The sequence below is a fragment of the Thunnus thynnus genome, chromosome 8 (genome assembly GCF_963924715.1).
Source record: "Thunnus thynnus chromosome 8, fThuThy2.1, whole genome shotgun sequence".
Classification (NCBI taxonomy): domain Eukaryota; kingdom Metazoa; phylum Chordata; class Actinopteri; order Scombriformes; family Scombridae; genus Thunnus; species Thunnus thynnus.
Window position 1 is genome coordinate 13,163,458 of NC_089524.1, and position 540,463 is coordinate 13,703,920.

General features: G+C 38.5%; 30 protein-coding genes, 1 long non-coding RNA gene and 1 pseudogene across 57 annotated transcripts; 12 read left to right on the plus strand and 20 right to left on the minus strand.

The window, feature by feature from the left end:
* The first annotated feature begins 8,175 nt into the window (after positions 1–8,175).
* On the plus strand, positions 8,176–11,592 carry LOC137187598 (angiopoietin-related protein 4-like). The gene is made up of 7 exons (XM_067596613.1): positions 8,176–8,721; positions 9,012–9,122; positions 9,248–9,335; positions 9,960–10,073; positions 10,416–10,511; positions 10,604–10,885; positions 11,062–11,592. The coding sequence occupies exons 1-7, from the start codon at positions 8,245–8,247 to the stop codon at positions 11,241–11,243; spliced, it is 1,350 nt and encodes a 449-aa protein (XP_067452714.1). The 5' UTR covers positions 8,176–8,244; the 3' UTR covers positions 11,244–11,592.
* A 1,476-nt stretch (positions 11,593–13,068) lies between these two features.
* On the minus strand, positions 13,069–28,122 carry LOC137187599 (dipeptidyl peptidase 9-like). 2 transcript variants are annotated; one of them, XM_067596614.1, is made up of 21 exons: positions 27,911–28,122; positions 25,318–25,408; positions 24,567–24,811; positions 23,467–23,579; positions 22,900–23,073; positions 21,215–21,383; positions 21,019–21,129; positions 20,603–20,731; positions 20,358–20,419; positions 20,146–20,246; positions 19,811–19,988; positions 19,552–19,711; positions 18,827–18,906; positions 18,111–18,281; positions 17,423–17,558; positions 17,108–17,253; positions 16,708–16,854; positions 16,024–16,176; positions 15,596–15,738; positions 15,206–15,317; positions 13,069–14,459 (listed from the first exon to the last, which is right to left on the minus strand). In XM_067596614.1, the coding sequence occupies exons 2-21, from the start codon at positions 25,371–25,373 to the stop codon at positions 14,367–14,369; spliced, it is 2,679 nt and encodes an 892-aa protein (XP_067452715.1). In that variant the 5' UTR covers positions 25,374–25,408; positions 27,911–28,122; the 3' UTR covers positions 13,069–14,366. The 2 variants fall into 2 exon arrangements, with proteins under 2 accessions (XP_067452715.1, XP_067452716.1); XM_067596615.1 differs by lacking the exon at positions 27,911–28,122 and adding an exon at positions 27,866–27,884.
* A 1,705-nt stretch (positions 28,123–29,827) lies between these two features.
* On the minus strand, positions 29,828–59,703 carry dazap1 (DAZ associated protein 1). 10 transcript variants are annotated; one of them, XM_067596617.1, is made up of 15 exons: positions 59,614–59,703; positions 59,043–59,177; positions 49,031–49,071; positions 47,063–47,229; positions 46,433–46,498; positions 45,114–45,221; positions 44,841–44,889; positions 40,965–41,047; positions 37,849–37,996; positions 37,585–37,617; positions 36,775–36,924; positions 35,358–35,522; positions 32,429–32,521; positions 31,913–31,960; positions 29,828–30,740 (listed from the first exon to the last, which is right to left on the minus strand). In XM_067596617.1, exons 2-15 carry the CDS (start codon positions 59,099–59,101, stop codon positions 30,568–30,570), a joined length of 1,383 nt encoding a protein of 460 aa, XP_067452718.1. In that variant the 5' UTR covers positions 59,102–59,177; positions 59,614–59,703; the 3' UTR covers positions 29,828–30,567. The 10 variants fall into 10 exon arrangements, with proteins under 10 accessions (XP_067452718.1, XP_067452719.1, XP_067452717.1 ...); XM_067596618.1 differs by having other exon boundaries at positions 45,114–45,218; positions 59,581–59,670; XM_067596616.1 differs by having other exon boundaries at positions 59,581–59,670.
* Positions 59,704–59,849: 146 nt separating this feature from the next.
* On the plus strand, positions 59,850–65,953 carry gamt (guanidinoacetate N-methyltransferase). Its single transcript, XM_067596627.1, has 6 exons — positions 59,850–60,028; positions 63,276–63,421; positions 63,586–63,649; positions 64,091–64,158; positions 64,387–64,497; positions 65,699–65,953. The coding sequence occupies exons 1-6, from the start codon at positions 59,851–59,853 to the stop codon at positions 65,837–65,839; spliced, it is 708 nt and encodes a 235-aa protein (XP_067452728.1). The 5' UTR covers position 59,850; the 3' UTR covers positions 65,840–65,953.
* A 2,185-nt stretch (positions 65,954–68,138) lies between these two features.
* Positions 68,139–74,500, minus strand: ndufs7 (NADH:ubiquinone oxidoreductase core subunit S7). Its single transcript, XM_067596628.1, has 8 exons — positions 74,410–74,500; positions 73,043–73,079; positions 72,168–72,239; positions 71,952–72,072; positions 70,796–70,975; positions 70,370–70,416; positions 69,812–69,900; positions 68,139–69,182 (listed from the first exon to the last, which is right to left on the minus strand). Exons 1-8 carry the CDS (start codon positions 74,423–74,425, stop codon positions 69,085–69,087), a joined length of 660 nt encoding a protein of 219 aa, XP_067452729.1. The 5' UTR covers positions 74,426–74,500; the 3' UTR covers positions 68,139–69,084.
* A 4,430-nt stretch (positions 74,501–78,930) lies between these two features.
* Positions 78,931–92,637, minus strand: LOC137187604 (uncharacterized). The gene is made up of 5 exons (XM_067596629.1): positions 92,466–92,637; positions 88,901–89,185; positions 86,581–87,138; positions 85,761–85,974; positions 78,931–80,053 (listed from the first exon to the last, which is right to left on the minus strand). The coding sequence occupies exons 2-5, from the start codon at positions 89,172–89,174 to the stop codon at positions 79,798–79,800; spliced, it is 1,302 nt and encodes a 433-aa protein (XP_067452730.1). The 5' UTR covers positions 89,175–89,185; positions 92,466–92,637; the 3' UTR covers positions 78,931–79,797.
* Positions 92,638–93,820: 1,183 nt separating this feature from the next.
* On the minus strand, positions 93,821–105,521 carry ctdspl3 (CTD (carboxy-terminal domain, RNA polymerase II, polypeptide A) small phosphatase like 3). Its single transcript, XM_067596630.1, has 11 exons — positions 105,229–105,521; positions 100,398–100,521; positions 100,114–100,254; positions 99,111–99,225; positions 98,792–98,903; positions 97,028–97,114; positions 96,203–96,265; positions 95,749–95,828; positions 95,323–95,449; positions 94,977–95,072; positions 93,821–94,306 (listed from the first exon to the last, which is right to left on the minus strand). Exons 1-11 carry the CDS (start codon positions 105,355–105,357, stop codon positions 94,241–94,243), a joined length of 1,140 nt encoding a protein of 379 aa, XP_067452731.1. The 5' UTR covers positions 105,358–105,521; the 3' UTR covers positions 93,821–94,240.
* A 2,424-nt stretch (positions 105,522–107,945) lies between these two features.
* arid3a (AT-rich interactive domain 3A) lies at positions 107,946–159,894 on the minus strand. Of its 2 annotated transcripts, none has more exons than XM_067596633.1 (9): positions 159,590–159,894; positions 143,056–143,834; positions 142,650–142,932; positions 122,491–122,563; positions 120,337–120,520; positions 119,024–119,265; positions 118,374–118,661; positions 116,417–116,506; positions 107,946–115,596 (listed from the first exon to the last, which is right to left on the minus strand). In XM_067596633.1, exons 2-9 carry the CDS (start codon positions 143,394–143,396, stop codon positions 115,439–115,441), a joined length of 1,659 nt encoding a protein of 552 aa, XP_067452734.1. In that variant the 5' UTR covers positions 143,397–143,834; positions 159,590–159,894; the 3' UTR covers positions 107,946–115,438. The 2 variants fall into 2 exon arrangements, with proteins under 2 accessions (XP_067452734.1, XP_067452733.1); XM_067596632.1 differs by having other exon boundaries at positions 118,374–118,664.
* Positions 159,895–165,887: 5,993 nt separating this feature from the next.
* On the minus strand, positions 165,888–176,821 carry r3hdm4 (R3H domain containing 4). The gene is made up of 8 exons (XM_067596637.1): positions 176,602–176,821; positions 174,385–174,542; positions 173,960–174,081; positions 173,639–173,756; positions 173,476–173,561; positions 172,369–172,454; positions 171,579–171,634; positions 165,888–170,973 (listed from the first exon to the last, which is right to left on the minus strand). Exons 1-8 carry the CDS (start codon positions 176,640–176,642, stop codon positions 170,870–170,872), a joined length of 771 nt encoding a protein of 256 aa, XP_067452738.1. The 5' UTR covers positions 176,643–176,821; the 3' UTR covers positions 165,888–170,869.
* Positions 176,822–177,401: 580 nt separating this feature from the next.
* LOC137187608 (uncharacterized) lies at positions 177,402–180,785 on the plus strand. The gene is made up of 3 exons (XM_067596636.1): positions 177,402–178,580; positions 179,976–180,196; positions 180,644–180,785. The coding sequence occupies exons 1-3, from the start codon at positions 177,939–177,941 to the stop codon at positions 180,783–180,785; spliced, it is 1,005 nt and encodes a 334-aa protein (XP_067452737.1). The 5' UTR covers positions 177,402–177,938.
* A 66-nt stretch (positions 180,786–180,851) lies between these two features.
* abca7 (ATP-binding cassette, sub-family A (ABC1), member 7) lies at positions 180,852–215,772 on the minus strand. Of its 2 annotated transcripts, XM_067596634.1 has the most exons (50): positions 215,674–215,772; positions 213,618–213,716; positions 212,585–212,678; positions 211,569–211,710; positions 210,589–210,713; positions 208,900–209,018; positions 208,336–208,533; positions 208,096–208,188; positions 207,573–207,810; positions 207,046–207,185; positions 206,308–206,424; positions 206,014–206,211; positions 205,669–205,874; positions 205,009–205,185; positions 204,441–204,663; positions 203,807–204,028; positions 203,512–203,716; positions 202,197–202,310; positions 201,617–201,788; positions 201,118–201,249; positions 200,815–200,954; positions 200,568–200,705; positions 199,243–199,487; positions 198,793–198,850; positions 198,428–198,630; positions 196,535–196,661; positions 196,394–196,417; positions 195,866–196,011; positions 195,503–195,627; positions 195,112–195,219; positions 194,226–194,418; positions 193,815–193,909; positions 193,199–193,231; positions 192,947–193,052; positions 192,783–192,857; positions 192,449–192,618; positions 191,910–192,087; positions 190,592–190,707; positions 189,934–190,078; positions 189,522–189,645; positions 189,060–189,189; positions 188,503–188,629; positions 188,173–188,235; positions 187,504–187,610; positions 187,240–187,381; positions 186,735–186,869; positions 186,157–186,260; positions 185,783–185,875; positions 183,792–184,041; positions 180,852–182,961 (listed from the first exon to the last, which is right to left on the minus strand). In XM_067596634.1, the coding sequence occupies exons 2-50, from the start codon at positions 213,681–213,683 to the stop codon at positions 182,485–182,487; spliced, it is 7,158 nt and encodes a 2,385-aa protein (XP_067452735.1). In that variant the 5' UTR covers positions 213,684–213,716; positions 215,674–215,772; the 3' UTR covers positions 180,852–182,484. The 2 variants fall into 2 exon arrangements, with proteins under 2 accessions (XP_067452735.1, XP_067452736.1); XM_067596635.1 differs by lacking the exon at positions 196,394–196,417.
* Positions 215,773–216,140: 368 nt separating this feature from the next.
* si:ch73-40i7.5 (amyloid-beta A4 precursor protein-binding family A member 3) lies at positions 216,141–226,185 on the minus strand. 2 transcript variants are annotated; one of them, XM_067596639.1, is made up of 11 exons: positions 225,889–226,185; positions 223,457–224,474; positions 222,953–222,983; positions 222,657–222,802; positions 222,368–222,454; positions 220,899–221,084; positions 219,816–219,995; positions 218,322–218,534; positions 217,592–217,711; positions 217,089–217,229; positions 216,141–216,957 (listed from the first exon to the last, which is right to left on the minus strand). In XM_067596639.1, exons 2-11 carry the CDS (start codon positions 224,459–224,461, stop codon positions 216,886–216,888), a joined length of 2,181 nt encoding a protein of 726 aa, XP_067452740.1. In that variant the 5' UTR covers positions 224,462–224,474; positions 225,889–226,185; the 3' UTR covers positions 216,141–216,885. The 2 variants fall into 2 exon arrangements, with proteins under 2 accessions (XP_067452740.1, XP_067452739.1); XM_067596638.1 differs by having other exon boundaries at positions 223,457–224,592.
* Positions 226,186–226,623: 438 nt separating this feature from the next.
* pex11g (peroxisomal biogenesis factor 11 gamma) lies at positions 226,624–231,255 on the minus strand. Its single transcript, XM_067596640.1, has 5 exons — positions 230,996–231,255; positions 230,028–230,225; positions 229,321–229,499; positions 228,238–228,306; positions 226,624–228,136 (listed from the first exon to the last, which is right to left on the minus strand). Exons 1-5 carry the CDS (start codon positions 231,056–231,058, stop codon positions 227,923–227,925), a joined length of 723 nt encoding a protein of 240 aa, XP_067452741.1. The 5' UTR covers positions 231,059–231,255; the 3' UTR covers positions 226,624–227,922.
* Positions 231,256–233,488: 2,233 nt separating this feature from the next.
* si:ch73-40i7.2 (FYN-binding protein 1) lies at positions 233,489–251,267 on the minus strand. 2 transcript variants are annotated; one of them, XM_067596642.1, is made up of 16 exons: positions 251,109–251,267; positions 242,835–243,462; positions 241,645–241,753; positions 240,781–240,836; positions 240,411–240,448; positions 239,978–240,009; positions 239,161–239,293; positions 238,782–238,944; positions 237,907–238,057; positions 237,655–237,671; positions 237,038–237,098; positions 236,762–236,804; positions 235,909–236,071; positions 234,769–234,802; positions 234,151–234,188; positions 233,489–234,021 (listed from the first exon to the last, which is right to left on the minus strand). In XM_067596642.1, exons 1-16 carry the CDS (start codon positions 251,109–251,111, stop codon positions 233,984–233,986), a joined length of 1,707 nt encoding a protein of 568 aa, XP_067452743.1. In that variant the 5' UTR covers positions 251,112–251,267; the 3' UTR covers positions 233,489–233,983. The 2 variants fall into 2 exon arrangements, with proteins under 2 accessions (XP_067452743.1, XP_067452742.1); XM_067596641.1 differs by having other exon boundaries at positions 241,645–241,756.
* A 105-nt stretch (positions 251,268–251,372) lies between these two features.
* Positions 251,373–266,381, minus strand: LOC137187614 (disabled homolog 1-like). Its single transcript, XM_067596644.1, has 10 exons — positions 266,109–266,381; positions 265,784–265,959; positions 262,762–262,901; positions 259,371–259,469; positions 258,352–258,483; positions 257,142–257,222; positions 256,997–257,044; positions 256,785–256,841; positions 256,226–256,316; positions 251,373–253,355 (listed from the first exon to the last, which is right to left on the minus strand). Exons 2-10 carry the CDS (start codon positions 265,866–265,868, stop codon positions 252,937–252,939), a joined length of 1,152 nt encoding a protein of 383 aa, XP_067452745.1. The 5' UTR covers positions 265,869–265,959; positions 266,109–266,381; the 3' UTR covers positions 251,373–252,936.
* Positions 266,382–274,727: 8,346 nt separating this feature from the next.
* Positions 274,728–288,455, minus strand: LOC137187618 (putative nuclease HARBI1). Its single transcript, XM_067596650.1, has 5 exons — positions 288,317–288,455; positions 285,625–285,874; positions 285,215–285,340; positions 283,564–283,726; positions 274,728–276,128 (listed from the first exon to the last, which is right to left on the minus strand). The coding sequence occupies exon 5, from the start codon at positions 276,067–276,069 to the stop codon at positions 275,467–275,469; it is 603 nt and encodes a 200-aa protein (XP_067452751.1). The 5' UTR covers positions 276,070–276,128; positions 283,564–283,726; positions 285,215–285,340; positions 285,625–285,874; positions 288,317–288,455; the 3' UTR covers positions 274,728–275,466.
* Positions 288,410–291,488, plus strand: LOC137187616 (prostaglandin E2 receptor EP4 subtype-like). Its single transcript, XM_067596647.1, has 2 exons — positions 288,410–289,528; positions 290,389–291,488. Exons 1-2 carry the CDS (start codon positions 288,584–288,586, stop codon positions 290,716–290,718), a joined length of 1,275 nt encoding a protein of 424 aa, XP_067452748.1. The 5' UTR covers positions 288,410–288,583; the 3' UTR covers positions 290,719–291,488.
* Positions 291,489–293,189: 1,701 nt separating this feature from the next.
* slc35e1 (solute carrier family 35 member E1) lies at positions 293,190–305,755 on the minus strand. 2 transcript variants are annotated; one of them, XM_067596648.1, is made up of 6 exons: positions 305,193–305,755; positions 302,262–302,332; positions 299,348–299,485; positions 298,360–298,485; positions 297,999–298,244; positions 293,190–297,396 (listed from the first exon to the last, which is right to left on the minus strand). In XM_067596648.1, the coding sequence occupies exons 1-6, from the start codon at positions 305,518–305,520 to the stop codon at positions 297,169–297,171; spliced, it is 1,137 nt and encodes a 378-aa protein (XP_067452749.1). In that variant the 5' UTR covers positions 305,521–305,755; the 3' UTR covers positions 293,190–297,168. The 2 variants fall into 2 exon arrangements, with proteins under 2 accessions (XP_067452749.1, XP_067452750.1); XM_067596649.1 differs by having other exon boundaries at positions 305,497–305,749.
* Positions 305,756–306,097: 342 nt separating this feature from the next.
* Positions 306,098–312,839, minus strand: LOC137187615 (mediator of RNA polymerase II transcription subunit 26-like). Of its 2 annotated transcripts, none has more exons than XM_067596645.1 (3): positions 312,519–312,839; positions 309,610–309,687; positions 306,098–309,509 (listed from the first exon to the last, which is right to left on the minus strand). In XM_067596645.1, the coding sequence occupies exons 1-3, from the start codon at positions 312,588–312,590 to the stop codon at positions 307,932–307,934; spliced, it is 1,728 nt and encodes a 575-aa protein (XP_067452746.1). In that variant the 5' UTR covers positions 312,591–312,839; the 3' UTR covers positions 306,098–307,931. The 2 variants fall into 2 exon arrangements, with proteins under 2 accessions (XP_067452746.1, XP_067452747.1); XM_067596646.1 differs by having other exon boundaries at positions 309,610–309,684; positions 312,519–312,838.
* A 1,552-nt stretch (positions 312,840–314,391) lies between these two features.
* smim7 (small integral membrane protein 7) lies at positions 314,392–317,365 on the minus strand. Its single transcript, XM_067596651.1, has 5 exons — positions 317,260–317,365; positions 317,007–317,048; positions 315,477–315,529; positions 315,300–315,390; positions 314,392–314,803 (listed from the first exon to the last, which is right to left on the minus strand). The coding sequence occupies exons 1-5, from the start codon at positions 317,283–317,285 to the stop codon at positions 314,788–314,790; spliced, it is 228 nt and encodes a 75-aa protein (XP_067452752.1). The 5' UTR covers positions 317,286–317,365; the 3' UTR covers positions 314,392–314,787.
* Positions 317,366–320,476: 3,111 nt separating this feature from the next.
* On the plus strand, positions 320,477–330,343 carry tmem38a (transmembrane protein 38A). Its single transcript, XM_067596652.1, has 6 exons — positions 320,477–321,041; positions 325,564–325,720; positions 326,706–326,890; positions 328,099–328,186; positions 328,658–328,775; positions 329,688–330,343. Exons 1-6 carry the CDS (start codon positions 320,918–320,920, stop codon positions 329,889–329,891), a joined length of 876 nt encoding a protein of 291 aa, XP_067452753.1. The 5' UTR covers positions 320,477–320,917; the 3' UTR covers positions 329,892–330,343.
* Positions 330,344–335,060: 4,717 nt separating this feature from the next.
* Positions 335,061–348,989, plus strand: comp (cartilage oligomeric matrix protein). The gene is made up of 19 exons (XM_067596653.1): positions 335,061–335,185; positions 338,089–338,162; positions 338,561–338,612; positions 339,014–339,162; positions 340,549–340,686; positions 341,597–341,674; positions 342,543–342,695; positions 343,010–343,114; positions 343,461–343,568; positions 343,699–343,855; positions 344,048–344,166; positions 345,304–345,356; positions 345,444–345,637; positions 346,346–346,524; positions 347,014–347,062; positions 347,507–347,703; positions 347,872–348,044; positions 348,228–348,367; positions 348,850–348,989. Exons 1-19 carry the CDS (start codon positions 335,119–335,121, stop codon positions 348,906–348,908), a joined length of 2,244 nt encoding a protein of 747 aa, XP_067452754.1. The 5' UTR covers positions 335,061–335,118; the 3' UTR covers positions 348,909–348,989.
* Positions 348,990–349,806: 817 nt separating this feature from the next.
* On the minus strand, positions 349,807–374,614 carry crtc1b (CREB regulated transcription coactivator 1b). Of its 4 annotated transcripts, none has more exons than XM_067596658.1 (14): positions 371,532–374,614; positions 367,429–367,545; positions 366,780–366,907; positions 365,211–365,270; positions 364,842–364,936; positions 364,218–364,288; positions 364,083–364,126; positions 363,573–363,796; positions 361,867–362,018; positions 361,434–361,667; positions 360,654–360,740; positions 358,651–358,737; positions 358,387–358,561; positions 349,807–356,925 (listed from the first exon to the last, which is right to left on the minus strand). In XM_067596658.1, the coding sequence occupies exons 1-14, from the start codon at positions 371,655–371,657 to the stop codon at positions 356,714–356,716; spliced, it is 1,812 nt and encodes a 603-aa protein (XP_067452759.1). In that variant the 5' UTR covers positions 371,658–374,614; the 3' UTR covers positions 349,807–356,713. The 4 variants fall into 4 exon arrangements, with proteins under 4 accessions (XP_067452759.1, XP_067452758.1, XP_067452761.1 ...); XM_067596657.1 differs by having other exon boundaries at positions 364,218–364,303; XM_067596659.1 differs by lacking the exon at positions 349,807–356,925 and adding an exon at positions 356,933–358,249 and having other exon boundaries at positions 364,218–364,303.
* An 808-nt stretch (positions 374,615–375,422) lies between these two features.
* On the minus strand, positions 375,423–382,166 carry klhl26 (kelch-like family member 26). 2 transcript variants are annotated; one of them, XM_067596661.1, is made up of 3 exons: positions 381,728–382,165; positions 378,431–378,613; positions 375,423–377,900 (listed from the first exon to the last, which is right to left on the minus strand). In XM_067596661.1, exons 1-3 carry the CDS (start codon positions 381,775–381,777, stop codon positions 376,319–376,321), a joined length of 1,815 nt encoding a protein of 604 aa, XP_067452762.1. In that variant the 5' UTR covers positions 381,778–382,165; the 3' UTR covers positions 375,423–376,318. The 2 variants fall into 2 exon arrangements, with proteins under 2 accessions (XP_067452762.1, XP_067452763.1); XM_067596662.1 differs by lacking the exon at positions 378,431–378,613 and having other exon boundaries at positions 381,728–382,166.
* Positions 381,899–385,061, plus strand: LOC137187626 (uncharacterized). 2 transcript variants are annotated; one of them, XR_010929248.1, is made up of 4 exons: positions 381,899–382,031; positions 383,554–383,719; positions 384,615–384,694; positions 384,799–385,061. It is a non-coding gene; the product is annotated as an uncharacterized lncRNA (long non-coding RNA). The 2 variants fall into 2 exon arrangements; XR_010929247.1 differs by having other exon boundaries at positions 384,615–384,707; positions 384,799–385,059.
* Positions 385,062–385,066: 5 nt separating this feature from the next.
* On the minus strand, positions 385,067–403,038 carry il12rb1 (interleukin 12 receptor subunit beta 1). Of its 4 annotated transcripts, XR_010929246.1 has the most exons (16): positions 402,428–403,038; positions 401,608–401,731; positions 401,272–401,420; positions 401,003–401,145; positions 400,852–400,888; positions 399,331–399,459; positions 398,586–398,662; positions 396,190–396,424; positions 395,950–396,096; positions 395,422–395,520; positions 394,283–394,438; positions 393,906–394,061; positions 393,686–393,755; positions 391,704–391,745; positions 391,523–391,598; positions 389,543–389,605 (listed from the first exon to the last, which is right to left on the minus strand). XR_010929246.1 is itself a non-coding variant. In XM_067596654.1 (15 exons), the coding sequence occupies exons 1-15, from the start codon at positions 402,534–402,536 to the stop codon at positions 389,282–389,284; spliced, it is 2,031 nt and encodes a 676-aa protein (XP_067452755.1). In that variant the 5' UTR covers positions 402,537–403,036; the 3' UTR covers positions 385,067–389,281. The 4 variants fall into 4 exon arrangements, 2 of the variants coding, with proteins under 2 accessions (XP_067452755.1, XP_067452757.1); XM_067596654.1 differs by lacking the exon at positions 391,704–391,745 and having other exon boundaries at positions 385,067–389,605; positions 402,428–403,036; XR_010929245.1 differs by having other exon boundaries at positions 389,533–389,605; positions 391,523–391,745.
* A 13,789-nt stretch (positions 403,039–416,827) lies between these two features.
* LOC137187628 (uncharacterized) lies at positions 416,828–425,662 on the minus strand. 2 transcript variants are annotated; one of them, XM_067596664.1, is made up of 5 exons: positions 425,391–425,662; positions 423,493–423,813; positions 421,337–421,489; positions 418,857–418,903; positions 416,828–418,790 (listed from the first exon to the last, which is right to left on the minus strand). In XM_067596664.1, the coding sequence occupies exons 1-5, from the start codon at positions 425,458–425,460 to the stop codon at positions 418,680–418,682; spliced, it is 702 nt and encodes a 233-aa protein (XP_067452765.1). In that variant the 5' UTR covers positions 425,461–425,662; the 3' UTR covers positions 416,828–418,679. The 2 variants fall into 2 exon arrangements, with proteins under 2 accessions (XP_067452765.1, XP_067452764.1); XM_067596663.1 differs by having other exon boundaries at positions 416,828–418,767; positions 425,391–425,659.
* A 10,118-nt stretch (positions 425,663–435,780) lies between these two features.
* mast3b (microtubule associated serine/threonine kinase 3b) lies at positions 435,781–475,370 on the plus strand. Of its 2 annotated transcripts, XM_067596665.1 has the most exons (27): positions 435,781–436,095; positions 438,720–438,809; positions 447,622–447,710; positions 450,132–450,204; positions 453,591–453,669; positions 455,438–455,598; positions 457,312–457,387; positions 458,242–458,451; positions 460,953–461,054; positions 461,410–461,542; positions 462,506–462,573; positions 463,594–463,685; positions 464,413–464,621; positions 464,914–465,052; positions 465,446–465,578; positions 465,678–465,843; positions 466,294–466,395; positions 466,682–466,804; positions 467,485–467,597; positions 467,977–468,143; positions 468,356–468,477; positions 468,626–468,826; positions 469,226–469,452; positions 469,600–469,722; positions 469,831–469,967; positions 470,283–470,467; positions 470,592–475,370. In XM_067596665.1, exons 1-27 carry the CDS (start codon positions 436,049–436,051, stop codon positions 471,677–471,679), a joined length of 4,455 nt encoding a protein of 1,484 aa, XP_067452766.1. In that variant the 5' UTR covers positions 435,781–436,048; the 3' UTR covers positions 471,680–475,370. The 2 variants fall into 2 exon arrangements, with proteins under 2 accessions (XP_067452766.1, XP_067452768.1); XM_067596667.1 differs by lacking the exons at positions 435,781–436,095; positions 438,720–438,809 and adding an exon at positions 443,510–443,931.
* Positions 475,371–476,429: 1,059 nt separating this feature from the next.
* Positions 476,430–480,428, plus strand: ndufa7 (NADH:ubiquinone oxidoreductase subunit A7). The gene is made up of 4 exons (XM_067596668.1): positions 476,430–476,581; positions 477,949–477,998; positions 479,642–479,779; positions 480,207–480,428. Exons 1-4 carry the CDS (start codon positions 476,531–476,533, stop codon positions 480,292–480,294), a joined length of 327 nt encoding a protein of 108 aa, XP_067452769.1. The 5' UTR covers positions 476,430–476,530; the 3' UTR covers positions 480,295–480,428.
* A 1,964-nt stretch (positions 480,429–482,392) lies between these two features.
* Positions 482,393–503,394, plus strand: LOC137187631 (low-density lipoprotein receptor-related protein 8-like). The gene is made up of 13 exons (XM_067596669.1): positions 482,393–482,505; positions 483,517–483,651; positions 486,094–486,474; positions 490,450–490,569; positions 490,891–491,016; positions 493,246–493,417; positions 495,683–495,898; positions 496,774–496,892; positions 497,212–497,351; positions 498,036–498,177; positions 498,354–498,551; positions 499,269–499,426; positions 501,379–503,394. The coding sequence occupies exons 1-13, from the start codon at positions 482,445–482,447 to the stop codon at positions 501,406–501,408; spliced, it is 1,998 nt and encodes a 665-aa protein (XP_067452770.1). The 5' UTR covers positions 482,393–482,444; the 3' UTR covers positions 501,409–503,394.
* A 4,637-nt stretch (positions 503,395–508,031) lies between these two features.
* LOC137187632 (potassium voltage-gated channel subfamily V member 2-like) lies at positions 508,032–513,285 on the plus strand (annotated as a pseudogene).
* A 3,510-nt stretch (positions 513,286–516,795) lies between these two features.
* LOC137187633 (N-acetyllactosaminide beta-1,3-N-acetylglucosaminyltransferase 3-like) lies at positions 516,796–523,238 on the plus strand. Its single transcript, XM_067596670.1, has 2 exons — positions 516,796–516,915; positions 519,667–523,238. The coding sequence occupies exons 1-2, from the start codon at positions 516,842–516,844 to the stop codon at positions 520,814–520,816; spliced, it is 1,224 nt and encodes a 407-aa protein (XP_067452771.1). The 5' UTR covers positions 516,796–516,841; the 3' UTR covers positions 520,817–523,238.
* The last annotated feature ends 17,225 nt before the right edge of the window (positions 523,239–540,463 follow it).

The following is a 540,463-nucleotide window of genomic DNA, read 5'->3' on the forward strand; positions in this document are numbered from 1 at the left end:
GTCTATAATGCATTATAAACATACTTATAATCTGCTTATAGCGCTGTATAATTATAGTTATAAAGCATATTATAATGACTTATAAGGTCTAGTATTATCATACTTCATAACTGTTGGTTACTTGCTGATGTTTTTTTTTTTGCAAGGATCATTGTGTATTATAATTCTTATATTTGTAATACATTATAATCATTCCATGATGCATTATAAACACCAAGTTTTTTTTAAGAAGTCACTTTTGTTGATCAGACGTTTACAGCTCCAGGTAAAGTAGAAATTGTTTCAGTTATTATTTATAATTTGACTCACTTTAGTCTTCAGAGTGAGTTTTTGGGGAAACATTACATTAGTAAAATGTAAATGTCCATCATTCAGTTGTTCATCATCAATGTGTCAAATTGGAGTACTCAATTCATTGTCTGTTCTGACCACTTAAACTGATAAATTAATTTTATGTTTTGTGTTGTTCTTGCATAGATTTGATGACATTTTTTCACTTTATGTAAAGCAAACAAAGACCACTTATAGTGACTTATAACCAGCTTGTAATGTATTATATCTACCTATTGCTCAACAAGTTCATTACTTCACTTAAAGCACCCAATGACCACTTAGAGTAACTTATAATCACATTATAATGCACTATAACAGTGATTATAATGCATTACAACTATGAGAATTATAATACACTATGATCCTATGTATTATAATACTTGACCTTATAAGTCATTATACAATGCTTTATAATGTGTTATGATTACTGTTATAAAGCTTTATGAATAACTCTTAATTATACAGTTCTATAAGCAGATTATAATGCACTATAAGTATGTTTATAATGCATTATAGATATGGTTGTCATAGCCAAATTACCAAATTACATTTGATAAATAATTTAGATTCTTGGCAGATAAACTGACAAAGTAACACACTGAAACTTTGACACACAAGATGATGAATCTCAAGTTCTTATTTTCTGCTACAGTTGCTCATTTAATCACCAAAAACTACAAATATTCACAGTGTTTTACAGCAGCCATTAAACCTTTCATGAAAACAAGACAAGTACAGTATTTCACACAGCCAACCCCTGACTCACATACCTCCGCCTCTCTCACAGTCTTTGATCAGGGAGTGGATGCCTCGAGGAAACGACGCTGCTTTCTGGGTTAAAGTGCAAGCCAGAGAATCGGATTGTAAAAAAAAAAAAAAAAAGAAAGAAAGAAAAAGGCAACAGGTCCCAAAGTGAGGGGGAACATACGGATACTGATGCTGTGAGGGTGGAAACTAGGTAAAAGGTCAGTGTGATGGAAGTGAGTGAACGGAGAATCACCCTTTCAATTGTAAATACCAGCTGTTTTTAGTTCCAGATCAAAACAAATCCCCCACCTCATGACATCAACACAGACAAGCTGTATTCAAGAGATACCTTTGACTTACTTTTCTGTTCTGCCAAATGTACCCAACAGCCTCCCTAAGAGGCGCCAGTCTTACAAAAAAAAGTAGAATCACAGTTTAAAACAAATGATACAAGTACATCTGCTCAAAGTAAAATTAATGAACATTTATAAAATATTATTGGTTAATTGTCTCCTTCAGTTAAAATCTAAGAAAACATGTAAAAACACTTTAATAACACTGAATTAGACAAACATTTGATGAGATTCAGTTAAACAAAAATGTCCAACTATTTTTATGTACGCTATATTAAATGTTTAAATTCTGAAAAACAACGCACAATTAAAGTTGTTTAAAGGAATAGTTTGAATAATTTGGAAATAAACTTATTTTAACAGCTAGTTGATACCACTCTTGTTTCTTTGCGTTAAATATAAAGCTACCACCAACATCCAGTTAGCTTAGCTTAGCATAAAGACTTGAAACAGGGGGAAATAGCTAGCCTGGCTTTGCGGGTGGTTAAGCACCAGTCCAGGAAGTTTTTGGGTCAGAGATATAACATGAATTAGTTTGCTTTAGAGGTGTTGAAAGGTGGACTTTTTTGTCTTTTGCACAGAGCCAGGCTTGCTGTTTCCACAGCGTAGCACAGTCTTTGTGCTAAGCTATGCTATCCGGCTGCTGGTGGTAGATCACTTTACAAATTCAAAAACCATGTTGTATGCGTAAAGATCTCAAATCAAGTTTCATACTAGAACTGCATTTCCAGAAATTAAAGTTGTGAAAACTACTATGAATAATTCTGAATCATGTCTGCACCAACATCAACATGAACAAACAAACAAATCCTAAAAAGAAAATGGGATTAGCCTTCGTAATGTGGGATTATGTGGATGGACACAACACATCGGACAAGCAGAAACTGCTTTTAACCACATAAAGTCTTGTGAACACCTCTGAGTGAAACCGTTTTTAGTGATAAATTAATGCATTATTTCAGATTTAAAAACTAAACCACCTTGTTGAAACATCATCGTTTATAAATATTATAAATCATTATAAACATCTCTGCTGTAATGTCTCCTTAAATTAAACTGTATTTCTAACTTTAGGTTTTCTGTTAATGGTTTTGTTTTATTTGTTTCTGCCAAGTCCTTGTATTTGTTATTTGGGGTTACTGATAATTACAGCATCAATACTCAAGGTTAAAGATCAGAATATATGTTAAAAATAATTCCTCATCCAGTTGGAGCACTTTTGGATGTTTTCCTAACTCTGGGTTCAGTTTCCCGGTGTGTCAGGTCGCCCTCCAGCTGTGCATGTCTGATCACAAACAGAGTCCGGAGAGGCTGATGCAACATACCAGACACGTGACAACACTTTCACCTTTCACACACTAACCCACTGGTGCCTAAAAACACAGTCTACCCGCCTCTCTGTGGAAGCTCATGTACTGTACATGTGCTGTTCTGATGGGACATGTTACAGTGTCCTTGTGGTTTATAGACAAACAAGGAATGTTTCAGGATGTGTTAAAAGATGAAAACTGTCTTGACTGACAAGAGTGCATGTGTGATGTGTTGAGATGTACTTCTGTATTGTAATCTGCAGATAAACACAGTTATATTCTGATGTTTGGAGACCATTTTATCACTTTATCAGATAGTGTATCTGTCAGTCGGTGTCATCTGCCTCTCTGATGATGGAATATATGTGTGAAAGACCTTTTTGCTAATTTATTTGTTTATTTTCATGTTATCATTGTCATTTAAAAGACAAACAAACATGCAGAAAGATTATTTAAATCAGCATCTACAATTGAACTTCGCCTTAGTCACACGTACAATTCAAACAGCTAATTTGCATGATTAAGTCAAATTTTAAGTATGTAAAGGGAAGTTTTAAAACAAAAGTGACAGTTTAAATGTTTTTTTTGGTGATGTAACAAACTTACAGACAGACGACAGAAATTTAATCACTAGCTTTTTTGATAACTGATTAATTGCTTTGTCATTTTTTAAGAATAAATGTCCAAATTCTCTGATTCCAACTTTTCAAATGTGAATATTTCCTTCTACGACAGTAAACTGAAATCTTTGGGTTGTGAACTTTTGGTTGGGACAAAACAAGACATTTGAAGACGTCACCTTGGGTTGTGGGGAACACTGATCAACATTGTTCACCATTTTCAAGACAGTTCATAGACCAAAAGACTAATCGATTAATCTAAGAAGTAATCCACAGATTAATCAATAATAAAAATAAAGGTTAGTTGCAGCCGTAGAGCAAACTAAACTACAAACATTTTGTTTCGACCTTTTAAGTTGCTGAAGACAGATGTGTTGGTCGAGCATCACTTTACATCTGCATGAATTGATTTTTGGCTTCTTGTGGGCAGCTCAACAATCTGTAAACACAACTTACTTACATATTATCACTGCATACAGGAAACAGCTTATTTCTTGTATATTATAGTAGACATTAAGCTACTTTTGCATTTAGAGTCATATTTTTGACTCCTTTTTGCTCTGTTTTGTTCTCCACCAACTCCTTTAAAGACATCTGGCTCTTAAGGTGTTAAATTAACCAGTTTGTCTGTCAGTGGTTGGATGGTGGCCAGGTAGTATTCAGTTGGTTTATCAGAGCTTTTTCACTGAAAACAGCTGCTTGTTGTTACTGAAAACGAGGTTGATGAGAAAGGTTAGAGTGAACCAAAACAGTAAAGTTGCAGGTTGTAAAACCAAAAGAAAGAGCCAGAAAACACTAAAACACTCTGTAGAGCTGAAGGGAAAACAGAGTCTGATGGAAACTCTGTGTTCGTTACAAGTGACACATCGTCATTTGATTCATTTTCAATAAAAAATGTTTTGGTTATAGCAGTTTTAGGCCATATTCTTTTATATGAACACTAACTCAATGGACCCCAAACAAAATGAAACAATTGCTGGTGCTGTTGTTTGCACTTTGAATTAATATCCGATACTCTGCAGCTTTCGTCTCATTTGTTCATGTTGCTGATCCCTCTGGCTCTCACAAGAGTGGGGTAATCGAGTCAAGTCGGTTTTTATTTATATATATATACACAGGGGGCTTTACAATCCTCTATCCTTAGTCCCTCGATTTGAATAAAGACCCCCCCCCCAAAACCCTGGTGTGACTGGTGAAGACTTTTACTGCCTTGAAATGTCAATTCAACATGGAAAACATGCAATGCGGTTGTTGTTCAAGAGGTTTAAATTGTGAAAATGAGCTACTAGATGATATGTGAGAGACACAAAAATGGACTTTGCAATGTTTCCTTTTCAAAAATGGTGATAAATAATTATTTGCACTTCAGTGTCGTGTTTTGAAACGAGAAAAGACAAACAAAAACTGAAACTGAAAAGAAAAACTTGAAGTGACATGAAGTCACAAAGTCATGAATATGAGTCTCGGTGATGATCCCACCTTAACACACCATTACACTGGACTCTGATCCCAGTAAATAATATTTCATTTAACTAGCAATATGTATGTTCTGTGATTTATTGTTTATCAGACACAGTTTAACTTGAGAATCTTATCTTATATCTTATATTGCAGCACTGATCAACACATTAAAGTGATGACTGATTATCAGATAAACTGCTGGGAGTGCCAGTAAAATAACTGGTTTCATAACATCCTGACCCGAGATACAGTTTCAAAGATTTTGTGATAACCACCATCACAAATGTAAATCAGGCTGATTTTTATACAAACACTCAGATCTTCTGGTGTCTCTACATCCTGGTTGTGTCCACTGTTGAGCAGCTCTCTGCATCATAATCACACATTTAATCCGACTTACAGGAAACAGCTGTTATTGTAACGTGGCCAAAGCAATGGACATGTTAAACTGCAGCGTCCAAGCACAACTTCATCTACAAGTCGAACATTGTGTCCTGATACAGCTGAGTAAGGATGTAAATCTGCCTCGTCCAGCTGTTTCTCGATGGAGCTGCAGGCGAAATGCTCCACCTCACATCAGCTGAGTGTAGGAGGTTCGAGGAAACGTGCAGAAAGGCAGCGTGCAGCACAGATACGTGCACTGAATCACCGGCTGCAGTGAGCTGCCGTGTTTCCAGTGCAGTTTCATTATTTCACAAGAAAGTTCCCCTGATACCACTAGTGTGTTGTTTGTAGTCACACCTCAATAGCATGAAAATTATTTACAGGTGAAAGCAGGTCAAAGTCCTGAAGATATATTAGTAATGCAAACAGATGAAATATGGTTCATATTTCAAATAACTGTCGATGTTTGTTTGGTTAGTTTTATCTTAGTGTACTTTGTGCAAAACATCATGCAAATATTGATCTTCTTTTGCTTTCATTTGGAGCTATTACATTTGTTTTCTTTTTATAAATGAAACTAGTGTCTCCGCCTGCCCTTGACTTTAGTTTGGTTGACTTTTAGTTAGTTTGTATACTGAATCAGAGGTTGAGAATTCAAATTCAAAAAGCTTTACTGGCATGAAAACTTCAAGAACAATGTTGCCAAAGCATCAAAGTACAATTTGTCCAAATATTTAAACAGTGCAAAATAACAATCTGAACATTTACACAACATTAAGATTGATATACTCTCATAAAACTGCCTCTACAATATTGTAAAGGTCTGTTCTAAGATAATTGGTATGGGGAATAGTTTCCCAACCGACCACATCCTGTCCTCTGACTTCATTTTAATTCCCTCAGGCCGTCGTTTTACAGCGCCACTCCTGAAGACAAATCATCTCTCAAAATCTTTCATTCCTTCTGCCGTCAGGCTGTTAAACCTTGATAGCAGTATGTGGAATGAACAATATTTCTATACTCGTGGAGTTTTATTGTCTTAACTAATCATTCTGGGGCCCGTTATTGCTGGGATTAGGATTTTACTTATATATTATGTATCTATTTATTGTTCATCTATTTACATGTCTGTCAGTACCTGTGTACTGACTGTCTCTAGCATAGATCTGTCTGTTATTTGTTTGTTTGTTTTTTTGTTTTCTTATGCATGGTCTGGGTACACTCCCAAACTGAATTGCCCTTTTGGGATAAATAAAGTTGTCTGAGTCTGAGTCTGAGTCTGAATAGGCCACTTTATTAGGAACATTGGGGTCGTAGTGGGTGGTGGTGGTGGTGTACTTGAGTGCTTTATATTGAATAGTGTTGCTATTATGTCGTCCATTCCATTAACATACATGAGGAGGGCAAAATATTAGAAACACCATTCAATATAACGCACCCCAGCACACCACTACTACCCACTACGACCTCAATAATGAGCATAAAGTAGAATTATCACCTTTCTGACAACGTCAACAAAAACTGAAAATGTATAAGCTTCGTAAAAGTAGAATCTATGGCAAAGCTGTTGTATTGGATTACATTAGATTGCACAGATGTTCCTAATAAAGTGGCTTGTGAGTGTATATTAGTGATATATATACAGTATATGTTATGCATGTATGTTGCGCATTTTGCTTAAAAGTGACTTAAACTATTAATAGCTTATCTAAATAGCTGCAGATTATTTTTGTCGATTGGTCAATTATATTGAATAATCCTTTTAACTTTACATAAGATTAAAGGTTTAAAGGGGGAATTTACAAGTCTGTTTCTTTACCTACATGATGTATAATCTGTAAAATAGTTCTTAAAAATGCTTTTCTGATAGAATATCATACAGAAAGCCACAGTGTGCCAAAGTGTACTGTGGGTGTGTGTGTGTTTCACTGTTTGGCATCTGTACCTCATCAGTACACCACGTGCCTTGTGTCTGGCTGTGTGCATGCATGTGTGTGATTGTGTGGATTTTGTTGTCAGGAATGAGTCAGGAATGAGTGCGTAAAAAGCCCAGAGGGTTGAACTTTCCCCTACTTCTCACAGTGGCTCCTCGATCTGTAAATGGTCTCCAGCATTCCTGATTCATACTGAAGACACACGGCAACACGGCTCCACTTCACCCACTGAGATGAACAATTATATTTAAGAATCAGTGATTTACTTGTTCAGGTCAAAGCTACAATATCTGATAATTGTACATAATTGCACCATTTTGTCATTTTATTTCCAATGAATCTGGGCTTTTTTGCATCTACACAAAGAATTTTACAAAATTAGAAAAGGTAAAAGAAATCTTTTTAGCTGGGGGTCATATTTATTTGGCTTAACGTACCAAATAAATTTGAAATATGGGAAACACTGACTATAATAGTCATCTACATTGTGTTGGAGATGTAAAAATTGGATTTTTAGGGGAGAGAAATGCAAGCTGAAGTTGGATGCACTCTGAATTATAGCCTGTATTAATGCAAACTGAATATAAACAGTTGAAGACTGTGAGATGTGGTTGAAAGCTCTGAAATCAAGCAAGTAGACTCATTTTAATTTAAGTAGTAAACATTTGGGGCATAAAATTAAGTTATTTTACTTCACCAACAAAAACTATAAAACATTTACTGTAAGAAAAATCAAGATGCAGACTTATAAAATCTTTACTATTATTATTTTTAAAAATTTTGGTTGGAAAACTCGGTTTGAGCTTTGAAAACAAAACTGCATCCATTTCCCATCTGTCTGGAGTATCAGCCAGTGGTTAACCAGTAATTAAGACCTTTCATTGCATCACGGTCCAAGTCCTGCAAAGGGTGACCACTATGAAAGACTTTCCACGCCCCCAACTCCCTCCTCCATCCCCAGCTCCAAGCTCCACCAGCCAATCAGAGGAGCCCTCTGCTGCAGCACTGAGCTATAAAAACCTCACAGCGTCTCTTCAGCAGCACACACCAGACAGAGAGACACATCAGAACCAGCATATCAGAAGAGACCAGAGACACAAAGATGAAGACGCCTCAGCTTCTCATCCTCCTGCTGACCATGTTGGTGCACACAGCAGCAGCTTTCCCCACAGACAGAAGAGGCAGAGACAAGCACGCCTCCTGGGACGACGTCAACGTGGTGGCTCACGGCCTCCTGCAGCTGGGCCAGGGTCTGAAGGAGCACGTGGACAAGACCAAGATCCAGATGAGAGACGTCAACGCCAAACTGAAAGCCTTCAACGACACGGTGGCCGAAGTGGAGAGAAAGCAGCGGGAGCAAGATGAATCCCTGAAGACCAGAGGTGAAGAGGTTGAGGAGAGGGAGATGATGGGCGCACAGCTTGCTGAAGAGGTGAAGGTGAAGGTGGAGGAGGTGAAGAAGCAGAGTGAGGACATCCACTCCAGGATGGACAGACTGGAGGAGAAGGTGGACAAAGTGCTTACAGAGCCGGCAGTGGACAGCAACTACAGCGATAACACAGGAGTCCCATTTATCCAGGTGAGAAGAAAATACTGATTTCATTCTGTTATTTCAACTTACAGAAACTAGAAAAACTGAAAACATACAGATGTGTAAATCTTCTTAAAAAATCATCACCATGGAGTCCACATCCATCAGAGTTCATTAAAAGTTTTAAATCAATCTGCACACACAAACAATTTTACAGTATCTGCATCTGTTTCCCATCTTTACGTGTAGATCAATGTATCATTTCAAACAAAGCTGTTCCAGTGACATTAAGATGCTGTGAAGCTGATGAGATTGTTTTTTTTTCTTCTTGTTTCCAGAGGATCGTGGCGGCTCAGAACAGACGCATCGACCAGCTGGTGGAGAAAATCCAGCAGCAACAAGACAAACTGGACAAGCAGAGTCTTCACCTGCAAGCACTGCAGAGCAAGGTGAGTTACATCACATCGACACATCGACACGTACTGTATCTCTAGACTTTTCAGAGAGGAAATTAGTTTCTATTCAGAGACAGACGTGATAGATTTTTTAATTTCCTGTTCTGCGGTTCCTTCAGGTTGCACAGAAGAGAGTAAAATCACACAGACGGAGAGATGAAGAGACGGTGCTGAGAGGAGAAGCAGAGCAGAGCGACGCCCAATCAGGTAAGAAAATAAACTGTTTGAAGCTGAAATTAATCATAGAAGTGATGGAGATAAGTCGCCATTGAAAAGACTGACAAGTTTCACCTTTTGAGTGCTGAAAACTTAAACAATCACTCAGTATGTAACCTTTACCCTAATTTCTTCCGGCCATTCCTCCACAAGAACTGATGCATACAAACAGAAACAACTCACCTCGTGTCAATTCATACAGCTGTTAACATAAAATATAGTGAGGTGAGGCACAAACTCAAATAAAAGGTCAGCTTTACATGAGTTATTAACAGTGACGTAAGGACAAAGAGGTTCACCTTTACTCCTGAATTTATAATAAGTGACTTGCTGGCAGAGCTGCTCACAGACCGTCCAAAGGTCACGGAAAATGAGGACAATGACTTTTTACACCACACGTACTGTATGTTTCTAGGATACTGCTAGCTCAGCATTTTTTATGCTTTAAACTCAAGGTATTAAAAAAACACTGCAGCAACTGTGACAAGACTCATCAACAAATTTGACAAATTTTACAGCTGTACTGAACTGACAGTTGAGTCGCAGTAAAGCTGAAATGACCCTCAATCGTCTGATTTGCTGAATCATCTAATCAGAGTTTTCCGGTTTTCTCAGGTTTGGCCAGAGACTGCCATGATCTGTTTGTACGTGGGCAGCGAGCCAGCGGTGTCTACACAGTCCAGCCCGAGAACTCCCAACCTTTCAGTGTCCTCTGTGATATGACTTCAGGTGAGTCAACTAGAAACCTGCCTCCAGTCCTGTGCTCTCAGAAACACACCCATCTAAAGACATCTGAGACAGTTTATATTTGTTTATATAATAACAATTGTGAGTTATTATTTCAGTCAACGGGAATCATACGTTACTCAAAACAGCAGTAAAAAACCCTGTAAAGCATCTATTAACTGCGAAGAAGACGTTTTAAATCAGAAAAATGATCATCAACATTACATGAGCTCAAAAATTTAGCTCTCGGTTTACACAAAAGTTTTCCAACACGACAAGTCAAGACTTGAAGAATATTTTGTAACAACCTGCTTCAAGCTCAACTTTTCTCTCCTCTTTCTACAGAAGGTGGATGGACGGTCATCCAGAAACGTCTCGATGGATCCCAGAGCTTCAACCAGCTTTGGGAGAGCTATAAGAAAGGCTTTGGCAGCTTGAGTGGTGAGTTGAAGTTTAACTTAAAAAGTTAATTAAAAATCTACATCATTAAAACTCAGCCACAAAAACTAATCTCCACCTTTCTCGTTCATCAGGTGAGTTCTGGTTGGGCTTGGAGAACATCCACTCTCTCTCCAAACAAGGCCAGTACCTCCTGCAGGTGGAGCTCTCTGATTGGGCGGGGCGGGAGCAGGTGGCTCATTACAGAGTTACCGTCGATGGTGAAGAGGAGAAGTTCGCTATCCACCTGGAAAATGATTCTTCATCTGGAGCTCAGGAGGAAATCATCACGACCGGAGCCTCCGGTGTTCCTTTCTCCACAGCTGACAGAGACAACGACCTCTCTGCAGACGTTAACTGTGCTGAGCTGCTCTCAGGTATGTTTGCATCTTTGAAATCTTTGTTAAAGGGTCAGTTCACCCAAATCCTCAACAAAACTGTCTGGATACTAATGAAGTTCAGAGAGAAAGTATAATTCTTTTGCTGTGAATCTTATTCTCCTTTCCTGTTGAGGAAAAATTAAAAACTAAAAGTTTATCCTCTTTCGTTGCAGGAGGTTGGTGGTTCAGCAGCTGCGGAGGATCAAACCTCAACGGCAAGTATCCCAGAAGGCCGAGCCAGCTCAGGAGGCAGAAGCCCAGAAGACAAGGGATGTTTTGGACGACCACAAACGGACAAAATGTCTCTCTGAAGACCGTACTTCTGAAGATCGCACCTGTCTCCATAAAAAAATAAGCTGATCAATCTGAACAGCAAAAGGACCAAAGTCTGTAAAAAGCAGAGAAAACATGAAAGTTTGTAACTTAAATGTTTGAACTACAGGACTTGAAGCATCAAGCTACTGAGCTGAAACAGTAATGATCTGTCCTGGATCATCAGATATTTCTACGCTATGTGTTTGTTATAATAACTTAAGTCATATTGACAGTAACATGATTCCCTTTATAAGGGTTTTACTTATTAATCTTATTTTATACAACTTGCTGTGTGTCTCTTTTAACTGTGTCTACTTTAATAATGTACAGTTTGTTATTTTCAACATTTACACTCTTTAAATATTTTATATTTCGGTTATATGAACTGGATGAAAATAAAGTTTTTAAAGGTTTAACAAAGTCTCTTTGTTCCTGCTTTGTATAAACACACCGACGCTCCAGCGGAGACTCGCAGCCCTATGATAAAATAAAACCCATGAAGAAGAAGAAACAGAACAGATTTTACACTTTTTACAATTTTAATAATTATATGTGGACAAAGAATGAAGCATGTAGGGATGTTGAACATTATGAGTTTTCAGTTAATGATCCAGCTGCTCCACAGTGACACATACTGTCAGTTTAAATTCATAACGAGTCCCCATCAAATCAAAATAAACCACACGGTTGGTTCAATACTTGGTTTTACACTGACTGAATTATGAGATATTAGATAATCTGGTTGGTATTTATTGGTGCTGTATGCAATTATGACACTGTGGTTTATTGGTTTACTGAAGACTAATTTCTCTTACAGGACAAAATAGTTTTGATTTAAAGCAAATCATCTCCTGCAACATGCTGCATTCAAACTTACAAACATTATTAACAATTCAAATCTTACATCCTTCATCACTGGTGCTGAATAAATCAATTAAATGTCATTTTGGTGCTTGTTGCATTTTGATTAGTATGTTTATGGGGTTGTATGATTCACACAGGACATTTATAATCAAAATGATTTTTAATCAATAGCTTCCAGCTCTCCTTTTGTGCACATTCTGTAATTTGGTTTAACGTCCCTTCAGTTTAATTTTGCTGATCATCATTTCTTTAGCGCTGCTGCTCCCTGCTGATGAAATGATGAAACAGACAGACGCTGAGTTCAATGAAGAAATGTCAGCCAGCTTGTGGGAGCCTCACTGGCTGGATAAAAAGACACTCAAACACTTTACATACGTTAAAAGGATTGTAAATCATTTGGCTGTTTAGGTTAGGTTATATTCCAATAATTCAAACAAATGTTATTTCAGTTTATTACAACTAAAACTTAAAAGACTTGATGTAGATAATCTATTATCATTGTAACTGTGAGATGCATTTTGTACTCATTTTTTAGCAACATAACAGGGAAACTCTGAGGCTCATTACCAACATTATAAACTGTATATTGATCGTATTATTTGGCAACACTGTTCAGTCTGTAAGTAACTCTAAGACCAGTTAAAATTACAAACTCACTATGAACAGGGTGAAACTCTTTAGTCACACGAATCTGATTTACAAATTTCAATTTAATCTGCTGTTTTTCTCCTGACCACAGAAACAGCAGCTGTATTGATGTTGTACAGATTGTAAAGCTCTTTGAGGTAAATTTATGATTTGAGCGATGTGAGTAAAACTATCTGTGTTTGTCTGTGTTGAGCGGAGACGACCTCATGAGCCTCCTGAAGCCTCCTCACTGCTCCTAAGTTTTATATTAAACTTGAATCATCTGTTTTATCTTCATGCTCCTAAACTCACTCACACACACACACACACTTCAAAATCATAAAACTTTATCTGCCAAAACACTTACAAGTGTATCATTTTTCAGGTTTATTTTCCACACAACAGCCACTGAAATGCTTTTAAAAAATAATAAACTCCATTTGGTTACAAGACTTTGAAAAAGTGTTTTCACTTCTGTTTATTTCTTTGATAAGTGAAGGTACATTTGACCATGTACAGATCGGTGTAGCTCATCTCATAGACGGTCATCAGACACTTGAGCAACAAGGCCTTTCATTGTCGTAGGTCCTCAGACAGATTCCCTGATTTAAACTACACGAGCAGCCGCTCTTCAACTCTTGCAAGGCACCTTATACTGCCGACAGTTGTGTCATATATCATTTTATAGGTCATTCTGTTGGCACCAAGGCAAATATGTACTGTGCAAAAGTCATCTGAGCTTGAGACTTCTGTCTTCAGCAGCAGAAGAAGAAAAAGAAGCTCTCCGGAAAATTAAAGCAAGCGACTGAGTGAGACAGCAACAGGGCGCTACATCTTTTCTTCTTTTTATGAATGCATAAAAATATATTTTTTAATAATTCACAATAAAAATGCGGCATGTAACATTTCGTCTTGTTGACACCACATAAAAAGTGATCTATGATAGCACTTTAGCACAGTCGCAATGCAGAAAAAGACAAGTATACAAGAAAGGGAATTAAGAGCTTGTTTTGATGCTCTTAGAGAGCTTAACGTTTACTAACTTCACTCCAGTGTTTATTCGTGGAGACAAGGAATGATAAATTTATCAATTAGGTCCCAAAAAGAAAACAAAGTGACAGTTCAATAATAAAAAAAAGGAATGGCACAAACAAAGTATACAAGAAATCACTCAAAGACACTTCCAAACCCACACAACAGCTCCACTTCAGTACTTTTTGCACTGCAGCATTTAAAACATCAACAACATCATTTATCTGCTTTTTACTGGTTCTGACGTCCACCATCATGACCAGTAAGTCTGAAAGCTTAAGCCCTGTTTGTTCTGGGTGAACAGCGCCCCCTGCTTGTTTTGGGGCTTAAAGCAATCCATCTGATTTCCCTCAACTGTAAAATGCAGTGATGTTGTGTTTGGTGACGTTGTTGTTTTTTGGTAAATATACAAACATCTGGATGTTTATGTGGCTTTATTGATGCTAAAAATGCTGCCGAGCGGCGACTCTCGACGTGTGGCGAGGTTTGGCGTAGCTTGCATTCAGCAGATTATAAAATGAAGTGAAGTGGGAAGTGATGAATGTTTGGAGAAAAGGAGGAACGGGAGGTAGAAGACGAGGAGGAGGAGGAAGAGGAGGAGGAGGAGGGAAGGAGGAAGATCAGTGTGTAGAAAGGCTTATCAGAGGTTCTGCTGGAGGAAGTGCAGCAGCGTGATCTCATAATGTTCTCCAGACTCCGGACATCTGATGCTGTGTCGCTCGTTAGGATAAACCTAAAAAAAAAAAAAAAAAGAGGAAACAAAATATACGTTTAGTCGTTGTGATGTCAGCTTCGTCTCGCGTCAGTGGTGGGTCGAGAGCAATTATCATAAAATGTGCTGCAGCATTACTAGAAAATAACAATTTCCAGGTTTCACTTTTTTGATCTGCAGGAAATTATCATTCAATACAATTATCATCAATACGTTTTCCAAATTACGGCTGCAACTAACAATTATTTTCTTTATCGATTAATTTCTTGTTGTTATTTTCTTGATTAATTGATTACTTGTTTGGTCCATAAAATGTCAGAAAATGGTGAAAAACGTCCCCAAAGCCCATAATGTGACCTAAAATGTCTCGTTTGGTCCCGACCAAACAGTCCACAACCCAAAGACATTCAGTTTACTGTCATAGAAGATTAAAGAGACCAGAAAATATTCACATTTAAGAAGCTGGAACCAACAAATTTTAGCTTTTTTTTTTCAAATTCAAAATAATTGCCAATTTTCTGTTGATCAACTTATCATTGCAGCTCTATTCCAAATTTTTCCAAATCCATCTTGAATACTGGAAAAACTGCAGCTGGACAGTCAGTGTTTTGCTCAACGACACGCTGGCAGCTTCAGTAATCAAACCGTCCAGTTAGATAACGTCTCTTCTCTTACAGGCCTTCATGTCACCGTTGTCTTCAGGCTCTGTTTTACATCTTTATCACAATCGACACTTGAGTCGGTATTTATGAGTAAAGGCTCCTCACCTGGAGGCTGTATGGCTTCCCCGCCCGGATGAGTTGAGACACCAGGAAGTTAGTGTGGAAAAAGTGCACATTCTCATCTAGAAATCCGTGAAGGATCAGCAGTCTGTTGGGTCTGTGTTTAACAGAAAGACACAAGTGTTTAGTTTTCTTCTCATGTTTACAGTTTATAAACATTTGTAGCAGGAAAATTTAACAGCAAAGTAGAACTTGAGTCAAACACGTCTAAACTACACCTGCACATAAATGTTTTACTTTGTGAAAAGCAGAAACCAGGCTGATTGTTAGATATAAGAAGCAGATGACAGAAGACAGGACATGTTTGTCTCACGGTTGCTATGGTAATTAGTCATATAAACTAAAGGTAGCGTATTTTAAAATGACAGCTCTCACTCATTGGGGAGTTTGTCGACATGCAGCGCGACAGAGCACGCCTCGTAGCCCTTCTGGTTGTTTTCGGGCGTGTCCAGATATCGCTCTGTGTAGCCGGTGTCGTAGGCCATCCACAACGTCACCGGAGCTCCGGCGATGGCGACCTGAACAGAACACAAGTGTTTTATTTAATTTCTTCCTGTAAGATATTTGTTTAGAGGAGCTGTTGAAAGTGCAGATTAACTGAGATCAGAGTCTGAAGTTGGGGGACAAAAATGACAAAAAAAAAAATGAAGACAGCTTCCAAAAAGTCTGTTTACGATGGAGTTGAAATGGTCACCGAAGGTCACTGCATCCATTTTCAATAACCAATTTCCTTTAAAGACTGGACTTCATGGTTGTTTACTTCAGTTTAAACACACTAACAGTTAAATGTTCATGCTGCTGACCTTGAAGATGTCGGGTTTGTGGATGAGACCCATGAGTGAGAGGAAGCCTCCATACGACCAGCCGTGGATGGCGACGCGATTCAGGTCCACAAACTTGTACTTTTCAGCTACGTAGTGCAAACCCTCCACTTGGTCGTCGATCTCCACCTGACCCTGGTTAGAGGAGAGAAGAGACGTCACTCGGCTGATGTTCAAGATCAAATAAAAAACACAAAAACTCAGAGAAAAAAGTCAAATAAAATAACGATATGTGTAGAAAACAAAAGTGAATTTAATTCTTGTCAAATTTCTATTTATTAGTGTAATAATTTATTTTATAAATGATGCATAAGGATGACTCTGTTTACAAAACAAAAACAGGAAGTAAATTCTCTCTCTTCATCAGTCTACATCATTTTTTAGTTTCCTTTACTTTCTGCTTCCCAAGAATTTGCAACACTGTAGAAAGAGTACGAACGTTTCGAGCCCAAATCAGCCATAACAAGAGCCAATCTGGGCTTGAAATGTTGTCTAAATGTAATAAAGAAAAATATTTTTAAAAATGATTATTTTACAGTGTTGCGAGTTCTTGTGAAGCAGTGAGTATCTATAATTTTTATGGACTGAGCAGCTGGACATGAAAGATGTTCGTGTGTTCTGTACTCTCAGGATCTGAAGCTGACTGATGATTTATGTGATAAATACCATTTTGTCCTTCACAGCTCCTTCAAACTTAAGTCCTCGCTGACAGGAGCCCCGCCCATCGATGACCAGCACGGCGTAGCCCAGAGACGCCAGCGTGCTCAGCCGCAGGTACTTCACACCTTTATACGAGTTATTCACTAACTGAACCTGGAAGAAAATGAACATGTTTATAGCGATGAATAATGATGTGAAGAAATATTTCTGATTCTCACTAACATAAGAACAAAGTTTAAATTTACTGTCTGTTCCTCTAATATCATCACAGTTGCAGATACGCGTTCCGCTAAATGTTTAAAATGCCTGAAAACAGAGTTTTTGCTTTTATAAAACATAAGAGGTCCTTCTGTAGCTTCTAGGCCTATACAGCATGAGTCTAATGTGATATTGGAGGAGATCAAACCTGAGGACCGCCGTAAACAAAGACAACGGTGGGATGCTTCCTGCCGGGGACGAGGTCATGTGGTTTGTACAACATGCCGTACAGCTCGAAGCCCGACTTCCCTGTGAAGCTAAAGATCTCCGGAGGAGTATAGTCGAATGGGAAACCTGGAGACAAACAGCAGGCACATAAGAAAAGAATCTCTTGACTAACCCGGCGCGCACATAATCACATCTCAAAGTCATGTCATCCGAAACCAGGAGGTGAAATGTACTCAAGCCGAGCAAACGTGAAAAAGACGATGTTTTATCTGTCAAAAACAAGCGGTTTCAGTACCAGAAGATTCCATCATGCTGGCCCAGAACTGAGGCTCTCTGTGCAGCGGGTCGCTGTCGGAGCCCATCAGCTTGTAGATGTGCACGCAGGGTGCGGTGGTCAAACTGCTGTAATGGCTGATAAACATGTCAAAGGTCTGTGTGGAGGGAGACACAAGACAGAGGAAGATTAAACAAAACCTCACCAACAATAAAACATTTCAGATGAAAACAAACACACACTGTGTGTTCACACTGCCACGGTTTGGTTTAATTTGAGATAAATCCATGAGTTGGCTCTGACAGCTGATACTAATACCAGAATATTTCTATCTGTGGTGTCAGTGGATAATATTTTATGCGGATATTCAGTGTTTTTAAGTGAAGTTTAGAAACAGGTGTGGAAAACCTTTGATACACTGTTTTAACAGAGAAACAGACTTATAAAATAAGCAAAATTAATTTTTAATGTCAAAAAAAAAAGAAAGAAGAGAGAGAAATCTGAAATAACATCGTATGAATTTTCCTAAGCAGCTTGTTGTTTGAGAAGTTAAAATAAAAAAATACCCACTCCTCTGAATAACAGCATCGATTAAAAAGAAAAAAAAGAGCAAAACTACACTAACATCCACTCAGTTGCGCGTGTGTGTGTGTGTGTGCGTGTGTGTGTGCGTGTGTGTGTGTGTGTGTGTGTGTGTGTGTGTTTATACCTGGCTCACGGAGCAGCTGTGGGAGAAACCAGGTTTGGTGAGTCGGACGATTTCACCCGGCGCGCCGTAGCTCACCACGTACAGGTGATGCTCAAGAGGAGAATCCTTCGTTCCCTGGAAGTAAACCAGCTTCGCCGTCTCATCCACCCAAATCTGAGGACTGGACGAACGCTGCACCAAACACCACAGAACAAGAAAATCTGTTGGTACTTCTTGTTTGCTACATCTTATTTTGAAATTGGTGTCTGATTCCTTTCTTAATTTGTTTTTACCCACGTCTACATCTATTCTCTTAGTGTCTTTACTGTTCCTTCAATGGTGCTTTTCTGTTTCATTTTGTACTTTTTAATTATTATTATTATTATTGTTACAGTCTGGATTATACACATATGGTACCTAAAAACAATTCATTTCGCAGACTCTTAATGGAGGCTTAAGTCACAGAAAATATGTAGTCTTATGTACATTTTCCAAATTATTAACACCTTATAACTTCACTTCTTGTTGCAGCAGCTCTGAAAAACAAACCCATGAACCGCCGACTCTGCTCATGTTAGTGACCTGATAAACATTTTAAAATATACTGTATGTGGTCGTCAAGCAGCATCTCAGATGTAATTTAAAAACACAGTTTTCTGGTGAGTGGTTTTGGTGGTTTATTCGTGCTGCTCCAGTTAAATATCAGCAACCTTAACAGATATAAAGTCAGGCTTTACCTTTGCGCCATGATTGGCCAACACCTCCCAGTCCCCACTGGTTATCGTCACCTCCTCCTTCACTGGACACTTAAAATCATCTGGTGAGAGAAGAGAGAAGGTGTCATATAAATGGATTAACTGATAGATCAGGTGGCTTTTTTTTCCCTCCACACATATGAAACAACAAAAACAAATGTCTACTGCAGTCATTGCATGAATCATTTTAAATAAAATAAGATATACTTTATTATTTTAAATTTGTCTTGGGCTCAAGTGTAGAATACAGCTGCACATAGAAAATACAAGGTACCTCCAGTGCATCGAGTCTACACAATTCCTAAGATGATGAAAACACAATGACCAGTAACAAGTACTAACACCTTAAATATGGCAGATCAGGGAGATATTAAATGAAAACTAAAACTTAAACAAAATTCTCAAAAGTAAACAGAAACCTAACTGAAAATAAAATGAAATCCTCAATAAATAAAAAAAGTAAACCTCATTTTAAACAAAAAAAATAACCCTGTGACTCATAAATGTAAAAACAGAACTGTCATTAAAATGTTGGAAAATATATAAGAAGAAGAATGAGGAAAACGCAAATCATGCTGTAAATGTGCTTCCTCAACAAGTTGGCATAATTTAGTTAAACATTTTTTGTATTTTATATTTTATTTCATCTCTTTCATTTATCAAATGCAGCCCAACCCTGAATGTGTGACACCACATAGTATGAATACCTTCAGAGTGTGTGTAGCCTCCTGCCCAGTTGTAGCTGCCTCGCTGTAACACTGATGTGATCTTATACAGGTGGCAGAAGCCTGTTTTGGATTCATTTACTGTGATGAAGGTGATCTCCTCATCACTGGTTTGGATGAATGGATGAAAGATATCATGGACCTGCAGGACAAACAAACGGGCGGCATGTTTTTTGTTTTTTTTTCCCCACTTTTCAGATTTTGGACTTCAATCCGTCTTATTTTGGCGGTGCCTGCTCACATTGATCCAGATGTCACTGGTCTCTTGGTAGATGATGAAGGGCTGGACCGTGTCTCCGAGGGCCTCCAGGCTCTTCTGCCTGCTGGCCTCGTCTTGTTGTGCGGGGATGAAGAGCGCCGGAGGCAGCAGGACCAGCTGGAGACGCTGCTGCCGTCGGTCCATCATGACTGCCCACGCGCTGACGGAGACAGAGAGGAAGAGTTGTGGCTTGTGTGAACCATGTTACCTGATTTCTAGGTTTTGAAGAATCTGGAGCGTGGTGAGGTTTAAAAGCTACAGGTTGTGTTTTTCAAATCACAGGATTTTTTTTTTTTTTTCCATGTGAAGAAACTCACTATCGGCCATCCTTTGTCCATCCGGCTCTGGTGATGTATTCGGCTCCGGGGAACAGGCTGGAGAAGGGCACAGGCAGCTCCTTCTCCTGTGTGCTGACAATCTGAGGGAGAAACAACAGCGGACTGATCTCTGAACATCTTTCTGAAGAACTTTCTGGTTAACAATGTTCTGTTCTCAAGAAAAAGGAAGTAAGAAGATTTGTGGAACTCACTTTGCCGAGATTGTCTGTCTTGATTTCTGCTATTTTCAGAGTGATATCAGGATTCTTGCTGCCTGGAAATGAATGAAATTCAAGTTACGTACCAACATATAAACCTAAACCTAAAAGTTTTTAATGAACATGCCAGTTGTTAAATGCTTTTTATCAAAAGAAATAAAACAGATCACAAAAAAACAAAAAAAACAATGCATCAAAGATATATATAATTAATATAAATCTTTTCAGCATGTGCGTACCTGCACGCGGGTATCGATAGACATCTGTCTTACGCTCCTCCAGAGCTGGAGATGGGACATGGATGATCTCAACTTCAGACTCGTCGACCTCCTCGTACAGAATCTGCAGAGTTTTACCACCGTCTGAGTCTGAGCCGGGAAGAGAATATCAGCAAAACCAGTCAGAAACAAGCTAAAGACCAGTAAAACCAGTCAAAGAACACTGTAAGCAAGTAAGCATCACAATTATTTTTTAAAGCATTTTGTAAACTTTTATAAGTCTCATATGAATAATTTATTGTTTTATGAATCTAATAAATGACCAATCTTCATTTGAAAACTACTGATATTATAATTATGATGTTTGTTGTTGATAATTGGCCTCCTTGCAAAGCAAACTGGGACAACAATGCGTTACTTGTGTGTTCTTCACTCACCTTCTTGAGCAGCTGGTGACCACCAGTATCCAGTGAACCGATCAAATTCTTCCTGAGAGACAAAAGTGGCGACTCCAGCAGATTTAGGATCCTCTTTTGGGTTATCAATACCTACAATGAAAACACAGAAATAGTCAAACACAGTGGACAAAAATTCCTCAGGTACCGCGGTGCGTCTGTCTGCTCTGATTCTGACCTTTATGGCAGAAGGTGAGCCTCCTCTCTTCACCCGTCTCGATGCTGGTCACCCAGATGTCATTGTTGTTGATGAAGCCAATAAAGTTGGGGTCCCCGGAGCAGATCTTGGGGTCCATGCGTGTGCCTGAACTTTGGCTCTTTATCTCTACAGGCTTCATGGGAGAAGTCTGCACAAACACACGGAGAAGATCAAAGACAACTTTGTCATTAACAGAGAAACTGACTTGTAGCAAAGGAAACGTTGAAACACAAGACAATAAAATGTGCAACCAACCACATTAATCTGACACTTGTAAAGACACAATGACACACCGACAATTCTTTATTTTTAATTCTGTAGTTCATCTGATAGAGGATTTCTTTTAAATGCATTTAACCAGGGAATCTCTTGAGATACATTACCTATTTTACAAAGGAGACTGGGCCAAAATGGCAGCATAAAATAGATGTAACATATACATCGATTCCAATAAACAGCTTCAGATAGTATCACCCATGTCTGTACATCTATGTATATGTCTAATCTATACCTGCTGAGTTCGGGATACACTCGGAAAGAGGCAAAGTAGAGTCAGCTTCTTCAGTTTTAATGTAACTAGTAATATTCTCACTGGGGGACTCACAACACATAGCAAGAGTTCAGGCTAAATAAATGTTGTTTAAAATGCCAAAAATCTCACATTCTGGCAAAGGAATTGTTATCAACTCTAACTTTATCAATCTCTGCAGGTCTGTAATGATCATTGGACCTCATGCAAGAGCCACTCATACAAATATATTCATTCTTAAAAAGGCATGTGTGAGGGATTTGACTAAATTTGTAGCATCATTTTTCTTATACCTAGAATTTTCTCTTAGGTGCAAAGAAAATTTAGTTCAGACCTATTGTTCAGGTCCTGAACAGATCTCTGCCTTTCTTCATAAGGGAAGAAACACTTGCTTGACTTAAAGATATAACGTCTTAATCTGAATAAATTTGGAGTTTAAATATGATACTGAAACAAAATAAATATTCAGAAGAGTTTAAGCAGGTGTTTGTCCAGTATCACCTTCTGTTGCACCTGAAAGTGTAACATCACGTACTGCAGGATATAAATTCTCTTGGCTAATATCTTTGTGACTGTCAAATCTATTGACCGCCTCCCATCACTGACCACTTTTCTTTTTAGCATCTAACTTCCTGTCAAAGCATTCCCTCTTTATTTCTGTCACAGTACAGTGCTGCTCTGATGACACATCGTTGGCAGCTGGATTCATATTTTCTAATTATTTCAGGTATCGTACTACTGACACTCCTAGATTTATCATGTTTTTGTCTGCTGATTTCTGAAAACAATACTTGAAGCTCAGTGGTGTGAAATTCTTGTTTTTACTCTTTGGGAACATTTTTGTGAATGAAACTGTCCTACAAACGGAGCAGAACTGGTAGCCTTATATGGAAATTTTACAGCCGATTATGCTAATGATCAAATGTCATGAACAGATGACATTCATCAGGCTGAATCAAGCAACTTCGGACAAGTTCAGGCAATTAAGAAAGTTTGTTGAATCTGATTTGGGACACTTGAACGAGCAAACCACACAGAACCAAAAGACAGTTTTAGGTCACAAAATGTTCCCGCATGAGGCCCGTTTTGTGCTTATGTGACTGTAAAAATCTTTCTTAACTGTCCTTTAACTCACAGTAAAAGTGTTGTTTCCACCGTCACGGCAGTAGTACAGACTGCTGTTGGCCTGGAACAGGAAGAGGCCGCTGGGTTGATGATAGTCGTAGGAAGTGATGCCAGACACCCCCAAACGCTTCCTCTCTCGCAGCAGCTCTTCCTCCCGGGAGAAGCCCCCGTGGTGAGGGCTGGCCTGAGGTCAGGGGTGACAGGAGAACACACAAAGTGACGATGCTGACCGACTGAGGTCAAAGTCAAAGAGTTTGTTCAGGGCAAAGAACACAAACAGACGGGAAGAAAACATTAACAGACTTAATTAAAGAGAGAGTCATCATGTACCAATAAATTAAATCCTCTTATCTTTTCTCTTCAGCAGCGAGAACGTTCACTACATAAATACTTTGTCTTTAGGGGGAAATTTTCAACATCAGCGTTAATCTCGATGGGGAAATACATCAGTAGGAAGGGAGTGAGTCACAACCACCCTCTAGTCAAATAAATACTCTTTTTAAAAGATGACTGTGATAAGTTTAATCATATTAAAATGTCAAAGAGTGGAAGAAGAGGACTAGAAAATCTTCCTCACCTGAAAGTGATCCAGCATCTGTTTCCATGACAAAACCAGTAGAGCGTCTTTGCGGATCTTCTTGGGAATGTCGGAGTAGAGTAAAGAGTTTTCCCTGCTGGCATAAGGCATTCCTGTGATGAAAGAGAGCACAAACAGACGGTAAAACCATGTGAAGCTACACACCCAGTCATGTTTTACTGAGAAATCTGATTACTGGCCGCAAACAGAGTTCCAAGAAACTCAACTGGCATTTAATTCTGCAACATGCATCTAAAAACTGGTTTGTCTTCTTCTTCTCGCTGCATGATGATTGAACATCGGTGCCAAATGGCAGCTTTAGAAAACTTTAATTCTAACACCACCGACTGTGCAGTCCACAGGAATGAGAAAACTACTCCTGCAAATAGCCATTTTAAAATTAAAGTGTTTTATGCTAAGTGGGGTATTTATATTTGAGAAGCAGCAAAGATCTAAACATCTGTACAATAACAGCATTTGGTGGATAAAGCTTTAAAGAGATACCAGAGTGTGTGGTGGTCTGTGGTGGGTAACATTAAAGGAGCAATCAGACTACACAACAGTTGTTGCCATCCAGGCATTACTACACACTATCAACAACAGTGCTACCATGGATACAGGTCTTACAGAATCCATGTAGTACACATTACATTACCTTTACACTTTCACAGCACATAACTCTGGATTTTATGTCACAAAATCATGATCACACACCAGCACTGACTACACTGGAGATGATTCATGTGCTGGTTTTTGCTCAACATGTGGCAACCATTCAGCAGAAATTCTTTGCTCTAAAAATGGAATAAAGAGGAGCAAAAATATGTCAACGAAGCAAAACGTGGTTACTGATCCTTTCATGTTTTCTCCAGCTGACACTGAGGATCCACTGCAGCTGGCCACTGGATTTCAAATGTATTTGAAAACAGCTGCTGTGCAGGCAACTCTACACCTCTGACTCACCAGCTGCACCCACAGATCGTTCAAGTTGGCCCTCACCAAGAGCAACCGGACTGAGCTGGTTCCTATTCATGGCAGCAGTTTGGAAAATTTGGCACTTAGCATGCGCTTATTCGGCCCCTTTCCGTTCCCCAGCTTACCAAGGTAGAAGATGCGATGAGAATGCGGGCTAGTCTCATCCTTCGGGACGAAATGGAAGTCATGTGGCGCCTTGTTGATGACCACGCCTGTGTTCTTGCGGCTGTTGTGAATGATTTTCCGTAGGCCATCCCACGTGTGCTTCTCCACCTGGAAGTGAGAGGGATTCACATCCTCCATCTCCACCACCTCTGTGCTGTCCGAGAGCTCGTCCACCCCCATCATACCTGCCAGTGCCTCTCTGACGCTGTGGACAGACATCGAGACTGATCAGCTCAGATAAACCTACAGTCAGTCAGAACGATGAACTAACACTGGTCACCTGCCAAATAAGGCTCTGAATTTAATAGAGGAAGGTTTCATTTGTTTACATGCTCAGAATGGTTTGACACCAGCCTACATTTCTGATCTCCTCAGTCCATATTCTACAACCAGACCCCTCAGTTACTTCTATCTGTTCCATTAATCAATAGGTCTATAAAACATCAGAAAATGGTTATAATTTCTTAGAGTTCATGGAGACATCCGCAAATGTCTTATTTTGTCTGATCAACAGTCCAAACCCCAAATATATTCAGTTTACTATCATGTATGACACAGAAAAGCGTTAAATCTGCACATTCAAGAAGTTGCATTTTGCTTTAAAAAAAAAGACTAAAACAATTATTTTATTATCAAAATAGTTGCAATTTTCCTGACGTTCATGTATTAAAAGAAAATTACAGGCAGCTGTGAGTGAAAAATATTCCATACCTGTCCTGGCCGTCTTCTGTTTTGTCTTCAATTTTCAGCCTCTTTACTCTGTGCATTAACCGTTCAACAACCCTGGACCAGATCTGGCACCCTGAAGAGTACAAGGTGAAGACATGAGAACTGAAGATGTAAAACTGAGAGGTTTGTTTAAAGATAACAGAAACTACAATCCATTTACAGGCACCTGCTCTAACTGACAAATAAATTAAACAGAATTTAATCTGTAAATAAAAGTATGTCACACCCTGCACTAAGCTCACGAGCTATTAACCGTTAAACTGTTGCTGTTACTGAGGTGGTGGCCCCATTCAGGGCAGATGTCCCTGTGCTGCTTCATCAGGAGTTGCTACTCTTCAGCCGACCGCCGCCACACTTTCAGCTGTGGGATCCTGATATGGAGTCTAACTGTGTGTGACTCAGCTGCATGATTCCAACACTTCAACGCCTGTGTCATAACTGTGGCAAATGTTACACTGTCACTCCAAATTTTACTGTAGACGGTTTACTGTAGGCCATATAGGAGGCTGTTCTGTTGCCGGGGGCTTTCATGAAGTGCAAATTCTGCAGAAGTTAATTCCCAGAAAACACAACAGCAATTCATGTGTTAAAAGATCTGCCGGAAGAACAAATCTCATACTTGGACGTTTGACACAAGTTGATTAGAGTCTCTGAGTATCAGGATTCAAGGAATAACCTTTAACAGTCTTAACATGGTGGAAAAATCAGTCACACGAGAACATTTACTGCATATCTGTCGGTATCTAAACTGTCAAACATGACTAAGACTGAGTGTGAAACATTGATATTCATTCATGCTCGCCCATAAATGACCACCTGTCATCACGTGACTGAAGGTCATATGATGACGACTGAGCTGTCTCCACGACACCTGAGCAAACTTAATCCGCTGATGAAGACCACGCAGTTCCAGAAAAGTCTAGAGTCATACATATTTGAATGATTAAAAAAAACATTTATCTTCCACTTTTATTTATTCACTTATATAGTATTTATTTCTGCACTGGAGCTTTAATTCCTACATCTATCCTATTTTTTGCAGTTATTTAAGGCCTTTATAGTGTTATAAATGAGGTTTTAATGTGTTTCAGTGTTGTATGTAAATCACTTTTAACTGCTTCTCTGTTTCAGAAGAGCTATACAGATAAACATTGCTAACAATGGACAATAACATATTGTTGCCTTTTATCTTTGGATGTACTTTTGCACCAACCAAATGTTGGTCAAACTGCAAGAAATTATAACATTACTGGTCCCATAACTTCAGATGAATCTCATTATTATTGTTATTATTTTCATTATGGATTAATTGCTTGGTCTATAAAATGTCAGAAAATGGTGAAAAGATGTCTGTTACAATTTCTTAAGAGTTCATGGCGACATTTTCAAATGTCTTATTTTGTCTGATCAACAATCCAAAACCCAAATATATTCAGTTTACTATCATGTATGACATAGAAAAGCTTTAAATCTGCACATTCAAGAAGTTGTAACTAGCAGACTTTTGCATTTTCCTTTAAAAAAAAAAGACTAAAATGATTATCAAAATAGTTGCAATTTTCTGACGTTCACATATTGATTAAGCGACTACACAAGCTTTACTTTCTTTACGTCCAAACCAAATTCATTTTTCCTTCTTTCAACAAAAAGATGTTTTTTTTGTTTGTTTGTTTTTTTAAAGGGAAAGCAAAAGAGAAAGAGCAACAACCACAAATTGTTATGTGGTTGCTGTGAACAATGTACATTTATATTTTGTAAGACGTATCTTTAGATGGACTTTTGCACCAGTCAAAGTGCAAGAAATTATAACATCACTGGTCTCATTAATAACGATGAATCTCATTATTATCAAGAGACTGTAGACTAAATGATTATTCAATGTATAAAATATTTGAAAGACAAAAGTTAGTGGGATGCAATCCAAATTTTAATGTTATTTTGCTTTGATGAAGAGATTGTTTGTTTTTTTTTTTTTTTAAAGAGAAAGCAAAAGAGAGCAACCACAAGTTGTTTCACTCTTATTTAAGTGCACAGGCTGAATTATTGTTTTTGAAAAAGACCCTCCTCATTCCCCTAGTTTATATCAGCACCTGTGTCTCCTTTCTGTTTCTGTTTGCAGCTGTACTGTATAACATGCAGACTCATGGTGGACTTTAGGACACCATGAGAGAAATATGACACCCCATATAAATAAGAAGCTGACACGACCTCATTGTGCTTTTTTCTTCACTGTTTTAAACATATAAATCCCTGAGATCATCCTTTTAATTTGTGTATACTGTACTTTATCTAACGTCAATTTTAGCGACCTAGTTTCACTGTTTCCGCTCAGACACATCAGCTGATGAAGCTAAAAAGGGTCGACAAACTGACCGACAGTTCGACTCCAAACAGAAAACACCTAGCTGAGTGTGTCAACTCTGACAAACCCTAATTATAAGATAATGAAAGACCACTATGTTTACGTTTATTTGGAGCTAGCATGTTAGCCGCCCACTAAACAGGAACTGGCGTCTCGTATCTAACTTACACAAACAAATCAAAACGGTGAAACAGTCATTCTCTGTTAGCTTACACGTTCAGCCCAAAGACCTTGGATGCTTTTCTCCTTTTATCGTCTGTTTACGGTTGGAATCAACAGTCAGGATCTGGATAAATCGCTGAAGTTACTCTCCCAGATATCAGGTAGCTTCCTGCTAATATGCTAACAACGCGGAACTAGCTTGTTGGAATCAGACGTTACAAGATTACAACCTTTAACCCGGATATGATCCGTCAAGTTTTTTTACCGTTACCAACCGTTACCCGTTCGTTCGCGATACTTTTATTCCTAGGATGGCGAAGTCATGTCCCGCCCTACTCTGCCTCTGATTGGCTTACCCTGATATTTTTACCCCAACCCTAACCAATCTCATTCCTCATGACTAAACCTAACCAACCCAACCAACGAAGACAACGAGTACTAGCCAATCAGAGGCAGAGTAGGGCGGGTCATTGTTTCGCCATCCTATGAAAAAAAAAAGGCTGCCCTTCAGACTTCATTTACATTAATAGCTTTTAATTATTATTTTTTATTTAACTTGCATTTTTTCACTCTTTAGTTGACAGCAGAAATAACTCCCCTGCTATTCTGTGAAAATATAAGGACTTGTTAAAAGTGGAAAATCAAAAATCTCTGGTCCATCTCTCTGGTGATACCTCAGTGCAGAACTTTTGTCTCCCCTTCTGGCAGTAACAGTAATTAATTAAAAGTTAATTGTTTTGAGCGTCATACAACCCCGCGTTTCAAACATCAGAATTTGATCATTCGAAGTTCCAGATAGATGTTATTCAGATAAACTTAGCACATATTGGGAATCAAAATTGCTACTTTCTTACATAAAAAAGTATGAAAACTTAATAAAGTAACCTATTGACAGTCCTACAGCAAAAATTACAACAGCCGTTGCTGCTGGTTGGTGCGAAATGTATTCTGGGATACTTAGCTTAGGCAGCCCTCATCACTACTGATGCACCAGTGTGGGAATGTCGCCACAGACACCTGATATAAAAATTCTGTATACTGTTTAATACAACAAGATTTATCTGGCAGCAATAGGCTTGATCAGCATTGTGTGAACTTGCAAAAAAATGTAAGTTCACACAAAATTGACATTTCACAAATCTGTCTTAAAACAATAGTCAGGTGCCCCAATGTACATTGAAATAGGTTTTACTTGCTGTAATCATTCTTCCTGTTTATACTGGCCATTAGAAGATCCCTTCATAATGCACTTAGTGTAAGTGATGGGGCCAAAATCCACCGTCCTCCTTCTGTACAAAAATGTATTTAAAAGTTTATCTGAAGCTAATATGAAGCTTCAGCCGTCCAAATTAGTCAAATCAAGTAGATATCTTTCAACATTTATCTTTATAGTGCCAAAGTCCCTCTTTTTATTACTATACTTCCACCGCAGCTTAACAAGGAAACACTGTCTGTGGAAACATAAAGTGGGAATTTGATGCCAAAAAGACTGTAAATGTGGCAAATATACACTTGATATGACTAACTCAGACAGCTGAAGCCTCATATAAGCTTCAGATAAACTTTTAAATGCATTTTTGCTTACATTGAAATCGTATTTGAAGAGAATCTTTTAATAGTCAGTACGAACAGGAGGATGATTACAGAAAGCAAAGCCTCTTTCAATCTTCATTTGGGCATCTGACTGTTGTTTTAAGACAGACTTGAAAAATTTAAGGATAGCTTCACATTTTTCAAAGTCTGTCTTGAAACAATACTCACAAGCTCCTAATTAACTCACTTCACAGCCAGTATTGTCATTTGAAACAATCACACCAACTAAAAACTGTTTAAATGTACTTGTTGTTATACACATACTGTTTTCAGACAGACAAAATGTGAATCTGTCCTTTAATTCAGGTAAAGGTACCAGTGACGCTTTCCACTACCACAACAAAAGGAAAACACACTCAACATACAAGACAAGCATTATATCCTTAAAACATTTATTTTTGTAATAATTTGTCCTTTTTTCTTTTTGCATAAGTGCAAAATGCACCCAAAACAGCCACCTGAGGGAAGTCTACATCTTTAAATAAAAAAACAAGCAAAGTGTACATTTATAGTACAAAATTCTCTTTTTAAAAAATTGCACAGTTTGTGTATAATATATATATTCATAATCTCCATTTTAAACAAACTTTAAAGGCTCAGAAAGTAAACAAAATTCACCAAATGAAAAATAAAAACATTTTTCCCTAGAATTTAAAGCTGAGGAAACTTGAGACCCTGTTTTCATTTGTGTCCACCATAAATATACATATTTATATGCAAGTCTCTTTCCATATAGTCTCTGTGCTAGTGTTTGACCAGACAATCAAAATTATTGCAAAGTAGTTTAGTTCTACTATAAAACATGGGGTGGGGGGTGGAGGATAAAAGCTTCTTTCTGCTGAATGTTCCTTTAGTTATGCAAAAGAAAAAAAAAAACAAAAGAAAAAAAATAAACCCCTGGGTTTTTTTTTTTTTACACCCCTTTTAACTTTACTGGAATCCCTGCTTTCACAAAGGTTTCTGTTTCACAAACTGTGTGCATTCAACATTCCCATAGAACAATCCAGAACTCCAGTTTTGCTTTTTTAGCGAGAACACATTTCCCTGACTTTTTTTTGTTTTTGTTTTTGTTTTGAACTTTACAACGGCCGCCCTTCCCTGCCCAGAAGTCACGGTCAGCGTCGATACGGGTGGAAGCCCTGTACGTTGTGGTTCTGCCCTCTGCCAAACGCGCTGGCGGCGGGCTGTGGAGCGGCGGCGGGCTGTGCTGTCGGCGCCCCGTATGAGGCCGTCTGCTGGTTTGGGTCTGCGAATGTGTGGCCGAACGCTGTCAGGTCCTGACCGTACCCTGGTGTGGATGACAGAGAGAAGAGGGTAGTGGGGAGAAGAGGGTTTTATTATCAGAGTCACCAGAGAGCGTTTAGGAAGAAGCCTTAATACTTAAAAAGTATCCAGTAAGTAAAATGGTTTACATAAAAAATTCACAATTTTGATGTTTGATGAAAAATCCACCTCTTACCCATACACTGTTATATTTAGGATGTATATTCAAGTTGTTATTTTTGCGAAAAAAAAACATTTTGGTGAAGAATAATTGTCCTGTCATTTTTCTGCATTGGAAGTGTTAGGACTCCACATCAAAATGATTGTTGTCATGTTTCATTTTTATTCCAATCTTATCCCAGCATCTACTTTATATCCAGCCTTAAGACCCAAGATTTCTCTCTTTTAAAAAAATATTTCTATTCTATGTTTGTTTGTTTCTTTTGTTGGTTTTTTTTGGCCAAGAAATGCCAAACTGCATTACCAATAGCTGATTTTAAACAGTATTAAGGGGTTCATAGTGGATTTTTCCTCCTGATTCAAATACTGTATTCCTTCAATGAGCCCTTAAGTGTTGATTATGCAAGTATAAAAATGTATAAAGACAAACATTACAGTTTCAGGTGAATTTAAAAATCAGCTTAAAGCCGGGCTTCATTGAGGAAAACAATCTCTAGATTCTCTTGAATGTCTAGATGTTCTTCTGTTTAAACACTGGATGGCACCGTCTCCCTGCAAACAGACAAGGGAACCACAGTGACACCCAGGTAAAGAAAACTAAGAGGCTTGTAAATGGCTGGTGCAACCCAAAAATCAAGCTGCCACTTGCCAAGCCAAAGGGCCTTTATGGTTGAAAAGACAGATTGGTTTGCTTCCAAATGACTGACCAAATCCTTCCAGCATCTTGCTGGTGATTGGTTATTTCCCCGCCCTGCTAACATCCAGTTAGCATAAATTTGAAAATGTCAACAATAAATACTGGAGTAAAGAACATTAGAAACAACTGGAATGGAAAGACAAAAGAGAGGAGAAAGAGAAAGAAAGAAAGAAAAAGGGGGAAAATAGATAATACAACATTTCTTTTGGGGGCGCTTAAAGTGCTTCAAGATCAGAACAAAAATACGAATTCTGAAGAACAGGGAGCAGTCCCAACAGGACCGCCAGACAGAGGAATCTGAGAGAAATTGGAAAATTTACTGGCTTCGTGTCCTTCTTTAAATCTTCTTCTGTTTCTCACCCCTTTAGCTATAATGTGGAGACAATACACGGGGAAAAAACAACGGGTGAATGGACAGCTGATGCATAGAGACAACTGAACCATGAACACATTTTCTGACAATTAGATCATCCTTTTATAATCAGCAAAGCAATGCGGACAGAGAGAGTGGACAAAAAAAAAAAAAGGAGGACATGGTAAGTCTTGGTATAGTAAAGCTACAGCTGCTGAGGGAGATGACATACTTAAGAGCTCCAAACGCCAAATTTCAATGTAAATTTCTTTCAAATCCACTCAGCCAAGAGACAGCCCGTAGCTGCGTTTTACTATACAGGAGTACACAAAGTAATTTGTATGTACATGCAAAATGTACATGCAAAATACTAAACACAGAGCAAAAGAAAAAAGAGGCAAAAAACCAGGTTGCAGCTCTATAAACACTACAGTACTCAACAAATGCTACTTTTGTGGTTGGAGAAGACGATGCTGGCACCTACCTGCACTATATCCTCCCTGCTCATCCTGACCATAACTGTGAGAAGGACGCGTTGGTCCGTAGGCAGAGGGGTCCTGAGGGTAGTTACCCAAGCCTATCAGGGAGATGAGGAGACCAGGTTGACTGAACCCAGATACTGCTGGCCGACTACGTTACATAGATCCCCCCTTGCTGAGCTAACAGAGCTTTACATTTATACTCATTTACTGGCTCTGCACTACGCTTGGTGAGGCATCACTGCTCAGCTTCATCTGGAAGTCAAAACAAAATGGAGTGAGAGTATGTCAGCTATCTGCTAGCGCTCCTGACTTTTTCTTTTTTTCATGCCAGCCTGGTCTCATGAAATTTTGTGAAACGTGCATGATATGCTAAGATGCAGGTAAACTATGAGAAATGCGCTTTCCCACAATGAAAATATTAACATGAGAAAGCAACTAAAGACAGGAATTAGCTTGGCGCTAAAGTAGCGTGGTGTGGCTGTGGGGCTGCTTCAACTCCTGAAAACATATTGTATTTAATCTTAACCTTAAATGACCACACCAGAGGTGTTATATGTGTAGTCCATAGTCCTCCGGCCATTTTCCAAAGAATGCCAACATCTTCTAGATCGATACTCTATTCTGCAGGCAACCATTGGTTTCCATTAATTTCAGCACGATGTGAAAATCAACTGAACTTGAAACCTGTTTCAGGTACTGTGCCCCATTTATCTTTGTGTCAAAGTTACATTACTGTTCTATCTACTAAAGTTGTGACGACAGGCCATGTTCAAAAACTCTGAGTAGCTTGACATGGCATGCTATGATATAAACGTGCTATGAAAGAAAACTCTCCTTGGTGGGGCATTCAGGGATGTTTCAACATCTAACATTTCTAAAAAGCACTGCACTGATGAGCTATATTGCTGAAAGAAATCTAAGTTTAATCTAAGTTTATTGCTTAAAAAAAAAAAGCAGAAATAAATTCTCAAATTTCAGATTTCCTTGTTCTTGAATGTAACAACAAGGATTCTTGACAAAAAAGTCAAGTCAAAAAAATGTTTATTGTGATAAATTTATTCTCAAGTTTCAAGTTTTAAGTAAATTTTCACAGCATACTGAAATGGAATAAAGCCAGTGTCTGCCTGGAAGGTATGAATCTTTTTAAATGTATGGGAAATGATGGTATTAAAATAAAGTGATTAAAATATGCAAAATCACTGGTTTGATCCTTGCTCTAACCCTAACTAAATGATGTTAACGACCCAACTCCACGTAAGCCAAACAAGTTAGTTTATTTGCCTAACATCAACCATTTCCTGATGTGACGCAGGTAAAAATGGCATGTCCACTCCTACTTTTGTCACTTAAGCTTTCATGGTGGAGGTGCGTGATCTTCTCATTATTTGTGTCCACAAAAACACACCAACATTTATCAGCATTTGTGATTTTCTGCTCATTTCACAAAAACTTTGTGCGGCTGACTTTGATTACTTGACTACGTGCCTGAACAGGCAGTGGACTCTAAATGCAAAAAGCTGGATGGAAGATAAGCACAAGCAGGAAACACTGAACATGATGGGCACCTGTCATGACTGACAGAAAATACATGACTACTTTAAATGTAGATCTAGCAGTGCGAGGCAGCTGTAAGCCAAGTCAGAAGAAAAATACCGGCCAGTCAAAAAAAATGAATGTAACTCCTGAATGAATGTCTGACTCTTGTGTGACTGTGTGCTTATGTCACTGAATGCGTGAATGTCGAATAAAGACGAAGCTTGGTCCTTTTCCATGGATGCTGGGTAGTTTTCATAATATCTCTTTTTGGTTTCAGAGTTAAAAACCTCCAGCTTCCATTTGTGCTCTCAGCATGATCTCAAGCTCTTAGTACTGCACGTGCAGTCTCTGGAAACGCTCCCTCCCAGCAGCATTACGTGGCACTCTGATCACATCTTTTAATCAAAGAAATTAATAAGGCACATGGTTTTCTACATTGACACTACAGTGGCTTTATGAAATTTCTTTTCCAGTCCCTACATGCTGACTGAAATTTTGCCAAGAGCTCACCAGCTCGACAGAGATCCAGATGAAATGATTATCAAGGCCCAACACAGTCCAGAGGTAATGTTAGACTAGACTAACAGTCCAGCTCAAAGACCACAAAGATATCAGTAAAATCTATAAACACATTAGTCAAAAGTGAGCTGAGATCTGTATGGCAAAGTTCACATTTTGTTGACAAGCATGCAAAGCTCTGGTGTGAAACAATAGATGGTCATGTTGAAAAGTTTTGATAGGTAGCTTGGCAGGTTGCACATGCCTGATTCCAGAAATAAGGTTTCATTGGCATTATATTGCCATGCTGGTGCTCTTCTATGGCGATCATGCCAAGACCAGGAAAAGAAGCCAGCATCAGTCATCAACAGTCATCAACAGGGAAGAAGAGGAGGAGGTGTAGGAGGGGGTAATTAGAAGGAAGGAGTATTTGAACTAGGTCAAATGTCTAGTGCAGTCAGTCAGGAGAAGGTCGCACTCCCTTCAGAATCAAAACAAAATAAAAATGCAAAACAAAAAAAACATTGCAAGGCAGGATGATCTAATTCAAACCTACCAAGACCTACCAATCTTTTTACCAATCCACAGCCCAGCTGGAAAAACTTGACAGAAATGACTGCTGAAGACTCCCGGATATGGTGGAACTTCAGCAGCATCTTCACGGCAGAGCCAGGGGGGGTTCATGTATGCAAGAAGCATGTATGCATATGTAGCTGTTGAAGCTAAATGGTACCAAGAGCAGGCTCCTGCTTGTTTAAGGGTTGTAGTTATGCATTTGAATGAGTTGAGTTGCACTCAATAAAATATCCAGGGACATGGGCAGGGCTGAGAGATGAATAAAAATAAAATAGGAGAGAAAAGGGCAGCAAACTGTTTTATGCACAATGCTTTTCTTACCATACTGGCTATAAGGGAAGTCAGGCTGCCCAGTGGGAGCTTTGCTCAAGTCCTGAGTTGGTGTGGTGGCGGGAGCAAAGCCCAGCGGTGCAGTTCCTGGAGTGGTGGGCGGAGGAGGAACCTGTGGAGCATACTGGTCTGCTTGGGGTGTGCCAAAACTGTAACCTGTTGGAGAATAACAAGATCATTTCTGTGATCATTTCCTAGTGTTGCTTTATCACAAATGGTATCCTATGTGGGAGTACAAAGACTTTTCTTAAACCATGACCCTGGTCAAGCTCCAGTGTTGCTGGGGCTTGACCAGGGTAAAACCCAACCAGGGTAAAACCCAAATTTTCTTTGGCTTAGTTCAGACGGACTTTAGCCCTACGGGGAAAAACGCAGTGCTCTCATTCATCTGAATCGAGAGGAGTACGTTGACGCTGTCGACACAGAGTCCTGGTGGATTACTTAATAACAGGAACACCATATTTCTGCTGTTTACCTCAAACAGTTGCTGCTATGATAACTTTCCAGAGTTGTAAAATCCTCTGAGTGTTACACACTGCTATGTGGTGTTTTAAACACATCAATCTGTCATTACAACTGGACTTCCTAGATCGTATTTCATCGTCTCACCAGCACCTTAACAACACGCCCACACCAGCGCAGCCCACTATGCTGTTTTATCACAGGGCTGTTTTCAGTCTGAATCCCTGCTCTGACTTGAGTGCAACAGTGTCGCTAACAAGTCTACAGTCACATTTTGAATGTAAAAATAAAATCTATTATCAATATAACGAGGACCCTGTGATGGATCATTTAAGCTTCTTTCCTATTTGTTTTATAATATTTTGTCCACCATTTTCAAAGTATTATCTTGATACTTCATGAAACTGAAACTGCAGACAAGTTTAAACGGTGGAAGTCAGTAATCCAACCACAGGCTGCTTAGCAGAATTTTAAGTAAGGTTTAACCAATGTATAGTTAAGCATTTCATGAAGTGCTGGCTATCTGTGAGTCACACTGTCCATCTCTGATAAGCTGGAGGATCCTCCCTGACCACTGCAACAGAAAAGCTGCCTGGAAAACATGACATAGATTGGATTTTCACATGGTACACACTGCTAAAAACAGAGCTAAAAATAATTTCACTTTTATTTTAAGTAATGTGTTTTTGTTTTCCTAAATGCTGTTTCTAATGAGATGAAAATTCAAAAGACAAAAAGGTGAACACTTGACACTTTGGCAGCATTTGCACATTGACCATTTGTCACCTTAGTCAATAAAAATCAATATCAGTTGTCAGACATTATCAGCCTAAACCTAATTCATTACTCATTAATACATTGTTACTCTTACATATTCTACATAACCTGTATGCATTTTGTTGTGATGTCAAAAGTATGTAAGAGTGTATTTATTAGTATCACTGACCAAACTGAGGTGCTGTGCTGTAGCCCTGTTGAGGGTAGCCCTGAGGTGCAGCGAAGCTGCCCGCTGGGGTCGTGACCAGGAATGCGCTGAAAGGTGATGGAGGCTGTGTGGGGGTTCCCCGGCCTGCTGATAACGGAGGCCCATATCCACCTGATCCAACACAGAACAGGCAGTTTTATCCATGTTTTTATATAAATATATGCACATTTTACATACATTTATGACTTGAAATAAACAGGAAATAATACAAATTATTAAATGAGCTAAAGTGTCAGCACAGATGTACTATATGTGAATTACATCAGTTTGAATATGTACTGAACAGCTAATAACAGAAACAAGTGATGCATAAATTGTTTAAAAAACTGAATTTGCACAACGTAGTCTGAAGCTGAATGAAGCTGAAGTATCCTCTGAGCATGCACAGGGCCGACACTGCAGTGAGCACTGCAGGTTGACCCGGAGGTAGTGATATGAAACCGAGCCTGACCAATAGCAGAGGGAGGCCGGAATCCATTCAAGGCTGCCATCTGTCTCAAGCAGCAAATTATCAGCAGCTTCAGCCATTATGAATTAGTGATAACACGTGCTGCTAACTGTCATCAACCTATTGGCCATGCAAAGTGCAAGCCCATTTCTGTGACACAAGCGTTTCAAGATAAGCACATGAGCACATGACAAGGACACAAATCTATCTGCGCTATGATCAATTACCACAGTTATGCAACATGCACAAAACAAGTAATTTACTAAAATACATGAGAAAAGACAAACTGTGTTCTGTGTGTTAAAAGGAGGTCGAACACCTACCTATAGGTTGGCCGGTGGTCGACACCCACACTCCTTCAGGAAAAGAAAAAAAAAAGTTAAGACTGAGGACAATATTGTTTCCTGAAATGTAAAATGTTCACATAATCCAGTTTAACATTCAAACTGACAGTGTGGGCAGTGACCTACATGTACAAGGTTAAAGTTAAAGCAGAGGCTTCAACACATTTTAACAGTTACTACTATTTTTTTCTTTGAACAGTGAGCCTCTCTATTCGTTCTGCTCTGGGACTTGTTCCCACTCACCCTGTGGCCCGTAAGGCTGTTGCCAGCCGTGGGCAGGCTGTGCTGTCCAACCATTAGCTGCACTCAAGATGCCCCTGGGTGCCCACTGGCCAGGGCCAAGCTGGCCAGGAGCTTTGCTGTCACGAGGTTCGGCCTTCTTTACTTCCACCTGGACAAAGGACAAGGAGGGCACATTTGGCAACACCAGTATAAGGTCTATGAAGTCCCTCACCTAGGTAGACCTGTCCTACCACTGATATTTAATCCCAACATTTTGGGCCAGTTTCAAATCTTTCACTTTATGTTTATTTTAATAATGTGGGGCAACTATGTAAATTAATATTACTTTGTAGCCAGGACAGCTTTACAGCTATGTGTCTCAGGTACTAATAATCAAGTGGGAATTTCACAGCACACAGAATATTACTGCAAGGACAGCAAATAATGCAAAAACGATTTTTGAAGTACAGCTTATGAATATGTACCTGAGAAACATAGATTTATTTTTTTCCTTTAATGAACTGCACTATATATGATAAAGACGTCTAATGGAAGGTCATGACTTACCTTTCTCCGGCTAACGCTTATCAAGAATCTCATTTTTATTTTATTTGGAATAAGTTTTAGGGGGGAAATGGATGTAGAGAGAAATTTGTATCTCAGTTCTAACAGAATATAAGGTAAACATGCAGATAGTACAAATGAGCAGTCTTTTCAGTCAATTTACATCGAATCTTCATACTGTGTCAAAAGTGAAGTTCAAGTGACTGATACACGTTGACCCCAATATAAATCATCCAATTGATTGCTGCAGGACGACACTTTCTTACAACCAAACCCCAAATGTGAGAATGACCTCAAGTTTCTTTTTGTTGTTTTTTTATTATAATAATAAAGAAGTGCCAATTTGTTTCACTGCACTGTAGATACAGCTCAGAAACCAACTTCAGCCATCTATCCCTTTACTTGTTATCCATTTACTTATCGTCCATCACTGGGAAGGTTTAATGCCTTGCATGAGAGATAAATTTAATGCCCCAATAACAAAACTTTCCTCTCTGTGACTAGGCAAAGCCACCAACAGTTAACCAGAGCAAAGAAACAGGCTGAGACTAAGGGGGAGCCAACCAGAAATAGACTGAGGGGTTGAGTTATTGGGGTCACCTTGCAGGAGGAAAATGAATCGCGAATTCATCCCTGCTTTAAGGTGTTGCCACCTTCCCCAGCCTCCCCTCTTCCTTCTCTGTCGACCTAATTACATGCACATGTTTCCGGCAGCGGCACTACCTGAGCACTTTCTCCCGTGGGCATCACGGCTACGAGTGATGGATACCATGACTTCTGTACAGTCCCCAACAGCGGAACTGGGATTTGCTCCAAAGTTTGATGTGCTCCAATTTCTAATTTTGTAACTCATATCTCCCAGCCTCCCTCAAGGCCCAGCGTAAGGTAATGTCAAGTCAAGAACAATGGATTAAGTCTAGCCTTGATTCCTGCTGAAAACCAGGGCAAAGTCAAGGGGGGCACGTTCCACTGGAGAGTATACAGGTTGGCCTGAATCGTTTACCAATGAGACGGGATTCGGCTCATATTTTAATGTAATAATCAGTGCGATTTTAAGAAAGATGTGTTGTGTTGCTACTCCATGAAAATCCATGAAGGTGTTTACATTTCCTGGTCTAAAAAGAGGTATCCAGTAGCTCTTTTCTGGGGAAAACCATTTGGCACACAGGAAATTACGCACCTAACATTTTTTTTTGTTTAGAATAAACAGAAGAAGTGGGTAGTTAGAGTGAGCAGTGATAGCCACTTACAGAAACTCAAGGTTCATCAAGAAAAAACACACTGAGGTCCAGTTCATACCATCCTCAGAGGTGTAGAAACACCACAGCAATGGACTCTTCACTGCTTTAATGTTGCCCAAAAGAGTCCAAAAACTTCACATAAATGCTCAAAGGTCTACAATAGTGTCAAGTATCGCAGACTGACCTTCAAATATTAAAAAAAAAACGTTGTGCAAAGATGGAAACAGGATATGACTGAGCGGATATAACTACATGGTGTTTGACTTTGATCATTTTCTTATGCCCACACACCTTTACTGCCTGCATGGAGGACTGAGAGGAGACGGTCTCTCCTCTGGTATCTGAACAGTGGTTTGAAAGCTGTTAATTACAAAAAGTCCCTATTGGGGAAAAGGGGGAGGAGAACGTTAAACGTGCCTTTAAAGCTGTTTTACTCAGCTGAGGTGCCAGGTGGGTGGTGTTTGCCACATACAACAGAGGCCAGAAGGTTAGGAGGTATCATGCAATACTACACTGTAGTGAATTCTTTGTTTTTTCCCCCGGATGGACAGCTTACCTGATATTATCTGAATTGACTTTGTGCAGTAAACCCCATCCATCTGTTACACCCAACAAACACTAAAAAGTCACATGCAAATATTATTGTGTGACTCGTGTCTCATCCTGAGCAGCATTTTAAAAGGAGACGTTGCCATTTGGTATATTTGTTAGAGAAGTGATGGACACAGTATGGAGATTCTTCAACTGAGGTCACTGAGTTGAGCTTTTTTTTTTTTTTTTTTAACTTTTCAAAAAAGAAAAAAAAACATGTTGACGTGTAAGTGACCTGCCAACAAAATATCAGAAAACAAAAGAAACAGAACTGATTGGACCAATCCTTTAGGTGATTTTTATTCAGTGAAATTCTGTGAGTTTTCAATTTTTTTTATTGTGTTATTTTTTGTCATTTTATCATCAAAAGCCAGAAAATAGTATCTTTAATGTTTGAGTACAATCTATTGCACTTAGCACATCCTAAAGGAGTGGTCAATTTAAACAAAGCCTTGGGCGACAATAGAAACTGTAAAATACAAGAAGTCTGCCTACAGACACTATTAAAGACAAAGCAATAAGAGTAACAGTACAGTGTGTTGAGAACAAAACAATTAAGCACATTAAATTAGTGGCCTGATTGTTTTAAGAAGTTAAAAGCCAAATTAGTGGTGTATGATGCTGCAGTGACAATATAACTATAAAATGAGCCATAACTAATGAAACAGCATCATAATATATCTTAATATCGCCCAAGCCTCTGTTTGATCTGAAGGGTAAAATAAAACTACAACTACACACTTTTTTGCCCATGATGTCGTGAAAATGCATGTTGACAGCCTGGTCCACTGATTGTTCGGCCTCGAAAGTAATAAATCCAAAACCTAGCCAACGACCAAGAGTGAATCAAGGTAGCAGGGGGGTTGTGACAACACAAGATGAAGAACAGTTTTGGGCTTCAGCAGAGTGAGGATCCATCAAGACTGAGCAAGAGGCTCCTGGGGTTCGGATGATGTCGCAGACTTGCAGAACAACACATATCCAAGACTAAAGCCTGGGGGATTGAAGGAGACTTTTCTCTTTACTGTGCAGTGAAATAATTTGTTGAAGATAGCGATACAGATTGCTTAACTGTTACACATCAAGAATGACAGGTGTAGCATTTGAGTTAATGTTAAATGTCGCAAAAAAAGGTCAATTCAATCCATCTTCCACTCTCTTACAAGACTGAACATGTAGTTACTTTTTTTGTTTCAAATAAGCTGCTAAATGCCAATTGAATCAATACTAGATTGTGTTACTTCATGCTGTTTCATCCAAACCCCACCTTGATCTGTCCCTTGGTATATCGCTGTGGAGCACACACTCGCAGCAGCCATTGTTAATGCATCACAAAAATATGGAGAAACACAAACTGTAGAATGCCTAAAGCTTTCTCCAAGCTTTCCCAAACTGAGTATTTTACTTTTGAGTCAGCCAGGATAAGCCTAAAAATGGACAATTAAAATACTGCTTATGGTAACACAAAGATATAGGCCATAACTGGTTTCAAAAGTGACAAGTTGCTGATTTTGCTGAAGAGTTTTAATGGGGAATACACAAAGTTCATCAACAAGAACCCAAAATCCAAAGTCTAAAAGGCCTCATAGCTGAGAAATTACAATTTGGTGAAACATTTCAGCCTCGCCAAATGCTCAATAAACTACTTCATCTTCATCTGTAACAACACATTTCAAAGCGCAGAAACACGCTGCAGTGATCTACTTTCAATTTGATTAACTTTCCGCGATGGCAGAATTGGGTTGTGTGCACATCTCTACTTGGGGACCTAACCTGAATCCAATTAAACGTCCTGCGAGACAACTGAGATTTTAGAGACCTCTCGTACCATGCCAAGCGCTCCCAAGCCTCATGATCTATTGCTATTAATAACATCTGTCAATGACCCGTCCCCTAATCTAAATTTAAAGCCAAGTTGGCACATTTAAGGGTTTGACATATCTTGATTACACTCGAGTTGAAAATGAAAAACTACTCAATCGCCCAACACTATTGATAAAATTGTTCATAAAATGTTTGCTGTGACCATCATGCAGCCTATTAAACCGTGTAATGACCCAAAATTATAATTTATTGTCTCTTCAATCATATTGATTCTCAAATTACAGCATTACATTCTTGTTTTGGTTCATTCTTGTCGTCATTTTGTAGCATTTCTATTTTAGAGATAATGGTGTGATCATTACCTCAGTATTGTTGGTCCATATCAGCCACTAACTAAATAAAATTAAGAGAATAACAACCATTCAGATGACGCCATGCATCATGCAACTTTTTAAAATATCAAAGAGTCGCCATCAGGTTCCTATTATCCTGCAAAAATTAAAACAATTAAAAAATTTAGACTTTATTTGCTGCTAAACTATCCCTCAAATAACTTAGAAGCAAACTTTCAAATAACTCTCCATCTAATTTTCAAGAATAAGAAGGAATGATGTAACTTTGTGTACATCCCATTTTAAGTGAAAATTAGTAGTTGTTTTTTTTTTTTTACGTTTGGCCTGTACCTCTGTGGTACCAGTCAATGCACAGTAACCTAAAGGAGAAAAGACAAATCTTAAGAGACACCGTTAATCACATTCAAACCATTCACAAGGAGAAGGGGGACAGAAGAAAGAAAAATAGAAAGGGCTTACTTACAAAAATACTTAACTTTCTACATATGGGAAAACACACTAAGCCATTTAAGATACATGTATCAGTTACATCTAAAGTCAAGGTAAAGAAAACTTATTCCAATGTTGAACATCTAATGGTTTTAGTAAAAGAAAACTGTTACTATACTATTAAAGATTATGTAATGGTTGTTACTGGTGCATTACATCATGTTAAATTCCAATGACAAACTATTCTGGGTTTCTCCCAACAGAGAGTGAACGGGGGGTTTTGAAAGAAGTAGCAGTAATACAGTACATGTTGTGGGTCAGTGGCCGCTGCATCACTGCTATGTAGGACAAATGCAGATGAAACAGCTGTGACTGTAGTTCAGCGGGCAGAGTGTGACACCAACACTGCCGGTGGCACGGGTCTGATTTCCAGTGAGGCCGTCCACACTAAAAGTGTCGGCACATGTCAGTACACATATGATAAATTTACGACTTAACTGGACAAACTCCTCTGAGATATCAAAGATTGTCATTTCTACTGTCAGGAAGTTTATTAGAGAGACTTTTGAAGTAGCAAAGGACATGAAAAACCTTCCTTCAGTGATTCCATTGTTCTTGTGACAATGTTGTATTTTATCACCTTCAGCGTTTGGCTGAAACAAGCATCTGAAGGACAAATCCAGCTTTGGATACTCAAACTGTTCTAAATATGCCTGTCGCATGTTGTGATAAAGTACCGCTTTTTTTTTTTTTTTTTTTTTTGGAGCACCTACTTTCCTCCAACCTGTCCCCCTTTTTCAGTTAGTGATTTCTTTTGCTTCCTAGAACGCCTTTGAACAATTTTCCAATTAACTGGATGAACTTCTTGCATTTTTTGGAGAGATTTTCAAGAACAGAACACATCTCGTCGCTGTAATGTATTCAGCTTTACTGAGGCTAATGTGGGGACACACTGGCACCCATATTTCTGAAATGGTCTTTTCTTCTTTTTACCTTTGAAAGTTTTTAATAATCTTTTTTTTTTTTTTTAGAGCTGAAACAAATTAGTCGATTGGTTAATTAATCAACAGAAAAGTCATCCAGTTTGATAATCCATTTAGTGTTTAAGTCTTTTTTTTTTACTATCAACTATCTTTTTTATTTACATATCCAATAAGCAATTAATAATATAAATTTAGGATCAGATTAATGTTGTTTAAGTCATTTACAGTCAGACATGACAAATATTCACTGGACTGTTGGTCGAACAAAACAAGCTGTTTGAAAATGTCACCTTGGACATGATTTTTCACTATTTTCTCACATTTGATAGAACAATTAATCAATAAATATTTGGCTTTAAATGTCTTTAATTGCAGCCCTGTTTCATTTAAAATGCAGTAAATATTGAGAAGTGATCTTATATCATATTTACATTTGGCCATCATCATCAGCTAATGTCCTCATTTGTTTTACAGTGGATTTTTTTCCTTTATAAATTTTTTTTTTCCTTTAACTGAGTTGAAATGTCTGCATGAAAGAGACTCTTATCGTCCACAAGGTCATGAAGGACACTGCAACAATCCAAATCAAAGCCTGCGATTTCTGAAAACTTCCTCTAATTTTCAGATGTGACCATGTGACAGAGGATGAGACGTGGTTTGAAGGTGCCATCTACTGTTGTGAGATGTGAGCTGATTACATCTAACATTGCTTAAATTCGTAATACATTGAAGGCCTCAGTGCCTCTTTAGGAGATAAATGTTATAATTTTGCATTACACTTTCATTGCATCTCCAGAAATGTCAAATTAGGTTTTATTTAAAATGCTTTCATTGTATTTTATTGTGCGTCTTCAGCATAAACCCTATGAGCAAACACAATTTCAGATGTGAGTAAACAGTGTTTAAATTGAATTGAATATCTGGGGCTGATTGGGCCTTTTTTTTCTCTTTGGGCCAGAATAGTTTGTCATGAGATTTAAGATGGTACGGTATGGAGAGGGGAGAGAAAAAACGGGATCAGCTTTTACCTCGGGGCCTCTGCTTCTCTGCATCATAGATCATTACCACCTCTGTGACCTTGAATGGGACAAAGGGAAACAGTGGCTCCATTTAGAAAACCAGACAGGGTCCGTTCTTATTCCAAATTAAATATTCTGCCTCAGTTTGGACAAATAATTAATTGTTCTTTCCTATCACACAATTCCAGTTTTTATACATTAATATTGACCCTGTTCAATGTCACATCCATTCAAGCAGTCATAATGACGATATGAACTGATTATGCACTTGGCAATACTCACCACTCCGAATCTATTGAAATAGTCCCTGAGTTCAGGCTCGCCGCAGTTATGGGGGATTCCACCTACAAATATCTTCTTTGATTTATTGCTATCGGCTTTGCTGCCCTTCTGAAAGAAAACAGGGAGTGTATGGATTTCAATGTCTGTTAAAGGATCACTCTGGGAAGGGGCCAGTTAGCCATCATCTATTCAGACAGTGCAGAAGAAATTAGGTTCTCCTCTTGCCCTGGGGTATAATTCTTAACATGTCATGTCAATGCAAACACTAGTCTCCACAGATCAGAGAACACGGCTTCCTACACTCACTCTCTCCACCATCGCTGTGCACTGCACTCAAACTGTAAGAGCTAGAGGCTGCATACTACAACAATGATTTTTAACAAATACATCTTCTGCTTTGTTAGTAAAACATTCAGTACCAGCTACATAGCTTAAAGTCAGTGAAAGGGGTTTCAATAGCAAGAAAAAGGGCCTCATTTATAAAAGCTTCTGACATGCAGAGTCTGTGCTTACAGCCAAATATGTGACTTATAAAAACGTTTTCTTAATAGCAAAGGTGCAATAACTAAAACCTCTGCTGCCTAATGGGACAAAATGACTATAATAGATCTGTAGAGGCTTTATTAGCATTGTTGATTGACCCACAAATTACCCAGATTTCTGCCTTTTAAAAAATTCACTGCTGAAAGCAATTTTCTGTACCACACGAACTAACTTGCGTCCAAGCCTACTTTTGTTTTCTCAGTTTTACACAGTGAGGGAGGACGGTTACAACATATTTTAACTATCAAGGCTGGAAAATGTTTCTCAATCTTAAAAATTAAGAAAACAGATCTAAATTCAAAAACATTGATGCACACATGTTATTATAATTCCAGTATTTAGCTGGCTATGTGGACACAATGCTTCTTCATGAGATATTTGTTACATCTGGGAAAAAATGACCTTATTACGTGTCAATCCCAGGCCTGTGTAAGCTGTACGAGAGATCTGCTGATATTGTTGCAGTACCTTGCTCACAAATAGAGGTCGATACCATAGATTCTTTAATGCTTCTGTGATTTATCAAAACCCAAAACTAATTTCTATCATTCTCCAAGGCATGAAGGCTATACACTGATGATTTAAAAAAGACATCTAAGAAAGAAAAAAAGAAATTAGGTCAAAGTCAGAGTGTTTTTATAAATGAAGTTCAAGGTCTCCTCATGCCCCATGAAAGGAAACTAGAGTCCAACCTCAGGAGGAGGGGATGGACTGAGTCTTATTCCAGCATAAAACACCTAGCTTTGCCTCCCCAGTAGAAAACAGAGTCCTCTTACCCAGCCCTCCTTGGTCCGAGACTTTTCAGGTTGCATTCCTCTGGGAGTGCACGGCTTCGGGTCAATCTGACAGCAGAGAGAGAGAGAGAAAACGTTTGACTTTAGCCCCAAATAAAGGCACCTTCAAATGCTCTTCTTCACTAAACCCAATGCACTGGTTTGCCTCACAGTGCAGGGCAACATAAGTACTGACTTACAGTCATTTGAATACAGGGCCAATAAAATTTTATGTCCTTCTCCGCCTCCATCAACGGAACAAAGGAGGCCATATATCATTCATGGAGAGAAAATTGTGCGGCAGAATTAACGCAGAAGGGGAACTAGTTTAACTGTGTGTTTCTTTTCCGCCACCTTAAAGAAACCAAACACTAGCTGCCAATTTTGCTAATCTGACTTTGAACAGGTAAGTCTTGTTAGGCAAACAAATGTCGGTCTTTGCAAAGTGCATTATCTGTATTATTGGCTGCAGGCAGGTACAACCCAAAGCAAAACTTTACTTCTCCTTGAATAACTTCTAAGTAATGTGGATGAGGAAATACAGTATGAGGTTATTTCACATTGCTCACACAAAGCGCAGGCAGATTGCTTGAGTTGATTTAACTATCTGGTCCTTTGAATTAAAATACTCACATTTCTTCCATCAAGATTATGCGGCTTTGTCTCCAGCACTGTCCGTACACAATTGGGGTCTTTGAATTTGACAAAGCCAAAGCCTCGCGACTGATTTGTAGTTTTGTCCTTCATGATGACACAATCTACTACTTCCCCATATTGTGAGAAGTAGTTTCTCAGTGTCTCTGAGAAAAAAGAAAAAAAAAAGAGAGAGAGTAAAGACACAACTGTGCAGATTCACAAAAATAAGCACAGAATCACTACAAATGGGAAATTACAATGACAGATACAATCCAGCCCAGTTTGCCTCCTGAATGAACGTTTTCTTTCATTATAATAAATGATGCTATGAAACCTGAACTGAAAGTGTAACTGGGACTAAATCAGGTGTGGAAAGATAAAGCAACACTCCATAAAATTAGAGGAGGGAACACTTTCAGTCATTCAGTGACCTTGATTTTGAGTTATGGCAGAATATTGAGTATTGAACAAGTGTTTTTTTAATGTAAAAATATAAAAACACTCTCCAGTCACATTCAAGCGACATATCGACACTCCTAAAGAGCAAACTAAGCACTGACCTACTGTCATCTTGCATAGCACCAAATGTACACCCAAGTGCTGTAACACCCGCACACACCCACTGAGGCAAGGCGTGCAAGTTTGAACAAATGAGGAGTCACTTTGGAGAGCGTTACCATAATTGCTTTTCTCATTGCTGGGAAGCCCTGGAGCATCTCCGAGGAAACAAGCTCAGAGTTACGCAGGGCTGTGGTTCTGATCTTAATGTTAACAGTGCTGTTCACACAGACGAGCCTGAGTACAAAGTTACACAATGGCCAACCGAGCAGGAGCCAGTAAAGGGCCGTAGACACACTAGACTATCTCTGGGCAGGTCTGAATGAGAGGAGGATGTATACACAGACTCAATGTACACTGTACAACATAGACTCCACCACCAATGCTTGTGGTTAGTGACTGGACATCAAAAAATTATGCAATCAGAAAGCTCAGTGACATAATCCAAAGACAAGAATTAATAAAGAGCAACAGTGGCCTCATGTAGACTCAACCAACACTAAGTGGACGACACTTCCTGGGATTTTGCAGGGATTCTGAGTGCAGTATTTTCTGCAGGGCTGTAGTATCGTGTTGTAAGGTGTTTCTGCTCTTTTCTCCGATTAATATCATGCTATTAATTGTATAATATCAAGACTGATCTGATGTGTAATAAATATTTATGGTATGTTGTTCACTCCATGTTATATCAGTACATCAATATGATAACACAACACTTGATATCATCTGGAATTATGGTTATTGTCACAGTGTGACATATTTCAAATCTGTCCAGGTGGGCTAGAAACAAATTAAATGTTACTGGTTTCAATACCAAAACGATGCTTTCGGTACATTTCATTTGTGAAAACGAAAACACACTGCTCCACATAGACCATTTCTACAAAATCAACCAAGCTTAGTTAAGCAAATGTGTCAGAGTTTAATGTTATGTCAACACAGTCAGAGTATTTTACCTAAATAAAAGATCAGTCCACCTCTGGCCAAAGAATAAGCAAACAAGACTGCCTGACCATAAGAGCCATGTTAATAATGGTTGTATAGTGAGAGATCATGTCACACATACTTTAATTATTGTATGAAAGCACCAGTTATAATACCCGAAACATCATCACAAAATTCCTATCAAGGCAGAGGATAAAAAGCACCAAGATTTTACATTATTATCTCCCAGTTCTACTTTGTGTTTCATACCTAAATGTGACCAGATCACCTATAAATAGTTCATTTCACTTCATTCAAGCTCAGTTTCCAAACAGGAGTCCAAACAAGCTACAAGCCTGGTCCTCCAGTCTGACAACAAAACCACGCAGCTACAACAGTGTCATTATGACAAATTCCTGTTCATTCACTACACTTTGTGCATAAAGTGCCTGAGCCTTTAAAAGGTTAAACAGTGTGACTTACCTTGTGTGGTACTCCAGTCCAACCCACCCACAAAAAGTTTCCTGTAAAGAATGGATAAATTACCATCAGTTGATCATTGATCATCACTTTGAGTCAGAGTAAATGATAAAACTGCTATTTATACAAGCATCATGACAAGTGTTACATATAAAAGGCTTGATAAAGGTCAAACTTAGGGGACCAAAATCACAGGAGACTTGGTGGAAAATATTGAAAGGCATAGTTGCAGAGCCATAACAACACCACAGCTGACCAAACAGCCAAGTACACATATATGAGGCACCGCTGCAACCAAAGCCGGTGCAGCATGGGGGGGAAATATACACAGCTGGTGTGACTCCTGGTTGATGTCACTGTGGTTTTCTAACATTAAATGCAATGGCCTCGACAATAAAGGTCTTTCTATAAAGCTCTTGCCACGTATGTTACCCCGGGACAGAGCCATAGCATAGCAGTGTCCTGCCCCCGGCTCCAGCCTCCACCGCTGAGTGTTTTCCAGTCAGAGCGGAGCGGAGCGGAACGGAGAGCGGCTGCTCGGCTCACTGCATGCGGACCGGTGAGCTCGGATGCTGGTTACATGACTGTAAGTTTAACGGCAGTTTAAACATCGCTACAATCAAACCTAGCTGACAAGTCCACCAACACATGACAACGACCGCTGTTAAAAACGTGTCAGTGATAGATGTGGAGGGTTAGTGCAGACGAGGATGCTCCATCCTCCAGCAGTGCCCGCTAAATGTCCTCGCTTTGGCGAAGTCAGAAGAGGAGACTTTCGCTTCGCTGGCAAACGTTAGCTAAGCTAGCTTCGAGCTAACAGAAAACAACACTGAAATAAGTAACTACACTTTCACACATTCACCTGACAAGTCAAGCAGCAGCACTCCAGACCAACATGGTATAATTCGCCGTAAGCAACAACAGTGACAACGGGGCTACTTTCGTGACTAGTTTCACTTTTTGGCCGTCTTTTCCTCCGGCTAGCGATCTCGCTAACTTACTGGGGTTAGCCTAGCTTGCTAGCTAACGTTAGCTGTCAAGAGAGAACGCAAACTAAGTTACAATGCAGTTTACAGTTAACTGCGTCCGCGATAAAAGCGCTGCGTCAAACGGATCTTACCCGACTTCATCTCCGACTAAGTTGTTGTTCATTTCTGTGGCTAAAGCGGGGGGCTGCGGGAGCTGTGACCGGCTTCTTGCTTCAGTGCTGCCCCTCTCAGACTGAGAGCGGAGGAAGGTCACTCCGCTTTTTGGTTCAAACTGTTCTGCGCAGTGACGCCGCTGCAGGGGGCAGCGGCCTTTAAAGGAACATTACACACAACCAGTCTGCACTAATCTCCACTGTTTTTAAAGATCCCCTCCAGACATGTTATAAGATGTTTATAAAATACTCTACTATAAATAATCATTTTTGTCTGATATGCTTTTTCCGCAAAAAAAAATCAATTTATGTCATTAAAATGACATCTACTCCTTCTCCCTCATTAAATATTCTTGAATCTATACATCCATTTTCTTTACCGCTTATCCTCTAGAGGGTCATGGTGGAGCTGGATCCAATCTCAGCTGACATTGGGTACACCTTGGGTCTCCAGTCAATCACAGGGCTCACATATAGTATAGAGACAGACAACCATTCACACTCACATTCAAAGCTACGGGCAGTTTTGGGTCACCAATTAACCTAACCTGCATGTTTTTGGTCCGTGGAAGCCGCTACTCTGGAGTACCTGGAGAGAATTCACACAGGCATGGGGAGAACATGTAAACTCCACGCAGAAGGGCGAGTCTGTGGGTTCGAACTCAGAACCCTCTTGCTGTGAGGCAACAATGCTAACCACTGCACTACCGTGCCACCCTTCTTGAATCTATGAGCTGCAAATATTCCAGATGTGATAAATATGCAAATATTTTTCATTTCAAAAGTTTAACTGCTGGACACAAGATGTCTCCTACTTTACTAAAGTCCATTCTCAGTGTACGTGCACTGGAGGTTTCAGGTTTCCACAGCACACTTTTGTAAGTTGCATACTGGACCACAATTCACTCCAAACTAGTTGTGATGTCACAATCATGCTTCTAGATATACACCTTAAACTCATATTTGAGTTTTAAAAAACTTTCCTCCTTCAGCAGATGAATATAAAAACAGCTCTCCAATGTCAAAATCTGCACATACATCAGTCCACATCGTGAATCTCAAACATCCAGCTGAGGGAACAAGAAGAAAAACACATTTTTGACTGGAGGACTTTAAACATCCCAAAGGGATAGTTAAATGCCTTAAATCTGGATTTTTTTTTACTTCGCTCTTTGTTATATTATCAAATGTTTACATGACAAGAAAGTAATTCAAAGCAGACTCACCACTCCCAAGGCAAAAATTTAGAGGGGTTTTCCTCTCTGTAATGATTCCTCCTGTTCTAAATGTTTTCTTCCTGTGAAATATGAATGTGCAAACCATATTTTTGTGTCTGTATTTGACATAACCTCATTAGAGAATATCTTATTTTACTTTAAAACTGAAAGCTTGGCCTGTGATGCATGGCTGAATTAACTTTCTCAGAGGATGTGGGCAGAGATGAGCTGACGGGTCCCTGCCAATTTCTCCCTCTCTCTATGCAACGTGTGTAGTTTTTCTTGCTGAAATACTACCTGGCCCCAAATTTGCTGTGTGGTAATTTGATTAAACACAAGTCCCAGTGTCTAAAATCAAACGGTATCTTCCTCTTTGCATGAATGTGTGCAGTAAATTTCATGCAAATCCAGTCATTACTTTTCAAGATCTGTTGCTGAAAATATAAAGACTGCATGATCACATGACATCCACTCTTTGGCTGAGTCAATAAATCAGCACACAAGTGGCAAGCATTAAAGAGTGACATTTAAAACATGAAAGTGACAGAGGTGACACATAATGTAATGTGATTAAATAACACCTTACAGCACTGCCTATTAATTTCCCTTTAAAAAAAGCCTCTGACAGTTATTGATGTCTGCGTTCTGCTAAGTAGTGTGTGAAACTGTGTTGGAAAGCCATAATATTCCAGATACTATGTGCATTTATAGATGGCAATCATAGATCTGTAGATTTACATAAACAGTGTCTACAGACACAGTGTCTGTGTGTGACTAAGGCAACAGTAACACTGTTTAAGACATAAAAACATCTTCACAATCACATTTGCCTTCAGTGTACCTTCTTAATTAAGCAGAAATTAGACAAATACATTGTATATTGTCATTTGTTAGCTATGGATATCCCAATTTAGTGTGTATATATTATATTTTTAATTGCTGTAACTATTACTAATCACTAATCAGTTTTATTTTCATTTATCATCAAAATCACAAATATGCTACTCTAGCAAAAATAAAGGTCATTAGACAAATCTTTACTTCAAAACAGACCTTAACTACTTTTTTACATTATACAGACAAACAGGAAAGCTTTCATTTTCAGGATCAAGTTGTATTTTACAGCTACAAAACTGATATTGTGTTAGAAACACAGACTGTGGGTTTTAGTGAGCAGCCCTGTGGTGCACTTTTCAGTTTCTGAATAGTTTAACATCCTATTATAAATGTTTTATTGAATAAACGCCTCGACACTTCCTGAAGGCTCAACAATACCTGCATTCAAGTCGTGTCAGATTTAGTTAAATGTTCTGCAGCTGGAAGAAAACGTTCACATCGAACTCCTGCTGCTGCTAAGCAGGATCTTTGTCAGAGGCTCCTATATCAGCAAATCCACCAAAGCTGACTTTCACAGGATCTTTGAGAATAATCTGCTAATGCAAAAATACTTTGAGCATCTGATGATAATTAACAATAAAAATAGCGCATGGACATCAGTTTTGGTAATATTCCCTGCGCTGTTACAGAGCTCCCAGAGGGAAACATGAATGTCAGAATGAATTGACCTTCTCATTCATTGTAATTTTCGTCTTTGGAAGATATTCTTTTCTGTCTTTATCTCTTTAATAAAAATTTTTTAGAGGGCAAAATAAGGTCCTACATCAGTATGTCAAGATCAAAACGAAGGGCTTCAAATTATATCTTTATGTTAAGAAAAAAAAAAGTCTGATCATGTTGAAACCAATTTTGTTAAGGAGTCAAAACAGAGCAGCAGTCATGATGTCAAGATAGACCTATTTCACAGAAGACATTTTGACATGTCAAAGCAGGAAAAGCACAGGTGCAATAACAACAAAATAATGAAGGCTGAATCTCATTTAAATTCATGAGCCTGGTATAGTGCATTATTGTTCACCATTATGGTTTTCCTTGCACGCCTGAATGGAACTGAGTCATCGTTAATGTTAACAGTTCTTGTGCTTTTCCTGCTATGACAAGTCAAAATGTCCGCGGTGAAAAAGGTCAATTGCTTCACGTTCTCTGGACTGTCTGTAACTATTCTCTGCTTAAATGGTTTTTTAAATACTTAACATCAGAATGTGTCCTGGGTTATAGTCATCAATCAATAATTAAAAATGTCAAGTTACGTTGAGCTACATTGACACTGCAGATAAAAGTGAGTCAGTTTAGATTGTTTCCCCTTGCATGATTGTTTTCTAATCAGGGAATTAAATTTTCTAATTCCAATCAGGATAAATATGTGCAACATCTACATCTTCAAATAAGATATCAACGCATTCAACATAAAGGCGACTTTGTAACTGTAAAATCTGTATGCAAAAACTATCATGATGGTGAATCTGGCATCTTCCATCTGGGACAATTTTCATAATGTAATAAAGCCATTTTGAAATCTCCAGCTCTATTGGTTCTGACAAAACAGTGCCCTCTTCCTGTTGTGTACCATACAGCAATCAATCAAATTTCTCTCCAAATCTGAGCCCATGGTACCATATCCAGGGGTGGAGCAGATCCACACAAGAGCCAGTATAAACCTACATTTGCCATCATTGTAAATTGGTATGTACTGGTCTACACTGGTCATACAAATTGGTTGTATTGGTCTACACCGGTCATACAAACTGTGTCCACCAATCTGGCTGCACACTGCAGTCTGCCATGGTTTACTACAGCAACTAAAGTCACTACAGGGTTACCATAGTAACTTTGTGACCGATTTATATATACTATACCATAATAGATGTTGGCATAAATTTCCCTGCAGCATTTTTTTGTGGTTATCACAGCCTTGAAAAATTCAACAGTATCTTTTTCTTTTAAGAATTAATGTCTGACTTACTGTTTCACTCTAGATAATCCACATAACCCACTGTCAACTGTTTTCGTCGGGGCTAAAATCTTCTTCTTTTCAAATCTTCTTTTTTTTATCTGTAATAAGACGATCTTCAGGTTTTAAAAAGGTATAGTAGCTGTCTTTGATTGAAAAAAATAAATTTTCAGACAAAATTGCTTTTATTTTATGCTACAAAATCTATTGATTTACTACGTGTTATATGGCTGCTTTTGTTGTGTGAAAACCACAAAATACTGATTCAGCTACAGTCAGTTCATACTGCTGTAAACACTATTTGACAGGATAATAGCGACAGATAGCAGTAGCCACAGTAGATGCTGCAACTGGGAAATAAACTCTGCATATAAACTCAACATAGTCTCTTCAGTATTTCATGAATGTAATGAAAATAGGAGCTTTCACAGGTGATGCAGTGTGTAATGACGGCCTATACATGGTTCAACATACAATCCCAGGAAAGCTTGAGTTATGGACAGATATGAACTGTAATCTGACCAACTGTTAGTGTATTGACTTATTTCTTTGTCATTGCAGCAGCATGTAACATCCTGTAATCCCCTCAAACTGCTCATTCGGTAGTAGGGCGAGTTCCTGAGTGGAAAGGAGCAGTGTCATACCTGGTATTCAAATAGGATTTGCAAATGAATGTTTGTTCTACGCTATTTGGAGTACATATGGGTGGAGCTTACCTCAGAGTAGAGAGGAATGAAAGCTACAGGGTTTAAACTGCTCATCAGTTGACTTGGTTGAATTGTCCTTTACAGTAAACCTCACGATCATTTGGCTCTCAGAATATTGATTTATTTTAATGTATTAGTACCTGTAATTATTTGTGCAGATAATGTGGTCCAGCTCCTGTCATGTAACAAAAAGCAGAAGACTGTTTTGTCATCGTAGTGCGACAACTTGGAAATGTCACTGTAGTGATTCACAACAAACATCCACATCCAAAAGTATAATTTTTTTTCACTTTAATGGAATCATTCTTGTAAATTGTATAACAGATCATTTACATTTTATTAAGTTTGGTGGGTTTGTTGCGGTGATCAAAACCTGTTTTGCCACATTTTCATTTGTGATGCAAAGCGAGTGACATCAGACTGAAAACCATCCCACATGTCTTAATACTGACTACCACCAGGGGGCTGATGTGCATGATTTGTTCCAGTTGGAAAACTGTATTTTTGTAAAATATGATGTAACATAAAATGTGTTTTTAAACACAAAACAGTTTGTCATAAATATGAGGGACAGTTAAACTCAATCCATAAATAATATGAATGACCAAAAGGTTACCATAATCAATGTTGCACCTGTGTTCATTGATAAAAGACAGAAAAGTGTTCAGTATTACAGTACACAAAACAGAATAAATCAATATTCAAAATGACAACATACTAACTGGACTGCAAAATGATTTTCCTAAATGAGACTTAGATTCACAGTCTAACCAATCACCACAATTTTATGCAATTTTGCACAAGGCTACCTAATTGAGGATTTATTTTCAAATGATAACCAGCTAATTTTGGGCCCAACGTCATGTTCTAGTAAAACGTGATTCACATTGTTGTTTCTTTGACATAACGTCTGCTAGAGTGTGAGAGTGAACACATGGGACCTCTGCACTGACTGATAATGAAATGAGGGGCTATCTGGCTGACCTGTGAAAGACAGTCCATCTACTGACCTTTACCTTTGATTACTGAACATTATCTTTCTTTAGAGCTGAGGACAGCAATGTGTTATATAGGAGGAGGGGGGCAGGAGACCCGTGTTGAAACAGGACATGTAATAAAACAACAAAGTCTCATATTGACACTGTATTGTTTTAAGAAATAAATGTGTGAGAGTATAAGAGGCAGTACTATGTGATGAAGTTCATAATGTTTATGCTCTTCTGATGATCTATGATAATATTGAGAAATTTAAGATATAGGAAAGATAAGAGGAAACTAAGGCTGCAACAAACAATTATTTTCATTATTGATTAATCTGTTGATTATTTTTTCAATTAACTGATTGTGAGTTGAGTTGTTTGGTCCATAAAATGTCAGAAAATGGTGAAAAATGTCAATCACTGTTTCCCACAGCTCAAGGTGACGTCCTTGAATGTCTTGTTTTGTCCCAACCAACAGTCCACAACCCAAAGACGTTTAGTTTATTATCATAGAAAACTAAAGAAACCAGAAAATATTCAGATTTGAGAAACTGGAATCAGAGAATTTGGAAATTTCTTCTTAAAAAATGACTCAAAATGATCAATTATCAAAATAGTTGGTGATTAATTTAATATAGTTGCAACTAATCGATGTAGATTTACATCAAGTACGGTTTAGGAGTTACTGAGCAGTCCTTTAATGTGTTTCAGGAGTCTTCAAGGAGCTCTTCAAGTCTTTAAAACATAATTTAGTGCTTATAACAATATTTATAAAGCATATAAACATGTATCACAATGAAAATGTGACTTTTAAGAAGCTTTTTAGATATTTTGCAGTGACTTAGCTGCCATGTGACTTTGAGAGAAGCTAATCCGAAGTAGAGAAGGAACAACAGCAAACACATGATCACAATCCCTGCTCTCAGGACCTGAAGGCCTTTACAGTGGTGTGTTTTGTAAGTGCAAGTGTGTTTTGTATGTCCTTAGAGGCATTGAATATACCTGAGATCCTTGAAACCACTGTAATTGAAATCGCTGGAAATGATCCCAGTCAGGTCACACTCCTGCCAGCTGCCTAGTAGCAGCACAATTTAATACCAACATTCGCCAAACTGGAACATTTCCTGAAACAAAACCTCATCAGATGGTTTCAAATGGGCTTTGCGGGGTCTGTGAGATGACAACATTTGAGAACTGTAGAACAAGAGTTACGGTTTATTGTTTCTCATGTCAGGGGCACTGTGGCTGCTGCATGAATGTGAGCTTCTGCGGAAATGTTCAAAGGCAGCGCGAATGAAGAGCCTCGTGTAAGAGTGGTAGGTGGATGAAAAGCTGCGATTTGACGAGGACCCTCACTGAGGAGCTCCACTCAGCTTCACCTAATGGGAGTGAAGTGGATGATGGGTAACCAGGGCAGAGGGGACGTGAAGATGATCAGATGAGCCATTTTTTGACCGAATCATTGTCTCACCGCACTGTGAGTCATGTTGCACACAGGAAAAGGCTAAGTGTAAGAGATAATAGGGGATTTATACTTTATTATGGGTTTAGGGGGCTCATTTTAAGGTCCGCTATCATTTTTAGGTAAAATGTTTGACACCAAAATCACCATCCTAAACGAAAAATGAAATATGATTCTGATTATACTCTCAGCGAGAATTACACTGTATTTGTATTCCTCAAGGAATTTATGACAAGCTGAAATCAAATGCTTTCATAAGTATTTCTATAATATTCCTACATGGATCAATAATGTCAAATTCTCATTTATTACACTCCTGTAATACACCTATAGAGATTTGCACTATTTGCAACAATGCGTTGTGAATTTATAGAGACTTTATCACACTGCAATATTTAAATACAATAAAATCTCTGCAGGAACTATAATATTTGCACACCATCGCCCCAATACAAATCGTGTTCCTTCTATTAGGACCGACATTTGTGTTTGTAAACAGAGGAGGATCAAATATTTTTGCACAGATGCATTAGTGACGTTCAAAACAGCTGTGGACTTGAATCAGCTGTATTTACAAGACAAGTCTGAACTATGTGAACTATATTTAAGTTTGCATTTAGAATTAGAGGTGCACAGTTACATTTAGTGCAGTGATACTCTTTATGCTTCATATCCAGTTTGTCAGGCTGCTCCAATGATGTTACGCAACAAGAGCAAACGCACAAGTTGTGTGAATAAGATCCAATGCAACGGTTGACTTCAGCTGTGCATACCAACACTCAGAGAGCAGAAAACAAAACCAAAGAGGTCACACTCTGATGCTAATTCAGAGGACCGTGCAAATCATCCAGAGTCTATTCCAAACAGCAAACACTGTAGCTGAATATGATGAAGCAAAAATGCCTTTAGATGGGTTTCAACAATGAACTCTGGACACTGTTGCACTGTAGAGTATTTAATATTTTTATATCAACAATGGATGAAATGACCCTGTGGTGTGAAAAGTGTTGTAGCGATGAACTCACAGAAAATGATCACTTGGCTCTACAGTTCCACTTAGCTCTATGGACCATTTAATTAGATCACTGGTTTTACTGCCCGCAACTTCACTGTTTTGATTCGCTCCAACAGTTATTATCAACCTGATCTCCAGCTGCAGCAGGCGGCTGTAAGCTACCTGGCGAGCATCAAACAGCAGGTAGACAAAGTTAGCGACTGGCTGGAGCATTTAGCAGCTTAAGAGACAGGGATTTCCCCACAGCGGGTGAAAGCTAAAACTAAAAAGAAGAGAGGTTATTAGATTTTATTGGGTGGCCAGAAACATGACTCCAAACACATAATGTTGTGTTGTGTTTGCAGGATGTGTAACTAGGCAACTAACTGTTGACACAATCTCCATAACAAATTTATACAGTGGTAATAAATCAATGTTTTGTTTACAGGCTGTCCAAAGGCGACCTAAAATACACTTATTACAGCTTTAACGGACAACAATGGCCTGATATAGTTTATAGCCTACCTCCTTGGCATTGTCCAAAAATCACTAAAGGACCAGTGTGTAAGATTTAAGGGGATCAATTGGCAGAAATGGAATATAATATTCATAAGTGTGTTTTAGTGTATAATCAGCTGAAAATAAGAATCATTGTGTTTTCGTTACCTTAGATTGAGCCCTTTATATCTACATAGGGAGCAAGTCCTCTTCTCGAAGCCCACCATGTTGCACCGCCATGTTTCTACAGCAGCCCAGAGCCTTTTGCGTTATTTGTTATTTTCGTGGCCACCGTAGGTTCTCCTACACGCATGAAAGGGAGGCGTGAGAGCGAGGGGTTATCAGTTGGTTGCAATCTGCAACCTCACCACTAGATGCCACAAAATCTTACATACTGGTCCTTTAAACATGCATAACAACTTTACACTGGGTGCCATTCCCTGGTTACAGTAAGTATCACAATTCTAATTTATAATGAAAAAAACTTAATGACAGTATTGTTCAACTTCTGCACATATTAGCAGATTTGGTTAACTGTTTCCGCTCATAGTTTGACACACTGAGAGGAACAAACTAATCAATGTAATGACAAAAAATAAAATTAAATTAAATGGCATTTTTGTTTTGTTGACAAGATATCTCTTATAACCTGATGCAAAACACTTTCACACCTGAAAGCATTATATGACTGAACACACAGACTTACACCTTGCAGAGCTACAGTTCGTCAATTATCTACCAGAGTGAATCATCTGCTCATCAGAGGATCTTGGGCGCAGTGACCACCGTTACTTCTCTCGGTATGTGTGTGTCCTTTTGACCCGTAGTAGTGAAACTCCCGCGGCGTCAGCACTCCGGAGCCCGATATAAACAGCCGCCCCCTGGTCATCACCCTCTTCTCTGTGTGGAGACCCAGTCTGTCAAACCGTTAAGCAGAACCAAACAACAACCACTGCCGCCTCCATAACACAACAAAATGACCACCGCTGTTCAGCCCATTTTCTCCAAGGGAGAGGACTGCAAGTCCGACTGGCACAACGCGGGCGCCGGTTATAATGAGGCCGATACACACCTGGAGATCATGGGCAAGCCCGTGATGGAGCGCTGGGAGACCCCGTACATGCACTCCCTGTCGACCGTTGCCGCCTCAAAAGGTAAAAAGTAGTTTTAGGTAATCGATGCTCCGTGGCATCCATTATCGGACAAGCCACTCTTTTCATATGGTGCGTCCGATGTTGGACTCAGGCTTCAAGATAGCCGGTTGCTAGCCCAAGAGACATATTTTTCAGGATTTACAAGTATAATAACAAACTTATGTCACTGAGTGTCAAAAAATATTGATAATAGTTTTGTAAACAGCTATATGCCATTCATCAGCGGTTCTTAAAGTGGACAATCATTTATTTTCACTATAATTACATCCATAAGTAACACAATGACAGAATGTATGACTATGTTGGTCGTGGCTTTCATACACTTTCTGTAATAAAACATCTAAAAGCAAAAATGTCATCAGATGGGGGACACTGGGACAAAATCTTATCACATAGGGGTCTGTGGTCTAATTTTTGTCAGATCAGGGGTTTTTGACATGAAAAAGTTTGAGAGACACTGGTCTATATCATTTGAATTTTTGCTATCAGGTGACTATAACCAAAAATCAAATATTTTCAGTAAACTAGGCTATAAATCAGCATGCAGTACTCCACTATTACTTGTGTAGACACTATATTTACTCCCTAAAATAAGGAGTGAGCTGTTAAAAATGTAGAGATATGGTTAAAAAGGGATGATACTATTTAAAAATGTTTGGTGGTGCATTTAGTGCCAGGGTAAGTAACACTGGAGTTTTTCCACACATCTAAAAACGTTTCCTTCATTTTTTGGTAAATGATCTTGGGGACATGTGTGAAACTGTGAGCAGCATGGTGCTCAGTTCTCTGTGAGTACTACAGCAGCTGTTTCTCTGTTTCTCTTCTTATGGGGACCCGCCAAGACGTCTGCACAGGAAAAAAGCTCATTGTCTCTTTGCTTTATGAGAAAATAAACTGATCCTACACACCCTCACATAGGGCTGAGCAATATATCAATATTATATTGATATTGCGATATGAGACTAGATATTATCGCAATATCGTGATATGGCATAAGTGTTGTCTTTTCCTGGTTTTAAAGGCTGCATTACAGTAAAATGGTGTAATTTTCCCAATTTACCAGACTGTTCTAGCTGTTCTATTATTTATCTTTACCCACCTAGTCATTATATCCACATTACTGATGATTATTTATCAAAAATCTCATTATGTAAATATTTTGTGAAAGCACCAATAGTCATCTCTACAATATTATCGCAATATTGATATTGAGGTATTTGGTCAGAAATATTGTGATATATGATTTTGTCCATATGGAGCAGCCCTACCCTCACACAGACATGTGGGACAGGAGACAACATGTGTACTGTAGGTATATTCGTTATATGTTCTGTTCACTTACAATGTATTTGGAATGAATGTTATCTGCAAGTGTTTTTTATTTGAATATTTTCAGATATCCTGTAGACAAAACAGATTATAAAAAAAAAACTCATAGAAAAAGACACATGAATTCAAAGCATATGCTTATAAGACAAAGGTCAGTTTTCACATTTAACATGTTTTGTTTCATATTACATTTAATATTTCATATTCATTTTTTACTTCAGATGACATTTTTACTCGACAAGTTCATTTTTTCATTAATTTCTTCTTTTTTTCTTTTTCCACTACTTACACATGACAGAATTTTGTATGGACAAGATGTGAAAATGTTACTTACACATGAGAAATAGGAAATGTCACATGATCTTTTTGGGGGTGTTTCTATAGACTAATTTCAGCTCAGTACAATTTGTTCTTAATTCTGAACAAATTAAAAATGTGAATATAACACTATGCTGCTGTCTTAACCGATTGAAGCCCTATAAATCATTATGAGGGGTCAAGCAACAACAAATTATGGAAGCTAAGAACGGCTGTGTTTGAAATTATTTTTTTTAATGCTGTTATCTTGAGATCACGAGTTAATTATTTCATTATCTCAAGAAAACGAGTATTGTTATCTCGAGATAACGAGATAATCAGCCCATTATCACGAGAAAACAAGGTTGTATCCTCTCATTACTTGTACAGAGATCAGGAGTGCCACGCCAGCGGGCATAGATGGCATCTTGACAACTGTAGCAACTGATTTAAGCTAAATATGTCAGATCAATGAGTACCAATTATTGATCGACACATCAGACTGTACTTCACAGGCAGAACTTACATTGTGTCTTTCTATTAGAGATAACATTCAGATCATTTATTTATTCAGTCTCATGCATGCTTACATTTTCACCATATTCAAGTAAGGGGGTTCAAATCTGTCATATGTTGGTTCTTATTCCCTCTTTCTACCCCACTTTCCTTTCTCTCATTATTGATTACAGTCTGACACAATGAAAGTGCTTGAAAGGTATTGTTTGGTACTTAACTATATCTGTGTTTAGCATCAAATCAAAGTTAGCTAAAAATATAAAAGGAGTATTTTTCCTTCCAAAGGTTCCTTCGGGATCTCTTTCTTTCAAAAAGGGGTATTTAAATAGAAAGGGTTCGTGATATAACCATTTGCCTCCCTAAGAAACAATAAGAGGAAATAGATAAATAAGAGGAAAAACCTTTTGTTTTCATGTGGTAATGAGTCGACTATCTTGTTTTCTCGAGAAAACAAAATAATTAACTTGTGATCTCGAGATAATTGCATCGAAAAACAACATTTCAAACATGGCCGTTCTCGGCTTCCGTAACAAATACCCCTCGTCTATTTATGTTCTTCTCTGAAGGAAAATGAAACCCTTTGGCCTTTCTGTCCAACCACATGTTACAACCAACTGTCCTTCTCCTCACACCCAAAGGAGGGAGAAAACATAAACCAAACATTAAACTGTAACTGTAACATACATGTACTGTAAAATCAGAGGGTTTGTCTATCAGGAGAAAGAAACTACTGCATTATGTCATCACAATGTTAATGAGCCCCAATAACTTGCTCCATTGTAGGTGGGATTGTAAAGCTGGAACCCAAATGACTTTATTTAGTTTTTTTTATGAGCATTTTGGCATTTTATTAGTTTGTTAACATTGTAGAGAGACAGGCATGTGTGGCTGCAAATGACCCCATGATGATGTAATGCATCTCAGACCACTGACCACAGAAATGTCACAGAGGTGTTTCATATACATTCAGTAGTCATACCGATTAGTCACAAAAGTAGGGAAATACAACAACTCCTTTCCTAAAATTCTCTCACAAGATGTTCATGGACATTTGAAGTTCACAAATTTTCTAACTGTGTTGTTCTTCGTGTGTTTTGTCTGGTAGGCGGTCGGGTTCTGGAGATTGGTTTCGGCATGGCCATTGCTGCCACTAAAATTGAGTCTTTCCCCATCGAGGAGCACTGGATCGTCGAGTGCAACGACGGTGTCTTTGCCAGACTGGAGAACTGGGCCAAGTCTCAGCCTCATAAGGTCAGTAAAGCTCGAGTGGTATTTTACAGTCAAATATTATCTGGTTTATCATGCTTGGAACCTGGTATACCGGCTTGAAGATCTAGTTTATAGTAAAGTTTATTGTACCTGTGCTTAAATGTGAACATGCTGATTAATGAAATGTTTTTTTTATGCTGCTGCAGGTCGTTCCTCTGAAGGGCCTTTGGGAGGAAGTTGTTCCCACCCTGCCAGACAACCACTTTGATGGTAAGAAATCACAGTGGACATGGGGGAATTTTGGTCATATATCAAGATCTACAGTTTACAATTCAATGTGTTTTGAGGAAAAACTGAGCTGACAGTTGTTCCAAATAAAGATAATAAAAATACATCTATATTCAAAGCTTTTTTTTTTAAATACAACATGGTCAAACTGCGCTAAGTTTCATCAAAATCCAAATAGTGAAATCTGAGATACATTGTGTTAAAAAAACTGACTTCACTGCACTCTGATATAGCAACTCAGTCAAAATGATTAAATGCTAAGAGTGAACTCAGATCATCAAGAGTTAACAAAATTTAGAATTTAGATCTCAAGTTTGACAGATAGTCTGATGCTTGATAGATGAAAGTAGGAAACGATATAAAGAAAAGTGTGTAATTCACCTGTTGTGTGTACACTGCTAACACTGTGTCTCTCCTCTCCAGGTATTCTGTATGACACATACCCTCTGTCCGAGGATACATGGCACACTCACCAGTTTGACTTTATCAAGGTAAAGCCTAAAACACAGCGAGTTACACATTTTCTGGAGAAATCACTCTTTGTTTGTATGACATGTGGATTCATTTAAAGATGCTGAATATTGGTAAAAGATGTCACTAAAAAATGTAAATGACTGTAGTCTAAAAATAACATCATGCTTCATTTGGTACACATACTGTAGCCTCTCAGTGTTCTTCAGACCACATCATGATTTGTTTGTGTGTGTGTTTCTCTGCAGGGTCACGCTCACAGGCTGCTGAAACCAGGCGGCGTCCTCACTTATTGCAACCTAACCTCCTGGGGCGAGCTGCTCAAGACCAAATACGACAACATTGAGAAGATGTTTGAGGTTAGTTGCCTTCATGATCTCGTCAAGGACGGGAAATTTAGTTTTGACTCGGTTCATCTGAAACCTGCCTGTTTTACATACTTGACTGCATTATGCTTTGTCCTCTTAGTTACTTTCCACACTTTACAGCAGAAATGTTGTGTTAAATCACCTCATGATGGTCATTTGAGGGAAAACATGAGGTGGTGATAGCATGTATAATGTCTCAAAATGTCCAAAATACTCTTTGTGTCCCAATGCCATACTGCAAATTAATTGTATACAGTATATTCTATATACTAAGCAGTATAATATGCTGATTTCTGTAGTTAGTTTACAAAAAAACAACCTATTTTACAGTTGAATACTAACAAGAAATGATACAGTTAAACCAATTAAACTTGAATAACCCTTTTCATCTTCTTTTTTTTCTAAGAACTTTCTGAAACTGTTTTGCCTTCATTTACAATTTTTTCTAATGTTTTGCAGCTGTGAGTTGCTGCTCCATTTCCTTTGTGCAATGCATTGTTGGACAATAGAGTACATCAACAGCCCACTCAAAAAAATCATGTTTTTAGTATGCGTAATGACTTTTTGAGTATAATTTTTTGTCAGTTTTTCACTATGAGCACACTACATACTCAAAACCCACTAAAATTAGTATTTAGTGTAGAATTAGGACACAGCAGTTGTCTTTAAAGTTATTTAAACCACTATTTGGCAACAAAAAGAGGCAACTTTTGTGCAAAATCTAGAAAACAAACTTTCTCTGTCTGCATTGTGACCAGTATGTACAGTACTTGTTTTAATTTAATTAACTTTAACTTTATTTTTAAATTAATTTAGGCTGTCTGTCTTTAATGATCTAAAGCCTGAAAAAGATCAAGTTTGATTTCAATTAAGCTTCAGTGAAATATAATGAAGTAAATAGAGTATTTAGCATTTTCTTGGCATAAAAAAGGTTGTAAACATACAAGTTACTGAATACTGACAGTCATAATAAATATCAATATGGTCATTCAGTCATTGATATTGGTATCGTCAGGCGTTTTCTAAACTGAATGTATAGTTTTAATCGTTCTTGTAAGGCAGAACTGAGTGCGACCTGAATTACATACCGCGATAATGTCAAGGTTATTGATAAACGGGGTCAGGCTGTTGAGACCGGTAAAGCTACCAGCTGCCTCAACACTGACCAGATCTGTCTGTTAATGATTTTCAGGAGACCCAGGTGCCTCATCTGCTCCAAGCTGGTTTCAAGAAGGAGAAGATTAGCACTACCACCATGGACATTGCACCACCCGGCGAATGCAAATACTACTCCTTCCATAAGATGATCACTCCCACCATTGTCAAGGAGTGAAGTCTGAAGACACTGTTGCAACCTTTTATTTTTTTACACTAATGTACCTTCCTCTACTGACCTAACATCTCATTGTCTGCCGTCCTTCAATAAACTTAAATCCATCCAAACTCAGTCTACAGGTCCCTGTGTTTATTATACTTTTATTGGCATTAGTTTATTTTCCACTGAGGTCTCAAATTCCAAATTTCACGCTCCTGCCAGACTGTAATTTCTTGATCTGAGTTGAAGTTTTGGTGTTCAGTCTAGTTATTTAGCTGTCACATCCCACCAGACTGTGCTATTATATCCACTTCTATATATACATATATTATCCTTCACAGCAGTGAATATGCACGACAACAGCAGGCTGAAAGCTGAGCAAAAAGCATTTGCACCCCACTGAGCCTCAGCTGTTTTAGGTCTTACATCACCCAGCAGTTTTCTTGCTGTGCATAGCCCAATTTTAGACCAAGCAGTAGATAAATCACTATGTGTTTAAATGACTGCTTTGTCATGAACTTCAGAAAATGTAGTCCAAGATTCAGATACCTACTGTCACTGTTATACTCTGGACTCATTATTCATGTGGAAATTTGACTATAAAATACCATATCAATGTAGAATTGTACAGTGGTGTGTATGTCGGGAGTGTGGTTTTCCAGACTGAATGTGCTGTTTTTATAAATACCAAGAAGCATGAATATTTACAGGACAACATGTTACAAATGACCTCCTAAAACTGATGAAAAACAGAGCAGATTAACTGACAAAACCTTTAATTTTAGTAAAGTGAGAATTGGACTATTGACAAAATACATAATTGCATAAAGCACTTGTTTCCTACACCTTTAAAAAGTCTTTACTGTTCAGCTTTCAGTGCTGAAAATGATTAAAAACATTGTATTAGCTCTTAAACAGTCCAGTGAGATGAACACACTGTATACAGTATGTTTTAATGTCTGGCCAGAGATAACGGTGCATGTTATCTGAACACGTGGGAATAAGTTAACGCCTGGCGAGGACGCATTAATCATTAGATGTGTGGATGATGCAACCCCAGGTTGCAGTCAGGTGGGAAACTACAGCAGCTGGCAGATGTTAGATCTGAATCTAAAGCACAAGACTTTTTTTATTTTTGCAAGTTAGTCAACGATCTTGTACAGAGAAATATGAAAAGGTAAAAAAAAAAGACCTTATAGCTCAGAGGGCAAAAAATTACCACCAATAACTATAAATGTATGATTACAGCCAACACTATCTCTAGTAGTGTGGGGCAAAAAATATCAATATGAGAGATGTATCATACTGTGTGTGATGCATATGGTCTCTAGTTATAAGTGACACACTGGCACCGATATCGTGATACGTTCTGTTGTGATATTCAAGCAAAGCTATTCAAGTTTTGACTCTAGATATTTAAATAATTTGTTTTCAGTCCTTTCTCCTGTTTATGGATGCTTGAAATGCAGCACATATTGCTGTTTATATTGTTAAAGCTAGACCAGTACATCAGCATGGTCAATATTTCCAGATTTTAGCTTTTCATGGAAACATCAGAGAATATAAAATAGTGTCAGAAAATAAAATATACGGAAAGAAAGGAAATTAAGGGTCTTACAATTTAGATTTTTTTGTATTTTTGGAGTACTTGTATCTCAGTTCCCATATATGTATATATATAGTGGTATCAGTGAATCTGTTAATGCCAATAACTAACAAGAAATGCTTGAGGTACTGTAGAAACTTTAAGTATTACATATTTCGTCCACTACAGAGCACTGACAGATTTGTTTTACAACTGCCTCAAGGGTAAAGAAAATAGAGAATGAATAGATGCTCCCATAAATGTTTTATGTCTTCATCAGGTGTCTTAATAAATACCATAATTATACTTAATAAATTAACTTTTTGTAAGCACCTATTCAGTGTGCAGGTATCCTTTTCTCTCAAGATTGTTTTTGCCTTTTTGCCTACGCACCTGATATCATGTTGAGATCTTGTGTCCTGCTCAGCACATACTATAAGAATTATAATATTTTTAAATGTATGAGATCATTACCAAAAAATATCGACCGGTCTATTGATTTATCAGATTTGTTAAAACTCTAAAATATCAATATAGGTCTCAGAAGTCCAGTATCTGTCAGTGAGAGTTAAACCTCTTCAAAATGCAGTAAATACAGTTCATGATTGATCGCTGCTTTCTGGAAACCAGGCACCACGCAGCTCCTTTAATGTGTAAAAGAACACCAGAATCTGCGTATACATATGTAGACACAGTGTTAAAACATAACACATGAAATAATCTTTAACCAGATATGGTTGTTGTCACTGTGACAATGTTTCACTTTAATGTTTTTAGAAGTGCACAGCCATCACAGCATAAAAGCACACTGTTATCCAGAGCAAATTAAAACAAATAGCCAAGTAGGAATTAAGTGTCTCACTCAAGAACCCTTCAGCGGCACAGACCGCTGAACCAATGATGCTGTTAATTCACACTGAAGATACATAAAAGCTTCTCTGCTGTCTCTCTCTGAATACATAATTATAGGAGCAGGTTTACAGTTGAATAGCTGAATTAACTGAAATACTGCGGCTGATTTTGTACAGATAACACAAACATTTTCACAGAACCTTGTTAACAGAAACCTGCCATTAACCTGGTGATTGAGCATTTCACTCTGTGCGTTTGCAGTGTTTCAGCAGACCATGACCTCAGAGTTAAACAACACACACACACAGTTAACACACAATAAAAATGCATTTTGCTTTTAACCACTGCTTTGTGTCGACAGTGAAGGTCAGAGCTGTTAATCACAAGAGCCATCTAGTGGCTCTACTTGGCTCTGCTGGTCACAGTGGCTAAAATGAAAAGACGTTACAATAATGCATTCACATGAGATCAGAATTTATTTAAAATAATATTCCAGATAATGTAAGATGAGACACATTTCTTATGGCTATGACTGAAACTTATTCAAAACTATGAATAAAGATGAATCACATCTATGGTTGAAGTTCTGACAGAAGCTCAAACTGTGTGTCTGTGAACATAAATACTGATCTGGAAAAGGAGAAAAACTGAGCTGACTGGCTGCTGCTGTGTTTAGTTGAAAATAAGCAGTAGTGCTTCTTGTGTAAATTACAACAACGACTTTATTGAAGTTAGTTCCTGCAGCTCTACATGGAGGAGGAGCGACGCTCCAAATGAAACCAGAAATACATCATTTACATACCAGATAAACACACATATTACACATTCACTTCCTATACCAGATCCTCATCTTCTTCTCACGCTTGATTTTCTTCTGCAACTGTAGAGTCCCGTAGAGGAGAGCCTCTGCAGTGGGAGGACAACCTGAAGACAGTGGAAGAAAATATCAAATATCAGCTTCAAAAATCCAGTCCTGTCAGTCTGTCATTACCACTGTAGTGCTTCTACTACTGTTACTACTGTGATGTGTACAACTACATCTGCTCCTAAATATGATCCTCAATAACCTGCCAGAGATACGGTTACCATGACCACTGAATTTTAGCTGTGACTGAACTGTTGACAGGAAGTTGTCTGAATTGGTCCTATGTGGATACGCCAACATGTGAAACTGCAGAATCACAAGCATTAATATGCTGCTGCGACAGCCTCAACTCTACTGATGAGGTTTACCACAAGATTTTTCAACATGACTGCTCAGATTTACTCTGATTCAGCCACACAAAGTTGGGCAAAGTTGGGTCAATTCATTTTGAACCCGGCTTTATGCACAAGACGCTCATGCTGGAGCAGGAACAGACGTTCCACCAAAAACTTGCTACAAACATTTCCCTTGTTGGAACTAAAAGGCCCAAACCATGAAAAAAACCTGTGGACATACAATGCATGTCTGACATGTCCTGATTTAAATGGACAGTAGTTTTCATTAATCTGGTATCATGGATTTGCAGATTTTATACTTAATATTGTGTAGCGAGTGCAGTAAAGTCTACCTGGAACATAAATGTCCACCGGTACGATTCGGTCGCAGCCTCTGACGACAGCGTAGGAGTAATGGTAGTAGCCTCCTCCGTTGGCACAACTGGAAGAGCAAAATTATGAGGACAATGATGGTTATTAAGACACTTAGTAGTGCAGGTTTAGACCCTAACCCTGAACTTATACAGTAGGAGTATAGGACTGCTATAAAGGCACACAAAGTTATACAGTATGACTCAATAACTCAGTGAATACTGGGTCAGATGCTGAGTTACAGCTTTTAAATACGACAGTGTGAGGTGTACCATTTTATATCAATGCTTGTTATTAGACAAGGGGCTACAGGGCAGAAAGTCACAGAGAGAACACTGAACAAAAATAGGAAGAAAAATAAATCACAGTAAATATTAGTATCAGCTCAGCTGTGGAGGCTTTATGGATGCTGGATTATACAGACTACAGATCAACAACATGACAGGTGTTGAGGCGTCAACTGCTTTTCTAAGAAGAGAGCTATGCTAGTAATAAAAATGCTCAGTTTCTTAGACAACCGTCTTCAGGAGTGAGCTTACCTTCCCATGGAGATGACGTATCTTGGCTCAGGCATCTGGTCGTACACCTGTTGGGAAGAGGAAGTTCAGTCGCTGTTATATAATGTCTGACTAAGAACTAATCTGTCCTTTCAGATGGAAGAAGGCTTCATGCCAGTCTGCCAATCCACAGAGAGGCTGGTCGTAATCCTGCCAGTGTTTACACAGCTATACTCCCATCCTGCTGACAGAAAAGTCTCAGCAAGAGCACTTCTGTGTGGAGTGTAGGAAAATATTTTCTCCCCATAAACCAGCTGAATTGTGTCCCATAATTACCAGGCTACATATTTAATGAACTCATTCAAATTTGCGACAGCAGTCCGGGTGTTATATGGAGCGTCATTAGCAGAATTACACACTTAAATGTAAGGTTGCTGCTGTTACATCCCGTACTTTCCCTCCCCTCACCTTACGCAGAGCCGGAGCCATCTTATTGGTTAGCGTTCCTGCCACAATCATGACATCAGACTGTCGGGGACTTGCTCTGAACACCACGCCGAAGCGATCCATGTCGTAACGGGGCGCCGCCATGTGCATCATCTCCACCGCACAGCATGCCAGACCAAAGGTCATAGGCCACAGAGAGCTCTGGGGGAAGAAAGCACAGCAGCGATACGTCAATGACACACTGACAGAGCAAACACACAACACAGTTTGATGGTGACAATAAACGTGCAGCATGTATTCTTGCTGTTTCATCATATCTCCTTACTGTTTACACACCAGCAGGGAGCATATGTATATTACAGATGCACCAAACTATAGGCATAATATTCGGGCAATACCAGCTTTAAAAGGCAGAAAATTGGTCTCTTCACTTTGCTGATATTTGGGAAATTATGAAACTTGATTTTTTTTGGGATTGTTTTTCTTCAGAATCTACAGCGAAATGACAGAAACACCTGACAATACAATAGTCCAGCAGTTAATACCAGTTAACACCAGTTAACACCAGGGTCATAATAGCTCTGTTGTATTGAGACTGAGGCAGTTCTTTGTGGTGCTGTAAAGTAAATGTCCATTAAGTACAAAAGGATGAGGGAATCTCTATGCAGCAGACAACTCTGATGCATAGAACTCTGAAGACATTTTGCATTACATAATTTTTGTGAAGTGTTTGTAGCTAAAGCCGCAGCTTTCTGGCTTGTTTGCTTGCCTCTTCAATATGCTTTTTTTGCCCTGAAAACTCAAAAATGGTAACTGTCAACTCTCACATACTACTCAGTGGTATTCAACTTATGACTTACTTGCTTGGCTCACTTTGTAGTTATGATTTATAGTGGTCACTGTATCTTTAGAAACATTTGTTGAGGCAGCTTCAGATGATTAAAAGCCAAAACAAGTGAAGGAAATACAGATACATTCACAAAAGGCACAGTCACACTGTCTGATGCTGCGGTCGCATCACAGGCAGGGGACTTGATTTTATTTTCAGGTGTGCCACCTGAGATCAAATGCTGTCATTCTGAGCTGTAAAATGAGCCAGAGTAGAGAATAGGACTATGATTAATCCCCTCCACACATGCTGGGTGTTAACAAACCCAAAAGCCTCTCATCTACTCACCCTTCGTGCCCAGTTAACCAGGTCGTCCAGCTTGGTGATAACATACTCGCCCTTGCTGCTGGCTACAGATGCTGGTTTGGCTGCTGCCACTGCTGTGCTTTTCTCTCTGACTGGAACCACACTGCAACAGAGGGACAGAGAGGATGTTGTTTTACCATGTGCAGAGTGTTTACTGGATATATTTTCTCCATTCTGATAATTACACAAAGGTCTCACCTCGTGGTGGTATTCTCGCTTTTAGCACTGCTGTGCAGATTCTTCTGCTGAATAGCAAAAACTGAAATGGGCCTGTTGGGTGGAGAGAAGGTCAGAGGGATTAATAAAAATGGTGGCATGAAAATAAATGACTTTAGAATTGATGGTAAAGTTAATTTAAAAATATACAGTATATGATCATTGCATGCTTATGTTAAAACAGTCAGAACAGACACTGAAAGAATGCAGATACCAGTCAGTTTCAGTAGAGGGCAACAGTGTAATACTAAGTTGTAAAATGTTTTAATTCCAAGATATTGTGTGTGATGGACAGATGGACGGATTTCATTGTAGACTTGTAAACTTGACGATGCTTTAAAGGATTAAGTTGGCTGTTCCTCTGAACAGCATGCAGGCTGAACGAGTCTGCTGCTGACAGAAACTGACAAGAAATATTTCAGCACTTGCTTTGAAGTGAGAAATGTCTGTTTCAGCCTGCAATGCTCTTTGACAAGAGGGAGTCTGAGCTCTAAGGAACTGAGAAAGTTCCAAACATGCAGAGAATAAAAACTGGGTGGTTTGGCTTTGAGTCGATGCATGTGTCATATGTGGAAAAGAATTACACGTTCTATTAATGTTACATGACCTACTGTGATGTGGTAAATCAACACATGATATTTTGGGTGAATATTCTCCCCTGCTTTTTTTTGCCTACATAGTGTGAAGAAAATTTGTTGGACTTTTGAAAAGGCTTGTGTTGTGTTGTGTTGTGTGTTTGTATGAAAGGCCAACTCCACCCCTGTAAAGGGCATGATACTGGAGCAGCCGTGGAACCAGCAGGGCAGAGCTGGATTGAATTAAGTTTTGAAACAAGAACAGGATTAAAAGGTTCTTACCTTGTTGAAAAGCAGCCAAATGTGGCCAGACGGGGCACTGCAAAATAAAAGCATTTGACAAACTGAAGAAAGCTCATAATAATAGAAATCTACTCGAGGTATTTCAGATGTATCACTGTTGACTGCTGTTATTATGAACATCACTCATAATTTACATCACTGCCTGATGAGTTCTCTTGTTTAAACAACAGAATGATGTGTGTGCAGAGTTTGACGCAGGAAGGCTGTTTTCACATTCATCTGCTGAAAGTTTCTCTATGCTCACTGAAAATCAGATTATAAGGGGTGGACCTACAAGCATGATTTCTGACATCACAAATAGTTTGGAAGCCAATCCTGAACCAATTTTCAACTTACACAAGTGTGATGTGGAAACTTTAAGCCTCCAGTGCACAAACAATGAGAATGGACTTTACTGTGAAGTAGGAGACATCTTAACTTCTGAAATTAAATATACTTACATATTGTGGAAAAACCATATCAGACACTAATTATCATTCAAAGTAGAGTATTTTATATATACATCTTAAAACCTGTCTGGAGGGGATTTTAAACCCCAGTTTGTTTGAGGATTACATCACAGCCAAACACTTGAAACAAATTATGGACATTTTATATAGGCTCACTTAAAGCAAGACCAGCCAAAAGATAACCGATTACATGTATGAATCAATGAGCTCTTCTAGTAAAAATCATATGTATGTCGCATTTAGATGATTCGCCAAATGTAATCTACATATTTACAATTGATCAACAGTGTTTGAAGCAGTCAGTCACGTTGCATTTTGAATGAAAAAGACAACGTGAGTGACTGTTTAATCTTTTAAATTAACTGATATTTTGCTGTATGTAGTGCTGGCTGGTGTCTTCAGTTGAAGCCGAATTTTATGAATAACTCCTAGTAATTTGTATAAGTCGCTGTTTCTCTTCGCGTGTAAGTTATTATTCACAAAATATAAGTGAGAAACATAAAGTGACAGAGTGTTTAGGTGGAGTTTGGTTTGACGACACATCTGTCAAAATAGTTAAATCAAGTCAGATTAACTTTTACTAAAGTAAGGGACACACAGAGTATATCAGAGATGAAGTGTGTCATGATATATGTTATTTATTGTTGATTTTCGGCTTGTTGATAGCTGCTGATACAGTTTGTGTAAGCGCTAACCTGGTTAGCTGCCATGCTAACGCAGACGGAGCAAGGTCAGTGTGCGCATTTACTAAAAGCTACTAGTCCGATCACCGACACAGTCAAACCACTCGGCACTGCACTTCTGTGAGCTTAATCTTTAACTACTGTGCATATCACACGTATCAAAAGAGTGAAATGGTTTGTAAAAGCTTGTCATTTTAGTCAAAACATCACTCACCGACCAACGCCGCCATCTTTGGGATTCTGTTTACGTCACACTCCTTCCCGTGTTACGTATAAACGCGAGCTGCTGGGGGCGCTGTTGTCACCTTGACAACCGGCTGACAGACGGATTATTACGGTGCTTTGGTCATAATATAGTTAGTTAATTTGGAGTTTATGTAGCGTTTAAAAGCCATCAATTATCTTTTGTGATAGTTGGTAATTTTTTGCGCTATTTTTATCCCTAAAACATTTAGTTGACCCAGTTTGGACCTGGGTCAACTAAATGTCCTCTAAGTCCGTAAATAAAAAATACATAAATAAATAAATAAAATCACATATAAAGCTTGTATAAATATGGATTTTTCATATCTTATTTATCTAGTTATATGTATTTTATGTAATATTACATTTTGTAAAATAAATAAATAAAAATACAACATGAGGATCTAAATGTGTTTCTAAGTGTTCTCCACACTGCCAGGAATAAAACCAGTTGGGGAAAATGCAGAGTACTTCATTTTTTTGTTAGCCTATATTCAGTCTAAAAATATCGGAATTATACCCTACTATAAATACCACCATGTGTTACTTGTTTTGACATTGTAGACTGTAAATCACCAGAGGAGACTGCATGACCTCAGTGTCTTAATTGGTATGTTAAGTTTCTCTGTTGCTGTAGGAACCAATGTCTTGGTGGTAAAATTATCTCTTAACATCATCTATACTCATCTAACTGTCAAAATATGTCATTTTTTTCTTCCCTATGTGAAGGTTTAAAGGTTGTTTCACATACATGCTTCTTTACGAGGAATGCCAGGAAAATCTTATAATACTTGATGAAAAATATTAAATCCCTTTGTCTCAAAATTTTGGCCTAAAACCACTCAAATCTAACAATATTAACTCTGGAAATCGAACAGTTAGTCTTAACCGTCATATACTGTTTATATTCATACATTTTCACAGTATCCCTTCATAATTATACTGCACAATAAATCATTCATGAATATCTCATCAGTCACAGATATATAGGTGATCAATCCTTAATGAAACTTTCAGATAGCAGAGAAAGTTCATTCATTAGTTTTTATGCTTTTTGTTTATGGAGGAAAAACATTTACAATCACACTCTATAACAGAGATAAAACAGGGGAACATAACGAGTTCAATGAATTATATTAAATGTGAAGAATGTTATATTCTATATTTTTTTGAATTTTTGAATAATTATGGATCAAACACTCTACAAAAATGTATATCAGCTGCACACAAATGTTTTTAAGAAGTTGAAATATTTACATTTGTGTATATTCTGGGTCACATTAGGAGAAGTCGTCAAATTTCAGGCTGAAAGAAAAAAGTATTTAGGGTGTTTTTACTGCTCTCAAACCTAAAAATGGGTCAAATTTGACCCTGAACAGTATATAAGGGTTAAAAAAAAACACACCAAGAGAAACATATGCGTAACTGTAGAATATATACATGTCATGAAATTCTCAAAAGCAACACTAAGGACATCAGTCTAATAGTCTTTTCTATTCTAATAGTGTATTTTGTATATACAGTCTTTATTTTAGCTGTTTAGCGCCCCCTACTGGGGTGACATTCATGGTCTGTATTTAAGAATGGACACTATTATAACACATTAGGTCATTTTTAAAAAAAGTTTAAATAGCTATTTAAATGTATGCATAAAACCTCTGTATGATGATTGTAAACTGAGCATTGAACACATTTTTGCAATTTAAGATCGGTCGAAAAACTGTTTGATTAGATTTCATTCATTTCAGGAGCCATTACTTTCTTCATGGGGTCTGCGAAACATATCATTTTTTAAATATATACAACTGACAAAGGTAAAAACACATAAATTACACTACTACACATAAATCGCTTCACTGAAATTCAACATGGAGACACATCATGTATTTTATAGCAGCTGTGTGGCCTCGTGGATTAAAACAAAAACTGAACCTTTTATCTCATATGAGCTGTGAAAACATCAGTGAGCTCCACTTTAACTTGTAGATCTTGATGAAGCATCTCAACTACTTTTGGAAATACATCACAAAGTATAAAATACTGAGGATATTACATTCAAGTTGCTTTGATCTTCTATTCCCACACTTAGTAATCTGTGAAAACACATGGTCACAATTTAGTAAAGCATGTTTGGAGCAGGATTTACTGTACATGTGTTACTCACAGGAGTCATTTTAAAGAACTGATTTTGTACTTTCACTTAGAGGTTAGGACTTGGGTTTGTCTGACCCTGATATACTCAGACTGGAGCAGCGGCCTGGTTCTACTGGTTCAGCTGCTTTCATTACATGTATTGGCATAACAAACACTTTTATTCAATATCAGCAGAATCAAAACATACATCTCATGTCAGAAGCAACAACCTGATTCATTTATCCTTAATGTTTGTAAATTGAAATGTAGAAATAAGCTGTTAAAAAGCACTGAAGGCTCCTTTATGCATTGTTCTATTATTCCAACATTATGATAAATTGAAGGAACACCTCATGTAATCTGCAAAGCCCGCTCATTCAGCAGATTATGAATTGTCTGGACTAACTCTTTGTTGCAAAATATTGGAAAAAGTGACTTATACTTAGAGGAGGGTTGAAGGTTCAAATCTTCAAATCATCCCGATAATCTGGACAGAGAAAGAGTCAACATGTACTTTACTACTACTTACAGTAGCAACAAATGTCCTCAAATTTAACACAAACCCCTTCAAGTAGATCAAATACAAATATTGGATCATCTGATCCTCTTGTACTACTGCACTGCTGTATATTCTGTATTTCTGTATTGTTGTATAGTAGCCAAATATTCTATATATAGGATGAAACCTAATCTAATACGAGATGCCAAATGTTTGAACCTCCCAGTGTTCCTTACTGGGCTCTGACAATTCTCTGTTAGATATCAGGAGGCTCAGATGTGTAACTGTTATATTCAAATTGCATTTCAGTTACTTCTCTCAAGAATTTCAGATATAAGCTTAGGACCTGTCTGATGAACCAAACTTAACTATTTGAACTGATCATATCTGATTATATTTCTCTCTCTCATAAGTCAAATGGCTGTAGGAAAAAAATTCCACTCACATTTTCAGTAATGCAGTAATGATCCTTCTTACATGCTAGAAAAATCTAACTGCCATATTAAATGCTGAGATTGTGAGATGAAAGCTGCAGAAAAAGCTAGTAAGAGGTTTCAGTTAAGATTATTTTGTCAAACTACTTTTCTCAATGTAAGGAAATTATCTTTCATACTGAAATATTGCAGGTTTTTATTAGCTAGAATAATCATTGTAGGGATCAAAGACATAAATTGTTGCCTCCTGACACTTTGGTTTGTTTTCAGCTTGAGCATAGCAACAAAACACTGTTAACGCTCTTAAGCAAGGCACTAAATAGAGCTGCTCAGTGGGTGACTGTGGTTTTACTGGGCAGTTTCCAGAGTGAAGGAGAGAGCTGATGAATAAGAGGTGATTTGATGTTCAGCTGTCTTTCCACAGATCTAAAGGAGTATAATCATAAATCCCATGAGGCCACGGCAAAACAGCATCACAGACATGGAGCAGAGCAGCCTGGCACCGAAACTGACGACTATCTGGATTATCAGTTAATCTGATGATTATTTTCTGATGAATCATTTAGTCTCAAGATCAAATTACCTTGGAGGCTGCTGGCCAGGCTGAACACTCACTAGAGAATATAAAACTCACAGCTGAGATTTAAAGTTCGTTCTTGACCTTGGAAGTAGTAGGAAGTAGTATTTGACAAAACAATCTCACCACAAGGTCCATTAAGTAGCTGTTCTGGAGCTTTTTGTTTCACATGATCTTCATCAGCAGATGGAGTTTGCACAGTTGTCTCCAGATGGGATTGTGACATTTCTCAGAGCATTTTAAGGACTTTGTGTCCTCCAGGAAGACTGTGTGATAGTTTTTTTTTTACAAGTTTTTTTAAACAAGAAATTTCATCTGTTTACACTCAAAATTTGAGCAGTTTGTGTGTAATCTATTCCTGGAGAAGTGCAACTTTCTCCTTGGAAACTGAGACAGGGAGTTGTTCACATAATCAGTTGTTCACTTCACTCAAACCTCTCTGTCTTAGAGATCAATCTCATTTAGCTTTTAGACATTTTAGTGTCAAGTGCACCACAACAAACTGATGCTGTTGGTCACAGCTGTATTTAGTATATAGTATTTATGTTGCTGTAACAAGTTTAGGCACAGCTTGATAAATGTTTAATATAAAATTTAAATTTAAAAATGCAATATTTACACTTTGAAATTGCAGCCTAGTTAAATAAAAAAAAAAGATTACTCTAAAATAAAGAGAGAGACTGGGGGAAAACGTGAAATTGACTTTAAAACTGATTATTTAGTCTGACCTGCAGGCAAAAAAGTATATATTTTTATTTTATAATTGTATTAAATTGGTAAAACCTGGTGTGTAAGAAAAGTCATGTGACAGAAGAGGAAGAAAAAGTTTAATTCCTGAAAAGTTTATTAGACACAAATCTTTGCATTTGAGCCTGAAAAAGGTTTTTATTGACTTGATAATTATACTTGTAGCCAAATAAATTGTCTTTAATTACAGTAATTTGGACAGCTCATTAATCTCATGTTGACTCAGTGGTCCAAAGAGAATTAGTGCAGCCGTCTTTTGCATCCTTTTTTTTTGTTTTGGCCTCATTTTGGTGCCACAAACCCAGCGAGAGCAACATCAGCAGCAGTGAGGATGCCAGCAGGGTGGAGATGGAGAGCGACCAGAGAACATAGAGAGCATGTTATCACATCACATAATGACAGTCCGGACACTGCAAACACATAACTGCAGTTTCTCCAGGAATAGCTGCTCAGTCAAAGCAAAAGTAGCAACTGGTCGACTGAAAACCCCACTGGAAAAGATGAAAAGACGTTTTTACAAATGGCTTTTATTCTGCCTTCATCATGTACAAACTTTTTGGACAGTTAAAATAATAATAAAGTCTGAGAATTGAAGTTGCTTTGCTCGTGGTTTTTTAGGTTAAACCAAATCCAGCCATATATATATAGCTAGCAGAGCTTTTAAGTACTTAAGAGTTCAAAACATTAAATATAGGCACTGGAAGAGCTTAAAAGGACAAATAAGACTGGAGCATTGTTCAAAGGCTTCCTCTGCCACTAGCAGGGAAAGAGCTCTTGCATTTCAGATAATAAGCATGAATCCACATTTAAAGAAGTCCTGTATAGGAGGAGCAAAAATACAAGTTAAGCCATCACAGACTTGGAGGGTATAGTGGCAGCATGTGTAGCTGTGCTGAACTGCAGACCGCAGGAATGGCCTATTTTTGGAAAGATCTCCTCCTCTGACAGAAGAAAGCGCAGCTCGCCTCCTCACTGAGTGTCCAGGATGTCTGTGGGTAGGATGTCTGGTTTGCCACTCGGGCTCTGTGATGTCTCCCCTGACCAGGAAGAGGGGGTGACCTGATTATAGAGGACGTCCTGGGAGCCAAAAAGTGGCTCTTTGAGATTCAGGTTGTACATGATGAACAGATTGAGAGCCACCATGGCGAGGAGCGGGAAGATGGTCAGGCCGGAGCCGAAGCCTCGCCAGGGGCTGCACACGTTCAGGCTGATCCAGTAAACAAGTCTGTTGTGAGGAAAATAACAACAAAACAGGAAATAAGATTAAGTTCAAACCTCACTGATAAACACTCACAGCCTCCCTGTCGGGTGTTTCATGAAGCAAGAAACCAGACTTACTTCAGAAGAAGTATTCTGATCCTTTACTTATCACGTAAAAGTACCAATACAACAATGTAAAAATATAATAAGTAAATGTTCTGCATAAAGTTTTAATTGAGTAAAATTAGTGTAATCATCAAAATCAATAAGTGTTATCATCAAAATGTAACTCAAGTATCAAAGTACAAGTACTGCTTTTGAAGAAAATGTCCCTTGTTTGTGATATTGTATTTAAAGCTGCAGTGATTAGTCAATTAATTGATTAGTTGCCAACTATTTATATAACTGATTCATTGCTTGGAGCCATTTTTTTAAGAAAAAATGTCCAAATTCTCTGATTACAGCTTCTCGAATTTGAATACTTTCTGGTTTATTTCATGGATGTATAACAAGAACTGGATACAGCATTAGAGGCGGGGCCCTGCTCATTCCTATGAAAGTTGTTCAGTGGCGCATGAAGCCAAAAAAGCCACTTCCTGCTGTAAAGAAATTGCCTGGATGGAAACATACTGTGCATGCTTTATGGGCCGCATGCACCAATGGAGCTCACTGGAGACTTCCACCAGCTGAGACGGCTAACTTCCGGTTTAGCTAACTTGAATGGGGATAAAATGATTCAATCGCGCAGCTCTACTAGACTTTCAAAATGTGATCAGATAGTGAAATGAGTCATTTCACAGGGCTTGTGGGTTGTTACGCTCAAAAAAATTAATCTGCTGATTTATAGACGTCTCTTTCACAACGTAAGTCTATGGGGAAAAGTCTTTTTGGGCCACTGTGCATCATGTGACGTTGTAATTACACGTTTTGGCCACTGTATCAAATTTGCTTCAAATCCCGGTGCTGTTCCTGTATCCAGTTCTCTTAGACATCCATGGTTTATTTAGTCTTCTATTATAGTAAACTAAATATCTTTGGGTAATGGACTGTTGTGGACAAAACAAGACATTTAAGGACATCATCATGGGTAGTCATCAACATGTTTCACCATTTTCTGACATTTTATAGACCTAAAAACTAAGAAAATAAATAATAGATTAATCGATACTGAATATAATTGTTAGTTGTAGCCCTAATTGTCTTATATTATTAAATTGCTAATGCATCAATGCAAAGCAGCATTTTACTGTTGAAGCTGGTTGAGGTAGAACTATACTTACTATACTATTAGTTAGTTTAATATGGTGTTTCCCAACCTAACGGTCGCTGCTAGCTCACTGCTAATGGTCACAAAAGATAAATCTGAGAGGTTGTGAGATGACTGGTGGAGTAGGAAAAAAAGATAAAGCAAAGTTATGAGACACAAATCTAATTCTTTTTTGGGGCTTTTCTCAAACATCTTATGTTTTTATTTGATTGAAACATCAGATAATTTCATCCCTTTGAGCTTAAAACCACTTTTAAATGACAAAATCTGAGAAGTTTAGGTGGGAAAATCACTCTGAGGTGGAACCCCCAGCACTCTCAAGAAGCCGAAAAGGTTGGGAACGACTGGTCTAATCTTTAACAAATCGTTGTTTTCGCAAGCTGATCATATTTTTTATTATGTGTAAAATTTTAATGTGGAGTAAAAGCTACACTGGCCGAAACCAGTCTTTGCTGGTTCCCTGGCAACTACTCCCAGTTAAGAAATAGATCAGTCATATAATCCCCCATAAAATGGTGAATTGTCGTTTTTACACTTTGGTTCTTGTATGGATTGAATCAACAAGATATAATGTGTTAATCAGTGAGCTTTAGAGGCGTCACGCTAATCTAAGCTAACCGACTGCTAGCTTCATGTTTGTCCCACAAACTTGAGAGTGGCATCAATCTTCATGTTACTCTTGGCAAGAAAGTAACAGTTCCCAAAATGTTAAAACTATTCCTATAAATACATCCAGAAATCAGTCTATTAAAATTACAAGAATACAAGAATTGTAAAAGTATTGGCACCACATGGAGGTTGTTGTGTCATTTGCACAAACCACAATTTTAGTTTCTAGAAAATGCTAAATATCATCTTGATACTTCAGATGTATTTGATGCTGTATGTTTTATATCATGTACAATCATTTCAACACTTAATAACAAAGAAAATCCACATTATTCACACTGGACCTGAACCTACAGGGGCATGATTAGAAGCAGAATGCTGCAACAAACTGAGCAGAGTTCATCTCTCCTTGTGTCACAGTCTGAGCTCGCTGCTGCTTTACAACATGCTGCCAAAACTTCTCTTTGGCTTTGTTAATGACAGTGGTTTTGGTTGTTTTTAGCCTTGCTAGTGGCGTGGCTCTAGGGCTGGCAATGTCGGTCTGTTAGTCGATCCATCACTTTGGTCCAGACTGAAATATCCCAACAACTGTTGGTTGGATCGCCATAAAATTTTTGTACTGACATTCATGGTCCTCAAAGGTTGAATTGTAATAACTTTGGTGATCACCTGACTTTCCCTCTAGTGGCCACCATGAGGTTGACATTTGTGGTTTTAAGCAAAAGGTCTTGACTAGTCTCGTAATACCAGACATCAGAGATCTCCACCTACCAAAGTCTGGGGATTTCTAAATGCATGGTAGTTGCTTGAATGGTGTCGAGAATGTCCACTAACAAACCTACGCCCCTCACATTTTGTCAAGAACATACCTTACCGGAAATGATGCTCTCCCCTCATTCTCCTCCATAGTGAACTACATGTCACCGACCCAATATGAAGGACCGACCTAGAGACTTTGGATTGGTTGTACAATGCAGGTTTTTTAAAACTCTCTAATTGTTTCCACCCAGTTTCAACGACAAAACCTGGGAGATTGTCCTCAATGTCTATGAGTGTAGTATTTAGAGACTGACCTGTGAGTCTAAGTCTCGACAGATATTCAATAGCCTAGATTACCAGGACATGTTGTACACACATTCATGTGCCCCTCAGGATGATTTATAGGCTAAAAACCTTCATAATCACAGCACCATCAACAAGTCAAAATTTCATTTTTCCAATATTTGGTTTTTGACCAAATACAAGTAAAACTAATGATATTCCCCTCAAAGCTGTACTTCATTACATGTTTAGTGCTAATAAGCAAATTAGCATGCTAATACATACTAATACTACAGCACCTCATACACAGTGGTGTATGAGGTGCTGTAGTTGGACCCTGCGGAGCTCCTCCGCAGCTCCACACTCTCGTCCAAATATGGTCACTTCTCATCACCTCTGACTCCAAAAAACCAAGATGGTGCTGTCAAAATGCCAAACTTGAGACTTCAAAACGGTAGTCCACAAACCAATGGGTGACATCAAGGTGGCTACATCACATCCATTATTTTATACAGTCTATGCACTTTTCACACGGTCTCACGCCACACGTCCACTTTTTCATGCAGTGAAAATCAAATTCATAACTGATAATGTCACGGAGCAAAAAGAAAAAAGAGGATATTGACAGCGCACGGACAGATAAGACAGAGCAGCACCGTGCAGCAGCGAGTTATTCAGACCATCAGGGGGAAAGCGTAAAATATACACAAATCTATATTGTAAAGTATTCCTATGCATGCTGCTCAAAGTAATCTCAGTCAGCGACTCCTCTGGCAGCAGCACAGTGTCTCTCCCTCTTCTCTCGCGCCGTGTGCAGGCAGGCAAGAGTGAGAGTGAGTTACTTTGGTTGCGGGGATGCTCTGGGTCTCTGTCGCTCTGAAATTTTCTTGCAATTTTTAGGTTAGTTGTGAGGTCATTTCCTTCATCCAGATTGTTTGTACTTTGTTGTAATTGTTAGACTTTTAAGTAGGCCTTATGAGTATTGAGAATAGCAACCCTCAGGTTTAATGTTGTTTAACCAGGTTGAATTATCCAAATCATATTGTGATGTGTTGTAAGACTATTTCATTTATATAAGTTGTTTGTTCTTGTTTGACTGTGAAGATGGCCTAGTAGCCTGCAACCTACTACCATTTTAGGCTACATAATGTTTTTATTAATATAATTTCAAATGAAACAGTCATTCTTCTGATAATCATTTCCTGTCCTCATCCACCCAATTATATATTGTTCTTGAGGCATTCTTGGTTTTCATAGCACCCTCAATCTATCTAATCCAGACTAGTGCAGGTGGCTGTTTCTTGACTTAATCCAAGAGGTTAGGTGTTGTAGAAATGGGGAGGACCCCCAGACCCCAACACCAATTATCTATCTTTCCGAGTTTGCTCCCCCATTTTAAAACATAACCAGGCGCACCCCGGTGAGGAGCATATGTCTTTCTTATCCTATATTTTGAAGAAAAATATGTGTAATATCTGGAGTGCATATCAAAAATGCTACCTAATAAACACAAGTACAAAAAGAAAAAGTCTTATGAAAAAGGTGTTGGTTCACAAGGCCAGAGAAAGGTCGAGTGGGTGAATTGACCATGAATAATGCTAATTTTATTATGAACAAAAATAAGTACTACCAAAGCACCCCCCCTCCCCTCCCCCAGGAACAGATCTCACTCCGAGATGAAGTAAAAACTTGGCAGCCCTGCAAAACTGGGACAGCTTGGTGCTATGAATCAGGGCAATCAACCAAAGAGGTCAAACTAGAAGAAGCCTGAGACGCAGCACAGGTCCACATAAATCAGGAAATCAACCAGTACAAACCAGAAAGACACAGGACAAATGTCAAAATAGAAACCTGAACCTTAGTATGCAAACAGCATTTAGCTCAAAGCACCTCTGTGCCTGAGAAGCCTTCCCAAGCTGCTAGCATGGCTGTTGTTGCTGTATTTAATGTTTAATATGTGCGCTGCTCTGTAGTCACGAACATCACAGTTTTGTCTTTACATGTCTGTTTTCTGTATTGTGAATTAATGTAATTTGTGTTTGATGTCTGTGTTTCAATCATGAATGAACCGTTTTTAAAACCAACTTGAATTAGTCTGATCACATTAAAGGATGGGTTCACAATTTTTCAAGTCTGTCGTAAAACAACAGTCAGTTGCCTAAATGAACATTGAAATAGGTTTTTCTTGCTGTAATCATTCCTCCTGTACTCCTGAAGATCCCTTCATAATGCACTTACAATGTAAGTGATGGGGGCCAAAATCCACAGTCCTCCTTCTGTGCAAAAATGTATTTCAAAGTTTATCCGAAGCTAATGTGAAGCTTCAACTGTCGAAATTAGTCAAATCAAGTTGATATCTTTCATGTTACAATCTTTTTAGAGCCAAAGTTCCTCTTTTTGTTACTATACTTCCACCGCAGCTGAACAGGGAAACACTGTCTGAGGAAACACAAAGAAGGAATTTTATGCTACAAAGACTGTAAATGTGGCAGATATCCACTTGATATGACTAACTCAGACTGCTGAAATGCATTTTTGCACAAAATGACTGTGTGGACACACTGTGGATTTTGGCCTCCATCACTTACATTGAAAGTACATTTAAAGGGGATCTTTTAATAGCCAGCATGAACAGGAGGAATGATTACAGCAAGGAAAACTTTCCGTGTTCATATGGGCACCTGACTGTTGAAGAAGTTGTGAACCAATACTTTAACTCTGAGTTAACAGGCTTTATGAAACAGTGTTCAGTTTTTTAGGTGCTTTTCACAATAACCTTTATAAAACTCCCTGCTGGTCCACTTTTAAGCCTCACCTTCCTAGGACGAACATGGCGACCAGTATAGGAACCAACTTCAGCTGGTCTTGAGGCAGTAAAGCGGCCATAACGACGAGGTTGAGGACGTAGAGGAGCAACTGTTCCAAGGACGCCGTGACAAACAGCTGCTGAACTGCACGTCTTCTGGGAAAAGACTCCTGCAAATTGAAGGAGCCTGTGCAGAACTGGCACGCTGCACCCACGAGCATCGCTGGGAGGGATAAAAGAGCAATAAGTCAGTTAGCATCTTGAATCTGGGCCATTTTTCCACAAACAACTCTCAACTTCAAGCAACTCCTAGCTGCACTTGATCTCGTCTGACAGCATGCTTTGTTTTTCTATATCTTCATTTGAATACAGCAGCTGCCAGCAGATTGGCCTACATGCAAATACTCCTGTCTGGCTGCAACATGTCATCAGCTTGACAAATAGGTGAGAGGAAAAGGGTCTGGACAGGCTTTGGTTTTGGATGTTTTTGCCACCCGCCCTCTCGTCCTGGTCGTTCAGGTTGGGAAGTGATTAAAATATTCAGAAACAATTAGGCCACAGCCTAAGAGACGCAGAGAGAAGCAGCCAATCTCTTATTGTAGTTTCCATTTAAAGCTATGTGCAGGAGAAGGAAATTATGCTTCTCCCCAGAGGGAGATGTCTGCTGCATTGAGGTTGAAAGCGCATGAAATTAAAGGGGACAGGAGACGTTGAAACATTCCGAGACGAGGCGGCCAGACAAACCAAATCCTCTCTTAATCTTTATCTTTCATTTGTGGCGCTCAGACGGCTGTTTTTGAATGTCAGTGCGCAGGTGTTTGAAGCGTACCAAGCAGGATGGGGATGGCTGCCACCACACAGCAGCAGAGGGTGAAAACGATGCGGCTAGCCATGTCGGGGCAGTCAGGGGGTTTAATGGGGACATAGAAATAGAGTGCATAGAGGATCCCGGCTGTGCACAGAAGAGAGGCCAGGACTGAGAAGAAAGCGGGAACTCGGCCACTCTGGCAGCATTTGCACTGGCAGCAGCGGCAGCAGCAGCGGCCCCGATCTGCAGCCTCCTCTGCGGCCTCGCAAGTCTCTCCCCGCCCCTCTGATCTCCACACAGTCAGCTCCACGCTCTCTGGCGGCGGGCCTATCAGAGGTCGACCCTCGTCCGCAGAACAGTCCAGATTGGTGGACTCTGGACTCCATCTCGGTGTGTCTGTGCCATTGGGAATGTCTCCCTGGGTTGGACTGCCGATGCAGTTTTCCGTGGCGGCGTCCAAATTGTGTGCTGCGATGATGGGACTGGAAAGAGTTTGATCCAGCTCCCCCTTGTCTGTCTCGTCTGCTCGTGGCTCTTCTGGGAGACTGTCGCTGGGCCGCTGGTGGCAGGAAGCAGAGCCTGTTCAAATCAGAACAACACTTTAATACGGCATCCAAAACCAGATACTGAAAGTAATCAACTGCAGGCTTCCTCTAATCAATCACTCGCTGCCTTATGTCCACAGTACTAAGCAGAGGTCTGAGTCTCATTTAACATTGTGGAGAGGAAGACACATGGCAGGATTGAACCTATTAGTGGGCACCGGGGCCAAAAATTGCCGTTGGGCACCTTCCTGTGCTTTGTGTGTGTTCCCATCAGTCACAGTCCACACAAAGACCAACTACTGTATTGGCACAAATATAAGGAGACTTTTCCAGCTTTTTGGAGAAATACCTTTTGAATATACACCGTAGTAGAGTCACATCCTCACACACTCTCTTCTCTCTTCCAGGCTCTTGAAAGTGGTTAAAATTACACAATTTTGTTTCACAATCCTTCAGAAACTCCTGCAGGTTAAGCTGAGCTAAGGAAACACTTTTACAGCTGACCAACTCTTACAGACTCACTATAAACAGACTTTAAGACACTCACTAGGCTACAAACAACCCATAATGTAACACTTTGTGTAGGAGTTGGTACTTTCTCCGTTCAAAAAGAAGATCTGATGTTGTGAACATAATATAACGTAACGTAAATGTCTAGTCCTTGAATATAAAACAACCCTTGTTTTGTAATCTGGCCAATAAAGTAATTCTCTTATGGTGAATTAATATTGTGACCATAAATTCCTCTTTGTTTGTCATAATTTAACACAATTTTTTGTAGGAAAGTGCACCATGTAAGAATAATAATCAACTAAAATAATTAAAGTCTTAAAACTGGATTAAGGCTTTAATGCAGGGCCCACTTTAGTTGATATTGACAAAATCAAATGATTAAAAAACAATTGACAGTAAACTTGGAGCTTTTGTGGCCCCTGGCTGTCTGGTAATCTGTTAAACTGACAAATAATGTCTCATCTTTACTTTATATTCAATAGAGTCCATTTTTCCTTTTCATTCAAGCATCTGTTGGCACACGTGTCAGTGTGCAGAAAGAAGCCGCTTCCACATAAATCTAAACCGAACATTTAGGGTAATAAAAATCCGGTTTAGGAAAACTGTTTGGAACCAAAATAAAAAAAAAATTCAAATTTCAGGAACTGTAGACGTCTCACCAGCTGTTTTCACCATTGCTGCATCAGCCGCCGTATCAACATCTAAATGTTTCCTCGGTTGAAGCAGGAACGACGGGAAGGATTACAAACATTCACCCACTTCACATTACAGATGGAGTCTCCCTCCAGCAGGACTGCAGTGTTTCAGACTCTAAACACTACTCTCACATGTTAAACTTCCCCTGTTTTGTGTCTTTTTTGACTTAAGACCAAGAAAAGACTTTTTCTAAGTCAGTATTGGATGCTGACTAACTTTTGCCGAAAGATGTTTTTTCTCTCCTGCACTGCAACTTATGAGATTTTAATCTGTGTATAAAGGTCCTAAAACTGCAAAAATGCAACGATGAGGTGGATGTTGAAGTATTTCCAGAGAGCTCTTGCAGGTAGATCTGCATATTTGGAGATTTAAGAAACTCCTTAATCATTATTTTCAAAATGCTAAAGACTTGTGGACTGCTTATTGACAGCTGACTTGCTCTGCCTTGGTTTCATGAGTCCTGACTTTGTCTCAACCCTCTTTGGATCTACTTAAATTCGCCTGAGGTGGCCTTTGCTAATTTGCTCTGGCCTCCCCTCAAATACTACAGCTCCGTCAGACAGTAAAAAGCAGCAGTAATAACTCACCCCTTGGCTGATCGGTTGCTGGTGACGGTTCAAGTGAGTGCTGGGAGCCGGAGACGGAGTGGGAGGACGAGTGCAGCTCCTCCACCGAAGACTCGGGGCTGTCTGACACCGGCGCCAAAGAGATCTGAGTGTCCAGATCCAAGAACGGGGAGAAGGAGAGCCTGGCCGGGTCGATGTCCTGGAGCTGGTTGATGATGTCGCTGATGGACTCCTTCATGCTGTCGAGCTCCTTCACGTTCTGCCGGTTAGTGGCCTGAAGCCCCGAGGTGCTCATAGTCGCACAGCCTGAGAGCAGCAGGAAGAGGTTCGGCCAAAAATAAAGTCAAAACCAGTTAAAAACACCAAACCATGAACACAGAGAGCAGTGACATCACTGAAACCATTCGAGCCACATCAGTGACCGTATTTAAAAATAATCTATTTGTTTTTCTGGCTTTGTCTTAAATTTCAGTTTGTGGGTTGTATTTCTCCTTCTTTTTATTTATTGTGTTGGCTGTCTCTTTCATCTCACTCTGTTTTTTTCCTGCAAAGCACTTTGTAGCTTCTGTTTTGACTTTACTTGCTTACGTTCAGTTTTCCACTTTCTACTGACAGGAATATTGTTTACCTTCTGTTTTAGACAAGTATAAATCCTAAAAACAAAAACTTTATAGTAGTCAATTAATCCATCAGTTGAAAGAGAGAAGCTTTATCTGCAACTGTACTGATAATTGATTGTTCATCTCACTCATTTTTTAAGCAAACATTTTCTGGTTCCTGTTTCTAAAATATGAGGATTTGCTGCTTTTCTCCATCATATATTATAGTAAACTGAAAATCTTTGGTTTGACCTTGTTTTGTGGACAAAACAAGCAATTTGAAGATGTTAATTTGGGCTCAGAGAAAATATAAACGGCGTATTTCAGTTGTTGTCACTATGTGGCGCGATGTTAAATGGTTAAGTTATGTGAGGAAAGGGAGCTTTTTGAGGTCATGTTTGTGGTTGTACTGTAATCCTCGCTGACAGGATGTCAGCGTTTATCTTCCTCTGCAAGGTGTGCAGGTTTGATTTGTTAACAGTGACCTTTTCTGTTCGCTTGAGACCTTTTCTCACAAAATCTTCACATGTAGAAATTATAATGTGATTTAGTTTCGACAAGACTTAAGAATCACCTCAAAGTAGATTGTTGAAATCCAAAAACTTATATCTCTGGTTATATCTTGTTTGTTTAAGTCGTTTAAAAGCCAAAGTGTAAATACAACACATTTTTTTAACACTTTTGAAATGCAGATTAAACAAATAATGAAAAATGTACCAAATAGTGAGTTTTAAAGGTGCTGGTAGGCAGATTTTATTATCTAGTTTCCCCTCGTTTCCAGATGTTATGCTAAGCTAAGCTAAGCTAACCATCTCTGGCTCTGGTAGGCTATCGATCTCATCTAAATCTCGGCATAAAAAAGAAAATACATGTATTTCCCAAAACTGTGGAACTATCCCTTTAACAAAATGTGTCAAACTGCTTAATTCATCAGCATTAAAAATATTGCCTAAATAAAATAAAGGCTGCAGTTAAAAAGTTTCCTGCTTTACAGCCAAGAATCTGACCAAGCATTCGATATGATTTGATACTCGACGCTACAGACGCATTTCAGTTGATACTCAAAGTGTTGAAGTTTGATAATCAGTTTTTCTCCGCCTGCATTTACTTCCTGGCAGTGTGGAGACGGCTTCATGTTGGGAAATGAAATGTATAGAAAGTATTTTAAAACTATTAACCTAACAAATAAAAGTGCACATAAAATCCAAAAAAGTTGTTATTTATTTATATGTTGTATTTTTGCGTTATGTAATCCCATGTGGGATAATAGTTAATGATCTGGTGATTTATTTTAAGGTTTTGTGGAGCCATGAAGAGTCAAAGTATTCTGTACTTCACTTATTTTCAAGATTTTAACAGGCATGAAGAGGTAAATGTATCCAGTATTGAACTCATTTCATGTATTTTAGAGGCATTAATAAGTGAAAGTATCAATAAATAACAAAAGTTAGAACAAAGTAAGAATAAAAACTGTAACAGATACCTTTTCTTAATCCCTTTCATCATCTGATCAAAAGCCCTCAGATTTAATTTGGGACTACTTGGGGTTCCCCCAACCCTAGTTTGGGAACCACTGTAATTAGCATTTAGCAGATCAGAAATAACACAAGGCAGGATGATGTCACTAACAGGGCCAATGCAGTCAAAGTTAATGTACTTAAAGTATATATAGCGGAGCCTGAAGAGGAAAAATACCTCAAATCACATATAAGCAGGAGTATAAATTATAAAATCATTACGGAGAGTCAAAGACTGTAATTTACTACAGAATCGCAGTGATTGAAAGTAATTAAATATATTTACTCAGTACTGTACTTTTGTGGTACTTGAGTCTCCCCATTGTTATTTTACAAGTTAATTTTCAAGTATTTTTTTGGATTTTTACATATGAAACATTTTTATAAAACATGATGTATGTTACAGATTATACTTAAAAGTAGTTCCACCAACTACAACACTGAAATACTGCTTGCATATTAAACAATGATACATTAATGTAATTAACCCTGACAGGAGCGATTCTTATGACTAGCCTACTCTTGCTTTTTAAACATTTTGTTGCCAATATTTATGTATATTTACTCCAATAACATGTTGAATGCAGGACTTTTACTTGTAATTGAGTACTTTTATAGAGAGATATTGATATTTTTACTCGAGTAAATGACCTGAATACTTCTTCCACCACTTTTCTTCCCATAAAAACGCGTAAAAATGCACATTTTGTGCGTGGATTTGGACAAAAGGCGTCTGCCAAATCAATGTAATGTAAAATAACACCAATCACGCGCCTTTCTTTGTCGCTTCAGCTGTGTGGTGATTTTTTTTTCTTTTTAAAGGCTCTCATTAACATCTGCAGATTGAATTTGGAGCATTTTCTTCTGAGTTTTTTTGGCGCACATCCAACTGTGGCGCAGAGTCGGCACGCAAAATCAGCGGCGAGGATCTTTCTCCAAACAAATGAGGACTTTACCATGTATAGAGCTCAATTAGGACTCGTCGCGCTCTTTAGGTCGGAGGGGAATAAATCTCGCTGCTTATCAGAGCTGGCGTGGAGGTGGAAACGCGCGTAGGGGGGCAATGTGCTTCTACTCCCCGCTGAAAAATAACTTCACCCGCTGCTGAGCAACTCTTTCAAACAGAAAAAAAGTTTTAACAAATCCTCCTCCACAAAGCAAATCAAAACCTGGTCCTGTCTGGTTTAGTGAGGGCTGCAGGAAATACCTAATTTGGTGATAAATTAATCAAATGAGGCCAAAATGCGCCCCGAGCCGTGCGTGAAGCTGCGCGTAAAGACACACAAGTCATTCTGAAATAGCAGCAGGTCTCAAATCTGATAATTTCTGGCCATTCAGCAGCAATTAAGAGCAGTTAAACCGAGAGAGAGACACAGAAATGAAGCAATGTGGATTAATTTAGCTCCATGAAAACAGCAAGTTTAAAGCTCTTCAGTCAGTTAGAAACATGCGTCGTATATATGGACTTACTTTTCTCGGAGGTTGCAGAGTATTTAGTGAGTTTACTCTTCTCGCAGTTTTAAAAAAAACCCTCTCCGTCCTTCTCTGCCTTTCTTCCCTCCCCCTCCGTTTGCTTTTTGTCTTCCAGGATCCTGAACTTCTGAATCAAATTTCAGGACGGACAAAATACTAGGCTTTTCCTCCGCCCACACAAGAGTTTTTTTTTTCTTCTGGGTACCATGTCAAACACCATATGGAGCAAATAAAGCAGAGGAGCAGGAGGAGGAGGAGGAGGAGGAGGAGGGTCAGCACTTACTTTCAGTTTACCTTCAAATTCAACATCCATCTCCGACACACGTTTATCTAAACAGGACATTACAGTGAAATAAACTTCGGTACTTTGCTAATACTTGTTAGCAGGATGATAGTAGAGTATTACTGTGTGATGACTGAACCGTACTACATGATTTTACATATTTAATATCTCTATAAAAAGCTGAAGTGACCAACAGTTAGTTTTTATAGTGTAAAAGACATTAAATAATATGTAGGTTTTGTCCCCTTAAGCTTTATATTATATATAGACCAATCAATAATGAAAATACTGTTTAGTTGCAGCTCTGATCTGTTGTTTAGCTTTACATTGTCCTTCCAAACCTGGAGACGTTTATTTTTCATAGTTAAACAACAAGTAAGTTTTTCTGTCTTATTTACTTGATTTGTAGGAAATCTGCACTTCAGACTCCAGTATAAAACAATCTGACACATTAAAAGCTTCATGTGATTGTCATATTTCTTTATTAACACAGTTAAACTGAACTCTACCGCTGACTGCTGTAACACTGATCCCACCTCTTTCTATTTCAACACATCTTTTCCATTTGCTCCTCTGAAACTTCACTTTCTGGTGGCTCTTTCCTGCTGCACAGGAAGTGATGAGGGTTTTCTTTTTTTCTCCAGTAGCAGGAAGAGAAATTTTTTAGGAAATAAAAGAGGCCAGTATGTAGCAGTGACTGTTGTGGAGCCACTGAAGAAGAAAAAAAACATAACAAAACCCCAATTTATATTTATGACTGATGAAACACTCGCAGCTGCCAAACTGTCGTTCAGGGAGTCTGATTGGTTGTTTGGAGGTTCAACAGAACATGAATGATTTAATTATTTTGACACAGAACAGTGAAAAGATCGTTTGACTGTAACTTCACTGACAATATTAACAGCCGTCTGTTTTAACATCCTCCGGTCTGATCTGCACCAATCTGGAGCAGATTCATGTTAAATCACACCTCACATGTTGAGAGATGCAGATCTATTATTATTATTATTATTATTATTATAATACTTAATTAAACATCATTGTGAGGAAAACCAACATGACAGACAGAAGCGTTTATATTCCCTTTATCAGGGTAATTTTATTGCATAAAAAAGCATATCTAAAATATACAGGGTTAACAGCAGTTGATTAGCAATATAATGAATAAATTAAAAAATTATGACTATTTACAACATATTTAAAGTTTTGTAAACACATACACTGGCTTTATTGCCTTGTGGAATGTGTTTTGGGGAAAAAAAGGGGGGTTTTGGTGATGAGGGACCGGCAGCATGTTTGAAATACCAGTCTGCCGTCCTTTAAAGTCATCAGGGAGACATGGGAGGCGTGCAGGTCCACCACGACGCAACAGGCTTCAGGTTAACAAATTCCAGCGAGATTCTGCTTTCAGCCAAAAGCAAAAAGAAATGCAAACATGAGCTGTGAAAGTCAAGTAAAGTAGTTAAAATGGAAGGTTTGGAGAGTCGTATCAGTCCTCTGACAGCAGCCTGTGGAAGTGATCCTTCCTCTTCTTCAGCACCTCCCGAAAATCCTCCTGAAAAAACACAACAGGAGATATTCAGACAGCGCGCTGAAACCGGAGGAGGAAAGACGGCAGAACAGATGCTGCTGCAGATAACCAGCTGATTTATTCACCTATTCAAACCGCCAAGTAAACAAACCTGTAACATCGACATACGATACGATTTCTACTAGAAGATCAACTATTAACTGATCAACAAAATATGAATCTACAACAATTAAGATAATTAACTGTTTCAGTCATTTTTCAAGTAAAAATAACAAACATTCTCTGTTCCAGCTTCTCAAATGTGAATATTTTCTGCTTTTTTTCAGCTTTTCTCTCATTGTAGATTGAATATCTTATCATAATATTCAAGTTTTTAACTGTTTAACTGTTGTTTTTGACAAAACAAGACGTCATCTTGGGCTCTGAGAAATTGTGGTGACATTTTATAGCCTAAAAGATTGAGAAACTACTCATCAGTTCAATTTATAATGACTGAGCATCAGGTAATTAACTGGATCACATGTTTTTATTAATGAACTATGATGAACATGAAAGGCAGAGGATGTGATTAGAGGAGAAGAGCTTCTCCTCTGTGCGTACGGGGGGGATTTGAGGATACAGAAACAGATTTCTGCGACTCTTGTGTGAAACATCTGTGGAATAAACACAGAAGGTGAATATATGACAGACGTACCGCTGCAGAGAGTTTCTCCATGTAAGGGATGAGCTTGTGCAGTTCTCTGTCCTCCGACTCCCCGGACCAGCTCTTGATGGGAATCGTGTTCATCAGCTGAAAAAACAAAAAAATCGTCTTAGCTTAATACAAACTGTTTTGTGTGTTTTCACTGTTGTGTGATGATACAACTGTCAGAGAACTAATATGGATGAATTTTAATTAAAGACTAATTAAAACCATCTCATTAATATCTGAGAGGTTTGTGAATGTTAGCAGTCATGGACGGCAATAAAACGAGTGCATCTCGATGAAGACTTTCAGATTTTAAACTTGGAACTTAAACTCGTATCTCTGCGGTGCTTACGTGGTACGGGTAGGTGTGAGGTGTGTTGTCCAGAACCACCGTCTTGGCGAGATCCCTCCCGAGGTTGCTGAGATCTTTGATGTAGTGGCCGAGGACGCAGGCGCAGTCGTCCTGATACAGACGATGCCTGAAGAGAAGACGCATGTTAAAATATACACACCTGTTGAAAGCTGCCGATTTCTGCAACAGCAACACATCAAAACACTTTCTTTTATGTAACATTTATTATCTGAATAAGGTGGAGACACTCATTTCTGTCGTCCTCACCACACAACATGAACTGTAATTCACTCTGGATGACAATCAGATAAATCCACAAACGGATATTAAACAGTTCAGCAGCACGTTAAAACACTATCTGACAGAGTGAACGTCTCTACGGTCAAACAAAGAGTTTATGAAACACAAGTGGAAGCAGAATCTCACCGAAACAGTTTCCTCTGCGGGTCGAGGACGTCGAGTATCTTCTCAGCGTATTCCTTCTTTGCACATGTGTAAACAAACAGCTGGAACAGAACACAAACAGCAGCTGGAGCCGATTGCATACAAACCAGAACTGAAGGAGCTTCAGGACACCACGAACACATTTAGTTTAATTTATTTTCACATATATAACTGGTGGAGACACGTTTATCATTTCTGCAGAGATAAAAATAAGATAAATAGGAGATAAATAAAGTGGGAGGTGTGAGTAGAGTGTTTATAGAGACAGAACAGTGTATCAGACCAGCCTTCAATGTTTTTCAGTTCCATTTTAGCAGAAAAAAACATTACTTGATGATCATCACTGAAAACAAAGTGAGACTGTGGCGTCAATTGCACCAATAAACAACCAGACACACTCATTTTAAATCAGATTAGCTTCTTGGTTTCCACGTACCTCATAGACTTTCGCCATCGCCTGCAGAAACTCCCTCACATGTGGACGTAGGACCATGTACACCTGTTGATAACAGAGGAGCAGGAATGATTAAATTAAACACATATTTTCCATTTTCTCCTCAGTTGCTATTCAATCATCTAGAACTCTTGTGGAAAAAACACTTTATTTAATCTTTGCTTTGCCGCCTTTGCAGGTTTTTGAATCTAAAAATGTCTCTTTTCTGTGTCTCTGGCTGGAGGACACAACTTAATATCACAGCTGTTAGAGCGAGTTTACATTAACATGCTACAATACTAAAGAGACTCTCTTGTGTTACATTCAGCTGTAACACTTCTAAACTATCAGAGGATTTGCACAGTTTAGCTCAATAACTACAAATCAAACATAATTTGTGACTATCGACCATTTTCCAAGGAAAACATTGAATTTAGAAGTCAATTTATTCTCCTCTAGACAGAAACCATTTCCAATTCATTTTGGTACGCCATGAAAATATGCGCTGCTGTTCAGTGGTTGATAATCAATACAGTAACGTCCCACTGAGGATTTCTGAAATTGGTCCCTGCTCACCTTTTAGTACTGAAACAAACTATTTGAAATTACTGAGCTTAACATGCTAAAATACATTTAATCATTGATTCATTTCAAATGACAACAAAATAAAACAAATGACAGCATGTTGCAGATGATGCTGTTGTTAGTTTTTGTATTTCTCCACATTCCACACAGATGTGATTCTTCCATCTCGCTTTCACTCAGTTCTTCATCTGCATTTATCTGTTCAGTTTTGTTTGTGAACTGCAGCAGGCAGTGAAATCTCACCTTGTACTGATGGTCCTGGAAAGCTGTGTGGAAGGTGAACTCTGCATCCTCGATCACGTTCAGAGAGCTGAACATCAGGGTTTCCTCCTGGAAACGCAGGAATTGATTGATTTTTATTTAATGATTAAAACACAATAACTCTGCACAGCAGTAGGAACAACCATTGAGGATTAAATCAGAATAAAACCAAATGGTTTATTTCCATTGTTGTCCTCCATCTCATTCTTAAGTCTATTTCAGTGCTGCCTTGTCATTATGGTGTAATAGTGACAGGACACAGTCTCTGGTTAAACTGACCACATTAAACAGTAAACAGCAACTGTAATATGACGACCAATGTTTTCTTCACCCGTCCTGGTTACATCCTGACCAGTTAACATGAGTTATCTCTCCAACCAAAACAAGTGCACATTGAACATTTTTCCTTTTGTAAAATTGATAATCAATAAAAGATCTTTATGTTCTCAAACTCCTGTTTCACAATGTGACAGGGTAACATGTACTACTAACAGGTATCTCAGGTATAGAAATAAGAGCAAAAAAAAAACAAACAAAAAAAATCTGAACCTGAGTTTTTCCTCCTTTCATTATCAAAACAAAACAAAAACAAAAAAACGCCCACACAAGCACTGCTTTAAAAAAATCTCTGTCCAGATGAAAAATGAAAAAAAAAAACAAAAACACAACTGAAGTGCAGTCAAGAGAACGCTAAACTAACAGCTGATGATATAACCCTAAAGCCATGTTGGCCAATCAGAAGCCTGAAAAAAAAAGGTATTTCTGTCAGGCTGCCAGCAGTGTAGCAGTGACCTCCGTAATGCTTTCTGACACATCTGTTCCTCCATATAGTGGAACAGTAACTTTACATTTATGTTTCAACATATAAAAAGTCCTGTTAGCAAGGTTACAACCAGCACTATTTTGGCCGTGTCCATTATGTAAACAAAGGAGATAACGGTGTACACAGACAGTCTGACACCACAAGCCAAAAGCTCAGGTTTCCTTTTCTACACGTCAACACTGAAACAGAGTTTCTGAAAATCTTCACACTGGAAGGAGTTTTTGTTAAGGTCTGTTTTCAGTGACCTAAAGCGCAGTTTACGTGTGGATGAAAGGTCAAAACAGATAGAAAAAGCTACATTTTCAATTATACCTGTGTATGTGTGAACTAGGCCTAAAAGCCAAGATTTAAGACAGATAAAAACAATTTCAACCTCTGTGGTTGAACGTAGCTTCATCTGTTGGAGCGGATTCACCTGCTGTTTGTGCATTTTCAGTCTCTCTGGTTTTGGTTTACATCTACATCACTACAGTCCCCTTTATAACGTGATTTTATTTATTAATCATCAAATCATTTAGATTATTTATCACTTCTACCAGCATCAAAAACGTTCTACCTGTCTGAGGCCACTCATCCTACCAATCACAATAATTATCCATACTTTGCTAATAGACTGTCACTGTTCATATTATAAGCTGTTATTATTATGAATCTTGTTATTAATAGAAGTCATTATGCATTATACATTTTTAAAAAAGTGCCTGTAGATACAAACTCAAGTTCAACAGCATGAACCAAGTTCCGTAGTTTAAGTCACATGATGACAATCAAACCGAATCGTATCTTTGATCAGGTTCAGGAAAGAAGCTCGTAATCGGACCTTGATATAAAACTGCTTCATCAAAGTCCATTATAGTTATTTGTGGATCTAAAATGTTTCCACTCTGTGCAGCGAGTGAGAAGATCCAGAGGACTGAACTCACCAGATCGAGCACCAGTGTGGCCTCTGGAGTGCTCCTGGTCTTGGGGGGAATATCTCTGAGTCTGGGTTGGGAATGCTGGGACTGTGACGGTATGTTCTTGATGAAGGTGAAGCTGGAAAAGAAAATGGAGCCATTAAGAAGAGAAAGAATCACAAGGAACTGGTGATAAGCTTCGACACTGGTTATGCAGAAATCAGGACTTTAACGTCTGTGTCTTAATTTGGTAAAGTAACCTGCCAGATTATGAAAAAATAGAATATCTGGGATGAAGTTAGATTAACAGTAGAGGACACTGAAGCTTGTTGAGTGTTTAACTTACGGACTGAAGACGTCTTCATCCTCGTCTCCAGCCAGAAGGTCAATGGAGCCGTAACCAAACACACCTTGTTCTGGGCTCATCAACACGTTGTTTCCTGTACCTGCACGTTTCACATCTGGATAAAAAACAAAAACAAGATTGAGATTGTAAACGACACAAGTCTGTTTATCTCTGATGTCAGATTCCCATAATTCATTCTTCCCCATAATGTTGAGATTTCCTTTAATGAAAAGCTGCTTAACAATTAAAGAAAAGAACATAAATCCAATAAAAGAAAGAAAGAAAGAAAGATGAATTTTATATGATACATGAAAATTTTGTCATAATGATAGAAGCTCACGCATACAATTGATTTTTCTACAAAGCTGCACCGTACAACAACATGGATGCACTTTGAAGCTTCTCACATGAAGCAAAAACCAAAACAATAAGTGAGACTCATTGACTGAAGAGCTTTATAGTGTGAACGTTGTTTCTGACTCTTTCAGAGGGGAATAACGAGGGGTGTGACACTTCTGAAACCGAGACTGAAAGTGAGACAAAAACACCCAACTGTGGCACAAAAGTCAAAGTCTAAACCAAACCGTGGATTTGGAGAATTGTTACACTCTTAGGAATGACTCATACTGGATCGTCTCCCAATAAAATAAATACCAACTGTCAACTTGCCACATTAACGCCTGACGAGCAGCTCAAGAAGATCACATTGTTCTTTCCATTTCATGCACTCATGATGGGAATTTGCCACAAGCCACCAGAGATGTTGGTACATTGATGCTGTGGTTGGTTAGTGAGTTTACTCTACGAGGCACTTTTGTCATAAGAAAAGAAGAACGGCACAGACAGTAAAGCAGTGAAAGTGTCTTTTGGATTGGATTTTTAATGTACCACAACATAAAACGTACATGAAATGTCTGGACTGGTGACTTCTTGAGGTTTTCAATTCATGTATGTTAAGAGTGTTTAAAGTCTTTTGACCCCCAGGACAGCTGCCTCTACTCACTCTCTTTGCTGGGTGTGAGGAAACGCACGATGGGCGTGTAGATGTTTCTGGCTGTTGAGTTACGAGGAGTCACCGAGTTAATCTCTGACAGGATGTGCTCATGACGCATGATCGGCCTGATCGGAGTCTTGAAGGACAAATCTAGACACAGAAACAACAGCAGGGAACAGTGTAAGGAATTCAGATTCAGGAAAACATTTTCAAACACAGAAGAAGCGTCTCTGAGAATAACACACATTGTGCTTTGACCTCTGAGTGGAAGCTGCTTATTGCAAAACTGTTACCCGCTTCTCTGTCCTCGACAGCGATGGCTCTCTTCCTTGCCCGGCCACGGGGCAGCGGTCGCCGCGTCATTGTGGGAATGTCTTCATCTGAGTGGTTTGAATCATTATCCAAGGTCTCTTCAACCTACGCATTAAGAATGAGATGTCATAAATTAAAAACAACTTCATCAAGTCTTTGAAAGGAAACGTCTCTTCTGTGTCATTGATCATTAAATTCTGTTGTGCAGATTCTGATTACTCAGAATTAACTTATTTCATTGACCTCTGAACATCTATTAACAGCTAGAGACGGCAGATACGTGCAAAACCAAGTACTACAATAATCTTGACTAAATATTTTAATAGATATTCAAACCGATGTGATATAATGATATTTATTAAAATTGTTCTGGAGCATTTTAGCCTTTATGGACAGAAGGGAAACAAAGAGTGAAAGCGAGGAAGATGACACATAACAAAATGTCTCCATCAGAGCAGTGATGTTGCAAATAAATGGTATGAATCTTAACCACTCGGCCACCAGAACGGCCACATGTGAACATATTTAAAAGATGACTGTTGGTGCCCTCAGAACTTATTTAAAGGACAAGAACATTTTGAGAAAGAAAACCAGTACTTATGTAGATATGATGGACAGATAGGTAGATGGATGCAGTCAGTTGTACAAACATTTTTGCAGATGAACTGTAATGTGACAGGAAAACATTTAAGTTATTTCACATTACAATAAATGTAGCTATTTGGAGCATCCAACTTAACAAAGAAGTTGACTTCCGCATCTTTGTGGAGCTACGATTCATCCTGCAAACAAAAAACAAAACCTGTAGATCTCGTTGCGCAAGATCTGGCCATGTGAGATCTTGTTGAACATGGCGGCTGCTGCTCCACTGCAGGCACCGCCAAAACTTTTTAGATTATGTTTGTAACCACTTTATTTACACTGGCTGCCTGGTGATTTGATTTAAAATCTTAAGTTGTTGTTTATACACCGCCCTAAATAAAAGCACTCAATACTCATTGACTGTAGAGTTGAACTATACTGTGTCGACTGCTGCAGTGTGTTTGTCATGTTAAATAAAAAGTACATTAATGTAACTGCTTTGGGGTCAATTCTTAATATTAATATTAATATTTTTAATAATGCACCTGGTTAGAAGGTTCTTTGTACAATTTACAGTATTAGTTCTCTGAGAATCTCTTTCATGTTTGGCTTTGTAACTGAAATATCCCAAACTGAATCGATATTGAATCAGGACCTTGTGAATCGGAATTGAATCAATTCAGGAAATCAATATCAATACCCATCACTACGTCAGCCTGATGTCAAACTGATGAAACTGACCAGTGTGATTGTCTCAGATGTATTTAGACCATAATAACAAAAACGCCACCACAGATGTTGCCCTGAAGATTTATCCAGCAGCGCAATGCCCAGTTAAGTCCTGCTATTTCACTGCAGCAGTGGGAATGATGGGGGTAACTCACAACAATGTACTATCACTACATGTAGCCAATAATAATAACAGATTTACCGTTGAGGTAACTCTCTATTGTGAAAATGTATATTACTGCAAATTAATAATCTGAAATAAGCCCTAATATCTGTGTGAAAACATCTCTAAAATGCCAAATGTATCTTTAAAGAATCAGGAATACAACATTTACACACACAAATGTTGTTAGTTTCACAGACTGTGATCAACATTGTGCATAAAACTTGAGCAGTTTGAAAAGACAAACACTGACACGTAGGCTGCAGTTGTGCCATCGTTAAATACGAAACAGACACAAAGGGTAAAAGGCTAAACTACGACAACACGGAACAGTTTAAGAGTTTTACTTTCTGCAGGCTGCAGTAAACAAAGGACGCACAAAGTGACAACATTTTTAGTCTTTGCAAATTAAATTAAACTCAAAATAGCAAATCTGTAATCCGTCTATCCCCAGAGAATAGAAAGTGATATTTGATCCCCGCATCTGTCATTTAATGCCATCAAGATATTTAATAAAAGATACCAATGAAATTATAGTATTTGTACCAGTGTACAGATCATGCATCACTATTTATTGTGAATAATTTATGTATATCACTACCAGAAACCTATTTCTGTTTTGTAAATATGCTATGATCTTTTTTTTTTTCTTTAATTCAAGTGACACCAAATTAAGATACCAACATCTGAGCCGTATTAAAACTTACAACACTGCTCGCTCCGTAAGTATAAACAACAGTGAACTGGTGACCTACTTACTGGGACCCTCTCTCATATGTAACTGGGCTGTTTAATCCTCTGTCGGACATCACGTCACGGTGCTGCTGCACATCCTGAAGCTCACAACCTCACGCAGGGATGAAGCCATAAACCTCAGCAGAGCATCACCAGGGAAGATTACAAGCGTCTGTTGGCGTCTGTATGTTGTAGATTTAAACTGACTGCTGAGGATCAGGAGCCAAGAGTTGAATATGATTGATTTCATTGGTCCAATACATATTTTTTCTCTAAAATTGGGGGAATGTGTTTAAAACATTGGTGTGCTGTTGGATATTTACTTATTCAACGTGTTTAATTTGAAAAATACAGAACCAACAAAGACAAAGTGGGTCACTGTCCACGTGCTTTACAATACAGGTGACACAGTCTGTAACCCAACAGTCTGTATCCAAACCCAATGTGATCAATGAAATAATCAACAAATTAACCGATAATGAACATAATCGTTAATGTTAGCTGCAGAATGCCCCAGTTTGTGCCTCTCGAGTATTAGCAGTCACTCGGCTCACAGAGGTAATCATCAGTTTCTCTAAAACATAATTAATCAGTGATGTTTGAAAAACCCTGAAGGTCGTTTAAAAACTACTGCTCTGAAGGTATTTACAGAATCCCCCAAAAAGTCTTCTAATTATCTGGATGAAACAAATATTTTGTCTGCTGACTCATAATAAAGATTTTTAACCCTTTACCCAAGTTGCTCCTCTCTTTCTAGATCAAAACAAAGATGGCAGCCTGCCAGCTACCTGGACAGGAAACAGATTCACAATTTGGAAAAACAAATAAAAAATCTTTTTTGTCTCGCAGTGGACCGAATGTTTTTTTTTATGTTTTTAAACAACCTCCTGGGTTTTTCAAACATTGATGATTAATTATTTTTTAGATAAATCAATGGTTACCCCTGTGACTTGAATATGTGCCAATACATGAGAGGCTTCAACTGGAGTAGGCTGCAACTAACGTTAATGATTGTTTTTGTTATCGATTAGTTTGTTGATTATTTCCTCGATTCGTTTGGTCAATAAAAAGTCAGAAAATGGTGAAAATTTTTCCCAAAGCCCAAGGTGACGTCCTCAAAAGACTTTTTTTTGTCCAGACCACCAGTTCACAACCTAAAGATAATCAGTTTACTATTATAGAGGTATAACTAAACCAGAAATATTCAAATTTTTAAAACAACCTTCTGGGTTAGGTTGGTTACCTCTGTGACACGAATGTATGCCGATACATGGGAGGCACAAACTGTGCAATATAATGTGTGTATGCGTAGTTATCTCTCTCCTTTTTAAATGATTGTAAATGTTTAGTTCATACTCTAATTGGAACTTGAGCTTGAACTTAAAGCGAAATTTCACTGCCTTCAATGGTGCCACTCGCTGTGTTGCTGTGCATGTTATGATACAAGCTTGAATATCTTGAAACTGGGACTAGTTACAGCTTTACCTTTAAAAACTCTACAGCACCACCTTAATGACCATACAGCTGAATCAACAGCTCTGCAAAACAGTTTTGTTTTTTTTAAACAGAAAACGCTCATTATTGCAGGGTTGTTATTAGACTGTTAGTTTTAACTGCAGTTAGTAAGTGTAACTTCATATAGCCTAATACACTGGTGTTTCAGTTTAACAAGTGACCCTGTTAACTGACGACTTCCTTGTAGTGACGGCGTAGGTGTCCTCCTGAAAGCCTAATCAATACTCACCTGTTTATCATCTACTAATAACCAGTTACGTAAGTTAAATTGTGCTCAGCAAGACTCATTCACCTCTGGTAACGTTTCTCATAATGTGGGAAACAAAACGTAGTCTATAAGTTGACAGTGTAGCTATGGTCTATCTGTGGGTTTTATACAGTTATCCTCAATCGTCAAGTGTCTCATATTCAACCAGTAAACCTGCTTTGTCATTATGTTCACACCATTCAAAAAGATGAATTTCAGAAAAATAACTGGAGGAAAGGTGAATGCTTCACGTTGGCGACACCATTTAATATAAATTATGCAAGACAAAAAAGGACCAGACGTGTATCGAACTTTCATTTTAAGATAGTTTAAGGCTTTTTAAAAGGACACCTACGTGTTGTGTTGGTGTTTTCAACAGCGGTCACTACGACAACCACGACGCATTCGGCTGAAAAGTCATCAGTTAACACGGTCACTCGTTAAACCGAAACATCTGTAAACTGACTGTATATCACCCCTTTTACGTAATAATTCATTCAACCACGTCACGCAGCAGCTTTGGGTGGTCGTACACCAATAATTTATGTTACTCCGAAGAAAATACGAGCAACCTAATTCAGTAGAAAACGGGTGGAAAGCTTCTTATCGTGTAGCCGCGGCTACAACAACAACGGTTACCAGTGAATTGGCTACAACCCCCGCTGTCATGAGAGCTATTAGCTACCGTTAGCTGCACCCGGCTAACTCCGTTGTACACAGAGGACGGCTCGATTAGCTGAAAACTCTTGAAATAGGTAGCTAAGACAAGCATTTTCTTTTAGGTGATTTAATCCGCTGTTATTGTCTGAGAAAATAAACTTGACTTTGAGTTGATGCTTACCTTGTTGTGGAGCGGACTCTCGGTCACCGATAGGCTCGTTCGTTTCGGCGTTGCTTTGTTGGACCGTCGGCGGTTGCTCCTCGGCGTCTCTGGAAATGCCGTAACGGTTTTTTGAGACCTGAGTCTCATGTTTGCTTTTCATATATAACTTGAAATCATTAAACATTTAAACACAATATAATGAATGTAGTCGTTTGTAGTCCGACGCTGTACTTTCTTTTCCTGCCCCCCCCTCGCTTGCCAGGCTGGTGATTGAGCAGCAGTGGGAGTCGGTGTAGCTCCGCCCCGCTCGCCGCCGTCTCTTCTCGAATCATTAGTGTTTAAATCTGCCGGGGTGCGATAGGTTCACCACTGCGGACGCTTTTATTGGGCGGTGCTTTGGAAAAATCCAGCGTCAACGTGAGACTGTAGTCACGTTGCAGTATTTGTAGTGTTACGTATGAATGAGCGGTGAGTCTTAATCTAGATTAATGCAGAAAACTTGTGTTACTTCCCCCTTTCCCCTCTCAAAGTTAACGCTACGTTAGATAATAATTGGATTTCTAAGAAATTGAAGAAATGATTATAACATTACTTACAGCGATTAACAGTATAAGTTACTTAGTGGTGACTGGTGAAATGAAACTAATACATTTACTGTCTTTAAGTATAATTTTTAAGATACTTGTACTTTACTTAGACAGATAGATAGATAGATAGATAGATAGATAGATAGATAGATAGATAGATGGAGTTCTTTATCAATATCAGGGGGAAATTAAAGTGTAGAATAGAAAATAGAGATATAACCATGACTATAATATACAATTTGCTGAGTATACACTGTTCAATGATGTTAATATGCTATTACACACTATACATTAGTGGAAATGGATGGATATTTCTATGGCAGTAAGGTGCATGGATGTACAAGAATTAAGTGTACATTGGTACATAGATAATTTACACATTGTATATACATATGTAACAGTGTATACAGACAGTACTTTAAAGACTATTTCAATTTTCAAAACCATGTAAAATATTATGGGTAGTTAGCAACTTGGTTTTGCGGAACACCAGCTTGAAGTTGCCCTATCGCACGGGCCCTATCCAGATCAGTCAAACGTGGCATGCCGATTCTTGGAGCAGACACCTACTGACCACTGTAGCAGGGCCCATGCTCACCAGGGGGTACCAGAAGCTCAAAACAAGAGTCAACAGCAACAGCAAAATAGGCTGTTTGGCATTGTCAGAGAAGATTTGGCAAACCCACATACTTAGCTCTGCTGCTCATCCCACAAATGCATGTTCCTTACAAATGTGGCACCATTTAAAAGGGAAATAAACAGGCTTTCCAACGGTATAAGATTTATTGCCAAGGAGCATTGTTACAACAAAGAAATAATCTACCAAACACAAATTTCCTTACTTTTTGTGCTAAGTTTAGTTAAAGGATAAGTTCGTAATTTTTCAAATCTGTCTTAAAACAACAGTCAGGTGACCATGTTGAACATTGAAACAGGTTTTGGTTGCTGTAATCATTCGTTCTGTTCATATTGACCATGAGAAGATCTCCTCCAAATCTGCTTATGATGTAAGTGATGGGGACAAAGTTCAAAGTCCTTGTTTTGAGCAAAAAATGATGTTTAAAAGTTTATCTGAAGCTTATATGAGGCTTCAGCAGTCTGAGTTAGTCATGTGTGTTTTGACTGACAGTATTTTCCTGTTGAGCTGCAGTGGAAGTTTAGTGACAGGAATAGGAAATTTGGCACTAAAAAGACTGTAACGTTAAACAATATCTTCTTGATTTGACTAATTTGGACGGATGAAGCTTCATATCAGCTTCAAATAAACCTAAATACATTTTTGCACAGGAGGAGGACTGTGGATTTTGTTCCCCATCACTTATATTATAAATGCATCATGAAGGGATCCTCTAATGGTCAGTATGAACAGGAGGAATGATGATGGCAAGAGAAACATGTTTCAGTGTTCATTTTGGCACCTGACTTGTTTTAAGACAGACTTGAAAAATTGTGAACATGTCCTTTAAATTAATTCACCCTTGACCGACTACAATACACTATTTGATTTCTGTTTAAATCATATTTTATTCCCTGTAATTTGAAATTATGTAGTGATATATGGTTTTGGACACAGAGAAACAAGAGGTATAATGAGATAAATATAAGGCCCATATGAATTTTAACTGCTGTAGTGGCTGTAAAAAGTTTTAGTCCTGTTAACTACAATAATTCATTAGACTTAAATAAGCTTCTATCATTTAAAGGGGAAAAAACATACAGCACATTTGATTTTCTTATTACTGACAAACAGGCTATAGCTAATCTAGAGCTGCAACGTTTAGTCAATTAATTGATTAGTTGCCAACTATTTTGATAATTGATTAATCGTTTTGAGTCATTTTAAGAAAGAAATGTTGAAATTTTCTGATTCCAGCTTCTCAAACATTAATATTTTCTGGTTTCTTTAATCTTCTATGACAGTAAACTGAATATTTTCTTTGGATTGTGGACAAAACAAGACATTTGAGGATCATCTTGGGTTTTGGGAAACAGTGATCGACATTTTTCACCATTTTCTGACATTGTATGGACCAAGTCATATGATGATTAATCAAGAAAATAATTGACAAATGAATCAATAATGAAAATAATCATTATTTGCAGCCCTAAACTAATCTATGGTTACGTTAAAAAGATCCAAAGCTGTGGTGACATTTAAGAAAGGTGATATTTTATTAATTTCAGATTCAAAATTAAAGTATTCACACAAACACATATTGAGTAAATAGGCAAGAATAGCTCTTCACCCTTCAAAAAAAAAAAAAAACAAAGAAAAATAAACAAAAAGAAAAATAAAATAAACAGTTGCATTGCCCGCCGCCACTTCACTGTTACCGTGGTTACCGGGAAACATCCCATTCATCAAAATGTAATCATTTATAGAAAAAAAAAGGAGGAATAAGCACACATTAATAGAACAGACTGAAAATGACTTGCAGTGCTAACAGTGGTACTAGAAGTAGTACTTGTTGCAGTACTAGTAGTAGTAGTAGTTAGCTGTTGAGCTGTGGGTTCCCTGTTGTTGGTGCTCAAATAAACTAAACAGCAGAAGTGTTACTAACCTGTAACACCGAGAGAGAAGCAGAGAGACAGAGAGAGACAACCCAGAGTCCAAAATGAACCTCTAAGCTCACCAGAGTGAAAAACTACCTGCTGAGAATATATTTAGTTTTTATTCAGCCAAGATAATGATACAAATATACCAAAATACTTGTCTTCTTTTATTACAATCTCATGTTTATCATCATGAAACTATCAAATCTTAGAAACTGAGCTGGTATGTTGCCAGGAGTTCATTTCGGACCTTGGTGTTCGCCCTCACGCCCTCTTTGTGTACCCACTAAACTGTAACTTGAGCCCCAACTGGGTTAAATGCATCAAACTGGAGGTAGAGGTAGATTTTCCTGAGAAGTTGTAAGAGACAAGAGACAGAGCCTTGTTTCAAATCTGAAGTTACCTGAAGACACGTGAAGCCCGCACACACATCACATGCTTCCCTAAAAATAATAACATTATCATCATTATCATCATCGTCATCATCATCGTTATCTCTATATTAATAAATCTGCTCTAAATGTAATCTCTGCGTGCTGGGGTTGCTACAGCATATTAAAAAAAAAAAAAAAAGAAAAAAAAGCAAAGAAAGAGCAAACAAAACAAACAATATAAACATGATATAATCCATAGCCCTAAAAAGCCATATTTCAGAAATATTCTATTTAATGAATCTTAGTAATACAGGTTAATTCAACAATTGTCACAGCAGAAGGCATCTTGTTATTTTCTCATCATCATTGTCCTCGTCCGCAGTTCACCTGTCAGAGGTAAAGTCAGTGGTGAAGTCCAGTCAAAAGCCTCTTTCCCACATGCACCGTAACCCGTAAATGTTCCATGTTGGCCTCATGTGGGGAAAAGGCGTCGGAGTCAATTTTCCAAGCAAGACGCTCTGGCAATTTGCCGGCTCTGGACCTTGTAAAATTTCTAGATTGTTGTTTTTTTTTTTGTTGTTTTTTTTTTTTTAAACGACGGCTCTGGTGGGAATAAAAGCAGCAATATTTCAAGGTAAAACACTTTAAAGTTATGACATTTTTTTACATAGAGCGAGCCAGCCAATCACATGAAAGTCTGAGGGTTTGTGCTGAGTGGAAGCTGCAACTTCATCCTGAACAGAACTACATTTACTACTTAAACTGACAGAAAATCAAACTCCAAGACAGACAAAATGCTTTTTGAGTTAAGAATGTGGTGAAAATTAGCTCAGCAAACTTTTGGGTAGGGAAGTTATTTTTCTGATCTACATAACAGCGCATGTACGCACCAAGCAAGAAGACTTTTGAAATCAATCCAAGCTTTCAACTGCATTACCACAACAAACAATAATGTAACTATGACAAAAAAAAATAAAGCCAAGAACTGCAGAGCCGGAAGTCAAGTTCGAGCAAGTTTGCATCTAATAATGAAAACTTCTTCACCTCAACAGCGAAAGTTGCAGGTTCTACACGTGAAAGACACACAGACACGTATATGCAGCTGGTAGCATTCAGAAAAAGATAATTCTGACCTGAAGTCTGCTAGAAACTCTTCTTCAAGCTCAGAACAACATCAGGTTTCATACTTGGTGCTACAGAGTTAAGACTGATACAGTTTTCACAGCTACATGGTTCCAATGTTTCCTAAAATATCAGATCAGCCTCTGATATGGAGGCAACTGCCTGACCACAACTCCAGAAAAACAGGCAAAACAGGACAATTTGATTATTGATTGTTTACAAATTGTGTTTTAAATTTGTGAATTCATTTTTAATGCGAATGCCTGCTGACTCTTACAGAGTTTGAGCCTGGTTTAAGTGGAGTATTTTTAGTGTTTAAAATGCTGATTCAGAGGATTTTGCACCCCAACAAGCAGAGAAAACTCTGGAAACACTGGAAGGAAATGATGATATGAGCATTGGAAATGTCTAAAAAAAATTTTTTGCAGTAAATGGTCATATTGAAGGACAGCCTTCAAACACTTGGGTCAGACATTTTTGGGTTCCCATTTAGGAAAACAAAACTGATTGTGCGTCATAACAAAACCTGCCACAGAGGGGAGCTCTTACTACAAGGGTTGGAGCTTAAACTGAGTCCTCAGCTATCTCTGGTTCCCCTTGAGAGACTAACATGTTTACAAATTACAGATGAGAGTCACGTTTTAGCCGATATCTGATTGTCTGTGGTCATTACAATCTCTTTCATAGTCGAAGCGAGCTCATTATGAACCAGCATCAACATCATCTTGTTAAGGTTTATTGCATGAATGCAGCCTTCAGCAGGATACTCTGCTGTAGCCGATGTGAAGAAATCTGCCAAAGCTTTAGTCTTTGAGGTAGAAAGGTGGCTTAACTGTGGTTGAAGGGATGTCAGAGTGTTTGGAGGTATACAGTGTCGCTATAACATCTCCTGATTGTCGCTACCACACAATTAAAAGCATGCCAACCTTCCCTGAAGATGCTGCCGTGTGCGGGCTGAGAAGAGAGAGAGAGAGAGAAAGAGAGAGAGAGATGCAGTACCTCCGCTGTTCAAATGCAAATATCTCACAGAGCCGCTCAATAGATATGTGATAAACATGGATCCATTGAAAGGGGGCAGGTGCTTGAATATTGCCTCAGGGGCCAAAAGGTCACAGGGTCAGATCTGAAAAAGCAATGTTGATCCTTTAGATCAGGATTGATTGAATTTTGCTTTCTCCAGCAGCCCTCCCCCCAAACCAATTCTTTCAGCCACAGCATGTCTCTATTTGATTGTCAGACATTACCGGCAACTGTGACATCTGCTACTCAGGAAGATGTGGTGAGAAACATCGCTTTCTGAGCTGACCAAAAGAAGCTAATTCATGTGAAATCTATGCTGACATCTGCTTAAATAAATATTGTAAAACAATCCGAGAGTGTACAGAGTTTGGAGTAAATGTGTTTCTTTTATACAGCCTTTTTCTCATAGGTTAGCATAGCATGTTTTCACCACCATCGCTATAGAAAGATATGAACAAAAGTTGAACATTGCAAAGCCAATTCCTGCTTACAAACAAGTCAAATCTTAATTCAACTATCTAGAAACAACAGATCTAAATAGTAATTAATTCAGTACAATGAAGCAAAGTACATTTTTTGTGGTTGAAAGAATGTTATGCTAACCTACAGTAAAGGTTTGTCTGCCAAAATTAGGACGTAAAGACCCAGAGTGTAAAAAGACATTTGAATTTAAGAGATTTAAAGGTGACTGGGTTCAGATATGTGTCAGATACTGGATAATGCTTTGCATAAAGGAAATGTAGAGAATCTAGTGCAGCATCAGTGTGTGTATCTAAAGACGAGTCGATCTATTGTCCACAGTGAGGAAGCAGCCAGGAGGCACTGCCTGTTTTACATGTTACCTATACTGTTCACTGTAGGATGCAGCACTGACTTCACCTGTAAAGAATCTACACTGAGAAGCTGATCAATAATCAGACTCCATCACGTGAGTCCGAACTGCATAAATGTCATTCACATTTTAAAAAGGCAAGATGGCTGATGTTTGATTAGTCCGCTGGCAGTGAAACCACACTGCAGGGCAACATCTGCTAAACAATTAGCTTTTTAAACGAATTAAATTCATTATGCAAACAATGCATTTGATTAAATTAATCTATCGATCTGTAAAAGAGTAAAACTTTCAAAATTGTCCAGAGATAAAAGAGTGAATGTTAGAACAGAGCAAGTTGTGCTCGCAAATAAAAAGGAACATGGTTTTGTATTATCTTCCAGCTGCGTAAGGCTGCTGACAACAACTGTAATCTAGCACAGACTAGAGTTTCAGTTCTGCAGATGTTTCTCTGACACAAAAACAATTTCATTGGTTGAGTTAAACCTCTGAGCTCGGCGCAAAAGACCCACTGGATTTAAGTAACGTGAGACTGACAGCCAGTGAGAAGAAGCAGAGGTAGGAGAGGAGGAAACTAATGAAAATCATGCAGTCTAGTTCTACTGTTATCTCTGTTTGCTCCATAGCCTCGATAACATCAAGTAGCTTTAATAGCCTCGCTAACTTCCCTTTCATTAACTTTCACCTAAACACCATGAACGCGAACACACAGCGACACTGAAGCAAAAGCACCTGAAACTAGCAGCAGCAGTTTCAGCAACACAGGTGCAGAAAGTCAAAGTTGCATCACCTAAAGTTGAGAAAAGTAATCGATGCTGTACTTGTGATACTCCCACCTGCGGGCAATGAGGGTTAAAAACGGCAGTTTTTCCTTTTTATGGCTGCTGCTTGTGTGTGTTTGTTTGAGGGTTTTCATCTATAACATTTTAAACAGGAAAAAGTTTTAACTTAAGCACATTTTCTACTAAATATAATAAAAGAATAATACACAAAAATTTGCAGTGAAGATTGTTGCATCTTTCTCCCTTGTTTCATCTCTCTACAGTCTTTATCTAATAAAATATATAAAATGCTGAAAAAACATAAAAGAAAATAAATAAAAGGCTAAGTTGGTGGTGTAAAGTCACGAGCAGAGTTATATTTCTTTTTAACACCTGTTGAAGTTTAGCGATGCTTCATTAATAAGTTATTTTAGCTAACAGGTGGTACAACGGTAAAAGTTAAAACCTCAAACACGCACACAAAGGAAACAGTAGCTATAAAGAAATAAAACCCATCGCTGCTGTTACTTTTCTTGCCTGTAGGTGGCAGGCTGGCACGTACACATCTGGCCTGGTAATGAACAGTGCCTCCTTGTGGAGAATATGTAGCCTTCTATATATGAAGGAGTGGATTTGTAACTGAGCTTCAAACTAGTTTTATTAGCTGCTTCACATCTAAAGACACATTATGATTTGTGTGGGGTTTTTTTTTATAATGTTTTGACCAGATTTCAGTGACCCCTGTGGATCTGTTTCACTGATGTAACTCAACCAATGAGATCCTGTTTCTGCTTCCAGAGAAAGACAATTTTTTTTTTTTTTTTTAAAGTTCCACTTTGGTTTTCTAGGAAGTAGTAAAACACATGAGGCTGGACAACAATACATTCACTATTTTACCAGAGCAGAATTTGACAATATGTCTCTCTGTCCAAGTAGAAAGAGTATTCTCCAAAACTGACCAGTGTTTGTGTAGCAGCTGGTGGCGATTTCCCACCGAGAAGCGAGTCCAGAATCAAAGCAACGACAGCCATCTGGTGATATTTGACTGGAACAGTAAAAACTGATTAGACGGAGGTACTGTTCGCTCTCTGGTCATCTCACGCTGTGCTAAGGCCTCAGAACAGAACCTACATACAAAGCCTGATTTACTTCCTAACATCAGTAGGAATGAGACTGCTTTGCGTAGAGATGGGGTCGGGGGTTGAGTAACAATTTTTAACAGCCAACAGTCCAGAGAGGTAACACAGGTTAAAGTTCAAAAAGCTGAATGATTGATCTACTTCAAAACGCAGAGACACAACTACTTATGAAGTGACACAGTATATCCGCTGTGGCAGATTTAACTTTTTATAACTGCAGTGAGTGTTTCATACAAACACTAAGACACAAGCAAGCACTCAGCCGCATGTATGATTACGTCTGAGCTCACATTGTCAAAAGCCCCAATTAAGCAACATTTAAAAACAGTCAAGAGGATCACAAGACATTCTCTGTTAAACCCTTGACAGGTGGCAGGCAAGTCTCAAGGGACCTGGTCCTCGTCACAGCACAGGATAAGGAGCACTTGGATCAGAAGAAGCACTAAGTCATGCAAAACACAAAGCTGAAACAAAAAATAGACGCATCTGTCATCTATAATACAAAAAGCAACAACAAAACGTCAGATATGAGCTGAAATAACTGTCAGGAAAAGTTTCTTCTGAAGCACAGATAGCATCACCTGATTGTCCTTGTGAGTGTCTCAAACAACAAGAAGGATTTAATGGATACGTGACTCCTGTGAGCAACAGGAACAGTCGTGTGGATGCCGCTGAGACTCGAGTTGAAATGCAGCAAGAGAAAAAACCCCTGAAGGGAGGCTTTGGTTTATTTTCCCACCTGCACAACTGACCTTCCTCTTACAACGGCCTTTTCAAACACTAAACCTGACAAACGACCTTCAACATTGGCATAGATATGTATTGAACTGGCCTCATGTCAAGAAACAGGTGAAGATTTTGTATAAAAATGATTAAATTAGCCAGCTGTCTTGGGAAGAGCAACCACAACGACTGGTTGAATTCAGCAGGGACGTCAGCTATGTAGCATTCTAGTTAATGAGCTACAACCTCGACTCGTAACCGGCGTTAATGGACCAAATATATTAACGAGTGAACCGAACTGCTCGCAGATTCTCGAAATCTGCATTTCACTGGAGAATCTCTGGCATTGATACGACGTGTATCTCAGTACACAACCGGTGTGTAGACCTGGACCGGACTCGCTCTTCCACATAGAGTCCCCGAATGGCTGCCATGTGAATAAGGTTATAAGGTTTTACACAAAATGAGGTCACAACGGTACATCGTTATATGCCCTGAAGAAACAACATATACCTTTAAAGCTTTTCTGATTAAAAATAGAGGATATTCATATTTTCTTTTTTTTTCATAGAATTCTAAATATATAGGTTTTTTTTCCTGCAGTGAGAGGATTGTTAAAGATTTAAAAGATAAAACACAATAATGAGAATAACAATAATGATAATAATGACAATGAAAAGGTAAAATAAAATTTAAAAAAAAAATCTCTCCCCTAGAGGATAAAACATTGCTGTCAGTCAGTAGCTGTGTTTGTGTGTGTAAACAGTGCATTACCCTTCCTAGTTATTACCTTCTCTTTTGTTCTCCGATAGTCTGTACATTTATGCAGAAATAAATAATTCACAGGATGTGCATACATATTTGTTTAGCATATACTGGCTCTAAATCGGGATTTTTTTTTCAAAATCATTTTGGCTGTGAAGAACAAAAGAGGTGAGTTGGTGAGAGAAAACCTGAGATAGTGTACTTCAAGTGATTTGAGTTTCAGTTTGTGTCTTTCTGTACGGTTTATGGTTCTTCTCTTTTTGGCATAGATTCTGTAGAAAATGAGGTTGATTTTTGGCTTTACTTAGCGTGGTAATAAAAAAAAGGAAGAGGGGGGGAGGCTGAGGGTTTGTTAAGACAATGGGTTGCTGGAGGTTGAGGTTGAGGTAGGTGTGTTCTGCTGCTGATGCTGCTGCTGCTGTGGTGGAGCGACACGAGCGCTGACGACCTTGTTGGAGACGGATGCACCAGAAGAGGCCAACCCTGCTGCTGCCTGAGCAAAAAGAACGCCTAGAAAGAAAAAGATAAAAGAAATCCCAAAATTAAAAGTAAGAATTTTATATTTTAAATTCAATTTAAAGAAACAGTTCAACTTTCTGGGAAATATGTTTATTACTTCATTTTTTTCCCCCCCAAGTGTACGATGAGAAGATTGATACCACTTTCATATCTGTGTGTTAAATATGGAAGTGGAGCCAGGAGAGAGTTAACTTAGCTTAGCATAAAGACTGAACACAGGGGGAAACAGCTAGAGGCTCTGTCCAAAGTTCAAAAATAACCTACCAGCACCTCTAAAGCTCGATAATTAACACATCGTACCTTGTTTGTTTAATCCGTACTCGAAGTTTTAGGGAGAGTTGTGTGCTGTGAGTGTTTTTTTGATGAACAACAGCACTTATGAGCATCTCTGGCTACATGGTCAAACAGCCTCCTCCCTACCTTTCCGTAGTCTGTATTGTGATGCTGTGTCCGACAATTTATGTAACTTTCTGAAACCAGCACTCTGATATTCACATCCTCTATTGCAGTGGAGAGAAAGTAAGGTTTGCACTTCTGCACACTTGTCATTTTTCCTGTATACTTTACAAAGAAAGTTACGAATACAAGACTATATTATCATCCAAATTACCGCCTCACATCTTTCTGTATGATGGCCGGCTTTTCATCCTGCCTTCGAGTTTGTTAGTTCTGATCAGTTTAACACTTTTGCCTTCTGACAACAGATTCTGGTTTGGCTGCTTTTTCCCAAAATATTGAACTATTCCTTTAAACATAAAATACTTATTAAATTGAGAAAAAAAGGCAGCCATCACATGACGGAGGAACTCACCTGTGTACACGACTCCATTGAGCTCCACTGACATGCTAATGCTGCTTGTGCCGTTGGTGGTGAGGTTCAGGGCCGAGTCCTGCCTGCCGTCTATGAGACAGACAAACCAGAGAGTTAAAGTGTATTCACTCATACAAAACCCATTCACTTACATAAATATCCAAAATGTCTTTGTATCACTAGTCACTAGTCAAGAGTGACCTCCCCTTGACCTTCCCCTTAATTATCTTTAAACCAAATAATCAAAAACAAACTTAAAGGGGACATATTATGCTTTTTGTCTTTTCTGTTATTTATATACTGTTGTGATGGCGGATATCTATGTCAAATCTGTGGTCAAACTTCCAAAACTTGAGGTTAACGTATGTAGAAAGGCTCCCTGTAAGTCAAAATCCAGGGCTTCAACCTGCTCTGTATGCTTTGTGACGTTTCTTTCTACCTTGCCAACGAGCTGACGTCAGCTTGTCACGCCTACTCATAAACGTCTGTCTGTTCTGTAGCCTTGGTTGCTAAGGTTGTTGCTAAGGTTTTTCCATGAGGTTGTTTGCATTTTGCCCACTCTCATATTTCAGATCATATTTCGGCTTGACCATGTACAGCTGTATTTGAGAAGTTGATGTTTCGAATTAAGAACAAGAAAAAGTAGTGAAACCCCACTATCATAGTTTGTTTCATGGTTTGTTGACGAAGCCTACGGAGCGGCCTGAAGTTGGCCAATCAGAGGAGTTTTTTGAACTGTAAATCATGCAAAAATATTCCAGTAGAGCCCCAGATTAAAAATATAGACCTGGAAATGTGCAGGATATATCCCCTTTAAACAAACTTCAAGTACACAGTAGTCTCAGCACAAGCAACTCTGTATGTGCACTTGCAGAACAATCCAATTGAACATTTCTTAGAAGTCACTTGTATGATCACTACTGAGAAACAGCGTGCTCTATCACAAACTGAGTGAAACCCAGCTATAAGATCAAAGTGGCTGCTAGCAGAAGGAGGGAATCCCCACATAGACAGACACATGTGTACTGTATGTATGCATGCATGCTGCTTCGAAAGCTAAACGGGTCAACATATAGGCTTGCTATGAGTTCCTTCCTCACTGTTGGGCGCTGTGGTTTGTGGCAAGATGACAAGAATGTTTTGAGACACTAACTGTCAGCAAGCGTGAGAATATGTGAAATTAAGCTCAAAGACATTCTAGGGTTTTACAATGAAATGTTAAATGATTTCCCACATAAACTGCGATGTAGAAATACTGATATGCATTAATGCCTCTATTCAGCTCTCTTTTCAACAAAACAAAAACAAAGCACGTAAACTGTGCTATGGTATGGATTATTTCTGGCTACATTTTCTGGCCTAATCCAGAGTGTAGGGAAAAGTCTGTAGATCTGTTGCCGTCACTGATTGGTTCGGTCATATCTCTGTGGAGGAACATACTTTGAGCTGATTGATTATTGTAATTCTGGTTACATGAATATAGATTTTGGAATTTCTCAAAGCAGCATTGTGCAGCATCTCTTATAATCCATGTACACGTTACCTTTAGGCAACGTCACTAATCACCAGGAGTTACATTTTTAATTTTTATGCAGATAATTCACAAGTATTGATGTCTGTTGAACCAAATGACCTCAATCCTATCTGATGTAAACAGATGGACAAATATGAATTTTCTTGAACCTAATAGAGATAAAACATAAATTCAAAGAGGAGACGGGACAGTTTGGTTTTTCCAGTTAAAGATGAAGTTTTGCATCTGGGAGGTATTATATGGAAATTGTAGTTCTGTAACTCTGTAAAGCAGGTTCTAGCTTTCACCTCCAGTTGATCAGATAGTGGAGGAATTTCATCAATCCAGAGGGAACTTTCACTCTTTGATCTGATGTGAAAACATGAAAATCATGTCTGACTGGTTGCTCTGTTCTGCTCATATTAGCTGAAATGCATTCAGTACCTTGGTTGTTGATGCGGATGTTCATAGGTATCTGGGCGGTCATGGCCAGGAGGTTGTGTTGCAGCGCTCTCTGCAGCAGTCGGTGGTGTTCCTCGGCCGGCAGCGCCATCTTCTTCTCTGGTGGCTCCCCAGCCTCCAGTTTGTCCCTCAGCTGCTCCAGAGCCGCCACCTGAGCCGCCATTGCTGCCTGGGCTGCTGCCGCCTGCACAGAAGCCACCGAGTGACCTGCCAATGCCCCCGCTGGCAAGCGAGCCACACCGATCCCTGGTAGAGGTTGGCCTCCCTCCTCTTCTAGTCAGACAGAGAGGAGACAAAGGAGAAAAGAGGAACTTCAGCTTTGCGCGTTCAGCTGAATATGATGTGTTGATGTGATCTGCCTAGCACAGATATATTTAGGTTCCTCCCTGAGCAAAGTGACAAACAAACTGTCACAAAAACCTAACATGAGAAACATATAACTCCCCAGTTAAGATCTCTTACTGCTGAGATGTTTTAACTTTGCTTCCTTTTGTAACCAACGTCCTGCCTTCACCAACAAGAAACAGTTTGCAGTCGAGTGCAGGGCAGATGTATACAGATAATTTAATGTTTTTTATAACTCAAAATGACATCGATTTCAAACACCACTTCCTTCCAACAGTGAATCTCACCTTTCTTGATCTTCTGGATGGGGGTCAGCGAGGCCCCGTTGGTGCTCACTGTCATGCCCACACTGGGGATCTTGGGCGAGGAGAGCATGGTGGGCGTCCCGTTGGGGGAGTATGTGAAGAGGGAGCTGCCGAAGCTCTGTCGTCGGCCCTCCCGCCGATTACTGTCGATGGCCGCCTGGAGCTCGTTGGGGTTGCTCAGACCCCTCTTATCACATTCATACGGGTACAGGTACTTCATGTATCTACAAGGGACACAGTGTATTTATGTTTGGTTAGCAGCTTCTTAACATAGCTGAGTGTATTTGAGACATTTACGTTTGGCCTTCTGGTGAAAATCTGTTCCTAAAACATATGCAAAGCCTTAAAATGAACTTAAACTCAACTTAAAGGGCAAGTCAGCCAATTTTAAACATCAAGATCAGTTTGCTCATCCTGGGAATTACTTTTGAACCTGTGAAAACGTCTCCTGTGGCTCTGGATGGAGCTTTTTAAAATCAGAAAAAAGTAATGCGGGTGGTGTCATCAGGTTTTTCTCAGCTTAGGCTTGGATGCTACACATTTTTAAGAGAAATCCTGTGGAAAAAATGTGAGGAGGAGTTTAACAGACAAGGCCATTTACCGGGCATGGAGGGACTAACAAAAGATGTTATCAAGTTGCATTATGGGAAGAGTCAGAGTCATTGTTTTTAGAGTTCGACTCATTCTTGAGACTACACATGCCTCTGTGGCTTCTTTTATTAATTTGACTCTTACAAATCCCCCAACTTTATGGAAATACAACTAATTATTAAATCATTTGAGTACCCCTTTAGCTACAGTAGCAGCTCCTGATTATTGCAGATGGACATTAACTTGAAGCGATAAATGGAGATATTAAATAATGGTACAAGATGCTTGAAAATGCAAGACTTGTTCCTGTAAGAAGAGATCTGTGGTGCAGCTAATCAGGAGTGAGAACGTACTGCAATCTGACACAACTACAGGAAATGACTTCAAACACAGGGGTTAATTGGTCAAACGAAATGGTTGTTGACATCTGATAGCCAGCGGCTCCACATGCTTGAATAGCTGAGCGGGACAAAATGATTACGGTTATGACAGTTGTGGCTACCTAAAGTTACTTGAAACTTGAACCGCTTTTGCTGATTTAAACTCTGGCAAGATAATGGTCAGCAAAACTGCCTAATAAACAAGCTACGTGCATGTTTAGCTTGTAAATGTTTGAATCCAGTAAGCCAAAATGAAACAAAATGAGTAATTTTCAGCTGTGAAAGACCAAAGAGAAAAAAAACTCTGTGTGTGTGTGTACTGACTGTGTGCGGAGGGTGAAGGCTGCACTGGTGATTGAGGTAGGCAGGTTGAGTCCCTTGGTGATCTCCCTCCACAGCTTCTTGTTGATGACCTCCACCAGGCCGCCCTTCTCTGTTACCAGCCTGTAGAGCATGTACAGATCCAGGACCTGCTTGGCCATGATGGGAATACGATTCACAGGAGTTCCTGGAACAACAGATACACAGAGCGGAAAGGTCAACAGAGAAAAAAAAAAAACAAAACTCTATCATGGCAGGAAATGTCTACAGCATGCAGCTTCCTGTACATAGACAGCAGGGGGAAAACTAGAATATAAGCATGCAATATGAGTATTAAGCAATAACAAACATGACAATTAATAGTAAAGATAAAATAACATTAAATACAACAGCTCTTATCTCTGTTCAATAAACAAGTGGCAGTGAGTTTAGTGGTTACCCTACATTATCTATGTCCATATATCGTTTACATAATTAAGTCAAGTCAAGCTTATTGTCGATGCACCGGACACACAGAGGAGTGAAATTTCGTTCCAGTGCCACAGTGTAACATATATAGACAAGAGACAAGTGTGCTCAATTAATACAGAATAAAAAGTCTAACATACACATAACAATAAGTACAAAAATGTTCCCATTATACATAATAAATACAAAAATGTTCACATTAAGGTGCGTACCATTATATACAGGATGTATAAGTGTAGTTTGACACTGGATAGACAGTTAAATACTTTAAATATTTTCCTGGACTGGTTCTTGCTGGGAATCTCTGAAGTTCGGCATATATTTGGAAAGCGTATCCTGTAGGCCTTAAACTTCACAACATGCCATTTTCACTGTTTTACCAGCCAACTGTTTATTTATTGACATATTTATTCTCCACCCTGCATATTTTACCCTGGTCAGGAAACTATATTCACCCTCCAGCTGTCGAAGGAGCTGGAGGATCTCAAAATGTAACAGATGCTTCTTAATTTTGCGAGACAAACGCATTCTAGAGGAGGAAAGCTTATCGTTTGTAAATGTGTCTCACAAAATGGACAAACCAGTAACTGTTTGCTTGACATACTTATGGCTCATACCAGTGATAATGAATCAAAAACATCTACAATTCTGTATTTATCTGTAACAAATGTCTTTTCCCATTAAGTGAGATCAAAGCCTTCATTAAATTACATTAACTTAGACACTGAGTGATCACAAACACAACCTTCAGGCTGACATTAAATATGATGAATCTCTGTGTATTGAGGGGTGATGTCTCAGTTATCAGTACGACCTGTAGAGGGCACTCTCAGATTCTCAGAGTGGACTCGGCAGACCCGCCCATTAGCGATAGCTCTGACACTGTAAACATCTAGTGCTGGTTTTTCAGTTGTGAGCACATGTCTGTTGTCTCTCATGTCAGTCGTTGGCCCACTGATCTGATTATATAAGACATAATTCAACCTGTCAAATCAAAACGGCTGCCTAGTATTTCATCTACAATGAGCCGTTGGAAATTTCTGCTGCCAAAACATGCAAATTACAATCTTGCACAATTTGCAATAGGACATGGATGTCTGGATGAGGAGAAATTATGCCTCAGTTTACAGTTTTGATGTTGTGTATGGCACCAGTATAAGTATCCTGCAGGGTGGCTGAGTCAGTGTTTGTGTTTGTGTGTGTGTGTGTGTGTGTGTAGTGTAGAAGTGTGGGCAAGCAGCAGGGCGGGAATGTAAACCAATCCATTCCCAGGCACTGATACGACGTGTCTTTTCTAGTTATAGCCTGGGAATGACGACAGGTTGCACGACCATAAAGCAATCATATCTGAAATGAATAAAGACCCCACCCATCGGAGTGAAAGACGAGTAGTCGGTGTTGATTCTCAAGAGAAAGACGGGTGGGAGATCGTCCTCTCTATATCCCCTATCTATTAAGACTCTCGCTAGGACACTGGCTAGAGATGAAGTGAGGAGATATAATATGACAAGATAAGAAACTGAATGGAAGTAAATGTGATGTGATGTTTTGATGCAGCTGACACTAATTACTAAAATGCAGGAAATAAGTACTAATAGACTACAGACAAAAACAACATAAAACTATATTTCAGAATAGAAACAGTTAAAAACATCCAGACAACAATCTGAAAGCAAGTTAGTTACGTACCTCTTTTTTGCATGAAACTGAAGAGGTCATCCAGAAACTCTTTCCTCTTTGGGTCTCCATCCAGTTCATACAGCTGTGGAGAGAAAACAGGGTATTCTGCTATCACAAAAACAATCTCAATATGTGATGATAGATGGAAGACAAAAATGACCTCATGATGTCACTGTTACTATGACAACCAATGCCACAATGTGCGACAGCAAGAGAAGCACCGTCTTGACAAAAATGCCAAAATAAATCAGCCTTAAAGATCAGTCATGAGAAACCAATCAGCTGCCTTCTGATCATACAGAGAGATGACAGAGAAACAGACACGTAGAGAAATGTTGTGGACCAGCCTGGCTTGATGAGAACCTGATGTGGGTCCAGCTGCTAGCGGGGCCCCGGGCTCCGGAAAGTTCAGTGAAAGTTAGCAGTAAAAGTGGGGCGCCCACTCGGGGGAGTACAGTAAGGCCATTGAGCCTGTGGTTGTTTTTCCAGCGTGGTTTGCCAGTGCGACAGCGAAACATCATCATGTTGGAGGTCTTTCTATTTATGTGTCAACAAAACATGGCATACACTTAATGCTAACATTTGCTCTCTCATCAGAGAGTGAACGGGCCACAGCTTCAGCACCTAACTCGAGGACATGTCAGCACGGCTCACAGTTCTGCGAGTGTTAACAATATCACACAGTCTACGTGAGGTAATCCAGTTTCATAATCTATTATTGAAAACGGCATGTTGTGACACACAATGCACAACTGAGCACAACCAAACAAAACCACAGAAACAGAACTAAAGCAGCATATTATTACTACACAGGCGTCATAAAAGCCCACTGCTAGCAGGCGGAACCATGGCTAACCCTTATGTTGCAAATATCACATTACAGGAAAGCAACAACCTCAGCACAAAAATGGCGCAATTTGCCATGATGCACGACAACTGAAATGATTAAGGCAGCAACTATTTTCCTTACTGATTCATCTGCAGATTATTTTCTCAGTTAATCATTTAGCCTATGAAATAGTGGAAAAATTGCATTCACAAGTTCTCAGAGGCCACTGTGATATCTTCAATTTGCTTGTTTTGTCTGATTAACAGTCCAAAACCTTCAGATATTCAATTTCACGTCAAATTGTTTCTCAAATTGCCACATTGGAGAAGCTGAAACCAAAGAATATTTTGTCACTTTTGCTTAAGAAATTGACTGAAACGATTAATCGATTATCAAAATAGTTGCAGACTAATTTTCAGTCGATGGACTCCTCGATTAACCATTGATTAGTTTGACTGACAGAAAATAATTTCTATCAACTATTCTGATGATCAATTAATCATTCATCAATCGTGGTCATTTTTCAAGCAAATATAACGTGTTCAAATTACTTGTTTTGTGGGACTAACAGTCAAAAACCCAAATATATTCCGTTTAAAATGATATAAAACAGAGAAAAGCTGAAACTGGTGAAGCTGAAACCAGAGAATATTTGACAGTTTTGCTTGAAAAAGAAGTGACTGATTTTCAATTTTAACCTGTGACCTGTAATTGCTTCATCACTGATAAAGTCACCAGTGAATGAGTGCACTAAAACTCAAACTGGTCTGATTAAAATTTATGTGCATGTGGACTTATTTGCCAACTACTAAGCTACTCTGCCACCACATCAATAAGTTAATAAAACACCTTTTCTCCTCCTACGGCTTCAGCAGAAGGAAAGTTTCGGTCAGTTACTTTAAGATTTAACCCGCCCAGAGAAAATAAAAATGAAAAGCTTGTCCAGCTGAAGTCGTGTATGATGGTGACAGCAGTGGCCTCTAACCACTAACAGACTGACCCTCATTGTGGCACTCAGCCCTCATTAGTGACGCCAAGTCGCCATAAGATCTTATTATCTAGTGGGTGGGGGGGTGAGGGGGGGGGGTGGTGGGGTGGAGATTGTTGGACTGAAGAGGGTTAAAGTGGTTGGGGTGGTGGGGGGATGCCTGCTAATGTACAGGCCTGCTGGAGGCAAAGGGGGGAGTTTTAATTACAGGATGCATGCATTTCGTGAAGTGCCGCGCCATAAATCTCGGAAATTACCCCCCTACTCCCATCCCCCGACGTTGCTTTATTCGCTCTCTATACCTCTCTTTCTCTCTCTCTCTCTCTGTGTCCTAATCACACAAACAAATATTTCCCTAGTGTCATGTTGGGTGCGCTGTCACATGGAAACAGGAGGGTTTAGATCCTTGCTGGTCCAGATGTAATAACATGGCTGCTGACTGGAGAGCATTCATTTCAGTATTCAAATGATTAAAACACACACACACACACACATTGAGAGACTCAAACAGAAACAAAATCCTTTACTTTATGACACCAGTAGTCAGAGAGAGCAACGCTGAGATTTTCATGTGATTCACAGCGATTTAAAGATTAGTAATTATAGTGTTACGGTGCTGAAAGGCGGCATGTTGATAAGTTTTGCTGTTTCCCTGCCAACTGAAGGAGCTGGCAGCCTACAAGTGAAGTGTGTGAACTGGACACACTGGCTCACGGTATCACTTTTACTCATACATATCCAGTTTCAGGTCTCATACAGTATTCACTGTAAACATGGACACAGCATGCTGCTTTGTATCAGTGAACACGTGACAATAATCTTTAATTCTTGCAGCTGTTATCTTCTGTTTCTGCCTGCTGTCACGTTTGTGACTCTAATTCCCTTTTTCAACATCAGATTTTATCATGCGAACGTTCGTCTGGAGGAAGTGACAGTATATAAATGAGAGTATTCAGACTGCATTGATCACATGTCCAGGTGTCACAGCTCACGTTAGCATATCTATGTGATGGTGTTTGGTTTAACAGTTTGTCCAGGTTTTTTTTGTAACTGATATATTAAAGGAATCCTGTACTCAAAGTCACAGGCTATGATTACATGACTGCAAGATTTTTAAAATAATCCGATTGAGACAATACTTCCAATTAGAGCTGCAACCATTAGTTGATTAATCGACTGACAGACAATTAAATTAAATTCAGCAGCTATTTTAATAATTGAATAATCGGCTTATTGTCATTTTTAAAGCATAAATGCCAAATATTTCTTGTTTTCCACTTCTCAAATGTGATGATTTAAAGCTTTTCTTTGGCATATGTGATAGTTAATTAAACATCTTTGGGTTTTGAACCGTTGTTCAGACATCTGAAGATGTCACCTTTGACTCTTGACTCTTGCACAGTCATTTATCACTATTTTCTGACATTTTACAGACCAAACAATTAATCAATTAATCAAGAAAAAAGTGGCAGATTTATTGATTATGAAAATATTGTTAGTTGCAGCCCTACTTCCAATAAGAAAATGCCTGGAAAGGACACACTCAAAATAAACCAATTAATTCATTTTAATCAAATTCCTGAAGAGGATTTAAGTCCCATTTATACCGTAAACCATAATTATCACATTTCTCACTGCAATTTGCGGCTCTCAGCAGGAAACATAAAGCAATCAAACTGCTAAATGACGCATGCTCTACCATCTAAATCTAGTCGCATGTAAAGCTGCAAAAAAGAGAAGCTTGAAACAGCGTTTCTGACAAAATTAGGGTAAACCATGTCAGCACTATGACAGAATGGTAGGGTTTGAAGTTAAATACCGGAAGTTAACTGATGCTGTAACAAGCTGTGGAGGCTGTGCTCTGTTGCTGGTAAAAGGATTTATAAATGGAACCGTTCTACAAGCAGACTATGGAAGCAGTTTTATTCAAATATTTTCTTATTTACAACAAAGTCTATAGTTGAATTACTGTAGTCCATGTAAATGTAGCTAATAATTAAAAAAAAAACATTTTAGTTGGACAGCTTGACAGCAAAAACTAGGAAAATAATGCGGAAAAGCTGGAAAATGTGAGAAAATTTAACCAAACAGGGTTTGTCCAGTGGCTCCAAATGTACATCACTCTTCATACAGTAGGATGACTTAAAAAGACGACAACCTGCGGCTGGTAATGGACCAGCTGCATTATGGAGGGCAATGGCTGGAAAAAACAGCTATGGGGTGAGTTGGGGGGGGGGGTGTTTCCGTCCTACTGCAGAGGTGACATCATCAGAGTGGGACGCTCAAGTGGTTTACCAAAGGCAGCCAATCAGGATCCTGTCCAACCGGCAAGACCACTGCCACCCCCTCCCCCTCTCCCCCTCATCATATCTTTTCTCGCTGTCTGTCTGTCTTATCTCTTCCCCCCCCCCCCCTCATTGTTCTTTTATTTCTTTATCTCTGTTGGCTTTGCTTCTCTGCATCTATTTCTTTCGGTCTTTCCTTTCTGTCTTTCTTTCCGTCTCCATTTGTTCCTCAACTTCCAGCAGTTTCTGACTCTTCATGTTTGTCTCTTTCTCTCTCAGCTCCACGTATATAATAAGCCTTATGTACATTATAACTTCCCTGCCACCCATCCACCCACCCACATACAGACTTTATCAGGCACGAGGTGGGTGTGGTTGTTGCAGGCTTAGGTTTCCATGTCTATAGTATGTGCACTGGGGCCCCTCCTGGATTAAAGCTCTGCTATTCAGATAAACGACAAGAAACTAGATAAACGACTAGAAACTGGGCCAACTGGTAACGCTGGGAGCCAGTTCACGCCCGTCTACCAAATCCCCTGGAACAAAAAAAAAAAAAGCCCATTAAAACCACAAAGCTGACTCAGAGACTGTACATTTCCAGATTGTTTAATAGGCTGCAGGCTTTTTAAAACTTGACGTTTAATTAACTTTTTTTTCCGAGCACCTCAAAAAGCGAACACTGGAGAAAAATTACAGACGAGTTGGTGAAGGGTTACACACGTCTTTTGTTGCGTCAAAGACAACATTTTGTCATGGTGACAAATGGTGGCAGTGGAAAGTTAACCAAATGCTGGCTTGTTAGCTGCCAGAGTGTCAACACTTCAGACTTCACAGCCACAGATGAACAAGTATTTAGCGTTTGACTGATGTTTCCCACGCTGGCTGTGTATGTAGGTCAGCGACAGGCAGCCTGTCTGCAGATAAATTATAAACAGGCCTTAGACTCAGAAAACAAAGCGGTTTTATACTGCAAATAATCAGTTACCAAAGAGCAGCCTGTTGCTGCAGCTTCGCAGTCATCAAAGCAGCAGTGGTGGGTGGTGGTGATAGGTAATACTGTAAGGGGGGGGAGTGTATATGTGTGTGTGTGTGTGTGTGTGTGTGTGCGTGTGAGGGGGGGAGGGGTTCACTTCACTGTTAATGCAAATGGCAGTTAGCAAGCCAGTAGCACACAAGTGTCACATAGCACAAAACAGAGGCTTTGCAACTGAAAACCAAAACTGAGAGGAGACCAGGGGATATCATCTACATGCTCCCTTACACCTGCCAATCACTTCAATCACCTTGAGGTGACGCTGACACACACACAAACAAACATGTATATATACACACACACACACACACACACACACACACACACACACACACACACACACAGAGTTCAAAGTTTAATAAAATATCACTGAAACTCTGGCGCATGGTTTTAGGGGCGGGCGACTTCTCATTACTCTTTTCAATGTTTAACCTATATTTTTCAGCGAGAACTGGTATCTATAGAGGAAACAGTGCACTGGTGCATGTATGTGTGAAAACTGCATGTAGTTGGGTGGGGGGACGTTCACTGCTGACACTTATCAAGCTGAATGGAAAATTCCTCTTTATACAAACTGACAGAGCATTACAGACTGTAGTTTACCAATTTAAATGATTTTACCCTAAAACTTCAAAATAAAAAGGGGTTGAAATCCTCCTAGAACGACTCAGTACCATCTGATGTGGTTCTAGGAGGATTTCTACCTCTTTTTATGTGTCGCCACTGATGTAAGGTTGCTGTCTTTTAAGCCTAACTATATCAAATTAACTGAAATATAAGAATGAGTGGTGGACTGACACAAAGAGACCTGAAAAGTAACCTTAAACAAAATGTAAAAAAAACCCCCAAAAAACACACACACACACACAAAAGTGGGGGAAGGGAAATTATAGCTAGTAGGGAGAAGGGTTGGGCTGGGGGGGTCTTGATACGGCCCATGAACACATGATCAGCTGTGTTCAAACAGTGCATTGTTTCTGACCAAAGCCCCTTTATGGGTGTCATTAATGTACCACAGCAAACTCGACCACCAGTAAAGCGTCGCCTCAATATTCCCACAAACAAACCAGTGTCCATAGTATGTACATTACTTTAATCCCACGATGCAATGCACCGCCTTTGTTCCTGTGATGGCACATATTAATTAGTCTTCAAGCAACACAACAAAGCGTCAGTGTTGACACAAACTGATCGATGATTCATAAGTGTCAAACCCTCATTTACAGCTCATCGTAAAAACACTGTTATTGTGTGTCATGTTGTTTACATAAACTTCTGTGTTTTCAATGCAGTGACACATCAGGTGATAGTTTACAGTCACAATGTAACAAGACAAACTGAATCTGAACCAGGATACGCTTCGGTTTCTAGCGTGGTAACATTACACATGACTAAAAGCACAGAGGTCAGAGGTCACAGCAGTCTGATCAAACCAGAACTGAATATTCTTGGGTCTGTAGAACAACTAGTGACTGTTTTTTGTCTGCTGTACATTTACGTAGATGTTGATGAAATGTGTAGTTCAAGGAAAAAATACAATGAAATATATTTCTATTTAATGTCAATTCTGGATGAAAGTGTTCACAGAGAGCAGAGATCTCCACTGGACACCAGCTGAGGTCAAGGCTAATTTTAATCCTGGTTCCTACAGGTGGTTCATCAGCTTTGGGTTCTTGTAAATTTGGCCTCAGTGGAAACAAGGTTTCTTCTGTGTATAGAAGGAATTTCACTGAGTGGGCATACATGCAAGCCCATAATTCAATTTTATTGCAGTGAATGCAATACTCTGGCTATTGAAGCTATTATGCGATTACCTTCATCACTGTAAGGTCATGAACTGAGCAGGTCAGTTTACACAGTCAGCTTTCTGATGAACCTCTTCAATATTTTAGGTACATAAACTGATGAAATTTATGTTTTCAACCTTCATAAATGCAGAGTGAAGTCACGAGTCAGTTGACCTTAAGTCTGATTTACAAAACTAACATCATGGTGCACTGCAAGAGGAAGCAGAGAGCGGATATATTTTCAAAGAGAAAATAGATTGGACTTATTTAGGGCTGCAACTAATGCTTATTTTCATCATCGATTAATATGCCGATTATTTTCTAGATTGTTTGTCTATAAAATGTCAGAAAATTGCGAAAAATTATGGTTATAACTTTCTTAAGTTGAAGGTGATGTTTTCAAATGTTTTGTTTTGTCTGATCAACAGTCCAAAAACCAATAATACTCAGTTTACTATCATGTGCATCAAAAAAAGCATCAAATCCTCACATTTGATAAACTGAAACAAGCTAATCTTTGGCATTATAGCTTAAAAAAATACTGAAACGATAATTCGATTGTCAAAATAAACGCCAATTAATTTTCTATTCATCGACTCATCGATTAATCGACTAATCGTTGCAGCTCTAGACTTATTTTATATCAAGATAGTTAACTTTTTTTTCTCAGCTTGATTAACTAGATGGTATTGGAGAACCAAAAATATTTGTTGACGGAATGAGACTTTTAATAGGTCAGAAGGTTTAAGAAAATAAATAAGTAACTTGAGATAATACACTGTGTTCTATTAAACAGTGAGTCAGCTGTGATTCGCTCTTGTTTTTTTCCAGCTGAGAATCATTGAAAAGCTCAGGCTCATTGTGTCTCAAGCGAAGGTGGAAATGTTAATTCATGCTTTTATATCGCCCCGTCTTGACTGCTGTAACTCCCTCTTCTCCTGCCTCAGCAAAACATCCCTGGATTGTTTACAAGTGGTCCAAAATGCTCCTGCTAAACTCTTGACCGGGTCCTCCAAAAGGCCTCATGTGACACTGATTCTGATTGCTGATTGTCATGATCTGCTGAAGCTCTAAGTCACCAGCAGGTCTCTAAGGTCCTCTGATCAGGGTTTGCTAGTTGTTCCTTGATCTAGGTTTAAAACTAAAGAAGACTGTGCTTTTGAGGTTGTGGCTCCTAAAATTTGGAACTCTCTCCCTTTGGACTTAAGATCTGTAGACACCTTTAAAAAGCAGCTCAAAAGCCATTTGTTTAGACTTGCCTTTGTGTGAGTTTTCTATTTTCTATTTATTTATGTTTTTTATTGTGTCTTATGTCTGTTTACGCTTTATTTCCTCTGTGAAGCACTTAGTGATGTCTCTGCTCTTGAAAGGTGCTATACAGTTACATACCTAAAGTTACTTACTGTGAGTCCTATTCACCTAACAGAGTTAATACTGAAAAGAACAAGTCGTCCTTGGAAGAAAACAAGTGTTTGTTCAAACCGTAATCAAGAAGCAGTCATTCTAGATTTGTGTACAGGTGAGAAACTAGATATTAAGATGAATCTCCAACTGATGTCATTATTTGTCTGTTCTGCATGACCACAAAATCTAAAGAGTTAGATTACTACAGTGACGAACCTGTGTGCTTGTTTTTCTTTGTCTTTGTTGCTCGGGATTACTTTATGCTGCTGTTTGCGCAACACTTCTGAGACATCACCTGTTAATCAAACAGAGTGAGCAGTCCTGTCACGTCTGTGGATAGTTTGACTTTTGTGTAGGTGGTGCTCTTTTCTCTGTCTATTCAGCTACGTCGCCTACCACTTTCCATCACTACCTGATAACCAGTGTTAGGAACAAAAAATGCAAAAAAAATCAACCAGTCTAATGTTATTGATCAGTGCTTGAAACTTCAACTAATACAGTTAAAAGTAGCTACTGCTGCGTGTACTGTGCATTTCTGTTTTGGCATCAGAAGCTCAGGATCAAATAGCAAGGCCCTCTTTATGAAACTGACATTTGGTGATGACACTCCAACAGTCACACAGGGAGAAATCCATTATAGGAGATGCAGAAAGGAGGTTTTCTACACACACACTAAAAGAAAATGGACCAGAATGCAATGCAGCTAATAAGACATCCAGCAAACAAAAGGCTGGTCATCTGTTCCTTAATAAACATACTGTTCTTTGAACAAAAGCAGCTCATTTTACACCAATTTTCTTTAGACTGTTAGGAGCCAATCTTAGAGATGTGGAAAAAATCAACTGCCTGTTGAATTGTTTAAATATAGTGGAAATAAGCCACTGCCCTTGGTTGTGTAAGTCTGGTATTAAATTGCTTCCTTGTGCATCTTAAATTCATCTGGAAAATAGCCTAATCTAGTCAGTCGACAGAGCTGACAGCAGTGTGACAGAAACCGCTCTGCAGTGTCTCCATAAGCTGACATCTATAATGAATCTATCTGTCTTCTGTCCACTGCGCCCTGCCCTCCTCCCATCCCCCCCTCCCATGCGCACAATTAACAGCAACAGTAGAGCTGTCTGATTGCAGATGTATTGAACAGTGTTTTATTGACATGCAGGATCAGACGCATCATAATCCTAACTTTCCAGCCGACCTCGTAAATTCAAATCGACTGAGGATGAGATACTGTGCCAACAGCCAAAGACAAACAACGTCGCTGTGACTGACTGTATCTGATGTTGCTTTATCTGCAGCAGTCACACTTAAAGGAAGAAGGCGATAAGCAAGTTAGAAAAAGACACTGAAAATGAGGTATAGGCAGGCTGTTTGAATAGTTAAATTAAACTGCATATTGTAATGTGCCAAGTGTTGAAGCAGCTGTCATTCATGAATCCCCTGCAGCCATCTTTTCTTCAAGGTGTCTATTATGGCCTTGATTTAAGATTTTCCATGGCTAAAACAAACAACACTTTGTTTGACTGTGGTATGTTAAAGCTTCTCAGTCTGGTTTCCACCCCAGTTTCTTCCTCATTCAAGTGAATGAGAAGACGTGTCCAAACTTTTGACTGGTTCTTTATATTTAGCTACAAACAAACAACCTGTAAATTTCCAGATACTGTGAGAATCATTGTCATAGAATAAACTCCTGGAAATTCAATGTTGTCCCAGAATCTCTTTGCTGTGGTGGTTTCTGTAACTGTGTGAGAAGTTTGTAAGTGAGGCCTCAGTCTGTGGGGCTTTGCCAGAAGGATTTGAATGCTCGGCTTCTGTTGGATATAAGTGGATATACAGTATCCCCTGCTGACATGAGAAAAGGGTTAAAACCAGTTGATGAAGACAGGACATGAAACCAGAATGAGCACTCTCCCACTCTCCCACGCCTACATTTTATTTTATTTATCCTTTATATAGTCAGGAAAGTCCCATTGAGATACAGGATCTCTTCTTTCAGGGAGTCCTGGTCAAGAAGAAGCAGCATAAGCAGTTTCACATAAAAAACATGCACTCCATTCCTGCCTGCTGCCGTCAGCCGCCATGGCTCGTAGATTTGGATAAGAATCAGAAATAGCAGCCAGCTTTCCCAGGCCCTCGAGAACCTGATGTATGTAGTCCTGAGCAATCCGGTCTAACCACACTGCTAATGAGTAGTATCACGATGATAGACGCCCAAACAGGGCAGGGCAAAGCTTAACAGACCGAAGGAAGGGAAGTGGGTGTAGCACCAATTTAAGATTATAAACCAACGTATTGAAAGAAAGCTACCAAATAACTGATACTCTTAAAATTACCAAAAGATGAGACGTATATCTTCAAACCAGCCTTCTCCTCAAAATGGTAGAAAAATTCTGACCCAGATAAACATCTATTGAGCGTTTGTGTGAAAGCTGAAGGTATTTATTCAGCGCCAGTGCAGATGCCATGATAATGTTTGCGCCTGAAAGCAGAAAGATGGAGACAGAGATAGAGGGGTAGCTGAAGGTTCAGAGAAAGGTTGGTAACAGTGCTTCTGTACAAAAAGGACAAAGACATGCAGGAAAATCAAACAGAAGAGTCCACATAATGCCTATTTTAGCATCTCTACACTGGTTACCTGTACGTGTTAGATTTGATTTTAAAATTTAAATGATTACTTTTAAAGCACGTTTTGGGTTGGGTTGGCCCCTGATTATATCAATGACATACTAACCCCTGATGAGCCTGAATGCAGCCTGAGATCCTCCGGCAGAGGTCTGTTAGTAATTCCTAGGTCAAGGTTAAAAACCATAGGAGACCGAGCCTTTGGAGTCAGGGACTCCAAAGGCGACTCTTGAATGACCTGCAGGAGGAGATCAGGCAGGCTAGCTCTGTTTCTTCTTTTACATCTCTCTCAAAATGCACTTTTTCAAATTGCATTTGGTTATTCTTCCATTTTTACTTTTACTTGTTTTTACTTTGTTTTAGTAATTCATACCTCGCTTGTCATTAACAATTCTACTTTTATTCAGTATTTATCTGGTGATTTAATCTGGGCTGGAAGAGGTACTTTGCTGCTTCTTGCTATGAAGAGAGGAAGTTTGCACCGTCAATCAGAGTGATGAATGGGCAAGGAAATGAGTTTAATGGCTGACAAAGGTGGCCTTATAAACATATCTGGCCCACCATGTCGCTCATCAGAGACTGAGATGTTGTTGCCACGTGGCCAAGTCCGCCCCGATCAATAGGTGGGTGGGCTGCAGTTTGACCTCAAGCAGCTCCTACGTTTGTCCTCTGCATAGAGCTGCAGTTTTTCAATTCTGATCTGAGACAGACTGCAGCACAAAATAAGTCAAGCTACCTGTGGAGTTTTTTGGAAACAAAATTGAGTTTACATTCACTAAAACGCATTGTGTGTATCTATGAGGTCTAATTATCGTGTTGAATGTATTTTCTTCCTCACATCAACATCTGCCGAGCTGACTTTTAGAAGAATTTGAAACGTACATTATTTACATCCATGTTTGCCTGATAGCAGGCTTCCTCTTCCTTGCATTGCGACATTTCTTGGCTGTCACTTACTGTTATTTACTGGAATAGCATGAAACCAGACAAAGGACTGTGTATCACATCAACGACATGAATGCGTGTCCTTGTGCCAAGCAAGAGATACAATCAAAACAGGCACCTACTTTTCAAAACATTGAGCCACAGAGCTTCAAAAGCGTATCTTTAAATGTGAAAACTGAAATGTATTAGTGTTAAAAGGACAATGAGTAAACTGACATTTACTAGAGACAGTTGTCCCAATTCAGTTGCAACTTGGAGGCTTATGTAATGATAATAATGTGTAGCAAACAACTATTTTGTGAAAAAATTGCTGTTTGTTTTTAGTATTTACTTTACTGCACTCACGCTGTACACCGGATGTGTGTCTTTTTAAGATAACTGACCTTTTTTTTTTTTTTTTACAGCGGATCTTTTCATTTCTCATAGCAGATAAAAACAGGTGTAATTAATAACATTAATAATTGCTTCATCCCATTTAAGCATACCAGAGAGACTTGTCTGTGATCCAGCATGCAGCTGTTATTAATGTCATTAGTGTCATTTGGCTTTCACATTGCTTTCTTGTTTTGACATGCCAAATATCTGCAGAGAAAAGGGTTCATTATCAGCTCATATTAGTGTGAACTTCAAAAAAGGTTAAGAATCAGTATTTGTATCTGTGGCGTCAACAAATTCACAACTCCTGCTGTGCCCACACAATTAGGGAAAGTCAGCTATTATCATACAGACAAGACAGAAAAGCGTGAGTGTTGTCACAGAGGTCAAATGTGCCTCAAAGATTATGGATCAAAGCACTAATAGGTTTCTTTGTGAGAAGAGAAACGTGCTCTGCTCTGCATAATGTTTTGGCAATTGACCGTACAAGCTTATAAGAGCTATAGATCATAACATGCTGTATATTTTCCACTGTTCCTCAGTCTGGTTTTATTTCACAGCAGGACAAAGAATGTGCAGCTAAGTATCTCTATCTATGTTTGACCTACTTCTTAATTGATTCATTCAATATTGAAAGCTTTCAACACATGCCACCTTTTCAGAAGCATCTGAAGGCAACAGCATAAATGCGCTTCTTTTGTTTGAATGAATGCCTTCCATTGGGTCGTTGTATGAAAAGATGTCACTTAGGGTTTTGTTTGTTGACAACTCCAACCCTTCAGTGCAGACCTATTTCTGTGCTTATATTGAAATACAAGGCTACAGAGTGCAGGGTTCCTTATGTGGGGACAAAAAGGGAAAACAAAAAGAGATAAAGCAGCATGCGCACATTCTGGCGAGAAAGGAGGAAGGGACAGATCAAAAATAACATTCACACATAATAGCGGAAAACACAATGAAGGATGTGGGGCTTGTGTGAGTCTGCATGTTACACAATAAATGCTCATTTCCTAATTCTATATGAAGGCTCAACGATGTCAGGAAGCGTGAGGGAGCAACCGAGCAGTAATCAAAGAATTTGTCAAAATAAAAAGAATATAACAAAACACACAACAGCTAAAGAAAGAGACAGGATGAAACAGCTAGCCTCAGCCTTTATGCAATCTTTGTTTACATTCCTGCTCCAGCCCCCCCCCCCCCCCCTCCTCCTCCTCCATATTGAGCGCCTGCCAATTTCCAGAATTCCCATGGCTGTACAGTTTCTGACATCAGCGCCATGCTGCACGCTAGGCGTCGGACACGATTCAAATGCTCTGCAGGGCTTCACAGTCAAAATGAGCATGTACTATACTCTACTTGGCATCGGTTCAAAGCTCAATGCCAACTAACTGACTTTTTTTCCTGTTCCCTCAGTCACACCTACCATTTCCCCTCCTGTGCTGTTTCTCCTCCACTCAACAGGAAGACTTTCATAGGTCTTCCCGTGCTGCCACAGCCTTTGTTTTAGGCCCTTTGTTTTCATGGCATGAACAGGGCCCATTAACCCTGGTTTTATTACTGTTAAACACAGATCGTTGCACACAGAGGATTCTCCAGGCAGGGTATAATAAATTTAATGAAAACCTCCTTACGTTGATTAATTGAACTCCTGCTTACTCAGGTTAAAAATGTCAAATCCAACTTAAATCTAAGAGAATAGGTTGTGGAAAAAAACTTGATAGTAGTGTTTAAAATATTGCAATGTTGCAAACTGTGCCAAGACACAGTTTGATATAGTTTGACATCAGTTATTCATTAACAGTAAACAGCTCAGTGGATTTGGTGATCTAAGAAGGATATTTAACCTTGTCGAGAGAGCGGGTGCAGAAACAGTTGTGAGGGACATCTAAACATTTAAAATAATTTCCTCTGCAGATTTCAGTTTCGCCTTTCCAACTACACAAACCTACCTAACGAACAAACAGACCTCTTCATTCAACCCAAAGGCAGATCAAAAGGCCTCGATGAAAACTAAAGTGGAATATAAACCCAACGAGCACTTATTAGACAGCTGTATCAGCAGAAACCTGACGGGCAATCCCAATAAGTGTCGCTCCCAATTGGCTCTCATTTGAGCTACACTTCCTGTAGTCGCTAACAGCCCCCTCCCCCTGCTCACAATGAGCGTGTGTGTGTGTGTGTGTGTGTGTGTGTGTGTGAGCAATTTAATGTTTAATGCCAACTCCCCTCCATTCGCCCTGATCATGGTGAGTGCCATGAATTTTTAAAGACATCCCTACTTTACTGTCCATCTGGGCTCCATCTGCCCAGCTGCTGGTGTTTAAAGCAGACAGAGACACAGGAGAGGAGACTTCAAAGGCTCTGCGTGGCCTCTGGACGATTTCTGGCCTGAGGAGGATATTGTTTATAAAGGGGGCAGGGGAGCAGAGCCAGTTATATGAGATGTATACCACAGCATTGAGGAGACTACACATTAATGAAACAAGATTGTGATTGTACATCCACAACCATTTTTTTCAAGATAAGAGTTAGAGTTAGAGAGAGTTTCTGGAGTACAGAGTAGTTACCTGACAAGGCCTGCATGGTCAAATTAAGTAAAAAAAAGGTGAAGTGTGTAAAAATATAATTGGTCATGACTTTTTCCAACCCTTCATCTCTCACATCTGTAATGTTTAAAGTCTCGTAGCAAGACAACTAAACAGCTATTAGTTAACTGTTGGAAGGAAAACTTTTAACAAGCAGGCTAAGCTGACCACCTAACATAGCTAACATAACTGACATAAAATGGCTGCATTTCTAGTTAGTATCAAGACAAAGGTATTATGAAGCCCTTAATGCTGCTCAATAGTTATAAATTACTTCTTTTTGTACAATTAATCAATATTAGTTATTTAATTATTTATTAATATGTGGTTAGAACGTTCAAATTTTGACATCGTCTTCAAAAAGGGTCAGTTTAGCAAAGTTACCCCTTGCTAGCCGTTGCTGTTGACAGTTTTCATAGGAACCACTTTCTACTAATGAAATTGTGCCTCCAAACCTACAGTATTTGGTGAGATCATTTTAATTTTTATAATTTGGGTAAACTCACCCTTTAATAAAATGCTTTAAGGTTTGAGTACTGTACTTGGTTTAAGTTAAACAAATTCTACAGGTATTTTCCTACAACACCAATTATGAGTCTGGTGAAACACTGTAATTGGTCGGAAATTCTGATCTTTCGAACTAAAGGAGTCTATCGTCTTGACAGGAACACAATTTTTATTTCACAACTTATCAATAAGCTACAGAGCTAAACTAAAGAAAAGAACATGACGTGCAATATCACATATCACCTGGAAACCAGGAAGTTATTGTTCTTAATCAAACTATAATCACACTTTTATTATAGTTCAGAACTATCTAAATCAAATATTAACTGGTTGACTCCATAGATGCAGTTTCCAGCATTTGACTGGTGGCTGATGGGAACAGATGCATGTTAGCCTATTGGCTGTACATGTAGGATGGCTCATTACCATTAATGGTACCATTAATGTTAAAAGGAGTGCAAATACTTCCTGGAAATAAAAATGCAGGGTGCAGTGCAGAGTGTGATATTGATATCTCAAGTTGCAGCTGTATGGGGGGAGTTCGAGGTATGGTGGAGGGTTGCATTGGTATCACTGAAATAACTCAGTTGAAATGGCACTCCACCTGCAACGCAAATCAGTTTCAATTACAAAACAATCCAACGATGCTGGCATAATTTGATATCTGCATAAATCCTTGTCATTCTTCCACCGCAGCCAGATATGACACCACTGGACAAAGTGGCTTGAATATTTTGATTAATTCACTTAAAACCACAGTGTAATCAGACATCTGAACAGACAGCAGCTCCTTGCTTGATTTAGTCTGACCTTTCAACTGAGAGTGTGCAGAGAGGAAGGTGGCTGGATGATCCATCAGGAATGCATGTTGGGGCGCTCAGCCTGGTGCAAACATTATCTAAAAGTTGGATTTGTGTGCATGTCTCCTCACCTACACGACATCTTTGGCATTGATATTTGTGAACATCTGATATTTGACTTACTATCTTGAATCAAAAAACCATTGCTGCCATATGAGTCTGTAATGCTGATTGAGACATCGTACGTGATATCGGGCTACACAAATGACGCAACTTAAACGTAAGAGAGAAAAGGACAGTTTTCAGTTTGGAAGAGCTCCAACTGCTTTAGACTGATAGAGGCACACAAGGTTTCTGCTGAGGATCTGGGGTTCTCAGTGGCCACATTATCACCCTCCCTCAGGCACATTCCAGCAGCCTCCACCCACCTGCCCAAAATAAACTGTAAACCCTTAACCCTTTCCTCCCCACCCGGTGCCCTCTGAAACGCTCAACCTAAACATTAACTCATTACTCATTAACTCACTAAGCAATGATCGTTTGCTTTGGGCTCTTGGCTTCCAGAAATTAGACAGTAAAATGTGCTCAAATCATCACGATTACATATATTACTTTAAAAATGTCAACATTTTACATTCCATAGTCAAATAAAGTCAAGTTAAAATGTATTCATATAGCCCAAAATCACAGGCTTTACAATCTGTACATATATAACATCTTCTATCCTTTGACCCTCAGTTCAGATAGGTGATCATGTGGATCATGTGATAGATAAACTGAACCTACGTTTACATATAATATCTGAGGAAGTTTTTTAATGTCAATGCTGAGATGTTGGGGATGTTTTTTGTTAAATGCAGTGTTTGGATTAAGTGTATTTTGGGACAGAGTGGGAATGTCAGCAGCACTGACAAAGACAGATATATCAATATCAATCAAATATCCACAGGAGCTGGGAGACTGGCTGGAACGACGACAGAAAGAGACAGTTGACTCTGTACACTATGTACACTACACCGCCTGTCTAAGATGTTCTGTAGCATCACAGAGGATAAAGGACGTCCATTGTTTACTCGTTTTTACCCTCTGCTATTACTCTGGAGAAAGAAAAAGGTAATCTAAATACCTTTACATGAATTTCTTGTTTTTTTAAATTGTTTTTAACGCCTTCTATGCTTGGTGTTGTCGTTGTTTAGTGCTGTGTTTCCTGTGTTGTACTACTGCTGTCCAAACAATCACCCTTTGGGGACAATAACTTTATTGAATCTTGAATGTTGCATGTGGACAGTATGGAGTGTCTTTGTGAACACAATAGCATATTAAGACCACCTGTCTCACATAATAAATGGTATTCTTGCTCCTTTATCCCACAGGAAACACAACAGTGCAACCAGAACTCTGTGAGGACATAAACTGGGACTTTTGTTTTTTGTTTGTATGTTTTTAACAGTTTTTAATATGGAACAGAGTTTAATCTGTTGTTTATTTATGGGTATTTATCTCCTGCATTTTAGTTGACAGTTGTTTTGGACACTGCAATTTCCATGTTTTTATGGATGAATAAATTGAACCTTTGAAAGTTTGCACTGAAAATGTATTCAAAACATTTGTCAGTGGATTCAACTACAGCCACCTTTTTACACGGTGAGAAGAAACTGTGTGTTCAGGAGAAAGAAGACGAAGAAGCAAAATAAAAAAGACACACACAACAAATATAATTATGGCTGAAATCACAGAGTATGATTTGCACAAGGTTAGAATTATCAGGGGACAGACTGTCATCATCATCACAGGTGGGTCATTTCACTTCACACACACTGCAGACACAGCACATTCACACAGGATTATAATCACTGGGTATAGCTGCAATTATTACTAATCACTGTTATCATCCAAGGGCAAAATTAGTCCTGTGTGAATAATGTGCAAGATTAAAATCCTACAATCCTGATATGATAAGACATCAGTATTGAGGAGACTGAGGGCCACATCTCCCTAACAAACTGTATAACACATTCAAATGGAGAAGCTTTTGATTAACAGTATGCATTTTGGTCTCCCACCCTGCTCTGTCTCTATAGTTGGAGGACGTTGTGTAGGCGTGACATAGGTTTTAACCAACAATGGATTGGGTAACACTATCTTTCGAGTCAAGATACTGGCTGTCTTGATTATATAACTGTCAGTTAGAGTAAATTCATGCGATCTACTGCTGACTCACATGTCATTATGAAAACTACTGCATGTCCTACCTGAAGAATAAAAAAAAACAAAAAAGACACCAACTGTGGAGTGAGTAATTCACATGGAGCTTTACAGAGGGAGGGGTGAACTATTTAGAGAAGCAGAACATAGGTTTTATGGGAGTTATAATCCATACACACAGTAATTACAAGACATAGGCCTTAATCTATGGTTAGGGTTAAAAATAAAGCACATGTAAACTGGGCGCAATATGTTGGATTTCATTTGCATTAGATAACTCCAACAAACTGAAGGCATCAATACCGATGTTTCCTAACAATTACCAAACCAGTTTTCTGTTTTTCTAAAGGATCTTAGTAATGACTGCTCAAGATAAAAGACAACCTGCTGCTCATACTGTCAAACATGTTTTATGGTTGGAAAATTCGCTACAGGCTACCAGCGCATTTACATTTCAATAGCGGCTTCATTTATGCAATATAAAATGCCTTTGTGTAAAATGGTGGCTCACTTTAATCCCAGTAAAACCGGCATAGTTTTTACACAGAGGCTGAGGCACGTTCAAAGGGTTTCACTGATAAATGACTTCAATTAAATATACTAAAAATACTCTTCAATGTTCCAGCTTCACGTTTGTAAAGCACACAATCCATTACTATCTCTAAAATTGTACCATTTTAAAGGTTAAATAATAATACTAAGGTTAAAAAATTTTAAGTTCTCCTTCTGTGGACTGTATCTGATCATTTAAAAGAAACATTTATGGTAATGATCAAGTTTACCCCCAAACAATCATTTTAATCTCATTTCATACTACACTGACGGTGGGTGACAATCTAATTGGTAGAATTATTCATGTACAGTATTTATAGTGGCAAATATGGCAATAACGCAAACAAATTAAGGGTTTAACAACAAGTAATTCAGGTTTATATCATCAGCAGTGGACAGTTAGTGGATTTTACGTCGCTTCTCAGTCTCTTAGTCTTTTTTATCGACAGCAGCCCTCCATCTAAACTTAGCTGTTGACAGACTTAAATCTCTTCACGTAAACAGTCCATCTTATTCCACCGGGGCCTCCCTCATAACATCCAGCCCACTAGCATGTTTACGGTAAACGGCAGCATGGTAAAGCTGTTAAAATGTACCCCAACCCCCCTCCCCATTCCTCCCACTGCCCTCAGCTTCTCCCTCAGCTTGCAGTCCTATTCATGACAGGAAACTATTTTTTTTTTAACTCTTAGGCCATAGTACCTAGTAAATGTCAAATCTCAACGGGCACTAAATTGCTCCACCAGAAAAACTGATTGTTTTAGACCCAAAGCTTTAACACATGTACCCTGCCAGACTGTCAGGTGGCAAAGACAAACATAAAAGCCTCAGCTTAAGGTTTATCAGCATTTGGTCAGTGGCTGGTGTTAGTTTCCCACCCTGTTTTTTGTGCAGCTGAGAAAGTGGCATGCTGTTTTGATGTGAGGGGTGCGAAGGCCAGATGTAGCTCCCTGGACACCAACTAACATTTTAGATTCATGTAATTCCTCAGTTTGCTACTGTAACTGACTTAAGGACAGCTTAGGCATCTATTGTAGCTGATATAGTTATCCACAATGGCAAAATGAGAACAATGATCTTCAATCCCTGATATAATCAAGCAACAGTCAAGATTTTGACAAGACTGAGGTAAGGACGGTCTGAATGTCTGAAAAATACATTCATTTACATACTACCAGTATAATTAGTGCAACAGGGGAGTAAATCACAAGCACAACAACATTTCCACACAAACCAGGTTTAACAGATTCCTACCTGTCTGAACTGTTCCTCATAGGTCCATTCTCCATGGTCCTGGCCGCCCAGGTGGCTGTGCGTGGCGTGGGGAGGCAGGATGGCTACACGGGGCTCTTGCTCGACACTGGGACGGGCCTTCAGTAGCTGGGAGTGGGGGTGGAGCTGGCGGTGGGGCAGCAGGAGGATACCTTTCCCAGGGACCACAGCATTGTGGCCTGTTGGCAGACCCTCCTCTGCCAGGTCATCATCAAAGTCTTCTTCCATCTCGCCTTCAAAGTCCTCCTCGTCCCATTTCTGTTTGCTGTGTGGGTGTTAACAGAATAATGTTCATAAAAACATGCTCCAATGAAGGTGACCACTGGCAAAGACCACAGAAATTTTAAATAATTTTATAATGATGCGACCAAAGAGATTTGATTCTTACATCTGCTCCTCCTCGTCTGATCCCATCATGTCCTTGTATTGCTCCTCTCCTTCCTCATTGTCATCATCGTCACCTTCCTCTTCGCCGCCACTGCTGCGCTCTGACATGGGGCTGTCTGACACTCTCTGCAACCCAGCCGCCGCTGCTCGCATGGCTGCCAGTGCTGCCATCTGGGCCTGCTCTGTCTCAGGGGCTGGGCTTCCCATCGGCTCATCCCCTCCTCCTCCACCTGTGCGGACATGAGTGTGTTGGGCGGCAGCTTGCTGCTGCAGCTGCTGCTCCATCAGCAGCTTGGCCCTCTGCTGCCTGTGCAGGTTCTCCATGACAGCCTGCAGCTTCATCTCCGGGGAAAGCGACACGTTGCTCAGCTGCCTTCCTTCCCCTCCCTCCCCCACTGAAGGAGCACCAGTCGGGGGCCGGTCGGGGGACGGTGGTTGATCCTACTGCCCAGGGGGAGCGATTGCAAATCGTGCCTGTGATGAAACAGTTAGCAGGTGGCTGGAAGTTTGGGGGTTATGGTTATGTAGAAACGTGGGTCCTTGAGGAGCAGTGGAAGGAGGAGGAGGAAGAGGAAGAGGAGAGGGGTCGGTCAGAGCTCTGAGACATGCAGTCAGAGGTCGGCTGCAGTTCTCGAGAGGCCTCTTTCTTGTCTCAATGGTTTTTCCTGCAGTAGGGTGGAAACCAAAGCTGGCAGCAGAGCAGTCTCACAGTGTTCAATGAGGCACTAGCAGTGGAAGCGAAGGTAGGAGTACAAGAGTGCGTTGACAGACTACAAAAACCTGTGGGTGAGAAAGAAAAACAGTGTCAGACTGTTACTTCCCCACTGTCTGTTAACATCAGTACCCTTAGTTGTTGTGACAACACTAAAACTGCTTTACAACGTTCCCCAAAGCATCAGTATGTTTCTATTTTAAAACACATTAAAAACTTTCCTTTCAATAGCGTTTTACTAAAGTTAACCTGTATTGCTCTCTCTCTGATACTGATGTGATATAACAGCAAGAGCATGGCTATAATTAACACTCTCATTTTGTTTGTATTGTAATTTTTTGTTGCTATTAGATTGTCTCAGTTTCCCTATTTCTTAAGAGTTAAAAAGGTTTTGTCAAAAACTTTTCTGAGTTGCAGAAGAGCAGAAAACTACAGCAATGACTACAGAGCCACTTTGTCAACTCAAATCACGAGTTAAGAAAATGTGACAGAGAAGCAAATGTCCAATTTCACACACAAAAATGCAAATTTCAATCTGGAATTCACGTGAAGCATAAATACACAGTCCCTGAGTTCATGTGCGTTGTGCAACATGTGCAGGATTTTAAAAAAAACAAACTCAGACCAGACATGATGCTCACAAAGGACAGAACGTTTTAACCTCAACAACAAGAGGAACTGAAATCACAGGAAGAACCGTCGCTTTCTTTACCTGGTTGGCTCGAAGCCAAGATTAGTTTCAGCCCAGCAGCAAAAATGTACAATGTCAGTCAACATTGTTTCTAAGTAGTTGAAACACTCAATTAATATTCATATTTAGTATTTGCTCAAGTATGACTGCTGTGATTTCCCCCTCATTAAAATGTTTTATTGCATGTTACAGAAATAGTGGGGAATTTGTTGTTTTGCAACTTCTGTGGGCGGTATTTCTTGTCCTCCATACCTGTTCCCCAAAAGCACTCAGATATGCAAAGCATGCTGTTTTAAGCAGTTGGCTTCAGTTTTCTTGTATCCATAATGTCTGTTTCCTATGGTCAATATCTATGCTGCTCGCTCTCTGTTTACTTAGAAAGTGCTCAAATTGTAAAAAAGTCAGGGTTTGGGGAGGCTGTGGCTCAGATCAGTCAGGCAGAGATAAGTACTGCAAGTCAACAGCATGTGGGGAAATAAAGTTTTATCACAGGTGTTGGACAAGCTGAAGTACCAGTCATGACAGGAGGCAGCGGTGACTGTACGCCAGCACTCATTCAGCTACGATGACTAATACATGAACAGAAAGACCTCTGTGGTCATCACCTGCCCAAATTGTGTACTTTCATAGACCTTTGTGTGCATTGTACTTTTACATATGGAACATTGAGTGAAAGCATGACTCATGTTTGTGACTTACAGTTTGTTTTGTGCCACTGTTACAAGAAATTCAACGAACTTCTGATATTTTTGGTTCTGACATTTTGCGCTGATATTCGATATTACCCAAATAGTGATATACTGTAAAGATATGTTGCTATAAGACTCCACAAATGTGTCCTTTCTACTCATCTTTCATGTGTGATTACTTTAGAGACATAAGAATACGATCATCTATTATCTGTCATCTGAACATTTTGTCTTTGACTCTTGCGCTCAGGCTGACAATAGCTGGTATTTACCATTAATTCAACGGGACATTTCTACACCCCAAAAACTGAACTAAAATAAAAATGCCAGGTAGTTAGTGTTTCAATTTCTATTAACGTCAGAGTGCAAAAGTCTGAAACCACATCAGCAACACAGAAACTTATTTTTGAGTCTGCAGCTTTGAGGCAAAATGAACACCACACCATATGGGGAAACTCAGGGACACCAATAACTACTACATACATTCCGCCACGCATTTAACCTGACGGAAATATGACCACCGCTGCAATCCTTCCCCTGCAATATTCCCGTACACATCATCATCACATTGCAATGAGTATTTAACCAGAAGGGATCATTTTTTCTTGGGAGGGAAAGAGGGTTGTTTTTTTCCCTGCTTGCTGCCCTCTTGGGTAGTCACACTCACTGGAATTACACAGAAAAATCATACCAGAGTTTCACAAGAATAGCAGGATAATTACGGTGTAAGCACGTTCTGAACACAAGAAGGTCCAAGGTCTTTCCATAGGCTGAAGAGTGAAATCAAGTTCTGTTTCCATTCACAGGGAAATTGGCTGTTTTTCATATCTTACGTTTACCTGGTCATGAATACGTAACGAGAAGACATATAACACCCACAAACATTCTGGTTATCACAATTATTCTTTAAGCAGATATTGTTAGTCAGCCGGCCCAACAATATGAGGTCCAGCTGAACGAACTAAAGACAGCATCACACATATCTGACTCATACAAATGTCAACCTATCTTTAAACAACATCAAAAATCTCCAAGTGTACTGGGAATTGTACGTGTCATGAGTGACACATCAGATGTGTAAGTGCACGATAAAAATGTTTCCAGGAGGCTCTGTTTACATGCAACAAATACATTTCAGATTGAGCTGTTGCTGCAGTGCCTTGAAAAAAAAAAAAGGAAATTCATTTGCAAGAAAAATCGCACAACAGCTGAAAAAACTCTTAAAAGATTTAACAAGAAGGGCGATTTGCGTATCTGTGGGTGAGGAGAAACAACTGTACCGGAGACTGACTGCTATGTAAGAAACAGTAGGCAAATTTTTAAACAAAAAAAAAAAAAAGACGAGAAATGCCTTCAGTCTTTCTTAGTTTCTTCAGTGTTTTTGACTGCACACCCAACCAGTAGCAATCAACATGCAGTTGACAACCTGCAGCTCCTCACTTTAGTTCAACTGGTCAAATGCTGCAAAATTAACTTCAAAAGCACCAAATTCTGCCAGTACTTGAAAAACTTTACCTGCCTCAGAAAGCAAGTAGTTGTTTGACTTATTACAAAATGTTATATCAACCCAATCCTCCCAAGCAACAGTCAACAGTCAAAAATGTTTGCTATTGCATTCACAGAAAAAGAATTAGTCACCCTATACTATGGCTGTATGTTAGAGAAATGTTGCGCAAGGAAATAAGAGCTGTGAAACTTGTGTTTCTTCAGAGGGTGAAGGAAGTGACAACTGACGGAGCAGATGCAGTGAGGCAGCCGACAGATATTCAATATTGATTCATTACATTCTTTCAGCGCGATAGAGGCACAACTGAACGCCTGCAGTTGTCAGATGGAGAATAGCACCAGTATAAGCAGGATTAAAACATCTTACCTAACTGGATCTGGTTTGACGGAGACAACTTGTCTGTGTGACTTACTCTAACTACAGATCAAATCATGACAGTGGGCTCAAAGTGGAAAGACACCAGGGGACAGTTGTCTATCTGAAGTCTAACTGAAACCAGCTCAAGGATTTAGACACGGCACCTCTGGAGTAACAAATTATTTTACATGTGAAGTGAAACAGGAACACAGACCACACATGTGCAGTATGTATGCACGCTATATCATTTACAACGCCTAACCAACAGCACTTTATTTGCTTTGCACACATGTGCAAATCAAGAGCACAACACAAATATCTCGTGTTCACTCCACGTACAACAATGTCCCCGATGACGTTTCTTTCAGTCTCTGTCATATATGTAATTTCAAAGACAGAAGTGATTACAACAAAGCTGTTCTGTTGACTCTTCCTGTTCAGAGGGAAGCAGAAGTGGTCGCTCTGTTTCATGGCAATGTTCATCATAAGCATCATGATTTCCTACATGCTAGATGGTGCAAATTACATTGCGCCACAACACATGTTCTCCCCACTTCCCCAAATGAGGAGGCTTTTGAAGAAACCTTTTAGTATGACAATGATAACGGTCATGAAATGGCAACAGCGCTTGAAAACACGCTACTAAATGTAGCATGTCTCTGTATAGAAGGCTATGAGCTAAAGACAGAGCAGAAAAGACACATATTGAATGTGTTTCCTGCCTGAAAGGATGACCTAATGCGGGTGTATGGTCAGTAGCAATAGTTCAGGTATGAATCATTTAGTCTCCTTGCTTTCAGTTATGTTTGATCTGCATGTTTTTAATTCACAAACACTACAACAGCTGATCTCAACCTTCAACCCACTCCTCATTCTTAATTAACATGGGCAACAAGTGACTTTGCTAGTATTTAAGGAAAATTCTGCCCCAGATCGCTCTCTTTTTTTTTAACATTAGTAGCGTGTGACTTATATTACAGTCAGCAATTCAGGCACTGAATAAGACCAGTATTTAGTGTTAAAAACAGTACTTAAAATGAATGATAATACTTATACTAAACCTTTCTGGTTGCAACTCTGCTGTGCAAAATGTCTGGAGGTTGGCTTTGGTATCTCATTCTCACACTCTATGAATAACCAGACCTTGGCTAGAGTGATAAGGCATTTGATATCTAAACTATAAGTTGGTGTGAAACTAGGCAGTATGAGCAGTCTTGGGCTGAGTCCTGTACATTGAATCATTTCTTTACATTATCAACCCTTTGGGATGTTAACTAGCTATCATTTGAAAATCCTGCTTTGTTCCAGAAAAAAAAGGCCAGGTAGCAAACAGGTTTCATGGTCTGTCCATAGTCTTACTGCTGTAGTTTTGCTCTATCACTGGGTAACACTGATCATGTCTGAGTAGCTGTGGAAAAGGTCACTGGATGTGGTCTAAGGGAGGATTTCCTTGACAAATGTATTTCTAGACTTTTATGAAGGCTTTTGAAACGCAACAGTCTGCTTTCAAATCAGTATGACTACTTGGCGTTTGGTGTTGATCAAAGACCAAAGGACAAATATGGATACAGCTGTAATGTCTTATATATGGTGATTTAAGTGCATGCAGGAATAATGCAGCAAGAAATATAGTCCTGTCAGGTCACAGGACATTTTAAGGATGAGCTGTACCTCTTGTTCACACTGAACTTGGAAAAAGTGAGTTCAAATACTATGCTGCGTACAACTGGAATGAGCTGTGAAAAAAAAAAAAAGAAAAAAAAAGTGAACTTACACTCTCTAATTTCACGTGACCATTTTTAAAGGCTGTACTTATGTATGTTGCAATCCCACTTGTAATTGCTTTTCTTAATGTGAAAATAACATCTACCGTGTGAATTACCTGTACATCTGTATATGCTTAAACTTTACGTTTATTCTTGTACACAGGTGTCTCTTGCAAAAGAGATTCCAATCTCAATGAGACAACCTGTTTAAATAAAGGATTAAATAAAAAAAAAAAACACTCCTTATCTGACTGCCATTAACTGCTCCACTTCACTGCCTGTTTGTCTGTTTGCTGTCCGACATGTTTTTCTCTTGTATCCTTTTTCACCTTCCCTATCACTTGAATTTACATTTTAAGGCTAATATATTGAGCAAAGGAACCAGCACATTTAGGGCTGCTGCTCTGTGCAGCACCATGACCTCTGGCCTCTCGGAGCAGGGTGGGGGCAAGAGAATATCGACTCCCCCCCCCCCCCCCTCAGGTTAGAAAGCAATTGTCACACATTGCAAAATAAAGCTTAATACAACATAAAAAAGAATCCCTAAAAATGTACAACCTACTATACGAGTCTCTCAGGGCTCTTTTAACACCTTAATTGGCTAAAGGGAAGCAGGTCTGCTGGGATAGATGGCTGGGGGCGGGGACAAGCCACCAGGATAGAAACTTTGACAGTTGGCTGAATGTGGGATAAAGCACAAACGATGAGAGCTAATGGGTTAATCCTCTTTTTTTTTTAAACCCACATTTGAGAGGTGGAAGATTGCAAGGTCTGAGCAAACAGAACAGAGTGATAAGAAGGAGAGCTAAGGGTCTAACTCCAACGAGATAAAGAGACCCACAACGCCTCATATACATGCACATACATATAATACTGGCTGCTTGCATGGACACGTAGCCTGTTGAACGTACTCTGGAAACAACATCAAATCCTTCTGATGCCACAGTTGCAAAGTACAACAAATGTGAAGGAATTCATTCATACTTTGTGGGGGATTTTTTTTTTTTTCCAGGAACTCACTGACAACTGGTGAAGTAGTGCTTGTACAACTCACACATGTTGCTTCCAACATGTGTGCCACAAACAGGTTTTGATAGTGGAATAGAAATGGTGCTCAGACAGCATGAACACAAGGGTTTTTCCTCTGTAGGTAGTTCTTATCTAACAAAATTAGTGCAGATACATATCTTGCATTTCAACATTTGGAATCAAAGTCTTCATTTCCTTTCATGTACTGAGAGAAGAAACCATCTTTGGCCTGATAAAGCTGTGCGGTTTGAGATGAACTGGGTGAGGTCTTTGTGAGACTTGAAACTGGGTATTAAAATGAACGTCTGCCTGTTCTGCTTGACTGGAAAATCAGAGACAACCAGATTCTTAAAGTGGCAATCCACAAGATTTATGTTTTTCCCGTCCAACTCTGCTGCTAAATGCTCTTTGCTCACGTTTCTTGCTCCTCACTTTACAGATCAGATGTGTATCAGCGTGGGTGGTACTGTAATGTTCTCCTTGGATTCTCTGTTGATGCCGTTTTGGTTTCTGTAAATGGTACTTGCTGTACTGTGTTGTATTTATCAAATTATCTACTGCATTGATGTTCATGTTACACCCTGTTCTGAACAAAAGTTTTTCCAGCCTGACTTGTAGTCTACAGTTGATGCGATAATCACGCATGTACATAGATGTAGATTGTCTATTGTCAGGTTCAATCATCCTGTCACTCAGCAACGTCGTGCATCATGTGTCAGTTTGTACTCTCCTGCTATGATAGCAGTGAAACAGGCTTTGTGCGGATGCTGTCAAGACACATGTTCCTGGACAAATATTATATACGTGTGTTGTTTCCTGGTTGTAGTAGCACCAGTGAGCTTTTTTCAGTCTTGCTCTTATTTTTGAATGTGATTTGATTCTGACACCTGAATATATCAGACACTTTGATTCATCACACTCCAGTTTGCAGCACAGCACACTGAAGATTTTATAATATTTTGAGCTGCAACCTTTAAGTTTACAATGTTTTTTCTTGTTTGTTGTGTGTCTTTACATGTTGAGTGATATTAGAATAAAAGCTCTCAGGTAAAAAAGACACTTCCACACCTTCCCTACTGCAAACATCTATGCGTGAAACTCAATTTCTGTTGTCACATATTTACACATATACATTTTAAATAGCAGGGGCAAATATCTTCATGTCTCTAACAGCAAATAATCCGAGCTGCAGTTTACTTGTAGGCTGTTTGTTTTGCTCAAAGGAACAGTTTGCATTAGTAAACAGCTTTGAGCTCTTCCCTTTGGCTACAATCAAGGAGCTTCTTCTCTTTTTTCCGAGGGTAGGCTACTAATATATCTTAACGGGCACTATAAACTGTACGAGGGGTGACCTGTTATTAAAATTAGCGCCATGAATAAACACTATGTTGTGAGCCTGGCATAAATAGTTGATCTACATATAGCCAGGATCTCTCTAAAAGGGACTATGATTGACAGGACAAGACATTTATCCATGCTTCTTGAATTGAAATGGTGGTAAGATTGCAAAGAACTAAATGTAAAACTTTTACAGTTGAGAAGTCCAGATATCAAAGAAAAATATCCATTCTGATTGCAACAAGCCACCCTCATAGTCATTAAAAATAAAAAAATTTTAAAAATTCAGTAGTATTATATTTAATTTAAATATAAGGTAATACATTAGGATTTACTTAAAGGACCAGTATGTAAGATTTAGTGGGATCTAACAGAACGGACTTGGCAGAAATGGAATATAATATTGATAAATATAATTTAATCAGTGTATAATGCCATGAAAATAAGACTCGTTGTGTTTTCATGACCTTAGAATGAGCCCTTTATACCTACATAGGGAGCAGGTCCTCTTCCACGGAGCCCGCCATGTTTCTACAGTAGCCCAGAACAGACAAACCAAACACTGGCTCTAAAGGGCCTTTCGCGTTTTTCGCTAGTTTCGCAGCCACCGTAGGTTCCTCTACACGCTTGGATGGAGAGGGGGGGAGGAGGGGTATTCATTTGGTTGCACTCTGTAACCTCACTGCTAGATGCCACTACATCTTAAACACTGGTCCTTTAATGAATTGTGTGCTCAATTATATTTCAAGTTAAATTTAATTTCATCCTCATTATTCATCATTTAATTTAGCAAATTTCTTAATTTTAGTATATAACTTTTATGCATTAACAAGTTAGTTATTTTAAATTAGTTTTTGTTTGTAGCATTCGTTCATCATGTAAACACTGGTTAGTGTTTAGTACAGCAGATGTTAATGAGTGGCTGTGTGGGGAGTAGCCAAACAGTAGCCATTCATGATCATTTCTACATAAAAAAAGAAAGAAAAAAAAGGCATAAAAACAAGTCGGTCAGTGGTGCTGGTCTTGATTATGCGTCTCTCTCTCACATTCCTTGCAGTATTACCTCGCAAGGCAATAACACAGGCTCCATTGAGCTCCATTGCACCAACAACAAGATCATTGAGGAAGTGTCGCACAGGCTGGTCACGCACTTTCCACTGACCTCTTCCACCGAGCCGCAGCAACACAGCGAGACAAATCTGATTAGCCCCAGCTATGCCATAAATTAAGTGGGCATATAGCAAAAATAATCCAGTGATCCACTGCTCAGCAGTGAAATGTGTGGCTATCTATCAAGCACCAGGACCCAGCTGTGCAAGAGGGCGAGCCCCAAAATGATTTGTTGTAACTGTTGTAGCCACATGTATGATATCAAGTTGGCTCTTACAAATATTAACAATATGGATCCAAGTGATGTTTTACACTCGGAAATATGTGAAGGAAAGACAGAGTAATTTCTCTTTGCTGGCATGTTTAGTATGCACTTGCACAACAGTTCAAATGTGTGTTTATTTGTCCAATGCTCTTATTAGTGTGCTTTACACAGAGTAGAATATCAGCAGAACAGAGTCCATTACTGAGGTACTGCAGATTTAAACAGCGCTTTTTGCCCTTTGGTGAATGTTTCAGGGGCATTTCCACTCTGAAAATAGGATAACACCGGTGGAAACACTTCTGGTATTAAGAAAAATACATTTCAATATTAGATATTGGCACAAGATATCAGATAAGAGTGACTCAATGTACAAAAACTCACAATATTAAAATCTTTGTTCAGGAGTGGGTCAAAGACAGAGGAGGTCAGACATGTAGTGGAACAAAACATTACTATGTAGGTTGAGAACAACATATGCATATGTATGTTAAACAAGTGCTACTTAAAGACAGATCAGCCCACAGAGAAAATATACAGGAAAAACATTTGAACCCAACTTCATGGGAGGACTTCATCTAACCACCAGAAAAGTCATCAAGATATGGATCATTAAAATGGGGGAGAAGGAAAAGTATCTGCTGACTCAGCAGAAATGTTCACAGGCATTTATGTTTGCCGCCCATCTGGTGGATATTGACCTCGCCATGTTACAAACCTACCTACTGTACAGCTTCACGTGGAGACAGTAGTGTTATGAGAGCAAACATTAATCTCATGTGATGACAGCTCTAGTGGAGAAACATGGGTCATTCTTAAGGAGGCGATCACAAGCACAACTGAAGTCAAACAACGTCACCGAGCGTCAGGTTTTTTAAGCTCTGTTCTGGTTGAATTGTTGTATTTCCAGCTCATGCTGGCTTTTTTTTTTTCTTCTTTTGTTCCGTACAGTCCAATCACAAGCTCAATCAACACTTTTCTGACACAATCTTGACAGAAGGTGAACAGCGTGTGCTTGACAACAATAGCGTTGAATGTGGGGCTATTGTACTGGATTGCATTAGTTTTGTACAGTTGTTATTCTGTGCATTCACTATTCATTTCTATTCATTATTTCACCTACACAGCTTCCTATTACTCAGTTTTACCAGAAAAAAAACATGTGACGACTGGAAAAGCACATTTCCTGAAATAAAATATGTAAATGTTACTTTTTATACACACAGCTTTAATTCAACTCTAGCATTTTTTTACAACTTGGCTGTATGACTCACTTTTCATGCTTAACATGAGCTTCAAAAGCAACTAAATTCCTCATGTGTGCAAACTGACTTTGCCATAAAAAAAGAAAACAGATTCAGGAGACAGCCTGCGTGTTGCTGCTCGCAGAGTTCAGTGCGCTGCTATTGTAACCCTAGACTGACGGTATGATGATAGTTCCTCTAGTGCGGGAGAGGTGGGGTAGGGGGTTTGCATTTTCATTCAATGGCATGAACGTCCCAAACTGGATTAACTTGTTGGTTTATATGGTGACTGTGCGGTCACGTCATTGTATTGTGATCTTTAACAATCAAGTCTTTTGTCTGCACAGTGGCTGTGGACGAGTGGAAATCTTAGATAAAGAGCTTTATGTGGTCTACATGGAGACATCCAGAACAGAAATTGTCACATCTATGCTAAATGCGGATCACAGTTCCATGTGCACACGCTTCTCTGTATACCATCTAATAAAAACTAGAAGCTATGTTTGCTCACAAGGGATGTGTACTTTTTGGCATGGATCTGATTAAATTAGCTTTTGATTGCTTGGGCAGGTTGCCAGCGCCAGCAGACGCAAATATGACATACAAATGCCTCAGGTTTGACGGACATGTCAGCATGTTGCAGCTGTGTGTTGGTATCCAGGCAGACAAGTACCAGGATAGATCACGCTGGCTGAAAACACAAGGACTACAACTGTCCTAGCAGCTCGGTTAAGGAACTGCAGGGCATCCCAAAACCTCAGACCTTTCCTTAGGCTGCTCTCTGCCTGCGTCACCGTCAGCACTGATGGGATTCCCCCATGGCTTCAGCCCAAGCAGTGAAGTAGCTTGTGATTTTTTTTCCTGCGTTTTTTGGCAGGATAACACAGTTAAAGCCCCACGTGCCGTACAAGCTCTTCAGAAATGTAGCTTTTGGCACAAGAGCAGCTGAAAGGCAGCCAAGCCACGCTGCCTCCCACTTCTTTAATGGCAGGAAAACTTGTGGTGCACAGACACAACTCACAGTCACTGTAACACAACTCATGCTGATATTATTTACAAGTGGGTTATTACTGAAACATTCAAGTAGCACCATGTAAGCCTTAAGCCAAAGCCCACACCCTTAAGCCTTGAAGGGAGATTGGAATCTAGTGACAACATAAAAAGCAGTCTTTACAACCCTGCTGCAAAGGATTATTGTTTGATAATAAGAAAACAAACAGGCGTCAGACCTGTTTGTCTTTGTTTGTGCATGTTTGTCATTTATTCACAGCCACTAACCAGTTTAGTGGCCAACTGCCAGAGACTGCCGCTCACTCAGCCATGATGCTCAGAGGCAAAGTGAGCAGGATATTTGCATATTACACTTGTTGCTTCTCTAAATGTTCTTCAAATACCCTTGGGCTGTGTTCAGAGGTCTGTGATGACTGGAAGTTGCGTGTATTTCTGCTCCAGTTTTGATATCGAACAAATTTACATGACAAATATAAATGCCTTTGTGTGAGCTTGAGTTGGTTTCAATACAGATCACACCAAAGGCTTGATTAGAAAAAGAGGCCAGAGGGACCAGTTTACGTGTCAAGAAAAGGAAGGCATGAAAAATACACTCCGGGGAACCAAGAGCATGATACATCAACACAACAAGACGGCGAGCAGGCATACCACCAGAAACCAAAGCTAGGAGAAGACAGACGTGACCGATGGCCACGCAGCAACACGTGTCCAAAACTTTCATGTGGACCTGTGATATGATGGCAGACAGTTTCTCACTGACTGTAAAAATGGTCTAGAAAACAATTATAAAGATTAAATTGATTTATCTGTTCATTATCTTTATTATTTATCCGCATACATATACATATATATATATATATATATATATATATATATATATATATATATATATATATATATATATATATACACACATACATCAATCAATCAATCAATCGACAGTCAAAAACCCAAAGTGATTCAATTTGTACTCATATAAATATAGAGAAAAGCAGCAAATCCTCACATTGGAGATGCTTAATAAATTTAATCTTTTTGAATGAGTGAATGAATTTTACAAAAGCACTTCATTGTTCAGTTCTTTCTAGTAATGTGTCAACTGTTTTAGAGGCTTTTCCTCCATGATAAGAACATTTTTCTTAGAATCTTTAAAAATTGACGTATTCACTATTACATCAGCTGTTGCCAACAACAGTCAAAAAACTATCAATACAGACCATTTAAAATGCCTGTAAGAACTTTTGGTGCTTGTAATAAGATGACCAAGCGGTAGGCAGATGTTCATTTTCTTCTTTAATTTCTTTAAAGGTGCCCAAATGAACATTGACACGTTTTTCTTGCTGTAATCATTCCTCCTGTTCATACCGACCATTAGAAGATCCCTTTATATCACTTTCAATGTAAGTGATGGTGGCCAAAATCCACAAAAATGTATGTAAAAGTTTATCTGAAGCCAATATGAAGCTTCCGCTTCCACTGCAGCTGAACAGGAAAACACAAAACTATAGATTTGGAGGAGATCTTCTAATGGCCAGTATGAGCAGGACTACAGCGAGGAAAAACTCTTTCAGTGTTCATTTGGGTGCCTGGTTTTAAGACAAAGTTGAAAAATTGTGAACCTGTCCTTTAAGCCTGGAAAGACACAATAATCAAGTATTATTGTGATACTTTAATAACCAAAAATCCACAACGTGTGACATCACAATATCAATATAATATATTGATATATGACCAGGTCAAAGTCTGCTGATATTTCAACACCTCCCGTTGATGGGAAATGACAAAAAAAAAAAAAAATCAACACAAGCATCAGTTCTTCAAATCAAGAGCAACCGCAAGAATCATTATGTAAACCCGGTTTCATAACAGAGCGTGTTACTTGTTAGGCCAGCCTACATTATGCAAAATGCCTTTTAAGATCTGAACTTGATCGCCGGCCATACGTTTCTAATCCACAGTGGGCCAATCACAACGTAAACACCCCCAACCCCCACCTGCTCGCTACAGAAGTATTTCTCTTCACTGGATACACTGAGCCGGTGCAGCTAGCCGGTGCCGGCCAGAGGATACCATATGCCAGATTGGACCAAACAGATTAGTGTGGCAATTTCTAGGCAAGCCCCTAAGGTGATTGGAGGATGGAGGGGTGTAGAGTGCGATAAGGGGCCTGGAAATCTCTCTTAATAATTTCAGTGCTTAATAATCACATTGGGAGGCCGCAGGTGCCAAATTCAATCTAACGTCTCACACTTTCTTTCTCTTTGTCAACCAAAGCTTTGACAAGTTACCTGCACCTCGATATGAAAATCACTCACATTTTTGAATGGAGTCACACCAGCAAAAGATGTTTAGTTAACTGCAATTAGCCTATTGCTTTGCCATCCTGGGAAAAAAATTTGGCCACTGTACCTCAAACAACACGCCCCCACCATCTTAGTGCTGGATTTGGTGTGAATGCAGTTTTCCTGTCATCTGAGTTACGCAGAAGGAAACATATGGGTGAATATGTTGTATACTTCCTGAAAATTCATTTAGATACAATGAAGTGCTCCACCGAAACCAGCGTACGTACTCAACCCTCTGTGTAGAGTACGTAGATATTTAAAGTCATCACGTACTATACATCGATTTAAAGCAAAACCAGATTCCTATGTCTGTACTCCCCCACCCCCACTACTCAATGAGCCCCTGGTGAGAAACTATAACCCCAACCACAAACCAAATGCCCATCAAGCTTGCAGTTTTGGTTGTGGCTATGAGGTCTGTCAGCTTGGCGTAACCAACCAGGCTCTCCTAAAAGAAACACAGTAAGATCCTGAGCATTTTTTGAATCAACTTGGAATGAAAAGTTGCATTTGCTTCCCCTTTTCAAGTCCTCTGACGTCATACCATGGGGTTTCCCAGCACCCCGCTGTAGCACTGAAGTCAGCTCATTGTATCCACATTGCTCCCCCTGACATGCTGGACTTGCCTTGTGGATGTTTTGACTTGACTTGTCTTGATCTCAGCCACTATGAGATCCTGAAAGCCTTTTAATCCACCTACTCCACCTTTTGTGTCGCACTTCCACTGAAATACCAACAGCCTTTAGGGGTTTTACCTGTGAGATAACCTGCGACGCAGCCCTTAAACATTTTTTGTGAAATCGTCATTTGGGGAGGGTTTATTGCAGAGAAGTTCGCGAAATTTCAGACAAATCACATGTCCACATGAACGCTGAAACAGGTTTTGCTGGCTGTGAATCATTCTTCCTGCTCATACTGACCATTAGAAGATCTTCTCATAATGTGCTTTCAATTTAAATGATGGGGGGGGGACGAAATCCACCTCGTTTTGAGCAGAAATGTATTTAAAAGGTTTATCTGAAGACAATATGAGGCTTCAGCTGTCTGAGTTAATCAAATAAAGTGGATATCCTCCACAGTTAAAGTCTTTTAGTGATAAATTCTGTTTCTTGACTGACAATGTTCAGCTACAGTGGAAGGATAATGACAAAAATACACATTTTTAAACTAAAAAACAGTAATTGTGAAAGATAGTTATTTGATTCTGCTGATTTGGAGGGCCGAAGCCTCATATTATGTTCAAATTAACTTCTAAATACATTTTTGTACAGAAGGAGGGCTGTGGATTATGAAGTGCATTATAAATGGATCTTCTAATGATCTATATGAACAGAAGGAACGATTACAGCAAGAAACACATACATGTGTTAATGCTCATTAAGGGACCTGACTATTGTTTTAGAAGTTATTCTTACATTTTTAAGTGCATGTAGTCAATTTATTGCCTGTTTTGGTCTTAAATATGACTGAAATCTTTGTAAACCTGGTATGGACAATTTAACCCTGCCATTACTACTCTGTTTTAGGTATTGTTAATGTGAATAGCAGAAAGGCCTAAGGGATATCAGCTGCAAAGTCATTCATAAACCCACCTTTAGACCCCTAACATGACATTTTAACTAACCAAACTTTGTTTTAAGGCCCTGCAGTCCATTGTAGCTGCTGTCACATGCACTGGCTTTTATATCTGACTTAAAAGGGCAATCTGATGTATATGTAACGTTACACAATCATGTAGTGCATGTTTAATGGCGTTGTAAAAAAGACAGCAACTCAGAATTATTACAGAATGTGTTCGAACTGTAGACGAGACGAGCTGCCACCGTGAGAAAACTCGTTTAAAAATCACTTTAATTAGTCAGTTTAATCAGTTTTATGTCATAAATCTTAAATGGCGAACACATGAGCAGTTGCTTTATCCGTTATTGGCCTCTAGCTAACCGGATAACGACACTGTGAATAATCAGCTTGTAATATTAACTGAAGCCAAGTTACGGTTCTACATTGTGAGAGACTTTTGGTCACGTTAACGGTCGAAATCCGACCGTTAGCCCGTTAAAACAGTATAACGTTTTTTTTTTTTTAAAACTGACGGTTAAAACGAACAATGCTAGGTTTAACGTACTCAGTTTTATTTCTTACTCTTTATATTCCGTTAAAAATCGGTCAAACCGCCGAAAAATCGCGTAAAAACGTCAAGCACACGCTCTCCGGTTATATTTTAACACAAGAGATGGTGCCACTCTCAGTAGAGCTTATATTACATTCATTGGCTGACATAACTAGACTATCGATCAGGCGATTTGATTACGTCGTATCGATAAAAAAAAAAACAACGCTGCGTCCTATGAGTGACAAGTGAAACAGAAGCAGAAGAGAAAAAAAGAGGGAAGCCACGGAAACAGACGGTGTTTACAAGACTGTACAGGCTTTAAAAAATAAATAAAGAGAAATAAAGAGAAATATAAACTTACCACGCCGGCTTCCGTTCGGTTTTTACACTCTTTGGAACCGGAAGAAACATTCCTGTTCTCCCCGTCTCTGAATCCTCGTCTCCCCCCCCTCTCTCGGTTACACACGGAGGAGAAGAAAGCACCAAAAATAGGAAGAGGAGAGGTGGTTCGTGTGTTTATCGTCTAGAAATAAAGTGGTTTCATGTGACTGCATGATATCCACGCATTCGGCTTGTGCGTGTAATTGTGTTTTCAGAGTTTGCGCGTCGGTGTGAGTGCCCGCATCGCTCAGATAGACAGACTGACTGACGGTCGGACGGAGGGAGGGAGGCGTGGAGACACTCTCCGGCCTGCACAGTCAGATCATTGGTTGACAAACAGCAATCAGATGCAAATTCCTAACCTCTGAATCAGCAGGGGCCAGCCCCCCAACCCCCGTTAACCCCCCGCCCCCTCCCCCGGAGCAGGGGCTGTCGGTAAATGCAGGGGTGTGAACTATAAAGAGAGGCGGAGGGGGGCAGAAAGGTGCATGCTACGTGCTTTATAAGCCTTACATTTTCCATTCTTACAATTTCTGACATATGAATCCTTAAAGATCCCCTCCAGACGCGTTTAAAGATAAAATACACTACTTTTAATAATAATGTGTGTCTGATATTGTTTTTCCCACACAAAAAATTAATTATCTTGCAGATAATTTATAAATTATCTAGCAGATGAAGGTGAAAACAGCCTACCAGTGTCAAACTCCGCACATAATCATTCTGCACATTGAAGCTCAAACATTCAACTCAAGTAACAAGAAGAAAAACCCATTTTTGAGTGGAAGGGGACTTTAATTTGATAGTAGGATACACTGCGTATTTTGTATTTTTCTTTTCTGTCGGCAAATCAATCAAACAATAAAAACAAAAAAAGTATTTATAGGTGTGTAGCCAAAGTCTGATATAGTTTATACTGTATATATAGACATTAATTGTTGTCTAAAAGCTTTTGAAGACACATAAATGAGATACACCATTGTAGAGCTGCTATTAAATTATTATATCTGGTACTGTAAATATATATGTAGGTAACACTACTACATATTTAATTTATTTTGTATTCATTACTTCACCTATATAACATATATATGTACTGTATATCTATAGCTAAAATCTACCAGAAACATCACTTCTGCACATATTTTGCACAACTTTTCTATTTTTATAACCCACTTCAGGTCATGCATATAGTCTAAGTACTGTAATGTTTATAATGTTTATAGATTGAATTACATTTACTTGACTTTTTATTTTGTTTGTATTTATTACTCTTAGTTCTTATCTGTTTCCTTGTTTCCCGCACTGCTGTAACATGCGAATTTCCCCTCTAAGGATCAATAAAGTCTTATCTTATCTTATTCACCAACTATTTTGATAATTGATTGTTTGGAGTCTTTTTTTAATTAAAAATGTGTAAATTCTCTGATTCCAGCTTCTCAAATATGGATATTTTCTGGTTTCTTTAGTCTTCTATGACAGTATCTTTGGGTTGTGGACTGTTGGTCCGGACAAAACAAGACATTTGAGGTTGCATCTTGGGCTTGATCAACATTTTATAGACCAAACTAATCGTTTAATTGAGAAAGTAATTGGCAGATTAATCGATAGTGACAATTATCATTAGTTGCAGCCCTACACAATTGCACTGGATGATCTTTTCTTAAATATGTCAAACATGGGCACTGTAGTTTAAATACTTAACAGAGAACCATCTGTGAATTAATCTGCAGATGAAAATGCACAATGTATTCCTGTTTAAGTTATGTTTGCAAAAAACTACAGTACCCAGCTGTTTTAGGAAATTATCTAGCCTTTTAAAAATTGAAACTATACATTTGACCAGTTGTTTAAGAGTTATCTCATTGGTAGGTATCAAGAGTTGGACTGTGTAGGTTAAACATTCATCAACAGCCACTTGTATCACTCGTCAGGAGGAGTAACAACATTAATCTGGGGGGTGGTTACAGGTTGTTTAAAAGGAAAAAAGGGGAAAAATCTGTTATGCAAAATTTTGTTTATTTTCTGATTTGTTTTCTCATTAAATACTTGATTCTTTCACCTCTTCATGTGTCTAAAAATCCCTCAAATTAAATTATTTAAGAAGAAACAGATCACTTTTTGGTGAACAGATGACAACTCATGTCCACATTAAAGAACATAACCTGTTAGGAGGGGTCATTACAGGCAATTTAAGGTGTAACAAGTCAAAAGAAATGGGAACCAGAGAGAGATGCTGTGGGAATGTACAGGGTGAAAAGGCTCATCTGTATAAATGTTTCCAGTCTGTGATCTGAAAATTCTTGAATAAAGCCAAATTCAATTCAAAATAAGCAACTTAACACCTTCAAGAGTTTAAACTCATGTTACATTTATATTTTCAGCGTGTGGTTTACTATATTTTTTATACATTTGTGCCATTACAGGTTTTGTTTGTTGTGTTTACGTTTCATGTCAGTGTTGATTTTTGGTGACGGTCCCTTGGTACAGAACCCTGTACAGCAGGGAGGATGAATACTGTGTTAGGTGTGAAAACTGCATAAAATAAGCTTAAAAGCGAAGCCTAATACCTCAGCTGATCACAAATATAATTGATTTACAGAGATATGGCTGATTTTATTTTCTCTACATCACTGAGAAGTGTCATTTCATTTCATTAAGCTTCATTAACATCCATTTAGGTCATTCAGGTTTATTTAGTGGAGGGGAACTCACCTAAACTTACTTTTAAATCCAACATTTTATTTTCAGGATATATGTGTCAACTGAATGAATGAATTAGACTGAAATAAATTGATTATTAATACTAAATATGAGGCAGTGAGTTATTTCATCATGCTGCTGGTCTTATTTGACTTACTCAGTTGTGACTTTACCTCAAATAACACGACATAATGTTGAAAATCCTAATGCGTAGGGCTGTAACTAATGATTATTTTCATTATCGATTAATCTGTCGATTATTTTCTTGATTAATCAATGAGTTGTTTGGTCAGAAAATGTCAGAAAATGGTGAAAAATATTGATCACTGTTTCCAAAAACCCAAGGTGACATCCACTAATGTCATCTTATGTCTCAACCAACAGTCTACAACCGAAGATATTCAGTTTACTGTCAGAGACTAAAGATATCAGAAAATATTCACATTTGAGAAACTGGATCCAGAGAATTTTTACGTTTTCTAAGACTTCTAAGAATGATTAATCAATTATCAAAATAGTTGGCAATTAATTTAATAGTAGGAAATTTTTGCAGCGCTACCTCAATGCCACTTTCTTTTTTTATGTTTCATCAAATGTTTCAACCATCAAAAATCTGCATTAAATTCTAAAAATGGAAAAAAAAAAAACACTGTATTCATTTTAATACATTACATATCGAAAATTCAACTGTTTCAGGGCCCTCAGATACTGGAATTACAAGTTCAAAATGTCTAAAATTCAACATAACTCTTTTAAAAATACTATACACTTAAAAAAAAAAAAATTCCAGCTCTGACAGCCTGTGTGTGAAACTTGAGGATTAATTAATCACACATATTCGAAAGTGGAAACAATGATGAACCACAATGTAAACGAAAGCACTGCTTCATTCACATAGACCAAACCATGTGGTTAAAACAGCACATTTAGAAAGGAAAACTCTGTCTGTGAAAATAAGCCATTCAGCCACAGAAAAATAAACTCAGTGCAGGAAATCGTCTTTTCTGTCCTCATCCCACATTTGTTGACAGCTGGTCACTTTGTCTATATCCAAATATAATTTTACACTTGGCAAAAAAAAAAAAAAGCCTGTGAGTGCTGAGTGGTCTGTAACTGGTTGAGTCCTGCAGCTGTTTACTAAAATAAAGAGCTTGAGATATTTAAAACAGAAAAATGATCCTTCATCTGCCTCATCACATGTAACAGGATCCAGGACAGAAGTGTGCTCATTGCTCTGACGTCAGAGAGAGATGAAATTAAAATCAAATGAGTCTCAGGTTCATAATCCGACACTTGATATCAAAGTAATTAAAAATGTGCTGTTGCCTTTCAGCTTCAGCGTGTGGCCGACACAGGAAATAATTTGTTTTTTTATACCTGCAATGACAAGAACTAAGAAAAAATATTAAAAGATTTCAGATGAAAATAAAAACATATTTCAGCAGCCACAAGATTGAGATTTTGTTTACCTTCAGTTCAGCAACATTTGTGCAACTTGGTGTTGCATTTCCTAAAGTGCAGAGACCACAACAGGGTGATACAACAAGTAGAAAACCTTCTTAAAACTGACACAAACAGCAGCTTTTCCTGTTTTGAAGTACTTTGACTTCTAACAACAACACTATTAGTACAGCTCTGAGTATTTCTGTTTTTATGTAAATAATGAAGTGTTTGACAAGTAAATATAACTATAGCTTGGGTCATTTATTTAGATTTGAACCTGTTCATGTCACAATGGAATAAAATAAGTATTCAGTCTTTACTCTTAACTGTAATTCATATTTCTACTACATCAAATTCATTTGATTAATGTGTTCTTGTTTCTTGTGTGATTGTTTGTTTGTTTGAGTATGAAGCCAAGTTCCTCTGTTTTGTGCAAGTTTTGTCTGAACTTATCTTTAAAAGCTTCTTTTGAAGGCACAATACATGATGTAGACAAACTTTAATATTGAAGTAAATAAGATACTACTTCAAACAATAATAAAAAGGTGGGTCATACTCATTTAAATACCAACAAGCAGTATCAGTATCTGTCATATGTATTATTAATACATAATCAAGTTGTATAGGTTGCTACTGCTTCTCCTATTTGTCAATTCAGTTTCTGTTTGCCATATGGTGGTGATTTTTAAGATTGTTCCTCTGTGCCTTAACTTAAAGGACAGGTTCACAATTTTTCAAGTTTGTTAAAACAACAGTCAGGTGTCTATATGAATCCTGTAAGAGGTTTTCCTCACTGTCATTGTTCCTCCTGTTCATATTGGCCATTAAAAGATCTGAAACTTCAGCTTAAGATAAACTTTTAAATACATTTTTGCACAGGAGGACAGTGGATTTGGGCACCATCACTTTATAAGTGCATTATGAAGGGATCTTCTAATGGTCAGTATGAACAGGAGGAATAATTGTGGCAAGAAAAACCTATTTCAATGTTTATTTGGGCATTTGACTGCTGTTTAAAGACAGACTTGAAAAAAATATGAAACCGTCCTTTAATTTTGCAGGTTTTTTTGGACACTTTGGAGCTGTGTTAGCTATCTTGTGTTTTGAAAACTGCTCTATCAATGTGCTGATTTCCTTTAGCTGACAAATGCTGTCATTCATCCAAATAGTTGCATCAGTATTTGTCCTTTTTGACTCCATGTTCACATTATACTGTAACCCTTTACAGTTGATTCTGTGAAAATCAAAATAAAACTATTGCAGCAAAGTATGCGTGCAACTAAAAATGATCATATAGGTGATCTCCACACCTGGATAAATCATGAACCTTGTAGTCAATAACGGCCTGTATTTCTTTGTACTATACTGCCATCTAGTGGAAACAGTCCAGCAAAACCCACAGAGCTTTCCTGCCATGTTGACAGAACTACTCTGTACCTAACACATAACTTTATAGATATATTAGAAAAAACATCTATTTAAAAAAAAAAAAGAAAACACAATTAGATTTAAAAAAAAAATCCCTTATCTCTTAAAATAAAGGACATGGTCATTATTTTCATTATAACACCCTAAAATCCCAACACCACTTAAAGAAATGTTTAAATTTTGTTGTCAAACTCATAGCATCATGGATGACACTATGTAAAACCTTTTACCTTCAGGTTTGATCTGTAGTTAAATAATAAGTTAAAACATATTTTAAAAAATGAACACTGCAGTTCAGCTTAATTTCAGCCAGTTAAGTCATGTAGTGTAAGCTCATTAAATAAAGACTTACTGCGGTTGACAAATGTCTGATTTTTCATGAGAACCATATAGTAATGTGATAATGCACAGAAAATGCATTTACACAAATATTCTATAATTAAATTAATATTATGGGCAAAGATCAACCTCAAGAATGTCAGATGTGGATGACAGACTGGTGAGAGCTGAAATTTAATTTATGAACTAAAGACAGACAATGAAAGACTGAATTTGTTACCAATTGTGTAAAAGGTTTTGTTTTGTTTTTTTTTAAAAAAGAGAGAAGATCAGTGGAGTTAAATTGATATTTATTAAAACCGTCTTTTCAGACATGGCTTTCAGCTTTCTTAAATACACAATGAAATGAGGAAAGAGAAAAAAAATGTCTTAAATCATTTAATAATTTGCAGTGATAATTATAAATAAGTACCGTTGCACACACATCCTTACATACACAAACATGTTTCAGTCTTCAAGTTTGGCTGACCAAGGGTTCTCCTAAAGCAACAGATGAGTACCAGCTTGGAGTTTGAGGAGACCATGGAGAAGGACTTTCGGTTGCCTCAAAGAAGTTCTGGCAACCCATCAGGCGACTCAGGAAAGGGAAGCAGGGCTCAGCCCAGGCTGTTTTCAGCAGGGGAAGAGAACTGCTGATGGTGGAAGGAAGATTTTGAGGATCTCCTAAACCTGACTGACATGCCTTCCGTGAAAGAGGCAGAGCTGGATGACTCAGGGGAAACCTCTCTCATATCCCTGGCAGAGGTCTCTGAGGTAGTCCAAAGGCTCCTCAGTGGCAAGGTGCCAGGTGTGGATGAGATTCACCTTGAGATGGATGCTGAAGGCTCTGGACATTGTTGGACTGTCATGGCTGACACGCCTCTTCAGTGTCACATGGAAGTTGGGGACAGGGTCTTTGGACAGGCACACCAGGATGGTGGTTCCCATTTTTAATAAAGGGGACCAGAGGGTGTGCTCCAACTATTAGGGGATCACACTATTCAGCCTCCCAGGTAAAGCTTATGCCAGGGAGCTGGAAAGGAGGCTCCAGCTGATTGTCAAACCTCAGATTCAGGAAGAACAAAGCGGATTCCGTCCTGGCCGTGGAACAGTGGACCAGCTCCTCACCCTTGCAAGGATACTTGAGGGGTCATGGGAGTTTGCACATCCAGTCTACATGTGCTTTGTAGACTTCAAGAGGGCTTACAACCATGTCCCTTGGGGCACCTTGTGGGGGTTGCTACAGGAGTATGGGGCAATGGGGCCATTGCTGCAAGCCATTCAGTCTTTGTATAACTACAATGAGAGCTGTGTCTGCATTCTCGGCAGTAAGTCAGACTCAGTGGATGTTGGGCTCCACCAGGGTTGTCCATTGTCACCGATTCTGTTTGTGATTTTCATGGACAGAATCTCAAGGTGCAGCCGGGGGAAGGAGAGTGTCTGGTTTGGGGACCTCAGGATTGATGTGGTCCTGCTGGTTTCAACACACCAGCAGGCACTAGGATGGTTTTCAGCTGAATGTGAAGCAGCTGAGATGAGAGTCAGCACCTCCAAATCTGAGGCCATGGTGCCCTGTCAGAAAAAGATGGACTGCTCTCTCTGGGTTGGTTGAGTGAGTTGCTGCCCAGAGTGAAGGACTTCAAGTATCTCGTGGTATCTCTTGTTCACAAGTCAGGGTAAGATGGACAATGAGGTCGACAGGTGGATCGGTGCAGCATCAGCAGTAATGCGGGCATTGTACCAGACTCTTGTGATGAAGAAAAAGCTGAGCCAGAAGGCAAAGCTCTCAATTTACCAGTTGATCTACGTTCCAACCCCCACAGGTGGTCACAAGCTTCGGGTAGCAAGTGAAAGAATGAGATTGCAGATACAAGAGGCCAAAATGAGTGTCCTCCAGAGGGTGTCTGGGCTCAGCCTTAGAGATAGGGTGAGGAGCTCAGACATCTGGGGGGAGATTGGAGTACAGCTGCTGCTCCTTCACGCCAAAAGGATCCAGCTCAGGTGGTTTGGGCAGCTGGTTAGGATGCCTCCTGGACGCCTCCCTCTGGAGGGGTTCCACGCACCTCCAACTGGTAGGAGACCCTGGGTCAGACCCAGAACATGCCGGAGGGATTACATATCTCTTCTGGCCTGGGAGCGCCTTGGGATCCCCCAGGAGGATGTCTGGGTTTCCTTAGTCTGATGCCACCGTGACTCCATCCCGGATAAGAAAATGGATGGATGGACGGATGTTTTCAATCTAGTGTATAAAGCTTTCAGACTATTACAGGACTTTTCAATCCAAATGTTGGCACAAGTCAGATACTTGAGTTTAATATTTACAGTACAACTATTTCTACATGTTTTTAAAAAGTTGGCAGCGCCCCGAAGTGCTGGGGTGAACATGATCAAAACAATTTCAGAGAGTATACAGTACACAAAAAATGACACTATGTGAAATCACAACATGACATTCAGAGTGAGAAAGTTGAAAGCCTGAGAAATTGGATTTCTACGCAACAAACGCACAAACTTTGGTTGTTGACAAAATGCACCGACAGCTCAAGTTTTGTTACACTGCAAATGACAGTATAAAAATTCGGGGACACATTTTTGTTTTTAAATAACCTGGATATATGTTTTCAAAATCCAGTGAGTAGAAATGTAGAAATATATGTACAGAAAAAAAACATAGAAACTTGTATTCATAAGGCAGAAGTGCTTTTCCAGGGTTGTAAGTGTAGTAATGAGATGAAACATACCTCAGAGTCAAAGCTCAGCAGGTATCACCATCAAAACACCTTAAATGTGGTTATTTTTCTATCAATATAACACATCTACTGTACATACAGTATACATTCAAAGCCGTATCACCTGTCTACATAACAAAGAGACTTTATGAGTGTAAACTGAGCACTGTACGTGTTGCAAAAAATCCGACATTAAATCTTAAAGTACATGGACATTAGCAATTTTTAACAATAGCTCCTTATCTTTTCTTTGAATATTGACACAACTGAAGTAACATTTGCACCTTGTGTACATCAGTGTGCAGTGAAAGCAGCGGTAATGATTTATTTTACAGGTCCGTTAATTTTACACTTATTTCCTGAAGATTTTCTGAGTAATTTGCACTTATTTAATGGTTCATTTTTAGGACATTTCACAGAGAGGATGGTGCAATTTGATACAAAATGTAAGAAAAAACTGAAAAAGTGTTGAGCTGTTAAGTATCCCTCATTATATTTGGGTTCATACGTAGTTGTTAATTTGCAAAAAATCTTAATAAATCAGATTCTTAACAATTCTTTAACTGACATGAAATACTTGGTTTTCAGCGTGTAGTTTTGTGTGTCACACAGCAGCTACTTTTAGGAAAGTATTGAAAACCTAATACGCTAATACATCGTTTGATTTTTTTGCCAATTAACAATTTTGCATGAATCCAAAAATAATGCACTTACCAACCAAACCAACTTCATACTTATTTGTTTTTTTCTTATAATTTGTACCTAATTGCACCACCCTCTGTGTAAAATGTCCTAAAACTTAACCATTAAATACCTGCAAATTACTCATAAAATTTCCAGGAAATTAGTATAAAATTAAAGGACCAGTAAAATAAAATGTTACCAAAGCAGCAGCTGCGTCTACAAGGGATATGTCCAGCCACAACACTGTTAGTGGAGCAAGTGGAAAAGAATAAGACTTGCAATTGAAGCCTAAAACAACATTTCGGTGGATGTGTAACAGTTGTTCCTCGCTTATTTCTCGGTAGTGTTCTGTCAGATGACTCAAAAACGCAGCTGAAACACATCTGGTGTAGACAAGGCGTTAGTTAACCAGACAAAGCTAGCAGAGATAGATACAAAGAAAACACGTTTTTTTCCCCAAAAGTAGATCCTGAAGAAATTGGGCGAGATTTCTTCTCCTACATAAGACAGACATGATTATCTAAGATGTTTTTTTTTACTTCCCAAATATATTAGAAGCTGTTCCTTCACACTGTTGACAAAAAGACATTTACTTCTTTACCTATGATGAGTAATGTGTCTGTGCATATAGAGATATTACTAATATTCATGCTTCTTACCTCACTACTGACACAAATCCTACTGGCTAATCATTCAGGCAGTGATGCATTTCCTTTGTCTTAGCACCTGTACACACTGTCAATCATAAATTAGAACTAAAGACTCACATCTCATACAGTCTTTATACAGCAGAAACAGGTTCCAAGTAAATCTTCCATTCATTTTATGTCATTACTGCCAATAGTTGATGTTTCAGCGCTTTTTAAAAATAGTTTTTGACCTTTAATATGAGCTCACTACCCACAACTACAACTTCCCCACCAATCAGTGTTGGAAGATGTTGTTTCTACTCTTAGACATCTCATGGCAAAATTAGGATTGAAACTCATACGAAAAATATTAGTGATATAATGACATCAGTTAGTGACATCATCATCATTTCATTTGTAACAAGATGTGTAAGAAAACTTCAGTTGACAGTGTTAACCTGACATTAAAGTCAACAGTATGGCAATAATGTGAGATTTACTTACAGTTAGTGTAAGATTTAATGTCTGAACTTATGTTGTGAAATTCTATTATTTGCATTGTCAAAAAGAACACAGATTATTAATATTTGCCTGCTGTTAATCATATTGAAATTTGCTTGAATTGTATCGTGAACGCCAAATTAACTGATCAGATCATGACTTTACTACATTGTTGCAATGTTAAGAATCATTCATGAGAATTATATGTTACTATATCCATGAGTAAATAAATAAAACTGAATTAATTTCATTGCCAACGCTGTATGTGAACAGCAGTTAATTATTTCTTAAACAAGAGTAAAAGTCTAAAGCCACACCAGCCGTTTCATGATACTGTAATGCTTATTAAACACCAGAAAGTTTAATAATCTGCTTACTAGTGGGGCAAAATAATGGCTTGAGAGATGTTACCTAAATCAAAAGCGTTCATCTCGTGTATAGCGGGACATCTCAGATTGAAGCTTGTCAGGCTCAGCTCTGTTAGTCGTGGGTCATATTTCATCAGAGTAAGATTTATGTGTCAACTTGTGCTTTGAGCTGAATGCTAATAAATGCTAGCATACTCGTGTTTATGTAGAATTTAACATGTATACCCTGTATACACACAAGGAGGTGAATGAACTGATTTTGTTTATAGATAAAATTAATGGAAAATTTACTACAGAAACCAGAGAAAAAGTAAGCAGGCATTTTTGCGTCTGTGAGACCGGGGTCGAGTTTGGCAGACATTACGTACAGACCGCGTACTTTAACTACATCTCACAGAGCTCCTGCCTGCAGTGGAGCCACATGGAGGGAGAGGGAGAACACAGCATGGTCCTTGTCTCAGCTCATCTGCTCCAGGTAGGCAGACAGCAGGAGGCCGGGAGGCAGGAACTCCTCTTGTTTGTTCACCACTTCAGTCTGACGTGACCCATTGTAGTCGGTGCCTGAGGGTCCAAACAAACGATAGGCAGACTTTGATCACGCTCATGGGACTGCAACACGTTGAGCTGGCTTTGTAAGTGCTACTCGGCTGTATAAATAGGATTATCTAGACAGGAGAGTATTCATAGTTAATAATAAAAAAAGATCATTTTGAAAGCCTTAATCCAACTGTTTAACTGCTATAATTATGTCTCGAGGGTTTTGATGGCTTATACAATATTTTCCAAATGATTAACTGATGGTTCCTGCCTTTATTTTTACTCAAAGTGTTACCATGTATATACCAAAATGTATAAATTCATCACCTTTCTCAGTATTTTCTTATTGTCAGTGTGGAAAAGCCATGAAATTGTTCAAAATAATCCACCATGAACAGCAGGGCAACATTAACGTCTGTTAACGGGGGATTAAGTTACAAAAATGTCATTAAACAAATTTCCTTTTTAAAGATCACAGCATTTTAGTGCAGAGCTATTTTTACACAGATGGAAAATCAGACTTTAAACAGATGTTTTTCAGATGTTCAGACAGCATTTTCCATCATATTTAAGGACGCTCATTAGTTTGACACATTGGCCCAGTATGTCCAGCGTGTATTTCCACTCACTTGCAGAGACGAGGTCCATATACTGGCAGACGGCGTGAAGCAGCAGTCTCTCAAAGCTGATTCACAAACACAAACAACAAAGTCATGACTTCACACTCCTTCAGTTGCTCCTCAACAGTGTCTATTTACAGAAACAATCAACTTGATTCAAGCGGAATACTTCATTCCTGCTGGAGTGACCCAGTTTCCACCAAAGTGACACTTGTTTGCCATTTTCTCACATCTTGTTTTAATTTGGGGTGTTGTACAGTAGTTCCAGCTGCTGCGATGCGTCCATTTCCTTTCATGTAATCTAATACAAATGGATTTTCCAGTTGGGGAAACATAATTAGGTTCTATCAGCCTGAGCATTCAACCTGTATCTTTATATTATGGTGAGTCATAAAAGTCTGACTGTATGTCTGTAGAGGTTTTAACCAACCGCCTCTCTCAGCTATGTACCAAATTATGTAAAATACAGGTAATCTGGGAAACAGTAGGGGGCTTGTTTTTGTAAGCTCCTCTCCAAAGGACAGCCAACATGCCTCCACAAAATCAGAAAACTGGGACATCTTTCACCAGTGATGTTGGAGGGTAACACAGCTCAAGGACGAGGACCAAAACTTCTCAACAACAGCTTAACAGAATCAGATGTTGGATGTAAACTACGAGTTAACGTACAAAGAAAAAAAAAAGAGATATTTTAACATCCCTCTTCAGGCCTTCACGTAAGTTTTTCACGAACTCGATTTATATAATTAATGGTTTCTTTGTACCGGAAATCTGAGAATATAGAAAGAGGATTTTTTACCTGCTGGCGAGGTTGGTTGTGTAAACTGAGTGAGGTTGAGCATTGAAGAAGCTCAGAAGGTGTTCCTCAAGCACTTCCAGAGTTCCCTGTGAGGAGAATAAAACACAGCAGTGGGCGGCAGGAAGAGAAACACTATCCTGTAACCACAAAGACGTGTCTCCTTATGCATGGTAAGTGCTTGAGCAAACACTGAATGTATCGTTTTCCAGCTTTTTGGATGTAGTGCATGAGCAGATTTTCTTCTTCTTTCCTGTCATAAGCCACACTTAGATTACAGATGATTTACTGTTTGACAATAGGAGGATAAATCTGGTCTGGTCAGTATAATGTTTGCTCCACAACATCTGGTGCTGTGGCTTAGTCTGCAGAAATAATCTGAATCCTCCTGAACTGCTCATATGGGGGGATTTTAAATCTGTTTGTCATTTGCAAAACTATATTAAAAGGATAGATTCACAGTTTTAAAACAATAGTCAAGTTTCCATATGAACATTAAAACAGGTTTTGCTTGATTTAATCGTTCCTCCTGTTCATACTGGCCATTAGACTTATGATTTATCTGTCAGCTGTCCAAGTATGTCAAATAAAGTGGATATCTTCTACAGTTACAGCTTTTTTTAGTAAAAAAAATCTATCTTTGTGTCTTGAGGGAAATTGTTTTCCTGTTCAGCTGCAGTGAAATGATCATAACTAAAAGGACAGTAACTTTGAAAGATATCTGCTTTGACTAATTTGGATGGCTGAAGCTTCATATTTTTGCACACAAGGAGGACCCCCATCACTTACACTGAAAGTGTGTTCTGAAGGGATCTTTTAATGGTCAGTATGAACAGGAGGAATGATTACAGCAAGAAAAACATGTCAATGTTCATTTGGACACCTGTTTTAGACTTGAAAAATTGTGAACCCGTACTTCAAGGCATGCCACTGTTGTTCAACAAACCAAAATAGCCAATGAGATACATGTCAGCTAGGAGAAGGAAAGAGGTTTTGGTTTGAAGAACAGCTGAAATGCAGGCAAGGCTCGCTGTGAATTAATCTAGCCCTAACTGACATTATATCAGTGACAAAACGTTAAATGTTCAAGCTTGAAGAGATGACACTCACCATGGGGATTTGTTTTCGTTTCAGAGTCGCTCGCAGCCTTCGATCGATTCTCTGGAAGCAGTCCTGAGCAGTGAAGGCAGGATTTACTGTGGAGAGAAGGCTGTTAGCCAACGCAGCCTTTCAGACAAAGACAAACATTGACATTTTGACACCAGATGCTCACCATTCCTCTGGTCTTTAAGGAGCCGGTTGGCATTTTTCTTCTTGGCATCCTCCTGCTCGAGCAGAGACAACAGCCTCTCCTGCTCCTCACCAGAGCAATTCATGAAGTCATTCCAAGGCTACAACAACAAGAGAAGGAGCAATACCAGTTTGTTTAAAAAGGTTTAATAAAAACTTTATTTTATTTGTGAGCTTATATGTTTGACATCATGTCTGGATCAGAGATGCCAGACTGTCTTAAAAGCTAAGACGGTCAATAGTGCTTAGAAGGAAATAGGCAAAGCTGAACTCAAAGAGCAAAATGTAACTGCAGCTGATTCACCTCGACGTAGTTTCCGTTGGTGCAGGCTTCAGTGAAGATGGATGGGATGGCCGGATTACTGCAAACCTCCAGATCATCTTTGGAGCACTCATCCTTCTCAAGAAGATTAGCAAGGAAGCGCGCTGGTTTTCAGAAAAGGAGGGAAGAGACAGATAGAAAGTGGTGATATATACAAAACTGCAATAACAAGTTTATGAATTTTAAGTTTTTATGCTTAAGATCAACATAAAATATTATGATTTTGTAGCACTGACATTTATTGTAATGTCAGTGATTCAGTGTAAATGTTTTTTTCCTTTGTTGAATTCATATTGATGCATTGGATAAAAGCCAGGTAACCGCAGACTTAAAAGCTTTTCCTGCAACGCTCAGCCTGCGGTGGATGACAGTATCGTATAATCCAAGGATGTGAAATGAGATCTTACTGTTCTCCTGTCGGCGGAGGCTCTTCTTGCCTTTGGCTCGGGGAGTGAGGTCAGAGTTGCGGATGGCTTGATTGATAAAGAACTGCTTCTTTTTGGTGGGAGACACTCGTTTGGCGGGAGAGCTGGGCAGGGAGCTGCATTTACGCTCCTCTATCAGGCTGCGAAAACACACACAGATGTCATTTAAATCTTTTTTTAATCACACAATTATCCTTAAATCCTTGAACCTCATCAATCTGAGTTACTTCATGACATTGGATTGAAGTTTGCTTTATGTTGTAACTTTTTTTTTTAACCCCATTTTCCATCAATCTGATTTATATACTTCAGTCAGTGATTAAATTTGTTTCCAATGATGTCCAGTAAATGCAACAACCTGTGAACGTCCAGGCATATAATGCAAAGTGAAATCTTTTAGGTGCAGGCAGGTAGAAATGGTGACAATGTCAAACACAGAGAACAAGCTTTTACGCAGTATACAGGATGAGAAGAAAGAGTTTTGTTGTTGTTTATCCTTTTAATGGTCTGCACTTTTCTCAAGCATGTAGTGCTGCAACTTACAATAATTTTCATCACTGATTAATCTGTTGTTTATTTTATCGATTAATCGATTGGTCATTTCCACTATAAAATGCCTGAAATGGTGCAAAATGTTTCTTGTTTTGTCCCGACCAACAGTCCACAAAGATATTCAGTTTACTATCATTTAAATTAGTCAAAACAATTATCAAAACAGTTGAACTAGTTTGCTGTTGATTGACTAATAAAATAATAGACTAATTGTTGCAGCTGTAGAAGCATGCAGGTAAGAGAAGCGATACAGCTAGGGCTGCAACTAACGATTACTTACATTGTTGATTGATCTGCCAATTATTCTGCATTAAATCATCACATTTGAAGAGCTGAAACCAGCTAATGTTTGGCATATTTGCTCAAGAATTACTATTATTCGACTATAAAATATTGGCAGATTCATTTCCCGTTGACTGATTAATCATTGCAGCTCTAGATACAGCCCAGGAGTTTTCAAAGATAAGAAAAGCCACACTGTCCTTCACCACCAGTTCTCATGAGTGCATGTTCAGTACAAAAGTCCGAGGGTGCGGCATTTCAGAAACAATCGCTCTGTCTTATCCACAATAGCTTACTTACAGCATAACCTGCTGAATGTTGGTGCAAAAATGATGCAACTATAAATAATAACTAAGACTTGGACGGCTGAAGCTTCATATTAGCTTCAGGTAAACCTTTAAATACATTTTTGCACAGTAGGAGCCTTGTGGATTTTTGTCCCCATCACTTACATTATAAGTGCATTATGAAGGGATCTTCAAATGATCAGTATCAACAGAAGAAATGATTAAATCAAGCAAAACATGTGTCAATATTCATTTAGGCGCCATATTGATTTAAGACACACTTGAAAAATTGCGAACCCGTCCTTTAATGTGCTATAATGCCTCTGTTTAATATCTGCAGTATTTATAACTGGATCGTAGCAAGAAGGGGCATCCTGCAGCAGCCTCAGATGTAGGTCAGTGGGTTGGTGGGCTCTGTTTAGGATCCGCCTCTGCATGTTTACTGCCAACTTGCTCAGCTGATGCAATTTTTAGCCTGTGCCCTGCAGGTTAGCACCACTACAGCAGGGTGGTTTGAGCAACATAATGTAACTGGGTTAGTTAAAGGTTTGTCAAAGGACACATTGCCAAACTTCATGTATAAACCAGGCATTAATACAGGTTTTACGGGTTTTAATTTAACTATAAGCAAAATGTTCCTCACACTCAGCTTCCTTATCTGTCTCACTTCTATAACCTAATCTTTTCATATTGACAAGGAACCAGGAAATCTGTACAAAATATGAATAATTTGGGGAAACACCCAGAGCACCGTTTTCAGCTCGTTTGTTGGTAGAAAGGTGATTTAATTGGATGACAGCAAAAACACAACAAACATGTCAGCTAGTTAGCAGCTAAAAAGCTAACGAGGACGGCAGCTTTAACTCGGTAACCTGGTAAAATCTCAACATTTAACCTGAACCAAATTATCAACCATGAATTTGTCGACTTTTGTTGATTAGCGAGTAAGCTGATGGGATTTATGTTGAGCTTAAAAGGGCTACAACTCCTGACGTAAAGCTAAACAAGCTGTTTAAATGGAGTTGTGAGCTAATTTGATGCTAACCGTTAAGTTAAGAGACTCGTAATTTTCACTCACATATAATCCTGTTCTTCATTGTTATCTGTCAAAACGACCATCTTATTCAAGTAAAACAAACCACAAGAACCCGCGTTGTGGCTTTTTTCTTTTACAAAACGTGTCAAAAATAACAACAGTTGTAACGATAAATAAAAGTTAAAACGGTTTAGCAGCTTCTTTTGTTAGCAGCTCCTCTGCTGACCCTCCCAGCGTCGGCAAAGACCAGTGGAGAAGTAAGAGCTCTCACTCTGTGTCTAAAACAAGACCTCAACGTCTCATCACGTCACCACGTAAGCGTGTTGCATCGACCAATGAAAAAAAAGAATCGAGAACGCATCTTATTATTACTACTATCTCCATTATTACTTAGTACATAACTATCAACATTGAAAATAAAGGTGATTTTCTGGTGTTACACTGTATTTGGTGACCCATCAGATTTTGTGACCTTGCAGTGTTGGAAGAATTACTCCTTTACTTAAATAAAAGTATGTGCTATATTAAATATATTTTGACAAAGTACATCATTAATGAGTCAATGCATAAGTAGCATTTTAATATATCACTAACAGCCCGATTTTCTGCTAAATTAGTGATCTAAGTAAATTTATCTGGTAATACTTCTATACTTTTACTTAGGTAGGATTTTTATTTGTCATGAAGTATTTTTATATTATTTTACTTAAGTAGTAAATGAGTAGTACTTATTCAAATAATGCAGGTCACAGAATCTGATGGGTCACCAAATACAGTGTAACACCAGGACTCCACCTGACCATAATTTTTACATTATGAAAAGAGTTTCCTCTAATCAGTCACTACAAGGAGACTAATGTTAATGATTATGAGTAATTTCCCTCATTTGTCAGAGTTTAGTTGTGTAAAGCCAACCTGATACAAATGTGCATAACTGGAGTGTGATTTGTTTTTTAACTCCTGGGTGATTCATCTCTCTAAAAGATATCCTTTGGCACACCTCATCAGCAAATAGTCGCTGTCATAACTTACAAAATAAAGCCACTTCTACCTCCATCACCTGCAAAATCAAGCAGCTTTGAGTGTTTTCAGCTCAGACATGAGCCCTTTTTATCCCTGATTTGAAACGACTGTTTCCAGTCATCAGGAATGAAAGTTTGTGTGCATGTTACCATAACAGCCAGTTTAATAGGTCTGCCACGTAGTCATCTAATTGTTCTGAGGCTTTCTCACTACTGCTGCAGAGAAAAGGAGCCGAGACGCAAGTAAAAAAGCTCTGTGGAGTTTGGACAACATTTTATTTCTTAAGAGGCTGTTTTGAGAGATGTTTGGACAAATCCAGAGAAGAATCACAAAGGTGAATTTATACAAATTTTGGAATGTGGAAAGAAAAGAAGACAAGAGCAGAAAAACTAGGAAAACATGAACCAGACACATGTCCGATGATTGTGGGTGAAATGATGATATCAGCTCCCAGGATGAGGACTGTAAAGTCAAAAGAGCAGATTAAACTTACCACATCGAACAGCAGATCCACTACAGGCAAGGTTACTACTACATGTGAAAAATCAGGGAATATAATGAGGCTTTGTGTCAACTTGATGCCTGTTTTGGCCTCAGCTAAGGAGCCTGTGGAGGAGGAGGAGAAAGAAGAGGAGAATACCTGTATGAATGGAAAGGAACCAGAAACCAGCAGCAAAAATAAATTGGCTGAAGAGATACATGCTGATCCAAATGTCTCTCACACAGGATTAACTTTGGACAGAACCACAGAAACCAAACAACCATTGAGTCCTCGGTTTGTTCTGCCACCGATAACTCAACCTAAACCACCTCCCGAGTGTCGTGATTGTCAAAAGACTAAGAACTGCCAGACACTCTTACCTCCCATCAGTTTATCTGAGCAAACTACAATCATCTCTCCAAACATGATGGCTAAAGGCTGTGGAGGTGACCGACCAGTTGCTGGACAAGCATCAGACAGCAGGCCCTGGATAGACAATCCTCTGTCCTCTAAAAGTGTGAGTTAACAGACACATCACTGTGCCTGCTCCTTAAAGGATAAGTCCACAATTTTTCAAGTTTGTCTTAAAACAACAGTCAGGTGCCCATATGAACACTGAAAGAGGTTTTCCTTGCTGTAATCATTTCTCCTGTTCATACTGGCTGTTAAAAGATCCCCTTCAAATGTTTATATGAGGCTTCAGCAGTCTGAGTTAGTCATATCAAGGGGATATCTGCCACATTTACAGTCTTTTTAGCATCAAATTCCCTCTTTGTGTTTCCTCGGACACTGTTTCCCTGTTGAGCTGTGGTGGAAATATAATAACAAAAAGAAGGACTTTGGCACTAAAAAGACTGTAACATTGAAAGATATCTTCTTGATTTGACTCATTTGGACGGCTGAAGCTTCATATTAGCTTCAGATAAACTTTAAATACATTTTTGCACAGGAAACGGCATGTGGATTTTGTCCCCCATCAGTTTTAAGTGCATTATGAAGGGATCTTATGATGGTTAGTATGAACAGGAGGAATGATTATGGCAAGAAAAACGTGTTTCACTGTTCATTTCCTTACTGACTTGGAACTACTGACTTTTAAAATCCTGAGATAACAAAATGCTGCTACTCAGGTAGAAATAGTTCAGTTTCAGTAAAAGGGGAATTAAAGAAATTTGGATTTATATGAACCTTCATCAGCAACTTCAAAGAACTGCATCATCATCACACACAAGCCTGACACAGCGACCTGAGATTGAGACGACACGATTGAGTCACAATTTTGCACAAGAGATGTTTTAAAAGCCAGAAATTGCAGCAACTTCCTGAGCAGTGATTGATTTACTGGCATTGTTTAGAAACTATACGTATGAACCTTGCCACATACAGCATGTACACATCATCTTTCCTATTGCCACTTTGCATTAGTCAGAGTAAACAAAAAGACACTATGAGACATTAAACAGACAGTTTTCACCTTTTAAATTCTCCAAATGTCAAAGGTGGTGAAAATAATACGATACGCTCATTATTACATTTGCAAATTCTTGCAAAATCAAGAAAATTTGGTACAAAATGAAATTTAAAGAGTAAATACATAACACATTATTAAGGCAAAACCTGATGTACATACTTTAAGAAAAGGAAGTGTAATATCTTAGAGGATATAAAGCTTTTTTTAAAAAGATACTCAGACACAAAACACACAACAAAAAACACTAAAATCAATAGTTTTATAGTTTAGAGCAATTTAACAAACATGATTCAGAAAAATTAGATTAAAATCAATGTTAAAGAAATGAGTTTTTAAATAAAATCTACTCTGCTGCAGCATCTGGGTCTATCTTCAAACTATTTTGGCTTTTATAAGAGTTCATTGTCTGACCCTACCCCCTACCCTCTTTCCTTTTTGCAGCGGTCTGCGGAGTTTCGTCTTCCTGACATCTCCTTGTCCAGTCTGGAGGCTCTGCTGCAGACGGTCACACAGAAACTGGGGAGGAAACGTGGAGGCGGTGACGGAAGACCACAGAGACGCTTCCAGTCTGACCACCTCCTCATGGTCGAACACTGTCTCAGTGAGAGGAGGGTCGGGCAGCAGACTGAACGCTGCGCTGAGGAGGGAAAACTGAAAAAAATGTATGTTTTTGGTGGTTCTGAGGAGAATTTGGCAAAATGTTTTATTTTCCCTCAAGTGCAAACAGGGAACGTGGAATTTCATATATCATATAATACGATTTATAGTTTTTTTAAAACTATAATTTGCACATTTTATAATTTAACTGTTTGCTTTTTAAGATTTCTTTATGCTGCTGACACTAATTTTACCATTTCCTGATGACCAAGTATGTATATTTTAAGATATTGACTGTTTAAAATACAAAAATACAAAATTGAATGAAATCAATTATTGAAGTGTTTTTGCTTGATGTATATATTTTTGCAGAACAACTAATTGGTTTATTGTTCTGGATAAGAGCATTTTCTAAGAGCTCATCTGGATAATTGAGACAAATCTTCACAGTCATGAATAACGTCAGTGTAAAGAAAACCTTTACATGTGTCTTCTGTCTTTACTTTAAACAGTCCAGCAGTATCAGGCACATCAGCGGGAGGATGGAGTGTCAACAAGCGGCGGAGCGTCCCTCCTCTCTGCTTCGCACCGAAACCAACGCTCATCCTCACTATGACCAAGAAAAATCTCCTGACTCCCAACACGCTTCAGTGACTCGTCAAAAGACAACAAACTGGACTCACAGTAATTTTAAAAAGGACAAAACATTCACAGCAGACGTAACGTATACCCATGTTCTCTTTACTAGCATATTTTCAGTATACAGTGTACATCTAATGTTCAAGTAGAACAGTTCAAGCATAATACCTTAAAAGTACATTCAGTAGTAAAGACTTCACTCCAAAATGAGACATCCAACATAATTTGATTACATTTTTTGTTTCAGACTTTAAGTTGTGTTGTTTCAGCCTTTTTCAAGCCAGCTGAGTCTTTTAAAATTATATTTCCACATATTAAATTGGAGTATTTTAACACAGCAGTTTACATTTTGGAGTGAAACCGTTCTGTTTATCTCATGCCTATACTGTAGTTACATCATGTAACACTTCTGAATATGTAACAGTGCATTACAGTGCAGTCAAAACCAGCTTTGGACATTCATTTGGCTATTTTTTTTTTTTTTTTGGTTTGAAAAGAAATAAATATCCAGTTTTTTTGATTAAAAGAAACATTTAACAAATAAAAAAATAGTTAAAAGTTGACCAAAGGCATTGTTGTTGTTGTGTCTGGTGTTTACAGCTCAGACTGAACATAATAATTAATTCTCCATTTCAAGTGGACAAAACAATGTTGTTGCAGACCTTCATTATTTTATTGATCAAATTTGAAAATTTGGCATAATGTTAAAGAATCTGAAATGTCTACAACACAGAGTCCCACCCGTGTACCAGGACTTCAGAGCTTATCCAATAATTTAATATTTTTCAAATATTTCATTATCTTTTCTAAGAATTTCTCTACATGTGATCTACGTATATGTAGAAACAAAATTCATGATCTCATTCTTAAATAACAAAAATGACAGTAAATACCAGCCAGGTGTGTTTTTTTTTCACCCCTCATTTGAACAGTGATATTGTCACCAAATGACAGATCACAGAAAATAAAAAAAAGTTTTTAAAAATACGTTAACATGTATAGACAAAATAATGATTTATAAAACGATAAAAGTTGTAAAGATCATCATTAAATATTTAAGAGGTATTCAATAATAAATTGTGTCTCCACTTAAGAGATACTGTATATTATTCTGGAACAACCCCTCAAATACTTTCTGATGTATAAAATCAGCTCAATAATGACATGTAACAAGTACTCGAGTTACTATTTGAGTGCGTGCAGCATTTTCTTTTTTAAAGTGCTTTTCTGCAAAATAAAGATAAGATTGCGAGAGGTCTAATGATTGAACCCTGAGGAACGCCACTCTTTGTTTTGAACCTATAAATATTATTTGAGGATACATAAACTATAACTTTGTAGTGATGAGACTGACACAGAAAGAAAAAGACAGTGTAGAGACACTGTAAAGCTACCGATCAGTTTACGGGTGAACAAGGCACCAAAACCACATTAGGAAGCATTAACTTTTGGTTCTTTCTTCAGAGGAGGTAAAGAGACATATTTACCTCTACAGAGTCAGTTTCACCTTAACAATATCACTTTCAATGTCCATCTTTTCCACTTTTTCTCCACTTTTTTTTGACTCCAAAAAATGGACTGTTCTACGTTGCATATGGAAGTCGCTGCCAGATTTGAGTAACATTCAACTGAATAGAAACAAAGTGATAAAAAGCTTTTAGCTGTAGTTGGTCCTTTCAACCTGAATCTTCTGCTCGTGCTGCACACGTCCACTTCACAGCGAGCTGTCCTGTGTGTTGGTGCCGACTACAAAGAGTGCAGAAGGATCTTTGCTGGAGCTCTCTCCTCTGTGTTTGGACCCACTGGGTTTACTGGTTTCTCCCTGAGCGCCACTGCTGTTTGAGCCGCTGCTGCTCCTCCGACTCATCTTCTCTGGCTGAGGTATTCTGCTCATCGCTGTACCGCTGCTTTTCTCTCTGTTGCCTTCTTTAGACTTACCTTTACTAGTTTTAGCCTGTTTTGATTTACCCTCTTTTGGTTTGCTGTCAGGTGATTTCCCAGGTGTCAGGTGATGCTGCTGCTGCGGAGGCTTGCTGGGCTGGAGGGGTGTGATTGACGGCTGTGCTTGGACAGTGGGAGGGTTAAACCGGTTGAGCAGGGCAGCCATGTTGGTCTGTACTGTCCCGTTGCTGATGAGCACCTCTGTGAGGCGATCGTCATCAGTCTGCTCTTTGGCAAAGTTGACAAACACCTACAAAAATCAAGTAGCTTTAATGTCACAGGAATTATTTGAATAGTTCATATTAGCTTGGTCATCTTTTGAGAAAATGAAAGTCAACCATCCATCACTTTCTTTCTGATAACAGATCTAAGTATGCATGATAACTAATCTTGATCTGCATGTTTGGGATAGGCGTGTTCAAGATTGTAACAAACTACAGCACATTATAAAGACAGTGAGTAAGACCATCAGAATCGAGCAGACATCAGCAGAACAGCTTTGTAATGGCATCATTTTAAACCGGGTATTTGGCATCTTGAATGACCAGCTCATCCGCTCTAACAGAAGTTATCAAAACTACAAGTTTTAAGCGATCCTTTGTTCCAGCTGCTATCTAGGTGTCTAACACCTGCAGCTGTCTGTGCAATCTGTAATGACAGCTAGCAACACTACTGCACTGTTTATCTTTAGTTTTATGGTATACATTTGTATATATGTGATTTTTTTTAACTTAATGTTTTATTTCTTGGTAACAATAGCAAAACTCTTGTGTGTAAGGTGTGTGTTAGTAGATCACAGACGGGTGTTTTTATTTAGGGAGGATGGGTAGCTATCCAGTCAACATACTGGTTGAACCACAGTGCGACGATGACGTGCATCTTTTCTGTTTTCCTGTATTTTCTGCACTGTATTAAGAGATCTAATTTAAGCCTGTTATGAAAGAAAACATCCCCGGACTGACTGACACATTCTATTAAAAGAATATCCAAGATCATTTCACCAGTTTTACAGAAATATTCATTAGTTAACACGCTTGAGAGATTTAAATGCTCTCCTCCAAGTTGCATCCTTCTCCTCACCTGGTCCAGAGTGGTCTGTGAGACAGAGAAGTCAATGATGCCCAGATCCTCATAGTTATTGGCCAGAACATTGAAGACACGAGCCAGGCAGCAGGCGTGTGAGGGCAGCTGGTACTGCAGCACGTTCTGGTGGCGCTCCTTCAGGTCGATGCTGGGGAAGGAGCTCTTCATGTAGGTGTTGATGGGGCAGGAGTCCGGGTCCGTTTTAGTGTCCGCCAGATGGAGGATGATGGTGTAGCCGTCACCAAACCTAAACAATGACAGACAGAAAGAAACATTATTTAAGGTTTAATATATCATATTATCATTACTGTTCATAATATATCATTACTATTTATTGGAATTGGATTAAATAAAAAAGAATATGTAACTACTAACACAATACAGAAACAAGTTAATCTCATGCGCTTCTACAAGATCATAACAAAAGTTATTCTACACAAGAAGATACAGATACTCATACACGTCATACAGTTGCTTTGTGAGGCTCTTGAATGTCGACGCTGTTACTTTTAATTGCCTGACTGTGTTGGTCTGAAGTGAAAATGCATCAGCCAGTCAGCCTCATGATATGTGTTCTTCTGAGATGGATGGTGCTACATTTTAGTGCAGAGTGATATACGCAGTTTACTGTGTGCAGCTTACACCAGGGATATTTGAACCAGTTGAGGATCTGGTTTTACATTTTTTGAACAAAATGTTCTTATAACATATGAAATCAAAAACTCTACAGCTTATATTCTCCTCACAGTGATTCTATTTCTTTGGATCACTTTGAAAATACTTTGTGTTTGACAGAAAGATTTGATGGTTCCAGGTTCTTAAATGTGAGAATTTACTGCTTTTCTTGGTCCTGTATGATACTAAATTAAATATGTTTGGGGTTTTGGATGATTTATTGGACAAAGTAAGACATTTAATGGTGCTTCTATGATGTTGTGGTGGACATTCTTCATTGTTTTCTGATGTTTTATAGATCAAACAAATAATTACTTAATCAATAATGAAAATAATTGTTGGTTGCAGCCCTATTTGACTTATAATTATGATAAGAATCAAAATAACAGGTTATTTTCACATGTTGATGGATCAATTTGATATTCAAATGGGAACATTTTATTAAAAATGAGAACTGGATGGGCCACTTCACAGAAAAAAGCAAGATCCCAAAATGCGTTAGTATGGGCATATGGAAAATATATTACATCAAAGTATGTAATTTTATATTGTGATATCAATGTTTGATATATGATATAACACATTTTCTGGAAAATAAATTGAATAACTGTTAATGGATAAAATTATTTGGCAGGAATGTCTGTTTCATACAAATCCAGAAAATGAACAAATCAAAGAACTTTCTCACATTGATGCAAAAATCATATAAAAATCCAATATTGCTATAAAACAATCCTCCTCCTTGTGGTAAATACTACAGTATTAACAGTAAGGAAAAATTTACAACTGTTGACAAACCATAAATAATTGAAATTAAAATTAAATGACTTTTAGCTGGTTGAGATTCCTGACAGATAAGAGAATCACGTGTGAAAGCTTTTAGTTTAATGGCATTGATGATGATGATGATGATGATGATGACGACTTGCACATAAATTGAGTCAGATACTGCGGGAACAAACAATGTAAGTGTCCTCATTTGCTCTCTTTGGTAATTTCTCTCTTCCAGACATCTCGTGACTGTAAACCTCAAGTGACTCAATCAAATGGCTTCTTCATAGATCTCGTCACCTCAGTGGAGACGCTGAACTCAAGAAAGCAAACTTTGTTTCTGCCCAGTGTTAATTCAGTATTTGACACAGATGAGGAAGGGTGAAATCAGGCGATGTAGAGACGTGAAATATTAGATCTTAATGTGGAACGACACAAATCTCCACAACATTCATTTAGACTAATTAAATGTATGTAAAATTGGTGACAGTTAGACAAAAATATGCAGATATAGACGAGGTAGGGATGTGGCGTGAGGTTACCTGTTCTTCAGGTGTTGTACAGATCCAAGACACTGGAACCTGCCGTTGACCATTATGGCCATTCTGGTGCAGAGAGCCTCACATTCCTCCATACTGAACATACAGACACCAGATAAAATCAATTTTCTTTTGCACACTGAGGAAACTACCAACCAGAACTGATGCAGTAGTAGATACAGTATGTTATAGTAAAGAGAGTGACAGTAATCAATCTGAACTGATATAAAAATCACTTTCCATCAGTATTTGTATTTTTCAGCGCTCCACAGATGGAACAGGGGGTTGTGGGTATTCCAACTGGGTATTATAACCTTGCATTAGATTGATATGGACTTCTGATGGATTTGTATAATTTAGTGAACATCTCCTCCTACCTGTGGGAGGTGAGAACTACTGCTCTTCCCTCTTTGGTGACGCTGAGGATGCAATTCCACAGAAACCTTTTAGCCTTTGGATCCATGCCGGTGGTGGGCTCATCCTAACAACAAGGAAAGAAAAGTGTGAAGGAAATAACCAGCAAGAGTTGAGATAAAAATAAGAGAGTCTATGTGTATGTTTTGAAAAAAAAAAGTTGATAATGAAAAGTTTTTGTCAACATTTTGCAACACTTTTTATCTGTATGTTGTTTAATGAAAGAGTTGTACAATGTGTTACTGTGTGAAATGTTTTTCTTACAGTATAAATGTAGTATTTGTTTGGACATTCATGTATTTAAGTTTCTTTATCATATCAAGGGGGAAAGGTGACAATTCAGCTACAATGTCTCTTTGCAACCAATAAATGTGTCTATTATTTATCCAACCCTTTATTGACAGGTGAAACAGATAATAGAATTTGGTTGGCCATTAGGTGACTTTAAGTATCACTGAATTCTTAAGGTTTCACCCTCTGTGCTGAGAAACAATCTTAGTGTTTGCTCTCCAGCTTGTTGGTGAACAAGTTAAATCCTCACTAGGAATATGACAGGCGGAGACCCGATGAGGGAGATGGCAGTGGAAAGTTTCCTCTTGTTGCCTCCACTGTAGCCTCCAGCCTCCCGCTCAGCGTACTGGGTCAGTCCCAGCTTCTTCACCCCCCACTGAGCCACCTAAAGGACAGCAGAGAAAGAATGTCACTGTGACATCTTGCACACTGCAGCTAAATATACACGTCCATCCACAGGGGAATGCCAAACCTTTTTAAGTTTAGTGTAGTATAGAAAGACAGTGACAACTGTACACTGGCTGACTGACCTTGACATGTGAAATGTTAAGAACGTGCAGGTTATGCAGAGCAGTGAAGCATCTCTTTACACTTGGACTTTTACAATTTAGAGATTCAGTGTCATTTAATTTAACTACCTACAGTACAGGTAGTTAAATGTGTAAAGAACAAATGGGAGGATGTTCATTCACATCTCTACATCATATCTTGCTGTTATAATTTCGATCTTGGGGTGAACTGTTCCTTTACGGCACCTTGGCGACAGACTCCTCTGGCACCCCTCGCATGCGGGCGTACAGCTCCAGATGTTCCCGACCTGTCAACAGGTCGCTAATAGCGTCAAACTGTGGGCAGTAACCCATCAGCTGGTGGACTCGCTCCATCTCTGTCAGGACACTGAGAAACAACAGAAACACAGTTTCACACCTCATTTGTTCTGGTTGACGTTGTTTAGCAAATGAAGCCTTTATAGAGGTTGAATTTCAGTTCCTGCAGTGGGTGGTGGAGAAAGTTTATACCTGTGGTGGTTGAGGAAAGCTTCACCACAGGTGATGGGCGTGTCTCCTGTCAGCATGCGAAACGTAGAAGTCTTCCCTGCTCCGTTCACCCCCAGCAGGCCAAAACACTGGAGGACCGAAACACAACAGTACCATGTTACAAATTCATATATTCATACAACAGCTAGAGGCAGCAGCTGGGACGTCTCCCTGGATACTATGTGAATTTATTTGATCAAAAATTGGATAAAAGTAGTAGTAATAGTAGCAGTTCTTGTGGTGACAGCAGCTGTAGCAGTAGTAGTAGTAGTATAAATATGATCACAACAACAAATGTAGGTCTGGAAGTAGCAACAGCAGTATTTTTAGAAGCAGCAGCACAGGTGGTAGAGGTATTAGTAATAGTAGCAGCAGGAGCAGCTGTAGTAGTAATGAAAACATAATAGTAATGATAACATCAGAGGCATTAGCAGTAATCTCACTGCAGCAGTAATATTGGTTATATTAGTAGTAGTTGCAGTTCAAGAAGCAGTAATTGTGTTGTAGGAGAAAATTGTGATTTATCAATACAGTGGCAATGAATAACAATGTTTCAGACTACAACAGTAACTGCAGCAGATAAACAAGGCTGCACTGCTGATTAGAACAAATTAATTACAGACTGTTACATTCGGTGTTGTTATCTCTCACCTCGCCGCGAGGAATCCCGAGACACAGACGATCCACTGCTGGCTTCCTGCCTGCTTTGTAAACCTGAGAAACACAAAACACTTTGTTGCACTGACAACCAGGAATTCACTCTCAGTTTAGGATCAATTGAGAAGGTTTATCAAAGACTTTGCTCATCAATACGACTTAATACACTGATTATGTGTATTTGTGTGCGAGAAGATGCTGTGTCACTTTACTCATTGATACTAAACTCCAAGATGACACATGATGGCAGATTGCAATTCAAACAGAAATATGAGTCAATTAAGATGAACTGCACATTCAGTTCTGCTTGTTTGCTGTTTGTACCTTGCTGAGATCTATCATGGTGAGGATGTCGGCTTGCGCGTTGCCAGTTTTGACCCTCTGTCTCTCCCTGGCCACGTCTTCATCTTCTGGACCGAGAGGAGGCATCTCAGGCTCGGCCCACCACGGCCTGAACAGAGCAATACAACACCAGAGAATTTAATTTAGCTTTTTCTGCTTTACTACTGTGGAATAGTGTGTAAAAGTATGACAGCTACAGTCAAAAGTTTCATCTTTCCTATTTGCTTGAATGAGAAACTGTGTTCAAATGTTTGACTGGTAAAGATGCTGCAGTTCAGTTCTGACCAAAAGCTCTGTCTGCGTTTTATTAAAATACTTTAAAAAAACATCCCACCTGATTTCTAACAGCAACATCTGTATAATTATTACATGTTTAATTTCATTCATCATGAAAAATGCCAAAGGTCAACGTGCCAAAACAAGAAATACATTTGAAGACTGATCTTGTGTGGTAGAAAAGTGCTGGGATAAAAATCAGAAAAAGCAGAGAGGTTCCTCTGTTCATGGAGACAGGAGTCAGACAGGAGTTTTGAATATACCTGAAGCGAATGAAGAACTTGTATTGCAGCAGTATGGTGAAGATGAAGAAGATAACACCTTCAGCTGCCATTGCAAAGAGGTTCTTCCCTACAAAGTCCCACTGAAGAGGGTCCAGAGTCTGTTTGGTGCCTAGAAGAGGAATAATTGCACAAAGACATTCCTGGAAAACAATCTTAAGTCATGTGTTTTAGCACATTTTAACACAAAGTTAGTGTGTAAGCAAGTAAGTGCTCTGTAGTGATCTAGCTGGTACATAAAAGGGTCTAAACAACACAATATGTAGTATATTATATATTCAAACTGCGGTGCACAATCACCTCAACAGTGAAAAAGTTTGCAGTTTCTCAGAGTACAGGGTAATACTTTGTTTCTTAAATAATGAAGAGAAAGATATATACTATGCAGTACATAAAAGATTTATACTCAAACAGCAGGAATAAAACCCCTCCTTCGGTCCGTACCCAGTCTCTGAAAGGCGTCTGCCATGGCCTGGTTCTTGGCCATATCGATGAGTCCTCGTCCCAGGCAGAAATGAGGGAAGATGAGGAACACCTTCTTCAGGATCCGGTTCACCTCATTCAAATGCTGGAGAGAACAAATCACCAATAAATCGTGCACCAGATAAAGAACTAAAGAACAATTTTTTAATCACTGAAAGATTACTGCTCAGTGTGTTGCAACTTATGGCTTTTGTACCTTTATTTACTTTTACTGACGACATTTTATAACTTTGATAATGAATTTGTAAATTCCCAAACTTTTAAAGTTCAGAGCTGGATGTGACTGAATTCAAACTCTCACTGATGGAAACAATGTTGCTGTAACGTGTAGCTGTATAGGTCAATGTTTATGCATGATCGGTGCAGTTTGTACCTCGTCTACAAACAGCTCCAACACAAATGTGGCGATGCTGCCGTTGATCCCGATGAAGAGGTTGATGGAGGTCAGAACAACGTAGGCCGTGCTTGGAACGGAGAACACAAAGGATGCTGGGTACATCAAAGGGGTGATGGACCACCTACAAGGAATGATTAGATAATCCAGTAAGTAAAGACAGATACTTTACTTTTGTTACAGACCAGGATCCGACTGGCGGAGGGGGACAAAAGAATCTTTGTCTACATAGAGACACATGAAAATGAGAAAATCATCATAACAGTAAATTCAAGTTATAAGGAAGCCATTTAAACTTAAGTTAGTGGATTTGGGTTCATTTAACTCCATCATAAAATGTCATTCGGTGTCTAACAAGATAATTAAAAGGTTATCAATGAAAATATCTGCCTTTGTAGTTATGTATGAATGAAAGAAAAAATGAAAGAAAGGTCAAGATCAAGACAAGTGCACAGGGAGGCTCTGAAATGATCTTTGGTGAATGAATGGGACATTAAAATATTGAGACAAACAGATCAAAAGAAATCAGTAGATCCTGAAACATTGGAACAGATATAAGTCACTCAGACTATTCAGTCTACTCAGATAAGATGATGCATGATTTTAGGAGAGGTCAGTGAAGTCATCCTGAACGTACCCGTAGAGCAGGAGGAGCAGGACGAGAGCAGGCAGGTTGGTCTCAGAGACGTATGACTGCTGCTGGAAACTGATGAAGATCAGCACCACCATGGTGGCTGGGACAGTGTAGTTCAACTGACAAGATGACAAAATATAATTTCAGGAAAAAGAGGAAGACTTTCTTCTGTGTGTTTATTGAGCCAGTGAATATTATTTTTCACTGAGCATCATCTGACGGCTAAAAATAAAGAACTAGATTGATACATGACTGTCCTGATGGTGCTAAAAGGCAAACACTGAAAAGTGTCCAGATGTAATTGAGCTTAAAAACATTGTAACATTTAAGTTACCGGGTGTTCATACCAGACCAAAAACAGCCCTGCATTAAGAGAAGGAGCTTCGCTGTTGGAGGTGTGTTGTTTTAGGTATCAGGAGAGGATGAAATACAACCCAATGAAGCCAGTTGGAGTAATAAATCCATAAATTTGAAGGCTTATCAGACTCGAAACACTTCCCAGCTCTTTATAATACTAACAGACAAGATTTTGCAACACTGGAAGGGTATTATGACGAGAATAATTTTATCCTTCATTTTGAGGATTGCCAGTTGAAATAGGCTGTACTCTACCAGGAATGTGTGCCTGCACATATTAGATGCTGAACAACATCTCATTTAAACTGCAGCAAAAGTTGAACAAGGTTAAACTTTTTTTGCTGGACGATGCGGGCCGAGCCTTCTGGTCCCCAGCATTGGCACTTAAATTGCTTCAAGGCAGTGGTCTCATTGAAATGAATGAGGTAGCTTTCACACAGAGCTGTAGTCTGTCTGAACACAGCCTGAGCTTTGGAACAAGGTCCTTATCGCAAGCAATAATAATAAATGTAATAAAAAAAAGGTTTCATTTATGATAGAAAACCAACTCAGCCTTAATGTGGCAGTAAAATTATTAGTCGGCATATAAAGTTGATTATCTTAAGTCCATCAAATAATATTAGATTCAGATTACATTTCATTATTTACAGAACTACTATTTTGACAGTAAAATCTGAATATACTGTAGTTGGAAAGTAAGACAGAGGTCATGTTCCCTTGATGAGGCACCTTGTAATCTGTGGCTTTTATTAATCTCAAAGTTTACACTGTCACTGACAGAATTAATCTGCTCCAAGTGTCAGTTTCTCCGCTGCTGTAATATGATGCATCACTAGACTCATTCCTTCCGATGAAGCTGTCCCACCAAGTATGATAAATTACTTGACCTAACTGTCCAAGAACAGGACATTTTGAGATAGTTTTCAAAAGGAACACTTTGTAAGAATATGTGTTGAGTACTGACCATGTCCCAGGTGAAATTGGCCAGCCAGTAAAGGATTGGTTTGACCCCGCTGACAAACTGAAGGTGTTTGGCCTTGCTGACTCGCTCCTCAATCAGGAAAAGGACAAAGCTGGCTGGCACAAAGGACATGGCAAATATCACGCAGATAGAAACCAGAACATCCACTGATGTGGCCATCCTAAAAGAGAAACACAGAGTCAGGTAAACACAAACAAAACATACTGTACATCATGACTAGGTCTAGCTAAATAGTTGTAAAATGACCCGCTGTTTTTGACTGCAGATATCCAATTATTAAATTAGCTTCTTCTGTGTAACTGGCTCAAGGTTCTCTCAGTCAAACTATCAAGTATGCTACACATTACTGCCAATTAAAGTGAATTATTATATTGAATAGACTTGAAACTTCCTTCAAATAGGTAATCTATTGGGAATAAAGAGCCCTGATTGAGATAAATTCACCACTTGACAACTGATAGGGGTCAGTATATCCCACATCTGCCAACATCCACCCAAAAACCCCACAGCAGAGAACTAACATGGCCATTTCACTGAGTTGCTCCTTGGTGAGGTTGAGCGGGTGGTTGTAGGCGGTGATGCCGTGTTTTCTCCTCTCTGGACCTGGTGGCAGGCTGGCTCTCAACAGGCCGTTGTTCATCACGTTAACAAATGACACCATAGCATGCCAACCTTTATTATTGTACCACACCTGAGTACAGCGGAGAGAGACACATTTTTCACTATTAAAGCTGACTGTATGGCGAGAAATATGTACACACAGCAGATGTTTATGTTTGGCCAGTTATTGACAGAAAGATGAAAAATACAGCAAAAGTTAAGACATAAACACACAAAAAAGAGACACACGTTTACCTTGACGTTATTTTGACTGTTCAGTCCTCCCAGAAAATCTGGCAGTCTGTTCAGGAGATGATCCAGTGAACTATTCTGTGATGCACCAAAAAAAACATCAGAAACATTAGAAACATTCAAGGAGACAGCAGGGTTGGTTAAACAAGCCTGAAAGCTCATTTCACCTGTGGAACTTGGTAACGAGTCCTGATTGCCATGATCGAGTCTTGGACATGATGCACCTGAGATAAAGTCTGGGTGGCGCTGCCCCCGAGGGAGAAGCCTCCATATCTGCAACACAGTGATTTAACTTTAAACAACTTCTGGAAATGTACCAAGTATAACAGTTTGTTTTGTGCCTGTCTGAGTACAGGATTCTCAAACTGCAAAGTACTACAGTTATAGGCACTGAGGTTGTTTCTATGCCAACAACTTACCTGAATTCATTCACCCACTTCTTGGTTTTCAGGCTGTGAATGACACGTTAAGGGGAAACTGTGAATCTGTGAGGAAATGGCTCTCTCCATTAACATCAGTGTTCTAACCACAGCCGTCTGTCATTTTGATACTCAAAATATGACGGCATTCACTCAAAAATGACACATTTTTTAGAAACATGCAGATATTTCAATTCTTTTGTCTCACATCATCATCATCATCATTCAGGGGAATATTGGTGTATACTGTTTGGAAAGTGTCAATATTTTGCATGTCATCAACATCAGCTATTAAAAATAAAACTATCAATAAGGTTATAAGTTGTATAGTATGTAGGCTACAATTAATCAGATTTTATATTAAACTGAAAGACATTGATAGAGGAATAAAAGCATTTTTTTTAGCAAATTTCTTCATTGGGAAATAAACAATAATTATTTTTTTAACAAACAAAACTGGGTCTTGATCATTGACATTAAAGACAGAGACTGCCTGATGGAGGTTTAGAGTCTGTCCAATAAGCTACATTAAAAACCAAAAACTTTGACCTAAAGTGAACAAAAGTACTTAATACGTAATATAAAATACTTGTATAAATATTATTAATTGAAGTACCTTTTCTTAAGGATCTGAGAGTAGGTCTTCACCAGATAATCAGAGATGTTATAACTTGTCAGATTTTGGAGGACGTCTCCAGTCAACCTCTTAATCTGAAAAATAATAAAAAAAGCAATGAGGTTAGATACAGGAACAGACAACAGTATCTTCCACATACACAAGCAAACATTTCACAAAGATGTTAAAGGGCTGCAGAAAACATTAACTGTGTTTTACATTAAGATACATTTTCAATTAATTCTTTATATGTGCTTTTACTCAGCTCCATTTCAAACGAACGAAGATCAAGATAATGTCACATCACCATGTGAAAGTGCAGTGATGATGTTTTCAGTCCAATCTGCAATCCTGGATGCAGAACTCAGATCATTCAACAGTAAATCGACCCTGATCTGACATCATACTGACCTGCGGAGGCGGAAGTCCACCGGCACCCTGCGGACAGTCAGGGAGCATCCGGCGGACATCCTCTGTACTACACTGACAGTCAGGAGAAGGTCTCTCTCTGCTCCAGTTGCCTCTGCTGAACATTTGCCAGGTGGAGTACGACAACTGTGGCCGCATAAAGAAGCCGCCCCGCTCGTTTTTACACTGAGGGCTCCTGCAGGGAGAACATGCAGTAGAGTGAACATCGATTGAAGGTTTTTAATTTAAACTTTGAAAAGTTGCCTGAATATAATAGTATTAAAATAAAGTGCACAAAAACTGAATATTCATAGCTATACAGATTTTGCAAAACCAGACACTTGTGTTGACAGAGATAAAGTTGTAGAGTAGATGGTGTGGCAATTTCTACTAAATGCCAGTCGAGGTCATAGATTACTTAATCCAGAGTATTATACTTTGTGAAGATTCCACAAAAAGATAGAGAAAATCTTAGTTTCACCCTAAGCAGTAAGGTTTTTGTACAGTGTAATGAAAATTTTTGTACTTTTTGGTATTCACATGTTTTTAATCACTTAACTGTCTTCCATTTGAAGTATGTTGGAAACTTATCTTTGATTCCATCACACAGCATAAATAAAAAACACGACAACTGATTGATGACAGACATAATCTTCAACAAGATTAAAATGCCGATGTGTATTTTTTGCTGCCTATCATGTGTTTAACATAATTTTGAATGTGGTATTTAAGATCCGGATATTTCTACCTTCCTTGCTATTTCCGCTACAGTAATGCCAGTCAGAGAGAAGTGTATTAGAAATGATGAATCATGTGATTCTGTATTACTGTGTGTGTGTGTGTGTGTGTGTGTGTGTGTGTGTGTGTGTGTGTACAGAGGCTGTCTTACGTGTTGTTGTACTCTTCCTCTTTCTCCATGCACTTGGTACCAAAACCTGGCTGGTCAAGCAGCGCTTCCAGCAGGTTCTCCACAGCCGTGTTTCCAGGGGCGTCGTTGCTGTAAATATGAAATCAGAGGTCCAAATAACAATAACAAGGGATTGTGTGACGAAAACAACAGACTTGAACCTCCATTTCGTAATAGGTTACCAGTGACAGAGTAACAGAGTAGACCAAACTATTTAATTGGAAGAAGAAAACAAATCAAAATCAGGAGACTACAGATTACCAATAAAATGGACGTGCTACAGCAGCTATCAGTTAGTGCAAATTATTTGATGAATACAGATATTTTCTGTGCTGTAATAGTAGTAATGGTGAATATTTGGGTGCAGGCCCACCTGTAGAAGGTGTACTGTTCTCCATACATCCAGGGCTGGAGCTGCAGAGAAGGGTACTTCCCAAATGGAGGTGCGATGAGGCTGAAGAGCAGGGCGATGAGCACAAACACAGCAGGCAGAACAATCTGAAGCACAAATAAAACTTCAGCTGAGTGACTCCTCCAGACCAACTTACAGACAGAACGTATTAATTATTGATGACTAGCAGCTGATTCTCCAGAGAAGTCAATAAAGACCCTAACCACTAATTAGTAACTGACAAAGAGAGGACAGCAATTGTTCTCATTATGGAAACCATTAATTCTATAACGACAGATGGCCTTTGAATCTAGCTCTCTAACAGCTGCTGGTGTTTGTCATCACCTGAGCAAAGAAGCCCCTGCGGCTCCTGCGAGCGTAAAGCCAGCGTTTGATGAAGAGAGCTCTCAGCTGTTGCCAGGTCAGCCACCATCCGGTCAGGGGCAACCCACCTTGGCCATCTCCGCTAAGCAGGTCTGTCTCCTGAGGTTCTGCATGCAGGGAAGGTAAAATGTGAGAACATACACTGATATAACGGGCTCAGTGCTGTCCACTTCTGAGATGATGGAGGTTCCCATTTGACTGGAAAAATACAGGCTAGAAATCTGACATGACCTTAGACTTTACGTATTTTATTGCTCAGTCTTGTTTTTAGAAATAAATCTTTCATTTAAAAAAATTTCTCTACCATTAAAAAAGTATGGTGTCTCACTCTGCCTAAAGTTTCTTAACGAAACACTGAGTAATTCTACAATTTGGCAGCGAAAAGGGAGAGCGACAATATTTTCAGATATATCTAATATGGGGAGAAAATAAAAACACTATCTTTTTCTATCTAATTCAGACTTTCAGTGAGTGGTGATCTGAAGGTACCTTGCTTACGAAGCCTTTTCCTTCCTGGCAGCATTATGGAAACAAACAATCAGACTTGGAGACAAAACAGCAGACTGACTGTACATGAAACACTGTGTGACACATACATGTATTTGTGCAACTATGAGTGTGAATACACACCTGTCTCTGGTTCTTCAGCATGTCGTCTTTGCACTCTCTGCCTAGGTTGCTGCCGATTATGTGGAGGTTCAGCCTGCGGCTCTGGTTCAGCATCCACACCAGTTTCCTCTGCTACTCGCAGAAAGATCTGGATATGATCAGGATGTCATGATAAAAGATTAAACTCTTTACAGACAAAGTTAGGTGGTCTTTGAATTGATATTTAGTGTTTTTAACTCTGTGTCAAAGTGTGACAGACTTTTCAAACAGGGTAAATCTACAAGGTCTAAAACAAGAATTTTGTGAATGAAACAAGCGCCAACAGGTTGAACAACAGTTGAAGCCACAGGCAGCAGGTGGCAGTAAAAGAGCGTCCAGTAGTAGCTTTACGCAGAGGTCAAAAGAGCAGCACGTATACCTCACACTGAGCACTTATCAGGCTCCATAAATCCGCTATCAGTGTTAATCTGATGTTAGCGTTAAGCCCATTATGACCATGGCTGCTCCACAAATATCCAGCCTGAGATCACGCAGGTGGGAACTGGAGGCAGATGGTGGGTGCATGGGTGAGCTGGTGTAGTATGTGCAGTGTGCATTCATCATCATTCGTGGGAATATCAAACCCATCACTAGATTGAAATCTCAGATATACTGTGAAATAAAGAGAGATTTATCTGGTGGTGATGGCTTAATAAGCATTGTGTGAACTCATTTGGCAAGGGCTTGAATGTAACGGATGATCGTTTATATGTAAAAGTTCAGCACTGCAAGTTTAATTTAATTTTTCTGTGATGAGTTTACTGCTAACCAAGCTGGCCATTATACTAGTTGTCTGAGGCTAATGTGTTGCTAATACAACACTTAAAGTAGCTGTTAGTTTAATGTTGGGCTGTCTGTTATGTATTTTATCTGTTACGTATTTTACTCTCTTTACTTTTACTGCTGGGGGCTCTATGTGTATGTTTAATAAATTAATTATCATGTTGTACCTCCTATGTTCTCTTAATGAGTTTGTTTACATGTGCACTAGTATCCTGGTTATGATTGTATTTTTGGAGTATCCAGGTTATTTTTAGCGCATGTAAACACCTTATCCTGGTTTCAGAAACCTGGATATGCTACCTGGAGTACTCCAATAGAAACCAGGATACTGTCGCATGTAAAGACCTGATCCAGGTTTCTGAACATTCTTTGTTGGTGCAGAAAATAGAGGCTGGGATGTTCAAAACACAACTGAAACAGATGATTAGAAACCTGGATACTGTTAGAATCATACACACAGACATAGGAATAAGCAGGATTCACATGTTCCATGTAAACATCCCGAATATGATCAAAACCAGGATAAAACACTCAATGTTGTTTTTTAAATACTGGTTTTACTTTGTTTCCTCCAGGCATTAGGGACAATGTAACTAATCGGACAGCTAGTCTTTAGTGTACTTTTGTGAATCAATTTTCGGTCTTTACTGTACTATCTTTTTTTTTATAAAACCTTTTGTCTCTTGTTATGGATTCTCATCTTTTTCTGATTTGTAGTCACTATCATTGAATGTGTTGTCTTTTATCCAAAACAACAAACTTTTCTCTGTTTCATCATTACTTCTAGTAAAAACTGCAAACTGTGTGTTTAGCTCGCTGTATAGCTTTGCACTTACACACATAATGAGGGCAGAAGAACCCTTCAGGCCTTTTTTATGCCAGTATCAGTCACGTACATGTACATACAGTATGACTGAGACTAATGTTTGTTTTATACAGTAATTTAATATTTTTTAGTTTTTGTAGTTGTGTGTGAAATTACGTTTTGACTTCCTTGCCACGGGTGTAGAAAACATCTGGCCAGTGGAGAAAGTGACTTATTTATTCATCCATCAAAAAGAATGTAAATGTAAATATAATGTAAATACTTACTTCCTCCAGTGTGCTGTCTGAAAGGCCATAGCTGCTGAGGCCCAGCTCACTCAATCTCTGGTCCAGTTCAGACAGGAAGACAGCCATGCTGGTGTCCTTAGCAGCCATCTGGGGCAGGTTCATCACCGCCTCGCGCCCTGACTCCTCCACCAGCCTCGCACCCGGGATGTGGTGCTGCGCCAGGGAGAGCAATGCTGCCAGGTCTGCCATGAAGATGATAATGAGGAAATGAGGTGAATCAGACCTCAGCCTGACTATACTGCAGTCTTATCCTTATTTAATCATCACTTGTAGAAAGTGCAAATGCACCAAACTGCACTTTACTAACACTGGACCATCTCAGTTTAGAGAAGTTTAACACTCACTTGAGCTGCTCTCCTCACTTCCCAACCCGGTGTCTTCACTCATGGAGGACTCGCTGTCCTGAAACACACATTAGAGTTTACATTTACAGAGAGGCCAAATATGATGGTGTGACCTACACAGAAAGCCAAAATATCCTCCCAAGTCTGTGGATTTTGATTCTTTAATGTATTGTGCATCTCATTCGACATCAAATTTTTTTTACATTAAAAGGCTCTTTCTGTGTCTCTGTCACTGTTTCACTCCTATGTTGTTGTTATAACCTGGTCAAAGTAGCAAAATTAAGTCAAGATTTTCAAGGTTTTGGTTTGTTTGAAGTTTGTTTTTCCATCATAATTTTCTGTAGTCCTATTAGGGAAAGGTATATCAAGCTATTTACACATTTGGTGGGTGTTTTTTTCAATTTTTGGACTGCAATTGTGTGAATGTGAGGCTGAGCATCACTGAAAAACCTTGAGGAGAGGAGGCAGCTTGCTGGAGCTGGTACTGGTACTGGTACTGATACTGGTACTGCTGGGCATGCTGGTGTCCAGTCCTTCTCTCTTGACCACAGTGAGATAGTATCCAGATCCCAGTTTAGATTTCAGAAAGAGTGGCGAGCCGCAGCAGCACAACTTCCCCTGAGAAATGATGGCGATACGGTCACCTAGCAGCTCCGCCTCGTCCATGTAGTGAGTGGACAGGATGATGGTCCGGTCTGACAGAGACAAGACAGCAAAAACACATATTAACTTTATTTTATTTCTCATACATTTGTATATTTATTGTTCTCTTGTTCACTACATTGTATGAAGGAGAAGGATGCTTACAGAGCAAATGGAACCAGTCCTTCATACCAAGGTGTCACAGAAATGTTACAATATACTGACAACAGGTTGAAATGTAGAAATTATATGCATAGATTTCAAAACCTTTCCTTAATCCCAGATGATAATTTTTCTCATCTCTTGGTTACTCATGTAATTCTTCAATTCAAGCTAACAAAGCAATGAGTTTTTCACACCAAACCAGCAGTGATTGTTTGGCAGCTGGAACACTCGGGCATAAAATGCATCTCATCTTATCTTAAAACGTGACCTTGTATGCCTCCGCCAACCAGTCAAGTCATGTCTGTCCAGACTCATATAATATTTGTAGTGAAGACTTTGAAGGAATTTAATAAAGCCACCACAGTTTCAAGGTGGGCAACCAAGATTAGTGTCAGCAATTCAGTATCCGACCAAATGTGAAATATAGTCACAATCTCGCCTTCTGTTCCAGAGATATGGTGTTGAATAACGGCCAGAAAAGTGTTTTTGCAGAATATTATGATGTCACATTGAAGATGACCTTTGACCTTTTGGATATAAAATGTCGTCACTTCATCATTTTATCCTATTAGACATTTGTGTGAAATTTTGTCATAATTAGCGAATGAATTCTTAAGTTATGGCCAAAAATGTGGTGTGACAGTGACCTTTGACCTTTGACAACCAAATTCTAATCAGTTCATCCTTGAGTCCAAGTGGACGTTTGTGCCAAATGTGAATAAATTCCCTCAAGGTGTTCCTGAGATACCGCGTTCACAGGAATAGGATGGATGGACAACCTGAAAACATAATACCTTCAGCTACGGTTGTTGCCAGCGCGGAGGCATAAAAATCCTACTTATTTGTATCTAATAATATTATTTCCTGCCCCAGAAATCATCTTGCAAACTTCAAAAAGTATATCATGACATGCTGCCAGGTCCTGACCCCCCAGGCTGACACAGCTCCACAGCCCCCCTGGCCCACACCTTTGCGGTATTTGAGCAGCAGATCCCATATCCCACGGCGGGAGTACGGGTCAACGCCAGCTGTAGGTTCATCCAGAACAACCACCTTGGAGCCTCCGACAAATGCTATCGCAACAGACAGCTTCCTCTGCATACCACCTGACAGACAGACAGGGAGGATCTTAGTTTTGGAACAGAAGAATTTATCAAGAAACACACGGGAGGGTCAAGTCATGTTTTGGTACAGAAGTTAAACCAGTGAGTCTACCAGAGAGATTCTTGGTCTGTTCGTGTCGTTTGTGCAGCAGGCCGACATCGTCCAGCAGAGTTTCAAGCTCAGCCTTCACCTCTGCTTCAGACATACCCTTCAGACACCCATAAAACCACACATGCTCCTCCACTGTTAGACTGAGAGAGAGAGAGACAGACACACTGTTCAATGACTCATAATAACAGCAATGCAGCAACATCTCATATCATACAAAACCAAAGGTAAAAAACAATGTGCCTCCATGATAGCTTGTTATCAGTGTGAGCAGAACACAGCAGAGATTGGAGAGACCAGTCTTACATGTCAAACAGGACATTGTGCTGTGGACAAACTCCCAGCGTCCTCCGGATGATGTCCATGTCATGGCGGATGTCCATCCCCTTGATATACACTGTCCCCGAGGTGGGCGGGAACAGGCCAGTCAGGACAGATCTGACATCAGATACACAAGTATAAATGATCTCATACATTTTACAGACTTTAATTTGTGACCTTATGAGTGATGATGCTGGCTGAGAAATTACATCATCACACTGTAATCTTCAACAAACACAAAAATGTGCAACAGATGAGGTGACAAAAGGTCATCGCAGGGTCATCTAGACTGTGAATATGTTCCTTCATATTTACTAGACATCTAATACCTGTAATAGGTTGTCAACTAGTACTAGAGGGAAAGGCTTAAAAGAACCGGTGGTTTAACTCAACCAAAAAGATTATTTCAGCATCAAATCCTATGGAAATAAAACTCTAAACTGCCCTCATAGACATCTTTCATCTTTCAGTCCTCAGCTCTTACATGGTAGTAGTCTTGCCGGCTCCGTTGTGGCCGAGAAACGAGGTGATCTGCCCCTCGTAGAACTTCAGGTTGAGGTGGTTGACGGCCAGCTTGGCTCCCTTCTTGTAGATTTTCACCAGGTTTCTTATGCTCACACCCAGGACCAGGTTAATGGGTTCTGGCTCAATGTGATCTGATGACAGGCACATAATGTATTTATGTATTATAAGATATTACATTTATAAAACTAAGTCTGCTCTCACAGTTATGGAGGAAGAATAACGTTAAGTCTGGACTTCACAAGTCTCCTCAAGTTCTTGAACTGTGTAGTTAATGGACTTATTGTCTCAGCTCATTAACTTGATTTGTATTAACAGGCTTAAGCTCACAAAACTACGAGTACGGTTGTTTAACTGGTATGAAGACCAGAGGAGAAGACAGCAGTAACTGGCAAGTTACTAAAATTGTTCAATACACACGATATTTATGAGTCATGTGACTTCTATCTACAAACTGATGGTTGCTTGTAAATATATAAATAAAGTCAGTGTAAGAAAAGAGAAACAGGTGCTGATGTGCAGCAGCTTCCCGAGTGTCGTACCTTCATCCCCCTCTGTAGGCGGAGGGGGAATCGGCATTCCCGCCTCTAGGGGGACTCCACCCCAGTAGTTGATCTGGAAGATGAAGTACCAGGGCCTGGGGATCCCATATTCACCTGGCGTAAACACACACACACACACACACACACACACACACACACACATCACACATCACACATCACACATCACACATCACACATGCACACATTCAGTTGAAGGAAATTTTTGGTATTTTCAACACTGGGTCTAAATGAAGCACAGGCAGGTTTTTCTTGTTTTTCAGAAAGGTTTAGTTTAACCAGAGTTTCTTTAGCCACAGTTCATTCCTTTGTAAAGCTGTTTTCAGCAAAGCAGTTGTATCTGCTTCCACTATGACAGTGTTGACTATAATGTTATGCTAACTTACAGATACATGGGCCAAAATTACATCAGAACATTATCAAAAAAGCACTGGCAGCATACTGTGAAAAAAATAAGCAAAAGAGCAAATTTGTCTATTATTAAGATTTCATTTTACTGTTTTAACAAGACTAAAAAATGCTTTTCTTTTGTTATTATCTTTGTACTAATAAATCTAGTCTTCAGTCTGAAGACTAATGTAAGAAAAACTTGGACAAGTTATGGATTCAGTCCTAAATTTGTGAGTAAGACTCCAACTAAAGTCTATCATTTGAGAAATGCTCGACATCTGTAGACTTGGAAGTTTATAGTCAGTGTTGGGAATAAAGTGTTACAGAGTAATTCCACTACTTTTGGTGGTAACTAGTACTGTAACTAATTACTTTTTCACATTAAATAGCACAATTACAATTATTTAAATTTAAATGGGATTGAACTGAACTGATTTTGGGTTGTGGGGAAAACGAAACGGACCCTTTACTGGGTGGATTGAACTTTTGCGTTAAAAGTAACGCAAAAGTTACTTTCGCTAGTGACTAATTACTTTTTATATGCAGTAATTGGTAAAGTAATTCTATTACTTTTTGAAAGAAGTAACTAGTGACTGTAAATAATTACTAATTTTCAGTAACTTGCCCAACCCTGTTTATAGTTTACTACTTTACAGAGAAGAGAAACTGGTTCTTTCATGGTACATTAACTTTATCCTCTGATTGTATGTCAACAGGAAATAAAGTGCACATTATACTTTTGGCATTACTAGTCGGAAGAAGTTGCAGAATTATTTTGCCTGAGGAAGAACCAGTCAAAACGTGTTGACTTTATTTCAGTTCAATAAAGTTTTAGGAGCTTTAATCCAGAGTGCAGATTTTTTTTCATAGCAAGATGAAGTTATAATGAAAGTGAATGCAATCGTACCAGGGAACACGGCTTCGATGTACCAGGCTGCAATGGCGTAGATGAAGGCGTCCACGTAAAGCATGACTATAGAGGTAGTGAAGTTGTATGAATCTCCTTCCACAGGACTCGAGTGCAGGTTGTACCACTGGATTCCCACACCTTGTTCCTCATACTGAGAAAAGTACTCACAGCCGAATCCAAACGCCACAGGAGAGAGAAAACTCTGATGGAAGAAGGAACAAACTATTTTAAATCTTGTAATTGGGACAGAAGTCAAAAAAGCCCAAAAGATTTACATAACTATTTTACTCACAGCAAGGACTCTGTGACTGGTCTTGAGATGGTCTCTCCAGGCCACACACAGCACGTAGGGCAAGTAGAGGCTGAAGTATATGAGCCCCCCGCAGGCAGCAGCCAGGTTGGCTTTGGAGAAGAAGGTGCTAATGAGGAAACACTGCATGATCGTGGCGGTGGCAAACGCCGTCAGGAAGAAAAACACAACAGCTGGGTCGCTGTATGGCAGGATGTCCCCCCACTAAAAAGAAGGAGGAGGAGGAAGAGAAGATGGGGTTGTCAGTGGCTACAGGAGACAAATGTTGAAAAAAATGAAAGATGTACTTTGGACAATAACTGTAGTATTCTACGAGGCTATAAAACACCTGAATTCGATATCAGCCCTCTCATATTTTTACAGATATAACTAAAGCCTAATAATATTTTTTCTGGATAAACAGGATGATGGTAAGATTTCAAATTTTCTCATGATTTTTGTGGCATTACATAAACATCACTGCTGTTGTTTTCAGCTGAAACAACAATTACTGTAATTAGCTCAACAATTACATGTTTTTCAAGTAAAAAGCAAACTAGGCTGATCTCACCCAGTCAGCAAATTTGTATTTTAGTGTGTATTTTTCTTTTTTGAGTAAAGTGAGGGGTCATCTTGCCTTGAGCAGAGCAATAAGGAGCGCTGCAGACACCAGGAAAGGCACAAGGCTGCTGATGAACCAGCTGAGCCACAGCGTTTCCGTACCCAGACCCATAATCCTCATGGTTTCCTTCAGCCTTGCCTCCTTCTCGTATACCACGCCCTTGATGATCATGGCCACTGAGTAGATCCAGGCCAGTGTCATGAAAAGTGGCAGGGAGCGGTTCAGCACTCGGAGGAAACTGTTGGAAAGGAAAACAAAAATTTAGATTTATTTGGTGATGCAAAAATGATACAAAAAATGATACAGGGAAAGATGAAGCAGCAGGTTTTGATGAGGACATCTCGATTGCCCTCGAGGACCCCATTTGATCCCTGAATCACGCATCAGTAACTACTTGCCTACATGTTAGAGAAGTGAGTTTGAGGCCTTAAAATCCTGTTCAAATCCACACGCCAAGTGGGGAATGATTAAGATTAACAGCTACTACTGAGGTGTCCCTGAACAAGAAACTGAACCCTCTGCTCAGTGGCTGCACTGGTCTGTCCCCACAATCAATGTGTGGCAACAATGACATATGACTCACACATCATCCACATAGCAGGGGTATGGCATCTGCTGGATGTAGATGCCAGTTGTTTGTTTAACTCCGCTCAGGATACGGGTCACAGCTCTCTCCACCAGGTCCTGGACGTACACGAAGCCGCCCCAAATGTAGCGCATGTCATTGAACGGGTCGGCCGCTGGACCAGGATCCCAAAACCTGAAGAAAAAACACCAAATACATCAACAAAAAAAATCCTTTTGTTCGTCCGCGTTTGAGTGCTGGTGAAAAAAAAATCTCCCTTTTGCCACATAAAGACTGAAATAAAGAAAACATTTGTACAAACTCAAGAGTAGCATTTGGTTTGTTAACACACACAGAGGAGCAGTAATCTTTTAATGGTGGTAGCAACATGACAAGCAACTAAATTTCACCTTCCCGAGCTAAAACTTTGAGGACAGATCAGGTTTAATCTCAATCTATTTTGTCCAGTTACCTCAAAATGATGCTCTCAGCCTTTAAAGGATGAATTTGTGGATAAGTCTTAAATAAAGAAGCAGCATCAGCACAATACCAGTGAATCCCTAATTCAAGCACAATTCTATGTCTATTCACTTGAAACCTAAACTGTGCTCTCACAACTCCAGTGAAAAGGTCTGTAAATTAATGTAATAAGCAGGATGTTTTGGGGGTCTTCGGTACCTGTCCTTGATCTTATTGGTGCGAGTAACATCATCAATGTCCATTCGGATCTTGTAGGTGATGTGGGGCGGCAGCTTAGAAGATGAGGAGTTTGGAAGCATGAAAACCACACCTGCCCAAAACTGCCTGTCCTCCAGTAGCTCCAGCGCCCTGTTGATTAACTGACCTTCAGTGTCAAACCCCTCAAGTTTGTTCAGGGAGAAACACTGCAGGAGACGACAGGAAACACAAAAGATATGAGAGGTGAATGAAAGGGAAGAGAATCTGTTGCAGCAATTTTTGACTTTTTGGCTTGAGAGCAGCATGAAAAGAATCAAGAGTGCCAAAAGAGGATGAAAGGAGAACCTCAGTGATTTGTGCAAGAGTGGCGATGGTGTGGCTGAGGTCGTTGTAGATGTCCAGCCAGGTGGGGGGCGCTCCAGGCCTCCGAGGGGTGTCTGGCGGGGGTGTAGACAGGAAACGTGTGATCCGCGAGGCCGTCCAGGATGTGTTCTCCAGACGCATGTTGACCAGCACTGCGACCTCAGGCCGCTTTAACAAATCCTGCCACACACACATATGTTATACGACCAAATAACATACAATGTGTCTATAAACTCATCCGTCCTGTAGAGTAAAACAGTAGCTGGTGAGTCAAACCTGCAGCAGCTGAATCTCAACGCTGCTCTCCATGTAATTCTTGATTTGTGGTCCCACCTCCATCCAGGCTTCATTCAGCTCCTGGAGGATCTGCAGGTCCTCAAAAGTCTTGTTCACCTTCAGTAGAAAGAACTTCTAGTTACCTTAAATGGATGAATTTACATATTTTGCCAACCTTTGGCTTTCTAAAAGAATACACTTTACATCAAGAAATGTTTAAGATTTAAAATAACTGGTTCTATATCTGAGGATGCTGCAGTGACATATTGTCTGACTTCTTGAGCTAAACCACCAGGACATCATGTAACAAGGAAATTTAAAAATTTGGTCAGGTTCCTGTCCCAATGTGAGACACACAACCTGTTAATTTACCAGTCAGCTATGCAATAAAACTGTGTTCTACCAGTCTACATTAAACCTGAATGGAGTCATTAATCAAAAACTAAAACGCTTGCTTATAACTAATGATGTTACACAAGAAATGGTTAAAATATTAAGAGGGATGTTTTGGTTACATAAAATGCCAGCGCAGTAATGTTTCTACAACTTGAGTATCATCAGCAAACAACAAGAGGATTTGTTAATCTTAGTCTTAATCATCTCAGAATCATTCTTAGAAAAATGTTGATCCATCTGAATGAAAACAAACTAAAAGTAAACTTCCTTGCCTGATTTCTTTCCCTTTGTTAAGATAAAGTCAAGTGACAATCCTTGAACTCTCTAAGGTGTGACTTGTACCTCTTTCATGACTTGTTGTACTTCAGGAGTGTCTGGTGTATACAGAAGTTTTCCACTGAACAGAGGTTTGATTCCTCGCCACACAATGCGAGACAGAGGGTTGGACTCCAGACCCTGGATCAGATTTTTACAGAATGGAGCTGCAGGGAGGAACGAACAAACCAAACAGGAGAAAATGTTGAAGATATCTGATTAAACAATACAAAAGTACACATACTACAGTCTGTTGTTCATAATGCCAATGACGATTTTTGGAATTACTATTGATCTTAAAGCTCACAAAAGAATCAAACCTTGAGAAATCCAGTTTTCTTTTTATTTATGATCATTTGCATTTTGAAAATCAACTGAAAAGTTCAGAAGAGCATTTGCCAGGTTTCAGTGTTTTAAAGCAAATAATAAAGACTGTTAAACAAGAAATAATTTCCTCATCTGCATAGTCCAACAACTTATCCAATATCAGTACAGATTTCCTACAAATAAACTACTGTAATTATACACAAACTAGGTTGTGGAAAGCCTCTTACTGGTGTTGTTGGCCTGGTCCAGGACGGTGTCCTCAGTGCCGTTTTTGCCCAGGAAGGACTTGATGTCATTATCTTCATACCAGTTGAGTGATGGTATTCGCTCACCGCCAACCTCTGGATGACCACACATGATCCTTGAAAAAGCCCGAAAACTCTCCCTGGGCAGTGCTGTCCGATTCACCGGAGACAGAAGTTGCAGCGCGGTGCTCATTTCCGTAAAGCTGGAGAGGGAGGAGAACTGAGGGAAGACAGAGAAGTAAGAGCGAAGGTTGCGGAGGAGGAGAAAGGAAACACAGACAAGGGAAGAAATGCAGGGAGACTTGATGACATGTGATATATCCTCGTGCAGAAATGGTTGGTTGGTTAGTTGGTTGATTACACTTCGCAATATGAAAGACTCAAAATGCAAAAAGCAGAGGCTGCTTGAGACTGACAATCCTATCACTGTTTACAGGCTGTTGTCTGAACTAAATTTAAGGAAAGATGGACATGAAGATTCAGGTTGTGATTCAAGTGTTCTTACATCATCCATGAGGACAGCCAGCTCCTGAGAAGCTGTGGTGACGGCTTGGCTGATGACCCTGAGGTCGCCAGCGTTGGCCATCAGACGGTCTCTCTGACAGGAAGGAGGGAAAACAATGAATCCACTGAATTTTGTGTTAATTAACACTAAAACAGATGCATATTTCAACAATTGATTAATAAAAAAAATCCAAACATTGTGATAGCACTTATTATGGATCCCGTGTCCACTGATTCCTACCGTGAAGAACTTAGTAAAGTCAAGCTGAGTGATAAAGAGGCGCTCGGCCTCCTGCAGGACGTCAGCTGGCAGGTCACACAGCTGCGTCTGCAGATCAGTCATGACTCCTTCTCCTCTGTCCACCGTCACAAACTGTCCGAACATGGTGGCGTTACACACCAAGTCCTTCAGCTGCATCTGAGCTCCGGCCACAGCAACCTGGATGGTAAACATTGATATCCCAACTTTAAGAAACAATATATAAAACCTGTTTCTTACTTGCAATGGTCATCTGAGTTGAAAGTACATATTCTCTGTTACAGTTATACTTTATGTTGTTTAAGGCCGACTTTACTTCATACTACATTTCATGATTTCCTTCATTCTGCTTAATTCAAAGCCCAGTGTTTTTTTTTCCCACCACTTACTTTAATCATTTTCATTATTTGTGCATTAGGACTATAAAAATATTACTTGTAAGTTTCTATGGAATTATTCTCAAAATGTATTAATTTAACTTTAATGTGTCTGAAATGCAAGTTAAGTAGATTTGGCATCTTTTGGGGAAAAAAGTTGATATCTCACCTGAAGATTGAGACGAGCCTTCAGCAGCTGGTCCACAGTCACAGGCGACAGGCTGCCGTTGGTCATGAGGAAGGTGGAGAACGTCTCATTGGCTCGCAGGTATTCTTCTATTGGGAGATCTGCAGTGGAAACATGAAGATGAAGTGCTCAGTGCTACAATAAAACAGTATTACAAATAGACGTTCACAACAGAATATCTAAAACAGATTGCTCAAAACACACAGATTAGTTCATTAAACTAGGATGATTACAGTTAATTAGTTGATTTTCAGGTAATACCTGAAATCCTAAACTTAAACTGCTTACTCATATTTCATATCTCCAGCTGAAAACATAAATATTGTGTTTTCTTGTGGCTCGCTAACTTTAGTCTGCTCTATCAGGCTCATCAGCAGGTAGTGAACCGTCTTAGGAAAACTCATTTTCTTCCAGTGCCAGCAATCTGTTATATTCCCAAAACTCAAAAATGAAAATACACTCAGGTCTGAAAGCTGGATCAGTCTTGTTGAGTTAACTGATATTTGCAGTTTTCATCATTCATGACCATAACGTTCATATAGATAGACTAGCTCATTAGCTTACCTAAAGTTATGGCTTGTATGGTTAGATTGAAGTTAGAAGGTCAACTAAGTAAACTATTTATATTGGCCACAGTTACAGACTTGATAATACTAATTTCTTCCTCTCATCATTTTTTGGGTTTTCAGTGGACATCAATGTAATGAAAACCTGTTCAGCAGGAAAACAGTTCTTTTATTCTGCGCTGTGAGGTTGAACTTAAGAATTTAGGTTATTCTACCTCCTAAAAAGCTATACCAAAGAGAGAATCTTAATAAACTAAAACTGCAATTTCCATCAATTAATAAAATGAACAGTTTTGAGTTTTTATAGCATGTTCTTTACTGTATGAGTAGGTCAGGATTGTGGGAGTCATCAGATGTCTGTTGGACCATTAACATGGGATTTGTTGCAGAAAAGAACCCACTGAAGATCCTGCTTTCATTCATTCAATTATTTGTCAGGGGTAGACATGTAACTCAATCTGCACACAGCAAGGAGAGGCTCAACAGCCACTCAGTCCTGCTTTCACAACCAGCTCAATAAATGGCCGCATTCAGCCAGTCACTCGACACCTGTTAAAAGCCATTCAGACAGACCAGCTACTGGCTGCTACAGTAACTCTTCAGATAAGTCTGGGAACAACACTGGATAAAGAAAGAATCAATTATATGTTTTTTTGTTATTGATAGCCTGCAGGGACTTTATCCCATTATATCCGACATTTCTTTCTTATAGTTTAGCTACACAGTGACAAAGAAACCGGCATCTTTAGCGATCTGACATTTGAAACAGAGTTCCTTCTCAGTATACTCAGTCAGATCTTCCTTGAACCACCATTAATCAGTTTTAGGAGATGCCCTACTCTATAAGATAAACTGGTACACAGTCATCTTCAACTGAACACCCAACAAACATGGTTGGGTCCAAAACCCAAGGGGTCCTACAAGTGTAACCACTGTAATCGCTGCACAAATGTAATACAGACCTTTATGGATTCAATCCAATTAAGAAACTGAACTGAATCAGGTGCTGCTATAGAAAGTTTTCCACCAGTTTGTTAAAGTGTAACTGTGTTACAATGTCAAAGTATCCCTTCAGATCAGAGGGGATTCAAACAAGCTGTCGTACTTGGCCAAGCTCCAGATCTTTCTCCCAGCCTCCAGACGCTGTCCATCAGATCCTGAAAGCCAGTGAAGCTCTGGTTTCCGCTGTAGGACAGAACAGTCTGGGCGTCCACAAAGAGACGAGAAATTCTGGAGGAGAAGGACAGAGAGAGGAGTCCTCACTGCGACAGACACGACTTGCAGTTATATATTTTCAGATAACCAGTAAAGACTAATCATCATCTGAGAAGACTACTGAGTTCAATCAAGTGCCCAGTTGACCCCAAATTTAAGTAATTCAAGGAAAAATTTGGTTGTTTCTAGCATGAAAAAAAGATTATCTGACTCTCAAATTTGATCAAAAGAGAACAACAACTAAGATGAGATTTTAACACTCTCTGATCGTTATTGTTATGCAATAACATGTAACCATGCAATAATAAACTCTGACAAAAATAAATGAATAAATAAATCCTACTAAATGTTGAGCATGATGGATTTCCTAGGTTTCAGGTTTTTTCATAACACACTGACATGAACTGAAACCAACTTTTACCAGGAAAGTAACCAATTATCCTTAAATTTCAGGTATGCTTTGAAAATGGGAGGCAGTCATGAAACATACATGCAATTTGTAGCTAACAAGCTAAAACAGTCAGAATAGCCCTTCCATCTGGTGCTGAGCCATTTTGCTCAGAGGCTATATACTGTTTGTTTCAACTGTTAGCTAGCAAGCAAAATCTGGAGTGGGTTTTAAATCAAAGCTGCACATTTTACTTTCGCCTGACATATCTTATAGCTTTGAGATCTAAAAATAAGCCAAATTCAAGATCAGTACAATTCTAAAATTTGGATTAAAACACTTTTACTTATAATAAAATAAGACAATGTACTCCTGACTGCAGCTTGTCTGTTCATCTGTACTACTGTTTCCTTCAAACAATGATCCTCTTGTAAACTCCACCACTCCAGACCTGTCCATGTTTTTACCTCCAGTTTACCTACATGGAGTTGTCAAAGTTGCCAACTTGGCCCGGTGTCTCCCCTGGTGTCGGGCTGTGGAAGCAGGGGTTGTTGATGTTGCAGATAATGCCCTGAATCCAGGGCAGGGTGCCTGCTGATGGCAAGGCTTTGTTCGGGAAGTGACCTATAATTAAAAGAAAAGAAGAACAAACAGTGCCAGTTCAGTAGCAGAAGATTAGCTTGGGATACGACACAATGAAAATATTGTGCGAGTGACCTGAAAAACAATCCTACAAAAAAACAAACAAACAAACAAACAAAAGAGACAAACAGCTGTTATGTGCTTTTTACATAACTGACGTTACATTATGTTATGTTATGATCCTCAACCTGTTGTGAGCTGTTGTTACATGCAACCCTCATGAAAACAGAAACAAACAAGAAAAGAGGATGTAGATTCTCACTTTGTCTTTGTGCAAGAAATGTCTAAGAAAACACACTTGCACAACATGCATTGTTTGAAAAGTTTTCATGCTCACAAGCAAAATTTACTGTATGTTGTAGCACTGGATGCTTAGTGTCCACTCCTTTACTTAGAATACATCCAAAGTAGTAAGTAAGTAGTAAAGTACTTCTTTATATAGAATTTCCACATAATAAATCCCTATATAAGTTGGTAATATGCAAGGTTCTGTTTTGAGTTTTCTTTTCCAACTTGTTATTGTCTTTGGAAAGTTAACATTATCTGCAAAAATAAAATTACTAAGATGTAGCTTTTAGGGGTCATAGAAAGTTCAGGACACTCACCAACTGGCCTATATTGTGTTATGTTACATTATGTTACCATGTCATGTTATGTCACCTTATGCTAATGCATAACTTTTCAAAGAAGGTCAACAACACAGCAGGTTAGGAAAACAACTGTGCGTGCGTGGCACAAGAATCGCTCTCACTGATCTAATCCTCTTTAGCTGGTTGGCAGGAGGCCATTTTTCAGACCTGTAAGTCTTTTTCAGACCTGCAGGTTAGAAAAACAATGATTACATAATATGACTCACATTGGCTCTGTTTGTAAGGAGGGTGCGAATGACGAACAGAGATGAGGATAACGAAGAGGAAGAGCGGCCAGAGGAGCTCGATGATCAGCTGGATCTACATGGGAGGAGAACATGCGAACTGTTACAGGTGCATCAAGTAATCCATCAACTTCAGTGACCTCTGTCAGAGACCAGCAGGAGTGTCCCCCAACCCAGTCACCCACTGTGGCCCACACTGTAACTGACACAGATCATTTATTTCTGTATTTTATTTCCAAATTTTACATCTAACCAGAAACACAAACACACACAAACATGGTTTCAAATGCCCTCCCTGTCCCACCCACATACAAACTGAAAAAGACCTAAAAGAAATAAGTAGTCGTCAATTAAATTGAAAAAAGAAAGAAAGGAATAAATAAATAAAATTTAAATTAATATATAAATAAATACAACATAAAATATAAAAGAGACAATGCAAACCATCCTGACTTATTCATAGATGACTAATGTTGTATCAATTGTGATAACATTTTTAAATCAAATCTGATACAGATGTTGCCATGGTGTCCAAATAGGTCAAACATGACTGCCAAATCTTTAGAAAGGTGAGAGACAGGAATCTGACTTCCATGCCATTGCTTTACACTTCCTGGTAATGCATGAAACTATTTCGATAAACTTTTTTTAAAGTTCCTTAAATGTGCACTAATGTTTGTAAGATTCCCCAACAAGCAAATTTGTGGATCCAATGGGAAGAAATCCTGTAATATTTTGCCAAAATGTCACAGAAATCGTAAAAGAAGGTACTAAGTTGGTGTGATACAAAATCGATCCCTCCTCTGTACCAAATGACAAAGATAATTGTGATTTTTGCACTAAACTTCAGACAGTGGAGTTGTTACAGTGAATTTGTGCTATGCAGTTGTAAATATAGCTTGCTCATTTAATTTCCAAACTGTGTCTCATATTTTTCCTGTTTCATGGAAAATGATTTCCCTAACAGAATCGACAGACTATTCTATTCCTTTCCAAGAAGTGAAAATGTTGGCACCTTGTTTCTCCTGCGGTATGTGATGTTCTTCCAGAGCAGGAGACCGAGCTGCCTGAAAAATCCCATCGCTCTCAACAGCTACCTGCCCATCATGGTTTACTAGAAAACACAAAATATGGTGGTGAGAAAAACAAAGGTTCAGCGGGGCATCCTGTCCCCAGTTCAAGTATAGCTCAGTCATTTTTTTCTTCACATTTCAGTGTCCCCCTCTGTCTCCCTGTTTCCTGTCAGTCTAATGTCAACAAACAAACAAACAAAGACAACAAACATGCCAGAAAAATAATCTTAAAGTTCAGCAATAACACGGAAATAATCATCCACTAAACTGATTTTAGGATTTGTTCTACAGTTTCTAAATTTTAAGCTGCACTCGCTCCAAATGGCAGGAAGAGGTTAAATGTTTGAAACATGACTTAAATACAGAGAGGGTCTGCAACACTGTGTGCACAATTTAGCATACTGACAAGCTGACAGAGCCCTCAAGTTATTTACTTGAATGAAAGTTGAATGAGAGACAGTGCTGTTTACGGTACTAGTGGGGACTTATCTGCCTTAGTTTGACACTTTGTCTCTTATCACATAAAATAATCACTCTAGCTTTGAAATGTTTTTTCAAGCAACAGATATTGAGTTTGTAAACTGTTTATCTTGATTAGAAAGATGTTTCAGACAATTTACTTCAAAAAGTGAAAAAACTGTCATATCTTTGGCCAACAAATTAAACTCAGACAATCTTTAACTTCATTCAATTACCTCTTTTTCTCCTCTATTTTCTAAAATCTTATGAGTTAATTTGTATTATAAATCCCTAATTGTAATATTTAATATATAAATAAAATATTAAAATTTGATATTTGGTCAGTTTCCAACGGCACTAGTTTCTTCTCTTTGTGTATTTCTGTCCTTTATTTATTCTTTTGGGCAACTTTTTGAAATTTTGTGTGTCTAAAAAATACATCAAATTTGGTTTCATTGTAACTTAATTCATGCAAACTTCATCTCATTGTAACTTCTTTAGAACTTTGTAATTGCTCTCTGATCCTGACTACTGATAAGCTATCATTAGTGAGATCAGTACTGAGAAACTGTACCTGCCTGAACTTTCCCCTGTAAAGGAAAACTGCAAAACTGTAGCTGAGGACAACTAAGTTTAATATGCAGTAGCTAAAAGCTTTTTCAAAAACTGTTTTATTTTCATGTCCTTGCCATAGACACAAATGTGTTTGAGGAAGTTAAAAGTTGTACCTCAGATGAATCCAACAGGTTGTTTTTACATTTATTGTGAGTGAAGGTTGTCTTGTGTGGACGGTGTGATCTCCTCAGGTCTGACAATCCCCTACTTTATCCTGAAATCCTCCTGATCCCAACAGCTTACTGAGACTTTAACATTCATTTTTGCTCTGTGAGTGCCTTTTAGAGTATGGTTGTACCTTCCGTGTGTTTTGGAGCTGTAGTAAATAATCTGTGCTCGTGGTTTGTGCCAGGTTAGATAGCAATGGTCAGGCTCATTTGCTTTGCAAATCAAAAACTCACAGTGAAACTATATTTGTGCTTTAATCTATTTACTTTAGAAGGCTTTGCAGATGTTAGTACAGGTACAGGTGTGTGTGTTTACCATGCAATTTCCCTCAAGTATTTCCCCCTTCAAGACCTTAAAAACATAGATTATTAAAGCCATTTCACGCTAAAATAACTGTAACTTAGTGTAGCTAGCGTTACAACTTAGCTTTAAATTAACACTGTATGTCAAATATGAAGGTATTTCAGCATTTCATTTGGAACGCAACTTAGTCAAACAAAATATATAGTAAAACTATTATTTAAATGCTACAATTAGTGCAAATTTCCGTTTATTTCACTGTTCGTATGTAATGTTAATTACTAAAGAAAATAATTAACAGTAAGCTAAGAAGGAAAACATTTAGCTAACGTTACAGCTTCCTATTCCTAGCATGTTACACAATGATGCTGTTAGCAAGCGAACAGGCCCTTTCCGAAGAAAATAAATACAACATTTTGAGCTAAAAAGACTCGTAAAACTGTTGTTAATTATTACCTTTCTGTATTTTGGGTGATAAAGTCTCCCCTCACTGATTCGGACACACCAACGGCCGGTCGCTTGTCATTGACTCTACATTTCGTTTGTGACAGCAGATGGAAGATGAAGAAAGTCCCGCCCATGACCGACGATAATTGGCTACCGTACTTTATGGGGCGGATCATAGAACCCAGTAGAGATTCTAATTGGTCGTCGTCAATGTTTTGGGAATTGGAGACAACTGATTGGCCAGGCATTGACAGCAGCGTTATAGATAAAAACTGTATTATGATATTCAAGCGAGAATAAAAGGCATTATTTTATTAGTACAAGCAGCAAATTATACATATTTTATTTTTAGCTGATTAAAAAAGTATTAGCAATGTTAATTTATGCCACTGCATTTACAATTATTGCATTATTACTCATTAAAAGATTCAATAGCTCTAACTCAGCAGTACTTATAAGAAACAAATACAAAAAGCAAATTTGCATGTGAAATGTATCAATCAACCACTGACTCTCAATAAATAACATCCAAAAGATATCTTACAGACCATTTTAATGAACATCCAAAACAGCAAATTCTTAAAAATATACTTATCTCTCTATCAAATAAGGCAGTTATCTTTAAATGTGCATATCTGCTTCCTGTCAGGTACAGCCAGGGAAGCGGTGTATGAATGAACCACAGCGCTGCACTAAAAAGTCTTTGAAGCTTGTGACTGACACTCGTTGAAATGCACATATACGTGAGGGACAGGAAGTACATCACAATGAAATACACAGACCCTTTGTCCTGATTCAATAAGGTTTCCCCCATAAGCACTTTCAGTTCAGGCACATTGGCAGCCCACAGCAGGCTGGAAGACCAAAAACCCATCAGAAGTACAATATACTCAACACCGTTCACCACCATGTAAGTTAGTGAAGTCAAAAAATATTGCGTTTATGCATTATTGCATCTCAGCTATCGCCTGCGTTGTTAAATATCTGATAAATATAAATTGAGAGCTAACATCTATCCCTGTCACTTTAAAACATGTTTTCACAATAATTCAATGTACTTTATTTTATCTTAAAAATATATAGCTAGACTAATTTGCAGTATTCAGTGATGTGACAACAGCTTATGATATGCTGTATGATCAGTTGCATAATATTTAGTGAGTTTGGCAAAAGTTCATGTGGTTTGAACACTCTTTTTGTCCTGGATGAAGGAGGAAGTGCTCAAAGAAACACTGGCTGCTCTTGTCCCGTTAAGAGCCGATATGTTGAAGCTGGCATGGTCTTCAAGTGAATCTGCCAAGAGAGTAAAAACAAAATTATAACTGTGACAATGTGATCCCATTCAAAAATGTAAAAATAACCAAAAAAATAGCAGTTTCTATATTTCTATTTCTATATTTATTTCTATATTCATCCCCTCTCACCTCTCCGACTGCATTAGTCAGGATCTGGATGATCTTGTTATGCGGCGTGGCGACCACACTCTGCCCGTTGATTTCAATGATGCGGTGCCCGACACGGATGCCTCCTCTCTCCGCTATACCGCCTCGCATCAGACTGCAGATCTGCAGCGGAAAAAGAAAGGAGGAACATTTTAATTTCAAGACCAAGGGATGTATTAAATGTGTTTGAAAGCTCTGGATTAAGATAGTAGATGGACTTTGAGTTAAGATTATTTTGTACTGTTCCCAAGGTTAAGAACTTTTTAAGCTTTTAAATGACCTTTTATTGAGATAATACTGACTGAGTGCATAGGGTCTATCATCAAAACACTGATTGTAAATTAACAGTAATGAGTTCCTGACAGTTTGTGTTCAGGTAGGAGAGCATTTCATCATCACAACTAAACATGTTGGTGAGACAAACTTGATATCAAACCTGATTTAAGTTCTGTAGTGAAAGACTGAATATATGAATATTGACTTACGATGCCGTCCTCCACACTGAAGCCCAGCTGAAACTTGGGATCTGGTCTCCTGATAATCGCCATGGTGACCGGAGGGCAGTGGACAATGCTGAGCTTGACATACTTTTGGTTTTTCAAGTCCTGAGATAAAAACAAAATGTGAATATCAGCGACAAGTTCTGGCTGGAGTATTTAATTGATATATTGTCAGTGTTTGGTGGTTTTGAGCCTTGTTTTCTTTTCTCATTTAAGACTTTACACTCTGAACACAGCTAAATAGAACCACTTTAATATACCTGACATAAAATATTAATCTCTTTGCAGAGTACAAAAAACACTATATGCTTCACAATGGCAGAATGTATTACAGTGCATTATAATGTTCAGGTGTATTTGATATTTTGTCCACCACAGGTAAGAATGTTTCAAAGGCTTTTCCACTTTGACAGAAGGACGACTTTTAAAACTCTAACAACTGCTTTAACATTTGAAATATTGAATATCAGCACCAAATATTTTCTATAAACAACTTCAGTGGATGAATACGGATACTGGCTTTCAAAAACCAAATCAATACTCTGAATACACTATCAAATCAACGCTAGTACACCGGTACTGCATGGAAACACAGTGCCATCTAGTGCATCCTGAGGACAGTACAGCTGAAGAAAACAGGCTCATTGAACTGTACAGTAAATGTAACTTGTAGGGAGTTTACAGATGTTTTTAGTGCCTCGTCTTTCCTTCTTACCCGTATGATGTTCTGGCACGTGGTGATGGGTAGACCCACCAGGCTGGTGCCGTTGACGGACATGATGCGGTCACCGATGCTGAGCTCGCCACAGCGCTCAGCGGGGCCTCCGTGAAGGAGGTTGGCCACCACCACGGTGGGCAGGATGGAGCCCCAGCCCGACTCCACCACTGCCAGCCCCAAAATATCTCCAGGAGCCTTGGTGATGGCTACCTGAACCACAGACACACAGCAGTTAAGGCGTTTTCATTCGGTTAACCAATGATTTCACTACAATTATCTACATTTGAAGGTTATGAAAGGGATTAGTTTTAACTATGCTTGCATTTGTTTTGTAAAAGAGTTTTTTTTTTTTTAAAACAGCAGAAATCTCATAGAAGACACAAACATAAAGTTGTAAAATGCATATATGATAATCTATGAACTAATTTGTAATGTTACATATACTGTAATCAGTATGTGTTACACCTCATACCTTTAATCTGTTTCACAGATTGTGTATATATTGTGTATATATATTTATATTTAACATAATTATTTGCACAAATGGTAATTACTGCATGCTGTTTCTATCCATATCAGCCAGTTTAGCAACTTTTTTAGTAAATCTGCACACTTTTCTTACCTCTCTGGTAGAAAAATGTATAAATATTTCTTAAAATGTGTCAGTTTATCTGGTATGTATTGTTCTTACTGTAAATATTTTGTCTGTCTCTTTCTTAGTCAAATCCACTGTTCGCATGAAATACTATGTCTTTGATGTTTGCTTCATTTAGAGAGTTAACCAAGCTATTCATTTGATTCAGGAGGAAAAAAGCTCAGAAGAACAATGGTTGTTATCCAACTGTTGAGCGGCATTTTTCCCCTGCGATGGTACAGAAGGAGGGGCAGTGGGGCACTTTGTATCTTTGTGGGCGTTCATGCTCATTTCACTTGCATTCATTATATTATACTGTGTTATTTGGAGTAAAGATAAGTTAAAAAAAATGACCCTTTAGTGTATATTATGAACATTACGCCTAGCTGTCCTCTAGTTACTGGCAAAATATGAACAAGAACATACTGAGCAGACAAGTGGACAGTGGAGAAGTGAAATGTTGCAGGAGTTGTATGAAAAGTTTTGATATTTTCCGTGAAACTGAATCATGACTGGAATACATTTACTCGATACTTAAATGGTAGATTATGGTTGTATAAAGCCACATCGACCTCAGAACAGATGACAGATAAGAAATGATATTCAGTTCCATAATGTATTTTAAGATGTTTTATGCCTTTTTGGAAACTTGTTTCTGTTCATATTCTAATATAAATATCTATATTTTTTTCTGTATTTAACAATCCTACAAGTCTTCTCACACGTACACTGTCACATCTTCATTACTAGACCTCTTGTTAAAGGCCATCTTGTGCAATAAATGACTATGAACAGGTCTGTGTGAATGATAAACTGCAGTTTGTGTTAAAGCATGTAGCCACAATCAATCTGCTTACGTCTCGGAGGTTCTGAGTGTCAGAGAAGTGGGCCAAGTCTCCATTGTAGAGCTCCTGACTTTCCAGGTAGTTGCTGTACTCGCCAGGCCTCAGATCACTGGCCTTAATGCCGTTGGCCTGAAGGAACTGCTGGTAGGCCACTCCGAATGCCTGGCCGATAGCCTGGGCTATGATCTGAGCCTGGAAGGAGAGAAAACACTCATGTTTCAACATTGTATTTACATAATTTCTTAAGAAGATGTGAAATGTTCACAGTAAGTTTCCTGAAGGATTTTTTTCAAGAAATATTCTTCTTTAATGACAAACTGTTTTCTTTTTTTTACCTTCCATTTTAACATGAACAAACTGAAGCAAATACAGAGATATTTTCCAAAAGATAAACCCTGAAACTGAAATATCAACAAAAAATGGAGAGTAGGAAAAAGTTCCCTATTTTCCTGTACAAGGTGCTCCATTATTTGTTACTTTCACCTTCCTAACACCAATAAAACTTCATACTAAATGAGTTCAGTTAGGAAAAAACTAGCAACAGAAGCAGTGGCCTCATGGCCTTCAGAATCCCGCAGCTAATTAGTTTCTAAAAGAAACTCTTCCTCCTCCTTTTCAGTGTTGCCAACTGTGGGGAACTGGGACGACAGCCAGACCATTTTTAATTCAGGAGAACTCAGTGGCTGTCTAGAGGAAGGAAACCAGGCCACGCTGAAGCTGAAAATGTTGTCCGGCAGAAAGCAGCGCATTTAATCAGAGGCAAACGCAACATAGTGGGACACAAGAGAAACCTTAATATTACCTTAAATTGCCACCATGTTTGCCCAATGTCATGAGTTATACAGTTCAAGGCTCAAGACTACAGATGAATTGAAACTATGAAGTTGTCGCCACTATGAAGCTCATGAAAGGAAACACTTTTTTTGGACCCCAGTAGCTGCTGGAGTCAAGGGTTCAAAATATTAGATCTTGTCTAGACAGACTCCAATTTGTAGCAAAGAAATTTACTTAAGCTAAATTAATTTGACCTTCCTGCAACATGTGAACATGGTATAAAATCTAAGCGCTGCCATGTATATCCAATCGCTAACTCACATCCTCAGAGGAGAAGACGTGGCAGATCATTAAGCACTTCTTCTGAGGCCCCGAGGACGAAGAGGAAGAGTCAGAGGACGGGTCGGCATCCTGCCCTTTACGCTTCCTTCGTGCCATCAAGACGACGATTTGGCCAATGTCTGCAATGTAAGAGATCATCTGCAGAGCGTGATCCATCATGGCCTCCTGAGTGGAAACGAGACATGAGAGGGTTAATTATGATGCAAACATTAAGAAGAAAAGAAGGTCTGGTGTTCACTTCAACTTGCAGACACTTGAAACTTGCCGTAATACATTTAAATGAGTAATGCCGCACCTTTATTTTTTTCTTTTTGTTAGTTACGTCGTTATTACTTGGTACTGTATTTGCAAGCAGGGACCACTTCCAAACATGCAAGACATGCAAGGACACTCAAATGTCAAATGCATGACTGCCAGAAAGCAGTTGACAGAAAATTTGATTGAGAAGACAAACATGAACTTGTGACTGTGTGAATTAGTTGTGAGAGTCAGAGAATCCTTGAACAACCAAAAATGCTCATAAACTGGTACTAAAACAATAAAATTACTTTGACCAACATCATTTTCTCTTCAGATGCAAGTTATAGTCGCAGATGGCAAGATGCTGATACGAGGAGTGAAATCAATAGTAATAATGAACCCGCAAACACTGTGATTATCTTTATATCCATAAGTATGTTGCAGTGAGGAGCAACCGGCCATGCAAAGAGGGAGCTGGCTGTAGATGACCCAGTTTTACTCTCCTGCCAACTCAACCACACAGTGACGGAAACTCTGCTATTACTGCAACACTACAGCTGAGCTCTAATATTAAAACATCATCCAATTCTATATTAAGGATTCCTGCAGGGCAGCTCAGCTCAAAGAAGAAAACTAACAAGTGCAATGCTTTAAGCTATAAAATAAAAGTTAACTTCACATTTTTAATGAAAAAAAAAAAATCAAACCAAGATTTAAATTTCCAGCATTTAGCTGATGCTGATGATGATAAAGTGTGTAGCAGTTCAATGTCTTGGTTCAAGGAAAAATAACAAACTAACAACACACTCTGGCAATTGAGCTGCTATGGTTAATCGAGGGAAAATTAATCACCAACTACTTTGATAATCAATTAATTGTTTTAGTGATCTTTCAACAAAACTTCTGAATATTTACTGGTTCCAGCTTCTTAAATCTGAGACCACAGTGAATATGTATTTATTGTATGTAATTTTGGGTGAAGTAAGATGAGGTTAATACATTTATGCTTAACATTATTGATCCTCAATGATTTGGACTCTAAAGCTGTTCATAGCAGCTGAGAGCAAATCTGAAAGTGCTACAAAAAAACATAACACAGTGAAGAGAAGTGGTCAAGAAAGTGGTCAAAACAAAAGAGGTAAAGAAACTCAACACTACAGGGTAGTATGAGGTCACATGACTTTTTGTAAGCCGCTAGAAAAACATACCTGTGTGTCAGCAGTGAGCACTTTGATCCGCTGGGTGGAGATGAACAGATCAACTTCTGTCATTGGCTGCGACTCACCTTCTGGAGCCTAAAACAAACACAGTTACAATGACTGTACCAGAGCTGCACCTATTACCAATATGGATCAATATCAGAGGAACCCTTTGATTTCTATTACACTACTGACATGAGTACATTAAAATATGATTTTGATTCCATAATGGTAGTTTTAGGGTAAAATAAAAATCTACACTGCTGATGATTTTAGTGCATCTCATACTGAAGTTTACCTTTATGCGGTCCACAGCCTCCTGAGCCTGGGTCATACGGGCGTTCGTAGATGGGTTCTTCTCCGATTTGATCTGGGTGGAGCCCAGGTACTTGGCACCAAATATCACTCCTTCTAACAGGTCTTCAGGGTCACACGGACCAGGCACTAAAAAGTACAGTAACACACATTAACATATAAAATCACACAACCTCTTTTCTTTCTATTGTCAGTGAGATATTTAACATTTTATATCATTGATCGTTTTCCACTGATTTTAATTTCCAATGAGAAAAGACGCACATTGCAGTGACTTACCGTCTTTATATGATGGATGGTCAGCAGCACGCTGCAAAAAAGGAAATTAATGAATTATCAAGTACAGAAATTTAAAAGATTAATTATGATAATCAATTAATTTAATAATTTAAAACACCAAAAGAAGCTGCAACCTTTGCTTCACAAGTACAAACACAAAGCAATCTCCGGTAGAAAAATATTATTAAAAACATACTTTGAGTTACATTAGGCTATAGTAACTTCTGATGATCGTTTGTCATAAAATCTGATGTTTTGTAAATTAAATCATGAATTGATTTAAACAATAAAAGCAAACTAAACTGAAAATAATTGCTAGTTTCATTCAGAACAAAAACTAGAGATAGTTACAGTAGATGTAGTAAGAAGAAGTAGATTGAAAGTTGTAAGTTACATCAAATTTAGGGCCTTCTGTAAAGAGTTAAACTAAAACTAATTCAAATGTAGATAATTATGTGTTAACAGTTCATTCTTCTTTTAGCTGATTATAATATCTAATCCTACCTGCTCGCTCTCTGCAGCAGCTTCCTCCTCTGGAGGCTCTTCCCCCAGCTTCATCCACACTGGCTCAGGATACTCATCGTCAGGCAGGGAGTTGAGGGAGTCGTCCCTGTTCCGCTGCTGCTGACCGTTCCCATAATGCCCCCAGAACCTCTGCGCGTCCTCCTGGTTGTAGGAAACCGACACAACAGCGTCCACCTCCCCTCTGTGGGGCAGGCAGGTGGGACGGGGTGGAGAGGTGATTTCTGTGCACTGCAGAAGTCCCAGCAGGTCTCGCTGGTGGCTTTCAGAGAACAACAACCCTGTAGTTTCAGAGCTGTCGTCTGCTAACAGGGAGGGAGAACATGCCTGCATATCAGACAGGCTGGAGTACTGATGCTGGGAAAGGCACGGTGGCGTCCTGCAGCTGGGATGAGGCTCTTCCCCCATCAGCTGGAGCTGGCTGAGCAGGGTGTGGATACGGGTGTGGTCTTCATCACCTGATCTCCTGTTAGTAATCTCCTCTTCAGTAAGTATATTCTCCACATCCCTACATGTTATCTCCTCCTGGTATTCCCTACCTCCTTCCAAGTCCTCAACACTCCCTCCTTCCTGTTCCTCAACTGCTTCATCCTTTTCCTCCACTTCCACCTCAGGATCCTGGACTGGCTCTGTGTTACTTCCCACAAGCTCCTGCTGGCTCATGTCAAGTGCAGCCACAGTGGCATTCCCGTCCAAAGACACTAACACCGGCTCACTTGGACTCGCCTTGTCCAGATCGTCAACAGTGGGATGGAAGTCGGGGTCATCTAGATCGTCTGCTGAGCCCACTTCACTGGAGGAGTCAGACTTCCAGTCTAATGGAGGAGGCTCAATCAGGTTGTAAGAGTCCAGATCCTCCACAACTGAACCTGCCACAGTCCGCCTGTTGACCCCGACAACCCCAGAGGCCTCATCAAGAGAGACAGAGGCAGAGCACTGGGTGTCTGAGGGTGCAGGAGCTGACTGATCAGCAGAGTTCAAGTCCATTTTGTAAGAAAGCCTGTCAGAGGAAAACTGGCATTACTGTGTTGATTCCTGGCTGAAGTCACAATGCAGGAGACTTTCATTTAAGGCCATCAGGAATTTGGTTCACTAGATTTCCAACTATCTGAATAGCACTGAAACAAAGCATCGAAAAAAAAAATCAGTCATACTAATGTAAAGAGAGCTGTCAGTTTAACTAAAGGCTGTTTTATGTCATGTGTTCATTGCTGGTAGACTAGACACGGCTGCATCAGTTAAGCCAGTAATATGTGAAGTAAATAGACCCTCTTGTCCTCATGGACCCATGACCATCAAGATAGAAGCAGCAGCCTGAAGCTCAAAGTTCACTGACAACATGTGTGCGATGGGTAACCATCATACACATCTCAATATAACACCTATTTTACCTATGAAAGCAATTTTTGATCCAAGTCATTCTGTTTCCATTACATGTACATGAATGTATCCTACATACAGTTGACAGGAGGAGAACCAGGTGGCTTGGATAACGCTGTTACGCTGTAACAAGAAAATGTAAAAATCTGCAATTTTATGGTGCTATTCTTTTTGGTAAATGCAGTGGTGTTTTCGAAAAACGTGAATTAGGCCTATCTAACAGGTCTTCTGGTAAAGTCCGGATATAAGTTCAATTATCCACCGGGCAGTGCAGCATTTTTAATAAATGTCGGTTTGAAACTGGTTCACAGCGCTTTTCAGGACGCACTAATATTCAAGATTCAAGATTTCTTTATTGTCATTTCTCCTTAACAGTTATTTTAACACATTGAAATTTAAGTCCGTTTCTCTCAGATCAAAAACACTTTCAGAATAAACGATTTCCACAAACTTTACTAAAAACATGCTTAGCAAATATATTAAGTTTCAGAAACAAAAAGTAAATGAATTATATTACCACACATATGTATAACATGTAACGTAACTAACGAGAAGAGGAATCCTGATAATCAATTAGGCCTGTTTGATATACAGTTGACAGATGAGCACATAGGTTGAAATAAATTAGTGAATATTAACGGTTTGAAAGAAAGTTACCGTTATTCAGAAAAAGGTGCAACTTTTCTACATGCTGTGAAATGATCAGGAGAGCTTTAAATTCACCAAATATTAATGGAAACTGGAATTGACACAGAACTCTTCTTACAACCAAAACAGAAAGCAGCGGGACTAACGCTACAGGGCTGACAGAGAAGAAAACTAACTGTAAATCCCCCAAAACTCAAAATTCCTGAGTACAATTTCTACACTGCGAGTCAAAAACAGCTGAGTTGCTAACTGAAGTTAGCTGTCCAAGTAGCCTAAAGCTAACTAGTAAGCTAGTAAAAAACTCAACCCCCTAAGAGCAGCTCATTGATATAATATGTATTTGTGTATTTAAACACGCCGGGTTAAGTAAAAAGAGGAACTCTCACCTGATATTTTAGGTCTTTCTCGTTTTCTTTGTGCCCACACAGAGACTCCGGTTGGTGCCACGACAGATAAATTGACGTGGTTCGGGATTTGAGTCTTTTCCAAAACTTTGGCTCGATTTTATTCGTCATACTAACAGCCACGGCACCGTTAAATGTTATGTAATTTCACATAATCCCAGGCTCAAAAGAGTCGCGATGTAAAACAGAGTTTTGTTGTTGTTCCTCCTGAAGTAGAGACTCGACAGATTTTATTTATTCGCTGACTCTATACTTGTGCTGCGTTCAAGTGCTCCTGTAATCTAAATGATCACCATCTTTCTCCTTTCCTGAAGCTATACAGTACATATCTAAGGGCTACACAAGAGTTAAGCATACACTTATAGCGCATATAGCACAAAAACACCTTGTACTTTTTGGGAAATAATTACTTGTAACAATTTAAGGATTTACAACTTAATGATCCGATGTGTAATGTATTGTATCGATCATTCTGCTGTGATATAATTTGTATTATTGATGGAGTAAAGAGCACGTTGTCGACTCTTCTACTGCAGCAGACTGAAATGGGGCTTCTGACAAGTAATTAGCCTTTTTCAATCTCTTTAAGAGGTTGATTGTTTGGCTCTGATCTCAATTACGACCTGCCCCTTAGTCAGTGAACGCAACGGTTGCTCGGTGCCCAAACGTCACCGTTGAAGCGTCCAGTCCCGCTCAATCAAATATCGATACAAGTGATCAGGAGAACGAAAAGACAAAAAATTTATTTAAAAAGTTCATTATTTTACATGATCAAATATTACTCAAGCAACTGCTGTGTCATTTGACTAATTACAAAGTCTGTTTCCATACAAAACCTCACCGGTGTTGTCAAATTACTTTGCACTACAGTTTTCTTCTATTGATTCTTTAATGCAAATCATAATTCTGCAGCTAATTTCTAAGTTATCACAACCACATCAGCCTCAGAAACTGGTCGCTGTAGTGTAACTAGAGGACATTACATGCTTTAAACAAACACAAAGTTGGACTTTAAGATAGTGTCACAGAATATCTTTTCCACTTGAGCAACTGCAGCAGTCGACTCGTAAAAATCACAGAGATATAATAATTAATTCACAGGTTTCATTGTATATGAATAAATGTGAGATTTAAAAAAAAACAGGTGCATGTAGTGCGTTTCTAAGGCAACATTATCAGGCAAGCATCCACACTGTCGTTTTAATCCTCTTGGATTCACCTCACATCTTTATTTTCTAAAAACAATCATTATGTTCATTATTTTAGCTAATTGTGCACTGACCTTCTAGGGTGATTGACTGAACAAGTAGCGACAATTGTGCCTCTTCTCTGCACTTTGGACCTACTGATACACATACTGGCTGTTGCAAGAATAAACCTGGGACCTGAGTCTTGGACGACTTTGCATGTTGAAAAACAACTGAGGAGATGTGTATCCCTCAGGGGAAGGAGCTGTTGTCCAAGGCAAATATTTGGACATTTGGTTGCACTGAAACAGTCTCAGACAACAAAAAGTAGGAGGTATTACCTGCCCAATACTTTCTGACAATGTCTACACTGCAGTAATAAGCTGTTTAAATGCTTTTATCTGTAAATAACGACACATACGTTCTAAATCCATTTCACATTTGTTTGATTGTGTTGCTACAACAGGTAGCTGAGAAATAAGAGGGATAAATGAATGAAAATTTAATTGATTGATCTCATCATCAAATCACATTTTCCACTGTCTAATGATAGACTAAAATCTCCAAATATGTGTAAAAAATCCAGTGAAATTAAATGTTTTGCTTCTTTTTCACAACTGAAGAAATCTCTTTGATGATATTCACTTATTACAATTTAATTATGAGTCTATAGGATGTTGATTCAATATGTTTTTTGGATCTTACTTGCTAGAAAACTGCAATGAATCTCCCCAGTCTGACCATAGTACAGACCGGCTTTACATCCTTTCACTCAGCTTTTTCCACAGATACGTGTCTTTCCTGCAGTGATGATAAAACATGGTGAAGACTAGGCACTTTCAGATTGTTCACTGTCGCCAGCGCTCATCTGGATCAAACCAATCAGAGACGAGATGGTGCCCATCAGTCCGACCAGCCAGCTGGGGAATCGTCCTGCCCACAGGAAGCCAGGCGGCATCCAGTGAATAGCGTTACTGAGGTCAGCCATGCTGCTGAGGACAGACAGCAGCTCTCCTTGCATTTGCCTGCGGAGCCGAGAGCGACTGCGAGAAAAGAAAAAACATAAAGTTAATCAGGACACAGAAAGATCTCATCATGTCTATGTCTATATTATTGCAAAGACATCAAATATTTGAAAGACCACCTGCTGCCGGCTCCGTCTCTCTCACATCTCTTCAGCTTCTTCTTCAGTAGCAGCAGAACTCGGAGTGACCTGCAGAACAAAGGACTCACATGACTGATGGTCTTCATGCTCCATATTGAGCAGGTAAAGGAAGAAATTAACGAGTACTCAAGGTTACAAAGTGCTTCAATTCAGGCTTGAAAGCAAGTGTTAGTTACACTACAATTAAACTTTTGAACATGATCTTCACTTTGCAAGTGAGGATTTCAAATATTTAGTTAGTTAAATGAATCCACTTGTCTAAGTGAGGTCAGACAAGATACCTTTCAACACAGCATACTAATAAAACCATCTTTTAAATAAGAAAAAATACACAAAGTACCATAAATATAAAAGATCAATTTAATACACACACACACACACACACACACACACACACACACACGATAGCATTCATTTGTAAATCTATAATGGTAGACAAAAACATTCCACTTAAATTGCTGCATTATGATGCACTACCCCTTTAAAGACCATAAATAATGATATTATTGAACATAATTTCAATTTCTACTGTAAAGAGCACTGTCTTTTACTGCATTGTCTTGTTTTTTATCTGTTCTGGTGTCTTTTTAGGATAATTATCTGTAAATAAAAGAAGATAAAATTATTGTGTTATTTACAATGTAGAGGCAAAGTATTTTTTTCAGCCATGAGTAGTGTCTGCAGGCAGCATAAACACCAATAACATGCAACCAAACATTAGATGTGAGACATGGAATCCAGGGCAAAAATCCCTTTGTACTTATTTAAAGTTTAATTCCTGTAACACACAGTAATAAATGAAGATGACTCAGATGAGAATATTAACATTTTGATCATATCAGAGCTCATCTGGTCTGGATTTTGGTGATTGGATAGTTAGATGACGATGTTTAGAGTTATTTTAGTAAATTAATAAAACTGACACTGAAAAGTGAGGGGTATAAAAATATGACAGCGTAAATTACACCCTTGTCTTAAAGTGATATTTGTCATTTCTGGGACTCCATACATTTCTCATCACCGTGTCCTGATGATGTGAAATCTGTGGAAAGATGACCTCACCTGAGTATTCCCAGCAGCAGCGACGTTCCCCACAGTACCGTGCTAAACAGCCACCATTTATCAGACTTCAGTTTGATGAGCTCGACATCAGCAGCCCAGGCAATGTGTTCACAGGGGTAGTAGAGCTGGTCGGCCACGTTGGTCAACACCGATATCCAGCGCACGGCTGAGTCCTCTTCCTTTAGAAGACATGCATGTGTTAATCTTGCATTTAACTGCCACATTGTGAAGCTGTATATATATTACAAACATGAAGATCTAAGATGAATTAGTACATATATGGTTGTACATGCTCATCATTTTAACAGATAACTATTATTTTATTAGTTAACAACATGTCCCATGTAGAGCTGCAACAATTAATTGATTAACAGAAAATTAATCAGCAACTACTGTGATAAGTGAATAATTGTTCAGTAATCTTTAAAGAAAAATACAAAAAAAATTTGCAACTTCCGGGTTCTCAAATGTGAGGATTTAATGCTCAACAGAGCCATATTTTACTTTGAATTTCCTGTTTAAGCAAACAAATAACTAAAAGTGTTCTTTACTACTGAACATGGTAAATTAAAATGACTATCCAGGGTTTTCTGTTTATTTTAGGTGATAGCACCCAGACCTAGTCAGCAGATTAACTGATACTGAAAATAATCATTAGTTGCAGCCCTGATAGAGCAAACTGATTAGAGAGGAGTTGTGTGGCACACCTCGGCTCCAAACCCGTAGCTTTGTGAGTAAGCCAGCATGGACAGATCATCGAACAGCCTGAGCACCGTCCTGCAGTGGCTGAGCTGAGCAGAAAACAGCAGCAGACTTTTCCCGAGCTGGCGAGATGAAACGTCTGCTTCTGCCTTACGGGTAAGAACTCCTCCGACCAGCTGGGAGCCATAACACACCGTCCTGATCTGCAAGGGCAAATGAGAGAGAGAAAACTCTGAGTAGGAGACAGGGAGAGTTATAAGAGGACGCTATAACATGTTTTATGCACTTGTTTTTATACGCTTTTTTTTTGTTTGTTTGTTTTGTTGTTCTATATGGGATTTACATGTTATCTTTATCCGTTCTGTTGTTGTTGCACTGCTGTAGGTTTGGAGGAACAGCATTTCAGTTTTTTGTGAATGCAAGTACACAAGAAAATGACAATAAACTAAATCTTGAAATCTGTAGGATATGTATAATGTTTATTTTTAATTCTCTCTTAATGAAAGCACATTGATGCGCAACATATTCTTTTTGTTGTTTGTATATTTTCGACATACAGTATTAATGCAGTATTTCAACGTTTCTGAGGTAATATCACAATATCACACAGTAAAATTGTTTTGAGTAATTTTTTTTAAAGAAAAAAAGTTCAAATTCTCTGATTCCAGCTTCTCAAATGTGATTATTTTCTGGTTTCTTTAGTCTTCTATGACAGTAAACTGAGAATCAAAACATGACATTTAAGACATCTGAAGACATCACTTTTGGCTTTTAGAAACAGTGATTGACATTTTTCACCATTTTCTGACATTTTATATACCAAACAACAAATCGATTAATAGAGAAAATAATCGACAGACTAATCGATAATAAAAATAATCGTTAGTTGCAGTCCCAATTAACATAACACTTATGTATAATCCCCTAACAGTTTATTTACAGCCTTCATCATCAGCTGAATCACGTTACTCACAACTTTATCTCTTCCTCTGTAGGACTCCAGCAGGCGGACCAGAGACTCCAGAGACTGCTGCATGTCTGCAGCTCTCACACACACACAGAGCTGTAAATTAAATAAAAACTGATCGATGAAACTCTGTGACGAGCCTCATTCATGCTCGACATCCTCAGGTTATAGTTTTACGGATTAATACTGCATATTTCCTCTGCTGGACTTTGAACAGGAAGCACCGAGTCAATCGAACTTCTTCTTCTTCAGTAGCTTTGGTAGACGCGACGCAGCGATGACGCAATGACGCCCTCCTCAGTCTGGGCTGTAAAACTTTATTAACAACACAGTAATATACAAATACAGTACAATACAATAAAAAACAATACAATACAAATAAAAGTACAGGGAGTGTTTGAGAAAAACTAAACTACACTAAACACAAGCAGAAATAAAAGTGTACAATGTAAAAAGATACATAATACAGAAATTAAGAGAGACAAATAAATAAATACAACTTTAAAAAAATGAATAAGCAATACTGCAAACCAACTGGCAATTCTGTCCGCAATGTTTCTCAAAAGATGAGATATCTTTAAAGCTTTTTTTTGTTTTTAATACTTTACAGACAGAAAAATAGAGAGTGACTGGAGTTCAACATAAAACAAGTTTTTGTCAAAAAGAAACTGAAGAAATCTGGCTTTGTGAATATGTTTGCCCAAAAGACACAGCAATTTTATCAAGTTATTGACCTCACTGTTGTTAAACTCTACATTCAAAAATAATTTTGGCCTTATAATTTCTGATTCAACAATGCTTCTTCTTCTTTAGATTAGACAGACTAGACACTAGAATAGTGAATTGCTGCCTTCTACTGTTTGTTATTGATATTCCTTTTTACAGTTATTTATATTTTATTATATAGTCCAATACTGTACAGATGTTCCAGCGGTTTCTTCATTTTAGTCCAGATATCCGGGCTGAGTAAATTACGCAGAGTAATTCCCCGGCCACTCCCAGGTCTCTGAACAGCTTCTTCCTTTGAAGTGAGTAATTCTTGCACTGGATGAGGATGTGTTTTACTGTCTCTGATCCTCCACACTCACATTTGCCATCCGGGGGTTTCCCAGTCAGAGCCTGTCCACACCTAAGCCGACAATGCCAAAGTCTCAACCTGGCTTTTTCCACTGTTTTCTGTATCGAGACCTCCCCTTCTTGTCTTTTTCCCATGTATTCTGCCAAATTTCTTTTTCCGAAAATGCTTGGTGACAATCTACAATATACGATGGATCAAAAGTTTTAGAACACTTCCATTTTCCTTTTTTTTGTTAAATTTTATGTAGTTTGATGTTGCAATGTACTCTGAAATCAAAGTATAGAACAAACCAACCTTGTTCTTTTCCTCTAATGTAGTTCTTACAGCCTAGAGGTTTGTCATTATCTTGCTGTAGGATGAACCCCAGACTAACTAAGTGCAGTGGTGGAAAGTAACCAAGTACATTCACTCAAGTACTGTGATACAGTACAGCTTTATACTTTCACTCCACCTCATTTTAGAGGGAAATATTGTACTTTCTACTCCACTACATTTATTTAACAGCTTTACTTTTCAGATGAAGATTTGACACAATGGATAATATAACAAGCTTTTAAAATACAACACATTGATAAAGATGAAACCAGTGGTTTCCAACCTTTTTTTGCTTTTGATGTCTTTCAAAAAGCAGTGTGTAGTATTTTCACCAAAAATCAAATACCAAATATCAAATATTCAAATATTATAGAGTCAGCAGGTTTGTAACTAATCAACGGAAGTTGGGACACCTGTAGGAATTGTTTGCATCAACTTTCAAGGTTTAATTTACTCGCTGCAGAAAAACTATGAGTTGTTAACCCATTACTTGATCCCTGAAAAAGGCTTTTATTATGACTCTCAAATTTACATTATTTTTCAGTGTTTGGTAATCGAAGGGGTTTTTTATTTCTATTTTTTTCTAACCTCTGGTAGTTTACCTTGAACTGCTTAAATTTCAATAACAACTGTAAAAATTGGGGTGTTTTTTGACCAGTAGTGTAAGTTACATAGATAGTCCAATAATTCTAAAGTGCATTTTGTAGTAACTAATGTGTTTTGTCATTCTTTATGCATTTCCAGACTTCATATTACCATGTAAATTTATATTCTGGAGCATTATTTCTTATGATTGGTTAATATATTTTGCAGTTTTCTTGAGTTCTGATTTGTTTATTGACAGTTCAGTTCAGTTCACAGATGTTTTTTATGCTTCTCGGAGATATTCTGTTGTACACAGTTCATTTCTCTATTACTGACTGAGTGCTTCTTGGATTCGCTCCCATTTCCATAGTGTTCCATCATCTGCAAATACAAGGAGTGTATACTCTCTTCCTATACTGATCATAACACTTCCCTGAGATGAACTTTGTAACTTTTTTCAGCTGTTTTGCACAGACACTTCTTAAGATAATGCAGGGATTTGATTCAAACAGAGACATAGATATCAGTCAAAAAGTTATTTTATTTGTTTTAAATTATCTAAAAAGTCGAGCAATACACAAAGCTACAGTAATAGTGTGTTCATTTTCTATACAAGCAGTTTGACAAACAATGCAATGGTGACATGTCTGTTATTCTCAGCACAAGAAACATGTGTGAGTGTCCAGACTGAGCTCTGTTTTCACTCTATGTTCTGTTTTTGTCACTCAGTTTTATATAGTTTTTTAAAAATATAGTTTTAGTTTTACATAGGAATAAGTTTGTTTGTTTGTGAGCCAGACAGATATATTCTGTTTTGTCTCAACTGTTACAGCCAGCCTGACAGTGAATCCTGTGTAACTGAACACAACTGATGCCATCACATAAAGCAAAATGTGTCTTCTCTTCTCAGTTTTATACAGTTATTTAGTTTTATATAGCTTTAGTTTGAATATTTTATATAGTTTGTTTCTCTCTTTCTTACTGTGTGAGTTTGCATGTGTTTAGTTTGACATGTTTTAATAATCAGTCTGCAGAGAGTCGTTGTCATAGACGTCTGAAAGAAGAAAGAAATAAAAACAGTTTAGGAGATACATATATTAAAAAGTCAAACACATTAGCTGCCATAAGTGAATATTTCAATTTAACAGGAAATTACATTAATAGGATCTAAAACAAAACTCACCGCCTCCATAGTCAACATCGTCGTAGATGTCTCCTTCCCTGTGAATGAAGATTGATGTTAAACTGACAGCAGAAAGTTGTTTTTTATTGATATTTCTGTTTAAAATCTATATCCAAAACTTGTTAACATGATATGATATGATATGATATGATATGATATGATATGATATGATATGATATGATATGATATGATATGATATGAAGAATGAGAAAAGCATTTATGTAAACATGGATAAAAATGTATACTATATGTTTAGATTTGTAAAAATGGGTCCATACATAGAATATGTATATGTACCCATTTCTATTATTATAATAAACAATATATACTGCATGTGTGTCTGTAATGTATATATGTATGACTATATTCATATGTGATGATCTATTTATTTTGTTGTGTCACTAAATTACTCTTTTCATCCATCCTGTCAAAAACAACAACAAAAATCATTTATAATAATAATAATAAGATGAAAATCAAAGTCAAAGATGAGCTGTTACCACAACTATAAAACGCATTTACAAAAAGATATTTCATAATTTATTCACAGTATAAAAAGACATGAAAGTAACACTAAAACTGGCAGCGTCAAATATGAACTGAGGAGGATTCACTTACATTGGAAGAAGAAGAGATCTGGACACATAACCATCTGTGAAGAGTTAGACAAAACATGTTTTATGTAAAATAGTCACTTTGAATATGTGAAATACAGCTCTTACTGAATTTATTATATTATCATCTGTATTTTATTTATTGCAATATTCATTTCATAACCATCAGACAAACACTAATCATTGTACAGTATATTTCCCACAGCATGGTGCTGTGCCACCAGCAGGAACCAATCACGCAGAGGTTGTGCATCAGCTATAAAATACAAACAATACACATTTGTTTTGGAACTTTATGACTCTATTTTTGTGTTTAGTTATTATCATTATTATTATTAACAAGCCACTACTATGCAAGTCACAGAAAAACAAAAGAAGAGCTACTGGGATCTGATAGTAATGAAACACTGAGCAGGTGCAATATTATAAGCACGGGCAAGAATTTGTGCACCAAAATGGCTTAGTATATTTCCATTAAAGCTGATATGATTAGTCAATTAATCAATTTGTTGATTGACAGAAAATTAATCAGCAACTGTTGTGATAATTAAATGATCATTTAGTTATTTTTGTAAAACAAAAGTGTAAAACAATGGCAACTTTCAGTTTCTCAAAAATCAACAAGAAATTATTTAATGTCAAGAAAATCATTTCGTCGATAATGAAAATAATCGTTTGATGTCGTCCTAGTTTCCATTACTATTATGTTTGACAGTGTTTATTCATGGAGTTATTACAGGTGTTGTTGCAAAAAATTTTTTATCACATAGCCATGATCATAAAGATTTTGTCGAGTGATGTGATAAGGATAAGAACTTCCCTTTTAGTTCAAAGTGCGAGAGTGAGAGACACTAGTGAGAGACACTAATGCCCGCAGTATATTGTTCTTGCAAATGCAAATGAGTCATTTAGTAAATCTGACAGTTCTGCTCACTGACACTCTGAGAGAACATATGTCTACTTCTGGACACATACATCTGACCTCCTCCTGGTTATGCAAAAATCTCCCTGATCACCTCAGGTAACCTTTACACAAATCATCAACTCTTATTTCTAAAACCAGTCACTTTGACCAACTGCTCACATGTCACAGTGCAGATTAAAATAACATACGATCACAGCAGGATTTGTTGTGTTTACGTACATTTTCCAAACCGGTTGCGGCACAGAGCTTTCTTGCTGCTGGTGAGCTGGATGACGTCCAGGACCTCTCCATGAGTCACAGACAAATCCTTCCCCCCTGGCTTCTTTATGATGCTGTTAGGATCCACCATCATGGTGTGCAGCACACTGAGAGGCCCATCATACTGAGAAACAAGAGTCATAGTTTGAGTTTTTCATTATTTAACCAACATTTTTATATTTTCACTGCCTTGGTCAAATACACTTGTATAGTACAAAGAGGTGTGATGGGTGTGATGTTGATACAAGTTAGTACTGACTGTTGCAAGGATCAGTAATATGACTTTTTTGATTGGATATTTGATCTTTGAAGAAAATTATACCTACTCTTGTGAAAGCACAATTCTCCGTCATGTTTGATTACAATCATTGTCAACACAAAAAAAGTATAGATCATCATTGGTTGACTTGTCCAGTGATCAAATTTCAACACACTTTTGTGTTCAGGTGGTTTTAAAATGTCACCCATTGGACGAGCCTTACACTTACTAACAGATTCATCCTTCATAGCACACACTGTATCTCAGAAACTGTCAATTAGATGAGTAAACTTGAGAATGACATGATTCAGTTTTGCAATTTTTAACGGGGCCACTATAACATGTTGTATTATGTGGATATGATGCATTTCATTATTGTGGATTGTATGTGGAGTTCCTCAAGGATCCATCCTGGGCCCCCTTTTTCTCCCTGTATGCTTCCTCTTTGAAAAATAATTCAGAAAAACATTTCCATTCACTGCTATGCTGATGACACTCTACTTTATTTACCATTAAAATCAAATAATCTGATGTGAAAGTGTGAAAAATACTTACCTTAAATTTTTTTCTTAGTTCCTTTTCCACTTTGGGATCTATGCTGCAAACAAAGATGGTTTTACAGTTTGAAAACAGAAGACAACAACAATAAAGTAATGCATTTCCCAGATTTTTTGTTTTTTCCTTTTCTAATTCTGTTCTTATTTGACCATCACCTCAATTATCAGCTCAACATCAAAATTTTATACTAAAATAATACTGCAGCTACATGTAGCTGTCAGTATCTCACCAATTATTTCCTGTTTTTTCAGTGAACCAGATGTGGATAGATACCTGATTTCAGGCGGTGGTGGGGGAAAATCCTCAGTTAATGGTTGAACGTCATCGTAGTCATCTGAGGAGAGTACCGAGAAATGACTGTAAAACTAAAAATATCTTGTCATCTTGTAAAAAAGGTGAAATACTCTATTTCAGATTTTAAAAAAAATATGTTTTAGGAAAGCAGCCTCAACTTTAAATGAGTGATATTAAAAATTTTAGGCAAATTATAAAATAATCCAAGTCACTGTTTGTATTATAAAGTACCTGTTGCAAATGTATACAAGTTTGAAACATTGAGCATTATACCAAAAATACAAAAATTAGAGCTGAAACAAAATAAATCAACAGATTCATACTTGACACAGCTAAGAAAACAAAACAAAACAATAAACTCATATAGTAAAATGTTTCAAAAAATCTTACTGTTTAATGATATTATGATAAAATTTTCTAGTAAAACGTGAGAATAGTTTTCCAGGACTTATTATCTTTGGTTCTTTGGGATAAATAAAGAGTTATGGATATGTTGTTTTTTGTCCAGTGAGTGAAGTAAATAAATATGGCAATATCATATATGGCATGAATCCTAATCTGCCAGTGATGTTCATGTGTGCTGTTCTGTCACTTACCGTCATCCTGAAGCATGCTGCAGAGCAGATGAAAAACACAAACAGCAAGTTAGTTGGAACAGACGTGGGTGAAACTAAGAAAGCAATGCAGCTAAACAGTTAAGTGTTGACTGTGCATGAACTTAAAACCATAGGAAAAAGTTGACAGAATAGCAACATCATATGTTAGGAGCAGATAAATGTTTCTCACAATATAGTACAACAATTTTTTAAAGTGTTTTGTCATAGCAGGATGAACAGGATCTACTGCACCTGTCTCTATTATTGGACTCCATGTTTAACATGTGAGGGGGGTCTGGAGGTGGTGGAGGTAACGTTGATGTGTCTACTTTTCTGGACTGGAGCGCTTTGCGCTTCACTGCCTCATAGTCAATGTCCACACATGTGTTACTGATGTATCCGTCTGCAAGGTAACACAAAGACAAGATGACGACCTCATTACTTTCCACAACCTTATTTTCTCAATGGAAAAAATATCGCTCTGCTTTGCTTTGTGACATTCTTCGTCTCCAACTTTATTCCGTTATTGTCTTACATGGGACATCTTGTCCTTTATAATTGCTTGCATATGTTATATTAATTACTAGAAAGGTTGAGGAGCATGTTTGCCATTAGACAGAGGCTGAGTGGTTGAGAGGGATACAGTTAGCAGGCCTCTTTGGTTTCACAGGCAGAGTTGAGCATTGTCTGCATAACATGATATATCTAAACTAAATTGGTCCTCATAAGCACAAGAACATACACACACAGGTGCACAAACTGTTTTCCAAAGCACTATGCTATAGCATACTAATATGCCACCCCATTTATCATTTATAAGCATAAGTTAATGAATGGTTTATAATATGCTATATTGTAGTTATAAACAGATACAACAGATGTAACTGTTTATATACTGCTTATGAATGCTAAATAGAAGGACATAAAGTTGAGTATTGTTGGATATTTACAGAAAACTGGACTACACAGCACTTTCAATCTGGAATTCATAAACTTGCTCACCATCTTTAAAAAAAATCAAGCACAAAGTTTAAGAGCATATTACCATCAGCCTAACTTTGTGATGTGGGCTCAGATAGGAAGGTTTCCTGCTCTTGATTTGCAGTGAGATTTAAAATGAAACTCACAGTTTCCGTTCAGGGAGCGAGCCAGCCATTTGCCTCCTGGGTTATTGTTCACTCGCATGATCTCCACGCTCTCGCCTTGTTGCACACTGAGGTCCAGTTTTCCTCCTCCGTACCAGTCGTGCCGGACTCTCGCTGTATGGATAACATCCAACTGCCCTTGCACCTACAAAGGGGCAGAGAGCAAAGGTGTGAAAGTTGACAGATATGAATTAGATTTGGATGAAGATGGGGTGGATGGAAACAAAGAGCCTCAATATTTCGGGATGCACGTAAGCTAAATGGTCCAGCTGAATGTCAAAGAAGGAATAAAAAATTGATTTAAAAATGACTTTTTAATTAGTTCATGTTAATGGCATTTAGGATGTTGTTGGGGTCGTACCTGAAAGTTTTTCCTCAACTCATTCTCTCTTTTCTGACGCTCTAGCTGCTCTTTCCTCTCCTGCTCCTGTTGCTTCTTGGCTTCTTTTTTGTTTTTCTTCTCAGCATTAACCAGGTTCACTTCTATTTGGTCCCTATAAATACACAATCAAAATGAAAAATGACTTTTCACCTTTTTAGACAATTCCCCGCATCACAACATACACCTCCTACATGTAAAATATTCTCATCACTTTCAGTTCTGGGGAAATAAGATGTATCTTTACTGGCACATAAAAATTCACCTGACCAAAAACAACAATCAGACAGAATTCATTCACACACTGAGCATTTCACAGTTTCACAGCAGCAGTATCCAACAAACTTCTTCCCCTTTCACTTTTTCAGTGTGTTCCAATTATGTGATTATTTCAAGTTTGTCCATTCGGTTTGTGACATTATCCTGATTATGTCACAAGTTGAATATCATTGCACACTTGCACATTTAATATAAATGCACACCAACATTTTGGCTGAACACACACTCAATTAAAATGTTGTTACCTTGTGACGAATGGAGCAAATAACATTTCAGATTATGATCATTTGCAGAAATAACACCTTTAATTGAGAGACGTACTGCTATGACAGTTGTTCTCACAATAATAGCTACCGCAGCTGTGGTAGCAGCAGATGCAAAAATAAAAGTAGCAGTGCCAGAAATAATAAAAACACGTTCATGCAGCTGCAGACACACTCCATTTTAGGTGAGTAGAGTCCTTATTAAATTCACACACTACAATTTGATTCAATTGTAAAAACTGAAAGTTTATACTCACTCGTCAATAAACTCATACACGTCATCAATGTCCTACAAGAGAAAGGATTTATTTACACTTTTAAAGAACAAAGAAAAACAGGCATATACAAAGATTTTTAGATTAAAGGGCGATGACACCTGCTGTCTTTTTTATGCCCTAGAACAGAATGCATTTGTGCATCAGTGTGTATGAACATGTGTACTTCCCGAAGCTAGAAATCAAACAAATCGCGTGCTTCATTGACAATGAATGAAGTTTATTTGTTATTCGTCACAACAAAATAAAGTTGATATTTCAGCAGGTGTAAATTAGTATTTAAACTTAATTTTATCTTTAGTTTGTAGTTTTAGGGAAGAGTGCAACATGTTCTACAAGAGGAGCCACCTAGTTTAGAATTCTCAGAATGACATTTTTATTTACAGTAGGTTTAGTTTCAGTTTTCTGTCCTTACCCCGTCCATACAATGAGAACTGTTGTCACTCCAGGACTCTGTGAAATTACATAATAAAAAAGAGATGAAAGGCACTCTTTCCTTCTAAAAAGAGGCACATTCTCATATATAAATGCTTTATTATCATAACAATATGAGGAGAATATGGAGCCTATGAAATATGATTGAAGTCATTAGTTGATAAGGTATTAAAAGAATAACTAGGTAATCATTTTCTACCAGAAAGTGATAAATGTCATTTTCAAACTTAACTCTGAACTGAAAAATATAAGAATAAGCTCACATTATACTATTCTGCACATTGTAGATTTTTAAGAACCAAAGGATTTACAGTCATGAATCATTCAAAAAATACAGTTTTTCTGTTTACCGTTCTTCTCAAAGCTTGCAATGTCATCATAGGTGTCCTGGTCATCCTCAATGTCACTGCAGTAAATACATAAACAAACATTGTTTGTGTGCTCCCTATACAGCAATAACTTGTAGAAGTTAGAACTTGTAGAAGAAAGAAAGAAAGAAAGACAGTACAATATTACAATGTCACTCTAAAATATCACTACATCATTGCAGCAACTTCTTCACTTAACACCTTTACTTTTCACTGACTGAGAACAAGCGACAGTGTTAATCTGTACTTGTGAACTGATGAGTATTACTTACCAAGAAAGGTATTTTTCTGCAAATGTAACACACCATAAATATATAGTCTATATATTTAACGTCATTTAGATAGAAAGGAAAACAAAAAGCAGCTATTTCATTGTTATGTGTAAAATGGCGTCATTTTTACCTTTGTTAGATCGATTAAAATAAAACCTGACAGGAAAGGGGTGGAGAAAGCGTGATGACACTTGGAGACTCAAAGTTTTGAAAAATGTCCCCTAAACGGTGTGATGTTCCCACATATTGCTGATATTCTATTTAAACCTCTATTTGTCTAATTCTAAATTGCAGCCTCTAATATGATTTATTTTGCTTTAAGTGTACTGCATTTGTGTATTCTGATTATGAGTGTAGCGGATTTTTAAAAACTTCTCACACTATTTCCTGCCTGCCATCATGGCAGTTGTGATTGAAATAAGACTCTTTTTTTATTCTGGTACACTCCCTGATTTTATTATTGCAGAATGTATATGATATGAAATAAATACCTAAAGCGGGTTTCTCTGTGTGCACTCACCCTGCAGTTGGTGTAATAACAGCAGTATGTTATGAAATTTTGCGAAATACTCACACAGAGGCGACCTGGTGTGGCAGCCGGGGTTTGTTGAATCGTTGTGGAGGTTGGGGAGGACTGATCACTGCAGGTGAAGACATTTTCCTGCCTCCTGTGCTTGGGGAACCTGCTGGTGGGGGGAACCAGAGAGAACATCCATATGTGAAGAAGTCTCTTGCAAAATGAGATGGATAACATTGCATTAAAAACAGTCACACCGACTCAGTTAACAAAAAGTCCTTTTTTGCTTCTTTTCTCTCTAATTAGCATGTTTCCACACAGAGATGAAGCGTACTGTGGTTTGCCAGAGTTGTTGCTTGTCTTAAAGAATGAAACAATCACTAAAGACAGAATAATCTGCATTTTGGAAATGTTGACGGAAGCACTTTCGGGCTGAAGACTCTTCTGGTGATCGATGCTTTCTCAGCAATATTTAAACAATGGTATATTAAAAAAAAAGTTTTACTCAAGTACTGTACTTAAGTACAATTTAGAGTCACTTGTACTTTACTTTAGCTTTTACATTTTCTTCCATTTTATACTTACAATACATTTCAGATTATTTTATTTTTTACTCCACTTCATTTATCTGACCGCAATCGTTGCAGGTTACTTTGGTAAGATCGAACATACAAAGCATTCAACGGGCTTACAAAATACATGCATGATGCAGATGATGATGCAGTTACAGTCGATTTAACTACCCAACAGTATTTAAAATTTGACCAACTACAACATTAAAAAGGTGCATACACTTTAATGCATCACCAATACTAATACAATAATATATATCTAATACTGCACAGTCTGAAACTTACTGTAGCATTCTGCATGGTGGCAACTTTGATAATTTAAGTGCAAATACTCTGTTTTTACTTAAGCAAATGTTTGACGACACAGTGTTTACAACATACATTTTTAAAGTTCAGTATCTCTAATTTCCCTTTAGCGAAGAACAGAATACTTTTCCCACCACTGTATTTAGATTTTAAATCTATCCAGTTAATATTTTGAGTCAGTAAACAATAATAATATATTTTTTATGGAAAAATTAAATGGTAACATGCTTTTGTCAAATCAAAATACAAGATGTCAGAGCAGGAAACCGTTTGTCCTTGAGCTATATCTAAATCCACCAAGCACTGCCACTACCCACCAACCCCAAAAACAGAAGAGCACTTCGAGTTTTCTGCTGTTAACAGACTCACCATCACTCTTCCTTGGACTAGGGAGTGCCGGAGCTCCCCGAGTCAACCTCATGAAGGGCTCCAGGTTGACATGTGGAGGCCGTTTAGGTTTTATGGGCAGGGGTCCTTCAGGGGGAAGGGGTTTCCTCAGCGGGGTCACATCTCCTGCGCTCCTCTGTCTGGGCTGCTGTCGGAGCGGGAGAGGGGTGGAGGCGTGACCTGGTGCAGGAGACTGACCTGGAGCTGAGGGTGGAGCTGGCTTGATGCCCGCAGGTCTGTGGTGCTTCAGCATCATGTTCTGTAGCATCTCTCCCGTCTGCTTGACTTTGATAGGGTCTGCCGGCTGGCTGGATGCTCTGATGCCTAGATTGGGAGGCGGTCGAGGGAAAGAAACAGGTCTGGAGGGGATGGGAGCTGCCATCATCGGCTCTGCCCGTGGGAACCTCATCAGGCCAGGGCCAGCCATTGGAGGAGGAACCGTGGGGGACAATCTGTGCTGGGCCAGGTTGTTCTCTAGTGCTGGTAAGATTCCTCTCCCAAATCCAGGTCGTGGAGATTTTGGGGAGCCGCTGTCTCGGCTGCTGGTGTCTGAAGTGCTGGCCTTGCTGTTGAACCTGGCCCTCAGAGCCTTGACATCAACGCTCTCCCCCTGACAACAACACAGGAGCAGAAAGTCAAAATGAAGCCGCTGTGCTTTAGAAGCAGGAAGTTAGCAGTGCAGCACAGAGCAAGGCATGCCCCCTACGCACACAATCACACACCAGCCGACAAACCCCTACGCTTTCTTTACAAGGCGAGAATGCACCCTGCAACAACACAGTTTCCTGGTTGTTTTGATCTTCAAAAAGCTGATAAGTCTGTGCAGCAGACAAAAAAACCTGTGTAGTCTAAACAGCAAGGTACTGAAAGCAGCAATTAGTGATTATAAATCCTGTCAGAGATTATGTTCACAAAAAATATCACATATGATACAATATAAACCATTTTGTCATAACAGGGCCCTCTAAATTTTTTGTTTTTGAAGGTATTTTCAAGGCCACTCTATAAAGTTACTTTAACCAAGCTAATTAAACAAAATTAAACCATATTTAAATAATTTTGCAGCTATGTTTAATTGTTGTAGCTATTAAAGCCTTTTCTTAGAAGGACAATTGTTGTAATTGCATTAACTTTACATACTGTTCATATTCTGACTCTTCACAGTATGAACCCGGCCCAATCAGTATTCCCTCATAATTAGTCTCTATACCAAATTTTGAACCACAAATGTATTTGGCATTTATCAATACCTTATCACTAAAAAAGGCTTTAATAAATTAATCAATTTAAGAGAGCAGAAAGAGTGTATTCTTTAGGTTTTACACTGTTTGTTTAAAGAGAAAAAACACAATCAGACTACATTATGGTCTCCTGTTTCCTAAAACATGATAACGTAACAGCCACAATAAAGATTTCAATTAATTCGGTTGAATGTGAAGAATGCAACATCATTTTTGAATGATAGGTTTTAAAACTGTGAAAACCATCAGTCAACACTGCTCTCATTGCTATATGATAAAAATATATGCACTTTTTTTTCAAACCGCTCAGTTGATACAGTCATGTAGGTCTTGAAGTCATTTGTGTAACATCCTCCTGCCTGCAGACATGCTCCGATACTTTCTCTTCTAACTCACTGTCTCCTTGCTCATCTTGGAATAACAGATGCACCAAATCATTCATCACTCACTCTTAAGCGTTTTTACATCATTATCCCGGTTTTTAGTCTTTTTCTGGTTTTGATCATATTCTGGATACAGCATTTACATGGAACGTGAGAAACTTGGTTATTCATCTCCATGTTTACATGATTCAAACAGCATCCAGGTTTCTATTCATCTGTGTCCAGTTTTGTCTTGATTCCTCAACATCTCAGCATCTCCTTTCTCTATCAACAGAGAACGTTCAGAAACCTGGATCAGGTGTTTACGTGCCACACTATCCTGGTTTCCACTGGAGTATTGCTCTCAAAAACGTTATACTTCCACTCCACTACATTTCAGAAGGAAATATTGTACTTTCTACTCCAATACATTTATCTGACAGCTTTAGTTATTTTTCAGATGAAGATTTGACACAACGGATAATATAACAAGCTTTTAAAATACAACACACTGATAAAGATGAAACCAGTGGTTTCCAACTTTTTTGGCTTTTGATGTCTTACAAAAAGCAGTGAGTAGTCAGGGTCACATTTCAGATGTCTGTGAGTTGTTAACAGCTCCACCAAATAGTGATTTTTCCCTATAAACTTCTCACATGGTTTCATTTCAATAAATTCAAATCACCCAATATTTCACCAAGAAACAACGATTAGAGTAAAAGTCCAAAAGCTGAAAACAGATTTGTGTATCAGAACTTTGTTTTTTCTTCTTTCCTCTTCCATTAATCATCTCACGACCCCTCGGATTTATCTGGTGACCCTTTGGAGGGGCCTGACCTATAGGTTGGGAGCCACTGGACTAAACTAGCTAACTGTACTTAAAGTAGTTCAAACTAGCTCCACCTCCAGCAGCTACAACAGTAACCTGCTGCTTACACACTGATGCTTCAGTATTAATGATCTAATGATGTCATATATAGTAATATATCACTCAGAGGGACCAAACCACTACTTTTACTACAATACAATAAGTACAATTTGCTGCTAATACTTATGTACTTTTAATTAAGTAGGATTTTTGATGCAGGACTTGTACTTGTAATGGAGCATTTTTACATTGCTGTATTGGTACTTTTACTTAAGTAAAGTATCTGAATACTTCTTCCACCAATGAAATGGGGATAAGTATGAACCTGTGTACGTGGTATATGATGATGCCTTTGCACAATTTTAGTTTTCACAGTTTCAAAAGTCCCCCATAAAACCTCAAAGGTCTACAGGATCCTGCCTCAGTGCCAACTGTGGCAGTTCTCGTAACGTGTTGGGTAGACTTCGTCACCACTGTCCCAATGACTAATATACACAGACATGCCAATTTATAGTTTCGTGTTTCCCCATAACCACTCTTTACCATGATTTGACCCCTTCTGATGACTTTAAAATTCCTTGGAATAAATATGGGTCAAATTCATGTACAAAAATGTATACCAGATGCACAAAAATTATTTTTTGGGAAATATTTCCATTTTTGTATGTTCTGGGTCACTTCTTTAAGTCTTAAGTACACTTTAGTGTCTCCACTCCCTGGATGCCACATTGCAGTGCTACAAAAGAAAAACCTTCTCCAGGTGCTGTTGTTTGCAGCATGATAAGCCATCCCTCAAGTGTGAATACATCAAACAGAACCTCAACTTTCTTATGGACAGATGTTTTAAAGGTCCAGTGTGCAGGATTTAGTAGCACTTAGCAGTGAGGTTGCAGATCGCAACCAAGTGAATACACCTCCTCTAAATCCTCCCCTTCCAAGCATGTAGGAGAAACTACAGCGGCCGCGAAACTCATGAAGAACACAAAAGGCCCTTGCTAGAGCCAGTGTTTGGTTTGTCCATTCTGGGCTACTGTAGAAAGATGGCAGTACAACATGGTGGGCTCCGTGGAAGAGGACCCGCTCCCTATGTAGATATAAATGGCTCATTCTAAGGTAACGAAAACACAACGATTCTCATTTTCAGGTGATTATACACTGATTAAAATGTACTTATGAATATTATATTTCATTTCTGCCAAGTATGTTCTGCTATATGCCACTAAATTTTACACACTGGTCTTTTAAATATGTATCAATAGGAAAGATTATCTTCCTAAACAGGATAGCTTTTATGTCAGGCTTCATTTAATATTTTGTATGGTGGACTGGCCATGTCTTACTAATAAGTCGTAGCTTGCATTTCTTTAAATTTGTGGTTCTGAAACTATGGGAGTCAAGTGATAATGTCACTTTTGTTCTTTCACTTGTTGTTAAAGGCCTGAGTGTAAAATTACTGATAGTGACACTAAATAATTGTTTAAAGGTACAGTGTGTAGAATAGTGGCATCTAATAATATTCATAAGTATGTTTTAATTAGTGTATAATCACCTGAAAATAGGAATCTTTGTGTTTTCGCTACCTTAGAATGAGTCCTTCATATCTATATAGGGAGCGGGTCCTCTTCCACGGAGGCTGCCATGTTTCTACAGTAGCCCCAAACATACAAACCAAACACTGGCTCTAGAGAGGGCTTTTCATGTTTTTTGCCAGTTTTGCGGCCATCGTACATTCTCCTACACGCTTGGAAGGGGAGGGGTGTATTCATTTCTAATTTCCTCTTTCCCCTTTCTACTTCCCATTCTACTGAAACTGCCTTGACCAGAGTAGTAAATGATCTATTAATTACTGTTGATTCTGACTTAACATCATTGCTGCTGCTTCTCGAGTGCAACTTTTGACCGTGGATCACAGCATACTTCTAGGCCACTTGGAGAAACATATTGGTAGCCAGGGGACAATGCTTTCATGGTTTCATTCATATTTATCAAATAGAACGCAACGTGTAATTTACAACAATACAATCTCTGAATTTTCTGAAGTAAAGCTTGGTGAACCCCAGGGATCGGCTCTTGGCCCTATGCTTTCTGCTATCTACATGCTTCCCCTTGGTGACATCATTTGCAAATATGGTATTAATTTTCATTGCTACGCTGACGATACGCAGCTATATGTACCTGTAAAGCCAAATGACCTTCCCTAACTCCTAAATTTAGAGGCATGTCTATCAGAAATAAAAAAATGGATGGATATGAACTTTATGCTGTTAAATGCTGATAAAACAGAGTTAATAGTTGTAAGACCAGCAAAGTATGAGCATCAGTATGAGAATCTGAGTGTCAATATTGATGACTGTGTTATCTCTGAAAGCTCGACCATCAAAAACCTTGATTTTTGATTCACGTCTGACATTCTGGTCTCATATCAAGGCTATTACCAAGACAGCATTTTTTCATCTTAGTAATATTGCCAAAATCCGACCTATTCTATGACTGCGTGATGCTGAAACTTACATCCATGCATTTGTATCTTCCAGGCTTGATTATTGTAATTTCTTTTTTTCTGGTCTTCCTAGTTGTCTTACTAGAAGTCTGCAGCAAGAATCTTGACAAAAACCAGAAAATTTGACCATATATGACCCATTCTGGCCTCTCTTCACTGGCTCCCAGCTGATTTTAAGGTTCCTCTTTTAACTTGCAAGGTCTTGCATGGACTTGCACCACCCTACCTATCTGAGCTAATTACACAATATACACCAGCACGCCATCTTCACTCTCTAGATGCTGGTCTCCTGGTCATTCCTTCAGTTAACAAAAAATCAGTTGGCTTCAGAGCATTTGCCTACCGTACCCCTTATCTCTGGAATGGCCTTCCTGTACATGTTAAAGAAACACGTTCAGTTGAAATCTTTAAATCAAGACTGAAAACCTACCTTTACTCACTACAATACAGCCTCCCCTAAAACTTAGCTGGGCCCATCACCTTTTAACATCCTTTTACCATTGATGTTTTTAATGTGGTTGTGTCACTTTTAATTTTTATTATTGTACATTGATTGCTGTATGTTTGTCCTATGTATTCTTTTTAACTGTAAAGTATATTGGGATCATGCTGCATGGTGATTCTGCACTTAAAGTAAAATTGATTGATTGACTGAATTTTGCTACAGTCTGCAACCTCACTACTAGATGCTACTAAATCCTGCACACTGGTCAAAAGAAAACTTATTTTCCTTTGTCCAGGTAGCATGTCGTGGTTTACGACATGGTTATGAATCAATAACTCCTTGAGATATGCTGTTCAGCCTTGTTTTGTGTTATGTTAGTTTATTGTATCTTTTGGTCTCCTGTCACTTCCTCTCCTTCTTAGGAAATATGAGTTGCATAAAATGTGCTACATGTGGAAAGATGGATGTGTTTGTGTGTGTGTGTGTATCTTCATATGTCTTTGGGCTGCACCTGCCATTAGATTTTTACTCTTCTATATGTTGTTTACAATTTGCTGAGGACTTTTGCATTTTTTGTTCCAAGATGATGTTTGTGCTATAGATTTTTTTTCATGGGAACACTCAACGAATGACGGAACTGTTGAGAAAGATTTCATGACAGACTTTCAAATGGAAGTCATGTGTCAATAAGGTTTTCTTTAAATGGAGAAGTTTTTTGTAATATGTCATAAATTGTCAAAGTGACAGAACCATACAAACAACAGTTCATAAACAAAAGTCACATGAATTGCAGATGAGCATCTTTTTTGTAGAGGGTTTGGTATCCTGGCTTTTTATGAAGTCATTTGCTTGCTAAAAATGAGGAACTGCTGGTGGATTGATGTCAATCTCTTCATTGTTGTTTTCTCTCTGTTTTCTTCACTGTAACCATGTTTGTGTTTTTGTTTATATGGAAGTTTAAAACAGAAAAACATTTCTCAATATTATCGTGAACATGAGGACTGAGGCTCACACATTTTTAGGTGTGTCTATGATGTTATTTCAACGTTATCCTCACCCAGACAAATAACCAAATTAAAAGAGGGAAGAGAGTTCAAATAAAGTGCTCAGAACAGTTTAACAAAGAGACAGAAATAATCCCATTGGCTGAGTTAAACCTCAGCAGGTGGAGTCAGGAAACTGTTGTAACAGTGCTGGTTGGCTAACTGACCAACATCGTCAGCAAAATGAAAGAGCAAACTTGGTGAGAGAAGTGAAACTTTATGAATGACTATTTCTTGTATTCTATTATGTTGACAAAAAGAAAACATGATGATAGTAAAGGAATCAAACCATCTATTGTCTGAACACTTAATGTTGTAACCTTTGCTAAGACAATTAGAGGGTGTGAAGAGGAGCAGGAAGTGTATGCAACCACACATCTCTGCACCTCAGCTATCATCCTGCACCGGTTGCCATAGAAACGCCCTCCACTGTTACCCCTGCACCAATAAGCTGCAAGTTTTTCTCACAGTCGTCTCTTTTACTTCAATGAGCAAAGGAAACAGACAAAAACCTCCTTTCTATACCACAAAACACACACACACACACACACGCACACACACGCACACACACACAGAGTCCCACTTTCAGTCAGCAAGGGCCTGCAGAATAAAGAAAGTGTGTGTGTGTGTGTGTTGCTCCCTTTGGCACTGACACACTATCTCAGATGTTTTTTTTAAAACGGTCTTGCCACAGTTTGTAGCTGTGCAGGTGGGCTGAAGAGAAAACCTAACAAGAGTCAGAAAAAACTCTTTTTACAGCAGAGTAACAAAATAAAGTCTGTCAAACAAAATATTACTCCTTGACTCAGGAGGCAATTGTGCTTTAAAATATTTGCAGGTGTTTGAACGTCAGCTTTTGGGAATATCGCTGAAGTTTTCATCTGCTTTAAGACTACACCAAAATAGGAAGGTAATATTAATCTTCTATCAAATATTAGCCACCAGCCAGTGAGTGTTACAGAGCTCTGATATGGCAGGTTTCATATCTGAACGCAGCTACAGACAAAAGACATTTGCTGTAGTTGTTTCATTAATTCAATTGTTCCTGTGTTAAAGAGCTGCTGAACATAAAATAATTAGTGGAGTTTTCACAACAGTCACAACAGACTCAAATTTATACAGATATGTATCCTAATATGGAGAAAATCCAGGAGGAAGCACAGAATCCTTTAAAGCATACATTTTTTTTTTTACAATTTAAAGACTAAATATCACAAATCGATCGCCTTTTCCTGACAGAAAAAGTCTTCAAAAGAACTTATAAGTATCATATCTTCTCTTCCCACAACTGATAGATATGTAAATAGAAAAGTAGAAGTGCAGTTGTGTTAAGAGTGCTGTTAGTACCGGTGTCAATCATTAACTATTGATAACAGTGAAAGCTTTCTTTCATTAGCAGCACAATGACCATTTCTTTGGTTTCAGAATACAACTTCCCCTTATACTGTGAAAATGATGTAATTACTTCAGAGAACTGTAACTGAACATGTCAAGTGAAACGCTGGGTAGAAGTTCAGGATACACTGTTTTGAAGTGTCTAAAAAAGACTGTAAACCAGATCAAAGAGACACTTAACAGAAGTTTTACTTAGAGTGATACGATAATTTGCTGGCCTTTCTGTACCAGTCAGGTTATTCATAGAGACTTTGATGGTCAGGAGGAAATAGCCAAAATTAAACAGCAAACACACGAAGAGAGGTGTGCTGTGAAATAGCTGTTAATCACTGAATGAATTGGTACACATGAAAAAAACACACAAATCTTTCTAAATAACAATACTAAGTAACTGTTTCTTACCATATTTGCCTTTAGTGATGTTATTCTGCCAGAGTTAGCTGATAATAAAGTGCTACATGTCCAGCTGAGATTGTGAGTCAAGCTGTGTATCCAGGCTGATGCTACTGTACAGACTGCATGACCCACGCTGATCTACACTTACTGCAAATGAGGAAATGCTTCGTAATTCAGCCACAAGGTGACTGACAGCACCATGAGATGACATGAGATTACAGTTTCAGTGTGTTTTTAATTTTTAGTGTTTCAGTTCCTCTTAAAAGGTCAGACTTTTTTGAACATGTGTCTTGTAATGTACAGACTATGTATTTTGGGTTAAAAGGATATTTTAATTAAAGCAAAGCAAAATGAGTTTTTTGTGTCTCTGGCAAAGTGTGTTTAGTAATTGTATATCCTCTTTTTATGTTTTTTTTAATATGTGTGCAAAATATAAAGGAAAGTGAGAAAAAAAGAAGAAGCAAAACTGAATTTAATTATAAACTAGAAGATACAAGACAATGTGACATTTTTTGTCTGCGAAAAAAAAATTAAAATGAAACCAAGTAAAGTAAAGTAAAGTAAAAGTAGGTTTTAGGCTTCTTTATATGTTCTGTATTTTATCTTTTATGTAAAATATGACAATTTAGCAAAAAAAGAAAGATTTAGAAATCAAAGAAAGAAAGGAAAAGTAATTTAAGGTATTAGATACGTTCAGGTACAAGAACTGTAAATATGCAGGAGAATCAAAGTGTGTTACTTTCCATACAATTTTTGAGAAACAAGAGCAGGAAAACTGTCCTTTTCCTCATAACTTGACTTGTTTCAGTGTTTTAATCTTCCAGTCAACTTGAGTAGAAACACTGAGAGAGGCTCTACTACTGTAAATGGTAATGTCATCATGTTAAAATGATCATGATGACAATGCATCTGTGCTGACCTTCTGCGGGTTTCACAATCTATGTTTAACAGCATGCCTATGTTTATAGGCATGCTAACATTTGCAAGTTAGCACTAAACACAGAGTACAGCTGAGACTGGTGTCATAAGTTTGCAAGAAACATAGAATATAAACCAGATGATGGTGAAGGGATCACAAAATTATTACAGTTGCTTACTTAATATTTACTACTAATGCATACACTTACATTTATGTACCAAACTTCATAGAAATCCAAACAATAAACATTTCACTAAAACCCCCAAATGTTAACCTCATGGTTAGATCTGGTACAAAGCAGCCGTGCACACAGCTCCAAAACTTAAACAGAGTATTGGGTGTATGGTTGTGGTGAAGATGAAACAAACAAAACACTGACACTCATAGCTCTGTCTTCTTATTGTTTTTTTTATTGTGGACAGACTCTACAGAAACAGACACGTTTCAGCAAGAAGCCATCATCAGTGTAATCATGATCAATGGTGTTTTGTTTGTTTCAACCTCATGGTTAGATTCGTTGTCTGAGAAACATGAATGTCTGTACAAACATTTGTCCCAATCCATCGTGTAGACGTTGAGACATTTCACAGTATGAGTGAAAATTTTGACCTGCTCTTGGCGCTAGACAAAAGGTCAGCGGGAATCATCCTCAGGGGATCATGACTGTCTAAATGTATAAAATTCAAATTTATTTCAATCATTTAAATCACTGTTGTCAGTCTGGACCAAAGCAGTGGACCACCCGACAGACTGACACTGCACCTCTAAAATCATTGCAGCTAAATTCTCTTCAAACAAAAGAAAATGAAAATCGGTGATAACACAAAAACAAAGCAAAAGCAATCAAGCCATTTTAATTATTATTTTTTCCTAATCCAAATCACACTAACCAATTTTGCCAGTCTAACCAGTTAATCACAGGAAGGGATTATGCTCCATGGAGGGGGACATCGACTGCAGTGTTGCTGTCGCTCCAGGGTGGTTGTAGGGGGAGTTTAGAGGGGTGGGGTACCCGTTAACGGCAGTGGGCGCAGCCGGGTAGTCGATTGTGTTTCTTCCCATCATGACCCCGGGCTGAGAGCTGTGAGCCTGAATCTGGCTGCCTGTAGGGTGACCAGTGATGCCTGTTGCTGCCCACGCTACCATGCCACCATTCATGGTGGGCCAGGGGGCTGCACCCATGGGACCTGCCCTCTGGGTTCTCAGTGGCCCCTGCTGGCCCCAGGGCATGGCGGTAGGAGAGTATGGGGGAGAGGAGTATGGAGAGCCCCCTACTGGCTGTGTGGGGAACATGGAGAGGATCTGAGGGTTGGACAACATTTGCTTCGGAGATTCTGGAAGAAATGAAGAAGAGAAATTAAGTTAGTCTTTGAAACTCAGATCTGCTTTAATTGTACAGTTACATATTATTGTCTGTTTATACTCTGTTTATACTGTTTTATGGATTAAACAAATGAAATATAATGTGTGAATTATTGAATTTTGGAAGTGCTGGTAGGTGGATTTTTACCTTTGGACAGAGCTAGATTAGCTGTTTCCAGTCTCTTAATGCTAAACTAAGCTAATCCACTTCTGGCTCTTGCTTCATATTTACTACACAGACATGAGATCTCTTGACCAGAAAGTAAATAAGTGTGTTTTCTTAAAATGTCAAACTTTCCCTTTAAGTCATTTATCAAGCAGAAATGCCAAATAAACATTAATTCCAGCTTCTCAAGCATGAGGATTCGTTCATTTTCTCTGTTTTACATAATTTTGAATATAATATCTTTTGGTTTCTCACATTTTAAACTTTTAAATACTAAAAGTTTAAGCGATTAATTGAAAAAATAATCAACAGATAAACTAATAATGGAAATAATTGTTAACTTGAACTCTAGGTGATATTGGACAATTTTGCCAAATCCCAACTTCCTTTAATGAAACATTTTTGAAGGTTATTTGCCAACCTTTGATTACTATTTGATTAATGCATTTCATCTGTATTGGAAATGTGTGATTCATTGAGGGAAATACGACCATTTGGTTAAGGTTTGGGAAAAATTGTTGTAATTGTTAACTATTAAAAAGACATAAACTCAGGCCTTGAAGATGTTACTACCCTCTATCCCGACCTCCACACTCTGAATTTTCACTGCACTACATAAACATCACACTGCTGCTTTCTCTCATGTTAACACAGAAGACCTTCAACAAAATATCTAAAATCTAAAAGATTCTGTATCAGTCTTTCTTCTGCGTTTCATGATTCATTATTTTTCTCAAAAACAGGGACAGAGGATCATCTAATCTTCCAGTGTGGGAACTGAGCATGTGCTGAAAAAGGCTGAATATCTGCGAGATCATCTGTTCTTCCTTTGTCTTACTGTATATAATTTTAAAACATGACTGACACTTGGCTCTTTACCAGCTGTATCATGGGAATTACAATATCCACAATAAGCGTGCATGTCACAGAAAACATACACAGACTGACGATGGGAAAATACTATGTACATTCAGGGAAACCTTTCTTTTCTCTTGCTCCTCCAGGTCAAAGGTCAGAGGTCACTCACTTGCCTCTCTTCCTCGCGTCTTAGTTCCTCCCAGCAAGGATGAGAGAGTGAGAGAGGAGACATGAGTACGGAGGAATTTAGTTTATCAAATGGGACATCCTCACTCACTCCAGTGTCATTTTGAGGACAAACACTCATGACGCACCACTCATGACGCACATCACCCTAAATGTCAAATATGAATAAGTCACGCAAACACCAGTATGTATATTATAATAATATACAGTATATTATGTATAATGTGGGGTTTGCAGTAATTTAGCCTACTGATTATGTGTAATTGTAATGAAATTCAAATTCTTATGAGTTTAATGACTGCAGATATTCAATGATTTAATATATAGTGTATCTGAGTGAGGACAAAGTGTTTAGTTTTGACCTGATTAAGATTTATTTGTTGTCATTTGATGTTTAACGAAGATGTAAACGGAGCTTTGAGGTTTCGGCGCTACAGCATTACAATCATCTTATTTCTATTCAACCACAGTTTTTTCACCACAGTGTGATGTGTGATATAACACACTGCAGAAGTGTCAAAGCTCTTATTCAATAAGACACGATAAAGATGCTAACAGTGACTCACCCTGAGGAGGGAGGCGGTGTTTGCTTGTTTTATGGTGCTGTAGTTTTATAATGGTTTTCAAGGCATTTATTTGCATGATTTCACATTACATCTGTATGAACGCTGGCCTTGATGTGATGGCATCAGGGATTGTAACTACATACTTTATGTTGTACTACGTGTGTTTGCTGTAGCTGCCCCAAAACTTTGGAGCAGTTTACCTTTCGAAATTAAGTGTTCCTCTTCTGTAGACACTTTTAAGGCTAAATTTAAGACCCACATGTTCTCTTGGGCCTTTGAGTGTCCTTAAAGTTTTATGTTTTACTATTATTTGTTTATTTTTGTTTGCATATGGGATAGTATTGTTATGTCATCTCTACTCCTTTTTTTTGCTGTTACCTTGATATGTTGTTTTAATTTACTTATGTTATTTTATTGTACAGCACTTTGGTCAACTCTGGTTGTTTTTAAATGTGCTTTATAAATAAACTTGATTTGATTCGATTTGATTTATGTTGTGCCTTCATACATGCTGTCTTATGTCCATTTTCTTCCGCTGTCCCCTTTAAATACAAGTCAGCTAAGTCCACAGACAAAACAGAGCTAAACTCTCAAATCAGCAATCTGTAAAAGTCAACAAATTACAATGAATTTTTAAAAACAGGAAATAAACTTTAGAAGCCCAATGTATAGCAGTTTATTGAAAAATGATGCAAATTGTATCCCAATTTTTTCTGAAAAGCGTATGTAAATTAATTCAGTAATTTCTGGCTGTAATAATCTTGAAAACCCTCTGAAAAATCCCTTTTTTTTGGTGTAATGTATTTTTAAATGACTGCTGAAAGTGAAAGTGAACTGTGAAAGTATACATTTTAGGCTTTAGATATTTAAAGACAAAAAACATGTAGAAAACAGGAATGAATCCCGTGTACTGACCCAACTGACTCTAAAGTTAAATGTTTCATCCAAAGATTATAGATGGCTGTGGTTAGACTCAAGAGTTATTCTTGTTTTCAAGAGGAATATCTGCTCTTAACAGAGTAAAAACATCTCATACAGAATCAGTTCCTCTCTTGTTGTAACTCACCTGGCTCAATGCTACATACGCTCTGGCTGGGCATCAGCGGCTCCTCCATCTGGATGGAGAAGATTTCCATCAACTCATTACTGGAAGAAGGCTGCAGACAGAGACACAGAGAAGATTTGGTCTGTGTTTTTAATTTAGGAACAATAAAAAAACAAATAGATTTCAATAGCATCAGGCAGACTGTTCTTTGAGTTGTAGTTTTAGCTGTAGTTCTCTTGTTGTTGAGAGACGGCTGAGCCAAACAGGCACATGATTGCTAACTGGCGAACATTAATGGATATGAGTTATACATTGTGAATAAAATACAAATCTAAATAAAATGGAACCCTCTCATCTCTTTAGAGTAATGATGTATTTTTGAGTTTTCTCTTAGTAGTTTTTTCACAGAGACAAATGTGTCCATTGTCATTTGCGTTAACAACATTAAAAAACTGATTTATGATTGTTTGGTTGTGTTAAGGGTTTGGTTGGACCATGTTTTGAGAAAATATTCAGGTGCTGTGGAGTGCCTCGGATAAAATCACTCCATGCTGGATTGTGCTCTTCTTCTTAATGTTACCTGTTTAGTTTGTCTGGATGGAGAGTCCGGTCGTGGACTGAACACGTGCTCATTAGCCTGAAAATAACAGTGACTCAGTCATCACATTCAAAGACAAAGAGTTTTACTGCAACCACTGGATCCACTTCTGTCTAAAGATGTTCAATAATGAACCTCAGGAAAGTATTTGGGGTCTTTGAAAGGATGTGTAACATTTTATTTATTGCATTTACCTCAGGTAGATGGTCTGAACTCTCATCTAGAACCAATAAGACACTATTCTGGTAAAAAGAACAGAAAATAAAATAAAAATAAAAACATGGTATTGACAAAAAAAAAAAAAAAGTCCACTGATGAAGATTAAAGATTTTCTCTGACTTGTGTCTCTGTAGCATCCTCTGGTGTCTCTGGGTCCACTCTCTCACAGACCTCCTTTATGTCGACCATGACCGGATCTGCCTGATGAACACATAATAATAATCATAATCATAAAAATAATCATAAAAATAATCATAAAAATGACAACAACAACATTTTTCATTACTTTTTCTGCCACAACATTTAGATTTAGATTTAATATTTAGATTTAACATTTAACATTTTGATTTAGCATTGACAAAGTTCACAAATATTGCTGTAAATCTGGTAAAAAAGTGACTTTAAAAAATTCACACCACTTTTTTAAACGTTGTTTGGAGCTAAATGTGGTGAAATGTTGCTGTTAATTTCAGGCAATTTACAGCTTTACATATTTAACTTTTTTTATGGTTATGTTTAGGCACTGGCAGCACTTGGTTAAGGTCAGGGAAAGATCATGGTTTTGGTTAAATATAGAAAAAAAGTCTGTAGTGACTTCAAGCACATGTTTATCACTGAACCAAAACCACAATCTTTCACCAACCTTAACCAAGTAGTCTGAACACTGTCCACAGAAACTTTGAACTGAGAAGACTGTTACTGTTGAATATAACCACTTGCTTGCTAGCTTCCTATTGGCTTCAGATAAACTTTGGAATACACTCTTGCACAAAGGATGCATAAAGACTGTGGTCATGAAGACTGTGGATTTTGTCCTTCATCGCTTACATTAAAAACACATTAGGAAAAGATTTCCTACAAACAAGAGGAATGATTCACATGTTTCAGTGTTTATATGGGCACCTGACTATTGTTTTAAAACAGACTCCAAAAATTTTGAACGAATGCTCTAAATAATATTGATTTAACCCGTAGTCAGTGATTAAAGATTTTGCATTTACTGCAACTATTTGTCTATTTTTTCAGGTGACACCTAAAACACCACTAATCAGATTTTCATTAAATTTGAGAGGATGATGTATTGTACTTCTGTGTTCAATCTGGTCCAAGGATACGCTCACACATAATTACTGTTGTGATGAATTTGTGGTTCGCTGTGCACAGTGAACTGCATGTTTTATGAGACATTTTCACTGGTCATCTTGTTTTCTTAGGCTTTTCATAAACATATCTGATATTTATGAAGAACATGGCCCAGTTTAGGAATTTAAATGTCATTAAGAGTTCCCTATGTTTCTCTCTTCCTCCTTTTTCTATCCTGTGTTGTTACCAGGTTAGCCATCTTGATGTAGAAGAGGGTGCAAGTGTCTTCTTGTTGGTAGATGTATGCCAGAGCTCTGAGGTCGGACTGATCTTTTGTTAAAGAGCTGATCCTGCTCCTCTCGTGGTCATGGAGTACAGCCTGGAAAACATAAAAAATAAAGGATTTGAGCATTAAGTTATGTTACAACATATGTAACCACTTCAAAAACATTCAGCAATAAAACACCAAGGTAGAAAAGGGAATAGAAATGTACAATTAGCTGAAAGAAAAAAGGGCAATATGATATAACCATAAAATGTAGCTCTGAAGTTATTTATATATTTCTCATTTCAAACACTTTCTGCTAACTTCACCATTAACCTGATTATTGATTTTTTGCCGTGTAAATATCTGAGATAAGAACTGAATTCCAAAGAGGAGCAATTTGTTAAAATTTAGCTTTTTGCATGTTGGCAGGGATACTTTTTCTTTACAGGCAGCAGTTTGTGCCTTCTTGGTATCACAGAAACCAACACTTGCACCAACACGAGTTTGCAGATGTGGAAGCAAAACCTTAATCATCTCAAAAGACCAACTTCCACGTAAACTGCAGTATTACTTTCACAACTTTGTTTAACTGGTTACTATAATAAGAAAACACATGTGATGCTTTTCAGGGAATTAAAACAGGAACTTTAACTTCTAACTGAGCCTCAGGTAGGTTCATTTACAGTATCAGCAAAGCACTGGGGAGCAGTTTTATGGTACTGATCCACGACAGTTTGTAGGATATAAATAATCAGCCGCTCCATTCCTGAGCAATCCTGAGAATTGTCCAATTTTGGAAAGAAAGCAGCTTGTATAACCCACTGTGGTTGTTGTGGTTGCACACACTAAACAGAAAAGTTTGAAGATTAACAATCAACCTGAGGGAGGCGCTACAACTACAAGAAGAGAGTGAGAGAGAGAAAGAGAGAAAGAGAGAGAGAGAGAAAAAGAGAGAAAGAGAGAGAGAGAGAAAGAGAGAGAGAGTTGATGGGACTCACCCCGGTCCTCTCATCGATGATTTTAAGGCCACTGAATGAAATTTTCAACCAAATTCTCTGCTTGTGTTTCCCCTGTTTCCTCGCTGTTGCCTCAATGCCCTTCAACACACACAGACACACACACACACACACACACACACACACACACACACACACACAGGTAAATGTGAATATGAAATACAGGTTCCAATGAGACTGAAACTAATCTATATGGATTTCTCATCATAATGAAAAAGATAAATCCTGACTGTTTGTACCAAAGCCTGGCTGCTCCTGTGGGAACAAACTGGGTAAAAAAGTTTGAGTGGTTTAAAATAGCAGCAGAATCTGATTTTAGAGTGAGATGGAGCAGAGCAACCATATCCAAGGGAGAGAGAAGAACCAATGAAGCCAATGTAGAGAAACCAAAAACTGCAGTTCTTCGAATGGCCACTTGAGTTTGGCTCCAAAAGCGGGTCAGTCCCCATAGACCCCCATGTTGAAATGCCAAATTTTACAGCAGAAATAAACATGTTTACAGCCTGGTACAAAAAAACAGTTTTGGTCTCTATAGCCAATTTCCCCTTTCATGACAATTGTATGGGGGGTGAATTTTTTTATAACTCACCCATTTAAATTTCATTAAAGTTATGCATAACTAAGGACATGGCTGCTTTGAGTGACAGGTTGCTAGCCGCTTGGTGGCTTGTTTCAGCAGCCAGACTTCTTTCGGCCCATCTCAGCTCCACCTCTGTGACCAATCTCGATTAGCTAGGAGTTAGGCGGAGTCAGGCGCTGCCAAGATGGCAACGGCTTGATCTGCTCACTTTCAGAAACCAATGGGTGGTGTCACGTTGGCTACGTTTATATTTTTTTTTACAGTCTATGATTTATAGTAATTATAATTTAAATAAAAGCCATTATGTAGAGGTTTTTTATGTAATTGACAATTTGGTGAACCCTTTCCCCAAATAATGATGTTCAATCACAGCTTAGCAACTGTAACTAGGCACAGCAGGCCTGTCAAACTACCAAAACGGTGTACATGGTGCTCTAGTAGCAGAGATGTTCTGTAGGCTATTTAAAGAGTATGCAGGGTGGTGGCCTCTTTTTTTAGCCTTTCTTAAACCAAAAACACAAGAAAAAATTGTAATGAGTGGATTAAACACTGTGTATGTCTGATGAATTTGTAATTTGTAGCATGTCTGGCTAATTAGCTTACTATCTCAGCGTTACCTCTAAGGCCAAGAGTTAGCCCATCATTAACTAACTACATTAGTTTGTAGGTTTACAGGTTATGTTAAAAAGAAAGAAAAAAACACAGCACATCCACTGTGTGTGTTGTATTTCCTGGATGTGTGAAAGCTGGCTCTGTATGGAGAATTTAGGTACATAACGTTAGCAGCTCTTTATTGGATTTGGGGAAGTTTACACTCAAGCAAACCCACCTTATCCGAGATAGCTTTACGTTTGCCAAACACATCTATTAGTCCTCATCCTAAAAGCCTTGTCTCTCCTAATGTTAAAAGGGTTTAAAAATAGGAATGAATTCAATCTAAGCAACAAAAATATTAGAACAAAATAACAGTTTGATCTTACATTTTTCCTTCAAGTACTAACTCGCTCATGAATCAAGCACATATTTGAATCCCTTCACAGAGTTTTTATTACAAAACGAGTTGGCTGGAAGCATTAAACATCAGCTAGAAACAGCGTTTTAAACCAACTGATGGAGCTAACGTTAGCATATATTAGCTAGCTATTGCTTAGAATTGATCGCCTGCTTTTGTCCACTTCTGTCTGAAATCAAGGACCCATTGTTTTAAAAATCATTATACATTTTGAGTGTTAAATTTGCCACTATTATCAGTGTAAAGTGCATAAGTGCCGTGTGTGGATGAAAAGCAACTGACAGATGTACTGACACTTGCTAAGTGGGGGTTAGCGAACAGTCATTTATACATCTTTCAAATCTGATCTTACAAGTTCTTGTTTAGACAATCTCATTGAAAATTGGTCCAATATTGGCATGCATCACTGTCTGCCACATATGATCTTTTTTATACTACAAATGGAGGCGCCAAAATCAGAATTATTCAAATTTTACACATAACGGATTTGGTGTTGGGACAGTAATTTGGAAGTTGTAAGTTAGTAAGTTAGACTATATATAAGAAAAATATATAAATATGTAGAAGAAGATAAATATGACTTATTATAACATTATTTTATGGCTGAATAGCTAACTGGAGATAGTTCAGGCTTGTGACCCATGTCTGAAAATCTTGACTCGATATAAATTCCCACTGGGGAGTGCAAAGTACAAAGTCATGTGAGATGAGAGGGCCTGAAATTATTGACATGTTAGGTCTCAGTGGGATGTCAGATATACCAGCACTTTGTCCTCTGCAGGAACTTTCCCACAACTGCTTTTCCATCAGATGACCCCAGTACATTCACCATAGTTTATACTCGCAAGAAAAATACCTATGACTGAGGAGGAACTTTTCATTGAGCCAAGAACTATATGTGCACAAAGTAATCTAAATTAATTACAAATATAGAATACAAAATACTTATTTAAATAAGTATTCACCCCCTCCAAGCACATTTTTAGTATATGCACTTTTGGACAGGTCTCTATTAGCATTACATATCCGGACACTGCCATTTTTCCATGTTCTTCTTTGCAAAACTCTATCAGGTTGCACGGAGATTGAGAAAGATTCCAGCCTGGACTCTTTCTGAATCGGCCACTCCAGGACATTAAAGGACAGGTTCACAATTTTTGGATGGATCAAATTCTGATAGTGGAACAACTGATGCTCAAAACAATTTATCCACTGTTTTACAGCCGCAACAGTAGCGACAGAGTAGGCTACGGTGGAGCCTATGACGTAGGCAGCTGTTGACAGTGTTTTTGTAATTACTCTTACTGCCAGAAGGGGGAGACAAAAATCCTGCATTCCAGCTTTAATGTTCTTTTTAAGCCATTCCTGAAAAGATCTGTTTTCATTTAATCTTTAAAGGATGTTTTTCAGTTGATTACCTTCTTTGATTCAATGTTGTAAAAACAAACAAACGTGAAAACAACCAAGGGGAGTGAATGCTTTTTATAGGCACTGTATTTGGATGTAATTGGACTGATTAGGCAAATGTAGCCTTCATTATTGCAACTGCCATTTTTCATCTATTGTGAGACAGAAGATAACACTTATCTGGTTTCACTTAATGTGGGCCTCTGAAAATGACTCCTAAATCACTCAGACATCTGGTGTTTATTTTTAATTTTCTCTCAGATAGAATGGTTGTGTGTGACTTGTAGAGGACGAGAGGATCAACTCAGCATCAATTAACCAGATTTAATCAAGAGAAAACATGAGATAAATTTATTTTGGGAGGAGGAGGACACCTTTAGTTTCATCATGGAGTCCCAGCACGTCTTCTCTCCATGGGCAGTGGGCACTGGGTCCACACCAATCAGCTTGGCTTTATAGCGAACGCCGTCGCCATGGAAACGGTAGAGGACGTCACTGGGTGTTCTGGTGGCTCCTGGGAAACATGAAGAGGCACGGTAGAAAAAAAAGGGGTCAAACTATGAGGACAAGTCTGTATGAGAGCAAAAATATGCAAGTCTGTGTATAATTGTGTTAATTATCTTTTATTTATTAATTATTTTTGTCATGATTTAATGAAAGTAGATGCTTATTTGTGTTTTTAGTATGTTTGCTCCTCTTAGTCTTTTACCGTAATGCCTGTGTTTGTGTGTGTTTCTATGTCACACATACCGTGTTCCCACATTTGTGAGTCTAGCATGTATGTTTTCGTGTCTATTTGTATATATATGGATAAACAGTACAAGTCTGTGGTTGTTTATATGTTCTAGAAGTGTTTCAGTTTTTGCGTATGTAAGCAAATTGCTCAGCGAGTGTTTGACTCATCCTTGGTCAATGGTTCATCTTATCTCCTCGAATGAAAACAGTAATCTTGTGACTATAGAAATGTCAGTATGTGTTGCTGTAACAAAGGTCGACTCTATAACAGCTTCACATGTGCTGTGTAGTTAGTTTGGTGTTCAACATCAGCACAAATACCGACTCAAGTGCATGTTTGCATTACACAGTTCAATACAAAATACACCTAATAAATGACCTGATCTGGCGATTGTCACAAGATAAATAACCTCTAAAATTAACAGTTTTTTTTTCCAGGAAACATATACAAACAGCCAGTTTAACAGTGATATACTAGCACCATGTTTGCACTCAAGCATGAACCAATTCCCCATTATGCCCATTCATTACTGTTTTGTTGGGTGTGACATATCTGATGTGGATGCATCATATATATTCTAGTGACAATATTCAACTTCATCCAAATGCCTGAAAGATCCATGATACAATTCAAACAATGGCTGCTAGACAGCAGTCCTACACAGAACATGGACATTGCAGTGCATTGTTTTATGTTTGACACTTTAATTCACTAATGTTGGCACCTTCGATAGCGTAAAATTATATAATCCTTGTCTTTTATGATGTGTTTTTGTGTCTAGGATATCTTCTTTGTCACCGTTTTAAAGATTTTTTTTTTCTGTTGCTTTTATTGTTTATGTTTTGAGTTTTGAGTGTTTATTTTTCATAATTTCTTCAGTCAGACTGGAAATGCTTGTCTCAATCTTGATAAAGGTTGGTGTGTCTGTAAAAATGCCAGGGAAAACAACATTGTTATCGTTCTATTGCAGATGAAGTTTGATATGTTGTATTTTATAAAAACTCTAGAACCAAAAACAGTTTGTAAAATATTACACTGATACTGATACGTATGGGAAAATACCATGAATTCACTGTGGAGCAGCGGGCGGCACAGTTGAAAAAAAACAACAAAGAGTTGGATAAAGTCATAAGTTCACTTGGTTCAGTAAGACATCGCTGGATCCCTGCTGAGTTGTCAAGAATGCCTCTAAATGCCTTTCGAAAGGTCTCATGTGACACCTCTTTTGATTTATTTACTCCGGCTTTACAGTATATGATAAATGCAGAAACCAGTTCAAGAACATCATGATCCCTTTTAGGACTCTGCATGTCCAGTCATTGGGGTTTATTGATGAGACCTCGCTACAGACTTGAAACTAAAGCAGGTCATACCTTTGGAGACTTGGCTCCTGCTGGAGTTACTTTTCTCCTGTTGTGTTTATTACTCATCTAATATCACTCTAAAATAAAAAGCCAGCCAAAGTAACATGAGAACACAGTATCAGCTTCTAGGAGGCTTTATTAGCTTTTACAATCCTTGCTTCAGTATTTTATGATGAGTTAATGACAACTGCAGGTGACCTGTTGATTTTATTGGCACATAACTGGAATATAGTCTCACCCAAAGTAATCATATTGTTATAAAATCATCATTTCTCATGATGGCTAATGGTTAACTTGTCTAAGGATTATGTAAGATCTATATTTGTTAAAGTCTCTCTGGAATTTTTTACTCTCTTGACACCACAGCTGTATGTGTAAACAGAAACACTGTACTTGAGAAGATAGTGTTTTTTGGCATCACATGAGCTGTAAATCAAACCAGATAAACACACATCTTCTTCACTTGAACACTTTTCCGCAAGGCTGGAAATGTCTTAAACGAGTTCCAGTAAGACACTACTGTGTAACTCTATAAGTGACATCAATAATGTGTTTCTCAAACAGCTGGAGCTGCTGGACACCATCCAGTGGTGCAGGATGAACATGGAAGAGGAACAAAATCAAGAGTTTTACCTGAAACATCCTTATTTCCCCTCAGATCTAATATAAACTCCTTGTCTCAAATCAGACCAGAGGACATACTATATTTTACATGTCACCTGTAATCTCACAAAGTGTCGTCACAAAACTAAAACAAATGATGGTCCACTGTAAAGGAGTTCAGGTATTCTACATGCTTGCTTGACAAAATGGTGGATCATCTGTGTCGTTAAAAAAGCTGACAGATTGAAGGTAATTGTTTGTGTTAATTAAAAGATATGAATTAGGGTTAAGTTTAATTTCAACATGCTGCCAGTTTGTCACTTCATCACCAAGACTGAGGAAATTGATAAAGTGTGAGAATGGTAAATCTGTCCCCCAGATACCCTAAATACATACAATATTGCCATTATGTAGTTTTATCTGGGTGGAGTTCTGTACATTTATACCTTAAATATGGCAAAGCCTAAAATATTCCTTTCAATTATACTGCTGGTTACAGTTTTATAATGGGAGACTCAGCCCAGCCTTGTCAGAGGAAAAGTTTTAGACAGACCTCTCCTGCATTTAGCAGGTTTTGATTAAATTTTCCATAAGTAAAATGTCAAAGCCCCTCTCATAAAAAATAAAATCTATGAGCTTTATTTATTTATTTTTTTCTGAGAGTGAACCCTAACAGCAGCCTAGCACTCATACCTTTGGTGCTGGAGGACAGCCAGGTACTGACAGCAGCTTGGTCTGGGGCAGGACAACTCCCAGCTGCTTGCTCCATATCCATCATGTTGAGGTCTGTTTAGAAATTCAAGGCAGGGGGTGCGCAGGATGATGCGAAAACAATGTGGCTGTCACACTTATTGGCTGAAAAAGAGCAGCTTGAGAAAAAGAGAAAATCAAATCATGTCAGACATTTCTTCTTGTCAAAGTGCAAAGAAATAAGATTTCCAGGTTTAAAGAAGTTATAAGTTGAATTTGTAATTTTGTTTCCTAAAAAGCACAAGAGGAAACATTTGAGCTGTCTCACCTTTGGAGTATGTGTCTGCTCTAACCCTGCTGCTTAAGCTCAGTTGGCAGCCGAAGCTTCTCAGAGTCAAAGGTTAAGCCGCAGACTCACTAGTGATATATTAACATCCGCTGGGACGTCCAAGTACAAATACAAGACATGGGAACTCTGGTAGAAGGCTGAAGACGCTGTAATTGGAAAGACAGTCAGCATATGGTGCTTTCCCTCTCAGGGGATGTGAGCGTTTCCCCCAAGGACATGCTTTGGGTGGTATTTTCTAAAATATCATCTCAACTAAATGTGTCAAAGTGCCAGAAAAATATGGATCTCTATGAAAACCAGGAAGGAGGAACCAGAACAAATGCTGAAAGGAGCATTTTAACGAAAACTAAAACAATTAAATCTTTAGATAACAGAATTTTGATGAATAATGTTTATAAGGCAATCAGAGAGAAAAAGAACATCTTGCTACAGAAATCACTTATGATGTTATGTAATGCCTCATGAATATCACATTAAATACAATTGTTAGTCACAGGGTAGTACTGCATTTCTATTAAGTTGGGGGACTCAGCCTTCAGCCATGCTAGCGGCTCCATGAGGCTATACTTAGGCTTTGAGCAAAATGCTAACATGCTGATGTTAAGCAGGTATAATATAATGTTTACCATTGTTGTTTACCAAGTATTGGACAAACTTAAATTTTGACCTGATGATGACACGAAAGGAAAAGTGAAGGGATCACCAAGGTTATTACGATTTATCCTATGGAAAACATGAGTGTCTGAACCAAATATCTTAACAATCCATCCAATAGTTGTTGAGACATTTCACTTAAAACCACAAATATTAAAAGACAGATTCACAATTTTTCAAGTCTGTCCTAAAACAACACTCAGGTGTCCACATGAACACTGAAAGAGGTTTTCCTCGCTGTAATCATTCCTCCTGTTCATACCGGCTATTAATAGATCCCCTTCCCACATGCTTTTAGTGTAAATGATGGGGCCAAAACCCACACTGTGTCATTTTATGAAGAAATGCATTTAAGCGTCCCAGGTGGCCTAATGATAATGATACCATATAACTGCAATGTCCATGGCCTGATTCCCGGCCGGGGGACCCTTGTTGCACGTCACACCTTCTCTCTCCTCCCTTGTTTCCTGCCTCTCTACTCTGACTCTCAAATAAAGGCAAAATGCCAAAAATCTTTAAAAAAGAGGTGTCAGCAGTCTGAGTCAGTCATATCAAGTGGATATCTACTACATTTATAGTCTTTTTAGCATCATCCGACAGTGTTTCCCTGTTGAGCCGTGTTGGAAATATAGTAACAAAAAGAGGGACTTTGGCACTAAAAAGGCTGTAACGTTGATATTGACTTGATTTGACTCATTTGGACGACCGAAGCTTCATATCAGCTTCAGATAAACTTTTAAATACATTTTTACACAGAAGGAGGACTGTGGATTTTGGCCCCCATCACTTACATTGTAAGAGCATTATAAAGGGATCTTCTAATGGTCAGTATGAACAGGAGGAATGATTGTGGCAAGAAAAATCTTAATGTTCATTTGGTCACCTGACTATTGTTTTAAGACAGACTTGAAAAATTGTGAACACATCCTTTAACCTCACCAAAGTCATTAGAATATATTTTCTAGGAATCATGAATGTCTGGAAAATTTTGTGCAAATCCATCTTGTAGATAGAGAGGTCTCACTCAACAAGGAAAGGTTTTCGGGTGCACCGGTAACTCACTATAAAGTCTGCAGTTCAATTCCAGCCACAGACCTTTGTCACATTTCATGCCCCTCCTCCTACACCGTTTCCTGTTTCCTGTCTCTCTGCACTTTGTGCTGTTGAATAAAGACAAAGATATCAAAAGAATTGTCATCAGACATTTGTGTCCTAGAGTCACAACTGAACTATCTTGACTTTTAGCCCCTCGTACCAAGCATGGAACATTCTTCACAATCAAAACCTTTACTAAAGTTTTTCTGTTTTATGCAACTGTATACTCCTACTTCACTTTATTTATATGACATGTATAGTTAGTTAGTTACGAAATCCAGCCACTTGGTGAAAGAGATCAAAATGTAAGCAATGCGCTTGAATAAATATTTATGTCCCAAATATTTATGTCCCAGATCATTTAAAATATTTAGGTTAGCAAAGAAGTAGACACATTTTCTCAGGAAGCGAAGCTAATTTGCTCAAAACCCCCAGAAACAGGAAGAGTTTTATGTCAGATTAGCCACGGCTTTCCAAAAAAATCTCCTCTAAATGAGAAAGATTCTTTCAGAATTAAAATAATATGCAAAGCCAGAATACTTAGATCAGCTGGCAGAAAGGCTGAGACTTTAGTAACCTGAGGACATGAAACACCAGATTGAATCAGTTTCACCAACCAACCTGCAGAAAACATCACAGACAGGAAAAGATCATGTAGATTAATGTCATCACAGCTTGAGGGGGTTTCAAGTTTCCTTTTAACAAGAACAACAAGAGTGGGATAAATGTTAGTCACATTTCCCAACAGTGACAGTGAAATATGTCTCACAGACACACACGCACAAACACACATAGCAGAGCTTTGGCAGTAGCCATCACCCTGATTGTTGTGTGTTGGTCGCTTTGAGTTTGGAGCCAGTTTCCTCCATGACTCCACTGAGCTTGATATAAACCTCATTGGAAGATAAGCCATCCTTAGAGTTCATTAACATTTTCAGTACAGTTTTATTGAATGCAGTACATTACATTCACTTAGCAGGCACTCTCGTTCAAAATAATACTGGCATTTTTTCTGAACACTCATTCATCTGTGTCTTGTGGACACTAGGAGCAAAGGATCGAACTACTAACTATAATTCATGAGCTACAGCCTTGACAGACCCAAAACTGTTTAGAGAATAAATAAGACAGGAAAGTGGAAAACACATATAGTTGCAACTCAGATGTACACGCTGCCTCGCAGATCAAGAAATCAAAAAAGCGTCTCTGAAAATAAATTCAAAAAATCTAATTTTATTGATTCACAACATGAAGGTTTAAATGGTGCTTCTTAATGCTGCCTGGGATACATTTCTGTGGGAGAAATCATAGAAGCCTTTGAAAGATGTCAAACTTAAACATATAATAGGCCTTTTCCACTACAGGAACTTACCTACTTGTACCTGAACTAGAACCCATCGTCCTGGGTAATGCTTTTGTTTCTACTGTCCTCTGCCTGCTTTGGAGACAAGTTCCTGGAGCTACATTTTGTTACCCTTCAGTAGGTGGTACTAAATCCAGTTCCAGGTACTCGCGGTAGCAGTAACCACCATTTCCCCCCTGGGGGGACATCGGCAAGGACTTTTAGAAATGATAAACAATGAGAGAATAATAACTGAATTGAATAAGTGACGGGTCATTACCATATTAATTCTGTATACCCAATAAGACTAGGGATACACAAAAATCCTACGTAACATAAACCCCACAAATGTTTTTGTTCCATGTTTTGCTAAAGTCGATATTAAATCAACTTTTTGTAGAAAATAAAATTAAACACTCACACTTTTTTTTAATTGCAGCCTTACAGCCAAATTTTGGTCAGACTTAAGTTGTTTAATTTCCCACATAAACATAACTTTAAACCTTTTGTTAAATATATTATAACATATTTTATATGCAAATACCTTAAGATTGATTTTGTGGTAGATGTAATGCTTATAATGGGAAATTTTTTGTTTTGTAAAAAGATTACCATTTTATTCCTATTCTATCGACACTCAGCAATGTGTTACTTAGACATCCGATCCTTGGAAAAGCAACACAAAACCAACCACTTTAAGATCTAATAGCCATGTATCGCACCCACAAACAGACACGGTTGCCCTGACTCAACTGTTTTGTGCAATTTTCATTTCATCGAAATCCTCAAATTTGTTTTTGCACACACCAGCTGATTTTTTCAACTTGATTCCTGCGTCATGTTGCATGTCGCAGTTACTTTGGGATGTCAGCTAAACACACAAGCATTGCAGTTACTTTTTTAAATTATTAGTGTAGACCCCCCACCACTTTTACCATGTTTTTACTATGTCGAAAATCAGTGCATCGGTCTATCCACTGTGTCAGCGCTTCATTATCAAAGCTATTCTGCTTGCTTATTGAGAGAATACCCAGATCATTATACCATCATACCACGTTTTCACTGCTACTTTGCATTGAGGCAGATTATCACATAGCACGTGTACACATATACATGCTAATGTTAGGTAGGAAGAAGGGAAACGGGACAGGAAAGAGGAGAGCAAGATGGCAAATGAGACTAAAAGAGAAGGAGAGAAAGAAAGGGATGAAATGAAGAGGTAAAGAAGGAACAAGTGAAGTAAACATTATTGCAGTGCCATAATTACATTAGTTGATACAACTGGGCACCTGATAATTGTTTGAGGTTATGAAATTTATTAAATAAAAAAACAGCAAAAAGCATCAACCCCTGTAAGCCATTGTTGGTGATTAAATGTGTCGCATTCATTTCAATATTTCATGAGATTTTTGGGTCCTATGTGTTGGATTTTAAGTTATTTGCTATTTGAAATGTTAGCAAATATGTGTTCTTAGCCAAAAAAAGTATATATCAGGGGCCTGTGCCACAAAGCTTTTATGATGTTATTCAGCTAACTTGATGGATTTGCTCACACACACACTTCTCAAACCTTTGCCACTTACGATTTCAAGACTATCGCTTTTCATGAAAGGTGGCAGATGGTTGTTATATTGATGCCTTTTGTCATGAAATGTTTCCCTAAATATTTATGTGGAGTGCTTCTCAGTAGCAGTATTACGCATGAAAAAATGTGTGTAAACAAGCCAACGAGATAACGGGCTAACAACATAATCTAGCTTTAAGACACAGGCCTCAGTTCCGGGTGGTCGCTTCATGGTACTGGAAATGATCAGAGGATGAATGGGGCACTTAGGAGCACTTAGACTACGGTTGTCCTATCCATATTACTCATAAATTTGATAACATTAAAAAAATTCATTAAACAGAACTTGCAGTTGCACGCAAGCATAAAGAGCTCTTCAAGTTTAAATAAACAATGAGTGGTTGTTATTAAAGACTGCTCTGAATTACTCATTGAGTCAATATCTGTACTTTTAGCTTTTTAATATCTTCAAATATGTGATCTGTGGCCAACCACTTCCTCTGGATAAAATTAAAAAATGTACCCATAATTTTTCTCACGCTAGCATTGCCAGATAAAAGTATCAAACCACCTGTTAATAGGCACCGGAATGCAGGAAATGACTTGTACTCTGTTAAATATTTGTGATGAAGGACCCCCAGATGCCCTGTTGGATTGTCCCACCCACATTTTCAATTCCTCTTACGCCCATGTGAACACGTAAATGATGACATCAAGTACATTAGCTGCTTGCCAGCATGTTGAGCCGACTGAGTCTCACTAAGATTACTAAATGCGGTCAAGTGTTTCCCACATCCAACATCCTATGAAGAAGAACAGCAAATCTAGTGCTGTGGCGTGTTTCATGCTCAAACTTAAACTGATGGATTACATGTTCTCCTGTGTGTTGTGGAAACAACATGACCTCTTGAGCAGATGAAACAGTTTAACACTAAAAAATGTTATTTAATCAAACTGAACAAGAAGTCTGGCTTTGTAGGTCTGAATTTTGGAATTTAATGGCTTTTGCTGTTGCTGTTATGTTCATGTATTTGCTGTATATTTTATTTGTCCCTGTGCTAATTCCACAGAGACATTTACTGTGAGAGTTACCTGAATGTGATTTAATAGGAATATATTTTAGCCTCTGGTTATAGTTGCAGTTACATGACATGAACAAAGAGCTAACAGACTCTGAGTTATTATCATTTTCATGTGTAAAAATACCACAGTGGAAGAAGTTGGCCTGTAGTGCAACGGAGTGGCTGAGTGCCAAACTGTGTCCTCACACAGCCATAAACAAAGCCTTACATGGGGAGACGTTATACTGTATAGAGCGGCATGTGGGACTAAACTGGCCCTTCAAGGTGATGAATCTAACAAATTTCAAATGATTTTAGTAAGATAAATTATTAATTTCTCAGCCTGAAACTGAGACTAACAGTGGAGAAACTTCGTAGTAGTGTCCAAAATACAGTACGAGACAGAGAGTGAGTTTTTATACCTGGCACCAATCATTTGCTGTAGGAAAGAAACATTTGTATATTCCTCCCTTATAAACGGTAGTCTCAGAGATGCAGCTAATCCTTTTTTTCATTGTAAATAAAACTATAATATAGTCGATAATCTATAATCTAATCAATAGTGTATAAAATGTCCAAAAAAGTGAAAAATGGCCATTACAATTTCCCAGAGCTGAAGGTCATGTCCCCAAATTGCTTGTTTTATCTGACCCCTAATTTTTAAATAAACAATTATATAAAAGTATATAAACTGATAAATTATATTGTATAAAATTGAGAAAAGCAGCAAATCCTCACATTTTCAACATTTTTAAAATTTGGCATTTTTCCTAAAATGATGAATCAGTTATTCAAATAGTCATCAATTCATATTTTGTCAATCAGCTAATCGATTAGTTGGCTAATTGTTTCAGTCCTACCAAGCTACAGTATCTTGATATTATAGAACATAAGAGGCTGGTTTACATGTGGTTTGATTTACTGTCACCTTTTCAAACAAAATATCAGTCTGCACAAATGATGCGGTTAATAAGTAGAAAATAATTGCCTCATGTTTTTTAGTTTCATGCAGCAGAAAAAGAAGAAAAACAAGGAACCATTTACTGTTTTTATATTCTAGACATTTTTTTGTAACCTGATGACAGTTACAGCTGGTACAACTTAAGGATTGGGGAATGAAATACAATATTCCAAGACTTGCAAAAATACAGTAAAAACATACTTATACTGCGGGCAGTAAAATTCAGAACTGTTATAATTTAACTAAAATGTTAAAAACAGAGCAAAGATGCCATTCTCTCAAGTTTCCCGTAAATCAGATGTGCAGTGGCAAAAAAGACAATATATCAAACTTTTAGTGCCTCCATTTGGCCGAAGTATATTTTAAAAAATTCAGGGTCTCAGCACTGATGTCTGATTAGTGATGTCAGAGGTACTGTGTCTAATGGAGGGACCAGATATCGTATCTGGATTTGACAGCACTCTTTCTTTTGGCCTTGATTAAATTTATGCTGACCACAGCACAGTATTTGAACTCCAGTAAGGTTGCAGGCTGAGGGCCCTTTAAAACCACGTACTATCAAAGTGTATTTGACGCTGGCACTGCCTGCTTACTGTGAATAAAAGCATTGCCTAATTCCTTGAATCATTAGTTGCTAATGGGAACAATGTACAAACACTGTAGGAGCGTTTGTTTAACTTTGTGCAGTTTACATTCACACTACAGTAGCAAATGTACACAAAGCCAATAGGAATCTGTAACACCATGTCTTCTCACGTAATAGACTTTTTATTATCTTCAAAATAATAACTGTTGAGTTTCCACTGTCAGAGTTAATTCTTTTCTGTGGACGAAAACACAAACACGCATCAGCACCCTGCATCTGTTATCTAGATGGATGAGAGAAGTGTGTGTAAAACAGAGCAGGGTGCTGGTGTGATTAAAATGATCTGCGTACAGGACATTAAAACGATTCACTGTGACTGAGATTTAGCAGAGCAAATACATGTATGTTTATTATTTTTGTCATGCTGTCTGTGTGACTCTACGGAAGGTAATGGATGGTATAGGTTGGTCCATTTGGTAAAGACTGAAATATTTCAACAACTATTGGATGGGTTGTCTTTAAATTTTGCACAGACATTCATGGTTCTCAGAGGATGAATCGTACTAACTTTGGTAATCCCCTGACTTTTCAACTAGTGCCGCTATGAGGTTAACAGGTTTTTGATTTGAAGTGAAATATCTCAACAACTATCAGATGGATTGCTATGAAACAGATATTCATGTCCCATTAAGAACAGAGCCATAAGATGTTTTCTCGGTGTATACAGTTTTTTTCGTCTCTTGGCTGTTCAAGAAGAAATTGGTAATACCTGAATCAGTGAAATGAAAATGGAAAATGATAAAACTGTGGAATCGTTTGGTTGATATTGAAGACGACAAGATAACTAAAAAAGTTTGTTTTTGGAGTAAATAGCACAATGGACTACAGAGCTCAATATGAAGGTACGTGGGCTACAATATATCTATAGAAATAATCTAAGGTGCAACATTGATACAATTAGGATGCAGCTACTCACTAAGTAAAGAAAAATGGTTAAAAGATATTCTGTTAAAACCAAAATTACATATTTAAATTAAGCACTCCTATGGTACTGAACCTTATGTTAAATCACATTCATCAAGAAGTCAAAGATCATTAGTCGCCCAGTTGAGAGCAGGTACCCTCCCAGTGGCTCCAGAAGTTGGCAGGTTTAAAGACATGTAGGAGGAGGACAGGTTGTGTGAGCTGTGTGAACTGGGAGACGTTGAGAATGAATTACATTTTCTTTTGTACAGTCCCTCTTATGAGAATTTAAGATCACCAATATTAAGCGAAACGTATGATTGAAATTCAAGAATATTGTAGAGCACTGATGAAGAAAGATGGAAGGGATGTTTAATTTTAGTGTCTTTAAGATGGCAAATTTAGTTTCTGAAGCCTGGAAAAAAGACAGGATGGTTTCTTTGTTTAATAGTGGTATTGTAAATCATATGGGATGCAGGATCTTTTTTGTTTAATGATGTCATGTAAAGCCATAGAGGCTGGGCATTTGTAAATGCATGACACAATATTAAAAATAAATCAGATCAAATGTAAAATTGGTGATCCCCTGACTTCTAAATCCATTATTCATCAATATGTTGGTTTATGACTGAATACCTTAAAAAACAAATGACATTGCAGCCTCAGCTGTACTCTACAGCTGTGCTTTACAGTTCTTTTACTTGCCTGTTAAAAATAGTCGTGGTACCTCTTTGAGGGAAAACACCTCTGCAGACAGCTGGTCACACCAGGAACTGTCTCCAAACCATTCTCCCCCTCATCCTCTGCCATATCCTCCTCAGGTTCATCCTTTAGAGCCACAATGGCACCAGCCCCATTGCTGATGTTATGGAGGAGGGTGCATGCTGTTATGACCTGAAATGGGGAAAAATGGGAACAAAAGAAATCATGCCTCCTGAAAAAATAATTCATCCTGTTTGATTTACTCTTGTTCTGTATTCTAAAAAATCCTGTTGAGTGATTACTTATACAAAGGTGTGGTGCAACTCCAGTACTTGCAGGAAGATGGCCTGGAACCTGGTCTTCATCATCCTAAAAGCATGGTCTATATTGGAGCGTTGAAGCGCTGGGCTCAACCACCTTGTACTGGCCTCTTGTAGGGAATGAGGGGGAGTGGGTGTTGGAGGCATGGGTACCATCCATCTGTGAGGATCAAGTGCCCTGGAAGATGATAGAGTGAACTCCTGTACAGTAGGATGTGGCAGAGCACTCTTGTGTCATCGACTGACCCAGGCCAGTCCACGTAGGTGTCATGGAAGTGGCCCTGATGATCACAAACAGCCTGCAGGATGATTAAAGGGCACAATTTCCTGTTCCTGTAGCACTGACCATCAGGGCCACTCAGGAGCTTTATGTGGACATGACAGCCATTGATTCCTCCAGCCGCTTTCATGAAGGCTCTGTGTCTTGCTAGCCCTGCAAACCCACGGGATACTGCTTCCAGGTCTTCCTGGGTCTTCAGGAGGTGGATGACCATGTGGTGAATGGCCACCACCTCCTCAGTGACTCTATGGACGATGCGGTAGACAGTGGAACAAGGTATTCCAAACACTCTGGAGACCACCTTGTATGATGCCCCACTTGCCAGCCAGAAGAGAAACACCAGGCTCTCAATTGTGGCATCCCATCTGTGTCTCTGTTCCAGGATGAGAAGGCCCAGCAGCATTGCTACCATGCTCAGCTGAAAATCAGACCGTGTGTCCTGCTGGTTAAAAAACCTGTCCAGCACTCATTCTGATTAATGACAAGACATTTTTTTAATAATAAAGTAAGGTTAGGGTTATTTAAATATGAAATTATATTGTCAAAGTTAAATGACATTAGCTGTAAATGGTTAGGGTTAGTGTTAGGGTTAGGGTTGGGTTAGGGTTAGCCTCCTCTTTTAGGGTCCTCTCTCAGCCTGAGATACATCACACAGTGGCACTGAAGCTTCTCCATTTGCTCTAATTAATGGCAAAACAAAAAAATACAATTACAATGGTTTTTTCCTCTTGACTGTAAGGAAGCCCAACCAACTATGTGATACAGAGAACAATGATGAGTACAAAATTCGTCATTTGTGATAAAGCACAATACACTGTGATACACAGCGTTTCTGCTGAAGTGTTGGTGGGGCAGCATGACAATACAGGATATCTCCATAGTCAAGGACATGAAGGTTGGCTGCACAATAGCTTTACGAATGGAAGAAGACAGGCATCATTTGATTCTATACAAGAAGCCCAGTTTGTTTTTTAAATTTTGAGTAAAATGTTGAATATGAATCTTGAATGAAAGTCTGCTGTCAAGCCAAATTCCTAAATATGACTCAGCAAGACTAACATAGGTGCCATTTAAAGTTTAAATTTACAGGCAGGATAGTCAGAGTACAGTCAATGCTGTGGACACATGGTTGTGTCCCCCTGAAGCAAGTCTTGTTTAAATTCAAAACAAAATGCAGGAATAGTTCATATTTGTACAAAGATAAAGACTCCTAAAATAGTTGTTACGTTCTTCCTCTTGGCACAGTCAAGTCCTTTTTTTGTGAATTTTTGGGGCCATTTTTTCCTTAAAGGAAGGACAAAACAGAGTGAGAGTGAGGAAAAGGGCTATATGAAAAAGTTCTATCTGTGATAACATAAAGTGCAGCTTGGTGACAGAACTGTCCTGTTTGTGCACAAAACTAGCTTTCCACTTGAGTCGTAGAGTTTTTTCTCTTAATTTAATTTGTTTTGACTACATTTTAGGGAGGTTTTAAAGATTCAAACATTGGCCCCGTTTGTTGGTCAAACACTTTGTAACAAACTGTGACAAATGGTCCCCAGAGAATTTGAACGACTTCGGTGACTCATCGCACACCACTGACTAGTCAAAATATCCTCTTGACCAACACACCATGTTATCACAGGATGCCTCTGAAAGTGATGACCTAATTCTTATCAGCAGCCATCGTGAGCATGAACATATCATCCAACAGTGAGATTGATGAAGTGAAGTTGATGCTGCAGTCAGTCTAAAAGTGGTCACATGACACTGACTTGCATGCTGTAGTGAAAAGCAGGAGGAACAAATATAGCATCCTGCAAATTGACGATACACCTTTTTAAGAAAATTTTGAAAATACAATATTTGAATCTGAAAATATGTAAAGTAGAGTATACAGTTATACAAATGGGAATACAATCAATCAAAATGAGATGTCAAACTCACACTCTCTGTCACGTTGGCGTGATATTGCCTTATAATCAGATTGAATTACCATTTTGTTTTCATTTCTTTATTCATTTAATTTTTAATATTGAGAGAGATTCAGGGGTCTGGAATCAGGCTAGAGAGTCTCTGTTATGAAGGTCAAATTTCTGTTTGGATTCAAAGTAAACAAGGTGAGATGAATTTGTGACAGGAAGTAAATGCAAAGTGAAATTTCAGTTTTACCGTGGTGCAAAAACACCTCAGTTGAGGTTTGATCATGTAGAGCCTGACAAGCTGAGTAGGAAAAGTCCCAAAATGGCCAATGTGTAATCTCTGTAGTGGTAAAGATCCAGTAATTTTGTTTTCTGTGTATGACAGCCTGATGGGGTTGCTAGATTATATACAATCTATTAGTTCAAGTAAAGTTCCAGGTCATTAGATATATGATAATGCCTATTTCCTGAATGATCACTGTGTCAAACGTCAGCTGAAAGGCAGTTGAGAAGGGAAATGGCCCTGACCATGTTACAATAACTCAGATGGCTTCAACAGAAATCCACTGGAAAAATGAAATCACAGTACCGCCCCCAGTGTTTGTTTACATATCATCTTTGGGAAATGCAGCCAAACCACCACAGTGAGAGCCTTTGCTCTTATCTTTACCTTATTGTCTTATCACATATGAGAATAATTTGCAATTCCTCTATGAATACCTTTATATGGTCAAAGAGCTTACTTTACAAAACTTGCTTTCATCAAACAAAATGAAATATCTGTGGCTCATAAAGAAGCTGAAAGAAATATGAGCTACGTAGAACAGCGTGAGATTAGAGAGCCACGTAGGGGAGAAGGGCCCAGAAAAGGCAGAGAGACAAAATTTCTTAAAAGTGTGATATGATCACAGGCTTCTCCCCTTGCAGCTCTAGAGGGCTACAGAATCGTTTGTTTGTTCTCATGCATTTCCACAAGTTCCCCGAGAGGCTCTGGCAGCTGCAGTCAAATTCTTTGAAGATCCACTTAGAGAGAACAGACTTGATTCTGATTCTGATACTGCAACAATTTGGTGCATTCATGATTTTTATCCCTCCGATATCCCTCCCTATAACCTATTTATGCATGAAAAATATAAAATAAAACATTTTAGCTTCAAAAAGTATGCTACTAATGATGAAAGGGTCTTATTTCTCTCCTTACTACTTAACAAAAAACTTGTAGGTCTACTTATTTTAACTATCCAACTATATAATAAAAACACAAATATCTGTACTTATTATCTTTATCTACGACAATCTACATCAGGCATTAAAAGAAAAAAGTTAAAATTCTTGTCACTTTCATATTAACATACATGACTGCACACTGACAATCACTACTCCTGTCGATACTCCTTATCAGTTCTTTTTCATTAATAAATAATTGCTTTTTAAAATATAATATATATATTTTTTTAAAAAAAGAATAAATTCAGAACTGTCATGGAAGTAGCAGGAGGTGGATATAAATACAGAGCACTGGAGGCAGCAGGTACTCAAGAATACTCTTTATTCCAGACAACATATCTGACAAAGCAGGGAAACACAGGGAGCAGGGCAGGGCTGACGAGACTGATACAGGGCAGGTGTGGAGAAGACACAGAGTAGGGCGATGCAGGGCAGGTGAGAGGAGGAGCACATGAACACAGGAGGAGTGAAGGAACACACAGGGAAACACAGAGCAACAGAAAATACCCAGAAAACACAACACTCCTAGTACAACCCAGCATATCAATGAGCAAAACCACATGACCAAAAGGCAACCAAAGCAATATACATCGGATAGTTCAAGAAGTCCAACTCAAAATAAGCCCTCTCCCAAACAGTCCAATATTCACAAAACAGAAAAAGTCTGATGGCATCTGGAGGATAATGGCAACCAAGGAATTCAAAGACAGACTCACAAGAGTATCTAGATTCAATGACAGAACCATGACAGGAACAGGATTAGAATTTATTTATATTTTAAATATAACTAATTGTTTCTAGAGCAGCAACAGTAATGTTACAACAGCAAAGACGCTATATCAACTCAATAATATCTCACTGGAAACAAATATAAAAGGTCAATAAAATAAATAATATTCAAGACATCACAATACTGGGTGAAGTTTAGAAAGAAAGAAAGAAGAAAGTTTAGACATCGGTCAGTAACAGTCCTTCATCCTGTCCTCTGTCCTCCATCCCTACAGAGAAATAAGTGCACATTAAATAAAACTGCCATACCTTTGATTATTTTGGAGAAAATAAGACATATAAATGGACTGTACTTGTATAGCGCCTTTCTAGTCTTCCGACCACTCAAAGCACTTGTACACTACGAATCACATTCACACACATTCATACACTGAATGGGTACAGGGGCTACCATGCAAGGTCCCAACCTGCCCATCAGAGGAAACTAACCATTCACACACATTCATACACTGATGGCACAGCCATCAGGAGCAATTTGGGGTTAAGTATCTTGCCCAAGGACACATCGACATGTGAACTGGAGGAGCTGGGAATCGAACTGCCGAACTACTGATTAGTGGACGACCTGCTCTACCTCCTGAACCACAGCTCAATACATCAATACATCAATACATATACAACCGTGGGAAGCTGGAACAAGTGTTGATGTTTGGAACAACGAGCATCTCTTTCCTGTGCTGTTTAATTGTACACAATCAAAAAGCAGAAACAAGGTGGCAGAGTAAAATCTTTTTTGCACCAGTAGTAAAAATAAAAAGGCTATGATAGAACAAATAATTCACTTTTGATGGAAGTCCATGTGTAGATGGAGCTCTTGCACTCATGTGAACATCCATTAAATTCAAGCCTTTGCCAAATGAGTTTGCACAATGCTTATTAAACCTATGACTGTCAGACAGTCGGGTTTCACATTTCCACGCTGGCTGGATGAATGCATACTGTGCATGCTCTATGGGCAGAGCGATCGACTAGAGACTTGAGCTGGCTAACTTCCAGTTAGCTCTCTGTTAACTTGAATGGGGATAAAAGAATTTAATTGTGCGGCTCTTCAGACGTTCCAAATGTTATCGGACTGAATAGATCAAATTCTGATAGTGAAATGAGTCATTTCACAAGGGTTGTGTGACACTCAAAACAATTTATTCATGCATGGTTTTATAACCAGTAGCGACACAGTAGGCTACAGTGGAGCCTATGTTGTAAGCATGTGTTGACAGTGTTTTTGTAATTACTCTCACTGCCAGACGGGGGAGACCAAAGTCCTGCACTCCAGCTTTAAATAGGGAAATTCTGAAGCTCTAATAATTTATAAATTCATTCACATCATACTGGTTTATGGCCTTATCCATAACTCACACTGCCGTTAACACAACAAAGGTAATTAAGAGCATTTAAGAGTTTCCTTGGTATTGATGCACTTGTTCGCCAGAGAGTCTTAAAACTGTCATGTAGTGAGAGTGAAACATGATAAAAGGAGTTTCCTTGAGATCCCTGTAGGTCACTGTGAACTGGTTTAAATAGGTCACACATTATCCTCAAATTCCAGCTGCAATAAACAGATGTAACTGTGAAGAAATACATGATTCATTTTTGAAAATTTGTGAAGTCATCAGTTTAAAAGTTGTTCAGTTTACCAGAGGGTGAAAACTCGGCAGCCAAATTGGAGTGCTGTTTATGTTTTATTGCAGCAACAAACACGCTGAGTCTGTTATCAATTCTCAAATATTAATGGTACTCCAAAGAATTTGACGCAATTAGTCAAGGCCTGTCAGGGTACTGATGTATATGCATGGAGCACCAAAACAAACAATGCTGTATCCCTCGAGTGTGAATTTCTTGGCACTGTTTGTAAAAAAAAAGGGGAAGTCTGCTCTCGTTTCAGCTGAATCTGGAACCTGAAATATCACACTTTTGAGAAATGTTGCTGCTTCTCGTTCTCAGTGACCCTCTTCCCCTACATCGCTCTCTAATCTCATGCTGTTTTTTAAAAAAATGAAAGCTCCTTTCTAACTTCCACGCAGCTCGGAGCATGAATTGCAAAGAAATTGCAAATTATTCTCGTATGTGAAGGGTAAGAGAATACGGTAAGGATAAGAGCGAAGGCTAAATCCCCTAACGTCAAATTTAAATGACCTGTTTGACATAATTCCTGCATGTTACAGGAAGACAAGATATTTGAGCATCTTCCCCTTCGTCTACTTTCTGGTAATCCATACACCTCGAGGGACTAGTACCCAGACTTTAAAAATCTTTAACATGACCTGCTCTGAATCATAACTTTATCTGATTGATCAATTAAATTAAACCTGGGCTGCAGTCAGTCAGTTTTTTCTCCAGTTAGCTAAATGTTAAACCTGACTGGAGAAGAATGAACTCCTCACACTCGGCCAGTACTTGTTCCTAGAATAAAAACATTATATGTACCACAAGTAAAGTAAAATACAGTAGTTGGTCCACCCTTAATTATCAGCTGATGATGTGCTGTGTATTCTTCCTTTAATTAAAGATTGGATGATGGTAGTGTAGCTACATGTCATAGTTGTTTTTGTCCAAAACAACTCATCAGTAATATTTAGGCATGTTATTGTTTGTTTATGCTGCAAAATGAGATGAAATATTGCAGCACATTGTACTAGAGGTTAATGGTTCGCTGTGACTATATCTATCTGACTATAACTTGGCTTAGCTGCAGTTTAGAATGGGCTCCACTAAACTATTTAAAACAGTTGCATGTTAGGAGCACTCCACTGAGTTTACACATCAAAATGTGATAACAGGTCTTGGGTGAGTGAAAACAGTTGTATCAAATATTTTTGTGGCTCCAGAGGAAGCTGTGTGAAGTCTGGACTGAACTGAATAAAAAACACAGTATCTCTGGCTCTGCTGCATTGGTTGCACTGGCAATGCCACAGGAGTGCAATACTAAATCTATAGAGAACCTTTTTTTTAAAAAAGTGAACCTGATGGCTTTGTGAAAACACATCATTTGTGACTGCAACACTCCTTATATTAATCTGTGACTCAGTTGGTTGTTGTAAACATTGGTTCAGCCCTGGGCAAACACTCTGGGCAGACAGTTGACATCCGTGAAATCATGAAGAAAACTATTCAGAGTTTTGTTTCAGATTTTCCTCAGTTTAATACGAAACATAAAATACATCATAAACTATCTTTTACACCACACAAAAGAGAAGAAGAGAAAAAAGACTTTCTTATTTAAGCGTTTATAGGGACTGCCATGTGACTGAAGTAATGTACAGAGTGCTGAGGTCACAGATGGGGCTAAAAACATGCAGAGGTTCATCTGAACCAAAGCTAATCTGCAGGATGTAGATGAAAGTTAAACTCAGTCCCACACAGATGATTTAGAGGATAATTAAGGAAATTGGTTTCAGCCTTCATATTTTTTATTTTTTCCAACTATCATTAACACCCAAGGAAAGAATTTGACTGTTTTTGTGTTTTTCTTTATGCACTAGCTGCACTTTTGATTACCACAAAAATACATTTTAATATATCTAATTGAAATAATTTATTACAACATTTTCCCTTTAATAATAACTATTTCTCCTTACAATCTACTCTCATATCAGTAATCTGCTAAATATATTGGCTCACATTAAAAAATGCTGTGGGAATCAGTCTTACAGTAATAATTTTACATTTAGCCTCAGGAGACAAACTGACCTCCTGTCTGCAGGAAATCGACTTGCACTGGTACATTAGTTCATACATGGTTGCTATGAGTTGCTCTTCAGTTTGTCGTCCTACACTTTTCATGGTATTGCCTTGATAAGATCATATGTGGTGAGAGATTTGAACTTTTAGAAAATAATTAAATAATCTGCACTGTAGAAATCTGCCCTTAAACATGAATCCTATGCTCATATGTGTGTGTGTGTATATATATAAAAAACACAACTATATATATATATATATATATATAGTTGAGTGGGCTCTTTTATAGCTGTTACTAACCTCTGACTTACCAGCTTGTGTAACTCCCCACTGGATTTTGGATTTCCTCGTTATTTTGATCACATCATCTTGACTCACATCCCGGAAAGGGCAGAGTTCTATTTCCCTCGTCTCAAAAGTCCCTTAGTTCCTTTTACTCCTTTCACTCCTTTCACTCCGAAAAAACCCAACAATCTGTGTGTGGAAAAAAACAAAAAATATCTTATGGGATTTATTTATTTCCATTTTGTTTCTACGATTTGGTTAATGAAGCCAAACATGTCTGAAATAACTCAGTTGTGATTGGACTTCCGTTCTCACATTCTGAGTCACACAACTGCGACTGCTGCTAAACAGAACAAAAACCACATAAGAGGATTGTAACGCTGACCTGTATGTCAATTTCTAGCCTGTTTGACGTGCGCAAATCATCAACTATTCTTTTGGGCAACACAATCATTACAGTGTTTAATTGATAGATGGTCCGTCAGTGTGGTCATGGAGGAATTTATTTTCATGCTACTGTGGTCACAAGTTTTGTTTTTGTTTTGTGTGTTTTGAAATGCCTGAGAGTATTTTACCAGGGAGAATGTGATAATAGCTTAGTGATATTTTATATGTTTATGTATTTTTAAACATTGTTTCTTCTCTGCAGCCATGGGGTAATAGTTGTATAGTTGTATTTCTGTTATTCTGCAGCGACTGAAGGTTTCTGATCTCTGTTTTGTTCTGTATTGTTGATATCTAACACACATCTTGTCTCCATTTGTGAACAAAGTTCTGATATACAAATCTGTTTTCAGTTTTTGGATTTTTACTCTAATCTTTGTTTTTTTTTTGTGAAATATTGAATCATTGAACATCTTTTGAAATGAAACCATGTGAGAAGTTTAGATGGAAAAATCACTATTTGGTGGAGCTGTGAACAACTCATAGACATCTGAAATGGGACCCCGACTACACACTGCTTTTAGTAAGACGTCAAAAGCCAAAAAGGTTGGAAACCACTGGTTTCATCTTTAATAATGTGTCAAATGTTCATCTGAAAAGTAACTAAAGCTGTCGAATAAATGTAGTGGAGTAGAAAGTACAATATTTCCCTCTGAAATGTGGTGGAGTGTGAAATACTCAAGTAAAGTACAAGTACATCAAAATTACACTTAAGTGTAGTACTTAAGTAAATGTACTTAGTCACTTTCCAGCTCTGCTATTAACGTTAGGGAACAGTGAAATGGGAGGGAAGTAGCCTTTTCACAAAAAACACCATATGGTGTTTAGATAATTTATCAAGCAAAAAAAGACCAACCATTTGCTGGTTCCAACTTTTCTTTATTTTAAATCACTTTAAATCCATTTTGAGATGTTCGACTGAAAGGAGCACAGTCAGTACATGTAACATATAGTTAAATGTGTTAAAAATTATTGCGAAAGGAAATGATCTCATGTTGCAATTTGGTAAAAATGTGGCCAAATGGGATCCTGGATTAGAGACCAAAACAAGCCAAAGCTGCTGAATTCTGACCGCAGGTGGCCTTTTAATACCTTTGGATCTTGGATTGCTGATTGGACAAAACAGACCATTTGAAGTCACCATGGGCTGTGGGAAACTCTGATGGAAATTCCGCACTACCTTCTGACATTTTTCAGACTAAACAACTACTAGATAATGAAAAGCATCTTTACCTGCAGCCCTGGTCACATGACTGAGCGTCTTTAGCAATGGATTGCAGTGTACCCTCAGTATATTTTTGTTTGACGTCACCAAAGTGGGAGTAGAGCTGAAGCAATCACTCAAGATTCAGTATTTTCCTGGAAGTAAATGAAATGATGTTATATGAAACCAGATAAAATAAATATGTCCTTAGTGTTTTCATTGTTTTGAGAATAGTTGGCTCATTTGTCAAGCGTAAGAGATAGCTTTATAGACAGACAAATACCTTTATAATGACCTTTTTAGTGGTATAATTAGAAACGTTCTGTTTTGCAGCTTAGTCATACAGTAAAATCTACGTACACTTTTGTAGCTCTAGCCCACTGCAGAGATCTCAGATTGAGATGAAACATTTTAAGTGCAGTTGCAATACATAAAATACCTTTACGACATTAAAGAAAACTATAAACCATGCAAGGATGGCTTGTACATCCCATGATTCACTGTGGACTTGAGGACATTCCAGTCGGGATTGGACTTTCCGAGCCTTGGCATCACTTAAGTGGTTTGTTGTTTTTAGAGTCTGCCAGCTCCCCACAGCAGAGACGAGCAGCGGTTTACCTCTCGGAGAGGTGTTGTGTTTTGTCTTTTAAGGTCGGCTGCAGACAGAGACCCCTCGCCGCAGCTCCTCACTGTAAACATAAGTCACGCTGTAATTAATGTGTGATGGCTCGAGAGTCGGAGCAGACTAAGTGCACTGACGTCCCGTGTGTTCTTGCTGTCCATCAGCTCTCTGTTGTTCCTCACAACCATTTACAGTCATCTCTGTTTGGAACAAAGCTTTCTGCTGCACTTTGGACACAGGCGTTTGTCAATGGGAAAATATCGCCCACAACACATTTGAAGACTGCTGTGTTATATCTCTTTTTTCCAGCATTTGTTATCTGCAGACACCATTAACCTATCATATTTAATATTTGTAAGCAGAATACAAATATTAAATACAACAATATAGTAAAACACAGTTCTAATAACATAAAATATAATATCTCATAAGAGAAATTATAATTGCAGGCAAATATTATACATAATGTCCTTTTATCTGCTTATAACTACATTATATAGTGTGTTGTAAACCATTTGTTAAATGTTTGTTTACTGCTTATAAATGCTAAACAGGGAGACTTGAATTTTCAAAAACAGGTAATGAAAAACTTCTGAGCAAACTCCTTGTTCATTTATTTTAGATTTGGAGTTTTAGCTGCAGTCCATGCTGTTTTTATTCCAGTTTTATGTGCCAACATTGCTGACATCTAGTGAAGCGGACTTGGCAGAAATGGAAAATAATAATGATAATTATGTTTTAATTAGTGTATAATCACCTGAAACGAAGAATCATTATGTTTTTGTTACTTTAGAATGAGCCCTTTATATCTACATAGAGAGCAGGTCCTCTTCCACAGAGCCCGCCTGTGTTGCACCTCCATGTCTCTACAGTAGCTCAGAACTGACAAACCAAACACTGGCTCTAGAGAGGGCTTTTCGTGTTTTTCATGAGTTTCACGGCCACCCAAGGTTCTTCTACACACTTAGAAGGGGAGGGTGAGGAGATGAGGATTCAGTTGGTTGCAATCTGCAACCTCACCACCAGATGTCACTAATCCTGCACACTAGACCTTTAAACTACATGTGAAATATGAGACTCATATTCCTGGTAACTGCCACAGATGATGTGACGGTTTGCAGTTTTAAGAGACACTCACAAGAAAAGAGAGACCTATTAGATTCCTTGATTTGATTCACTTTATCCAATTCAAACACACATGCTCAATTTGATGCATGTGTCTTAACAATTAGCTTGTTACACGTCTATTTTAAATATGTATTGTTACACCCCTCCCACTGTCTGGGAGGCCGCCCTGGCAATAAGCTGACAGTGGAGAGTTGTCGGGTGATTTAATCCAACTGTGCCTGCCAGGCTATAAAAGCTGGTCCATGTGGTCACTCTTTCCCTTCCTTCCTCCTGCTGACATCCAATCTGCATCTGCTTCTTTTTGGTTTTACACCTTGTTCTAAAAACCTTATTGTTTGCTTTGTACTGGCTTTAGTTATAATAAATTAAATTTGTCTTAAGAATACTCTTGCATGGACTCCCTCCTTGCCAGTTTGTTCAAATATATTAAAATGACAGTCCTGTTGGGTCAGTGCTATTGGTTTGTAAACAGTGATATTTATTATACTATACTTACATACTATTATAATATATTTATTATATTATACTTATTGATGATTTTCAGGGATTAAAACAAACCATTCAGTTACTTATTGGACAACTTCAACTGAGTTTTGTGCATCGCTGAAAAGAATAATTGATCACAAACTTTAGAATTGATTAAAAACTGCATGAACTCAGCTGTGGAGGAAGAGGAGGTGTAAATAAATATCTACTTCTGAGGCTTTGACAGCAAGAATCCACATCAATGAAATTTCTTTGAGCAAGAAACAAAATTCCCCCCCTAATCCGTACTGGCTCAATGAAACCACAAGTGTTGTAAGATTCACAAGCACCAACAACACAGCACCTTACAACGAGTAGAGTAACACAGTTGTTGAATGAAAGACTTTCATCTCCAAAAATATACAGTAATAAACCTTGTTTATAGCATGATGAAAGTGTACATTTTGCAATAAATAATTACGTACAGTTCACTTTATTCATTATAATTGGATTAGTTTTGTTACCACTTTTTAAAGAGGTATCCTTTATTAATGGCTAATAAATAATTTATTCATGTGTTATATATCAGTTGTAGACCATTAATAGGAACAACTTTTGGGTTGTAATAAATGGATTTTGGTCCAGATCCTCTGCAGTCATTTTTCAGAAAGTTAGATTTTCTGACCTGGGAAACACTTGTCCTTATTAATGGCCTTTTACTGATCAATAAAGCTTCAGTAAAATATGAATTAATAAAGCTATTAGTTAGTTAGTTCCTTATTAGAGAAAGTCTCCATCAAGGCTCAAAAGTCTAGTGAGCTGAGTTGCTATTAGTATTTCATTTGCCACAAACCGTCTAATAACTGGGTGAGAAGTCTGCTGAAGCATCTTCTATTTGTCTTCTATCTTTACTCACCAGCCAGTGAATTTGACCTCCTGACGGGCCACCACAAACATTACGCAGCGGTGTGATGACGCCAACACTGACAGATGAGACATGGAGCGGAAATGCACGAAAGAGAAAAAAAGGGTCGATTTTCCTGTATGTCTATCGCTCAGAGCATCCATCCTGCCAGGCTGCTGGGAGGTTCACTACTGTATATAGAGACAACCCGCCTCACAGCTCAGCTGTGCGTATCGACCTCTGTGGTTCACTACATCTGGATTACTGGGAAGCAGAGGGATGATACTTACAGAAAAGATTACTCCACTAAGTACGCATACTCTCCAGCAGGTTCAAGACGAAATCAACTCCGAAGTCCACAACAGACCAAAGAAAGTAATGCTCACAAACGCCAGCCCGTGGGTGTATTTGGCAATGGAAAGCATAAACTTTACGCACGTTCCTGTTTCCACAAACGAGACGCCGGTTCAGTCCTCGCAGGGTACCACTGAGAACAGAATGGCTTTACCGATTTTTATGTTTGCTGGAGGTGCTATTGGGAATATAATTGCGATAATCGTTCTTTCAGTATCAAGACAGGAGAGGAAATCTTCAGCTTTCTTCACTCTGGTGTGCGGTCTGGCAGTGACGGACCTGCTGGGCACATGTCTGGCCAGCCCGCTCACCATAGCCAACTACCTAAACCCGAATGTGCTGACTGACAGACATCTCTGCGAGTTTGACTCCTTTTTGTTGCTGTTTTTCGGTTTAACCGGACTCAGCATCATATGCGCCATGGCTGCCGAGCGGTACCTGGCTATATGCTGCCCCTACACCTACCAGCGGTGGGGGGTGGACCGACGCTTTGCGCAAAAGTTTCTTTTATGCATTTATATCAGTCACATCTTCTTCTGCTGCCTCCCGATGATGGGCATGGCAGGGAGCGAGCTGCAGCCGTCCAGAACCTGGTGCTTCATCAACTGGAGTTCGGGTAAGCCTGTGGCCGCAACCTACACCGTCCTGTACGGCGTCGTCAGCGTGCTGCTCATCCTGGGCACCATCGTGCTGAACCTGGCGGTGTGCGGATCGCTGCTGCTGATGCGGCAGAGGACCGTGCAGCTGCCCGTCGCCAGATCCAGCGTCCGGGAGCGGTGGAGGGCGCTGTCCTCCGCCGCGGAGACGCAGATGATGACGGTGCTGGTGATGACCTCCGCGGTGGTTCTGGCCTGCTCAGCCCCGCTAGTGGTGAGTCAAGTGCAGCGTTTTTAATAACGCAGTAATTGGTTTACATTAGTCGTTTATGTTGCATGCAGTCCAGTTTCTTTTCCTACACACGGATGCAGCTGCAACACATGAACCACAAGAAGCTTGTCTTCAAGAGCCTAAAAAACACAACCTGTTATATCCTGAAATTGGGCAGGTGTCTTAATCCTAGAAAATATAGAAAATATCCAAGTAAAAGTAAGTAGGCAATTATCAGCAAAATGAAAAACAAAAACATGACATTTGGATTATTATTATTGAGACATGAATGTATAAGCAGTTGGTCCAGGCGAGCTCATTTTTGCTTCTCATTTATCTTTTAACAATTCATCGTATTTTATCAGCTGATTCCATGTTTTCTCAGTAAAATCTGAATCTGTAACCAGCTACAGTTGTTAAATGCAGTGAAGTAAATGTTATATTTGCCCCTGAAATGTAATGGAGTAGAAACATAAAATAACTTAAAAAGGAAATACTCAAACAAAGTACAAGTACCTCAAAACAAAACAAACAAAAACCCCTTGAACTGAACTCAGCCAATCAGAAATTGGGATCAAATGCTTCCTTACATCAATTTTAAAGCTATGACCTAGCTGTACTTTAATCTCATATGCTTTCTCCAATGTTATGATAGTTTGTGGAGACAGGTTTTTTTTTATAATCTTCATTTTATGAGTTTCATACTGTAGTTTTTAACCATTGTTCACAAGAGATTTAGGAATTAGACTAAATGTTTCTAATATAAAGACAAATCTATGACAGATGCCTGTAGATATCTGACCACAGATTTAAATCTCTTATTTCCAGTGTGAAGATCTGATGTGCTTGTTTTTGTCTTTAAGGTCCGTGTGTTTGCCAACCGGTTTTTACTGACAGTTGACTCCAAAGCTGACCTGGCTGCCATCCGGATAGCCTCTGTTAACCCAATCCTCGACCCCTGGATCTACATCCTCCTCAGGAAGTCCCTGTTTCGCCGGTTGCTCAGTTTGTCGAGGCGAGGTAGCAGCTCTCGCAGTAGTTCCACATCAACAACAAGAAATCCGTTTTATACTGAAATCACTAAGGACAGCCATGTGTTCTCTGAGCTCATGCGTAACACCAACATCATCACTCAGCTACCTGCCACCGTCAAGTTCACATCGCACGACACAGCGAGCCTCCAACAGACTTAAAACACTGCAGACTGGGGACGTGTATGACAGCTGTGAATGTTTGCTGCTTTGTCTCGCTGCAAGTAGCTTGATGCAGGGAAACAGACTCTGTTTAAGAGCTGAAGGCAGTGGGACTACAATGTTTTTGGCCCCACGGCTGGACAGGACCCTTAAAAGCTCCAAAGGGATTATTTATTAAATGAAAGTGGAGAGCCGCTCTGATAGGCTCTATGAAGAGGGCTCCTGCAGGGACGGAGGACTGATGAGGAGGAAAAAGCTACTAGACTCTGATGTTTTTACTTAAGAGAAACAATAAGACAAGACTGAGCCTTTACTTTGTGCCTTTGACTGTCATCCAGCCTCTCCTCATCTAATATAAACTCACTCTTTTCCTAATCCTCTCTCCTTGCCATCTCTCACGAAACCCCCACCTCCAAGATCAGTCACTCCTTCTATATGTGAATTAGTCAGTTGGATGTTAAAGGAATAGTATACAGCTACTGCAGATAAGTCTACACCTCAGTTCATCCAAACACGGCACTCAAACTGACCAGTGACTCAAAGTCATGTTTTCACTGAAGAGAAAAGAGCATGTGGACATTTCAACATATTTTGGATGACTGGGTGAGAATCATCACAACTGTTTTTTTATGTGAGCTGCTCTCAGTTATGGCTCTGTTCATAAAAAGTCTATTCCAGAGTGATTTTTATGGTTGATGAGGCATTTGAAACACTTATGAGCTTTTATGAGCTTGATGAAGCACAATGTTTGTTTGGATTAAAGATTCTTGTTTGCAATAACATGAGACTAATTGTTGTTTTTTTTCTAATCTCTACTATTTGTTGACTGTTTTAGTCTTAGATGGAACTGATATTGTGGTCTCAGCTGGTCTGAACCCAACTCCAGTTCTACTTTATTTTACTTTAATGAATGATTTAATTAAAATGATAAATGGTTCAGCCAAAATGGTCCTGACAACGGTAATGATAAACCTTCTTTTTTCTTGCAGTGTTGCTCTACATTCCTCTTGGTGTGTACAGATTCTTCTGTTTCGAATTCATAAAAGAAATATTTTTGAACTTGAAGCCAAAATTTGTGCTGGAACAGATCAGTTCAAGTCAAATGCAGAGATCATCAAAGAAATAGATTTTTCTGTAATAATAATGACAAAAGATGTGACTTTCTAGCATTTTTCTGGTAGAATCAACAGTCTTTGGTTCGGTCTTTACTGAGGAATATTAGAAACTCAGGCAGTAGCAGGAAACCAGGTGCCATAAAATACGACTTGTACCATAATACTTCTGAACTTTCCTCTGCACGTCATGCACTGGAAAAAGTTAGTTTACCACAGGAGGATTCAACCATGTAGGAAAACAATGTAGTGGTAGCTAATAGCTTTCATCATATGCAGGAAAGGAACGGTGGCTGAGCTCCATCTGGAGGACTTTTCTCTACAGGATGTTTGTTCTCCAAATGGAACACCAGGCTGATTTCTTTCCCCGATAGGTTCAAGGAAAGTTGCACTGTACTTGAAACTTTCTGCTGATGATAGAATGAGAAAGTGATAAATGATTGACAAAATATGTATGCAATGTGCTGAAATGCTGATTTTTCACCACTAGGGGACAGAAGACCTTCAAAACATGCTGACAATCACACATCCAGCAGACATGAAGGACATAATCATGCTGTTGGAGTCTCTCTCTGACTGCCTAATGAGCAGAAGTCCATTATTCACTGGAGTTTTAGCTGTTTAGGTCACTCTTGAGAAAAATACCTGGATCTTGAGTTTGCGAAAAGCTCAACTATGTTCAAAAACCACTGTAAATGAATTTAAGTTATACTTTTGGTGAAGATAGCTACCTCCAACTGTATCTGACACAGCCAATCGTTACAGTGTAGGGCTGCAACTAAGGATTATTTTCATTGTTGATGAATCTGCCAATTGCTTCCTCCGTTTGGTCTATAAAGTGTCAGAAATTAGTGAAAAATGACCATTAAAAGTCCAAGATGAAATCTTCAATGTCTCATTTTATCCAACAAATAAATAAATATTCAGTTTACTATCACGTATGACAAAGAAATGCATCAAATCATCACATTTGAGAAGTTGAAAATGGCAAATTTTTAACTAAAATGATTAATCGATTATCAAAATAGTTCCAGATTAATTTTTTGTTGATTAATCGTTGCAGCTCTGTTACAGTGATATTTAGCTGTTTCAGCTTGTGGGGGAAACAGTTTTAACTGCAACAGAGCTTCTGCTCTGTTATACTTTGATACCTTAAGTTTGATGAAGCCTACAGGGTTCACATTTACTTACAAAATATGATGCTGGTGCAATATCTAAATCTTTTACTTTTCTTTTTTTGAAAAAAATTAACATAAATGTGTGACTGAAAATAGTCCTTAAGTTTTAAAAATGTTCAGTCTCTCTGCCTGCAGCATACAAACAAATAAGCACATTTATATCATGAGGAGAGACAATTTGTTCAGTACCCCATAATGCATTTATTTTTTCCCCAACATTTAAAAATAGCATTTACTAAACATAAGCAGACACGACTGTGCATAGCTGCACCTCTGTACAACATTTTGTACATTGACACCATAAATAAAAATCTATAAACATCGGTTAAGTAAAAATTCTGTTCAAGATCCATTAAAGACACACAAAAATAATAATTGTACAAGTTTTACAAAGTAACCTCCCCTTTCTCCAGTCATTAAACATTTACATCCCATTTGAAAGCTTTACAGCAGAGAGCCGATGTCCAAATCCAGAGCTTTCTAAATTCAGTTCTCCCAGTTAGCTCAAAAACAAGCAGCCAGCAGGACACTGAAACAGAAAATCTGAATGAAATTCATCGACTGCCACATCAAAGCCTCCATCCTGTGGTGCATCAGCAACAAAAAGGTTACACGCTTTGCTTTTGGCAACAAGAGGAAAGAACAAAACAGATATGAAGAAATATGAGTCAATGCACTCTGACAATCCAAACCAACAGGGAAGGAAGATAATTTTTTATCCACCAGCTTCACCTGCAGAATCCAAACATCCATCCATGGAAATATTAGATTTCAGTGAAATGAGTACAAACTCTGAAATGCAGATTGCATCCTCTTGACATGAAATATGTGAAGAATAGTCATCTTTGTTAGTTCTGATCTGGCTGTTATCTGTCATTCAGCTGTTAAGATGTTTCAAATAAACTCACAGCCTGATAAACACTTGAAAAGAAAAGTTAGAGGTATGTTACATCTGGAGGTGCACCATATGTCACATTTCATGATTTATTGCACTGACTTGATATGCAGATGAAGTGCCATTTAGTCACAACAGGTTATTTTATATTAAGATATGTTGATTCAGTTTTAATTAGAAGTTAACTGTTTGTAAAAGCATTTATGATGCTGATTGATATGAAGGCAACAGTGCGACAACATTTTAAAAGTTTTTAACAACACGACCTGCTGTAGAAAAAAAACAAGAATCAAACTGTTTGAAAATTTTCTCACGAGTAAATGTTTTTGAGTTGAAGCCTGATTGCAGGTACTCGATGTTTAATATAAATCAGGACACATAAGGAAGTGTTTTTTTTTAGAGATCTGCATCTTCATTTAACAGTAGTAGGAACTAGAGGAATAATACAGAGTAATAGTGAACAATATCCATGTTTCTGGCCAAGTGTCTTTTGGCTGTTCTGTTCTTCACCAACCAGCTGCTAGATGCTCCGCTCTGTTTATCACCCGCTCAGGAAATTTGTCTGTCGTTTAGTGTTGGCTGGTATCAGTGAGTTTATCAGAGCTTTTTTTGTTGGAAATTGCTGCTGGTAGGAGTTGATGAGAGCAGTGAAACTGAAATATACAGTAAAATAAAAACAAAAACAGTGTTGGGTGATAATTCTTCAGTGATTTCAACACTTTGAGCAACCGTCACAGAGTTATTTCACTCCATATTAATGCCAAAGACATTAACACAGCTTCGAATTTCATGACAGTTAAAAAAAACGTATTCTAATTTTCTGATGCGTATAATTTTTAATAATTTCTAACATTTTTTCTGAGAGATTTGGATTCAACTCTTGCATTTTTGAGGCTGTAGTTTGCAAGGTTGTATCGGATTGAACTGTTATCATATTTTAAGGTGTTACGGATATTTATGCTCTTCCATATAAGTAAATAAAAAAGCCAAAACTTCAGAAACACCTTTCAACTTAATCCGGTCCATCATCACCACCACAAAGCACAGCCTCAAACTATACAACAGAGCTGTGTGAACAAACTTCAAGAGCCGTCTGAACAGAAAAATGGAAATAAGGTGGCAGTTGTTAGAGGGCTCTAACATATGTTTATATTTTTCTGGCCACTCAGTGTAAACCAATCATCTTTTTGTTAACACAACCTCATGTTTGGTTAGTTACCAATGTGGTGGTGAATTTCCTCCCTGCTGGTTCCCAGGGTCCTACAATCTATGTCAGCTACAGACGATCTCTGCTCCACAAACTCAAAGTGGAGCGATCAGATAATTGATACTAGTTTAACTCTGGGAAGCCCAGAATGCACCAATCCCACAGAGGGACAGGACAATTTTGGGATTTTTCCTCCAGACTAAAGAGTGTGACAGTTTTCTAAATTTGCAAGAAAAGGCAAAAAATAGAAGACTTTAAAATAAATCCATATTCTTTAGAATACAACCGAAATATCTCGGCACATACCTCAGGGACAAATGAAAAACAAACTCTCAGGCTAAAAAAAGAAAAGTTTTCAGACACAAATAAAGAAGAAAACAAATGAGCAGAGTGGAAATATACTGATTTCAGATACAAAAAAAGGAAACTTGAACCGTATTTTATATTGCTGCAGTTAGATGCTCAGTGTGCAATAAAGATGCTGTAGCAGAAACTCTCTGCAAGGAAAAATAAGATGTTTCATTCATTAAAAAGTTCTTTAAGCAGTTAAAAAAAAGGCTTTTAAATCAATAAATTATTATCAATTACCAATTTTGCTGACACAACAATCAATAATGATAATCAAGCCTTGTCCATCTGAAATTACAGTTCAAATCTTTAATTGCACGAACCAAAACTCTGATTTCATGCAGGTCTCATTTTGATTCAAGTCTGTTCGGTGATCGTTCAACACCAACGTTACAAAAACAGTCACCTGACAGACAGTCAACAGTCTCACACCTGTAGTTGTTTCATGATGTGCAAATCTAATGAGGGCCTCTGTTTTGGGAAAAAAAACAACAACCCATCAACATGAGAGCAGCTCTGGTTCAGGCTCACAAATCGCCTGACAGCTGAGAGAATATCTCACTCTGCCTGAGAAGCTTCGCAGATCAATAAATACCAATAATCAATTTTAAAAATGGATGCATTGTTTCAAATTGATTCTTCAAATCCAAACTATGACAACAAAATAATAAATTTTAACATCTCTATCACATTTTACATAGTTAGACTCTCTAAGAGAAGATTCAACAAAGAGCATCCGTATCGTTTGCAAGCTGTTGTCGTGCATTTTACAAGGATGCTTTGTTTTGGTGCATCTAATTTTAAACTAACTTTTTACATTTAAACCTCACGATAACAAATGGTCGACATGTTTGTTACCTTGTGGGGAAAAGGGCAGATGTGTCGGTAGGTCATTGACCGTTCTGGATAACAGAACTCGTCTCGCTTTTAGTTTTAACTGAAGTTTTAAAAAGGTCTTTTCGGAAAATCAGGTTTTCAACGGTGGCAGTTAAAAACACTTACTGGTAACAAGTTCGACTGATCTGCATGTGCAACAGGTTTACAAGCATCAGTTTCACAATGAATGGATTTTTTTAAATTTGGGGATTTTTCTTCACCCGGCACTTCATAAAGTTACTGGTGACTTTACACATTTTATTTCTCCTCACATCCCGACAGGTGCCTGATGAAGAAAAATGGCAATTCTACACTTGAACTGCCTAAAACCAAAATGTTAAGGCCTTCCACTAAACTTTGTCTGTTACTAAATGTAACACGACAGACTTTCGGTGCAAGTTAGAGTTTACAGTAAATAATTACAGCTGACATCCTTTCCTCTGAAAATGAACAATATAAACCAAACAGTTTATGGCTGGTTGCAAAAACAAAAGTCAAACATTTCCAGAAAGTGAGTTTCATTCTGTTGCAACATCTGAAAATGACTGATATGATTTTGTTTTCTGTCAGGCCATCCCATACAGTCAGTACCAAAGTAATAAATAATGACACTGAGCGAAGCTGTCAGTAAGTGAAGTACAGACATGGAGGAGCATGGGAGAGGTCATGTCACTGGCCCTTTCATGACGGACTTGTCTCATTCTTCCTATCCAGAACTAACAGCACTTGCCTTCAGTCTCATGATTGGAGCGGGGCTTTGAAGATCCGCTGCTGGGAGGGCGGCTACACACAGAAATGTCTATGACAGCTACCCAGAGCGAGGAGACCCCTCTTTTAGACCACATACTGGTGGTTGCCACTGTAGTTTGACGTGTAGGCCTGTCGGCTGTACTGGAAGTGGTCAGTCAGCACGTTGTTCCAGTTGTGCTGCTGCTCTGAGCCATGGGAGAAAGGCACTGATCCGTTGGCCTGGAGCTTCTCCAGTGCCGGGTTATCAAAGGACATCAGGTCCTGCTTGCTGCTCGGCAGCAGCTTCTTCTCCTTGTTAGCGTCATACTTGGCCTGTTGGCAGAGAAGGGCAAATGGATTTTAAATGATTGAGTGTCTCAGCAGTTGGTCCCCTGGCACTGCGCTGCAGCTGCACACTGATCCTAAATAGTCCGAGTGTAACTTAACTTTACTATTTACATTTAAGTCAAAGGCAAATAGCCACAAGTTGGAGGGAGAGAGACTGAAATGAAAAGATGCTTTTATACAGAGCGCCAAGCTGTGTACAGTTCAGGTAGACAAACAACCACTGGAGTGTAAATGAAGCAAAAGGCTGGTAGAGAATATAAAGACTCAATGTATGTATGGAGAACATTGGCTGTGTTTTCTGTATTAATAGTGGCAACTGCAGGATGATTTGACCCATAAATCAGAGTGATATTATCTGCTGATATTAGCTTGTCACATTTACATTGGTGTTGAATATTTGCTGGCTGAAAATCCTTGTCTGACACTTGACAAAAGAGTTTTATTTGTATATTAACTGTAGAGTACTTCATAATTTCTGCTTTACATTCTGTCCCAAACATTTCCCTGTGACTCCCTCCCTTCATTTGCTCCTCCTTTCTCCTCTTTCCTTCCCTCCATCCCTGCCTGAAACATACAGGCTGACTCACCTTGTTGTAGAGGAAGACCCCAACTATCGCCGTCATCATACCCAGCACATTTGTGGGGCTGACCGGGTTGCGCAGCATCAGCAGCGAGATACTAATAACCATGATCCTCTTGGTGGCGTTGGCGACGGCGTAGCTGAGGGGGCTGACGAGGTTGAGCACGCTGAAGGCGATGACGTTCTGGGCGAAGTTGCAGAAGCCGCTGATGAGCAGGAGGACAAAGGTACCGCTCCATTCTGAAATGTCTGACTGCGAAGGATCACAGTAAGGTCAGATCACGTTCACGGTCATAAAACGAGTCGCATTCTGCTGAACTGTTGGTACAAATGTCAGAACATATTGAGGAGCTGTTACTGCGACTCACCAAGTCTCCATTCACAAGAAACACAGAGAGGTCCACCAGAACCCAGGTGGGCAGCATGAAGATCACAGCATTGAAGCCCAGGATGTTGAGCAGCCTCAGGTGATGGATCCGTGTGTCGCGCAACACCTTTCAAAGAAAAAGAAGATCTATTAAAAAAAAAAAAAAAAAAAAAAAAAAAGGCACTAGCCGAGGAGATAATGATGTGCAGTCTTGGGTCTCATTTTTGGAACGAAGCACTTCCTGAACATGATCAAATCAAATCAATAACAGAACATGTTTTAAAAAATATCACAGAACTTGATTCTCTGTACAAAAAAACAATTATTTTGGCAGGTTTTTACAAATTTGACAATTGTTAAAATGTAAAAAAAAAAAAAAAAAAAAAGAAAAAAAGAAAATCAAGTTGCAATGATTAAAAGTGATGATGCTATGAGTGCACTAGTTGTGCCTTCTAGGTAATGTATTTATAATAAGTACAGTACATACATAACAAACCACAAGATAAAAAGATCAAAAAGCAAATCTGAGTGAAGCTACGTGCATGATTTGCATGAAAGAAGCAGTTAGAGAAATACTTCAAATTTTTTCCATTTCCTTTTGTTGTTTTCTAGAAAGTATGATTTGTTGAATAACTGGGTTTAAATTGTCTTAAATAACATTTGTGAAAAGGCTCACTGAGTGAAATGTAGCCACCATCTTGTGGCAAGAAACTGCATAGCAGTGACCTACTAAATTCAGGACTCAAAAATAGCTTCCAGCACTGTATACAGCTGCAACATTTTGGAAAGGTTTAAAAAGGTATCTTACTCACATGCTCATTTTATTTGTCACATGAATGTAATTAAGACATCTTCTGTTAATCTTGTAAATCTGAACTGTCCACTCAGAAAAGCCACTCAAATGAATGTATTGGTAGTAAAAATAAGATAAGTCAGATGGTAACTTATGCTGGGATCATGTGGGACATACCAGCGTGAGGATGATTTACCTTTTTGGAGAAGATGTTCTGCAGAGAGAAGCAGAGCGTGGCGGCCAGAGCACTGATTAGGCCTGAAACATCAAAGGACAGCTCAGTCACTGTGGCCAGCAGCACTCCGCCAATGATAGGGATGAGCGATATGTACACCTGCGACAAGGACCACACAGAGATGGAAGCAAAGTCAGCAGAAACAAATGCAAACAGTACTTCAGTAATTTAAAATCCAGGTCAGTGAAGTACTAAAATGTAATTTGCTGCTTCAGGCAGAGTTTCCCAATCTGCAGTCAAGGACCCAGTTAGCAGGCTCCAGACAAAGTCGTTATATTAAATGTAGAGCTGCAATCATTAGTCGATTGACAGAAGGATAATCAGCAACTATTTTGATAATTGATTCAGCGTTTCAGTCATTTTTCAAGCAAAGCTGTCAAACATTCCCTCGTTTCAGCTTCTCATTTGTAGGATTTACTGCTTTTCTCTGATTTATGTGACAATAAACTGTTGGTCAAAACAAGTCATTTGAGGATGCCAGCTTGGGCTTTGGGAAATTGTGATGGGCATTTTTCAATATTTTTTAAACATTTTATAGACCAAATATTAATCAAAAAATAATTGGCAGGTTAATTGAGAATGTAAAGAATCATTAGTTGCTGCCCTACTAAAATAAGTAATACATGAAGCCACCTAATATTTGTGCGGTGATATCTCAACACCAATAATTTTAAAAAAGTCAGTATCACAGTGATTTTGACCTACTAACAGAGTAGTAAAGTAGTTGTTATTTCAGGCTACAATTCAAATTTTGCATAAAAAATGTCAAGTGACATTTCAAACCCTTCTCTGAACTTAAAATCCAAACCGCAGCCACATTTCAAACCCCCAAAAGAAAAATGAAAGCCTAAAAGAAACAGCTTTGTAAAACATCTGCAGTTAAATGCAAGAATGTGCAGCAGTAACACTATTAATCTGTCCAAACACTGTTTAGATCAAACAGTATTTTCACTTGCAAGGAAAACTTGGATCTGTCTTCCAGTTATGTGTCAGTGGAGCCAACTTGTTGAACCACATGCTGAAACTATTTTAACATCTACAGCAAGATTTGTGTGCCTGTTGCAAATGCTGGATCATGAGAAATGATAAAAGACCTGCAGTAGTTATGAAACCCACTTGTGCACCCACTCACTCACCCACTCTTCCTCCTCTCAGCCAACGACTCAGCGTGAAGCTGAGAAAGCACACGGCACTGAGCACTTATTAGCTGCTTCCACCAACTTACTGCCATCAAACGATCAAACCGCCCACAGCTTAATTGTCCAAGTAAGTAGTTAGAACAGTCAAAACAACAGGCTGGAAGCTTGTTTTAGCCAGAAATTGGCCTCAAACTCAAAATAAAAACATGTATTTATTGTTTTACAGGCTGGAAATACAGACTCTACTGGCTGGAGCTGAACACTAAAAGTGTGGACTGGCCCTTTAAACAAACTGGCTTTCAATGTTTGGCTCTTAATGTTTTCATTGATGATTAAACAGTTTGAACAGGATGTATAATGAGGAAGCAGAACAGCTTCCCCGTAGTTCCCATAACCCTAGCTCCATAATCAGGTTGAAAAGTTAACAAAATTATCTTCTGTCTACACACCAAGACGAGCGTTACGTTAAATAAGTCCCCATCTTCTTATAAAACAAGTACACTACTGAGAAGTGGCTGTTTAACCCTGAACATTAAGGGAGGCCTTGTCTATTTTGGCAGAGGCCTAGATTTCTGTCCCATTTCAGGTGTCCCCACTTTAAAAATTCATCCAAAAAGGCTTTCTGCACTCAAAAAAGGAAAAGATGGAGACTGCACCACTCAGTCATATGCACTCAGTTCTTCATACAAATCTGAGCTGTATTATTTTAATAAAGTACTTATGCATTATATTAGCTGCTCTCATGTGTTTCATACAACTTAAGATTTCTCTGTAGGGTCCAGTGCAGCCTGCTGCTCCTCAAAAAGGATCTGCACACTCACACTAACACGTCATCAACACCTACGTCCCCTGTCTGAACACTGAACTGTCAACTGAAAGGTAAACATGACAAGCTGATGTTAAGACTCTGTAGTCTCCTTACTAACCTCATACTTAGCCAAGCTTGACTGTAAACTGTTGCTACAAATGTCACAGAAAATTAGTTAAGAACTTGGGATGCCCCTTCAAGTTTTTCCTGATTCTTTAATACAAACTAGACGCAGATATTATACTACATTATAATCAGTAAAGCCAATATGATTAACAGTTTAACAGCTGAATAAAGTAGCTGCACATGAAGAAAATATAGTCTAGTTTCATTTAGTACATGAATAGGTTCTGTCTGATAAAACGCTGACAAACCTGACGGTGAATTTCATCCCACGATATACTTAATTACTTGACTGATTCAACTTGATTTACCAGTCTATCTAGTGTGAATTCCTCCCACAGCGTTTCCTTGTGCTTATGGGTTTATAATTACGCACACAATTTGTGCGCCTAACTGGTGATTTGTCCTCCCCCTCAGCTTCCTCTCGTTCTCGTATAACTCTGCCTGCCTCCTTGGTTTTGATAATGTTCAGTCACCTGTCTGAAGCCTCTGCACCACCTGCACACGCATTAAATTATACATCTTATAATATCAAAAGTAGTGAGTTAATTTGGGGATTTACCAGGTGAATGTGGCCAACCAGTGGGAATAAAAGCTGGTTTCCCCTCCTTGACCTCCACTCCCCCCCTGCCCCCCCACAGAGTGTCTGATCGACTCCGGACAAAAGCCCCCGCAGATGGCCGTAACATGAGATGCAGTACAGTCGCACAGTGTGCCACATCACCACTGCGGAGTCTCAAATGCTGAGTAACAGACTGAAACAGAGCGGGCCTTGTGCCTTGTTTGCTGTGTCGAACCTACTCACCTTTGTGGTTTGCTTCTCCCTCATGATAATTCTGGATAACAACACAACCCATATTGGCATTGTGGCTTTGACTGAGAAAAAAAACAGATAGAAAAGCGACTCTGTTAGTTTGGAGAGTATAACAATCACTCTGTTTCATTGACAAACATGCAATTATGTGCATCAGTAACAGGTAGAGAACAGGTACTTTTAATGCTCCTGCGTCAGATACAGACCCACGCCTCTGACAAACACTTAACTCCTGTCATTCAGGGATTCACATGGTTCAATAGTGTTGCGTCATTTAAACTCTTTACACACTGTAACTTTATCTATAGTGTGGTAACGGTGTGTGTCACCAACACTCAACAGTGTTTCCACCCTAGTTACGAAACAAGTAAATCACTGATCAATGCATATTTTCTTACTGGTAGTTTAAAAAGAAAACATTAAGTGACAAAACCAGATCCAGTTCTGATGGAAACTCTTATCCTCAAGGACAGAAGTCTTTACAGACAGCAAAGACTTTGAAACCAAAACGATTTTATTGACATGACAGCTGTGGCTCCCAAACGAGACCCAAAGGGTATTTGAAATAGTTTGGGGGGAGGTTTCATCTGAAGTTAGTGGTATTTGAAGACAATCTATTAGAGCAAGGAGGACTATGAATGAAATATTCATAGGTTTTAGATGCTTATTTGCTGGATACACACAATTAAAACTGATGCAATAAGTATGAAGGTTCTGTTTTTTTGTTGAAAATGTTGCTTGTAGAGAGTTGCTTCGACTTTATGGTGATTTTAGAGGCTGTAGTCAGTTTTATGTTGAACTTATTTGCATTATAATAAGGGTGTTTTTACTATTTGCCTATCCCGCTTATATCAAATGAGCGTAGATTTAATGAGAAACACCTCTCAGTTTAAAGCAGTACAGTCCACAGCCTCCAAAACAACCATAAAATTGAATCAACACTTTTCTTAAACAAAAACTGAACATTATAACCTTAACAGAGGTTTGGTTTTTAGCTAGTTGTACCTAATAATCTGCCAACTGAGGGTACAGTTTTCATACTGTTCAAACTAACAAGCAGTAAATGGCTTAACAAGGCCAACATATTCAGCCTAGCAAAAACTAACGTAGGCTAAAGCAACATCCCTGCGAACAAATCCAACTTCCATGACGGTTATAATGTTCAGCTGTCATTTAAACTGTTGCAGGTACGTGTTGATTTAACTCTGTTTACCTTTACTGAATGGTTTACTGAATGGTGGTTTCTATTGAATTGTGTTGGGAGTGATTGTAATATTTTGTCCATCCCATTTATATCAGTGTATATATCAGTGGGTATGTATCATTTATATCACTACAAACTATTCTCCAAAACTAGAAGCTTCATGAAAGGTGTGATTTATTGCAGGGCTGTTGTTAAGAATCTATTAGTTTAAGTTCTGTTCACTGAAAGAAACGGCAATTAAAAGTCAGTAAAACAGAAATTAAACTATTCCTAACTAAATAAGACATGATCTAAACTCAAAGACTCTGCTGGTCTACGGACCTGGTTATATGGAGCCACAGCTGCCATGTAAATCAAATCTGAAAGTCCCTGTTTTACTTTAGTATGTAGTTTATTTCTTAGTGGACGGATGACAGTTTTACCACTTAATTATAGAAATACGTAAATTTGACATGAGCAGCAGATCTCGTGTAGAGACATGCATCCAGTTTGCCTTATTGAATTAACAGGTAACTTAATATTATTTTCACGTGGGGTTTCATAGAGGGAGAAAAATCAAATACACGAGGAGCTGTGATCCAATTTTTACCTGGTAGTCTGAGATCAAAGTTAAAGAAGCTCACTGCATTAAAGGACAAATTTCAATCTGCACGTCCAAAATTGAAAAACTCTTTCAGCTTGCATTTCAAATAACACCCCTGTAGGAATAAAACTTTACATCAAGGGACGGGTTCACAATTTTTAAAGTCTGTTTTAAAACAACAGTCAGGTATCTATATTAACACTGAAAGGTTTTCCTCACTGTATTCATTCCTCTTGTTCATGCTGACTGTTAAAAGATCCCCTTCAAATGGGCTTTTAATGTAAGTGATGGGGAACAAAATCCACAGTGTGTCCACACAGTCATTTTATGCAAAAATGCATTTAAAAGTTTATCTGAAGCTTATATGAGGCTTCAGCAGTCTGAGTTAGTCATATCAAGTGGATGTCTGCCACATTTACAGTCTTTTTAGCATTAAATTCCCTCTTTGTGTTTCCTCAGACAGTTATTCCCTGTTGAACTGCGGTGGAAGTATAGTAACAAAAAGAGGGACTCTAAACAGACTGTAACGTTGAAAGATACCTACTTGATTTGACTAATTTAGCTGATAGCTGAAGCTTCACATTAGCTTCAGATAAACTTTTAAATATATTTTTGCACAGAAGGAGGACTGTGCATTATTAAGGGATCTTCTAATGGTCAGTATGAACAGAAGGAACGATTACAGCAAGAAAAAACCTGTTTCAACGTCCATTTGGATACCTGACTGTTGTTTTAAGGCAGACTTGAAAACTGAAAAATTTTTGAATCCGTCCTTTAACAGGTTCAGGAATGGACCCTCCCCCCTGACGTAGTATATGAGCGTTAATTAAGTTGGCTTGCTAGCTAACAGCAGCCAGTTACTTCTTATTTCAGGGAAGTCCAAAGCTGTTTCATTTAAAGTTAGAAGCCACATGTTAAGCTAATTAATCTCCTGAAAGCCTGTTTGTCCACGACTTACAACACACTGACTAAAACAGAGGCCCTCGTGCTAGTTAAACGTCGGTGTCGCCGAGTTGTTCAGCGTTAGCCGAGCCAAGCTAACATCAGCTGATATTACGGACACATCAGCAAGTTAGCAGTCGGTCCAGGTGGCCGCAAAACACCAAAATAAAGAACACAAACCCGCCGTACTCACCGGTGTGCGCGTAGGAAACCGGCACCTTCCATATGCTGAAGTGAGCCGACACAGATGCAAAGTATTTCCCGAAGGCTAAAGGCAGGACGTACCATCGGTAGTACCTGTTCGGTAGCTCTGTTTTGGGGACTCCCCATGCCCGCAGCAACGGCGGGAGGAAGACGACGATTGAAATAATGTGGAAAAGAGAGACCGTGACCGGGTACGGGAATCCATTGAGGATTATTTTGTTGACGATGTTGCCCCCCGAGCTGACCGTGTACCAGAACACGCACAGTATAGCTATCCGGAACCCTTCCCTGACCTGGGTCCGCTCCACCGCAGCCATCTTCCAGCGCGGAGTGACGAGTCACCGGCGGAGTGTCTGCTGCTGCTGCACCGGGGAGGACAGCCGTTAATCAGCAGCAGCGCAACACTCTGCTTCCGGCCTTCAAAATAAGAGACAGCCCCAGACCTACGATGATGATGATGATGATTGTTTTTTATTATTGTTCTTCTTCTTCTTATTGTTGTTGTTGTATGTTTGTTTAATTATTGTTTTGTATAGATTATTTTATTGTTATTACTATTATTTATTTATTTAGCTTGACTACATTTTCTATTTTTTACACCTACAATAAAGACATACAAAGTAAAACAAACCAAACAGGAAGCAAAACAAAAACAAAGCATACAAAAAAAGATATAAATAGGCTATAGTTCATTAGTTCAGCATGCTGTCATACATAAACTTCATTCTTAAATCAGTTTTTCAGAAAATACAAAGGTGGTGGGGTAACAGTCTCCACATGGTGCACAAAGCAAAACTGAAATCTCTCAAGCTGCCTGGTCATGGAAAAGCTGACATATACTGCAAAAGGACATGGACATTTGAGTGATTCATATACATTGAAAGAAGACAAAGATTCACAATTCTTGCAGTTTTTTTATTAACACATAACATGTCCACTTAAAGGACTAAGTAGCAAATATGTTCTCTTCTGCATTCGACTGAACACAAAAGGCTAATTTCTGTACATTCACTAAGGCTCTGTCTTTAGGGAAAACACAGGTTTCCATAAGGCAAACAATATCTAAAAGGAATGATATTAAGTACTTTATCCAGCATGTCAATTTATATTTCAGTTCTTCCTGACAGTACAAAGATGCAACCTAGTAGCATGATCTGCTCTGCCATCTTAAATTCATATTTTTACAACCTAAATACACAGTAAAAAGAAAAGGCAAGTATAAAATAAAATTAGTTCACATTATCAAAATGTGTCATTTTGGAGAGTTTTCCTGTGTAAGGTAGGTTGGTGTATCAGCAGGGAAAGTTTGGAATGTCGCCACTGCATCACTGATTTATTCTGAACAGAGAAAAATGGTTTAGTGTAGTCAGAACATGTATGTAAATCTTAAAATTAATATGTAAATGTGAATAAATATCATACATGACAGCCGACCTTCTCGTAGCCCTATACAAGCTTCACTTTCTCTCATCTCAAACTGCACAGTCACATCCGGCAGTTTAATGTCACTTTATTTAAACAGAACTCAAACCTCACAACACAAGAAAAAAAAAAAAAAATCTACCGTTTTAAAACTGATTTGTTTGTTAATATTTCTGCTAAAAGTCATGTATGAGGCAATCGTGCAATATTAGAACAGCGGCTCTAAGAGAGGGAGCGATAGACGTTTTTCACAGCACATTTAAAAAGATAGGTTCACTTTTTTCCCCCAAGTCTGTCTTGAAACAATCCTCGCATGCCCAAATTTACCATGAAACCGTTTTTATTCCCAGTTATCGTTCATAATGTCCATACTGGCCATGGAGTGCCACTTTTCTAACATGCTTCCAATGGAAGAGACCAAAGAGGTGAGTGTTCCCAATTTACAGTGTTTTTAGTACAAAATGTACTTGTGTTTCTATCCCTCTACCAAACCTCAGCAAAGAAAAAACCGTCCACGGAGACACAATCGTGATCGCAAGGGATTTCTTGACGGCCAGTATGGACAGGAGGAACAATTACAGCTACCGAAAACTCTTATATAAACATGTAGGCATGTGAGTATTGTTTTAAGACAGACTTGGAAAAAAACTGTGAACCTACCCTTTAATAGAATAGTGATAAGGATAGCTCCAAAAGGATAGCTGCTTAACTTCAGCTGCTTCTATTACCTTTTTATAGATTTCAGCATGGCGATACACGACCTCATCATGAAATGTTTCTGTTGGATGTCTGCTCTAATTATGTAGCTTACTACTCTATTGAAAGATGATACAAGTTAATAGAGTCATAGTCTTTGACTGAAATCTTAAGAATGTGTGAAAATTCAATATAGTCACATTCCACGAGGCATGTGCTTATCGATAAGCGAGATAACATAAGATTAAAAATGTGGCTGTGCAGTGTGGTGTGATGTTCTCTCCCATACAAAGGATGGCAGGTATTGGAGCTGGTCTTTTGTCTGCCTGGAAAACTCAACTGTTCACTTACTGAGCATCAACAACTTAATGGGCAGATAAATGCATAGCCTTTCCCCTTCACGCTGTCCTCACACAAGGTTCAAAAACTCATAAAAAAAACACTGATTACACCCTCTGTCCTCCACACATACCCACGCATTGATTCCATTTTCAACAATAGTGCAAAACAGCAGTTTACACTTTGATGAAGTGTCTTCATAAACCCAGAGTTGTGCCGCTGCACACTGAAGGAAACTTACACCTTCCCATTCAGAATCTAGACCACAGTTTCAATCCAGACAGACGTACGGCAGTATGTTCAACCTGCTCTCGTCTCCATGAGGGTCTAAGGAGATGCACTGCGTCCAGTTGTACCAATTACCCTTTGTGTCATAGCAACCGTTAACCCCAGACCAGTGCTCTGTGTGTAATCTGTTAAGGTCTTCGTTGTTGACCTCTCTTTTAACCCCTGGTAAATCCCTGGCTGGGGGTTCTGATACCAACACGTGTGTTTTCTTGTCTTCTTTACTTCGGTGTTCATCTTTTTTCAAGTACTCTGTCATGAAAAAGTGTGCACCGGGAGTGTTGGCGCCTGATGATGTCAGCACGTTGCTTTGCTGGCTAAGGTATGACTGGATGATTTCGCTCCTCGACAGCTCTTTCCAGTCTGTCTGCTGGAAGGGACTGGGAGGAACCTGTGGATTCTGCTTCGCCTGTTCTATCCACTGGGGCTCAGGTCTGTGGTCCAGCCTGACCTCTTCCTCCTGGGAAGACTCCTTATGAAAGGAGGATTTGATCTGCCCCGTTACAGGGTTAAATGTCAGTCTCCTGTCTTTTAACCTGACAGGTTTAGTGCCGTCATCTACAGTCTGTCTGTCTAAATTTACCACATAGTCCTTAGGCCTGTATTTCTGTCTTTTCCTTTTATCTGTATTGCTAAAAACACCATCATCTTCCAAACTGACCCCATCACTGCATGAGGAGGCATTTGAGTTGTGAAGAGGTGCATTAGGAGGCCTGCTTTGAGAGTCCAAATCTGCAGACCATGAACCGTCAGTGTGCAAACCCTGAACACAAACATTTAAAGGCTGAGAGGAAGGCCCTAGCCCAGAGGTGTCCACAGACCCAGGTCTCACGGTGGGGCTAGAAATACTCTGTGCTTGTGGTGCAGTGTGTTTGACGACCGCTTCCTGCTTTGGGGTTTGAGGACTGTGCAGGGAATGGCGAGGGCTTCTGGGTCGATACTGCCCCCCAGAGGCAGCTTGCTCCAGTCTGGCTTGCTGCTGCAGAACTGATTTTTTCAACAAAGAAGTGCTAGATGGCTTGCTGTATCCCGGGGCACTTGGATGAGGTTTTACAGCGTTGACAGGGATTTTATTCGGCCTGTCATTGTCCAGAGGCTCAGATATCTCCTTGTCTAAAGGCTGATGTGCACACGTATCTGTACAAATGTCAGAGCTACCGCCAATTCCATTGGTTGGCAGCGGTTTGGAATTTTGTATTTTATCATTAAGAGTTGTTTTGGTTATCTTGGCTGGTAAGAGCTGTCCCTCCTTCTGGTCGCCTTTACGTTTCCTGTTGCTCTGTTTCTCCACCTTAGGGGAGTAACAGTTGTTGAAGTCATTTCTGTTCTTCAGCTCTGGACCCGTTTTACCTGATGGTGCCGTGGCAGCTGGAGCGGAGATGCAAGGATGAGCACCACCGTTGGAAGACCATGATGTACCGGTGTGGCCTCTGGACAATACCTCACTCTTCCCCGGCTCAATTAACTTCTGCCAGTTTCGCAGGAGCTTCTTGGCCCTTTTTGCTAGGTCCTCATTCTTGGTTTTCTTCCGCACATCGTTGATGAGTTTGCCAAGACGGGTTTCCTTTAAGGAGATAAGATGGTTGTGATTTAACCTCTCAAAAGCTGGATTCAACTGCAATTTATTTGGTTTATTTGGTATTGTAAGTCTTACTGTAACCTACCTCCAGTGCCTCTTTGGTGATAGGATATTTCTCCAAAAAAGAGATCACCTCCATAACTACCACCATGTTGCATATCTGCTGAAAAGACACACAGATTTATACATCACAATCCTGAGACCTCATACTGCTGTCAGTACATTTGCTTGTATGTAGATGTTGTGTGCATATTAGGCTCATGGGATTTTGACTCACAAATCACATTTTTCAAATAAGGACGGGCAATTAAAAAAAGGTCAAAGCAAAATTTGAATAGACTTTCAGATGTGCACCTGCAGTGTACACCAGGAAACGGTGTACTCATACTGGTTTCAGGACCAATATGACAAACTGAGACTACATGCAAATTTTATTCCACTAGAACACCAAGTGACATCTTGAAAGAAAGACAGGAGATACATGCTGTCCATAGCTGTGCATTAACTTTGATCTGGGCCTATAACCACTTCTATTCTAACTGTGTTTGGGCAATATGATGATAAATACTTCAATGATGATGATAGTTGAAGTTTGTAAAACAGTGGTAGCACTGGACCATTGTAGGCAATACAATGTAGACTGCTTTAAGGCCATAATGTGGATTTTCAAAAAGATTTCTGCATGAACATGATAAGGTACCTTGTCACAAGGAAATAAGGCGGGCTGAGTCAGTGGCCTCTTTTAAATCTAAGCTCAAAGCTTTTATCGGTCAGCCTTCCCTGATTTTACTTGATGCTTGTTTATTCTGTTTTTATTTTATTTTTATTTATTGTCAGACAGGATATTTTATATTGTTCCTTTAACTCTTTTATTCTTGTGTGTTCTTATCTGCGATTCTACGTGAAGCACTTTGTAACTTTGCATTGAATAGGTGCTATATAAATAAAGATATCATTATTGATTTGTAGCTGCATTGGTCCAAAACAGAAACTTGTGTAGTTACTTTATTCACCCAACTGTTTTAAACTTGATTTTCTAAGAACTTTATGATATATATCAATTTTGTGAAATAAAATTACAAATACATTATAATCGTCTACTCTAATGCCTGCTAGGTGTTAGTCTTTAAGATCAGGTTTCTGCAGAAGATATCTAGAAGGAACACATCAGCTGGTTAAGTTATGAGCTTAAATCTTTAAACACAACAGTATATAATATATTGCAAATTTCATATTGTACTATTCTCAAAGTTACCATGACAAAGCGTAAGTTAACAAAGCTTATCAGATTGTTATAGCAGTTTTCAGTCAATGGAAATACACATGGTACAGCCAAACTGCCCAGCATCCAGCAGAAGTTTAACATTATAATATCCAACCTTTGGGGATGCTGTCAAATTTGGTTGTAACATGATTACTGTCAGTCATTGGAAAACTGCAATAATGATCCCAAGCCAATCTAACGAGCTTTATTAACTCGAGTTTTCATCAATGAGAAGACTAAACCTTCACTAATGAATGTGTCTGTCACTTAAAGTCCCACTCCACTCAAAAATGTTTTTCTTCTTCTTGTTTTCTACAATTAAATGTTTGAGCTTCACTGTGTAGAATGACGTATGTGCAGCGTTTTATACTTGAAGGCTGTTTTCACATTCATCTGCTGACAGTGAAAAGTTTCTCTCTGCTCATTGAAAATCTCAGTTTAAGTGCCTACAAGCATGATTTGTGACATCACAATAGTTTTTGAAGCCAATGCTTGTCCAATATTCAACTTACACAAATGTGATGTGGAAAATTGAAGCCTTCAGTGCACAAACACTGAGAATGGGACTTTACAGTGAAGGAGGCGACATCTTGCGTCTAGCTGTTAAACTTTTGACATGAAATATTTTTGCATATTCATACTTTTTGGATTTTTAATGAAAGAGAGTCAATCTCATTTTACGGCTTTTTAATTGGGAAAATGAATACTTTTCTGTGGAAAGAACATATTAGACACAAATTATTATTCAATGCAGATTAATTTTCATATGTGTTAAAACTAGGGGATCTATAGGGGATCTTTTAAGGCCACTTATCTCCAGATTTCCACTTCCCGCCTGTTAGCTCAGTGTTGCATAACTACGGCCCTGAATCACTTTGCATTTTAAGTGTTAAGTGGGCAAAAATAATCCAACTTTGCTACATCAGCAGCGACCTCCAGCAGCCAGCTAGCCAGGCTCCGGTGTTACACCGCATTTGGTGACCCATCAAATTCTGTGACCTGCAGTGTCGGAAGAAGTAGTCAGATCCTTTACTTACATAAAAGTATCAACACCACAATGTAAAAAATACTTCATTACTTCAGCATTTAAAATCCAACTTTAAGTACTAATATGAAAGTACTTATACTTTAGTATTTAAAGTAAATTTAGTGGGTAACAATTCTATACTTAAGTAGGATTTAAAATGTAGGCTTTTTACTTGTAATTAAGTATTTTTTTGGATTGTAAGTAAATTAAGCTGGTAATACTTCTATACTTTAACTTAAGTATGATTTTAAATGCAGGAATTTTACTTGTAATGAAGTATTTTTTTGGATTGTAAGCAAATTTAGCTGGTAATACTTCTATACTTTTACTTGAGTATGATTTTAGATGCAGGATTTTTACTTGTAATGAAGTATATTTACACTGTGGTATTGATACTTTCACTTAACTAAAAGACCTGAGTAGTACTTCTTCCAACCTTGCAGGTCCCAGAGTCTAATGGGTCACTAAACACGGTGCAACACCAGAGCCCGGCTAGCTGTTCCCGGCTGTAGCACCTCAGGAATGCCTGGCATCAGTGACTTTCGCTAACTAGTGATATTAGCGAGCTAATTAGCAAGCAAACAACATCTAGCCGTACACTGACTGCCATTACTTTGTCAGCCCTCCGTGGCGACCTGCAGCCGGCTCGGCCTCATTGTCTGCCTTTCTTCGCTCTTTGGAAAACTGGCGGATTTTCACTCACATTGCTCTGGCCGTCGATGGCCTGCAGCAGCCGGTCTCTCATCACCTGCGGAGTGGCTGTGGCCGCTGTCATCGCCTGGCGGTGTCGCGGGTCAGGACGGACTCGGACAGCAGAAACCCTCCGGAGAGGCGGCGGTGAGAAACCTGCCGACACTCACAGGCCCGACGGAAGCTCCTCTGTGGGAGCGAGCATCATGTCTCCTGATGCTTTTTATCTTTGTTTTTCAGCTCGCCGCCGTCACGTATTTGACAATTCAGGCGACGAGAAACAACAGAAAACCCCCCTCTCCTGGAAGCGGCCACCCCTCCTCGGCTGGTAGCCTCCTCCTCCTCCTCCTCCTCCTCGTCCTTCTCATCGGGCTTTTTGTCGAGAGCTCGTGAAAAGCATGATGGGAGTTACGTAAGCAAGCGTCAACATCACTACGCTCTGGTTTTGTCCCTCCTATCGCCTCCTGTGCTGTATTGTTATGTGGAAGATATATAAATTAGACAATAGCATGAACTGTATAGTGAAGGATATTCGTATTTTTTTTTAAATTAAAGGACAAGTTTACTTTTTTTTTCTTAAAACAATAGTCAGGTGCCCAAATGAACATTGAAAGAAGTTTTTCTTGCTGTAATCATTCCTCCTGTTCATACTGACCATTAGAAGATCCCTTCATAATGCACTCATAGTGTAAGTGATGGGGGCCAAAATCCAGTCTTCCTTTTTAGTTTATCTGAAGCTAATATGAAGTTTCAGTCGTCCAACTGAGTCAAATCAAGTAGATATCTTTCGATGTTAGTCTATTTAGTGCCAAAGTCCCTCTTTTTGTTACTATACTTCCACTGCAGCTCAACTGCAGGAAAACACAAAGAGGGATTTTAATGCTAAAAAGACTAAATGTGGCAGATATCCACTTGATAAGACTAACTAAGACTGCTGAAGCCTCATATAAGCTTCAGATAAACTTTTAAATGCATTTTTGCTCAAAATGATGAATGTGTGGACACACTATGGATTTTGGCCCCAATCACTTACATTGGAAGCACATTTGAAGGAGATCTTTTAATAGCCAGTATGAACAGAAGGAATGATTACAGTGAGGAAAGACCTCCTGACAGTGAACCTGTCCTTTAATGTAAAGTTTTATTCCTCCAGGGGTTCAAAAATGATATGTGATGTGTTATTAGAAATGCAAGCTGAAACAGTTTTTCATTTATTTTGGACGTGCAGATCAAAATTTGGAAAGACATCATAGTAAAAGACAGTATGCTAAACTTTCAACAAACTGCAAAAAGCAGTAGGGCACAAACTATATAATTTGGTATGTGGTTTGGAATTAGGACACAGTTAATTAACCTTTTGTCATTATTAAGAGTTTGGATAATCTCATCATGGACTTTGTCATTTAGCAGATTCTTATACAACGGCAGCAGCCAAATCCAACCCACTAATACACACTTGACAGATGGTAATGACCATTTTCATTGAATCAAAGACACAGGATAAGAAAAATGTACTTTTATTGAATGTTAAGAATAAGGACACATTTACATAATAGTGCATATACATTTACTTACAGCACATGTGCCCCAGAATAAAGGAAAATGGCTTTTTTTTTTTTTTAAATCTGAGAGGCTGCATTAAAATACTCTTGTATTGACACACATGAGAGCATAACAGCTATTGAGTAAATTTGGAGATGTTTGTTCCATTTATCCAACTTAAATCCAGCTGAGCTCTGATGGCCTTGCAGGTAAAAAGAGTAAAAAAGATGTTTCAGCCTGTCACAAAACTAACAGCAAGATGATTTTGGTAAATCAGAAGTTCACCACCAATTTTGATTATTATGATAGTAGCAGTATGTGAGGTTTTAGGACAGAGCAGGACTGTTAAATGATGACAGACGGGTAACATTTACCATCCTGTTAGCGAAGTCTGCCCGTCATTTTCAACCCTGCCATTTCTGACATGGTGGAGAAAACCGCCCATGTCCTGTAATGAAACACAAGGGCACGAGACAGCACAAGTGACGGCATAGTTACAGCCTAAACGAAAAGATAAAACATAAAAAAACTTCTATGAGTTGATCTTACAAACATGTAGGACAAAATAAATACAGCGGTTCATAAATTCCTGTACAGCCAGAAGTAGGTGGGAAAGATAACGGAGCACGATTACAGTTAAAGGGGGCAAAGGAACAGCGAAGTCCTGTCAAGGAGAAGTATAGAGCATCCATCTTCATAAGTAACCTTTCCAGTGGGAGTCCAGCCACAGCCAACGTCAATCATGACCCAAATAATCTGTGAAGATCGGAGATATTTAGACAGTTAGACAAGCAACAAGTTCACCTCTTGTTTCTAGGAGTTTGCAAAAAGGTAAATGTATGAAATCACTAAGTGGAGTAGAATTAAATTGTCCACACAGTCATTTTGAGCAAAACTGCATTTGAAAGTTGATCTGAAGCTTATATGAGGCTTCAACAGTCTGAGTTAGTCATATCAAGTTCATATCTGCCACATTTACAGTCTGTACCATTGAAAGATAGGTACTTAATTTGACTAATATTGACAGCTGAAGCTTCATATTAGCATCAAATAAACTTTTAAATACATTTTTGCACAGAAGGAGGTGTGTATATTTTGACCTCCATCAAAATTTACACTGTAAGTGCATTATGAAAGGATCTTCTAATGTCATTATGAACAGGAAGAATGTGTCAGTGTTCATTTGGGCAACTGAATGTTGTTTTAAGACAGACTTGATAAAATGTGAACCTGTCCAAACAGAGTTACTCACAGTATCATGCAGAACATGATGAAGATGTTCCACAGCGCGATGAAGATCCGAAAGTATCGCAGGCTGAGCAGAAACTCTCTGATGTTGTCACCTAAAAGACAAACTCTGATCAGGACTACACACACCTGGCACACACACTTTTTCTCAATATCATTTTTCAATCTCTCTCTCACACACCTGTTGTTGGCCCTCTGGACTCATCTCCAAATCCCTGGGACTCCTTTCTTTTCCTGCAAAACATCCACAGTTAACCTCCTACTGCTGAAATGACATCCATGTCTGATTATCTTTGAAGACTGATAGTGTCCCAGTGTTTGAGTTTTCCCACATCAGATTCTTTTTGGACAATATGTCATCTAATATATCTGATTTGGTAAATCTGATTATAATTATGGGCAAATACAATGTTCCTGCAGCGAAGTGGAAAGACACCAAACCCTCATTTACTTTGTTTAGGATTGATTTTGTAAATTATTTTAAGTCACTTAAATGTGTAACACACAAGAACAAAAAAAACATCTAAAGTTCTTCTCTTTTAGCTTTTCCACAAAGCCAAAGACATTTGGTTTTGCTGCTTTCAGCCGTTACTGAATATATTGATATTTTTAAACATAGACTAAAAACCCATCTATTTAGTCTGGCTTTTATGCAGTGTTTTATGATTTTATATACTTATTTTTTGTTTATTTTATATACTTATAAATATATTGTTGTCTTATTAAATCAAGTTTCTTTGCTTTTTAATTATTTTGGAGTGCATTGGTCTCTAAATCCATTTTTAACATCCTACAGCATGTTTTAATCAATTGCTTTTAAAGTACTTGATTTGTTTGAAAGGTGCTATATACAGTAAGTAAAGTTTGATTGATTGATTGATTGATTGATTGATTGATTGATTAAGGCTTTGTCTCAGTCTGTATTATTTTAAATGAGAGAAAACGGCTGCTCTGGATGATGATAATAATGTGGTTTATTAGCTATGAATTCATAGAAGGTTGGCAATATTGTGCTAAAGTATTACCCTCCTGTACGGCTGTCGGGCGATATGGACAAAATCAAATATCACAATATTTTTGACCAAATACCTCGATAGTGATATTGCGACAATATTGTAGAGATGACTTGGTTTGGATTGGTGCTTTCACAAAACATTAACACCATGAGATTTTTGATAAATAATCATCAGTAATGTGGATATAATGACTAAGTGGTTAAAGGCAAATAACAGAACAGCTAGAACAGTCTGGTAGGTTAAGAAAATTACATCACTTTACTGTAATGCAGCCTTTAAAACCAGAAAAAAGACACTTATGCCATATCACGATATTACGATATCCAAAATCTAAGATGATATCTAGTCTCATATCATGATACTGGGATAATATCAGTATATTGCCCAGTCCTACCCTCCTGTATGTCTGTCTCAGGTTTTTATTTTGTTTGTTTGTTTGTTTTTTCCCTCTTCTCTGTCTTAGATTTAGATGTGTGCTCACACGCCGGTGTTATATAATATATATTGTTTGTATACGTTCTTTGACCCCAGCCTGGAATGCATATACGTTAAGCTGTTGTTAATAAAAGTATTAAAAAACAAAACAAAACAAAACAAACAAACAAAAAACCCTCCTACTGATCAATATGTTTTATAGCTCTGATAAGTTTACAGCAGTGTTGATTAATTACTGAGACTGTAACGTGAATACTCACAGCTTGAAATTCAGCACAGCTCCCGCGTTCACCAGTAAGGTCCTGAAGACACACAAACAGTTTGTTGACAGGTGAGAAGTTTTAAGTTATTATGTTATTTACCTGCTGAGCTGGCGTTAGCACCGAGCTAGTTAGCTTCATAGCCCGCTGTCTAAACAACAACACAGAGCACAATAACACACCCAGACAACATCTTACTTAGATAAAAAATGTTCCCACAAGTGAAATCTGTCAAAAAAATTAGACAAATTACCCGAATATCAACAGATCTCCGATCATCTTGTCCACATCACATCACAGAAAACGCCTCACTTCCGTGTTCGCAAACGCAACCAGGAATATGACCAATAGGATTTCAGCACCTGGAGGAGGGACTATCGGGCTTTAGGACCCTGAGTTCTGCTTGTCAGGCTACTCACCAACCTTCACCTCATATCACCTTCTTATAACACATCCATAGTCTTCACCAAGCAAACTGTTATGTTGTTTTCTATTCGATTTATTTATAGATTAATGGTCAGCTCGGTTAATGGGAAGGTATGAAGCCAGAACAGTGACAGAAAGTTGAAAATGAAAACCACTGTCACTGAAAAAACACTAAAAAGTGTGACTGAGAAAAAAAAAAAAAATCAGAAGATAGGCATTGAAAAATACATCAGAATTAAAAAAAATATATCAAAATGAAATAAGATAATGAGATTGTGAGTGTGTGATCAAAAAAATGAAATATGAAGTATTTTACATCCATATTTTATTAAAATTTGATTTTTTCTTAATGCCCATTTTTATTGGTCAGTGCCAATACAACTTTTTTCTATATAAGTGTCTCAAAGCCACTGTTTCTTTCTTTTCTTTTTTCTGTCTATTTTTCTTTTTTTTTTCAATGCCAAAACTTAAAGGCACTGTTCTGTCTCCACAGAAGGATATATATTTAAACTTTATTTAGAACAGTACATGTGCAATTTCTTGTAGGAATATTGATTATGCATTCCTCAAAAAAATAGAAGCAGATCCAAAACAACAGCAAGCCTACACTGACAATATACAAAAATAGATTGATAAATAAATAAAAATAAAAACTAAAATAATACATACATATAAAATAATAAAGTACATATACATAATAAGAAAAAAAAAATCTTTACATTCCAGCAGTCAACGTATCAAGTTTCAATCATATTTCAATACATAACTAAACATTGTACCATAAATAATTTATACATTGAGACCCCATCAACAAATCACACAGATGACCCATGTAGTGGCAAAGATAACTAAATGAATACATAAAAACATACAGTCTTGGTCAAAATTCCAAAAACTGGATCATAGCTTGACAAATGTTTTGTATTGGTTGGTTTGTATCAGCAAGTATTACTAAAGAAAAGAAAAATAATTCTTAACTCATTTATAAACCAAGTTAGTGAGGGTTTCTGATTTTTCCATTTACATGAATAAATGTGATATTTACCTGTAATTATGAAGATATTGACCATATCTGACATTTCTTTGGAGAGATTATTGGAAGGAGATGGAATTTGTATGACTATGAAGTTTTACCTGAAAGATCAATATCAGGGAAAAATCTTGAACCACAGACTTCACACCTGAGCAGCAGCACCAGCAGGTAAATCATCCATATTTCAGACCTGCATTTTTAAAACGAGCATCACCTGCAGACATAAAGAGCAAAGAGCAGCAGCAGTTTCAGAACTCAGACCTGCAGATGTAGAAAACAGCTGCTGTTTTTGGCTGCTTTTTAATTATGGTTTATAATTTATAAGTTATAAATTATAGCTTCTATCTCCAATAGATATATTATGTTATAGCCTAATAGTTATAAATTATAACTAGGCTATAACACCAATATAAGCAGCCAAAAACAGCAGCTGTTTCCTACATTTGCAGGTCTGAGTTCTGAAACTGCTGCTGCTATCTGCTGTTCATCCCTGCAGGTGACACACGTTTTATAACACAATAAAGCTATAATAAAGCTACTTTAGTGAATTTATAATCAGGTTGTGGCTTCTTGTAACTTTTTTTCAGTTTTCTTGTTTTACAACATTTATTGAATGGAAAAGATGCTGAAATAGGCAGGTATGAAATACTAACATCAATCTTTACCCGTTGTATGAATTTAATCATGTGAGATGTATGTTATGTGTGTATAGAACACATCCCCTCACACCACTATATTTAACTTACAAACAAGAAAAGAAAAAGAAAGAAAGAAAGAAAGAAGAAAGTAATGCATAGGGGGTTTCTGTACTATAGTCCCAGGAGAGCTTGTTGCATCTGGCAGAACTGTCAAAAAACATCCGTCTAGTCAAACATCTCTGCCACCAATTTCAGGACCTTCATGCTTTCTAATCTGAAGGATTACATGCTCCTCCTTTGCTTGAAGTGTTTATTAAACCCCTGTAGACAGTGAAACCTTTCAAAACCTGTATTTTTTCCTAAAATTACACATTCACATTTCTACAGAATAGAACTTTACACAACACAATAAATGCACAAATAGACAACATCAACAACACATAATTGGGGACACGCAACAGTACAATATCACCTAATTAGGCATAATGTTAATAGTAGTATATGAAATGGTAGTAACAGGGCCTAGCTGATCTGTTAGGGGGAACCAGTTTCCAAAAAACCTCTCAACTACATCGCTGAAGTGAGGGCCTCACAGTATCAGTCATATCACCACGGAAGGCAACCACATAATTTCAAAATCTTTTAGGTAATAATGTCAAAAATAGTTTGTTAAATTAACTGTATTTGATGTCACCACATTTTTTAAAAAAGCCAATTAATTGAAGACAGCAAGAACAAAAAAAACATTAAAAAACAACATGACTTGAAAAAATAAATGCAGTTTATAAAAATGAAATAAATAATTAAAACTGGAGGGACAGGGTGCAGAATGTAGTTAGAGAAAGGAGAAAAAGGGGCTTTGTATGAAATATTCTTTATTTATCAAAAATACAGTACACATTTTAGGTGGCTTTTATTTCTCTCTAACACCTCCCTGAATGTTAAAGTATAGTATAGGGTGTACAGAAATGGACCAATAGATGATAATTACAGTGTTATCACTCTCAAACAAGGACGTTTGTTTCTTCTTAGCTCCTGAAAAGTTGATATTTTGGAGATACAAGGTTTTCACCTGACAACACCAGTGTGTAATTCGGTGGTTTTGGCGCCTCCTTGTGGCCGAGGAGGTTATTGCTCTGAATATTATTATTGTTCATAAAAGAAAAAAAAAAAGAAAAATAAAATAAAGAAATTCAATTAATTAAATATGTATTCAAAAAATCGTGTTGCTGTCTGTTTTTTTAACTTCATTATTTCTGCGCCTTTAATCTGAAACATTTTGTAAACAGCCGGTTATATCAACAAACGTTACCGAGGTGTTTGGGATTAGATCCGCAGGCACTCAGCCTCGGTGCGGGATCCGATCCGGACTGAAGGATGTTTTTACGAGAGGGGGAATAAATCTTAGTCCGCATTAAAGCGGGGACACTTGTCTCGGGCTTCAGTGCGTCTCGTGGCTGCAGACAAACCTCCAACTGCGTCTTAAATGACGACGGTGAAGACACGACAAACGAGCCTTTTGTCTAATGTTGTAATTTTCAAGCAGCTGTCATGCAAAACCTGCTGTCGCTTAAAAGCAGCTGGGACGGAGCGCAGATGAGGATGATGATGATGAGGATGATGATGCTGAGGTTGTAGAGATGAGAGGTATTAATAGGAGGGCTTGAGTGTCACAGGCTTTTCACTGTCGAGACCGGGGGGCTTGGTGGAGAGTCGGCGGACCGGGTTTTTTTGGGGGGGGCTTCCGATCCTGAGTGCGCAGTCGGAATAAAAAACAAAACAGGGACTCACTGGTTCAGGATAAGACGGACAACATGGAAGTGCTGGCAATTCTTAATTTGGGCGATTTTGCCCAAGCTTTCTCCAAAATGGGAATGTTTCCTGTGTTTGACCTCGCTTATTACATCGTGTCCATCCTCTACCTCAAGTATGAGCCAGGTGAGTGTGTTTCTCACTTTTCTGCTGGCTTTAAGTGCGCGTTATCCTTTATTGTTTCACAAACATGATTATCTGTGAGGTATACTGCATGTTATTTGGCAGGTGCATGCGCCACACTCATCAGATCTGTGCGTAAATGCGCAATTATCTACAAAGAACAACACAAAATAAACAACTATCTAGAATAACATATTTCCAACTTAGATAATTCATCATTTAAACCATTAAGAACTTGAATTTAATGAATGAAAAACCGTAATATTTGTATAAGTAATTAAATGTGCATTAGAAAGCCTATTCCAAAGTTTATTTTAGTACATTTTCTGTTCTATTACTGTACATTGTTCTCATATCCCTACAAGGACTTTCTGTTGCTGTTATCTGTATAGTACCCTATCCTTATAAAGAATGACCTGTTACATAAACTCCAGCAGGAGCAGCACAGCTCTGCATGCTTGGTGTGAGGGGAAGTCTATTGCTGCAGCAGCACTGACCTCATTCACACTGAGGAAATAACTGAAGTAGATTAAACCACTCGGCTTTGCCTGCTATTTTCCAAGATTTAACTCCTTTGAGCAACGGAGTCCGAGGAGGATGAAACCCGAGTGAAGGCCTGTGCATGCCAGCAACTTAGGCAATAAATAGAAGATCCTGAAATAGATGTCAGTGGGCCTCCGAAGCCCCTCTGCTGCACTTGCAGGCTATTTACACTGACTGCTAAACATGAAATAAGCTTCTGAGTAAAAAGCCCAGCATTGCGTAGTCTTTAACATAACTCAGTTGCCACATTGTTAAAGGAGAAGTTCACTCTGAGATGAAAATTCAGTCACTGTCTGCTCACTTTCATGTCAGCTAAGACTTCACTGAAGATGGTAGAAACAGTGGAAAACCATCTCGGCCACAAATTATAAAAGTTTACAGCTGCAGCTTTAAAGCTTCATATGAGCATATTGTGTCCAGCAAATCCCCTCAGAACAGCTTGTACAGCATAATCCATGTGTCAAACACAAAAGTTTGATATTTACCTCAACAGTTCGTACGTATTCATCAACAACGATGCTCCAGCTTGCCGTGAGGAAACTATAGGAGCTACTAGTCAGATGAATAAACTTTTACAACCCCAATTTAATCATTTGGCTTCAGGAAACTTGGAATAAACAATGCAAGCTGTTAGAGAAAGTTAATGCACATTACATGCTTTTCTTAAACGTGTACTATAGCCTTCGATGCTTTCAATAGATTGTTAGATGGCTGACTTGAAAGCATGGTTGTGCAGCGGTGTAACACAGGATAAAACCACAAGCACATGAACACAACATATAAATATAAAAACATCAAATAAATACAAACGACGGCAGAATACAAAAAATGAAAACAGCTGAAAACAAACGGTTTACATGTGAACATATGAATCATCATCGGATATTAAATTGAGTAAAAATTGAATGAATTTTCTATTCGGACTGAACTAATTCATTAACCTTTCTTACAACTGATGCTGTTTGCTAATTTTAGCAGAATATTCACATAAAGTTATGAAAAGAGGAAAAGAGCAGTTGTGACACTGCTGCGCTCACATTTCTCATAGTAGTTTATAGGATGACGTTTATTTCACCACATATGTTGTATTTTGTGTTAAAGGAAATGAAAAAGAAGTCAAAAACACTCAGAGTGCTCATTTAAACATTCATACAAAGTGTAGAGTTAAATGATTTCTTCAGGTTTACTGTAACATGCAGCCACCAAAACTGACTTCATGACTGCAACCTTGTTTTATCTCCATATCTGAGAAAATTTTACAGTCAAATGACCTGCGCTGCCAACATTTGCAAGATGTTCAACATTGGCTACACGTGTCCGAGAACAGGGTCACGCTGCATGTCGGAGGAGCACATGAATGAGTTTCAGGGGGTCGACATGGGTGGGGTAGGAGAGACAAGTGTGTGGGGGGTCAGAGGTTAAGACAGGCCTGACAGATGCAAGGCAGGAGAAGCAGTTGAGCAGATGATATTTATAGGGCGGCATTTCTCAGGATCAGATTGCTTTCAAACTGAGCGCCAGTCGCACCATGACACCCTCACCCACCTGTCGTTGGAGATTTGTGAGGCGAAGCAGTCGCGCTCTGCTCACGTCTCGACTTACTGTGTCCGTAACAATGTTGGCAAGTCTTCACCCACATGGAAACACATATACAGTCTTAAAATCAGATATGTGCATGTTGTCGTACATGTTTATGGTCATGTTTATAAAGACTTCATTATATATAGACCTACTATGTACTGTATGCGATATATGAATCTGTTGTTTTTGTATATCAGGACACCTCTGCACTGCTGAAATGCTACCAAATACATTTACTCAAGTACTGTTCTGAAGTACAATTTGAAAGTACTTGTACTTCACATAGGTATCCTACTTTATACCTCTGTGCCTTTGTCATTCAGAGGGAAATATTGTACTTGCACCGCATTTATTTCACAGCTATAGTCACAGTTATAGTTACAAAACATCAACAATCAGTTTATATAATAGTATAAGGTTGTTAAATTTGGCTCCAACTCAACCAGCAACAATATTAAAGTTCTGCTTACATGTTGATGTATCAATAATAATGATCCAGTGTTATAATACAACACTAACAGGGGCCGTTCTGCATAATGAGTGCTGTTAGTTTGGATGCTTTAGTGCATTTTGCTGATGATACTTCTGAACTTTTACCTCAGTAAAAGTTTGAATACTGGACTTTTTCTTGTAATGGAGTAGTTTTGTAGTGTGTTATTGCTGCTTTTACTTCAGTAAATAATCAGAATACTTTTTTCTTGTGTTACTGCTGGTATGCTACGTCCACTTACTACAGAAAAACAACATAAACCAACAGTCATCTATTTTTTTCCGGTTTATTTGGAGTCAGTTTGATCTGTGTTTATCCAGTGAAAGGTTAATGGTAACACAGCACAAGTTTGGCTGCAGTTAGCTGCAGTTTAACATGTCTTGCATACTGATTTATTGGAGTAATTAACTGTTGGCACTTGACACAATGATTGAAGCGTCCTGATATATAATCAAAACTCAGAAACAAGGATTTTCTATGGGTCATCATATATGCGTGTTTTGTATGTGACAGATCAGTTTTACATGCACGTACCTTTAAAAACCAAACTATTATATACAAAATATATGAATCGGATATTCTTCTCCGCTCAGTTATATGTACTTTAAAGACTCAGTCATTGATTCTGTTGGTAAGTTGTCAACTTCCAAATGACTGTAGACGTCCTGAGTCAATATAAGGTTATGATAAAAAGGCGTGTTATCAGGGCGTGCACTGAAATTGTTGACTGGGCGTGGACGAAGATACAGCACATAGACACACAAGGCTTCCACTGATAATGAAGGTCACTGCTAACAGTTTTACTCTGTAGGAACTAACAGAAAGTTTCAATCTAATCTTTGTGATTCCCAAAATAGGGCAAAGAATTCAAGTATATGAGACTTATTATTAAGGAGGTTGGAATAATTTTTGATTTTGATGATAAAACACTTTGATGAGCTTTTGACAAAATAAATAAATAAATAAAATATTAAAAAAATAACCCTTTTTGTGGATCCAGAGAGAGCTGCATGAAATCTGATAAATGTCACTTAAGTCAGCATTGGTTGGAAATGAGGACTACAAGTTTGACAATGAAAAAAAGTTTGGAGTTGGTAAGAAGTGAGGTTATCTACAGGACCTCTGTAGCCTGCTCCTCATTTCTGGTTGAGATTAACAGCCTGAAGCTACTCTGAGTTGCATTGTGGGTAATGTAGGCACCAGGTTTTGACAAGGAAGAAGCATGCGTGGAATTAAAAAGACGATATCTCTGGTTCTGCTGCTTTTTGATCCCTTTTTTTATTTTTTTTTTTAAAACTCTCCATCATGACAATATTATAGAAATGTGATGCTAAATCAATGGAGGTGGCTACTCTATTAAGAATCCATAAATCATTTTGAAACAGATTTACAGCATGCATTGCCACTAGGAGTCACTAGACTATACAGACTTTTTACCCCAAAGTTTTTCTTAAATTGTATTATTTACCAAAGATATATTAGTTGTTTCATATTTTGTTGTGTAAATAAACCAATTCATTAATTCATTATAAAGAACTTAAGTTATTGTGGTTTTTCAAGATAATTCTGTAGCTGCCTCCACATTGGCAGCAGATGATCCTGACTGTGTGACATCTGACATTTAATAAAAGCTGAACACACACACACACACTCACACACACACACACACACACATATATATATACATACATACATATATATATATATATATATGTATATATATAAATATATATATATATATATATATATATATATATATATAAGTAAGACACTGACTGCGTAATCACACACACACATTCTAAACTAACTTGTACTCTCACTGCAAAAAATCTTTATTGCTGTGATATTTTTATTTTCACACTCCACCGTGTGTGACGGACAGGTCCTGACAGCTCTTTTTCTGTTTTGCAGGCTCGGTGGAGGTTTCTCGCAGGAGTCCTGTGGCCTCCTGGCTCTGTGCCATGCTCTACTGCTTTGGTAGTTACATCGTGGCAGACCTCATGCTTGGAAGCAGCCCCATCGACTATTTCCAACACAACAGCCACATCCTGCTGGCCTCAGCTGTCTGGTGAGAAAGTCCTCAGAATGGTTTTACTCTTCACATGGGAAGAGATTCTGCTTGAAGGTCACACGTGGCTGATGGATGCGTTGGCTTTCTTGAATTATGTTTTCCCATCAGATTTCTGTGTGGTAGATGGGAAAATTGATCATTCCCTTTGAAGATAATTTTGTTTGTAATATTTTGGTAAAATTGCTGCGTAATTGTGACATGTCTGTGCTAAAAATGTAAGTTACTTTGGACAAAAGCATCTATCAAAGGAATGTCAGTATTTTAAAATGCCTTTCACAGAAAAAGAACAAATTTTAAAGGGTCAGTTCACCCAAATCATACACACACATAAATGTCCCCCTTAATATCAGAGCTACCTAGCTATGAGGATAGTTTCATTTTTTTCATGATGAACATTATATATCCAATTAGGTGCATTGCAAAATTACTTACTAATTACTAAAAACTCAAATGTAACATATCTTTTAAGAGCCCCGGAGGCGCCCTTGTGGCTTCTGGTTTACTACAACATCCTTGGTTTTAATCCAGCTGGGGACCTCTTTTGTATCTCTTGCTCCCTTGTTTCCTGTTATATCAATTGATGTTATTTTACTAATAAGGGCATAATATTCCCCCAAATAAAAACACAATGACACGACCAATCAGGATAATCTACAGACCTCGGTGTCAGCAGTTGGGAGCAATTTTCCTCCAAATGCAAAAAAACTGAGAAAAATATCCACAAAGTGGTCTGTGGATCATTTTAGACACCATTTACCTCATTTGTATTAGAATATCAGCAGCAGAAATCTCAAAACATGGACAAATAAAACCAGCATGACTTTATACTAATAATTAGAAGTGGGAAAATGTGTTGTTTTTGTAAATTGAGTGAACTGACCCTTTAATATTTAATACAAACTTCATCCATCAAAGCTGAATATACATCATAGAATGACTAACAGCAGAAAAAACCATTCTTCTCTCTATATGTCAAACACAGGTACCTCATCTTTTACTGCCCGCTGAACCTCTTCTATAAATGTGTGGCTTTCCTGCCCGTCAAGCTGGTGTTGGTCGCCCTGAAGGAAGTCGTCCGCACCCGTAAGATCGCCGCCGGTGTTCACCACGCCCACCACGCCTACCACCATGGCTTCTTTATCATGGTCATCATCGGATACATCAAAGGTCAGTGTGTTGTAATTTCACAGAGATGTGCATCCATTCACTGTCTGTGAGTCAGTAAACGTGTTTGTACGTTGTAACGGGACAGCTAGAAAAAAATGGCAATATATGATTCCGATGAACATCTTTTACTCCATCATTGAATGAGGGATGACAGATTTATTGTGAATGAAGGAAAGTTGTGGAGATTGTTTTAAAAAAGAGCGAAGTGACAAAAGACTTTTCCTTGAAGAAAGTCTTTAATAGCACTTGATCAGTCTGTAGTCCTCAGTGCTCGTTGTGTCTGGGGCTCTGTGGGCTGACAGCTGCATTCACTGAGTGACAGCAAGCAACATCTTCAGTTGATTGCACAACAGCCAGATTTAAACATGAATGAGCTGCACATGTGCACTAATGCAAGGCTGGGAGACCAACTGAGCGACTGCCCCACAGCCCCAGTACTTCAGGAGCTTCAAAATCTCAAGACTTACTGTATATCAAATGGTTTGCAGTGATTTAATCGATCATTTATTTAGGAATAAACATCACTAAGGTACAACTGACATGATGAAAGCTTTGGTTAGAGTTTGGGTTGGCCATGTGTCAAAATCTAGTTTCAAGATTATTTCAGATTTGTGCTTACATGGTGCAATATGATAATAAATGTCCATGCACTGTATTCACAATGACTAATCACTACTTCATAATAGGCAGCAGTTTAAAATAAAGTTTGTTAAATTAGAGCTTGATTTAAATGAATTGTTGCTTGAATAAAAATGTTCGGTAAGTTTGTCAGGTCATCTTAGCTTGACTTAATTTTGTGGAAATTAAAGTATAAAAGGAATTGCCATAATGTCTCCTTGAGCAAATAATTCTAAATGTTTGAAATATGCAACGATTTTTGAAGGAGAAAAGTATTTTTAAAAAAGCCTGATATGGATCAGGCAGATCAGTTACTGTAAGATGCACAATGTGCTTCTTTTTACTGTCCTTCTTTACTGTAAAATGTTCCAGTAATACAGAATGAGACATAGAAATACATAAAAAGGGTTCTGCTCTCTGCTCTTCTGCTCTCTGCTATCCTCCTACTGTCACTGATATAATAGCGAGGCCCTGCAGGCGTCCATGTTGAAAATGGGATGAGAAAAGCTGAAGCCAGATAAGAGCAGTGAAACAAGACAACAGACTTTCTTGTCCTCATTTTTTTCCACTGTCTATTTTTATCTTCCCAGGGTCTGGAGTAGCTCTCATTTCCAATTTTGAGCAGCTGCTGCGTGGTGTGTGGAGGCCTGAGACCAATGAGATCCTCAACATGTCATTGTAAGTGTGTGTGTGTGTGTTTCCTTCCCTGCAACTGCTGATACGCAAATACATTCATTACTGCCTCCTCAAGACTGTGTGTAACCAAAACTTTCATTCACAAAACTATGACTCAAAGGTAACTGTGATTAAAAAATAAATCAAATTATGCACAAAACACTGTCAGCCTTTTTTAAACACAGGTTTGTTAAAGTCACAGTGTGTTTGAAAATGTCTGATTTTGGTGCCCTCTAGTGGTAATATCTAAAAAGGCATTTTGGCACTTTGTAATGCATGCTGCTTAAATAATATCACCGTCAGATGAAACTTCTTATTCCTACAACAAAAAACCAAGTATTGAATCAAAATGAAAATAAATAAAATAAAAGTAAAATAAAATTTGCACTTTTATGTCATTCTCATATCTCATTGTTATTTTGATCTTTGCTGCAGTCGGATATTTTACTGACAGTTTGTCTTTCGTCTCTGCAGCCCGACCAAAGCCAGTTTGTACGGAGCCATCCTCTTCACCCTGCAGGAGGCTCATTGGCTGCCGATATCCAAGGGCACCCTCATCCTCATCTTCACCCTCTTCATGGCCACAAGCAAGGTACGATCAGTGCTGCTCTGTGAAGCGTAGTTGGCAGTGCTGCTTTCATGATTCAATTCAGTTTTATTTATATAACACCAAATCATAACAAAAGTTATCTTTTCACATAGAGCAGGTCTAGACCGTATTCTTTATTTCTCTTAATTCTGACTGTGTGTTGTGTTTAATATAAGAAGATGACATTGTTCCAGTATGAAATCATTACGTGACAACAGCACATGTACAGACTAGTTAGTGGCTAAGTTTAGGAAAACAAAACAAAAACAAGAAAGGGTTAGGTTTAAGGTTTTTATAACTGGTCTGATATTAAAGAAACAACCAAAATCCTTCCTCCCAGTAAAAGATTTAAGATTATAAGTTGGTAATTTAACTCTGAACATTAGAGCTGGAGGTGAAGCCACCTCTCCCACACTGTGTTGTTTTAAGTGTCAAAGCACCTCCTGTTTCTAGTTTGTCTTTTAGTGCACAGGGCCTGTTGTGTGTATTTTGTGTTCCTTTAATTAAACACAACCTGTAGACTATTTGACCACTTGTGCAGCAGTGTTGAAATATATATAGCAGGAAGGAAATATATTCAGCGTGTCGGGATTGTTCACAAGATATTTTCACAAGGTACCTTTAATAAGAGACAGCAGAGATGCAGTATTTCATTTCCATATATTGGAAGAGAAAAATGCAAAATATGATGTTCACACATGATGCAGAAGAGGCAGAAGAGGCAGAAATATCCTGAATTTGTGTTCTCTAGAAATACTGGATCCCACAATTCTCATAATCAAACAGAATCTTTCATAAGACTGTCTCTGCCTGGTATCACAGGCTTTCTGTAAAAAACTGAAGTCTCTTGCTCCTTTAAATATCACAAAATCAGGCTGATCTCTTTTAACCGTCACCATCTTCCCATCCTCTCAGGTGGTGATGACTGCTCGTCACTCTCACGGCTCCCCCTTCGCCCTCATTGAGTCCTGGATTTGCCATCTGCTGTTCGGCTCCCCTCTGGGTGGCTCTGAGGTTGACCACCATCATCCCCCCGCCGCCGTCCCATCCTCACCGCTCAAAACCAAGGAGGAGCTGAGCGAAGGTGCTCGTAAGAGGAAGGCAAAGAAAGCCGAGTAGGGCGCCACACTGCACCAGTGAAACTGCATCTGACTCGCCCTCATGGCCTCCGCATGATGGCACTTCCCATTCCTTTCTAGGGAAAGGGGCAGTTTGATGTTTCACCAAATGAGACCCTTTCTATTAGAGCAACAAGGTGCTTTCTGCGTTTTACATAGCACAGGACTCTGTAAATATCACGGCAAACGATTCACTCTTCAACCCAACCCGGACATTTGAAACCTATTTATTTACCTGCATCTGTGCTCAACACTGTGCGGTGATCCACGTTCAGGAGGCGCACGGTGGTTTTAGGATGGCCTTTTGTTCCACATCGCTAGTTGTGTAACCGAGTGTCAGCGATTTCAATCTGAAATTCAAATGTGAACGAAGCGTAATGTGAAAGAACATTTCTGCTTTTTACATTGAGATGAAGACAAATTCATGTCTTTAAATAAAAATCAAGAGAAACATTTTGTCTTGGTGGTTTTTAATTCTTCAATATTCAGTGGTAATAAATGCTTATAACCAGCTGTGTAGATGTAATTTTAACATCTTGTCTCTATTTTAGTTTTAGATGAATCAGTATGCATTAAGGTATTACATATAAGGACGATACATCATCAGCTTTTAGATGGTTGATCAAAGTAAAAAGTTTGAAGTGGTAGCTGGTAATTGGATGAAATAGATTTTTTTTTAGGTTTTCACTGACTTAATACTTTACAACTAACTTATCTAACTTATCTTTGACTTTAAGATCCCCTCCAGATGTGTTATAGATATTTGAAAATATTCTGCTCTGAATAATAATTTGTGTTTAATGTGTATTTTCCATAAAGAAAAACTTAGAAATCCATGAAATTACAACTATTCCTTTTCCATCATTGAAAAATCCAGAATCTATGCAAATATTTTTGATTTCAAAGGTTTAACTGCTGGACACAAGATGTGACCTACTTCACAGAAAAGTCCATTCTCAGTGTTTGTGCACTAGAGGCTCTAAGCTTCCATATAACACTTGTGTAAGTTGCATATTGGAGCAGGATTGGCTCCAAACTAGTTGTGATGTCACAAATCATGCTCGTAGGTACACACCTTAAACTCAGAGAAAATTTCCACTTTCAGCAGATGAATATGAAAACAGTCATATACATCATTCTGCACAGTGAAGCCCAAACATCCAAACAAAACACATTTTTGAGCAGAGAGAGTCTTTAAGTTACCTCAGTGAACTTCTAACTTCTAAGACCTGCATGTTCATGCTTCATTGTTTCTTGTTTTTCCGGAAGAGTCCACAGGGGTCGACCTAAAAATTGAGACACCTACTTTAAAATTCATACCAGCAAGTTTCTATATTTAGAATAATCTTAAAATGTCATTTCTATGTTTTCTCATTCATTGCTGTTCTCTCAAACTCAATAGAAATCTTGTATTTTATGCAATAATTGTTGCACTTTTTATAATTTCTACAGATGTGGTTAATGTGAATATGTGAGTATTTGATTGTATTCATACTGAATCCTCATTTAATGAACTAGATGACACAGTTGTTTAATGCTTTGTGAGTTTTAGGGCAGAATTTATATCTTCTTATCAACTTGTCATCATACATTTCCAAAATATCTCTTTCAGAAAGTGTGCAACTTCTTCCTTTGCACCATTACACAGAGCTGAGACCAGGTTCTAACATGGCACATAGTCTTAACCCTTTCATACTTTTCAGGTCAAATTTGACACATTTTTACATTTGAGAGCAGTAAAAACACCCTAAACACCTTTTTTTAGCCTGAAAATTTGACCCAGAATATACAATGACTTTTTAAAAAGTTTTGTGCGGCGTATACACATTTTTGTAAATAGAGGTGTTCTGGATTAAATTTGTCCCATATTTATTTAAAAATTCTAAACTTTTTAGGTAATGTAGCACCATAGTATAGTGTCATTGTGAATGTTTTTTCTCCACAAACAAAGTGTGCAAAACCTAAAGACTGCACTCTCTCTGCTCTCTGAAAGCTTCATAAGGATTAACCACCCATTTATTAATGACCGATGAGGTATTTATGAATGAAAAATAGATGTGTGGTTCAGAAGTTTGGTATAGAGACTAATTATGAGTCAGAAGGTGAACAGTTTGTGAGGGTTAAATGTAAAAATAGGTGCAGAAATCAATAACTCTGAGAATTTTGACACATTTAAGGCCTAAATTTGACTCTAAACAGCTTTATATACACTAATCTAGTAATTAGCGGTCAGTCAGGAGCACGTCTTCATAAACTCTTTGTTATGTAACGCTGAGGCTGCTGGGAGGTGACAGGAAAGGTCTGAGGTCAGCCTGAGGTCATGCACTGAGAAGGTCGGAAGGCCCCTGCAGTGTTTACAAACTCTTGTAGCTCCGGCAATAAAGCATCACTAATGAACTTTGCAGGAGGTTGTTACACTCGACCTTTAACCTCAACATTCCTCACAGCAACACAGAAGATCACGGAGGGAAAAGGATGGTTCCCTGCGTGTTCAGGTTATGTTTGTACCACTGTTGGCGTTCAATAACAGCATGAAATTTATAATGTGTATTCAAAAGGTACTATTATTGCGAAAGATGACATGATGATAGTCATGAGAAAGTTTCCTGAGCAGCATTTTAACCAACATGTAGCTAAAATAATACAGTGAGTAAATAAATAAGATTCAGATTCAGCATTTTTAAAAGAATAGTTTTGGGAAATGTGTTTATTTGTTTTCTTTCCAAAAGAGTTAGCAGAGTCCAAATAATGGGAAACAGTTAGCCTGGCTATGTTCAAAGGTAATAATTAATCTGTACAAAAGCAGAAATATCAAAACAACTATCTGTGGTTTAAAATTTTAAATAGTTATGTGCATGTAGAGGGTTCAATATGCGTCAGGGTACTAGCTCGTACAGTGTCCTTTGAACACGTCTAAACCAAGCGGCAACTACCACGACTTAAGGCTGAAGCTGATCCAGAAGTACAATAAAGTTCAATGCCACCGATATAGATGCTGGCTCCAACTGACTCCCAACCTCTCTCTAGAAATACTAAGTCAATAATTTATTTCAATGAGTCACTATGATGGTCTCAATCAATTTGGGCCCTCTATAAGTGTGCTGGTGGTTATTTTGGGGATTATTTCTCTGTTAGTAAGATTTGAAGACTTAATGTAGCTCCGATGTCTGCCTTGTATGTGTTGATTGACAGCTGTGATTGACAATTGGCTCGTCTGCTGCTCTCCCCTGCTCCAGGACTTACACTGAATTGTTAACACTCAGTACTTCTCATTTGGAAGGTCCTGGCTCCAAACGGAAAAGATGGCGCTGACCATAAGCAGCAACTCTGGGCTTCAAACCAGCTCCAATGCAAACCAATCTACGTTCATCTTTATATACAAACTATGGTCTAAACACAAAAATGTTTATAGCTGTTTCAAATGGCTGCACAGAAAAGTGTTTGTCTACCATCATAGAGAGTTGTGACATTGATGAATTGTACAAAAAAAAAGCTTGAGAGAGAAGTTCAAGTCCTGCCTACTTTTGCCCTTAAACACACCAGTGCAAGAACCACATGAAGTGGGCGTGAACGTCAGATTGTCAGTTCCAGTAAGTTACAAAAAAATGGTCAGACACATGCCACCCCAAAACAGTCTGAAAGGATAAAAGCAAATAAGTGTTTTTCATAAGAAATGTAAAAATGTTCCTTTAATTAACACATTTACATGTTGATACAGCTGCGGAAGTGTGAATCATAAAGCTCGGAGAGTCGTTCTTAAAGTGTCTTTACATCTTTACATTGGTGCAATACTTAGAAATATGTATGATGCAGCAACATGGTGACCACGTTCGTTTGATTGTTTTATACTGTTCCTCATTTAACTCATAGAAGACTTCTTCTACCCTTTAATAATAGCCACTATTGAAACCAGTTGAGAACAAATTAATTCACTAACGTCACAGCCTGATCCATTCATTTTCCTGCAGGAAACTAAACTAAATAAGAAACATCAGACATGTTGTGTAATTTCTCCCACGTCTGAGTAAAGTGTCCAGGTCTCCAGCATGACAACAGGGATGAGCTGCTGTGTTTGTTTTTCCTGCAGAGGTACAGAGTAAAGCTGGGCAAGGCAGCGAGGCGGGGGATAGAGAGAGAGAGAGAGAGATAGCGAGAGAGAGAGAGAGAGAGATAGAGAGAGAGAGAGAGAGAGGAGGTGGTGAGAGGTTGACAAGGTGATCAACAGCAAAACCTCCACTGCAAGGAATGTTACCAACATCTGCTGATCCCATTACTGACACACACACACACACACACACACACACACACACACACACACACACACACACACACACACAAATGCAACTGTAATACAGTAACAGGGGTTTGCTATAAAGCCTGTTATCTGATTTTATGTACTATGTATGTATTTTATGAGTTTTTCTGTTTCTGAAAGTGTTACTTTCATTTTTTCTCATTCAGATGTATTTTTATATCTTCAATCTTCTGTAAAGCCATATCATCATCATTAACATGACTATGTGAATAATGTTCATACAGCAGCATGTCAAATACAAAGTTTACAGTATGTTATAAAACACACATGGATACATCATAAATTGATAAAAAATGAATTCGGTTTAATATTCATTTAAAAACTGAACAAATCTAGAAAAATGTACCTTTTCCTGTGAGGGACACGGTGTGTAAATCTCCTTCAGGTGAGGGATGATCATACAACTAAAGTGCAAAAAGTGAGTTTTCATTTCAAGTTAACAACAAAATGGTGCTGAGCAGGTTCAGCATATTCATTAATTTTGGTAAGATGTTAAAATTAGAACAGATTATAGTTTCCAGTTGAAAGATACCAACTAACCAACGAGCCATAAACCTCTCAGTATCTCATAAACCATTTTGACATATGCACGGTTCTTGTTTAATGAGGCATCATGATTTTATTCAGTTGTTCCATTTTGGCATGATATATGCAGAAAACCCAGATTGATGCATGTATTATATATACATACATACATACAGTGTTATGCAATCAAACCTGGACTTCTCAAAAACAGTGGTTTGCTGAGGGGAGCACTGTGGATGTGGATGTAAGCTGAGGAAGGGGCGGTTGGTGGTGTTGAGGGTATAAAAACCAAAGCAAGGGAGGAAAGACTCAAACTTTGCTGGAACCAGGTTCGCAGGAGGAGCACTGATACCGAGCTGCAGACCTGAACAGCAACACAGATTAAACCATGCTGCCGTTTCTGGTGCTGACCTGTGTGCTCTGCTTTGGAGGTCACACTGCTGCAGGACAGAGAGGTGAGACAAATGTTTCTGTTTTTATGTTTTATTGTGATATTTTTGCTGTGCAGCTGGGAAACAATATCTATCTCAATCTCTATAGTTTGCATGAATTTATATTAATTATGATAAATGTTTAGTGTATTATGTGTGTAAATGTACTACCATGATTCAATCCATATAGTATAAAGTTTGTGAAAATGGAGAAACTGCAGGTGTAAAATGTCATATGGATGAGAAAATGAATATGCTGACGTATGGAATATCATTGAACTAAGCTTTATTTTTGTAGAAACATATTTTATTAGAAACCATAAATTGTTATTTCTTGTTTTTTACAACCTAAATGAGTATTTGACTTGTCGAGGGATAATAAAAGTTAAAGAGGACAGAGTTGGATTTCAGAGAGCAGAAACTTAACTTGCTCACAACAAGGAAAAACCATCATTGTGAGTGTTTTGCTGTAGAAAAAAAAACGGCAGGTCTCATTTACCTTTCTATTAGCAGCGACAGTGATTTATTTCCAGTATCTTTCCTCTGCTGTGGAATTCATTCAGTAAATAGAGTTGCTACTAATGAGAAGAACACATTTCCTGCGCTTCACGCTCAGGAGACTCCTGCCCTTTTACGGCTCCTCTGGGGGAAGGGGAAGTGGTCAAAGTGGCTTTAGGGGGGATGTTGGAGGGTCTCTGGGTCAAGTGGTACAAGCAGCGATGACCACACCTGATCTGTGTTCTGCTCAGAGATAAGCCTCATCTGGAGGATCTGTAAACTGACACTGTATCTGCAGTTTCTTTTTGACTAAACTGAAGATAAAAAATTTAAGTAAAATTTGAGTTATAGTTGATGCATTTTTGGGGGTAAATCCATTTAAATCCACAATGTTCAATTAAGAGTCAAACCAGAACCAAACCAGGTTCAAAAATAAATTTGTTGCGTTTTCATTGAGACTTTTGCTCACCTGCTATCTACCTGCTATCTATCTGCCTCTCTCTTGAATTAGTTGGAGTTTCTTCATTTTAATGTGTCAAAGTGAGTCACACTGGAGTCTGATAATTAGAGGACAAGGACATTTTTCAGTTTGTTACTATTTGGTGCCACCAGAGTTCAAATGGCATCTTTCTCCATACCAAGCCAAAACTACAACAACCAAACTGAAGTAAGCCACTCAAGAGTCAGTTGCTCGTTTTACCGCCGTAATAAAATCATTGAAATGTGTCTGTAATATGTTAAAACGTCAGATGTTCCTCCCAAGAAAAATGGCCCAACAGGTGTCATAATGTCAATCAGCCAAAAACAATTTACAGTTACACTTGAGTGACAGATGCCATCTAGTGGTCATAGTAATTATTAACTGGAGCAGTGACGCAGTTCATATGTAGACAAACTTCCTTAACAGTGGACTTTGCAACAAGAGACCGCTGTTCGTTTTCCATTTCCAACCGTGAATCTTGCCATTTTTAAAAAAATTACGATCGTTCCCTAACCTTAACCCTGTGGTTGTTATTGTAGCCATGACGACAAAGGTCACCTTTAACCCACAGCATGTTTCTCTACCCTAACAAACTGATCATTTTAACCCAAACCATCTTTCCATGATCCTAACTGAGCGGTTTGTGAGCCTAAACCTAACCCGACCTGAGCATTGTCACATCATAAAACGTCATATTCTTTAACAGTGATTTGTAACGGTCATCCTGGCGACTGGAGCGCCAGATTAGAAAATGTGCCCGTGTGTCGTTCTGGAGCCACACGGTCAAACAAGCTATTTGGTCGTTTAATTTGAAGGACTTGTAGTGTAACATTAGCACGAGAGAAGAGTTACACAATAATTAAAGTTAGCTAACATTGGCTGCCATAAGCTAACGGTCATACAAGACCAAGTAAGGCTGTAGCAGCAAAACCCCTTCTTCCTTGTTGGATAGTTGACAGATGGTTGAAACAGGATAATCTGTATCGAAAATCCAGATCATTTTTCAAAGCTGGGATACTATTACACAGTAGCATCACCAGGACGCCCATGGAGTTGAGTTCCTGCAAGCTTGATAAATGTTTCTTCCAGTAAATCTTGTATCATTCCATATCTGGAAAATGTATCTCACATCTCTGACTCAAATGTCTGTCTCTGCTCAAGACCAGTGAATGCGTGGGTAGAGGATACAAATGTGGCCTGCGGTGCATGAGAAATGTTAGGTATTAGACTTTGGTATTATACAGGCAGTGGATCATGTTGTATGGGAGGACATGTGTGCTCTAATCCTCCCCCGCCCCCCCCCCACACACACAGCAGATTGTTTTAGGCGTTGGATCAAACCTTACAGATGTATTTGCTGACAGTTGTACCCTCTGCATATTGTACACACACACACACATTCAACACACCTCCCCCTCTGTCATCTGTATTTGTGTTGTTTTTGTTCTGTTTGTAACGATTGTTGGACCTTTTAAAATGTGTTCAGATCGAGTCAATTTCTTTCCCTGTTATCACTGTTTTTGTCATTTGAGTAAAACACCTACAAGTACATCAATAATAGTGTTCAGATTTTTTCACCTGGGACAAAAAATGGAATATTTTTCTTGAACTATTCTAAAATGTGTTTAACTGGTTTGTTGGTTTTCCACATTGAAACTACTATGTGATATCCAGCAGTTAACAATTAAATCTTTAAACCAAATACAGCAAAACTAAAATATCAGCTTTAGTTTGCGAAGTGTGAATATAAAAACTTTTCCTCAAAGTCTTGCAAAGAGCAATAAAAGTATGACCTTCAGTATTTTATTGATTTGAACAATTCAAACTGCATTAGAGTCATCGGCTACAATTTTTAAATGTGTGCATCAGCTGATTACAGTACATATGGTTTTATAATGTATCTCCGTCCTGTTCTAGTGGTAATGATTGTTTTTCTTTTTAAATCCAGATGGCGAAATTATCAGTCAGATTAAAATGACGAACCTCGCCCTGGCTGAGATTAAAGAGCTTCTGAAACAGCAGGTAAACCTCCTTCATTTAGACAATGAAGTCAATATGTGTCTCTTCACAACTGTGTGTGCAGGTGTATTTGTTTGCACATGAAGATGAGACTAAGCTGGAAGTAAAACAAGCAACTGATCTTTACACAGTTTATTATTTTTAAGACATTTGCTGATAAAACTGTAACAACTTTACATTAAAATCAGATGCATTTTAAGTATGATGAGATAAAACTCTTCAAACATATTTTCAATATGGATAGAAAGCATTTTAAATTAAATCCTATGTTATTTTGTTTATATTATTATTATTATTATTATTATTATTATTATTATTATTATTATTATTGTTGTTGTTATTATTACATTCTGTATTATTTAATATATATATTTATATTAATCAATTATTTGCTTTTCTAGATAAAAGAGATAGTATTCCTGAAGAACACAGTGATGGAGTGTGAAGCCTGTGGTGAGTTCACAGTACATACAATACATCTCTTTTTTCTACCTGAAAATACACAATTTTGAAATTTCAATCATTCCCGACACTTAAATCTTGAAAATTAATATATGTTGATGATGAAAATACTGTTTTGAACAGCCTCTAAATTCTGATGCTACTCTTTTCCTCTAGTTTTTTAGACCTTTACGACCTCCACAGGGACCCTCATACAAAAAACTAATGAGAAACAATGGGATCATATTTATAGCTGTTAAAGCAAGTTTCATAACATCATGAAAATCTACCATGATACAAAGCCAATCAGAACAAACTGAATAACAAGATATGATATGATGACATAAATCATCAAAACAAACAGACATTTCACTGCAGTAAAGCAGAAGATGACTGATCTTCTCTCTCTTCAGGGATGGGAGGAGCACAGCCTCGTCCCTCCTGTGTGCCCAACCCCTGCCACCCAGGGGTAAAGTGTATGGTGACACCCCAGGGTATAAAGTGCGGCCCCTGTCCTGACGGCATGGTGGGCAACGGTACCCACTGCACTGACGTGGACGAGGTACGCAGAGATGTGATACAATACAAGAACTTAAATTAAATCTCCTCCCATAGAGGCCTTACGATGAATCATATGCTATAATACATTAATATATACAGCAATATAACACACTGATGCTAAGTGAAGTCAAATCAAGTTAATTTATTTATAGAGCACATTTTAAAACAATAACACAGACATCATGATGAGGATCAATAAGTAAATTAATGAAAGTTTAGAATTTAAAAATTGGATGAAATCATAAAAACACAACAGCGAAGAAATAAATAATAAAAACAAGGTCAACTTTTATTTTTAAACAATTGTTACACTTATACAATATGTTGTGATACATCATTGTAGGATACTTTTTTCCCTGTTAAAGGTTTTTTGGGGCCATTTGTCTGTATCTGGTATAGGAATAGAGGATGTTGTATGCTGTACACTTTGTAAAGTTCTTTATGATTTGTGATATTTGACTATACATATATATTTAAAATTGACTAGGATACATTACGTTACATTAAGATATAGTACACTGTGACACAACATGATATGTCATATAATATACAAAACGTTTTATGATACAAAACAACACAATATTACACTAGCATATATAATTTGATGATATCAATATGATCAGGTGACACAACAATACAGTACAATAAGGCATGATATGGTTCAGTATGGTATGATGCAATAATGCACACAGCATGATTTAATGATTTTTTGAATGCCAGTAAATTACACAGTGCAGCTGCAAACCAAAACAATGAGCTAAAAGCAGCTAAAAGTGCAAAAAGCTGCAGAGCGTCATGTTGCAACAGTACTAGTGACCTTTTTGTTTGACAGGAAGTCACTTGTTTTAAAAGTTTACACAACTACAGTAAGATCCACCCACACAGGTGTTTTCACTTATAGAGTCCTCAGATTCATTAGATCAGAGTAAAATCTGACAAATGATCTTAGTTCATTATTTATACTGTAGGGACAGACAAGAGAGCCTTAGTTATGTTGCATACTTGCCTGAAAATGTTAGAAAGTGAGCATTTGGTTGTTATTTTTTGGCAGAATTGCATATACATATACATTATATATGGAACCTAATGTCTTTATTTGATCATGTTAAGTTATTTTGTATATTTGTATTGTGATATTTAAGTCAGTAAAGTAACTCTCTCTGACCCTCTGATTAGTTTTGTTGCACCTGTTTAAGTGGGATAGTTACACCTCTGTTTTTGTTTGTGGTTCATGTTTAATCAGCCAAAGTGTGTGTGCAGAGCCTTTATTATCAATACTTCTACGTTTGTTGACCCAAAGGTCAAATCTCAAAGATTCATGAAGTAAACTGGTGTAAAAAAGCCTTAAAAACGTCCTGATGTGTGTTTGTGTTTTCGTTGTTGGCAGTGTACTGTGATGCCGTGTCACATGGGTGTGCGCTGCATCAACACCTCCCCAGGTTTCCGCTGTGGTTCTTGTCCTGCTGGATACACCGGCCCCCAGGTCCAGGGCGTTGGTCTCGCCTACGCCACCGCCAACAAACAGGTCAGCACCACTAAATACTAACACTTAAGACTATTGCTACTACTTCTACTACTACAAAAGAAGAAAAAGTGGTCTTCCCAAGTTCAGTATTTTCCAGATGGGTAACTATAGTTTAACAGTCCTTAGATCTGGTCTGGTGAGCAGTGGTTTTGAATTTAGCATGGGAAGCGATAAATTATGTAAGAAAGTTAATTTTGGTAAATTAATCAGGCTCCAGGAACATTAAGACTTAAAAAAAGCGAGTCTTAAGTTTTGTTTAGCTACTATTGATATGATCATTTGTTCATCATCATCATTTTTTCTACTTTGAACCCCATAAATGTCATGAATTACAGGGAATTTTAAAGCTTGAATGTCTCATCCCACTGGCTGATTTCAAACTTTAAATTATTACTATTTAGTGATGTGTATGATTGTTTCTGATGCTGTTTGTGCTTTTGTTTGTCTGGTTATGCTTGTTTTCGTTCTCTCTGATGTACTTAAGTCTCTCTTGCAAAAGAGATCTTGGAAATAAAGTTAAAGATATGTAACTTATCGAATTAAAAATTGTGTGAAAAATATCAGCATGCTGAATTTATAAAAAGAATTCAACCCTTAAATTATCTTCCCACCTTTTTTTTGAGATTTTGTGTTTTTTTTTAAATAAAATTCTCCCTCCTTGCTCCTCCTTTTGCTTCTCACCTGTTTTACTCCGCATCCATTAGCAACACCTCCTCCCTCTGTCCTTTACATACAATACGTTGAACAATGTGCACTGGACTGTTTCAGCACCACCTTAATCATCCATCCAGGACTGACTTCACTCCACTGCATGTCGTTTTACCTGTCGTCCTATCACAATCTTGATGTGAAAATCTTGTAAACCCACTGAAGTGTTCGGTTGTTCTTTCTGATTGTTTGTCCCATCAAGGTGTGCAAGGATATCAACGAGTGTGAACGCCCCAACAATGGAGGCTGCGTGGAGAACTCACTCTGTATGAACACCCCTGTGAGTAAAAATGCTGTGAATTTACAACAATCAAATGAAAAACCTGCTGCTCATACAATAACTATACTACTGTGTAACCTATAAAAAATGATTTCATACAAGGTTTTATTTTAGAGTTTTGCAAGATCAAACCACAGAAAAAGATTCAGATAACACTAAAGTGTTATTGAGGGACCCCAACATGTCAGGCATTCAGTGGTATTTGAGGTCCTTAACATAACAAAGAAGGGAAGGTTTTATATTATTTATGATTATTTAACTCTTGTGGTACTTGTTTTTTCTCTTACTTTGTATATTTTAATTGTTTTCACCACAACAGTGAAGCAAATTCCTTGTATGTGTAAACTATTTGGCAATAAACCTGTTTCTGACTCTGATGTTCAGTCATGTTAGCTTCTGCAACAAATGTCTGGAAAATCACAGCGCTAAAAGGATATGCAAGCAGAGAAAACTCTCATTCATTCATCTGTGCTGTGCTCATGTTTTGAAAATGCAGAAAGACAAAACACAAGCATAGAAGTATTTTGATTAGTTGGTTTGTAGACATGATTCATTACAGCAGGCACACTGTGATTTTGGTCTCTCACATTGTGATCTAGGATCATTGTTTTGGATTGAAGACCAAAGATTTCATTGTGTTTCTCTTACAATTGTCAACTTTCCTTTGGAACAACCCAATTTGCTCCGTGTACAGGGGCCTTTTTACAATGACATCCTTGTGAAATACATTTAAGTCATGGAACCAATGGAAAATCCCAAATCCTGCTGCTCAGTGCTGCCTTATGAAGCTCTTTTACAATAATATTAATGTAGGAACATGGATTGATGCTCACCCTTAACACTAATGATGGATTTGATGCCTTGTCAGGGCTCTTTCAGGTGTGGTCCCTGTAAGACGGGCTATATTGGTGATCAGAGACGTGGCTGTAAGCCTGAGAGAGCATGTGGGAACGGCCAACCCAACCCCTGCCATGCCAGTGCAGAGTGCATTGTCCATCGAGAAGGGACGATCGAATGTCAAGTGAGCAAATTCTACTTCCTGTCTTTAATCAGATTTCTTCAAATTTTCACTTTATAGTAAATTTTTCTATGTTTGAGAATCAGGTAGAGCTTTATGGGTGAGGCTGTACAAACCTTTTAGACATATCATGAAGCTGTTTAAACATTTTTAACCCAACGCTTTGAAATATTAAAGTCTGCATGCTCGTGCCAGATGTTGTGAAGTCAAAGGTCTGTTTGAGCACTTAAGTTCATCTTATACTGTATGCAGAACATGACAGGGCCAACAAAAACAGTCCTTATGTACAGTACATAAAACATTTTCCATCCCCCCAGTGCGGAGTTGGCTGGGCTGGAAACGGCTACCTCTGCGGCCCTGACATTGACATCGATGGTTTCCCCGATGACAAACTGAACTGTCCTGAGAGGAACTGTGCCAAGGTGAGTCTCCTTTCTATCCATGGGAAGCCTTTGAAAATTAATGACACAGAAAAATAAAAAGAAGTAGTCATCTGCAAAGAATAACATAGATATTTTATAGACATGGTGATATACTGTACACTTACTTGGTGAGACTCAGTCAGGAATTGTACTTTAAGTCAAATTTTGTTGCGACTTTTTATGCTGTTTGTAAGAAACAGCAATTAGACTATCAAGGAACACTGAACTTCAAAACTGAATCCAAGATTGATGAAAGACTTTTAAGTTTCAGCCATTAATCTCTTTATATTAACTCTGGCTGTCCCTTCTTGTAGTCTACTTTAATAGCGAGTGCTTTTCTTTTCAGGATAATTGTCTCACTGTGCCCAACTCTGGTCAAGAAGATGCCGACAGTGATGGAATTGGAGACGCCTGTGATGAAGATGCAGATGGGGATGGGATACCCAACACACAGGTTCATGCACAAAAGAATTTAACATGAAAATAATGGATAAAACTGAATGCATGTATGAATGAAAAGCCTACGAGCATGTATTTTTCACTTCAGTAGACCTGCAGACACTAAAACTAAAACTTCTCTACAGGATAACTGTGTGCTGGTGCCCAATGTGGACCAGAGGAACATCGATGAAGACGACTTTGGTGACGCATGTGACAACTGCCGCGCCGTCAAAAACGACCAAAAGGACACAGATGTGGACCAATTTGGTGATGAGTGTGATGAAGATATTGATGGGGATGGTGAGTATTCTACAAAATTTAGTTATTAGAGTTATTCATGCATACTGAAAAACCAATGGCAACACTGAGTTAAAAGTGGCATGTCACTTAAGTTATGATTGAAAAGTTTTTGATGCATTCATACAGATATAAATCTATGCCTGAATAAAATCAGAATTGGATTTTAAACATTGATGCCTGCTTTAATCTCAGGAATCCTCAATCACCTGGATAACTGCAAAAGGGTTCCCAATGCTGACCAGAAAGATCGCGATGGAGACCAAGTGGGAGACGCCTGCGACAGCTGTCCATATATTCCCAACCCCGACCAGGTCAGAAATCTTTTAATAAGAATAACAGGTATAAGTTGCCTCTAAGTATGTAAAGCTTGTTAGTAAGGTTGAGGTTAAACATGTTGAACTCTTTAGACATAATGCTGAAAACTACAGATGGTACAAATATGATATGGAGAGTAAAGTTGTAAACGGAGTTGCAACTTCTTTCTGTCAAAGATAAAGAAGAATTAGGGGCGAAACTTCAAGAATGTCCATGTGACATTTCCAAGGTATTTATCACTAAGAATGTTGACCAAAGACATCTGCACAAAAAGCCACAAGAGCAATTTAAAACCAGTTGTTTTTACTGACCTCCAGTGGTTTAATAGTAAAACTCCATTCATTTTTCCTATTATGTGACTCACAGTTGGAGCTCTTGTGCGGCTTGGATCAAGATGAAACTCTCCCGGTTAAATCATTATTCCAAAAGATGAACTGTGTTGGAAAATATCTGGTTCTTTGATAAAAACAGTGACCCACGGGTGTATTTCAGCAGGAACTATCAAATCACTGACCTTAAACTTTTATGTGTACAGCTAATGGCTAAAGATTACACTGTTGAGAAAACTGAAAAGACAACCTGCAGCTTAAAGCAGTTCTTTTAAATTTTGTGTCACTTGTTGGTAAATTCAGAAACAATGACACTGTGTGTTGTTCTGCAAAGCGCAGCAATGAAGTATTTTGAATTTTCTAGTGCTCTGACTTGTGCCTTACTGGCTTCCAGCAGCTCCTCCCACTTTGTGACTATTTGTCACCTTCCTTCAGTGATGTAGAAGTGTACTTCAGGGTGTGTCAGTACACTGTGACATCACTGTTGGGTGTGGCTACAGGTGAAACTTTCATCCAGCGAGGGCAGTGAAACACACTGCTTTTCAGCCTGGTGTTAAGTTATTCTTTGGAAAAGTTTAAGTCCCCAAATACTACATTGCTCATGCTGCTAGTGGAAAATAATAATAAATAAGAACATAAATAATAAGAAGAACATGGTGGTAGTCAATAAAACTAATGTATAATTCTTAAAGAGTTTCAACTAGCTGAATCCACATTGTCTTGTCAACCAAATGTATCATATAGTCATGGCTGGTTTACTGTTGGGTTTAACTATATGCTAACAATGACTGTCATGTCTCTCAGATGGATGCAGACAATGACTTGATTGGAGACCCTTGTGACACCAACAAGGACAGGTATTGTGTGACCTAATCACTCACATCACGAATCATTTGTATCTGTGTAATTAGTGTAGTGTAGTGATCAAAATCTCTCTTGCTCAGTGATGGCGATGGTCACCAAGACTCTCGAGACAACTGCCCAGCCGTGATCAACAGCTCCCAGCTGGACACCGACAAGGATGGCAAGGGAGACGAGTGTGATGATGACGATGATAATGACGGCATCCCGGACCTGCTGCCACCTGGACCTGATAACTGCCGTCTGATCCCCAACCCTCTGCAGGAGGACTCTGACAGTGAGTAATGCTCCAGGTCAGGAAGCCAAGAACAGCTAGGCTTGCAATTGCTTTTTTTAATGCTGTTATCTTGAGATCACAAGTTAATTATTTCGTTATCTTGAGAAAATGAGCTTTGTTATCTCGAGATAAGATAATCAACCCGTTATCACGAGAAAACCAAAGGTCATTTCCTCTTGTTACTTATAATGTTTATCAGAGATCAGGAGTGCCATGCCAGCATGCATAGATGGCATCTTGACGACTGTAGCAACTAATTTAAGGTGAAAATGTCATAACAGCACCTTTATTAATGACACGTGGGTCACAGCCAAATGGCAGGTTAATTAACTCCTGATAGGATGTCTCATGTAGGAGAAGTACCAAACAATACCTTTCAAGCATTTTCATTTTATTAGACTTAATGAGAGAAGGGAAAGTAAGGTGGAGAGAGGGAATAAGAACCAACATATGACACATTTGAACCCTTCAGAGCCACCTGAAGGCTTCTTGCGCTTGATCTAAATAGTTGTGCCATCCATGTGAGGGAGATATGGAGAAAAGACAAGAATGAACAAATAAGAATGAGCTTCTTGTCTTGTTATTTCAAGAAATCGGCCTTTTGTTTTCTCAAGATAAATTAACTCGTCTCAAGATAACACCATTAATGAATAGCAGCAAATAATGAATAGTGAACACTTACATCTATCCATCTATCTGTCCTCCCAGGCGATGGTGTGGGTGATGTTTGTGAGAGGGATTTCGACAATGACACTATCATTGACACCATTGACGCTTGTCCTGAAAACGCTGAGGTCACCCTCACCGACTTCAGGGAGTATCAGACCGTTGTTTTAGATCCGGAGGGAGACGCACAGATCGACCCCAACTGGGTGGTGCTGAACCAGGTCGAGTGACTTATTTTTTCCTTCTTTTTTTCCTGCTATTTTGTTGTTTCATAAAGTACTTCATAAATGTAAAGGAATACATCTTTATTTAAACTTTTTCTAAATTTTGGGAAATACACTGATTTGCTCTCTTGCTGATTTGCTTCCTGTTGAAGTCACGGCCAAAAAATGGTTTGGCATAAACCCCATCTGTAACACCACAACATGTACTCAACAAATGAGAAATAACATCAATTTATGGAAGGTAATTTGAGGCCATTTGAGCAAATAACGTCTTAGAAACATTATTTGCTCAAATGGCCTTCCATACTTCCATACAGGAGCTTTAATGGTTCTAGTAGACAATTTTTCTTTTTAAAAAAAGCATACTTCCCAAATATACAACTGTATAATGAATTAATGAAAGAGTCCCAAAATGCACAACTACTTCTCAGTCTGATAAAATGTCCTATAAATCAACAATTTAAAAAAAGAAACATTTTTCTGCAGGGAAGAGAGATTGTCCAGACGATGAATAGTGATCCTGGGTTGGCTGTTGGTAAGAACATCTGCTATTCAAACCTTAAAGAACATCTCTTAAAAATGGATGACATTTATATAACACAGTTACATCATTTGTAACTGAAATGAAGAAAATAATGCTGGGTAAATGCTAACATAGCATCTCATGTTGGCAACTTGTTGTTAGACCAATATGTCAGAGTTTTGAATGTTGATATTTACAGAAATGTATGTTTGAGATAAGTTATGAAACGGTCACTTGTAGGAAAAAAAAAGTTGTAAGATCATTATTGTTAAATCCTTTGTTGAGCTTTAGGGGAGTCCACTTTCCCCACTAAACAGTCCACACATTAAACTAAACACAAAATATCAGTGGGGCAAATTTTCATGTAGTTCAGTTTCCATAATTTCGACATTAAAACAGAGCTTCCAGTTTCTTTCTGCATCCGGTGACACCTGTGTGCTACATCTTCTCCATCAGGTTACACTGCTTTCAGCGGCGTGGATTTTGAAGGGACGTTTCATGTGAACACGGTAACAGACGACGACTACGCAGGATTCATCTTCGGGTACCAGGACAGCTCCAGTTTCTACGTGGTGATGTGGAAGCAGGTGGAACAGATCTACTGGCAGGCAAACCCATTCAGAGCCGTAGCAGAACCCGGCATCCAGCTGAAGGTAATCTACTGGTCCATTAGTATTTTAGACTATACAATATTCTGTTTTTCCTTAAGTGTTAAATTGTTTTTGACGATATGCACAAACATTCAGAAGTTGCCATGACTTATGTTAAGACTTCAAATGTTGTGCAGACTCAGATTTCTTGTCATTCGTGGTTGTGAAAAGGCTGTCAAGTCAAACACGGGTCCAGGTGAGAACCTGAGGAATGCCTTGTGGCACACCGGCGACACGAGTGACCAGGTGAAGCTGCTGTGGAAAGATGCTCGCAATGTTGGCTGGAAGGACAAGACGTCTTATCGCTGGTTCCTGCAGCACCGACCTGCTGATGGCTACATCAGGTACTGACTCAGTTAAAGGAATATTCTGCCACTTGCTTGCTGTCTTGTCGGGAGTAGAATTTAACTGTTGAGTAGAATGACGTAGAAGTAGCTGCTCCACATTTGTCTTGTTCACAAATTTTCCTATAAAATGTTGAATCCACTCTTTGCGGTGTGATGTCACTACTCTCTGTCGGTGTGCAGGGTTCGTTTCTACGAGGGTCCTCAGATGGTGGCGGACACAGGCGTCATCATAGACGCCACAATGAGAGGAGGCCGACTGGGAGTCTTCTGCTTCTCCCAGGAGAACATCATCTGGGCCAACCTGCGTTACCGCTGCAACGGTGAGTGTTGGGTCTGCTATCACTTCCTTCAAACACATTTTTTATTACCTTTTACATGTGAACAGACTTACTTTATTTAACTGTGACATTCTGTTTTACATCTACATGTCTTTGTTTTTTCCTATTTAATTGACCCTATTATTAATCTCTTCTAAGTTCTAAATAAAATAAGATTTTAACTAAGCATTAGTGGATCTTTCAACATTTTACAACAGATTATTGACAGTTGAGGGACATCAACTTCAAGTACTACTAAGGCACATAATTGTAAATTGCCCAATATGAGGCCAGAAATGTTTTTTTTTAACTGATTGACTGAGACACATCTTAACAGTGTACTAAAAGAATACAATTAAAAGAGGATTTTTATCAATTTGGATGACATTTATTTTTGTACTCATTGGAAATAGAGTATAAATGTAAGATAAATGCTCTTCGTTGATTGCTCAAACTGTAAACTACACTGATCTGTCTCTCTCCAGACACTATTCCCGAGGACTTTGACACCTACAGAGCGCAGCAAGTCCAGCTGGTGGCCTGATGAGAGTAAACGAGCCCAGGGAATTCTGGGAACACTTTCCAACGCACAACTTGGTGTCAGAAAGATCATCACTATGTAAACGTTCAATGAAAAGCCCAGCAGAGGTCTCTGAAACATCTCCAGTAAAATCCTGACAAAAGAGGAAACTCCACAGCTGTAAAACTTTTCAAAGGGAACCATTTCTAGAACAAGAATAGTTTGAATTGTTTAGCTGTTCCCAAACAGAAAAATATGTCTTAAATAATATTATAATGCTCCAAAATACTGTCCACTCTGTGTCAATTTATACTTTCTGAAAGAGGAATTATTGCAAAGATTCAACTTTTACTTATGAATAAATGTGGATTTTGGTAAATTATGTGTGGATGAATTTCGGCTCTGCTAAGTTTTATCGTGCATATTCACAAATGCTGAATATGACCTTATCAGTGATGATGAAATGTTTAAGAGGTAGCTTTAACTTGCAAACATGTCAGATGCATCAACTGCAGTGATATAATAATCTAAACTTATCAATTGTTATTGATAATGCAAGGTATTTTGATAATATTATGATAGTGGTTAAGCTCTATCATAAACTAACTACACTACAAAAAAGGTCAAACATTTGACGTTAAGTAACAGACATGTTTTTTTTTTGTTTTTTTTTGAAACTCAACAGCTTTTAGTGGAAATCAACATTCTGAACATTTCACAAGCATGCACATATCCAAAATAATCTTTTAAATTTGCATTTGGAAATACAGATTACAAAATAGAAACAATAGCAAAGACAATATACAACAGGATTGAAACATCATGCATGTCCACAGCAACACGCTGCGATGTTGTAAAATGACACTGGACAGTTTTGAATCAGCATATTCTGCAAATCAAGACTATGTGCAGAGAAAAAATCTGTCTTCCACATTCAATTTAATTGACATTTTTCTTTCATCTTATAAACAAATGGTCACATAAGGAGAATCACATGGCAACAAATAAATAACTACAGATCTTTTACTACAACTTACAGGACAACAGTGATATAATGCTATTCTCACTATAAGCTTTAAGTGTAACTTAAACTGTGTTTTCCAGAGCCTTTTACATGTTTCAATGAGTTGTAGAGTCATTTAGAAAACCCCATGTTATTAAAGGGACATTTTATTCAGACCTAAAACACTCTGGGAACAAGCAGTAAAGACAGAGCAACAACTCTCTCCATTTATTCTGGGACTGAGGAATACACTTTTAAACACAGGACGCCTGTTTGAGATTCACTCGTCAGCTTTTTCAGTTTGAGACAGAATTTTGCTTTATTGCTTTTTAAAACACAAGATAAATGTTTGCTGTGCTAAAAAGTAATGCAAGAAAGTGGTGTCTCAAACTAAAAACATGCAGATGAGTCAGAATAAAGGTTTACAAGACGTAGTACGTTGAGCTGATCTGTCCATCTCATCTGTTTGGTAAACGGACTTCTAACTGTTCAATCGCCAGAAACGTTTCCTATAATCAGTGTTTAGCCTCAGCTCATTGAATTTAGTGAAATTAGCGTGATGCCCTACGTGTGAGAAGTAATAATTGTTTTCCGACCAATAAAGGAATCTGGTAAAGGCATTTACTTTCAACTCTGGCGAACAAAGTTTACTTTTTAAAAATATCCTATTAACTGCCTTTTTTAAAAAAATATTCGTAACTTTAATCGAAGTTGTATTAGCTGCCTAACTTTAACTCTAACCTCTACCAATGTTAGTTTCTGTGAGCAAACTTTATGTGACAAATGAAAATGGCATCTTCTACCCTTGTCATACATTAAAGGGAACCAATTATGCTCATTTCCAGCTCTATATTTTTATTCTTGGACTCCACTAGAGTAGCTTGGCATGATTCACAGTTCAAAAAACTCCTTATTTATCTTATACTGGCCCTTTATGTAGCCCCTCAGTTCAGCCTCTGTCTCTTAACAGGCAGTCTTAGCTCCTGTCTCTTTAAATCACCCGTTCCGATGAGCCCACTCTATTCTGATTGGCCGGCTTTCCAGAAGCCAGCCAAGGGGCAGCTGAGTCAATTCTGTTAAGTTACCGCCGATGCAAACCCAACATTTCCTGCTTAACTGCTTCATATTAAAAGCATTTAAATGACTAAATAACTGGAGACTTCTATTATTGAAGAATTTACAGGAAATTAAACATGTTCCTCACCGAATTAGCAGGGCTTCCGTAGTGGCCCTAGAAGTTGGGCGACACAACAACATATGGAGATATTTGGAGCTCTTTGTTCAGCGGATCAGTTAGAAATAATGCGGGGGGGAATAGTACAAGCAGAAACAGCCACAGTGATGATGATGTTTGATGAAGAGCTGCAGATGACCAGCACACCTCCACCAGGTAAACTACTTAATTTACTTTGCCGTGCTGTGTAATGGAAAAACACTCAGCGTGCCAGCTCAGCTCAGCTCAGCATGACTACCCCAAAACAATGGAAAAATGCCATAATGTTAGCAGAGCGGAACAGGGCTGAAAGTAGAAAAGAACGCTGGAAACCGAGCAGTCAAGAGCAGTCGATGCTTTTTGCTCACAGGGATTACTTCTACATACGTTTACCTCATTATTTGACACTTTGGCCATGTTTAATATGAATATCCAACATTGCAACATTATATATATGACTGAAAAAAGGAAAAGCATAATAGGTCCCCTTTAATTTCTAACTTTGAGAATGCTCACCCAGCAAGAGCAGTGTGAGCTTTAATGCACATCCATTAAAATTAAGACATGTCGAACAACTCTACTCCAGTACACCAAACATTTTATGCAGCCAGAAACATTTGGTAGATAAAATATGGTGTACTGGAGACGAGTTGTGTGACATGTTTTCATTCTGGTGGATGATCGTGTAACCTTCATTTCAGAGTTTGAGCTAATTTCATAAAGTGAGCACTGTACAGTATTCTGGTAGTGGCAGTAGGTGAAGTCAAAGTCAAGATGCAAACTGCTTCACACAAAACTTTTTAAGGTTGTGACAAACTACTAAGGTCAACCTAGTGTCATTCCTCGGGTGTATTGACCCTGACACACTCAAACTCGATGCTTTTTTCATGTAGGGGGGAAACTGACCAACAAAGAAATACATTCGGAGCGCCGTTCCTTTCCAACACAAGAGCGCAAGCTGCACTGAAGTAAGCCCTTTCTAGTTTTGCATCCCCTAAAATCTTCACAGATAAAAAACAAGACAAGCCAAAATATAGTTTACAAAGGAAAATAGAGAATTCATCTTTTCTTTGACATGAAAATATTTCCGGAGTATACATCTGGTGTGAAACAGTCAGCATTCCAATCGGGCAAAACAGTCCCTGTTCAAAAGCCAGGAAGTCACAAATAAAGTGCGAAGCAACTAGTGGACTAAACATTGCACGAAAACAGGGAAAACAACAACAACAAAAAAAACCAACACACACACACACACACAAAAAAAAAACAGGATTACACTTTACCCAGTCCAAAACCTGACATGATAGGCAACAACAAAAAAAAAAACAATCATATCTGATGTCTTAAAACACACTCCACTTCAGCATAGCTAGATCAAAGTCCTATACATAACATGGGATAATAATCTGCCCAGTCTGTCTATCATGTCATGCAGTTGACTGTGTAATGCAGAAGCGTCAGAAGATTCAAGTCCACATATGCAAACGATCAGTGCACGTGCCAATCTGCCATCTTTGCAAGACAGAGCGCAGGGGCTGTGGGTTCTTTTCGTACGAGAATCGATTGTTTGAACTCGTATGCTGTGAGATGCTACAGTAGGAAGAGAAAAAGTGGAACAAGCAACAGTCTAATTCCTCAGGAGGGGGGGGGGGGGGGGGGGATGAGAAGGGACGACTGAAGCGCAGAGAGAGAGAAGAGTCTGGTTCGGCACCAAAAACTCCAACCGTCAGGTCATTTGGCAACTGCCACACTGCCGCAGAAAATACATTCTTTTATCATTCGTGAAGTAGCATTATACAGAGATGGAGGTAACAGAGTCACTTAACAGGAAACTGTCGCACAGGAGAAACCCAGACATGCATCCCTTTAGACTTTGTGGTAGCGTTATGTTACACAAATCAAACCTGCGGAGCTATAGAAGGCCTTCGTTTAGAGGTTTTGACTGTCAGTTTAGTCATGCATTTTGTTTCAGCTATAGCGTATGTACAAGGTCAGTGTGAACGACTAGTATTCAGCATGATGACGGAAGAAAAGGAAACTACAGGAAAGCTCAAATCACTGGCGTTATTGGCTACGCAACAGTGAAGTTTGGCTCAAACACATAAGTGTATATTTTTAGGAATGAAAACCTTTGGAAACATGTAATCTGCAAAGAATGTTTTCTATACATTTGTTTCAGTGACTTAAAAGGAAAAATCCAACTTAAGAGGAACAAAAACACTAGTATCTCACATTTCTCAAATGTTTCAATGATCTAAAAAAAAACATTCAAAGTAAATCATGTTTGACTTCAAATCCCTCAGAATTTGAGGAAAAGGGCTTATTTCTAAAGCAGCAGTTTTGTTCAACAGTCACACAGGAAGAGAAATGTGTCATGGTGGAGAGGAATTCTGTAAAAATTTACAAAATCACCAATTGAAGCACAGGACAACAATGCAGGGGGAGTGTTGCACATAAACACAACAAAACAAAAACAAAACAGAAAAGATAAAGAAAATGACACTTTTATGACAAGTGAAGCTGGATTTATGCTTCTCCATTGACGTGTTCCTCTGATCTTTAGTTAAGCGTACGATTTCACTCGTTGATTGTCAAAGCACCACTGCAACACTAGATTGGACACTACAAGTATGTATTATTCACTCAAAGTAATATAGAGATTACACTCTTAAGCTAAAACAATTTCTCGATTTATCAATTGAGAGAAAATTAATCAGTAACTATAATAATAATCATCCTATTTCAGTCATTTTTAGAGCAAAAATGCCAAACACTCTGGTTTCAGCTTCTCAAATTTGAGAATTTGCTGCTTTTCTTTGCCATGATATATGATAGTAAACTGAATATCTCTGGGTTGACTGTTGGTCAAATAAAGTAAGAAACTTGATGACATCCTTTGGGCTCTGGGAAATTAAAATTGGCATGTTTCTCCATCTTCTGACATATAGAAAATAATTCAAGTTTAAAATGGAAATGTGAGCAGATTACAGAATACAAACACGCCCAGCTACTGAAACAGGATGATAGCTGAGCTTAGCATTCATTATTTAGTCAAATAATTTACATTTTTTGATAGAGAGCAGCGAGGAGGAAGTTTGCAATTGAAATGGTTTCTCTAGATGACAATATAAATTTATCCAGCCTTATTGAAAAGGAGATTACTGATCTTTTCTTCAAATTACTCAAAGAGGAGAAAACACAAGCTGATGTGTATTTACAGTTTTGAGGAGATACATGTCAGACTCGGCTGTAAAAAACCTCCACAACAATAAACACGCTGCTGCAGAAGTATAAATCCAACTCCTGAAATGTGTTGAACAGCGTAAAAGGATACAAAGGTGGATTTTTCCTTTAAGTGTTTTGTTAGTTTTTGTCTCATTTGCATAGGAATCACAGATCTGTTGAAGGCAAACAAAACCTTAGATGGAGATGTGCAGCAGACGATAAATGGAAACAAATCGTACAACTGTAGAGGTGTGCAGTAAACCAAACGTGATTCCTTTTTCGTGGGGGTCGGGACCTCTTCCCAACAGCGCTTTAGTCGAGTAAATGATGTCTGTACACAAACATTACAATATACCAAACATGATCCCACAGACTGACACACAACTCTCAGGGAAACTCTGACAAAAGGCCATGGCAGAAGTCTCTGTGTGTTTTAACAGTTTAAACATTTTACCCAATTTGTTCTACACATTTTGGAAAAATAGTTCCAACGGATCAGCAGGGATTGTGTCATGGATGTAGTGCGAGATGATATCAATGTAGAAATTTTCAGATAAAACTTTTGTAAACACTTTTCGGTTGAAAAGGTGGCGTAAACAATTTTAGTCTCTACTACATCCCTGATTGTTTTTGTGACCATTTTTGTTGTTTACAACACTGAATGAATGGGGCAGATCTTGATTCTGTCAAAAAACAATACTTTAAACATATAAATATACTCATATTCTTTCTTAAATATAACCTTTATATGCTTCATCTAGTTAAATAAATGAAGTCAGAAATTCTACAATAAAGTCTCAATATATTCATGAAGTAATGCAAATTTGCATCAAGCATTTAGAGGCTTTGCTACCGTTCAATATGCAATGATCAACCATTAATCATTGAGGACTCCTGTGGCGAAAGTCAACAGCGTTTTTGTTAGAGCTTCCCTGTCAAGGAGCAAAAAGCCTCCCCATATTTGCACTCCTTCTCGAATACTTTAAACCCATCCTTTCGAAGTTTTTTTGTAGTTTTTTGACGCACTTTATAAAACATCAACAATTTGGCTATAAACTGTACCGCTACAAAATACAGTACATTGATTTGTCAAACCTTACACAACATAACCACAAATATCACTGACCAAAAGTTCCTCTCAAATACAAGAAAATGTCACAATAAGTTACGAAAATACGTTGTCACATTAGACACTTAAGTAGAACAGTAGAATACTCATGTAAGGCAAAATCAGGTGATTTCACAGTGACGACTTAAAAAGATTTAAGATTTTAGTGTTCTCTGGTTTAAAAACAGACAGCTTCCTTCCCTGAAAGAAAGACCAGTCTGGAGATATTGGCTTTTCAGAGCAGAAAATCAATTTGGACGCGTTTTTCTTGCTTTCTAGTTAAATAGAAATACCTGATGATTTTCTCAGAAAAAGTTAATTCAACTGGCGTAAAACCAACCCATTTCTGGAGCACGCAGCATTTTCTGGACCAGTGCTAAAAACTATGATATTTTGATTTGACCGTCTGCAGCATGGCAACACCTACCACGTCCTGTATCAGAGAATGGCACATCGAACACCAAAGAGCAACTATGGGGAGGTTTTGCACTCCTTCATTAACCAAGTAGCTTAATAAACACATATATAAATATGTTAGTAATTAATAAATAGACACAAATTACATCAGTGCAATTTTACACTATGCCTACAGAGAGCATTTTGGCATCAAATTGAAATTACGAAATGGAATATAAAATCTTTAACCAAATAAATAAATAGAACATATAAATACATAAAGCATCAAAACATACAGTACATGATGAAAATAACATTTGGTTGTCAAAAATAAAGCTTTGAGTGTGAAATAGAAAGCCGTTACGGCATGATGGGAAAACCGATTCATTTGATTACAGGGTACAAGCAAACTGGCTGTGGTGGTTTTTTCCTTGTTTTTTTTTTTTCCCCCAAACACAGCCGTTTTATCGGGTACGGTTTAGCCCAATGTCCTAGCAGCTTCCTGCTACAAGCAAATATGAACAGAAACAAATATTAAAGTGGATATGAAAAGAAAAAAAAAAGTCAAATGTGCGTTTTTTTTGGAATATATGTGGCATGTAATGGTACACTGTAAACACAGTAGGCTAGCGAAAGCGCTGAGCGACCAATCTCATTCAAAACGACAGCGAGGCCATTCCCTGGCAAGCCACTGGATGTCTTTTTCCCTGTTGTCTTTTGGTGGCGCATCGTTTCAAAGGGCTTCACGGAGTCGAGGGCGAGGTCGGACAGCTGGACGGCCATGCAACGAGGGAGAGGGTTCATCCTGCCCTTTGTTTCTCTCCATTCACAAGTTAGTGTGTTTTTTTTTTCTTCTTGTTCTCGGCCACAGTCAGCATCTCACATTACAGCCTGTCCATCCTGAACGTGTCCTCGGTGGCAGGGTCGGCGAGCACCATGTCGGGGTCATTGAGCATGTGCAGTCCGTCCAGAGTGAGGGGGTCGATCTTCAGCTCGTCAAGTGGGAACTGAGAGTCTGTGTCGAAGCTGACGTCGCCGACGCCCGCCAGCGAGTTGGTCAGCTCTTTGGAGAGGCTCGGCGGAGACTCACCTGTGACTGAAATACGTAACATCAAAGAAAGAATTGGAGGTGGACATAGAAGGATGGGGCAGGTTTGACAGGCTCCATGTGCAAACAACATTTACAGATTCCCTCCAGACATGTTTTAGAACATATAAAAATCCTCTTCTTTGAATAAAAGATGGTGTCTGACATGTTTTGTCCACAAAAAAAAGTTCAGTTATCATGATAAAAATCCTTACATTGACATCTACTCCTTCATACTTCCTTAAAAATCCAGAATCTATGAATATGCAAATTAGTTTCATTTCAAAAGTTAGACTGCTGGACACAAGATGTCTCCTTGTTCACTGTATATGTGCACTAGAGGCTTCAGGTTTCCACATCACACTTGTGTAAGTTGTTTACTGGCTCCAAACTAGTAGTGATGTAACAAATCATGCTTGTAGGTACACACCCTCAGGTTTAAGGTGGACTCAGAGAAACTTTCCACTTTCAGCAGATGAATGTGAAAAAAGCCTTCTAGTGTCGAATACATCATTCTGCACAGTGAAGCTCAAACATCCATTTTGACCGGAGAGGGACTTTGAAGTTAAAGGTAACATGGTTTTTGCCAGTTTTAACTAGTATTGCGTGGTATATTAGCTAAGTCTGGAAAGTTAATATATTTAGACAAAAACATCCAACATTATTATATTTCAAAGGCTTTCATCAACCTTAAATGTATTTAACAAACCAGTGGTTCCTGTGGTTTGTAATTTGCCGGACCAGGCTGACAAAGAATTAATGATATGTAGATACAAGAAGTCTGGAAAAATCTCCTTAAAATAATTTTTCACTAAAAGAACTATTAAATGCAGCCATGTTGTGTCTTAAGCAGACATTATTACATGTCCAAACAAACAGTGTGTGGTGTTGTGGCCCAGTGGTGGATCTAGAAAATTTTACATGGGGTGGCAAGAAGTTTTGGCAGTGTGGCATTAGAGGGCAGTGGGTGAGGGTGAAAATATACACTACTTCTGCAGCTAAATAGCAACAGAAAATCTCCAATAACTAGTTTACCGAGTGTGTTATTGTACTGGAATTTATATAAACATAGAGAAAACATACCATGAGGTCCAGCTGAAACTGAGGCAGGAGTTTGTCATGTGTCCCCCCAGTCTTAATCCCTCCCCATCTGTTTCTGTCCCTCTCTCATGCTTCTTCTTCTCTCTCATCTTTCTCATTCAGTTATTCATCCCTCCCTCAATTCTTCTCCATATCACTCCTTCTCTTTCTCTCAGTTCCTGATCTCCTCCCCTTTGTGAGTTTGTCATCCTCCGTCTCTCCCACCTGTCACTCTGCTCTGCCTGAAAACACACTGCAGCCAAAAATAGATGACGGATAGTTTGTGCGACCGAACAACTAAAACCTTCTGAGGAGAGACACGGCTGTGTTGGTGAGTCACGCGTATACAATAAGCTACAGGGGTAAAAGTGCGTCTGGTGGCGTGGCTACCTGTTAGGATGATGTTGGGGATGTTGCCATGGCTACTGTAGCCGAGCTGCTGAGAATCTTGTAAGCTGCTCCCGGTAAGACCCATCATGGCCGCCTGCGTGTAGTTGAGGGTGGAGCACTGATTGTAAAGGCTGGTGGAGCTGATGGGGTTCTCGATCATGTTGAACTGCTCCAGCTGGAAAGCAGAGAAACGGAGCTCAGAGTAAAATCAGGAACAATCTGAAGTAAACATTTCTTTCGTTGCTGCTTATTTTTTTGTGTCACCTGGTGAGAAAGAGCGTTGGTCTGCCTTGATGCCAACTGCTGATCGTAGAAGGAGTCGCCGAATATACTGCCCACCACAGGAATATGCTGTAAGGAAGATTGTGAGCCACAAAAAAAAAAAAAAAAAAGATTCAGACCAAATTTAAAGAAAAGCAGCAAAAATTAAAACACAAAAACAAAAATCAGCCAGAAGAGCAAGTTATACGGGCCGAGAAGCAGACATTTTTAGCGATGGAGTGACAGAAAACACAAGCAAAACACACAACTGAGCAGTGACTAAAGCGAATGATTTTCATGAGGAGGGCTGTCATGGTTCAGATTTTCCAAAAGGATAAAAAAAACGTGGCTAATAAAATGAAAACGTGGTGTTGTTTAATGATTTTTTGGTTATTCAAATTTCACACGCACGCACGCACGCACGCACGCACGCACGCACGCACGCACGCACGCACGCACGCACACACACACACACACACACACACACACACACACACACACACACACTAATAATTTTAACATGATAAAGTAAAACTGAGACATTGGAGTAATATGATAGTGATAATGTGAGCATGATGAGTGATGACAGTGATGTGATGACTGCGGCAGCCCTGTTCACGATGACACAAACACAAGTCGACTTAAAGGGAAATTCTAGTATCTGTCAACCTGACTGTTATATTGTTGTCCATTGTTAGTCAGGATAATTTACTCACTGCCTTTGTTGCAGAGATTTGAGGAACTTCATAAAGTTAATCAGAAAAAGGAGCACGAGCCTCCAAAGCTTCAGAAATCGTCATTCGTCTTTGAGTAGCTGTAGCTCAGGCTGTTTGCTACATCGGCTCCTGGGATTTCTCGGGACCTGCTTTGTGTGTTTTCTTTCGCTCGAACTCAGACAAATGATTGCTGTTGAATTTTAATTATTTGGAAAGCTGAAGGAGAAACTTTCTCACATCTCTACAGCAGGGGTGATGAGTAAAATGGCATGACTAATCAGTCAGATAAGAGACTAATGGATAAAAAAAATGAGACTACCACCCTGGTTGATAAATACTGGAATTTCCCCTCTAAAATATCTTCGCAATGAGAAAAGCACCAATGAACATATAGAGTCATCACGGTGTGATTGGCTTTCTTTCAGTGGTAGAGTCCAAGGCGAACCATTTTTCAACATTTGTTCACTGATAACTGATAACTTAGAGGTTGATCAGCGCATGAAAGCCCAGTCTTTAGGTTTATGTTTGACCTTACATTCTTAAGTTTACAAGTTCTCAACTAAATAAAATTATCTCTTATTTCGTTTCTAATTTTTTTCTTTTTGTCATAGTAACTGCTTTTCTTGATGTGGCCTTTTGCCAGCAACTGGCCCTGCACCTTGAAAAACACTAAACACATGAAGTGTATTATTAAAACACATGCAGCTGCTTTTGCCTTTCTGCCAAATGTTTTACTGAAGATGGAATAAGGCTCTGATGACTCTTTCCCCAACAGAGGGAAAGACATGATGTGTTTATGTGTATGTGTATACCAGCTGTAAACTGAGGCTCTGTGCTCAAACTAGCTGCTAAAAAACTTCTGACTGGCAATAATCAAGTGTATTAGTGACCCAAAATATAAGCAAGAATTACTTTGAAAGAAGGCTGTTTATGGGTAAGAAAAAAGCTAATATACTTCTTGTCCTGTGAAACTACTTAGAAATCCCTACAGCTCACTACATGAAAATATTGTTTCAATCATACTAATAACTTATGAGTTTTGCTACATTAACATATTTAGAGTATCAAATGATCAGGGCCTCCATCGACAAACTATTGCCATGTTTTCATGCACACAGTGAACAGAGTTGACAGTGGTGATGAGGAAATGAGTTATGCAGCTGTCGACACCATGGTTGGTTAACTGCTGATACAAAGAATGAAAAGCAGCCTAACTCATCTACAATTAGCTTTCCCCCAGGCGCAAAGCCCTTCCCCAAAAAGCAGCTAGCTCGGTGGGTGGGCCCTTACTTGAGGCGAACCGCCGGGGGAGAAGCCTTGATTGGAGACTGGGGAGGTTGGAGACTGAGTGGCTGGTGAGCCAGTCTGATTGCGGTACTGTTGGAGGGAAGAGGGTTAGCTAAGCACTAAGCTCTATGCCTGTCACACACAATTCTCAAAGGACAGGATGTGAGATGGCGTCAGCTAATGATCTACTCATTATATACAGAGGGTGGGAAAAATGAACACTCACCACCAAACTTTCCGACTGCCCAGTTTGTCTGCATGTGACTGTACAATAGCAATGTCTATTCATCCTTCTCTTGTGTGAATATATGTAGTTCAAAAGTAAAGTTGAATTAGCTAGTGTGTTTTAAAAGGATGGTCAAAAGTGTGCAGTATTTTGATGTGGTTATAGACAAACATCTTCAACCAACTACATCTGAAAAGCTACAAAAGCTGAGAAAACGGTAGAAAATGAATTTGTCCTGAGAGCAGCTTCCTTAGAAAAATGTGAGCATCAGACAACTAATAAAATTTTCTGCTTTGAAGGTAACTGGACATAATTTCCGGGCAGCTGTCATTAGTCACTCTACAAAATGACAAATCAATGTCAAAGCTCAGTAGAATAAGACGGATGTGAACATGTTTACCGGGATGTAGTCTAGACTGTCTGAAAACTTTCACGGAATTAGGGTGGAAAATGTAAACACGCTCAAGAATAAGCAATAGAATCCCAGACATTTAATCAGATTCATAGTTATCCGTGTTTCTACTTGACGTTTCTGACAAGATCTCCGGGTGCCTTACCGAGCTGATGCTCATGCTGGCGGTGGTCTGGCTGTCTGGGGAGGGGCTGCTGGCAGTGGCCGAACCAGTGGAGACCGAAGTTGGCAAGGCGATGAGCTGGATGCCCTGAGGCAAGGCCTGCTGCTGTTTCTGCAGATCGCTGATCAGCTGAGCCTGGGCCTGAGCCGTCAGCTGGTTGAACAGGGGGTACTGGGAGAGCTGCTGCTCCAGGGTCAACGACTCAGTTGGCAAAGCCTGCGGAAAGACGCACACAGACTCTCTTTAGGCCAGGCTCATGTGATGTGATGTGATGATTGGTGGTTTATTTGAGTATAAGTTTAGTTATAAGTCCAGTGCGGCAAAAATGTATTTAGTTTGGAATACACAGCTGGTTTTAACACAACTGTAAAACTGTCAACTACAACTTTAAGTTAAGCTGCCAGTAAAACATTACCTGTGTGATGTTTACGGGCGAGGACAGGGTGGATGAGAGCTGCTGTGGGGACTGTTGAAGATGGAGGTCAGAGGTGAGGGTGAGCGGCACCACGGGAGGTTGGCGGCGCTGTGCTGTTACAGTCATGGTGGGCTGAGAGGAGGTGGGGATCCCTGGCAAGGAAGAAAGTAACAGTACACTTGAGACCAAATCCAACAAAAAACACTTCGCCATTTCAATATGACGACTTGCACGACTGACTCTTATTTAAAGAAAGACCTCCAAAAACACAAAACAAAATATATATATTATATATAATATTTTTACATCTAGTGACTCCACCTGCAGCTAAATTCTATGATAATGAAATGTAGAATCTAAAGTCATAATAAATTAACTGTGCATATGACTTGTACATTTTGATATCTGTATGTGTGGGATGCATAACAGTCTGAATGTAAAATTAAAATTTATGTGACAATGAAAGCAGTCTCTGTATTTTACAACTCTTACATGGCAATTTTGTTTTTTCCACATTAGCTTTTCAACTGAGAGGCAGTGACTAATTGATGCTGTTGAGCCAAATTGATCATCAGCTCAGATGAGGCCAAACCATCAGAAATGATAAAAAAGCAGCCAGCAGCCTGCTGATCCAGACTGCACACTCATGCCAACACTGCATGTGCTACACTAAAGGTGGCAGATAAGGAAAAAGATTTTGTACCCTGCTATTTTTTAAAAGGTATTTTGAGAATGATGTTGGCAACATTTTTCTGATTTTATAAATATATCCATCTCTCTCTATATATATATATATATCATATATATATCATTGTCGTGTCCAACTTTAGTAGAGTGGAGCACCAAACTCCAGTACTAACACACGACACCAGCTGACCAACACCCACTGCAACACAACAAAACTTAAACCAGTGAAGAAAATAACTGGGTTGGTAATCTGTTCTGTTTCAAAAGCCCTGCGCCCCTGTCCAGCGTTTTGGATAACGATGGGTTTTTCCTGATACTAATGATGCAACAAAGAGGCTGTTTGTCCACTGCTGGAGATTTAACTAATATATACAATGATGATGTTACGGTGATGTTAATCAGTAAATAACACTTTAATTTAGTTTTTCTTGTACAGGAAGAAAAAAAATGCAGTTAACTTTTTTTTAAATCAAAAACTTTTATCTGCTTCAGCTGTTTGCCAGACAGTGACCTTCATCAAGACCAGTGAGCCTGACTGCCAGCTATATTACATATTGCAGTTCAGTCGACAAAGGACATGATTGAATGGTTTAGGACACAGTGCAGTGGAGCAAGAGCCTTTCTATTTATAGAATCAAGAATAGGTTTTGAATCAAGAATTGATTCTGAATCAAATCATGACACGAAGATTTGAAATTGATTGGTGAGATTCCCAAAGATCGTTGTTTCTCTTTATCTTTTAATTTGATTAACTAAACCAGGTACTTCATTTACATGACTATGCAGAAACTACAGCAAAAATCTAATGCATACTATCTGCTTCAACAGAACACATCTGAATATATCAGGAACTTTTCTCCCACACAATGTTATGAATGTCTTTGTTAAACAATGTTCATAACAAAATGTATTCAGCTGCAGATGAATTAGACAGTATACAGCACTTTTCCTTTGCGCTGTGAAATTTACACCATCTGTTTTCCCTCCCCACCTTACAAAGATCAAACAGCGGTTGTTACCATGGCTGGCAGCGCTGATGCCCAGGTGGGTGAGGTTGGTGGTCAGGCTGCCTGTGCTGTTGGCCGAGCTGAGGGAGGGGAAGGCCACGGTGTCCTCAGGGTCCAGCGGGGTGGACAGCGGAGGAGGGAACTGGATGTTGGTTAGATCAGGCAGCGAACCGCCGGTGTTGTGCGCAGCTGGGAGCACGGATGGGTTCAATTCCTGGTCTGGTGATGGGAATATACTAAAAGACACAAGTTCTATCAGGCATGAGAAAAACCACTCTGATATCACTGTGCTTTGTTTTCCTACGACACTGTACAAACTCTAAGCTTCGACTGACCAACACAACTATAGAAACGTTCCAACTAAAGACAAAGATACTCTGCGCCATAATGCAACTCTTTAATTTTTGCCTTTTTTCAAATCAAAAATGTTTTTGTCATCATATTCTTCAGGATTAAAAAGCCTCTGAAATAGCATTTAAACCATCATAGGACACAATATCTTACACAATATCATATACTCACTTGATTCCTGGAACATCACATGTGTTGGGCTTTGATGAATCATCCTGAGGACAAAACATAAACATGAGCAACCAATCTGAAGTGGTTTACATGTATCATAACAAGTGTGCAGCCCTTTCTTTTCCCCATCAGTACCTTCTTGTCATCCCACAACTGTTTCTGCGCGTCCTTGTCTGCATTTGACTCTGAATTCTCCGTCCCAGGCACTGTTAGCAGCAGTACTAATTAGTGAAACAGTAAGACACAGTTGCTTGCTATGACAAAATACATAATTCAAATCAGTGCAAGAAATGAGTCATCAATATCCCAGCCAGTCAAGCAGAATAGAGTGCTATGCACAAGATTCCTTACTGTCTAAAAATAGCAAGGTGACCATTAGACAGACTGAGTGGATGCCAGCCAATCTTGGTTTCATTATATCAGAGCCTCACACAGAAAAAGACATAATCCATGTATAACAGTGAATTATTGATCCTCCTCTGTAGATCACCCAGAGTCAGCTCCATTCAGAGATTTTGCTCCTCTACAGCCATCTAAGTACTGAAACAGCATACTGAAGCAGTTCTCTGCCAGAGATCAGTATCCATTTACTTCATACATATTTCACTGAGAGTCTAGATCTGCAATTGCACACCAGGAGCATAACTTCTTTGCAACATCAACTCTTTCATGTCATTTAAAGTTTGCCGCTTGCATTAGCGCACTGCGCATTAATAAATAAAAGCAGCTCTGTGTCTTTGTAACTGGATCTTCCATTACCTCGTTTAGGCTGCAACTCCTGTGATCCCCCAGCAAACACCTCTTGGGGCTTAGGATTCATGGCACTCTGATGTAAGGCGGAGTCTGAATTTGTCCTGTAGGTGTTAGAAAGATGAGATGTCAGCAAAATCCAAACCAAATCCCTGATGAAGGCACACTGCCAGTTCTTCTGTCAATTCTCTTTGTGATATAGTAGATATATATTAAGATATAGTTGCCATAATACAGCCCATGTATGGCTGCCTTCATGTCGTCTGAGTTTGGACATTTTGTAGCTACGAAGCTGTACAGTGTCATGTAATTTCATTTTTGGGAGCTGTGTTTGTCCTGGGTATCATTTTGGCAAATGGATAAGGGGAGATGGCTTACCTTCTCCAGCTAGTGTCTGGCGGTGGGGAGAGGTAAACTGAGCTGTAAGGACAGCTGTCAATGTGAATTTAGTTAAGGGTAATAAAGTTAGAGGGGATGAAAAATGGATCTGAGCTAATCCATACTTTCATGCCTCTTGGCTGATTAAAGCTAATAGACCTGACACATAATAGATTACCACACACAAGTGTTATTTGGATCCCGTTGCATTGAATAAGGCTTCAGTCTCTTGTTATTCTAATGGTGGAACACATTTCTAAGAACAATACTATCAATAGGAGTTTAACGATGCACCGTCTCGTATTGTATCATTCAGTATCTCTCTGTAAATGTGAAACAAACAGTTCACCTCAGTCTTTGGCCCCATTTACACCTGGTATTAACATGTGATCTGTATCTGGATACATTATCTGGATAATGACATCTGATTAATGGGTCTTTGCATTTACACTTGGTATTTAAATATATTCTTGTTTTCACAGCTGTGATCGGATCTCAATATCCAAATTAGCCAGGCGGAGCTGGCAGACTTGTCAACAAACGTATTGTGTCCCAGGTCAAGGAAACTGCTGCCACGTACGGATATCACTCACTTTTTTGTGAGGGGAGATGTCTAGTTACCACAATTACTTGTAGCTTTTACGGAGCTTTCTTTAGCTGGCAGGAAGAGACGGAGCGAGGTGACCTTTCAACTTGCGGGGACGATTTTTTTCTTATGAATGTGACCACACTGTACAGATTGCATTTACACCTGTCTGAGATCTGATTACATTGCCACCTGACCATTTCCAGATGTGGTCTGGCCGATCCGATCGCATTCTGACCACAATGCGTTCTGATTGCATTTACATCTTGCATGAACATATGTTTTCTATATCCGGATAATGTATCCAGATACAGATCACATGTTAATGCCAGGTGTAAATGGAGTATTTGTTTGAAATCCTGATGGGCAGGTTGGCACCCTGCATGGCAGCCTCCGCCATTAGTGTATGAATGGATGAATGTGTTGTAAAGTGCTTTGAGTGGTTGGTAGACTAGAAAAGCGTTATATAAATATGGTCTATAAATGCAGTCCAAATCTGTTGAACTATGCAGCGCTGTGGAGGTTGAGCAGACATGATTTCTCCTTTTTCTATCATGACATCTCGTGTTTTTTTATGTGTTGAGAAACCACCGTTAATTAATCTGCTTCCCTGAGGTCTCAAATGATAATTGTTTTTTATGTATTCTTCACAACCCACAGGTGCACACCTTGTTTAGGGTTAGTACGCCTATGAATAAAAAAAATCACAGTCTTATTAGTCTAATAAACATGTATTTCACCTGGAGAGGTTTTGCACTTTGTCAATTGTTGACTATTGGTTCAACACGACTGTTATGTCTCTGGAAATATCTAAATCGTTCAAGCTAACTGACTTAAAACAACATAACCTAAGTGTGTCTATTACTGGAGGTAGGCTAAACAGACCGAGGTTCAAGTATTTCCAAATGACTGTCAAGATGCCCAAAGAAATAACAAATATAGTCAACACATCCTCAGCAACATGCGTTTCAAAAAAAAAGGATATCTGACGTCCATGTTTGTCGACCGACAGCGGCCGGCGGTGAGGAGACGTGATGCGGTTCCGGTCACGGTAAACACGCTCCACCAGCCCATGGTGCCTGGTTGTCCGACTGGTATCCAGCACCGAGTTCTAGAGTGAACACACTCACAGGTCAATGAGTCCAGCCACACAGCTTACTTACACAAAAAATTGTGCCAAAAATGTCTTAGGATCAATGGTGCAAATGTGTTCATTTCAAAATGAGTCAAGCCATGGGCCCCCCATATTGATGCTTGAGTTGGCAAATGTATTTAAAGATGGAAAGCCATGACAAGCAATGATATACTTTAAAATTTAGGAACCAAATTACACTGCAGGGCAGAACTGGTGACCTTGTAGTAAACTTCTGGCTTCCTTTCGCTCCTGAACCATAAGACAACCTGGTCTGACTACACAACTGTGATGGTGTACTGCCATTGTAGCTTAAGCTAAGCCTGCACACTTTCCTAAATGGCTTTATTGGTAACTCTGTTTTAAGCCAATCTTTCACCAACACTAGAGATGCACCTGCAACCTTTTTATATCCAATATTTTCACCAACAGCTAACAAAAAGGTACACTGAACGAGAATAAACCATTGATTTACCAGCCGAGAGAGGCTAAGGGCTCACCTGAAAAGGCAGGTCAATGTTGCCATTTCCAATCTGATTGACATTGGGCAGTGAGCCTCCATAGTACTGTCCACGATTCTGCCCTAGTTGCAAATACTGGGTCTTCTGTAACTGCAACTGTGCAAAGTAAAATTGCATGAAAGCATGAGTGAATGATTGATCTGATACACAAAAAAAGTGATGCTGAAAATGAGTGATGCCTGCCAGTCCACGGTGGTGAAAGTGAAAGATTAAGGAATCAATTTTGACAGATGAAACATGATGAGACAGGCACATGTGGCTGTTTCATGAACAATCAACATAGACAAAAGCAAATAAAAATCACATCAGCTGATGAAAGTGACACCTGACTGACAGCTTGGTGTTATTACAATCAGACTCAACGTGTAACACACCTGGCCCATTTCATTAGCCACATGTCTTGATGCAAAGCCAGTCACAAAAGTCATGTGTGTTATTACAAAAACACTGTGATGGAAGTCCTCTCATGGATTGCAGTTATGACCAACAATGATATGAACAAATGATATGAACAAATGAAGTGGATTGATGTTTGGATGGAAACACAAAAGAAATCTGGCAGAGGCCACAAAACTAACTTGTTCATTTAATTGTTTTCCCTGCAGTAACTGGCAGTTCAGCTCAGGTTAACACTGATGCAGCGTGTGGTAAATGGACATCATTTCCAGCAATAGGGCCAACAATTAGCCCAAACGTTTCCTGGCAACAAGAGTTTTATTCTTTTGTGGTTAACAAAGCTGAGACAATTAGTCAGTTAATCCATAAGTTGGTCCACTGAAACTTTATTTGCAACAATTTTAATAATCGATTAGTCATTTAAGTCATTTTTCAAATAAGTCTTGTTCCTGCTTATAAACTCTGAAGATGCTTTTTTCTATTTTCTATTATTGTAAACTCAATATCTTTCAGTTTGTGAGTGTTGGTTGGACAGAACAGATCATTCCACTATTTCAATCGAGGAAAATTAGATTTGAGTACACTAGGGCATCAGTTAACCATTATTTTCATTATAGATTATTCTATTCATCTTCTAATTGATTTAATGTATAAATGCTAATCATTTCATCTATAAAATGCCCATCACAGCTTCCCAGACGTCAACGTGATGTTATCAATAAAATAATTAGCAGATTAATCAGCAACTATTTACAGAAAGTTGCCAAACTTACCCTGACTTAAGTTAACAGATGTAGAGTTTAACAGTTAAATCTATGGTAGGTTTTAAGGGCTGAAACTAAATACATAAATACTTAAATAATCATGTAATTAAATCCTTAAATAAATGAATAAATGATTACATAATTTAATGCTTAGTTGTCACCATAAATAAATAAATCGCAAATTAAATAAGACATTAAATATGTAAATGTTAAATGTATTCATTTATATATATATATACATAACACATATACACTTCTATATTTATTTATTTATTCGTATAGTCATTTATTTATTCACATATTTATCTATTTATGATTTTTTTTAAGTGAAATGAATAAATGCGTCAACTTCATCCATCAAAAGTCAGGGGTTGGACTCTGCCCTGCGATTGGTGGTTGAACTTGAATCTACTACTTTTGCCTAATTCAAGATGGCAGCACCCGGTCAGGACCTTGATGAAATCTTTCATGCTACCATGGTAGATATGTGGGCTGTAGCTGAGCAAATGGAGGCAAATGCCAATTCCTATGCTTTTTTAGATCAGATTGGGGGCTTCGCTGAATGAATTGGAATAATATCGACCCTGACTGACACAGAAATTAATGAACCTGTATTCACGATCCCAGATCCTGTTGGGTCTGTAACATTGTTCATTGTTTGACTTTTGATGGATGAAGTTCACACATATATTTATTTTGCTGCAGCAAGTTACACAATATGTAATATGTACAAATATGTAAATATATAAATATATATATATTTTATATATATAAAAATGACTCAATACACAAATAGATTTAACATTTATATTTTTAATGTCTGTTTTATTTAATTTGTGATTTATTTATTTATGGTGACAATTAGGCATTACATTACATGATTAATCATTCATTTATTCAAGAATTGAATCATAAAATTATTTATGTATTTATATATAGACCCTAACCCTCAGCCCTTAAAACTCTCCATAAAAAGCTATGAAACAGAGCTAGTAAAACAGAAGCATGTGGGTTGTTTAAAGCTGGCTAATTGTTTATTATTTACCAGAACAAAACAAATCAACACAAATATCCTCTGCAAGACTGCACAAGCACTAACAAAAACGAGACAAAACAAAACAACAAAGTTGAAGAAAATAATTATTTCAAGATTCTATGGAGCACTGCAACATGATTTTAACAATAAAGATTTGGATAGTAAAAAACTTTAAAAAATGAAGGAGGGAACTGGAACTGAACACTGTAATTTCTGAAAACAAATGGGATGAAACATGCCTGTCTGTTCATAAACTAACAAATAGTCCAAATTTGAGGGAGTTTGACTGGAAGGTCAAAAACAGGTATTTCAGAACTCTGGTCATAATGGCGAAATATGGAAACTCTTCTCGATTATGTTGGAGGGGTCATGGCCACCAGACATTTGACATATATTATGGGCCTGTCCAAAACTGCGGATAAGGAAAAGGAAATAGAACAGATTTTGGATACACAACTAAACTTTGAACCAAAGCTATTTATCTGATGAAAATGAAAATGAATTTATTAAGGAACTTACTTTTAAAAGCTAAAATAATGATTATAATCTTACAGTTGCAGCCACAACCCTCAAACATAAAACAATGGCAAAAAAAGGTGAATGGAGGTGTTTATTATGGAAAAGGTCACAGCGGAAATACAGCTGAAAATGGACAGTCTTATGGATGGTCACCATGGATGGATATTGGCTATGCCAAAAACAAAGAGCTAGCTAGCTCTTGTGTATTTTTATTTTTCATTTATTTATTTAAAAATAAGTATTTATTCAGTTATACCATGTTTGTTGTCTCTTTTCCCCCCCTCTACATGCTGTCTCTATACTATGAAGTTTATATGTGAAGATATATAAGAGAATGTGGAGATGTTTATGTATTAAATGATAGAATGTTTGAACTGTATGGCACAAATAAAAAGTTTTTAAAACAACGACAACAACAAAAATAAAAAAAACACCAACAATGACAAACAAAATATACAAACATTGTTCTGGTAAATAATAAAAAATCTAAAAATAGATATAATTAAAGCTGACTATTTCTTTTTTATTATTATTTACCAGAACAAACAAATCAATACAAACATCTTACACAAGACTGCACAAACAAAAACAAACAAACAAAAATATACAAACATTTTTCTGGTAAATTAAAAAAAAAAAATCTAAGCTGACTATTATTTTATTACTTACCAGAACAAAACAAATCAACACAAACAAAAACAAACAAACAAAAAAATGCAGAAAAAAAAACATACAAACATGATTCTGGTAAATAATTTTAAAAAATCTAAGAAAAAGAATATACATATAACTAAAACTGGCTAATCTTATTAACAAAAAACTCTGATGTTTACTTGTTGTTAAAATAAAAACGTGGTTAATATGCTACCGACGGCCAACGTTGAGTCAGTAGTGGATGGTTCACGGGGGGGTGGGGGGAAATCACAGCTGGGAAGGTTGGTTAACATAACTAATGCCAACAAAACCTCTCAGACATCTCAGCCAGCTCTGCTCCAGTTTCCAGTTTCGTGTCTTTCAGCTGACCTGCCTAACACGTTGTTAAACAGTGATACAGCTACATGTCAGACGGTTTGTTTGCTAATGAAACATCAGCAGTGACTGTTCATAATCAGCCACAGACACATCATTCACAATCCCAGCAAGCTAGCTGAGCTACTTAACGCAAAGCGGCTTGTTGTACTTGAATTAATTGTGTGTTTTTCTGCAGGCTGAGTGAAATCATAATTGAGTGGTGATGCGCTGAAGCAGCTGAGGACGTTAATATTAACTTTAGCTACACTAACGGTCAGATTTATCTCCGCAGCGGTCGCTAGCTGCCAAAACAGCGATGCAACAAAATGTAAATATCCGGGGTGTGAAAGTCTTACCCGTGCAGCTCTGGTGATGTTCAAGTCTTTCATCACTTCTTCAAATGCAGCCGTCTCCTCCGCCTGTTTCTGGTTATGCAAAGCGATTTTTTCGCTAAATTTGCGAGGATTGTTCGAGGACGCCATCTTTCTCCTCTTCTTCTGAATGGAATGTTACGCTACACACCACGCTAGGGCCTTCTGGTGTCGTCATCACGCACTGTCAGCGGCACGAAAGTGGTGTGTCGCTTTTCACAGAAACTCGAGACAGGCATTGATGTGAGTTGCACCTTTGGTGGGGAGCTCACAGAAACGCTGATACGTTTATTTCGGTCTTGCCCCCATATAAAACAACTGTGGAGTAAATGGTCACGATTTATTGCTGATCATGTCTCCCCTCACTTAGTATTACTTTGGAAAAATGTATTGTTTGGATTCACTTAATATGGCAGGAATCTGATTAAAAATTAATTTGATTAATTTGCTTACTATTTTGACCAAATTTTATATTCACATACCAAATTCTTAAGCAAAAATCCAAACTTTTCAGAGCTGACTGTCCATATAACAGAATAATTTCTTCAATATCTGAATGTACAAACAAAAAAGCTGTTTAAAAATATGACCACTGTAGCTTACAAGATATTTATTTAACTTTATTTTTACATTACAAGCTTTCCCCTGGTGTTTTTGTAGATGTATACACAAGGTACTGTAAACTTGTTGTACATTTGTTTCAATAAAGCTGATTTGTGGGTATCGATAACAAAAGTGATTTATGTAAAATAAAACAAAAGAAGACACAACTAAACATCTACTTTATGAATGTCAGTATACATCAGGATTCTGGAAAAAAAAAATTGAGGATTATTTTGACACTCAAACCAACCATTCAATTAAACTGGAATCCAAGGATGTAATACTAAACTATGAAAGCAAAAACGAGAAAGTTCTGTCAACTTATTAATTTTACTGGGAAAATTTCACATCCATAAATCTGAGTTCTCAAGATCTCGCCCATCGATTGAACTTTTCATGATTGAATTTAGAAAGTATTTTGAGTCTATCCAACTGATAAACAATGAGAAATGTGCACATACAGTTAGTTACTCCAAGATTTATTTTAAGAAATCTGATTTTGTTGCCTACTTTTTGTTATTTTCTATTTATTTATTTATTATAACTTTTATCTTTTGTCCTGTTACCATCTTGACTGTATCAACAAAATGAAAGTGAAGTCCTTTATGTTATCTTTATTTCATTATGATGCCTATTTGTTTTCTGTTATTGTATTAATGTTGCACATGTTGTGATGCTTTCTATAAATAAAGTGATGGGAAAAAAGTGTTGTTTGCTCAAGCTGTTGGCAGATGTGTACGATCTGATACGATGATACAAAACAATATTCACTATGAACAGTGGTGGAAAAGTTCTCAGATCCTTTACTTCAGTAAAAGTAGCAATACCACAATGTAAAATTACTCCATTACAAGTAAAAGTCCTGCATTTAGTACAGAAGTATTATCAGTTAAATTTACGTGAAGTATTAAAAGTAAAAGGTAAAGGAAAGAAGAAAAAACTAAATTCTGCCACACAAAGTTTGATTAATTTTTCAGATTTTTCTCTACACTGCATTACTGTGAAATATTGGAAAGCTTTATCTCTTTGGGCCTCGAACAATTACTAATTTGGTGGAACTGATAACAACTCAAACATCTGTTACATAACATGGACCCACAACTACACATGGGGCTTACATGCCAAAAAGTTTGGGAACTAATGGTTTAATCTTTAACTTTCATTTTCTTTGTATTTTATAAGCTTATCATATATTATTTAATGTAAACATTTAATCTGAAAAGTAACTACAGCTGTCAAATAATTGTAATGGAGTAAAAAGTACAAAGTAGCATAAAATGGAAGTACTCAAGTACAAGTACCTCAAAATTGTACCTAAGTACTGTACTTGAGTAAATGTACTTAGTTACTTTACACCACTGATAATGAAAGAATGTTTTGTGCTCAAGATGCTCGACATAATTTGTGAGCTAAATATAGAGTCTAAATATAGTAAATATCTTGTAAATAGTAAAATAAATGATACATGTTTATTAAAATAAAAATGTCCACCAGAAAATGAAGTTCTACCTAGAGCAAGTTAACTACTATTTTTCTTAAGAGCCAGGAAGCCAATCAATATTAATACATTTTTTGAGACAGTGATGGGTGTCATGGGGTCATATTGGTTTCATCCCACTTCCCATGTCTTTGAGTTTTGGTGAAAAATGTTAGAGCTGCATTAAAACTGCTCTGATTTATGTGCTTAAAAAAAACAACAAAAAAAAAACTTACAAAATGTACAAAACACTGGTCAAGAGACAGTAATCTGGGAAATGTTATACACTGTAAATACTTAATATTGCCTTTTGAAAAACAGCGTATTGCAACTTTATGCACTGATCAACTTCTGCAGACTCAGAAGTTGGTAAAACTGCACAGTACATCCAAACCCTACAATCTGTATAAAACATGTATCTGAATCTGTTTTATTATGAAACATTAGGACATACAAAAACTTAAGAACATGTTTCAGTGATGAAATATAGTAATACCTTCCTTAAACATATCATTGCCAGAATCAGGAAATGGATACAGTATTGGCATGTTTTAGAGTAATGCTTCTGCAGCGTTGCTTTCACTAGAGATAGCGACTGGCAGATGGGACAAAAAACTATATTAGTCAAGTATACAAATATTCTTTGTTGACTGAGAATCAAAATAATATAGACACAAGTCTGAATAATGTAGTGTATGTTTAAGGCTAATTTAGAATAGAAAGCTTGATTGGTGCTTTAAGATGCATACCATGTATCTGTGATGTCAACACCAACTAAAATGCTCCATCATCTCTGCTGTGCATGTACTTGAACATGAGAAAAAAATACAGATTACAGCTATAATCAGAACTGGAAGCCTTTTTTCTTTAAATTATTGCATCATCTTCATTTATTATTTGAAAACTAAAACCTCAATATCACTACGAGTCCTAAGAGGTTGCTTCAGTTTGCAACACAACTGGCATAAAAAGTAAATATAAACGTTCTTTTTAATATAAAGCTGTTTTCTCTTTAAGCGTCTGTGTGAGGGGATTGATACAGTTTATAATGTGAGGCAGCACTTCAGTAAATTTGATATAGAAATACATCAACCCATTAAAAAACAGCATCTGAAGGGTGTTTTTAAAAAATGACACACCTTTAATAAAGGATACACATAAAGCTACACAAATGTCTACATTCCCCGTTGACTAATTATATTGCACTTCATCAATATAATGTGCTTTTACTGGTACAGGTAAAACAGGACAAAGACTCACTAAGGCAGACAGGAAACAATTTTAAAACAGACATCCCCACCATCATGTTAATGGTCACATAGATAGTCAGGAAAACAAGAATTTTAAGCTTGATTTAATTTCAGCGGCAGAATCAGATGTCTGATGTATACTGCTTTGAAAAGTGCAGCAATGCAGTTGAAATGAACAACTGGAGACAGTATCAACCATGACAAATTGGTAGTACTTTTTGGTGAATCACAGATTTGTAAGGGTTTGAACTATGGCTCAGAAGTTAAATCTTCACTTTTTTAAAGACTGTTATCCCATGCAAGGATAAATGTTACTGTGTTGGTTTTTTATGCAAGATGCAGCACTTGTTTAACACAAAGAGCAGCACACACTGACACCCCCATGGACACACACACACACACATTAATGATTTATGTAGCTGCCGTAAGAGGACCACACTGGTTTGTTATGTTGACTGAGAGGACAATTAGTGTGTCAGTGGGGGTTTCAGCTCAGGAAACACAAGGGCAGTGACAATTTAAAAAAAACGAGTAACTGATTCAAAGTTAAAAACATCCACTACTCGTGTTTATTTGTGCAATCATTACTGTGCATTGACAGGTAGATTTGAGGAGACACACACATAAAATGAAGAGATTTTTTAGTTAGTTGTGTTCTTGATTGTTTGAATAATAAAATTATGACAAAGAAAATATTACAAGAATTAAAAGAGCAAAAAAAAAAAAAAATTAAAAAAAGGATAACAGCTAAAATCCTGCACAATAAAAATGTACAACATTTTAACAGTTGAGCCAGTTAATACCTTTGCACAGCAAAAAGCCACTTTTTGTAACAGGTGCCACCTATGCTGATAAAGGATAAAATCAAAAAAAGGCTATTTGTACAGTCTGTAACTTAAGCCCTTGACTGGTAATAACATAACACAGATTGAATCATATTTAATATAAACTGCTATTAATGTTGGTAATACTAGTATGGAAGAGAAGTCTGGTATCATTTAAGTTAGTTTGCCAGTAATCTTAAAATTTCCAAATGGGCAAGTGTACGATAATCACAAAGACAGAAGATATAGCAGGACTTTTCTGATTTCTCATTTTTGGCTTTTAAATTGTGTTGGTCAAATACTGACACAAAACTGTCGAAAGTTTCTTAACATAAGACCCTTAAGAGTTTTTGGACAAAATGTTAGTTCCAAATCCAAATTTAATAATTTTCATGAAGGTCTGTTGGGTGATTAAACGTACCTTACCCAATGTGAGGACAGAAAATAATACATCATTCAAAGTAATGCTGCTTAGTAGCTTTTCAGGTCATTCTCTCACATGAGCACACACACACATGCACACACACACACCAGTGGCTTACATGATGTTTACACCTTGACCTAATAGTCGGCACAAAGAGCACATGGAATCAGATTCACAGTCGCCGGGTCAGATGGTTAACGTTGTGTGGTGTTTTGTGGAAGTATAATTGGTGTACAAGCAATGCCAGCAAAGGACTCTGGGAAGTGCAAATCCCTCTCCCACTCATCTGTCTCTGTGTTGTACACCTGAACGATGCTTGTGACGTTGTTCAGATGCCAGTTGTAGCCTCCGACGATGTAGATCTTCCTGTCCAGTAAGCAGCAGCCAGCCTCAGACTGCCCTGCTCTCATTGGACTGACGGTCGTCCACTGGTCGTTCTCTGGATTGTAATACTCGACTGCCAGCACATCAAAACAACGGTCCACATGGTCCATGCGACCGCCAAGAGCATAAACCCGATCCCTGCTACTGATCATGGCATGCAGCACTCTGGGTTCATTCATGGGAGCTCTGAAGTCCCACTGGTCGGATACTGGGTCGTAGCAGTGAAGAGTTTTCTTGTCATCCAATGAGACACCATAACCTCCTGAGATATAAAGCTTTTCTCCACAGGGAGTCCCAGCATGACCCCATATCCTACGTTTTAATGGTTCTACATATGTCCACTCATTCCTCTTTGGGCAGTAACACTCTACGGATGACAGACTGCCAGATCGATTGCGCCCTCCGGTGGCGTAGAGCTGTCCATGCAGCACATTTAGCTGAAACTGGATTCGTGCCTCCTGCAAGGATTGGATGCGCAGCCACTGGCTCAGGTGTGGATCATAGCGGAAACAGCTGTCTACTGCTCCTTCACCACTGCGGTACTGTAAGTGCTGTCCACCGACAATGTACACAAAGTTATCAAGCACGGCAACACAAGCATGGCTGCACCCTGTCTCCATCTCTGTCAGCTCTTTGAACTGGCGGGAGGCGATGTCAGGGAGATAGTACACCTTGGTGCTCACGGTGCGATCATTGTCAGTGTAGGGCGTTCCCCCAAAGGTGATGAGTGACATGACGTCAGAACGAATGAGTGTCCGTGAGGATTGCATCTCATGCTGTCGGAAGGGAAGAATCTGGTAATTGAAGGCCTCGAGGAGATACTGGCGGCACAGCACATCCTCCACCATGATTTCCACTGTCTGAACACTGTCCACCAGTTCAGACGAGTGCATGAGTGGGAAACGCACATGGCAGAGGACACTGCTGGCTTGAGCCCGCCGAGACTCATCATACTGGAGCCATCTGATGGCGGCATGGAAGAGGTCGATCTCGCTACAGTTCTTCAGTTTGTTGCTTTGCAGGAAGAAGACGAGGCGCTCCATGGGAATGTGCAGAAAGTCCTCCTCCTCTGCAATTTGGAGGAAGTGGCGAAATGTGAAGGCGTCTACTGACTCCTTGAGGGAAGACAGGCTGAAAGTGGTGGCCATCTGGCCGATGTGCAGGCAGGTCTCCACGCTCATCGCGGACTTGAGGAACTCTTCGCAGAGCTCCACAACAGGAACCATCTGGAGAAAGACAGCTGCTCCGAGGACATCTTGAATGCAGTCCAGGTCTAAAGTGACTTCTGCACTGTAGGCAAAGTCAATGATATGCTTTAGTCCTCGGGCAGACAAACCCCTCAGCTCAATGGTATCTTGATTTGACTCCCTCATGCCTCCGGTAAACATTGCTCTGCAACACAAGAACAAGTCAGTAAACTACATGACATTTTCATAATTTAATCTCTTCTAAATGCAGGTTTTCCTCTTTATGGTGTCGATTGCAGTTGAGTGGAAAACCACCATTTAATGAAAACAAAATGATGAGAAATTGTGTAGTACTAGTGGCTACAGTTTTATACCGTAACAGTATATATACTGTACAAATCCCTAATTTACAGTATGGATCATCATTTGTCTTTACCAAACTTCCCGACTCTCTCTGTCAGGAATGCATCTTTTTAGTCTGTCAAAGTTTTCATGATCAGCGGGAACAATATACTGTAAATATATGTAAGTTGCATCAATTTGTAATTTGTTGTGTGTTGCACATTTCTCCCTTCTTTACCTTCCTCTTCCAACTTAATTGCTTTCAATACAATTGATCTATAACCTACAGCTTACTCTGCACTCAGTGTAAATGCCTCTGAACAAGAGCATCAGCTAAGTGCTTTGAATTTAAAATGTAAATGCTTAATGAGAAGTCTTGTGATTCAGACTAACCTGAAGTAATCACTACAGGCGGCCAGCACTGCTTTGTGGACCTGGAAGCGCTCCTCATTGATGGCCAGCACGACGTCAAGTAGTTGACCCTGAGCCCGCAAGACCGACAAGCCCTGGAGGAGGGTGGCACTGTGGCTCGGGGCTGAGAATGTACAGCGCAGGGTGCTATTCTTGTTAGCCATACTGGAAGAAAAAAAGGCCTTGTCACACTGAGTGAATCAAGGGATCCTACACTCTTCTCAAATTAAGCTTTCTTCAGATCCAGATTAATATTTGAAGTGAATGTATGCTGATAGAAGCTGTTATATTCCAGTCAGGCAGGCTGTATATCTCAAGAATATTAAAATGTGATTTGTGCGTGGATATGTACTGTCTGGTGTTAACTCAAGAAATCTCTAATGGAAATTTAATCTAATCTGCTACAGTAAACCAAGGGTAAATTCAATCAGTTGTCTACAGTGCATTTACATTAGTGAGAACATATCAGCACAGTGAGTAAACACAACAGTGCTATGAGTAGAAATGTTGTTTCTGCCTTTAGAGATGTCTTGCTGTCTACATAGAAAGATTATTATAGCAAACAGAAACATGATACTGTAAGAAGCAGGGCTTTGACTAACAATTATTTACAATAATGATAATATGCAGATTATTTGATTGTTTTATCAATAAAATGTCTGAAAAAGGTGAAAATGCCCCTTTAAAAAGTCCAAAAACTCAAGTTGATGTCTTAAAATAGCTTGTTTTGTCCAATCAACAGTCTAAAACCCAAGAATTATCGATTTTCTAGGACATAAAAGAAAGAAGAACTGCAAGTCCTAACAACTGACGGCCAACTGGCATCATCTAAAGTCAAAACATTTCCAAAACTAAACCCAATGCGGAAGCACAAATGTCATCAGACAAGTGGGACTGGCAGAGAAGTCCCAGTTGTACTGTGACAGCTGCCACGTTGGTTTGTGTTAGCACTTCCTCTACTGACCTGCTTTGTTTAACAAGAGCCAAAAATGGCATCCAATCAAATATCAGACAACCAAAACGCATCTACACACCACATGTGTATGAAAGGGATGATCCCATTGTTCAAACCCAACAACCTCACCGGGGGGAAAACTAGGTCATGAAATATTAAAGTTACTACAAGGAACTTTTAACTGGTTATGAAACAGTCTCATGATACCTCTGATGCCTCCATATGACCTACATAAGCAAACAAGACCATCAGGAGACGATTGGCTATTTCGATATAGGCTAGTTATTCAAAATGCGTGCCACTGGGTCGGATTCCCTGCAAAATCAGTCAAAACGATTTACAGCACATAGACCGGAAAAGCCTATGTTTACATTATATGTAGCATTGTAGCATGAGGGAGCACAAAGACGAGGGGAGGACATTTCTCTTCGTTTGATAACGTTAAAAGTAAAGTTAGACTTGTTGTCAGGTTCCTGACTCATTTTAAAGAAGACGAGAGCGCAAGCAAGTAAATGAAGAGAGTGAGCGGCAGTGTAGCAAGAACAAAGGAGTGAATCTGAGAAATAAAATGTTATTTTGTACAAATAAACACGCCCACATGTCCACACAACCCTGTGGGAAGGTGCTGCATTGCCGAATTTGGTGGTGAATGCAGCCTTACATGTAACCTAGGTGTATGAACGGTACTAAAACAAAGTTTACTTGGCTTCACCATCGACATATTATAATTATTAGGCTAATCTTACATAGCCACAAATAGATACATTACCTCATTGCTATGCATCTTGCAAACAGCTGTGTTTAAACAGGAAAAACAGTACTATAAATAAGTAGTGTCTTTCTTTCACTCGCTTCCAAAACAAATGCACATGCTAGCCAAGATCTTTGCGACACGAGGCGGCGGTGCTCATGGGAAATGCAGTCTTTATTCCGGGAAAACATGACCGTTTTTGTCCACAGGGGCCTCTAAAATCGACACAACTCAAAGTTCCTTGTAGTAACTTTAAATCAAAATGGACTGAGGGCTGAAGCAATGAAGCATTTAGGACTGTGCATCAATGGATCAACGCAACCATTTTTCTGTTCAACTGTTTACAGATGAAGACAGTTTTCATACTTTTCAGGACTTTCCAAAGGACAGTCTTCAAGGATGTGATGAAAATAACGCTTCCTCTTCTCTCATGTTAATTTTTATATTGGTCGTTACCTCATTAGGAACTATTCCTATTAGCTAAATTTAATGATCTGAGTAAGTCAAGGACATCTGGTGTCAGTCTGGTGTCTCAAGAAGCACATAAAGTAATATCCAAGAGAACAAAATCTTGACTGAACTTTACATTTAGAAAGTAATAGAGCTTGATCAATAAATGCAAATATTAGCTTATCACAGGTCATATTTTGGCTGATAAGTGACAAGACACTGCGGCACAGAAAAGCCAAAGATGTGTTTGCAGAAATTTAGAAACAGGGTCTCCACCAGAGAGCAAGTTTATTTTTAAACTGTAAAATGTCCTAAGTCAGTACATACAGTACCGGTCAAAAGTCTGGACTCACTTGACTGGTACTGAATATTGGTCACACTATTTTAATAACCAAATTTTAGGAATCCTCAACCTCCTTGAAATGTTTTATGTTTTAAGTGCAAAGTAGCTGATCAGCACATTTTTTTCAGATATTTTCTTTCTCTTTGATTTTTTTGTCCTTACCATTGGCCTTAAAAAGGTGTTGCATCAAATTTAAATCAATGATATAAATTTGATAGATCAGAGCATGAAACTTTACTAATACTTTTCACATCTTTTAAGTTTGTTTAGCAAACTGTAGTCTTTTAATCCCTTTTAAAAAACAGTTGTATTGCTGTGTGCAACTGACTATAATGTGTTTTGTTGGTTTACTGTTGCAGTTCATCATGACTGCTGACAGTTTTGACCCCATATTGCGAACAAATTATTGTTTATATTATGTAAGTACTGACCATGTATTGAGCCATGATACTATTTACCAAATCGTCAACAACATGTGTTGAAGTTGAGCTACAACAACACAGCAGGCTGCATTTGGCGTGTTTACTTCTCTAACTGGACTCATGTTACGTCCTTACTTAATTTCTTCTGCAGATCATGGATAGAAAGCGCAGGCAGAGTGGATGCCAGGAGGCCCCGTGCAAATCCACGGTGTTTCCTGGACTCAGGCTGGGAAGCAGGGTCCCGGGCCGGGATTGGGCTGCAGACCCGGAGCCTCAGATGCTCCGTTCAGGAAGACACTGAGGGACCAGCCCGACCCCCGTGGACCCACCACAGCCTCATCCCGGCTCACTCACTCACCTGTTCTGCAGCTGTTTCGAAGCAAAATCCCCACCATCCGACTCCGCCATCTTCTAGCACAGAGAAACACGCATGGGGCATTTTCAGGAATATTACCAGAAGGTCAGCGGCACAATTGGCCTGCTCATGGCGTTATAAAAGTACTGACACAGCCTGTTATCCAGGCGTGAACTGACAACAACCGCCTCTTCCCAGGGATTGTGGTGAACGGTGATGACCTCTCCTACCGGCTGTTGCCTACCCGTCCTCCCTCTGCAATGACTGTTTCTGGCCACTGGGCGGCGCCACAGTGATATGTCCACAGGTATATAGGTTCCTATGGATGCTGGGAGGCTGACCAGTTGGTCCAAATGGGTCGCCAACCAGTGTTAAAAAGAAGTATTCATTAAGCCTACTTAAAAATCCCCTCCAGACATGTATTAAAACACTCTGCTTGGAACAATAATATGTGTCTGATGTGTTTTTTCACATCATCATTTTTTTCCACACAAAAAGTACAATTACTACTTTAAAATCCTTAAAATGGCATCTCTGCTTCAGTTTTCAGTTTTATTAGTCAGATGTAGGTTAACACAGGGTCAATGGTCTAATGAAATGTGTTGGACCTGGAAACAGGTCAACTCAGCAGTAAGAGCAATGGTCATAAAATATAGAATATAAGATATAAAAAATGATATATAAATAAAATATAATACTATATATATACAGTAGGGTCCAAAAGTATGAGACCACTTTCCCATGGGAAAGTTTTCTACATAAAATGAGAATTTATTTTTAAAAGTAAAAGTGACAGGTGTATACAACAGTAGCCTATTGCACATTGGATATGTAGCAGTCCTGGTTTAATAGCAGCAGTCACGGTTGATAGTGCATTTTTTATGTAAGCAGTGCAGTAAACAGTAGACAGTGCAGACAAGCAGGTAAGCAAATATGCTATGTGGAATATTTAGATATGTGAGTTAAAAAAAAGCCTGATGACCTGTTGGTGGTATGTGCGGCTGTGATCCTGTATCGTCTACTAGACGGTAACAAGGACAGTCTGCGCGCTGGATGATGAAGCTCTGTGAATCTCATCCTTCTCCCTCATTAAAAACTGCAGAATCTATGAATATGTTAATATTTTTAATTTCAAAAGTTTAACTACTCCCACATATGTGCACTGGAGGCTTCAAGTTTCCACATCACACTTGTACAAGTTGAATATTGGACCAGGATGGGCTCCAGACTAGTTGTGATGACACAAATCCTGCTCATAGGCCTTAAAATCTGATTTTCAATGACCACAGAGAAACTTTCTACTTTCATCAGACGAATGTGAAAACTTCTGGTTTCAAATTCTGCACATACATCAATCTGCACATGAAGCTCAAACACCCAGTGAAAAGAAAACCACATTTTGAGTGGAGTGAGGCTTTAAGTTAAAGTTGCAATACTGCAGTGTCAAAATCCTGCTTTCAAAAATCTTACTGGAGTAAAATATAGAAGTATGCTATTTTCTACAAAATGTACTGAAAGTCTTAAAAGTAACTGCCTCCCAATATACTTTTTAAAAAATGGTGAGTGTATTGGTTCATATTATATAATAAGTTTATTGTTACTGATGCATTGATTAGAATTTTTCTGTTGTAGTCAAAATTATTATGACTTGGCTCAAGTGGCCACAACAAAGAGGAGACACACCATGTTAAAGAGTTAACAAAAGATAATTTATTAAATCAAATTAAACGAATTCACTAAATATTAACAATATGGGGTGTGGATGACAGTATAATCAGTAGTGCTAGTGTGCATGGTTGGTTAATGTGTGTATGTGTGTGTGTTGTAAGGCGCATGAAAGCAAAAACCAAGAACTAAAGCAACAGCAGCAGCAGCAGCAGCAGCCGCAGCAGCAAGCAGTCAGAGGAAGGAGAGGGACTGCTGCAGCTGCAACCCTGTGGGCCCTAAGGTGTTGCCAGTTGCCTTAACGAACACCTGCAGAGACACAGCAGACAGGTAAACCACAAGGCCAAACAAAGATGACACCAGACGTCATCACAAAGTGAAGCTACCTACTTTATATTGTTGAGTAGTCTTATCTATAACAGTACACCATATTTCACAAATTCAACACGTTTCCTTCTATCTGCACAGTAGGGGAAGAGGGGGGAAGATGCCCCCCTTAAGAACATTGTCTATTTACTGAAAAGTCACAAGGTGTTTGAATGTGGTTTCAGTGTTTACAGTATCATTATGCATAAACCAACACAGTTTGTGGGGTTATGTGTTGGTAGAGTATTAAATGGAGTTCTTATAGCAAATACCAAAAAAAAAGCCCCACTATCTGGGGTAAGATGCTCCCAGGAGTATTTTGATTTTTGTTAGGTATTATTCATGTATTAATTAATAGGTAATTAATATTAATGCCCCAAACCACTAGGGGGCATCTTCCTCAGAAGTGATTTTTTTTTTTAACATTTTTATAATTATCATAAAAATCTATAATATATTTTGCTCCAAACTAATGAAGGATTCCTCACATGAATCTGTTAACTGTGCTACCAAACTGGTTTTCTGTGTTTGCCTTTGTTAAAACACACAGATCCTTAAAGACCACAATGAGAAAAAAATTAGATCAAGTCAAGTTTTGAAATCTGTTGATGTGCAGAATTTCAAAACAAAAGAGGGCAAGATGGATTTTTACAAATGGAGGCTTTTACTGAATGTAGGCAACACAGAGACATCAACTTTACTGGTATTTGTTGTGTACAGAAGGAACAAACCATTTCTTTAATGCCTGGCATGTTGGTAAAAAAATGTATCCTGATGTTTGTAGTTTAGTTTAAGTTGGCTGTTTGTTTTTGTTTGTCTAACATTTTCTTTTCAACATATTGTTTGTGTTCTAAAACAGGTCCAGGGAGGCTTTAAATGCAGGCATAAAGAAGAAGGAGTGGGGTACCTGAAGCTGTGGAGGCCAGCCATCATCAGCCGGTTAGCAATCTCAGTCAGTCATTTAATCTAATTTATCATTTGAGTCAGTGCATGTAGTAAATATTATATAATTGAATGTGATGTAATATTTTTATCTCCCCCAGCATATGCATGAGCCCTGATGGAGTCCCTGACAGAGGACTACTCCATTTTACCAAGGACTCTACAAGAGAGCAGTGCTGCCCTGTCCTCCACTGCACCCTTTGCAGGTTATGCCAGCAGATCACCAAATACAGGGCAGTTGGCCTGTAAGCTGCATAGCCTTGACAGTTTAACACAGGACTTAAGTGTGAAACTGAGCACGGATGTTGTGGCTCTCAGTTTTCAGTTTGACATTATAACAAGTCAGCTTAATTCCACAATTCATACTCATATTTACCAAGAATTTACCTTTTCAGTTTCAGACTGACTAATTAGCTTTGTTGCTTATTTATTTATAATTGAAACCTAGTAAGAGATTTACATTGCTGCTTGAAAGTTTGTTGGAATTTGCTCTATTTCAGCATAAATATGACTTAAAATGTCATCAGATTTCCATGCAAGTCCTAAAACTGGATAAAGAGACATCAATTAAACAAATGAGACAAAAACCTTACACTTGTTTGTTTATTTATTTAGGTAAATGATCCAATGTAACATATTTGTGTGTGGCAAAAGTATGTGAACCTCTAGGATTATCGATTTATTTGAAGAGGAAATTAGAGTTGGGTGTTTCAATCAGTGGGATGACAATCAAGTGTGAATCTGGGAGGCCCTGTCTTATTTTAAGAAGAGAAATCTGGGTCTTCACTATCAAAGTCTGAGCTTCACAACGCAGGTTTGTGGAATAAAGGATATTTCTGAGGACCTTAGAAGAAGAGTTATTGATGCTCACCAAGCTGGAAAGGGTTATAAAACCATTTCTAAAGAGTTTGGAATCCACCAGTCGACTGTCAGGCAGATCATGTTCTAATTGAAGACGTCCAACACCATTGTTACCCTCCTCAGGAGTGGTCGAACAACAAAGATCACACCAAGAGCAGGTGTGTAATAGTCCAGGAGGCCACAAGGGACTCCAGGGTAACATCTAGGACACTAAGGGCCTCTCATGCAGTGGCAACAGTCAATGTTTATGAGTCTACCATCAGGAGAACATTGAACATCAATGGTGTGCATGGCAGAGTTACAAGGAAAAAAGCCACTTCTCTCCAAAAAGAACATAGCTGTCATATGCGGTTCGCTCAAGACCACGTGGATAAGCCAGAGGGTGATTAGAAAAATGTTCTGTGGATGGATGACACCAAAGTTGAACTTTTTGGCTTGAAAGAGAAGCATTATATTTGGTGATGAGCAAACACTGCATTCCAGCATAAGCAGCATATCATGGTTTGGACTGCTTTGCTGCCTCTGAATCAGGACAGCTTTCAATCATTGAAGGAGCTATGAGTTTTTAGCTATACCAGCACATTTACCGGAAAATGTCAAGGTGTCCGTCTGTGAACTGAAGCTCAACAGAAAGTGGGTCATACAGTAAGACAACAACCCTAAACACACAAGTCGTTCAACCAAAAAATGGTTAGAGCAGAAGAAAGATAATGTTTTGGAATGGCCGAGTCAAAGCCCTGACCTTAATCCTATAGAAATGCTGTGGAAGGACCTGAAGCAGGCAGTTAGTGCAAAGACACCCACCATCATCTCCAAGTTGAGACTATTTTGTAAGGAGGAATGGGCTAAAATTCCTCCAAGCTGATGTGCACGGCGGATAAACAGTTACCGAAAACATTTTCTGCAAAAGAGGGTCACACCAGTTACTGAAAGCAAGGGTTCACATACTTTTGCTTCAAACAAATATGTAAGATTGCATAATTTTCCTCAATAAATAAATGAATAACTTTAATGTTTTTGTCTCATTTGTTTAATCGGGTTCCCTTTATCTAGTTTTAGGACTTGTGTAAATATCTGATGACCTTTTAGGTAATATTAATGCAGAAATAGAGAAAATTCTAAAGGGTTCACAAACTTTCAGGCAGAACTGTATATGAAATTTGGGGAAAAATTTAGATCATGAATGATTGAGTGATGGGGCACGTTTGAATATTTTCACTATTAACTCATGATTATTATATAAAAAAAAACTGTCTAATGATTGTCTATCTTTGTGAGTATTTTCCAAGTTAGTGTTTTGAAATTTGGTGGTGGGATTAAACCTTGGTTTACATTTGTAGTACATAATGTGCTTTATTTTACTCAATGCAGTTGGAGAATATTAGAATGCACTAATAGTTTTTATTTATATAGGTCTGTGATTAATATTAGCTGCTGATGCCTGCAGGCCTAGCCATTGATGCAATATCTGATAATTACAAAGCTCCTCTTGACAACGTAAAATGTTTTGATGCATCCAAACACTTGGTTGTTATTGTGATAACTTTTATTAGTCATCACCTAAATGAGGACATTGAAGCCCTTTGTAACTTCCTCTGTTGTCCTACTAAAAACCTAGATTGACCAAGTGCGAGATAAGACTGATACAAGCTGATATTTGTGCATTAGTTTCTGTTATGGGTAAGTATAAGTATAAATACTCCTGCTGATATTTGATGACCAACACTAGTTTTGTTAAAGCCTGATACATAATAGCAAACTATGAGACTCATAAGCAGAGAATGAATAATGTTTGAGGGGATTCCAGGGGGTCCCCAGCAAGAAGGGGAATCATTTATTTTCATAATAACTCAATCTATGACAGAATGTATGGATGTATTTTGGTCATGGGTTTCATACACTTTCTGAAATAAAACATCTAAAAGCAAAAATTTTATCAGATGGGGGTCTGTGGTCTAATTTGTGTCAGTTTAGGGATCCTTGATGTGAAAAAGTTTGAGAACCACTGCTGTAGTAGACAAAAAAAGTTCAAGTTCAGCTGGATTTTAATATACACACAGATCACAGCACTGTGGTGTCTGTTGATAGTATTTACTTCACCACACATCACATTTGTTAGGTGTCCGCCTGCCGTCTGTGGTCAGAACACGTGATCTTAATCTCGATGTGGTGAGAGATAAAACATGTAACACAAAGTGATAGTGATGTGAATGATATTCTTGCTGATTTCAGTCTTCTCAACCAAGCTACAACCAAACAGTGCAGGAACCAAGAAAAATACTTTTTTTTCTGCTGAGAAATAAAAGTGCGGTGTGGTGGAAAATAATATATGTCTGTCATCATTTATAACAAATCAGCATGACACGTTTTTGTTTGAACAGGGGAGCTCGAAACGCCACAGGAGTGTTTTTGGTTATGAGTAATCTAGCATTTCACTTGCATGTGAACCTTTTTTAAGGTCATTGTTTTTGTGACCACTTCCTGTCACATGCTCACCTTTTGACATGTTCACATTTGCGCTACTCAGCCGTCACATCCACCGCTTCTTTTCTTTGTAGTTTCCTACAGGTTTTGTTTTAACAACACTTGGTCAAGACTCTTTCAATGTATTTTTTTAGTTGCATATTGCAGAAAAATAACACATAATAGGAGCCATTGCTAGCAGCTCTGGTGAGGCTGTAATGGTTATTGTAGAACCTTAAGGTCTTAAATTTGTTTTTTGATCTTTTGTAGTTGCAGTGAAGTGAATGTAATAACTGTTCAGAGAGTTGTGTTGAAAAAGTCAAAAGGTTTTTTCTGCCAATATAAATTATTTAGGTCATATGCTCCTGCATCTGAATAATTGATATACCTTTTTAAAACTTAAAATGCAGTCCTTGATTTTAATATATTTTAGTATTATTTTTACATGAGAAATCAATAGGTTTATTGTTCAAGTATTATTTATCCTTTAATTGGTTTTTCAGTTTAGTGTGTTAGCACTTGCTAACATGCAAAGTAGCACCTTACACAAAGTACAGCTGTGGTTGATGGAAATGTTATTAGTTTTGAAGGTGCTTGATCACAAAGCAAAACTATTGATGAAAAGTTATGGGATCACCAAAGTTCACAAAGAAAAAGAATGGCACCAAATTCATTAATTAATCCATCACACAGTTATTGGGACATACAAGCCACAAATGTCAGCCTTATGGTGACACTAGAGGAAAAGTCCGGGGAGCACCAAAGACAGTAGGCTTCATCCTCTGAGGACCATGAATGTCTGTACAAAATCAAGCTCATGTCAGTCCATCAGATGTTGTTGAGATATTTCAGTCTGGACCAAAGTGGTGGGCCGTCGTGGTGACGCTGACATGGCTAAAAAGCAGGTCTGTGCAACAAAATTTGTCAATATGTAAGAATCTTTTTTGTCTGGACAAACCTAAAGATTGTAAGAATCATAAAAGTCTGAACCAAAATTTACTATCTACTAAGGTTTATTGACAATGTGCACTGACAAAGCCTGTGAGTGCTTGCTTTCATAAACTGGCCTCCCTATGTAATGTGATGTAATGTCACTGTGTTTAGTCATACAGACATGAACGTCAAACAAGAATTACATATTTTCCTTATTACAAGATGCTCTTTAGACATCTATATAAAAATACTACATTGAGTCATCCAGTCTTTAGTATTAGTCAACAAACATATCAACCCTGTTACATTTATGCAGTGGAAAAACCTTCAGTTAAGTCCATTTTCAGGGGAGTCTGTCTTCACATCGAACACCAGTCCTTTCCTGTATATCAGCATGGTGAGCTCATCCATCTGTTCGATGTCTTCTCTAGAGCACCTCAGCACCTGTTCTGTAGAGCCAGGACTCAAACACTCATCACTGGTCCCCTCTGACATCTGTGAATCTCCCCTCTCATTCTCCGGGTCCTCGTCAGTACTGTCATCCCGCTCCTGGACAGTGCTCTCCTCGAGGTCCTCGAGGAGAGTCTTGTGCTCTGGAGGCAGCTGGTGCAACGTCAGCTCATGCACCTTCTCTTCCTTCTCCATTGTCTCCTGTTGTACAGTAGGTCGCATTAGCAGAGAACAGTGACATTCAAGATTCATGTTTTATTAACATATGCACAGAGAGCAAACAATGAAACTCTTAGCTTGCTGTCCTCTCTGACTGCCATATACATATATAATAAAAATAATTGAAGGAATAGTTTGAAACTTTGAGAAATATGCTTACTCTTATATCTGTAAGGTTAGTATGAAGCTAGTCTCATAATCACCCTGAGGTTGCTAGGCAACCAGCTGAGACTTATGACATTTACTGCACATGGCCAAAAACTGTGTGCATGTTTTAACAATTTGTATGGATTAAACAAACAAGATGTAACTTGTTAATTAGTTTGAGAAGTGCAAAAACAGAATGAGGGAAAGGAAAATGGTTTTGTTAAATATAAAAAGAAATAGTATAAAAATGAAAAATCTGCTGTACAAATACTGTAAGAGTCTGTTGTTGCTATGCATCTAAGTATTAAATGTATGTAAATTTGAGGCTAAAATCCATTATCATTTCTCTTTATAATAGCTTAGAAGGAACCAAAGAATCACAGTTAAAATAAAATTGTAACTTTATGTAAGTTGAAACACATAAGTTGTAATTGACTTGGCTTAGATGAACTAGATTGCTTAGATGTAAACATTTCAAGAACTAAAAAACATGTTTTGTCTTGTCAACCATGTTTTTTTTACATTTACCCTATGATATAGAGGTATGGTTTTATTAGAAATACAACCACAAAAAGTTTGAGTTGCATGTTTTTTCACAGGAGAACAGAGGTGAGCTCTTTTTTTAAATCACAAAGACGGTTGACACTTCCTTAGAATAGACATGAACTGACTGTACTGATTTACTGTACACCCTGTTTACCAAGTCTGAGAGTTCTTCTTTCTGGTCAAATCAACGGTTTGTGGCTATCTCACATCATATTTCAGCTACTTCATTAGGGACTTTCCTTCATTTCATCTACTTCCCTGGAAAAAGTAATATGTAATACATCCACTCACATCAACTGCCTCCTTTTGTCTTTGTCGTACTTTTCTAATTACTGTACTTCAGCCTCCACACACTCAACACAACCTTATTAACATATATACATAGAGTACATACACAACTCATTTGCTACCACTCATTCACAACATGTGCAAACTCAGGATGACGTTGTTGATTGTTGATTGTTGTTTTGCTCTGCCTCTTGTTGTGTTCCACTTCTATCGTTTTTCGGGTGTTAAAGATGCAGTAAGAGTTATTTCAACATAAATAAATCATTGCCATAATAACAGCAAGATATTAGCACAATTACCTCAAATTAACAATGCCAGAAGAAAAAATACTGTCAGTTGTGGGCCCTAGACTTTTATTGGAGATAAATCTGCTGAATGCTTCATGATACAAAATAGTGAGAAAATGCAAATCTTCCCGAGCAAACAGTGTTTCTGATGAGATTGTGGAACACTCACACAGTCTCTATACATACTATTGTTTGTTGTAATCATGCACACATACTACGATTTGTTCGTTGATATTCTGACAATGAAATGGTGCATTTTCATATAAAATATGTTTGACAAAATGTTATTAACGCAACTGGAATCTTAAGCCTGCTTTGATGTTTTATGTTGTTTGCAATATTTTATGCTTGAACTTTTTTGAACTGACAAGCTCTGGTGGGAGTCAATTGAAAAATTCCACTGTCTTCAAAAATGTTGTACCGTTACATTGTACAGAAGTGTGAAAAGAGTGCACGTCATTGTCAAAAAGGTTAAAACCCCAAACGTGTCCCAAGGCATTTGTGACTCGATAGCAAACTTCTATAGTACATAAATGACTAAAAGCCCAAAAACTACTCAGAAAGCACAAAAACTACCCACATGTGACACAGTTTCAAACCCAGGTAAAGTGCAATCCTTAATGAGATTTACCTGATTCTGTGGCTGATGATTGGTGAAATCTAAAATGACAGGTGTCGGCACAGGAGGGAACATCAAGTTTTTGATTCTAAGTATTAGAAAAGAACAGAAACTGTTAAAACGTGCCAGCCAGGAGGAACAAATAGATGCTTTAAAGATTGCAAATGAACAGTTGTTCAGAAAATCCACATACTTTAAAGCCTCTTCAGTATATGTGGCCATTTATTCTGTGAAACTGAGTGGATAGAGAGTAAAAGCAGCGAATGGACTACACACATTTTCATCAAGGGTGTTTCATTTTTCTACCAACAAAAATCTAATGCCATCAGAATAATTTTAAAGCTGATATGACTGTAAATAAAATCCCCTACTCATTGTAGTGGCTTTGAACTGAGACTGTGTAACTTTTGAAGAAAGAAATGACACAAATTGCACCCTTACTCAAATTAAATACACTCAGGGGTTTTGCTGCTACAGCCTTACTTATTCTGGTATGACCACTATGGTGGTTAATGTTCGCTAACTTCAGATATTGTTGTCTAACTGACGTTACTAAGTTAGTTTGCTGACTTCATGACTCATCTCTTGTGCTATTACATTTCAACATGTGACAGACAAACATTTCAATGGTTTATCGCAAAAGTAAAACGAGCAGCTGACTCCAGAGAATCTTGGAAAATAAAGGGAAATTTGGTGTGTCATTAAAGGGGACATGTCATGCTTTTTGTTACTTCTAGTTATTCTTATATTGTTATAATGTCAGATGTCTATGTTAAACATGGTCAGAGTTCCAAAACTTCAGGTGAACGTAAATAATGTAATGTAAAATGCTCTCTGAAAGTCAAAAGCCAGGACTTTAACCTGCTCAGAGTCACCTCTACTTCCTCCTCGTGATGACATCAGATTGTTACAACATGCCCATAAACGGCCGTCCGTTGGTAGCCTTATGCTTGGTACACACTAGAGGATTTTCAAATCTTAACAGGTTTTAAAAACGTGGGAGACCACAGACATAACAACAGATTTAACCTATTTTTAGTATTTTAATCATAAGAATGCATACACCAGATGATTCATTCAAGACGTAAGACCACACACACGATTCCAGGGACTTAGGATCTCACAGAAACTTGCATGATCATACATGACTTTAGAAAAAAAACAAACATGGAGGCGAACTATTGTCGTCAGCTGGTTGCAATTGTGTGTGCTATGTTTTGAACCGAAAAGCAAAAAAGAGAAGAAAACTGTGGATGTACTTATGGCTGAAAAGACGGAATCAGCAAAGCTTATAGCTTTTGCAGCCTAAGCTGGAGGTGAGTTGGAAATACATTGTTTTATTGTTAGACTCAAACGGGGCTAGTGCAAGCTACTGCTACATGCTAATGTTATTGTAATTTGTACACAGGTGGAGTGGAGAGTGAAATTTGTGATCATTTGAAATGTAGTCATTTTTATACATTCTCTGGCTTGGGAGACAAAAGTCCTATTTGTGCTGTTGGCAGCCATGTTTCTGTTCTACACAAGTACGCAACATCCGGTTGGTGACACTTCCTGATCAGCTCGCTCTCATTGGCTATTGTGGGTTTCTGCTCAATATTCTATCGCTGTTCCTTTTACACTACAGGATTTCAAGTCATAAACATCAAACTTTTTGCTACAGATGTATTTGAGACGTTTCCATTTCAAGTAAAGATTAAGAAAAAGCAGCAAAATCATACTGTAGTTTGTTCATGTAGCCTCCTGAATCGAGGATAGTCTGCAGAGATGAAGCTTCCTGAAACTAACTAATCAGAACAGAGTGGGCTCATCGGGAGGGGGGTGTTAAAGAGACAGAAGCAAAAACGCCCTGTTTCTGACAGAGGCTGATCTAAGGGGCTGCATAAAAGGCCAGTATAAGATAAACAAGGAGTTTTTTGAACTGTAAATAATGCAAGATATTCCAGTAGAGCCCCAGAACAAAAATATACACCTGAAAATTTGCAGTATACCTCCCCTTTAAGCTTTATTTGCCACAGTTACCAATGTTCTGCAAAAGTTACATAGTCTTGCTTTAAAGAACATCAATTGTTAAAATCTCCACATCTCTCTACAAAGAGAGTACATACTGTAGTTTGTAGGCTTATTATTACTTTTATCCAAAATTATAGAATGCTTAAAGTCGGGCTCACTCACCTCTTCAAGATGAAGGTGAACATTATTGACATTAAAAAGAACACAAACAGCAATCCGAGACTTAACCACACTAATTTGGGGAAAAAAGGAAGATAGGAAAAAATTAGTTAGCAGCAACGTGTGGAAAAACTGCTCCATTGATTTGCATATACTATAACTTCATGACAAACCACAAAGATGCTTCAACACAAGAGTCCATTTTGTAAGTCTGATACAGTACCATTCAAAGGCTTCTCTGGCAGCGTTTTGATAGTTACATTGGCTTGAAGCCCTTCTCCCGCTCGTGTCACACCGGCAAGGGTGACATCGTATCTCGTTCCTGGTGTCAAGTTTTCTAGACAGTATTTTGTCAGTGAGGCTGATATGTTATGGCACTCTGAAATTAAATGGGATATGGAAAAAAAATCTAATGTATATTGAAAGTTACTGTCATTTGTAAATTGAGTATCAAAAGTCAAAAGTTGGGATATTGTACATTTGAAATAATACATGAAGCTATACATGAGAAAATATGCACTCTTCCCTTCAGGTCTACAAAGCTTTGTGAAATAAACAAAAGGCTACAGATGAGTCAAAAAAAAAAAGTGATGTTCACACCTTTCTGCTTGTCCTGTGAGCCAATTTTCACACTGCAAAGCTTGTAGTGTGTGAGGAAACCTTGCTGGTCCACAAAGGGAATTGCTTTCCACAACAGGTTAGCAGAACTGTGTGTTTCGCTAAACGCAGTGAAGTCCTGGGGTTCTCTGCGCGGAACTGAAGAGGAAAATACAAATTTAGGGTTCTTTTACAGTATGTGGAGACAAACTTGGCTTAGATTTATCACCTTGATGCACCAATCTGCACTGGATCAGTGTAAGCACCATACAGTAACCCACCTTATTGAAAACACTGGGTACTGAAAAATGTGCCTCACAGAACTAGCCAGCATACTAACACGCTCACAGTGATACAAAGATAACATGCTCATATTTATCAGGTATAATGTTTATCTTGTTTACCATCTTAGTTTATTGTATTAGCCTGCTAACATTTGCTAATATGCACTAAACACAGTACAGCTCAGGCTGATGGGAATGTGATTAGCTTTGGAGGTATTTTTGTCATAAACAAAAGTATGGATCAAATTGAAATTAATTTTGACCTAATGATGGCACTAAGTTAAAAGTCAGATGATCATTAAGTGATTACAATTTGTCCTTAAAGGCCATAATAATCTGTACCAAATTTCCTGGCAATCCATCCAACAGTTTTTGAGACATTTCACTCAACCCACAACCTCATGGTGGCGCTAGAGGAAGAGTCGTGAGATCACCAAAGTGAGTAGGTTTCATCCTCTGAGGACGAATGTCTGCACAAAACTTCATGGCTGTCCATTCAGTTGTTAAGATATTTCAGTCTGGACCACAATGGTGGACTGACAGACTGACAGACTCTGTTAAGCAATATCCCCTGCACAATTGCATTTACGTGAATGTCCTTCAAAGAAAAACAACAGAATCAGTCATTTTAGCAAATGCCCAAAAAATAATATGTGTTTACATTTACAAGATAAAGCTATTTAGCTGCTGTTGCAATTATTTGTGCCTGTTGGGACCAAAGGAGGAAGTAGTGTGACGTTATAGTAAAGCCATAAAGTCCGCAGAGGGTTGACTTTATGGCTCAATTATCTAGTAATATGAACTTGTACTTGTTAGTGTACACAACATGTAGAGCAACCTAATTAAAAAGACACTTACCACCCTCTTTTTGATAAAAAAGGCACATTTTAACTGTCCGTGGTTTCCCTCTGATACATCTGTGTTCGAAGTAAAGGTAACGCACATAGTCTTTTATGTCTGTAACAGAAACAGAAAGAAAGTCAAACTGATATACAGTTTACCTTATAGAGAAAATATTTCTTTTACAAGGTTTTATAACATTAAATGAACAATGTAAGATGTAACGATACAAACAAGTGATGAACAACAGAAAAGGCTGAACAACAGATGTGTTTCCACCACGTGTTTGGTATTTTCCCTGCATTTGGTTTTGGTTTGCAGTGTGACCTATTTTATTATTTTCACCATGGTGGTAATAAAAATGAAATAATTGTAAGAACAATGTTTTTTGTACCCATTTGTCTCAAAACCATCAATGAAATTTGGTGTAAAGTTAGACCAAGGATAAGATTTGACATATAAACAACCCTGTCTTGTTTTTGTTTTTATCTTCTCCTTTGTTTTTGTTCTCTGTAGAACAAAGGTGATAAAGTTGTGTGACCTTACTTTTTCTTATTTGCATCTTTTCTTTTTTTTTCTTCCTTCCCGACAAAGTTAGAATATTTTCTGGTCTTGGATCACCATCTTGAAACTCGTACCACTCAAGGCAAGTTGTCTTATTTATTTTTACATTCAGTAATGTTTCATCACAAGCTGCAAGGGAAAAAGAATTAACAGTATTTAAGGTCTACTTAAGGATAAATATGCATATGTGACACACTCAAGCACAAACACACTTTAGCCTACTTTTTAAATCCGCAGCACTTTCAGCTGGCACTTGTATGATTGCTGGAGGAGAAGACCCTGCTGCATTTCTAGCAATAACAGAGATGTTGACAGCTGAGTATGACACATAAGTAGTGTAACTAGTCGTGCTGATGGGATCTCTGTTCTTCACAGGACGACAAGGACATCCATGAGAAGACTGAGTGTCGTTTAGGCTGTAAGTCACTCCTCTGACTGCTGCTGCATGTTGCACTGGCTGAGGAGCAGAATGGATAACAATTCAGACAAACACAGCAAACTCAAGTAAGTGAACAAAGAAATATACATATAATCAACCACAATTGGATCAGCCCTGCACTGGGGCGAACAATAAAACAATGAAAATGAAAAGCATAAAGTGGTAGAAACTTCAGTATGAGAGACACTGATTGCCCTGAACAAGACTACAGAGTCTACAGCTATGCTAGCAAGTCTGTGAGGCGTTACTTGGCCACAGCAGTGCTTGAAGCTAAAAGCTAATGTCATCAGGATAACATGCCCACAATCATGCTGTAACATTTACTGTGTGTGCCACGCTAGTTTAGCATTTTAGGATGCTAATATTTGCTCAGTAACACTAAAGACAAAATACATACGCCAAAAGACAAATTGAAATTTCTGCCAGATGAAGGTGTATGAAAGAAAGTTAAAGGTCTGATTGTTTTTGTTTGTGTGCTCAAAGTCGGTTTCAGGTCTTGGTAAGCATATGTAAGAAAATGTTTTATGAAGTCTTTTCTGACTCCAGAGAGAGCTGTGTGAAATCTGATAAACATCGGTTGAGACTGAAGACTTGAAAATGAAAAAAATGTACCGGACTCAAAGATGGCGCCCAATCACTTGAATGAAATTTTCTCACCTGGCGCATAAGCCAGAAAAGTTTTCTAGCTTCCAGCTAACTTCTGTTTTCTAGCCCTGCCCATGCATTCCCACCATAGACTGTATATAAAGATGGTTCCCACTCAGCCCATAGACTTTACATTGGAATGATGTCACAAACTCTAAAAGCACTTTTCTAGGCTCGGAGAAACTTTTATAAACATCAAACCTTCATGGATTAAAGATTCATAATAAAAAGTACCAATTGACCTTGTTTGCAGTTCAAGGTGTCTTTTCAACAGTTTTACAGATGTCCCTTTTATAATGGCGGTCTATTGGGAAAATGTTTTTACATCTGCAGGGGATTTTTGGCTGCACTACCACAAGTGGCTATCTGGCAAATGTAAGTCTAGTATTCACTCATTTTTAGTCGTTTTTGGTCTCCAAAAACTCCTGAGGGAAATATCTTGCTCTTTAGCTGCTAAATGCTCTACTATGTTCACCAGCTAGTCGCTAACTATGTCTGGTTTGGTGGTGAGCAGGTAGTGTACAATAGGAGTTAAGAGCTTCTTTGCTGAAAAAAGCTGACTACTGTGGCCAAAATTGAGAGAGGTGAGGGTGAACCAAAACAATAAAGCTGCAGGCCAGACTGCTAAACATTGAGGTGAAACTTGATGTGAAGCTCTTACAAAGCCGAGGGGAGCTGCAGAGTCAGGGGTAAATTCTCTGTAGGTTCATGCTATGAGCGACTCCTCTCATATTACACTTAACTCATTTGTTTCTGTCGTAAAAATATTGATTATAGCTGCTTTAAAAATAAAAGAATTCAAAAAGTGGTGGACCAACAGACCAACATTGCCGACCTCAGAGCCACACTGTTTGCATGGCTAAAACTTTAGAGTAAGGAGAGTAATGTACATGTCCCAGATTACTTGATCACTTGGACTAGTGATGTTGAAGGTTAGAATTAAACTTCCTTTTGACTCTCGTGACTTTTTGATAATGCTGAAAGTTGAATACTGCTAAAATGGGCACATGCTGCTTCCAATGCAATTCAACATTTCTCATGAATTGTCTGAATTAAAGTATCAAATTGACATACTGATTGTGCAACTGGACAAATATGAATGTATAATTTCTTAAAACTCCTCAGGTAGCTTTTGGTTGGTTTCTTAAATGGTATATTTTAATCATGATTTTGGTCGTACCCTAGCCATAAACCAATTATTATTATAGTGACTATGACAACAAAAGTTCCCTAATTTCTTAAATCTAACCAAATTATTTTAGTGCCTAAAACTAACGAAACCTTAACTATAGCATTGTCAAGATCATAAATCGGTTTTATTTTTGACATTTTTGGATCAAAAAACGCTTATATTTGTTGGTCTGGAGGGCATGGGCCAATTATGTATTTTCTTGTTTCATTTGGAGTACTTGTTGCACATTGTGGGACAATGTCAATATATGCTGGTGGAAAGAAACAGTTTTAAATGTGTGTCACTCTAATCTAGATCCACAGGTTTGTATGTTTTGGTGTAGTTTTCCCTTTACTGGTTTACCTTCCAAGTTAGTGTCACTCTTCGGCCGTTATTTACAAGCGTCTTGGTCATGGTGACTTCGGGTTTATGTTCAAGCTCTGCAGTAAAAACACAAATATTAGTGACAAGGCTATTTCTGTTTTCATTTGGGGAAAATAGTTTCTATTGCAAAAAGGGATTTTGCATCTAGTTAGAACTTTTAAATCTCCATTATACAAAAGTGTTTTTTAGAGTGGAACTAATCTTACACATTTTACAGCTTGTCATCGGCAAAGGCAGGAAAGAGGCAACTGTATAAATATCGAGGAATCAAAACCTCAGAAATGTAATACAGTGCAAGGCAATGTGGTGGGAAAGGTGAGGACACATATTGCTACCGTTCAAAACAAGATATATATTACATTTTGAGTTCAGATTCATGACTTCCAGTGTACACAGATCATTTCAGGGCAGTAATCATACCTGGCACCACAGTTCAGAGAAGAGAGAATCTACAGTTACATATTGGATCAGTCATTGGGGATTTTGATGCTCTTCTCTTTTGTTGTGTCATTTTGTGATTCAGGTTTGTGAACCAATTAGATGTTTACATTACGTCTAGTGCAGCTATAAGATGATTTAACGCTCACTTTTTTTGTCTAACGATGTAAATGATCCAACAAAAATTATTTAATGATGGATAATAAAGTCTAAAGTGCCACCCACTAAAACATGAACGTTATAATCCAGTCATTCATTTATACAGACAACATGATGATGACTTCACCTCCAGGAACAATCACAACTTGAGACCAGTCACTCCACAGTGGATTAAGGGCCCGGGCCAGTGTGGGCTGATGTCTGATCTGAACCTGGTAAGCCTTATGGTTCAAGAGATTTGCAACAATGACCTGGCCTGTTTAAAAAGAGAGAGTAAGACATTTCATAAATTAGACATATTAGATTTGTGTTATTTTTCCTCTTTTAATAGTAGCTTAATGTCAGACTGAAAAGCCATGTTTCACTGCCCTCCTGGGTTGAATGTTTCAACTCAGTTGTAACAACGCCCAACAGTGATGTACTGACACTGGCTCTAGAGAGAGCCTTCCGTGTTTTTTGCAAGTTTCGCGGCCACTGTGGGTTCTCCTATACACTTGGAAGGGGAAGGGGAGGGGTGTTCAGTTGGTTGCAATCTGTAACCTCACAGTTAGATGCCACTAAATCCTACACACTGGTCCTTTAAACCAATAGACAACAGCAAAAACATACTTTTCAGCTGTTAAAGAGGACCTATTGTGCTCATCTTAGCTCTAAATTTTTATTTTTGGACTCCATTAGAGTAGCTCTGCATGATTCACAGTTCAAAAAAACAGAAAAACTTATTTATCTGATACTGGCCCTTTATGCAGCCCTTTAATATAAACAGTTTCTCTTACACTCCGTTTTAGCTCCTGTCTCTTTAAGGCCCCCCTCCCCATAGGTAACTTTACCGTCAATGCAAACCAAACATTTCCTGCTTTACTGCTTCAAATTAAAAGCTTATCAATGACTAACTAATGGGAGACTTTTATTGTGAAGAATCTACAGGAAGTAAAAACGTGTTCTTCACTGAATTAGTGAGCATTGAACAGCAACATATGGGCCTATTTGGAGCTATTTGTTCAGCAGATCAGTGAGAAATAATGCAGGGAGGAATATTACAAGCAGAAACAGCCACAGTGAGATGTTTTATGAAGAGCTGCAGACAACCAGCACACCTTCAACAGGTAAACTACTTATTTTACTTTGCTGTGCTGTGTAATGACATTGTGGCTTGGCATAACTACTCCTAGAGCGGAGCAGCGACCTCACGCGCTGTGCACGTCACTGTACTAAAGATATCCGTCACAAACTGACATCAGCTCGGGCCGAAAGTAGAAAAAACTGTTGGAGACCAAGCGTTCAGAGTAGTCTGAAGCTGCTGCTTTTTGCTCACAGGGATTACTACTACATACGTTTACCTTGTTATTTGACACATCAGCCACTTTTAACATGAACATCCGACATTGTGACATTATATATATGTCTGAAATTAAGGAAAAGCATAATATGTCCCCTTTCATCAAATCACATGAAAAGACCAAAGCCAACAATGAATTGATCCTACTAACCAGTATTTCCTTTGTAAAAACATACAAAACCGCTGATGTAATCATTCACTGTGTCTCAGAAATAATTCCACAAGAAGCAGAGAACAAACCGATCACCCACAACAATATGAAATAATGCTAAATGAACATTTCATCATACAAGACATGAAAGTACTCACACATAGAGGTCTGACTGATAGTGGTTGTCATTTCTCTCTGTAACAGCAATGTGGATAAAGGGTTAAAATGATTATATAAGATAACAAACATTTTCTTCAGACACAATAGACTTTTAGATAGATTTGATAGCAAATCACAATTATGCCTCACTTTTTCCCATGATTCTATGGGGTGTTTATCTCGTCGAAACCACACCTCGGCTAAAGCTGGATACTTCTCTGCAGCTCTCCATACCAAGCTGAGGTTGTTTTTTAACCAGGAAACTGAAATATTTCCTGGTGCTTCATACTTAACTGTTGAAGAAAAGCAGAACATTTTGTGTGTAATGTTTTATTATGATTTTATATGCTAAATATACGTTTGTGTTAATGTGTTTAATCTCCTATGTTGTTGTGTAAAATCAGAGGAGCATCTAGTACCTGTGTCCACAAGTTTAACAGACGTCTTAAGTGACCTGCAGCTGGAGTTTCCTACGTGAGCTTCCACTCGAATATGAACAAGCCGATGTTTAATCAGCTGTTCCTCAGGGATCTCATGCCAGGTCTTCTTAATGTTAAATTTTGTTTCACTATGGATGAATATGTAGAGCTATGATTGCAGTGAAAACAACAAACAGAAAGCATCTCACAATCCTAAGACTAGTAGATTGAAGGTGTGTATTCATTTTGGAGATAACCTCAAGTATTTATCCAGTACTTGTGATTTTAGATGAAAAGCTAATTCCAACAGTTACACACATCCCAAACAATACTCACTTAAAGTAAAGATCAAATGTCACATCGCTCTCAGTCATGTTCATGCTCCATTCACACATGTAAACTGACTCATCAGCGTTTCTTCTGAAGCACTGAGGACTTGAAGGAGCCTCACATGTTGACCCTTTGGAGGAACACATTTCAAAATAATTTCATTTATTAACCTGTTCTAACATTTATTTTACCGGGTTGCTCCAAAAATAAACAAAGACCTCGTCTTCAGAGAAAACAGCTTCAGCAAAAAAAGGGACGAATAGAAAAACCTACAAAGCTGTGCAACCTCAGTTTTCTTATTTTATTTAACCTTTTATATTGTCAATACGGTTTTAAATGTCGTATTTTATCTTGTGAAGCACTTAATAATGCACTCTACACTGTCTCAAACATGTACTCTGACAAGGTTAGAGGTTTGGGGCTTGGTCCGTCAGTCTAAGTACTGAATCCCTCTGTCCCATCGTCCTGAGAAAACTCAAGCTCCAACATGAGAAAACAGACATCCTATTTGTAAAAAACTGACCTGGTAATGTGTAAAATATTGGTTTAAAACTAAACAAAACTATAAAGGCTGGCATTTCAATAAGGCTGCACAGAGCAATGCAGAGCGGATGCCAACCCTTAGTGGAAACCACATGATGCTGATAAGCTAACCAACATTTTGTGGCTGATGTTGCACTTTTACAGCAGAAACTTTGTTATTTTCATATGTCTGATTAGTATCCGGTACTGTATTGTGATATGATCAGATAGAAATTGAAAGTAAACCGACAGGTAGATAAAGGCTGGATAACAAAGATTTTTAAGGGTTTCCATATTTATTTACCTTTGCTGACCGTCGTGAGGAACATAAACACAGCAACGTATCCATATATTGAACTCCAGCGCTTCAAACTTTCCATGAGGTATAGTGGAAAGTCTAGACAGAACATCATGTCTCAGAGTGTGTGAGAGTCCATGTATTCAATCTGCCTTCATGTAACTCAGTTGTCTTTCTCAGAAATGTCAGAGAAGTTTCATGTCAGGTTATTCAGGTTGTATGAGCTGCAGCAAAACCACAATGTCAGGGCAGGGGCGGGGGGAGGTTGCGTTTGACACACTGCCAGACAGACACAACAGCAATTCTGAAAGCAACGATTCTTTGAATTTCTATTGTCAGTTTTTTTTTGTTTTTTTTTTTGGTGTTAATTTCCCAACTATTGTTTTTGTTCAATTCCAGCTGGCCATTGAAGAAAAACTAGAGGAAACACTGGAAACTACTGCAATAGAGTAACATAAGTGTGTATGTGAGCTGCATCACACAAGAAGTTGGAGCGGGAGAGTAAAATTTTGAATTTAAAGAGTACTTTAAGTACTTATACTTCAATTATGATTATTGGGTAAGATGATTTTGAAATAAGGTGATTTTTGTTGGAACTCTGGACTAATTATTGAACTTTTTGTGTATATCTTGATCAGTATTTGGAAGTAAGACATCACTAAAGCGTTACAGTAATGTAATCAATTTTTCCATCTTAAGTAGTGTAATTTAAGGGATTACATTTTGAAATTCAGTACGTACATTACAGTAACTAATCTAGTGCTTGGTTACTTCGAGTTTGGAGGTGGACATGTTTGCCGTCTTACCAGTAGTTTAATATCCGGTATGTGCTAGCTTGTTTCGTGGGCTGGAGGTGTGGCGACGCAGTTGGCTGCCACCAAAAGAGGAGAAATACGACTGCAGGTGACTCCAAAGTTGTTTTATTTGCATGTTGTGTCTTCTTAGTTGGCTAATGTTACTCATTGACCAAGGCAAAATTTGTGAATCACCTCGTTTGGACAGTCACTGGGGCTAACATTAAAGCTTCTGGAAATTTGGCTTGAGTAGTAATAGTAAAAATGCATCTATGGATGTCCACAAAAATCTTAAAATAAACGTCCATAACTAATAGAAAACCTAGTTTAAAAAAACAGTTCATTTTGCTGTTTCTCAAGACTGTGTAGGTGTGGCAGAACAGGTTTTGATTGACCCCCGCACCACCTACTGGGGGCTGGCTAACTACTAGCTAACAACTGGGTTTCCATGGTGCAGAGCAACGCTTCTAACTCACTGAGCCTTGCCTCCAACATGGTAAATAAACAACATTTATTACATGTCCCATTATCACTAAAGGAGGCAGGGGAATAGCTAAACATAAGACACACTGAGCAAGAGAGAGCAAGAGGAAGAGAGGGAAGTCAATGCTAGCTGCTAAGCTAAAGTAACTAGCAGATCTGAAAAGCGTGTAAACAGCTGTGTGATTAGCAAGAAAGTCATTAGAAGGAGAGCTAAGAGTGAGCAGAACTAGTGTACGTTTAAATGTGCAGTGGGTAATTAGCCGTAATATTAAAAGAATATAGCAGAAACGCTACCAATAACACAGAAACTCAGTAAATGAGATAATATGCTTACTGCAGCATGTCACATCATTTATGATTGGTTCGTGGAATTATTTGCGTAATTCTTGTAATAAATGTCCAAGCATAACCACGCCCAATTCAAACCCAATATCAGGAAAGTTTACGTGCATGTGTAAGCATGTACATAAGACCCTATGTCTTATGTACATGCTTACTACCATGTACATAAGACATTGTTAGAAGGTTGTTGTGGATTTGGGTTTCCAGTGGCTTTAAACTAGCTGTTGGTCCATGAAGCTGCAGTTTCCCATCTTTCCTCAGATAATAACCTTATAATGAAAGGTTTTGTGCAACTCTGTACAAGTTAATTACTTGTAATACAATATGTTACAAATTGGTATATAAACGATGTTCAACTATTTAAAATTGTAACACCTAATAACCAACATTACTTCCAGCTTGTGCTGGAGCTCCTGTTGTATTACTGCATAGAGATTGTCACCGGCACCTCAAACTCTTCTTACATCCTCATTCTGTTCCTCATTCCCCATTTATACATGACACAGTTTCACACCAAATCACTTCCACTTTCACTTTGAAAAGGTGACTCCTGAAGCTGTTTCACTGACTCTTTTGAAAAAACAAACCAAACATCACTTTAATCTGTCCAAGTATCCAGTTTGAATGCTTATTTTTCATATTTTGGTTGGTTTTATCAAATAGGCCTATATCATTTTGTTTAGAGTGCTCTTCCTCCTCGATATAATATGATCAGATGTATTTTTTCAGTTGGATCCCTTTTAAAACCTTATTTTATATTTTAAAAACGTTTGTGTATCAAGAGTAAAATTCACACCTCAAGCTCTCATTGTTTCTCAGTAAACTTACACAATTGCGACTACAGAGCGGCCCTTTACATGTATTTAAGAAGCGAAGTGGATAAAGTACAGTAAGGGCCGGGTTATGCTTGAAAAGAATTAGTTTAGCATCTAACTCAGAAGGGAAAAGTCTTTATAGCTGTTCAGAACAGCCAAACTTGGAAGCAGGTGGAAAAAACCAGCTGTCATGAAGAGGATTGAAACAACCTACAAAATAACTTTGGTCATGATTGTCATATCAATGAGGTTAATGTCATATCACATATAACAGCAGCCTGGATATGTGTGTTTATCTGTCAATGTCTGTTAAGCTTTGCAGCAATGTTACTCACAGTGGCACAAACCTATCTGGATAACAACTAACTACTGAACATATTGCACACCTAGAAGGAAATTAAATCAGAATAAATAAAATGTCTTTGCAACATCACTTACTTACATTTACTGTATATTTGTGAAAATAGTTGCTCTGAAGGTATTTGTAGTTTAACATCAGTATGCGGCTCATTTAGCAGTGCTTAAATAGGGATATGTAAGATAAAAGACAATATTTATACAGGTCTATCTATACAGGTAACCTGGACAGGACACCAATCTATCACAGAGTTGACAAATATAGACAAAAAATAGGGTTGGGGTTGAGGCAGGGGGAATTTGGGAGTTGGGGGATGGTGTTTTTGTTGGTGGACGGATGGAGTTTAACTTTACAGACTGTTAGAGTCAGCCTCCTCTCCTTTAGCGTACTCCACCTTCCAGTCGGCCTTAAATTTTCTCATGTCGTCACTGCTGTGAAGGAAATCCTAAATGAAATCATAATTGCTGCAAACAAAGGCCAGAAAGTGCAAAAATGTGGTCTTATTTTTGTTTTTTTTCAGTGCTCGGAGCACACATTGTTTGACAAGTATCATCTACATCAACTCAGACTGAGTTTTATGTTTTTCTCCTTTTTTGTCTTTTTGTCTTAATGCACAGTTGATTGTTTGTCTCTAACATTATTTCCTTTATGTTAGCTGGTGTTAAATATCATTTCTATTTTCAGTGTGTATACATCATTGTACACTAACAGACACATGACTTACTTTTGTGTGACAGTGACACATGTTGGCATACACCATAGGTGAGTCTGGTCTCAACATGCCTTTCTCAAAAATGAGTTCAACCTTTCATCTGTGTCTACTGTCACATCTTGCAGCTGTTTCATGAGGTCTTGAAAAGTTTTCGGAGTCAATTTGTCCAAGACAGTCTTCACACAGCTGATCACTTTTGATGTTTTAATCTGCTTGTTCCTCTCCGCTCCACGAGGCAGGGATTCTTCAGAAGGAGCTTTTCTTTATGTTCCCTCTGTTTGGGCCCTTTCCTCATCTCTCTGGTTGGTGGGTTGTTGAGAGGCAGCCTTTGCTTCTAGTTCTTTGGAGGCTGAACACTCTCCTGGAACAACAGGCAACTTCTGTTTTGTTATCCTCCTCTGGGTGGATGGAGAAGCAACCTTTGCTTCCTCTTTTTTGGAGGCTGAATGCTCCACTGAAAGAACAGACACCTTCTGTATCGTTATCCTCCTCTGGGTGGATGGAGAAACAACCTTTGCTTCCTCTTTTTAGAGGCTGAATTCCCCACTGAAACAACAGGTTCCTTTTGTTTCTTTATCCTCCTCTGGGTGGATGGAGAAGCAACCTTTGCTTCCTCTTTTTGGAGGCTGAACACTCCACTGAAAGAAAAGGTGCCTTCTGTTTCGTTATCCTCTTCTGGGTGGATGGAGGTGCAGCCTTTGCTTCCTCTTTTTTGGAGGCTGAATGCTTCACTGAAACAAAAGGCTCCTTTTGTTTCTTTATCTTCTGCTGGGTGGATGGACCTCCAAAGGTAAACTTCTGGTGTTTGGGTGGAGGCCAATTTGTCCAGAAAAATAATCATCTCTTTTGGATTGAGTCCTTTGTTTTTCCTTTCAGTTGAGACTTGTTCAGAAGTAGCTTTTGCTTCTGGTTGTTTCCTTGTGGAGACTGAAGGCTCCACAAAAACAAAAGGCTGTCCTCTGCTGACCCTCCTTATAATTTTACTCCTCCCTACTGCATTCAGAGGAACTAGCATGAATGTTACATTCATGTTCTTCTACAACTGTTTCAATATTTTCTTTGCATACAAAATCAAAATCGTCTCACAGGAGATAACTTGTTAATGTTGGCACAAAGTAAACCAAAAACAAAAAAAACCCCAATAAAAACCAATAGAATTTAACATAAGCAACAAACTCTCAGTAAACAAACAGGAGGAAGGTAATATGTATAATTTCCTGCCCCCTCTCTAACGCTCAATTCATAAACCTACATAATATACTTGATGTTTATCACACATCCGAATACATTTATCTGGTGATCAACAACAACAATAACAACATCTACCACAAGTGTCACAGTCATGAGAGAAGCAACGCCTCCTCCTCATCCCTGTACCTCTCAAAAACGATTTTGATACCTCCTTTTTAATTGATTTATACTTCTGCTTTCCTTAAAGTTGCAATACATGACATTCAGCCACTAGATGACGCACTAAAGTACCAACATCATCTCAGACCAAAACAAATGTGTATGTTGTTTACTCAATAAAGTTGGGGGGGAGGATCAAACTGTCAAACTAAGCGGTACTGATCAAATATGGATCAAGATTCTGTTACTGCATTGCCTATTTCTCGCCTCTGCTGTAATTTGAGAAAAATGTAGGATGTAGGGTACTTTTGTAGGTGTTTCCCCATATCTTCACACAGTAATTTAAATATGGCAATACAGAGTGTACAATGCTTTATGATCCAGAATGTGTCTTGCCTTTCCCAGAACTCCAACAGTTCTTTTCAACTGTGTTCTCATTTATCTTATATGAGGTTTCCAGCAGATTTTGTGGTCAAGTATCATACCCAGAAATCTATTTTCATATACTCTTTCAATGTTGATATTGTTTATCATTACTTGTAGTTGTGTGTCTATTTTACGATTTCCGGATACCATAAGTTTTGTTTTGTTCAGATTTAATGATAATTTCTATCTGTCAAACCACATTTCTAGCTTTTTCATTTCTGCTGTGATCAACTCCAAAAGCTGCTGTAAATTCTCCCTTGAACAAAAAATATTTGTGTCATCCACCAATAAAATGAACATCACTACTTACAGGGCTGCTTGAAAGTTTGTGAAGCCTTTAGAATTTCCTCTATTTCTGCATAAATATGACCTAAAACCAGATGATAGGGAATCCAATTAAACAAATGAGAAAAAAACATTAAACTTATCCAATCTTACATTTTGTGTGAGCCAAAAGTATGTGAACCCTTGCTTTCAGTAACTGGTGTTACTAACATTTGCAGCAATAACTTCAACCAAATAATTCTAGTAACTGTTTATCAGCCCTGCACATCGGCTTGGAGGAATTTTAGCCCCATTCCTCCTTACAGAACAGTCTCAACTCCAGGATGTTGGTTGGCTTCTTTGTATGAACTACCCGCTTCATGTCCTTCCACAGCATTTCAATAGTATTAAGGTCAGGACTTTGACTCGGCCATCCCAAAACATTAACTTTCTTTTTCTCTAACCATTCTTTGGTAGAGCAACCTGTTTGTTTAGGGTCATTGTACTACTGCATGACCCACACTCTGTTGAGCTTCAGTTCTGGTACTGGTACAACTTGGAACTCATAGCTCCATCAATGATTGCAAGCCATCCTAGTCCACAGGCAGCAAAGCAGGCCCAAACCGTGATAATGCCACCAACATGTTTCACAGATGGTATAAGGAAATGATGTTGTAACCCTTTCCAGCCTAGTGAGCATCAGTAACTCTTCTTCTAAGGTCCTCAGAAATCTCCTTTGTTAGAGCCATGACACACTTCCACAAACCTGTGTTGTGAAGCTCAGACTTTGATAGTGAAGACCCAGATTTCTCTTCTTTAAAAAAGTTAGGGACTCTCAGACTCACACTTGATTGTCATCCCATTGATTGAAAAACCTGACTCTATCCCTTCAAATGAACTGATAATCCTAGAGGTTCACATACTTTTGCCATACACATATATGTAACATTGGAGTGTAAGATTTTTGTCTCATTTGTTTAATTGATGTCTCTTTATCTAGTTTTAGGACTTGCATGGAAATATGATCACGTTAGATCATATTTATGCAGAAATAGAGCAAATTCTAGAGGGTTCACAAACGTTCAAGCAGCACTGTATATGTGTCAGTAATATACAGAACAAAAGATTTAGGGCCTAATACTGACCCCTGTGGGACTCCACAAGTAATGTCCAAGGATGTTGATTTGTTGTCACCAATCTGCACAAATTGTTGTCTGTTTCCCATATAACTTTCAATATAACCAACCCAGTCCCACCCCTCTAATACCATACCTTTCCATTTCATGAAGTATTATTTCATGATCAATAAAACACAAGAAGATACTGTATTACAGCTAAAAGCTAATACTGTAGGTGAAAGAAACTGTTATACAGACAGTAAAATGAAATAAGAGAGACAGTAGAATGAATGAGGTGAAATAATAAGACAAATTTAATTAAATAAAATACATAAATAAATGAAATATCTCCAGCTTCAGCCCTTTTGACTCAGTCAAGTTATATATTCCAGAGTTAAAGGACATACTGTAGCTGTCAGTGCACTTTTGAGTTGGAAAAAAGTGCAGCACAGTCTTGCTCCATATGCATGAATAAATAAATAAATAATAAATAAATAAATAAATATGGAGCCAGAGTGTTTGACACTTTTTTTCTGCTCTCAAGTCTACTTCCAGTGATCAGCACCTCACTACAACCCTTGATGTGCGTTACTTTTCCATTATATGCCAGTGCACTTTTGTCACCTTGTGTCTCTTTTAGCAGTAGTTTGGTTGTGGGGTCAGCGAGAAGTCCTTGTCAGAAAAATGAGGACACCTTTAAGCGTAGTAAGGCTTCACATCAATGGTATGTGATGAGGATTTGTCTTTAAAAAGATTGTAAAGCATATTGGGAGCCAGTTAATGAGGCTAGAACAAGAATGATTTAGGTTGAACATTTAGTGTTGTTGGCTGCTGCATTAAACTGAAGATAATTTAAAGATGACTGAATCGCAAATATAAAAAGAGTATTTTCCTGGTCTAAGTAAGAACATTTTGAATAACTTTTTTAGTATCCATGAAGGTCAAATGATGTCATACAGCTCTGACAACATGATCTGGGCCAATGATTATTACTTTGTCCTTGTCAGTATTTATTTCCAGGAAGTTTTCAGATCAGTTGGATTGAAGAAGATCTAGAGTTGTATTTCATCAGTATTAGATGTGTAAAATGAGACATTTCCAGATATGAAAGTATTAGGTATAGGCTTTTTATTAGGTATAGCCTATACCCTATATATATATAGTATAGGCCTATATATTTGGGGTGTTATATTATTGTCTTTTGGGACTTCACAGTTCATCATGGAGGTGAGCTTTTCCCTCTCAAATTAATTTAAAGGTTCACTTCACCCAAATTACCCCCCAAAATTTAATAAATTAAAAATGAAAATGTTCTTGTTTCTCCTTAGTGGTAAATGATTCACTCCATGTTACATGTTTTAACACAATTGTCCAACAGATGGCAGGAAAGATGTTTCTGTGGGTTTGTTTTATTTGGGAGTATCTGAGTTACAATTATTCACATTTAATGTTTCTAAAGAAATGACTCATAATCAGCAAGATCAATATAATATTGGATTGTAAATCAGGGGCTTAGAAAAACATGTCATACTGTATGTCTGTTTATTTATATTTCTAAAATAATGAACACTGTTGAACACACTCTGAAATACAGAATTCACATCTCCTCATACTATCTGTCCATATATTTCTACAAATTTCAAATTCTTTAAAAACAAATATTCGTATTTATATCATCCTACCAGTGTTTCACCTCTAAAAACAAATTTATTCTCATGAGTTTGCAGCAATAACTTCAACCAAATTCAGATCAGTGCTGCAGCTCTCTGTCACCAGAGGGCAGTGTCACATACAGTTTAAGAGGAAGCATCTTACGACCATTTCATTTCAGAAATGAGACCAAATCACAACATTTCAAAAAGATGCACATACAGGAGGATATTTATGGTTTTGGGCTGCTGTCTTGAACCTCACATGACTTTCGGATTCACAAAAAAATGCTTTTGTTCTGCATCAGGAAAGTTGGAGAAATGGTGTAGTTACATTTCAACCTTTCTGTTATTGTAATAAATTTGATATAATAATGTAATAATAACCTCAGGAGAAATCAACGTATTACAATTAATTCTGGTTGAAAACACATTCAAATTAAGCAGTGGTTCTCAAAGTGGGGTCCGGGGACCAACAGGTGTCCTTGAGGGGGTTCCAGAGGGTCACCAGAAAAAAAATAATTCATAATGTGGAATGGAGTAATTCATTTTCAGTATAATTCAATCCATAAGTAACACAATGACAGAATATATGACTATTTTAGTCATGGGTTTCATACACTTTCTGTAATAAAAAATCTAAAAGCAAAAATCTTATCAGATGGGGGACCCTGGGACAAAATCTTATCAAATGTAATTTTTGCTGACTGTGTTTAAGAGGAAACAGTGTTAGTTCCCTAAAACAAATGTGGGAAGATAGTCAAAAAAGTGAAAGTGTTGCAAAAAATGTTGCAAGTTTGGGGATTTTTTTTTTTTAAAACATGATTTTTGACAAAACCAAAATCATGGTTTCAAAAGAAAAAATGTCTTGAGGCAAAATTGCAACATTCACTTTTTTACTATCTTCCCACATTTGTTTTAGGGAACTAACACTGTTTCCTCTTAAACACAGTCAGCATTATTAGAAATACAATGGTATCATTTCAGCATTTACTAGTGTATGATGTTTATTGGCTTCTTTTGTTCATCAAAGAATTAACAGAATAATTTGAGTCACATAAAACAATTGTCACAGAGAGGAGTAACCTCACTCAGCTGGAGGGTCCATGTTGAAAGTCTCTGCTGTAGATTTCAACAACAGATGTATTTTTTATTTAGACTTAGGTTCTATGGAGTTGAGGAGAAGTTTTTTTTACCATGCAATATTAGAGAGTATTATAAGATATGGTATTACAGCCTGGTACAGTAACTTGATGGTAGTTGAAATCACAGATCGCTCATCTGGTACAGTCTGCTATGTAAATTAGGGGGGGTTAAAAAACACTCATTCCTCCAAACAATTTATGAGCAGTCTATTATCAGACAGACACATACCCACCACATCCACCCAGAGCTGCAGCTCTTACCCTCTGGTAGAAGATTCAGGGTTCCCAACAGCAGGCTGAACCGTTAAAAACATTCATTCCTGTCTATGACCATTAAGCTCAACACTAACATGCAAAGTAGATGTTGGCCATGAGGGCTGTGCAATATGTTGCCATTTTCTGGAGGTGTGTATGTGTACAGGCAAACTATTGCAAACGGTGTATGTGTATGGAAGCCATTTGCTGTTAAGATGTTGAGGTTTTTTCTTTTACTGTTTTGTATGTATGATTTTATCTTCTGCGGAACTGCAGGATGGAGTCCAGAACAAATTTCCCGTATATCTCCTTTAACTCCATGTTAAAGGAGTTAAAGTATATCTCCTTTAACATGGAGTTAAAGGAGATATACTTTAACTCCTTTAACATGGAGTTAAAGTATATCTTATCTTATCTTATCTTACTTATCAGAGCAGAGATCCTACAGAAGCATCTTGTGAAGAGGTTATATCATCGTGCTGCACGCTGGGATAATAAAACAGGGTATTTTGCCTTTAATTTCCTTTTTTTGGGGGGGGTATTATTACTTTTTAATTTTTTGAGAGGTACAGACAAGGTTTTTTAAACTTTGTTGCTGAAATGTATTGCCACTTGTCCAGAAGCCAGAAATTCAGGCATCAGATTCAAGGACTTGGCATTTGTGAACTATCTCTTCACAAATCTCTATCTCTTTTTGACTCTACAGATCCAGGATGTTATCACAAAGATCAGTTGCTCATACATTCATAAGTGTCCATGTGAGCTCTCTCTAAAGGTGCAAAACCACAAATAATGCATATTTCCCCTGCTAACTTCTGAAACCTTCCCATTATTAGATTCAGAGCAGAGTTAGTTGCTTTTTCTGCTGATGTCAAGTGGAAAACAGGAGCTCTGGGTTGGCAGTGCTGCGGTCTGTGATTATTCAGGTTACACGTAAACAAGTGTTATTTACAGAACACAAAATGTTTTGAGGAAACATGGTTTGTTTCAGTATAATAATTTACTATTGATATATTAGCAGTTGGCAGCTAATGGGCATGCAATAATAGTAATAATAATAATAATAATGATAATGACAAATCTTTATGTGATATTAGACAAAGACTCTCCACACAAATTGTCAGCTATAAACAAATGTAGTTATTATTTATCAAGTAGAGAGAGATGGACGTGTAATGGCTCACTGAAAGAGGTTGGGGACTCAAACAGACAATACAGTTAAAGGTTAAAGCAAAGTTGTGTAATAATTCAAAGCAAGTTTGACAACAGGCAGGAAGTCAGAACAGGAAATCAAGTCCGAAGGGGCAAAGCAGCAGAAAAAAAGGCACTGAGTGGGTTATAACAGAGCAGGCAGAAACAAGAAGGCTGGGATCCCACCATGGGCTCCATAGATAAATCTAAGAGGCCACAATATGATTACATTGATGACAATATGATCAAATGTATGACAGAGAAAAAAATATTTAACTTTCATCAGACAAATCAACGTTTTTTTTCTTTATTGTTTTCTTTTTTTGGCAAAATACTGGATGTTTTCACCCCTTCAGGCCACTAAAAATTCTAAAGCAAAAGTTACCGTTTTGTTGAACTACTCAAAACTAAGGCCATAACCTGTGATGAGGTGTCACAGTAAGAGTCACAAGTAGACATTGATTCATTTTAAAGTACAGGTTACAAGACAAAATAGAACACAACCTAGCAGGAAAATGTGGCTAGTGGTGTGGTGAGTGTGGTCATGTGATGCTTGAAAGTGGAGCTGTTACGGGACAGAAAGGAAATGACTAACAACAAGACAAAATGTCACAAACTGTGTCTGTAATCATTGCAAGTTAGTTACATACATTTCAACCTTTCTGTTATTGTAATAAATTTGATATAATAATGTAATAATAACTTCAGGAGAAATCAACGTACTACAATTAATTCTGGTTGAAAACACACTAAAATTAAGACATACACAGAGATATTAAACCATTAATAAGAACCTGCATATTGTTGTCATGTAAACAGCCTGTCATTGTTTGCATTCATAGATGCAAGATGCAGCACAGTTTTGGAAAAGCGAGGTCTGGTTTGTTTATGAGAAACCTCGGTACAGTAGAGGTGGGTGTTATGATGTGCAAAGTGCAGCCACATTAGTGCTTGTGACAGTGCAACAGTCAATGCACACCAGCAAATAAAACAAATTTTCACCTCAAAGAAGTGGGAGGCAAGAGCTGTGCAGCAACACTTCTCTTGAGTGATTATCTTCAAGGGTGAAATATTTCAGGTGTCACAGGAGTTAAAGTACTCCTCCACTCAAAAATGTGTTTTCTTTTTACTTCATTTAGATGTTTGAGCTTCACTGTGCAGAATGATGTATGTGCAGAGTTTTACACTAGAAGGCTGTTTTCACATTCATCTGCTGAAGGAAGAAGGTTTCTCTGTGCTGGCCTTAAATCTGGGTTGGAAGCCAATCCTGGTCCAGTATGCCACTTACACAAGAATAATGAAAACACTTGGAATCTTGAGTGTACATGACTGAGAATGAACATTACAGTGAAGTAGGAGACATCTTGTGTGTCTGTAGTGATTATGAATCAATGTCACATCGGGTCGCATCCTCGTTATTTTGTTGGGTAAGACAACTGCTGCTTGTTCACATGCAATTTGGCCTGTAATTTGGCTGTTACATGTAACTGTTAAAAAACAGAGGACCAAGGACTGAACCATGGGGAACTCAAAACCTCGTGTTTGTCTTCTTGGAAATATAACTGAAACAAAATAGTTCCTGTCCTGAAAATAGGACTTGAACCACAGTAGTACTGCAGCCAAGAGCCCAACACAGTGGTTCAGTCCGTCCAGTAGTGTTGTATGGAAACCCTGTCTCCTAGATATTATACAAACATATACATAATTACATAAATAACTAAATTGTTTTCTCGATTATGTTATGTTGGCAAACATATTCGCTGCCTGGATTATGTTCACAGATAATGTTTTTTCCAATGAATGAATTTGAGGTTAAAAAAAAGTTGATGGTATATTCCGTTTCCAATTATCTTGCTTACAAAGGGAAGATATATTGATTTGTAATTTGTTATGTAATTCGTATTCAGACAAGTATTTTCAGGAGAGGCTTTATGACAGCCTTTATGGCAGTTTTCAAGGCGAAAATTACTTGATGACAGAGAGCTATTGACTCTCTGCAGCAAATCTGTCTGCAAACCTTTTGGTTGAGAATCAAGACAGCAGGTGGACAGCTTAAGGTGATGCACAGTTTGTCCAGAGTTCTGTAGTCAATAGCATCAAATCCTACCCTTTGCGATTGTAGATGAGAATTTATTTTTTTGCATGACATTGAACTTTTAATGGCTGATCTAATAGTGTGAATTTTATTACTGAAGATGTCAGCAAACTCATTGCATTTATCAGCCTCACTACAGTACATCCAATATCTCAGACCTCAATAACAGAGCCATTTATTATGGGTCTATTTCTGGAATATATGTAGGAGCATGAAAGTATGACCAATATGCACAGTATTCAGTGTATTCATGTGAGACACGTGCATAGTTAGGGTTTGAATACAAATTTTCTTCCTGGTACAAGAAAGACTATCTATCTATGTAGAAATCTGTCATTAACATACACGACCATATAATTAATGAAGTGAAGGAGATTAAAGGAATTTACCCTCAGGGATTTACCCTCCTCTACCTGAATGAGAGATAATGGCTGGCCACTCATAGCATGTCTCTTTTTTTCCTTATGTGGGTTGTCTATCCAGTTTTACTTGAAAATGAAACTGTTTTGCAGCACTGGCTGAAACCTTAACCAATAAAGTAAAGCAAAGCACCCCATTCAAGCTACTGTCAACCACACTGCAACGCGGTTGACTTCAGCTTTTTTGGGGGCTCTAGGCAAAATTGAAAGTACTTCAGGCTTTGTAGTGTTCATATCTAGGTTACATTGTATTAAATGCTGAACTAGCATCTGCATCTGGGACCCTGTATGCAACCTCAGAAAGACAACACCATGTAGATTACATGGGGGGAAAAAATGCTTGGGTTATAGGTGATTTACGTTCTTGAGTCAGCCCCACTGATGTTCTAAGTGAGCTTCTGGGTGAGAACCCTGTAAGCATGGAGATCAGTGCTGCATGATTTTATAAACCGAAGTGAGACCAGCCCAGGTTGGCATTACCTGTGCCACAGTAGTATTTTTGAGGTTTAACTATTGTTTTTGCCTGCAGTGCTGCTCTTCTTCAGAGAAATATTTGAATAACTATGACATGGAGAAATAAAAGAGGAGCAGAGACCCAGGCACATATGCAGACAACAGCAAAAGTGGACATCAGCAACTATAATTGTGAGACATTTTATCCATGATTTAACAAGCTGACATGCAACTTTAACTTTTTTTTTTTTTTTACAACTAATACGCACTGTGAAGCATGCACAATGCATTTCATTGCATTTTATACTCTACCTTAAACATGCACTACTGCAGTCAAAACAAACAAGTATTTTCTCTTAGTTGCAGCACACTCAAAGTTCCAACATTGATGAACAAAGGGCATTATTAGCATAAAAGAATTAAGTCAATTTTGACATTTATCCCTAAAATAATGTGTGCAATTCAAAAATAAACAGGTCAGTGGTATGTGACATAATGACTGACAGGACAAAAGACACCCATTGCCACACTGCTTGGTAGTTTTCAGAATGAGGGTTTATTTCTTTCACAACAAGTTTTTAGAGCAGAGAAGAACTTCCAGTCTGTGTTTGATTGCGTGCCACTGTGGCCAGCTATTTTAAAAACCACATTTACGTAATTTATTGACCTTTTTGGTTATTTTCCTTCCTGAGTAAAAGCTGACATAGTTGAATAATCAACCTGTTTGTCATGCCACCGATGAACAGATGTGTTTGGTGAGTTTCACAACATAATACATGAATAACACATTGAGAACTAAATTTGTCTGATAAATCTATCAAAACATCAATAAGCACCTGCCAAAAGAGAACTTCAGAGACCAAGTAATATATAATGGCAGTGAGATAGTGTCAGGAAGTCATTGTTATTTGAAAAATCGGTATGAATCAGTCAAACTGTCACCATGCAGTAAATGGAAAAATCACACTGGTGACCTGTGACTATACAGTACTGTTGAGCTGTTAGAAGATCTCTATCTATAAATAAAGTATCAACTTGTTCCAAAGACTGTTTCATTTCACTGATGGTTCTCAGCTTTGAGATAATAATAGAGAAAATGTCAATCGAAACTGTGATAGATAGCAACAAAAACAAAAACACCGAAAGAAAAGATGTTGGTAAAGATACCTCACTTCCTCGGAGAAAACCCCAAAAGACAAAAACAGAAATAATTACCAAGTCATATGTCACTACAGAAAAGTGCATTATTGGAGTCCAAATTTAATCCAGAGAACAAAGTTAAAGCAAGTGGCCAGAACTTTGGGGAATAAATGTCAGTGAGCTTTCAAGAACATGTTTGAAAATCAAACTGAACAATTAAACAATGTATTGTCAGTAATCTGTCATCTCTTTACATTCTCTACAGAAGTGTAGTTATACATTTGGTGACAATGTTAAAGGAACTTAAGCTTTTCTGTGGATTAAGGGATAAGACCGGCATTATTCAATATTTCTTCTTCTAGCTATGTCTTAATAAAGACATAAATCTTAAAAGAAGGCTAATCAATTTATAGTTTGTAGATATTAGATTAAAAAAAGCTTAGCTACTTTCTAAAATATCACCATTTTCAGTGGCAGATTATTGCACATTTGGTGCTCTAATGAGTATTTACGACAGCAGGATGGTGGAAGTGGGATTGACTCAAAATACTGTGTTCATCTTCATAAAAATAAACATTTCTATGCAATGTCAGCATTCATAACTTATTTTACTGTGATGTTTGTACTGTTTTTACTTAGTTAAAGGAATATGTCACCCTGTGCACCAGAATGGCGCATTGATGACAACAATGGAGGTCAATGGCACAGACAAATAAACTACACTAGGCTTTGGATACACGGACAATTCTTAGTAGGATCCACTCATTGCTGGTTTTTCACAATAAAAAATATATCGAATATCACCAGATTTATCCTGTAAGGTTTTAATGGACAGATGACCCCTGATGAAGAGCGAACAAAAACTGAACCAAATCAAAAAGTTGGTTTGTCACTGTAACATTTTATGTGTTGGGATATGGTTTGCCATAGCAGCTGTCAACATCACAATCTCGCAACCACTAGAAAACAAGTGATGCCCATATACTTCAGTCCCCAGTGTCGCTGACATCACGTCATTATGTTTCTTTCCTCTCTGCACTCCTTTGTTTATAATTTATTGCAAGGAACTTACAGGCTTGGAGGGAACATTTATTACACTTAGCGGAAATATATTTTTAGGTTATATAGAGTATAAGTCATCTTGCAGACCAAGAAAGACCAGCTAGTTTACATTCAGCCATACATCACACTCGTTTCTGTTCTGGTAGATAGCTGACAGCAGCATATTCTGTATCATTTGGATTCATCTCTAAAACTGCTGGAGGTCTTTTGGGAAAGTCCAGGATGCTGTAGACCACCGAGGGTGCAGGTACAATATTGGACGCCTGAACTGTTTCCTGCAAAGATAATTAAAGTCAAGCTGAGGAATTTATCATGACGTTTTGAATGATGACTTTGACATTTACCTCTTTAAATGAGTTCTCACCTGTACTGTGGGATAAGAGCTCTGTCGTTGTTGTTGTTGTTGTTTGTCTGTATAGGAAGCAACACAGGTGAAATATTGAGTCAATCAGTTCATTAACTTTCACTGTAAGTCATGTGCACAGTGTATGCATTGCTAAAACTGAGGGACTTTTTTTGTGGAGCTTAAGCTAAAAGGAAACCAAAACGAACTAAACAGCAACCACCAGTGTTCACAATAATATGCTGAGAGATCTGTCAGTCAAGCGAACACACACCACATAACGTTGCATCAATTTTTCAGTAATCACTATTTCTTTATGAATAATGGCTCAAAAGACAAGGTCTAATAAAAAAGGGGTCTAATATGAAAGGGGTCACTCATTGGGACAAACCCACACAGAATTATCACCCAACTCTGCACAGTTTCTCTCAGCTCTACAAAGCTATTTAGTGTCTTTCAGCTCTTTGTTTTGGTTTTTACAGGCCCAACTTTACTGTTTGATTCACTCTTACTGCTGACAGTGAGAGCTCTAATAAACTCCACTGTACACTAGATGCTCAGCTCCAAACGGCAGACAAAGTTAGTGATTAGTTTGTGAACATAGTATTTAGCAGCTAGAGAGCCAGACATTTTCTTCGGGAGTTGGTAAATACCAGAATAGAATTATGTCTCCTTAAAGAAATTCAGTTCAACATTTGGAGAAATAATCGTTTTCTCTTTCTTGCTGAGAGTTACATGAGCAGATCGACTTATAGATCTGATGTATTAAGTATGGAGCTAAAGCCAGGAGATTATTAGCTTAGCTCAACATAACAACAGCTAGCTTGGCTCTGTTCAAAATTAAAAATCCACCTACCAGCACCTCTAAAGATCACTAATTAACACGTATCTCATTTGTTAAATTTGTACACAAACATAAATGTAAATATTAGTTTGTTGTTCTTTCAATCCACTCAGTATGTCTGTGCAACATCTCAGCTGTTTGTCTGGCAACTGTAACAACAGTGACGGGAAGTCACTGTTGTCGTTTGCCAACAACATTTATGGTTTTTCTCCTTGTGAAACAACAAATTATTATCACATTAATGTTTGTGTATGGATTAATCAAACAAGATTACTATGTTTTAATGAGTCAGTTTTAGATTTGCTGGTTGGCTGATTTTGTTACCTTTGGACAAAGCCAGGCTAGCTGTTTCCCCCTGTTTTCATTCTTTATGCTAAGCTAGGCTAATCACCTCCTGACTCCAGCTACATTCTTATGCACAGACATGAGAGTGCTATCTATGTTCTTATCTAGCTAACAGCAAGAAAGTGAACACTAGTAAGCATATTAGTACATTAATCAGTGCTCAGTTTGAATTATAAACAGCTGTAGTGGTACAAATGCTGAACAATAAACATTTTTCAATAAATTATATATATCAAGCCTATTTTCTATCAAATAGTGGTCAAAATAAGTTATAATTGAAGTACAACTTTATATTTTTGTCACAATTTTATTAAGTCTGACTTAATCATTGATTTTCTTTTACTTTTAGCCCTCATGCACATCTGCACCACTGGTAAAAAAGCAAACAAACATGTCCTTGTATGAGCTGGCAGTGCAAATAGGCCAAACGAGGTGCAGAGGAGTACGGTTTATCACCATCATCTGTCGGTTTGCTGAGTTGTGTTATTTCCTCTGTTTGGGTGTTAACTGTGGACAACGGATGGACTCGGTTATCATGACAGATGCAGGAGCGCACAGTCAGCAAAAGCCTACGTTTATATAGACTGACGGGAAATGATCAAATGTGGTTTCTGAGGTCACAGGGGCTGTCAAAATATTTCGGAGACAATGTTCCTACTCAAAGTAGAGCAGAGGGGTTTATGTCTGAAGTGAAAGTGCATTCGTAATAGTGAACAAATAATGCAAGCTTTTTTTTTTCCACCCAGCCCTCAGTGATAGTAGGCACATTCACATTTGCATGCATTGAAAGGAGCACTTCTTTTCAGAAGCTGTGAATCATCACATGTATCAAAAGGATGTGAAACTGCAATCTGGTTTGCATTTTTGAGCGTCTAACCACACAACTGCACATTTTTTCCACAGAATAACAATTATTCTCCTCATCTTGACTTTCTTCACTTGAAACATTTTAGAAAATGCTATGGACTGCAGCCCTTAAAAGGTAATTTAACACTGGAAAAAGAAAAAGAAAAGAGTTGGAAAAGAGTTCCAGTAACGTATATCCAGTTTTCTAGTGTGTCAGCTCAAAGATTAGCATTACATTTTAGATTTTATGAAGTCAGCTGATACTTCTGTGCAGACTGAGTACATTAATATGAGCTTTATTTTCTATATCAGCTACATTACAAGCAACCAACAGTCTGTTTATGTCAAACTTAGGAGGCCATAGCCTGACAACAGCCAGAGTATAATATCCCTGTGGACTTTCACTTATCAAAAGTAAAACAAATACAGTGGAGAAGATTATTTTTGAATCATAATTTTTCCCTACCTTTGGTTCTCACGAGACACCAGATTAACCAAGAAAGCACTGCAGCCAACAGCACGACACACAAAACCACAAGGACAGTGACGATGTAAAAGACAAACAAATTGGAAGTTCCACGATGCTCGGGTATTGTGCTGTAAGTCGGCATCGGAGAATCTGTAGGAGTTAAAAGGAAAATATGAAATTAAGGACTCCTGTTTCTGCAGCAAAATAATAACTTTCTCACCAACATTTTACTACTATACAGTACCTTCTTTGCCATGGTGATAACTGTTCAAAAGGACCTTAATTATTTGTGTTGTTTGGCTGCACTTTTATTCTGTACAATTAGAGACCGATATACACATTTGTATATTAAAAACTAAAGAGTAAGTTAAGACACTTTCACTCCCTTGACTGACCATTTCAGACACTCAGGATACACATAAACGTTTCCCCAGCACTGTCACTAATATACTGTTTAGCAAATAGCATCTAAAATGTGAGACAATGAGAAGGCTTAGCAGCTCTTAGAGTAAAAAATGAGTAATCATAAAGGATGAGGTTGTCATTATTCTGTACTTTTCTTATAACAAATCCCATGTAAAGACCAAAACCAACAACTCTCACTCCTTTTTTTAGACCCTCTCTTTCCGACTGAAGAGGTAAATCTTTTCAAACAGTCACAAAAATATATATTGATATAGGCTCAGTTATTTTACATAACAGAGTAAACGTTGCTCAAACAGGAGTAAACAGTGCATTTGTTGGGGACTATTTTCAGATGTGGATGAATACACAGTAGGTCAGCTGGTGAGTAACAGCAGAAGAACGGTCTATGTGGGATTAACGCAAAATAGACTGTAATGCCCGTTAGAGACGGGCAATATGAAGATACATGAGACAATTAAAATGTTTCTACTGGAAATCTAGCCATACAGTTTATACTTAACATTTCTAGCTGTATTAGACCTTTGTGGTCAATGTTGCAAATCAGTGAGCAGGACTACTTTATGGCTATATTGTTATTTTAATATCATTTTTGCATGAATAAGGCACCTTTTTCATTTTTGATGTATTCCTCTACGTCCTCTATCTGTATCTCTTTTACTCTATGTTGAAATATGTCTGCTGAAATTGCACCTATATTTTCTGGTATTGTGTTTTGTGAAGCATCTTGTAACTCATAAGGCACTGTAGAAATAAAGTTACTTTAAAGTTAAAGTTACTTACTAACTTACTTTGTCAGGCATTAATAAACAGACACTCCCACCTATGTTATACATAAACAGTTTTTCAACAGAAACGTTATTGGGGGCTCAGGATGTAGAGTGGGTCATTCATTAAACACAGGGACGGGGGTTTGATCCCCAGTTCCTCCTGTCTACATATCAAATGTCCTTGCAGAGGGTGTGTGAATGTGTGTGAGTGGGTATGAATGAGGGGCAATGCAAAGCGCTTTGTCCTGCTTAAATGCTTTAAGTAAGGTCCATTTACTGTATTATAATATATATCAATATTAAAATTACATACATGGTGATAAAGGATTATATCACCAATCTTTAGTGTCCATGTTATCATAATTTAGGAACATGTCACCCAGTGCAACATTGATCTGTTTTCAGTAGTTTTTGGGCAACAATGGAGCTCTATGGCACAGAGGAATAAGCTATTGGGCTTTGGCTATACAGACGACACTTATTAGAGGGATGACTTCACTGTGTCTTTTGGATTTCTCATGTGATTTGTTGACAATAAGATAAATTATAAAATATTGCCAACCTTATCATTTAAAAAAATATTTGGTGTGGTCTAGTAATTTATTGTGCAGTAGGACTGGTGAATATTTACTTGGCCAATGAGACAAACTGTACTGTTGTGAAGGACTCTCTGTTTGCATCGGAAGTGAGGGTACTGTAGTGAATAAGTACAAAGTTGTTCATCTGAAATAGTTTTTAAAAAATACACACCCAAATAAATCAGCTAAATTTAGTTCACTTCATTTTTAATGTGTACAAATCTACCAACCATATAATAAAAGATTTCTTTATGGTATGAAAAGGTTAGTTTTGTTATTCTGCTCACGCCACAGACTGACAAAGTGTTTCCATTTAAAATACATCTATATTGGTGTCATTTCCTGGAAGTTTAGCCTATAATTAATTATAGTCTGATCTTACCTGTGCTGCTTCTGTTGTCCTCTCGAACGCTCAGCTTTACTTTATCACTTTCTTTGGGATTCAAGTCGATAAACAAACTGGCCCAGTAAATATCACTGTGATTTCGTTTTAGATTTGAAATATTGCAAAATACAGAAACTTTTCCACGGTAAACATCATACTCATGACTTCCTGAGCAAGTACCGTCTGATAGACACTCAACAATCTTGTTCTGGCCTGATCTGTAAACTGCAATATGACTGTTTTTTGTGATAGTGGCGTTTAATATGAATTCGAGGGTGATGTTGTTGCCGAGGATTCCCGTGACCTCTTTGCTGTGACCTGTGTAGAGACACAACAATAGATGTGTATGAGTGAGAAGATGCAATGATTATTTTGTTTAACAAAGGCAAAACGCATTATTTTACAATAGAGTTGTATATTCTGTAAGAAAACAGCATGTAAAATCTGCAGCAACAAAACGGCACTCTGGCAGTGAAATCAATGCTTTCTGAATTTGTATTTCTGCCCAGTCAAAGTGCTTGACTCTGGTTTGCTCATCTTTGAGCTCCAAAACCCTTCATCACACTTAGTGCACTCTCTGCCACAGAGAAACTAGACAGCTGAAGCAAGAATGCTGTTGTTGAAAGTGAAAACTGGCTGGTGAGCTAGCCTCTACTAGCTTTAGCTGAAGCTAAAACGTATTGGTATTTCCCAATCTGTTATCCATAACTGAAAAATACACATTTTCAGGAACACCGTGAAACTAAATAAGGAAGTAAGTAAATTCAGTAGTAAGGAGATTAAAACCCATGTTACACTCCTGTTAAGTTGAATTCATGTGATTTGGTGTAATTAAACTACCTTTAAATCACACATTTTAATGTATGTAATGTAATGTAAGTTATTTGATGTACAGACACTTAGCAAATTAAGAAAGCTAAAAGAATGTGAAGAGGATCCAAAGTTGTTTTTGTGTATTATGAAGGCTCTGTGGCAATTTTTTAGACATAATAATCACCCTAAAAGCCTGAAATTAAGGCTTTACAATATTTCTGTTACATATTTTGCCATCCAGCCAGAAAACTTTAAACTCTTTATTCTAAACTTTTTTTCACTCTCCCTTGCAAGGACATACGTCATGGCAGCTACACTATTATATTTGTTAGTATACAAAACAAACTCCTGACCCTGAATAAAACATTTAGGATATGTTCTGTTTCTAATGACAACTGTCACTTAGGCTGTGTTACCTAAAGTACCAATCACACTAACCATGTCAGGTCTGTCTTTACAGCATTCACATTATATACCAGAATTAGTTTTACTTAAAAAGGAAGAATTAAAGGACATAAGTGAACTGTGTTGTCATCTGGTGTTGGTGTTTCAAACATTTAGAAAAAGGTAAATGTGTCTGATTAATCCGTATTTCACACACAATGTCTCAGTGAGCTTTACTGGAGATATTTTATAACATTTCACAAGATTACAAAGCTTTTTTAAGGCCAAGCTCTTACGCAAGCATCCAGTAGTTCTATGAGAAAGATGTCAGGCTGCAAATTAGTGTATTTGATATTTATTAAGCACATTGTCCACATTATAATGTCCCTTTGTGGTGACAAAACATCAGCAGACAAGTCAAACTGAGGACACAACACCTGGTTATATGGGGCAAAACTTTGGTACACTAACACTCAGGACATTTAGGACATTCAGGTCTTAATTGATCCGAGTGGGGAAACTGAGGTATCATTAGCAGCATAATATTATATGTTTATAAAGCAGATAGACATTTTCGGCCTAACAAACATTCTAAAAGTCTAAAATAAGCAGTAAAAATGAACCTCTAACGGCTGAAAACCCACAAACCCTTTCAGATATCAGTATAAGACATCAGAAACCAAAAGGAGACTGCTTACCGTTGAATACCATGTGAGCTGTGACGATCAAAACTATCCCAAGAGGCTTTGTGACAATGTTGTCAACCATGATAGATCAAATCTGTTACTCGCACACCTGGCGAGATGGCCCTTGAGTCTTTCTGAGATGACTGATTTTTATGAGTTGCCTTGTTGTGTGGAATCTTTTGGCCCTTATGTTTCTAGTTGAGCTGCAGTCTGACATGAGGAAACTGTAGACAGGAACTTGCACGAATACCGATTTATCTGCCTACAGCATCACAAGCACCTCCTGTAACGGAAGACTTCAAAGAGGTTCATGGACATGTGGTGCAGACTGTGATGAAGTAAGCAGAAGAGGTTGTCACTCACATGATGTGTGTAAATTCAGGAGGGGAAAATAGTTTCCTTTATATTCTGAGGCAAAATGTGCACAAATTTTACAAACACAAGTAAAACTTGGCATGCGATGGATTTAATATGGAATTTCAGCTGATATAAAGTAAACCCTCATTTTGCCTAAAATGCAAGTTGTGAAGTAAGAATTTAAGCTGTTCTTTGGTTTACCCATACAGTCAGTGGTTCTACCTTGTTTTTCTTAAAGGTTTGTTTCATCTGAATTACAAAGAAACCCATATTTTCCACCAGTGCCTAGAGATATAAATAGTTTCAGTTTTGTCTGCTGCGGTTTAAAGATGTCAATCTTTGAGATTTTGGTGCCACCCCGGTATAAAGTGGGTAAAAAGAACTTTATTATTGCTGCTTTAAGTCAAGTCAGATTTTTCTTTTTTGTCATTCGTAAAGGAAATTTACCCTGTCAGGCTTGCACACACTACACAAAGACTATACAACAATACACTAAAAAAACATTAAAGAGCAAAAATGACATTTGAGAACTGGATAATCTGCAGATGTCACTCTGGTCACTGCACATTGGCACTAACCAAAGAAATGGTCCTCATAAAAGCTGTTGATAGCGAGCTTTAATTCAAGTTTGACTTCACTTGCCCCCATTGATTCTGATTGGCTGTCTGATGTAAAGCAGAATGAAAGATGATATTCTGTCATTTTTACTATCAGAATAAACATTAATGTATCAATAATGATGTATTATTTTAATTAGCAAGACTATTGCCAAGATAACAGGAAAATATGCTGAACTGCTTTCCAGGATAAAAAAAAGGCCACTATTTACCCGGCTCTGAAAGTTTAAGCATGTTTCTGCAGGTTTTTCGTCTCAGTTTATTATATTACTCTATATTGTTTGCCAGAGGACACTGTTCAATGCAACTTTAAGTAAATGCAGTCCCTTACCTTCAAATGTTTGTTTGCAGATAGTGAGGAGGAGAAAAATGTAGAGAAAACATAAAAAACCTGCAGATTAGTCCCCCCCAAAAGGAACGGTATGTGTTTGATACAAAAACAAAACATAATCAACTCATATTTAGAACACTGATATTCTTAAAATTGCTATGCTGTTGCTTATATCTATCAAAATCTGTTACTCACACACTAACACATATACACAGACACACAGTAACACTTAAACCACAGCGTAGGAAGTTGGGGGCTTTGAAGTCACAATTGACTTAAAGTCACTGTATAGGGGTATTTTGTTGGTTGGATACTTGGTTTCAGTGGTTGATGGAGGTGGTCATTTCCTTTCTGCTCCTGCTTTCAATCATCTCACAACATCAGCACTGCAAACTCACATGTTGGACGACTTCAGCGTACAGTGTTTTGAGATGAAACCCACAGCTTTGCCATCTTAACAGCTGACAATTTATTTATTTTTGTAAATTATAACAAGTCAAGTCAAGTCAGTTTTATTTGTATAGCACCAAATCACAACAGAAGTTATCTCAGGCACTTTTCACATAGAGCAGGTCTAGACTGTACAATTCACAGAGACCCAACCTTCCCCCTTGAGCAAGCACTAATGGGAAGAAACCTCGAGAGCTCTAGGTGGGCAGCCATCTACCTTGACAGCAACAATAACAACAAAGACAATAATAGAAATATGACTAATAATAATAGTGGTTACAGTGGGAAAACATGACTGATGGAGTGTAGTGAAAGTTCAGTCAGGAGGACTATCTTTTGCATGCTCAGGTCTGTAGTTTTTTTTCTCAAACCATGTGTCATTCCCATCCCTCATGCATGCTCACTGATAATTTCCTTGCTGTCATTCCCCTGGGTGTCAGTTAAGAGGTCAGCTGTTCATATATCAGCATGTCACATCTAACCAATGGCACAGTGACTCACCTTCATTGTCAGCTTATCATACTGTCATTTAAATATGTGTTCTCCATCTCTGCCTTAGTGCTTTCATGGTGCTGTTTTGTGTGCCACCGCCACCACCTCCTTATCACCTACCAGTCTTCTCAAATTAATCATTGCATCACTTCATCAACCTCTTCAGCCTTATCAGTCTCAGCAGAAGTCATCAGCCACCACCACCAGTGTCTAGACTCCATGGGGGGCTTTATCTTGCTGCTGCTCATGACTGATGTCCCTCGATTCAAAATCTCCCTGTATAGTCTAAGCACCAAAGACTTTTGACAACACTTAGTCATCAATATCATCTGTATAATAAACAATTCTTTTTGCTTCATTCACTTGTCTCTCCTGATTGAAATAATAATCATAGTAGCACTGGGCATCAAGCTGGACTAAGGGGACAGCAGACGGTCCACAACTGAAGGTCACCTGTGAGATGAGAAAGCACAGAACTCTGGGGAAGAAGCCAAGTTAGTAACATGCATTAATGGCACATGAATGCGTACAGATGGTGAGAGAGGAGCTCAGTGCATCATGGGAAGTCTAGGGTTATAGCTGCATAACTAGGGGCTGGTCCAAGGCTGGCCCTACCTATAAGCTTCATCCAAAAAGAAAAGTTTTAAGCCTACTCTAAAACATAGAGAGGGTGTCTGCCTTCTGGATCGAAACTAGAGGATGGTTCCACAGGGGAGGGGCCTGATGGTTGACAGCTCTGCCTCCTGTTCTACTTTTGGAGACTCTAGGAACCACAAGTAACCACAAGTGGCCTAGCAGGATAATAGGGTACTATGAGATCTTTAAGATATGATCACCATATATCACCATGATCACCATGATACCATGGTTTACAGGAAGCCAGTGCAGAGAAGCTAAAATGGGAGAAATAAGATCTCTTAATCTGATCTCTTAAACCACTTTGTGGTTTCTTACATGACTAGCAGGAATCAGGAAAAGGAAATATCTTATATAGAAATCTTGAACGTAGACCTGTTACATGCCAGTAAAGAAAGTAAAAGATGTTGCTTACCTGAGATGCTTGCCCGGTGACATGTTTGAGGGGCTGAAAGTGCCTGTTGGCTGCAGCTCTTCATCTAACCAGTTCAGTTTTACCATTTTACTGCTCATACCTTGCAATAATCAGAACTAATTTGACAACAAAAAGCACCAAAATGTCCTTGTCAAAATTTTTCTTGCTGTGTAGACTACTTTTTTTCAAAAACAGAATTAGCAGTTGGTAGTTGACATCTGTGCCAAATAGGGCTTCATTTCCTGTTGCTGCTTCACAATAAAAGCCTCCCACTGGTTTTCCGGTTGAGAGCTTTTCAGATCAAGCAGCATCAGCAGAAAACGTTTGGTCTGTGTTAGCTAAAGATAGAATCATAGGTCTGGTAGTGCAGCAAAGCATAGGCAGGGCTTCTATATGTTTGATCTATGTGAGAATGTACAAAAAGCAAGCACCAGTTGCCTGCATGATAACACATTTTCAGTTGTAGTTCAGTTCAGTGTAAAGCTTGCTCGAAGGCCAGTTTAGTTGAGTTTTGTGGTTCAAGGGTCCATTTGGCTGTGCAGTGCTACAGTGTGATTAACTGTGGTCAGTGGATAAGAAGCATTGTTTTCTTCAAGCACACCTCTCTCTGCTCTGCCTACAAGACCCATCTTTCATGGACTAAACTGAAATCCAGCTGTCCTCCATAACATGAAGACAGTAGAAGGAACATTGCTTTTTCTTTCCTGCCTTGAGATTGTTGTGTGCCTGTTTAATTTAGTTTAGCAGTAGGTGCTGCCTTTGTAGTGTTTTAGGTGGGTATGAATTTCCGGGGTGAGTTTTGTTCTACTTATGTTCTTTTTCGGCAATAAAGTCAGCCTGTAGATTACTGGCATGGAATTCTGTTCCGTGTCAATAGTAGGTTAATTGTTGCACCAGTTCCGTAGCCATAGCCGGTGCCTTGTTTTATAGTCCAACTGAAAGTACAATACATTTTTTTGTCTGCAACAGCATACACATTTGCTCTGTAAATCACATGTCCTGTGTTCTCCTCTCAGCAAAAATCAGAAACCAAGAGGGAAAAATGTATTGTATTTTTTGCTTTCATGGTGGCAGCCCCTATTTCTGGATGAATTTGATGGACCAAGTACCATACCAAGTACATAATTGGAGAACTTGTTTCCATAATCAAATTGTTTTATTTCAAATTACATCAGTGTCCTATCATTTGCTGACGGTCACACCAAGCCTGACAGCATCCTGCTACGCAACACAAGAGCCACAGATTCTGAACAACTCAAATTAGTTTTTCTAATGTCTCCTTCTTATCTAACTTACTAATATTAACACACGTCTTGTCCTGCACCTTAGCTTGATGACTTGATGAACGAGTCCCCAAACAAACAATTACCAGGGGAAAGTGCAATGCTGGTGTTGTTGCAGCTGAAATATCAGCTTGTCTCGTTATGTGACAAAGGTAATTAAATACCAGAGACACAGTATTCTTTTGAAGTCCAACTGCATTTGATGAATCACTAAGGCATATGCATATGGGCTCCCCGAACAGTCACACGTCACTGTCTGCAGACACCTGACTCCTGCAAGATAATCAATAATAATTCCATATATGGAGTCATGCCCGTCTTGTACAGTTTCCAGTTCTTGCATTTAATTCCCCTTTTCCAACAATCACTTCTTAGAATCAGGGTCACATACACTTCAGATAAGCTTTCTATTTGTTCTTTCCTAACAGACGAGACATTCATTTCGCCTACACAAATAAGATGTGAGACATTTTCGTGAGACATTTTGCTAAAAACAGAACAATATGATTACACCATATAGGGTCAATAGACAGGGTGCATCATATTCTTTAAAGACAAAACTTATCAGTTGAACCCACTTCTACACTGGATTAATGATCATCAAATTATTAATATAGTAATACAGTATTTCCTCCAACAGTACACTTCTAATTATCTTTTTTTCCCTCCACAGCTAGCGTCAGTTAGCATGCTAGATAGCTAATTGGCTGTTCAGCTGCAATGCACTAAACAGCATGTAAACATACATACAAATGTCACTTCAGCCCAGTTAGAGTCTGATGGAGTCCTTACTCTTCAACACCACTGCTAACAACACACTGTCTGCCCATGACATGTAGCCATAGCACAAGTTTGTAACTACTGTTACTCTGCTAGAGCTCAGCCTGTCAGCTGCTGCCAATCAAACACAGACACCGAAATGCCCCTCCAGCCGACCAAATCCTTCTTTTCTTGCTTTTAATGATAAGAATTATTAACAATACATTTAAAAAACACTGACAAAGTTTTTTGCAGCAAAAAGGATGACCACATGTGATTTTAAATCAGGACTTTATATTTTGTAAGTGAAAATCACATTATAAATAATCACCTCATGCTTCTAATTTGCTTAGCACTCTTTGCCTTGTGTCCTATTCTTACCAGTTTGTTGACATCCTATTGTTCCTGATCCCTGAAGACCATTTTTGGGAATGTAACATACCAGATAAATCCTAATTACCCACTTTCTTATTTTCAATAGCAATAGGTTTGGCACATTTTTATTAGTCATTTATGATACAAATTCATTTAATATATCATAGGAAGTATAAAACTGATGCAGCAATATGAGGAATTTAGTTAAAAGTATGAACTGATGCTATTGTGAAGTTATAGGTGGATGTGTGATAACCCAACTGTTCATCAGAAGTCCTGCCACAGCGCTCATGAGCAAGAAGAGCAGTTTCTGCCAGCTCGGATACAGTGTTATGTTTAATAGAAATGTGACAAGAGACAGCATAGATAGATTTAGGTACTGATGTAATTACTTCATTGATATTATTGAATGTCTACGCCATCTGGTGGACTGAACTGAATGATGCAAATGACTTGTTAAGTCTCAGACACGTGATCATACGCCTCCTTTTTTCTCTCTCTCTAACAGACTCATACAGACGCATGCAAACACATGTGTTCATACTTACTGCCACTCACTTCCCCAGTGATGTTATTTCTTCATTTCCTGCATCACACCTTATTGATTATTTCCCCTTGTGAATCTTTTATATGTTATGTCAACATGCTGTCATTTCTGCAGCAATAAGAGGAATATAATTATCCTTAAGATTTTTTTGTTAAATTTACAATAATGTTTCAATTCCTTGCTTTGCTTGTCATCTTGATCTTCTGTTTACCATTTTTGTCAAATGAGGTGTCTGCACAAGTTCCTTTCATCAGCTTTAAATCTACCCATCCCTTCTTTCTGCTTTTCTTCTTTACTAATTTTTGTCACAGCATCTATTTACTTCTATGTTGTATTACACATGATGTTAACACCGCATTTATAGCAAGTAAACAACAGTCTGGTTTTGTAACAGAGTCAGTGAAGAAATAAATCAAGGCTTCGGGTTATGCATTCCAAATGCCTCAGCTGAAAGCTGGAGCTGTTATTATGTCATCAGGGGAGGCATCTTCACATTCACAGGTGTGTGTGTGTCCAGCATAACTGAGACATTTACTCATGCGAAGCCCTTGATTTTATTCGAAGAACAGAACACTTGACAGATTATTAGAGATCAAGGTTTGCAAGTTTTGTGTATGTGTGCAAAATATGATATGACAATGTACTTGGGCTGTTATTATATATTATATATTGATAAGAATAAAGTAACTCACTCTCTAGTTGCATCTATACATAATGTCTCTTTTACTCTTCTTAAACAATGCCTCACCTCACTCTTCTCAGCTTTTGGTGCACCATGAATCATGCTCTGGGTGCTCTACTTTGTTATTGAAGCCTTTAGTACAATATATGTGGTTGATTTTGGATATGTGTGAGCCTCAAACTGCATGCTACAGTCAGCCAGAAATCCCTAATGAGTCTCTATCTACAGACATTTACATGTATTTTTACAGAAACAAACACAGCCCTGTTTACCAGTAAACAAACAGCAGCTCACTGTATTTTAATGCATGGCTCAACAGCTATTTCTGATGTATCATAAATATCTAACATGTAGTATTAATTTGAAGTATGCAATCATTTGCTGTGCTATCTGTTTTTCTACCAATAGTTTTCTCTATGTGTTTTTATATGGGTGGTTCTGCAGAGCACAGCAGACAAAACAAAACATGATGTAACGTTAAAAACAGTCCAGTTGACTGGTGGTGGATTAAAGCATATTCAAGCCAAAATCAGACTTGGCTGGCATTTACTGATGGACATTTGTTGAAACAGTGTTTAGCTAAGCTTCATGTCACACAGCAGAGATGGGGGAAAGCACACAGACTGATGGGTAGGGAAGAGCAGGAAAGCCCTTATTGCCATGGTAACTGTGAAACCGACTCTCCTATTAAATGCTGCTCTAACAAAACAATTACCCAGCAGTCAGGAATGGGAACCCCTTCACTGCCACTCACCGAACCTCCACCCAAACCCAACACATACACATATACATGCATGCAAGCAAACAAACACAGACACATCAGGGGTTTTTTTTTGGATATTGGGTTCAACAAGTGGGTTGAGGTAGACTTTTAAAAGCATCCCACAATTTTCCCTTTTCTCATGTGGTCTGGCAATGCTTTGTTTTAAACCAACATATTTCAAGTTGGCAGTTCTCGGTTTCACTCAGACATCAACCGATGCCTTCCTGAGTTCAGCTCTTTCTGTGCTGTCACTGGTCCTCCCTTTAGATTTTCAAGGAGGTATTTCAGGGCAGCTGTTAGCTCCAAAAGTGCCATTCATCAGCAATGTAAAAAACATCAGAGGAGCATAATATTTACTTGGTGAAGAAATTAGTTCCTCATTTTTGTGTCATTGTATGTTGTTGGGGACAGGTATAAGTTCACATTGTCTGATTTTTTCACAATTCACCTAAATAACTTTACGGAGTGAAAAAGACCATGCAGTCGCAGAATCATATTTTTTATTTACAATGCCTAAATTAAATAGTTGTCAAGGTTCGGAAGATGCTAAAGATGAAAAGTTACTTCTATCATTGAAATGTTTGTTGATTGGTCTGTACATAAGTAGCTATTTTTTAGTTTTAATCCTTTTCTTTTTTAAAAAAAAAAATACAAATCACCACACAAAATCTGATCAAGATATATTCTCTTCAGGAAAAGTGGCTTAAAACATATGCGAGTAATGGGATACTGAAATTCCCCATTTAAGGGATAAAGCTGGCATTTTCCTACTGTCAAGAAATCTCATGTGCAGAGCCAAACCAACAATGAATTGATTGTACGTATTGTATGTGTATTCAAGGCTTGATATATTGTATTCTTCTTTGGCTCAAATTATTAAAAACCTATTTACAGTCCTTTGCTAGCTCATTGTGCTACATATCACAACCACTTTATTTACAATGTAGCACAGCAAGCTAGTGAGGCTGTAAACATAATCGTGTATGTGCAGTGGTGCCTGCCGTACAAGGAACTACTCTCCTGAGACTGAAAACATGATCCCTGTTATTAATCTTTGGGTCCAACAAACTACCGGACCCAAAACTCTTCATGGTGAAGAAACATGTCACCCAGTGCAACAGTGTGGTTCACTGACATGTTTTTAATAGTTTTGGGACAGCAACGGAGGACTACAGCACAGAGGAATAAGATATATCAGGCTTTTGATACATGCGCAATACTTGTAAGAAGGATCAATTCATTGTTGGTTTGGCTCTGAATACGAGGTTTGTTGACAATAAGAAAAGAAAATCTCCAGCCATATCCTTTAAACTCAACTATATTACTGCTACCAACAATAATAGGAATGAGAATAGCATGGCATATAATGTAAAAATCATAATATTACATTAGAGCCATTAAAGGTTTAAATCTTCCCACAATAAATCAGCCTGCTGGTCATGTAAACAAGTATTCTGTCAGTCAAGCTGCATCATATCAGTCATGCTGGAGGTAGACAACAATAACTCTGTATGTGAGTGTGTGTTTGTGTGTTTGTGTGTGTGTCTGTTTCTGTTGGGTCAAGCTCATGTCCTAGCAACCAGGCAAACCATCACCAGCTCCCTAGCAACCAGGAAGACACTGGTGTCATGGCAGTCACCGGTTGCCATTGGAGATGCAGCATTCCATGGAAACCAAGCCGAGGTGCAAATAGTGACAACCCCCTACACACACACACACACACACACACACACACACACACACACACACACACACACACACACACACACACGGCATACAGGTTGGATGCTCAGAAAATCGACTTTCAAGTTTGCAATTATTAGATATCACACACACTAACACACCCACCTGCAGTACAAGAGAATTGACTTTCAAGTATTCACTTGCAAACACACACACACACACACACACACACACACACACACACACACACACAATCACTCCTACACATTGTTTGAAAATCTGTAAAAAAACAAAACAAAAAAACCCCATCATGCTGTAAAAACGTGTATAGAGCTCATGTCCGCACGTGCGCGCAGCCTCGAGGAACCCTGGGATGCTTAGAAATGTGATTTACTCTCTCTCTCTCTCTCTCTCTCTCTCTCTCTGTCACACACACACATACACACACGTGCACAGCGCGCGCGTGGCACAGTGAGAAACGCATCCTGTGTGGCAGCTGTCAAGGTTCCCAGTGGAGGTATTCCCCAGCCTCATCACGACCAGCAGCCCGCCGCTGTTCACGGCTCTGCTTCATTTTGTTTCAGTGCACACAGAGAAAGATTGTCTCATCAAAATATAGCGGAAATTTTTCATTTGGCGTCGTGTCATTGTGCTATTACGCGGATAAACTGCGGGTAAAGCAGACTGCATGACAGAAACACATAGAAGTAGACATATATGATGAAATATAGTGATTATGATTATAGCCTATGAGTTAATCAGTCCCCAGTGTCTTCCTCTTTTGTTCATGTAAACCAGAATCATCAGGTTTGTGAATTACATCAACGCCAACTTTTCCCCGTCCTCACCCAACCTCGGCTCTGACTGTCACCCATCGCCCAAATTGATTTAACCACCCTCCTCCAATAGACTCCCCCTTTTCCTCCCTCCCTTCCTCCCTTCCTTTCCTCCCTCCCCACCAGTCACATGGAGGTTAGGGTGACCCGTCGCTCCCTCGGTTGTGTGGCAGTCGCTCTCCGGTGCGCCTTGGAGACGGACGGGAAACAAAACGCGCAAAACTGCCGGGGGCACCTCACGTGTTTTCGGCTATAACTGCGTTTTATTGTATCTACTTCCACGGAAAATCTCCCAGGAATCCGCTGAAGCCGCTGGTAAACGATACTCAGTTAAACGGGTTATTTATAGTCACCCGCCGCAGCGATGAGTGGCTGGATGCCGGTTGTGAGACCGAGCGGTGCCGCGCTGTGGTAAGTGAAGCCCCCGCTTGGTGTGCAGCGAGAATGAAGTCCAGACGAGATAAACTGAAGATCCCGTCTCTGACTCTGGAGTAAGTTCTGCTTTTTTATTTTTATCCTCTAGTGCAGGTGTGAAACCGCTTTCTGCCATGTGAAACTGTTGCCATTTAAAGTTGTAATAAGAGTAACAGTATTCATGCGCTCATGCTGTCTTGTTTGTACCAACGCACATACTGTTTTAACTAAACTATCTGTTTTATCGATCTTATTTTAACAACTATCTGCTACCACTAAAACTGTGAGATTAAAAACGGTCAGAGACTCTGATGGAAATGTAAATAATCCCCCATGTTTGCTTGAGGCTTCATTATCTAGTTAAACAGTTTCAGTTTGCTCTCAAAGTGAAAATACTTTGAAGAGTAGTGGAGTTACAGGTGTCTCATCAGCTGCAAAATATAGGTATTTTCAGTATTATCAATAAAACCCACGCAGGCTCAAAATTGGCGGTTTTCCTGCTTGCCTATTAATCTTTAAACTAGTTGAATGTAGATAAATCCAGCTTTCCAACCTTGAACTGTAACTGTGTTTGAACAATTCATGCCTGAGCTGGTTAATCTGGTTAAACGTGTAAAACTGAACAACTAAAACTGCAGAAGATGAGGAGTCTGAGTTATTTTGACTAAAGTTTTTGCCAGTTCAAGAATCCGTAAGATCACTTTCTTCAGTTCTTCCAGATTGTCCAGCATATTTAATCAAACCAACATTTCAATCATGTATTTTCAAATAAGATCACGCCTCAGTGTGGGTTCTGCCTTCATGATGTTTTGTGTTTTCCCTTTGTCCTCGCTCTACAATAGCTTTGTTGTTTTTTTTAACCTCACATGAAGCCCTCACTCCATGATTCCTGCATGACTCACATGCTCTCCCTCGCAACACCCGGATACAGTCAGTCTTTAGGAGAAGAGATGGTTTATTTATTTACATATAATTGCTAACCTGTGATTCCCATCTCCATCAAAGGACATGGCTGCAGTCTTATATCCGCCCACTCTTCCTTCACAGTGAATGTAGCTGGGTTGTTTGTTTTTTTTGTGGGAAGGGAGGGGGGGAGTACCTGCTGCCCACTACTGTAGATGCTGATCCATAAGGCGTAGGAGCTCCCTGCTCACAGCCCCATTCTCTGATCCATCCATCTGCCTCCTCAGTGGATCATCTCAGCCGAGCATGCGCTGTCTTCCTTTCATTTTCATCTTAGGCTGGTGCTCCCGCACAGATACAGAGGAGGTTTCACACTTGGTGAGCAGGGAGGGGCTCAGGGCCTCTTACTGATGGATGCTGGTGGATGTATCAGTCCGCATGCGCTTTTGGGTGGACTGGATCTTTGATATTAAGGTTTCAGAGCTGTCTGTTTCACCATTAGAGGTGCAAAAACTGTGCAAAAGTGTGGCATGAAGTGTTTGTATTCAGATTCAGATTCAGTCTGGCTTCATGTGCAAGTATTCGCTGGTATGCAGCTTTCTAGAAACTTTTGCAAGATTATACTTAAATAATCCACCAGTGATCTGCAATAAATATGACCAAAACATCTTGAATTAGTCTCATAATTCAGAATATAATTATAAATTTACTTGCCTTGATTATTATTTGCAGTCATTTTACTACTGACGGGTTGTTGTTGCTGCCATTGCAACGTTATTTCAGAGCCTGACAGGAACATCTGAGCAAATCAGGAATTCAGTGGGAATGTCACCAGTGAGTCAGTCTGAGATTTTCTACACAGTTTACACTCAGGACAGCAGCGTCCATGAAGTGCTGACAAAATTGAAATGCAAAATGAAAATGATTACTCACTCAAGCACCGCTGAGGGCTTCATGGTTTAGGGGTCTGAAGGAGAAAATGTGTGAAGATGAAATACGGCGTAATGAGTTGCATGTGTTGTGTAATTATGAGCCGACACTACAGAATGAGGAGTCTTTGTGCGAGGAGTTGTTTTTCCTACCATCCTCCCTGTATTACTATGACAACATGTTCATTAGCGCTTTGGTAGCCGGTGCTGTGTTTAGCATTGAGAAGCCACTGCAGCACTGAGACAATAGCAGCACTGTGGAGCCCATAAGGCAGAGCTTACATCTGAGCAGGGAAATCAATAGAAAACAGCTCCGGCGCTGGGTCAGCAACAGGGAGATATATACACCTTAGGAAGCCTGAGCATGCATATTTTTATGCAAAAAATCATGCACTCAGATATGAAGTGGTGGATTGCATTCATTTAAAGTTTGAGGATTTTGTGTGTAGGACGCAAAATGAACCACTGTATTTGTTCTCTGGATTATTTAAAGAGCATAGATGTTGATTTAAATCTGATGTCAAGCCTATTAACAGTAAACATGCTCAGTGAACATATGAACATGATGAAAACTTCCTGTCTAGTGGGTTGACACCAGAGGCCAACTTCCTGTGGTGTAAGAGCTCAAGAGAGTTTAGAAGTCAGATAATCACATGCACCCAGTGTTGCATCCCACCACCCTGCAGTAGCATCGCTCTGCAGACAGACGGCGAGCGTCTGTCACTGATATCTAGCGATGTCAGCCAATGAGAGGCAGGCAACCACCTCTTCCCATCGACAGAAGTTCTGCTGTTTACTGATGACAGACGCCGGCATTGCAAGATGCTGAGTCAGCGCACTAATCCATGCGACCATGTCTTGCCTTACAGTTTATCACCCACTTGCCAGAGTCCCACCCTCCTGAGCCCATGCAGCCCCTGCAGTCCCTGCAGCCCCTTACAAACCCTTCATCCCTGGAGGTAAGATAGCGAGGTCACACGCTGCCACGAGAGTGAACTGTGATCCACATCAGACTGTTTCTATGGATTTAACATGTAAAATACGTTTAAAAAAGTCTCATCAACCAGTCAGTTCACAAAAAATTATTGCAGTCCCTGCCTTTGCTAAAAGAATAGGCTTGTTGAAGGATTAGTCTGGTGATATATGTATATGTTTCTTATTATCAAGAAACAAAAAACAAGAACCAACAGTGAACTGATTCTACTAACAATTGTTGTTTATGTCTAAAGCCTGATACAGGTTATTTCTTTGTGTCACAGACATCCATAAACTAGTAAAAACACATCCATGAGCCACACTTGTTGACCTCTGACCCTGATGAACATGAGCACTGTCGTTTATTTGGCATCAGTCTCACAGTGTCAATACTCATTAGAGCACCAAATGTGTATTAATCCACAGCTGAAAACAGTCCTCAACAAACACACTATTTACTCCCTTTTGAGTCTCATTGGCTAAAAAGTACAGTGCATGTACATGTTTCGGGATATTATTTACCTTTAAAAAAAGAAAATCTATATTTTTGACCAATTTTTTAAAGATTTATCCTTTAACTTTGTCTTGGAAGAACATTTCTGTGTCAGTAAGTGTTCACTGACTCCTACTGCCATAACCAAGTGAGATGCTACACTAATTGCATTGTCATAGAAAATGTAGTGATAGCATTTAGGACACCAGGTATCACCCTGCTTCAGAATAATACATTTTTTTATTATTTTATATATGGTTATTTGGCTGAAACATTTCAGGATTTGAGGGAAAACAAGCTACAAACGCTCACAAACTAGATCATAGATTGATGAGTACAATAAACGAGGGTGGTGTAACTTCATATACCAGATCGCTAGAACACCATAGATTAGTTCTTTTGTTTTAACCATTTGGAGAAAGCTGTCCACTTTTATAAACCCTGATTGAACAATTAGTAGTAAAATTAAAAGCTAATGGCTAGAGTGACTTTCCAGTTACAGAATACACAGTATAACAACATGATGCAGTGTGAAATATGAAATGAAAAAAACTGTAAATATGCAATAAGTCTGAGTTGTTTTTTGTATTTTAAGGTGCTTCTGTTTCACAAGTTAAGACCTATCATTTATTAGTTGTCTCTAAGTCTATGTGGGTTGCTTGGCAACGGCGCTGGGTGCTGTGGAGGAAGGCAACACTGCAAACAGAGGCGGCAGCATCCAGCATGTTTCTGGATGTGTGAGCAGTGCTAGGCTGTCACACCACACACTGTACAGTAATGGATCCCATTTTGCTCTGTTGAAAAAATGAGCAAATTTTTTTTATCAGGGATAAACATGAATTCCTCAACACGACGCAGTTTTCACGCAGCCATAAACTGATGCCACAGTATGTCAGATTGCACATTTGTTGGCATCATTCTTCACAGCATTTTGCATTGGAGCCCCCCCCCCCCACCATGTGTCGTTTTCACCATCCAGAAACGTATTCATTCTCTTGCATCAGATTCTTTATTTGTATGCAAGTAAGCTGCTTCTTTACATCAACCTCTGATACTCTCAATATGTGTCTTGATAGCAATGACTGGGAGGTAGATTTGCAAAAAAATACTATAAATTGTATGCAGTGTGATAGAACAAAATGAAATGCTGTAAAAACAAATATAAACTATAGACAAAATACTTTAATAATAAGCTACAAACAGAAGACCTCACTGGTGATTTAGGCCTGTAATAACTCACGATGAGGCAACTTGACCATGTGGGCTCACAAGAATATTTAGCTGAATTCTCAATTTGATGGTGAGACAGTGGGTTTTTATAATAATTTTACACTAATTACATTTGGGAGTTTCAATATTTCAAGTAGGATAAAATGACTTAAGGGACTGTATGCATTCTTTCACCTTCTGGGCCACACTGAGACACAAGCAAGTCTGTGTGGGGGAAGAGAGGTTGACGGATAGTTTTATGAGCTGAGACTGGACTGCAGTTTGTTTAAAGTAAAATATGACCAGTTTGCAGGGAGGTATAGATGGCAGAGACCACACAAGGACTAACAGACCCATAGATTATTATGCCCAGGGGTATAGAAAATGGATTCATAGTACTCAATAAATCTGTGTGATCTTGAAAAGAAGTTGGAAAAAGATTTCCAGGAGTGTTGGATGAGAAGGGCAGAAGATGGGATCAGTGTGTGAGACGACAATGTATTTAATCTTATCCACAAAAAAGAAGAGAAAGTTTTGACAGGGATCATTTCACAAAATGGACGGAAGTGAAACTATTCCTAATAGCATCAAATAAACGTTACATCCACTTAAAAAAGTGTGTTTATGATTACTAGGGCTGCAACTAACGATTATTCTCATTATCGATTCATCTCCCGATTTTTTCTTGATCAATCGATTAATTGTTTGGTGTATAAAATGTCTGAAAATAATGAAAAATTACAATTATAATAATGTAATATTATGTATGACAAAGAAAAGCATTAAATCTTCACATTAGAGAAGCTAAAACCAGCACATTTTTAATATAAAAAAAGACTGAAATGATTAAACGATTATCAAAATAGTTGCTGCTTAGTTTTCTGTCGATCAACTAATCGATTAATCAACTTATCATTACAGCTCTAATGATTACATTTTTATCCTCGAACTGAGGGTGACTTAAACTTTTAACAAATTATATAGTTTTGATTTTGTATTTATGGTAATTATTACAAATGTATCATTCCGTTTAGTGTATACACCACATGTATTTTTTGTTCCGCAGTTATATAATATGAAACTAAAATACACACATACATACATACTGAACAGGCTGCATATAAACAGTGGAATGTACCACTGTTTACAAGTTTGGGCAGAGATCCTCCCTCTGTCAGACTCCTTATGGTATAACCCAACAACATCTTAAGCTGCTTTCACGCTCTGTGGGAAAGACTGCTGCCATAGTGTGAAAGCACATGAAAGATCAAACAAAGAGATAAACTTCAAGTCAGTGTTTCCATTAGCAGTGGTACTGAAACTTATTACACAGTGACCATATATACTGCAGGTTCACAGTACAACAAACCATTGATTTAGAGGCTATACTACACAAATGTTCTATCTTAACATTGTAAGTTAAGCTTGCTCTCATCATGTAATACGTTTTTAAAACTACATTTTCAGACATGAACTCTTTTATCTTTGCCTTTTCACTGTGCCCGCACTAATAGATATAACTATTGACCCATACGTTGGTCCTGTTCAGGAACAGGACCAAACCATGACCATGTCTTCAACTCAGCTGTGTCCTCTAAAGTTAAACTAAACAGTCAAGATGCAAACGAGAGTGAAACATTAAGAGGCTGACTATGTTCAGCTTTGAGTAGTTCTGTAGCACCTCTGTAACGTGGGAGTCAGTGTGGTTTAGAGTTGAGAGTAGAGAGTTTCACTCCTACAATCTTTTGTAGCTTCAGTGTGTTTGGACTGCTCCTTTCGTGTACTATGAGAGCTGTAACAAAGTCTTTTACCGTCTCCAGCTACTGTTATGCAATCTGAACACTTTCCCACTGTTGCTTCAAAACAGTGAGGGATAGTATAAATACTGAGATCAATAAGCAGTGCTATCGATAGTCAGAGAGCATCAGTATTAATATCGATAGAGAATTAATACCAATCTTAGACATACAGGAAATAATAAATTAAGTAGCGTTTAAAACAGTTTTTTTTTTTTGATTGATTGATGAGCAGATTAATCAATGGACAGGAAATGATGTGGGTTCCTTTTTTAACATCTGGCTGAAAACAACAGATGAAAAATAGTCTGCTAGGCTTGCTTCGTTTCAGTGTTTTTTCTGTTCATCAATGAGCATGGTACCTCACAAATATACTGTAAAATAGAATATAATAATATAGATATACTTAATCTATGATAATTGATTATTGATTAAACATTTATGCCATTGGTCACTGGTCCCAGATTTTCTAATGTGAGACTTTTTATCTCTCTCATATAATTTCAAATTGAATATCTTTGGGTTTTGGACTTTTGTTCAGGGAAAACAAGCATTTTGAAGATTTCACCTTGGATTTCAGAGAAACTGTGATGGGCATTGTTCACTCGACGACTCAATTAATCAAAACATAATCGACAAATTGATTAATTATGAAAATGATCATTAGTTTCAGCCTTGAAGAATAGGCTCACAAGTTTCCAAGTCTGTCTTAAAACAGGTCAGGTGTCCATGTGAACACTGAAAGAGGTTTTCCTCGCTGTGATTGTTCCTCCTGTTCATATTAGCCCTGGAATGAGCTTTCAATATAAGTGATGTTGGCCAAAATCCACAGTGTGTCCATACAGTCATTTTGTGCAAAAACGCATTTAAATGTTTATCTGAAGCTTATATGAGGCTTCAGCAGTCTGAGTTAGTCATATCAAGTGGATATCTGCCACATTTACAGTCTTTTTAGCATCAAATTCCCTCTTTGTGTTTCCTTGGACAGTGTTTCCCTGTTGACTGAAGCTTCATATTCGCTTCAGATAAACTTTTAAATAATTTTTTGCACAGAAGGAGGACTGTGGATTTTGTTTCGCCTCACTTTTGTTTTAAGACAGACTTGAAAAAACTGTGAACCCATCTTGTAAACTTGAGGCGATTCTTTTTGCAGCAATGAGAAACCGGAAGTAACGAGCAGTCATTGAACGCACCATCAGACTCCACGCAGCCAGCAGCGTCTCTGTTTGGCTCAAAGTGACCCGCTGCCGGGTGAACAGTATTACACACCAAACAAACCAGTCATGGAGGTGATGTGTCTGTTTCGGTGGCAGCAGAGCAGTCAGAGAGCGGACCGCAGGATGAAACGGTAGCTTCAGAGCCGTCTGGAGACTACACGAGGCGGTGAATACAAAAGGAACCGCCGAGGAGGGAAGACGATGGTGGGCAGAGCAGCAGCAGCAACAGCAGCAGGAGTAGGAACGGGTTTCTGAAGACCACAGATAACTTCAAAAACGGGGGTTATGTAAGAAAATCTTCCAGCATGTCGGATCCGAGTCACTGGTCTGCGGTACCGAGCCAGAACAAGTCCCATTTTGTTCCGGGAGCGTTACTGAAACGCTCAAAAAGGTAGTTATCAAGAGTTGTGACACGGAGGTTATAACGCTCAAGCTAGTTTAACGGTTTATTTCGGGCTTTTGTTATGTTAAAATGCTGCTTTAAATCATTGTTACAGGTCGCAGCTGCTCTTCACATTAAGTCTCATTTAATGTTTATCCTTTCCGTGGACGTTTTGTTAAAATATTCCCAATATAAACTAACTAGCTCCTCTGTGCTCCTGTCAGACAGCCGTTTGCTGTAACGCTAATTAGCGTTTGTTTCAATGAACATGAGTTTGATAGACAGCTTTTTGTCTTGAGTGTAACATAGCTAACTGAAAGACATAAAGAAAGAAAGTTTGCTCTATAATGAGTATTCCTAAAAAGCGAACGCCTCAAATATCAGACACAAGTCACATTAATGCACTTTTCTATGTTGAGTTGGGATGTTAACACCATAGCAGATCAATAAGGTTTTATAGGACAAAGCTGAACTGTAGGTGCAGTTTGCAGCGGAGACATAAAACTGGATGGGTGTTTGCATAATATCACACCAGCATTGCCTATATTTGCAGTTTATAGTGGTGGCTGTTGGTGTGATGATAATCACTGGCTTCAGGGCACAGTTTATTGTTTGTCATGTTTGCTGTTTGATTACTGGAGATTCAACCTGCAGCTGTTAACTGACACTGAATAATTCATTGTGTATGTTCTTTATTTTTTTTTTTGCTGTTAATCAATTTATTGGTTTATAGAGCTGCAAACTAACGATTGTTTTCATTATCGATTAATCTGCCGGTTATTTACTAGATTAATTGATTAGTTTCATACATAAAATGTGTGGAAATGGTGAAAAATGTTGTTCCCAACCCAAATATTTTCAGTTTACTGTCATAGAGGACTTAATAAACCAGAAAATATTCACATTTAAGAAGCTGGAATCAGAGAATTTAGACTTTTTTCTTTAAAAAAATGACTCAAAACAATTAATCAATTATCAAAATAGTGTTGGCGATTTATTTAATAGTTGAAAACAAAGTCGACTAATCATTGCAGCTCTGTTGGTCAGTCTAGAAATATTAGAAAATGGTAGAAAATGTCAAAAGTAACATCCTCATATTCCTTTTTTTGTACAACCAACAGTCCAAAACCCGACAGTATTCAATTTACAACAATCGTAGATCGTTAATCATAGAAAAGTGGAGAATCCTCTCTCATGTTTTACAAGTTGGAACCAGAGAATGTTTGATGTTTTTGTTTAAAAAAACTACATAATTGATTAATAGGTTTCCATAATAGCTGGCTAATAATTATCTGTTACTCTCAATAATTGATTGATCATTTCACCCACACACATATCAGATTATGGTCACTATTGGGGACATCCATAGACTTACATCTATTTCCTGGAGACTTAACCTAACCCTGAACAGAACCATTTCTTGCCTAACGCTAACTCTAACCTTAACCACTGACCCAAAAATCAGCTCTTAACCAGTTGGAAACATGGCTTTTGTCCCTAAGCCGTCACCAATTAACTGGTCTTAACTGGTCTGAAATGTGTCCCCGAAAGTAGGCTAAGTCAGACCACACACACACACACACACACACACACACACACACACACACACACACACTCTTGGACATCTGTGGCTCAAGCTGGGCCTGCTGTTGCTATCGGGGCACACACTCCCCTCAGCCTTGAGACTGTTGACAGGAGGTTTCCTCTTTGTATTTTGGCTCTCATCAGTCTTCCTTCGTTTTCCTTCTGACATGGCCGTGGTGTTGTGTCATGCATTTGCAGATGCAGATTAGAGTTGTAGTTACATAAACATTTCTCAAGACAGAGCCGCTCTGAAGGCGGAAATAATCTCATCGGTCGAGTTAAATCTCAGTGGGCAGAAACAAATACATCTCAGTTCTTCTTACTAAGTATCATAGGCCTGATCTGTACTAGATCATAAAGTATGTATTCTTTGGCAAACTGTAAGTGTTAAAAGGATTTTCCGACAACTTCACCGTGCTTACAGTTGACATAATCGTCACTCAAATGCATTGCTCTCTTGTGCTCAAAATGTGTATGTAATAACTTCAGCTTCTTCCTTGTTACTTAATTTCAAATAGGCAATGTAAGAAATAAGAAATAACACATTACATTTATCTCAATGGTCGCCCCTAACTGGACTACATGGGATTTATTTAGGTCTGAATATGACGCTAAAGCAGTATTACAGGAAAACTAGATATAATCTAGGTTAGTGAAGCATTTTTAATTTTACATGTTTGACTTCCGACTGTGGTTATGGCGACAGATTGTGGTGCTGATTGAAAAGGACAACATGTACAAATAAGGAAACTGAAAGACTATCCTGTCATCATCTGACTGAAAAACATTTCAACATCACAAATGAGTAAGAAACTAAACAAAAAAGGAGGCATTGACATCCATATAACTTAAAAAAAGACAATATAGTTTGCCAGTGAGCTATTCTAGCATTGCCAAACCTTTTCACACTGAAGAATCACAGAGTTTACTCTTGTTTACATGTTGTGTTTAAACCAGAAAAATCTGCAGTTTACCAGTTTACCTCCAACTGAAGGTGAACTGGTTCTCACTCTTTTGAACACCTGTTTCTACACTACATTTGTGCAGAAACAGTGAAGGAGAAAGATCCTGCTGAACAAGTAATTAAATACAAATTACATTGAACAAATATGTTAATTTTTCTTACTTGCTTTATTAGGCTATCGCCTTTTGTTTAGTCAGGGATGTCTACCATGTTTGGTGAAAGACCTGCCTTCAAATGAGCGAAGGAAGAAGTACAACTACACAAACATTTTAAAAAAAAACAACAACTTTAGTAATACCAGAAAAATAAAAACTAAAACAGACATGGAAAATAGCTCAGAGGACTAAATTTTAACTTCAGTCAAAACACAATGAAATCCTAAATAGTGCTTTGTTACATTATTTTGTAATCAGTGGTCACTGTTGTGGCTGCTATTGCTATTTCCCCTTTTCCACATGTGCAATTACATAACGCATTTACTGACATTTTTAAAATGTAAAAAATGTAAATTTCCTGTAATAAAAGCTGTGTGATGTGTATAAATTGTAGTTGCAAACAGTGTTAACACATGAAACTAGACAATCTCTGCCTATTTCCACCACTCCCAGCTTACACCGAGCCCAAACACAGACATGTTTTGGTGTCACTCTTGACTTGTTCAGTGTACCACAACAGTCAGAGCTTAGTGGATCACAGTCTGCTACTTTAGAGGTCAAATCTCTCCTTAATCTGCCTGGTGTTACACTGTCATAAAACCTCACTGTGTTTTGTGTTTTTATGCCGCAGCTTAATACACACACAAAGACACACACACACACACACACCTACACGTAAACACAGCCTGAAGCACTGCATGACAGTAGTAATTTTGGGTGGCTAAGCAAAGGCCAAAATGATTACACTTAAGCTTGAAGGAATACACTTGGTTGTTTTTTTTGAGATTGGCTTATGGGTCAGATGAACTGTTTAGTGACAAAAAGAAACACCAGAGTTATCCATGTGTTCCCACTAAATAATAAAAAACAAAACATAGTTTATCCAAGTTACCAATCAGAGACTGTTTCCATCTTAATAATTACAGCTAAAGTAGATCACTTGAAGAAATGATTCTGTCCTCTGTTGATCTCTCTCCTGTCCTGTTTGTGCTCCAGCTGTCGCAGCAGCAACAGGAAGAGCCTCGGTGTCGGGACGCCGTCACCCACACTGTCCCGGCCGCTCTCCCCCCTCTCTCTCCACACTGGTAAGATCTATGAGTCATCGTAATGTTTGGTAACTTTTAATGCCAACAGGTCTCAACAGGAGCACTGCCTCAAAAACACAGGTTTTTACATTGAATTCAATGAGACTCCAGACGTCTAATGCAGTTGCGAATAAACACAGCAGTGTTTTCTATGTAGCGAGCATTGGCTCCTCATATTAATGTCTGTCAGACACTGGCACCAGCTATCACACAGTCTCTATTAGGGCTGCAACTAATGATTATTTTCATTGATTGATCTGTCGATTATTTTCTTGATTCGTTGTTTGGTCTATATAATGCTACAAAATGGTGACAAATGTTGATTACTGTTTCCCAAAGCCCAAGATGACATGACACGTCTTGTTTTGTTCCGATCACAGTCCACAACCCAAAGAGGACTAAAGAAACCAGAAAATGTTCAGATTTGGAAAGCTGGAATCAGACAATTTGCACATTTTTTTTCTTAAAGAATAAGTCAAAATGATTAATTGATTACCAAAATAGTTGCTGATTAATTTAATAGTTGACAACTAATCAATTAATCAACTAATTGTTGCAGCTCTATTCTCTATTAACTATTTGTTCGACTTTATTTGACTTGCATTCATTTGGGTATGACATGCAACAAATATGCACAGCCGGAATCGAACCGTGGACTTCTGGTAGGCGTTAGCGATATGAAGTCTAAATATGAAATTAAGACGAAATATTCCACCAAACAGCTTCCAGTACCCAAAGAATCCTACATTTTTGGCTGGATGGCAACAGTGGGTCCAGTCCTACACAAGCGGTTGTCTGTGAATGAGTAATGAGGTTACACCATTGGTGGCCCGGCTGAGGGTTGGAGTTTCCCCATAGGTCGTTACTCTTTCAAAATGAATTGGTGTGAACAGTTTCTGTTACGTTTACAAGGCTTCCACTCATAGCTCTATTTAAAGTATTACCGGAGGACCCCCCCCCCCCCCCCCCCCCCCATCTGTGTTTTGTGCAACGCATTCACATGGGATGAGCAAAGTCTGTATTTTACTCTAATTTACTGACATTGTCCCCCTGGATATGCATGACAACATGACAGGCTGCGAACTTTTACAGTCTTATCTCGAAGTGACCTAAACGCATAACTGTGATGGAAGCAGAAGACAGAGCAATGCGGAGTTCTGCTTTGAGCTCTGACGCTCTCAGCTGTGGTGTTAAATGCAGAGAAGTTGGATAAACTCCTGTAAACAGAGCCGTATCAGCATCTTATCCGTTTCCTCTTCTACCGTCCAGTATGATCGACTCTTTGACTGACAGCGCTGTCAGCAGCCGGCTGCACCATGGTGCGTTTGGATTTATAACTAGACTAACACCAGGACGCAAACTTTTTAATTCTTTTGACGTTTTCACATCACAGACGATAGATAATACATTAAAAGCATTACAATATGAGTCTTGCAGATAAAACATGAGACTCATGTAGCTGTTACATCAGTTTAATGTAGGCGGCTCGCTGTAACTGCAGTAACTGGGCGGAGATCAGCCTCCTGAGTTTGCACTGTCAAAACTTTCATTTACAACTTCCACCACAGCCTCCAGATGAATATTTAATGTCCAGGAATTCACATTATAGACACTACCACTGACTGTCCCTATAACACATTGGCCACAGTTTTGTACACCCATACACAGTCCAGCCATAACCTAGCCTTGTTGTGGGATGACATACAAAGGACAAATTAATATTTAGTAATAATTTTCACGATCACAATATTAAACATGCAGTGTGTAATATTTTTCCCATCATGGCTCAGCATCATCTACAGAACATCTCGACCAATCATTAACTTCAAGTGTTTTGATAATTTTGGGGACCTGAAATTGAAAATGGTCTGCGTACTCCTTTTGCTTTCCGAATAGTACTGTACAATCCCTTAATACCACCAAGCAGCTGCACTCTATAAAAAAAGAGTTTCACTCAAGAGCTCCTCATGCCAGCAGTATGTGGATGTGCTCCTTTTTGAACTCAATCATTCGGAGGATTATCTAATCACAGAGTGCAATCAGGCTCTAATTGGGTCGCTCTCTTGTGTCCTAATTGGCACTCAAACACTTGCGTGTAAACGAACCACAGTCTCTAGTGTCCCCAAATCCTCCAGACTCTGGTGAGCCCCCCCCCCCCCAACCTCCCCACTTAATCTGTAGATAGGTGCCGTAATGTTTGGAAAAGTAATACCAAGATGACATATTGGAGTTTTTCAAGGTGCTGGTTAATGCCACTGGGGTTTTTCAGTGAATGAGGGTCCCTGCATAGACATGATGTCACCCTTGAAAGAACGTTTCCACTAGTAAATGCATCCATGTGGTCATCTGCGTTCTATTTTCATGAGTTTATTATCACAGTTGTGAATAATATCGGTCATAACTTTGTGTTTCCTCTTTCAGCTGCAAGCAGCCCTCTAGACAGCCCCCGAAATGTGTCGACCAGTGCCTGCCTCAACTTTCCATTTGCACGAAGGTATGTCAGCACTGCTCTCTTGAATCCTTTTTCCCTTCTCATAGATGATAGATTTCTTTTGTCACATCTGAAGGATTTCAAGGGTGAGATTTAATTGAAATAATTTCATGATGAAACCATATGATACTAGATGCCTTGCATTTCAGTTGAACAGTTAATTAAAACACTTTATTTTACTCGGTCAGTAATCTTCTAATAATTTCCTCTGACGTTTCTTGCAAAGAACTATGTCACTTGGTTTAAAAAAGAATCATTCTAAAGCCATGTAAACATTCATTCATTATTAATTTATTATTGGAAAAGTGTATTGTCCATATATATATATATATTGTGTGTTTGCTTGTACTTCACACATAAAGTCAGCTGACCTGGTTTGGGTTAGGGTTGGATTAAAAGACTTGTTTACCTTGTGAGGCAGCTTGTCAGGCATCAAGTTATGCGCTTGTGTCAGCATCCTGTGAGGATTCTCGCGTGATCTTGCGAATCCAGCTGCCTTGCAAGGTAAGACGATGACAGACGGTGATAGACAGATGGTTCGTCCAATCACCTGCCATGCATTTTTTTTTTTTTTTTTTTGAAAGTGCCTGCCCTTTTCCAAACAGTTTCCAAGGACGATCTCTCAGATGATCTGGCGCATCAGGTTAAAGACTTGTAGGTTACACTTGCAATTCATTAAGATTGATAAATTGGAATATTACAAAGTGAATAGTTTGTCTATTTTTCCCTATAATATTTTCTAGCAATTTATTGGAATTCATTAAACAGAATTGTACCAATTCACCAGTGATTTTATTTTGCCAATAATTATTTTTTATTTTTCCTATAAATGAAATACACCTTTTGGAAAGTATATGAAATTACTCTTGTTAACAAAACGTTACCATAAAAATGGATTTATATATAATGAACAGCTTCATAAAGGGATTTTAATTGCTGTTTTGAGCATGAACAAAATACTGAAGTTCAAATACTTTTTTCAGCCAACGGCAGCACTTGATTATTTTTGTTTCTTACTGCTGTCCTGCAGTGCTCAGTGACAGTAAGATGAGTACACAGTGAGAGAGGATATCATTAATTGGATCTACTGGCTGCTGTTTATCTGTTTGGCATTCCTGCTAAATTACATTTATTGCAATTTTCGGGGTGCTATACCAAATTTTGGGGATTTGGTTTGCTGAGGGTCCCCAAAAAGATTTTGGCTATACATCATCATCCACATGAGTCTATGTGGCTCTCGTTAACAAGCCCTGGATCTTTGTAATTTGACAGTGTGAACCAAAATGAATCAAATACAAATTTAAAAAAAAACAATAAATGAAGACATATTATGTGTGATCACACTCCGAGGGTTTCTTGTGAGGTTCGGTGTGTGTTGGGACAGACGCAGACAGTCTGGAAACCGAAGCGAAACAGCAGCAAGGTGATTGAGGCTGACTCAGCCTGGAGCGTTCACACCTTCCCCCTCTGCCAGGTCTTTTTACAGCCGACTCCTCCTCAGCAGGATGAGTGCACTGCGGTTAGATAGAGGGTACCCCAAAGCCCACTCACACATCATTCAACCCGGTTCTCATGGCAACACGCTTCTCTCGCTACAGGCATGTGTAGCCTACAAGCGAGGCTACAAGTGAGACAGCACCTTGAAAACACCTAAGAACAGTTGTTAAAAACTCATGAGCAGTTCAGGTGCTTCACTGTGAAACGAGAAAGAAAAATGACACTACTCTGAGTAAAAAAAGTGCTGACGTCAGTATAAAACACTTCGTCCCCTCATGGATTATACGAGGATTTTGATATTTAACCCCCCACATATAGGCCTAGTCCAGGTGTATATGTATATAAACCCTCATTTTTTGTATGATCTACATATACGCATACATGCAGGTGATATCCCTCTAAGTCTATTTGTATGAATTATTGGACACGTTTATTAAACCTCAATTTTAGGAACTTGGACCATGTTTAGCCTCTGATATCCAACATCCTAACAGTATATAAATAACAGAATCACAAAAAGCATATGTCCCCTTTTTAAAAAATGACTAAAACGATTAATCGATTATCCAGATAGACAAATTTTCTGTCAATCGATGGATTGACGATTCATCTAATCATGCAGCTCTAAAGTGGATAAATATTGCCATATGATCATCTATTTTGCCGAAGCACATAATGAATGAACCCACACTGTCACTATTAAGTTTATTGAAATTGCAGTGTTTCGGTCACAGACCTTCATCGAGCATCCTTCATCTGTTGTTGCTGAAATGATAAAGAATCAAAACCTTGCAGAGCATCATTGAAGCTTTTCATTGCTGCTTGAAGCTGTTTTTTTTTTTTTTTTTTTTAATTAATTTTATATGGCAGTATTTAACGAGGCTATTCAGAAATTCTTCATCAGCTCATCAATGGAACTCAGAGATAATTAGAGTTGGTCATTGTTGACAAATGTTGCTCTGCTGCACATTGTGATACTGACAATCAATGTTAATTTATTTAACTGGCCTTTAACAACATTGTGAATCTGTCCCGGTCTATTTAACGTTACTCTTTCATTGTGCTGACTCAGTCTCTCACTGCAAATACATTTAATTCTGAATGTTATGGCGCTGTGGGAGCTTTCATTCACCTGGGAGTCTCCTGTGGGAATGCTTTGTGTACAAACGTCATTGTTTCCTCCACTTACAAACAATATGCCAAATATTATAACAACACTTTACCCTCATTTTTATTCACTTATATTTCGATGTGTTTTTAAAAAAAATATTTTTGCTGTTTTAAAATCCAAAATGCAGACACCAGAGTAACAAGATCCTTTGGCTCATTATGCTTTGAAGAAGACTTGTTTCTGTTATGTAAAATATATCCTCAAATTAATTTAGCTTGCTCTACTCCTTGTATCTGGACAAATGAAAACTGGCAAGGAAGGGGACATTGTCAGTACTAATCCCTCAGCTGAATGCCAGGGGTCACAGGATCACTTGCGCAAGATTCCCCAAACTCACTGAAGCTCTCTGTCTTTGCTTTTTCTCTTCCTTTTTGCTGTCGTGATCTCAGTCACTTGGCTCGCGCCGACAGGTAGCTTTCTTTTCAAATTCTTGCACCATGTGTTTTGGCTTTTAATGCTTGTTTTATATTTGTTTTTTGTTTTGTTTTTTTTTTTTACAAATAATGTGCTCCTGGAAAAATGTCTTGTCATATGAAGCTGTGACCTAAATGATGACACAAAGAACCCAGTTATATATGTGATTTGTAAAAAGAATTAATTTCATGCTCTCATAGTCACAGAACTCCTCTGTTGTCTGTTATGTAAGGAGTTTCACATATGAAATGCTAACTAATGCCTACGCTGCTGAGGCTTATGTAACATGCATGTCCGTTTCTCTCAGAGCTGAGGGCCGGAGATGGTCTCTGGCATCCCTCCCCTCGTCTGGCTATGGAACCAATCCACCGAGCTCCACTGTCTCGGTAAGTTACCCCAAAACACGGCACCATCCTCCCCTGTCGATACATGACGGCCAGGCAATTCTAACACCTCACTCAGCCCAAATAGCACATGCATTTATGCAATAAGGGACAGTGAATGCCAAGACTAAGATGACAAACCGCTAATTGTTTTCCTCCATCATCTGCTTGAATGAGTCATTCTCCCAGTCTGTGGAACTCAGTGTTAAAAGTCTGTGCAGACATACACAGTCTGTGTGAGTGCATGTTAATGAGGGAATGAAGTAAAGAGTGCGGATGCCGTGTTATTACTTTATTATTTTATGACAGCTTTTCCATAAAACCTCACTACACCACATTTGTCACATTAACAATGTACTGAGACTTAGTTTTAAATTTTTTATTAACATGATGTGGTAATTATGTTAACTCAGCCTTAAATCTCATGTTTTTTGTAGAATATTTGAAAAGCTGATTTCCGTATTGCTTTGCAAATTTTGGGACAAATGATCAAAATAAACAGGATGTAAAAGTAATTTAGATACAAGGGCTTAACTTAAAGTTAGAGAAGCTGAGTCTGTCGTAAAAGTCTACGATGTGCTGCTATTGTAAAGAAATTTATGGGGCAGACCCAGGCATAGGCCAGGAGGTCAGTGGGGATAATGGGGCTCTTCAGTGGGCCTCACTGCCCTCTTTATACTGGGGCATTAGAAAGAGACTTCACAGATGCCGTCCCTCTGGCCCTCTTCTGTTCAGCACACATTGGCTGCAAAATTAAACAGATTTCTGGCAATGTACACAACGTCCTGTTCAGTTTGTAAAGAGTTTACACAGTACATCGGGAGACATGGAAAACAACTTATTTGTGTAAATAATGATGCATCTGCAGGCGTCTTTGTTGTCTCCACCATCACCTTGAAAAATACACTTTAGTGATCGGCTCGAAAGGTGTTAAGTTTCATTTTCTAAATTAAACCCTTCACAGGTGTATTGTGTGTTGGCTTTTTGTTGGCACATGATACACTGTGTTGTTGATGTCATAGACCAGAAAGTAAATATTAATGAGTGTAATATTTCACAACAGCCAACTGCTTGTAAGTTGCTATATGGAGTCATTTGACATTAGTTAACCATTATCTAATTCATCTTGGGACATCAATGTAATCTGCCTTTGGATTTTAACTTGGTCTCGCTAATCATCCACTTTAGTTAGCAAGGCTGGATTAACTCAGTTTAGTATCTTTAACTTGTGTTACCTCTTTTTACGTTTTTTTTTTATTCTGCTAAGCCTTGTGAGTCTTTGTTTTTAAAGACTGTTTAATGTGATGATCTTTAACTACATATATGTACACTATTATTTCATGATCAGTTATTTGTACTTTTTTCATGTTGACAGAAGTTCACAATCAAACAGTTTGTTTTGTTTTGGGTCATTTAACACAGTTCTACTCTTGAAAAAAAAAAAGTTTTCTATTGTCCACCAGATATGGCTGTTAAGATATAATGGTCCAGTCAGTATAAACATCATCTTGACAATTTAACTGAATGACATCTGTCATTATTTTCATCAATTCTAGTTAACACAATCCAATCTACTCTAGTTAACACAACCAACTTGAGTTATCTCAAGTTGGCTGAAGAGATGGTGAATGTGGTTTGTGAATTATGTTTCCTGATGACAAGTTGGTCTCCAGCCATCAACTGTTCTGGCTAAATTACAATCAGATGCAAATTTGAAGCTGGAGAAACAAATTCATTTTTCTCGACTGATGGATCCCTCATTTGTCTGCAGTCCTCCTCGTCCTCCCAGGAGCGTCTTCACCAGCTTCCCTACCAGCCAACACAAGACGAGCTACACTTCCTCTTCAAACACTTCCGCAGTACAGACAGCATAACCGACGAGGATGGGCGGCCCTCGACGACGGTCATACGACCTCGGTCTCGGAGCCTCAGGTAGCTGACCCTGAATGCACCTTGCATTAGAATGAGTCTTGTCAACAAATAGATTGACTGGTTTCTTTCTAACATGTTACATATTAATTCAAGTGAAAAATGTTTACAGGCTAATTGCTGCTTAATTTATCAAAGATTGAGATGAATACATCTTCTAAAAAGTTGGTCTAAAATGTGGGATAGCCAGATAACTTATTGAGTTTACAACTGCGATATCACAATCTGTGATCACACCTGATTATTAAGACTTTGTAGACATGGATCAAAGGCTCTCACCTCGTCCACCACCAGCGTAAACTCTGTATCCTTTTACCTTACTTACACTTTTTATTCCAAAGTTTTGGTTTAATTATCCTGATTAACTGTAAAACAAATGTGACACTGAATATTACCTCCAAAGTGTGCTATTGTCACGCTGTTAATCCACTCTGACATGTGAGAATTGTTGGTGGGTTACACTTGATTTCACCACCATAGATTCCCAGCACGTCCAGTGTAAACATCTGTTTTATGTCATTTCTTAGCCCGTCATTAAATTAATGGAATTTATATTTTCACACAGATTAAATGCAGTAATCCCCCCCCTGATGGATTAACTACCTCTCTGTAGTGGAAGATGTTTTGGATTAACTTTGGGCAGCGATTGCGTGATCTGCGCATGAGGTCCTGGGTGTCACTATGTACTGTTAGACTGTCAATAGTGCATCGGTATGACCAAGACAAATTTACAAGGAAACACAGCATTTGGTGCCTCAAGTGCTTCTTATTGATTACACATGCGGGCTGGCTGTCGGGCAGGTGGAGATCCGACTGCATAGCTGTGTGATTTTTGACAACTTTTGTCTGTTGGCTCTGCTCTGTGCTGTTTGAGCGATGCCCGAGTGCTCTGTGTTCTGGCACCATGGTGTGCCGTGTGTGGGCGTGCTAGCTAAGAGAGCGCCTCAGGGATCTAGCTGCTGAACTGTAGTCGAGGGTGGGGGTGGATAAGGGGGCGCGGGGGGCGAGGGGGGGGGGGGGGGGGGTCTGATGCTGGGAGCCATGGTGAGCTGCAGCAGTGTGTGTTGGGCAGCCGCCATCCAGTCTAACAGAGGCGTCTTTCATGACAAAAAAAGGCTCAGGGAGGCTGTTTGCATGTGATAGGTTTCCTTTCCATCTGTTCTGCCAGAAGCTTCATCAAGCAACATTTTCCTGTTTTTAAAAAAAAAAAAAAATACACCAATCACATCAGACTAAATATTGAAGTGGTGTCGCAGTAAATGAGTAATTGAGAGATGTTGGTGATTCACCCTGTTTGGCCAGAAGAAACCTCTGCTGTAGGTATAGACTTCTAAAAGAGAAACATCAAAGCTGACAGTGAAATCCACCCTGATCGCAGCTTTAACAGCTTAAAGGGCAGCTGAAATTCTATATTGGCTCATAATGTTGCTTTTGGCAGGTAGAAACGTAAACGTATCAGTTTAGCTGTTGACCTTAAACAGCCTCTATCAGTCAAACCCAAACTCTGAGTTAAGAGTCAATGCGTGTATCGTGGTTAGACTCCATTGAATCGATTTTTGCTCATCAATAGATAACTGTGACGGCCTTGATGACATAACTCCTTCCCCCCTCCATCCCAGTGTAATGGCTCAGAGGAGAGTTGTGTATTGGTAAATGTCAAAATGCATTTGTTGATCAGTTGAAATATACTAATCTGTTATTTTGTTTCTGTTGCAGCCCCGGGCGATCGAGTGTCTCCTTTGATAACGAGATAGTGATGATGAACCATGTTTACAGAGAAAGATTTCCAAAGGTAAGCTTCAGAAATCTGTATATTTGTCTTCATTTTAAAGCCTTATTTGCGCAGCAAGGATATTGTACATTATTTTTTCAGTCTGTTGCCCACATCTTAACATAAAGTTTGATTGTTAATCCACCTGAAAGTCATATTGTAAACATGGTGAAACTCTGTAGGAACAGACTTTATTGTTCCAAAACAGAGTATAGGATGGAAATTGAGCCTGAGGCAACATCCACACTACTACGTTTTGTTTTAAAATGCATAAGTTTTGCTACATTTACACGTAGCATCCACACTACTCCGGCATTTTCAAACCCCTAAAACGGAAACTTTTGAAAACACTGCTGACCCCGTTTTAGTTTGAAAACTCCAAGATTGTTTTAGTTTGGAGGGGTGGAAATGGAGACTTTCGAATACAATGACGCAGACACCCACACACACACACACACCCACACACACACACCACGTCACACAGAGAGAGGAGAGGGATGCTCCTTTGTCGTCTCCTCACGCCCAGTGAACGTGAACGGTCATGTGATATGCGTTTTCAGGTGTGTTAGTTCGGACAGAGATTCATTCTGAAACAATGCTAAAATGTTTGCGTTGAAGGAGATTGTTTTCGTTTTAAAATCAGCATTTTAAAATGAAAATGTGTTAGCGTGGATGTGGCCTGAGTTTTGAAAGCCTCACAACTCAGCAGGTGGCAAAGTTGCTGAATCACTGGTCCTGATCAACAACCATATGAATCCACCCACAGAAGTGTTACAGTCATTTGGTGCTGCAGAGAGTAAAAACTCTTAATTATTGGTCCTTTTTAAATGTCTTAACTGTGTGTGTATGTGTGTGTGCGTCTGTTGTCCCTGCAGGCCACAGCCCAGATGGAAGACCGCTTGTTGGAAATTGTCACCCACTGCTCTCCAGACAGCTCCCTCCCGCTGGCTGACGGGGTGCTGGGCTTCATCCAACACCAGTTGGTCGAGCTGGTCAGAGACTGTCTGGACAAGTCCCAGAAAGGCCTGGTTACATCCCGCTACTTCGCTGAACTGCAAGAGAAGCTGGACAAGCTGCTGCATGAGGTGGGGACACAGAGCCTCAGCTGGCTTGTTTGGGTCCAGCAGGGAGGCTGATGTAAAAAATCATGTGTAGCTACACTTTAAGATGGAAGGTTTCCAGGTATCAGAATGAAAATGATTAAAATAACTTTATAGAATTTCATACTACAATTTTAAGCATCAGCTAACGAGCTCCTGCATGTGAACTCTTCAACTGAACACTCGGCTGTAATGAAGTTATGAAAGAGGATTGATCGAGCCGGCTGCAGTCAGACGTGTCGCTCAATAAACGTCTGATAGCCAAAGGCACACACAATAGATCTGGTAGTGGAAATTGTCAGTGATGGCAAGAGGTACTTTTGTCACAGGTTTTTTTTTTTTTTTATCTGTGTTGTGATAAAATGTTAGTTTCTATAGCAACCTCTTCCTGTGTTCCTCTGCATGCTGTCAGACAGAAGGCATGGTCGACTTGCTGTACCTCCAGCTGAACTGATAAGTCTGTTCCCATACTGTGGAACAAATGCTGACATATACACACACAAAACCTGAAGACTCATTTTGCTAAAGAACTTTAAAAAAAAAAAACATTTTCAGAATATATAATATAGATAATATAATATATATACATTTTTTGTAATTTAAAATACTTGGTGATCCAAATTATTTTCAGTTCATAAAAGTTTTTGCTCTTCAGTAAATACTTGTCTGGTACCTCTGTTGTGCGAAATATCCTCTACTGTACAAAAATTGAAGGATTTTTTGCTTCTGGCATTAAAGAAACATGTTTTATGAAAAACAACCTTTTAACAGCGTGCAGGGATTCCAGTCATTGTTGACATATCTGTCGACTCAGGGACTTTTCACAAGTATGCAGCAGCTCTACTGTTTGACCTTTCCTGTTGATAGTTTAAAACACAAACTTTTTACTTGTTACCATGAACAGTGAAGGTTTAAAAGCACCACTTACAGAAACTTCATCAGGAGAAAATCAAAAGAAGAAGATGTCATAGAAGTGCTCACACTGTTTGATTGATGTCTGGGAATTTCAGCACAGACGCAATAAAGTAAAGATGGTTTAGCACATGCTTCACCACTTTAACCTGATGCTCATGTCTAAACTGACGTCACACTGACGAGTGAGCATGTGGGGATTCAGTGTTCAGTAGGACACATGGCTGTTGGAGGAATTGGCCTTGTGACTTTTTTGTGAAGAGTCTTTCTCATACCGCCACATTGTGACATTCACATTGGAACTGAGACCTGGCATGACCAGAAGGTAACCTACATAAACTCACACATGTTGAGCATGATTCTTTGGGCACTTTGGAGAAAGTTCAGGTAAATTTATTTTATTGTTTGACATCAATGCAAAATTGAACTTAAGGAAAATGGTAATCTGGATATTTATGAGGATCTGGACGTTTGATGTGCAGTGAGTGAAAATCATTTTCTCCTCATGACATCACAAGAGACCATCAAGAAAACTGAGATTATATTGGACACTATTTAAATGACCTTGCTATTTTTAAAGACTTCTAATATATGTTGCAAATCACAACACGCAATACAGTAATTAAGTTTTATTAGGGTGGATGTTTTTATAACAACATAGTGTAGTTTTTATAGTATTTTTATAGTATTTTTTGTACATTTTTGGTTGTTGTTTTCGTCACTGAGTTTCCCGAAAGACACTTTCCCCTCTTACCTTGTGAGACATGGATCACGATATCACAAGATCACGTCAGAATCCATCTTGTCAGGCTTCAAGTTCTGCGCTTGTGTCCGAACCACCAGTGGTTTTGACCAATCAGCGTCCGTGATCTCGAGAATCCAGCTGCGTCGTAAGGATAGGCGGTGATAGACAGATGGTTCATCCAATCACCTGCCAAGTATTTTTTTTGAAAGTGCCTGCTGTTTTCCAAACAGTTTCCAAGGACGACTTCTCAGATGGTTCTGTGTAACAAACTATCTGGCACGTCGCGTCACTTTCCCCCCATATTGTATCGTCAGCCAAATTTAGGCTATTAAACTGACTGTACGAGCAGATGACTTCAACATGAAAGTATATACCATGCTGTTGCTCTAGTACAGACTGTCATTTTAGCCGTCTGGAAGAAAGGCCGTGGATGACTCATTAAGACTCCTCCCACCCACCCAGTGATTGTTCTAATAATTGCTCCCGGTTTAAAGTGATGTATTCTCTGACGCAATTCCGTCAGGCAGCGTCTGTTTTCATACTTCTGTTAATGTTGTATCCATCTGCTCAGAGCACAATGTTTCAAAAAGTGGAAATCATTCCTCTCCGGTTTGCTCCTTTTCTCTTTTCAGAATTGTCATGATATTTAACTTTTTTTTAAAAATCTCCCTGACTTATTTGCTTGCAGATTTTATAGTATGTTTTTAATGTGTATTGATGTGTTTTGCCCTCTCTTGAGGTTTCTGTGATGAGCCAGTTGGTTAAGAACATTGTGTAAATAAACATGACTTTTTTTTTTTTTTCCCCTTCTGCCCCCGCTGTTTTCCAGGCCTACGAGCGCTCTGAAAGCGAGGAGTTAACTGTCATCATCCAGCTGGTGAGGAAGATCCTCATCATAATCTCTCGACCGGCTCGCCTCCTTGAGTGTCTGGTAAGCCGAGGAAGAGGAAATCTCTTCCTAATTGAAAATGAGATTACTTTGATTAAAACAGGCAGAAGTCAGTTCATGTTAAGTCAGACTGAAATGAGATTCTGACCTTTATTCTCTCTTAGAAAGTGGATCTATGTCACCAGAATATTAGTTTGTCATTCTTCAAGGAAAACAATATAAACGCACTTTACCAGTAGATTAAAAGTCCCAGTTTGAACTTTTGTCAGTAAAGTCTATGGATTATTCAGAGTAACTGGGACATTGTTGAGTTTTTCAAATAAATCTTTTAGATGCTCTGAGCATAGCAAATTAAATTCCATTCACTTCAATTGTTTCGGGATCATGTTGTTGACAGGAGTTTGATCCGGAAGAGTTTTATCACCTACTTGAGGCAGCAGAGGGTCACGCCAAAGTCGGCCAGGGAATCAAGACGGACATCCCTCGATACATCATCAACCAGCTGGGACTGACACGGGATCTGTTAGATGGTAAAGGAATTCTCTGCCATCGAGCAAAGCCTTATACTCCATTAAAACTGGGGCAGAAAGTGTCTTGTGGCTTAGACTTGACCTTTCTGAAAAGGGAAATTACTTTTATAGAGTTATGTTTTGCTCCAGTCTGGACGTCATGACTTTATGCTTTCAAATTCAGTCAAGAGACGCGCAACATTCACGCGGTTTATATTCGAATGCCCACATTTAAATGTTACCATGCTGTGTAACAGCGTTGCCATAGCAAAAAGAAAATCATTTGCTTGAAATAATTGTTACAACACTTGCATCATGGCAGCTTGGATGAGTGGTGTCACCATGGAGGACAGTATGATTCAACAGTGGAAGCAAAGCCAACTTTCCAACTTTTTTTTTTTTTTTTTTTTTTTTTTACTTTCAAACACCTCAATTCACACATAACCTGAGGGCATAAACTGCAACAGAAATGTGTTTGAATCCAACTGAAGATTCCTTTTATTGTTTCAGATCACTTAATATTGGTTTAGGATATGGCTTACATCTTACTCACAAAAAAAGAAGCCCTGCAGTGCAACGACTGTAGCCTACCTGTAGTCAGCCACATTACTGGGCAGCTGGAATCAGTCTCTGCACAGTTAAAAACATTTTCAAACATATGACAACCCTCAGATGGTTTTACAAAATAGAGCTGCAGTGAATCAGCAGAAAATTAATCAGCAACTATTGGGATAATTGAATAATCTTTTTAGTCATTTTTTAAGGAAAAATGCTGAACATTTGCTAGTTGCAGCTTCTCAAATGTGTCAGCGTGTGTCAGCCAACCTTCTCCCTGACCAGGGTTGGAGCCAGGTTTGAGTAGACATGCGTCATATGTGCGTCTGCTGTCCAAAAGGGGTATAACAGATTATGAAGGAGGAAGGGTTGAGGATTCTTTGCCATAATATCCGTGTGTGTGTGTGTCTCTCTCAATGTTACTTGTAGACATGGTACAGCTTGAACAGTATGATGCCAGTCCCTCAGTGTCAGTGGAACCAGATGCCAATGTTGAGGTAAATTTTCAGTTTTTTATTATTGACTACCTATGAAGTACACACATGAAAGAAAAGTTATGGTTTTAGATTAAAAATTAGAAGAAGAGATGTTCTCAAAACATCTCAGACATTGTTCAAAAGTGTCAATGTGTGTTTGAGACACCTCTGAGTGTTGTGCTAAATGTGTTTCCAGAGGATCAGGACGTTAGATTTTTTACATTTTTTTGTGGTTTCCAGAAACACAGTGACCCATTTTAAAGGATACCATAAATATTTCTATGAGTATTCTACAGGAAGCCAAGACAGGGATAAGGTGAAAGTAAATCTCCAAACTGCTCTGAAATATGGAAATTGCAAGTTGCAAGTTATTAAGTTTAATAACAAATGTTGAAGTCGGGTCAAGTCACTTATATATCGCCCAAAATCCCAAATTCACATATGGACTAAATGTGAGCACTATATTTTGTTTGTTTTTTAACTACAAGTGGGCAGCATACTATAGTGTAGGTAGTGGACTGCAGAAAAGGCCCTGGAACATAAAACATAATGCTACTACAAATAATATTATATCATATATATTATATATATATATATATATATATCATAATATTGTTGCTTCTAGTGTGTTTCATTACTTAACTTGTTCACTCACAGTAGGGCTGGGCGATAAGGTCAAAATCAAATATCACAATATTTTTGACTCAATATTGTGACAATATCGCAGAAATGACCATAAAATATCTACATAATGAGGTTTTGATAAATAATCATCAGTAATGTGGATAAAATGACAAAGTGGGTAAAGTTAAATAATAGAACAACTAGAGCAGTCTGGTAAGTGCAGAAAATTACATGACTTCTACTGTAATGCAGCTTTTAAAACCAGAAAAAGACAGCACTTACGCCATATCACGATATTACGATATCCAAAATCTAAGACTATATCTAGTCTCATATCACAATATCGATATCATATTGATATATTGTCCAGCCCTAACTCACAGCCAGAAGCATCATGTTTCTGCTTTCTCTCTATAGACTAAGGCCCCACAGACCCTGACCCCAACTCGGAGGAAACCTCTCGAGAGTGATTTTGAGACCATCAAACTCATCAGTAATGGGGCCTATGGGTAAGATGACAGGTCTATTGTTTCAGCTTTCTTTGCGTTTTCTTAGCATCGTTTCTAAAAGATTTGTTGCCGTGTTTTTCCCCTTTGTAATCGACTGCCACAGAAACTTGAAAAGAAGTCAAAATTAAAAATATTAATGAAGTATTTCTTGAAAATCCACTGCATTCTACAAATTTCAAGAAACCTTTTCAGAAAATTGTTGAAGCTGTCAGAAGCTGAAATTGCCACTTACAGTATTTATTCATTATATTCATTCATTATAAACAATTATCTTGTCAGAAACTGATTTCATCTGGATGCTTCCTTTTGATTGAACATCCAGAATATTGACAAGTGGGGTCTTAACTAATGTGGTACCAACGTCATGCCTTATTCTGTGAATGCGACCTAATCAAGACAGTGAGTTTCATGTCTCCTTCGGATTGTCAGTCAGAACGAAACACAACTCACAGAGTTCTATAGTCACCTCCATCATCCCCTGTGAGAAAAGTGAAAATTTCAAAGAGAAGGGTGCCTAAATTTCAAATTTCATCCACTCTGACCAGAATATAGTGGCTGTGGTTTGATCATGATACATCAAAGGCAACTTCATGCAGAGATATTCTAGTTAGGCAGATGTGGGTTGAATTAGAATAAGGTAAAGGGAATCTCTAATCTTAAAATGATTCTACTTTACTATTTTCCGTGAAGATAGCAAGTCTAACGTGGATCCTGTGATTTTTGACAGGGCCGTGTATCTGGTCCGCCACAAAGAGACCCGCCAACGGTTTGCCATGAAAAAGATAAATCGTCAGAACCTGGTCCTGAGGAACCAGATCCAGCAGGCGTTTGTGGAGAGAGACATCCTAACTTTTGCAGAGAACCCTTTTGTTGTCTCCATGTTCTGCTCCTTTGAGACACGACGTCACCTCTGCATGGTCATGGAGTATGTGGAAGGTAAAGTAGAGAAAAGCTCTCTCTCTACATCACTCCTATGAGTGATGTACGTTTGCATTGAAGGCATTGAGCTCAGTCTGATCTAAAGTAGCTGACAGTGAGCGTTAAAGCATAATAATTGTTGCATGAATTCCTTGATCATTTACATACAGGCAGCCAATAATAAGGAGTCCAAGGGTCAAATATGTATCTTCCAACAGTACACGACATAATAATAATATTTTGGGATATGGTTAATTAAAATTCAACACAGTGCCTGACTTTTATGTTTTTGTGTTTTGTGTTTTTGAAGGTGGCGATTGCGCCAACTTGCTGAAGAACATGGGCCCACTGCCTGTAGAAATGACAAGGATGTACTTCGCTGAAACCGTCCTGGCCCTGGAGTACCTTCACAACTATGGCATCGTACATCGAGATTTAAAACCTGACAAGTGAGAACTAACTAACTCCTTCCTCACTCTTGTTGAAGGGTTTTTGCGACGGACCAGAACATTCTGCACAAATACAAACTTTTCTTCCAGAGAGCCCTGACAGAGTATGACAGAGTATGACACAGCTCTGACCCAGTACACTTGCATTTTATTAAGTTTACTAAATTGAATACCATTAAATTTTTTAACAGGCATCTGTTCTGGTCTGTGTTTAGATGCATAGGGATCCAGTTTGCTCTTTTTATTTCCTCCACCTCTTTTTGTTTTAATGTTTAAGTCTGCATACTTGCACTTGCTTGCAGAATTGGTTTAAGTATAGACCATTCAGAAGTAAAATGTACTTGGAGAAAAATGATGATGATGGAGTTTTTTGTATATTTTTCCTCCCAACAGTTTGTTGATTACGTCCATGGGACACATCAAGCTAACGGACTTCGGGCTGTCTAAAATTGGCCTGATGAACATGACCACTAACCTGTACGAAGGTCACATAGAGAAAGACACAAGAGAGTTTGTTGACAAACAGGTGAGACAGTCTAGGATGTAAAAGAGTGTTGAATAAAAAAAAAAAAATGCATGAAGAAAGAGAACATTAAAATTGTTTTTTGCTGGTTTGCTTGTGCAGGTGTGTGGTACTCCAGAGTACATTGCCCCAGAGGTGATCCTCAGGCAGGGTTATGGGAAGCCAGTGGACTGGTGGGCGATGGGGATCATCCTGTACGAATTCCTGGTCGGCTGTGTTCCGTTCTTTGGTGACACACCCGAGGAACTTTTTGGACAAGTTGTCAGTGGTGAGCACTGAAATTAACTTACAACTTGTCATCAAAATGGCATTTATTATCAAACTTAAAATACTGTTCTGAATAAAATTAACGAATTAATTCTGCCTCTCAAAAGTTGACGTGTACTTAATCAGATTTTATCAACATTAAAATGTTCTGTTTATCTATTATTTCTAGCAAGAGTTTATATGGAAGAACATACATTTAAATTTGTCATGTTCATACTGAGTTACAAACATTGTGCAACCCTAAGTTTTCATGTACTGTTTGAGGTTTTTGTCTTCATTTTGTTTATGGACTTGAGTTACAAAAGATCCCTTCTAGTAAAAAATGCTACCATAGAATCCTTCCTTACCAGTTAGACAGGTGTAGGGGTGTGTCTGAGCACCATGCAGTCCTGTGTAAACTGACGCTTTGGCAAACTTTATGTGATTCTCTTTGTATTTCTGCGATTTGCAGATGAAATCATTTGGCCTGAAGGAGACGATGCCTTACCTGCTGATGCTCAGGACGTGATCACCCGTCTGTTGAGGCAGAGCCCTCTAGACCGACTGGGAACTGGTACTGCTGAGTTTACTGCTGATCGACACATGAAAAATCTGATGCATGATAAAGTATATAACGTACTTATGTGAAAGCAGAAGAAAGTTGTCACGAGTATAATTTAAATTTAGAAGTAAAGCAATTTGGGAAATAAATTGGAGATACACATATTGTAGGATATACCTTTCAGAGGAAGTTTGTTCATTTCCGATCATTAAGCCATTAAGAAATTGCTTTTTGCTATTTGAGCTTGATTGAACTCCAGTTGCCATATTTGCAAAGTTGATCCAGTATTTGTTTACAGGCAGTGCCTCAGAGGTCAAACAGCACCCCTTCTTCTTTGGTTTGGACTGGAACGGACTACTGCGACAGAAAGCGGAATTCATTCCACAGCTGGACGCAGAGGACGACACCAGCTACTTCGACAGTAAGTTACTGTTGAGATCATAAAAAATGTTTTTTATTTAGTGGACAATATTTTAAAATATTAGTTCTTTATATGTCATAAAAATGATCCAAACCTGAGAGAGATCCACCTGATCTAAGGGCTCAAATGCTGACGGGGACAGACAGATCCCATGATGGGATTTGTTTAGACAACAGCTGCAGCTGTCAAGCATTTCCATAACACAACAGACAAGAGGGTGTTGCCCCATTGTCAAGTTTCCAAATCCCAACGTGACCGGTGGAAACAGCCACCAGATGAACCTTAATGGTAGAAAATGTTTTCCCTTTATCCAGCACATCCTGTAGAAATGTCATCATAACTGGACTCGGTCTCCATGTTTTGGGGCATATGTTATATCTGGCTACCGTTGAGCTGTGTATTAATTACAGTTTTTTTGTTTTTTTAGACACAGGAAAATGATTAGACAACAGACTTAGTTGATTACATCGACTGCATTTCATGTAGTTGCATATGAGCTGTTTGTCAGCTGTTCTGTCTGCATTAAGAATATATGAAATGCAATAAATATTTTTGGGGAAAACAGTGGTGTCCCTAAGAATCGTATGAGAAAATTGTGATTTAAAGTCTGAGTGAAAAAAAAGTGATTCTTATTTTGTGCAACCCCTCTTATGTGAATTTTATTATGTGTCTGTCTTCAGCTCGATCAGAGCGCTACCATCATTTGGCATCTGACGAGGATGAGGAAACCAATGATGAAGAGTCCTCCTTGGAAATCCGACAGTTTGCTTCCTGGTCACATCGCTTCAGCAAAGTAAGGATGAGCTCTGATCTATTGAAAGATGGGAGCTTTGAAAAAGTGGACAGTTCTTTGAAAAATGACTACAAAGGAAACTTGCAGAATTATATCTGTGGATATGTTAGAACATTTACTAAAGGATTCAAATGTCTTCTAAAAATTGTTCTCAAATATTTAAGATTTTATGCTCTAACAGACGCAGGAAAAATTTAGCTATTAGACACCCCTCCAGTGCTTTATTCTTTAGGCCACTGTGGCTACAACACATCTGGACTTGACAGTAACAATGAACATGTTCCAGCAGCACAGTCTATATTAGAATCACCGATAATCTTACTGGCTCAGTGTGTGTGTGTTTTCTACTGTACTTAGTGTGTCTTGCTTGTTCTTCCAGGTTTACAGCAGCACAGAACATCTGGCGACGCCGTCCAACCTGAGCTTCTCCTCTGACCGCAGCCACAGTGAGGACAAGGAGGACCGCGGGGAGGTGGGAGGGCTCAGTCCCTCCCCGAGCCCAGCGGAGGGCAGCGTGGAGCGCATACACCCTGGACGCATGGCCAGGTAGGCAAAAGCATGAGACATGTCACGACCTCCTCTAAGTGTGAAAAGCTGCCAGAAGAATTTAGAAAGTTACGGTTCACCTGACCTTAGAGTATTCACTTGTATCTGTGTAAAAGCAGAAAACAATCAAAATGCAGTGTTTAGTTTAGTGGTGTAGTTTGTTCCTTTGGACTGTTGATTTACCCGTTGAACTTGTATTTGGCTGTTTGTAGCCTTCGCCCTCGGGCCTCCTCTAGCTCCTCCCAGTCTGAGAGGAGCACCAGCCCTCTGGTGATGAGCAGCACCCACAGCCTGGAGACGATGCCTCGCTTCGCCCTCTCCACTGACGATGAGGGTAAATCCAGACTGACATGTTTTTGAGTGTGAATGATCAGTTTGGTAGTATTTGAGCAATTGCGTTTGTTTGGGTGAAAGTGAAACTACCAAAACTTTCTCTTCTTAGGCCATGATGTTAATTTTTTTTTAACCTGTATTTCCTACAGCTGAGGTGGTTGTTTCGAATCTTCGGAGGATCAGAATTCGCAGCAACAGCACAGGAGCCAAACACTCATCCCCCAAAGAACCAGCCGGCCCTCGGCGCTTTGGTAACCAGCTGGAGACACCGGACAGACAGAGGCTTCCCTGTGGAGGGAAGGTTCCCAAGTCTGCCTCCGTCTCAGCCCTGTCTCTCATCATCACTACAGGTACAGAAGCTTATCATTTTTATGGAATTTATTCGTGTGCGCCTTTCTCCACTGCTGACCATCGCTCAAAATATCCACAACAATCATCACCATCTCAAAGTCCTACAAAAGATAGAATTAAGTGGCAATGACCCACTGGTCTAAATCTTTTGACAATTTTTCTAGGTGTTTTGTTTGTAAAAAAAATAATTAAAACAGGCTTGTTTTTTGAAAGTAATAATTAAAGTTTAGAAACACAGGATGCATCATTCTGATTATTTGTAACAAGAACTCTTAGTTATGTATGTGACATACTCAAATTTTGTATCGTTAGAAAACCTGCATCTTATTGGGAGGACAAATACTGTTTGCTGATTGTGTGGACACATTTGTAAGAAAACGGTCCTTTGTGTTTTTCAGATGACTCACCTGGTGGCCTCCAGCCCAGTCCCATCTCCCCACGGTCGCTGTCCTCCAACCCCTCGTCCCGTGACTCCTCACCCAGTCGGGATCTGTCACTCAGCCCCGGCAGCCTGAGGCCGCCAATCATCATCCACACTTCAGGGAAGAAGTATGGCTTCACCCTGCAGGCCATCCGTGTCTACATGGGCGACAGCGACGTCTACACGGTGCATCACATGGTGTCGGTAGGTGTCACCACAAGCCTTAAAAGTCATTGTTTACCATGATTTATTTTTGTGACCCCAAACTAGAACTAAAAGGTATGAAAGGTTGTTATGTAATCCTCAAATTAAACTCCTCTTCTCACACTCACTGTGTTGCTGTTCTAACAGAGTGTGGAGGACGGCAGCCTGGCTCACCAGGCAGGTCTTCGCACTGGAGACCTGATCACACATGTGAACGGAGAGTCTGTCCAAGGCCTGGTCCACCCCGAGATGTTAGAGCTGTTACTGAAGGTAAAACTCACTCAGACTCAGACTCTTTGTCTAAAAATCCGATTCAAGTTGCATTTCTTGCCCTTTACAAAAAATTAACCATTCTTTTAATTCCCATGAAACGTGCAGAGTGGGAGCAAGGTGACGCTTCAGACCATAGCACTGGAGAATACATCAATCAAAGTCGGTCCGGCTCGAAAGACTAAACACAAAGGCAAGATGGCTCGCCGCAGCAAGAAGAGCAAGAAGAGAGATAATTATGACAGGTAAAGATCTGAGGTTTGGTTTCCTCTCAGTCGCTGTAGCTCTGCAGTGTTAGTCATCTTTTGTTTACTTTGTGAGGTTAGTAATTGGTGGATGTTGTCAGTACTTTGTCTCCCTCTAGTGTTAGATACCATTAAGTGAAGTAAAGTGTCAAGTTTGCTATTTTAATGTTAATGTTAATCGTTTGGTATAAATTTTGTATTTGTCAAAATGCAAAAGGCCCCCACAAGTATGAAGAGTGTTTTTTATAATGCAGAACTTTTTAAACTGCCTGTGAGATGATGACGTCGCATCTCTAACTCATCCTCTTCCTCCAGGCGACGCAGCATCTTGAAGAAGCTGTCCAAGCAGAGCACAGTGATGCACAGCAGTCGCAGCTTCTCCTCAGGTCTCCACCACTCAGTTTCCTCCAGCGAGAGTCTTCCAGGCTCCCCGACACACAGCCTCTCTCCCGGCCCCTCCACGCCCTGCCGAAGCCCTGCACCCGACCATCAGGCCTTTGGTGAGCTCAGTGGGGCTTCTTGTGGTCTTTGATTGTAACATCTGAAACTAATTTAGTAAAATATTCTGTTTTTATGCAACCTGTGGTGTGAAATATCTGAAACTGTTTTACTTCTGCTTCCCAGAAAATAACTCTCCTCAGAGCACATCTCCTTGCTCCAGTTCTCCCAGTTCCCCTGCCGCACACATCCGGCCCAGCTCGCTCCACGGCCTGGGCTCCAAACTCAGCACACAGCGCTACACCAAGGTGGGCCGCCGGAAGTCAACCAGCAACATCCCCCCTTCTCCACTTGCCTGTAATTCCTCCTCATCCTCCAACCAGCCCCTTTCTCCACAGCGCTCACCCTCCCCACTCCCGGGCTTTGCCAAAACTCTTCACTCCTACCATGGCAAAACCCTGTCGCCACCTACTATCGTTAGACACATTGTCCGGCCCCGCAGCGCCGAGCCGCCTCGATCTCCCCTGCTCAAGAGGGTCCAGTCGGCTGAAAAGCTGTCTGGAGTGTATCATGCTGATAAGAAGTCATACACTCCCCGCAGGCACACGCTGGAAGTGCCGTTTTATGGCGAAGGGGAGCTGCTGGGTGACTCTGAAGTAGAGGGGGCCTGTGGAGGCGCCCATATCGGGGTCGACTACAGCAGGCTTGGCAGTTACACTGGTAGCCAGAGGATCTGGGACTCTGGGATAGACCGGTCAGAGCAGCTGGTCGTGATGCGAAAGCTCAACCTGTCAGAGCGGCGAGACTCCTTTAAGAAGCAGGAGGCGGTGCAGGAGGTGAGCTTTGACGAGCCAGATGAGAAAACCAGCACCACGGTTACAGTGACCACCACAGCCCCGGGAGAACAAACACAACCCCAGCAGCAGCACAGGATGGCCTGGATGCTCGCTCGACCACAAACCAGCGAGGAAGTGGAGCTGCAAGTGCCGGTGGTGAGGAGGTTTACCCTGGTGCCCCAGATCGCCGTGCAGGGCTCGACGGAGAGCGAGGAGCAGGATGAGTGGGAGCCGTGTTCAGACGGAGAGGACACCAACGACACGCCTGAACTGGAAGTTGTCGTCACTACATCTCAGCAACAGGCAGGACGTCTGCACAATGACAACAGCTGCAGTCAGGCAGCAGAAACCACTTCCACCGGTCCTCAAGTTGGACCATCAACAAAAAAGACTGAGTGTAATGAGGAAACTCCACAAAAAGGGCATCTGAGAAAGTAACAGCTCACCACTGTACTCACTTCAACTACTCAAATCTTTCTTTCACATGTTTCAAGGGTGACATCAGTTATTGCTGAGGGAAAACTAACAGGTAAGGAGGGACCTGCTGGGAGACTCTGAAAGATTTTACTTGAATTTTTCTATTGTAAATATTTGCCTCAAGGCATTGCAGACCCTCTGGTCTTATTTATTACATTTGTAAACTATGATGAGTTAGTGACAGGAAAAGAGGGAAGTTCTCATTGGTTGAATAGCCAAGGTTCATAATTTTTGTATCCATAAAATGTGGTTTTATGTCCTTTGACTGGATTTTTTTTTTTTTTTTTTTTTTTAATAAATGTCTATTTTTTTAAATAAATCGCGGTACGCAGTAGTACCCAGTAGTTCCCTGTATGCTGGGGATAATTGTTGTAGGACCAAAAGGTACGAGAAGTAATTTTAGAAGCTGAAGTTGTGTTTAATTGTTGTTGGGTTTTTTTCTCCTTGTCAGTGTCGTTTAGACCTGAGCAGTGCAGCTTCCAATAGTGTAATACTACATTGATCTTAATCTATATTAACCTAAGAATGGCCTTTGGTTCACACTGTGAGCAACATGGTTGATGGTCAATTGTCAGCCAGACTCTTGCAGTTGTATCTACTATATATATATACTACTCTGCATATTTCAGGCCAATCTTCATTTTGCTGCTTTGCTCTGGCCTTTCATAGCACTACATCCTTTAGAAGGGTAAACATAGAAACTACCAGGCCCTAATTAGGCTTCAGAAAAAAGAAACTACTCAAGATTTACAGTTGTACAAAACTGGAAAGTTTTGCACAGCTGGAATTCTTCCATTTTGCACTTGTCAGATACAGCTGTTGCTCATGAAACAATCAAATGGATAAGGAAAAAAAAAAAGTAGTGCTGATTTGCACTTGTCTGGTAATTGAAGACAACAGTGAAAAGAGTAGCTGTGACTGACGCTTTCTGAATTTCTCACCTTAGTTATACCAGTAGGACTTCCGTTGAACAGCCGATCATGTTCTTTGCAGTGTGAATTCATGGTCATAGCATTGTTGTTTCCATATAGAGCGCAGGGTAATATTTGCAAATCACACTGACAAGTACAATCTGTTATGAAGACATTATGAAGTCGACTCAAAAAGGGTGTTGTGTGCCATGATGTCAGTGCAGTGTTCGCTCTAAGCCATATCTTTGAAGATTGAAATGTTGTTTGAAATCATTTGTGTTTGTATTTGTGTATGGAAACTCTCACTGTGTGAAGTATCTCCACAATCTCAACACCATCTTGTGTGAAAAATGAGAGTATTAAGCTCTGGATGTTGCAGAAGATGTAAAGTTAGTGTGATACCACATCAAAGAGGTATCACGGACTTAGTTTTTGTTTTTCTTCCTGTTCAACTTTTAACCTTGTAAAACACTGATTCAGGACGGCTCTGCATCTTGCTGTAATAACTTGTTGTGTTCAAAGCATGCATCTCGCAGGAAAAACAGTGAGCAGCCAAATCAAGCTCTACGTCTTCTTCAGAGCCTGGAGGGAATCACAGGAGTAGCTTTTGTTTGCTTAAAACATTTTGGGGTTGTTGCTTTCCTTACTGGTAGTAACCTGGAGAAGTGTTGGATCCTCGTGTATTTCGTCTTTGTTTATTCACTTGAGCATGTGGGAGACACCATGCCTAAATGACCTGTTCCTACTTAATTAATTGTGTAGTGATGTTTACATGAGGGGGTGGGGGCACTAATGTATTTTGACATGAATTTTGTACCATAACTGAATGTGGAAGGGAAACTAGAAAGAGGGACACACTTACATCGAATCCAAACCCAGGGCTTGTTTGAACAAATGTTTTATGTCTTTGTATTGTACAAATATTGATGTATATTTTGATAACAAGGCTGTGTATAATTCCAAATGTGTTGAAGGACATGATATGCACAATGACAATGACAATTTGTGGCACCAGGAGTTTGGGAAGTTTGTCTGGAGAGGCTGTTTTTACAGAACGCCTTGTTGGGATTCAGAAAAGTATTTCACATCCAGCGCAGACTGGATGTACTTTACATTTTTTCCAGTACAGAGATGGAGTTTTGAGTTTATTTGTCTTATTTGTCAGTAGCTGTGTGCTGTTGCTGGCGTTTATACTGGCTTTCAATGAGTCTTTCTTTATAAAGCATCAGAATTGTTGATGTTTTTACTTAATAGAGTACTCCACCGATTTAACGTTGCACTCTTATAACAATGTCAGACTCACAATGGACAGTTGTTGTGTTTTGTTGTTGTTTTTTTTTTTTTTTATAAAGGATGAAACACCGATGCAGCAGAATCAGAGATATTCTCTTTTTTTGTATTCTTGTTCTTTGTTTAAACCTGGCGCCTACATTAACCAAAATGCAATTCAACCACCAACAGTTCAGTCGGAGATTTGGGTGTGTTATGCTAATAGAGGCTAATGAAGTCTCGAGCCGTTATCCTCAAGCAGACTCAACACTCATATTTTTTTTATTATTATTTCACTGCTAGTAGTCTTTTGAAAGTTTAAATTAATTTACCAGATCTTATGAAGCTTCCTCTGAGCCACAAAAGACTTTTTTCCACATATGCAGTAATGTCTCCCAAGACATGTAGATTTTATTGTGTAAAATCGGTGGAGTTCCCCTTTAAGTCTCCTGTCCTCCAAAAAAAAAAAAAAAAAATCCATGAATCTCATGATGAGGACTTTACAGAATCCTGTTGTTGTGTCAGTGAACAGCACGGACAAAGTGCGTCACTTAGGTTATTTTTGCAGTCTGACAGAATTGTTTACAATGAACAAACATGCTATGTACTGTACAAACATTTTATATCCTGTGGCTGTATAAGATGAATCGACCCTCTTTGATACCATGAAAGAAAGCTACACTCATAGAAGTTACATATCTGTTTTTGTTTTGTTCTTTTCAAACGGATCTTAAAAGAGTAATTTAGCACCAAGCTGGAAAGCGGGAAGTTTACAGTATTTACATGCACTTAAGTAACAGGGTTATCGTCAGCATGTTGATATCTGGACCAGGTACACATTTAATCTAGTTTGAAATGAACATCTGCATGACAAAGACCTTAAATACAGATGGTAATGCTGCAGCAATGTTACTTTAGTGATGTGCTCTTACAGGTCAGACAAACTTAACAGCTGATTTAACATCTGTAAAAATTCAGACACATTTGTACAGTTAGTACTCTAAAATGTATTGTAAAAAGGGATACAGGATATTATTAATACACTTCAAATATACCAGTCTTTGTTCTAAAATATGGCAGAAGGTTTGGGAGAAATCTTCAGATTACTGACCAGCTGCATGTCAGCATCATGCATGTACTCCTGATTTCTCTTTAACAACCTGGCTTCTTATGTGAATGTAAATATAGTCATCACTTTACTGATCTCTTCTGATTGAAAGTTAATGTCTGTTGCACCTGTAGTGCAGTGATGTCACACAAGTAAAGGTGAGCGCTTCTCAGCTGGTGTTAAGATACTCTTTAGGGGCAAACTGGCAGTTCAAACTGTTGTACATGTGCACGTGTTTCTTCTGTTCAGTGCATGCTGCATGAGACAAGCACACATCTGTAATACTTGATTGCATGGTATACCGGCGTTGTCGCCCTGTACTGTGTTTTCTTGTGCAACAAATAAAATTTGTATTTCTCTTTGACTCTTCTTGGTGTTTGAGTTTTATGTAGATTATGACTGTTTACCAAAACATAGTCACATACAGTGTACTTGCACATTTCTGATGTGGAAAAATAAGTAATATGCAGATTTTAATAGGTTTGAACAAGTGTTTGGTTCTGATATGCAGACTTGCATTGTTTGATTCAAAAATGTATATTTATTTGCTTTCTGTGTAATCATCTATAGTAATATGACTTGGGATCTAATACAGAATATATTTTATTAGTGATGCTACAATAAATATGGGTGACATACTGTGGATTAAGAGTGACGTTCAGGTTACAGTAATCAGGTAAACTACCATAAAAGCCATATGTTTTTTTTTTTTTTGCCAGCAAGTTAGTTCTAACAGTTTACTCACTACAGGTTACACTGATACAATGCAGTTTATATTATTCACTAACACTGACATGTTAAGGCTATAAATAAAATAAAAAGGTTGTAAGAATCTGGCATCAATTTATAAAAAAAATGTATTCAGTTATTTCTTTCCACAGATGCAACTGAGCTGTTACCAACAAAATTGGCCCTAAAATCAAATGTCATGTCAGATTTCCTGGTAATTGATTTAGTTTTATTTCACAACTGTATAGCTGGTATAATTTTTCGTATAAAATGAGGATAAAATACATCCGTCTGTAATGCTGCAGTTGTCCTTCCAGACCGCCAGGTGTCAGTAAAGAGCTGCAGTTGTCCTTCCAGACCGCCAGGTGTCAGTAAAGAGCTGCAGTTGTCCTTTTAGGCCGCCAGGTGTCAGTAAAGAGCTGCAGTTCTCCTTTTAGGCCGCCAGGTGTCAGTAAAGAGCTGCAGTTGTCCTTCCAGGCCGCCAGGTGTCAGTAAAGAGCTGCAGTTGTCCTTCCAGGCCGCCAGTTGTCAGTAAAGAGCTGCAGTTGTCCTTCCAGGCCGCCAGGCGTCAGTAAAGAGCTGCAGTTGTCCTTCCAGGCCGCCAGTTGTCAGTAAAGAGCTGCAGTTGTCCTTCCAGGCCGCCAGGCGTCAGTAAAGAGCTGCAGTTGTCTTTCCAGGCCGCCAGGTGTCAGTAAAGAGCTGCAGTTGTCCTTCCAGGCCGCCAGGTGTCAGTAAAGAGCTGAGAAACTCGCTTACGTTACAAGAAGAAGCTCTGTGTCCTTCACAACAGGAAACATGGCTACAGCCACTAAAATCATCCAGAGGCTCCGAAATTTCCTATCAGGGGTAAGATATACAACCAGGGACGAGTCTAAAACTGTAAAGAGGACGTAGTGACAGTGTAATACAAGTTTATCTCTGGGTGACTTATTGTAATTAATCTTCTACAGATCTAATTTAACGGCCACCGCTAGCTTTCAAGAGCTAACGTTCACCTGTCCAACGACGCTGAAGTTAGGCTCCGATTCAGGGTGAAGGGGAAAGTAAAGGGAAACATAAATAATGGTATTTAGCGTTTAGATATCTTGCCATTTACATTTATGAAAGAGTGTTAGACATCGTAGCAAAAGTCCTGACAAGTCTAAATATAGTGGTTTTTGATCTGGATAGGGTATATTGTGGTGTGAATGAGAAAAAAAGCAGTGAAATCGCCCTTTTTTGTTTTTTCACAAATAGAATAAAGGTTTCACAAATGTGAAACTGTGTTTTAATTAATGTCTGGAGTCTCCTTGTTAATCTAGTCCAGATTTGAGGAGTATAAATGTAATGATTTTTGATCTGGACCTGCTCTAATGTGGTGTGGATAGGGGGGAAAAGCAGCTAAATTGCCCTTTTTTGTTTTCATAAGCAAAATAAAGGTTTCACAAATCCAAAAGTGGTTTTGAACAGTGTTAAGGCTTTTGCCACGATGTCTGACACTACTTTATAAGTGTGAGGGTGGTGAAAAAACAGAGAATCAGCCGCTAAATATCATTATTTATGTTTCCCCTCAAAGATCCCCACCAGACGTATTAAAATAAAATACACTACTTTCAGTAATAATTTGCGTCTGATATGGTTTTTCCAGAAAAAAAAGTTCAAGTATCTTGTTTAAATCTTTAAAATGATATCTACTCCTTCTCTGTCAGTAAAAAAAATCCAGACCCTATAAATATGTAAATATATTTCATCTCAGAAGTTGAACTTCTGGACACAAGATGTCTCCTACTTCACTGTAAAGTCTGTTCTCAGTGTTTGTGCACTGGAAGCTTCAAGTTTCCACATCACACATGTGTGAGTTGAATATTGAACCTCTTTAGGCTCCAAAACCATTTGTGATGTCACTAATCATGCTCGTAAGCCCGTCCCTGAAAATCTAATTTTCACTGAGCACAGAGAAACTTTCCACTTTCAGCAGATGTAATTTCAAACTCTGCACGTACGTCATTCTGCACAGTGAAGCTTAAATATCCAACTGTAGGAACAAGAAGAAAAACACATTTTTGAGTAGAGGGGGCCTTTAACTTTTCCGTTAATCCCGATTCGGAAGCCAACTTCAGCATCGTACCAGTCGAGTTAATTTTCATGTTAGTTGGATGATAGCGTGTGAAAAGAAAAGATATGATGATGACAGTGCGGATTTTAAATTAATTACAATGGTGTTTATTTTTCAGCATGACCTGCAAGCCAAACTGCAGCTGCGGTATGAGGAGATAGCAAAGAGGTAAGACTTTAACTCAGCTTCTCCATTGTACTGTGACACACTGAAGTAACTACAGTGGTGGAAGAAGTACTCAGATCCTTTACTTTTGGAAAAGTAAATATACCACAATGTAAAAATACCCCATTTCAGGTAAAAGTTGTAAAATCCTACTTAAGTAAGTACAGAAGTATTACCAGGTAACACCTGCCTCTCCCTTAAAGGATAGGTTCGCAGTTTTTCAATTCTGTCTTAAAATTTACAGTCTTTTTAGCATCAGATTCCCTCTTTGTGTTTCCTGGGACAGTGTCTCCCCGAGCTGCAGTGGAAGTATAGTAACATAAAGAGGAACTTTGGCACTAAAAAGACTTTAACGTTGAAAGATTTCAACTTGATTTGACTAATTTGAACAACTGAAGCTTCATATTAGCTTCAGGACTGTGGATTTTGTCCCCCATCACTTACATTGTAAGTGCATTATGAAGGGATCTTCTAATGGTCAGTATGAACAGGAGGAATGATTACAGCAAGAAAAAACTATTTCAGTGTTCATTTGGGCTCCTGACTGTTGATTTAAGACAGACTTGAAAAATTGTGAACTTGTCCTTTTAATAATCTTAACTCAAAGTCCATTTTACTATTTTTTTCTACATCTCAGCTGCATCTCACGGTCTTCTTATCTCATCTCCATGACAACTGAGCGAACTCCATCTGTTGGAGTCCTAGTAAAAGCTAATAAGTGGATCTTGAGTAAAGTCAGACTACTATTTCCAATATTGAGATTGAAATTCTCACACGAACACATCTTAGGCATCATTTTTATCACTCAAGCATGTTTTTAAATTGACATTTTCACAGAAGAAGTTGGACTTTGTTGCAGCAGCAAAAGCACAGGTGGAACGAAATACACTGAAGGTTCCACTCGTGTGTGTGTGTGTGTGTGTGTGTGTGTGTGTGTGTGTGTGTGTGTGTGTGTGTGTGTGTGTGTGTTGCACTAAAACCATGCCAGTGTGCACGCATGGATAATACCAGTGTCCTGGAACTGGAATATATAGTTATTTTATACATTAGAGCTGCAGCAATTAATCGTTTAGTTGATTGACAGAAATTTATCAGCAACTATTTTGATAATTGAATAATTGTTTTAGTAATTTTTTAAGAAAAATGGCAAACATTTGCTGGTTGCAGCTTGTCAGATGTGAGGATTTTAAGGTTTTTGTGTCATACATGATAGTAAACCAAATATCTTTGGACTTTGAACTGCTGATCAGACAAAACATGACTTTTGAAGACGTCACCTTGGGGTCTAAGAAATTATAACAGGCATTTTTCACTATTTTCTGACATTTTATAGACAACATCATTAATCAAGTAAATCGTCCGATTAATTAATTATCGTTAGTCATAGCCCTATTATTGACACCTGTTCATTTCCTGCTATGAATTATCAAACTGTCTGCTGTAAAAAAGATCCATTCAAGTGTCATTATCACACACATGATGACACATGGGATCCAACCGTTAAGCCACATCAGCATTGGGTCTGGCAGACTTACAGAGTCTGGATACTCAGTCCTGAGTATCCAGACTCTGTAAGTCTGCCAATATGAACCCACCAGGGAAAACTTTTTCTGCACTTGTTCAGATTGTTTATGCTTCTTCTACAGGACGCAGCCTCCACCCAAACTGCCAGTTGGCCCGAGCCACAAGTTTGCCGGTAACTACTACTACACCAGGGACGGACGCAGAGAGTCAGTACCCGCCACAGTCATCATGTCTTCACAGAAGGCGCTCACTGCTGGCAGGTAAATGACTCAGTCGATGCACATAAACGCACATAAATTTGATTACAACTAGATAAAGACGTTGTTGGACATCTTACCTTAGTTTAGTTAATGTGGAAAGCAGAGCAGTCAAACCTGATGAACAGGGATGAATTATTTTTCAGATAACAGTTGAGTAATTCTGTTTGTGATGTCTCTGCAGTGAGAAATGTTACATGATGACAGAATTAACTGGACGCAAATAGATTTAGGAACAGATATTTTATCTATTTTTGATGTTTTTACGTGAATTCAAACTGCAACAGGCACCTGCAGCTAATCACCTAGTTAACAACTAGATTTTCATGACATCTAGTGGACACGCTGATGAAAATGTATAATTTGTTTTATTTGTAGTGAGTCTCTCAGCACCTAGTGGTATTTCTCTTGACTTTTTGATCTTTTCTAGCCAAGCTGAAGTCCCAGCAAAGCCTCCTGTGACCCCAGGTGCCGTATATAAGCCTCCATCTCTCTCCACAGACCAGCCGTACCTCTGAGCAGCACGGCACCATCCTTTCTACATCAACAACCTCATTTCTTCCTTCAAAACTGCTGCAGAGACTTACCTGCAGTGTATGTTGGTTGTATCTTGTACAATAGAAAGTGTGAATAAAATGTGTTATATGTTAAAGTTTTCTGTCCATCTGGTTGTTCTTGTTGTATGAAATGGACGAATTTTCAGTGTTACTTGTGTGAGTAGATTTGCCAATATGATAGTGATGTACATCATGGAACAGAAAACAAGGAATTAGTAAATATTCTGCTGCTTGATCCTGCAAATGACCTACAAAGACGAGTCTGTCAGAGAAATTGAAGGTCAAGATGAATCAGCTCCTTCTCCTTCCCTGTTGCGACTGTCCAGCCTCACAAAGTCAAAGTCATTGTGGCCTAAATTCAAAAGTCAAACAAGAAGTTGCTCTCAAAGAGCCAGAAAAGTTAAAACCTAAGAGTTTACCAGTGGTAAACTCCTGTTGCTTTAAATTTAAAATTTTGGATGAATTTTTATGATTTAATTTCCTCGTAGTTTATTGTCTTTGGAAACTTTGGGGTTTTGACTAGTTAAAAAGACAGATTAAAGAATTGATGAATATCAGCAATCCCTCTTGTAATTCTAACCTGTTGTGTTTGTATGGTTGTTGCACCAGTTTGAGCCTGGATTGTCTCCCATCACATGTAGTAAAATCAAGAATTACTTAAACTTTGAAAATGAAAAACTTAATTTTTTAGTGTTTAGGTGTCTAAAGGTGAGAAAGAGATGAAGCAGTATTTGCCTCACTCTTCAAAGCTCACTCCTCTGCAGCAGCTGTATGTCTGTATGGAGTATGCCACGCTCTGAGTATTAAAGAAAGTGTGACAGTACTGTTTTGAGAGTTGTTTCTTTCCTCATTGAAGTCAAATGCAAGAGGTGAATTGCCACAACAAAAGATATCTACTTGATTTGATTCATTTGGACGGTTGAAGCTTCATATTAGCCCAAGATGAACTTTTAAATACATTTTTGCACAGAAGGAGGACTGTGGATCATGATAAGTGCATTATGATGGGATCTTCTGATGATCAGTGTGAACAGGAGGAATTATTATGGCAAGAAAAAAAACTTTCACTGTTAGTTTTGGCACCTGACTGTTGTTTTAGACAGACTTGAAAAACTGTGAACTCGTCCTTTAAGGCAGGTGTGTTTATATTTTAAGGTCATGTTGATACAACCTCTTATCTCCAGCAGTCTGTGTAGTGTTATTGTGTGTTTATTTGTCAAATAGAAAATAAATGAAAAGGGCCCGATGCAGAACAAAGTTCATCTGGGAGCCTGCATTAACATATAATAAACCAAAAGCACCATGATTTCAAAATAATTGATTTCAAGTGGGAAAATAATAGAAGAAAATCAAGCTAACTGTGATTTCAGAGTTTAACCGGTATCGACTGTTACAGTTTCAACTTTTCATTCCGCACCTTTTTTAAGATGTTAAAATTTTTTATTGAAACTTAATTTATCATAACACATTTAATTTCATCACAGTCCAAATGTCAAACATTGTGAATGAAGTTTCATTAAGTCTTGTAACACGAAGATCGACGGACAATGAAATAAAATAATAATGATATGAGTACAGTAAAAAGATAAATTAAGGTAATTCTGTATGTTTTAAAAAATGTCATAATAATTGATTGTACATATACGCTTTTTGCTTTGAAGAGATTTTAGAGAGTTTAAAAAAATATGTGAAATCATGGAGGAACAGAGAGAATCATGGTAATTTCTTTGAAAAAACAACATGTGTGATTGTATTTAGAATCTGTGACCTCCAATAAATGGTTTAATAAAACTTTAATATGACTTTTCATTAGAGCATCTGGAACAGCTTTAAAAACAGCAGCTAATTATCGATATGAGAGACAGAAAAGTTATAAATCAGTTTCTAAATAATTGGGATTTGTTTTTGCACAAAATCATTTCATCGTTTTTAATATTCATAACTATGGATGTATAAAAAGCTCTCCTCATACATCCATGGTTATGAATGAAAACAACCTGCCGTAACCATGGAAATATAAAGAGAACCGTAACTTGCCTGTTGACGCGCTCGGCTCTTGCGTCATATTTGCGCGCCGCGCTGCAGCAACAGCGGTGGAGGACACATCGAGCATGGGACACTTGGGAGTTCTATTTATTCTGCTCGCCTCGTTAACCTGGCACCATCTTTTAGGTGAGAGACGCGTAAATTATTCACGCACAGATGTCGGATTAACGATCTGCGTGATTTTTATTTACTGCTAACAGAAGAAAGAGCTGAAAATCTGCAGTCAGTTTGAATGAAGTCTGTTTACAATAGCAACTGCAGCCACCTTGGGCTTCATGCAATGGTTATCTGGGTTGCAGTGTTTCTAAACAGCTGTATAATATATATATCATGTAATATATAGTATATATTATATTATTTATATGAAAGGACACCGGGTTGTTTCAGTTTCAAACCATTTCATGTCTGGACTGTGTAAATGTATCAACAGGAAGCTAGAAAAGTTACTAAATAATGAGCCATTGCATTGCTACATGTTTTAAAATATCTTTTTGCAAAGGGCTTTTTTTTTTACAAATGAATGAGCCCACATTGGATCCTTATGTCTGGAAGAAATAATTAATCAAAACTGGCTTAAAAGGCAACTGCTGGGCGTGTAATAAATCAAATCATTCATTACTATCTGACATAGAAAGGACAGAATCAGTTTCATTTGATGGGAATTAATTTTTTTTTAATACATTTTGGTGGTTTTATTATATAAACTTGAAAAGATGGGTCTGTTTATGGAATAATCAGTCTCTTTTTTATGTCACCACATTACATATTGTGTAGTTTATTATTACATACACACGACATATTGTGTTTTTGTTTGTATATATTTGTCTTTGGTTTGGTTTATTGCCAATATCCTATTATATTTATGAAAATACAGAGTGTCACACTTTGTCAGGGTTGTAACAATAAACTTATTTCCACTCTTGTCTCTGGTGTTTTCACAGTTCACCAACATTTATTAAGAAAGAGACAGGCTGGTCTGACATTAAAAAATATTAGAAAATAGGAACTAAAAATCTAGAGGATTAAATTGTAAGTGAAAGACTTGTGACACTTTCTCTCTTTGCCTTATCATGTAATCACCTTATGGACTGACATCTTGCACAGTAACAGTAAACTCGGTGTTTGCTTGTGTTTCAGGCGCTGCAGGTCACTCTCTGCCTGCTTGCCAAGACCAGCTGGAGTTTAGGTGCAGCCATGGTTTCTGCATCCAAAGACTGAGGGTGTGTGATGGACACCCCGACTGTGAGGACGGATCAGATGAACATAACTGTGGTGAGAGCAAAGTTGATATTATGATATCCCTAAACCATTCACACACACACACACACACACACACATACACACACACACACACACACACTGGTTGAGGTTTCATAAGCTCTCACAGTGAAAACGAAACAGAACTTAACTATAGGGAAAGTAATAATCAGAGGAAGAAACATCTAACTGAATAATTAATTGGTGTTTCTGAGTAAATTTGACAATAATTAAGGTAAATGCAAAACTGAAATCATCCAGTTCTGACATACAGGTGAAGCTGATGAAGAAGAAAAATGACACAGAGGAGGCTGTAAATGTGACTCTTAAGTCCTCTAACAACAAAAATATGGTGCACTGCATAAAGGCTGCACTTTCACTAGCTTAAAATATACCTAAAATTGAAATAATTAACACACTGAGTGCCAGCTCACTGACTGTCCAGATCAAAGGTGACTCCCCTATGATTTTCCCAGTTTCTGCTCAATGGCATCACCAACACAAATCACCATGTCTCATTATTGTGTACTACAGTTTATGCCTTTTCACCCACCATTGTTGTGTTATTTAACATACAGTATTGTGTAATAGTTTCAGCTGATTATGATGTATTTTTAAAGTGTAAGCACATTAATTCTGCCTTTGGACTGTTTCTCCTTTTTAAAGCAGAAAACCATGAATGATGAATATTATCATAAATTTTCTCAGAAAAACTTAATTTTAAACAAATAAATCTTGATGTAAAAGTTCGTCTTTGTCTTAATTTCCAATATTCTGGGTATACAGAACCTACTTATTTTTTTACACTACTTATATTTACATATATTTTTTGAAATTTGTATGCTGCAAAAACATTTTCTGATACTGTGTGGGAAAATGCCTTCGCAGATTTTTGTCTTGTAATCCAGCTGAAGTCATTAGAGACTCTGACATTGAATTCCAGAGGGATTTGTTAAACCGTAAGCTGCATAAAGTTTGCAAATTAAAACCTCGCAGGCGAAAGTTTTCTAAAAGGATTTACAGTGATTTGCTTGGGTTAAACATAAATGTGAGTAATGCCAGCAGGGATGAATATTGGCAGTGTTGCTTTAAGGATACAGACGTGAGACTTCGACCTAGAAATCTCCGGTTTGAATGCGGGCCAGGAAAATGCAGAAAGTGGACAAAATACACCTTTTCTTCTCAGATGTGCAGGACTCAGCAGCAGCAGACTGTTTGTACCGAGTTTAGAGCAAAAGATTAAATGAAAGAGATTTCTTTTCTCATAATATCAAGTTATATGATTGAACTGATAATGATCTACTGTTGCACAACAACTGTGTGTGTATTACAATAGCATAGTGTCAACCTAGTGGATGTCACTGCAAAATATTAAGATCTAACATTTTGCAAATATATAATTTATTTGGGTAACCTGCCTACAAAGATAACTTTTTACAGATTTTTGTATTTATTTGTTCTTTCTTAAGTCTACCTTTCATATTTTTATATCTGTATTTGGATATCCTGTAAATACAATAATCAAATTGAGGACTGCAACTAGCAGTAATTCTCATTATTGATTTATCTGCTGAGTAGTTTCTCAATTAATCGTGTTATCTATAAAATGTCAGACCCCCAGCAGAGGGTCATGTCCTCAGATGTCTTGTTTTGTCGACCAACAGTCCAAAACTTGAAAATATTCAGTGTTTTCTATCAGATATGACAAAGGAAAACATTAAATCTTCATATTTGAGGAACTGGAAGTTGCTAATTTTTTGAATTTTTGCTTAAAAAATGGCGGTTATTAGATTTTCAAAATAATTAATTGACTTATAAAATTCACTCTGATGTAACCTAATGCTTAATTAAAGGTGCAGTCTGTAGAATTTAGTGGCATCTAGCGGAACGGACTTGGAATATACAAATAACGAAATGAAATATAATATTCATAAGTATGTTATAATTAGTGTATAATCCCATTAAAATCAGAATTGTTGTGTTTTTGTTACCTTAGAATGAGCATTTTATATCTACATAGGGGGCGGGTCCTCATCCACAGAGGCTGCCGTGTTTGTACAGTAGCCCAGAACAGACAAACAAAACACTGGCTCTAAAGACGGCGTCCTACATGCTTGGAAGGGATATTCAGTTGGTTGCAATCTGCAACCTCACAGCTAGATGCCACTAAATCCTACACATTGGTCCTAATAGAGGAACACTAAAATCTGAAATGCTCTGCTGAAATCAGACTGAAGACATTTTTTTTAACATGATCAGCTCTTTCCAAGTCTTGGGGTTATGTTAAGATGTAGGAAGCTTGAATATTTCTGGTATTTCTGACAAAAGCAGGTATGTCACCAACTCTCTGAACACTCATTTGTAGAGTTCATTCAGATTGTATTTGTTGAGCCTTTTGAGACTCATTAAGGGCTGATTGATTATTGCTGTAACTGTTGAAACTGTGACTCCTCGCAGGTCACCTGTGGTGTAAGAAGGATGAATTTGCCTGCAGAAGCAGCAGACGGTGTATACCTACACGTTTCTTTTGCAACGGTGTGGACGACTGCGGTGACGGGAGTGATGAAGCTTCCTGTCAGAACTGCACCACTGGTTTCTTCTCCTGTGGGCCGTCTGACGCCTGCCTGCCCAGACGCAAACTGTGTGACGGGCGGACGGACTGCAAAGACGGGCGGGATGAGACTCAAGAGATGTGTGGTTTGGCCCGGCCGCGCTCACAGACCTCTTCCATGTGTCCAGCATCTCAGTTTCAGTGTAGAAATGGAAAGTGCATCAGCCAGAGCTGGAGGTGTGACCACTCAGCAGACTGCTCTGACGGCAGCGACGAGGACAACTGCGGTGAGTGATGTACAAGGGCTGCACGTTGTTGAAACTGAAATATTGAAATTGCTGACACAAAAGAAAGAACATTTTTAGCCAAAGTACTTATTGGCTTTTATAATACCAGGTGCACAATGTGGCACAAATATTTGGACGACCTTGTCCACAAACTTTTGTGTACTTCTTGTTTAGGGGTGTTTGTTAATGGTTTAGATTAAGTCTCTTCGACCCCATTAAGGGAGCTTTTAATGCTACAGGAAACAGTGATATTTTAGAAAATAGTGTGTTTTAGAGCTGCAACAATTAGTTGATTTGACAGAAAATTAATCAGCAACTATTTTGATAATCGGATAATCGTTTCAGTCGTTTTTAAGCAAACATACTGTAATTTTATTTAATTTAACTTCTGAAATATGATGATTTAATGTTTTTCTAGTAAAATAAATATATTTGGGTTTAAGACATTTAAAGACATTTAGACACATAACCACTGACTTTGGGAAATTATAACAGACATTTTCACAATGTTCTGCCAAATGAATAAGTCATCAATTGAGAAAACAATCTGCAGATTAATTGTTGAAGAAAATAATTGTTAGTTTGCAGCCCTAATGTGCTTCCAGTTTTGTGGTGACAATTGGAGGAAGACTCTTATCTGTTTCAACATGACATACCACTGTGCACAAAGCATGGTCTATAAACAAATAGTTTTCTATGTTTTGTCATCTAACATCCACTGTGAGCCAGGCCTTATCACCCAACATCAGTGTCTGACCTCACTAAAGGTACTGAAACAAACTAATTAATATGTTGTCTGACCACATCTGAAGGCAAAAATGTTTATATCTCTTTATAATGGCCACATATGAAAATGAGGGGAAAAGCAAGGTCACCCTCGCCGGGGAAGGCGTAATAGTCACTCAAATTGGGACACAGATTACATTTTATATACATGAAAAGTGACAGAAGTAATTGTGTGAAGAATTAAAACATGTTCAAATCAAAGTCACAGAAATTGTTTCAACAAAGTCCCCCCAATTCCAATGTTGGAAAGATGAGGCGTTAAAGGGTTTCAGATGATGTTTGACCATCTGACAAGCACCTTGGTTGAAGCGCACTGACACCTTATTGCTCTTGTGGCTGAATAAGAACAAATCCCTGCAGCCAACATTTTATCAGATGCCCTCAAGTTCAGTCCTTTGTTGCTGATGTCCTGTTAACCAGCCAGCAGAGGGCGACAAAGCACTGCTCTGAAAAGCTTGTAGCGTCCTCAGATCCGGTGATCAGGCTCCTCCACTGGTTTACAAGTGTTACAAGGTCATTAGGTTATCTCTGGCTTCTATCTAACTGGCAGTCAATCATTAAGTCCTTTTAATTGATCACTGGGAGTGTTGTGAAATTCTAGTTGATGAAAGGAGGGTTGCATTTAAACAGTCAGTTGCGGCTTAGTGGTTGTTAAGGAAAAGATGACTGGACTTGCTGTTTGACCTTGAAGATTATTCATTCATCAGCAGTCACAGAGAGGACACGTGTGTTCTTACAGTGATGAGGTCAGAAGCTTACAAGTATAACATCTAACATCAAATAAAAGCTTAAAAAGGACGTTGGTATCAGTTAAAATCAGCTAAAATAAAGCAGCTTTATTTTACACTATTATAAGTGATTATATAATGTCCTCATAAACACTCTGTACTCTCATCTCTGATTACAAAACAAATGCCGGCAGTGTGTAAAGAGTATCTACTCACTATTAATCTACCAAATAAAACGTGCGGTCATTCAAATTATACATTTGCTTTTAACCAAACATTTCTCACTCAGTTGTTTTGTCCTTTTTTCTTGTTATTTCAAAGTGCTTCCAGATTTTAGGAATATTTATAAAGACTTTTTATACTTATTTGTTCTGAAATGCTGATAAACATCTAATACTATTTGTCAACTTACTTTACACTTTATTATTCCAGATAGTGAAATTTGGTTGGTCAGTACACAGCACAGTCATAAAAACAAATATAAATACAACTGTATATATGTAGTCCCCCCTTCCATCCTCCCAACACACACACACACACACACACACACACACACACACACACAGCACTTCCAATCACCACTTCCAATCACCATCGCTGTAGCATACGCTGACACGCACACACACACACACTAATGTAGAGATGAGTTAATGTTTCATATTCAGTGGACTGTATAATGAGAAACAAACTTTGCATCGGCATTACAATAAACTAATAAAATGTAAATTATGCAAGTGTTGCACAAGGATTATCACTGCACTTAGCCCCAGCCAATATACCATCTTATCCTATGTTTTGTACTGTCCCTCTCAATTATCAATCTAATTGCTGAAGGAACAAAAGACTTACTAAATCTGGTTGTTCTTATTTCCCTTTGCAGAATCCTTTCTTTGCCCCGATAGCTTATCTGGAACCTGTTGCGTATTTACTGAGGATGAATCCAGCCTTACTCAGGATGAGGTCTTTACACAACTTTACACACCCAGGGACCTCCCTCACCTTCTTGATCATACACCGAAACTTATCTTGGTCTTGGTTGCGCATGTTACCAAACACACAAATCAGGCCAAAGGACAAGATGCTCATCAGGACAACTTTGTAAAACAGTGATCAAATATAACGATCAACATTAAAACTGTGCAATTTCCGTAAGAACATCCGCTGTTGCAGTTTGTTACGGAAATAATTTGTTTTAGGCAACTTGACCTGAGCTTGACTTTCCACTAAGATTATTAAAACACTAAATTATACAATATCATTTGTAAAAATGTGAGGTGTTACATCCTTCCAGTAGAGCTCCAGAGACTTAACTTCTGAGCAAAGTCACGCACCCTTATATTGTCTGTGCGTCATCAGTAAAGATTAACCAAGGCTCCCTCGAGGGTTTCTAATGTGTCACTTTTTTATTGATTTTCTTCACTTATGACATAAAATGCTAACACTGCCCAGTGGTTATATTTCATTATGGGAGGAGAAACAAACTGAAACATATTTAAAACAAACTGTAGGAATTAAAAATGTGTTCTGATTCGATAATCAGATAGATAGATAATTGGATGGATAGATAGATATTCATTTATTTACTTATGTATCATACTGCTGTAATTTTGAGCAGGATAGTTCAGTTTTGATCTTGGAAACAGTCTGTTTGACCAAAAAATAATAACTGAGGTCCTCTTAGTAGCTTTCAACTACACAGAGTTTGCAATAAGTGGCTAATAAGTGGATTTTGATGTAAACTACAATAATGTTATAGTAGTCATGAAAAACGCAGTCACACAGCACTTCACTGCGACACGTTACACATAAGTAAAAAATGTTAAATAATATGTTAATATAGTTGTTAAAGAAGAGCAGCTGCTTCTGTCTGGATCCAAACGTCGTGCCACATTCAGCCGGTGTCAGTGAAAATCAGTGAAATAACATCCTTCCTCACTGAGAAAACAATCTCACCATCAGGTCCATTTAGTAGCACTTGTGGAGCTTTCTATCTTATCACGTTTGCCTATTTGTCTTGAAATTGTAGATGTTTAAATTTCCGTTTTTTACGGACTTAAAAAGGACTCTTCCACATTGGTTCCAAATTGCTTGGAAAAAATTGAAATTTGAGCATCTATATTGCCAACTGTGCAAACTATCAGCCAAAAAGCGTATGTGTGCATGTTAATAAGAAAGAGCAGAACATTTTGAACATCATAGGAGGCTCATGATGTAGGTTCCTCCCTTATTTTTTCATGATACAATCAAATGCATAAATAGCATCAATAAACTAAATATTTTGCAGTGCATTTAAGTGCTTTTTACTGATATCATGTTTGTTTCATGTGACTGTGACGTAATCTTTAAGCCCATCTGAACACCATTTGTTATTTGAACAATGGGCTTTACGGGAACAAAGCCACTAAATATCAGCGTGCTTCCTTGTCTGTAACCGCTGATGGTGTAATGTTTCCTCTTGCAGATCAGGACGAGTGTCAGGTTAATAATGGAGGCTGTTCCCATCGGTGTGTGGACATGACGATGGGTTTCTACTGCGACTGCCCCGAGAACATGAGGCTGGTTGGCGACAGCCAGTGTGAGGGTGAGCGGCTGCTTGATGGGCTGCTAAATGTAGTTTTATATCACCGGCTACAAGGGTCTGTCCTGCCCTGTAGCACAATAATAATCCAGATGGGGGGGTCGAAGGGTTATTTTTAAAGAGTAATTCATTACTGGGAGACATTTTAAAATATTTTCATCACAAATCTGAAAATGTAGGTGTTGCTAGATGTTGAGGAATCCATTAATTTACAAATTAAACCCATTGTTGCGATTAAGTAATGGGAACTGGGCTTCTGTGTAGTATATTTATTGCATGCTGTGCCCCTGAAACTCCTTTCCAAGTATCTATTCTGTCATACAGAGGTTGACATGTGCCTGGAGAGCGATGTGTGTGACCAGCTGTGTGTTCACATGAACGGCAGCTTCAGCTGTGACTGCCACGAGGGTTACCAGATGACTCCAACAACCAGAGAGTGCAAGGCCAAAGGTGAGCAGTAAATGATCTGTGTAACTGGGAACCAGTCAGACAGTAACATGCTCAATGTTTCACTTCCTGCAGAGATCCTGGGGATGGGCTCAGGACCTTCCTGCTTCTATTTGTATTTGCTTGGCACACAGTAAGGCTGGGTGACAATATTATCGCTCATCAGCCTTCACTGGAATCACAATATGATGCTGTGATCATATGTTATCATTTTACAAAATTCTGTTCTTCTAAAAAGTTCATGTTTCCAAGCAAATTGCAATTAAAAACTAATAAAATTTGTTGTTTAAGTTTTTAGTTTTAGAGTTTCTTCTCCGATGTGAACAGTGGAATACAGCTCGTACATTGACCATCAATTTGACCATTTTATATGTGATTTTTACAGACTTTTACTATATTATGATGTTTAACGATTTCAGAAAAATGTTCTCACTCATATTGTTAAATTCATTTCAGCCATATTGCCCATTTGGACACAAATTTTTGCCTTCTGTGTACCTGACAAACTAATAAAATGAAATAAAATAAAAAATCCTATCAACAATGAGGCATCCATGACTTTTGCTCTCTGGTCAGCCTAAATTTTTGAGATCTGAGGTTTAAAAAAAAAAAACCCAAAAAACTAAAAAAAATCTAGAGCTACAACAATTAATTAACTAATCGATTAGTCAACTATTTTGACAATCGATTAATTGTTTTGAGTCATTTTTTAAGAAAAAAAAACACTTAAATGTGAATATTTTCTGGTTTATTTAGTCTTATATGATAGTAAACTGAATATCTTCTGGTTACAAAAAAGACATTTGATGGTTGCATCTTGGGCTTTGGGAAACAATGATTGTCATTTTTCACCATTGTCTGACATTTTACAGACCAAGCGACTAATCAATTAATTGATGGAGAAAATAGTTTAAAGATTAATCAATAATGAAAATAATTATTAGTTGCAGCCCTATTATTTATTAGTTCTTGCCATGACGTGTCATCTAGTTCAAGACATTCTGATATTTATTTTGACCTTATCGTGACCAAACATCTCTGATTTCATTTTTTTTATCATACAAGATATGTTTGTTATTAAGGCACCTTGATGACGAGCCTGATATGGAAGATAAATGTGGAGGAGGAAGCATGTGACTTCGTGTATGTTTTTATTGAATATCATCATCATTCACTTCAGTCGCAGATGTCTCTAACTGGAATAATCTTTGTCTTGTAGTGTGAGCAGCGCAGCAATTCTGAGATATTGAAAGCCTCCAAACAGACTCACTTAAACACCAATTTCTTAACGCGCATGTCTTTGGACACGCCGTAGTAAATCCACGTGGGCATTAGGAGAACATGCAAAGTCCACACAAAAAGGCCCCAGCTCTCTGTGGAAGCTGCCCCTCTGGTTTAGTACAGTTGTCCCTGCATGTGCCCCTGACGTCCCTCATTACACAACATATAGAGCACACAACGTGGTGAAGGGTTTGGTTCCCCGCTGGTGTTAACCTTACTAGAAATACATGCAGTCATTGTGTTGAAGTAAGAGCTAATAGTCATTAGAATACCTGTTTGCACATGACATGCGTGTGTTATCAGTGGCATGTGACAGGTTTGTTCAAGTTTGGGTGCACAATGCTGATGTTTGTCATGTACACTCGCACAATAATTCAAAGTGCCTCCACCTTACTAAATATTGACTAATTCATATAGTAAAGGTGGTTTGGCTGTACAAACACATTAGCTTACATCCATCACTTCACTGGAGACGTAAAAAGCCACCACATCCTCCTCAGGAGTCTGCAGTTTCTATTGTGTGATGTTCTTTTTATTGTGTTAGAATTCATTGTGATCATCAAGATTGTTTGATTTTTTTTTTTATTCTTTTCTTTTTGTCTGATACAGTGTCAATATGATACCTGAGATTTGGTCCTGATGCCAAAATATGAACCTGGAATTTTCCACACTCCTACTGATAACATCAAAGTTTTACTTGGAGTAAATGTGCTGCCTTTTTATATTCATGTTTATTCACCAGTGACTGTTTTTACATTGACGTATGGGCTGTTGCTCTCGTTTTACATTTTGAAACAATTCCAGACATTTTAACTACTTCTTTTGCTTTTAAATCAACATGCCTTATTGCCACTCCTTTTAGGTAATGTTTGTTTGAAAAAAAGTTTCATCACACCCTTATTATCTCTAATGATAACAAACCCTTGCATTGTTTTTTGTGTTTCCTTCCAGGGAACGAGGCCCAGCTGGTTTTCACCACTTCTAAAGAAATACGATGGATAAACATCACTGGCGCAGAGTCTGGGCAACTAACTTCACATTTATCAGGACTGGGGCCCTTGGCAGCCCTGGCCTCTGACCGCACACTGTACTGGGCCCAGCAAGGACGAGGATCCATATACAGGTAACGGTCACAACTCCTGCAGGAGGATATAAAAACAAACTGGAAGCCTTACTCAACCATTTTGCGCCGCTTATTTGGGTCTGGGTAGGGTAGCAGCAGGTTGAGCAAATTAGCCCAGAAATCCAGGATCTTATAATCCAGGATCTTCTATCATCAGGATCTTTTCTCAGATGGATGTACCTGAAATTCCTCCACAGGGAGACGTCACACGCTCAAACCATCTCAACTGAATCATAACTCCAACATACCGATTTAAAGGAAAGAACTTGGAGCAACATCAGCTTCAAAGATTATGATGATTATCAAGTCTGGACAAATAAACATAATGTTTAGGATATTAGTTAGTGAAACTTAGTATTTTATTCAATGCTGCAAATAAAGTATATGCTCCCCTATCTGAACAAACCAAACACTGGCTTATGTGGTGAAAGGGAGCTCAAAGACCTCTTCACAGAAGTCCCCAACAAATGCTTTGCTTGCTTCAGCTGTGACTCATTCCAGCCCAAAATCAAGAGAAGAAACTAAGATAAATACCGTATCAACTTCAAATTCCAAACCACATTCAACATTTTTCAATAATTTACTTCATACGCCTTTACTCTACTCATCAGTTACATATGTACAGATACTGTATGGTTGGGCTCTTGTCAGCAAGCAAATGCATTAAAAGAAGTGGACAGCAAACGCTGCAGTAGGAGCCTGATGTCTGGAAGCACTTTATTAGTGGTTTAACTAATTTTATCCACTTGTATCTGCAACGTTATTTGTTTGGTCTCTGCCTGAAGCTCATGACTACAGGTGAGGGTGAAAATGTAAAAGGCAAATTTAGAGCTTCATCTTTATCGCTAAAATTCAGAGCACAGGATTAGAATCTGCTTTCTCCTGGAGTTCTTTAAAGTGATATTCCACCAAAAATATGTCTTTTGAGTATAAAACGTTCACCTTCTATAGATTTGAAAGGTAGCTGTAAGACATTTGTTGTGGCTGTGGTGAGTTTGCATGCATGTTGCTTACAATGTGTTCCAATAGTGATCTGTTTTCATAGCAGTAAAGAAAAGTGTCAAAACATTCATAGAAACTTCTCAAACCTTTCCTGCAGCTTAATTCACTTCTTCCATGTTAATCTGAATGTTCAATATGTTTCTTACAAAAATATGGCTGCTTTTCTTCCAGTCCTCACACATGACCCCATTGAACTCATTAGCAGGCGCATGCATTGTGCATGCAGAGTTAAGATAAGATGTATCTTCATTGAACCCACATAGGGGAAATTCCATTTATGACAAGGTTAATAACACAATTCATTTATAAATAGCGGCAAGATGTTGACCTTCATGTAAAATTAATTATATGAATAGAGTGAGTAGGTGGTTGAAATGGATTAAGATCAAAGTCTCACTTCTTCATCTGTTGTTTCCTGCCTACACTATTAACGGTTTCCAATAAAGTGTCAGGTATCAGTTTCTATATAAATCATTGTCTAATTAGCGCCGGCATGACAAAGAAAGTAAAACATAAGGTTCTTTGTGCTTTATTGTATCTTTCTTATAGCTAACTGCTAACTGTTCAGAGATAAGAATTTAAAGGAAGGTGCGCTGATATTTAATTCTGCTACCATTGTTTCTGTGTGTGGCTGCATGTACGTGAAACGCCATTCTCATTGAATCTGCAGACAAAGTAAAAAAAAAAGTCAATTGAAGTTTAACATTTAAGGAATATAAGATTTTAACCAACACATTTACAACGCTCAAACAAAAACATTTTACAGCAATCCAAGTTTTACAGATAAAGTATAGGCTGTTGTCTGTCATTATGTTGCCACAGAAAATTATCAGAAACATTGTCAGTAAGAGAAAAGAAATGTTGCAAGTACAAAAAAGGAGAGTTTGCACACCCATCTCTATCAGAACTGTTTCACACTGAAGAAGGCATAGCTGAAACGTCCATGTTTTAGCCCTGTTGTGCTGAACATGGGAGCTGAAATTAAGAGTATCCTGATAGATTTGGGTATGCAAAGTCTCCTTTTCTCTCCCAAACCAAACAATGAATCAGTTAACTGAAAAAAGAATTACTACTTACTTTAAATCCTCTGATCCTATGCCCCCACTGTATCAGATAAGAAAACCTGGTTGAACCAGGTCATAATGGAAATGGATTAATTAACCCACTAAAGATGGTGTCACTGTCATCGTCAGCTTTTGGATGGATTGGGTAGAGCTTATCTTTGGATTCATATATGTTCCTTTCACACCTGCACATTTTTAGGATCTCTATGGATGGAAAGCTGCAGGATGCTGCATTGGTGCTGAAAGTTCAAGGTTCAGTGTCGGGTCTGGCTGTGGACTGGATCCACCAGCTCCTCTACTGGACCAGTATGGAGGTTGATTCTGTTAACGTCGGCCTGCTGGATGGCTCGGCACAGCGTCAGCTGGTCACAGGACTAGACAAGCCTTCTGCAGTGGCAGTGGATCCTCTACAAGGGTAGGAAGGCCCAGCATTCACGTTTAGTTTCATTTACAACTAACAGCATCATCAAGGAGGTTCATGCTCAAAGTGCGTCAGCAGGACTAATAAATGTATTGGCCGTGATGTCATATTGTTGCATCATGATCTTTAAATTACAGATGGTGTTTACAGAAGGCTTTTCTCAAGGTTTTCAAGCTACTACAATGCCTGTCATATATGCACAAGAGGTTGTTAAACACAAGACTTATGTGTATTTATCTAGGGAGGAACAATGAGTAACAATAGATTGATACATCAGTAGTATCCTGTTCCTTAGAGGATAATATTACCCAATGTTAAAGTGGCTATAATTGCTATTTTTTATAACAATATAAATGACTAATGACAATGTATAATGTCAGAGGCATCACCTGACCACGCAGCTCCCGCGAGTTTCCACTGAAAAGCCACTGTACACCTCCCTGCTCAGCACCAAACAGCAGACACACTCAGTTAGCAACTAGCTGGTGAACGTAGTGGAGCATTTAGCAGTTAAAGAGACAGATATCTCCCTCAGGAATTAATAGAGACCAAAAACAGAGCTAAAAGAGAGTGAATATTGGACTAACAGTCACCAGGTGGACAGAAACATAAACAGAAACTGTTTCCCACATGATCAAAATGAGTGATAATGTTGCTCTGTAGCTGCTGGATGTGTAAATAAGCAACTATTTGCTGAAAAGTGTCGCACATCAACTCAAACGTTGATGATATGCCAGGAGTTCAGTCTAGAGTTTTGAACTAAGGGAAGGGAAAAAGTATAGTCTGAATAACTTCCCTGTCCATTTGTTAAACCAGTGAGCTTCTGCTATTCTTTACTCAGCTGCTTTTGTTTTTTTGTTTTTTTTCAGGCTGCTCTTCTGGGCAGAGTGTGGCAGATCTCCAAAAATTGAGAGGGCGAGTTTGGATGGCCTGGACAGGACGGCTCTGGTCACTTCCTTAATACGCCGCCCTGTCGCCCTCTCTCTGGGTAGGCTCTCGGATAATGTTGCAGACAGTTTAAGATCTTTGTGGGACAAAAGGGGAACAAAAACATTCAGAAGGCTTTAAAATCAGCATTTTCATAATCTATGTGAAACTATGTGAGTCATTCAGAGTAATCATGTTACCCTCCAAAATGGGAACAACATGTGTCTGTATGTATTAATGTCCAGCTGAAGTTGAGGGTTGATTGCTTTCATAGATAACTTAATTTTTGAATATGTCGAGAAGGCCCTCAATGCAGCAATTCATTGTGCCTGGTCATGTGTTCATGTGTGTTTGTTTTTGTTTGTTTTTTCCTTTTCTAGATTTGCCTCGCCAGCTGCTGTACTGGGTTGATCAGGGAATGAGAAGCATCTCCAGAGTAAATTTAGAGGGCCGTCACCGTAAAACAGTGGTCGAGTCCAACGGTTATCTGGACCGGCCCTTCGGACTGGCTGTGTTTGAGGTAAAACAATCACAATTCAAACTTGTGATAAAATACCCAGTGCATTGTGGGACAGGTTTTAGCCACCTACGAGCTTGAAAAATGAATAAACACTACTCACACCATCATTTCCATAACTTTGTAGATACAGAAGTAAAAAACTGATTTTAATTACTTATAAATTCTGTGTAAAGATAGTCACTGACGACATAATTTTGCTGTTTTTCTCCATCTGAATATCTGGAATGTCCTCTGTCTCTCTGTAAGGTTGATATCAGAGAGTGTTTTATCTACTACCATAAAGGTGGAGTTTTGAACGCTAGTGAACCTGGTTTTGATGATCGGGTCCCACTTGTGCTCCACTGTTCCACATTCCTGCCAACACATGTAATGCAGGCATGGTGCGTGTGAGTCATGAAGCACAAAAGGAAAATACCAAAAAGATGAGACATGTCAAAATGGCAGACTAATGGTTGGAAAAGTGACTAGTTGATGCACGTTGTCCTGCACGTCAAAATCAGCCAGCGTGATGATAAATGACAGTGGTATTTACCTCACAGGTTGATCGTGCTTATCAAACAAATGGGGGGGTATATGAGGTCCATTGGTTGGTAAAAACAAAGCGATGCACCAGCAAAAGGCAGGGAGGAAGAACTGCTAACAGCAGTAATTGCAGTCCTGCTAAGTCTGTCTGTTCTGCTGCAGGGTTTTGTATACTGGAGTGACGAAGTTACGCACTCCGTCTGCCGCGCTAACAAGCACAACGGCGTCCATTTCCAAGTATTGCTGAAGAATGCCACCTCCCCAGGCGGTGTGGTCATCATTCAGCCCGTTCTACAACCAACTGGTATGACCAATCAAATAAGATTTCTACAGAATTAAAAACCTCAGATGTTGCTAATCTATGAGGAGTTTTGCCTTCAGGCACGCACTTTATTAAAGGTGCAGTAAAAACAAACATTTTATGGTCACCTTGCAGTCAATGGTTCCTCTCATCTAACAGTGTACTCTGCTGGGCTCTAGGGAAAGCTGCATGCGGACGTACCGGAACGGTGTGCCAGCACAAGTGTGTCGTCGACCTGACTTCTGAGACTCAAGGCTTCATCTGCACCCCTTCAGAAACGGGAAAAAACAGATCTCAAGAAAAACCTGCCATTTCTCGCACTGTTCCTGCTTCAGCTTTAACTGATCCTGCGTTTGCTGGAATCCTTTCTCTTATCAGTAAGCTTTATGATTCATAATCAAATATTGATGTAATTTCAACACTCAGATTTCCCTTAAGTTGTAATTCCCGGTTACTTCCCGACATAAGTTTGATTTGACTTTTATATGTCTCTGTGGGAAACATGACATCACTGCACGGTGATGTCGCAATGGTCACTCCCAGCTGAGTCATACACATTTAACAGTAAGCATCTGTAACTGTGCATGCACAGTGGTAAAGAGCCACACAGAACTGAAGGCTAAAAACATAAGTTTTCTAAATCAAACATGTGACAAACTGCAAATATTTATACAAACATGTCCACAGACAACCAGTTCTTGTGATTTTGAGACTGACAAATCCTTCAAAATAGGGCCTGTCTGTATGTCTTCAGGCTTTATTTAGTGTCTCTGGTTTTGAGCTACATATATATAAATATTTACTTGCCTAATTTATCATGAAAAGCATATTTGAGTATCTAAAGAAGTTCTCTATAAATAAAATATTTTATTACTATAAAGATGTATATGTTTTCTAAAATATCCGACATTTGTGATTTGGATGGACTTCCAGTGACTGTGTTGCAGCTTTAGTCATTCATAGCAGGCCCCTGTTTATCCACTCAGAGGAGGTAAGGGTGAAGGGTGTGTCAGGCAGAAAGCTGACGTCAACCCCTCCATCGGGTCTGCAGAAGCTCCAGAAAACAATGAAATTCTTGCCTGTGTGTTTCCCAGTGTTCCTCGGTTTGCTACTGGTGGGAATGGCTTTGTGGTGGTGGAGAGAGGAGTTCCGGCCTTCCAGGACTCTGACTGTGCAGAGCTTCTCCCTCAAAGAGTCCCAGGACCCGCTCATCCAGCCTGCACCCACGGGTCCAAACACATGTCTCATCAAGGCAAGAGATGTTTGTGCACTCGCACGCACACACGCACACACACACACACACACACACACACACACAAATGCAAACACAGGCTCCTTCATTTGCCTTCAAAGAGGAGATAACATTCATTCAGTTGCACATGTGCCCACTTGAGATACAGTGTATAACTGTCACAGAGGTGTTGATTTTCCACTTCATGGCTATTTTGGTAGGTTGTGTTTATGTGGCAAAATCTGACACTGGAAAAACATCACAGGCAAGTTTCATGATAAAAGAAGTCGTCTTGCAACAGACTTTTAAAAATAGACATCATGACTATGTCTCCACAATGTCTTTCTCTTTGCCTCTAATACCCTACTATGATAGGAAATGTGCATTGAGAGCAACACTTAACGGACAGGTTCAGTTTTTCAAGTCTGTCTTAAAACAACAGTCAGGTGTCCATATGAACATTGAAAGAGGTTTTCCTCGCTGTAATCATTCCTCCTGTTCATACTAGGGATGCCACATCGAGGAAATTTTCCCACCGACTAATAAACTCGTGACAACACCGGTATTACTGGTTACACTGGACATTTTACAAAATAAGACATTTGTCAATAACGTCCATCAGTAGAGCGCTTACTTTGATCTTTAACATCAGATTTTTAGTTTAGCTCTTGCCCTTATTTAAGAGTTAGTGACAGCAGGCTTTTGCTTATAGAAAAAAGCAAAACTACGGTATGGGTGGTGGGCAAGTAATCTGTTCGGTGTATGTCCCAACACCGTGTAACACCGGTAACATCGACCACCGTGGCAAGTCTAGTTCATACTGACTATTAAAAGATCTCCTTCAAATGTGTTTTCCATGTAGGTGGTGGGGGCCAAAACCCACAGTGTCTCCACACAATCATTCCGTGCTAAAATGCATTTAAAAGTTAATCTGAAGCTTATATGAGGCTTCAGCAGTCAGTCGTTTACAGTGTGTATAGTTTAGTTTAGTGACAAAAAGAGGAACTAAAAGATTGTAACACTGAAAGTATATTAGCTGAATATGCACAAATGCTTGTATGAACTTGTGAAAGGTTAAAATGCATAGTGACAGTTAGGAAACAAGCATGAACGCTAGTGTAAGTCAAATTTTGAACTTTTTTGAGGTTTTGAACTTTTGAAGTGAAATTATGTTCAATGTAACATTATGTTAGTTGCAGGCAATCTTCTAACAGTATTAGTATCCCATATTAATAAAACCAATGCAGTCATCACAGTGTTCATCAGTCCAAAAAAAGGTAAAATTTGCGGAGATGCATGTTGCAGGAAAAGGCCACAACTGTTATGACAGTTGCCCCCTGCCTTTTTCTCCACAGAGGTAGCTTTTAACAATAGACGAGGAGGTGTGAAACTGTTTTTTATCGCTGATTAGCATCCTACTGATGCATCAGCCAAGTCACTATTATTGACTGACTTCAGTTTATATCCAACTGATTACAGATATATCAGTACTGTCAACTATGTCAGCTCATAAACTAATTTAATGCTCATAATAAAGGCTTTCCCACACAACACACTACTTCTTTTAATGTTTATTATAGTTGTTATAGTTTCTTATATGCTGCATTTTTATATTTTTTTTATCTCAACATTAATATATATTTGCTGTTTGTATTGTTGTTATTGTTTGAAAATAGTTGTAGTAGTAGTTCATTTTCAGGTGATTATACACTAATTAAAACATACTTATGAATATTATATTCCATTTTTGCAAAGTCTATTCCACTAGATGCCACTAAATTCTACACACTGCACCTTTAACTCACAAATATAAAAATCATGCCAGAAAGTCAAATATCATTTGTACTCTACTTTAATTAGGTTTTCTTAAAAAGAGCTATTGTAGCTATTGTAGACAAACGTTGCTTGACTTGCTCCCATCAAGTCTTATGGCGTACAGTATGTCGACTAAGCCGTGTGTTCTCCGTCACCAGGAAACTCTGCTTAAGCTGGACGGTGAATGAAGAAGGTGTGACACAGATGGTCAGCTGACTGTGCTTTGCCCAGTGCTGTCTCGATCCCCGCTACGACCTCACGGCTGACATGAGAGCAAGACAACAAAACAAGTTCATGACCCTGTCGTGTCCCAACTGCCTCATGTAGTTAAGGTCACTGAAGAAATGATGTGTGATGTGGTAAATCTTAGTTCAGATGAGGGGAAAGGTTTTCACACAGTCATTTCTGTTGTACGTACCTTCAATTTTGAAGGAATATTACTTTCAGCCCAAGTGGCCTCAGATTACTTCTGGTTGTGGATGATGATGATGATTCATGTTCACTCTGACAGCTGTGAGCATAATTGAACAAGAATACATCTTATTTATTATGCTTTGAATATCAGTACAAATAAACTAGAATATTTCACCTTATTTCATTTTTCATACCCTCTTATCATTCATTTTGTTCGGATTACCAGTTGTGTTACAGCTGATCGTCTCTAAGACGATCAGTGGAAATATCCTTTTCAAATAGAACTGAAACAATTAGTTGATTTCTCAGTTAGTTGATCGACAGAAAATTAATCTGCAACTATTTTCATAATTTCAAAATGTCATTTGCTGGTTCCAGCTTCTCAAATGTGATGATTATCTGCTTTTCTTTTTCTATTATGGTAGTAAACTCAAATATCATTGATTTTACACTGTTGATAAGACAAAACATTGATTTTAGAGACAAAACAGTCGGTTCTTCATTTTCTTAAGAAAAATCTAAGTTCAACTGGTATGTTCATGGCCTTCAGAATTTATTAGTTAGAGACTGTGTTCGGTCAGAGAGATGTATTATTGCCTTGGGAATGTATTCTCCCCTTTGCTCAATCAGCAATCTGGAGTCTAATTATGACAGAAAAATGGAGAGTATCTGAGCTCTGGATTAAAGCTCTTAAGCTTTCCACGGCTGAAAAAAGGCAACGTTTCAGGTCTAAAATCAGAATTTGCCTGAAAACCTGAAAAATAAGGTTTTGGCAGCTTTCAATCCAAAGCTCGGATAGTGTCCATTTTTTCTACTGCCTTGTTTCTGTTATCTTGCACCAAAACTAAATATACTGTACGACAGCTTTGCACACAGCTACCTTTCTGCAATATGTAGTATATTATCAAAAAATTCAAGAGCTGGCTTGATGATTAATTGATGCACAACTTCATGGTGTCCTTTTGCAGTCAAAAAGTTAATTTAAAAGTGGCCTTTTAATGTTTGATTGAAAGCAGTAGTAGGTTTGATTCTCACCGAGGCCATATATAATAAACACATGGAATTGTGGTATTGTGACCTACTTCTGATAAACCTCATCCATCAAACAGTACAGACGTCTTCATTGTTAACTCCAACATGTCATTCAGTAATTGTTGCAAGAGACGTTCTACTCTGAACGTTGAAAGGTTTGAGCTGGTAGTGAACCATAGTTCATATTAGTATTAATATAATATTAATGCTAGATAATAAATAGAGGAATAAAGGTTGGCTTGTTCAATGGTTACCGCTGTACGGTGTGTGTGTGTGTGTGTGTGTGTGTGTGTGTGTGTGTGTGTGTTTGTGTGTGTGTGTGTGTGTGTGTGTGTGAGAACAGTGTCAGCGGTTGCGGGTTAGCTGTTTTTATGCTGTCTGGGAACTGGTGCTGCAATGGGAACAAATACGCGTTTTGTTTTGTTAAATGGCTCCTGCTGACTTGTGCACAGAGCCTGCTTGTTATAGGTGTGAATGTTTGTTTGATTGCTTTGTTTGAATTCAGTATTTTTGTGTTATTTTTGTTTCAAGGAAATCCTCTGTAGATATAAAAATCCATTGAGAAATACTTCTATAAGTGTGCTGAACCTGCTGAGCTTTGTGGTTGGTATTTATTTTAAGAGAGTTTTATTTATTTTCTGGTAGACTTACAGTTATTGCATCACTGTATTTGTACCACGGATAAAACTGGCTGTAGATGAATTAAATAAAGTTTTTTTTCTTTCTTACATGCTTCTGTCCAGGTTTCATTTCTGAGTCCTCTCTTCTCTGCCTCTGAGTTGATAAAATCTCATCACATACAGAAAATAAAGTCTGTAGTTGATTAACCACTCTGTAAACTTGATTACCTGAATATAATCTGAGGTGTGAAAGTAAATGTACAACGTCATGTGCCACAGCAAGACTTTGTAGACCAGAGTAATGTCCTAATACTATTTAAGGTACAATAAATAACTTTTCACTGTCCGATTGCATAAAGTATGCTATGATTAACTTACCTAATACTGAGGTACTGTGTATAACACAATTCTAGCCCATATTCTGTTTCGAAAATGACGCATTAACCCCTCAGTATACAGAGGAGATTATGAGCCAGCTGTCGGAGCTGCAGCAATAACACATTAACTTCTTCCTCAATCAATATTTGCTCTGGCAATAGCAAATCATTCAATTGTATTTTATTTTCAAGTGTATTTTATTCACATTTTTTAGTAAAATAAAAATATAATCAAAACTGTAAATCACCCCAAAACAAGGATTTAAGAGTATGAAACTGAATGAAAACCTGATCGCTGTCCCTTATTTATGCACAGTGTTATAAACGCCAGATAAGTAGACAAACCATGCAGAGGAAATGACAAGCACAAACAAGTCTGTCATCATGAAAATATTGGTTTTGTTGCCATGTTAACATTTAGTAGATATCTTTGTACCATTTTCTATCTTTCTTCCTGTTTCCTGGAGAAGCTTTGTCAGCAAGTTCAACAAAAACTGAGACTTTGGATTCAAACCATTGTGCTTTACTGTACTGTAAATCTGCACCATAAAATACATTTGAGACATGGATTATGTAGTTTTATAGCATCCTTTTTTCTGACCTTGTGACTCCAGTTTAAGGTAAAATGTGTAGGTTGTAAAAAATGTTGTTAAGTGATGCTACTGATGAAATCATTTAAGGGAAGAACATCTCAGTCTCATCTTATAGTGCACCACACTTCATAGTTTGCACTTTGGATGAACTCACATTGTATAACCTTGAACATGTAACCACCTCGCAAGTATACTCATTATTGGTTTTTTTGGAACTGTCTGGTACGAAGAAGAGAGTAGCTTCGCCTTGAACATGTAATAGTTCCTCAGGCGCGGTTGACAGCTTTGATGACACCTGGCACTATACCACACATACACATCCTGATACTGCCTCCCTCACTCCATGTCTATAAAATGCACATACGCTTTGTAACCAACATCAGTCTGCAATTACACTCTGTTGCGACAGTATACTGATCCCTTGCAAGGTTCTCATTAAAAGACAAAAAGACAACTTGGTTATTTGTCAGTTTTTTACTTTCAGATTTCCACCACATGGAACATTAACGCCTTTTAAGATTCTGGCAGACAACAGCACCTTTGACTACTGTCCAAAGGGGCCATCCTCCTAAGGTTTATAACGTAGATTTGGCACACGTTTATGGATGAACGTTGCTATTTCCTCCTGTTCTGTTTCTCCTTTACTTCTGCATTCCCACAATCTCAAAATTCCAACATCCTCAATTCTGAGGTCACCATACTTGACCAACGATCTTTCTGTCCACATTCCTCAAACCAAACGGACCCTTGATGCTGTTCTTTAAATATCATTGTAATTCTCAGCCGCTATTGCACAACTTACCTCCTCCCCATCACCACCATGGCCGCCATGATGTCCAGAGAGACTGAACTGAAAGTTTCCATCAATCATCTGCTGGCTCCACTCTACCACCACCACCAGCATCTAGACACCTGGGGGTAACCTGTCTTGTCACCTGTCTTTATGAAGATGCTCCACATAGTTTAGTCTAATCACAAACTTTTGGATCTGCAGACTACCTGACGACTGTGCACAGAATTCCTTCAGTCCTTGCCAGGTATAATCTGATGATCAGTGGCGAGGGTGGACATGTAAGTCAGCAGGAAAAGATTGCAGGTGATTGATGTCACAGGAATAATTTTTTGTTGCTTCCTTGATTGTACTTCCTTATTCATCTGCAGTTATGAAGGGGAATGCCACATTTTAAGGGACCTAACTAACCTCTGGCTAGTTCATTTTTTTAAAAGACAATGTTCACCAAAAGGCCAGTTTTCTCTGCAAGTACATGACACTCATGAAAATAGCACTGTGATTTTACTTTGGATTTTGATGATTCATTGCAGCTTTGTGTCAAACAGCAAGGCACAGGATGCAGGTGTTTGTAGAAGTGGGTTTTTATTTTTACCCCGAAACAAAGCAAAAGAAAAAAAGCACTTGTTATTGATAACTAAATTGGGTCTAAAAGAGGTCAACAAAACAGAACTAAACTCAAAATACAGCAAACTGAACTGCATAACTTGATAGAGACAAAACTGACTGAACTAATGACATGAGGGGAACATATGTACTGGCTGTCAAACCATTTAACAAACACAAGGGGTGGACAAAACACAATAACTACATTAACTACAAATGGACACAACACAGACAGTTTGCTTCTAACTCAATATTAACTAAGCAAAATATAAATGAAATAACTAAACTAACAGCAAAATACACAAACAAATGACTCGCTCTCCAAACCCCCCTTGCTGTTGCAGGAGGTTAGTATTGTCCAGGACACAGTACTAAACAGCACTCAGAATCTAGAAAATGATATTAGTACCACTTAAAGACAAAATTTACTAAATGTGTGCACTTCATATAGAAATTATGTATGTCAAAAATACTGATAAACTTGTGCAAAAATCAATTTGTGTTGACCTTTTAATTCTAAAAAATTGTAAACTGAAACAAGAGCAAAGAAAAAATAAAATTGTCACAGGTTCATCTTCATAGTGACTATTTTTCATGTTGTTCGCCTGACCATCATCCTGCCACCCCCATCTATCCTGCAATCACCTCATTCCCCTCACCTGAGTTTCCTTGCCCATCTCCTCACCTGGATCCCATTATGCTCATCAGTCACTCTTCATATACTGGCCCCGATTCACTTACACCTTGCCAGGATGAAAGCAAAGCAATCTGCAAGTGCAACACATTTGTGGGAACTGCCGTAATAGTGTTGGGAAGAACAATATTGCGTTCGGCTGTGATAGCTGCAAAAGGTACATTGAGACATTAAACTATGTAAATTTCAGAAACTGGAAAAATTGAGGTGTTGTAAAACTTTTGCCTGGCAGTGTAAGTGTTGGGCAAATAAGGGTTGATGAGCCAAATCTGGACCTTCAAACTTTTACATGATTTTTCATAAATCTTTTGTAGATAACAATATCAACACAAGGCTCATGTCATTCCAACCAACATGACCCTGTATTATCTAATGAAAATCAGTATTCCCACATGAAGAGATACTTCCAAACTGAGGCTACTGTACTTTACATAAACCTACCAGATAATTAACACAGGTAAATGATATAATCCACATAATTTAAATAAAACAAGTACACTGCGAATTCAAACACAGTTTCAATTTCATGGCTTTAGCCCATTTGACTGTAACATATCTGCATCTCACCGACATAGATAGGTTGTAGACAGGAAATAACGTGTGGATAACATTATTGGTGGCAACAATAACAACAACAATGTGCTATTGTGTGTAGCTTTGTATTTTCTATTATGCGTGCTATGTGTTTTTTGCTTTGCACTGTTTGTTATGGTGCTGTTATATGTTTTAATTTTAAACTGCCAAAAGGACTGCAGATGAAAATTAGCTATAAGCTAACTCTGGTGCAGTACATCAAATGGTAACATTTATATTTAACACTGTACATGGTCCCAATAAATACAAACAAACAACAGTACTTTTATTCAAACATAAATGAAGCAGGCCACTGTCATGTGTGGATAACCCTTCAATTAAATCTCCTGTCTCATAGTGCAACACTGAACAAATGTACATGTGTATGAGTCATGCTCTTGTGGCACTTTTGATTTAATTGAAAAAATAACATCCGCCCTCAGATACTAATAATAATCCTATATTTCAAAACAAATTCTACTTTGTGGATTTAATAGCAAAATACCACAAGCAGTAGAAGACCACAAATCATAAGTATAAAGTGTTTTTCTCCTTGCAAGAGTCAACAAAGTTCATACTTACCCTTTAAGAAGACTAAGGATATTTGTTCAGAATAATTTCTTAAAACAGGTTAAGAGTTATGAGGGAACTCAACATACTGTAAAGCCTCAGTTTGCCCTTTGTCTCGTCATTTCAAAATCCTTAAATCAACCATGTTCCCCAATCCCACCACTCTTCCTATATTTACAACTGCTTAAGGAAACTTGGAAGGCCACCAGTGACATTAAATGGAAAAAATCCTTGAAAAATTGTCTTTGATCCACTAGTCTGATGAATAAAATGCACGTGTCCTCTTCGCAGTAACAGTCATAAAGGGGGATATTTTCCTCTCCACTTGGCTGTCTAAACAATATCTGCCACAGCTGAGCAATCAAAACAGGAATGGCTGTTGTTCAGCTCCTATAGCACCAAACGTAGATTTCTTGATGACTCAGCAAGATACCATGTGTCATTTTCCTGGAGTGTTTCCTGTTATGCTTTTTCTCTGACTTCCTGCCTTGAACCACAGTTGCTATGACCTCAGAGAGTGTCCAGCTGCAAACATGTTTGCAAAATTGCTGCTCTACTATCAACTGCCTGTCAAAGGGAAGTAGAAGACAGCAAGACATTCCCTTTTTCTCAGTGCTGGAGAGAAAGCAGACTGCCCGAAAGCTGAAGAGAAACCCAAACAGCAACTGAGCATCAATGTTAATGTTGGGGGGGAAAGTGTTTCATATTCTCAAACAGTGTGCCATCAAATATCCTCACACCCAGATGGGCTCCTTGGCTTTCTGCAGGGATCGAGTAAAGCTGCTGCACGCTGTGTGATGACTACCATGTGCACAAGAACGATGTCTTCTCTGACTGACCTTGCCTTCTTCCACTACATCTGCCATTTCTACACAAGCGGAGTGCCGTGGGTCATAAGGGAAAATATGCTCCATCAACTTTGAGGAGAAGATTGCATACTGGGGCCTGAAGTACACCAAGCAGTGATGCTGGATGGTGTTTGAGGAGCAGGTGGACAAATTCAAGGACAACCTGAAAGTGGATAGGGAGCTAATGGCTGAGATCCAGGTGAAGTACATTGATAAGTGTTTCAAAGACATGGTCTTTTGGAACATTCAAAAGGCTCTCTGGGACATCCCATAGGATCCCTACTCTTCAATGCCGGCAAAGGTTTTCACCGTGCGCTCCAACCTCTTTGTACTTTTTTCCATTGTGGCAACGACTCTCAACACTGTGGAGGAACTTGAAAAGTATAAAAACAATGCCAAAACCCACATGGAATGGGTGGAGATCATTACCATTGTGTTCTTCACCTTTGAACGTTTAATCCACCTTGCCACCACTCCTAACATCAAAAGGTTTTTGAAGAGTGGAATCAACTTCGTGGACATGGTGGCGATCATGCTTTATTTCCTCCAGATCATCTTTGAAGCCTTTATTGACACTGAAGATGTGAATACACAGGAAGACCTCAGGGCCATGACTCAGGTCAGCAAGCTCAGCCATGTCCTCAAAGTCATCAAGCTGCTGCAGATCTTTTGGATTTTGAAGCTGGCCTGCCACTCAACTGGCATGAGGGCATTTGGGTTCACTCTGCACCAGTGTTCCCAGCAGGCCTTCTGCAGTTTCTTCTTCATTGCCATGGGAATCTTCACTTTCTCTGCTCTCCTGCATTCAGCCGAGAAGGAAACAGGGCTCTCCCATCAGCAGCATCCCATATCCCTGGTGGTGGGCTGCAGTGAGTATCATAAACAGAATATGTCAGTGTCATATTTCAGCTTCTAATCTATATCCTTTACTTACACCTGCATCGGAAGACAATGCGATGTAGTCAGCAGAACTGCCTCTAAAGCCGGTAATTTTTGGTCCTGAAAGGGATGATTTACAGCAGCTTGTTTGACTGGTTACTGTCTCCTTTTAGCTGAGGTAGTTTTTTAGTTGTAATGAAGACCTGCAGGCTCTTTCATTGGCCATGAATTAAAGTCATTTGCTTTTTACTTTTTTGCAAACAGACATCCAGCAAACACAGAACAACATTAATTCAGAGTAAGTTCAATACTCTTCTTCTGTCATGGTCTCCTGAGAAAATAGTTTGCAGCAAAAAGCTCCACTATATTCCCCAACTGAAAACAGCTGCCTGCTGAGGCTGGAAACAACACTGATGAGATCAGTGAGACTAAACTAGATCGTAAAGTTGTGGGATGGAAAACCAAAACAATGAGCTGAAAGACAACAAAACACTCGACAGAATTGAGGGGAACTGCAATTGGAGACATACACAATATTGTACAACAATACTTAAGGAGGATGCATGTAAATACTATATTGTATATGTAGGAGTATAACTGCCGAAGGTACCAACTAGTTTATTTTTTATTTATTTTTATTTTTAAGGGACCACGTATAGTGTTAAACATAAATGTTTCCATTTGATGTACTGTACCAGAGTTAGCTTATAGCTAAATTTCATCTGCAGTCCCTTCGGCAGGTCACAATAAAAACATATAACAGCACAATAACAAATAATACGAGGTAAAAAAACACACAGGATATATATTACAAAGTTACACACAGTAGCACATCACACACACCCACAATGTCAACTAGAAATATCAGATGTATACTTGTCAAATAAAAAAGAGGTATAGTGGTCTACTAGTAAGTGAACCTGTAATCATTACACAAGCATAATAAGTGAAACAAAAAATACATTTGCAACTTATATTTAGTAAGTAAAATATCTCACAGTAAGAAAACACATATAATAAAATATATATTTTTAACAGGCTGCAACTGTTTTTCCTCTATGCTCTTTTCTTCCTGACAAGAGAAGAAAAGAGATTGGATTTGAAAGACTGAGAGCAAGAGAAATGTATTTTTACACCTGTTTGTAGGCGGATGTCATGTTCAAGGCAGCCCCTTGTCAGACCCTGACAAGACATTTCTGTATAAACAGGATGTCTTGATCTAAAGGTCATGTCAGGAACCTCTGTGTCTGTGAAATATGCTTGCAAAAGACTTGAAATACTGTCATTTGCTCATCAAAAAATTCCTTTTTTTTATTGCACTGGACTTGATACCTGTGATATGTGTGTTTTCACATTGTTCGGGATGCTCCTGTTCCCCATAGTGTTGAAATGTGTCACCAGGGTAAAATTAAGGATATACCAGGAACATAGAAATGTAATCACTGCGCTAAACTATAGCTGCAACAATTAGTCAATTAATCGGTTAGTCAGTCGAACAGAAAATTATTTTTGATAATCAAACAATCGTTTGTCATTTGTTAAGCATAAATGGCAAACATTTGCTGGTTGCAACTTCTCAATTGTGAGGATTTGATACTTTTCTGTGTCATACATGATGGTAAACTGAATATCTTTGGATTGTGGACCATTGGTCAGACAAAAAAAGACATTCATCACCATGAGCTCTATGAACTTATAATGGCAATTTTTCACCATTTTCTGACATTTTGTTGACAAAATGATTAATTGAGAATATAATCATTAGACGCAGCCCTACTCTGAATTCAGAGTAACCCTCTAAGAGCTTTCCTGCTCTTGCTCTCTAATGGAGAAGGAAAAAGTATAAAACACTACAATTTGCAATGCCCAAAACCAGTTTGCCTACAGCTTGTTGGTGCATGCTGCTGTTCCTTATGAAAAAAATGGATCAAATCATTCAGTTGTATTTAATTTTGACAGAGAAGTCAATAAAAAAACTTCTTACAAGAAAAGGTTTTTGCAACCTTCAGTTAAGTTTTCTTCTAAGTTTCCCCTCAAAAAAAGTGATGACATGCTTCCAGCTCAGCCAGTTTACCAGCAGTTGGAGATGTTTTCTTATCACTAGGTGAGACCTTTGTTGTTAACCAGCAGGGCCCTATAGTGGTTTACAGTCCCCCTCCAGTCAGAAATGTGTTTTTCTTCCGCTTCCTTCAGCTGGATGTTTGAACTTCACTGTGCAGAATGATGTATGTGCAGAGTTTGACACTTGTTTTCACATTCTTTTGCTGTCACTATCACAACTAATTTGAGGCCAATCATGGTCCAGTATGCATACAGTATTCATAGATTCTGGATTTTTTTCAATGAGGGGGATGTAGCAGGTGTCATTTTAAGACTTTTTAACAAGGTAATTGAACTTTTTTTGTGGAAAAATTATCAGACACAAATGATTAAATTCAAGCAGAGTGTGTCTTAAAACATGACATATGGAGGGGATTTTTAAACTAATTCAAACTTTACAGTAGCTTATTGTTCTGATCATCATGAAAAATGTATTGTAGTGAAGAGCTTTATCATGAAAACTGAATAATATGGGACTGTTTACCCTTCTGTCTTAGGTCAACATCTCCACTGTGGGCTACAGGGGTGTGGTTCCTGTTACTAACCAAGGGCCACATTGTGGCAGTTGGCTGCATCTCACATGGCATCATGCTCAATCTCCTCCCTGTTTAACAATTTCTCTGATTACTACACTAATACAAGCTAAAGGTGTACAGGAGTTAAGGAGTACAACACTATCTCAGTCCAGTGCGTCTTTCAGCTTAAGAACCACCTCCGACACAAAATGGAGGTGTGTTTCCATCACTCGGAGGAGGACGACAGGACAGCCACCGCAAGTGTCCATTATGAGCAATCTTATATTGACGTGACTTTGTGAGTGTGGTTTAAGTATGAATGTTTGCTTAGTAAACTTGAAACTGAGTCTGACAAGGTGCTGGAGAAAGAGGAAGTGAACGGTTACTTTGCACAGAGGTACACACATTTATACTAACCACCACCACGAACCACCGTTAACTTCAGACAGACAGACAGACATTTGAGAACTACAACATGAAAAGTCTGGTGTCACAAATATGTTAAGCCATTTCATTTGCATCTTCTATTCAAATAATTGTGCTGTAAAAAGGAGAATGAGTGTCAGGAAAAGGTTTCCAAGTTTGTTACGCACTCAAGTTGCATACAAACCAACTCTTACCTCAACTTCACCTTAAAACATGTACATGGTAAACAATGAGTGCCTGTCAGTTTAGGTTAACTGGGACATATTTTAGTGTCTGATGCAGTTCAGACAAACAAAAGGGCAGTTTTTGGTTATAAAGCTTAAAACTTTATGGACTAGTTGTCAAAGTAGTACAGTGTATTGGGTTATAAATGTACACATGAGTTTTCATTGTTGTCAAGAACATGTTTTTTCTTTAAATTTTGTTTTCCTTTTGGGTTTAATTGTTTTTTTTTTATTTGTTTAGGTTAGGTTTGCCTTACCTATCTTTGTCATATGTTTCTACATTAAATAAATTAAACCTGAACACCTGGACATTATACACCGACATCTGTTTTGTAATTTGTCATAACGTGGCTGGAAAATGAAATGGCCAACTTGATGGTCTCCTCAGTGGGTTAGTATAAATTACCTACGGCCCCTTTGCTGTTGTGCTCTTTGTTTGCAGGGGCAGGTTGCTGAGCACACTAATTAGCAGGATGGGACACACCTGGGCTCGGTGTGCCTCATATATATAAAGTCAGAAACAGCCAGTTCAGATCCGCTCTTCTCCCCTCCACACTTTCATGTGTTGCTTTTGGTTTTGTTTCTCTTGTTTCAACGTACAACACCCAACACCCACAAAGCATACATTCACTTATCTGTTCCCTACGTGACTGATTTTACAGACTAACCCTTCCTATTGTTATCTTTTGTTTGTGAGTACTTTGTGTTATATTTACTTTTTATTATTGAATACCTATGTGACTTCCCTTTTTTGCCACAATCTAGAGTCGGGCTGTGACATTTTGCATTAAAGTGCCTAAAATAGTGTAAGACTCAACAGTGGTTTGTTTATGTAAATGCACTTTTAGGGTGGAAAATAAAATCTTCAGATGTCAGAAGATTACCATCTCTGTTTAATCTGCAGTTTTATTTTTTGGCCACTTTGGGGCAGTACAACAAGCTGTTAACACGAATTGAACACCGTACTTATGACTCATTAATGGGCGTGGGAGTGGATTGTAGGATTCACAAATTTATCTGCAGTTTGAGAGTGACAATCATTTGTGATACGAGACAGTGGACCCATTTGCGATCTGCGTGTAAACTGAGCTCGCAAATCGCTTTCATGAAATGGGCCCCCAGAGCCCTGACAAATGCAAGTCAAATATTCACTCTCCCTTTTTAGCATATCTGGCTCTTCAACTGCTAAATTAGTTGGGCACTAACTAATTTAGCAGCTGCCTGTTTCTGCAAATGATACTGATGTAAAAATATTAAGAGTTGTGGGCCGTTCAACCAAAACAAAGGGCTGAAAGATGCTATAAATCCTGGTATAGCTGAGGGGAACTGAAGAGTTGGGTGATAATTCGCCACCCTTTACATTACATCCAGTCATATAGCAATATGGCAGTCACACAGCCATATTGTATAAAGGAAAAAGAAAGTCGGCACTGTGGATCCCTTTTTCCTAGCTGCAGTGTAATGGGACATCAATGGGACAAAGGGGAGCTACAGTGTGTGGACTTTACTTTGATACATTGTTTCTTTGGTCCAGCACCTGTTTTAAAGTTGTTTTGATGTGCAACACACACACTCACTTTTTTATATACAATATTGATAATAGTAACCTTAAGGAACCTATTCATTTGCTTTCTTATTACTGAAGATTATTAATTGTGTCATGTGTTCCTTATGGTACAGTTCAGGTTAAAAGTTTTAAAGAAATTAAAAAGAAAAAAAGATGCTATAAAGGCCCAAGCTGGAGTCAGACGTGTGACACAGGGTCCACAAGACCAGGATATAACTATGTGCTTTGTTCTCAGTATTGTGGAATTTCTGTGTATTATCAAGTCAGAGCTATTTTTCCACTGTATTTTTGACTGTAACATCATTTTCCTCTAGTTAAGATAAGTAGAATGGCAGTAGAAAGTAGTAAAGGTAAGCCCCTGGGCCTTCACAGTACACACACTCACATGAACACACGAACAAAGATGATTTGCCTGTAACTGGCAACAGGAAATATGGCATGAGGCTGAGACAGAGGAGAGATCAAGATATCATCAGTGGAGAGAGAACATGATTGATGAAACACCAATTGCACACACACACACACACACACACACACACACACACACACACACACACACACACCAGACAAGGCTCATCAGCTGACTGACCTGGTAAAGCTTGTTATTGTTCAACTTTGATTTATGTACTGTTGAATAGAAGTGAATCAACAGATTACAGATTGTCTTCTCAGAAATTGTCTTCTTTCTTTACAATATTAAGTAATTAAAATCTTTGTATGAAATTGTTAATGATTAAAGTCCATGTGTCCCCTTTAAAACCATAGGTACACGTGTCATCACAGGAGCAGAAAGAAGTAGGCAATAAATAGAACAATACACTCACTGTAAAGTATGCCCAGGTGGCACAGTATAAATAATAATTACAGAAGCACAATAGATAGCAAAGCACTATATAGAGCATACTGTTGAAAAAAAAGGCTTTGTCTAAAACTAGCCAAACCAAAAGAGTATAATGAAAGGATGTGATCAGGCTTATGAGTCACATATTGGCTTTTATAAAAGAAAATAAAGAAAAAACACTGAAAAGGCATCCATTGTTCAAATACCACACCACCCCAATAGACCACAGGAAAAGAAGGCTTTAGAAAGGAGAATGACATTGAGAGGAGTACCCTTAATGAGTATGTATAGATAGATAGATAGATAGATAGATTAAAGCTGCAAGTGCCTCTACGCACGTCGGGCTGCAGTGCAATTGAAGGGCCTCTGTCACGGGCATGTAGATGTCGTCAGACCCGGGCTGTTTTCAGACAGTGCAAGAAGGAGATAAACCTCACTTCCTTTGTCCACTATTTTGCCTGCTGGTGGGGCTGCTTCGCTGAAATTTTGTAGGGGGCGCTATTCAGCCAGTTTGCATCACTGATGGAATATTGTCATGTAGACGTATTTAGGCCGGGAGTCTTATCAAACATGTAAAGTTTGGTGCAGACTGGAGCATTTACAATAAAGTTATAGCATCTTCCTCTGTCATGGCGACATCAAATCTCAACAGTGTGAGGATGAGAATTTTCTGCAGGGTGAGACAAGTCTGTCTTGCTCACACCTGTGGCATCAAAATTATGCACGTTTTGGGCCCATTCACTTGAATTTCAATTAGTAAATTAAAAACTCTTGATGAGTTTGTGTGTAAAACAAATACATTTCTTAATTTTCATCAAGTCTATTTTTAGAAAAGGAAAGACTTTTAACCCACATGACCTGGTCAAAGTTTGATTGACATGTGTACTGTCAGGTGTGTAGAGACAATAAGTTATTGCAGTTGGACACAGAAAAATGCATTTGAATGGAGAATGTGAGCGAAGCCACATCTTTCTGAACATTTACCGCTTCCACATAGTTTCAGATACAAACTTCATTTTAACTTTAAATGAGTCACAAGACTTTGACCTACAAATCTTGAATTTACATGTTTTTCATTTTGTGTGTAATGCGAAATGTTTCACAGCACTGAGGGAGTCACATAATGAGGAACAGTTGGAGAGGAATACACTTCTGGTGAAATCTCCACATAAATCCCATTACTTTGGCCAAATCTTACATTAAAAATCACATGGTAGCAGAAAATTTCATGGCGAATCCATTGATGCAGGTTTGAAAGTGGTCAGACTTATAATTTAGACGTCAGAAGCCTCAGTTTGACACAAAGTCAATGCTTCCCCCATTGTTTTAAATTTTAAGTTGTACATTTGATGTGATGTAGCACTGCAACATTCATTGCTTATAAAATCCAAATCGTTCAAGTTATTACAAAGTTTTTAACAACTTTTGCTCAGCACAGTGTCATAAGTCATGTATTAAAGTTTGAAGCCGATTCTATTAACGCCCTTCGGAGGCCAAAATTGAGGCAAAGTGCTATATTGGCAGGCTAATTGCAGACTGTTGGATAGAGGTCAGGGGTGTCGGAGTGTGATTTGTAGGTTTTGATGAGACGAATAATTGAGTTGTGGTTTGATCTCTCTATGACATTCCCACGGGCCGTAGCGGCCATATTGGTGACGTAGTTACTTTTCACATTTCATCAAAACTTTCACCAGACCTGATGTGGGTGCCAAATTTGGTGAGTTTTTGAGCATGTTTATGGGGTCAGATTTAGGGTTTAAGTGACGTAATAATAAAGAAAGAAAGAAAGAAACACACGAAATACATGATAGATAGATAGATAGATAGATAGATGGATAGATAGATGGACAGATGGATAGATAGATAGAAAGAAAGAAAGAAAGAAAGAAAGAAAGAAGACGCAGGGGGCAGCAGTAAACAGAAGCAGCAGGCGCCGCCCAAATGCCAGCAATATGCTGCTGCACGCTGCACTTCATATTACTATGCAGCCAGAGAAGCGGACGAGAGGGTCAGTCTTCATGCAACAGTGAGTACACTCATTCCTGTTTATTTTATATATAGCCATTTTTCCCCCTAGGAAAAGAAAGATTGGATAGGAAAGATAAGAAAGATTGGACTAAGATTGGAGTCTCCCCTTTAAAGTAACGGGAATATTTCAGATAAAACATGTTTATCTTTCGAGGCTTATTCGAATAGGCTATTGACTCTTTCTAGCACATATTCAAAGATAAATTATTATTATTAATCATTCATTATTATTAGGCGTTTATTTTATTGTATTTTTCTTCACACTTAGTCCACCTCCTAACACGCGCGCGGTACACTGCGCTATGTGAGTTAAATATAAATGTAACCTAATCCTTCAAATAGACTTACTTGAGCACTCAGGCCAAATATACTGCCTGCATTGTGATCTACAAATAACAGCAGAAATCGTGATAAGTGCGAATACACTAATGTTTTATGGGTGTAGAAATGGCCGTATGAAAGTCGTATTCCATTATTGTATGGTTCGTAACATTAAAGAAAAGCAAAAATATATCACATGGTGACCAGTGCTGAATTTAATGCGACTCTCTCACTATGATGTACAAATTCACTTTATTTCCTATATTGGGAGATCATCCGCCCTGTTACTTCAGGAAGAATGGTGTGCAGGTGACAGCAAATTTTCCAATTATTTTTTATACATACATATTCTGTGCAGCATCAAACTAGTTTTTGGGGGCTAGTTGTTATACATTTTAGTTATTCTTGTGGCTAATTTTGAGTTTATAAAGAGAGGCTGTTTCTTTTCTTGTCGGAAAAATGCATATAGTGGTTTATTGCTTAGATTTTTTGGTTAAGAGCTGTAAGCTGTAAGGTGAAGCTCTTACTGATAAAAGTCTCCTCATTTGTAGTGCTGGAAGAAGTATTCAGATCCTTAAATGTTAAATGGCACACAGGACTAAAAACTGACCATAACTCATATATTTGGCCATAAAATATCATGCTGGGTGTCTATTCGTCACCTTCTCCCCTCCAATCTGAATTCTTGTTTTACAATGAAGAAAGAGAAACATTTCCTAAATTGTTGATGAGGTAAGGGGAAATGTCTCAAAAAACATGCTGACATTACGTTAACATGTAATAGAAAAGAGGGAAGAAACACCGGTAATAACTTGACCAAGAGTCTAGTCAGTGAAACCCTTCATGTAGTATTTGCCTAATAACACTTACAACTGTCACACACACACACACACAAAAACAGTTTAGACCATCACAGTGCACATAATATATTTTCTGTTATTGGTTTGGTGAAGAAAATTCTCCACTAACTAGACTACAGTATGCATTTAGAGTAAATAAATGCCCTTTCAGGCACTCTTGTTAATCTGGAAGTTAAAAAGTTTAATGCAGTCAAGACACTCAGGAACAGGGTGAGTCTAGTGTTATGTCTAGGCGGGACATTTTTCTGTCATTTCACACTCGGCTACAGAGCGTCCATTTTTAAGCATTTCACAAGATAAGTATGTAGTTAATTCTAATGACGAACTGTCTGACACCGCCCATGTAACATATTCCACCCATTTTGAAGAGACATTACAGCATTTAACTTTTTGCCAGCGCACACCGTATGCATCAGTACAGCATCTATGGATTCTGCAGGCAGATGCCAAGCTACCTCATGTCTGCTCTTTAGCTCCGTCTGCTCACTCCTCTTGGCCTCAGAGCAGTAATGCCACAGTGCAGGCGGGAGACAGTTGATGCTAAAAGTTGAATTCTTGACTTAACTGAGTTCGCTCAGTACATCAGTGGATGGGCTACTCTGACAATAACACAGCAGTCACTTTGCTTAGAAAATCTACACATCACAACTGTCATTATCTGAAATAGAAACTTATACCCTTATGTTATTGTCTTAAGATTATGTTACACTGCCTTATAGCTAAAACCACATTACTTTGTGCTTTCTGCTTCCCATATGAAAATGTTCCCTACACGAGCTGTGGGGTTTGGTCATTGTAACTTTACTGCTCATCAGACAGAAAAAGAGAGGGAGTGTTCTTAGGGAGGAAAGGCAGATAAGGATTCGGTTTTCACCTCTTAATTCTCAGAAGACCAAGAGAAACTCCCCAGAGAGATGGTAAATTAATTAAAAGACACCTATTAGGGTGACGAATATGGGATGATTGTGACCCATGGGGCTGTATGTATAAATACTGACACTGAACTTCATAAGTATCTCTTCAGCCTAGCAACCTGGGCAAATGTGAATTGGTTATTGCAAAAAAAACTCTGAAAGACACCTTGCTCTCTGTGAATTTATTTTTAAATTTCCACAACATTATCCAAGTTTTTTAACTTGGACATGTCCATCCTATCTGATGTATCATATTCCACTGTGCTGTAGAGCTCTGTTGTTGTCCCAAAACAAAACTATACTAAACATGTCTGGTAGTCACAGACATTTTTTTGTTGTTGTTTTTTTTTTGCTTAAACTGTGTTGGCCATTTTCTGTTCCTTTAATTTCACGAATGACAAAGTTGTTTGTATGATATGTTTTTTCTATAGTAATGACAGATTCATAATGTGATCAATATAAGTGCCAAGAGATTAAAGAGGGCACTTTTATAGCCCAGTGCTTTAATACCAATTCAGGTCTGAATAATGTCCTTAATCTTAATTCCTTAATTTACCACATCAATTACTAAATAATTAGTCTTATTGTTTATTCTATGTGTTACCAAGATGTGTTGATAAGAAATCTGTGGGTTTTTTTTTTTTGTCACTGCAGAGTTTCAAGGATGAGGAAAATCAGAACAAGAATTTTTTTGCTGGTGGGAGCTTTTGGTCTGTTGGTCCTCCATCTCTGTAAAGATTTTATTGACCACAAAACCATCCGCCTCCAAGTAGATGTGAGAGAGGATGCCAGTCAAAAGAAGCTAAGCACCAAAAACAACTCTTATGTATATTCCTGGCCGAGATGTCAACAAAATATTTCTGCTGCCAACATCCCAGGCTTCAACTCTCTTCCTGGTAGTATAAAAGACTTTCTCTACTATCGTCACTGTCGCCATTTCCCCATGCTACTGGACGTCCCTGACAAATGTGGAGGAGCTGATGAATCTGCAGAAGTCTTCCTTCTGCTGGTCATTAAAAGCTCCCCTGTGAACTACGAGCGCCGAGAGGTGCTGCGCAAAACCTGGGCTAAAGAGAGGTTACACAATGGTGTGTGGATCAGAAGGATCTTCATCTCGGGAACGATGGATAAAGGTTTTGAGAAGGAGAGACTGAACAAACTCCTTGAGGTGGAGCAACGCGACTACAATGACATCATTCAATGGGACTTTGGTGACTCATTCTACAACCTCACCTTGAAGCAGATTCTCTTCCTTGAATGGATGGAAAGAAACTGTCCAAATGCTCGCTTTCTGCTAAATGGTGATGATGACGTCTTTGCCAACACAGACAACATGGTTGAGTATCTCCAAAGCCTCAAGGACAATGATGGGAGCAAGCACCTTTTTACTGGCCATCTGATCCAGAATGTGGGTCCCATTAGGGATTCACGGAGCAAGTATTTTATCCCAGTTCAGGTGCAGGAGTCAGACTCATACCCCCCCTACTGTGGTGGTGGGGGCTTCCTCTTATCTGGCTACACAGCTTTAGTCATATACAAAATGTCTCACTCCATTACCATTCTTCCCATTGATGATGTTTATATGGGGATGTGTCTGGCTAAAGCAGGACTTGGCCCTGTTTCCCATATGGGTGTGAAGACAGCAGGACTGCACATTCCCTCCAGCACGCTAGATGGATATGACCCTTGCTATTATAAAGAAATTCTACTGGTACACAGATTCCTTCCTGCTCACATGTATCTTATGTGGCACAGAATACATGACCCCAAATTGAAATGTGGTCCCTCTGAGAAAAAGCTTTAGCAGAACCAAACTGTAACTTACAAGTAGTGACAGAACTCGTTGGCACTTTGCTTTCCGCACCAACTTGTAGGTTTTGAGACCAGGCTGGACCTTCTTCATTCTATCATGGAAAAATGTTTGAACTGTTTTCTACCACTGTTTTGCTACAGTTTTTTGTTAGGCTTCAGCAAAGTCCAACAGAACTTATTTAATCTTAATGCCATTAATGTGGGCAAGCAGTCAGCCAGACACAAAGGGTAGAAGGGAGTGTTAAAACCTTTTTTGACATACAAATGAGCAGCTTTTCCTGGAATTAAGGGCTGGAAGTTATCAGCTGTTTTATTGAATAATAATGGGGTTGCAAAACTTGTGTTGTATTGGGCTTCATTGTTGGCCACATCCAAGCACTGACAAATTATGACCATTTATTTTGGCTAATGTCCTATAAAATAACTGCCTACTTAAACATCCAGTAGACATGGAGTTGTTGTTGACCAATGTCTTTGACTTTACTGATTGGATTCAATCAACTGAGAAAAATAACTTTAGTTCGCCAAATGCTACACTTTTCTTCACTGGTTTGTCTGATGCTTGTTGCTGTGCAGGTAGCATACAGCAGAGTTTGTTTGCTTAAAACAGCTGCTTGCTGCTGGAAACAGTACAGGTTGATGCGAACTATGAGATCCAACCAATCAGTAAATTTGAAGGCCATAAAACATCAAACACAACTCTAACAACCTAAAAGGCAAAAAGCTCAATGGAGTTGCTGAGATGTGTGACTATACAACTATCACTTTATATGTAGTCATTTTATTGAATAAAAATATTGATTAATGGAGTTTAAAGGTATACAGTAGGTGAAGCGAAACACTTAAAGGATAGGTTCACAATTTTTCAAATCTGTCTTAAAAACAATAGTCAGGTGCACACATGAACAATGAAACAGGTTTTGCTTGCTGTAATAATTCCTCCTGTTCATACTCCGATTAATAGAAGATCCCCTCCAAATGTGCTCACAATGTAAGTGATGAGGAGAAAATCCACAGTCCTTGTTATGAGCAAAAATTTATTTAAAAGTTTATCTGAAGGTAATACGAGGCATCAACTGTCTGAGTTAGTCTAATAAAGTGGATTTTTCCAGTTACGGACTTTATAGTAAAAAAATCTCTGTGTCTCAACAGACAGTATTTCCCTGTTCAGCTACAGTGGAAGAATCATAACAAAAAATGGAATTTGGCATTAAAATATCAGTAACTTTGAAAAATATTGACTTGATTTGACTCACTTGGACAGCTGAAGCCTCATATTATCTTCAAATAAACGTTTAAATACATTTTTGTACAGAAGGAGAGCTGTTGATTTTGTTCCCCATCACTTACATTGAATGAACATTATGAAGGGGTCACTCAATGGCCAATATGAACAGGAGGAATGATTACAGCAAGAAAAACATGTGGCAATGTTCATTTGGGCACCTGACTATTTTTTTTAGGACAGAATTGAAAAACTGTGAACCTATCATTTAACAACATCCTATCAAGGTCTTGGTTGACAGTGAGCTAACCTTTTTAAAGGATGTTATATTTAGTTTTAGACTCAAACTATAAACTAAACATTCATACAGTAAGAAATACATACAGAAGATGCAGAGAATACACACTTTAATGGTACAAAATCAGCAGCTGCAAGATGCATTTTGTAGCTCCTGCTTCTGTAATTGACCGTTCACTAACCCCTCTCCCAAACGGCAAATCTAATCACCAATCATAGCCTAGCAACTGTAACTAAGCACAGCGGGTCTGACGTGCTTTGGATTTCTCTACGTTAAAGCACTGTATATGGGGCCATAGTCAGAGCGAAACTTGATATTCAGCTGTATGTAAAGCCAACTATTTCAATATCTGATTAACTAACTTAATAAGTACAGTAAATAATCATTTCGGACACAGTATGTGTTGAAATCACATATGTGGGTGGACTCTTCCTTCAATTGTGATTATACAAGGGAGAGTGTGTTTTGTGAATTACCTATTTGTATAATTGCTGTCAGTGTGATTGTGCTGTAATTATGGTAAGGTACTGATCCACAATACATTCTGACTACCAACTCAATCATTTATTGCACATTGTCACAAAAACTGTCAACTAACAAAAGCTGGCATGAAATACTTTTTACATCATTTTTTATAAAGGTATTGAAACCTTTTGAACAACACCTAGCTTTAGGTGTGAGCTTTGCAGGGCTCTAAGATAGACTGTGGTATCCACAGTCATTAAAATATCCTTTAAAAATAATCTCTCAGGTTTTTAAGACTAATGTAATGTAACATTTATGTAATGTTATTTAATCTTCCGCTTAAAGGACCAATGTGTAGATTTAGTGGCGTCAAGTGGTGAGGTTGCAGATTGTCCCTCCCATTCCAAACATGTAGGAGAACCCATGGTTCTTTTGCAAAAAACACGAAAGGCCCTCTCTAGAGCCAGTGTTTGGTTTCGGAGCTACTGTAGAAACATGGCGGTGCAACATGGCAGGCTCCATGAAGATGACATGCTCCCTCTGATATAAAGGGCTCATTCTAAGGTAACAAAAACACAATGATTCTTATTTTCAGGTGATTATACACCAATGAAGACATACTTATGAATATTACATATTACATTTCTGCCAATATTTCTGCCAATTGATCCCCCTAAATCTTATATACTGGTCCTTTAAGATGCAAGTCTGCATGATTTTACAATTTTCTTTAATTTAAAGATTTTTTCAATGGAAAGAGTGTAGCCTGTATATTTTTGTTTTAAAGGGGACATATTCTTTTTGTGATTTTCTGTTATTTATATACTATTGTAATGTCAAATGTCTATTTTAAATATAGTCAAAGGTCCCAAACTTGAGATGTTACAAGTTGTCCACTCGCATATTTTGGATCAGATTTGGGCTTGAACATGTATGAATGTATATTAGAGGTTTATATTTCTGGTAAAGAATGAGAAAAAGAAGTGAAATCAAACTACTACTGTTTGTTTATGTAGCCTCCCAAGCTGGCGGAAGTCAGCTGAAGGGCAGCTCCTAGAAACTAACCAATCAGAACAGAGTGGGCTCATCTGCAAGGAGACAGGAGCTAAAATACAACAATTTACCAGTAGAGCACCAGAATATAAACATAGACCTGGAAATGTGATTGATACATCTCCTTTAAATATGTTCAGAAAGAGATTCATGTTTTTGTGCCTTACTGTATATCAATGCTCCTCACCACTGTTAGGCTGTATTCAGACCGAAAACTGCCCTACATTAAAATAGTGCAAGGGGCTTCAGTAGTGGGGGTGTGTTGTATGAGGTACTGGTGAGACAATGAAACACCATTCAGGAAATCGAGTTGGAGTTAGATTAGTTGCATTTACAGACATATCAGAAGCTAGAACATGGCAAAGCGGTTTATAATACTTACAGATAGGATGGGTGGGCTGTGTTTTTTCATGTACTGCCATTTTTGGTCTAAACACGGACTTAGAATTGCAGGATGATGTTTTTGATGACTCTAAGCATGTATACTGTCACTGTCAGATTTATAAAACAGCAGTCATAATCAGGTGTCAGTGATGATATCTTTTTACAAAGTACATTAGGTTTAATGTATACAGAAATGTCCAAATATATTTTATTTTCGTACTGCTAAGAAGAGGTTATATGTTGTATTATTTTATAATTAAACAATTTTGAGATGAAATTGTGTACTGTATATATATTACAAAATGCATTTAATATAAGCAAATAAACATTACATCTTAAGACCTTTCTCAGGGCACAACCAATGGGAAATGTATTGGAGATTGTTTATTTAAACATAGAGTTTAGCTGTTTTTCTTAGTCACTGTGATTCTGCTCATTCATTGAGTAATTCATGTCTATTTAGATAGATATATCTGAGTAGATACTGTATGTATTTACACCTATAAGCAATAGTCCCATGCACAGCCATACACATTCCAACACCAATAAGTCAGTTTTTGCAACTGACCTCAAATGAAAGAAAATTAATGGGCAGCACAAATTAAGGACACCTGGGCCCCTTTGCCATAATACTGCTAGCATGTATGAAATTCCTACTGTCTGTTTGACAGCAAAACTGTTCACTTATCAGCCAGGGAACATGAAAAGAGACTACAGACTTACAGTTTTGCATGACTACACTTTCTCTGAAAAGTGTAGTCATGCAAAACCACTGGTCTATCAATAACCAAGGGAGCTGCTTAATCTTAATCTTAATCTTCAAGTTAAACAAAGTGTTTCTTCCTCCGAACTCAGTTACTGTGCAAAAGCATCCACCATGATGTTAAAATCCTGTGCTTTGACAAGGCCATTAGATGTATTTAGCTTATTGTGTACGGTGTATTTATACAGCTCAATATCACAAATCACAAACTTGCCTTAAGGAGGCTTTACTAGGGGTGTGCCCAAATACAAATACGTTATTCGGCAAAGCACAAATAGTGGATTTTTTTTAATGAATATTTGTTTCATAAAAATATTTTTTAAATGATTTGTTTTCAGGAAGAAAAAAAACCCATGTCAAATACCAGCGTGCAGGTCGGTTACATCGCTATCCTCCTCTGCTCCACTGTTACATCTATCAGCAGGTCTCACTGAGGTTCCATAACCTGTTGTTCTCCTTCTCCTTTCCGCAAAGTTAGGTTGTAAATAATAGGCAATAAATTAATAAATAAATAAAGTGCAAAGCAATAATCGCCTTTGAAGTTCTTCCCTAAACATTACATGCTGTGCCGTCTCTGATTTATGGGTGTCTAAATAGGTAGAGGTTTGTCTGCAATGAGGCGATATGTAAAGTTTTATCACAGTAGTCAGCGCAGTCGTCTTTGATCTGGGAGACTCCAGTTCGAGACCCGGTGTGGGGACCTCCTTCATAAGGTAGTTTATTCATGAATACTTATCGTAACACTCAAATTTTCTATAATTAAAAGTGTAATAAAAACAAAAACAAGATTTTTAAGCCTCTTTCCACTTTTATTCAAATACAAATAATTTTCTGCCTCAACAAATACAGATACAAATACAAATACTGGGCCCTCTGCACATCCCTAGGCTTTACAATCTGTACAACATACAGACATACAGATGTTGTACACAACATTTGACTATCTGTAAGGGACCGAGCTGGCAGACAAAGGAGACTCAGGTGGTTTCAAAAAAGAAGGTTTTTATTTTACCCAAAAAATGCAAAAGAAAAAAAAAAAGGACAAAATGACAAAATAACAAATGACAAAATATGTAAATAAAGTTCAGGTTCTGGCTCCCTCTCTTCAGCTCTCTGTAACAAGTTGGACAAAGTTGGATCATTATGCTGCATTTCGATTATGTTAGTGGGTACCTGAAACCCTAGGGGCATGTCTTGAGTGGCCTCAGCTGATGGTTGTATAGCAGTGTGTTGGAATTTCTCTTGCCTTCTCCGGCTACGGGGCTTCCGAGACTTCCCGGGTTTTGTCTCTAGCTCGACACCATAGAATGGCAAGGCACTGAGGGCTGGGGAATCCACATCAACATGCTTAGCTTGTGCTCTGGTGAGGGCAACATTACAACTTTGGGTTGGGTTTAACAGATCAAAAAGTACTGGCAGATCACCCAAAATCACTGGGAAAGGCAAGTTGTCCACAACACCAACATTTAATAGATAGGCCTGTCCTTGCACTTCCATGTAAACGTCAGCAGTGGGGTAAGGCTTCTCATCACCATGCACACAGCAGATAGGGATGGCCTCAAGAGTGCAGAACGTAGAACGTAGAAGTTCATGGGCCTGGAGGGATAGCTCAGGGCTTCTGCCCTTTTCTATCCATAGTAGGTGGATCTTGTATCCTTTTGGTCTTGGTCGGCGGAGGAGAGGCAGAAGGATGTGGGGGGACTCATGAGGTTTCAGGACACATGTGGGCCAAGGCACAAACAAAGCAAAACAAAACAAAACAAAACAAAGAAAAAAAAAAACCCTTGTGTTTGGTGTGTTTTATCTACATTTATGTATGTGTGTGCATGTGGGTGATATTAAGCAGCAGAGGTGGAATAATATTCTGTGTATCCAGGTTTGGTTAGTCGGTCATGGGGGGTTGGTGGCTGGAGGGTCTTTGGTTAGCTGTAGAATGAATGAGAGGGGGGTGTTAACTGTTAATTTTGCTTCCTTTATGGTTCTTTGGAGTGAAGGGTTGTTTGTCGCTGTCCTCAGGTATTTCAGTGCTATTGTTTGGTGTCTCTGTCTTAAGCTTTGAATTCCTGTTATGGTGTGTATATAGTGATTGCTGATGTAGGATGGGAGTCTGTGTGCTAATTTGAGTGCTTTGTTTTGGATTGTTTGTAGGCGTTGTAACTGGTTGTCAGAGATGGTGATCCAGGCGGGGACGGAGTATTCGAAGAGTGGTCGGATGTATGATAGGTAGACTTTGATGACTGTAGAGGGTGATGCGCCATGTTTTCCACAGAGGGCTTTGAGATGGTTGAGTCTATTGTTTGCTTTTTGTTCCAGGTTATTGACGTGCTTTGTCCAGGTCATGTTGTTTTGGAACGTGACTCCGAGGAATGTTGCTTCTTTACTGATATTGATTTTCTGGTTGTATAGTGTTAGATTGGCACTGTTGTTGGGCTGCAGGTGTGGGTTTTTTGTGAAGAGGACGCACTGTGTTTTGGCAGGGTTTAGTTTGATTCTCCACATGTTAGACCAGTTTTCTATTTCAGTTATGCATGTGTGGAGTTTTTTGGCTGCTAGGTTTGGGCATTTGGAACTGGACCAGTAGCAGAGGTCGTCTGCAAACTGTGAGACTTTGGCTATGGTGGCTGGGGGGTAGTATATATCAGATATGTATAGTAGAAAGAGAAGTGGACTCAGAACTGCACCCTGTGGAACTCCTGCTTGGGGGGTGAAAGGTGTTGATATGGCAGAGGCAACTTTGACTTTGATTTGGCGGTTGTTAAGAAAGCTGAAGATGATGGATTGGGTGGGTTTTGGGAGTTTGAGATTTGTATCCAGTAGTCTGTATTTGAGTCCGTTGTGCCATACCTTGTCGAAGGCTTTTTCTATATCAAAGAACATTGCCATGGTTATTTCTTTTTTGTTGAAGTTTCTGTGGATGTCTTCTGATAATCGGATGATGTTGTCTGTGGTGGCTCTCCCTTTTCTGAAGCCGGCTTGATGAATTCCTAGGAGGCCCATAGAGTTTATGTGGTTTGTGAGGCGTGACGTGAGTATTCTTTCAAACAGTTTTCCAATGTGGCTGAGAAGGCTTATGGGGCGGTAACTAGTGGCATTGTGCGGGTCTTTTCCTGGTTTGTGGATCATAGTGACAACAGCAACCTTCCAAGGTGAGGGGAAATGACCGGTTATGAGGCAGGTGGAGAAGAGCTGTCCAAGGTGCTGGAGATAAGCGGTCGGTGCTTGTTTTATCAGTATGGTGTCAACATTGTCCTCCCCCGGTGCTTTATTTTTCATCTTTTTCAAGTGCAGTTGTATTTCTTGGATGGTGACTGGCTTTGTGAGGGGATGATGTTCTGTGATGGGATTGGCTGTATTTGTCTCTTTTGTGTTGTGTTTTGTCATTTCTTTGTCAACCAGGTCTTTCCATGTATTGTCAAAGTGTGGGTCATTTGGGCATGAGTGGATGTTTTCAAGATGATTATGGAAGAGTGTGGCTTTTTCTTTGTTGTCACTGATGATTGTGCCTGAGGATTTGATTGGTGGTGTGTTATTGTTTTCTGAATCTCCATTTAGGCTCTTTATTTTTTGCCAGAAGGTCCGGGGATTTGTGTCCTGATTGAGTTTTCTGTAGAATGTCTTCCAGGTTTTCTGCTTGTGAAGGGTAAGTTGCATTTTGATAGTGTTTTGGAGTCTGTTTATTTCTGTTTTGGTTTGGGGTGATCTGGTCCTTATGAATTCTCTTCTCAGCTTTCTCTTGTGTCTTATGAGTTGGAGCAGGTGAAGGGGTAATGTCTGTGTCAGTGTTTTAGCAGGGTTTTGGGGTATCAAGAGTGCAGATAATGTTAGCAGGTACATATCGTCTGTGCACAAGGGTCTGAGTACTGCCAGTATCAGTCAGGGTTCTGAGGTTTTTCCCATTAATCTTGACATTTGTAATTTTCCGGGACTGGTTACACCTAGGTGTAATGTCGATATTTTGGCGTGGAACATAACACATTTGAGTGAGCTTAGATGGATTCTTTGGACACATCGGTTTGGTATGGCCTTCCTGTCCACACAGGTAACATGTGGGTATTTTATTTGGAGATCTTAATGGTACATGCTGATTCTCCCTTGCAGGAGGCTTACCCACACCTGGCGTTGACCTCTAGTGGTATTGAGGGGGTGTAGGCCTGCGGGTGTCCTTCGGGGCCTGCCAGGCACTATTAGTCCATGGCTGGCTCTTTTTCCGGGCAGCGACAAACACATCAGCCAGAGTGGCAGCCTCAGCAGCTGATTTTGGACCACGCTCCTTTACCCAAACCTGAAGCTCAGGAGACAACATTCTCAAGTATTGTTCCATAATAATAATTTCACCAATTTGCTGAACCATTTTACCTTGCGGTTGAATCCATTTTTCATACAGCTCTTTCAGCCTCACATACAGCTCCTTGGGGCTCTCCTCACGTCCAACATCTAGGGAACGAAACCTTTGTCTGTATGTCTCAGGGTTAATGTCATATTTTTTCAGAATAGCAGTATTTACCTTGTCATATTCAAGAGAATCATCAACATCCATATGAACATAGACTCCCCTGGCTTTACCAGTCAGCAATGGAATGAGCCGAAAAACCCAGGCAGATTTTGGCCACTGGCATGCTGCTGCAATTCTCTCAAATGTAATGAGAAAATGTTCAAAATTGTCATTTTCTGTTAGTTTCTCTAGTCTTGGCTCATGGGAGACTCAGGACTGGCCTGATGAGATAATGGCAGGATGTATCTGTGCTGATGGAGTTATGGCTCGGGCCTGAGAGTGATTATCATCTGGCTCAGGAGTCTCCAGAGGATCTGGAATTGTTGTCACTGTTCACCTGGTCTTCTGATCCCACACATGTCTCTCCAATCCCTGACCGATTTCCCCTTCTGGACTTTGCTCCACACTGCATGCCTCACAAGATAGAGAGAGGAAAAGAAAAAAGAGGAAAAAAACACACCTGTCTCCTAAACTGGCTGATCCCACCACTGCCACCATATGTAAGGGACCGAGCTGGCAGACAAAGGAGACTCAGGTGGTTTCAAAAAAGAGGGTTTTTATTTTACCCAAAAAAATGCAAAAAAAGGTACAAATGACAAAATATGTAAATAAAGTTCAGGGCCCATAAAAGAGGTCAAATAAACAGAACTCAACTAAAGTAAACTTAATCCTACTAACAGACCTTTCAAAATGAACACAAAGGGGAACATATATACTGGCTGATCAGACCATAACACAAGAGGGGTAACTGACAAATGACAAACACTACCAACTAAGCAATAAACAACAGAATTCCCCCCCAAAACAGGTTAACTCAACTAAATCAACTAAATCAAAAATACCCAACTAAACATTCAATAAAGAGAAACAAACAATATGACTAAACTTGAAATGAACAGTTCCTCCCTATGAGGTGGCAGGACTTGGTATGACCCAATTGGCCACTTCCTGTATTTAACCATTCCATGCCTGGCCAGATGTCCTCCAGGAGCAGCACCCCAACACTGGTGAGTCAAAAATGAAAATTAGAACAACTTATGACTGTACAAAAGTTAACCAAATGTGCGTGCGACAAATAGAAACTAATGTACTGCTAAACTGTAAAATAAAATGAGTATGATGTATGAAATAAAATCCAGTGTGTTGTTATTTATTTGTATGTAATGTGAAATGTAATTAAAATTAGCTAAATGAGGAAAAAAATAACTACAAATGTAAAAGAAAGCGAAGTGTGAGTGCCAGCTGGGATACAAACTTCAATGCAGCTGTGTAGCTGATGTCTGCTCCTGCACCAGAGACCTGAAACCATACAGGCTAGAGTGAAGCTTGATGTGTGTACAATGTGCATCTGGGCTTGAAATAAACATCCACCAACCCCCAAATGCAAGTGAAGAATATTGTAACAGGTATCGTCATCAAGTTATTACCTAACAAGGTGAGTGCTTGAGTGTGTGATTAAAAACGTGTACAATTTCAAGAAGAGCAAATCCAAACCACCTCTAATATCATTGTATTTTGTATCTCCTCTGAGAGATCTACCTTCTTTTAATTGTCTGACAATGTCATATTCAGCTATCGGGATGTTTCCTCCATGCAGGAATGAATACATTTGCTCACTGGAGATGAGCAAATGATGATTTCTGCATCATAGCTTTATGTGTCTTTATAGTATTTTATTTGATTTGTTAGTTATCTGTATATGTTAAATTTTAAGTGAGGGGCTTTTTCAGATTGGTGAATGTGTGAGACTTTCTTTTCACGAGTATATGGGGCAATGTAACTGTCAGATATGATTTCTTCTTTTAAAAATTGAACATAGGTCCTATTGGAAGTGGCAACATGAAACATGTTATTCCTTGTTTCCTGGTATTGTTTTCTTGTAGTTTGGTGAAAGCAATAACCTCCTACTGTTGTTTATTCTGTTATATTTAATAGAGATGATATATAGAATTAATGATACGCACACTTTGACGTGTCTTTTCATTGCAGCAGGCTTTTTAAATGCACTTATTTGTATGCACATTAACAAAAACACATTTTTTATAGTTTTGTAAAAATATAATTTGATTTCTACACAAGGACATTCACGGCCCATCTGAAGTTTTTCCATGACATATTTTGGTGAGCCAGCCAGGAGAGGTTGAGGGTCCTGGGATCTGGGCAGGGCATCTGTTGACCAGAAGCACCGGTGGCCACCAATAGAGGTAAGCAGAACCCCTTCTGCTAAATCTGCTAAAATTGTTCCTTCTGGCTTCAGACTGTGACTAACACCTCTACTCTAAAGAATCTAACATTATAAATCTGTGTTTTCACATAAATAGTAAAGTTGTTGACAGGGCCAAATCTAGACAAGAGTGTATGTGTTGTCAGTGTCTTGAGGTGTTAGCTAGTGAAGTGCACTGTTGTATTGTATTGTAAATAAAATGTTGAGCTCATTATAAATAATGGTTGTTGTTGCAATTGTGTGCAGGATAAAGGTGATTAAATGCCTATTCATTTATTTGGAGATGTTGATCATATGTATTATCAATGGCTCAGTGAAGGTATTCCAGGTCAAGGTGCCTATACCATAACTGAGGTGATTGAACGCACTGCACAGTTAGTGTGGCAAGGTTGTACTAATTTTCTACATTGCAGGAGAGAGAAGTAGGGAAACAAGACAGGAGAAGTCTAGAGGGTAGAGATTGGTTGCTCTGTAAATGTGTAAATAGATGCTGTGGCTGTGAAATAAATGTAAATTGGTCATATAAGCAGTGGAGAGTTACACAGAAAGAGGAAGTTAGATATTTTTAACCTGCTGCAGCCTCTGTGAGGTTATGTAGGCGGGTGACTGTAGAAACACAGAGTACTAGAACACATTTTTAGCAAGAAAGAACATATATAGATGACAGAGGAGTGGAGTGTCATCAAGGTGCCCAGTTAATCAATTTAAAGTTATGGCAACTTACTAAGTGAACCAATTCGAGACAGGTTCAGACTGCTTTCCCTAACATTTTATGGGAACAGTTTCTGCAAAGATTGTGGACAGCTGAAACACTTGAGCCAATATTAGGGCTACTCTGCTGGGACCCAGAGGGAATAGCAACCCCACTACTTAATCCATTTTTTGGGGTGCCAGATAATTTTGCAATAGAAGGTGAGAATAGACTGTTGGTCAATCCCAGATTTATAATTTCCATAGTTACCAGGAAAGTTAGATGGGAGCTAGGTAAGTGGGGAGATATTATTAGATATCAGGGTTTTGAAGGAGGCTCGGAGTGATTGCAACTAGAGTTTGATTCTCCAAGAAAATATAAAGCTGCTGTAACTGTTGGCAAAATAACTGTTCTGATTAGGACAACAGCATCAGACGAGGAGCCAGAAATGAGCAGATCAGAGCCAAGTAGTGCAAGGCAAGGATACATGGGAGTGAATTTGGGAAAAAGTGCTGAAGAAGGGCCAACCATACCAGCTAAGTTGATAATTAAAAGACATCAAGAGCAGAAGAAGCTAATATTAAGATGCATGAGAAAATGGAATAAAGGTAATAGAGGGTACATTTGACATTGGCTTGCTTTGTTCAAGAGGGAAACACATATAGGCAGTCAATAAAAGAATTAAGGAAGATAGTGAAGGCCGAGACAGTGGAGAAAGCAAAGGAGGGTGAGATGATGGGAGGAGGTGGAGAAGGTGATGTACCAATAATTGATTACCTGCCATATCCAGGTGACATATACCTTCTCAGGCCAGACCACGCAGGTCAGTATGTTGTGGGAGAAGCAGGAGACAGTGTAGAGGGAGTATTAGATATTCCAGGGGAGATGACAGGGCAGATACAAATAAAAATGACTGACAAAGAAGAACCTTTGTCAAGTGAACAGCAAACATTCGCCAACATTATCATTGTATGAACCAGTAGTCTGCAGGCGACAAGCACCACAAACGATGTATGCAAATTCTGAGGCTGTGCCAGGAGAGCCACAGCGCCCTGCAGCATCCTATGTAGCATTGTTGGAAAAAGCCAAAAGAGTGGAAAGAATGACAGCTGAAGAAAGGTGGTGTGAATTAAAGGAGCAAGAAGAGAGAGAGCTGAGAGAGCAATCAGTAAATGGCCAACATACACATCTGACCCTACTCACATCTACACCCAGACTAAAAGGGATGAAAGGAAAAAATAAAAATAAAAAAGGAAAAGATCTCATGGAGTTTGACAATAGTGGAAGAAGTGAGGACAGTGAAACAAGTAGCAGTAGTGAAACTGATGAAACTGATGATAAAGAAGAAACAAGCACAGAATTTGATGAAAGACTGGTAACAGGTGTGATGAAAATAGAGACCAAGAAAAGAGCCAGAAAGAGACGACAAGAAAACAGAGAAAGAAACAGAAGAAGATTGGCAGAAACACAAAGGATGTTGTTCATCAGTCTAAAAAAAGCGAAGACAATGGCAAGAGCTTGGTCTGCAAGTGAAACAGAAGCCCTGCTTGCTGTTTGGAGCAAGAAGACCGTGTAGGATTACTGGCTGGTGCAGCAAGAAACGAGAAAGTTTTCCAAGACATTTCAAGGGAGCTGAAGGAAATGGGCATCCGGCGTACATCTGTGCAGTGCCGAGAGAAAATTAAAAAACTCCAACAGTACAAAAAAGTTGTTAACCACAATAACACCAGCGGGGCAGACAGAAAAACATTCCACTGGTTCGACACAATGGACACGGTACTGGGAGAGAGGCCTGGAACAAGCAGAGGCACCGACACAGACTGGTAAGTTTCAGGATTAATATCAATGAAATGCTGTGTTTCGATAAATGGTTTGATGAAGCTCCAAAAATGATGTTGAATAACAAAGACCTAGCAAAGACCTAGCTGTCCTGGTTTTTTCATGTGGGAGTTAGTTTTTATTTCTTAGATTGTGGTGAAGTGTTTTTGGAGGTCAGGATTGTATTGTTTAGTTTTTATGTTGAATGTTTTGTGCTTCTTTGTGTTTCTTTGTATTTTAACATCTTGGGACCATGTTGTAAATAAATGTTTTCACTTTGATAACATGTTAAATTTTTGCTTTTTGCTTTTTTTCCTGTCTGATAATTAATCAATCAATCAATCAATCAATCAATCAATACATGATTCCTGGTAACTTTACATGACCTAGCTAACTAATGTTAGTTAGGTAATGTACATTAAACTGGTCTAAACGCTACAACGTTATATATTGACAATACAGTTTGGCGCACACGATTGATATAACTAGGTAGCAACATATGGTGCTGTGTATTCAGAGCCTGAACCTAATCTATATTTATTGTGTTTTCAGTTGCTGAGTCAAAAGAGGAGCCAGCCTGCAGCAGCAAGAGAGGCACAATAATTATGTCAGTTGAGTGGGAGGTCACCTGCATGGGCTGTCCTGTAGAGTGCTGGGGCGAAGGATATCCTGTTTCCCGTTACTATTGACATCAGTATGACTGATAAGTGGTGAGTTTCCCACTTGTTTGTGTGTGTGTGTGTCTTTCACACATGCACTGCAACCCTGAAGTTATCCAGACATTACCCGGAGGAGTTGTATGTGAGAACACAAATGTCCAAATCAGTTGGAAAGGTCTTTACTCTGCCAGCTCCCTAGTACAAAGTCTGTGTAATGTCCGATTGAGCAGGTCTTTCTCTGGAGAATTCATGGCGAGCGAGTGGGCATGTTGATAATGTTTCTATCATGTGACTGGCGTGCAGAGAGTGTAGCTGCTTTGTACTCTTTTCTGCTTGCCTGTATATGGCTTTCCACTCTTTCGTTGATATTGCGGATACATCCAAATACATGTAGTATTGATTTCAAAGCAAAAATAGTCATCATTATAGATGAGTATTTCCAGTGGCTGAGAATGGGTCTGACACAGACAATCTCCTGTTGTGTGCTACATGTGTGAAAGGGCAACTCCAGACAATGTCTGGACCTGATTCACTGGACATTATTCGGAATTCATAATAGAAAACATCTTATGAGTAGCCTGTCCTCTTTCCAGGTATCCATGGTGATGGAGGTTGTGTGGCTCAGTTCCTATTCGTTTTTACTGGCATCTGGAGGTTGCTTGACATCCTTCTGATCAGATTCTTTAAACATGTTGTCAATCCCTGTTTAAATGTATCATCCTATTTGTACATGCTGTATTTCTGTAATTTTGCTTTCTTGGTCTATTCTGTTCATCCTGAAGGGGGATCCATCCTCTGTTGCTCTTCCTGAGGTTTCTTCCATTTTTTTCCCTTGCTAAAGGGTTTTTTAGGGAGTTTTTCCTTATTTGAATCAAGGGTCTAAAGATGGAGGATTTTTTATTGCTGTACAGATTGTAAAGTCCCCTGATGCATATTTGTGATTTGTGGTATTGGGTTAAAAATTGAATTGACTTGAATTTCTGATGCTAGAGAGTTGCTGATAATCTGACAAACTGAACAGGTCAATACCTAAATGTTTTCCATGAATTACTGCATAGTTGCTGTAGCAACCAGTGTTATAATATTTAGTTGATTTGTAAGGGACCAAGTACAATATTAACTACAAATGTTACCATTTGATTTATTGTACCAGAGCCAGAGTAATCGTTTGACAATTTAGCGATGTATTCATTTAACAAACAGGAGCCTCCGTAGCGTGTGGAAGAACCATACACAGCCACAACAGCCTGGCACCTCCTCCTCATGCTGGTCACCAGCCTGGCCCCTGTTTATTAAATGAATAAATTGTTAAATTGCCAATATGTCTTGTTTCTTCAAACTCCAATCATCCAATCCACCAAACACCAAGCACCAAACAAGAGTCAATGGCAGAATAAGCTGTTTGGCATTGGCAGAGATTTGGCATATTTTTCATGGGCGCAACCCACATACTCAGCTCTGCTGCTCATCCCACAAATGCATGTTCCTTACAAATGTGGCACCATTTAAAAGGGAAATAAACAGGTTTTCCAACGGTATAAGATTTATTGCCAAGAAGCATTGTTACAACAAAAAAATAATCTACCAAACACAAATTTCCTTACTTTTTGTACTAAGTTTATATGTGTTAGATAGATATTCGACAGCCACTGCTTTGACTCAAATGGTTGATGACTGGTTTAAGGAAATAGAAGAGAGGAAAATTATAGGAGTAGTTTTGCTTGATTTTTCTGTGGCTTTTGACATCATTGATCATAAATTAATGTTGAAAAAATTAAAACGTTATGGTTTTTCTCAGGCTTCATTATTAGGGATAAATAGTTATTTGAGCAATAGAAAGGAAATTGTGTACTTTAATGGAAGTTATTCAGAGGTTAAACATGTGAAACATGGAGTGCCTCAAGGGAGTTGTCTTGGGCCACTCCTGTACACAATTTTCACCAATGATATTCCTCTAGTATCAAAAAAAGTCACATGTCTTTATGTATGCTACAGAAGCCCTGAGAGGCAAGTGAGAAAAAAAAAATTCTGGAGAGCCAATTTATAAGACTGATCTAAATTGTTTTCTCTCCTGTATTTATGACTTAAGAACAGGTGAAAGAAAAGTTTTGCCAGGATTGTTTTGGGGTTTTTTTTCTTTCTTTCATCTGTGAAAACAGATGGGAAAAAAAGTTTTGGCAGGTGAAGAAATTCTATTTTGTCAGGATCATTTGTCTGTTTGTTGTTGTAATACTCATTTTGGCCACAAGAGGTGACAAGCGCACCACTATCCCATGTTCTTAAGCATTCATATTTTCTTCCAGGTGAGTTTTAATATCACCATGCACTCTAAACACAGGCCACATATATTGTGTGTTGGCAAGCTATGTAACATTACTGTTGTGTCCTTCTTTTGGCTAGAAATGTATTTTAATCAGCGCTAATCTGCCGTTAGTGTTACCGTTAGTGTTGCTGTTTATTGAATATTGCAATTATAGTGCAATGCCTATTCTTAATCAGTCCTTCAGTTGACAGCTGAACCATTGGTACTTAGACAATTAGTTCACAAACCTTTTCATGTCAAGGACCCCCAAATTGATTTGTAACAAGCTGTGGACCCCCATTTGCTAAGATTTTTGTCCCAGGGACCCCTATCTGAGAAGATAAAAGAAAAAAGTTGATTTAATAGGGAATTCCATAACTGTTAGTCACCTCCTTTTTGTGTGTTTCATATTCCAGAGGGAAGTCCAACATTTGACTTGTGGATCTAACAATTCAAACAACAACAATCCAAAAGGTGTAAGCCACTTTGGTGAAGGAGGAGGCCATGTAAGGTTTATAAGCTTTATTTATTTAATGAATAAAATACTTAACAACAACTATGACTCTGAATGATACTGTTTTGTTTCAGAGGGCAGAATGAGACCTACACACTGTTGAGAAGAAATTCAAACCTGATCAACTATGCATAGGTAAGGTGTTATAAAATATGACCCAAGCTATCCAAGCATATTGGAGCAGCGAACTAAACTTGTGGTTACCATGCATGCTCATAGTTGATTTTAGAAAAGATTAAGATATCCCAAATACATTATCTATTTACTGCTCCAGAATTAATTGCACCCATGGCAAGTAAAATATCAAGCAAGTATACTTTATAATACCACTCTACCAATCAGTTGAACATAAACTGTCATGGAAATTTTGTCATGGTTGCTCAAGAACCACACAGAGATGTGAAGAAAGCATCAAACATTGTTATTTGTTGAAGCATTTGTAGATATTGTAGATATCCATTACACAATCAGTAACAATTATAAAAGTGTCCAAATTCAAAAACACAAAACAAAAATACAATAATCTTGTATTTTTGGAGAGAAAGCATGTTGTTCAGTCAGCCCTTTCCCTAAAGCCAGCCCTTTCTCTAAAGATTGTGAATACAAACCAGACAACTTTATACCTCTCCAGAAGCAAAGTTAAAAACAGCTAGGTCCCTAAATGGACACTTCCACAAACTTGTACCCTTTCTTACAAACAAGTATGGTCATGACAAACAAGGATGATCTCACAGCGACTTAATGGTCAATCAATAACTTCAAACAAGGGCAGCCTTCAAATTTAGCTTATCTAGGTACCTCATGATGCACACAGTTTCTAAGACAATAGGCTTAAGGCAAAGATATCTCTAGCTAACCCCAGGGGTCAGCAAACAAACCTCAGATAGAAACAAATTCAAGAGTTCAACTAGCCTAGGAGTAGGATTTCTTATACCACAGTGTCACAGTAACATTACATTACATCACACTGAATTGAGAACAAACATTGACCCTTTAGTTTGAAAACATTTGTAACATATATAATATATACAAGAAACACATCAAATGATAACCACTATTTCAATCTCTCACAAAACCATAGTCCATTACTTGATCCATCTTTCAGGCCTTTTCACTTCATCCTCAGCAAGAGTTCGTATGATTTTGAAAACACTGTAGGTGGTCGGTGCTTCACAATCCTAACACCCCATGACTTAACACAGGGATGTTTTCAGTATACAAGAGTTCATTTTATCTGAAATGTCTGTTGTTCAGCGTAATTCTCAAATATTTTGTCATATGAAGATATTTGTCATGAGGGTTTAGCTTCTTTTTTTCATTTGCAGCACATACATCACTTCTTTTTTTTTTTGGCTGTTCCCCATGTTGCAGTGTTCCCACTTCCCCTAAATGTCTCTAGTTTCATTTCTGTTTTATTAAAATTAAATGTTGCTGAATTTTATAATTTTTTATAAAATGTATAAAAAGTTTTATAAAATTTTGCTGAATGTTATACTGAAAAGCTTGTGTAATATGATCAATTAATAAACATGTATAATAATACATATTTTGTCTGTTGTTTTTATTAGACTACACATGATTATATATGTTTAGAATCTAATCATTAGATGTTGAAGTGCAAGTGCTTATAATTAGCAGTATTGTATTTTTGTTTTTTGTTAACCTGAATGTAGGTTAGACACTGGCAAGTGTGCCAGAGAAATGTAAAACAAACTGGCAGCAAACATTAGAAACCACAAGTGCAACACTCTTTACCACATGTTGCCAGAATGCTACCAGAACTGTGACACAGTGTTTGCTGCAACAATACCAGAGGCTTGCCACAACTGTTTGCCTTTACTTTTGTAAATGAGGCTCTCTGACAACTGATTCAGAAGAAGGTTGTCTTATGTTACCAATAAAGATGCTATTCGATGCTTTCAGACCGAGACACTGAAAATGTGTTTTTTTAGACTGTTTCAGTGTAAATAATATTCAAATGTACAGTCCTTAGTTAGTATAGTACTTAGTATAATGATGTTAATTCAGTCAGAAAGAGCTTACCAACTCTCAGTATGGTGAGGGGTTGTAGCCTTCTGTTTATTGAAAGAGATGTCAAGTCAGTATCATAGTACATGAAGCTTTCAAATGTAAATACATTCATGGGACCATTGTGATTGGTTGCTGAGAGAGATTAGCACTGGCTAATCTATGCTAGCAGGTGATGAATAAATTGTCACAGTTACTGTGGATGTTTTTGAACCACTAAAATTTACTAAACTGTAGCAAACTACTTTCATCACTTTTTTGTGGACTAGCTGATATCCTTTACAACTTTAGCGGTGCACTTGTGGCCTCTTGTGGCTGAAATGAGCATTACAACAACCAACACTTGAAAAATGATCCTGACAAAAAAAAAAAATCATTTGCCAAAACTTTTTTTTTTCACTTGTTTTGAGCCACACAAAAAATCACCTGCCAAAATTTCTTTCACCTGTTTTCATAGATGGGAAAAAATTAAGTAACTTAGAAAGATTATCCTGGCAAAACCTTTTTTCACCTGTTCTTAAGTCATAAACACAGGAGAGAAAACAATTTAGATCAGACTTAGATATTGGATCTGCAGAAATATTTTTTTCTCACTTGCCTCTCAGGGCTTCCGTACAATGCTGATGCTTCCACAGTATATTTAACAGAAGCAAAAATTAGTGATATAAATACAAATCTAGATTGGGAGTTGAAGTTGGTTGTAGACTGGATCAACAGTAGTAA

Excerpts from the sequence above, each read along its gene's own strand:
- ndufs7 (XM_067596628.1), bottom strand. Across the intron at positions 72,073-72,167 it reads AGCGAGAATACCACCACGAG|TGTGGTTCCAGTCAGAGAGA; the intron begins GTGAGACCTTTG and ends CCTCTGTTGCAG. Across the intron at positions 69,901-70,369 it reads TACGTCATCTCCATGGGAAG|TTGTGCCAACGGAGGAGGCT; the intron begins GTAAGCTCACTC and ends TTGCTCTTCCAG.
- LOC137187604 (XM_067596629.1), bottom strand. The coding sequence starts at position 89,174 with ATGAGCACCTCGGGGCTTCAGGCCACTAACCGGCAGAACGTGAAGGAG. Across the intron at positions 87,139-88,900 it reads AGCAACCGATCAGCCAAGGG|GCTCTGCTTCCTGCCACCAG; the intron begins GTGAGTTATTAC and ends TGATTTGAACAG. Across the intron at positions 85,975-86,580 it reads AGCCATCCCCATCCTGCTTG|CGATGCTCGTGGGTGCAGCG; the intron begins GTACGCTTCAAA and ends TATCCCTCCCAG.
- ctdspl3 (XM_067596630.1), bottom strand. The coding sequence starts at position 105,357 with ATGAGACTCAGGTCTCAAAAAACCGTTACGGCATTTCCAGAGACGCCG. Across the intron at positions 99,226-100,113 it reads CCTCACACCCAGCAAAGAGA|ATGTGAAACGTGCAGGTACA; the intron begins GTGAGTAGAGGC and ends TTTTTTATCCAG. Across the intron at positions 94,307-94,976 it reads TGGAGAAACTCTCTGCAGCG|GAGGATTTTCGGGAGGTGCT; the intron begins GTACGTCTGTCA and ends GTGTTTTTTCAG.
- LOC137187614 (XM_067596644.1), bottom strand. The coding sequence starts at position 265,868 with ATGATGGATATGGAGCAAGCAGCTGGGAGTTGTCCTGCCCCAGACCAA. Across the intron at positions 257,223-258,351 it reads ACATCAAGATGGCTAACCTG|GCAGATCCGGTCATGGTCGA; the intron begins GTAACAACACAG and ends TGTGTTCATCAG. Across the intron at positions 256,317-256,784 it reads CATCCAGACAAACTAAACAG|CCTTCTTCCAGTAATGAGTT; the intron begins GTAACATTAAGA and ends CTCTGTCTGCAG.
- il12rb1 (XM_067596654.1), bottom strand. The coding sequence starts at position 402,536 with ATGATGTTCTGTCTAGACTTTCCACTATACCTCATGGAAAGTTTGAAG. Across the intron at positions 396,097-396,189 it reads AAGTGCTGCGGATTTAAAAA|CTTGTGATGAAACATTACTG; the intron begins GTAGGCTAAAGT and ends TTTCCCTTGCAG. Across the intron at positions 394,439-395,421 it reads TTTTTATCAAAAAGAGGGTG|TTCCGCGCAGAGAACCCCAG; the intron begins GTAAGTGTCTTT and ends TTTCCTCTTCAG.
- LOC137187599 (XM_067596614.1), bottom strand. The coding sequence starts at position 25,373 with ATGCACAGAGTAAAGAGGCTGAAAATTGAAGACAAAACAGAAGACGGC. Across the intron at positions 19,712-19,810 it reads CCAGTGACATCTGGATCAAT|GTCCATGATATCTTTCATCC; the intron begins GTGAGCAGGCAC and ends TTTGTCCTGCAG. Across the intron at positions 16,855-17,107 it reads TTGTTTACGGCGGTCCTCAG|GTTCAGTTAGTGAATAACTC; the intron begins GTTTGATCTCCT and ends ATTTTCTTCCAG.
- gamt (XM_067596627.1), top strand. The coding sequence starts at position 59,851 with ATGACCACCGCTGTTCAGCCCATTTTCTCCAAGGGAGAGGACTGCAAG. Across the intron at positions 60,029-63,275 it reads GACCGTTGCCGCCTCAAAAG|GCGGTCGGGTTCTGGAGATT; the intron begins GTAAAAAGTAGT and ends TTTGTCTGGTAG. Across the intron at positions 64,159-64,386 it reads ACCAGTTTGACTTTATCAAG|GGTCACGCTCACAGGCTGCT; the intron begins GTAAAGCCTAAA and ends GTTTCTCTGCAG.
- slc35e1 (XM_067596648.1), bottom strand. The coding sequence starts at position 305,520 with ATGGCTGCGGTGGAGCGGACCCAGGTCAGGGAAGGGTTCCGGATAGCT. Across the intron at positions 302,333-305,192 it reads GGTTTCCTACGCGCACACCG|TCAAAGCCACAATGCCAATA; the intron begins GTGAGTACGGCG and ends TTTTTTTCTCAG. Across the intron at positions 298,486-299,347 it reads AGAACATCTTCTCCAAAAAG|GTGTTGCGCGACACACGGAT; the intron begins GTAAATCATCCT and ends TTTCTTTGAAAG.
- abca7 (XM_067596634.1), bottom strand. The coding sequence starts at position 213,683 with ATGGGATTTTTCAGGCAGCTCGGTCTCCTGCTCTGGAAGAACATCACA. Across the intron at positions 204,029-204,440 it reads TCCTTATTGCTCTGCTCAAG|TGGGGGGACATCCTGCCATA; the intron begins GCAAGATGACCC and ends CCTTCTTTTTAG. Across the intron at positions 186,261-186,734 it reads CTCCGCCTGTCATATTCCTA|GATGAGCCCACCACCGGCAT; the intron begins GTGAGGATTTAA and ends CCTTGTTGTTAG.
- arid3a (XM_067596632.1), bottom strand. The coding sequence starts at position 143,396 with ATGAAGCTGCAGGCTGTCATGGAGAACCTGCACAGGCAGCAGAGGGCC. Across the intron at positions 142,933-143,055 it reads TCAGACGAGGAGGAGCAGAT|CAAACAGAAATGGGACGAGG; the intron begins GTAAGAATCAAA and ends ACACCCACACAG. Across the intron at positions 115,597-116,416 it reads CAATGGAGTCGTGTACACAG|GCGTTCTTTTTGCTCAGGCA; the intron begins GTGAGTTCCTCC and ends TTTTCTTTCTAG.
- tmem38a (XM_067596652.1), top strand. The coding sequence starts at position 320,918 with ATGGAAGTGCTGGCAATTCTTAATTTGGGCGATTTTGCCCAAGCTTTC. Across the intron at positions 325,721-326,705 it reads CTGCTGGCCTCAGCTGTCTG|GTACCTCATCTTTTACTGCC; the intron begins GTGAGAAAGTCC and ends TGTCAAACACAG. Across the intron at positions 328,187-328,657 it reads GAGATCCTCAACATGTCATT|CCCGACCAAAGCCAGTTTGT; the intron begins GTAAGTGTGTGT and ends TCGTCTCTGCAG.
- LOC137187618 (XM_067596650.1), bottom strand. The coding sequence starts at position 276,069 with ATGGTAGCAATGCTGCTGGGCCTTCTCATCCTGGAACAGAGACACAGA.
- si:ch73-40i7.5 (XM_067596639.1), bottom strand. The coding sequence starts at position 224,461 with ATGGACTTGAACTCTGCTGATCAGTCAGCTCCTGCACCCTCAGACACC. Across the intron at positions 222,984-223,456 it reads CTGCTGCAGAGAGCGAGCAG|CGTGCTGCTGACCATCCATC; the intron begins GTAGGATTAGAT and ends CCTTTTTTGCAG. Across the intron at positions 216,958-217,088 it reads TGACTAATGCAGTCGGAGAG|ATTCACTTGAAGACCATGCC; the intron begins GTGAGAGGGGAT and ends CTCTCTTGGCAG.
- LOC137187628 (XM_067596663.1), bottom strand. The coding sequence starts at position 425,460 with ATGGTTGACAACATTGTCACAAAGCCTCTTGGGATAGTTTTGATCGTC. Across the intron at positions 423,814-425,390 it reads AGCTCACATGGTATTCAACG|GTCACAGCAAAGAGGTCACG; the intron begins GTAAGCAGTCTC and ends GTCTCTACACAG. Across the intron at positions 418,904-421,336 it reads GTGTCTCGTGAGAACCAAAG|ACAAACAACAACAACAACAA; the intron begins GTAGGGAAAAAT and ends CTTCCTATACAG.
- mast3b (XM_067596665.1), top strand. The coding sequence starts at position 436,049 with ATGAAGTCCAGACGAGATAAACTGAAGATCCCGTCTCTGACTCTGGA. Across the intron at positions 447,711-450,131 it reads CCCCCTCTCTCTCCACACTG|CTGCAAGCAGCCCTCTAGAC; the intron begins GTAAGATCTATG and ends TTCCTCTTTCAG. Across the intron at positions 453,670-455,437 it reads CACCGAGCTCCACTGTCTCG|TCCTCCTCGTCCTCCCAGGA; the intron begins GTAAGTTACCCC and ends ATTTGTCTGCAG.
- si:ch73-40i7.2 (XM_067596641.1), bottom strand. Across the intron at positions 241,757-242,834 it reads TAGTCCAAGGAAGAGTGATG|CAGGTTCCCCAAGCACAGGA; the intron begins GTGAGTCTGTTA and ends TCCCCCCACCAG. Across the intron at positions 240,449-240,780 it reads TGCAAGCTTTGAGAAGAACG|AGTCCTGGAGTGACAACAGT; the intron begins GTAAACAGAAAA and ends GTAATTTCACAG.
- LOC137187633 (XM_067596670.1), top strand. The coding sequence starts at position 516,842 with ATGCTGCTGCACGCTGCACTTCATATTACTATGCAGCCAGAGAAGCGG. Across the intron at positions 516,916-519,666 it reads GGGTCAGTCTTCATGCAACA|AGTTTCAAGGATGAGGAAAA; the intron begins GTGAGTACACTC and ends TTGTCACTGCAG.
- ndufa7 (XM_067596668.1), top strand. The coding sequence starts at position 476,531 with ATGGCTACAGCCACTAAAATCATCCAGAGGCTCCGAAATTTCCTATCA. Across the intron at positions 476,582-477,948 it reads TCCGAAATTTCCTATCAGGG|CATGACCTGCAAGCCAAACT; the intron begins GTAAGATATACA and ends TTTATTTTTCAG. Across the intron at positions 479,780-480,206 it reads AAGGCGCTCACTGCTGGCAG|CCAAGCTGAAGTCCCAGCAA; the intron begins GTAAATGACTCA and ends GATCTTTTCTAG.
- r3hdm4 (XM_067596637.1), bottom strand. The coding sequence starts at position 176,642 with ATGGTCGTTTTGACAGATAACAATGAAGAACAGGATTATAT. Across the intron at positions 174,082-174,384 it reads CCTCCGCCGACAGGAGAACA|CGCGCTTCCTTGCTAATCTT; the intron begins GTAAGATCTCAT and ends TCTGAAAACCAG. Across the intron at positions 170,974-171,578 it reads TATGGACCTCGTCTCTGCAA|GCACCGACTACAATGGGTCA; the intron begins GTGAGTGGAAAT and ends TTGGACCCTCAG.
- LOC137187631 (XM_067596669.1), top strand. The coding sequence starts at position 482,445 with ATGGGACACTTGGGAGTTCTATTTATTCTGCTCGCCTCGTTAACCTGG. Across the intron at positions 491,017-493,245 it reads CAGAGAGTGCAAGGCCAAAG|GGAACGAGGCCCAGCTGGTT; the intron begins GTGAGCAGTAAA and ends GTTTCCTTCCAG. Across the intron at positions 495,899-496,773 it reads GCAGTGGATCCTCTACAAGG|GCTGCTCTTCTGGGCAGAGT; the intron begins GTAGGAAGGCCC and ends GTTTTTTTTCAG.
- LOC137187616 (XM_067596647.1), top strand. The coding sequence starts at position 288,584 with ATGATACTTACAGAAAAGATTACTCCACTAAGTACGCATACTCTCCAG. Across the intron at positions 289,529-290,388 it reads CCTGCTCAGCCCCGCTAGTG|GTCCGTGTGTTTGCCAACCG; the intron begins GTGAGTCAAGTG and ends TTTGTCTTTAAG.
- comp (XM_067596653.1), top strand. The coding sequence starts at position 335,119 with ATGCTGCCGTTTCTGGTGCTGACCTGTGTGCTCTGCTTTGGAGGTCAC. Across the intron at positions 339,163-340,548 it reads ACTGCACTGACGTGGACGAG|TGTACTGTGATGCCGTGTCA; the intron begins GTACGCAGAGAT and ends CGTTGTTGGCAG. Across the intron at positions 345,357-345,443 it reads TGTGACACCAACAAGGACAG|TGATGGCGATGGTCACCAAG; the intron begins GTATTGTGTGAC and ends TCTCTTGCTCAG.
- smim7 (XM_067596651.1), bottom strand. The coding sequence starts at position 317,285 with ATGATCGGAGATCTGTTGATATTCGG. Across the intron at positions 315,530-317,006 it reads GCTGTGCTGAATTTCAAGCT|GAAAAGAAAGGAGTCCCAGG; the intron begins GTGAGTATTCAC and ends GATGTTTTGCAG. Across the intron at positions 315,391-315,476 it reads GTCCAGAGGGCCAACAACAG|GTGACAACATCAGAGAGTTT; the intron begins GTGTGTGAGAGA and ends TTTGTCTTTTAG.
- LOC137187598 (XM_067596613.1), top strand. The coding sequence starts at position 8,245 with ATGAAGACGCCTCAGCTTCTCATCCTCCTGCTGACCATGTTGGTGCAC. Across the intron at positions 9,336-9,959 it reads GCAGAGCGACGCCCAATCAG|GTTTGGCCAGAGACTGCCAT; the intron begins GTAAGAAAATAA and ends CGGTTTTCTCAG. Across the intron at positions 10,886-11,061 it reads CTGTGCTGAGCTGCTCTCAG|GAGGTTGGTGGTTCAGCAGC; the intron begins GTATGTTTGCAT and ends CTTTCGTTGCAG.
- LOC137187608 (XM_067596636.1), top strand. The coding sequence starts at position 177,939 with ATGTGGAAAGAAAAGAAGACAAGAGCAGAAAAACTAGGAAAACATGAA. Across the intron at positions 178,581-179,975 it reads ATCCTCTGTCCTCTAAAAGT|CGGTCTGCGGAGTTTCGTCT; the intron begins GTGAGTTAACAG and ends TCCTTTTTGCAG. Across the intron at positions 180,197-180,643 it reads GAGGGAAAACTGAAAAAAAT|TCCAGCAGTATCAGGCACAT; the intron begins GTATGTTTTTGG and ends TACTTTAAACAG.
- LOC137187615 (XM_067596645.1), bottom strand. The coding sequence starts at position 312,590 with ATGACAGCGGCCACAGCCACTCCGCAGGTGATGAGAGACCGGCTGCTG. Across the intron at positions 309,688-312,518 it reads CCATCGACGGCCAGAGCAAT|CAGATATGCAACATGGTGGT; the intron begins GTGAGTGAAAAT and ends GTGTCTTTTCAG. Across the intron at positions 309,510-309,609 it reads TCACCAAAGAGGCACTGGAG|GAAACCCGTCTTGGCAAACT; the intron begins GTAGGTTACAGT and ends ATCTCCTTAAAG.
- klhl26 (XM_067596661.1), bottom strand. The coding sequence starts at position 381,777 with ATGGCGGAGTCGGATGGTGGGGATTTTGCTTCGAAACAGCTGCAGAAC. Across the intron at positions 378,614-381,727 it reads TCGAAACAGCTGCAGAACAG|TATGGCTAACAAGAATAGCA; the intron begins GTGAGTGAGTGA and ends TTTTTCTTCCAG. Across the intron at positions 377,901-378,430 it reads GCCTGTAGTGATTACTTCAG|AGCAATGTTTACCGGAGGCA; the intron begins GTTAGTCTGAAT and ends CTTGTGTTGCAG.
- crtc1b (XM_067596657.1), bottom strand. The coding sequence starts at position 371,657 with ATGGCGTCCTCGAACAATCCTCGCAAATTTAGCGAAAAAATCGCTTTG. Across the intron at positions 364,937-365,210 it reads CCAGACACTAGCTGGAGAAG|GACAAATTCAGACTCCGCCT; the intron begins GTAAGCCATCTC and ends TAACACCTACAG. Across the intron at positions 358,562-358,650 it reads CCAACGCTCTTTCTCACCAG|CTGGAGCAGTTCAACATGAT; the intron begins GTGACACAAAAA and ends TCTGCTTTCCAG.
- pex11g (XM_067596640.1), bottom strand. The coding sequence starts at position 231,058 with ATGCAGCAGTCTCTGGAGTCTCTGGTCCGCCTGCTGGAGTCCTACAGA. Across the intron at positions 230,226-230,995 it reads ACAGAGGAAGAGATAAAGTT|ATCAGGACGGTGTGTTATGG; the intron begins GTGAGTAACGTG and ends TTGCCCTTGCAG. Across the intron at positions 228,137-228,237 it reads AGAGACGGAGCCGGCAGCAG|TCGCTCTCGGCTCCGCAGGC; the intron begins GTGGTCTTTCAA and ends CTTTTCTCGCAG.
- dazap1 (XM_067596617.1), bottom strand. The coding sequence starts at position 59,101 with ATGGTGGGCTTCGAGAAGAGGACTTGCTCCCTATGTAGATATAAAGGG. Across the intron at positions 49,072-59,042 it reads TATAAAGGGCTCAATCTAAG|GAAACTTTTTGTGGGTGGGT; the intron begins GTAACGAAAACA and ends CATTCTTTACAG. Across the intron at positions 30,741-31,912 it reads TAAAGAAGGACACGAAGCCA|GGTACGGTCAGGACCTGACA; the intron begins GTAAATTTTCCA and ends CATCCACACCAG.